The 487,587-nt window shown below is 38.9% G+C and overlaps 29 protein-coding genes, 5 long non-coding RNA genes and 1 pseudogene across 83 annotated transcripts; 17 read left to right on the top strand and 18 right to left on the bottom strand.

The window, feature by feature from the left end:
* Positions 1-2,121: 2,121 nt before the first annotated feature.
* On the bottom strand, positions 2,122-6,631 carry LOC132914604 (uncharacterized). The gene is made up of 5 exons (XM_060973837.1): positions 6,380-6,631; positions 3,410-3,587; positions 3,184-3,338; positions 2,897-3,010; positions 2,122-2,661 (listed from the first exon to the last, which is right to left on the bottom strand). Exons 1-5 carry the CDS (start codon positions 6,397-6,399, stop codon positions 2,490-2,492), a joined length of 639 nt encoding a protein of 212 aa, XP_060829820.1. The 5' UTR covers positions 6,400-6,631; the 3' UTR covers positions 2,122-2,489.
* A 3,412-nt stretch (positions 6,632-10,043) lies between these two features.
* Positions 10,044-182,127, top strand: LOC132914594 (uncharacterized). Of its 7 annotated transcripts, XM_060973817.1 has the most exons (25): positions 18,135-18,729; positions 30,971-35,868; positions 75,726-75,773; positions 93,750-94,114; positions 95,359-95,385; positions 95,699-95,870; positions 95,982-96,180; positions 97,037-97,232; positions 146,734-146,796; positions 147,851-148,013; positions 154,744-154,869; positions 157,383-157,554; positions 158,225-158,368; positions 161,686-161,831; positions 162,731-162,784; positions 163,143-163,211; positions 165,571-165,660; positions 166,244-166,306; positions 167,428-167,653; positions 169,235-169,345; positions 169,434-169,541; positions 169,747-169,929; positions 170,100-170,199; positions 172,836-172,888; positions 177,991-178,291. In XM_060973817.1, the coding sequence occupies exons 2-25, from the start codon at positions 31,005-31,007 to the stop codon at positions 178,118-178,120; spliced, it is 7,872 nt and encodes a 2,623-aa protein (XP_060829800.1). In that variant the 5' UTR covers positions 18,135-18,729; positions 30,971-31,004; the 3' UTR covers positions 178,121-178,291. The 7 variants fall into 7 exon arrangements, with proteins under 7 accessions (XP_060829799.1, XP_060829800.1, XP_060829794.1 ...); XM_060973816.1 differs by lacking the exons at positions 18,135-18,729; positions 172,836-172,888 and adding an exon at positions 10,044-10,139 and having other exon boundaries at positions 158,213-158,368; positions 177,991-182,127; XM_060973811.1 differs by lacking the exon at positions 172,836-172,888 and having other exon boundaries at positions 177,991-182,127.
* On the bottom strand, positions 10,135-168,127 carry LOC132914607 (uncharacterized). 2 transcript variants are annotated; one of them, XR_009659626.1, is made up of 3 exons: positions 168,117-168,127; positions 17,936-18,146; positions 10,135-10,948 (listed from the first exon to the last, which is right to left on the bottom strand). It is a non-coding gene; the product is annotated as an uncharacterized LOC132914607 (long non-coding RNA). The 2 variants fall into 2 exon arrangements; XR_009659625.1 differs by lacking the exon at positions 10,135-10,948 and having other exon boundaries at positions 16,269-18,146.
* LOC132914599 (uncharacterized) lies at positions 98,423-118,713 on the bottom strand. Its single transcript, XM_060973827.1, has 8 exons — positions 117,905-118,713; positions 115,153-115,403; positions 106,386-106,491; positions 103,566-103,780; positions 100,528-100,627; positions 99,805-100,016; positions 99,203-99,577; positions 98,423-98,813 (listed from the first exon to the last, which is right to left on the bottom strand). The coding sequence occupies exons 2-8, from the start codon at positions 115,384-115,386 to the stop codon at positions 98,436-98,438; spliced, it is 1,620 nt and encodes a 539-aa protein (XP_060829810.1). The 5' UTR covers positions 115,387-115,403; positions 117,905-118,713; the 3' UTR covers positions 98,423-98,435.
* LOC132914601 (uncharacterized) lies at positions 135,776-140,025 on the bottom strand. The gene is made up of 4 exons (XM_060973833.1): positions 139,542-140,025; positions 138,784-138,889; positions 138,345-138,553; positions 135,776-136,639 (listed from the first exon to the last, which is right to left on the bottom strand). Exons 1-4 carry the CDS (start codon positions 139,737-139,739, stop codon positions 136,025-136,027), a joined length of 1,128 nt encoding a protein of 375 aa, XP_060829816.1. The 5' UTR covers positions 139,740-140,025; the 3' UTR covers positions 135,776-136,024.
* Positions 140,686-142,443, bottom strand: LOC132914923 (uncharacterized). Its single transcript, XR_009659729.1, has 2 exons — positions 142,010-142,443; positions 140,686-141,905 (listed from the first exon to the last, which is right to left on the bottom strand). It is a non-coding gene; the product is annotated as an uncharacterized LOC132914923 (long non-coding RNA).
* On the bottom strand, positions 181,367-183,903 carry LOC132914602 (small ribosomal subunit protein mS22). The gene is made up of 3 exons (XM_060973835.1): positions 183,682-183,903; positions 182,925-183,397; positions 181,367-182,725 (listed from the first exon to the last, which is right to left on the bottom strand). Exons 1-3 carry the CDS (start codon positions 183,770-183,772, stop codon positions 182,255-182,257), a joined length of 1,035 nt encoding a protein of 344 aa, XP_060829818.1. The 5' UTR covers positions 183,773-183,903; the 3' UTR covers positions 181,367-182,254.
* Positions 183,904-184,023: 120 nt separating this feature from the next.
* LOC132914603 (uncharacterized) lies at positions 184,024-185,019 on the top strand. The gene is made up of 4 exons (XM_060973836.1): positions 184,024-184,371; positions 184,448-184,583; positions 184,673-184,729; positions 184,806-185,019. The coding sequence occupies exons 1-4, from the start codon at positions 184,031-184,033 to the stop codon at positions 184,956-184,958; spliced, it is 687 nt and encodes a 228-aa protein (XP_060829819.1). The 5' UTR covers positions 184,024-184,030; the 3' UTR covers positions 184,959-185,019.
* A 62-nt stretch (positions 185,020-185,081) lies between these two features.
* Positions 185,082-187,637, bottom strand: LOC132914598 (actin-related protein 8). 2 transcript variants are annotated; one of them, XM_060973825.1, is made up of 7 exons: positions 187,306-187,637; positions 187,050-187,217; positions 186,496-186,987; positions 185,928-186,419; positions 185,635-185,851; positions 185,423-185,551; positions 185,082-185,345 (listed from the first exon to the last, which is right to left on the bottom strand). In XM_060973825.1, the coding sequence occupies exons 1-7, from the start codon at positions 187,333-187,335 to the stop codon at positions 185,173-185,175; spliced, it is 1,701 nt and encodes a 566-aa protein (XP_060829808.1). In that variant the 5' UTR covers positions 187,336-187,637; the 3' UTR covers positions 185,082-185,172. The 2 variants fall into 2 exon arrangements, with proteins under 2 accessions (XP_060829808.1, XP_060829809.1); XM_060973826.1 differs by lacking the exon at positions 187,306-187,637 and having other exon boundaries at positions 186,496-186,990; positions 187,050-187,188.
* Positions 187,638-188,786: 1,149 nt separating this feature from the next.
* Positions 188,787-191,769, bottom strand: LOC132914600 (uncharacterized). Of its 4 annotated transcripts, none has more exons than XM_060973829.1 (7): positions 191,574-191,769; positions 191,016-191,132; positions 190,709-190,950; positions 190,270-190,647; positions 189,931-190,111; positions 189,575-189,790; positions 188,787-189,147 (listed from the first exon to the last, which is right to left on the bottom strand). In XM_060973829.1, the coding sequence occupies exons 1-7, from the start codon at positions 191,628-191,630 to the stop codon at positions 188,908-188,910; spliced, it is 1,431 nt and encodes a 476-aa protein (XP_060829812.1). In that variant the 5' UTR covers positions 191,631-191,769; the 3' UTR covers positions 188,787-188,907. The 4 variants fall into 4 exon arrangements, with proteins under 4 accessions (XP_060829812.1, XP_060829813.1, XP_060829814.1 ...); XM_060973830.1 differs by having other exon boundaries at positions 191,024-191,132; XM_060973831.1 differs by lacking the exon at positions 191,574-191,769 and adding an exon at positions 191,402-191,553 and having other exon boundaries at positions 191,024-191,132.
* A 65-nt stretch (positions 191,770-191,834) lies between these two features.
* Positions 191,835-195,132, bottom strand: LOC132914596 (nucleolar protein 10). Its single transcript, XM_060973824.1, has 11 exons — positions 194,769-195,132; positions 194,644-194,689; positions 194,343-194,557; positions 194,118-194,254; positions 193,815-194,027; positions 193,504-193,732; positions 192,999-193,418; positions 192,631-192,919; positions 192,306-192,543; positions 192,094-192,190; positions 191,835-192,004 (listed from the first exon to the last, which is right to left on the bottom strand). Exons 1-11 carry the CDS (start codon positions 194,832-194,834, stop codon positions 191,906-191,908), a joined length of 2,049 nt encoding a protein of 682 aa, XP_060829807.1. The 5' UTR covers positions 194,835-195,132; the 3' UTR covers positions 191,835-191,905.
* A 575-nt stretch (positions 195,133-195,707) lies between these two features.
* On the top strand, positions 195,708-202,820 carry LOC132914606 (profilin). Of its 3 annotated transcripts, none has more exons than XM_060973840.1 (3): positions 195,708-195,928; positions 199,179-199,460; positions 200,713-202,820. In XM_060973840.1, the coding sequence occupies exons 1-2, from the start codon at positions 195,818-195,820 to the stop codon at positions 199,446-199,448; spliced, it is 381 nt and encodes a 126-aa protein (XP_060829823.1). In that variant the 5' UTR covers positions 195,708-195,817; the 3' UTR covers positions 199,449-199,460; positions 200,713-202,820. The 3 variants fall into 3 exon arrangements, with proteins under 3 accessions (XP_060829823.1, XP_060829822.1, XP_060829821.1); XM_060973839.1 differs by having other exon boundaries at positions 199,179-199,464; XM_060973838.1 differs by having other exon boundaries at positions 195,712-195,928; positions 199,179-199,448.
* On the bottom strand, positions 201,980-258,566 carry LOC132914595 (uncharacterized). Of its 5 annotated transcripts, XM_060973821.1 has the most exons (14): positions 258,092-258,566; positions 256,127-256,186; positions 247,880-247,944; positions 230,422-230,657; positions 228,869-229,049; positions 227,063-227,198; positions 225,700-226,645; positions 223,583-224,805; positions 222,985-223,234; positions 222,868-222,899; positions 222,222-222,577; positions 221,315-221,625; positions 213,870-213,932; positions 201,980-210,140 (listed from the first exon to the last, which is right to left on the bottom strand). In XM_060973821.1, exons 3-14 carry the CDS (start codon positions 247,921-247,923, stop codon positions 210,052-210,054), a joined length of 3,867 nt encoding a protein of 1,288 aa, XP_060829804.1. In that variant the 5' UTR covers positions 247,924-247,944; positions 256,127-256,186; positions 258,092-258,566; the 3' UTR covers positions 201,980-210,051. The 5 variants fall into 5 exon arrangements, with proteins under 5 accessions (XP_060829804.1, XP_060829802.1, XP_060829806.1 ...); XM_060973819.1 differs by lacking the exon at positions 222,868-222,899 and having other exon boundaries at positions 222,944-223,234; XM_060973823.1 differs by lacking the exon at positions 222,868-222,899 and having other exon boundaries at positions 221,384-221,625; positions 222,944-223,234.
* LOC132914609 (uncharacterized) lies at positions 210,635-213,146 on the bottom strand. The gene is made up of 2 exons (XR_009659628.1): positions 212,666-213,146; positions 210,635-212,443 (listed from the first exon to the last, which is right to left on the bottom strand). It is a non-coding gene; the product is annotated as an uncharacterized LOC132914609 (long non-coding RNA).
* LOC132914608 (uncharacterized) lies at positions 213,863-214,600 on the top strand. The gene is made up of 2 exons (XR_009659627.1): positions 213,863-214,218; positions 214,506-214,600. It is a non-coding gene; the product is annotated as an uncharacterized LOC132914608 (long non-coding RNA).
* Positions 258,567-267,792: 9,226 nt separating the features above from the next.
* Positions 267,793-280,554, top strand: LOC132914499 (sodium/hydrogen exchanger 9B1-like). Its single transcript, XM_060973657.1, has 7 exons — positions 267,793-268,879; positions 269,456-269,631; positions 270,018-270,139; positions 270,206-270,367; positions 272,645-272,791; positions 276,251-276,352; positions 279,967-280,554. Exons 1-7 carry the CDS (start codon positions 268,284-268,286, stop codon positions 280,228-280,230), a joined length of 1,569 nt encoding a protein of 522 aa, XP_060829640.1. The 5' UTR covers positions 267,793-268,283; the 3' UTR covers positions 280,231-280,554.
* A 3,536-nt stretch (positions 280,555-284,090) lies between these two features.
* LOC132914802 (large ribosomal subunit protein uL23-like) lies at positions 284,091-286,458 on the bottom strand (annotated as a pseudogene).
* Positions 286,459-288,266: 1,808 nt separating this feature from the next.
* LOC132914635 (sperm-associated antigen 7 homolog) lies at positions 288,267-289,622 on the top strand. The gene is made up of 5 exons (XM_060973908.1): positions 288,267-288,401; positions 288,479-288,546; positions 288,630-288,718; positions 288,790-289,130; positions 289,197-289,622. Exons 1-5 carry the CDS (start codon positions 288,323-288,325, stop codon positions 289,340-289,342), a joined length of 723 nt encoding a protein of 240 aa, XP_060829891.1. The 5' UTR covers positions 288,267-288,322; the 3' UTR covers positions 289,343-289,622.
* LOC132914624 (exocyst complex component 8) lies at positions 289,451-292,722 on the bottom strand. Of its 2 annotated transcripts, none has more exons than XR_009659632.1 (9): positions 292,355-292,674; positions 291,915-292,276; positions 291,540-291,842; positions 291,324-291,468; positions 290,725-291,234; positions 290,493-290,623; positions 289,987-290,403; positions 289,617-289,892; positions 289,451-289,517 (listed from the first exon to the last, which is right to left on the bottom strand). XR_009659632.1 is itself a non-coding variant. In XM_060973874.1 (9 exons), the coding sequence occupies exons 2-9, from the start codon at positions 292,449-292,451 to the stop codon at positions 289,686-289,688; spliced, it is 2,172 nt and encodes a 723-aa protein (XP_060829857.1). In that variant the 5' UTR covers positions 292,452-292,571; positions 292,639-292,722; the 3' UTR covers positions 289,542-289,685. The 2 variants fall into 2 exon arrangements, 1 of the variants encoding a protein (XP_060829857.1); XM_060973874.1 differs by lacking the exon at positions 289,451-289,517 and having other exon boundaries at positions 289,542-289,892; positions 292,355-292,571; positions 292,639-292,722.
* Positions 292,723-292,996: 274 nt separating this feature from the next.
* On the top strand, positions 292,997-295,169 carry LOC132914634 (nonsense-mediated mRNA decay factor SMG9). Its single transcript, XM_060973906.1, has 6 exons — positions 292,997-293,735; positions 293,846-294,142; positions 294,204-294,348; positions 294,450-294,570; positions 294,649-294,760; positions 294,834-295,169. Exons 1-6 carry the CDS (start codon positions 293,533-293,535, stop codon positions 294,910-294,912), a joined length of 957 nt encoding a protein of 318 aa, XP_060829889.1. The 5' UTR covers positions 292,997-293,532; the 3' UTR covers positions 294,913-295,169.
* On the bottom strand, positions 295,161-301,292 carry LOC132914637 (protein Dr1). Of its 3 annotated transcripts, none has more exons than XM_060973913.1 (2): positions 301,268-301,292; positions 295,161-295,798 (listed from the first exon to the last, which is right to left on the bottom strand). In XM_060973913.1, exon 2 carries the CDS (start codon positions 295,784-295,786, stop codon positions 295,283-295,285), a length of 504 nt encoding a protein of 167 aa, XP_060829896.1. In that variant the 5' UTR covers positions 295,787-295,798; positions 301,268-301,292; the 3' UTR covers positions 295,161-295,282. The 3 variants fall into 3 exon arrangements, with proteins under 3 accessions (XP_060829896.1, XP_060829894.1, XP_060829895.1); XM_060973911.1 differs by lacking the exon at positions 301,268-301,292 and adding an exon at positions 299,949-300,077; XM_060973912.1 differs by lacking the exon at positions 301,268-301,292 and adding an exon at positions 296,041-296,196.
* LOC132914623 (receptor-like tyrosine-protein kinase kin-16) lies at positions 296,227-304,059 on the top strand. Of its 4 annotated transcripts, XM_060973871.1 has the most exons (15): positions 296,227-296,582; positions 296,669-296,891; positions 296,979-297,142; positions 297,212-297,446; positions 298,189-298,386; positions 298,453-298,804; positions 298,934-299,014; positions 299,082-299,338; positions 299,419-301,537; positions 301,673-301,817; positions 301,895-301,969; positions 302,088-302,591; positions 302,686-303,146; positions 303,254-303,413; positions 303,499-304,059. In XM_060973871.1, exons 1-9 carry the CDS (start codon positions 296,353-296,355, stop codon positions 299,854-299,856), a joined length of 2,178 nt encoding a protein of 725 aa, XP_060829854.1. In that variant the 5' UTR covers positions 296,227-296,352; the 3' UTR covers positions 299,857-301,537; positions 301,673-301,817; positions 301,895-301,969; positions 302,088-302,591; positions 302,686-303,146; positions 303,254-303,413; positions 303,499-304,059. The 4 variants fall into 4 exon arrangements, with proteins under 4 accessions (XP_060829854.1, XP_060829856.1, XP_060829853.1 ...); XM_060973873.1 differs by having other exon boundaries at positions 298,453-298,759; positions 298,904-299,014; positions 303,254-304,059; XM_060973870.1 differs by having other exon boundaries at positions 303,254-304,059.
* A 460-nt stretch (positions 304,060-304,519) lies between these two features.
* LOC132914627 (GPI transamidase component PIG-S) lies at positions 304,520-327,693 on the top strand. 2 transcript variants are annotated; one of them, XM_060973881.1, is made up of 10 exons: positions 304,520-304,670; positions 304,758-304,847; positions 320,954-321,184; positions 321,938-322,135; positions 322,217-322,435; positions 323,231-323,419; positions 323,493-323,631; positions 323,702-323,849; positions 323,975-324,321; positions 324,398-327,693. In XM_060973881.1, the coding sequence occupies exons 2-10, from the start codon at positions 304,796-304,798 to the stop codon at positions 324,531-324,533; spliced, it is 1,659 nt and encodes a 552-aa protein (XP_060829864.1). In that variant the 5' UTR covers positions 304,520-304,670; positions 304,758-304,795; the 3' UTR covers positions 324,534-327,693. The 2 variants fall into 2 exon arrangements, with proteins under 2 accessions (XP_060829864.1, XP_060829863.1); XM_060973880.1 differs by having other exon boundaries at positions 304,523-304,684.
* LOC132914626 (protein I'm not dead yet) lies at positions 304,842-314,275 on the bottom strand. 4 transcript variants are annotated; one of them, XM_060973877.1, is made up of 11 exons: positions 313,960-314,196; positions 310,189-310,455; positions 309,887-309,971; positions 308,929-309,046; positions 307,770-308,041; positions 307,184-307,298; positions 307,038-307,102; positions 306,488-306,613; positions 306,019-306,348; positions 305,490-305,868; positions 304,842-305,369 (listed from the first exon to the last, which is right to left on the bottom strand). In XM_060973877.1, the coding sequence occupies exons 3-11, from the start codon at positions 309,943-309,945 to the stop codon at positions 305,118-305,120; spliced, it is 1,716 nt and encodes a 571-aa protein (XP_060829860.1). In that variant the 5' UTR covers positions 309,946-309,971; positions 310,189-310,455; positions 313,960-314,196; the 3' UTR covers positions 304,842-305,117. The 4 variants fall into 4 exon arrangements, with proteins under 4 accessions (XP_060829860.1, XP_060829862.1, XP_060829859.1 ...); XM_060973879.1 differs by lacking the exons at positions 310,189-310,455; positions 313,960-314,196 and adding an exon at positions 314,206-314,275; XM_060973876.1 differs by lacking the exon at positions 310,189-310,455 and having other exon boundaries at positions 314,066-314,199.
* On the bottom strand, positions 324,695-330,143 carry LOC132914628 (uncharacterized). 10 transcript variants are annotated; one of them, XM_060973882.1, is made up of 14 exons: positions 329,728-330,143; positions 329,307-329,456; positions 329,048-329,208; positions 328,444-328,517; positions 328,248-328,372; positions 327,937-328,151; positions 327,736-327,844; positions 327,507-327,601; positions 327,357-327,420; positions 327,133-327,211; positions 326,756-326,983; positions 326,483-326,588; positions 326,166-326,394; positions 324,695-325,929 (listed from the first exon to the last, which is right to left on the bottom strand). In XM_060973882.1, exons 2-14 carry the CDS (start codon positions 329,331-329,333, stop codon positions 325,789-325,791), a joined length of 1,653 nt encoding a protein of 550 aa, XP_060829865.1. In that variant the 5' UTR covers positions 329,334-329,456; positions 329,728-330,143; the 3' UTR covers positions 324,695-325,788. The 10 variants fall into 10 exon arrangements, with proteins under 10 accessions (XP_060829865.1, XP_060829869.1, XP_060829868.1 ...); XM_060973886.1 differs by having other exon boundaries at positions 326,846-326,983; XM_060973885.1 differs by having other exon boundaries at positions 328,248-328,357.
* Positions 330,144-330,580: 437 nt separating this feature from the next.
* On the top strand, positions 330,581-333,227 carry LOC132914636 (protein OPI10 homolog). Of its 2 annotated transcripts, none has more exons than XM_060973910.1 (3): positions 330,581-330,698; positions 332,339-332,468; positions 332,535-333,227. In XM_060973910.1, exons 1-3 carry the CDS (start codon positions 330,672-330,674, stop codon positions 332,963-332,965), a joined length of 588 nt encoding a protein of 195 aa, XP_060829893.1. In that variant the 5' UTR covers positions 330,581-330,671; the 3' UTR covers positions 332,966-333,227. The 2 variants fall into 2 exon arrangements, with proteins under 2 accessions (XP_060829893.1, XP_060829892.1); XM_060973909.1 differs by lacking the exon at positions 330,581-330,698 and adding an exon at positions 331,758-331,966.
* Positions 333,228-333,749: 522 nt separating this feature from the next.
* On the top strand, positions 333,750-340,557 carry LOC132914622 (myotubularin-related protein 3). 2 transcript variants are annotated; one of them, XM_060973869.1, is made up of 15 exons: positions 333,750-334,371; positions 335,160-335,510; positions 335,588-335,774; positions 335,853-336,031; positions 336,150-336,351; positions 336,436-336,626; positions 336,744-336,939; positions 337,022-337,207; positions 337,320-337,484; positions 337,646-337,896; positions 338,050-338,292; positions 338,508-338,805; positions 338,923-339,024; positions 339,268-339,452; positions 339,600-340,557. In XM_060973869.1, the coding sequence occupies exons 1-15, from the start codon at positions 334,316-334,318 to the stop codon at positions 339,907-339,909; spliced, it is 3,102 nt and encodes a 1,033-aa protein (XP_060829852.1). In that variant the 5' UTR covers positions 333,750-334,315; the 3' UTR covers positions 339,910-340,557. The 2 variants fall into 2 exon arrangements, with proteins under 2 accessions (XP_060829852.1, XP_060829851.1); XM_060973868.1 differs by having other exon boundaries at positions 338,505-338,805.
* Positions 340,200-343,537, bottom strand: LOC132914633 (gustatory receptor for sugar taste 43a-like). Of its 2 annotated transcripts, none has more exons than XM_060973905.1 (7): positions 342,437-343,537; positions 342,049-342,265; positions 341,621-341,966; positions 341,337-341,426; positions 340,981-341,255; positions 340,749-340,907; positions 340,200-340,639 (listed from the first exon to the last, which is right to left on the bottom strand). In XM_060973905.1, the coding sequence occupies exons 1-7, from the start codon at positions 342,610-342,612 to the stop codon at positions 340,592-340,594; spliced, it is 1,311 nt and encodes a 436-aa protein (XP_060829888.1). In that variant the 5' UTR covers positions 342,613-343,537; the 3' UTR covers positions 340,200-340,591. The 2 variants fall into 2 exon arrangements, with proteins under 2 accessions (XP_060829888.1, XP_060829887.1); XM_060973904.1 differs by having other exon boundaries at positions 340,200-340,907; positions 342,437-342,781; positions 342,945-343,536.
* A 491-nt stretch (positions 343,538-344,028) lies between these two features.
* LOC132914638 (PAXIP1-associated glutamate-rich protein 1) lies at positions 344,029-346,676 on the top strand. Of its 2 annotated transcripts, XM_060973915.1 has the most exons (4): positions 344,029-344,243; positions 344,336-344,496; positions 344,946-345,192; positions 345,465-346,676. In XM_060973915.1, the coding sequence occupies exons 1-3, from the start codon at positions 344,175-344,177 to the stop codon at positions 345,169-345,171; spliced, it is 456 nt and encodes a 151-aa protein (XP_060829898.1). In that variant the 5' UTR covers positions 344,029-344,174; the 3' UTR covers positions 345,172-345,192; positions 345,465-346,676. The 2 variants fall into 2 exon arrangements, with proteins under 2 accessions (XP_060829898.1, XP_060829897.1); XM_060973914.1 differs by having other exon boundaries at positions 344,946-346,676.
* LOC132914801 (protein I'm not dead yet-like) lies at positions 345,429-348,569 on the bottom strand. Its single transcript, XM_060974210.1, has 8 exons — positions 348,137-348,569; positions 347,349-347,729; positions 347,220-347,278; positions 346,718-347,063; positions 346,496-346,638; positions 346,286-346,380; positions 345,910-346,193; positions 345,429-345,833 (listed from the first exon to the last, which is right to left on the bottom strand). Exons 1-8 carry the CDS (start codon positions 348,287-348,289, stop codon positions 345,555-345,557), a joined length of 1,740 nt encoding a protein of 579 aa, XP_060830193.1. The 5' UTR covers positions 348,290-348,569; the 3' UTR covers positions 345,429-345,554.
* Positions 348,570-348,626: 57 nt separating this feature from the next.
* On the top strand, positions 348,627-364,146 carry LOC132914631 (uncharacterized protein CG3556). 8 transcript variants are annotated; one of them, XM_060973903.1, is made up of 8 exons: positions 348,627-348,758; positions 351,575-351,682; positions 352,619-352,862; positions 353,917-354,164; positions 356,099-356,488; positions 359,396-359,887; positions 363,124-363,346; positions 363,435-364,146. In XM_060973903.1, exons 2-7 carry the CDS (start codon positions 351,601-351,603, stop codon positions 363,183-363,185), a joined length of 1,518 nt encoding a protein of 505 aa, XP_060829886.1. In that variant the 5' UTR covers positions 348,627-348,758; positions 351,575-351,600; the 3' UTR covers positions 363,186-363,346; positions 363,435-364,146. The 8 variants fall into 8 exon arrangements, with proteins under 8 accessions (XP_060829886.1, XP_060829880.1, XP_060829882.1 ...); XM_060973897.1 differs by lacking the exon at positions 348,627-348,758 and adding an exon at positions 349,184-349,386 and having other exon boundaries at positions 363,124-363,273; positions 363,406-364,146; XM_060973899.1 differs by lacking the exon at positions 348,627-348,758 and adding an exon at positions 349,184-349,386 and having other exon boundaries at positions 363,124-363,273; positions 363,388-364,146.
* Positions 364,147-389,124: 24,978 nt separating this feature from the next.
* Positions 389,125-396,233, top strand: LOC132914630 (protein hairy). 3 transcript variants are annotated; one of them, XM_060973895.1, is made up of 4 exons: positions 390,570-390,699; positions 391,745-391,828; positions 391,911-392,138; positions 394,100-396,233. In XM_060973895.1, exons 3-4 carry the CDS (start codon positions 391,926-391,928, stop codon positions 395,285-395,287), a joined length of 1,401 nt encoding a protein of 466 aa, XP_060829878.1. In that variant the 5' UTR covers positions 390,570-390,699; positions 391,745-391,828; positions 391,911-391,925; the 3' UTR covers positions 395,288-396,233. The 3 variants fall into 3 exon arrangements, with proteins under 3 accessions (XP_060829875.1, XP_060829878.1, XP_060829877.1); XM_060973894.1 differs by having other exon boundaries at positions 390,578-390,699; positions 391,702-391,828; XM_060973892.1 differs by lacking the exon at positions 391,745-391,828 and having other exon boundaries at positions 389,125-390,699.
* A 6,541-nt stretch (positions 396,234-402,774) lies between these two features.
* Positions 402,775-403,320, top strand: LOC132914497 (uncharacterized). Its single transcript, XR_009659607.1, has 2 exons — positions 402,775-402,826; positions 402,910-403,320. It is a non-coding gene; the product is annotated as an uncharacterized LOC132914497 (long non-coding RNA).
* Positions 403,321-418,841: 15,521 nt separating this feature from the next.
* Positions 418,842-422,795, top strand: LOC132914800 (uncharacterized). Its single transcript, XM_060974209.1, has 6 exons — positions 418,842-418,904; positions 419,007-419,163; positions 419,533-419,605; positions 420,303-421,711; positions 421,782-422,110; positions 422,169-422,795. Exons 1-6 carry the CDS (start codon positions 418,842-418,844, stop codon positions 422,793-422,795), a joined length of 2,658 nt encoding a protein of 885 aa, XP_060830192.1.
* A 1,634-nt stretch (positions 422,796-424,429) lies between these two features.
* LOC132914799 (uncharacterized) lies at positions 424,430-425,382 on the top strand. Its single transcript, XM_060974208.1, has 2 exons — positions 424,430-424,929; positions 424,995-425,382. The coding sequence occupies exons 1-2, from the start codon at positions 424,430-424,432 to the stop codon at positions 425,380-425,382; spliced, it is 888 nt and encodes a 295-aa protein (XP_060830191.1).
* Positions 425,383-487,587: the final 62,205 nt, after the last annotated feature.

Below are 487,587 nucleotides of genomic sequence, written 5' to 3'. Positions count from 1 at the left end.
CGCGCCTGCCGAATATCTCCCACAGTACGTGATAGTTGAAACTAGCAATTGAAAAAGTAAACGTTAAAACGAACCATACGTGAAACTAAAAAGATTGACCGTCGTTGTGGCGATTTTTATAATTATTGCGAAACCTATAAATAGACGCGCTGTGTAAACGAATTTCTGAATTCGTCGCATACGTTACATAACTTACAACAGGAATCAATCGAGACCTACAAAGTTGAAGCCGTTTTGAAGTTGCAGGGCCAAACGATAAACATACACGGAGGCCAAACACGATACTCTCCTCCTAGCGTAGTTTCGCCAGGGTACAAAGCTTTTAAATATTAAAATAAATTGGCAATTTTCTGCACTGCCGGTTGAATGTTTTGACACTCTGAATAAATTCCACACTTTGTAATTAACGTAAAAGATATAACTTAGAAAAAACGAAGCTGGCACCCCGCTGGGGTAGCCACCCACATGCTATATTTATTTTTATTTTATTTGTTTTTCACCAATAATATATAACACTTTACCAAATGTCCATAAGGACAAATTGTAAAAAACCAAAATAAAATAAAAAAAAACTTTGTAATTAGAAAACTGATTGTTTTATAGGAGAAATTCAATTAACTGAACAACAGTTTTCACACGTCGAGGACTTTACTGTATTATAGCGATAGGTTTCCAGAGGTTAATGTAACAATGGAAACGGTCGTGGTTTGTCTATATCGGACATGTACCGTGGTAGAGGTCGAGTGAAACGGGAAATTCTTAACAGAATGTAGTCCCAGTCAAGGATTACCGGTGAATAGGACATCTATCATTCGCAATTCTTAATTAAATGCCATCGACTCGAAGATACGTTTAATTTTTTATTTCTCTAAATAGCGTTCATCAACGGCAAACAAATTTTTAGCTTGATAACGTAACAGTGTACGTAAGCGACAGTAGCAACTAAAATTAGAACACTCGTAGCTATTCGAACATAAACACTATATAAGCAAACTTTCTAAATATTTCGCTAGGGTATTCCAGAGGCCGAAAACGTTTCTTATTTTTTTACGGCATGTTAAATTGTAAATTAGAAGACAACGGAACAATATTGTCGATTATTTTCGAATAATAATACGCGTTCGAGTCTCTAATTGTGTACGTAAGACACCATAAGGAAGTCTGTCACTGATAAAACGATATGTCATTGAAACAATCATTTTTCAGATATTTTATTGAAATAATTGCCAAGTGTATGAGGTACGTTTTAAGAAAAGCAACTTCTCCCGGCGACATTTCTCGATTTCTCGATTTCTCGAGTTCGCATCTCAACGTCCTCCCGTGTTATCAGACCGGTGACGCGACTCGGATGGTCTTTGCGAGTGAAATGCTTCTCGCAAAGGCTTCAAGGCCGACGAGATACTACCTCTCACTTTCCTACCTCTCGCGTATACACAACAGAGGCTGGTCGAGTTCGCCTTTCGCCCTCTCCTCTCTTCCTCCTTTTCGTCTTCTTCTTCTCCCATTCCATCCACTTCCTTTCCATCTCTCATGTTCTAGTCGTCTTTCTACCAATACGTTGGATTTTCTAGCTCCTTTGTATTTTTCGACGATATATCCCATTTGCTTTCAAGATTCTTATCTTTACGCTCCGAAAGGTCATCATTCTTTCAGGTCATAGCGCCTGCGTGAACATGGCTAAATTAACGAACGTATTAAAGGGGAAGACCGATAGAAGTAGAAGCGGCAAAATGATGCGACGAGGACGAATTGTCGATGCCAAGTGTGTTCTACAAACATGATAGTCGTAAGGCTGGCGGTTGCTAGCGGCAAGATTTCAAAGTTTGGGAGTGGTGCACGCGCGAGATGTATAAAAGATGAGAATGCGAGAGTGCAGATGGAGCACGCCCTCGACATTCCAAAGTCGGTGGTTGGAATTTCTCCTGCTTACATCGCACACCATTCTCGCGGCTATGTAAATACGCCCGAAGGAAAGTAACTTACGAGATAAAGATCGTGGCGTTAGTTGTCGATTCCTAGACTCGTCAAGGTTAGTCACATTGTAACGCTCAGCAGATCTCGAAAATTCCAATTCGAAATCCATCGCGTTAATTAATAAATTATGTACGTATTTTCCAAGTGTTTGTTTCTAGAAATTTTATTGTTATTAATTTACATCTATACAGTAAGTACCTTGAGTATTCGGTGAATGGCAGCCTTCTTCTATATACATGTCATAGTTTTCGAAATGTACTTTTAGTACGCAAATACGTTACACGAGTATCTGGCGCTTTTCTTTTGCCACGCGTTCATTTGTCGCGTTCTAATTTTTCAAACGCGGATTAGAAAAGAGAGACTTTCGTTGCAAGTTACGCGTGTTCGTCCGAAAGAAGGGAGAAGTTCGTGCCGCTTCGAACAGATCGACGTTGGTCGCTGCAATCCTTTTAATTGTTTCGTTCCGCGTTCAAGTCAAACAAAGCTGGAAACTCGCACCCCTTTTTACTATCCATTTATCCTCTGCGATAAGGTTTCGGTTTCACTTGCACCTCCTCTCGTTGGGTTTCCTCCACCTCTTCTTGCAAAGGTTTGCTTCCCCTGGATCCTCCGAACCTGCCGCGTCCCGATGACTTCGCTTCGTTCGCACCGCTCGCGGTGCTTTTGCTGCGGCTGTGCGTGGTCGCTCTGGAAATCGTAACCCACGGAACAATCATCATCCTGCTCCTCGTCTCGTACCAAATAACCATAAGCAAAATTTGATATTTTAAATTTCTATAACTTTGTTCATTTTTTCATTTCGAAAAAGCTTAATAACCTCAAACATTAAAGATGGCGCGACTGCTGTCTTAAATATCATTGCCTTTTTCCCCCCATTGAAGTGTGCTACAATAGAAAGACTATTAAAAATAGTCATAGTTACTTGGATTTTGGTGTTGTGGATTCCGAGGCGGCTTGCGTACCAGACGTTTCTCGATGCGAGGGTCCTACTTGAGCTCTTCTTCTCTTTAACGCGGCTAAGAGATCCTGGTTCGACCTTGAAACCAAAGCGATCTTCGTTATGTTATTCGAACAGTATATTCGTCGTCCGAGTCGACGGAAAATTTCAAAATTTCTATCTCGCCAGAAACCATCCGCGAATTCTAATTACTGATCGCGCTATTCCACCATAAGACGCTCGAAATTCTAGACAATGGAAGTTGCGATTACCTGAAAGGTCTGACACCGCCGCGAACTTTCTTCGAGGATTCGGTGGTCGTGGTGGGAATTTCTTCCTGCTGATCTTGATTATCGTCGAATTCCTCGTCGCCCTCTTCCTCCGCTTCCACCGGCTGCTCGACCGCTTTGGCGGTGGTCGATTGCGCCTGGAACGAGAGAGACATAGCACGTTTCTCGGTTCGGTTCGATGGTTCGTTCGAAACGAATCGTGACTCACCGGCGCTGACGATTTCCTTCCAACGTTTACTCGTCCTCGCGAAGACAATAGTCCACCCAGTCGGCCGGAATTCGATCTAGCCGGTGCAGGGGTCACCGGAGCTGCCGGCTCTTCCTCGTAATCGTATTCCTCTTCCGCCGATCTGACCACGGCTATCAGACAGCTGACCACCACCAATCTACAAAGCAAACGCGTTGTAAATACAACAGTTGTTAGTGGAACCTGCCTGCCAGTGCAAAATGAACTCGTCAGTGATGAAAATTCTGTTACTGTACAGCGAACAGCATAACTGAAACGATAATGATAGATTTTTTACAGATGGTCGTTAACATTTTACCGATCGATAGTCGATTAATCGGATTTTTGTCGCCGACATTTACCGACCGATAGTTTATTAATCAACCTTTTGTCGTCGACACTTACCGACCCATAACCTATTAATCTGCTTTCTGTCGCCGACAATCTTCCTCGTTATTTGAGCAGTAATTTGTTATTTAGTACTAAGGTACCTTTCTCAACTGCGTTGCTTCGTAAACTGCCACAGTTTTATATCAAATGAACGAAAAGAATGGTATTGGAGAGTCTAAACCGAAACAAAGGCAACGCCAGGAAGAATCTGTGCCCTTCGGACGTGCGCTACCGATCGGTAAAGTGTTAACGTCGATCCAAACGATTTTCCAACGTTGCCAATGCTTTTAATTCTCTCGTATCAGCGGAAATTCGTTTGTTCAGTGTTGTCACGTGTTGTACGGATACGATCGTCGAGTGGCATTGGTCCATTGCATAGAATGGCCGGTTCAACGAGTCGATACGTGTTCAGAGATATTTTCCAGGCGAATTGATTAGGCAGAGTTAAGAATTTTCCGAGCAAACGATTATATTTTAACGGCAGCTCGGCCTAGTTACCACGATAACTGTGCACTGCAAGTGCAGAATCTTGGCAAGTTAAAAAGCGAAGATGTTGGAGCGATAGTGAAAGGAAGCGCGATGATCGTGCACACGGAGGATAGCTCAGGGCTAGGAAACGCTTTCGTTCCTGACGAACGCCAACGAACTGAATAATCGATCGCAGCTGGTCTCGTCCACTTCCTAGTCGGTGACGCTCTCTATCTTTTCGACCATCGTGACTCGTGCAGATTTCTTCTTACCAAAGTATAGATATTTATGCAACCTTTTATTAGTCGAATATTTCAGCAAATTCCGGGAACATTCGTAGAAATTCGTATCTAATATATAAACATTCTAACGTTTCGTACGAGACCGATGTAACAGGATGGTTCGATCGAAGAAGAAAGAAAAGCGTGTTTTAATAAAAGTTTTATTCCCGAAAGAAATCAGGTTGGTTCTGCGACGCGTTAACGCGTCCCTCGCAGGATATCGGACTCGTCGGTCGTACAACTTTCGCCAAGGATCGAAAATAGAATCCGAGGACGTTGCTCGTCCTCCCGAAGGAGGGGAATCTGGTGTGTGCATGGGGATCGTAACGTACGATAGGTGGACAAAACCGGCGTGCTGATACTCGCACGCTTGTCGTTGTAGATCCGCGTATACACCAGCTGGATCGTGACCTGTGACATTCACGTACGAAACTCACTTTCTCTGGCTTGGCTCGTGCAACTCGCGCTACTCCCAGCATTTGTCGCCCCGTTTCGAGTACGAATCACGCGAGTACGTGAGACGGCTGACAAATGTCAGGGGAACTAGCCGAAACCCGTGGCCCGCCTTTGGCTGTAAAATAACATTCACCGAAAAATCGGTGAAACTCGATCGCCTCTACATACATATGTATACAGGGTCCGACGGAATAACGAGTAGCACGTAGGAATCGGGCACGAGGTGATTCCTTATGAAAGAGAAGAAAATACGCCTCCGTAAAGCTTCTTGGAAAACTTAGGCCAAGTTGGCTGAAGAATATAAAACAATCGTAACACGATTTCAAAGCAGCCGAGAAATTTCAACTTTTCTCGGATCAACCGAGTAAAACGTGATTCCACGGTCAAAGCGTTAGGTGTTTCGTGCTTTCTCGTGTCCGGCCTTATCCTGACGCAACTCTATTGCTCGCTCCAGCAACCGTGATCGCGGTTGTGACATAACGTTACGGTTGTTCGTTTTCGTGGTTACTTGGAGAAAAATATGAAAGAACAGTGTTAGTGCACGTTCTTTCGTCACGTACGGCGAAAAATTACACGCAATCAAAATTTCGATGGCTTTCAAAAACAGTTGCGTAAGGTGACTCGTCTTCTAACTGGTCTTGCCAATGTAGCGATAGACGATGAGCGTAGATAATGTCAAGGGAAAGCAATGGTAACTGGGAATCGAGAATAACTGTGCGAGACACGTTGCACGATGTTTGCAATCCTGATTCCTTGATCGATTATTATTATTATTACTACGTGTTAGATGACTGTGTTTTCTAATTGATTTCCTGGTTGAGAACAGGATCGAACGGTCTATCAGCGTTTGCATAACGCATTTCTCTATTCTTTTATTTATTAGTCGCTCGCTTTGCTTGCACTCGCGTGGCGATGGAAATTCGCTCGAGCCTGATTTCAATGATCACTTGCGACAGATACCGAATACCAGAGGGCTTGAAACGTGTAGCTCGTTTAACTACACCTTTCGAAGGCCTTGATTCAAACTGCAAGTCGAAAGGATCACCGATTCAATCACTGTCTATCGTAAATACCCGTAATCCGTAAATGTCGCTGTATCCAAACATTTGCAACGTCTTGCGCAAATTTCAAGCCAAGCTACTACTCGGGAAAAGGAACGTGAGACGATGACCGAAAGAAAAAATGAAAATTTTGAAAAATCACTGCTCCAGAGAACAGGAAATTTGAGAAAATACTCGTATTATTCTGCGTGCAATCGTAGCACTGGTCACGGGGAAAGTGCAAAGATTCGCGCAAGCAAAGTAAAAGGCAAGAGTGAGCTATTCGTGTTATATTGGATCGCGAATGGAATACTTACGCGAAAATCGCGAGCTTCATGGTAGTGGTTGGTAGGTGGACGAAATGATGATGAACGAACGAAAAGCTGGTTCCGGAAGCTGCCCTGCTGCAACGCGTGCAACGTGGAAACGTGGATCGGACTGTTACCACGGGCGCGAAGCCGCGAAGAATGAATATCGTGTAGAGGGAACCGAAAGCACACCACTGCAATCGCGGAGGCTGTATACTTTGGAGTGCCGAGTCTAGTTTCCCCTTCTCTCTATATATATATGACTCTCTCACTCTCACTCTGGCACCAACCACCCGTGGCCGAACCCATCCACATCCACCTATCGTGCATGCGACTTTGGTATATCCTGAGCCAGCGAAACACGCGATATCCACGCCATTGCCCACGCGCTCGTCCAATTTCCGTTAGAATCTTTCCTCCAGTTACGCGAGCTTCTCCTCCCACCCTTCCTCGCCGATAAATTCGACATTTTTCAAAAATTCGATACTTTACGCGAGCAGAGTCTCGTAGAAGAATCGAACTTTCAGGGACGTTGATCGAGTAACGTCTCGCTGGAAAATTACTTTTGCAGGGCTAGTGAATCACAGTTTGGTAACACGAAGCCGACTGAGCGAACGATTGAGCGGCGATCGAATCGATCGTTCCCCGAAACGAACGAATCGATCCGCTTAGGACGTGTTTTATAGTTAGATCGAGCGTAAGCAGTGAAAGTGAACGACACGGACCTCGTACCTGTCCGTAGGCAAGAATGCCAGATATCCTGCTATCGTCCCCTGAGTCCTGACTTTGTTTCCCTTTTACGATTATCAGCTTGTTATTGCTCGTCGAAGAAACTTTTACTATCTATTATTACTTGCAATGGTCTGTCATGGCGGTTGCCTCCATCGAATACGTTCTTTCATTGTCGTAACGCGTTTCAAGTACATATCGTTCTGAATGAAATTGAGAGAAACGTTGGGTAACAAAGGTGAAAGATTGGAAAGACAGCGTGCTATTTTTAACTTGATTCCACATAATCCTTTGTGTGCAATCGACGGAAATTCATTCGAGAATATGGTGAGAGGTCGTAAATTTCCAAGAGGCTAAAGAAAGCCTCCATGGTCTTGTTGGCTAGACACGGCGATTATCCTTGAAATTCCACCGTGTCGTCCGTAGAGGATAAAGTTATCTGACAGAGAAGTTATTAACGGCAGGAAGCTCGACGCTGTTTAGTTTGCTTGGTTATTGCAAAACGATTTTTTCCTTTGACTTTTAGACTTTCTTTCGATTTTGCATGTAACTCTGGAAATTTACTAACCTCTTAACCATCCTGTCCATGCGATATACGTTAATACTATATATTATAGTTATTTCTACATATTATAGTCGCTATGGTTCTATCCTGTTACAATGCCAACGAAATTTCAAAATGTTTCCTATAACGCAAATAATATGCTCATAAAAATGTCGAGTATTTTCGCGAATCACTGTATCCATAACCTAACAATTCTAGAAGGAACAATCGGCATCTACGAAAGGTAGCATCGTGTCAGTCTTCCTTCGATTCGGCTCGTGAATCGCTTTGTTTACCGATAAAATCAATTCCAGACAGGTCGCTGTTCGAACTCCTCTCGGCGTCGTCGCGGTTGGAAAGATATTCAGGATCTTCCGTGTGTAAATGTCAAGAGGTGTATTGCGGCAAGTACAATTGCGCGTTCCACATTTCAGTTGGCATTCGATACTATGTATACGAGTATGTACATCGAGCTACCGTAATTCTCTTAATCCGTACAATTAGCATACCAAGGTGAAACGATTCACGTTCTTTACCAAGTCAGATTCTTAATTTTTTAACACTTTCACGACGTATCGCGGCGGAGCGACTATCGTGCTATTACGTGTCAGTATATTTTTTCGCTTTCGCGGCTACACGAATTTTTGTGTAGAGGCTTCTCATCGTTTCGCAGAATTCTGTCGCGTTTTTCTTTAATTTAATATTTTTCCAATATTTTGGTTCACCCGAATTTTATTCGTTCAACGTTCCGTAAACAAAATCGAAGCGATACGAAAAAGCGTTCCACGTCCTTTCCTAGAAATCGGTCGGCTGTATGTTGAACCGACCGACTCGTATCGTTGGTAAAACTCGTGCTGTCACCTCTCGGCGATGTTTAGCAGCGTTCGAAAGGATTTTGCGATTCAAGGATTTACCATCTTTTTAAGATCGATCAAATGATCGAACGGAATCGATTGTGCGCTCGATTACTTCACTTCGTTGTTTTCTGCACGATCACTGCCACGCGGATTTTATACATTTTCACACATTTGCCCCGAAAACAAGGATATATTGAGATATTTTGTACCATGACGTTTAATTCTTGCCAAATATTATATCGTTTTGTACATATTACACAGTATGAAAAACCAATTGATGTATTATTTAAATGTGATAAGTGTTAAATAGCCCCATCGAATAAATATTTTGTAACCTCTAAATTCAGTTTCCTTTGATTCGAGATATCGAGATATTTGCATCTCCGTCGATTGTCAAATCCAAATAAATTCATCATAGCTTCGAATAGATTTATTAAGAATTAACTATATCTTTTTTCATGGTCATGAATGAATTTACGCCATCTTCAAAATGACTGTATCGTACAATTCATAAAATCTTGATTGCTGAAATTTACGTTTTATGCTTTAATCCACTTTCGCTTATAAATAAGAGCAGAAAGAACAAAATGCCGTTGCTTCGTTTCAACATTTACTTATTTACCGTAACAGAATGCTTGTAAGGTTAATGTTAAGTACATTCTATTTTTTATTTCAATGTTACGTAAGGCAATAAATGTATCGTATCCTTATATTTCCCGCGTGTAATCGGTTTAACGTTATTACCATGTGAAGGTGTTAACGCGATGTTCTTAAATTTTTGCAATTTCCCCGGATCGATCGATGATAAATCTGAAGTTCCAAATTTGATCTCCTCCGTTTTACAACAAAATTGTACATGGAGTACTTCTGCGAATTACAGGTAACCACCTGTTCCCAATTACACCACTTTCTAAATGAACGATCGTACATCAACTCCATCGATGATTAACGAGACTTCGATCGATCAAAACAAACGAATATTTCGAGATTGAACTTATAAATTATATAAATATTAACGATATATTCTTGCAAAAAAATTTTGCAATGTATTTGCATATGTCATTTTCAAAATAGGTGATCTATGAACTTCTACTTCGTAATCGAATTTCGTGCGTAACCGTATCAATGAAATTTCAAAGTGTTTCGTACAACGCTTATAATGTATTCATAAAGATGTATATACAAGTGTTGGAATACTTTCCAATCTCGTCGAAAAGAATTTCGGAAGGACGAATGAAATGGCGGCAAAAAGCGAGTGCCATTGAATTTCGTATTCGGCTTGGGCCGAGCAGTAGCGCCATCCGGTAAAGTAGCTGCAACGCGAACTAAAAGAGTCGAGGCTCTTGTCTGTCACTTGTTGCATCGCCGTCGGCCTGACGTTCGTCCGCTCCGGGCCCGGCGTGCCTTTACCGGTGCACTCTTGTGATTTTTTTATCTCCCACGTTCTTTTCTTTTCCCTATCATAGTTCACGTCGAATCGTCGTATTTTTCTCTCGATAACGGTGCCAGTTATTCATCAGAACCTTTTTCAATCAGCTAATTGTCAGTGTCGCGTGTTTTTTTTTTTCATCTCGCGTATCCTTGGATGTTCGTCGAAGTTTGCTGCTCTCGCACCAGTGTATCATTTTCCTTCATCATGGTGAGTAAACGATCTACATTGATAGAACAGAGGAAAATATCTCCTACTATACATATATATATGTAGATTTATTATTATTTCTTTTTTAATTTTTTTATTTTTTGTAGATTATTTCTTTTACATTCGACTTTGTATATATTGCTTTTACTTTAATTCGATCCACGTTGGCGCGTAACTTGGAATATTCAAACGACACGAGCGATTGTTATCGATAACTTTGATATCTTCGTTGATAGGAAGTCTATTTTAAAAAGCTTACTTTTCTGATTCACTAAGTATACTCGCGCAGGTGAAAGGTGAAAGAATGTGTCGGAGGTATACGGCAGGTTGTTCGTATTCACGACGAATCTCGTTGCTCCTTCGAGAGAAGGGGGCACAATGGCTGCGTAAAGTTAGGTGTGATCACGCATGCACGCTTTATCTTAAATCGTCTCTTCCTCTTCTATCTCCTCTGTCTCAAATAATTCACGCTTAGCTCGATTCGATCGGAAAGATAGAAATCTCGCGAACTGAGAAACCCGAGTTCTCCTCTACATCTATAACACGTATGTATGTGTTCGTCGAACGCGTTTCGTTGAACTTCGTGAATGCTTAACTCGTGTGCCCCTATATCTGTTGTTCAGCGTTGCTCTTTGGGTCGTTCCTTTGTTTCCTGGTCCGATACCTCTGTACTCGGAACACGATGGACGCTGTACTACGACCACCATTTCTCCGCTCTTTCTCTCTTCCATCTATTTCTGTTTCTCTCTTTGCCTCCTACTCCTCCTGTTTCGTCTCATTCTCGCAAGCAACTCGAGTACGGCCGTTCTCTAGAAACCAGTTTCCATCTGTCAGCGTCCAGTTTCACGTACGCGCCTACGTGTGTATATAGCTACATAGATATGCGCGGTATATATATGCAATGATTTTTCGTTTCTCGATGCACACCGCACGAGTGCAGCAATCTCGCTGACCCACGGCAACCTCCATTGCAACTTTCGTCGAAGCGGTTGCTGCATCAGTTTTTCGCTCGCGTCTTATTCGTTTGTGCATATTATTGCGTTGATTTCCAGATTTCCAAAGGAAAAGCTAGATTTACGGAAATAATCAGCGTCCGACGATACTACCGCAACTAACTCTTTCATAAAAGATATAACCTAACAAACACGAAGATGACACCCCATTGGAGGTAGCCACCCACATGCTATATTTATTTTTATTTTATTTTTTTTTTTACCAACAAGATATAACACTTTACCAAATGTCCTTCAGGACAAATTGTAAAAAAAAAAAAAAAAAAAAAAAAATGAATTCGAATGCTACGTTTGAATTCTATGAAACCAACGGTAAATCTTCGAACAAAAAATGGTGAGAAGGCAATTCGGAAAGTTTTCGCCGAATACCTGTAACTAAGAATGGTTGAACGCGTACGCGGGGATGGCGGTGTGGTTTCACAAGATTCGTCCTAATCCCACATCTTCAACGACCATCTGCTCCTCCGCATACTTTGCTTTTCTTCGCAGCTCCCTGCAGTCAGCCATTCCTATCCTCTTGATTTCAAAGAACCGAGACGTTCCTCTGGCACAACAGAGAAAGCAGAAGCTACGAGTAGGTATAAACACAACGGTCGAAGACACGGTATTCCCCCGGTACGAAACGAGAACGATCACGACGACTACGGCGGATTTAAGCCTCCGACACTTGAATCACAGCTCCCTCCCTCTATTTCTCTGTCTCGTTCTTCTTACAGCGCTCTTCCTGTACGTGGTACAGCCGTCTTGCTTCTATCAATGAATTCGAGAACGTAAAGCAGAGGCTCACGTATCCGCCTATTTTGGTGCAGACGTGCGCCCTTCGACTTTCGTTAGGGGAGAAAATTATTTCGGTCGAGGCGAGCTCTTTTCTCCGACCGCTGTTTTATCCTGTGTCGAACGACTAACCTTACTGTATTATTTTCCCAGAAATGTTCATTATCGGGAAAGAAAGTTTCGTTGCAGTGAAATTTCGTACGAGGAGCTAAGCAGTGCACGTAATCAACGCGAGTTACGTAAACTCTTACTGGCTAAGGCATTGGCTCGGTACCTACGACAGGCTCTATTGGATTGGAAACTAATTGATTGCGGATCATTACCACCTAATGACAAAATCCGCAATCACTTAGTTGCCAACAAGTCGCAAGTTTTTTTTTATTTTTTTTTTTATTTTGGTTTTTTACAATTTGTCCTGATGGACATTTGGTAAAGTGTTATATCTTATTGGTGAAAAAAAAAATAAAAATAAAAATAAAAAAAAATAAAATAAAAATAAATATAGCATGTGGGTGGCTACCCCCAGCGGGGTGCCAGCCTCGTTTATTCTAAGTTATATCTTTTATGTCCCGTAGCAAGTAAATGTGATCGTTAAGGTTTGTCTCTCTGTCTGATATCAATAATCAGAAAAAACCTAAAAAGTTGTGGTCGAGCCTTAAACGTTTGGTACCACGTTGTTTGCTCGTTACTTGCCACTTGACTGGTCTTGGCTGGACCAGACTCGAGAATTGTCGACTTCATGCTGAGACTAACTCGCAGCATTTTCTTTATGACAAACTGCAAGTTATCGCGAGATCGCACGCTTATTAGTATTAATTGTACCAGACGGTGCACGTGTCCGAATATCAACGCGAGTATTCGAGAGAAATTCAAAGGTATCGGGAAGAATAAGGAAATTATAGGCGAGAGACGCGTGCCTCGTGGTGCACGAGAGCGCGTGTCTACGCGTATTATCCAGCCAACGACGTTTCCTCGCGTAATTGCACGTTTCAACTCTATAAATATTAACGAAGAGTGGAAGAAACGATGCTCGTCTAGACGACCAAGCCTCGAACCGTTAACCGAGACATAGCGAGAACGTTTGCCGCTTCTATAAGAAGCTTCCATTCCTTCCAGAAAAATGCTCACACTCACGCACACTTACATGTGTGCATATGTACATAAGTAGTACTACCATCAAAGAATAGCGCGAAGCGTGCCTTGCACAAAGCGTATTATTTTTCGAAGAACTCGACGTAGATAAGAAAACTTGGCCGTTTCTTATCGATAATAACCAGCGGTGCGGCAACGTTCCTGATCGCTTTCTACGCTATTCTCGGTCTTTCGCCTCGCCCTTTTTATTATCCTGTTTATTGCATTACTTCTTATTATACCTGCACGCTCGCTTTAGGATAGCATTAGTCGAATCAATTTCTCGTTTTCCATATTTCCTCTTAATGTATCTACAGTTTAAGGCAGTTTCTCATTCTTTCGTTGTCGTAGGTATCGCAGACTGTCTGCGTCTCGTAATATACGACAAATCTGATTAGCTGTGTGAGGAATTTGAACACGTTGAAGCTTATGCGACTTATAGTAAATAATCCTGCCGTACGTGTAGTATACAGTGCATGAGTATTTGGATACTTTCGATTATAGCAAATATATCAAATATATTTCTTATCAAATTCTTTAATCTAATTCTTGCGCCTGATCTTATCTCAGCCAGCTATATACAGTTGGTTGATATCGATAAACACGATAGTCGATATTAATTAGTGTAAATAAAAGAATAAGAAAAAGCTAAGGAAACCGACGCTAAATGAAGTGATTTTAATCGCATCTGTTCGATGTTGAGGTTCTGCAATTATTTTTCAATCGATTATTTCAGTCTCAATTTACTATAATATTTAACCACTTACGACAAGAAGTAAAAAGTTAACAGTAACCAGATCTCCTACTATTACGATGTTGGGTTGGTAACTAATTTTTTTTTTTTTTTTTTAGTTTATTTTGGTTTTTTACAATTTGTCCTGAAGGATATTTGGTAAAGTATTATATCTTATTTATTGGAGAGAAAAAAATAAAATAAAATATGACTACCCCCAGCGGAGCGCCATCTTCGTGTTTGCTAGGTTATATCTTTTATGTGGTATCATTTGATGGTATTGACAAACTCCGCAATTACTTAGTTGCTAACCTAATAGAAACGTGAATATTTCGATTGAGTTGTATCGAATATTCAACTATTTTTTATGTCTCTAAATCCCAAACTATCGAACTCATTGAGACGTGTCCTATTCTCTGTGGTTGCTAGATGGCGGATATTTATGCAAATTCATATAACACAACTAGGAAAGTAGTACCTAGACAGCGATTTGTTCCACCGAGCAAATATTCCAACAGGTACTATACCTTCTTTTATTTTGTTTTCTTTTATTTTTGCATATTACGTGACATACTCGATCATACTTGTACCTTTCAATTTCTGCCATTAAACGCTTAAAAGTTCACTGTCTAATAATTGCAAATCGAAATACCAAGAGCTGCAAGCTTTGCGTGTTTTTGTTTCTTTCTTCGAAAACACGCGATATCCACGCCATTGCCCACGCGCTCGTCCAATTTCGGTTAGAATCTTCCTTCGAGTTACACGAGCTTCTCCTCCGACCCTTCCTCGCCGATAAATTCGACATTTTTCAAAAATTCGACACGTAAAACTCCACTGTTTAATAATTGCAAATCGAAATACCAAGAGCTGCAAGCTTCGCGTTTTTTTGTTTCTTTCTTCGAAAACGCTTGCCGTCAGTGTCGATAATATTCGCACATGTTGCACAAGCAGTCGTTTACCTTGCAGCTAAATCCTGACACGGTTTCCCCGACTTGCTCGCTCTCGGCAAATTGTATTCGGCCAGGCCGAGCGCTTTGACGAGACAAAAGTTGGCGAACGGAATTGGCTCGGAACGAGGTAGACCGCTTTGGACAGAACATCGTCCGGATCGTAGGGATTCAGCGCGATCGACACGATTCCAAACGGCCGTATATCGGTGTCGAGGTCGGCACAGCCGATTCCTTTTATTCGCGAAAGCTGATTAAATCGAGAGAGAATTCGAGACGATGGTAACGGCGAAGGAGAACGTTCGGGGAAAGCAACCAGGGCCTTGTTATTCTTTGCTCGCTTACCATCAAGGGTGTTGCTTATCGTAGTTCGTAGTACGTATCAGTAGTGCTCAGAATAGTTGGCAGGTCTGTGGAGATAGGAGAGTCGTGAGACGATGTGAGAATGATCCTAAATAGACTGCAATTATACCTGTGCAATTATATCGCTTTATGCAATTTTGCATTCCTATTAACACTAGAACTACCAATTAGCTAACACGAAACTATTTCTAATTATGAAAACCAGTGAAAATGACTGGTCTTTAAAAAATTGATTTATTTGATTTATTACTTTCTTACCGAAGGATGTACATGTTGTGTAGTACATTTTTGCTATTATTTATCTATCTGGGACTCCTAAACGAGAATTGACACATTTATAAAATTGTAGAACCAGTCATTTTGATTAGTGTGGTATTTCTAGTGTTAGCGATCTAGCGATCGATCCGGAATTTTCCTGACGACTGGTATCGTCATATTGAAGCATACGCGGTAAAAATTTGAAAAATGTGTGGCAAGTTCTAGAGAACGAGGGAACTGGTTAATTGGGGTTCGATAAACAGATTGCAACACAATTTTACATTTTGATTGGTATTGGTATAAGTAGCCTTGGTACAAAATTATTTTCATAAAATTCATAAAATGAAATTCATATAAATACATAATACATAAATAATATAAAATACATAAAAATCAAAATAAAATTCATTATATTATTCTTTTAGTTATTGTTACACCACTCATTTTCACTGGTATTGGTAGCCTTGATACAAAATTATTTTCAGTTTGAATACAAAAAAAAAACAAAATAAAATTCATTATATTATTCTTTTAATTATTGTTGCACCACTCATTTTCACTGGTATTGGTATAAGTAGCCTTGATACAAAATTATTTTCATAAAATACATAAAATGAAATTCACATAAATACATAATACATAAATAACATAAAATACATAAAAATCAAAATAAAATTCATTATATTATTCTTTTAGCTATTGTTGCACCACTCATTTTCACTGGTATTGGTATAAGTAGTCTTGATAAGAAATTATATTCAGTTTGAATACAAAAAAATAAAATTCATTATATTATTCTTTTAGTTATTGTTGCACCACTCATTCTCACTGGTATTGGTATAAGTAGCCTTGATAATAAATTATTTTCAGTTTGAATACAAAAAAAAAAAAAAAAAAAAACAAAATAAAATTCATTATACTATTCTTTTAGTTATCGTTGCGAAAGTCATTACATCATTGCGGAAAAAAATATAACATGAAGTAGGAATGCTAAAATAAAATTATAAAACCAGTCAATTTGGTTGGTGTGGTAGTTCTAACGTTAATACGTAACACGTGTACACGGTGTGAAGAAACGTTTGTTCGAAATCCACAAATACGTCTCGATAGTATTTAGGGGTATTTATGGGCGGGACTGTGCATGCAAGATGTTTCGAACTTAAATGGTCACACTGCGAGACTTTGATCTACGAGCAAAAAGAAAGAAAAGAAGAAAAGGATGTTGGTAATACCTGGAAAAAGATGGTCAGAGTGTTGACCTAGGCAACATATTTCGAGCTCGTGAAGATCAGCGAGGAGGAAATTAATGCACAGGCAGGAAGAACAAAAATGCTATACAAAGTTATTGAAATTCAGGAAAATTCTCAGGATCGTCGTAGCGTAATTAATTCCATTGTTCGTTAATGCGAAGCATGTGTCCGTCCGCAAGGACGATATTCTGAAACGAAGAATTAAAAGTAATTATCTTTTCTTATATTCTTACATTTCATGATTATTCACGTCACAGAATTACAACGTGCACGCCACATTTGTTGTTTTTAATTCTGTAACAAAGCGTCTATCGACAAACTTCGTATAGCAATTTTTTTTTTTTTTACCTGTAGAATAAACTTTCACGGTTTGGCCGTTTAAGTTCGGGACACCCTGTATATATGCAACATATAAAATTAACGAAAGTGTAACATTTTTTCTAAGAGAACGGTCGAGTTGCGACCTGATTTCTGTGAGATCTTCGATCCTCGCTTTGCACACGAAAATCTCCATCAATACATGTACAAGGTGTACGATACGTTCGTGACAGCCAAGAGATTTCTTCGTATTCTTCGTACTGTACAGTGGCTGCGAAATGCATTAGTGCGTAGCCTTAGTTTTAAACGAAACGTTTTTCAAACGATTTTCATAACACCTGTCGTACCTTCGTACCTTCGTTATTCAATTAACGCGTGAAAATGGTGCAACAGCTCGTAGAAACGTTTTAACAAATGCCATTGACAACAGATTATCTTGTACGGCTGCACGTCGACGCATTATGACCGAACGTATCTCTCGACGAGGCGAAGCTCTTTGCATTCGTTGCGAGACATTTCAATACATAAAATCACGAAGATTCCCGCGAAAATAGAGCTAATACCCAAACAAGTATCGCCGGCAGTTTTTTAAACTATCTCGATGAATTTGTGGCGTGACTGTATAGATGATATCAGATCTGCGCGACTCGCATCGTTGGGCGAGTAACTAAATACATAAACAAACAAATATATGGCGAGTATAACCTCGGAGAACAACGCTATAAAAAGTGCTGTAACACGTGGCTCGTTTAAACTCCGCTCGAGATATGCGGCAAAAAATCGTGTCCAGAAGGAAAAAAATTCCAACGTTTCGCCAAGATGGCAGTTGGCAATATTCGAGCGAAATAACCTTAAAATGTATCTGTAGTAAATGAAATAACGCGAACAGCTATGCAGGCGATTCAGGCGTGCAGTGAAAGCCTGAAAATTATCCGAGTTGGTCATGTTGAGAGTCACTGAGTAGCTGATCGCTGATACGGCGATGCGTCATAAGTAAATACGCGCCTACCTGTAACTCGTTATCGGTGTTAACTGTGGTCCCCTGTGTCGAATAGAAGTGGCGTCGGTTGGCGATCAGTTGGTCGGACCACGAAACGAAGCGTGTCGGTCGTCGCGAGAGTTCTCCTCGCGTTCGCGGTTACTTCCAATCCATTCTCTTCTGTTCGTCATTCTCGACGAGCCGTTTCTTGCTCTTTCTCTCGCCTTCCACCCCCCACCTTCTCTGTTTCACTTGCTCTACGTGCATTACGCGATCGAGAGTCGCAGTCGGTCGCCAGTGTTGGCACAGAGGCATCGTTGACGCCGTGTCCCTTCTATCTCTCTCTCTCTCTCTTTCTGTCTCTCCCTCTCTCTATTTATTCATCTCTTTTTCTCTTTTTTCTCTTCCTCCTTTTACGTTCTTTCCCTTCCTTTTCGCTCTCTTCTCTCGATTAATTCTTCCCTCTCTCCGTTTCTGTTCTCCTTCTTCCTAGCGATGCGCCGTGCATCCGACGGTACTCGCTCGCTTTCCATCCACATTCGCCACATCTTACGCCTTTTTTCCATCCTGGTCGTTGGATCGTTGCGTTATCTTCCCATCGAATTGTAGTAAGTCGAACGATCCTGCGTAAGGTGGATTCGGTGATCGGTCGGTCGCACCGTGTTCCAGCAGTGAGTGTGATCTTTCTCGTTGCCGAAGATTTGTTCGAATCGTGGCGTTGAGGTCTGCGATTATACGCGTAGCAGTGGAAATACCATACAGCGGTGGGAGTCGATGCTGCGAAAGGGATAAGCGCCGGAGATTTCAGGAAGGCTGAAAGTTTGGTAATTAACCTTTGACAGATTTATACAGTGCCGCGGATCGTAGAATAGCTTTGCAAGCCGATAGATGGCAGTGATCTTCGTTTCACGACTGCTTTTTACAATTAACGAACCCAGTCTTTTTGTATAATTATGAGGTCGCAGATTCATAGAAATAATAATCCGACTTTTCAAATGATACGTTCGTGCAAAAAGTTGTCGAAGGACGAATAAAGTAGCAAGCAACGAGGTCGCGATCGCCGATAGCCTAGCGTTCAACCAACGATATCTCTGCGTTTGTAGGAAACTTGAAACTACAGAATTGCACAGGATGCACGTAATATGAAAAAAGGCATAAAATATGGAAAATAATAGCGCTTTCTATAATACGTAACAAGTAAATCAAGCTTCTAACGTTCTCGGCTACACATTCTCAGAAATATAAATTCGCATGAGAATCCGCGCATCTACCGATGAAGAGGACGCGCGTTTATCGCTGCGATGATTCGCTCCTGATGCTCTCTGACATTGCTTACGCTTATTTTAGGTTAGAAACTATACCACTTAATGACAAAATCCGCAATCACTTAGTTGCCACCCAAGTTACCTGAGCAAATTCTACTCGAGATAAGAATAACGGCGAATGGGATGTTGAAGAAAAGAAAAAGAAAAAGAATAATTTAAAATAACGAGTCTTTTCACGTATGACACTTCCACACATGTCTTTCTCCTGAATCTTCGCGCGCAACAACTTCGTAGCAAATGTAAGACATTTATAAAAGATTTTCGCAAGCCTTGAAATATTTTCCCTCTGTGTATTTCTGTAATTATATTCTAGAAAAATATCCAAAAAGTCAAAATTGACATTTTTCTAGTTTCACGATAGAACAGCCTGTTGAAGGCGTTCCACCGTTCGTATAATCGTCGTTCAGAAACTTTCAATCTCTTCTCGTCGATGCTAGGCACGGCCGAGAGTACTCGATATTTATCGCGAGTGCTCCTCCTAACTGCCAACCGATAATTCCACGAATGGTTACGTGCGTACCCCGAACGTGAACGCCCAAGAGTATTTGCACGTTAATCCCTTCAATGTTCGTATCAACTTATTTTCTTAATGCCAGCAGTTGCTCGCGAAAAGAAACCGTAACGGATTTCCTTTATCCTTTGAGGCGCTGTACTAAAGCTGATGCGTTTCGGAATATGTATTGGCTTGGTGACTAAGTGATCGCAAATTTTGTTACTAGGTGGTATTAATAACACCCGTAATCACTTAGTTGCCAACCTAATAGAATTTGAGAATTTTTCTTCCAAGTAATTGCGATAATAAAATGTTCAGATTTGTTGATCGGTACGAACGTTGCTACGCGGTTTTGGCCTTGGAATTATACAATTTTTGAAATAATAGACAAATTCTACGTCACGTTGCAAAATGTCATAAAAAATATAACCTAGCAAACACGAAGATGGCACCCTGCTGGGGGTAGCCACCCACATGCTATATTTTATTTTTATTTTTTTTACCAATAAATAAAATGTCCTTCAGGACAAATTGTAAAAAAAAAAGTTGCAAAATGTAGCACGCGGAATATGTTTCGGAGATTTCAAGAACATCGGATAGGTGATTCGTGGCTGGAAATATTTCGCCGGTTAGAAAAATGTATTTTTGAGAAAAACGTAAGAGAAGCTTCCGCGTAACATTTTTCCATAATGAATCTTCCGCGTTTTTGTCGCTGTAGCTTCGTCAGGAGTTTGAAGCCTGATCATCGTTTGAAACGCGATATTCTGGAAACCTGAAATTTTAAGAAAATGAAAAGAAACTGAAATTTGTACAATTTTTAGAAAAAATATTTTTTAGTTTTTCATATGTATTATTTGATTTATGTCCAAGTTCGTGGAAGTAGTCGGCTGTAGCGTAAATGTCCCATAACAATTTATCGATAAGATTGGCGATTTAAAAAAAGAACATTGTCGCGACTAAAATCGTCTCTTAACGTCGCCTGCAATTCATTTCGTAACGAGTATGCGCGGAATGTGCTCATCGGCGTTCCTCATTTATGTAATCATCGTAAGCGATGATTATTCGGCCAGGATGCGTCTTACAGGGACTTTTTGAAATGCAACAAACGTAGATAAATAATCGAATCTTCTGTTCTGTGCAACGAAAACTAGTCTGTTGTTATTTTGTATTTTTTGTATTATTTTGTATTTTATTGTAGTTGTTATTTTGTATTTTACACTACCAATGCAGTTGACAAAGCGAACAGGTTTATTTTTATATTTCCTGAGGATTTTAAAACTCTGTTACTCTTGCGACCTTTCAGTTTTACTCATCTCATTCGAAATATGTCGTTGCAACGACCAGCCTCGTACGATCCGCCTATTGATACTCAAACGTTGGGTTGGCAACTAAGTGACTGCGGATTTTATCATTACCACCTTATTGCAAAATCCGCAATCACTTAGTTGCCAACCCAATACAACAGAGTCGTGAAAAGTACACGGCATGAATTTTTGCGTTTTGACGCTCGCTTGCCTGTCCAAGATATTGTCGCGAACATGATTACGATCCCATGTTTCATAAATGAAGTAGGATCACGCTAAAGAACAGTAGAAAGATGGCCGATATTATTTTTGTATTTTTTATAAATAATCTGCTTGATCGCTTTCCACTTCATCGTGTTATAAATTTGAACGCACGTTCGCGTTTCCTACGCAATTATCTTCTGGTTTTCCGGGTTGAATTCCTCATGAGCGACGTTAGAAACAGCGAGCCGATTTATCAGGATACGTGCGCGCATACTAATGCCATATCTGATCCAGTTGATCTCTTTTCTCTATCCCTTCGCAACTTCAAACATTCCGTGTTTAACGCTTAAACAATCATAGTGTAATATCTTATACTTATTTATGTATTAGGTTGTCCGAAATGTTTTTTTCGTTTTATAAGAAAATAATAGACGCACAATGTTTTCTGTTTTTTATTAATTAATTGAATTATGCAGGAACGTAATAATAGAAATAGAACGAAATGGATCATACCTAATTCAATAAAATAATATAAAACAGAAATTGTAGTTCAACTATTACCACCTTATGAAACGAAAGAAACTTTCCGGATAACCTAATATCTGTGTGCATATTGCTTAACACGTAAATGTAACGTATAGGGAACATCTGATGTCGTTTCATTCTCACAATTATGGTTTTCGATTCTCACGGTACCCTTGACAATGTAAATCTTCCGATACTGCACAGGGGGAGCATAATATCTTCTGTAATTTTTGCTGTTAAAATAGCTAAAGGTATCGTTGTACTATCAGAAAGCTAAAGAATTCACATGTTGTTTCATATACAACAACGTGTACGTAACATATACGTGGTTATTGTAATTCCATAAATCACATTAATCACGTAAATTATTTTTTAAAAAATTCTTCCGAACCTTTTCTCTGACAATATTATCTTATAATTTTTACATTTTTAAATAAATGAATATTCTAGTATAATATAATATAATAAATGAGTTTACTATTTAATAACTTAACCTTGCTATGTTTATCCTTTTCTAGCGTATTATACTAAAAAGTAAAAAGAAAAGTAAGTAAAAGTACTATTTGCGGAAGAAACTAGGTGGCTGCTTGTATTAGGTTGGCATCATTGGGTGGTAAAGACAAAATCCGCGATCACTTAGTTACCAACTCAATATAAGGTACGAACTGATAGAGAGATCGAAAATCGTTGCGATATTCCGTCAACAATGGAACAGGGTTCCTCGTGAGCGCGCCACGGTCGTTGCAACGCGTGCATCCTGCAAACCGACGGTCGGCAATCGACAAAGAAACTCGCTTCACCCTTCCGATACTATCTAACGACGATAATGGGATAACGAGAGTCAGGATAATTAACCGAGAACGGTGGTACTCGTTGAACCAATCGAGTCTGTCAATTATTAGCCCGACAGCAGACGTTCATTTCAGACTTTCAGCCTATCTCATTCTCCGCTTCTCTTCTCTTTCGATTTTTCCCCAATTCCGTGTAACTTTTCTCTGCTTTCGTTTCTCGTGTTCGTTCTACCTTGGATGGAGATTACAGTCGAATTTAGTTACGGTCAGCAAACTGTCTGTGTTAGGAAATTTATGGCCCGTAGAAAATTACTCTGTGTTTCTTCGGCAAGAGTTATGGTTGCTCTGTTAACGTTTCGTGGAACACACCGCTACTTCTCCATCGCGGCTCTTAATTCCTCCCCTTTTTTCCCCTGGCAACCGAATTAACGTGGTTTTACCGAAACTCTTATCGATACTTAACAGCGCGTAATTTATCCACGAAAATTCTATTTTCGTTCTTTCACGTTTGTTACGAAAGTCTTTGACAATTGCAATTTCAATTACTCCAATTGTTTCGTCAATTAAAAGTTAATAAATCTGGAAGATTAAGCCTTGCTACAGTCTTCGGTTCAACTTTCGGTTCAACAAGCGTTTAGGGCTTTGCGGTGTTTGAGTCGAAAGGGACTGGAATATCAGAAATTCGTAAATAAGTAAGTGTTCAAGGAAATGTAGAGGTCGTGTTATAAATATCTTTTGCGATATTTCTCGTCGCAAAAGTCCAATATGCTCAATGGCCGAATTAATCGATCTAATTAATCGAATAATTGCTGATTATATAATAATTATTCTTAATGACATAATGTAAATTTATCCTGAATATTTATCGATGATACATCATACCCATGAACAATAACACGTATTGGTATAACAGTACTGTGTCAACATAAATTTGTGCTGTTGCAAATACAACTTCATCCGGAATTAATTCCATTATTCTTTCAACCATAATTATTTACACATCAAAATACAAATACTAGAAAAAGTATAATAACGTCCTTTTACGTTTGAAATATTCTTCTCTTAGAGTATGATATATTATTAATTTAATTAATATAATTATTTAAATAAAAAAATATTTTCAATATATATATATAAATTTTATATTAACCATTGATAATAAAATCACTCCTATAACTGAGATTGTTATATTTAATACTCTTATATATATGTAAATAGCAGAACTATCATTATCAGAAAAATTGAAACAATAGAAGCCAGTCCAAAGATCATCAACAGTCCTGTTCTTATAGTTAAATCAAACTGTAACATTATTTACATTATTTATAATTATTGTTTAGAATATTTTCTGTTATTTTATATGTCATACAAGTTTCATAGCCAAGTAGCTTAGAAAATGTTGTAATACTCTTATAGATGTAAATAGCAGAACTATCATTATCAGGAAAATTGAAACAATAGAAGCCAATCCAAAGATCATCAACAGTCCTGTTCTCATAGTTAAATCAAACTGTAACATTATTTAAAATTATTTATAATTATTATTTACAATATTTTCTGTTATTTTATATGTCCTACAAGTTTTATAGCTAAGTAGCTTAGGAAGTGTTGATAAGACTTATTCCTAATGTAATTAAAGTTGTCATACCTAATCCCATCAGTATTACTTTAACCTCTAAAAAGACTGATACAAAAGCTAAGTATGACGTAGAAGGTAAATAATAATTTTTTAGTACTGAAAGTTAAATTACATAAAAGACATCCAATTAATAAGAACCTTACCAATGTAGTTAGCCATATTATAATTGAAAAGTGGAGTGCGTCTAGCTCTTTCAGATATAAATATAACGCAAAAAGAAATGATGATGAAGCATATGCTAATAAAATTATGGATTATTTATTAGATAATATATGTAAAATAGTTGCCAACACAATAGTTGTAATATTTACGTGCATAGCTATAACCCACATATACCAATGAAATTATCATAAATTTTCTGGCCCCTACAAGCAATTTCAAAAAAGATTATGTAACTTTGCTCGACTCGTAGACGCATCATAGCACTTGAAAATCCAGTTATTTTTCGATTTTACGTTATATAACTCGCTGTAAAATCGACAAACAATTTTACCAAACGATAGCCCCAATTAAAAGAAGTAACTTTCGTCCGATAGCGTGTTTCCTATCTCTTACAATTAGTATCGGAAAATAACTGGATTTTCAGGGGTCAATCCTATCCCTTGGTAATAGTTATATATCTTCCGTATATCCCTAAAGTATCATAATTCTTCGAATTTGCGCGTCTTCCCTTGACAGCATTATTTTATGTTATTTACCTTCCCATTCGACTTTAGTATTTCTCACGATTTCGACATATTAGGTTGACAACTACGTGATTGCGGATTTTGTCACTAGGTGGTGACAATTGTCAATACCACCTAGTGACAAAATCCGCAATCACTTAGACGTCAACCCAATAGTATCTCACTTTGATCATTGATTTCCATCGCTAAATCGTGTTCTAATTACTTGGGCAGAAAAAAGGCGTTATATTTTTATTGCATTTGACCAGAGACAATAGGATTTCAATATAACAGCCAAGGGAACAGAAACAGGCATATTACAGACATATTACAGCAGCAGAAACAGCAATACAGACACAAGGATGATAAACCTGTGGAGGAAGAATGAACTCATTGACGACGAGAAAGAACGGAATTTCACAGCAGCGTTAAACATAAGGACTTCTCTACCCAAGCGAACACTTTCAAATTTACATCGATGTTCGATGATGGCTTTCTTCGTTTGTTTATTGGAACAGCTCGAAATCGAGCCGATTACGTCAACCTTCGATACAAAACATTTATGTAATCGGTGGCGACAGAGTATATTTTTGTAATCGACTGCTTCGTAATGCTACACCGACGTATTAATTTCAATAAAGAACACGTATTGCGTTTCCTCGAAGCGTACCGTTCCTCCAGGCTGTCGCCACTATCTTTCTCTTTAGTTATCTTTCGTTGTTTCAGTTTCGGTAACGATCGTGGAAAAAGCGGAAGCGAGGTCTAAAACCAACCAATTTCCATCCTCCTTTCCTGCTCTCAAGAAGTTTCATCTAACGCGCATGGTATATTCGCGTACAAAAATTTTCTAAGTGTTCGAATATATTCGCCAGCCATTGTACGTACAGTAGCCTGCATTAATGTTCCAGCACTCTACTCGACTAAACTTTACTTTACGAATTATCGTTCCTTTCTTCGCGATCTCGTAGTTCTCCACGTGTTTCGACCGAGAGAGACAACGAGTTTGAATTGTTAGAGGTCGTCGAATTCGTTTTTTCTTTGGCGGTTCAACGGGGGGCAAAAGAAAATACACGGTGACTGTTAAGAAATTGAAGGTCAGCGTAATATCTCAGAGAATGTAAGGCATCGAAAAGTCAAAATATATTCGTTCGATCGAGCTCCTTAGACGCGATGAATTTTACCTGGTAAATGATAAGCTCAGCCGGTTAACGAATTATGTGAGGTGGTGGTTTTTACCTACTCACCTTGTACATGTACGTAAACGTGGCGCATGACCCAGCTGTTCTTAGATTCGTAAAAACGTTTGCCGGAACTGGAAAGAGAGAAAAAGGGAGAGAGAGAGAGAGAGAGAGAGAGAGAGATGGCGGACGAAAGGAAAGGTAACGGGACCGCGAAAAACGCGCTAAAAAATGACGAAAGAGTCTCGCTTCGGGCTCTTTGCGGGTTGCCGAGGGAATCGGTTACGGTCGTTGCTCTTCGCTACTGTACGACGTTGCTTCTTCCGTTGCGGCCGCCAATCCGATCACCGCTCTGTCGCTTGACTCACCAGTTAAAACTCTGTTTATCGCGATTATCCGAAGAAATGTCGCGGCCCTCGCTTGCACCCGAACAAATCTTCGCTTCTGAGAACTTGACTCGCTACAGTCCTATAGTCCTCGTATAGTCCGAATCGAGCGAACACGTATACAGCGCAACCGCTGCAAATCTTCAGATAAACGCGTGGCTGGTTTCATACGTATCTAGTTTCCCTAAAACTACGAAAGTTTTGTAATTTTTACAACAACTCTGGCCGGTAGGTGGCAGTAACGTCGTCGTTGAGATATTCGCTGGCTATCGCGGCGGTAACCACGTAAGTGGCAGTTGCGTGGCAGGAAAGTAACTGGTAAATAGAAACAATGTTGTTTATCCCAAAGTGATAAAACATATATATCCGCCGTTATTAATTCCAAGTTTTACCAAGCGAAATTGGCTTGCTTCGTCTACTGGAAAATCACTTTCTATACGAAGAGTAAAGAGGCAACTACAAACGTCGGGAGAGTCGTTCGGAGACCGCAGGGGAAGAACAAGTTCGTTTTTACTTATTTCTTGGCTTTTACGAGAAATTATCTGCCAGAGTCAAGGGACTGGTATAATGCTTATTATTGTCAATTGAATTCCAGTAATCTGAAATATCGTAAATTCTAATGAAACTTTGATCATTTTTGTCATGTGATTAAAGAAACCTGTAATTCGATATATCTATTGAGTTGGCAACTAAGTGATTGCGGATTTTGTCAATAAGTGGTATTGATAATATCTGCAATTACTTAGTTACCAACAAATACTAACGAATTTTTACAAGACACCCGTGACGTTAGTTTTTCCTTTATTATTGTCATTAACCCTTTGCACTCCTATGTCGAGTGTGACTCGACATCAGTTTTTATCTCAGGGGCTCCTTTGTCGAGTCCTATCTTTTTTTGTGAAACATGAGAAAGAAAAGTAGGATTAAATCCTGGAAATTGTTTCAAGATATGTGAATCTTAAAAATTATAAAATACAACAACAGTGTGAATAAAACTGGTATTTAAGTGAATTTCTTTCTTCCTTTATTTATTTAAATTGTCTTATTTTTTAGTTCAAGTAAATTTCAAATAAAACACTTAAAAGCGTTGGGCGCTGCTGGTAACGATATTGAAATAGAATTTCGAGTGCAAAGGGTTAAAGATGCAATGTCTAGCGATATTTCTGCATATTGCTTGTCGTATTTTGCACTCGCTGCATCTACAATAGCATAAACAAGGTTTTCGTAATATTCCTGAAAACGTCAAGACACCAAAGGATGACAGAATTTATTACGCAAGCAAATAATAATTTACAGATGGAAAAATACTCAGAATACAACACGGGGGAATATTTACCCTGTTCACGATATTCGTAGAATACTCGTTGTAATATTCGCAGAGCGAAGAAATCCGTATTTTCGTTTAATGTCCTTAGTTGCGCGCCGCAAAATAATTTCGGTATTTCCATAACCTATTGGCTTGGCAACTAAGTGATTGCGGAGTTTGCCAATACCACCTAGTGACAAAATCTGCAATCACTTAGTTGCCAAGCCAATAACGTAACGTAAATAAACGTGGCGGTTAGTTATCAACAGGTACGCGATCGGCTAAAATTCCGAGTATTCTCGTGGCGGCTGCACATGCTCCTAGAAATAATGAATTTTTCTAACCAAAGAAAAATCAATTGTTTTCATTTACTTCGTATTTAATCAAATGACCACCATTATTTTATTTCGATTATTATGAAATTAGGCTGTCGTATATCTGTCAACTCGGTTGTGCCGACAGTGTGAAGCTGACACTCTCGAGACGTGTCGACTAAGAATTCCAATTAATTCTACGATGCATGTTGGCTCAAAGAACATAATACGCACGTAATTAGTTAGCGAGCGGAGAGATCGAATTTGCCACGAGACGCAATGAAATTCTTTCGTGTCAGAGACGAAGCACGAGTCACGTAATATGGTAGTCGAGATAAATGTACGGCTGAGTTAGATCGGTTTCTCGTAATCAAGGTAACGCGATACCATGTGCCAACCGCGACCGATATTATCCTGGCGCCTGCATAGCGTCTCGCTAAACTCGCCACCAGCCTCTATCCTTTCGCTTCGGCCTCGAAACCGTTTGCTCTACGGTTCGTTAGCGCGAACGCGGAAACTATGTACAGTACATACCGTTCCCTTTGCGAAACATTAACGAAACATTAACACGCTGACTGCCACGTCACCCATATTCGGGTGACAGCAAGTTTATGGTCGATCGCGTCACTCATATTCGGGAGACACCAAAGTTTTAGCGTACCGCGTCACCCGTATTCGGATGACAACAAGTTTACGGTCGAATCGTGTCACCCGTATTCGGATGACAACAAGTTTACGGTCGAATCGTGCCACCCATATTCGGGAGACACCAAAAGCTTTTAGCACACCGCGTCATCCACATTTGGGTGACAGCAAAGTTTCTGGCCGGATCGCGTCACCCATATTCGGGAGACACCAAAAGTTTTTAGTGTAACGTGCCACCCGTATTTGGGTGACAGCAAGTTTCTGATCGGATCGCGTTATCCGTATTCGGGTGACGCTTATTGGACTACCTGCGAAGGATCGTCGTAGGTATTTGGAAAGATATTTCACAGGAGGTAATAAAACTATTGAATTGTTATAAGAGTAATACGAGAATGGTTTATTAAGAAAATTATTTAGAATGTAAAACTTTGAAGCATCTTATACAAAGTTGAGTTTGGTCGGGACAATTTGCACAATAAGTTGTTTTCTTTAAATTCTCCCGTGTCTTTGATCGGTCCGCCCGACGTCTTTTATCCGCATAACATAGTTTGCATGCGCGTCCAATGCTTTTTCCGGAATCATTTTTCCGAACGGCGATATTATGCTGACTTCGTCGAAGACAAGGATTTTTTGTATTTTCAGACAACCCTAATAATTTTGCAGCTAATAATTCTCTAAATCTTCTAATATTTACACCCTTCCTTGTTGCAATTTTCTGATACGAGTAAGTTTATTGTTTCGTCATCAACGAACAGCTCAAGCACATCATGTGGATTGACATCGCCAAGTAATTGCCTAATGAGGCCGTCTGTCGCGGGAAAAAAATGACTTCTGCCGACCACTAAATTCATTCTATTCACCAAATTGAATTGTCCTTTCCTCGGTATCATCAGTTCTTCTTTCTTCCTCAATGACCAATTCTTGTAAAATCTCGTCAACAGTATCTTCGTTACATTCAGTATCACTACGATCGCACTTATCAATATCCGAGTCAGAATCAGATGATGTAATTCTATTTGTATTTCTATTTCTAGAAAATCTGATTTCCTCCTCATCGCTACAATCCGAATTTGTGTAAGCCTCGTAAAAGCTTTCTTTGTCACTGCTATTTGACTCACTAAGAAACGAGTTTTCCATTTTTCTTTTCGACATTGTAACGACTACGGGCAGAGATTTTAAGTTATCTAAAATATCGGTGAGAGTACCTAGTAGAATACGCTCGTGGCCTGAAGGAGATTTCCTTGAAAACACGCGGCAGTCAACGTGCTAACGCGACGTCGCGTCGTGTCGAAGTACGGTACTCTTTTCTTCTTGCGAAATTTGACAATTCGCTAATAAGTAGCATGCACGTGACAACAATTGTGCTGTCTCAGATTTCAGCAATTCCTCGTTACTCGTCGCGTTTCAATGTCTCTATCTGTTCTAAAGATAACGTTAGCTCTGCTTATTGTTGAGCTTGAGGTAGATGAATTTGTAATAGAAAAGTATATTTAAATAATTAAAGGTATAAATATAATGTATAAGTATAAATTTATGCTGATTCAGATTCTTACTCTCTTAGTGTTACTAAACAATGTACAATGATAGGGAGGACGTTCATATATTCATAGCAAAAGGACATTACCAATAAAGTTAAGCTTACAGCTTTGGCTAGAGGCTACAAGGAGCATAAATAAAAATCTCTTTATTAGTTCCTTTGTCTCTAGACCTTGCAATCCAAAATCAAGCGTACAAAAATATGCACCTTTCCTTATTTAGAATATTTCTGCGTAATAGCAATCTCCAGATCACGGATATACATAAATAAAGATATAGAATTTTTCTTGAAGTAGTTACTTCAACACTTACGAAGTAGCAGCACTCGTTAAGCGTGTCGCTGTCGAGTAATTACGTTGCTCGTTTGTCAAACCGCTACGTTGTTGAAGTATGACGAACAATTTGATCAGCAAATCAAGCTAAATGCGTACAGTATATAATATATATATATATTATAATAATATTAATTGTAATTATTATATCGGTAATTTCCATTTTAAAAAAAGAAAAATAAATGGAAATTACTATTAATTTATTAGTTTATAAATTTTATAAATAATTTTTTAATATGGTTTTAAAATATTTAAATGTTATATGGTGATGCTTGTGCGACTTATTCCTATTTGTTCGATAAATCTAAACAGCTAGTAAGAAACTATGGCGCATTATAACAATTCCTGTCGTAATCTGAACGTTTCAGCGAAATTTAGCTAATGCACAAAAAGATTCGACGAACGCTTGATTTCAATTCTAGGCGGGGGCAAGCTGCACTTCCTGGGTACAGGAGGATGGAGGCGGCGGAGGAAATCGTCGATGAGAATCCCTGGAACACGGACGCGCGAACCGATCGCGATTCCACGCACCAGACTGCTAAGAGCGAAAATCAAGAAGAGCAAGAGAAAGTTGTGTCGATAGATAAAGTTACAGTAGAAAAGATCGTCTTAGAATCTGCTGGTTCTCGCGAGGTTCTTTTAACGAAGAATGAAACTTCGTTGAAAAGGAAACTTTCGATAAAATCGGAGTCTGGTAAGCCAGCGTTCACGCGATCAAAAACCAACGAATCGGCGGATTCTAGTAAATTTCGTGCTTCTCTTCCCGAAGATATTCTCGCGCCTAACAGTACCAATATCTGTAACGATGCTCTGTCAAAAGAAAACACGGAATCGACGATTATAGAAAAGAGAATTAAGCCTGTTAAATTAAGCAAGAGTCCATCTATAGGCAACATAGCGATTTCACTGAAAAATCTTACGCCGACGAAGATTCCGAGAAAAGATTGGCCGAAAGACGAACTTGTTGCCGACAGATCGGGAAATAAAAGGAAGAACGAGCCAAGCGGGAAAATCGAAGAGCAAGAAGAACGAGATAAAGATACGAAGGAATATAAGGACAATAAGATAGAAGAGATCGACGCGAAAAATCGCTTAGAGAAGAGCCAAACAAACATCGAAGTGTTGCAACAGAACCTGAACACGAAAATCGACGCGAACACTGCTCAGAAATATAAAAAGAAACTACTAGAATCGCGAGAAAACCGGGCTCTCAAGTTATCGGACGCGGAGCCTAGCGAGAAGTTGGCGAGTAAAATCACGTTCGACGAGGAATTTCTGCAGAAGCATAATCTCGACAAGAGGTTGAAGATCGAGGAATACGGTTTGTTGGACGTGAATCGCGAATCTGTTTCCACTGTAGAAGAAGAGTCAGACTCGAGGAAGAGGCCTATCTACAGCGAGAAGGTGCTGGAAGTGGAGAAGAGGTGGTCCGGGGAGTTCCTGAAGAACCAATTGGATCGTCACTCCTCGGAGTCGTCCAAGTCCTCTTACGTGGAGGAGTTGGGCAGTGTTTCATCCAGGGAGAGCGAGGACTACGATCCTCAGACGCCGCTCTTCGACCAGAGAAAACGCAGGCCCGAGTTTGAACGATCGATCGATCTTCCCGGCAACAGAACTTGCGAGGAAATTCTCGCTGACAGCACGCTCAGCACGGTCGACTCGGATTCCTGTCTCGAGGACAGGATCAAGTCTTTGGACGAGGACATCAGAGAAAAGGAGAACGAGAGAATCGAGGATGATTCTGACAATGTGGAAGTTGATCGGCGAAAAGAAATAGAGTTGGAAGCTTCTAATCTGTGGAACGAGTCGGTGTATTTATTGTCGAAGGAATTCTGGAATCCTAGGAACGAGACAGCCAAGAGTTTCACAGAACAACCGAGGATCGAAAGCGAGAAAATTTCGAGTTCCACTAACACAGACAGCATTGATTTTGCGTTAGTTAGAGATAGTTATAAAACAGACGGCTACGCGAACCTGATAAGAGAGTTCACCATGGACGCGGGCACTTCCTCTCGTACGAAGAAAGAGGAGAAACAAAAGAAGAAGCTGGGCCTTCGTCGTCTGCTGCCTGGTTTCTTCTCTCCGAAGGATTCTCGAAAAGACTACAAGAAGAAGGAGTCTAAAGAGAGGAAGAGGCCTGATGACAGACACTTTGCTCGTTACCAGCAAAACGGGAACTACACCAGGTCTCCTGACACGATGAATTTGAACGAAGATATAAAGAGGAACGTGAAGTTGGACAACAGCCTGAACGGGTCGATAATCGAGGAGAGGCTGGACGAAATCAAGCGCGAGCTATTTCCGGATCAAGGACCCATAACGAGCACCCCGGATCACCTAGCCAGAGACGAGGATCACGAAGGCCTGTTACGCGATCGAAACGGAGCTCCGAGATCTTACACGACTGATTCCAGTCTAAGCTCTATAGCGCCGGACGAAAGGTGGAACGAGCGGAACGCGCAGCTGGGAATCTCGCCCGACATCAGGAAATTCGAGCAGAGGCAGAAGCGCGAGGAATTTAACCAGAGATACGGCCAGCGATACGGTCAGCTGGAACGAAAACACAGTTTGCAGGAGCCGAATCACGCGAGTAGAGCGCCTTACTTCTTTCAGAGGAATCACGCACCTTCTGGAAGGATCTCTGCTCCACCTAGCGAGAGGTATCTAGTTAGGCCCAGGGCCATTCATCCGATGGATCGACCGTTACCCGCGATACCTCACTCAAGGACTGAATTGGCCAACTACGAGAACTATTTGGAGGAGCAAGAGGAAAGGCAAGAACAAATAGCCAGATATGGAAAGAACTCGTACGATAAGCCGCCGGAATACCTGAACGAGCCTGGATTGTACGAAAATGACAATCCTCCTGGTCTGATTTTGAAGTCTGTGTCTGCACAGGTGAAGATCACTAGGCAGCCGATAGTAAATCAGAATCACAGAGCCCCTTTGGTAGGTAGATCCCCCAAGTACCTTTCCTCAGGGTCCAGTCAGAAGTCTGGAGATTACGGGGATTCGAGTTGCACACCCAATTCCAGCCAGAAAAGCGAATTCTCGCCATCCAGTTCGAAGAGCGGCGAATATTATTTACATTCGCCTCGAAATAGTGGGTCTCCCAATGGGCGCGAGTTCGACGAGGAAGATTCTAGGCGAGAAGGGATCTATGAAAATGAGAAATCGCCCTCCAGATCGTCGACTAGATGCATGGATGAGAGGATTTATGACGAGACTCCTGCCTCGCCTTCTCCTTGCCAAGAGAATTCGGCCAATGCTAAGCAACTCGACCGTTCGATCGAAGACTCTTTGGACAAGAGAGTTTCTCCGTCTCAGAGAACTCGTTCGAGAGGAGAAAGGTCTGTTTCACCGAGAGAAAATCTTGCGAATGAAAAACGCGAGGATGAGAGGCAAGCTGTAGAAGCGAATAATCGCGAGGAATCGAATCGTGGTCCGACTTCTCCTAGCGGAAGCCAAGGCAAACCGATTTCTCCCTTTGGATCGCGACAACGTCTACCAGCTTCCAGGAGAGCTCAGCCCAACGAGCAGATTCTGATAGCTTCTCCGAAAAGAGAAACCACCTGCGAGACGAGAATACCACGTCCTTCGAACGACTCCAGACGCTGCGCTATAGAATCACCTGTTCACATGACGAACATACCCCGTAAACTTGTTAACGTTAATTCCGTGGATCAACGTAACCAAGATTCCAGTCCAAGTAAAGATGCTGCTATGACTAAAGGCGCTGCAGGGGCCAATGGAAACTTTAATACGGAAATACCGAGACCAGAGCCCATTTACGGGTACAAAAGTCAAGGAAACACGGTTGTTAGCTCTTCAAGAATTCATTCGCCGGAAAACATAAACCATAGATCGGATAATGTAACTAGGAACGACGGTGACGACAGAGTGGCTTGGGTTCAAGCACACGCGTCTTCTCCCCAGGCAAGTCCACAGCAGCCAAGCGAAGCTCGTACGAGTCCGCTGAAAGAAGTTCAACCGAACACGCAGAAGTCTGTCCATTTGAACGAGTCAGGGTCCAAAGAAAATCATCATCATCTAGAACCTCATCATTCGCAAAATGCTGTTGCTTCTCGTCAGGTGGAAATTCAATTGGCACGAAACGCTAATAGAGTTGGCGTAGAAGAGCAAAGTGTTTCACAGCAGCAAGAGTCTCGGCCAGAAACGATGTACGTTCAGAAAATCTGCGAACCAATGTATGGACAACGGGGAACATTGAACATCAATAGCGGACCTTTGTCACCTTCGAAACAAAAGACCAGACAGCATTTAGAAGCGTTCTACTGGCAGCAGAAGGCGTTGGAAGCACACAGAAAGTCGCTGGCGTCTCCTGTGAGCGCCAGCTCTAGACAGATGGCTCGAAAAATTGATTTACCCGAGGTCAGGGAAGCGGTGTACTGGCAGCAGCTCAAGAAGCTGGATGAGGAACAACAACGACGTATTTACGAGCAGAATCTGATGGAGGAATCCTCTTATTGCAAGAAGAATGGCGTCAGAACGTCGACACCTAGACAAACTGCGATTCGAAGTCCCACGAGTGTCGCCGTGCCTGTTGCTCATGGTAACCCAGCTTCGTGGTCCGCTGGCAATCTTCGATGCGCTAAATCGAATCCTATAGGAAAACCGCCTCTGATGCAGAGTCAGAAGGGTCAGAATCAGCCTGTTTTGATCGTCAGACCTCAACAGGCCATTCGCGATCGTCGCGATTTGGTTCCATCCAAACCTCTGGAGCCCGCTAGACAAGAAGCGCAAAGAAGCAAAAGTGCTTCTCCACATTTCCACAGAGGAGAGGCGCAAGTGGTTCCGAGGAAACTCGAAGTTTCTTCGATCTACGAGCAGGAGGCGAACGACGTCGATGGAAAGACAGTCGCTCCTCCGCCGATTTTTAAGAGGGGAAGCTTGATCGGCGGAGAGTCTATGGAGTACGGAACTGCCGGTGGCGCGAAAAGGGTCAGTTTCTCCAACCAGTCGGCCGTTGGTCAGGATTTGGCTAGTGGAAGCTGGCCAACGAAACATGGCACTGCGCCTGAACCACCGACTAGGAGACACAGGAGCGAGGACAGTGTTTCCGATTCCGATTCCGTGTTCTTGCATCAAGAACGTAGGGATGTGAATTGTCTGGATGGTACGGAGTATGACGCTGACAGACCTCTGCCGCCTTTGCCCAAAGATGTTGCAAGTGGCGCGAGAAGCGCATCTACAGCTGGACCAGGACCCGCACGGAGTGTCGCCTATGGCGAAGTTCGTTGGAACAGTGGGAACGACCCTAGGAGGGCTGTTAGTCCGCAACGAGTACTTCAGCAAAAGGGTGAGTGTCGTTTTACTCAATTTTTTTCGTTAAATCACTTTCACCAACAAGTGGATTACGGTTAGGTTCTTTGTCTTATTAACGCTTTAGAGTTTAGACTCTCCAATACCATCCTTTTCGTTCATCGCGAACGTCAAGTTTTTCAAATTGGTATAAAACAGTGGGAGCTTACAAAGCAACGCAACTGACGCAACTTGGCAAGGTATTTTAGTACCAAATAACAAATTATTGTTAAAATAATGAGAAAAATTATCGGTTACAAAAAGCCGATTAATAGGTTATCGGTCGGTAAGCGTCGGTGACAAAAAGCCGATTAATAGGCTAACAGTCGGTAAACGTTGGCGATGAAAAACCGATTAATCGGCTATCGGTCGGTAAAGTGTTAACGTTGGGCAGGAAAGAAAAAAGAATTTCGAAAGGCGGATGTGACGGATTATTTGACTGATCGTCAATTTCCGAGCGTTCTTTTCTTTTCTCCTCTTTTACGACGTTTTCGTGTCAAAGCAACCGCGTTTCGGCCGCATTGTGCTTTTATCCGGACAAGGTGCAAACCGCGTGGCACGGCGTATGTCCGTGCATTTCAATGAGCCTCTTAAGGCAAACCGGCAGAAGCATCGCGTAGAAGCACGTTCTCGTTCGCGGCAGACAAATCTCGCTCTTACGCTTTAAGCCTCTTGCGAGTCCATGGTGTTACCGTTTCGCGTATACGTATTCTCACCTATACGTATTCACACATCCGTTTCTTCAAATACGATTTCCAGATACATCAAAGGTTTTGTAATTGTTCATAGAGCTGTTCAGCTTTTATTCTCATCTCTTGCGCTATAATTTCTTGGCTACAGTCAAACCGCCATAATCTGTGAAATCTTTCCGCTGTTACCTTTATTCCTAATAAAAAAGTTTTTTTAAAAAGTTACATTGGTTAATTATATATATATATTTATTATATATTTTATTTTATTATATTATATATGTATATATATAATATATATAATTAACCAATGTAACTTTTTAATATATATATTTATACATTAATATTTATTTAATATATATATATATTATAATGTGTATATATATATATACATATATATATATATATATACATATACTTACATATATACATATATATATATATATATACACATTATAATATATATATATATTAAATAAATATTAATGTATAAATATATATATTAAAAAGTTATATATATATATATGTCGGGTTGACGTTAGGGGCGTTTAATGAATCTTCACCAGTGTTGTTCATGGTTGTCGCACAGATATTTATTACACAAGTATGGCTGATACAAGATTGACAATCGGACGCGGTAGCTGGACGCTAATGACAATGGCCCTAGGTTCGATATAGCGAATCCACGGTCAACGGGATAACGAATATACTTTTCTTCAAAGTCTAAGTCGGACTCAACTTACTACTCGTGATACTAGGAACGCTTGATTGACTCTTAGCTAATCAGATTGCCAGAAAAGAATGACTTTCCGTCGCGACGACGCTGCAGAGGAAAACTATGATGGGGTGTGCCTAAGGGCACGAGATCATCGGATTCGTCAAAGAAAGCCTCCACTCGGAGGGTGAAGGAAATAGGCGCTGCTGTTAATTGGTCAATTTCTATGTTGGCGGTTAGAAAAGGATGCTAGCCGCCCTAGAGAGAGAGTTCCTAGCAGGCAACGTCGTACGTGACCAAATCAGGCTTTCCCATAACTTCCCGCAATAGGTGACAGATTTACAGGCTGATAGAACAAAGACTGTTTGTCAATCTGAAGGACTTTAGTTAACTAGGTCCTAAGATTTGTAACGGTTCCTCAGGTTATCTGAACATAAACTGTAAACGATGCATCGGCATCTGGCGATCATCTGGCCCAAAGAATGGGGTCTGTGTGTGGCGAGCTGCGGGGCTGTTGGAATGTCTTATTGTCAAGTGTCTGTACTGCCAATTCTTTAAAGGAAAGCTATGTTACTTTATATCTCTGTTAGGTGGAATGTTTATCCCGTGACCGTGGCTACGCTCGGCGACCGGTTGTCGCCTCGAGCCTAAACTCATTGTCTCAAGTTTCGAATGACTGTGTCTGGGTTATTTCGTAAATGCTACAGTATTGAGGCTTTTCCAAATAATTCCAACGGGGGGGACCCGGTGTCCTTTCATCTCCGACATATATATATATATAGTATGTACGTAGAATTTTGATAAAAAATCCCAAGTGCTAAAACGTAGAAATTTGTATATCTTGAAATGTTTGAAATGGAAGGTAGTTCGTAATACTCTGCAAAAATCAATTGGTTTTTCGAAACACGTGCTATTGGCAGGCCATCTGCGTGGTTCATTTGATTTTTGTAAATCCAGTTTTCATACTGCGATACCTCCGAACGTAACGCTCGGGCCTGTTATCGCAGCAGTATTTTACGCTGTCATTTACAATTTTTGCTTTCACGAAACATTTCCACTGCGAAAATATAGCACGTCGACCGATACGTTTTTCCTTTTATTCTAGTTTTATTCTATATATATATATATCATAATCGTTGTACATAAACATTTTACGTCCAGTTAGTTTCGTAGGTCTATAGCTTTATTTGAATAGGAAAGAGTGGCGCAAACAGGCTAACGCGAATACGATAAAAAGAAAACTGAACAAACAACGAATCGAGCGACACCGTGGCTTTCGTGCGAACGGAACAATTCGTTGTTACGTTTCGTCCTCTCTCGTCTCAAATGAAATCGCCAGCGGCGGACAAACTGGGATACACGAAATGTATCACAGCGGTGTATATCGTGAGAATCGGCGAATAAACTCTTCTATAAGCAATGTATCGACGATCGGTATCGATCGACCGTGCGAAAGAGATGCAAAAACCGAAAGAGTCTCGATTACACATATTTCGGACAAAAACAACTATAGGGTTGGCAACTAACTACCATCACTACCATCTATTGACAAAATCCACAATCACTTAGTTGCCAACCCAATTAACCGGATTTTTATGCATGATAAACTTGAAAGCAACAATTTTCCACCAAATTTCTACTCTTTTAATTATATTGCAAGAGATATGAAGTTGTATTGTGGGTATTATGTTTTCTACGTCTATCGATGTGTACAGAATACTAGGAGCTTGTAGAGTCGTGTCTGCCGGTTGCTAACTATTCCATAACAGCCGCATCTCCGGAGCTGTTGCAGAGATTTAACGGTACAGAGGCGAAACCACGACAACTTTGCAGCCGTGCGTTCGTAACTACAACCACATGACCACGCGATTCCAGACTAACTACTTTGTCGCGCGAAGGATGAAAATCTTTTAATTGCCTATACACTCGGTCGTATTGCGAATTCATTACGGAGCTTAAATCGAAACTTGCAATTAACGACGAGTAATTTAACCGACGCGATGATTCGTTCGGAAAACGAGGTGTACCGCGTTTGTTCGCGCAATTTCGATGTCTCTCGTCGATTATCTATTGTTTCCGCTAGCTTTACGTCCTCGTCTTTCCCTCCTTTTAGTCTCCTTCTTGTTCGCCAATCTTTCGTCGTAATTCCAATAAGAGGAAATGTGGCGCGTGAAAGCGGACGCGGAGCTACGAAACGTCCCGGTAAAGTAGAATTTATTCATCAATTGATCGAAGATTCATGGGATGTCGTTAACGATGTTATCACGTTCAAAGCGAAACGTTGTTTAATAGATCGAGGTTAAATCAGGCAGACAAAGTTATTGTTTAATTTAAACATGATTCTTTGATTAACTTATGCTTAACACATTACTAACCGCTAGCGATTCAATAGCATATACACGTCCGACCGGCAGCTCAGGCGCAGATTCTCCCTGGCGCTGGCTTTGTTTCGGTTTACACTCTCCGATACCATTCTTTTCGTTCTTCGCGAACGTCAAGTTTTTCAGATTGGTATAAAATTGTGGGAGCTTACAAAGCAACGCAATTGACGCAACTGAGCAACGTTCCTCAGTACTAAATAACAAATTACTGCTCATATAATGAGAAAGATTGTCGACGACAAAAGACCGATTAATAGACTATCGGTTGATAAGCGTCGGCGACGAAAAACCGATTAATCGGTCGGTAAAGTGTTAACGGGAACAAAGAAAGTTCCATATTTCCAATATTGTGACGCGTGTTTCTTGTCTCATCGTTTCGGCAAAGATTCGCGCGGGAGCGCGGCCGTCGATCGTAAAACGCTTCGGCCACGACAAGCCCACGTGAAAACAAAGCTTCCGGTTATGGCCTATATTTATAGACGCGGCGCTGGGCCTCTGAACTCTACTGCAATTCGCTTACACGTTTAACCGTTTTAGTGGCAGGGGTTTTTAAGAATCCGTGCAGCGCGATAGCGCTTCGTCGATTTGTTTGCAAGAAATACCGATCGATGTGATCGCGCTACTCTTCTTTTTCGTTTATGCAGGTGGTTTACGATTATTTGAAAAAAAAGTGATTACGAGAGGAAACTCTGATATGACTCGCGACGAGTTACATTCGGAACCGAGCGCGTTGCGAATTGACGATCGTGACGAAACATCGCGACACTGTTCGCCGCTGCGTGGCGCTAAAATAGTTAACAGAAATGCTGCACCGTGCACGCACAGGTTAAACGTTGGAAACGAGAACAGAGTGCGCGCGTTTTCTTGTCAACGAAGAAACAGGACTCATCGAGCGACGCCCAATCTGGCCGATCGCATTCGAGATCAGAGTCTGGAAGGAAAAGTAAGGACAACGAAATTGTTTGTCGAGTTTTCGATTAGTCGATACGCCGTTCAATATGTATGCAAATCAGACAGCTCGGATGCAAATTCGAATAGTCGATATCCGGATGTTAGAGTGGCGCTGATGCCTCTCTGAATCGTGTCACGAGTGGAAAATATAGCAGAATCTGATTACACACGTTTGTTCTCGATCTGTGGATACCATCTGTTTAACATTAGAACTATCGATAGTTAACACGAAGCCATTTCTACCAAAACCAGTGAAAATGACTGGTCATAAAAAAATATCTAATAATAGAATATTTGTATATTTATTGATTTCTTACTTTCTTACAGAAGGAATTCCATGTTATGTAGCACATTTTTGCTATTATAAATCCATCTGCGACCATGATTCCTAAACGAGAGTTGACACATTTATAAAATTGTAAAGCAGCCATTTTGATTGGTGTGGTATTTCCAGTGTTAGCATCTAGCGATCTAGCGATCGATCCGGAATTTTCCTAACTGATATCGTCGTATCGAATGATACGCAGTAAAAATTTGAAAAACGCGTGGCAAGTTGTAAAAAACGAGGGAACTGGTTAATTGGGGTTCGATAAACAGATTGTAACACAATTTTATATTTTGATTGGTATTGGTATAAGTAGCCTTGGTACAAAATTATTTTCGTAAAATACATAAAATTAAATTCATATAAATACATAATACATAAATAACATAAAATACATAAAAATCAAAATAAAATTCATTATATTATTCTTTTAGTCATGGTTGCACCACTCATTCTCACTGGTATTGGTATAAGTATCCTTGATAGAAAATTATTTTCTGTTTGAATACATAAAAAACAAAATAAAATTCATTATATTATTCTTTTAGTTATTGTTGCAAAAGTCATTACATTACTGTGGAAAAAGTATAACACGAAGTAGGAATTTGAAAATAAAATTATAAAACTAGTCAATTTGACTGGTATGGTAGCTTTAATGTTAAAGCACTCGTTAAGTACTTGGAAGATGGCTAGTTAGATAACACAGAGACAAGAAATGTACCGCGTTCGCTGCTCCTCCGATGCATAGGTCAGCTGAATTGGCTATGGGAAGACGAACATCTTCTTGGCTATGACTTAGTAGTAAATTGAACGAATGAAATAATCCACATATATTTCATAATAATATTATTCATAATAATTTGGATAATCAATTATAACGTGGTATTCGCTAGCTGCGTGTTTATGACACAGTATCATATTAAATTGTAACATAATAGTAATTAGCTACAGAGGACATAAAAATTAATTTCGATCACGTTACGTGTTACCAAATACACGGGACACGCTTTGACAATTTTCATACTAATTCTAATACGTAAATTGCGTCATCATAAATCCTCTAAACCTACGCAGTTTACCTACTTTTCCCACCTTCCACCTCTCATTCCACGTCTCTTCTTTCCAAAACACACGTTGCCAGTTGTCTGCGATCTGCTCATCTGCCCTAACAACACCCTAATCGAAGCGAAATAAAGCAGAGTGCAAACCGAATGCAAACTTTAACTCCGTTCGCCTCTGCATCGTCAAAAAAAAAAAAAAAAAAAAGAAAAAAAAAAAAAAAAAAAAAAAAAACGAGAAGGTTAGTCGGTTGCACGGGTACGTAGGTCGCAGAATCCTGCGATGCTTGAGGAAACCAACAATCGTCCTATGGTCTCGTCCTCGTGAGGTGACGAAGGAAGAGGAGGAGGAAGAGAAGGTCGACAGAGGTCGCGATATCGGTCGAATGTTTTCCATCCGGTGAGTAGAGCAGCTGCGTTCAGGAGGATGCGGTGTCGAGGTGGGCGTTCGGGATCGATCCCCGACTCCATTCCCGTGACGTCACTGTGCGGCAAGATAGGATGGGGAGAGATGGGAGGAGAGACAAAGCGGGAGGTTTAGGGCGGTGCGGGGTGAACATGGACACGCGAGCGGTGCCGAGGGGTGTGTAGGTGGTGGATGCAGTGCCGGGACTCGGGCAGATCCCGGCGACGACGTTGGCCGCGTTTTCGACGGTGGTGCCGCTGCTGCCGGCGTTGACGCACCTTGTGGAACGGCGCGTAGCTCGTCACGATTGTGGTGGTGGTCCTCGTGGTGGTGGTGGTGGTGGGTGTGCGACGTCGCCGGTATCGATGCCGGTGGCTGTGTCTTATTCGCCGGTTTCCGAGCTGCAAATCTCATAGACAGAGGTACGATCGATCGCGACCTTCGAAGACGCGTCGCGTGTGAAGCAAAGGAGGAGCGCGCAGCGATGCTGGCCGCGATCGTTGGAGGAATCAGCAACCTCGAGGGTGGCGGTGGCGTGCCGGTGACACGACGGTTTAGTCGCTGCTAGTTGACGCGAGGTTCTCCTTTCTGCCGACCGGTGCTATCGTTCTTTCTCTCAATTTCCTCGAAATTCGTTCCTCCAACAATTCCACGATCCTTAGGTTTAGTGGCTTCTTCTTCGGCATCGTCGAGTTAATCGTTTCTCGGTACATGGTTGCTGGCGAGTGTGCAAATCTCTCGCTTTGGCTGTCTAACATCTGCGACACGCGTTACTCGATGATAAGAAGCTGCAGTCGGTGAACGCGTGTGCTTATGCTTGTATACATATACATGTATATATAGCTGTTGGTTCTTCCTCGGTCACGACCTTCACCGTGTAATCAAGTTGGTGTCTGAGGTTGCTCGTTGCGCTACATGTGTCAAGGCAGTTGTACCACACGTATCCTGGTGTATAGGCGTTGTTAGTCGCGTACGTGTGCAGGCAAGAATCGTAAAACGCGTGGTGACGGTGCATCGACTGTGCTGACTTCTTCGTTCGCAAGAAACGGTCGATAGCACTGCAAGTGCAGCTCCATATTGCTTAAAATACGAGGTGGACCTATCGATTTGGAAGACCGACGGGATCATGAGCAGGATACACTTGATCATTTTCATCGTCTTTTTCCTGCTCATCGTCTTCTTCTCGCTGCTTCTCTTCTCCTTCTTCTTTCAAGTAATTCTATAATCTCCGAATGGCTATTTTTCACGTAAGCTTCCACGTCCTCGCTTATCAAGATAATTCGTGAAAAGTGGAATATTCATCGGTTTCGCGATAACGCGCGTGTAATTGAAGTGTTGGCTCACGCAGCCTCTATCGAGTGTTGTTTCACGCTCGAGATAAATTTACCTGGGCTGAGAATTCTCTCTGCGATGTAACGCGGACGTAGGTAATTTGCATTCGATCTGTCGCGATTAATTTCATTCATCTCGAACGGGACTGGCAGCGTTGGCAGGGCCGGCCGGTTCCTTTGACCCAGTGATCCGGTTCGGTTCGTAGCGTGCTCCGAGTACGCCACCCACCCACGGCGAGCGATGGAATTCGCGTGCGAAAAATGGCGACGTGAGAGGCGGCCGAATCTTCACCGGCACTGCCGGTTCTCGTAATTCTCCAACGATCTAACCTTCCAACGCGAAAGCTCGCTCGCAATTGTTTTTCCCAACCGTTCGCTAAATTCGGGGAAGAAGATCGAGCGATAAGAAAAGCTCAACTTTTCGACCGGCGAACGCCTACAAGCGGTCGGCTCGAGGTAAACGAACGACGAAAATACGCGTTGGCGTTTGTGATGCACGGGACGAGGAAAGGAGAAGATGGCGTGGAAACGCGGAAATCGGTGCAGGATCGCGCCAGTCGATCGACGATAGCGCGATCCAATTGCAGGCGACTATCGTGAACGCGCGCGCATGCGCGCGCGCGGTATTTTCGAATGACACGCAACGATCTATCTTCGAGACGCTGAAGCGTTTGCGAAACATGTTGATGCGCTGGAAGAGCAAGGACAAGAGCTCCGGCAAGAGTTCCTCAGCCGGCTCCAGTCTTGGAAAAAAGAAGCGTAAATTTGGCAGAGAAGGTAAGAAGCAAGTCTTCTTCTCGTTGTCGCAGTTTTACGTTACGTTTTTCTCTCTCTAGCTTTTAGTATTTCATGTTCGTGGAACGCCCGGTTTCTTTTCTATTCTTTCTCTCTTTGTCTTTGTATTGTCGAACAATTTCCCTGGTGATTATGTTATTTGTCCGCGGAACGCTGGAATTGGCCGCGACAAAGCTCTGCCGCGAGAACAGCATCGATTTTCGATAACCGATTCGGAGGACCTGATGCAACAAGGTCGGAGCATTCTCTCGGTTTACAGTGACGAGATAACGGACGCAAAATGCCTCGTCCCTTGGATGACGAGAATCGTCATTACGCGAAAGCTCGCGAGTATCCGCACGCTTTGATCGATCCCAGTTGTAACACAGTATGTGAACGCTGTCGAGGTATAAGTGAAAACGAATAGCAAACTAACAATTGGAAACGGTGGTCGTTAGGTTTTTTTATCGAGTCCAGTTTTATCGAAACATCGAGATAACTTTAATAAGAATTCTACTATTTTCTGTAGGCGAAAGCTACGATAAAGTAAATTCCTGCTTTTTTATACGAAAGCAATTATTTTGGGATTTGTTGCGTTGGCAACTAAGTGATTGCGGATTTTGTCATTAGGTGGTAATTTTGCAAAAAGTTCAGTAAAATACCTTGGTCGCATCATGGAAAACAACGGTGTGCGACCAGGAAGAGATAACCTCAGAGCAGTACGCGAATTTGAACGCCCAAAGGACAGAAAACAATGTAAGACAATTATTGGGGGAAATGAATTTTTATTATAAATTTATAGAAGATGCCTGAAAACTTCTGGAACCACTTCATAACTTCTTAAGGGAAAACGTGGAATTATGAAAAAGAAGAAACAAACTTCAGCTTAGAACAATGTGATGGAAGACAAAAAGCCACAGATTGGATATCAGAGTATGAAATGGAGTGGGAAAAATTAAAAATCCAAAATGAGGAGAAGAAAATCAAGTGCTTGAAGATGCATTTGAAGTTACAGGCGTATCGTGCTGCAGACCAACCCTTGTTGCTAAAAACTTTTAGGAATGAAGTTTTCCAATTTTCCCAGTTGTACCATTAGATGGTAATGACAAAATCCACGATCACTTAGTTGCCAACCCAATAATTCACAAAATTCATTCAATTTCCACTGAACAAATATCGACTTTCCTTTAGAAGATAACGCGCGAATTTTTGCAATTTGTACATTCGTTTCGACGTCTTATGATCATTCGAAACGAAAAAGTTGCATTCGTCAGGTTCGTTTGTGCTTTTCATGATCATGTTTTGACGATACTTTAGGTCTAATAGAACGACGCCTCGTTAGAATTTTAGGTATCTCGAGCTGCATTTCGACCATTCCCCTTTCTCATAAACGCGTGCAATATATTTATTATATTATATTGTTAAGAATTGTGGATCTTTGGTGCCTAAATAATGTTGAAGGAACATTGAATATACACTGGGGTGTAATATTAAAATAATAATATATTTAATACAAGAAGGATTTCTCTCATATTCTTCGATTCACACTTGCACGCGTCTCCGCATTTTCACTACACTCGACTGCTAACCGACTCTTCCAGATGCTTCCAAACCACTGCCGATCGTCTTTTGTCCTAACTAAGGCCTGGACGCTTACACACATGTATCCACACACTAATACTCACATACTAGTAACTCTAATACACATTTAACCCAATCCAGCACGGAAAATTATACATATCTCGACATATATAAATTTATTATAAATTTATTATATTATATTATAATAATAAATTATATTATATTTTATATTAATAGACCATATTGTATTGGCAACTAAGTGATTGCGGATTTGTCGATACCACCTAATGACAAAATCCGCAATCACTTAGTTGCCAACCCAATAGTATGCTTCGAAGCAATTTCATATTACCAAGCCACGATTTTCTTTTGTATATTTGTTTTACTATTACGCGTATGCATATTATCCTATTCTCGTAAATGTAGTCATGTTGTTTGTTTTCTACAGTTGTTGAATATTTATTGCTGTGTGCAATGTTTAAGCGAATTATACTTTCACGGGTTGTCCCTTTTTTCAATCATGTCGGATTGCTATACTCGATTTTCATCGCTGAGTTGATACCAAAGTCAAAGACCCATCAGAAATGGAATTATTCGATTTTTCCTTTGCATTTTTGTTCTGTCGTTACGTACACGTCCTTCTCGATCATTCCAGAGCAAAAAGATACATTTGAACGACAGGTGGATTAAAATGAAATGTTCTGTGAACTAGAATACGCCAGTGTTTCACCGTAGACGAATATCGTGGCGTAAAGGTTAATCCTGTGACGGTGAAGGCTGCGTCATCTCGTGACATATGCATGCGTTTCATGTGTATTGTTTTCTAAGCTACGTTTATTGTTGCCGTATCAAAGCGCACGAACTACTTTTATTTTTCGAATTTCCACGCGAACTTTATTATCACATAACATCGATGAATTTTTGAAAATTAACACATTCTAATTCGACTAGAGATATTTATACATTCTCGAAGAAGGGAGAAATCTACAGAATGAGCATAATATGTAAAAATATACCAACAGTGGCTAAAAGAAAGTATTTTAATGCGAAATAGTTAAGAAAGGAAATAATTTGATAGATTGCCATTAACACTTTACCGACCGCTAGCGATTCAACAAATTACGCACGTCCGATCGGCAACTCAGGCGCAGATTCTTCCTGGTTCCGGCTCTGTTTCGGTTTAGACTCCCCAATACCATTCTTTTCGTTCATCGCGAGCAGTAAATTTTTCAAATTGGTATAAAACTGTGGGAGCTTACAAAGCAACGCAACTGACGAAACTGAGCAAGGTACCTTAATATTAAATAATAAATTACTGCTCAAATAATGAGAAAGATTGTCGGCGACAAAAACCGATTAATAGACTAGATTATCGGTCGGTAAGTATCGGCGACAAAAACCGATTAACCGGCTATTAGTCGGTAAAGTGTTAATATCTCTGAAAATTTAATTCTGTTATTGAAAACCAAAAACATAAAGATAGCTTTGATGTGCAATTGATTAACAACATAACGAGCTTTAAAATTGGTTTTGTTTGAGAGACGGGAAATACTTTTTTCCGTTTCCGTCGCGTTCTTCCCGAACGAGAGATAGTCGATGACGCGTTAGACGCGACGTTGATCGTTCAAACGAACCTGCAGATGTCCTCTGATGTTATTTACAAACACTTGCTGAAATTTCACAACCGAATAAAGAACGCGACGAAGCATGCTGTTTGAAAGATGCGAGATAAATTACTATAGTATACGGGGTGTCTAATTTTAGTGGACCCAAGGCGATATTTTTTAAACTGTATATCGACCGATGATCTCTGTTTCTTCGAACAGAAATATGTGGCTTTGTTGTATCGCGTTGGTAAATAAGTAATTGCCAACCTAATATACCATTCGATGTAGTTTTTAGTTCTCAACAAAAAAGGAATCGCGCCACTTGTTTCTGAAAATGCTTAAAACGTTTAAAAAGATATTGCGATGTTAATTTCGTGGAATCGACCATACGAGAAAATGTACGGTTCCATTTGGAAGAAAAGAAAGGTCGTTTTGAAACCTCGGAAGGAGCACGACGCGTCCCCCAAGAAACCAAGTGAGTTTTATCTTCGAATAATGTTTAGCTCGGAGACTTTTGCGTGGATCGATTAAAATGAGACACTCTGTATATATAGATACACGTAGGTTCTTTCACTCTTGGCTGCGCAGTCTGTAGCATTTTTCTTTTACGCGTTCAAGCGCCTGTTCGCTTTATATTTCCGCAGAGACCATTTCGAAGTAAATAATAGGAAGAAAATAGGTCGTATGTCTGTTCGTCGACCAAAGTTCAGCCAACTGGCGCGATCTTTCATCCAACGCAAAACAACGTTAGCTAGCCCTTACCTTGATCTTTCGTATCCGTTAGTTCGGACATGCCGATATATCTCATGTTTTGTGATATATTTAATATATAATTGTAACGTAAACAAATTTGTCGAAAAATTGATAATAATCTCAATTTGGAATGTTAATCTTTTTAGAATTTTTTTTTGTTACCGCCCATTTTTTACAATCCACTCTAAGATGCAAATTTTCATTAGGTCGTCCGAAAAATTTCTTTCGTTTTATAAGCAAATGGATGCACAACATTTCCGTTTTATATTATTTTATATTTATCGAATTACGTATGATCCATTTTGTTCTATCTAAATAAAGATGGCGACGTTCGACGGATTAGGTTTCATGTTTGTATAAAGATGCATCGTTGTAAAGGACGTGTCTGTAAAAGAAAGACACCTTTCAGACGACCTAATACGTTGTCGATCTGGTGCAAGTTCCAGTGGAGGAAAAGATGCAACGTTTTAAGATCTTACGATTTGAACGTCAGATGTTGCTGTATGTTCTGGTATCTCGAACCATTTCTCTTTAAATATTAGTAGAAACTTTATGTTAGTACACATCTATCAATTGTCAACATCATCTTTGTCAAAGACGAAGCGTCGATCGCAGAAACTTTGTTCTTCCAAGGAATCTCGTCTTCAGTCGAGGATTCGTACGTCGGTTAGTTACCCTTTGGGTAGCAGGTACGCGTTAGCCATACAGGAGGAAATGCTAAGGGAAATGTTGGGTCGGACGACGATAAGGGACGCGTTGTCGAAAGGCCGATTACCGACCAAACGACAAAGTATCTGAGTTTCTCAGCTGTGGCGAACGTGCATCTCAGGCAGGCAGGTTGACAGGCAGAGAGCGGCTACACCCTGTGGCTGTTCCTCCACGCTTGCGCGCAGGTTGCACACCCCCGATCCTCCTTCTTTGCACCTCAATTCCCCGCAACCCGTTCTCCTTTCCTCCAATTTCCTCTCCCTCTTCGTTGCTTCTCTCTCTCCCTCTCTCGCCCGCTTTCTTTCTCTTTTGCGCTCTTCTCTTCCTCGACAGTATTCTATCGAGTCCTCCTCTCGGTCGTGTCCCGGGTGTGTACACACCCCGCGCGTGCTTCCGCTGTCGGCAGTGGTTACGATACCACCACTGCTACTATCAGTAGCACCTCCGCTAGCAGCAGCAGCAGCGTCGGTGGCGACAGCCTCCAATCTGTCTGTCCCTCCCTGTGGCAGCGCTGCTCCTGCCGAGAACAGTTACGTCGCATCGTTGCCTCGCGTAAGATCGTTATCGTGCATTGTTGGGCTTCCGTTGCTTATCGATCGTCGGTCAAATCGATCGTCAGACCAACGTTGACCGTGGTCAGGCATCAATACCAAAAAGGGGAAGCAAATCGAAGAAAACTCGGACGATGCTGGCCAAGCGAGTCAGACACTTGGGTATTCGAGGAGTACGTTGCCGCGAGGCGTGTTTCCGCCACGATCTCGCAGAACCTGCCCCTTGAGATCGAAGAGGAGCAAGTGTGACGCGGATCCAGCGCTCGATTCGTGCGCTCGAACTGCTGCCCTGGCCGAATCATTCGGCGAATGCTTGATCGTCAGCCGCGAAATCTCACGTTGTCAAGTCGGCATGCGTATTTTCGTCTGGAGGCATTGTGTATCGTTGGACGGTAAGGAAGCGACGATCTAATTCATACGACTACATACGTTTTGACCCAATAATGGCGATCGACACGGTCTCGGTCGATAACGCGTAGCCGTAGTTGATCGGTAAAAGTATGCCACCTCTGGAGCAATCGCGTTTGAAAAAAAGTTCGATCGAGCCATTATTGCGCAAAACTGTTTCATCTCTGCGTCTTTCTCTGTCCACCTGCGCCCTCGGTTCACCAGCCAGGCGTTTCCCGCTTCGTTTCGTTAATTTTCCTGGCTCGCGACAATGCTCGGTTTGTATTAAAATCGTCGCTTGGAAATTTGCTGCGACAGTTTAAGCCGCGTAAACGTTGGAATGCGCGAGGGGAGCGCTTTAAACGAGCGCATTCGAGCGTTTGTTTACGTTCGCCGAATTACCCCATCGCGAACAAGCGAATTCCCTTTTGCATTCCGAGTTTCCATTCTCGCTCGATCACTTATTCGCTTGTTCCGAGAAAATGGAGGTAGAGCGCCGAGAGAATAGGTCTCCTAAAGCTCATTTCGCGAGATAATCGTCGAAAAGATGGTCGGTTCGCTTCACGGTAAACCGCCTGCCAACCAGATGATTTGGTTTTTTAATCGCTTCCGCCTGCGCATCGGGTGAATCGCTACTTTCGGCATGACGCTTTTCTTTCGTCGTTACTTTATTTTACGTGGGATAGGACGTGCACGCGTCAGCCATTCCCTCGTCGAAAATATACAGCGATGGTAGTTACTTTACGACAACGAGCGGAACGAAGGGATGCACTTTGCGTTTACTAGGTAAACGGCCATTCGTAGTATACGTTGCGCCTGTATCCTGCTGACCCACTTAACGCGCACGAACTTGGACCGTGACGTGGCAGGAGCCAACGATCGAAACGCAATCCCGTTCTACCAACAGGAACCTGCCTTGCATCGTATTTTGATACAATTTTTATTTTTGGAAGGAGTAAGACAAATTTTTTTCCCTAAAAGAGAAATTGTTTTTAATACTTTACTGACCGTTAGCGGTTCAGCAGCATACGCACGTCCGACCGGCAGCTCAGGCGCAGATTCTCCCTGGCGCTGACTCTGTTACGGTTTAGACTCTCCAATACCATTCTTTTCGTTCATCGCGAACGGTAAAGCAACACAATTGACGCAACTGACGCAACTGAGCAAGGTACCTTAGTACTAAATAGCAAATTATTGTTCAAATAATGAAAAAGGTTGTCGGCGACTAAAAGCCAATTAGTAGGCTATCGGTCGGTAAGCGTCGGCGACAAAAAGCCGATTAATCGGCCATCGGTCGGTTAAGAAGAGTGATATAAAAATAAGGAATTAATGATTCTTCGATCTATGACTGGTTGAAAATTCAGCACGAATTAAGGCTGTACGATTGACTTGACGCAGGTGTTGGCCGTTACGCGCGTTCCAGTTCCACCGTAGCCTATAACGAGACGAAGAGAAAGAAAGGATTTTATCTCTTCCGCTCTTGTTTTTCAGTTTACGGCTATTCTCTTTGTTTTTCTATTCTGCCTACGCTATTCCTAGAATTAATTCGCTATGTAGATAGCGAGTTCTTTGTATAATCAACTTTACTACGTGTGCTTTCAATCATTTGCGACTCGATGTAGTCATACTCTTTCCATGGGAAAGATAGTTTCTCACAATACCACCTATTGACAAAATCCGCAATCACTTAGTTGCGATCACAATAATTGCAATTTGTTTGTAGGAAATTTTCTCAAAACGGCAAAGCTTGTCTGTCGATCGAAACTTATTTTCTTACTATAACGATCGTATAAAGTAAAATTCCAAACTTTATTTCGCAATGGTAGAATGTTTGTAAGTAAAAACGAGTGCGAAGTATGATCGACGGAAGGATTATGGTAGGTCCCTGACGTAACAACATAGAACAATTATTTAGCAACGCGAAGGAACAATATGAGATAATTGGTGATCGGGAAAAATAAGTGAATCAATTGAAATTGCATACGAACAGCGGCATATGGGTCACCGGTGACCTCAGTGAGATAAATTCATCAATAGTGACTATACAGCGTAGTATATCTCTTGTAGGTAATATTTCAATGTTATATGCATCACATAATAAAAAATTCGTCGTGGCGCCACGGTCAAACCTGAAACTAGCGTTGCACTCAACGTGTTAAACCACAGAAGAATATGATTGGATGGGAAACAACTGAGAGCCGGGGTTACAGCATTAAATACACGCGAAACCTGACACTCACAGTCCATTTCAATTTCTCCAACGACGAACGTATCACTCTGTTCTTTGTTCTTTCACAGCAATTACCATCGTAGGCGTACGAAACGACGAATCAAAGTAGATACGCGGCTCCGCCGTGGCCCAGTTTCTCTGGACGCGTTTCGATCAGAATCTCAGGATTGCGGAGGTTGCGACAGGTTATGTTTTACGATCGTCTGGAATCGCCCGAATAATGCCGATTTACGTGACCTAATTACCAGGACGAATCCTTTGTCGTTTCCGGCGTGTGTGGCGCGTTCGAGGTTCCTCTCGATGCACTATCGATTAGTCGTTTCGACCACCGCCTCCGCGAGACCACGTTAAAGCGACAAATTTCTACGGACATCGTTTCTTCGATCTTCCTCCTGCTTCTTCGCGTTTTCCACGTTCGAGCAACAGTTTCGCTTCATTCAAACGAAATACAAAGCTTTCGACGTTGTTTTCGATGGAAATAACGAGACATCTTAAAATTAACTCGACCTGTGCCGAACGAATCGGTGACCCAATTGCGGCGGCCCAAGTGAATTTCAATCTCGCCGCGTAAATTGCGTTTGTCCTGCCCCACGCACGAGCTTCTGCAACCTGCCTGCAAGCCCCTTCCAGTCCAATCATTGATTTTATATCGATTAGCGCGAAAAACACTCTTTTCGTTGCTCTGCACTTCACCTCGATTCTTCGATGTTTCGATGAAACTTTGAAGAGGCTTTTACAACTACAGATTTGCAAGATAATCCGCGATATCGTGAAATATTCTGCACTCCGATCTGTACTGTCGTATTCGACATTTTGCTCGCGTTTCTCTCACTTTGCGTGGCAAAGAGTTTAATCACGAGGAACAAGAGGAAAATTGTAATCGTTCTATTCCCAGCGACGGAGTCGGCGAGGAGAAGCAGAAGCTAGAAAAGTAAACGAGCAGGTCGTAGCCCAAAGAAATAAGCGCGTTCGGGGAGGGGCGAAGGGATCGATGCCGTGAAAACGCTTAGATTCGGCTTAGGTTTTCCTTTCCTCCTGTGTTTCCTTCTTTCGCTTCGTTTCCTGGCTGCATCCGGGCGTCGAGCTACGTGTTTAGAAGTCTGCAACTTTCGTTTGCTCGGATGCCGAGTGTGCAAGAGAGGATTTCCCTCTCTTAGCCAAGCTTTCTTCTTCCGCTTTCAACGATAAAGGAGCGGCGGCTAGTTCAAACCCACGTACCTCTGTGGCGTGCCATTTATGATCGTCCCTTGACAAACGGAAGAGAAACAACGTTGAATTTTAATCGAGCGATCGTATCCTTTGCAAACGAATTACGTTCCTTTTTCTTTCTTTTTATACGGTTAACACTTTAACTGCCACGCCGAAATCACATGATTCGCTCAGGACACCACGGGGGTATTTTTATTATTCAAAACATATAATGGTAAAATAATAATAATTTGATGATGTAAGACAATATTCTTCCTCAATGGACCGTTTATCTTATTGGTGGTCACGGGTGACCACCGTGGCGCTTTGGTAGCAGTTGATAGCGACGTATTATAACAAGGCTTCGTTTATTTCAATAAACCACTCGCATTTGTTATTTCGTCGTAGGCAAAACATGCAAATATATTGTTGATTTTATTTCTCTAAACGTCTCGATGCGTTCGTTTTGAATCCTCAAATGACACTGACTGCCCTTCGATTCTTTCCTTTGTCTTCTCTGGCAGACAACCCCCACCACGCTAGGGTCTCGCAACCGTTCGCGCCTATGATCACATATGCCATCTTCTTTGTGTAGGTAAAATAACGGACCGAAGGCGAATCGATGTTCTTCAGAACTCGCTGCTTCACGAGAACTATGCGTTTATCGCTATATTGTATTTATCTCGCCGGTCATGTAAGACGATCTGTCTGCGACACTGTAGTACCAAGGGAGAAGTTTAGGAGCACGGTCTATAGTAAGCCTCGGGACGTAACAGTTATTGTTAAATACGTGAATTTCAAACGCGATGATACTCTATAAACAAGCAACAAAAACAAAAATCAAGGTATCAGATTTTAGAATGGCACTTGCAATGCACCTCACACAGTGCTATTCGCCAGAGCCGTCAAATATACTTATTCGACAAAGATGGCGACACGAAATGCAGATACAAGAAGGGCAAGCGTACCTGGTACGAAAATTTTGCAGGGAGTGGTATAAAAAAATGTTAAACAGCTAGGATCAAAAATTGCTAAGAATCGGACCAAAAGGTGACCACCTATCGATGAGCCACATTTATGTTTAAGATGTTTTCACACAGTGCACCGTTAGATGCAAGATTCCTTCTCATTTTTTTTAAATTGATGTTCTAGTAAAAATGTTTAATTGTTTAATGGGAAATTTTTATTTCAAAATATCTTCTATTTATCGGTTATATTTAGAATTCCGTATCTGTCAATTTCCATTCAATTTTTACAATTAAAATGGATTTCTTATGCAGTTAAGACGCACAGAAATACAGTCACAATTTGTATACACGTTGGAATAAATTGAAACGAGTGTCGTGTTTGTTTTGTAAGGCGATCAGCGGGCGTAAGGCAACGAGAAGAGAGTTAAAGAAGACAATCTCATAGTATGCAGACTGTCGCCCATAAGTAGGCGAACATTTTCGTCGATTTTTGTCAGCAACTTTGTTATTCTAATTGTACGAATTACTGGCGGACTGGAAGATTCATTCCATTTTGTCTATAGGCAGACGCGTCGAATACAAAGCACATGCTGAGCGAAAAAGAAAAAGATTGCTCTACAACTCTTGACGTTTACAGATGCTGATCTTGTTATCGCTTGTCAACTTTCAAAAGGAGGAAGTTTCGTCTCGTCGCGAGGCATCTTGTTCACGAGAATCAAAGTTCAGATTATTCGACATTTTTATGGTTGATTCTAGGAAAATGTACAAAGACACAGAGTTACTTTTCCCTACTCGTTACTCGACATCTTTGTTTCTTTTCCATGGAAACGCTAGTATCCACCCTGTGGTACCATAAAGCTTAGTTATTCGAGCGAAATAGGTCGACCTCTCTGTGAACTTGCGACCCGCTGTTAACTTTGTTCGAAAGTAAATCATTCTCGTTTGCGCTTTTCCGGCCAGCCTCTTTCGATTTTTGGGAAAATCTTTTGCGACAGTCGCCGCCGGCCATACACTTTGCGTCGTAAGACTCTAGTCGCATACTGCCGCTGAAAAATACGTGGACATCTGCACTTATTCTTAACAGAATATAAATTAGACAATTAGACAGATAGAAAGAGACAGGACGATTTTTCCAACGTCTATACGATAGTGTATATCGTAGTTGTTGGGTCGATACAAATACAAATTTTCGACGTGTAATACTAGAGACAGTTTATATTAGATTGGCAACTAAGTGATTGCGGGCATTGTCATTGCCATCTAACGACAAAATCTCCAACTATTTAGTTCCCAATAGAAATAGAAATGTCGAGACGCGTGATAGAAAGTGCGATCTTCCGGTCTACGTTACGAACAGAATTCTATCGCGCGATTAAACGTTGTTGTTAGGGAGAAATTGTTCACGTGTATTCGAGCGACGACAAATGCTTCGTATTCTGATTCGATAAGCAATAGGATATTTAAATCTGCTTTTCTTATACAAAGCAAACAATACAGGGATAGCTCAATGTTCAATAGCAAAGAATACAGAAGCGAGGGACAAAAGCGAAGAGAAACGTTTATTGTGAGATAAAAAATACAAGCAATGGATAGGTAATAAATGACAGAATGAATAAAGTAAAATGAAGTGTAATAGGGAGCGTGTTTATACCGGGTGGTGCTTTCGAACTGGTCGTATACGAAGAAACAAATTTTCCATGTGACGCGTTGTTTCTGTATCCGATAAAGTGGAGTTTAGAAGTTTATCAAATATACTTAGAGGCTGAGCACAGGCTGGCTATGAATAAACAATCAGCAGAAGGTTCTCATTACGCGAGAATAAAATTGTAAAATAACATTTTCCGTAGTTTTTACGCAAATAGACTTCGAATATGTTTAGTTAAGAACCAACCACGACACATTCGAAAATTTATCTTCCTCGGAAAGGAAGCAGCTTACGAAACCAATCTCCTTTTATGTTTTTCACTTATTTTCACACGTAGTTTAACCTTCTGTCGATTATTCGCTGCTGTCCAATTGGCGATCGATCAAGTTCGAGCGTATTTGTCAAATTTTCAAACCCGATTTGCTGGGGAACGACAACAATCCTATTCTACATTTTCTCTCGCCAACCAATGACGAGCAGGGAAATAACCAAAGAGTCGAGACGTTTTTACGTTATCCTAATTACTCGCAAGTTTAAATTTCACGATTTCCTTGTGATTTACTTTCGCAGTTTGGGTATTGCTGGATTGGCAACTAAGTGACTGCGGAGTTTGTCATAAGCTGATACTGGCAGAATCCGCAATCACTTAGTTGCCAACCTAGAAAGTGCAATTTCTGCACCGTCGACCTGAAACTAACAAACATATAGATGTGCCGTGTCCAATTGCTAAGGCGATTGTAGGTATACGAGCGATATCGGCGGTGGGTGCGTGCACGCATTCTTCAGTGGGTTATCGTGTGTCGGTGAAAGGTGGAAGAGAAGAGATGGGTCGGTGACTGTGGTGGGGCGAGGGGGTCAAACCGAGGTCGGGGTCGGAGCTGTGGGGCAGGAGAGAAGAGGAAGGACCGCACCCACCCTGGTTTATCGACCGGGTTACACCCTTAGCCAGCGCTCTCACAAATTCTCTACCTTATTACTTACGTTTTTCTCTTTTCTCTTCTTTTCTCTCTTCTTATTTTCTCGCCAGCTTGGCGGACGCATTTTCCGAGAGGAAAAGCTCGACGAATTATTACGTTCGCGAAGAAGAACTGGGTTACGAGAATCGATCGCGCTTCTCGCGGTCAGTGAAGAGAATCTGTCGAAAATATTTCCGGTGGAATGGAAACGTTCGCGTGAAAATTACAACGAGGTGAACACGATCAACGTTCACGGCTAATCTGTTGAGAATTTTTCAAGGTTACTTTGCGCACCGCGTGTATCGTTTCTTCCTTTTCAACGTTACGATCGACGCGCTAGAAACCAGTTTATGAACGGACGACTATCTTTGTCCGCCTCGTGTTTCGACTGTCTCGCGGATTACGGAGATAAGCTTGCGTAATAAAAAAGATTTCGCGATAATCCGTTGGAAAATCTGTCGCAAAGACGTTTCACGACTCTCTGCTTCACTCGCCTGAAAATTTCAACTCACCAGCTATCGAGTCGTAGCTTGGGTGGAAGCCAACGTCTCCGCTCGCGAGAACGTTGCTTTCCAGTCCTTTGACCTCGTTTCCCCAACAGATCCTCGCAGGATATCATCGCGTAGGTAAACGAAGGGATGAAACAGCGATAAAAGTTAAGAATCTCGTGAATCGTTCGTCAACCGTTTAGTTTCTTTATACTGTTCCACGTAGCTGGAAGAGCGTTCATCTTCTATGACGCATCTCTTCATGTTGCATCTGAGTAGACTGGCCATTAAACATCAGCACACCCACTGATACAGTGTAGAACCTAATGTGCAAAATAAATCCACAAAATAATCTATTAATCGTTTAATAAAATAAAATACCAAACAACGTAGACTTTGTTCTGATAAAACTGACTCGTTGGAAAAAAGCGTAGAGTAGCCGACGTGATTATGGCGTAAGTTCGTAGCGAGGAGCCGAGAAGAGGAAAACGTGGAACGAGCAGGCAATGTGTGAAATAGGAGCGTAGGAAACAAATCCTTGGGGCCGCTTCCGCTCCGTTTCGTATTTCGCGGCGCGGTGGGTCGAAACAATGGGGTGTGAGGATACGTAAATCGACGCGGGAATCGAATAAAAAGACGAGCAACCGATCACCGCCCCTACAAACGATATAAACCAACTTCCGTTCGAAAGTAGACGACGAAGATGATTCAATTGCGCGGTTAGCGTCAATCGAACAGTTTGCAGCGATAAGCAGCTGCGATGGTGCAATTACGTTCGATATTATTTCGTAGCTAAATTCTGTTTGAAGCAGTAGGAAACTTTTGATAAATTTCATATAAATTTATATGTAAATTCTATAGAATTCAAACTTCCCGCCAACCGACATATTTTACTTTTGCTTTGTTTTACCGGCAGCCATTTTACTGAACAGATTAGATCACTAGAGGTAATTTAGGACTTAGAAAATCGATTTTCCAAGTAAAATTTCTAATAGATTTGCTACTAATTGCATAGAATTTAATTTATTCTCAAAATAAACTCGATTTTCCATAATCGATCGTCTTATTTACCACAAGCATTTGCGTTATTTCATGTAGCATACAATGTTAGTGCGTTCAAGGACATTTGAAAAATTGTTGGAAACTTCGAAATTTTACACGTACGTCGATTAATACTATATAATGGTGTAATAAATAAAATAATATTAATAATAATAGATAAAACTCGGCCAAGTCTTCTTGATCCCTTAACAGACGGATGATCGACATTTTTCATTCCACTGGACTGTGGCAGTTGGAAAAATCCAACGCATAAGGGCACAAGCCCTTTTTATTCGAATATCTAACATCTACATATTTTTCTATCTTGTACAATATATTAGGTTGTCCGGAAAGTGTCTGTCTTTCGCAAACGTGCTTTTTACAACAGTCCATCTTCATACAAACGTGAAGCCAGGTCTGTGAAATGTCACGGTGTTTATCCCAACAGAACAAAATGGATCCCACGTAATTCGACAAAATAATATAAAAGAAAAAACATTGTGCGTCTATTATTTCCTCATAAAACGAAAGAAACTTTTCGGACAGCCTAATACCTTTACTACCAGCCTTTCCATTAATTATTTATGCAAAAATCCTTTCAAATTAAATTTACATGTTCTCAGTGTGAACAAAATTGATATAGGTTATACAGTTTTATAGGTTATGCAGGTTTTACCAATTGTATAGGTTATACAGTTACGCAGATTTAAAATAATAAATATATAGTTAAATATAATTATAAACAAATGAAACTCATTTGCTGTCTTGTTAACATTTCTTATGATACTTTTCCATATAATAATATGAGTCGTCACCTATCTGTTAGAATATGTTGCTTTGTCTTCACAAACATGGCAGTTCTCATCTCTACAAATTAACATTTTGATTCTTATTCATTTTTCATAAATAGAAAACTAAAATCTGTTGTAGCTCCAAATAAAAATAAAAGGTCACATTAATTGTACCTAAAATTCACCAAGACGTTTTTATGTGTCAGAGATCTTTAAATCCTGAATGTTTGAATGGGTTTAAAACAAGAGTATTTGAAAGGATATTGTGTTTATCACATAATAATCTTTATGTGCTAAACATAAAATAAATAATATGATCTCAAACATTTCGTTCTAAAAACATCGACAGATCTTCCTCTTTTCGGGCAACCTAATATATCCAAAAATGTGAAGTTTCGTCGTTGATAGACTGCGACGATCAAATTACAGTAACGTTGTATCGTTGGAAAGCCGAGTTCGTTGGTAGAGCAGTCGCTCGTACGACTGCTACGCGAGGTCCTCGTGAAGGAAGATCGAGGTCAAAGGGAGAGACGACGTGATTGGCAGCGAACCAGCAAGGGCTAATCGATGCGCGAGAAAGCGGAAGTCGGAGACGGCAGCGGAAGAAGAGGAGAGGAGAAAAAAGAGAAAAGGAAAGCAATGGAACGGAGAACGGAACGAAAGACGTTGGAGATGAAAAGAGAAGATCAGAGGTGAATGACGCAGAAAGACAGATGGAAGGGTGACAGAGTCGGCAAGGAGAGGATGGAGAGCGCGCGGACTGCAAAAGCAAGGAAGAACGTCGAGTGCGAGGGAGTTGGAGGAAACGCAGAACGCCATGGAGCAGCACGAGGAGGAAGAGGAGTGAAGAGGAGAGGAGAGTAGAGGAGAGAAGAGGAGAAGTGAGGAGAAGAGGGTAACGCGGTGCAAGCTTGTAGGGAGCGTCAGTGTCAGTGTGCATGCGGACGGCGAGTCGGCTGGCGGTGTGGGAGTTGGCGTTGCGTCGCATCGGCAGCCAACCTGCAATTGCAACTGTGAACGCCAACTCGTAGAGCGCGAGTTTCGAACCGATCCATCGGCAGATCGAACGCGTCGACTCGAGTTCCGTCCGTTCGAGCCGACAGTGCGCGACGTTCCGGACGATGCGAGACAAGTTCGTTGCTTCGCGATCGCGGAGTGGCTGGTTCATCGAGCGAGAAATTTCTGCGTACGATTGCTCCTTCGATCGATCATCCATAGGAAGCTCGTGTACGTTTTGATAGAGACAGAAGTAAAAAGAAGCGTATCGTTAAAAGAGGAAAATGTAGAGATAGGAGACGGAGAAGAACAGGTTCTGCCGTCGCGGCTCCGCCTTTCCTCTTCCGCCGCCGTCTCTGCCAACTTTTCTATCCGCTCCACGGTATTCTATTAAAATGCGCCTGTATCTCGTCCCATCTTCCCTTGTTTCGTGCACTCTAAACGCTCCATGTCCTTGGGTGTAGACCAGATTCAGTTAAGTCGCGAATTTCCTCGATGGAAGAAGAAGAATTGGGAATTGGCGCGCTCGACATTTCGCGCCTGCCGATCATTCATCCTCTTGGTGCGATAGAATCGCGTCTGTACGACCGGATAGCGTAACGGACGCGAGGGTTAAATAGCGGACGAGAGACGATTCATCGCATGTGTCCTTGACCCAACTCGAAGGCGTATCCGACAGCGCTTCGGTGAACGCTCGTTATTCTTCCCTTTCCTAGTTATTTATTTATCACTCGCGAGAGTAGCCTGGAATGTGTACGAAGAATACAGAAATTACATGAACGTGGCGATAAAATATGTACATTGTACATACGGTTATTCTCAAAAGCATCGAGAGCAACGGTTAAGTTGTGCTACAGTGGCAATACTCTTGGGAAACAGCGTAGATGGAACGGCTTGAAAAAATAACACTCACACAGACGCGTTATATTTTATGAAATTACCGTTCAATCCCCCAGTGGAGCTCGGTTTTCAACCAACTTGCTATTACGTGCAAACCTATCGACTCTGTCAGCCTTCTAAGTATTCACTAGAGTGCATGATCTACAAAATGGATCAACTATATCGGATCCAGATAAATAGAACGATAGCCTATAGCACGTGAAAGTGTGCTTGTGTATCTTGTTATAGTGCACGCACCGTTCCCACCCACGTCAGATACGTAGAAGCCAGATCCGTGAACTTTGCATCTATACATTTTTCTAAAAGTGTTCGTTCGTTCATCCTTTCATATAAAATTACCATCGGATCAATGAATTCATCATCGACGCTTTCGCCAACATTTTTCATCGACTCGTAAGTGCAATGCTATTGTCCACGATTTATCCAATCGAAATATTTCCGTCGGTCTTCCGGAAAGCGGACAAACGAAAATTATTCGTTGGACAGATCGTGGACAATCGTATTCCACTTACGAGTCGATGAAAAATATTCGCGGTTATGCCGATGAAGAATTCTCTCGTTTCCTTGTGTCACCCATATTTGGATGACAGTAAAGTTTCTGATAGCGTCGCGTCATCCATATCTGGGCGACAGCAAAATTTCTGGCGGTGCCGCGTCATCCACATCTGGGAGACAGTAGGTTTTGGAGCGAGTCGTGTCATCCATATCTGGGCGACAGCAATGTTTTTGATCGAGTCGCGTCACCCATATCTGGGCGACAGCAAGTTTCTGATCGGGTCGCGTCATCCGTATTCGGGTGACGCTTATTTGACTACCTGCAAAGGATCGTCGTAGGTATTTGGAAAGATATTTCACAGGAGGTAATAAAACTATTGAATTGTTATAAGAGTAATACGAGAATGGTTTATTAAGAAAATTGTTTAGAATGCAAAGCTTTGAAGCATCCTATACAAAGCTGAGTTTGGTCGGGACAATATGGACAATAAGTTGTTGTTTTCTTTAAATTCTCCCATGTCTTTGATCGGTCCGTCCGACGTCTTTTATCCGCATAACATAGTTTGCATGCGCGTCCAATGCTTTTTCCGGAATCATTTTTCCGAACGGCGATATTATGCTGACTTCGTCGAAGACAAGGATTTTTTGTATTTTCAGACAACCCTAATAATTTTGCAGCTAATAATTCTCTAAATTTTCTAATATTTACACCCTTCCTTGTTGCAATTTTCTGATACGAGTAAGTTTATTGTTTCGTCATCAACGAACAGCTCAAGCACATCATGTGGATTGACATCGCCAAGTAATTGCCTAATGAGACCGTCTGTCGCGGGAAAAAAATGACTTCTGCCGACCACTAAATTCATTCTATTCACCAAATTGAATTGTCCTTTCCTCGGTATCATCAGTTCTTCTTTCTTCCTCAATGACCAATTCTTGTAAAATCTCGTCAACAGTATCTTCGTTACATTCAGTATCACTACGATCGCACTTATCAATATCCGAGTCAGAATCAGATGATGTAATTCTATTTGTATTTCTATTTCTAGAAAATCTGATTTCCTCCTCATCGCTACAATCCGAATTTGTGTAAGCCTCGTAAAAGCTTTCTTTGTCACTGCTATTTGACTCACTAAGAAACGAGTTTTCCATTTTTCTTTTCGACATTGTAACGACTACGGGCAGAGATTTTAAGTTATCTAAAATATCGATGAGAGTACCTAGTAGAATACGCTCGTGGCCTGAAGGAGATTTCCTTGAAAACACGCGGCAGTCAACGTGTTGAAGGGCGAACGAGCGAATGTCGTTAGTTCTTTTACAAAGTTTGCGCTTTGTCGACGCCAACTTCTCAGATCCGTAAAAGTCAATTGTACGCCGTTTAAATCTGTGCGATATTTTTGAACGTTTCCACAAGTATAACTTCCTAATATAATTACCTAACATAACTGCATCCGCTGACTACGATAAGTAGAACAAACCGAAGGTTTTACAACATGAAAATCACACATGTTAACCCGTGTTAACTTTTTAGCCGTCGATTCGCATACGTCGTGTTGCAGTTTGGATCAAGTTACTTCGTTTAAAAATCTAGTTTTCCTGTGTCGTTGTCTATGTGACGATTAAACGACGTACAAATAAGCTCTCCGACAGGTTTCTCGGCTTCTCGGTTTCCCAGCAGCGACAGACACGAGAAGGCACGTTGTATTATATTTAGACAATCGATCGGCGATCCGGCAGTTTTTACTCTGCAAATTTACATGGTCGTGGTGGTGATTTTAAAAATAAACCATTTCCCTGCTGGCAGCGCTATACGGCACGTTACGATTGTCCTTGACCCGTAGAAAGCCCATTCTGGTGGACGCGAAGTAGACTCGCGCGTCCCTTCACGCTCCAAAAGTTGCGCGTACTCGGTCGATTCACTTTAAAATGGAGCACTAGAAACAAAAAGAAGAAAAAAGATGTGGACGAGATCCATGGGGGTTGTCGTTTTCTCGATCGATACGAGCATTTTCTTCCATTTCGACGTAGGTGACGTTCGACTTTGACACGTATCGAGTATTGCACGAACAAGCGAGCAACCATAAAAGAGTTGGAAATCGTCGTTCTAACTTTTGCTACAGACTACTCTATTTCACGTTACGTTTCTCTATGAAAATGTGGTTAAAATCAAAAATCTAGAAGAGATCATGGTTCGACTATAATCATCGGCTGTGAATCGAGGAAAATCGTGTGCATCGTATTTGCAGGACGAAAGCTTTCGTTTCCGCTCCCTTTGGCAAGCGTGTCGATTGCGTCGGTAGAGGCGCGACGCCCGGCGTCGTCGTCGCCGCGACTCTTTTTATATCCCAACTCTCTGTTCGTTCTGATGGCGTACACCTTCGAAAAGCGCGTCTCGTCGTTTCTTTTTTTCCTCCTCCCTTTTTCATTTTTTTTTCTCTTTTTCTTTGTTCATAGCATGCTCAGGGCGCAATCCTCTTTCTGCCAAATGCCCCGCGGATTCGCCTCGACGATAAAACGACGTCTGGCATCGGCAGAGAAACGCGAGAAACGCGGCGACCGTAATTAACAGCCACTAGCTTTTTTCCAATCGTTCGAAGCTGCGAAACGTTATTTCCCAACGAATGATCGTATCACGTTTAAAATAAGTGCTCTTTTCGATTTAACGATCGATAAGAGGAAATTCTAATCGTTAAGAGACTGCGTTTTGGTTCTTCGTCTCGGCCGCGCCAACACAACGTTAAAATATATTTTCTGTAAACCGGGGAACACGCTTTAAGCGTTAGAAGTTATTTTATTCCTCAGGAGATGTCGCATTAGTCGCGGACGATGATTCATCTAACGACGTATTCGCAAGGAAAAGGAATTTCTTCCGAGCGAAGTCGAATCGCAGTTTCCAATTCATCGCGTTTACGCGATGCTCCTGGTTGTTGGTTTTCTCGTCGCGTCCCTCTTTTCGTCTTGTGCATTCAGCGGCGTTAACGATCTCTTCTAAACTACTCGTAGGCCGGTGAAGAGGTACGGCGCGTCGCCAAGACAAAAAGAATCGTAGCGTCGCGAACGAGAAAGAACGGCAGTCAGTAAGCGGAGTGGTCTCGTTTCATTTTGCTCTTACCGCCTCTTTTCTTCTCTTCTTCCTCCTACTACGTTTCCTTCCTTTTACCCCACCCCTCGTTCGCTAGGTTTTGTTCGTTGAGTCGCGACCAACTCGTCCCAGTCCAAACCTGGTGTCCTCTCTTCGTGCACAACGTCGTATCGGCTGTCTACGCATTCAGATTAGCCTCGCAAATTGGTCTTTCCGATATCTTTCATCAAACTACGATCACCATTTGTCGTGTTAATGTTGTTTTATAATGTTCGTGGTCAAGCGCATTCGTGTTTTTGTTACGCGTTTAATTTAGCGTCAAAGTGAGTCGTAAACGTTACGTGTCTCATCTTACATTTGCCGGTATATAGTTTATTTTGGTTTTTTTACAATTTGTCCTGAAGGACATTTGGTAAAGTGTATATCTTATTGGTAAAAAAAATAAAATAAAAATAAATATAGCATGTGGGTGGCTACCCCCAGCGAGGTGCCATCTTCGTGTTTGCTAGGTTATATCTTTTATGGCGGTATTTTTATCACGAAAATTCAACATTGACAATGACGTTCGCGTTATGAATTTACAATTTTTCTAAGAACATGGATGGCTGACGGAACTAGAAGTACCTTAGTCTAAATGTCATGACATTAAATTGCGTGAAATAAGCGAGAAAAAGTGCCACGGCCTCGTGCAATGTTGTCAAAGCCGTAACGTTTATCCTCGTTGCTCGAAGACGTACGTCGCGTTTACCATCGCGTTCTACAGCCAAAATGGTTGAAATTAATACGATTCGGTTACCGATATTTCCTTTCTCATTCGTTGCTTTTTATACGAAGAAACGATTTTAATACGCCGTTTGGTCCATCTACTGTTTGGAATATGAACCGTTCGTGCTCGCTTCAAAACACCTAAACAATTTCTCTTGCCAATAATGCACAACACCACGCGTTTCGTAACTCTGAACTCGAATTGAAAATTGCTTCGAACAGATTAATTTGGTGTAACGATCGAATATGTTGAGAGTAGCAGACTGGTGCTAGGAAGGAACCATGGAGGAGTAGAGTTTGTAATTTCACGGTGGACGAATTAATTTCGCGATGTTCTCGTTACATTGGTGGAAAAGAAGAGACAACTTGTCGTTCGTTGAGACAAGGGAAAAAAGCAAGTGGTAGAAGTGGTGCGACGAGGAGACGCGAGAAGCACAAACGAAGTTAAGCTCGTGGAAAGACTCGTCTCCAATTATCCAGCGTGGCACGAGTACCGACCAAGTTGCGACAGAAAACGCGACGCTGATTTCCTTCGTCCAATTACTTTCGAAACAGTCCTCTCCGTATCAATTTCGAATCTGCGTTCTAGTTTGAAAGATCATTAGGGTTCCGTGGATTCCAGCTTGCAAGTTACGTGCTGATAAAACTCCTTTCGCAAGAATTTGTCGAATATAGCACGTCGTGAAACGCGATACACGCTGTCACTGTCGGGCAGGTCTTTCTTCTCCAAAACTCTTTCTCTCGACGTTCTCAACGGTAACAGGATTACGCTTTGACTCGAGAACTTCTAACAATCACGATATATCAAAGCTGTGAAAATAAGTTGTCGTTATAAAAATCCGACACCGTCTATAGTCTCCGCGCACTACACACGTTCTACACGGTAACGTGAAACACCCGATATAACTCGATTCTCTTATGGTTTCGTTGTCCAATACGAAGCATAACGTGCTTTCATTTGGCCGAATATGTTCAGTAGCAGCGGGAATTACCCAAATTTGAATATTGCAAGCATATTTTATGATATTGAGAATGTGTTGCGAACAGCAAACAGCGTTAGTCAGATCGGCCAACTACCAAACTGACGCAACAAAATTATTTGCGGTTAATTAAGACCGTTAGTCGACGGAGTCGCCTCTCGCTTGTTGCACTTGCTTTCTTCTCTCATGCGGCTGAATATTTAGCTGCTACAATCCACCTGAGCTTTGTTTTCACCCTAAGACCAGCGCAGTACCACGGTCACGATGTTCGGATAGGCACGCGCCATTGCCAGAAGCAGAACGTAAAGAAGGAAGGCGCGCCATCACGCTTCTTTAGCTTCCAGTGGATCTTGCCGGAAGTCGAAGACGTTTCTAGATTTACGCGTTGCGTCATCTATCGTATTTTAAGGCATGCACGCATGCACGCACGCACGCATATTAGCACGAATAGATGGCAGCACGCAAGCCGCACCACAGCCACAAGGTGTAAGAACACCACGGATTGATCACATCCTGCCCGATCGGTTTATTCTTCACCGATCAGTAATCGGATATCGCGGCTCTTCTTTCGGCATCTCGCGTAACGCGCACCGTGCAAGAAAACGCGAAGCTTTCAACGATCGTTGGGTTTCTGCCAGCGTCAACCGCAAGAAGAGAAAGTTAAATACTCAAGGGTGCCATAAATTACGTTCTGTTCGAGTTTATAGACCTACTTAAGAAGCTGTCATTTTGTATCGCACAACACATTCTACTTTTCGGCTAATTGTTTACGAGTGGACTTCCATAGCTCATAAACTGCCATGATTTTTTAATATGTTGTAGAAATTAACATTTTGTGCTACTATCTCCTATATTTATTCCACTATATTGCACTATATTTTCTATAACCGCCGCTCGGCCTTTATTTCCGAGATATTGGGAAAAACAGCAGTGGTCGGTATCGTACAGTGAATTCTACCTGCAACTGTGCGCTGGTATTAGTCGGCGGGTGCCTTACAGTGGCCGGATAAAATAACAACCTACCTGAACCTAAATTCTTATCTTTTGCTTATATAGATTCGAATCAAATGTCATTTTGCGCAATTGTACGCTGAATTCACCATAATGGTAGCGAGAGATTTCTAGGAATCTCTCGGAAACCAAGAACGAGCGACGGTTAGATGTATAGGAAAATGGCGTGTAAAATGTTGACTTCTGTAACGTATTTAAAAGTCGTCGAAGTCGGTACACTAGGGATTGCAGATTTTGTCAATACCACCTAATGACAAAATCCGTAATCACTTAGTTGCCAACCCAATAATATAAAAATGCAAGTAATTATCGACATTTATTTCTTATAGAATTATTATTATCAATTTTAAAGAACATTATACAAATTACATTTTGAAGCTTTATTTACGTGGTAATCAGATACTAGAATCAGCAGAGTTTTAGCAATAAAATGTTTCGATAAAAGATTAAGATAAAAAATGTACAATTTATCTTCAGAATATATATATATTAAATATCAGTTTTTATTAAAAATGAAAATTATGCTAAGACTTTTGAGCGTGAATGTACATCACCGATAAATTTTAGTTTAATTCCAAGAAAACCTTTTTCAATTTATTGTGCGTAATTCAAACCACAAATAGTACTTGGGATAATTCCGATTGGTTAATTACGGCCTTTGCAGTTTGCTGAATACACCTGGCCGGGCTTGCAGAACAGCGATCGATTGTTCTCTCTCGTTCCGACGTTTTCGACGGACCCGTTATTAGTCCGTAATTAACGTTATTACGAGGAAACGCGCGTTTATGGTAATCGGGATGAAACCGTACGACACGAACACTATACTCGCGTTGCTTATTCTGGCGAGGAGATTATTCCTGCTCGACTTACACGCGATGTATAATCGGTGGCGGATCGTCGAGAATCTCGGCTAGTTTTTCCAACCACTTTGCCAACCTTTGCTCTATCCCGCGTTTCTCGTACAGTAAGCCTCTTAACCGAGAGTCGAACGCGGAAAGAAAGTCGCTGACTCGAGAACAGACGTCGCTAGCTTCTCTCTGCGTCTGTTGCAAACTTCAGCTTAATCGCCACTTAAGAGTCACGTGATCGCGCTTCGTTCTGCGATTTCGCAAATTGCCACGAGGAAATATTCGCTCGTCTCATCGTCCTACCGCGCCCTACATCCTTGAAGAGAAATGTTGTCGATTCTCGTCATATTCGTCGCAAACATCGTGCAACATAGTCTTTCTTTAAATAACGAACGGACCAGTGGATTGGGAGAAGAATTCGCTTGCAGTGGAGAGCCATAATCGAACTCGAATTAACGGTACATCAAACCGAGTAGAATACTTTTGAAACGCACAGTATAGAATGCACTATACAGTTACGTTCTTTTATAATCTCCGCTTGTATCACGAAAGCTAAGTAACGGTTTTTATCTGACTCTAACGTTCACCGCGATAAAAACTGACTGGCGCGAAATGCTCAGTTGTTAGTTCAGTGGTACACTTGACTGTAGGATCAGCCAATTAACCAAATCGTCGGCTGCATGATAATGGAGATTAAAGGGCAACGAATAGTTCGATGGACGATAGGCCGGTACAATGGACACGCCGCTTAACCCAGTTCCAAGACGAATTTCGGCCAGTCGTTTATGGAAATCCAGTGTTGGCGCGCAGTTGCGCGAATTCCAGCTACCGAATTACATCGAATTTGAGGTGGCGGAAGCGCGCGCGTCATCGCCACCCCCTGGCCACCGCCGCCGCCCCAACCCCATTAGTCTCCGGGTGTACGGGCTGGCCCGCAAAATGCCTCTCGCGTAATTGCGAATTGCCATCGTTGCGTTCGACGATCGATTTCCGTGAGAGCGCAACGAGGTGATTCGTCGTTGTTCCTCCACCGAACCGGGTTACTAGTTAATTTCATGTCGTTCGCAGCACAGCGGATTGTATTACGTTTCGTAACAACGTTCAATTTAAGCTCAGCCCGATATCTCTGAATTTCGTTTATCCCGATATACGATTAACCGCGATTCTCCTCTTCCTGCTTTGTTACTTTGATCTCTGCCGCGCCCTTCCACCCCATGTCCACGTCCAACCGCTCTTTCTATTTCGCTTCAATTATTGTGTTTCCTTCCATCAGAGTAAATTGCCTCGACCCGATGGGAAAATTTCAACGTTTTAACGACGCTGGTAGCGGTCGCAAGACGCGTTTCTCCATACCGAAACTAATCTCTGCAGCCACTTTGCCTTTAGTCCTTTACTACCCGTACGTGCACGATAGATTCCGCGACACAAATTCACCAGCGCATGGATCACAGATACGTTCGGTCGTATCTCTGGTTCACGAGGTTGCCTCGAGAACACGGCTATAGAGCGACGTGGGCTTAAACTTGCGACGTAGAGACAATTAATTTTACGCGTCACTGGATTTGAGAGGTACTTGATCGTAATTACGAACGACGTATGTTTCTTTACGCTTCGCTTCGAGGGGATCTTCGACTGGGAAACTTTCTCCCTTTGAAACTGCCGAAGTTCTCGCTCTAGATATAAGATTGTATCGCGCGGTGCAGGATACCTTTACTTTACGTCTTTTTGGACACCTACTCAGTTCGGACGTTTGAAATGAAAACTCCTATAAAATCGATAAATCTGACGAACGACGAAGTATTGAAAAATCTTTTTCCCTACATATTAAAAACTTCGTTAGGTAGCTCTCGATTATCGAGGTAAACGACACGCTATTCATCCATAAACTCGACACACATTGCTGATAAAGAAATATCGATTGACCGTTTAGTTAATAAATATTAACCAGAGGTGAGGAGATTTTTGCATCTTCGTTACTATTCTTCTATGATTCGTTACTTGATAGAATTTGAAATAATACTTACGGAGAAATGAACGCGAGAATGAACATCGCTTAATAAATTTGTTCGTCGTCCCATCGTCATTGACATTTGACGTTCGATATGTCGCGCAAAATCGCGATTCTCGATTGTAGTTGGTCGAGCGGCCGATAGAGGGCAGGACTGCGAGGGCGAACCAATGCCGGGAGTAAAAAACCGTTTTCCATCAGATTGACCGGGTTTCAAGGGCCGCGTTAGTGTTTGTGGTGGTGATGGTGGTGGTGGTAGTGGTCGAGAAAATCGAGTGGTTACGGCGGTGTCGATCGATCGTCGGAATTCCCGGCCGCTGTTCGGACAGGTTGTCTTTCACGGAACGATGAGACCATCCGTCTATCGATAATCGATCGTCTCGATACGCCGCCGCGTGGGTGCATCTAGTGCGAAAAAGTGAACAGGATCCTTGTCCGGGATATATCGCTCGTTCGAGTGTCGAATCGCAAGACAGAATGTGCAGCAAGTGCAGCGAGTGTTGCCAGGGATCTAGGCACAGCGTGGATGCTAGCCCCACGCCAGGATCAGATTCCGAATCTTCAGGTAACCATAGCGGCGCTTCCTAAAACTTTCGCGGTTAACCTCAAATCTATTTATTTTCCTTTACTTTTATAACAAGAGGTGTAACCAAATTCTTAATGCAGCTTTCGTGTAAATGCTTTTTTTTCTTACAGTTGATATTAAGATACACGAAAAAGAAATAGAACAGGAAGCATTGTGAATGGTTGAAGCTAACGTCAAACGATTTCTTAATATTACGAATGTTGTCCTTGATTGCCTGTGAGATATATTCGTCAAATCAGTTCTCCGATTCCGTAGTAGCTTTTGGCATGTAATCAGAATGACTGGCATTCTATTATTCTTCGTCGTCACAAGCAGATAAAAAGAAAACATTCGTGACGGTAAAAAGTTGTTTAGATTAGCGTTAATTCTGCGAAATATTTCTGTTACGTGCATTTTTTCTCTACCTTAACGTTAGCGACGATGAATAATAATTTACGCGAAATCTGCAGTTATCGGTTCGGTTTTTCTCTTCTCAGATGTTGAAAGAAAATCAGATCGAGTAAATCCGATCTCCTCGGAATGGACAAAAAGTTGGCCATATTTGAAAATTGCGCGCGTTATGGGATTACAGACGACCGATACGAAAGAAAACGACTCGTTTGTTTCTTTATACCGAAGGAAACTTTCGCTAGCTTTATCTAACGGAGAATGAAAAAAAAAAAAAGTTTGGCGAGACGTTTCACAAAACGCTAGAATTTCTCGCGCATCCGCCTAATCTCCGCTCGAATCTTCTCGTTCCCTTACGGGGGTCTCACCGGTAGAAGCACGGACGCGGATATTTCCTGCGAAGAGAACACTACGTATCTAGGGACTTTCTCTAGGATCTCAGTCAAACTTTTAATCTCTCGTTGTTGGAGTCTATGTAATGTACATGCAGGGTGTCTCTTAACACGTGGGCAGTATTTCAGATTAGGGATGTTCGATTCCGATTCTCCAGATAATCAAATCTCTGCAGTTTCCACCCGAACCGATTTTTTGTTTTAAAAATTGAGAATCGAATATTTTTAGCGTTACTAAGGAATGTAATGAATGTGTACTAAACAACTATTAAACAACTACAACTACTAAAGGCCGGCACAGACACGTGCAGTAATTTAGCTTGATAACTTTATCGTGGTTCAAGTGTGTACAGTCATGGTATTTCATGCTTACGTACATTTGCCCGAAAGATACACGAATATCTTTTTGCTTTTCTAATTATACGATTGAATCTACATGTAAGAACGCGATTTACGTTTATTTACAGTTTAACATTTCCAGAGATTAACCTCTTAGGTACGGTGCAATTAACCGTAAAAGATACAGCACTGCAATTTGTGACGGATAATTCTCTTCTCTACGCAAGCACATTGCAATGAAGATTTTGATAACTAAATTATCATTTTTCTTAAAGATATGGTGCATAGACTTTAACTTTAATAATTTACTTTAATAATTAAGAATACAATTGAGTGTGATGTATTTTAAGACACGGTACGACACAATTTTCACACTCATGGCGCGATAGTGTTTTCCAAATTGCTCTTTGTTTTCTATTTTGAAGCTAAATTTTGAGGTTGGAGATTCTAAAAAATTATAAGGATACGGATCGGCATGTTAAAAACAGCATCTAACAATAGTATATTTAAATTAGCGAAAAGCAACAATTGATACCTGGCACTGGCGTATCAAAAACAAAGACTATATATTTCATTGCTAACACTTATAAAACGTTGCAAAGGCGACAAAAGCGTGAAGCAAGACAAATTTTTTTTTTTACAATTTGTCCTGAAGGACATTTGGTAAAGTATTATATCTTATTGGTAAAAAAAAAGTAAAAATAAAATATAACATGTGGGTGGCCACCCCCAGCGGGGTGCCATCTTTGTGTTTTTGTGTAGCAAGACAAATGAAAAAGATCATTTAGTTCAAACGGTGAGCGCATCAGTCAGTAGAGTGAGCCACTATAGTGGCGTATAGTGCCTAAGAGGTTAAAAGATAATTATTTAGAAAGCTGTGGTCATCTTCCATTTCGATGATTCGTTAATACGTTGTTGAGGGCATGATTCCGAACAACTTTCTCCCACACGTGTAACCGTCGCTCGGCCTTAGTTATCGAGATATTTGCAAAGAACTGTCGATACCACTAATTCTACCTAGAATCGTACATTCGTAACACAGTACGCGTTTCTGGCGGCCTCTTCACGGCGGCTGGACAAAGTAACGTCCAACCAAACCTAACACTTATCTTTTGTTTCTGTTTATATCAATTCTGTGATGTCGATTTTCTGGAACTTTTAAAAGAGCCAGTTCTCACGAGCCGATTTTTTAAAGCGAGTCGAACATCCTACTAATTCGGATACTGATTCACCATCCAAGATCAATAGAAGAAGGTTGCGATATAAACTAATATTCTCCCTATGAGAAATACGAACCATTTATCGTAACTTGAAAACACGCAAACATTTTCTTCCAAACGATAAACTCGCGTTTATGCGCTCTTTCATCGTTCGTGAATGATGAATCAGCCCTTGAAATATCGCCCACTTGTTACGGTGATTAAGAATAAAAATCGCGAAAATTTCATTCGACCATTCATGTCGCGTACCAACTTTGATGTTATAAAGTAGGTGGTTTTAGAAACATTGCGCTTTCTGACGCATCAATGTACCTGTTTTCCTACAAGGTATGATACTGACGGTAACGAGACTCTCTTCCGGCGGTCGCGTATGAACGGAAAGAGGATCGCTTAGGCGACACGAAAACGGCGACGCGTCCGTATCGTAAACGAGGTTACGAGGAGCGCGAAACGAGGAAAGGATTGAAAGGAGGAGAGCAGAGAAAAAGCTAACGCGAGCGGCATAGCCTCGAGCCATCCTTTTCCTCCCCTCTTCTCGTCCCATTCCCTCTTCCGTAAATACACCGACCTTTTGACTTTTAGATTTTGCAGGACTTTCAGAGGGAAAGAGAGTTTATCGGAGGGCGTTTTCGCGCGAGATGTTTATCATGGAAATCTTGCTATCTGGCAGAGCGCTTTTATTAAAACGTTGTCTCGATTTTATTAAATCCCAGATGCTTGCAAAAGGCTATCGTATCGGCGTCTTGCGTGTCTTGGCCGCGTCGTGAAAAGTGCCTTTCCTATGCCAACGTTTCCAATATACCGAGAAAAATCGAAATAAATCTTAAACCTACTTGAAACGGGTCCACGAGGATGAAAACGTAGCTGACTATTCAGCTGACCGAGAGAATAAAAACAATTAAAACAAACTGGTCTGCTCACCGCAGTGAAACGACCAGCAGCTGTACGCGCCCTCTAACCTAACTTAACTTGATAGTCAGCCAAATAGTGAGCTACGTAACGCGACCTAAACCTGACTGGCTATGCTTTTACTCTGAGAATTTGCGCAGGTCCTGGCTACGGGGACAAGCGGTCCGCTTCGCGGATTAACCCTGCAACTCTGGGAAAATGGGTCGACGGGGTCGATAAATTTAAATTCATATCTCCCGCGTGGCTAAGAATGCGGAAGTAGCGAGAACGCGGGATCCTTATAAATTTACGCGGCGCATAGACCGTCGTCCCTCTGCAGAAACAGCGTGTTCTGTTCCTGAAATATGCAAGATGCATATATGTACCTAGCTCGTGCAACCAGCACACGTACTCGCCCTTACGTTCATGGGTGCAGCTAAGCGCCGCGCTCTCCATTTCTATCTCGCTCTGCTCTCCTCCCCTCTCCTTGTTTCTCGAGCTGCGTGGTTTCAGCTGTGCTGGCAGCCGTTGCCGTCGAGCACCGAATAATTTTCAGGCAAACGACTCGCCTTCCAATTATCCCTGCGAGCGAGCTAGTCAAGTTGGAAGGAAGCGTACGTAGGATGATCAGAAATTAAGGTTCCTTGACTAATATATGTAATAGAGCTTGCCACGTGTACATGAATTAATAGACGATGAGAATGGCTGAATAATAATGGAACTTTTAGGTAACGTCAAAGCGGCGGACAAGTGGTATTTTAGTGCTGCGCATAGGGTGAAACTGTCAACGATGTACGTAATATACATGTATTATGATACATTGGGTTGGTAAGTAAGTAATTGTGGATTTTGACATTACCATCTAATGATAAAATTCGCAATCACTTAGTTGCTAACGTGGGTCGCTGTTAATCCATGCCAATTCTGACCCATGCTTTCAAGAACGCTTACAAACTATTCAGCAAATTGAAGTTGGACAATTATAGTTTCGTTTTCGTACAACTAGCGAATAATGGAGAAACTCGGCGAAACAGTGAACCTTAGTTTCTTATTATCCCTGGTGAATTATCGTTTGATCCTGCGATGGGATTAAGGGAGTTTTTGTCAGAACTTTCGGTTGCCAGATATCGTTGATCGGTCAAGATTCCAGACTACCTTTCGGTGCTCGAAACTCGACAGCTCGATCGCATCTCGCAAGTTTTCAAAGCTCTCGCAAGAAGGTATATTCATCGACCAATTAGGAGAAGTTTGTCGCGCGCTCGCCAATTAAATTCGAATCCAATTAGCATCGTACACGGCAAGGTAACGAAACACCGCAAGACCGAACTTTTCCAAACCGATCTCTTATCCGTCGTTTTTTAGCGCGTTCGTCGACGATCTTCTCGTTTCGTAGCTTCCACGCTAATAGACTCGTATCTCCTTTTATTGTTGCAGAGGAAGAGTGGAATTCGGATGGCAAGGGTCGACAGTCCAACGACATCGGTGAGTCAGTCTTTTCCCTCGTCTTCGAGAATTCGGTCGAGCACTCGTCTCCTTCTTTTGTATAGGAAGCGATGGTATAGCAAAGTCGTGGAAAAAACATGTCAAGTAGGGTCATTAACTGATCGCATAATTACCTTTGTTATCTCTGCGAAATATACCCGCAGTTGCGCTAAACGTTCTTGTAGCTTCTATAGTAAGAGTAAAGAACGAGGTTCGTATATATATTTAATTACGTTTTTCATTGATTTATATTCCCACGTATTTCTTACCTTTTCAAACAATTTTCAACTTATGCAACACACGTGTAAGATACTCATTTTTCACTGCCACTATACACACGCAAATTTGTTTGAAATTTGACTGTGTAATTACCAGGAACTTTGAAATTATACGATATCCGAGCAGGCTAGAAATCTGCTGGAAACAATTTGCGTGTGTTGGACAGATTTTTATATACGACCAACTTTAAGCGAGCTGTTGAAACTTGAGAAGGGCTAAACGAAACGAAATTAAGAAACACGACGATTCCGTGACCATTTACAACCCAGCTGCATGCCTTACAAAAAAACGTTGCGCGATAACGTTGTAGATTTTGCTTACTCTTTTCACATACATAGCTATATCGATGGATAGATGGGAGACTTACGAGTGGTGAACGTGTGGCTTAAATTTCAATCCTCCGATGATAAGACAGCTCGCTGCTAAAAGCAGATCGTTCGTTCTTTTTCACAGAGATATAAAGATGGAGAATACGAGCCATATGTTACCGTACAAGTGGATGCGAAATGGCAGCAGAAAGAGAACGTTGCACAGAGGCATCTTTTGTTCTTGTCTAATCAAGAATACGCACCGACGTTGCTCGTTGATCGATCTTATACTCGCGTATTTGCTGTACGAATGTGCATGCATTGTTAAAGATCTCTATGCAGCATTTTTTTTATTCCTTTTTATTCCCATCGCTTCTTCAGCTCGCGCTCGCGTACTCTGTCTTTATATCTCTGCGATATTTTCTCTCCGTTTGTTAAAATCAAGTAATTTATTTACGTCCTAAATATTCGATAGCTTTTAACAGCGTTAAAATTTTTGTAATTGAAAAAATGTTCTTCGAGAGCCACCCTATCCACGAGTGGTCTTTTCTCTCGTTAAGAGGCTTCAACGACTCTCGATGGTACTACGCTCTGTATATTAATCGAAGAACCTGGTAGGTCGACCGATGCAATCGCTGCGTTCTTTAAACGACGCATGCGACTATATAGTAAAGAACATTTACGCAAATTTCCCACACGATTTCCTAAAAATCACCAATTTTGTGTCCAACTCTATTTACCATTACATAATACCGACTGATATACACTGTACACTGTATACTTACTTGGTGAGATAAAATCTTCTTTTGTACAGTAGTAGCTACAAGCATACCTTCATAGAACATGATACACATAACACTCTTGTACATTTTTAGAACTTCCAGCCGTGTGTTGAAGCGGTCAATAATTTCCCCTTGATTTAATTTCCTTTTATTTCTTTTTAATTTTCCCGGGCAAAATGATAAAAGCGGCAGTGTCATTTTTACGTACCACCGTACACACAGCGATATATGTACTTTACTTTTATTCTTTCTGGAAGAAAATTTTGTCGCGTAAATTTGTTTAAACCGATCGATTTAAAAGCATCGAAGAAAATTTCTAAATAATTGTTTTTTGCCTCGTGTCCGTTTGAACATCGGCGATCGTATGGATATTGGATGATTTGATTCTCTGTCACTGGTTGGACGTATAGAAATTCTCAATTTTCTTCAAAAGTCTGTTCGAATACTTTTGCGGTCCTATTTATCTCATTTTCTTGACAAATTAGCGGTGATTTTGCCCTGCGCAAACTGAGATCTGTCGTTCAAGTTTTACCGGCCGGTGTTTAACCAATTAACTACGGAATTTACTTTTAGAAATTTCTCATGCAGTTAGGTCATAGAGTGCATAAATAAATAGAAGCGACGACGAGTATACACGTCAAACGTAGCGAAATAGTTTTTGTTTGACGTGTATACTCGTCAAACGCAGTTAACTGGTTAAGCATGTAGGCGTTAGGAGCTTAACTTAACCCCTGGAATCGACGTGGCGTCTGTCGGGTTTCCTCAGGTTCGAATTTCAGCCCCGGCCACGGCATCGTCCTCTTCTCCCTTCCGGCTGCTCTTCGGCGCGCGAAAGGGATACGTCGACCGCCCTTCCTTCCTTCTCGTTAACTTCACCCCGGGCCACGTTTTGCCTTCTTCCTCTTTTTCTTTCTTTTGCCGCTCTGTCTGCGCACCGTCGCCACCTCTTTTCCAACCGTTTTCCCAGCCTGCAACCCGACGTCTCGACGTCGAAGCGTGCTCGTAATTCACACCACTCAAACACCGCGTTAATGTAAACACGATTTTAAACGGATTTTCGACGAATTTAGTGGCAGTGTATTTAGTACAAAGCGCGCCTCCGAGTTTCGACGAGTTTCTCGGAATTTGGAATTAGACGTAGTCTGGGCCAAAATATAGCGAGTCCGTGAACCAAAGCCTTAAGAATTGAGATTGGCTGTTTCAGAAGGCTCTTTATAGTCCTATAACGACATTTCGTTTCTTGCATTTTAATTGCATGTTTTTTGCAATTAATTAATCAATTTTGAACATTTTGAGTATTTTCCTGTGTGCAAGTAACCATTACCTTGTTCACTGTTTAACACGCTCACACCAGCGCTGCTATTTGTGTTTCTCTATTTTTGAAATTTTCTATTCGCTATTATTTAAATTTTCAACTATATGACAATTTTCTCAAGTTGCAAACTACATTTTTGGCGGTACACACCGCCTGATGGAAGATTCAAGTGTGAGTCACCGGTGGCGTACGCCGCCTGATGGCACACTCGAGCGTGAGCCACCGGTGGTACACGCCGTCTGGTGGTGCACTCGAGCGTGAGCCACCGGTGGTACACGCCGGCGTAAACGTGTTAATACGTCATACTTGTAATTTAATTGACTATGACACGAAGCATCGTTTTAATCATTAGCCTGTCGTTAATTCTGTGTTCTTAGTAGACATTTCTTTCTTTCATTCACTGTCATCGACCATTTCTTCATTCGTTAACAGTTATAATGGTCACTGAAGAAATCGTACAAGAAGTTAACTATTCTGATTAAAAAACTTCGTTACGAATAGCCATTACAAATGATCCAAACTTTTTTGATTACCGGTAATCATTATCGATGACGGAATTTTGTTTTGTTTACGGATAATCATTATCGACGAACCGAATTTTATCGTTGACGAAAAAAAAATTTTAATCGTTCATAATGGTCATTCGTAATTAGGAGAGTTGTAAGTCATATCGTTTAATCGTTTTGTATTTTGAGAAATTTCTCATTGAAAGATTTTTTGTCAAAAAAAAAAAAAAAAAAAATGCTTAATATAACTGTTATTTTGGATCTCTGATTTTCAGAAATAATTGGGCGTTGTTAATAAACATCGATCAAAATGTCCATATACCTATCTGCGATAGCGTGAATTTTAAATTAACATCGCGATATATCGGATGCGTGTTTAATTCGAGGAACACGACTAGCAATCGAATCGGATGTCCTTAACACCGAAAAGCGGATTTCGATGAGAACGAGGGTCGATGTGATCGAACTTAACCTCGTTCCTCTTACTTTGTTTCTTTCGAACCATCCAGCTTTGAGCGTGCAACCGGAAGTAACACAGCAAAGCCACGGGCAACGGGTATAACTAGTTACGCAGAGATGTCGCTTCAACCAAGTAAACGAATTAAAACGAGTATTTCCGTTGACGCTTATCTTTCCACGTCTTCGTTCCAAGTTCCAACAGCTTTTACGAAAGTTCGTTGCACGTTACGAAAGTTTTAACGATTTTACCTAACTAAGTACGATATTCAAGTGCTGAATTGGAATTTCGTTGCTTTCAAATCAGACGAACGATTCCTCTGTTCTCTACGTAAAGATGGTTATAATTACTCATAATTCATAACGGTATAACGTTAAGGGAATTCACAACGGAATTCAATCCACGTCTAACATTGGCCAACTTCGTGACCCATTTTCTCTCAAACCACTGCAGCAAATTCAACGAAACTTTGACCGAGTACTCTGCCAATGGCGGATAAATAAATTGAGTGCACGAGCCTTTTTATAAAAATGGATTTTTAAAAAAAACCAATGACACGATTCTTAGGTTTGATCGGAAAAATTTAATCAAACGTGTTTCTATAGATGGCGAGAAAATGGGAGCCGAGGATGGGTGGAAAAAACCAATTTTACAGTACAGTTAATTCCCCGATTCTCCAAGCGGTCGTGATTTATTTCTTAATTGGTGTATCGATTAATTTGCATATTACAGTTATTATATTCTCGGGCAAAATGAAAATTTCCATATGCCTCAAGATATATTTCCCATTTATAAAGCTTGATTAATATTTGCTTACTCCTCCGATGGTATTCGATTCTAGAAATAAAAATTTACGCGCTCCTCGCGTCTAATAAAAGCATGACACGGCAATGCCCTGACTGATCCCTTTAGCAACTGCCTCGGTACGGCAACTATTTATACGGCGTATCCAATGTTTTCTCGATTTCTGCCTTTCTTTCGTTCTTACATTCACCGGACAAAATCGCTTTCCCATTTCAGTTTTCGCTATTTTCTAACGTTTTCTAAATCCTGATGTCTTTCTATCGTAACCAAATCATCTGCTTCCATCCATTCTACCATATAAAAAAAGACACTTTCAACCTCCTGTTAATCGGAAAAGCGAAACGCGCCATTCGGATTTGCCATCCGTCGGAAATAATGGTTTCTTTGTTCACGAATCTCGAATCGTCTCTGTGCATTTACAACGACTGAAAAAGATCGACCTAACCTAAATTGACTCGCGTTTCTTAATTTTTTATTATATAGAGGTCGACAACTACAAATGCATGTTTCTATAAAAAATAAACCGTATTCGTTTGTTCGCTTAAAAAAAAAAATGTTACGACCAAAGAAAAGATGGGTAGACAAATGTGGACAAACGAATACCGTTTATAGTTTTATAAATATTTGCACCTGCGGCTGTCAATTTCAGAAACATCTGGAAGCGGTGGTTCGTGAGCCGCCGTAGATTCGCACAGTCTCCGCTGATAAAACCGCATATTCCTCGTCCGGTCGGTGATAAGGGCAAAGCAGCGAACAGTTCTCGACGATACCATGGCAGCTTGGCGCGGCGATCGCCAGCGACGAGATGGCGCGATGCGTCGCGCCGCGAGGCGAGCGTCGACGGCGTCGCGACGGTCGCGTCGTCTCGTGCGCCCTCGCCGCCGGTGGACGCCGGTCGAAGCGAATCGCGTGCCAATCTTTTAAAACGTTCTCTCGCCACACCCTGCCGCCAGTTTCTCCACGAAAAATACGCGACACCATCTTTCCGTTTGCTCTCCTCTCTTCAAATCCAGTCAAACCACCTCGACATCCCCTAAATCGTGTGTCTCGTGCAACCAATAGCGTTTCGTTCGACCGAGGACGCCACTCTTCCGCTCTCGATTCGTTTTTTCGCGCGACCATGCACTTGGACGTCGAGTATCCTCGTTCGAAACGTTCACGCGATTTCGGCGGATAGTTGACGGTGTCGTGAGTGCGAGACAAGGACAAGGTTGGGATGCAGATCGAAGGAGACTCGAATTCTGGAGGTGCGTCTGATCCCCCTAGCGAAAACTCCTGATAAAAGAAGTAAGTGACGCGAAAATGAAAACGATCTGTCAACGAAAGCTGCTTTGTCGCTTATCTGGCGCATCTTGCGAGCTTTAATTGCGAGGCAACGTGTGCATGCGAGAAATCGCCGGTTTTCCGTCTCTCTCAGCGTCGAACGGCGACGCTCAGCGGATCCTCCGTCAACTAATATTGATTATAAAAGCGGCGGCGGCACTGGCAGCAACGGCGAAGGTGGCGGCAGCAACGAGGATTCTAGCGATGCTTCCTTTCAACTCGGTTTTCCTTCTGGTGTTCTGGCAGCCGGCTGCCGGCGCTAGCCAGCGTTAGTGCATGCACCTCGGTTACGATATCTAGTAAAGTGTTTCGCGAGTTTTGTTTCCCTTTTCGATCTCTCTAGTTCATCGAACCGTTATCATCTCTCGCGTGTGTCTCCGATCAACGTCGAAATGTAAGTAAGCGGGAATTTCAGTGAACTACGCCACTCTCGCTTCTGGACGTGCTTAAGCTCGTTGTTAAGCTTGTAATTAATCCATTTGATTTACACACGTTTAGTGAGAAAAACAGAGAGAAAGAGAGTGGTAAGTAACCTGTACTATGATAAATAGCGATAAATCCCGATAAATAAGGCAGCCGTCTCGACGTTCTTTTCCATCACGCGTTTGGAATTCTCGGTTCAACCGGATCGATGATCTCGGATATACTGGGGTTAGACGAGATTTCGTGCAAAGTCGTGGATTTCGCGTACAAAGAATCGAAGACACGTGGACACGGCGGCGACACTGCAAACTCGCCGCTAAATAACGCACGTACTCACGCACGTAATCGCGCACGCACGTGCACGTGCCGGGAATGTTTCCTCTCCCCGAAATACATTCTTCGGCGTTGAAAGGCGATATAGATTTTTTTTTCTCGCGGCACGCGCGCGATTCACAGCCAACCATACACGCGCGCATACACACATACACACACATGTCTGCGTGAGACACGCAGGCGTACAAGCAGCACGCTGCTTTTCTATTCGCGTTCCCTACGAAACAGGGTAAAATTAAGAGAACGTTAAATGTACCGCCCTATAACCCAGACCCCTTTTCATCCCTCTTAACCTCTTTACTTTGGCCCTCGCTGTCCATCTGTTCCCAACTTTAATAACTTTCCTTTCTCTCTGAAAAAACACCGTTTAATTATCGATGATTTTTCATTGCACGATCTGTCGACGTACAATCACCGTATACGATAAGCTCTCGTCCTTTTCTCCGATTTGATACAAAACGAATATACAGTGAGAAAAAATAGCAGCTGGTTTCTAGACCAATTGTTAATAACATTTGTCTAAATGTTTGTTCACCTCTCTGCTATATGTATTTCTTTCATTTGCGTGAAAAAATTATGGCAATTATTAAGAACGAAAATTGAATGCTTCTTGATGGACTCGTTGCTTCTCGTTAAGCTTTAATCGCCGATTGTAATTAAGACAATGAATTATTCGATGGTGTTTGATCGAATGGCTTTTGAAACGTTGGCGAAGCACGCGGTTTCGTTCGAAAGCCTTTCCAACGGTCCCATTCTGTAACAACCTCGAACAATTACGGTTAATTAACGCGCGTCGTGGCCAACCAGTCAGTTCGCTGAACTTTCGTCCGAACGAATCTTAACGTACTTCCTACGTACTTCGAGTCGTTCTTCGCTCGTATTCTTTTATCGATCGAGCGGAAACACGATTGAAACGAAACTTTCAGGAATCGCAAGATTCAGAGTCGATTTTGCGATTCTCGCGAATTTCATTTATGTACTTTGCGTGCAGTCAGATACTTTGTGGTGGTTTTCTGTTTGGAAGATTTTTTGCTTGAGATTCGCTCGGTCCGTGAAATTTGAGCGTTCAAACAGGAAGGAAAGAAATGGCATAGGAGCAGCGCACTTTCGAGCGCGTTTTCTTCACCGAAGATGATCGATAAACGGCCTGTAGAGTTCGCTGAGAAATTATTGTCTGTTTAAATTTGACAGTTAATTCCCGGAATACGTATACAGCGCTGTTCATAAGTAAGGGAAGTTGCGACAAGATTGGAACACTAAGAAAAAATCTGTTCTAGAATATCGTGTTTATCTATGTTACATTTACAGAAAATATTACATATAGTGTTTTAAATACGTTAAAACAAACTTGCAAAATTTAATACAAAAGAAACAAGTTTAAAGACAATAACAATGTTCTTGCCTCGGGGTATCTGTCTGCACGTGTCCATTGCTCATGGATCAAATAATAGACCCCCCGTTTCTTTAAAATAAAATATTAATTCTGCGTCCTGTTGCAGGACATAGTTTGACAAGGTCCTAAACTAGTCTTCGATATAAAGCTAGCTTGCTCTCCACAGTGTTAAAATCTGCAGTTTTCTTCCGCGTTGACTCTTTGGTCCAACTCTGTCGCTTTTTCTTCTATACGCTCGTTGCATGTAAAGTTCCGTTTACAAATATCCCCATTCTGTTCAAGTGTTGCATGGAAATTAATGTTTTTATTTTCTTACGAATAACGTTCGTATTACTAAACAATATGATGATATGCAGGACATAATATTGAGAAATATAATATAATATAAAGTTATGAGAAAATTAATTAATATAAAATTATGAGAGAATTAATTAATATAAAATTATGAGACAGAACATTGAGAATATGCAGTTATTTATCATCTATTGTGATATTGAAAAAACGATAGAAAATAAGATTATAATCGTTAGGATGAGAAAAATTCTCGCTAAACTCATAAAGACGGTATAAGTTGGCTTTAACTACCGGTGTTGTGCAAAATTCAGCTGTTAATTTTCAGTAACATGGAAGCATAGCAATGCAAAATAAACATTAATCTCGTCTTACTCCATATTCCCGTATTATAGCATCCTGGATATAGTTAAAGCGATTAATTACCGTAGGCAGTGCTATGCGAATTTTATATAAACATATATTTTGCTCTGCCAGCCGCAGTAGATGTAATATACTACAGCAACGATTCTTAACGCGGTAGTCCCTGGAAAGCCAGCAAATCCTCGCGTTTTTAAGTTATTATCGCGTTATTCGAATAAAAATTATTTGCTACGTGTATTTGTTTATTTGTAACGAATCTCTTCTCTCCAAATTTGAAGGTTGCAGATGAGCAGCTAACTGGTATTTTAAATATGCGTTTAAATATATTTTGTATTTTAATATAAAATGTATTATATTAGATATTTTATATTATAAAATATATTATATTGGATATTTTATATTATAAAGTATATTATATTGGATATTTTATATTATAAAGTATATTATATTGGGTATTTTATATTATAAAGTATATTATATCGGATATTTTATATCATAAAATATATTACATTTGATATTTTATATTATAAAATATATCACATTGGATATTTTATATTATAAAATATATTATATTAAATATTTTATATTATAAAGTATATTATATTGGATATTTTATATTATAAAGTACATTATATTGGATATTTTATATTATAAAATATATTATATTAAATACTTTATATTATAAAATATATTATATTGGATATTATATATTATAAAATACATTATATTGGATATTTTATATTATAAAATATATTTCGATATATCTTGAATATACATTTAATATCTTTGGCTCGTTATGCGTTTAGATCTTGAGTTAAGCTTTCTTCTATCGAAGGAAATTTGCGACAACAAAAAATTATTTAGAGGAGGCCCGTGGTAAACGAAAAAATTGCTTAAGAACTGTTGTATCATGGCATATTTCATTTTTGCAAAATATTATATCGTATTTGCGCGATATTTCCGGACGACGTTGTTTAAATCGTTCACATTATTGGAAATTTTTCACTCCATGGAATTTTAATCGCTTTAAAAATTTAACAACATGGGTCACCGATGATCACCGTGGCAGTGAAGGCGTTGAGTATACCGGCTGTAGACTCCAGCGCCTCTCTCAGCATCTCTTTTTCCTCTGGCCCTCGTCATAAAAATCACCTTTTTCCCTTATAGTCATCGGTTATAAAACATGCTGTATTGAAGCGGTTGTAGGATATAAAAACCAGTCAGAACTTTTTTGCGCCCGATCAACGGTCATTCTCATCAATCAGATTCATACGTGACGTTTGTTCCCGTATGATCGCGTTTCGTAGTCTGCGAGTTCGCCCTCTTTCTCCTACTGTCGTTACGCTGTCGTCCACAAACCAGGACTGCACAGTCGGCAATGAAAATTCGTCACTTCATTTATTTTTCTTTTTCTTTTGCTGTTAACATATTAATTGTATGTGTTTATGTATATAATTAGTTTATTAATGTTTTGTAGACAGTATGTTTATATATACTATATATAGTGTTACAAAAAGCTAAAAATATTATGCTCACAGTAAAGACAAATAAAGCAAAGAAATTATAAAAATAAAGTTTCTATTGCCAGTAAAGAAAAAGACTTTAAATACAATTGATAAATTAAATTGCAGTTTTTCGAATAACAATATAATGTGATATGACGATAATGTAATGATACAATGCAGTTTGTCTAAAATAGAAGAACAAAAGGAAGTAGCACGAAATGAGTTTTAAGTAAAATTCCTTTTATTTGAATAAAGGCAAAGTAAAATGGGAAACTAGGATTTTTATAAAAATAAGAAAATATATAAGTTCAGTCTAATCCTCTTTCATAAATTCTCTTAAATCCGTTTTAATTATCCCCAGTGTCGAAGATAACCTTTGCAGACTGGATGGTGTTAAGGTTTTGACACAACTTGCGATCATTTTCTATATATTTTTGATTTTTGTAAAATTTACAAAAAAATTGGAAAAAATTAGAAACTTTAATTGTAATTGAAATTTTGTAAAATGTTCTTCCAACTCTGACTCCGGCGATCATAAATTTTTACCAAATTCCGATTTCGACTGTGCAGGCTTGCCAGAAATACGTGCACATTTTGCTCGATTTTTATTAACAATGGCTGATTATTACTAATAATATATGAATATAAGAATTAAACGGTAGTGTAGGTTTCGTGATTTGTTCGTGATAACCACAGCGGAAACGCGCAACAGTTGTATCGGACGAGGTCAAGAAACTAAAATGGCTCGCATTAGTTCGGGAACCGTGTCCGTGTCGGTAATGAAGTTCGATCGGGCCACGAGCATACGCGTAATGTAATTCTAATCGCGTAGGATCGCGAGATACGTGCGGTGCATGCGATCGCGTGCTATGGATTAACGTCGATGAATTTCTCGAACGTGTGATCGATTGTCTTTTCGTGAGGTATTTTGAAAAATCAAAAGTCGAATAACTAAGCAGACGGCGGATTTTTCTGTAAATTCATACTTTTAGAAATATAATTATAGAATTATAATTTAGAATTATGAAAAGGTCAAGCTTGCATATGAAATTATTTTATTTCATTTAAATCCCATTAATTTTTAGAAATATAATTATAGAATTATATTTTATTTATAGAATTATAATTTAGAATTATAAAAAGGTAAAGCTTGCATATGAAATTATTTTATTTCATTTAAATCCCATTAACTTTTAGAAATATAATTATAGAATTATAATTTAGAATTATAAAAAGGTGAAACTTACATGGGAAATTATTTTATTTCATTTAAATCCCATCAATAGTACAAGAAGAGAAATGCTACAAAAGTAAATGAATGATCTAATTATAGATTAATAAATTACGATTATCAAGAGTTTAATAATTAATATCGATTATGGTTAATGCGTAATTACTGCATAATAACCAAGTACTTAAACAGAACTTAATTACCAAGAATTAAAAACAAAGACAATAACACAAACAAGATCTAAAGTGATAAAAGAGCTCGTCCATGTATTTAAATAAAAGAGAAAAAAATCAGCGAATACATATGTGCTATTGACATGTAATATCATACGATCGAAGCAGTTAAAAAGGATAATTATAAAATGTACGATGATGTTCGGGTCGTGGTATTTCGGGATGACGTAAGTTTTTCGATGGAACATTAAGTTTCGATTTCTCTCTAGTATCTGGCCAAGTTATTAGATGATGCGATGCTTCACGTACAAATTAGACATCAGATACCAACTTTTTTATTTTCCTAAATATTATAGAGAGTATCATAGTTCGAATATTTTCTATATTTCCGCATTTCTATAATTATGCGTTTTGTACATTATTACACCTTTCAATTTCTTCGATGCATCATTATTCCGCGTTCTTCGTCGTATTTGGAAATATATCGTGTGTACATATTGGATACGTCTACAATCGGAATTAATTTCGTACGATTAGATTTAATTGATTTAATTTAAAATTTAGATTCAATTTACGCGCTCAGTATTTATATAACACGATGAATATTTTCCTTAAAAAAAAAAAAAAAAAAAAAAAGATGAGAACCTATGGGATAAATATTCAAAACGACATATAGTACCGATTACTTTTTTTGGAAGAAAAAGAAAGAAGAGAATTTGGCAAGGGTTGTTTTTCACGCAAACATTCTCAGCGTCGGCCTTCCCTCCTACCATTCTACGTTCGCTATAATTACTACAGTTACACTATTTTCGCGTGGGTGTAGTCTGTCTAGTCGAAAGGGAACGTTGAACTTGTGATTGCACGAGGGTGTCGGTTATTTTCGTTTCGCTTATCGGAACGAATTTATCCACCGTCCTCGTTACGTGGCGTTGAAAACGGAACGCGCTCCAATTTCCTACCTTCGATACGATTATTAGAGAAAAAGAAAATCACTTTAAACCATAACCAAATAGATAATTACTTGGAATAATAATAGAAGATAAAGGATAATGAATAATTGTTCTTCCCGTTGTATAAGAAACAGACGTATTAGCGTGAAATGTTCTTGCTTGCATGGATCGAGTGTCCACGTTATCTCTAATCCCAGATTTTTTTTTTTTTTAGTTTATTTTGTTTTTTTTTTTTACAATTTGTCCTGTAGGACATTTGGTAAAGTATTATATCTTATTGGTAAAAAAAATAAAATAAAAATAAATATAGCATGTGGGTGGCTACCCCCAGCGGGGTGCCATCTTTGTGTTTGCTAGGTTATATCTTTTATAAGGACTATTGGGTGTTTCTCTAATCCCAGATTGACGATATTTCACGAGCAACAGTAATTCCATTCACGACGGACAGATCTTTCGATACGAATTGAGAAAAGTACACCACAAAACTCGTACAAATATTATTTAAAACTTCTATCGATAATCCACATAGCTCTGAGTCAGACATGGACAACGTTTGAACGAAACATTTCACAGCTAGTCGATGCTAATTAAACAAATATTTGATACAATACAATACAAATATTTGAAAAATAGCGATACGTCGTATTTCTAATAAATAAAATGCGTCTTCTATACGAGAAGGGAAACGACATACTAAGACGAATTTACGCTGTTTTGCACTTCGCAGAAGCACGGTCGATGAAGGTCAATTTCAACCGTCGTTTCAGCCGCCATATTGCTGCACACCGAAACAGTCTAAATTCGGCTTTACACGAGAAATACATCGTGTTCGATGTGGAGAACGAGTCGATGTTGTTCGTATCAGGTTACAGGTATTCGCAGCCCGACCGTACAGAATCTTATCTACGGTGACGAATTATCGAATACACACATATATCCGAACGTTGAGATTAGATTTCTCGACGGACAGCCGGCGGACAGCAGGCTTTCGTTGATTCGTCGGTTTCGTTTCCTCGCTCGCGTGCATGCTCGCCGGCTATTCTGAAAATAAACGCGTTCGAGAATCTCGCGGTGTCGTGGTGGTTACCAGTGCTGGTCGTATCGTCGGCCGCGGCGCTTCGAGTTTTATCGAACCGGTCAGTGCAGGGGAATATGTATCGCGTACTGTAGGTGTAGGTGGAAACGATATAGCGTCGTTGTAAAGCGAGCAAGTTGAAGTTTGCTTTGGTCGCTTCGCGTGTCTCCGTGTTCTAGCTCGTTATCAAGTTCCTTTTCTCTATTTTTTTTTTTCTTTTTCTTATGTAGCAAACACTTCTGTGATTTCGAGGGTGCAGAAGGTTGAGTTAGAAAAATCAATTGCAGCAAGCTGAAGGTGGCAGCCGGATCGATTATTAATTTCGCTCGTAGCGTTCGCTTGCTCGTACTTGCCATCGATAATCACGCGTGCCGATGCTTTTAACCGACTTCAATACGGTTAGAAAATTCTCGTGTTGCCGCTAATGGATTTCATCGAGCACATCTTTCCCCGAAGATAAGTCCACGACGAATGACGTTTTAATTGCGCGAGGCGGTCCTGCTCGTCGGTAGAAGACGATCGATAGGCATCCGACGGCAGAGAAGAAACTCTTGGGTTCGTATTATCGATCGTTTTAACCCTTTCACAGTGTCGTGGAGCCCCGATACCGTCACTGGCTCGTGTATCTCGATAGCGTATATTCGTAATGTTTGCCCAGTTCTTGTCATATTTGTTTTGTGGTATCGTAAGAGCGAGTACAGCGACCAGCTTAATTTAATCGATAGCTAGATAGATTTCCTATAAATCATTTTTTAAAGCCCTGAACGTTGCAGCATAGAGAAAATACACGCAACTGATTGTATAAATATCTCTCGTTGCTCGGTGATAATTCAGCGAAATTATGCAAAATATTTTTAACATTTGACATCACCAACGATCGTATTTCGCATTTTTACTTTTCTCGCGTTAAAACAATTTCCCCGATCAATTAGCAATAAAGAGAAGAGTTAAATTTTTTTTTAATCACTGTCAATCAGCTTCAAAGATAGTCGATCATTTTTATTTTCATCGATAGACGTCGCAGGTCCTTCGTGTCGATAGCGCGTGTCCATTCGTGCAGATATGATGGCGAAGATAGAGGCAAACACGTTTGCCCCGGTGTGCCAGAATTCGCGAAGCTCGCCGTTAATTGCACGTCGACGTCGAACAGGCGGGCCGACGAGCGAGCAACGGATGAACAACCGTTTGCGACCTACATTTGCTTCGCGAGCTTCCAACGCGCTGGCCCGATTAAACTCACAGACGTTTCGTCGTTCAGCTTCCTCGACAGACTCGCGTGCCATTCGAATTGCGATCGCATAGATTACGCGTTGATCGCTACTTGGCGAATAGTTTCCATTTGGCGGGCTATTCCGCTGGAATATGTTGGAAATCTGGCGATCGATGTAGATCGCGCCACGGGCGATAGCCACTGATCGAACTGCATTTTCTGCAATTACATTCTCACGATCATTTGGTCGAGAGCGGCCAAGTGTGTGACCGACTGATGGACAGAACCGTAAACGCGAGGCAGGCATCTTCGATACGAAAATAGAAGTTAGATGGCATTCGTAGCGTAGATGGATTTTCGTACAATTTGTTTGAAATCTCTCATATCTATATGCGATTTACCAAAATGGAGATATTCGTCTTGAAAGTTGGAAGTTTCAACACGTAGCCCTGTGTGCAAAGTGACTTTTCGATTAATTACGGAGAAACCGTTCCTACTAGCTTGTTGAAAATCTAATACGTTGCGTAAAATGGAAAAAAGAGTTGTTTTTTAGAGAAAAATTCCCCCTCCAATTTCACCGTTTTCGAATAAAAGTATCGTGAAATATATGATATATATTTAAAATTCTATATATTACAAGGCAAAGCGTTATATTACAGCGTTCTCTTCATATCTGAATTGTTTGTTAGCGTGCGCGCATGAAGAGTACACACAGGCAAGAAATTTTGTTTGCGCAAAGAATATGGCTTTCGAGTCTCGACGCGTTTTACCGTTGAGGGATATCGTTCACGCTACAAATACCTTAAGCGGATTAAGCAGAAAACTTGTCGTTTTCTGTGTAACGTGGAGCCGACCTATTTGGCAGAAAATCGTAGGTAAACTCGGCCGAGAATAACGCGTTCGCGGAAGTGGTCGGAAATAGTTACAGGAGACACGTGCGAGCATCAGGCGCCACAAGACACGCGCCACTTTATTCGCTCGTTTGTCGCTCCCTCGGCAGTGCATTCATGCGGGAAACCGAGCAAAATATACAAGGCGTTCTCCATGTTCTTCCGATTAAACTTTGTTAGGATGTTCTACGGATACAAACAAGAGAAAGATCCAGTCGAATAGCTTAGAGGCTTTGCTATGAATTTAGGAGAAGAATGAGAAATAGGCAACGTGTCTATTTCGAGCGTTATAGGGGCTCTCTCGTATAACATTGCCGTGTACATATATTTGAAAAGTATATCGCTCATTTGGCGCAACAGTGACGCAAAAGATCGCGGTTTTAACGCGCACCAGTTTGTGATAGCGACACAGCTGCCCTCGCGTGGTGAATCGTTCAAGTTCGCCTGTAGCACTCTGTCAGTAGAACGTACACACAGGGAACGTTACACGGGAATCTCGTTCCATTTTTACAACCAAAGCGAAGGATGCGTTCGTTTTTCTTTACACGTTTTCACCACTTTTCTGCCAACTTTGTTATTCCATCGGCACAGAACTGCTCGGTCTTCTGAGAGAAATAAACGGTTCCAATTCGTTCTTCTGATCTTCCGAAGAACAAGACAAGCTCTTTTATCGTTAACGTAGTTTTGTGACGAGCGCCAGGTTGGGGAAAAAACGACCAGCTAATTCCAAAAATGATCGTTTCATACCCTACATCGACGATATCAGATCAAATCAACTAAATTGATGGTCATTCAATTAAATTAATGGTCATCGTCCAAACTTAAATCTCGTTACGAAAAAAGAAACGAACCCGATAGATCGCAAGCAACATGTTGAGAATTCTGGACCTCAGTCGCTGAAATAAATGTATAGCAACACTCACATTACACGTAGAAATGATATTAAAATAGTTTCGGATTTATTCAATATGTGATTTACAAGATATTCGTAGATACACATTGCACGCGCCGCAGCACTTCTTTTTGTCTTCTTTACCACCATACGTACGAAACAGTTGCATTTTTCTGTTTTACGAGACGCTGCGCACGAACATACTTCCCTACGCACTCGTATATATATGTGTCACTACTACGCGGCTAATCCAGTGTAGCACACAAAATTACACATATCTCTATACAACTCATAAAAGATATAACCTAGCAAACACGAAGATGGCACCCCGCTGGGGGTAGCCACCCACATGCTATATTCTATTTTTTATTTTTATTTTTTTTACCAATAAGATATAATACTTTACCAAATGTCCTTCAGCACAAATTGTAAAAACCAAAATAAACTAAAAAAAATCTCTATACAACATCCATTCTTTCTGTATCAATAACTGAAAAGCTACAAATTTCGAGTTATATCGTTGTTGTACGTGTGTGTGTGTGTGTGTGTGTGTGTGTGTGTGTGTGTGTGTGTGTGTGTGTGTGTGTGTGTGTGTGTGTGTGTGTGTGTGTGTGTGTGTGTGTGTGTGTGTGTGTGTAATAACGTAGATCCTCAGGGTAAATCAGGCGATCGATCCTGCAAAATCGAGTTTATTTTGGGAATAATTAAATTATAATTGGAATAATTAAGCATTTGAGTGCCAGGGGTCTTAATCGATTGCGAAGAGAAACAAGCGGCGCAATAGCGCTCGTTATATTTCTTATTTTTAGGAAATACATCTATATTATTATTATATAAAAATTATTGAGAAGATAATGAAATACAAAATACCGTAAGTCTTCCGTAGCGTTCAAATGTAATGGGACTTTTCGACGCAAAATCTAAACAGCGTGATCGCGCTGCTAGCGACTCAAACGGTTAATGACAAATACAAATTTTACCTGGAAAATCCGAAATCGATTTCCTAAGTCCTAAATTACTGTTCTTCTCTCGCGATCTTTCTATTTGGCAAATGACCGTCGCAAACGCAAAAGTAAAAATGTAGGTTAGCGGGTAGTTTAAATTTATATATATATGTAATTATAAATTATAAAATATAAAGTAAATTATAAATATATACATGTAAATTCTATAGAATTCAAACTACCTGCCAACCGACATTTTTACTTTTGTTTTCTGTATATATACATGTAAATTCTATAAAATTCAAACTACCCGCCAACCGACATTTTTGCTTTTCTTTTGTGTATATATATATGTAAATTTCATAGAATTCAAACTACCCGCCAACCGACATTTTTACTTTAGTTTTGTATATATATGTAAATTCTATAGAACGTAGGGTAAACATTTTCACTGTATCCTATAAAAGTGAGGATGCATATTGTATAAAAGTGAGCATCGACTAAAGGGTGATTTTGCATCGTGTTTCAGGTGGGTCCGGCAGGGGGGAGGGTGAGGCGGGCTCGAACGAGGTTGCAACTGGTCGGCGAGGCGGCAGTGGCGGCGGCGTGGGTAGTGGAGTCGGAGGGGGCGGGGGCGGAGGTGGAAGTGTGTTGGGGGTTGGAGGTGGCGGAAGCGTCGGCGGAGGCTCGGGGGGCAGAAGCGGTTCAGGGGGTGGTGGCCGATCGAGGGACGAGCCGAGGAGGCACACCCTCGGCGGCGATCACCAACCGTCCCTACATCATCAGCAGTTCAACGCGGCCCAGCAGCTACACCCCCTTCATCCCCATCATCTGCCGCCGCCACACGGCCAATACGGTACGCCGCCGACGCGTCATACCACCATGGATCTCGAGGTGAATCTTTGCTCCCGCAACATGTAAATACACATTGACTTTTATCGTTTGTGCTCTCGTTTACACTTTTTTCGAGTCTTTTCTTCCCCTTTACGTTCCCCTCGAACACACCCACCCTCCCGTGGATGCTTTCCTTTTGGGATCGCTCACGACACCCAGAGTCTTCTCCAATTTTTTTTCTATGTTTCTCTTATATTTTTCATCTCTCCGACTCGGTCGACGCGCAGGGGCTACGAAAGTTGCCGATATTCCGAGAAATATTCACGCAACGGAGTAGTTTGAATTTGGCCAAAGAAGGTTTACTTTTCTTTTCTTTCTACGCCATTTTATTTATTGTTTACACGAAACAGCCAGCGTTCGTATATCTCCGCTTTACGCTTCTTTTCGATGCTCGATAGGAATTAGCGGTTCGCGTGCTACGATTACGTAAGCGACGATCTTGTGCGAAGTATCTGGCCAACAACTTTAGCGGATATATTCCGAGGTCAAGAGCCGAGCGTAACGAAGGGAAGAGGTTAATTAAGCTCCGTATCCACCTACGCCGTCCTCGTTTCTCGTCTCGCGTTGCCCCGATCGTGTTCAACGTTCAAACAGCATGTACATATACACACACGCCGAGTTTCGTTTATTTTCGACCGTGCCCTTTTCGCGCTTTTGTTTGTCCTGGTTCGAGCCAGAGTCGGGCGAGGGAAAACGAAAAGAAAGAGGGGAAAAAAGAAAGAAAATAAAACGAGTTCGGGGAAACTGAGCAGCCGGCAGTCGTCAGCCCCTACGAGTCGTCTATATCCTTAATCGTTTACACACCACTTATCTTGGTGGCGTACACGTGGCACCTAATCGTTTCACGTTGTCGTGCATCGTCATGTCTTCCTGCTCGTATCTTTCCCTCGATATTTTCGATTTTTACTCACCTTGGATCCCTTTTATCCGTCCATTGGAACCGCGTCGCCCACTTTGTCTTTGAAAATGACGTGAAACGATCTGAAACGTCTTCGAACGAAGACGAAAAGAGCGCATGGGAAATGTTGGCGATCGTGAGAGATTTTTACAGGACCAGTTGCGTGCAGCCTGGAAACTCAAGCAACGACCAACGACAGACGATCGATCGATCGCGATCGCATTGTTTCGCTCTTACCTTTTCACAGTACATTTCCAGCCAACCTCCTTTTCTGCTCCATGCATATATACGTCTAACTGGTTTACTTGTGTGTGTGTGTTTCCGTGTACCTGCCGCCGCCTAACAGATGGGGACCAAGTCTCGCCAGAGAAAGGTAATTCTTCTTTTTCCTCTCTTTTTCATACACGTTTCTCCCTTTTCTCTTTGTATCGTTTCGAATCGCACGATAGCATGCGTCCGTTTTTACATCGTTTTTTCACTATCGTATCGTCGTTCACACACGACTTTTTCTTTCTTTTGCTTTCTTTTTTTTTTTCTCTCTATTGATGCGCGTTGGATTCGAACGATCGTTTCATTAAAAAAAAAAGAAAAAAAAAAAAAGAAAAAAATACGTGGACGAAACACAGGCAAAAGCAGAGAAAGGACAATGCTTTGGTGATCTGACATATTTCGTTTGGTTGTTCCAGTCGCCTCTTCCGCGCGGGTACCCACCTCCCTCTTCGACGATGTTATTCGATGACGACCCGGGCATCATGTCCGAGGTGGAGACATCGAGCACTGGATTTCGACGGGGTGGTAAGCAAAGAAGCAGCCTCCCCGTCGTACGGACCCCCAGCAAAACTCTGGAGCGACCACTAGGTAACGATCGACCCGCGATAGAATTAGGAGCGTCTTGTTGCTGCCTCGCTGCTCGATGCCCTTGTCGGACATTCCTGACGAAACGATGCGTTTCTGTGGACGATTCCTTAGGTCTAGTGTTCCTGCAGTATAGAAACGAGACGAAGCGGGCGCTCCTACCCAACGAAATCACTAGCATAGACACCGTTAAGGCTCTCTTCGTCAGAAGTTTTCCCAAACAACTCACTATGGAATATCTAGACAGTCCTCACGTCAAGGTTTACATACACGATAGCAACAAGGACATGTTCTACGAACTCGAAGATCTCAGGTACTTGACTGTACATGTCGGCCAGAGCGGCTATGGAAGAATCGACTAGACGACTAGAAAAATTTCACCAGGTCGTTTCGTGTAAATGCAAATTTCATCGACCAGCAACGAGTCCAAAAGTCTAGTAGCGTTCAGTCGACGACCACCGATCCGACTGTTTATATTCTTTAACCGTCTGACGCTTCTTGTCAGTTTCAGCCCGCTTTTAATCGACCAACAAGCCAGTTCGTCAAATTTCCATCTGTGCACAGCGATTTCCTAAAATGTACTCGCTAGTCGACCACCTAAACCTAGTCGATCCGTCTGTAGCTGCGCTTATTCGATACTGTCAAAGATAGTTCAACAAGAACATTGAAATCTCTTGATGTTCATTTTCGCGGTACGCATTTATGTCTTTGGTGTAGACACACGAGGACGATTGAATTTACAAAAGACAAACTCAAAGGTAATTTTTGTAATGGGATATATAGCCGCATTTATAACGAGATTCAATGTCCAAATTGGTTTCGATGGTGTCAAAGAAATTATAACAACCCATCAATGTTTTGTCGTTTCGTTAGTCTGGCAAACAATCTACATTAAACGTAATAAAAATTATCAATTACATATAATAAGATTATTTTTGCATTACCTTTGCATATCTGATTTTTGCATCGCTGATGAATTTTCACATTTATGATGAAAGTTTCATTGCAATTGTACATTCTGTGTACAATTTCACAGAACAAATTCAGATCTTTCTCCAATGCTCTAACCATGACCGAGAACTATAGCAGAAAAGTGCTCTGCACGTCGATGGAGAATTTCCCTACCGGAACACCATAGCCGTATCGAAAGTTTCTCATGTGGATTTCAGATCGCATCTGAGGGACATCCGAGACCGCAGCGTCTTGCGACTGTTCGAGAGCACTGACGGTGTGACAGGGATGCCAGGACCTTTGGGAATACCGGGAACAGGAACAGGACTACCTCCTCACTGGGAAGACCAGAGCTATTTCAGCGAGCCGGAATTCGACAGCGAATATCAACATCAGCATATTCACAAAAGCAAGGTAATCAGCTTTCGAACGTTTGCAAAATGTATAGTTTCGCTTCGTCGTTCCTCTTCGGGAACACGCAAAAGCTTCTCGCACTGTGGATTTCCGTAATGCGTAACACCGACGCTTAAATTTTATATATTCGCATTAGGCAACGATCTATCACGACGTCGATCGAGTTGAAAATTCACTTTTGAATTCAGTATGGTATTCGATGATGTGATAGAAGAAGAAGCTGTAACGCGACAAACGGCGAATACAGATAAACACAGGTTTTACAATGAACGTTTTATTCCTCTTAAACTCTAACAACTTCGCACGTTGATTTTAATTGTATCTCTCTTTAAATACCTCTGAGTATGTGGCCGACCGACGACATTCGGTTCACATCAGATGTGTTTCTACGATCGACGATTACTCCGATCAACGACGCGCTAAACGTCAGCCGCAACTTACAACTCTAACTAACCTAGACACGAGCCCGCGTCAAGAATTAACCCAACGACGGAACTGCTATCGGAGATCCAGCGGAGCATAACTTAGGGTAAAAACATAGCGAGCAGATTTAGGTGGCGGTGTAGTCGACTATTCAGGCGACTGTTGAGTCAGCCGCTAAGCAACTTAGTCAGTTGAATAGTCTGCTGCGGCACCGTCACTTACACCTGCTCGCTACATTTTTACGTTTAGCTTGGCTTAATTTTAGCTTCACGATGGATTCTCTTAATAATAAATACGTCTCCGAATGCGACCGGAGTGACTCTATGTAATCAATATCCGCCCGCGGCTATCGTTTCTATCCGCAACGCTTGTAATCGCGTAATCGAGCTAACGCGTTCGAGTTCCGTTGGCCTCGGGTTCAGGGCACGTAAAAGAGATCCTGTGTCAGCGATAGCGGTCAGCTACCGAGACGCGATAGCCATAAATCTCTGGCCGACTCGTGGTCGATGCTAGCCGAGTGGACCCGAGCGGACCCGAGTTCGCCGAGTCTCGTCTCCTGTTTCCGTCGAAAACGCCTTGTTGACACTTGGAAACGTTGACGATTGCAACGGCGTACGAATGGCGGAAAAATGATCGCAAAATGAAACGCACGAAACACGCGTTCGCGGAACGCGGAGGAAAGATAGAGACGTGGAGAAATATTGGAAAAACGTATGTTGAAAGGGAATAAGAAACTATCGGATGAAATGCCAACGACGAAACGCTCCATCGTGAATGTGTTTAAAACGCTTTGCACATTGACGCGGCTGGGATGTGCACCGCGCCAGAGTACAGTTTCTTAGGCACGGACCTCCAACCAAAGATGAGAGCTTTGACGAAAGGTTCCTCGCTACAACCGTCGCAGACGTCCATGATGGTTCTGACTTCACCTTCTGCTGGTTCCCTTTCGTCGTCCTTGTTTTCGTATTTTGGTAGTTGCAGACCGAAATTGGTGAGGCCTGCGAAATAATCGTTGTCTAGGCCTTGGCTGATGTAACCGTCGTCGACGATTAGACCGTCGCCCAGTTGCACCAGGCCTCGTTTCTTTTTCGTCGAATCGCGTTTCTCTAGCTTCCTGTCTTTCGCAGACTCTACGTCTTCTCTTGGCACGAACGTTACCTGAAAACAAAATTCAGCGTCGTCGATGATCTTTTCAGTGCTTAGTCGACCCTGTATTCCCTTACAGCGTTCAAACTATCAATATTTCTAATTTACAATCGTTTTTAATACGGAAGGTCAAAAAAGGCAAACGCCAGAGCCTGAGTTCCATGAAAATCGTAGCCCGTTGCTATGGGAAGCTTCCGAGATGCAATGGCCAGTGAAACACCCTATACAAACAGCCTTAGTCGCGTCTCCTGGCGCGAGCAACGAAATTTCATAAATTTCGCGCGGATGATACGATAGCAAATGCTCGGCCACTTTCGCAGACCACCTCATCCAAAATCATATCGCTCGTACGCATTCTAATTATAATAATAATTCTAATGTGCGTTCCGATGGACTCTTACCTTCCCATCGGAAGGTTTTCCCTCTGAAACTGTCTCTTCGTCGGTCTGCCTCTTTGCCACGCTGGACGCTTGCTCAGCGCTCGAGTCCGACTCGTTGCTCTCGGCTTCAACAGCCGACGAATCCTTCTCTCTCTTAAAGAGATTGTGATACGAGCTGGCTCCCACGTCGGTTATTTCGCTCGCCGGGGGCAAACTAACGCTAGAGCGTAGGTTGCCGAAGAACTGGCTGGATTGCAGAGGGAAGGCTGCGGAGACGGAATTGGGATTCGCGGGGGGAAAGGGTTGAGGTGATGGCTTGCGGGGAATCACCGCAGGATGCCTCAGGGTGACGCCTCCTTGAACGATTTGCAGCGGCGACCCTGGATTGATTTTTACCTGAAATTCAACGAGGTCAGTGTGTTCTGCGATGCTCTTTGAAGCTTAAATTTCCATAGATTGGATTTTAACGGTTTTAACGCGCGAGTAACGATAATTTCGATTGCACCGAGCAAGGGAATTGAACGAATCTAGCGACAGTCACTTAAATTTATACGATGCAGCTGTATCGGAATTTCCCTGGCAAATAAAGCGAGTGCTACTGTATATCGTGACGTGGGTCAGACCTGATGATTGATTTGTCCACCAGTGAGGTAGGGATGTTGCGGAAGTGGTCGGCCTGTTACAGGAGGACGCGTAGGTCTGGGCGTGTTGTTGGTGGTGTCGTGCTCGTAGTGATGGCCGTGATGGTGTTTGTGATCCTTGTGGGCTTTGCCGGCCGTCAGCGCGACCTCGTACAGCTGCACCATTGTTATTTCACCCACAAGACCGCCAGATCCTGGGAAAATGTGTTTCGTTAGAACAACCTTAGGAATGTAACGCGTATTACCGCCGTGTACGAGGAAAGTCGATGAAACGCTTTGGCACTGATATTTCAACATTTTCAAAACATGGTATAATGTACACTGTTATAAGTAAAAGTATCTCTACACTTTCAAATTGTAGCAAAAATGTGAAACACTCTTCTTCATGAAGCTCTTTGAGACAATTTTCGTGTCTGATTTTAGTTGCTAAATGCGATATAAATAATGTGGGTAATGTGTTGGGTTGGCAACCATGTGATTGTGGATTTTGTCAATACACCACCTATCGACAAAATCCGCAATCACTAAGTTCCCAAGCGAATATATCCCGACAAATTCGTACAGAGGCAGTTATTTCAGAAGCTTCTACACGTACGTTGGACGATATAAATGTTGTGCAGGGTAGTGTAAATGAATAAAAATGGAAAATGATATAGCACTATAACTATAGTTGCCTTGGTTTTATGACAATTTGCGAATTCTCACCTGGAGGAGCGCCATCGCCTTCCAAAAAGCCACCGCCCAGCTGTCGTTGCTCTTGTCCAGTGATCGCAATTCCACCCCCTTTGATGACGTGGCCAACCAACTAACGAGTCGAGAAGAAAGACAAGCGAGCGAATTAAGGTCACGTTGAATTAGCTGCAGGGTCTGTTTGTTAATCTCGCGTTACGTCGGAGAGCGCCGGTTTTAATTTGCATCTGACAAACGAGTCGCGAATTGCCATTATAAACTCTGCGTTTAAGCGCATCACGAGATGGACAGTTTTTTGTCACGTCCACTTTCTTGCCGCACTGAAAATATTCCCGTTATTCAGCGCGCTTTAATCTACACTGACACAGTCAAAAGCGAGCACAGATACAGTTTCTATCAACTGCATTTGTGCGAACGAAATTTCCCAACGTCCGATTAACTGATCTTTAGCTGAGCGTCGGTCAAACTACGTGAACTTAGCAGGGATACGCGTCATGTAACGCACATTCTCGTGGTTGATACAAGTTTGCAACGTTATCGTACGTCCAAGAGCGAATATTCCACGTTTGAACGAACTTGTCAGCTTCTATCGATTGAACAAAAGTCACAGGCGAGAAGAATGCAGAAATAGGTGGATTTTTATGATATTGGGTTGGCAACCATGTGATTGTGGATTTTGTCAATATACCACCTATCGACAAAATCCGCAATCACTAAGTTCCCAAGCCAATATATCCCGACAAATTCGTACAAAGGCAGTTGTTCCAGAAGCTTCTACACGTACGTTGAACAAATGGAAAATCGGTGAGGATGGAATAAATAACGCGAAAAACGTAAATCTGTAAAGCGTCTATTCACTGTATTTGATCGGTGGCGAATGCGCGCGGAAAATACGAAACGCAAAACCTTCTATATCTCGAGGCGAAGTAAAATTCCTTTCACCGCGCATTCTCTACTTCGATTATGCTTATCCGCTTATCGTTTCGAGCGAAGCCGCCGCCCGTTCTTTCTTCGATATTCACCGGAACGAACAACAGAGTTTTCTGCCGAATGGGTTCGGCTATCTGGGTAGACTCGTACGGAGAAAATCGAGGCCCTGTACGGTATCGTAGAATCTGCAGAAATATATCTGCGTTGTATATTTTAGACGATTTGTAATGTAGGTAGGTAGGTAGGTAGGTAGGTAGGTAGGTAAGTGTAGAAAATTTTGAAATATTTTCCGTACATTTCCTGCTAGTCAACTTGACTATCTGGATGCTTTTGAACGATAGCGTGAAACGACTTTCGCGTGAAATAGAATCGCGTTGACAAGACGAAGGGGGGAACTCGCGGAATTTCGCACTCGTCTGGGAAAATTCTTCGCGCGATTTGCATGGCGTTGAACGAGACTAGCGAAGAGAGAAAAATTACGCAAGAGAATTCGCACGAATGCCAAGGAGAAATGACTGGCAGCGTAGAATCGACCTAGAACCGGACGCGATTTCCTCCGGTACCGCTGCAGAAGATCGCTTTCTACTCGAGTTCGGAGTCACGGTATACCGCCTGCATGATCCACTTTCGAGAATTCATGGCGAAAACTATAAACACACAGCCAGACCCTGGCATTGCTCGCTTATAGAAATCGCGCGCGTGTCTTGCCTTCGTAACGTAAAAGTGCATTATACTATAGAAATTTCATGCACATGCAGGTCCATAAATATCCCGACACTTACGTGTTTGCGTATTCCGTACGAACATCTTGAGAATTTATTACCTTGTTCTACATTGTACCTACGTTATTTTTGGACTATATCGAGCGATATTACGTACAAATAATAATACGATAAAATTGTTGTAAAGATAGGTAAGGTGGAATGCGTACGTGTACGTATAGGATACGAAGATGTCGAAATAATAAAAATTTTGTTTCCATAGTACGATCTGTTTCGACCGTTCGCGAAGAGACGCGATCGCGAGAGGCATAAATTCTCGCTACGATTCGGATAGTCGACGCCGCGAATCAGTCGTTCTCCTGTTTCGATTAGGATAACAAGTAGTTCAAATGATTGTAACACTGAATTAACAGGGTTAATATTTTTAACAATATTTAAAATTATAATTAACACATTACAAATGATTTAACGATGATACAACTAGTTTATTATTATAATTCGAGTCGACTTCGTGATATTTCTCGACGTATTTGTTTAACTAAGCGATTTTGATTTTATTTCTCTGAACCTTTCGATGCATTCGGTTTAAATCCTCATATGATACTGACTGCCCTTCGATTTTGTCCTTTGTCTTCTCTGGCAGACGACCCCCACCACGCTCGAGTCTCGCAACCGTTCGCGCCCATGATCACGTACGCCATCTTTTTTGCGTAGGTAAAATAACGGACCGAAGGCGAATCGATGTTTTTTAGAACTCGCTGCTTGACGACAACTATTTGTTTATCGCTATGTTGTGTATATCTCACGGGTCATGTAAGACGATCTGTCTGCAACACTGTAATACCAAGGGAGACGGTTAGAAACACGGCTTATAGTAAACCTCGGGGCGTAGCACAATCCATTTATAATATGTTGATACGTGTTTGCCTATCGAACTTTACAATAATTGTATCGATATTATTTGTCTTTGATCACGTCAATATCATGGAATAATACGTCAAATTCATGTAAGAACTAGAGTGCCAGATTAGCAAGTGTCCGGATATTTGCGTATGTGTCTTTTTCAAGCAATAGCGCGTGCAAAGCTTCCTTGTAAAGAAATTAAAAAATAAGAAATCGAGGAAACGTACAATAGGATCTTCCCGGCTGAGGTTTCATCTTTGAGAAAATCGATCTTGAAAATTTGCCAAACAAATATACTCGAATTTGCTTAATTACCGACTGGATATGACTGAACGATCAGCTGCAGGTTATTGGACGTGGGAAAATAAATGACGCGTTTTACTCCCGTGCAATGCGCTTGAATGTTCCACGGCCGTTGGTAACGGTGCACTTTCACGGGCGCGAATTTTTTCGTCGATAGCTCGAGAGTTAGGTGAAAAGCACGGAAAGCTCACTTACCCTGTTGTTGAAGCCGCGACCTACGCGCTCGTCGTTGACCCAGATCTGCCATTCTCCTGTACGACCGTTCCAGCTTTGGCAGCTGTGATACCACTTGTTCAGACGGAGCGGATAATTCAATCTGTACAAGTTGTGCCCGTCGATGTTCATCATGTAGTAGGAACTCCTGGCGGTGTTGGCGACCCAGGAGAGGATGCCACGTGGTTGATCTCCCACTTGAAAGTTGAGTGGATTCCGTTAACATACGCTTTCTGCGCATTTCTGCGTCTTCGAAGCAGGTTTGGGAAAAAGAGGCAAACTTCTACACCGTTTCAAATTTTAATGAGAATTCTATACAGAGGCTTAGAGTATAAAATTAGGATTGTTTATGGAAAGTTTGATGAGGAAGTTGTAAGGAAAAATGCGCTTTACTGTTATTATTGGACTGGCAACTAAGTGATTGCGGATTTTGTCATTAGGTGGTAATTTTGCAAAAAGTTCAGTAAAATATCTTAGTCACATCATAGAAAAAAACGGTGTACGACCAGGAAGAGATAATCTCAAAGCAGTACGCGAATTTGAACGCCAAAGGACAAAAAACAATGTAAGACAATTACTGGGGAAAATGAATTTTTAATATAAATTTATAGAAGATGCCTGCAAACTTCTGGAACCACTTCATAACTTATTAAGGAAAAACGTGGAATTATGAAAAAGAAGAAACAAACTTCAGCTTAGAACAATTTGATGGAACATAAAAAGTCACAGATTGGATATCAGAGTATGAAACGGAGTGGGAAAAATTAAAAATCCAAAATGAGGAGAAGAAAATCAAGTGCTTGAAGATGCATTTGAAGTTACAGGCGTATCGTGCTGAAGACCAACCCTTGTTGCTAAAAACTTTTAGAAATGAAGTTCTCCAATTTTCCCAGTTGTACCATTGGATGGTAATGACAAAATCCACGATCACTTAGTTACCAACCCAATAATTCACAAAATTCATTCAATTTCCACTGAACAAATATCGACTTTCCTTTAGAAGATAACGCGCGAATTTTTGCAATTTGTACATTCGTTTCGACGTCTTATGATCATTCGAAACGAGAAAGTTGCCTTCGTCAGGTTCGTTTATGCTTTTCATGATCGTGCTTCTACGATACTTTACGTCTAATAGGACGACGCCTCGTTAGAATTTTAGGTATCTCGAGCTGCATTTCGACCATTCCCCTTTTTCATAAACGCGTATATATCCGTGCAATATATTTATTATATTATATAAATTTATTACAAATATATTATATTATAATAATAAATTATATTATATTTTATATTAATAGTCCACATTATATTGGCACCTGAATGATTGCGAATTTTGTCATTCCCACCGCAATCATTTAGTTGCCAACCCAATAGTATCTTTGTATTCTTTACATTTACAATTTTGCATTTTCTACTCTCTAAGAAAAATTCTTTTAGGGATCGTTAAAGGAACGAAAAATGAATAGTAGAGCGGATAGTCTGACCTGATTGTCTTAACTGTGGCAAATTGAACGATGCCTCGGGGACGGACGTTCCATACGATCGCGTCATGCTTATGTCGTATTTACGCGCGATTCGCTAGAACATTCGCCTCGAATCCACTTGCGAAACACATTGCAACAGTTTTTCCAAAATTCGAGGTTCAACCGTTGCGCGATTTTTATCGAACATTATTACTATTATTATTATTGTTGTTGTTGTTGTTACTATACAAACAAAGCTACACGATATGCGAGGAAAAATAAATTACGCGCGCAAATATACAGCGTGTCCTGTTTAACAGGAAGCGTTCAAACGTCTGGAAAGATACGAAAAAATGTTTGATATCCAGGGTCAAACGTCGCGTTTTCATCCACTTGACCCTGCGATTAAACATTTTCGAACGGATACCTCCACTTCTCATTACATATTTTATTTTATTATTGTGTTTTTAGCGATGTTTTAAAAATACTGCGAACTCGTGTCCTTCGCACTTTACGTTATCGAGATACGAACTTTCAAATTCAATGTGACACCGATATTAAGACGTTTTTCACGGTGCTACGATCGGTATGGCGTTGACGAGTCACGAAATCCCAGTTTTCTAATGTTTCCAAAATAGCCCGTGAGCCGCGAACAGTCCCTTATATTGAGTTGGCAACTAAGTGACTGCGGATTTTATCATTAAATGGTACGACAAAATCCGCAATCACTTAGTTGCCAACCCAATAGAAGCGACTGTTTGCGGCTCACCGGTTTGGCAACTAAGTGATTGCGGATTTTGTCAATACCACCTAACGATAAAATCCGCAACCACTTAGTTGCCAACCCAATAGGTCCTTGCGTCGTTCTCGCGCGAAACACGTGAGAGTTTACAGCGTCTTGAAGACGTCAGCTACAGGTATTGAAAAATTTTCTCACGTTTTCTCGTATTTTATCAATCGTGTGTTTCCAGACGTTCGATCATTTCCAGTTGAACAGGACATATACTGTACACGAAAGAGAAGACAAAGAAAAGAGAAAGATACGGAGGATTGAAAGTGTCCTAAGGAGTAATTATTGTTATGATTAATTAAAAAAAAAAACCGACATCGCGGTGATCAGAGGGTTAAAGTAGGTAGGCAATTGGATGAACGGAGCGGAAATAGCAATAGATGAGACGGTGCAGCTACATAGAATATTCCGAGCAAAAGGAAAGTGGTGATTCAGTTTCCACGAAAAGTGCGAGGCGGAACTTTCGCCTTTTCGCTCGTCCGGCCTCTTCGAAGCAAAAAAGCAAAAGGAAAAGGTGAAAGGGAAAGGAAATGGCCGCGTGTCTCTCACCTGCGTACGAAAACAAAGGATGGTCGTTGGTGTGATTGTAGAATTTGGTCCACATGCACAGCGTGAACTCCTTCATGTCCGGCAGCTGCGTCTTGTAGTGAACGTACTGCGGAAGGAAGAAAGTGATCGTTAATCAATGGAAATCGAATCCGTTCAGAGATATGTGTCGTGGTCGGAACGTCGTTTACAGATCAGAGAATTACACGAACGAGACACGTTCTTACGCGATTTGACTCGTTCCGCGATCGCCGAGAAATAAACTCGATTTGTAAGCAACCGCAGAACCTGTCGGCGCCACCGGTTCTTTTTACCATCGTCACCTTTCCCTCTGCGTTTCCGCGTGCACACTGTGTCTCGCTTTCTATGGACAAAATCAGTCCGTGTACATTGGTTGCATATATTGTAATAGGCGATACGACTAGGAAAAAGGACGGTCGTAGGGGGGAAATTGAACCAGCAACATGAAATAAAATTTTTTCACGTTGAACTTTGTTTTTCGGAAAATTGATTTTGTATGTTTGTAAAGGTATATTCGTGGGTTTGCGTAAAAATAATCGCGTATTTCGAAGCAGTTATAGATATCGAGCAACATCGGAAACAAATGCTGTTGCAGTGTTTGTTAAAATAATAACTCGCGCTATAGATTTTCTGTACAGTATACAACCGTATACAATATTCGTCAACATTTTTGTCCATACGATTTCTGTTTGTCAGAATAGAAAATATTTTCGAGAACGTCCAAAGTATACGATCAAATTTATCTAACGCTATGAGCATAAACGGAGAGACCAGTTGTTGCATTTTCCAGTCAGACGATATGTTCGTGTATATTGGCGCTATGAAATTGCACACAGATAAACGAAGAGTCTATCTGCAGATAAAGCATATTTGTTTTATTAATTTGCTAGAATTAACACTTTGACTGCCACGAAGGTCATTGATGACCGGAGCGCTTGACTTCTTACAGTTGTGAAAATTGAATGAAAATTGACAGTTAGGGCATTTTGAATATAACCGATAAATAGAAGATACTTTGAAATAAAAATTCCCCATTGAACAATCAATTTAAAAAAAATGAGAAGGAATCTTGCATCTAACGGTGCACTGTGTGAAAACAGCTTAAACATAAATGTAACTCATCGATACAATCTGGACAATAGATGGTCACCTTTTTCGTCCAATTCTTAGCAATTTTTGATCCTAACTGTCTAACATTTTTTTTATACCACTCTCTGCAAAATTTTCGTGCCAGGTACGCTTGCCCCTCTTGTATCTGCATTTCGTGTCGCCATCTTTGTCGAATAAGTATATTTGACGGCTCTGGCGAATGCCACTGTGTGAGGTGCATTGCGAGTGCCATTCTAAAATCTAATACCTTGATTTTTGTTTTTATTGCTTGTTTATAGAGTATCATCGCGTTTGAAATTCATGTATTTAACAATAACTGTTACGTCCCTAGGCTTACTATAGAGTGTGTTCCTAACCGTCTCCCTTAGTACTACAGTGCCGCGGACAGATCGTCTTAGATAACCGGCGAGATATACACAATATAGCGATAAACGCATAGTTCTCGTGAAGCAGCGAGTTCTGAAAAACATCGATTCGCCTTCGGTCCGTTATTTTACCTACACAAAGAAGGTGGCATATGTGATCATAGGCGCGAACGGTTGCGAGACTAGAGCGTGGTGGGGGTTGTCTGCCAGAGAAGACAAATGTAAAAATCGAAGGGCAGTCAGTATCATTCGAGGATTCAAAACGAATGCATCGAGAGGTTTAGAGAAATAAAATCAACAATATATTCTGCGCGTTTTGCCTACGACAAAATAACGAATGCGAGTGGTTTGTTGAAATAAACGAAGCCTTGTTATATGTCGTTATCAACTGTTACCATGGTGCCAATGAGATACACGGTCCATTGGGGAAGAATGTTGTCTTACATCATTGCCATTATATGCTTTGAAGAATAAAAATACTCCCGTGGCGTCCTGAGCGAAACATGTGATTTCGGTGTGCCAATCAGTTTTAATATCTTTATTATTATTATCATTATCTGTTGAGGTTATTAGATGTATGTGAATACAAAGGAACGCGTGGATAAATTGCAAGGTAGAAAATATATATTTTAAATATTGAAGTGTAAATACAAGGCGGAATATAATTGAGCTGATGCAGATCCGCACGCTAGCAGTGTTACCCTATGACTGAAAGCCCTGAAGCCAACGTTGCCTATGTTCAGTTTATGGTTTGCATTCGACGCAGTATTTTGTCTATAGGCTGTCAATGGTTTTAGTACTTGAAAAAACTAAAAGACCAGATGTAGAGTTTTCTTAGAAGTGATGACAACTTCAACATTATCATTTATCAGGGTTCATGATTTTCGGCTTACGTTATATTTACGTTAGAATTCCCATTAGCTGTGACAGACATTTAGAAGATATAAAGTAGATCGTTCCAGGATCGTTTGCTGACAAGATGCTGTTAATTTCAATAAGAAAAAGTCTATTACACGCACTGTAGTTAGAAAGAGGCGCACGATTATCCAAGTAAAATGCGTTGGAAAAGAAACAAAACTGCTGAATCGATTGCATCTTACGCGGAACGATCTATTGTAACGTAATCGTCGTGTTTGCTGATCGCACGGCGCTCCGTGGATTTAACCATTTCGCGAGAACAAGGTCTCTGCCATAATTTCCTACTTTGTGTTTACGCATTCGCGTTGCGCAACAAAATCGTTCGATACGCTTCGAAATCGATTGCCAAGTGCGGCTCAATTTTCGCTGCATTTGTAGGCAAATGATGCGGGTCGGTGAATTAAGTCGGGAAATGAACTCGAGAGGAATAATGGCGGTGGAAAGCGATCTCGCGACAGTTCGATGCACTTGAACGTGGTGCTGCGTTCCACACGATTTCCCGAGCGCGAGATTTACAACGAACAAGATAATCGAATTTTTGTCGAATTTACATCGTCTCACTGTTTCGCTCTTTCCTAATTTGCTAATGAAACCAGCATGAAAACTTTGTCCCTGCAAAGTAAAACAGTGTAAATTCGTCGTAGCCAACAGCTAGCGACGGGATTTGTGACACTTGGAATTTCTCTGCAACGTGTACGACGATAAAATCCAATCACTTGCAACCTTCATAAAAGATATAACCTAGCAAACACGAAGATGGCACCTATATTTATTTTTATTTTATTTTTTTATTACTAATGAGATATAACACTTTACCAAATGTCCTTCAGGACAAATTATAAAAACCAAAATACACTATAAAAAAAAAACTTGCAACCTGATTCGTATCTTGAAGCTTCTGCGAGCAGACACTCGAGATAATTTCATTTTCAGTATTTTTTGGAAACAGGCCACAGAGTGAAAGCGAATTTTTCCAAAAATGAAGAGGAGGAAGATAGTAATTTTTAACTGTTCCCATCGCGAATAACAGTTGTGAACGATTAGCAAAAATTTTTTTTTTTTTTTTTTTGCTATCGACGAACTGAATTTCATTTTGGTTAGAGATAACCATAAATGATGGCCTGAAAACAATTCGTTTGCTTATCGTAAGATTTACTCTCGTTACGTTCGACTATCGTCAATTATTATTAACGATGCTGATAATTGGTATTAATATTCGTATTTGTAATTAGTATTCATCGATACGAAACAATTTAATTATGAAGCTTACGTATATATTTTATTAATCAAAGAAACGATATGGAAATATATGAGACAGAATATCCTCTGTTTCACATATTTTCATGCTGAATTTTCTGGTTAATAAAATATACAAGTTTCGTAACTAATCTTTCTTATATTGTCAAATTTTAATCGTTTATATCAATCAAACATATCAATTCTTCTAGCATAACTTTGAAAATTTGTCTTGCGTAAGGATTATGATATCCGTTTGAAAATTTTGATCAGTCTCTGAGTTTTTGAAGCTTCTTGAGTTTTGGTAGTTTTGTGGGATATTCGAAATTCTTAGCTCGAGATTTTGAGTATGGAAATTATGTGTACGGGGTTTATCTTATCGAAAGATCAGCAAAAAGAAAGCGATCCAAAGAATTGGTCGATTTCGACCACACGATCGAAGATATTTCAAGATTTGCAAAACTAGCAACACTCGCAAACTAGTAAAAATCTACCAGGACTCAAATTTGAATCTGAATATGCCTAGCTTAGAAACTATTTCAATGTTAACACTAGAAATACCGATAGTTAACAGGAAACTATTTCAATGTTAACATTAGAACTACCGATAGTTAACACGAAATTATTTCAATTTTAACACTAGTGCTACCGATAGTTAACGCGAAACTATTTTAATGTTAACATTAGAACTACCAATAGTTAACACGAAATTATTTCAATTTTAACACTAGTGCTACCGATAGTTAACGCGAAACTATTTTAATGTTAACATTAGAATTGCCGATAGTTAACACGAAGCTATTTCAGTGTTAACACTAGAATTGCCGATTGTTAACACGGAGCTATTTCAATGTTAATGGTAGAATTGCCGATAGTTAACACGAAGCTATTTCAATGTTAACGGTAGAATTGCCGATAGTTAACATGAAACTATTTCAATGTTAACACTAGAACTACCAATAGTTAACACGAAGCTATTTCAGTGTTAATACTAGAATTGCCGGTTGTTAACACGGAACCATTTCAATGTTAACACTAGAATTGCCGATAGTTAAGACGGAACTATTTCAATCTTAACACTAGAACTACCAATAGTTAACACGAAGCCATTTCAATGTTAACACTAGAACTACCGATAGTTAACACGAAACTATTTCTACCAAAACCAGTGAAACTGACTGGTCTTTAAAAATATGTAATAATAGAATATTTTTATATTTGTTGATTTATTACTTTCTTACGGAAGGAATTCCATGTTACGTAGTACATTTTTGGTATTATTAATCCATCTGTGACCATGATCTCTAAACGAGGGTTGACATATTTATAAAATTGTCGAACCTGTTATTTTGACTGGTTTGGTATTTCTAGTGTTAGCATCTAACGATCTAGCGATCGACCCGGAATTTTCCTGATAACTGATATCGTCGTATCGAATGATACGCGGTAAAAATTTGAAAAACGTGTGGCAAGTTGTAGAAAACGAGGAAACTGGTTAATTGGGGTTCGATAAACAGATTGCAGCACTCTTTTACATTTTGACAAGTATCAGTCATTTTCACTGATATTGGCATAAGTAGCCTTGATACGAAATTATTCTCAGTTTGAATACATTGAAAACAAAATAAAATTTATTATATTATTCTTTTAGTTATTGTTGCACCACTCATTCTCACTGGTATTGGTATAAGTAGCCTTGATAAGAAATTATTCTCAGTTTGAATACATAGAAAAGAAAATAAAATTCATTGTATTATTCTTTTAGTTATCGTTGCGAAAGTCACTACATCATTGCTGGAAAAAATGTAACATGAAATAGAAATTTGAAAATAAAATTGTAAAACCAGTCAATTTGGTTGGTGTGATAGTTCTAGTGTTAACTTCGTCGAATCGAGCGTATGAAAGACGCTAGCTTCCTCGTCTTTCGTACAATAAGTCCTGTAATTATTAAAATTAAAATATCCTGTTCAAATATCTCGATACTCGTTTCGTAGAAATTAAAAAATTGCATCTGACGGTGTATTAAAAAGTGTGCAATTCTATCGAAGAAAACAGGTGACGTTGAAATCACACGTCCAACTAAATAAGATTCCTGACCACTCCAAGGTATCTGCCTCGAAACGAAGTAACGTTACACGTTATAATTTAGCAGATGTTTGCGTGGGTCGATTAAAGTAGGCCAATCTCTACAGGAAATATTCGTCCGAGAAATTTTTCTCAGAAATAAAATATTCGGTTGGCGTCTAAGTGATTGCGGATTTTGCCAATATTATGTCATATTATGTCATCTAATGACAAATCCCGCAATCACCAAGCTAATAATAGACTCGCGTTGGTCAAGCGGTCGAAATCGAAATGTCATCGAACGTAAAACTAATCGGAATGTGGCTATACACCTGCCTCGATCTATCGACGAACTCGGTATGTCTGGTTGGTCAGAATTTGTTGCATTTGCGTGTTTCGTCAGCCTTGATCGGTGGCACGGCAAACGAAACGGCGAACAACAAAGTCGGTCGATTTCGAGAACTTCTGAAAAGAGTAGAGTCTCACTCGCGTGTCGCGTTTTCTCCTACTTTCGTTGCCTCGATTCGTGTCGTTTTGCTCGCATCGAGGCTCTCTCGACCGCGGCCAAGCCTTCTAGCACGCAACCACGATATTTCGTTTTGCAGCAGGAAACGCGTCCAGTGTAAATAAAGAAGAAGACAATTGGCAGTCCATTGAAAGATAGAGTTAAAACAAATTTTCGTTGACAATTGACAGAGCCAACTCTCTGGTCAATTGTCAGCCCTTCGTCCGCCTACTGAGTCCCTTTCCATGGGAAGTGAAATCTTCTTTAAAGAGAAGCTGTCAGATGATATTCTGGAGAAATTTTGAAAAATCGTGCGAGAATTTTTGCGCAAAAGTCGGCGAAAGCTGTATTATGGACTGTTCAAAACTCAGTATAGTCGTTTAGGCTCAGCCAACGTGCAGACGACGCGAGTAAAAATCATCTTTGGTGTCGCATGGTTCGTCGGACGACGGCAGCGCAGTGGTAGCGTCTTAGGTTACGAACGTTCGGAACCCGGGTTCAAATCCCGGCGACCGGAGTTTTTCGGACTTTTCTTCCACAAATCTAAATTAAAAGAAAAATATAGCACTCTCTCTAGCAACTACATCTACAAACTAGCAGCATTAGCAACTACAACTATCGACAACTATATCATCATTGTAATTGGTGTCGCCCATGGTTCAAGCAAACGCGCGTTAAATGAAATTATTTCATACCTCGCCCTATCTTCGTTCACGCTCTGCCAATCTCCACTACAATTTCGTCAATTTTCGGAATTCTTTAGTGAAACTTTCACGGGATATTCTTAACGAGTCCATAACAGACAAACGAAGTTTCGAAATTCACGAACCAGTTTTACATAGCTCACATCTAGAAATTGATTGCTAAGTCTGTTAGGTTTGTTCACTTGGGTGTATTCGAGGCGAGAGTGAGAAACGTGTTCAGACTCGATGAAATCGAAAGGTTCGCCGGCTCCTCCAGCTGATGATGTATCGCGTACATTCGCCTCTCTAATTCAAAATCGTTCAATCACAGTCTAGTTGTGTATTAACTGAAGAAACCTTAGAAATCGGTTTAATATTTCCATCCAAACTATTCATCTGTAATTGATAATAATTATTTGGACAAAACTGCTGTTAAATACCAATGATAATACCAAATCACTATCGTTGTGACACGATATTTCACGTACAATGTTAGAGAATTTATAAGGCGCAAGGAATAAAATAAACGGAAGTAATTGTCGTGTGAAAAGTGCAAGTCCCGTGCACAACCGCGTTAACTCGATCGTAAGATGGGAATTTACAAGACAAATATCCAATGCTTTGTCGCAAGATCATATTTCTTTTACATTACATCGTTGCGGAAAAAAAATATAACACGAAGTAGGAATTTGAAAATAAAATTGTAGAAGCAGTCATTTTGACTAAATTTTGTGGTATTTCTGGTGTTAGCATGTAGCGATCTAGCGATCGATCTGGAATTTTCCTGGTAACTGATACGCAGTAAAAATTTGAAAATCGTGTGGCAAGTTGTAGAAATCGAGGAAACTGGTTAATCGAGGTTCGATAAACAGATTGCAGCACCCTTTTACACCTTGGCAAGTACCAGTCATTTTCACTGGTATTGGCATAAGTAGCCTTGATACAAAATTATTTTCAGTTTGAATACATAGAAAACAAAATAAAATTCATTGTATTATTCTCTTAGTTATCGTTGCGAAAGTTATTACAGTGTTGCGACATTCGACAACAAAAATACCACCACTCTACACTAACTAAAGTCGGACGACGGCAGCGTAGTGGTAGCGTCTTAGGTTACGAACGTTTGGAACCCGGGTTCAAATCCCGGCGATCGGAGTTTCGATTTTTCTTCCACAAATCTGAATTAAAAGAAAAATACAGCAATCCAGCAACTACATCTACAAACTAGCAGCACTAGCAACTAACAACTCTCGACAACTATTATCATTGTAATTGGAAGTAATTGAAGTAGGAATTTTAAAATGAAATGGGTAAAAGCAGTCAATTTGGTTGATGTTTTGACAGTTCTAGTGTTAATTATCTTTCTGTTTTATTTATTACATCGGAGCTTTAATGTTTTCAAAGTTTAAGAGAATGTAAGTAATAAGAGAATGAGGAATGTAAATGTAAAATGTGCTTACATTCTAATATCAAATTTAAGCTGCAGGTTCGACCGCGTAAGATGTTAAGCTCTGTGATTGGAAGTAGAACGTAAACGTGAACCAAAGAGGGAAGCAAGCACTGTGATAAATAAAATAGATTTCCAGTAGAATTCAGCAAACAATTTCGAAAGGGAAACATTGTACAATGTGCAAGTATGCGTTACGATCTTCGCGAAGACAACCAGTTTACTCAGGTTTGCATAAATTCGTGAATAAATCGGATGAAGGAAATCTGACAGGAAAGCATGATTTTAAATAAACCATGATCTTGATCATGGTCGAATTTATTATTTGATTAAAATTAAAATTCAGTTAAAAGATTAGACGGAACGATCAATGAGACGCACTGTGTGCGTCAGTAAATAACGAATAGTGAATTTTCCTCACCTCAAAGTAGAGTTGCTGTTTCATAGCAATTTTATACAGTGTACATCCGTCTTCTTCTTGGTGTGCCAGCAACGACGAGCTTGCTGCGTCGTAAAGAGGCTGTGCACTTTCGAAGATAGCGGCGGTGCCTTGGTGCAAGGCGCTGGCAGTTGGCGTTGGAAACGACGGACTCCAGGAGGTAGAGATTGCCTGGGCCGTGGTTAGAAACCCGTAAAAAAACGCAAGGATCCACATGATTCTCCTCGAGGAATCTGGAAAAATGTGCTAACGAAAGATTCGCTGACACAGCAAGTTTGAAAGCGAAACGCATGCGACGTTCAGTTTGCATGGAATTTGCATATGGAATTTGTTTTCTTTTGAAATTGGATTCGTTGAAGATAGTTGGACAAACTAATTACAACAAATTATAGATAGCAGAGGTACGAGCTGGAGAATTTCACGAGCCGCGAATTATTATCGAAAGATAACGATCGATGTAGGAAGCAGCCAGTCGAAAGATGGAACGCGTCTCGTTGAACGTTAGGTTGTTACGCGAGAGGCTTGCTGTTGCAACATTTCATTCACTTAAGCGGAACGATATCGCCTGCAAAATGAATGAAAATCAACGCTTTTATCGAACGTTTCGTTGTAAAAGCGACAAACTCTCGCGGGTTTCACCCTACGTTGATTTGGCCGAATGCAACGCTCGCTCAAACATCAACGAAATTAGCGATAGCATAGAGCAAGGTTGTACGGTATCCAGCGCTTTAACTTCCTTTCGCTGAACTTGTTTCGCAGTTGGTAAAATTCGAATTCGGAAAAAGTGCGGGGAAATTGAAAGAAATCAGAGGAAAGTTGAAACTCGATGAAAGAAGAGAAATTGCTTTTTTTAATTTAACAATGAGTTTTACAAGAAGTAATTTAATGCACATAATATAATTAATAAAAAAGTATAGAACAAATGAGAAATAAACCTCTGGAGCACGTATTTAGCTCCTAAATCGGGGGAAAAATATGGTTCAATTAATAGTAGAATTTAGTAGACAGTTAGTAGATGGTAGAATTTAATATATATTGAGTTGGCAACTAAGTGATTGCGGATTTTACCATTAGGTGGTATTACCATTTACCGTTTACCGTTTACCGTTTACCATTTACCATTTACCATTTACCATTTAGGTGACAAAATCGAATTTGGAAAAATTGCTGGGAAATTGAAACGAATTATAGAAAAGTTGGGACTCGATGAAAGAAGAGAAATTATTTCTTGTAATTTAACAATGAATTTTTACAAGAAGTAATTTAATTTACACATAATATAATTAATAAAAAGGTATAGGACAAATGAAAAATAAACCTCTGGGACACGTATTTAGTTCCTAAATCGGAGGAAAAATATGGTTTAATTAATAGTAGAATTTAGTATACAGTTAGTAGATGGTAGGATTTAATATATATTGAGTTGGCAACTAAGTGATTGCGGATTTTGTCAATATCAGCTAATGACGAAATATGTATTATTAGCTTGTCTGAAAAGTGTCTTCTACATACAAACATGAAACCTAATCTGTCGAACGTTGTGATTTTTATTTTGATACAACAAAATGGGTCATACGTAATTCGACAAAATAATAAAAAAAAAATATTATAAAACGAAAGAAACTTTTCGGACGATAATACATTCTATCACCTACTAACTTTCAATAGTTCGAACAAAGAGATTCTTTTCCCATAGAAAATAAGACCAGTCGCTGGCATATGCTTTATCTATTACCACTTCAAGTTGCCTCTAATTTCTCATTAAAATTGTTCTAGCGGCAAACGAGTCTACTGCCGCGTTATTTAGCTCGGTTTTCTGAATATCCATCGTTCGAGATAACGATCTGGTTTAATCGAAATTTCAAAAGTTATTTCGATATCCTGCCGGTGGTTTCCAGGCAGAATTAAAAGCTGACGCGTATATACAGGGTGTCGCGCGTGACTGTGCCAAATAAAGACTATAACGCTGAGACAGCACAAGATGTAAAGGAATCTCATTAAACAAAATTAAACGCTACCTAATAACGTTCATTTTCACATACAAATTTAACCTACTAATTTAAGTACCCTAATTTACCTTTACTTGGCGTATCGAACGCTACACACTTTATACAGGGTGTCGCGCGCAGCTGTGTCAAATAAGAGCTATAACGCTGAGACAGCACAAGATGTAAACGAATCTCATGAAACAAAATTAAACGCTAATGACGTTCATTTTCACATACAAATTTAACCTACTAATTTAAGTATCTTAATTTACCTATACTTGGCGTATCGAACGCTACACACTTTATACAGGGTGTCGCGCGCAGCTGTGCCAAATAAGGACTATAACGCTGAGACAGCACCAGATGTAAACGAATCTCATTAAACAAAATTAAACGCTATCTAATGACGTTCATTTTCACATACAAATTTAACCTACTAATTTAAGTATCCTAATTTACCTATTACTTGGCGTATCAAACGCTATACACTTCATGCATCTGTCTACGAAATCTTGGAAATACCGTCACTTACAAAACCAACGTATATACCAGATAGCGTTTAATCTCGCTTAATGAAATTCGTTCTATCTTCGTCCCATCCACCGCTTCAAAGCTGCAGCTTGTTTTAGCTACGCTGGACACCTTGTATGTACGTGGCCTGATCCGATGGATATTGGTATCTCGGTGTATAGCGGAGGGAAAACCGATAGAAAATTTGGTGGCGGAAATCGGCCAATATAACTCACCGAGAAGCAATCACCGATTTATTCGCGGCGATAACGAGAGGTAGATGTTCGCGGTCTCGAAACGGAAAGGTAACTGTCCGTTCGTTCAGTTCGACGTAGGCCTCGTAAACTCGTAAGAGGTGTGCACACCTCCTACCCACTTTGAATCGCCTTTTTCTCTCTCCTCCAGTCTCGCACATCCTACGATTCACTACGAGCACAGAGAATGCTTGTACAATGTACAATCAACTCTCCTTTTCTCCGTATACTGTCGAGTCGACTGGCGTGTTTTTCTCCTTCGTATTTTTTTCCTAGTTAACCTCGTAATACGCGATACAGCCACGTATCCTGACAGCAATTAATTGCATCTAGATCTTTGTTTATCGTAGCATCAGTTCACTGTGGTATGTAGGCAAATATGTACACGATCGATCAAAGGCGTATACAATGGCAGCAAAAAGCATTTCTGCACTATTGCGTTTATTATTTGCATTATTTATTTATATACGAATTAATTAGGTGCAATTATAATGGTTTCTTACATTTCGAATTTATAATATTCTGATTTTATTTGTACGAACTGTTTGCTATAGCGTTTGCTTGTTTTTATAGTTATCGTACGTTGTGGTTAGGTGTGCGAGTCACGGGATACTAAACTACTAATTTTAAACCTAACCTTTCGTGAATCAGATCTGCGGTAAAATATTCAACACGGTATTATCTAGTTTTTCTTATAATTAGGGTACGCATGTTTATGCAAATTTGTGTTTCTTTATAAATACAACTAAAGCAATCTACCCAGAGACTCGTTTCACCTGATAAATATTGTATATTAAGTAACCATTGCTTTATTGAAACTTGTTATCTTGTGTCTTTTTTTACTAATCTTAGAGTATCTGGTGTGCAATAGAGTAATTAAATTTCTCAGTCGAACGGAAAGTTTATTTATTTATATGCATCGCGAGTGTCTCGATCAAATTATTGTTGCTTTGTACAATTTTGAAGCTATCTATCAAGCGAGTGATAAATTCCATCGCGGAAGAATTTCGCGTCATTAGACAAGTTCTACTCGTCGCGACATTGGCAAAGAAGATTCTGTGAAATTGCTGCGCAACAACGCTAGAACAGACGAAAGACGTGACGTCACAGTGAGAGTTGGTTGGCACGTGCCGATGCAACACACACCTCGTTCGATTCAGCTCGCTTCCGAATGAGATAGAAAAATCATTCGACGATCAAATCTTGGTGAAAGACAGCATTTTTCCCTGTTGAAATTCCTCACTTGCCTAATAAAAGATGGTTTAACTCTTTGCACTCGTATGTCGAGTATGACTCGACGTCAGTTTTTATCTCAGCAGCTCCTTTGTCGAGTGCCACCTTTTCTTATGAAACGTGCGAAAGAAAAGCAGGATTGCATTCTGGAAATTGTTTCAAGATATATCATACACTTAAGAATTATAAAATACAACAATAGTGTGAATAAAACTGTTATTTAAGTGAATTTCTTTCTTCCTTTATGTTACGATCGTTCGCGAGGAAACGCGTCAGCGAGAGGCGTAAATTCTCGCTACAATTCTGATAGTCGATACCGCGAACCCAGTCGTTCCCCTGTTTCGATTAGGATAACAGAGGTAGTTCAAATGATTGTAACGTTGAATTAACAGGATTAATATTTTTAACAATATTTAAAATTATAATTAACACGTTACAACGGATTTAACGATGATGCAACTAGTTTATTATTATAATTCGACTCGACTCTATGATATTTCTCGACGTATTCGTTTTACTAAACCACGTTGACTTTATTTCTCTGCACTTCCCGATGCATTCGGTTTGAATCCTCATATAATACTGATTGCCCTTCGATTTTGTCCTTTGTCTTCTCTTGGAAACGACCCCCACCACGCTCGACTCTCGCAACAGTTCGCGCCTATGATCACATATGCCATCTTTTTTGCGTAGGTAAAATAACGGACCGAAGGCGAATCGATGTTTTTCAGAACTCGCTGCTTCACGAGAACTATGCGTTTATCGCTATGTTGTGTATATCTCGCCGGTCATGTAAGACGATCTGTCCGCGGCATTGTAGTACCAAGGGAGAAGGTTAGGAACACGGCCTATAGTAAGCTTCGGGACGTAAATTGTCTTAGTTTTTAGTTCAAGTAAATTCCAAATTAAACATTTAAAATCGTTGCGAGCTGTTGCTAACGAAATTGAAATAAAATTCCAAGTGCAAAGGGTTAAAATAGGAATAGAAAGTCGCTGGGCAAACAGAGAGGACATTACCATACATACACGTCTGCATCTCTACATTTAACGTAAGCTTCTCTGTACGATCATTTTCTCCGCCGTGACAGAATTTGTCAAAATAATAAAATACTTCGCAGAGAAGATTAGAAAAATGACCTGTAACATCTAATCAACCTGCAATCGCAAAACATCGTTTCTCGACGTGCTAGCTTCAGGACAATTAATCGGTGCATACGAAAGGCGTTTGCTCGTGGTCCATCAACGATGGGAAAGTTTCTTTCGTTTCATAAGATGACAATACGACAATTTCTGTTTTATATTATTTTACTGAATTAGGTATGCTCCATTTCGTTCTATTTATATTATTATGTTCGTGCATAATTAGATAAATTAATATAAAAGGAAAAACATTGTTCGTCTATTATTTCCTTAGAAACGAAAGAAACTTTTCGGACAAACATATAAATTTCCCAACTTTTCGTCGCGATCCTCGTTCGTATCGTTGGATATCGCGGAAAAAGCAGTGGCGAGTGACGCCGTAGCGAGCGGCCGGCCTTCGCGAGCGCAACTGGGCTTCAACAGTTAATTAAAGCGCGATCGATGGCCGATAGAGAATGTCGACGAGAAAACTCGTCTAATCGCGTAATCGATCGATCGAGCTGGCTGCGCGATTAATTATTCGACAGGCAATTCGCGCGTTGCAGCCTCTTACCGACGAGATTATCTCGCAGAATATTTTCCGTCGAATTGATCCGTGGAGAAAGTCAGCGGATATTTAAGCGGAGGATGTTACGAAATTCCAGTATGAAACGTCCTGCTGGAGATCCTGTCTACTCGTTTCGATGCCCCGAGGTTTTGACCAAATCGCACGAGGTCGGTTTCTCGAGAATTCCCTTTCGGTACCGAGTCAAACTGGATCGAGTGACCAACGTCGATGTGGCAATCTTCCTTTTGCCTTCCTCCTCTGTGTACACTGTCGTTCAAAACTATATGCTCGTTTACTAACTGATTTATGGCAGGGATGGTGGCAGAAGTAGATTTTTTTTTTTATTATTTTATTTTATTTTGTTTTTTTTTTACAATTTGTCCTTATGGACATTTGGTAAAGTGTTATATCTTATTGGTGAAAAAAAAATAAAATAAAAATAAATATAGCATGTGGGTGGCTACCCCCAGGGGGTGCCAGCTTTGTTTTTTCTAAGATATATCTTTAATGAAAATAGATTAGTTAGAAAATTAGAACAGATGGGAAGATTCGAGGCGATTTTTTTACAGCTATTGCAGAGTATCATAATAAATATTTAAATTATTTTTGTAATATATTGTTTTATTTTTTTATTAGTATGCGATGAAAATATTAGCATCTATAAGCGACAAACGCTGTAGGGAACGTAGGAAGTGCATACTATTATATATATTGTTTTTATATATTTTTTTATATATATTGTTCTCATCATTCACACGAATACTCCCAATACTCTTGTAAACATTTAAATACACTTCCTCCCTATCTGAAGTTGCACACAACTAAGTAACAACATCTCGCAGATTATGTCAAGATTGTATTACTCGCAATATGAGGCAATACCATCACATATGTACGTATATCTTATTGCTCAGTCTTAAAATTTTGTTTAGTAATGTTTACTAGATGAAGAAAACCTGTCGATGTTTTTAGAACGAAATGTTTTAAATCATCACTATGTCTTATTATATTATTTATTTTATGTTTAGCACATAAAAATTGTTATGTGATAAACAAAATATCCTTTCAAATACTCTTATTTTAAACCCATTCAAACATTGAGGATTTAAAGATTTCTGACATATAAAAACATTTTCATGAATTTTCAGTACAATTAATGTCATCTTCCATTTTTATTTCGAGTTATAATAGATTTTAGTTTTCTATTTATGAAAAATGAATAAGAATCAAAATGTTAATTTGTAGAGATGAGAACTGCCATGTTTGTGAAGACAAAGCAACATATTCTAACAGATAGGTGACGACTCATATTATTATATGGAAAAGTATCATAAGAAATGTTAACAAGACAGCAAATGAGTTTCATTTGTTTATAATTATATTTAACTATATATTTATTATTTTAAATCTGCGTAACTGTATAACCTATACAATTGGTAAAACCTGCATAACCTATAAAACTGTATAACCTATATCAATTTTGTTCACACTGAGAACATGTAAATTTAATTTGAAAGGATTTTTGCATAAATAATTAATGGAAAGGCTGGTGGTAAAGGTATTAGGCTGTCCGAAAAGTTTCTTTCGTTTTATGAGGAAATAATAGACGCACAATGTTTTTTCTTTTATATTATTTTGTCGAATTACGTGGGTTCCATTTTGTTCTGTTGGGATAAACACCGTGACATTTCACAGACCTGGCTTCACGTTTGTATGAAGATGGACTGTTGTAAAAAGCACGTTTGCGAAAGACAGACACTTTCCGGACAACCTAATATATTGTACAAGATAGAAAAATATGTAGATGTTAGATATTCGAATAAAAAGGGCTTGTGCCCTTATGCGTTGGATTTTTCCAACTGCCACAGGCCAGTGGAATGAAAAATGTCGATCATCCGTCTGTTAAGGGATCAAGAAGACTTGGCAGAGTTTTATCTATTATTATTAATATTATTTTATTTATTATACCATTACATAGTATTAATCGACGTACGTATAAAATTTGCTTGCAATAGAGACGAAGTTTCCAACAATTTTTCAAATGGCCTTAAACGCACTGACATTGTACGCTACGTGTTTATTGAAAAACGATTTATCTTGCGAAGTGAAAGTGACGCGTTCGTCACAGACAGTAAAATCAAAATATCCAAGTCTTTTCAATCGCGTGAAATAATATCTAAGCTTTTTCCTCGGACAGATTTAATTCTTCATAGGAAAATGAACAAATACTTTTATCTCATTGATATGCAAATTTAGCATCGCCGTAATAAGCGTGTAAAATGAAACTTCTTTGATTTATTATCGATTAACGTTTTATTTCTAGATTATCTCGCGTGCGCATTTTCCATGCGGTTTTACGTACAATTTTCCCCAACAAAATGGAAAAAGTTCAATAGACGCTGCTCTGATAGACCGAAGTGTACAGTATCCCTTTGGACGGCAGTGTACTCGATCTATTAGCCCGTTCGTTCGCAGAATACTAATCGGCGTGGTCATTTGAGCTGCGCATTTGAGAACTTGTAACGAGCAGAAAATTGTAGCTAACGGCTGGCTGGCTGGTGCCGCCTCGAACTTCGACCTATCGATTCGAGGTCGGAACTTTCGCCGATGGAAAACCCGCAAACTGCAGAGGCGTCGAAATAGATAGCGCGCGTCGCTGTTGTCGTACCGAAAGTCTTTGGAAAATAGTAGAGAAAAGAAAGTATCGGCGTGCAAATACCAACATATTCCACGGTTATATTGCCTTGGCAACTAAGTGGTTGCGAATTTTGTCATTAGTTGGCAATCACTTAGTTGCCAAGCCAATAATGTGAATGTAGTTGACGTGGAAAACTCTTGCGAATATATTAGGCGTGCTAGGAAAATTGTTCTGAAATTTTTATATTATCGCAACAAAGCAACATCTTCGCACATATTTCCATTCGTGGAATGTACAAGGTATAGAGCGTACGCTGTTTAATTTTGCTAACTGATTAACTTCACCGCCATTCCGCAACGGTGTATCATCTTTCGTTCTGCTTTAACAATTGTTTGACGGATTCATGGCAAAAGAATCGTGGAGCATTGTTGAAACATTTGATCAAAGTAATCGTTGCGCAAGTTACGTTATGATTTCCGTCGGAATAACGTCAGCTGAGTATTCTTAAATGAAACTTTTAATACGATAATCGTATTCTATTTTGACATTCTTCATAGAAAATCATCAACTTGTACGTGTGGAAGAAGCATTAACACTTTGACTGCCACGTTGATCACGGTTTCTCTTTGGTGACCGGAGCGCTTCAACTTCTTACAATTGTAAAAATTTTATGAAAATTCACAGTTAGGGCATTTTGAATATAACCGATAAATAGAAGATATTTTAAAATAGAAATTCCCCATTGAACAATCAATTTAAAAAAAATGAGAAGGAATCTTGCATCTAATGTGCACTGTGTGAAAACACCTTAAACATAAATGTGACTCATCAATACAATCTGGACAATAGGTGGTCACCTTTTCCGTCCAATTCTTAGCAATTTTTGGTCCTAACTGTTTAACACTTTTTTATACCACTCTCTGCAAAATTTTTGTACCAGGTACGCTTGCCCTTCTTGTATCTGCATTTCGTGTCGCCATCTTTGTCGACTAAGTATATTTGACGACTCTGGCGAATGGCACTGTGTGAGGTGCATTGCGAGTGCTATTCTAAAATCTGATATCTTGATTTTTGTTCATGTTGCTTGTTTATAGAGTAGCATCGCGTTTGAAATTCATGTATTTAACAATAACTGTTACGCCCCGAGGCTTACTATAGACCGTGCTCCTAACCGTCTCCCTTGGTACTACAGTGCCGCAGACAGATCGTCTTACATGACCGGCGAGATATACACAACATAGCGATAAACGCATAGTTCTCGTGAAGCAGCGAGTTCTGAAAAACATCGATTCGCTCAAGGTCCGTTATTTTACTTACCAAGGCGCCACGGTAGTCACCCGTGACCACCAATAAGATAAACGGTTCATTGGAGAGGAATGTTGTCTTACATAATCAATTTATCATAATTTTGCTATTATATGCTTTGAATAATAAAAATACTCTCCCGTGGCGTCCTGCGCGAAACATGTGAGTTCGGCGTGGCAGTGAAAGTGTTAACCCCTTGGCATATAATGACGACTCTGAGACTTCAGTAACTGTTTACAGTGGGCGCGGAAGATCCTACGTCGATTCTGTTTTATTTTAAATGTTCTTTTATCCGCTTGACATATCTATTTATAATGCGTATGTCCTGTATTCGAAGTTGCCTGATTCAACAAAGCAGTCGATTGAAAATCTTCGATTGAATATCGTAGAACATGTGCTACATAATTTTTCTGTTCCTAATTATTCGACACGAGGTAGATGATCGCAAAGTGAGTGCTCAACTCGGCTATAAGCAAAACATTGGCCACATTTTCGACTAACAAAAAGGAACATCTTGCAAAAAGATGCCATGTGTGCGTAAAAAATAATATAAGAAGCGAAACAACTGGACAGTGTAGAAAATGTCTAGTTCTTGTACATATTGCAAAATGTTTTCAAATGTATCATACTTTATAGAATTATTCATTTATTATTTTGTAATGTTACTTAATTACTGGCCATTAACATTATATATTAACCTGATTAAATATTATATTTATTTTGCAATGTGAATTTCGAAATAAAATGTTCTGTTTCTAAGCTTGCATATAACTGCTCAGTTGAGCCAGATGAAATTATTCTTCGAAATCATCAAATTGCATTTTATTTGTACGTCAAGGGGTTAATAAAATTAATTTAGCAGATATTTTAACAATTACAACTCGTACGAGATACAGGAAAATTCGCAACATACCACTTTTGTCTCTTTATCTTCTTTCTTCTCTTTTATACGACAGATTTGACCAAATCAAAGCTGAGATATCTGCTAAACTGGTAACTTTCTCCACGTGTAAAAGTTAATAATGTTTTACAGAGAATGTGAAGATTGTTCGAGCGGTGCATTCTACACGATATGATTCCATTATTGCGTTGGCAACTAAATGATTGCGGATTTTGTGGTAATTTTGCAAAAAGTTCAGTAAAATATCTTAGTCACATCATAGAAAAAAACGGTGTACGACCAGGAAGAGATAACCTCAAAGCAGTACGCGAATTTGAACGCCAAAGGAAAAAAAACAATGTAAGACAATTACTGGGGAAAATGAATTTTTAATATAAATTTATAGAAGATGCCTGAAAACTTCTGGAACCACTTCATAACTTCTTAAGGGAAAACGTGGAATTATGAAAAAGAAGAAACAAACTTCAGCTTAGAACAATTTGATGGAAGACAAAAAGCCACAGATTGGATATCAGAGTATGAAATGGAGTGGGAAAAATTAAAAATCCAAAATGAGGAGAAGAAAATCAAGTGCTTGAAGATGCATTTGAAGTTACAGGCGTATCGTGCTGAAGACCAACCCTTGTTGCTAAAAACTTTTAGAAATGAAGTTCTCCAATTTTCCCAGTTGTACCATTGGATGGTAATGACAAAATCCATGATCACTTAGTTACCAACCCAATAATTCACAAAATTCATTCAATTTCCACTGAACAAATATCGACTTTCCTTTAGAAGATAACGCGCGAATTTTTGCAATTTGTACATTCGTTTCGACGTCTTATGATCATTCGAAACGAGAAAGTTGCCTTCGTCAGGTTCGTCTATGCTTTTCATGATCTTGTTTCTACGATACTTCACGTCTAATAGAACGACGCCTCGTTAGAATTTTAGGTATCTCGAGCTGCATTTCGACTATTCGCATAGATATCCGAGCAATTAAACTTATAAAATTAATATTATTAAAATTATTAATATTATTGATATTCCACTTATTAAACGTGGAAATTATACTTTTTAAGTTTAGCGTATTACAGTCCATATTATATTGGCAACTAAATGATTGCGGATTTTGTCGATACTACCTAATGACAAAACCCGCAATCACTTAGTTTGCAGTCCAATGTCTAAGAAAAATATACTATGTCACGCGTCCATCTACGTGAAAACTATAATTTCTCCTCTAATTTACTAGCAATGTCCACTCGTACATTAAGATTGGACACCCTGTATATTTCGTAGAAGAGGAATATCGAAACAATCGTTTCTCGCGAATCACGAAATTCTTTCGCTTTTCTCCTTTCTCCGTGGCAGAGCGGAAGGAAGGAGCGGAGCACGGCGAAAGGACGACTCGCCCTGCAAAATGAAAGTGGATTCCGCGTGCAACGACGACGATGCAGAAACGCGATTGCGTCTCTGTAAAGCGAGCCTGTTGAAAAAAGCCGCATCGATGATTCGATAGGCGACGAAAGAAAAGCCGCGAGCGAATGTAGACGAATTATAGCGCGCAACGGCGTTAAAAAATCCGTGTAATTGTTCCGCTCCTAAAGCAGAAGCTAAGCAAACGCGTCATACGACCAACTCGATTGTCGGCTATTCACGTTCACGACTCGGTAATGACCGTGAATCACACGGTTGCACGGCGGGCTGCTTGTGTGGAAAACTTGTAAAATTGATTGTGCATGCAAGTCACGTTAAACCGAGGTGATTTATTATCCTCAAGTGGAATGACCGAGGAATAAAAAGCTGAATAGAAGAAAGTGCAAATGGCGCTAATTCCTCCGGTTGATGTTCGTGACTCGGTCCTTCGATTAGAAGGGAATCGAGTCGAACAGGACAAATAGAATCCTCCGTTGAAACCAATCGATCGCCAGCAATCAGCCGGAGGGCAGGCTCCGCTCATTTTTAACCCAGATACTCCGACCCATGCTGACGTGATCTCCGAATCATTTTTGTTTTTTTTAATAGTCCAGCGTCGCGGTTCTCCATCGATTCTCTCGAGTTTTCTGCCGAGCTCGCTTTAACGAGCCCTACGCCTAACTGTTTCGTAAGCTTCTCTCGCGGTTATGTAAATCCGGACACTGGACTTGATACCGGTTATCCATCGGCTCCGATTAGGCGATTCACGTTGTAGTAGTCGTCTGATCGACTTTCGACTACGAATCGACACGCTGACAATCGGGTTAGCAGGAAGCAAACGAGGCAGGAACGAGGCGATGAACAGGAAGCTGGATGTTTAATAGACCGATCGGTTGTCGAGACGAATGCGTGTCTTTATTGCGACATAATAGAAACGATAAAAACGACATTCCGTAAGAGAGTGGTGAGAACCACGATCACACTTTTTCTCGGATTCTATCCACGTTGTGAAACGTTTCATCCGCAAACTTTTTTTAAAAACTGACTACGCGATGACGTGACACGTCGTTTCCTGCGTGCAGTGAAACTGTTTTACGAACTTATTCGTTTGTATTTATGCAAATGTCTGTAGCTGTTATTTCATGCAATGCAGTTTCACGGATAACGTGAATATAACATCGAATATCTCCGAGTTCATAATAACGCCAAGTTGTGTCCGTCTTCCTGTTCATTTCGGAATTGCTGTTTGCGCGGACGTGTGCAAAGTACAGACAGCCGGGAAAATTCTTTTCAGAGAGAAAATCTCAATCATGCGCGAGGAATATATCCCTCGAGTCCCAGTGTATTTTACTTTCGCGTTACGAATTCCTTAAACGCATCTGTCCATTCGAGATCTTTAAACGATCGATATATGCGTCTCCAGTCACGTGCCAGGGGTTTAAAGCGGGTGCCAGAGGGGCAAGGGGGTTTCTATGGATTTTATCAAGTGTTAACTATTTCTTATAGAGGTGAACGTGGAACTCGATCGATGCAGATACGCTCCTTGGTTCTGATTCGATTTATCGGATCATGTGATCCCAGTTTTGGATCATTGGTTACCGGAGCGCTTCAACTACTTACAATTGTAAAAATTTTATGAAAATTCACAGTTAAGGCACTTTGAATATAACCGATAAATAGAAGATACTTTGAAATAAAAATTCCCCATTGAACAATCAATTTAAAAAAAATGAGAAGGAATCTTGCATCTAACGGTGCACTGTGTGAAAACACCTTAAACATAAATGTGACTCATCGATACAATCTGGACGATAGGTGGTCACCTTTTGGTCCGATTCCTAGCAATTTTTGATCCTAACTGTTTAACATTTTTTTATACCACTCCCTGTAAAATTTTCGTGCCAGGTACGCTTGCCCCTCTTGTATCTGCATTTCGTGTCGCCATCTTTGTCGAATAAGTATATTTGACGGCTCTGGCGAATGCCACTGTGTGAGGTGCATTGCGAGTGCCATTCTAAAATCTAATACCTTGATTTTTGTTTTTATTGCTTGTTTATAGAGTATCATCGCGTTTGAAATTCATATATTTAACAATAACTGTTACGCCTCGAGGCTTACTATAGACTGTGTTTCTAACCGTCTCCCTTAGTACTACAGTGCCGCGGACAGATCGTCTTAGATAACCGGCGAGATATACACAATATAGCGATAAACGCATAGTTCTCGTGAAGCAGCGAGTTCTGAAAAACATCGATTCGCCTTCGGTCCGTTATTTTACCTACACAAAGAAGGTGGCATATGTGATCATAGGCGCGAACGGTTGCGAGACCCTAGCGTGGTGGGGGTTGTCTGCCAAAAAAGACAAAGGAAAGAATCGAAGGGCAGTCAGTGTCATTTGAGGATTCAAAACGAATGCATCGAAAGGTTTAGAGAAATAAAATCAACAATATATTTGCACGTTTTGCCTACGACGAAATAACGAAAGCGAATGGTTTGTTGAAATAAACGAAGCCTTGTTATAATATGTCGCTATCAACTGTTACCAAGATGCCACGGTGGTCACCCGTGACCACCAATAAGATAAACGGTCCAATGGGGAGGAATGTTGTCTTACATCATCAAATCATTATATCCTTTATTGCATTTTATGCAGTCAAAGTGTTAACATTAGAATAGCAATCGATAAAAACAGGGCCGACGTGACCTTTTGCGGGTCCTGAATGCACATTCAAATTCTACACGTAAATTTTACAACAAGGATTTATTTATTTAAAAATGCTGTTACATATTATATATTTTTTATTAGCAGCTTTTTAAACAAATCCATGTAATATTTTTTCGCGTCCATAATTCACTTTGAAGGGGGAAAAAATTCAATGAAAGTAGAAAATCTGTAATTATGTATGACTTTTGCAAAAAACTATTGATGTAGTTTAATTTTTTTAAAAAGTTCATTTCTCTAAAAGCACCTGGATTTTTTAATCTAAAGTTGTTTCCAGAATATGAGGACTTTATGGAGTTACACTGAACTTTGATGATCTTTGTCACTCCTTTAAACTGAATCATCGCTACTAAAAAAATGTCTTGCATTTGTTAATGTTATTATCATTCTGTAAAAAGTTAATCAAAATCGGTGTTCTTTAATTGGGTAATTTTCGTAGACCGTGCTGAACCTGACTTGCGCCGGCCCTGGATAAAAATGTCAACCTATTCAAATAACTTATCCACGGTAGTGAAAATCCATTTTGTAAAATTACTTTTAATTTGCTTTTGTCGGCCACTGCAAATGGATCCTTTTAACACTTAGCCAACCGAATAGGTAGATCTTCCTGTGAAGAATATCGCTGTGTAACCGAACGGGGAAATCTGCCTTTTTTTTTTTTGATATTATCAATTATTGTTTACCTGAAATTATTCCAAATTAATTACTGTTCTGCTTTTATAAAGTACAGTATATAATAAAATACACCAATTGAGTGGTGTTAAAATTAATTCAAAAATTACACTATCAGTTGTGACTGAATAAAGTTATAATCGAACGATACCAAATTGTAAACAAATACTAAAATGCATTATGAATTTTTCATTTCACGTTCGACTCGTGTTATCTATCTTCAGCCATCTTTAATATTTGTCTGACGAATGCACAAAAAATCGACTTGTTACAAATATCGAGACATTGGCGCGACTGCAAGCGGCCATTTGTCAAATTTGAACACGTCCATCGCAAGATAACGATCTCTCGACTCATCGATTCATCGAGGCTGTAGCCGTTTCGTGGACAATACGCACGAGCCACAACGTCTGATGGATTACGTGAGCGAGTATGTTAAAAAGGGTCGAAAGCGGCCCGTGGAACCTGACCGCGCGTTTTTCGGTGAAAGCGAAAGCAATTCGGCGAACAGGATTGGAACCGGTGAAACGGCGCTTTACTTACTGTACCGGCGAGACGTGGTCGATCGCGTGGCGTCGTCGTCACGCAACCCTCGCCAGCTCCGCGCCCTTCGATCGTAAGTGTGAAACACGGGCAAGGTTCTAGCGTTTCACGGTCGAAATAGACGTCGAGCGAACGAAACCAGAAACTAACGAGCAAAACGACGTTCGATCTCGTAATCTCGCATTGAGAAATATTCTTAAGCGGTGAAAGTTTCGAAGATATGTTTCGGACAATTCATCGGCCTCTGCGCCGAGGACGTTGTGTAACTGCGTGTCTGCTACTTGTTAGCGACTACATGGGGTGTTTTACGTTGTTGGAACAGCAGTCGTAGATATTTTATTTTTTTGGTTAAAAGACGCACCTGCGTAAAGGTTTTCTCTGATAAGATATCCACGATAATAATCGAAATTTTTCAACGAGACTGAGAGTTCGTTTACAAAATAGCGCAGCAAGTTGTTCGATCGAAATATTCGCCGCTGCGTTCCACAATTTTAATTTTTCTATATAACAATAAAAATGAAAAATTGAAATTCTAAATCAAATTTTCATTAACATCTTGCCTGCCACGGTGGTCATTGGTGACCGGAACACTTCTTACAATTGTAAAAATTGAGTGAAAATTGACAGTTAGGGCATTTTCAATATAACCGATAAATAGAAGATACTTTGAAACGAAAAGTGTCCCTTTGAACAATTAAACATTTTTATTAGAACATCTTGCATCCAACGATGCACTGTGTTAAGACACTTTAAACATAAATGTGGCTCATCAATAGGTGGTCACCTTTTTAGTCCAATTCCTAGCAATTTTTGATCCTAGCTGTTTAACATTTTTTTATATCACTCTCTGCAAAATTTTCGTGCCAGGTACGCTTGCCCTTCTTTCATCTGCATTTCGTGTCGCTATCTTTGTCGAATAAGTATATTTGACGGCTCTGGAGAATGGCACTATGTAAGGTGCATTGCGAGTACCATTCTAAAATCTGATACCTTGATTTTTGTTCATGTTGTTTGTTTATAGAGTATCATCGCGTTTGAAATTCATATATTTAACAATAACTGTTACGCCTCGAGGCTTACTATAGACCGTGCTCCTAACCTTCTCCCTTGTTACTACAGTGCCGCAGACAGATCGTCTTACATGACCGGCGAGATATACACAACATAGCGATAAACGCATAGTTCTCGTGAAGCAGCGACTTCTGAAAAACATCGATTCGCCTTCGGTCCGTTATTTTACCTACACAAAGAAAATGGCATACGTGATCATAGGCGCGAACGGTTGCGAGACCCTAGCGTGGTGGGGGTTGTCTGCCAAAAAAGACAAAGGAAAGAATCGAAGGGCAGTCAGTGTCATTTGAGGATTCAAAACGAATGCATCGAGAGGTTTAGAGAAATAAAATCAACAATATATTTGCACGTTTTGCCTACGACAAAATAACGAATGCGAGTGGTTTGTTGAAATAAACGAAGCCTTGTTATAATACGTCGCTATCAACTGCTACCAAAGCGCCACAGTGGTCACCCGTGACCACTAATAAGATGAACGGTCCATTGGGGAACAATGTCGTCCTACATCATTGCCATTATATGCTTTGAATAATGAAAATACTCTCGTGGCGTCCTGAGATGAAACATGTGATTTCAGCGTGGCAGTCAAAGTGTTAGTGATATAAATACTATAGAAATAACAATATTATAAATAATATACTCTATAAGCTAGCTACGTGTTTCCCCTTCGCAATCTTACGATAAAATAATTTTATCACGCAGAATTCATCGCTCGCCTGATGAACGATACCTTAAAGTTACACGAAACAACGGCAAACATTTTGATCGAGCAACCTGCGTCTCTTTTCCAATCTTCTCCAATCGGAGATCACTTTCTAGATATGTCTCGTATTTCTATTGCCAACATACGGTTAAACGTATGTCAAGAACATACGCAAATACATAGATAAACACGTGAAATAAGAACCGCGTTAGAGATCTATGAATCGGTGGATGCAAAGACCGTGTAACGAGATGTAACTCATGAGAAAGATTACGAAACTCGTAGACGAATTACCGGGCTGTCTGGTCTGGTCTGGTCTCGTTGTTATAACCGTGCGTGCATGACGTTGTACGTATCCGACTGTGGCGAAAGTGCTGGCGGACCGCTATGGAAAGAAAGCCAGGAAATAGGTCGAAAACGCGAACCGTTTTCTGCATATTTCCCATAACGATCGACACTCCGGTATTCCTGGCTGAGTTTCAAGTTGCACGTAAATAGCTACTCGTGCGACCTTTTTTACCTCGCTTCGCCTCGATATCGATCTGTCCTCGGTTTTCTAACGTTCCATGCGTTTCTTCTACTCTCGAGTTTTTTCGAGATTGCGGCAGCTAGCTGTTGCACATAGATTTTATCTCGCAGCGAGCGAGATGCGAAACAATGACGCTGCCTCTCATCGCTAAATTGCCGGTGATATAGCTGTTTAATCGTCACTGACGGAGATGCTCTAGTTTGAAGTGATTTTAGGCGAGTTTTGTATTCTTTGATTTACAACTATTAGGTTATCCGAAAAGTTTCTTTCGTTTTACAAGGAAACAATACACGAACAATGTTTGTGTTTTATATTAGTTTATTGAATTATGCACGAACTTAATAGTAGAAATAAAAGGAAATGGTTCATACCTAATTCAGTAAAATAATATAAAACGGAAATTGCTGCTCATCTATTATCACTTTATGAAACGAAAGAAACTTAATTGTTAGTATTAGGTAATTGTTAGTCTTCGCTGATAATTAGGAATATTACGAATATTGTGTTTCTGTTGAAGAACGTACGTTAGGTGAAAATTGTATACAACTATTTATTGATAATTGATCGATAATTTGAATATATATAGGAAGAAACATGAGCGGAAAATAAATAAGGTAAAAGGAAAGCTCGTGGTATTCGTAGCTTTCCGTTTTCCATTCGATTTCTACGGGTGTCGCAACCACCCGCATTCTCGCGTTTCTTTCGCGAAATCCGATTGGGACGCGCTATGAAACAAGATTATGGTTCGCCGATCGCAAACAGAACGCAATGGTACACGATGCTTACCGTGTGTTTAACACTAGAACTACCGATAGTTAACACGAAACTATTTCTACCAAAACCAGTGAAACTGACTGGTCTTTAAAAATATGTAATAATAGAATATTTTTATATTTGTTGATTTATTACTTTCTTACGGAAGGAATTCCATGTTACGTAGTACATTTTTGGTATTATTAATTCATCTGTGACCATGATCTCTAAACGAGGGTTGACATATTTATAAAATTGTCGAACCTGTTATTTTGACTGGTTTGGTATTTCTAGTGTTAGCATCTAACGATCTAGCGATCGACCCGGAATTTTCCTGATAACTGATATCGTCGTATCGAATGATACGCGGTAAAAATTTGAAAAACGTGTGGCAAGTTGTAGAAAACGAGGAAACTGGTTAATTGGGGTTCGATAAACAGATTGCAGCACTCTTTTATATTTTGACAAGTATCAGTCATTTTCACTGATATTGGCATAAGTAGCCTTGATACGAAATTATTCTCAGTTTGAATACATTGAAAACAAAATAAAATTCATTATATTATTCTTTTAGTTATTGTTGCACCACTCATTCTCACTGGTATTGGTATAAGTAGCCTTGATAAGAAATTATTCTCAGTTTGAATACATAGAAAAGAAAATAAAATTCATTGTATTAGTCTTTTAGTTATTGTTGCACCACTCATTCTCACTGGTAGTGGTATAAGTAGCCTTGATAAGAAATTATTTTCAGTTTGAATACATAAAAAAGAAAATAAAACTCATTATATTATTCTTTTAGTTATCGTTGCGAAAGTCATTACATCATTGCGGAAAAGAATATAACACGAAGTAAGAATTTAAAAATGAAACCGTAAAACCAGTCAATTTCACTGGTGTGGTTATTGTAGTGTTAACAACATAACACATAAATGTCATCAAATCGTTGGAATATTTCACAAACGTGTTATGTATAATCTGAAATTTCACTAGCAGTGTAACGATTATCGCGATTGTAACAGTAAAATATGAAGGCAATCTGAAAATGTATAAAGAATTACATTTATTGCAAACATACGCAGTTAATACATACATTGTTAGTGAGAAATAAATAAACAGCGTGAATAGTAGTCTTAACATACATATACAATTAGTGCTATACATTGGTACAGATGTTCTCGCATCGTGTGTACGTATTATGGTTTATAAAATAGCATGATTTGCTAGCTAAAGGTATAGCTTCCGGCAAATACCTTGTAACTTCTACATATATGTAACAGGTTGTCTGAAAAGTTTCTTTCGTTTCATAAGTGAAACAATACATGCCCAACATTTTTCATTTTATATTATTTTATGGATTCATGTATGATCCATTTTCTAGTAATAGAGTAAAATGGATCAAACATAATTCAATAAAATAATATAAAATACAAAATGTTGTGTATCTACTATTTGCTTGTAAAGCGAAACTTTTGGCACAACCTGATACGTTCACAGATTCGTTCCAGCCACTTAAATCGTGCCCTCTTATACAATTCGATAAATACAGAAATGGCAAAGAAATACAGGAATAGTTATTGATATAGGTATTGTCAAAATTCGCGACACTACCACGCCGCTCTTCCCCCTAGAGGCGGCGGGTGTTCGTGCGGATTTCCTCCACGAAAAAAAAAAAAAAAAAAAAAAAAGTCAATATAAATACAGAGACGTTAGAAGTTCGATACGACGAGTAACTGTGACATTACATGTAAATACATTTGCACCAATATTCTATCTTTCACGCGTTATAATACATATGCGTATGGCCATATTGGCGACGACGACCTTACAACTGCCCCACTCTTTAAATGTAATCGCTTTCTCTACGTTCGAAAACGTGGTTACTGGCTGTGTCCACAGCAATTTCGATTGTATCGTACAGTGTGAAGGAGCTGCTACTGTAAATTTTTAGAAATTGCCACAATCGCTGGCAACGTTCTTTAACAAAGCTCCACCAAAAATACGAACTGCAGTTCTGGCCCACGAAATCAACATCAGCTTCCCACCAATGTAAGGACTTCCTCTACCAATTTCACAGTGTGTGTACGACAATTTTATCAATTGCAGTCCTAGAGGTTGTTCTTGCAACCTGGACAGTTCTATGCTCGTAGCATCGCGCCATGGATCGGTCGTTCTAGAAGAGATGGATTTAGCTGTGCCGGTGAGCAGAGGCAGAGACACGGCGTTCTCGTCGTAGCCACGTCCTCGAAGTTTATTGGAATTAGTCGGCAGGAATGTGTAAGGCGTTCTCGTTCGCCTTCCATAATCGATGGCGCGTTGCATCAGTTTCGTTGGAATCCTCGCAAAAAGCGGAACCGTGGCGTAACTCGAGGTGGACACCCGAGTCGAATCGTAGGAGGCTTCGAGCTGATAGTCTGTGTGCGGGCTATCGAAAGCCGAGGCTAAAAGAAGGTTGAAGCCCAATACGGAACCCTCGATACCGTCCTCCAGCCCTTTGTCAAAGTCCGTGTATTCCTGGCCCAGCACGATGTCTCCTCCACTCGGGATCGTCTGTCCTATCGTCTAAAATCGATCGCGAGTTTCGTACAAATAATTTGCCTTTCAGCAGCGTAGTAAGTGAGATTTCTATGGAAAATACCGCGTAGCGGAGAATGGTCAGAAAATGGGAAATTTCTATCCCTTCAGGCACATTATGTAAGCCGTAATAAAGTATTGTAAAAACACAATCATTTGTGGGAAATCTGATGGGAAAGTTGGCGGTGTCCTGAAAGGCGAGTCGAAACTTTTTCGCTTCCGCACGAATACGTGAAATGCAAATATTCGAACGCTACCTTATAAAGAAAAATCTATAATTCTGTGATAGGGCAGGTAGGAAGATATTGCTGAAGTTGTTCATTGATTGCGGCGAAACGCGACAAATTAACACTTTGACTGCCACGTTGGTCACGGTTTCTCCTATGACGCCACAGTGGTCATTGGTGACCCGAGCGCTTCTTCTTACAATTGTAAAAATTTTATGAAAATTCACAGTTAGGGAATTTTGAATATAACCGATAAATAGAAGATATTTTAAAATATAAATTCCCTATTGAACAATCAATTTAAAAAAAATGAGAAGGAATCTTGCATCTAACGGTGCACTGTGTGAAAACACCTAAAACATAAATGTGGCTCATCGATAGGTGATCACCTTTTTCGTCCGATTCTTAGCAATTTTGAATCCTAACTGTTTAACATTTTTTTTTATATCACTCCCTGCAAAATTTTCGTGCCAGGTACGCTTGCCCTTCTTTCATCTGCATTTCGTGTCGCCATCTTTGTCGAATAAGTATATTTGACGGCTCTGGAGAATGGCACTATGTAAGGTGCATTGCGAGTACCATTCTAAAATCTGATACCTTGATTTTTGTTCATGTTGTTTGTTTATAGAGTATCATCGCGTTTGAAATTCATATATTTAACAATAACTGTTACGTCCCGAGGCTTACTATAGACCGTGCTCCTAAACTTCTCCCTTGTTACTACAGTGCCGCAGACAGATCGTCTTACATGACCGGCGAGATATACACAATATAGCGATAAACGCATAGTTCTCGTGAAGCAGCGAGTTCTGAAAAACATCGATTCGCCTTCGGTCCGTTATTTTACCTACGCAAAAAAGATGGCGTACGTGATCATAGGCGCGAACGGTTGCGTGAGCCTAGCGTGATGGGGGTTGTCTGCCAGAGAAGACAAAGGAAAGAATCGAAGGGCAGTCAGTGTCATTTGAGGATTCAAAACGAATGCATCGAGAGGTTTAGAGAAATAAAATCAACAATATATTTGCACGTTTTGCCTACGACAAAATAACGAATGCGAGTGGTTTGTTGAAATAAACGAAGCCTTGTTCTAATACGTCGCTATCAACTGTTACCAAGATGCCACGGTGGTCACCCGTGACCACTAATAAGATGAACGGTCCATTGGGGAAGAATGTCGTCTTATATCATTGCCATTATATGCTTTGAATAATGAAAATACTCCCGTGGCGTCCTGAGATGAAACATGTGATTTCGGCGTCAAAGTGCTAAGGCAAGCTATTACGCAGTGGCACCACCAACTTCATTTACATTTTTAGAATTTTCCCATTGGGTCTACCACGAATGATTGCACTGTGGATTACTTACGACCTACTTGGTATAACGTGTTGTTAGAATTGTAAACAACAGGGAGAGAAATTCCTCACTTTCTCATCGTCCTTTGCAAAATATATAAAAATTCGACAAACCTCATCGGAATGGCCTTGAGCCCAGAGCTGGCCGTTGATCCAGAGTCCATAGAGCCCGGCCTGGTTCTCCCAGCTGAGACAGAAATGGTACCACCGATTCTCTAGAATATCGGTCGACATCGCGAGCACCTGTTTTCCTCTGATCTCAAGGTGAATGCTCCTGCCATGTGGCGCTATCCACGATCGTACCAGTCGCTCTCGCTCGTCTTCTGTCGGAAGCAATCGCGTAAACGGTTATTAGTGCTCCATCTCTGCAGCATTAAAAGCCACTTTATTAAAACGAGCGAATGAAACGCGAGTAGCCGGCACGAGCCAGCGATCCTCTGAGCGGTGAAAATGCTTTTCGTGGCTGTTTTCTTGGTTGCGTAAAGACACGAAAGGGGCCAGAAGATAATCACGAAGTGGAGAAACGTTCGCGTTGATCTTTGAGTCTACTTACTCGAGTAGGAAAATATGGGATGAGAGTGAGTGAGATCGTTCGATTGCATCCACAGGCAGAAGGTGAACTCCGACAACTCCGGCACTGGCAGCTCCCACCGTAGAAACTGCAAATCCACGTTTCCTCTGTTTATACAGATGCAAAAAATCGACGAATATATGCACGTGGCAATCGTGAAATTGCGTCACTTTAAGGCAAGTTTTTAAGTAGTAGACAATTTTTTGAAAATTTCTTCGGAACAATGAAAATGTTCATGAATCGTGTGAAAAAGTTTCATAACGAGATTAGAAAAAATGTGATAGAAAACAAGACAAGAACTTGCTGTGACCGGAATTGTTCGATACCGTAACCAAATCAGGCATTTTACTTTTAACGATCTCGCATTCCGTTAAACGTTTCCAGTGGCATACGTTCGATCAAAGCCTTAAATGTGCGTACAGGATTAGCCAATGAACGACTGTTACAATTACGTGTCCGGAATAAGATGATTATGCGTTTCTACGTAATCGGTAACGGGGCAAAGAACGCAACAAAATCTTGCATCCTATGAAATTAAATTGACTCTGATTTAATCCATCACTCACTATAACCCAATTACTCTCAATTTGTTAATTTGTCCTAAATCAATCGCGTAATATCTTCTTGTTAATATTTAGAAAAGAATTTCTTTCCCTTCTGAAGAGAACTTTTGCAAAAATTGTAGGTCTCATTGCAAGGAAGAAAATGAAGCAATTTCTAAGCTTTGCAAACTTTCTCACCTGAATGTATCCCTTCTGAGTGAGCTCCACCTTGTGCATAGGAGTCTCGTGTTTCTTTTCTATCGGCATCGTTGACCCCCAACATGGAACTATCGCGTAACCCAGTAAAATCAAACGAACCGTTTCAATCGCATAATTTCGACGATTCCTTTGAGAAAGATTCGACGAATTCTCCGTTCGTCCGCTCGATCCGTTCATCCCTTTAGCCTCTTCCAAGGAGCGATCGTCTGCCGATGGTCGTTCGATTAATTTCGAAACGAAAGATCGTTCTTCTTAGCGAAATCTGGGTAATTGCGAGACTTGGCCGGTTGCTTGTGCGCTGGATCTCGAGCAGGAGAAACGAAGCCCGGTGTGGCGAACAGTCGACGCGAGTAAACAACACTAAGCAAGGCTAGTGGCAAGGTAAGGCGGGCGGGCACAGCCCGCGTAAACAGGTTGAATAGCGAAGAGGAAGGAGCACCTTGTCCATGATGCCACTCGACGAATCGTTTGACCGCTAAATTCGAAGTAATTTCACCGTTTCTTTTCACGTACTCGCGTCTTACTGTTACTTCGTACGATGATAGTCGCGTTGATGTTCCGCTTTGTTGTTTGCCGTTTGTTGTTTCGTATAAAAAGGGAGGATGTGAATGTTGTGTATCACGAACCGTGTTGCGTATTTTCTGCAATTCTTGGGGCTGATCTTGTCTCAGGTTTAACCTAATCTTCTTTAATCATCTTTAACCTAAAGATGTTAAACAAAATTATCTTATGAGCGATTGGAGAAAAGAAAAAAAATCGTTGAATTTTTGCAGAGTTTCTCATCGTTGCAATATTAATCGTCTGATGCTATAATCTGGTCGATGTTTTTTAAAAGGTTTAGAAAACTTGTTTTTAATAACGTTCTGTATTATGGTTTGTTATTATATCTTATTATTGATTGTTAATTATATCAATGAACACATTGTACGTCGTATTTTCGCCCATATTCGTAAATACGTACAGTGGCTCGCGAAAGTATTCGAACGCTTACATATGCAAACTTGAATGGTCGAAATAATGTACATTAAAGTAACTTCCTTAGACAAGCAGATGTGAATAGGAAGATGGAAGTCTTAAGATTATATCAGTAAGATTTGAGAAGGATTTAAGTGACTGACAAAAGTATTTGAACGCTACATATATTATTAAATTATTTAATATTAATATTTTGTTGGACCACCTTTAGCGGCAATAGTGTGTCTCAATCGACGTTCCATACTGTAAACCAATGATTTTGTAAAACTACACTCAACGGAGTTCCATATTTCTATAATTTTATCTTTCAATACTTGCTTTGAAATCGTCTGAAATTTATTTCATCTTTTTCCGATTTCAGCCCATAAATTTTCGATCGGATTTATTTCTGGACTTTCCTGTGGAGTAATTAATATGTGTGGTGTGTTATATACGATCCATTCTTTGACAATTCTAGTAGTATGCTGAGGATCATTATCTTGTTGAAAGTTGAAATCTTACGATAATCCTAATTTACGGCCACTTTCTTTAAGGTTATTTTTTAAAATATTTAAATACTTATATTTGTCAAGTGTTCCAGCAATAAATATTTCCCTTGCCACTGGCAGTCATGCACCCGCACACCATGACCGATCCGCCTCCGTGTTTCACTGTTTGATGTAAATGTCGAATTGCCAATTCCGTATTTGGTTTTCTCCACATATAATTTTGACCATCCGAGCCAAAAATGTTAAACTTTGACTCGTCCGAAAAGATGACTTTGTCCCAAAAAGAATTTTCTTTATCAATATAGGTTTTTACAAAAGTCAATCTTTTTTTTGATTTACCGCATTAATATATGGCTTCTTTCGCGGTACTCTGCCATGAAAATCATTGTTTCGTAGGATTCGTCGACGTAATTCCGGGTGAACTTCTTTATGAACCATATCAGCTACCATACTTGCGAGTTGAGCGGATGTAGTAGCATTTTTTTTTAATTCGCCAATGATAACTTTCTCCTCTCTTCCAGTCAATTTCTTTGGTCGACTTGGTCGAGCTTTGTTTCGAAGTGTTCCCTCATTTTTTGACTTTTTTATCATATAATGTATCCTGCACTTACTTCTGTTCGCAATTCCAGCAATCTCGTTATATGATTGGCTATCCTCATGTAATGGGAATATTATTCCTCTTTCACACTTTTCTTTCAGACTTTTTGGTATTCATTTTAAATACTATTGTGCACGCTTTTACGTTACTGTTGCTGAAACCATATCCTAACATCAAGTGAACGTACCAATATTTTCATTTAGCAATGATGTTTACATTCGGTGCGAAGGAAGATGAGAAGCTACCAACAGTGTTACAGCGCTCGAATACTTTTGCGAGACACTTATCATGAATGTTTCTAATAAATGTATCATAACTCCTGTCTATGTTATGCAATCGTTTTCAAATTTTACTCGTGTAATCTTCAGACTTTCCCGTCGCTATACACACCAAATTGTTTGAACAAATTGGTTTAGTACACCTCATTTTATTAATTGAAGTTTGTAAGTGTAAGCGTTCGAATACTTTCGTGAGCCACTGTGTGTACGTACGTGTACGAATGGACGAGAAATTTCGCTTGTCCCCAAACTTCAGCGAAGCAGGTGGTCCGCTTGGCAAACGAATCTGGCAACTACTGTGACAAAGTGACAAGCTACTGAATGAAGGAACTCCATTGAAGAAACTGATGTACGTAACTGGTTAACAGCGAGTGGTGGGGCAGAGTTGTTTTCTTTATCTACTTGACCAGAAAGCCTAAAAATTTCCATCAGTTTTATTAATTAATTACACTACTGGACGGTTGGTAGCAGTTTAATTACTTGCCACTTGCCATTTATTTCACTGGCCGTCACTGTACGAGCCTCGAGCGTACACTCCTCGCCAACAAGGTAGCTCAGGTGTGCTATCTTTAATTTCTCAATGACACGTGTCAAGATTTTCTTCCGTAACGTATAATACGAAGACACTATGAACTCGGAATAAGCGGTTCGTTGAAAATGATTAAAAATATTGTGAGGTTTAATGTGTAACAAAAAAATTGTATTATTTTAAGAACGAAGTGATTGCACACTGTGTTAATATGAAATTTTGGAAATTGCTCAGTAGCTCATGATCTATCAACGAGTAAAGACCACAGTACAATATTACATAAATTTGTAAGTATATGGGACGCGGAAAATAATTAAACGAGTCTGAAAAAAAGCAAATTGTAAAACTAAAACAGCAACAGTTATCAGTAGCAAAAATATCAAGAGTAATAAGAAGTCAGAATTTCTTAAAAAATGTTGAAGATTATGGCAAGAAGAAGAGTACTGGTCGACCGTCACAGTTAACAACGAAGCAAATAATGGAAAAATCTAGTGTTAGTATCAGTGTTTCAAGTGTTCGTCGAGTTCTACTATCCTGCAAAGATATTAAGAGGCTAAAATTAAAAAAGAAACCTTCGTTAACAACGAAACACAAAGTAGAACGTTTACGCTTTGCAAAGAAAAGAGCGCATTGGAAAAAGAAACGGAGAAGGGTACTATTTTCAGACGAGAAAAGATTCAACTTGGATGGTCCTGATGGGTTGCAATATTATTTTCATGACATAAGAATCATAAAAGATATAACTTAGAAAAAACGAAGCTGGCACCCCTCTGGGGGTAGCCACCCACATGCTATATTTATTTTTGTTTTATTTTTTTTTTTTTTCTTCACTAATAAGATATAACACTTTACCAAATGTCCATAAGGACAAATTGTAAAATAACCAAAATAAAATTAAAAAAAAAAAAATGACATAAGAAAAGAGACAATGTCAGCAATTCGACGACAAATGGGAGGAGACAGCGTGATCGGTTATTTTGCCAAAACAAATATCAAGTTCATCAATGGCAGAATGAATAGTATCCGATACATAAATTTAATCAAAGGACAAATAAATAATCATGCAGAACGCGTTTCTGGACCTGACTACATCTTTCAACAAGATAATGCATCTGTACACACATCAAGATTGGTCCAATCATATTTTAATGAAAATAATATATCTATTTTGCCGTGGCCTGCGCGCTCCTCCTCTGATCTTAATGTTATCAAAAATTGCTGGGCAGAACTTTTTCACGGCGTATACGCCAATGGAAGATAGTATCAACACGTACAAGAATTAAAAAATGCAATTGTACGCGAATGGGTTACGTTAAGTCAAAATTATATTCAGAAACTATATAAATTGATACCAAATTGTAGAATAGAAGTAATAGAAAATAAAGGAGGATGTAGCCATTATTAAATAAGTATATATGTTTGATGAGTAATTATTGTTGGTTACAATTTATGTTGATTATTATTTTCTTATTGTACAGGTGCTATCATTTAGTTCTTAAAATAAAACAATTTGTTTTGTTACACACTAAAGCTCATAATATTTTTAATTATTTCCAACGAACAGCATATTCTCAGCTCAATGTTTTCGTATTATACGTTACAGACGAAAACCTTAACACGCGCCATTGAGAAATTAAAGATGGCACACCTGGGCTATGTTTTTGGCGAGGAGTGTAGTTGAAGGGGTTCAAAGGATATCGAAGAAGAGATTAGGATTTGAAGCCGCGCCATTTGCAATTGCTTTGTCCATTGGCCACTCTCCTCTCGCTGCTATTCAAACGATAACGAATAGACGTTTTCGTTCGAAATAACAGACGCGTAATTTAGCGATAGATCGGTTTGAGGCTCGTATAACGATTGCACAACTTTGAAAGCAGAGCTAGGATATTAGTAGATAGTGAAAGAAACCATTTCAAAATCTCAGCGTCCTATAAAAAACATAGTGTTGCTTGGCTAATATTGAGACAGCTCTTCCGCCTGGTTAATAAACATAGATTTGTGCAATTGTTTCAAGAGAGCAACAATCCACGTTATTGCTCGTATCCCACTCAATAAAATAATGAGCAAAATAAGAAAAATCAAATTTCTTCTATCCTTTTGATTTTGCAATTGTCCTATCATTATTATTATTATTATAAACAAATGTTAACGTCGTATTATTTTTACCGTATTGTGTCTTATTAAATGGCTATTGGATACGAAATATATTTAGATAATTTTCGATGAAACACTTACACGGTTGTGTACGAGGAAATAACAAATCAAAGTAAAGGCAAAGAGAAAGCAACTGGACGTCAAATTTAAAAGATTGAGTTAGATTGTATTACCTGGGCGTAAATTACCGCTCTCACTAAACGATAAACTTTTCCTATATTACGTCATTCTCGTATCAATTTCGAATATTACATATTGAATTTTATGAAAAACAAGGAAGAACACTGTGCAGGGACCGAACGAGTTTCGCATGGAACCAGCTTTTACTTCAAACACGGACCGTGCAATTTCTTTGTAGCTTTAGATGGATGAAAAAAGGGTTCCGTTTAAAAATATCACCTCGAAAGCCCGTGACAAAATGACTTTGAGAAAGAGCTCTTTCCAGCGTTACGCGTGCCCTTGCGTACAATGGTAGAACTTTGTCAACCGGAACATCTTTTCATAAGATGGTAAAGAAGACCTAAATAAAAATTTAGGTGATCTCGAGTATCTAAGACGTCAGCTTGTTTATGTATGTAATTGCAAGTGTCATAAACCTTTTACGTAATTTATTCACGTTGCAACGTAAACAGTTATCTGCATGTGTGATCTGTCTCGTAGATCGAGATAAACACGAAAGTTTGTCGAGCCTCGATGAATCGTAAAATCAGGGTGAAATCGACGACACGTCGCTCTACCGCGACCTTCGCGAAAAAACGAGATGAGAAGACACAGCCTGTCTTGATTTACATGAATATTATCTTCAAAACGACATCGCCACTATGTCCGCGTCTCCTTCTTTTGCTTGTCTTGCGCGCGTTTCTTCTCAAACCGGAACGTTCGCATTTTCACAAAAATGTAAAGTCATGTTTCACATAAGATTCTCGTCGTCTGAGGATCGAATGCACGCTCGAAATGCCTTACGTATTACTTTCTACCGGTAGTTGCTTGCATACGCTTTTTCTCCGCCAGTGAACACGCGCACGAGTCGAAACTTGCCACAACTGAAAAATGAAGATATTCTTAATACTTTACTGACCGATGACCGATTAATCGGTTTTTTTCGTTGACACTTACCGATCGATAACCGATTAACCGGCTTTTGTCGCCGATGCTTACCGACTGATATCCAATTAATCTGCTTTTGTCGCCGACTATCTTTCTCATTATTTGAGCAACAATTTGATATTTAGTACTAAGATATCTTGCTCAGTTGCGTTGCTTTGTAAGCCCCCACAATTTTATACCAATTTGAAAAACTTATCATTCGCTATGAACGAAAAGAATGATATTGGAGAGTCTAAACCGAAACAGAGCCAGTGCCAGGGAGAATCTGCGCCTGGGCTGCCGGTCGGATGTGCGTATGCTGTTGAACTGCTAGCGGTCGGTAAAGTATTAGCAATTTGAATATGCTCACGCTGGAACAAAGCATAGAACCTAGGAGGACATGGCCGTACTTTTGAACCCTTCATCTGTATATTTGGTGGTTTTCGACTAGTAATTTTAAACAATCTTGCATTTTCCCATATCTTTGTTTAAATTTTGCTTTGCTTAAGAAAAGCTAACACGTGAAACTACAGGATGATGTTGTAGAAACTTGGCAGAGTATTCAAGAATTTTGGGGGATTTTTTGGAATACAAAAGTCTAAGGAAAATGGAACATTTTAAATTATATGTTTTTAATTATCTGTTAGAAGGAGGTAACTTCTTCGTCTAACTGCATACCGGAGGATAACTTAGGTAACTTGGATCGTATTAACAAATTTTATTCAACTGCGTACGTTGATTTCCTTTTTGTTACGAATATAATATAATTTCCTCTAATGTATGCATATTAATTCGTATAAAATTGTACAAATCGTGGCTTAAAAATTAGCGCTCGTTCTTTTATATTACGCGTCATGTACTGGTGTAATCCGTTAAATAAATAAATAATTAAATAACATGTGATACACGTAAACCATGTAACCAAGATTCAGTTTATGGAATCGACAAATTACAAGTTTAACAGGATACTCGAACTTTAGTATTTGAACAAATTTCATCGGTTTTATTATCAAACTTATTACCATTATATAAGAAAGAATTTATCAATACTAATAATTTGTAGGTGTTATCGACGCTCCATTCACGTTGCATATCGTTGGAATTAAACCATGATCTGCTTGCCAATGTAAGGAACAATACATGAATGCAAATAATCTAATTTTAAGATCAACAGCACATCCAAAAGCAACAGTCGATAGCATGGTATAATGTTACACAGCACCATTCCATAATATTTTACTATACTGCGAGGTTACCCTTTTTATATTATAATTCTATTTGTCTGTAAAATTATGCCTATTCTATCCTTATTATTACGTATAATATATATACATTACTTTACACATTTACGCATGCACATACACATACATACATACTACATCAAATATACTTAATACCTTATGCATACATGTATTGGGTTGGCAACAAAGCGATTGCAGATTCTGCCATTACCACCTAATGACATTGACCTAATCATTAGATGGTAATGACAGAATCTGCAAACACTTAGTTGTCAACCCGATATATCAGTCTCCTTAGTAATGCAAAATTACCATTGTAGTATATACTATGGCTTTTTAGCCATGGGATTCTGACTGAAATGCGAAAATGCAAAGATCTATCATCTTTTGTGTACAATGGAGTCTGCTGGTTATGGATTATCCGAGTCCCGTTCAACTGATGTTCCGTATTATTCCAGATAATTTGAACTTTGCCAAAACTGCACCCTTCCCTTTTTTTCGAAAGTTTAACGTAAAGAGCACAAAAGAGTAAATAGACGACTATTGTTAATGTGATTGATCAAATAAATAGTTGGCTCGATTGAATCAATGAAATAGATAATTGATGTTAAATATTGAGGTGATTGCGGCTTTTGTCATTAGATGGTGTTGACAAAATCCGCAATCACTTAGTTGCCAACCCAATATATCTGTAATATTACACGATCAAAATATTTCTTATGATCTCATTTTCCGAGTTTTCGCTTATCCGATAGGCTTGGTAGGCTTGATAGGCTCGGTGCACATCAGCTCGGATAATCGACACTCTACTACTGTCATTCCTATGTACGTGTGTATAATATCCCGTTTAATATGTGTTCCTTTCGCTCCAACTACCACTCATCGTATCAGTCGATTATGTCAGACGAGTAACGTTTCGACGCGCCATCTGTGTTTTAGACGGCGAAGAACTCGACTTCCGGAAACAGCGGATACTACGTTGGAGGAAGCAGCACCCTGCCACGCGGGGGCCAACTAATGAGAGCGTACAGTCCTGCGGCATCATCGGTAGTCGGAGGACCCAATGCAACGCCTACTCAACCGAAACCTCTCGCCACTCCAGGTACGCGAAAATCCGTGATACTCGAGACTCAGCCTTAGAAAGCCGATTATGCAAGGCCCACTGTCCACGAAGCGTCCCACGTCGGGTTTAATAAGCGTATTAACACTAGAATTACCGATAGTTAACACGAAACTATTTCTACCAAAACAAGTGAAAATGACTGGTCTTTAAAAAATACCTAATAATGGAATATTTTTATATTTATTGATTTATTACTTTCTTACGGAAGGAATACCATGTTATGTAGTACATTTTTGGTATTATTAATCTATCTGTGACCATGATCTCTAAACGAGGGTTGACATATTTATAAAATTGTCGAACCAGTTATTTTGACTGGTTTGGTATTTCTAGTGCTGGCATCTAGCGATCTAGCGATCGATCCGGAATTTTCCTAAGAACTGATATCGTCGTATCGAATGATGCGCAGTAAAAATTTGAAAAACGTGTGGCATGTTGTAGAAAACGAGGAAAGTGGTTAATTGGGGTTCGATAAACAGATTGCAACACCCTTTTACGCTTTGACAAGTACCAGTCATTTTCACTGATATTGGCATAAGTAGCTTTGATGCAAAATTATTTTCAGTTTGAGTACATCGAAAACAAAATAAAATTCATTACATTATTCTCTTAGTTATCGATGCGAAAGTCATTATATCATTGCGGAAAAGAATATAGCATGAAGTAGGAATTGTAAAATAAAATTGTAAAACCAGTCAATTTCACTGATGTGATAGTTCTAGTGTTAATAATTACAAATAAACTTATTAGACCAGTTAATACCAACAGTACGTTTCCATGTAACGGTCGCTGGCGTTAACGTTGGCAATAGCGAAGCGTACGTTGCAGCTGTAAACAACTGTAGCAGTATCAAATGAAGGCATCTTGCTAGCCGCTCGACGTTTTCATAACAAAGCAAATTTATAACCTAACATTTAGCCAACCGAACAGGGAGATCTCCCTTTTTGACTTTCGCAACGCGTTTTCTTCTTCTTTTTTTTTTTTTTGTTATTATCAATTATTGTTTACTTGTAATTGTTCCTAATTAATTGCGTCACTTTTCCTGCCTTTAATAAACTACAGTATATAATAAAATACACGAATTTAGTGGTGTTAAAATTAATTAAACAGTTACACTAACAGTTTTGGGTAAATAAAGTTATTGGATTGGCAACTAAGTGGTTACGGATTTTGCCATTACCATCTAATGATAAAACCCGCAATCACTTAGTTGCCAACCCAATATAATCGAACAATGACACACTGCAAAAGAATATTGAAATGCATTATGAATTTTTAATTTCAAGTCCTGTTATTTATCTTTAATCATCGTTTTCAATTTTACCTATATTTTTTTACGCTTTTAATATATACTTCCAATTTCACGGTTTCTATAAATAATATGTGAAATCGGTAAAGAAAACCCCTAAAATGTAACTCACCACTTAAATAATTTTTAGACTCGTTTGTTTCTTAAGTAACGAACATTAGTCCTAGATATATATATGCACAGCGTATAGGTTAGCTTGTCTGAGCGCTGTGGCTATTGGCTAAGTGTTAAGACGATTGTCTGTAGATATCTATCACAGCCAATCTTTCTGTGCTGCGGATTTTTCAGCAAACACAAACTTGGCGTAAACTTATATTACCTTTACTGTACGTTTTATGAACTAAACAGCAGCGTAGACGTATCATCGTCTCCGATAGACGACGCTGACGCTTCGTGATTGGTGGACCGAGCAAGTTCTCGAGGATGGGAATCACGTGGTTTCGGGAATCGAGTCTCGGGCGTCAATTGGTCGCTTTTCCTCCTGCCTGTGCTTGCCATGTTTGCTCCATGCTTGCACCACGTTCTTCCTTAAGCTTCAGCCTACTTACCACGAAGAATGCATCCGCCCGACGACATTGCAACGATTCTCGTCGTGTGTTCGGACCTGCAGGTGTCCGGAACGACATAGACGGCTGATTAACTCCTCTGCTCGCTGCATTCTCCGCACGCTGTCACTCGTTTCAATCGGATTTATTTTAACCGTCCGATGCTCCTAACGTTGCTGCATACTCGTTGTTACTCGTCCTTGACCTCGCTTGTTACTAAAACAACGCTCGATCGTTCTTCTCTGTGGCGGTCGAACGAGTCTCGCGTTGCCTCCGTTGCAACGATTCGGAGGAGGTGACGCGAAATATACAGTACACAGGGTGTTCCTCGCAACTAGGCCAAACCATATGTAAGTTTCAGACGATGGAATATAGACGAACGTTTGACTAAACACGCTTACAGCGATTAAAGAGATTACTTTCTCGTAGATATTTCTTTCAAACCGTTCCAATATTTTGCTTAATGAAATCTTTTCCTATCTTCCACTATTTCTATGTTATGGTTTGATCTAATTACAACAGTCGCTGTGTACGTTGGCTGAGGAAAGTATTTGAACGCTTTTAAAAAACTTTTACATCTGTAGAACTCGAGTCTCGTAACAATGCTAATGAAACTTCACGATGTCTCGTACGACACGTGCAATGTACAGAGCGTTTCAGGACATGTTGGGACTACGATTCAGCAGGCTAAAATAAAAAGAAACTTTCGTACAAACATATGTATACTCGGTACGACCTTGTTTTCGAGTTACAGCTCATTTCGTGTTCTAACAGTTGCTTATATATCGTCAGAGAAATTGCTTCAAGCCACAACTTCCAGTTTCAATACAGACGCCGTGTATACGTCGTACCATGGGTTTTCAACTCGTTTGAACTGACCTGGTCTTAGTCGAATTTGTCGATGATTTCAGACGACGTGTTGACAAAGTGTTTGAACACTGTCAACGTTCACTGTGACGTTTTATTATAAATTACGGACTTTAAAGGAGGAGGAGAAGTGAATTCAAATTTGGAGATGAAGCTGGGGCCAGCACGACCTATCCATTTGTCGGGAAACAGTCGGCCCAAGTAACGTTTCAGGAGCTGCATGGCGCAACAACCATATACGTTTTATCGTATCCATCAATCTCGTGACATTCAATCTCGTCGTATCTGCACGAAAGTTTGTTTCGTAGAAAAATAAGGCTGTAACTCGAAAACAAGGTCAGACGAAGCATGTACGTTCATGCGATCTTTTTTCCCTTTTATTTTAGTTTACTAAATCAGCTCCTGTAGTACTTGCCACGTGCTCTAAAATGCGCCATATTCAGAGACCAGATTGGGCAACTAAGTGATTGCGGATTTTGTCACTAGGTGGCACTGACAAAATCCGCAATCACTTAGTTGCCAACACAATATTACCAAGCAAATTTCAAAAGCTTTTTGTGAATATCTCGGAAATTAAAGTCAAGCAGCGGCAACATATATAGAAAATAATTGTTCAGAATGACGAGCTTGACGAAGTATTTCAAGTGAGCAGGCCACGCTCTAGATATTTATCATAATAATATCTTTATTGAAATGATTTTGGTTACGAATGACCGTTTTCTTTATCAACGGCGGACAATTTTTCTGCCTACATCCGATCATTGGTTACCGGTAACCACCGAACTAACGATTTAACCAAAAAGAACGTTAATGGTTTATCGACACCAGCATTCAAAAAAAATTTTAATCTTTTATAATGCTTATTCGTAATTGAAACAGTTGAGGCTTAACTCATTTTCAATCGCTGTATCGTCATTTTTTGGAAAACTTCATTAACACTTTGACTACCACGTTCTTACAATTATAAAAATTGAATGAAAATTGACAGTTGGCATTTTGAATATAACCGATAAATAGAAGATACTTTGAAATAGAACGTGCCCCATTAAACAATTAAACATTTTTATTAGAACATCCATAAAAAAAAAATGAAAACAAAACTTGCAGCTAATGGTGCACTGTGTTAAAACACATCAAACATAAATGTGGCTTATGGATACAATCTGGACAATAGATGGTCACCTTTTTCGTCCGATTCTTAGCAATTTTGAATCCTAACTGTTTAACATTCTTTTTATACCACTCTCTGCAAAATTTTCGTGCCAGGTATGCTTGCCCAGGTACTCCCTTTCTTCTGCATTTCGTGTCGTAATCTTTGTCGAATAAGTATATTTGACGGCTCTGACGAATGGCATTGTGGGAGGTGCATTGCGAATGCCATTCTAAAATCTGATACCTTGATTTTTGTTTTTGTTACTTGTTTATAGAGTATTATCGCGTTTGAAATTCACGTATTTAACAATAACTGTTACGCCCCGAGGCTTACTATAGACCATGTTCCTAACCGTCTCCCTTGGTACTACAGTGTCGCAGACAGATCGTCTTACATGACCGGCGAGATAAATACAATATAGCGATAAACGCATAGTTCTCGTGAAGCAGCGACTTCTGAAAAACATCGATTCGCCTTCTGTCCGTTATTTTACCTACACAAAGAAGATGGCATACGTGATCATAGGCGCGAACGGTTGCGAGACCCTAGCGTGGTGGGGGTTGTCTGCCAAAAAAGACAAAGGAAAGAATCGAAGGGCAGTCAGTGTCATTTGAGGATTCAAAACGAATGCATCGAGAGGTTTAGAGAAATAAAATCAACAATATATTTGTACGTTTTGCCTACGACGAAATAACGAATGCGAGTGGTCTGTTGAAATAAACGAAGCCTTGTTCTAATACGTCGCTATCAACTGCTACCAAAGCGCCACGGTGGTCACCGGTGACCACCAATAGGGTGAACGATCCATTGGGGAAGAATGTTGTCGTACATCATCAATTTATTATTATTTTGCCATTATATGCTTTAAATAATAAAAATATTCCCGCGGAGTCCTGAGCGAAACGTGGCAGTCAAAGTGTTAAGATTTAGCAACGACTTTCTTCCATTTGAATAACAATTCATTTCTACTTGATGATTCTGTGGCATACAATTTTCAAAATAACCGTGTCACTACAGGAAAAGTTGTTTCGAATACTTTCCTCAGCTTGTATACTCGTTCGTATCGTTTGATGGAAAGTAACGCACCGATCCAACGCTTTTCGTCCCTTGCGGATGCAAGCACCGATTCCTTGTGCAATGTACACGTGCCGTCCGTGAGATCAGCGATCGCGAGAGGTCGTCTCGATTCCGCGAACACGTTCGTCGACTCGAGTCCCGACTTTCGTCTGACAAACTACGATCGACGACCATCCATTTCGCGCCTTTGCTACGACGCCCTGGAAAAGTGCATAATACACAAGCAACCTTGGAGTAACGACGCTTTAAAGGGAAAAACTGTTCGTTTGTTACATCTCATTAAGAACAATGTAAAATGGTGATTTATTGGTTACAATATATAAGATGCATTTTGTCACGCGTATAGACGAAGTATGTGTTACGAAACGCCCCATTTTAAAGTCGGGAGTTAAAAATAATTAATATTTCCTGTTGGTTTTTTCATAAGTTCGATTACGTAGTTATCAAGTAATTAGATTGATATGCGCCTGTTTCTCGTTATGAAATTTGACATGAATCTACGCATTCGATGATTAATGAGGAAGATTTATAATAAAAATATGAAATTTTTACGTGCGGTTTCTTTACGTAAACTTCAATTTGGAAAAATGATTTCTAGAAATTAGCATTTTGGAGCGGTTTGAGACGTTTCCTGCTTCATCCAAGCGATTCTTTAACGCGTAAATCACTTTAATTAATTTAAGGAGAATTATAAATGAACAAATATTCAACTTTTTCTATTGAAAAATTCATATTTTGCAATAACGAAACGAAATAGTTTTTGAGAAATTTTTGTTCAACGACATGCGAATTATTTTGATTGAATATATAACGTTTTAGAGATTCGTAGAGAGAGTCGTAGAGAACGACGTTTCATTTTTATCGATCTAATAATAACAAATTGTTAGAATATAGAGCCTGCGTTATACGAACATCCGCTCTGCAAACGTTGTGTTATATGGAACGTACGAAAGTGACAGCAATAAAGATGATAATGATGTGTCACCTCATTTGCAGGCATTTACATATGTGAAAACTGTGTTGCTTTCAAGCCCATGTGATTTAGACAAAAATGTCTGCCATCGACCAATTCGATTTCTTTAATTTCGTTAAAAGAAGGATATTGCCTTTTTGATTTTGATCCTACGTTCGCTGTTATCTACAAACAAATTGCATTAGTTTTATTTCATTCCATCTCAAGTATTAAATGCCAACTGCTGTTCGTTCTGTCGTGCAAAAATTCTCTTTCGTCTGCCAACGCCTTTGTCCTCCGATCAATTCGTATAACGTACGCTGTACGAGAGAAAATTTTATAGGCAAACCCTGTTTGCCTATGTAAAGGTACAATTTTTTAATAAAATGGGGCTATTTATCCAGGAAACACAGCGTGTTATATATATATATATATATATATATATATATTAATTATTAATATATATAATATATAATATTAATATATATATATATATTATATATATATATATGTTATATATATCTATAGAGCATCGATTTTCTCGTATTACGATGACGAATAATTCGTCGTCTAATATATTCTCCAATTATTCGGTTGGCAACTAAGTGATTGCGGGTTTTGTCATTACCACCTAACCTCAAAATCCCGCAATCACTTAGTTTCCAACCCAATATTTCCGAGTCGCGGTACCGTGCACTTTTACCAGTCGCGAATTAGCAAAGGAACGAACGTCGGGCAGAAACGCGACGTACACCGGACCAGCTGGGTACATTGGTTTTTGTTTGGTTTTCCGGATGGTTGGATAGGTGGTGGCGGGGTGCCGCCGGCCAAGCCGCTTCGCAGCTACCAGTGTGGTAAGAGTCCCCTTGGAAGCCTCGGGGGCTCGGCTCGCTTCTCTAGAGACAGCTCGGTCTCCCTCTATAGTATAGCAGGTCAGTAGTAGCCTTAAAACAACCCTCTGGAAACCTCGGACCAGAGTTGGGCAAAATTGATTCGAACGACGAGTAACAAATAAAGATGAAGAAATTTGAATTATTTATTATTTTTTGTTTATATATATTAATATATATTTATTTATTATATATTATATTTTACTTTCTATTTATTTCGACTGCTTGTGCGTGTAGAGATAATCAGACGAATATAATGACGCAAATTTCTAGTCAATTTTGTTACTTATAGTTGGAAAATACGTTGACAAAATATAAATTGGTTAGAAAATTAGAAACTGAATTTGGAAATAATTTCTCCTTCGAGGTTAATATGCAGTAAAAGGATTGGTATCTGTGAACGACTAGTCTTGATGCAAGACGACACATAACGAGGCATCGGTGAATAAATTTCGAATAATTTATAAAAGTCTACTCGAACTATGCCCAGCTCTGCCTCTCGGTCCTTTTCAGTCGATCGGGATTGGCTCTCTGCGTTAAGTTCGCCCGATTTTCGATCCGCCATCTTTCTCGATGCCGAACCCGATATTTCTCTCTCTCCGATTGCGTGGCTCGTTCGAAGATCGAAACTGTGTGTGGAGAAAAGAAAACGAGGTCGAGGGTTTCGGTATTGGGTCGTTAGACAATACGCCATCTCGTGGTCGCTCGGATTCGTACGCCAGAGTTGATACGGATGGATCCGCTGGCAAGAAAATTCGCAGCTGGTGAAACTCGGCTACGAACCGAGAGGTGAGGAACGCACTGTTTGATCGAGCAAAAGTGAAAAATATATTTCCAGTTTAACGAAGTATATTTTTGAGAATGTTATCCATCTCGATAACCAGCTTGCTAACTGGGCCATATTACGCAGGAATCCTGCAACCCTCAAAATAAGAACGAATTAGTTAAAATAGTGATCTGTAATGCGAATAATCTTGCGATCTTTACTTTTGCAAAACAACTCTTGCATTATAAAATCATTGAAACTGTCTCGTTTTAGACTTGTCAGTTATTTTGCAGGAAACTTGCAAAGTACTTGACTGAGAGTGAAAGACACGCAGCATGAGTTCTCCATCCTCTTGTCGCAATAAACCTAAAGAAACTCACTCGTGGCAATTAATCTTAACACTTTACCGATCGATAGCCGATTAATCGGTATTTGTCACCAACGCTTACCGACCAATAGCCGATTAATCGGTTTTTGTCGTCGACGGTTACCGACCAATAGCCGATTAATCGGTTTTTGTCGTCGACGGTTACCGACCAATAGCCGATTAATCGGTTTTTGTCGTCAACACTTACCGACCAATAGCCGATTAATCGGTTTTTGTCGTCGACGCTTACCGACCAATAGCCGATTAATCGGTTTTTGTCGTTGACACTTACCGATCGATAGCCGATTAATCTGCTTTTGTCGCTGACGCTTACCGACCTATAACTTACCCATATTTAATCGGTTGCCATGGCGATAAACGATCTTTCTCATTATTTGAGCAACACTTTGATATTTAGTACTAAGGTATCTTGCTCAGTTGCGTTGCTTTGTAAGCTCCCATAGTTTTATACCAATTTGAGAAACTTACCGTTCGCGATAAACGAAAAGAATGGTATTGGAAAGTCTAAACCGAAACAGCTAGCTGTCGGTAAAGTGTTAACATTGTACTTTTACTCATCTGCCAATATGCTGATCATACCGATACTGAAATTGCCGAGTAATATGAACCAATAGACACCGCATAGACAATTTTAAATAATATTAATTACCCTGCTAGATGAGCCATTAAAAAACATGGTAAAGCAAAAAGAAATAAAGTATAGGAAATAGCTAGAACAGTGATAAAGCCACTTTTCTTTGAAATTAAAAACTTCAGACTAAATTTACTCCATTTCAGATCGTTGAAGGTTGATAGGTTTTTTGCATAACATTGCCCAATTGACTCTGAAGATTTTGACTATGGAGGCGCTTTGGTCGCAACGGAATGGCTTCGAAAGAGAGTGAAAGAGAAAGAAAGAGAGAGAAAGAAAGAGAGAGAGAGAAAGAGGCCCTGAAATTGATATTCTTGAGATTCGGTCGAACGAGACGCGACCCCTTGGACACTCTCAAAGTATCTTGCAATGTATACGTAACCTTCCCCATGTGTGGTATACAGTATCTAAAGTAGAGCATCGCCCGTCAACCCCATGATATCGTGTCCGATCCTATTATCACCAATGAAAATTCGTAGAACTCTTTGACATCCCATAAGAAGCACGTTCGAAGTCTGCATAGTCTGGATCAAGGTATAGCGAAATCATCAGATTACTTCACGATGCCGCTATATCTTGCACCTGGATAGTCCATTTTCTCTCTTGACCCCATCGATACCGATAATAATCTTCGTTCTCGAATCGCGATCCCATAAATGCAACAAAATTTTCTCCACCCGCTGAACTACGAATTTCTTAAAATAATTTTCGGTTGCATAGGCAGATCGTTTACCCTCTGCGTGATTGTACTAATCCTTGTGATTCTACAGATCGACTGCACGGGGAAAGCGGTTATATGAGCAGTCCAGAAAGAGGTGGGGGAGTTGGCTCTGGAACTGGCAGATATCCACCTGGTCCTTACAGCGCTGGAAGCAGCTACGAGGACCCGTACTACTCGCAGTATTCGGGAACAGTGACACCAGTTATCGACGAGGAAGCCAGGTAACCGGAGTTCCACGGACTACCGCTTGGGTCGTTTCATGTCGATTTTCTCATACTTTCTCGCTAATTTCTCAATATTTATACAGAATTTTCTTATATGTATACGTATAAAATAGACTGCGGTGGGAAGTAACCATTCTATTTTGCAATAGTATTTTACATAAGTTACAAGGCTTACGGAGAGCGTAATATTATTTTAGCCTCGTGACAAATAATATTCAAATTGTCAATTGAAAACTGGGACAAAGAAGAATACTTGAAAGCCTTTTCCAAAATTTGTTCAAGCTGCTCTACTGCAACATGCTACTTGACCGAGGTATAAAGATAGTTACTTTGAACGTGTTTAAAAAAAAAAAAAAAAACACTTCTATTTGTCTTCATAATAATTATTCAAAACTCGTTGATAATTCGTGAAAGTAAAAGTTGCGAAGCTATTATGTTTCAATCCTAATCGTTCGTTTTTGCTACTTTCGTTCCTTTAACTTCCTTCGAAGCCCAGTCTATCCGATAAAAAAAAAAAAAAAGAAAAAGAAAGAACCACAAAGAGCGCGTGCGACGAGATACATCGTATCAACGACGTAAAGCAAAAGTTGGTCGTGGCGATCTCGAATTCGACTCTCGTGGATGGCTGATAGCGCGGATACGTATATCTCTGTTGTGGGTGGTGCAGCGATACGGAGCTGTTGGAGGAATCGTACAGCCTTTACGGTGTGAAACCGCCAGGCCGTCCGCCATCCGGTCCTCCGCGATCCCCGTTTCCTCCAGGGGCACCGCCACCTTTGCCATCCGGTGGCCAGAGCTACGACGCTACTCGGTACTCAGCTACCTTCTCTAGTTTTCGATAGAACCGCGACCTCAGACCTCGAAATTCTCTGTAAACGGAGATGCTGAGTCTGACCGTGACCGGTTATCTCTACTTAAATTATATATCGTGTGGTCAGAATATACGAATGCGCTTGCGAACGCGTCGCACAGTGGCAGAAATTTTACCGATACACAGAATAAAGATCATCGTTTCGAATCACTTTGACGGAAATTATCAGCTTGGTCCAATTGTATTCTGATAAATCGTAACCGTTATATTAGCTTGGCAACTAAATGATCGTGGGTTTTATCATTCGGTGGTATTGACAAAATCTGCAATCGCTTTGTTGCTAACCCAATATTATTGTACGTGTCGTCACGAATAATGAGACAAACTGAACGTAGATCTCATAGATCATTTAGGCGTTGAATATTTACCATGTATTAGAAAATTTCTGTATTTTCGTCGACTGTATTTGCTTTCTCGTTGCTCTATGTTTCGTTGATCATCCGGTAATTGTCCGTCGTTCGATTTGGCCACTGTACGTCGCTCTTGTCGTGATGGTCAGCCATAGATACGACGACTACCGTTCCCAGGGGAGAGGAAGCAATCGATATGGTAGGTGCCTTGACAAATTTATCACGGCAGAACGGAGGATCGCGAGAGAGTAACGACTAGGGAAAGTGAAAAGCGTACTGGCTTCCCTCTAGGCTCCCTTAGCCGAGTTATTTATACTTGTTCGTCGTTGCTATTGGCGCCTGGTGGATAATATTCCACTATATATCAGCCGTTTCGAGTTCATCGATCGGTATTCCCGTCGATTCCATTGACCTGAGGAAACCTCGCCTCGAAATTCACGTATAATACCTCCGTTCACGGCTATTGAAAAACTCGCACTCTGCCCAGGAATGGTCGTCGTTCGTTCAATGCATGTGTATAGTATGCGTCGAGGCATGCATGGAGAACGATAAGTTATGTTCCATATGGAAACGCAAAATTCGATACGGTCCTGCGTTTCTCATAATGCTCGAATTTATCAGGTACACGCATATGGCGGCGCATTTTCGCCCCAGTTTCTGGACTGATATTATTTACACAAATATTAATATTTATTATTATTAGATTGTCTGGAAAGTTTCTTTCGTTTTAGAGGGAGAAAATAGATGCGAAACATTTTTATATCATATTTTATTGCACGTATTAATATACTGCACGTAATGCAAAATCAATCATACGATGTAAATTGTAGGATAAATTAATTATAGGCATAAAAGACATAACCTAGCAAACACGAAGATGGCACCCCGCTGGGGGTAGCCATATTTTATTTTTTTTTTATTTACCAATGAGATATAACACTTTACCAAATGTCCTTCAGGACAAATTGTAAAAACCAAAATAAAATAAAAAAAAACAAATTAATTATAGGATAAAGTAACGGATCAAAATAAAATAAAACAAAGAACGTTGTGCAGCCATTATTTCCTTGTGAAACGAAAGAACTTTTCGAACAACCTAATGATATTTAGCAAATATTTTCGATTCTAAACCGTTGCTCTTATATATCCTGTTGCTTATTTTACGAGGATATAAACCGGACAGTAACGTTTAAGCGAGTATTCCAAGTGTAAAACGCTAAGCGACCTAACCTAACGCTAACCTAAAAGATTAGATCAGGCAATTTTTGTACAAACAGGCTATAACACTTTTTACAGTCAAACTTTCAGACTGTATTTATACATATTTTGCCAAGATCTACCTGGTGTTTTTATCGCGAAAGAAAGTCAAAATCGATGGCATTACATGCCCACGTACACATTGGCATCGTGGTCCATAATTCCAACCGTTTTACTATAGTTTGAACAAAAGAAAAAACTCGATAATTAGAAAAATGCCTGCACTATCGTTGCATCGTTTGACTTTCGGGAGTTTAAGGAAGCAGAAGAAAGAAAGATATTGAATTCGTCCTAGTTCAGGCCACAACGATGGCCACACATGCATGGGAAGTGCACAGAAAATTTGAAGCCACGTTAAGACATATAAATCGAAGAAAAACGTGTTTGAAATTTCTTGTTACCAATAATAATCGTTCGTATAAAAGCTTCTCGATCAGTATACGTATAACTTCGTTAGTTGTAGGAGTTCAGACATAGACCTTCCCATACATACATTTCTGAAATTATATTTTTTGAGAAAATTGGAAAAGAAAGCGATCCTTCTTAACTTCAATTAATTGCACATATTCTTACGAAAGGTTCATATTCCTGAATTATAAGTAAGATATTTAAATCAGCTTCTCCTGTAACATAATAAGAATAATTGTGTCACATGGTCGATGAAATTTCGAAAATTTGTCGGTGACGAAAAATAATTTGCGTCGAATAAGAAAATTATATTTTTTTTTTAATTTATTTTGTTTTTTTTTTTTATAATTTGTCCTGAAGGACATAAAGTGTTATATCTTATTGGTAAAACAAAATAAAATAAAAATAAATATAGCATGTGGGTGGCTAACCCCAGCGGGGTGCCATCTTTGTGTTTGCTAGGTTATGTCTTTTATGAAAATTAAATTTATCCGGGAAACTTTTCTGTTAGACGCAAATCAGCTATCGGTCCAGCAACTGTTCGAATGCGCCGTGTATTCTGCCGTGTCCGATCGAAAGGACGGGAATTTCGAGAAAATTGGCATCCCTTTCGTCCGGAAAACGGCTCTGCGCTGAAAATACGGATCGGTGGAATGTAGCATGCCGACTAGCGGTCGTAGAGAGAATGTGTATCTGAGCGCTTCTGTGTATAGCCTTCTGGCGACGTAGGCTTTAGAAAGATCGCGAGTTATGCGGAACGAACCTTGCACGCGATTCTCATTATCGTCAGTTGATATTTTATTATATCTAAGCGTACGTGCATCCTGTGGAACGCTTCTTTGGAAGATACTAAGCCCGATTAGATTTAGATTTTGTCTACAACATGCAGAAACCGGAACCACCCCAGACAGCGCACGATGTCTCAAAGACGTATGTACGTTTCACGTCCGTTTCACGTCCGTTTCAAGCTCCACCATCCTACGACTTGATCGGAACTACGTACAGTCTATGTATCTATGCGGTTTTTAAATTTCCCAATGCGTTACAAAAGACCAGGAATTATTTTATAATAATTTTGCTATTACTGCTGACAAGCTGCCCCGTCGCAATTTGCCACGTTTCGCCGCACGTTTCCAGGGCATTAATCGTACGTCTTTACGACATCCATAAACAGACTGTGTGCTGTCCGGGCCGTGGTAACAAACGCGCCGGTTAACCGAAATTTGCTCGTTCCTTGTCTAGGATAAGGGTAGAACATATGGAGAGGCAGCTGGCGAACCTGACAGGTCTAGTGCAGAAGGCTCTGACCCACGCACCTCACACGAGTCCATCGCCTCGTGATTATCTACAAGTTCCAGCTGGACGCGATCCTTACGCGAGAGGACCAGGTACGTTGTCCGTCCGCTTTCTCAAATTCTCCATTCACACTAACTGCAACATGCGCGTAATCTTTTGGTCGTTAGACGCGCCACACCCGGTTTCTCTGTTATATGCGAAAGAAACTTTCGTCCCTTGGTTTCGCGTAGATTTTTCTTTTCATCGGTCCACCTCTTCCCATCATCATCTTCTCTTGGCCAATTTAATTTCACAGTCTCTTGCGTTCACGCCATCCGAGTCGCCTCGACGAGAATAATTCGTCTCGTCGAAACGAACGGATTCGCATTTCTTTTCCATTCGATCTTTCGTCGCACTTAGACACATTAGAAGCATTAGCTCGTTACGTTCAACGGATTTATTCTGCGACGCTTTACCGCCTGTCCCGTTCTCTCTGCGTGAATGTTCGTCCGCCCCTTAGCTTTCTTCGTTTACGTCGTTCCTACGATCGTTCGCGTTTTCTCTCTCGATTTTCCTTCTTTAGATACCACAGAGTTTAAACGATACCGATTCCATTCGATTCGGAGGCAGCAGAACAGGCGCCCATGACTGTCTGCCAGGCTGCGCCTTCGTTAGATCTAACAATACGTTTTTGCGCCACGGTTTATGCAGTGGCAGCGGTACGACGCGGTTCTTCCAAGTAATTCCACGACTTTTCAGTCCTGTTATTTTTCCAAACTCCACGAATATAATTTAAATGTGTTTTATTAATGTAAAATTAATTTTTCAAATATTCGTTGATGGACGTCATCTCCTCCTAACGAAAAAAGCATGTAATTAAAAAATTGTGTTATAATAAAATAAAATTAATTCTAACGCGACGTTACCGCTGCCACGTGTTGTAACGCGGTGTTTAAGTTTCCTGAACCCTGCTGTACAACTGCTTTGTTATTCCAACTGACGCACACACCAGGCGCCGGGGACGAGTTCGACAAACACTCTAGCTCCAGCTCTGCCTCATTGCCAGGTGTGTCTTCTTCATCTTCTTCTATATTCTATTTTTCCGTCGAATCACTGTAACCGCTGTAATACATAGTTTATATATATATATATATATATATATATATATATATATATATGTGTGTGTGTATTTACTCATACGTTATATCATTATTGTTACTCATATATACTTATATTATTATTCTTAACATTATTTTTCTTCTACTACTACTTCTTCTTATTCTTCTTCTTATTATTATTATCGTTATTATTATTGAAATTACTATTATATACTATATTACTCTATTACTACTTATATACATTTTATAATAGTGCCCTACGTTTAACCAATGTGATTAAAACGGTTCTCCTTTGTAAAATTCAAGTGTCTCAACCTGCCGTTACAGATGACTCGTACTTAAGGACTGACGTAAAACCACCAAAGTTAGGCAAAGGTGCGGTTCACAAAGTATACACGTTTCTCCTGTTTATCCATGCAACAAACGCATCGTCGCCTTATTCTTTTTTTTGCCAGTAAATCGTAACACATAGCAGCGATTCGTGCACTGCACGCGCTTTCTCCATCTTTCTCTCTTTCTCTCTCTCTCTATCATTTTCGCGCGCGCGCCTACTTTCACCCTCAGCTTCTTTCTGACGTTTCTTTTGCATCGTTCAAGCACAATACGCGGCGCATCTTCCGAAGGCACTTGGCACCAACCTCCTTACTTTCGGCGTTATCGGTTTCTATAGAATCGACCGCGTCTAGAAAATTCTTAAACCGTTTCGGTAAATACGTTTCGACATTTGTCCCGTTCGCTTGCAATCGGTTCTATTGGGTTGACAATTAAGTGATTGCGGATTTTATCATTAGTTGGTATTGACAAAATTCGCAATCATTTGGTTGCCGACTCAAGAGCAACTATAAGCAAACTGTGGATTTTTATGCATTTATGGTACATTTATTTTCGATTTTCCTCTGCTTTTTTCTTTTCTTCTCGTTCTCCTTTACCTTCCTTTTTTTTCTTATATATACTACCGTGTATTAGTATTTGGACTTTGCACACTCGGGCTACAATGCGATCAGAATATCCACTTTTATTATATTTCCAATGTTAGGGAACATAATGAAGATACACAACGTAGAGGAATATCTCTATAACGTTAATTCCCTGCCTCGTAGCCGTAAGTGGAATCGACAGTCTTGTTCAATTGAAATCGAAACAAGGAATACGCATCTATCAGATTGCACATTCGTCTGTAATAAATAGTCGGTATTACAGAGACCTATATAATCAAAATGCTTCCACTTTTACGTCTCAGACGGTATGCCATTGCCTGAGATAAGATCAGAGACGAAAATTGGTAAACTGTACCTTACACACTTGTTATAATGTCAAAGTGTCGAAATACTTGAGCACGGTTGAGTAAAATGTATTTGTATATACGTTTCCTTCACGTTCTACCTCTTATACCAAAGGACGTATCTGGTAAATAAATAAATAAATATTTGAAAGTGCAAAAATACATAGAATCCATGTAACGTGAAAAATGTATATCTATAAAATATCAAAAGTATAGTAACTGTTACAATATTTGATAGGTGATTCTTACTTAAATTCACTTAAATTCCTTTTTTTTTTAATTTAATTTTAACGTGAAGAAATATTAATTCGCATAAATATCCGCAGTGTGCTATAACAAGTTTTGCCCAGGTAACCATTTTTCTTTTCTTTTTGTTTATCTATTCGTATATATGCCTGGTGATATCTCAGTATATAGAGTCAGATCTATTTTATTCTCTTATTTTCGTCGTTGGGATTTATGTGTTTCATTTTATGCCAGATGAAGGCTACAGACTTTTAAATTACAAGATCTTTTTCAGAATTCTGCTTAGAAATTGGAAACACGCAAGTGCTTTTCACTGAAAATTAACGTTGACTTTGTTTCGGGTTACATCGAGACGTGGCTCGAGATAGACCCAGGCACGGTTGACTGCGTGGGGGTAACCGCGTATACACAGCGTCTCATTTTAATGGATCTACTCAAATGTCTCCTAAACTGTACGCTGTAAGACGCTTCAAATAAAACTCGTTCTTTCAACAAATTCTGATCTCTAGGAAATCTCAAAATGACGTTTGCTTCTTCAAACGGAACTATACATTTTTTTCATATATCGTTCGATATCTAATTTTTAATACTCCTGGAAAATGAAGGTATTAAAAGTGCTTAGTATAAAAGACATTTCAAAGTTAATTTCGTCGAATCGAGTGTAGGAAGGATACGAAAAAAAAGCATAAATATAAAAGCACGGTATTATCTTTGCTCAGTTCTCGTAAAAAGTTTCAATTTTGTAAGATCAAAGCTAAAATATCACAAATACTTTAAATTCCACCTCGATGCTTTTTATCCTAGAGATTTAAAATTGCATCGTACGTTGTACAAAAAAAATGTATATTTACATTAAAAAAAAAAAAAAAAACAAAGCCGAGCATTGCAAGATCCTCTGGAAAAAAAAGTAGATTCGATTTGAAAAAACACCTTTTTTTTGAACAACGTGTACAGTTTCAAAGAAATGTTCGTGGATCGATTAGAACGAAACGTTCTATGTCCGCGTATATGAGTTTAAGCTTTACGTTTCCTGTCCCATTGATGCACGAAAACTCGTCGCACTTACTTTCGATTTACGGCTCGACGTTTAGCACCATTTCCTTTAATTTCGAAAGTTTGTCGCGCGCACGCCCGTTCGCTATAACCAAAAAGCCCACTTTAGCACGAGTATCGCAAGAAACATGCTCTGATCATCCTCTATTCCAGACAAGTCGGTGTCGTTTGAAAAGTCAGTGTCCTTCAGTGACGAGCCACCAGACATGAATTCCCCCAAGCAGCATTCCCCGCAGCACGCAGGTAATGGTTACCGCACATTCTACGAAATTATTATACGATACTTTTTCACTAAGCACGCTCCTCTCGGAGAATCGAGTTATTCTTCAATTCTTCAATCGAAGAGAAAAAGAAAACCGTGGAGCGGCAGATGGAAGCAGAGTTCCGTTCGAACGATTAAATCGAACGAAAGCCTGTTTCGACAATGCGGAATTGTGCGGTATATAGATGTTGCAATTATCATGGGAATTATAGTAAAATCCAACTGGGTCAACGACGTCCTTAGCTTAATCGCCGGCAGATGTCCCTAGTCGGCGAAGAAAATCGCTGACGATCTGTTCTTTCTCGTTACGCGGTCTGCCCGTAATTACAAATCGATTGGGGTTAGGTTTTGCAAACCGCGCGGATATCGGGCTCGTTCGATCCGAGCAGATTAAGAAACCGCCGATGTCGATCGTCTGCAGCTCCGCCGTCTTTCTTTCTCTCAAGCACCAAAGGTTAAAGATGTACTCAGAGAGAGAGATAAAAAAATATCCTTGTCGGAGTAGTTCATACTAACGCAATAATCTCTAACGACTTCTCGTGCAATGCCTTCCATCACGACTAGCGGACACAAAACCAACAAAACCGGCGATCAAATCCTCCACGTTGCCGAGGATGTCTTCGCAAGGTAAACCTGTTTCGTGTTTTTTTATGCTTCCACCAACCCTTGTGTCTCGTTACCTCCACTTGTTCTTGTGATTAACCTTATTGATCGTTCTTTCTTCTTTTTACGCCTCTGCCCCTCTCGTTCCTTCTCTATTTCTTTCGTTGGGTTTTTGGTCCGCAATTGTGTGTTTAAATATCCAGATACGGTGTATTATCCAATCGTTTTTGTTTTAATCGTTCGTGCACCTAGCCAATCACCGAAGAACACGGTTCTTCCGCTTGCGTGCGAAATTTCCGACAGTGCATTCGAGAACGAGATGGTCGAAAAGCAGCGTCGACAGATCCATTTTTTAAAGCAACCAACAAGTTACACGTAGTAGGATAAATGACGCTTTTCGACGCAACTCACGGCTCGATCGCACACTGTCTATAGATGGGTGATTGCCCTGGAACTCGAGAGGATAATTCAGAGGTAAAACGTCCTATAAGACGCATGATCGTTGATCGTCCATGATACCATCGTCCATACTCGTCCATTCGTTTCTTTTGTTCCTATCCCTTTGCTGCCCTCTGCACAGCTTTCATCGCCTAGTCGCCGATACAATGGTGACGATAAAAATGTCAGCGAAATTGTACGACTGGTCACTCGCCCTTCGTTCATATTCTCGTGCACCAGTCCGCCCTTTGATCGTGCGAAAGGCGTCGCATTAACGAGTGACAGATGGCGCCAGCCGCTAAATCCGGCCGGCTGACAGCGCTTCCTACCTCATCTATAAATTGAAACGCGGTGAGAGATAAGAATGTTACAAACGTTTTTAAATTTACCGTCAAATTTATCGTCTGCCACAATTATTGCCACATTGTCATAGTTATTTTTACGGATCATTCAATCTCATTGATCGATCGTCACTGCCCCATTTTCGATTACGTTTCTTGCTACTGGCAAACTCGATCCGATCCGATTTGACTGGATCGCAAGGTAACAAGGATCAAAGGACGATAATCAAGCTGAACGATTTTCGCACGGTTTAACGGGCGGAAATGCCAACGCTTGTGCCCGTACATGTGAGCACGATGTATCGTGCGAAATCGATGAAAAGAACCAGAAACATGATCGTTGACGCTTGACCGAATCATTTTCAGAGAGAGACAGGCACAAGCCGACACCGCCACCAAAACCGGCAACACTGGTAGCTGGCCAATATGTTTATCGTGACATGGCTTTGACACCGGAAATGTACAACCAGCTGCGAGGTTTACAGAAGAAGGCGAAGGACCTCAGGCAAGAAGTTAGGAATCTGAGACGCATGTCTCAGGCCCAGGCGCACACCATACGAGAGACTATATTGGATACGTTCATCACCATCAGGTGCGTAAAATGAAATAAGTATGAGGAGAGCTGCGGAACTTTCTTCAAACTTAGTCCAAGTGATATATATATAATTAGAAGAAACATTTTCATTTATTGTATATCAGACTAGTCGTTCTTTATCTTCATCATATTTACACGTGTTTTTCATCCTCGTCGTGTTCTTTTTCTATACGGAAGACGATCCTTCCATTGCTTTCATTTGTGTAACATATATTTATTGCTCGATATCACAGGCTTACATAGTTCCAAAGCCGACCACACACTGCGTGTAACTGCGTTCTCGAGCGCTATACACGTGTAAATTCAGTGCACAAGTATGCCCGACGACCATATGGCCGGTTATATAGCCTGCGCACCTCACAAGATACTTGAAATGAATTCTACTTATGTTTATGTGTTTCTATATAAATATACATTACGACCACATCTGATACAGCCACACGTATTGTGGCATAGTCACCTTGCTCCATCTAAGTTTACGTAAACTAAACTACAAACGAAAGACATATTAACTTTAACGTGTACGGTCGATTTCATTTAATTTCTCAAATATTGGGTTAGCAACTAAGTAATTGCGGGTTTGTCATTACTACCTAATGACAAAATCCGCAATCACTTAGTTGACAACCTAATATTAACAAGTTGAATGACACGCCAGTTTTACAAGGTTTGGCCGTAGCGTCACGATGAATTTTTTGTTATGCGATACATATAATGTTGAAACATTACCTACAAGAGATATGTTACGGTATATAATCATTATTAATGAATTTATCTCACTGAGGTTACTGGTGACTCACATGGCGCTGTAGTGCAATTTCGCTCGATTCACTTATTATTTGCGATTATCAATTATCTCATATTGTTTCTTCGCGTTGCTAAATAATTGTTCTACGTTATTATGTCTCGGGACCTACCATAAACCATAATCCATCCCTTGGTCATACTTATTCGGACCCGCAATAATTCTAAAGAACCGCCATAAGATTGTCTACTTTACTGTCAAGACTCTGCATTAATTTCGTCACACCATTATAGTAACAATGGTAATAATAAAACATTTATAATTATTCACATTTCTTCAAATTATGTATTTCTACTAATCTTGTTACGCCTGTCACCGGTGACCCGCACGGCGCCACGGCCAAGTTAAGTGCGGGTCACCGATCACCCCATGGCATTCAACGAGTTAACCTTAAAAATTGCTTACTGATCTTTGGAGAAGAAATTTGGTTGAGCCCCGGTGGGTCTCTGGCTTTAGGTTGGGGTTAAATGTTATTTCTTCCGCAACCAATTCTAATGGAAACGCTACCACATACGCTCATTTAATAGGTGAAATTCAAAATACAGTAGTATTCAAAATACTGTACTTGTGCAATGAATTTGAATCTGTATGCTGTTCAAAGATACAGTTACGTGCTTTACTTTGAGCAAATCCAAAGACTCATTCACATTCCTATTTCAAACACGCGTACCTCAGACGTATCTGTTCATCTTCTTGAACACGTATAATTATATTGTTAATAATATCGTTTAATATAATCATTGACTATTTTTATTAATTTGTGTGCATCGTAGGACAATGTTGCTGTCGTGCGGCGACGCAGCTTGGGATGCGGAGAAGATTCGACTGAGCCGCGAGGAAGACCTCTACAGGCAGGAGATGTTGAGGCTGGTAAAAGATCTAACGTACGTGTTTCATTTTACTCTCTCGTTTCTTCTCGTATCTCTTAAATGCATTCTCTACAATCGCTGACACATGATCTGTCGCTTTCAGCGAGCTGGAGAACACGGTGGAGGAACTACGTGGCAACGTCATAAACAGAAAGACAAGGGTCAATATGTCGGATGTGGAGAACATGGCCTTGATAATGAGCAAATCCAGGTAAAGGGAGAAAGAGAGAGAAAGGCGAATTACTAAATTGGTAAAAGCTAAACGACAGTTGCAAAAGCTTTCAAGAACTAAACCCATGTACTTTCAAGTTTGACTAATTTTATAACGTCACCACACACATGCATTTCTTTACTTTCAAAAGTAAATCCTATATTCCCATTGAAAACGATGTGACATACCGCATTCTCTGTTTTAGCAAAACGGTGGCGGACCTGAAGGTGCGATTCCCGAGTCTTCAGGAAGGTATGAAGGGTTTATTGAGTTCTGAAATGGAGATGGTCGTACGAGCCGAGAAATTTCTGAAAGAAGAGCCAGAACGATTAGAGTCGGCGTTGAAGCGTTGCAAAAAGCTCACTAGTACCCTCGTGACGCTCAAACGGTAGGTAACATTGCTACAGTCCTTGAATACGGTCCACTGAATTAGCGTCATGTAAGCGAGCAACAAAAGATGCACAAAATTAACTGGGAAACGAGTGAGAATTATAAAAGGATAGAAGAAATTTGACGTTGCGTTCATCAAAACTAAATGGTAATCTGTATATTCCGCAGTTTGGCGTCGGTGCAAGAGCAGCGATTACCAAACGCAGCAGCGAGCGTAGACGCCGAGGAGACGCCACCGATAACACCGACTTCTGCTCAACATTCCAAGGTAACGCTTCATTTGCCCCGCTCGCTCGCTCGCTCGCTGTCTTTTATTTCTTTTTCTCTTTTCTAATGTCTCTGTCTATCTAATCTGGATCCTCGTTCGACTTCTTTCTCAGCTATTTCCGTTCCAATAATACCCGTTGCATGGAATTCCTGAAGAAAAAACCTATCACGATCCTGTGATCCAGTTTGTCGCGCTTTGGAAACCTCTCTGCCCCCTTCCGAGAAGGATGAAAAAAAGAACGAAGCGTTTGATTTGCGGAAATCTCGATGAAAGATCGCGTACCGTTGTTGATAAAAGGCACTCGACACGGAGCACAAACGCAATTTCGCGTTCTACGTTTCTTCGTGGGACGTTCGCGTGGATTGTGCCGAGAAATCTTTGCAAAGTCGATGCACGTGGTTCCCCTTTCTTCGTCGTGTTTGTACGATTTGCTTGACAAAGAGAACTTTACACGCGGCTAGAAGCGACAGAACTGTCGAAAACTTTCCGCGAGTGATTAAAACAAAGCAAATCCTGTGATGTCGCGAGCGAAAATGTGACGCGGTCTTTTGACATAGTCTCGTTGTTTAAATGAGAGTAGCATCAGAAACACCACTCCAGAGCTTTGTAGATCTATCTTTGCCTAATCGAGTAAAACAATGTGGTATCTTGCAGTGACGTACGTTAAGTCTGACCACCGCTTACCCCGTATCCTATTATGCTAAACAGCGCATGCCACGAGTGACATAGAATTTTGTCTACACATATATATTTATATAACTGTATACATAACTATATATGTATATATACATATCGTACTTTTGGTATTGGTACACATACTCTTTCGTATATTTTGTATGCGTATCGTATGTACACTCTCGTTCATAAGTGTTAGAACACTCGTGAAAAGTTGGATTTGGATTAGGTTAGGTTGAAGAGATAACTTCACGTCAGTTTAAGCCAATTAGCTTTATCCTCGCACCATTCCTTCTATCGATAAAAAAAAGCAACGAAGATATTTTGGAAATTGGAGATGAACAATCTGCATAGTTCTATAATTTTATAATTCTACCATATCGTAATACTTTTAGAAATATACATAGAATTATACAATTATACGATACTATAATACTATAATGTTACAACTGTATAATGCTATGCTAGACGATATATGCTATACCAACGAGATTGTATAATTTTCTCATTCGAAAAATTCTTGCAAACAATTTCTTCGTCAAATTATATCCATATGTTACTGGATATTATTTTGTACGAATTGAAAATTCTGATCGGACTAAATCTATACCAATGTATCGCACTCTGTACAATATACCACTAGGTGTCCTAATACTTAAAAACGGGAGTGTACGTACATACGCGAGTCCATGCGTGCATTCGTGATCTTTCACGCAATCGGCACCAAAACACTGCGAAACGCGTGCCACCGAAATACACTTTGCTTGATTCGCCTGTATCCAAGAGTAAACTCGGTCTCGGGATTCGTCTCTGGAAACGATCTCGTGCGTACAGTGCCTTCTCTACGGCTTCAAGTTCGCGAAAGATACGGTCTTCGCGTGTTCGTTACTCCAAAATGGATCTTCGTTGGATCCATGGATCTCTTCGTCGACCGTTGGATCTCTCGATCGAAGTCTATTCGAAATCTAATGTAAACCTTTCCTCGATACGAAACGAGCCGCTCGTTTCTCGGACGAGCTTTGTCGCGAAAATTCAGCGGCCAGGACCAAGTCTCGTTACTCTATAGAGGTAAAGGATTGGGGCAGTACGCCAAACACGCGTTTCTATCGAACGTCCCAGTGACAAAACGAATCTTCCTTCAACTTGTGTCTCTTTGTGACATGGACCCTGACTTCCACCCTGATCAACCCCCCATCACCAATATTTTCAGTGTTTGCTGTGTCCCGATAGTATAGATATTTTTTATACATTTAGCAGCGTATGATGTGACAAAACGAGTTTCGGTCGTCGAGCCACGATACGAAAAGCTCTTTTTCCCAATTTTCTCTGTCTCCTTGTTTTCTTTGCTTCTGTATCGAATGACCGCGAGTGCCGGCGACCGTGTTTTGTCAGATCATTCTCAGTGTTAGTTGTGACTTAAGGGGATAAAAAAAGGAAAAAAGAAAGGAAAAATCTGCGTCGCGACGGGATTAAAGAGCGTTTGTTCCCACTATATTATATATTATATATATATAAAAATCTTGTCTTTTTTTTTTAATTAAATCTTGTTCGAAAGAGACGAATTTGGAGCGGCGGGCTGGACGCGAGACAACAACGACAAAAATTTGTTCGCCATCGTCGGTTGTTGCTCGCGTTTCGATCGTCCCTTCTCTTTCCGATAATACGAGCGAAACGAGAGGTTCGATCGGCTCTAACGATGATGATGATGATGATGATGCTTTGCCACATGTAACGTCGTCCTGATACGAGTATATGCCTGACAAGCGACGCGGGTTACGCAGACCTTACGCCGCTGTTTCGACACAGCGAGTTTTTAAATTAGACTGTTTATTAATTAAAGAAATAATATCTCTCTATATATTATATATATATATTCCTCTCTGTCTCTACTTTTCCTTTTTAATAAGAACTATAAAACGCAGGTTGCAGGCAAGATAGTGAATATTATATTAATTTTTTAGTATGGCTGGAAGTGGAGTACTAACTTCAAGGAGGCCATACAGACCAGTCACGAGTAATTTTTTAATGATTCATATATTTATAAATTATTAATTATTATTATTAATATTTCTACTTTATTATTATTATTATCATTATTATTATTATTACCATTATTATTCTGTACTATTTTATATACTATATATATATATATAAATATCCATACATCCAAACGCACATATATATGCAAACATATGTACACTTATACAATCACCAATTCCAAATATATATTCACACACGAAATATATATATATATAATACACGCCCACACACGCCCATACGCGCACACGCACACATACATACATACGTACGTACATACATACATACATACATACATACATGCACACACATGTGTGTTTATATATATATATTATATATATATATATATTCCTTTTGTCGGTATGATGTCTGCCGCACAAATCGTCATATTGTTCATATAACTGTTTATCCTTCACGACGCTCGAAGCATTTTGCCAAATTCCTCCCGTCTTTCTTTTTTTCCGTGTACACGCGTGAAAAGAGACTGTCCTTTTTTTTTAAGCGCTAACGAGAGAGAAAGTAAAGCCTTGCGTGGAAGTTTGGCGGAATTCTTCGAGGGATTCGCCGAGCGAATTCTTGTCGTCGTTGCTCCGGATCTATACATATATATAACTCGTATATACATATACATATATATCGTTTAGACGCGATAGAGCTCCGTTTTTTACTGTCGTGACGAAAGGTTGGGAATAATCGCGGTCGCGAATCAGTTTCTCTCTCTCTCTCTCTCTCTCTCTCTCTCTCTCTCTCTCACTTTCTCTCTCTCTGACTCTCTCTCTCTCTCTCACTCACTTTCTCTCTCTCTCTCTTTCTTTCTCTCTCTTTCTCTATTTCTCTCTCTTCGCACCGAGGAGTTGTCTGACCCGCACCGGTTCGTACTACTGAATCGCGGACGTTTCATCTAGAGGTCAGGATTTACAATTAGAACGTGCATTAACCTTCAGTCGGTGGAAGCTAGATCATCGTTGTCGAATATCTTGTTTTCCAAGACGATTGAAAATCTTTTTACCACTGCGTGATGATAGTTCTCCTTCGAATAAACAAAGATTTCAATTTGGATAAAACGTACTGTTACAGGTCACTGCAGAAATTTCGTGTATCATACATAGACATCTTTACCTGGTGAAATCAAATAACGGATACCTATAATTCAAATAAAACAATAAATATTAACGTAATTTATTTTTCAAGCATGCTACGATATTACCGAGGGAATGTTGTATAAGAAAAAGTAAAGCGAGTAGGAAAAATTTTACTCGAATGAAAGTTTACTTCTAAATTTATTTTTAAAAAAAGAAGAATAAAAAATAGTCCATAATTTCTAAAGGAATAAACGTGAAATATTTGCAGGAACGAGACGTGACCCAGCTTTCACCGTCCAAGGATTATACGTATATCAGATATGTCGGAAGTTCGATTCGCGAATCTTTTAACGCACAATACATACCCGTATTCATTTTGTTAGGTCATTTAACAGATGAAAATGGCCGGATTGTTAATAAAACCATTCAAGGCCTCTAGTCGCGTTGCGTTGTTTGCATCTTACCGACACACCTAGAGCTTTGTTATCGTTGTCCCGCTATGTCCCAGCGCTTTTCAGACCCGACACGTACCGGCAAAGAGCATACTCGACACGCACGAAACATTTCCGGGATTGATAAAAGCGCGCAAAAATCCCTCGGCTGTGCTACGCGCTACGCGCCTTACGAGCTCTCACTTGGCCTTCTCGCAATACCTCCTTCTTATTACATTATCGCTGTATACTCTTGTATTTAACGATTTATTCTCTTAGATGCATATACCAACTTTTACGACGACCTTTTACTCTTAATTTACGTCGGAGTATTGTCCGAGTAACGCTCGATGAGCCACGCGGCATCATTTCCAAGGAAACAAAGTAGTTGCGATCTCGACTCGTCAGACACACTCGTTCCAATCCATTTCTTATAGTAAGGTGTAACAATCCCCCAACCCCCGTCTCTGTTCTCGACACACAAGGTTTACATTGGATTTCCCGGGATTAAGTTCGCGGCGACGACCACAACAACGACGACAAACACGACGATCACGATGAACATTGGAAATGAAAGAATCCTGTAAATTCCACGTGATCGTCGTCGAATGCGCAACTGCTCGTTCCTCGCTCGGTCCTGCAGCTCCCTTTCTCACTATCCGCACTTTTCGTTAACCTATACTACGAATACATGCATCTACGGGGAGAGAAGAGAAAGAATTTCTCGCCGTTCGAATAGGCGTTTCGTACCCATGATTTCTATCTATCAGTACGTCTTAAGCTGAATCTCACACTGACGAACAATTGTCCGCAGGCACGCGTCGCGTCCAATCAGTGTCTGTATTTTCTGGGAACAGCCGGTAAAACAGACGCTGATTAACCGTAACACGTGTCCGCGGACAATTGTATGTCAATGTAGATTTAACTTTACAGGATGATTTCATAAGAGAAGAAAGAAATAACTCGACAACATGGATCATGCACTTTGTCAACTTGTTGTTTCGTCAAACATTCGCCGAATTATTTATGCCGCATATTTGCCAATTAGTTCGATTAACTGCAGCGAACGAACAAACAGCGGTAGAGAAAATTCGTGAAATAACACAAGATATAAGCGCGTCGATAACAGACGCTTCACGTATAAAATTGGAAAAATCTCAAGAAGCGTGAACGACTCTTGTTTATCGATTTAAGAAAATGAACCTGTACAATTGGTAAATAAATTATCCGGATAACTCGACGATCATAGATCATATCTATTACGTTTCTCTTGTATTTGCTTTTGCAGACACATTCGTCGAGTTATTTATTGGAAAATCAACCTGTAAATATTCAAGCGAATAAAAAGTTTCGTTGCTTGTTCCACTTATGATTTTGCAGTCGTTTGGGACGTTCGCTGATGCTTGGTACGCGCAAAACTCGATCATCGTCATCACGCCATTATCATCCTCACTTTTTCTTTGGTCATTCTGCTCTGACTGTCGCGTCTCACATAGTTTTTCACCGTTGCTTTCGATTTCTTGCGAGATTGGTTCACAGCTCGCCAGCACCCTTGCTTCACCGTCCAAACTTTCGGTTCTTTCAAAACGGATCGATTCGACGTCGTCACTTTGTTCCATACACATGTTTCTGTACACACGCCCCTTTTCTCTTTTTCTTCCTTCCTCTCTTCTCTCTCACTCTCTCTCTCTCTCTCTCTCTCTCTCTCTCTCTCTCTCTCTCTCTCTCTCTCTCTCTCTCTCTCTCTCTCTCTCTCTTACTATAAGGATTGGACCAAAGGTTTTGACTGTGTGTATCTTTGATCGGCCATCTTTTACATTACTTTATACCGTGTATATACCTGTGTTTCTTTCTTCGAACCAGACCCCACTCGTCTGCAACTTTTTTCAAGCATGTTCCTTCGTGTGTGCGTAAAGGAATGCGCGCGTATCGTACGCGCAGCATGCGACATGCACGTGATCTAAATATGTGTACACACGTACAGGAGTTGGCGATCTCCGTTTGCTCTGCACGTCGAGTTAGCGTGTAGCCATGCATGCCGTTTCAATCTTCGTTTTTTGCCGAACAAAAAAGACGCGGTCGAGGCGCGTTTACCGGGTATCGAGTAACACTTTATTTAGAGGCAACGAACAGCTAACGTACGTTTTCGGGAACGAAATAGAAGATTTTTGGTGGATGCCCGGCGAAAGTTACTCGACTAGCACGGCTTTCTTTTTCGTACACGGACTGACAAAGAGAACACGGATGATAAATGCGGGACGAGAAACGTTCTGGAAGCGTCGATCGCCGCGCCTCCGTGAGAACTATTCGCGAGCGAATTAGGACACAGAGCTACGCCGATTACAACGGCCGCAAATCTGATTTTGGATTTTTGATTTTTGGTTTCTCTGTTTTTTTTTTAAGTTGACTAATACTGGACGACAACAATCGATGCCAAATGTAAAAGAGCCCCAAACGAGTACTGACTTGTAACACGCACAACGCACGCACAAAACGTATAACCCAGACCGCAGGTAACTATCTAACGGAATTAATAATTACGTATGTTTATTCCATTGATTTTGTTATAATATACTTTTTTTCTATTTGCGCTCACCGACTCATCGACTCGCATCGTTCGATCGATCTCTCGCGCCTTCCGATTTTCTCGGTCATCCTACTTTTTTCTCCTATTTCTCACGGTTTTTTTCTTTCTCTCTCTTTCTCTCTGTCTATCTATCTCACTATCACGCTCTAGCCCTCGATCGCTCACCATTTGTCTCACCCACAGCACCCTTGCATGCGAACATTATATTCGCGCACATTTCACTATTACTGGCATGACGTAGCCAATACACGAATGGTCTATTCGCGAGCCATCGTCGCTCGATAGCGGTGCGTCCTACTACTAATCTCTCTTCCGCTTCACACGGGGATACGTATAGTGGTTCATGAAATTGTTTGAGTCATTAGAACCGTTTCACAAATGCATTTTGTATCGTTAACATATTAATAAGGTTCAAAGATATTTTGAAATTTGATTGCAACTACGACGCGAGTGAACTTTTATGCAAATTCATATCTTCGACGACATAATTCGTCTGTTACACGTTTTATACGTACGTTATACGGTAAATAGCTGTGCAACTTCCGTGTACGTTTTCGAATTACTTTCAAATACAATCGAGTCTCGATCTAGTATTTGGCGAAAAATCCTGCGTCATAGTTATTGCAAATAATTTCGTAAGTCGCTATATGTTCCTCATTTCCTGGAAATACATTCGATCCCGGATCACAATGGCGCACCGCCCTCTGCGACGGTTCTCGGCGTCATCGAAAGTTGATCACATCGAAGCCGCATATAACCACCAAAGATCTTCTTTCTTTCTACTATTTCCCATCTCACACACAACTTTCGACGATCGCTCGAGCCTCCATCCGCAAGTTGCAAGCCGCAAGACCGAGAGAGCTCGATAAATCGAGCTCGATCGGCCTCGCGTCCACGCGTACACCAGCCGTGTACAGTCGCGTTCGTAGAGCCGAAGAGGACAGTCTTTGATAACCGGTCGTCCACGTATCGAACACAGGCAGCTGCCCCTGTGCCAGCGGAACGCACTGTCGTGGGGTCAGCGAGCGTCATCGGGGGAGGGCCCCACCCTCACGAGCCACCCGCCACCCATCAGCAGCGTCCGGAGAACGCACTCGACGCTCTGCTAGACGAACTGCAGACGTTCTCGAGGCCAAGCTCACAGCTAGGTCACGCGCAAGGCTCCTCGACAATGCTTTCCGAGCTGGGCAGATCAGGAAGCAGAGGAGAGGCAGTCGGTGCATCCACGGTGGCGACAACGGGTAGGCCGCCTTGCATCTCGGACATAGGACGGAAAGGGAGCGTAGATTCTTCCAGTGGAACGTTGTTGCCAAGCGGCGGAACACTGGCGCCAGCGGCGGCAGGGCCACCAAACGCCGGAGGAACGCTTCGCAGATTGCATTCCTATCCGTCTAGTTCAGACACGGACACGTCGCCCCCCATAGCGAGACTTCAGGTGTCCCTGCAGGAGCAGCCGAGTCTGCCCACGCTGCCGCAAGGATTCGTTCCCGGACAGAAGCCACCGGTGCCTGAGAGAAACGCGGAGCTACTTCAGCTGGCCAGCGCCAGAAGGGTGCCACCGCCTCCACCGCCGCGCACCAGCTCCAGGTCTCCCTTGGCTAGTCCCACCAGCCCTCAGCTACCACCTAGAAACCATTCTTATAATTTACAGAGCGCCAACGCCACACTCCGAAGGCCACCAGCACGTGGTACCCTTCCTGTTAAAGAGGGCAAGCCTCCCATGGCTCTACCAACAGAACAGCCGGTGGCTACGCTCGAGAGCACAGCACCCAGTCCAGTGCTTCATAACAACTCAACGAGCTCTCAGTCGTCAGCCGTGCTATCCACCAGCAATTCCAGTTCCTGCGAAAGCGTCAACTCGCAGGAAGGTCTGCAGAGCAAGAAGGGTAGACAGGAGCAGCTGGAGCAACGGCATCAGGAGCTGCTGCGTAAACAGAAGGCTCTGCAGGAGCAATACGCAAGACTTCAACAGTTACAGAGGAACACGGCGGGTCTAACTACAATTCCGCCTGCGCCACCAGATCTTTTGAAGAAGACAGGATCCGAGAGTAATTTGCTGGCTAAGATGGGCTTGGGACTGAGCACTGCCAGCTCTGGATCTTTAACTAGTCTAACTGCTGCTAAGCAGCCCTCTGTTACTCAGGAGATAGTCTCTGTGGATGGCGTTCGTGCGCGACAAGAAGAGTCGAACGAACAGCAGCGGATGGCCAACTGCAACGTCGCGCCCAATGTAATCGCAACGACCAGCTCCGGCGAATCTAACGGCAGTCAGACAGCGATCGTTGCTTGTAACACGTCGGCAGCGAACGTTTCCGCCGTAGCATCAACAACATGCAGCACCGCGAGTACGACGGCTACCACTACCACTAGCAAGATCTACGAAACAGATATTCTGTGACCGAAAAGCCGTTCGTTGCTCGAGGCGAGCGTAAACGTGGCTGCCGCTGAAGTCGTGCTCGCGAGTTAACCGCGTTTTAAGCAAGCGAAGGATAAAAACTGGGAAACGAAAGGGCGATTTTTGTGGGAATATTAGATCGCGGCGAGGCGATCTCGCCGGCTGGAAAGTAGAGAAAACAGCGTATAGAACTTAGCGAGTCACGCGTAATTTATAATATCGATTATCATAATTAATAACGATATATAGTATTACTAATCGTAAACGAAAAGCGCAATCTCTCTCTTTCGGAACGCATAATCCGGACGCATAATAATAGGGAGGCGAAAGAGGCTGGGAGTGATCCCCTCACGATCGTTTAGGAATAAAAAAAAAAAGTTGGGCGATTCGAAGATCCAGTTCCTGGTTTAGGCAGGATACAATGATTGTATCGTCGAGCATACGTCAAACTGTAGCGACGATTGTGCCAAAATGGAGAGCGAAAGCCAATAAACAACCGATAAAACGACACGCCCCTTTACTCGCGTTTTCTCCTCGAGTCAAGCTCTGCTAACTTCGAGCGAATAAAACCGACTGTCGCTATGATCGTGGTCTATCGTGCATACCTATGAGTATATCTAACTATATCTACGAAAGAAAAACGATAAATTTATATACACAAAGCACAGGAGTAAGATGAGAATTTCTATATAAACGAATATTTAAGCGAATAGAGTTAGATTGATAGAGAAGCAGCAGAACAGCGTCGTAATACACTGTCGTGTCACGTCAGATATCCTTGGCAGAGAACGTTTAATGGAAACGTTTATTTCTGTCTAAGAACCGGTTATGTACGAACTCGCACGAAGTGCTAACGACCGCGCTGAACGAAGCTATATCTCTCCTTATATTTACTTGTAAGTCACGGTGTGTGAAAGATTCTTCGTATGTTTCTAAGTAGCTTTGATCGGAAAAAGAAAAAAGGATGTAACCTCGATGGAAAACGCGAGGGTAGAGTGCGACCTTATCTCGTGTCGCGGTAAACGCGTTTCGGTTAATGCTTTATTTCCATTATATTGGCATAATAATTCCAATATATTGGAATCGATTCTCCAATAATGGAAATTCCGAAGAAGATCGATTTTTCGACGGACAATGGCAAGATCGAAAGGAACATTGCTCAATATTTACCGATCGAAAAATGCAGCGAGTATTTACACGGCGTTGTCAAACTGCTCGTCGATTCGTTCCAAAGCATGGTTCGTTTCGTGAAAAATTTCTGCGAAATCTCGTGAGATCGGCATGTAAATTATCATTCGATGTATCATGTGGCGACCGACTCGTTCGATCGTTTGCTGACTTCACGGATTTGCCGTATCTTCGACCGATCGAACCTAACTCCAAACCTACATCTAATTAGAGCGTTCTTGGAACGATTCGCCGCGCTATTCCACGCCAAACGTTCATTCCTAATTCAATTAGCTGATTAAATTGATTCGCTTGAATCGCATCAGAGTTCGTTGATAGAGCATATTGCAGTTGTCACGCGCCAATCCCAAATTTCTGTCAGCCTTTAAGAGGCCGCGTGATCTGTTGGTGAAATTCGCGGTATCCCTGTTAAAAAGAACGCAGGAAGCGCGAGAGAAAGAAGAATGAGAGTAGAGAACGATGATATGATGTAAGATTCGGTAGTAACGTTGACAGCGAAGAAGAATACCCGCTGCTTTTGTTATCGAGGTCGTAGAGAGATGTCGGACTAGCGATGAGCTAAACGGAATAAGGTAACCGTGCTTCCCAGTGCTCGACAGAAATCAGAGATACACATTTATATAATCGATATGCGCATACTTTGCTTCGAGAGGCCTAATAGCCGATAGGTTTGATTCCGTGCTTCTTCCTTTTCGTTCGTTTTCCTATTCAACTGGAATTATTGCTTGCCGCGGTTTTCCCTTTCTTTCGTCGCGTCGTCATTCTTCGATAGTCGATTAGTAAAGATTTCGTCTACTACGCCGATCGTAATCGTGGCTATTATTTATTTTCTACGTACACCATGAAACGCATCTATATGGAAGTAATAATTAATATACATATAACGATAAGAAGTAATATGAGTAAGAATATGGATAATAACGATCGATCACAGTATTCAGTTGCGAGTGTTTATCAAATCATTAAACGATCAAGACGGTACACGATCCCAACGAACAAGCACTTCTCGTTCGATCTTCACAGTCGGACTTGTATATTGTTCCATTCACGATAAGTAGGTACTTACATGCAGCAGCCTCCAGTCGCATAATTTGCATTTGTACAAAGCTGCTTTCTCTCAACGCGCACTTCTTCGTTTTCTGCCGATTCGATCCCTTCCCTGTCCTAACCTCCTTCCTTCGTTCCTCCATTTATCTACTCACGAAAGTATGCGTTTCCTATTTTACGCAACCGAGTCACATCTCATCCTCGAGAACCACCCCATGGCTCATGGTCTATTATCCATGGCCCAAACCCATCCCCAGGCAATAATTTCTCCCTCGAGAGGTGTGAAATATCGGTGCCACACCTTTCGACCGCGAGACGCAAAAGCGGGACCCGAAATCGATTCAGTTATTTCCAGAACGTTAGCCAATAATCGATATGTAATGTTTTCCGACGATTCTGTACGCCAAATCGAATTGACTTGTTACATTTGTAAATGTTTGTAAGTAACTATCACGTAATAAAATAATCGATTAATAATCATCGAAATTCTGTTATTTTGATTATATACCGGTTTTATTTAGTCGCAAATGCAAAGTATTTGTATATACAATAAAAAGTAACAAAGCGGTTGGCTGACATAGCGGCGAACTCCAACGATCGTTCACGTTATCGGTTACACGTCCTCATCTTCGATCAGCCCGTGTGCTTTCATTATACCCTTCTCCACCTTCTTTTTCTCCGTTTGCATTTTTGTGTACCTCTGTATAGCGTTTGATATCGCGTATCGCTCTGAAGAATCCAATTCGGCGTAAACTTTGATTAATTCTATGTCCTCGTGTATCGTTTCCTGAGCCGATTTAACATCAGGATGAAGCGCGTGATACAACCGTATCAGCGCGCCTGCCTCTTCTATGTTTTCACTGTCCATCAATTCCAACAACAACTTATCGATATTATTCTCCCAGGCAAGTTGAAACACCAATGGACCAAAATGCCTTGTAGATCGCAGAACATCGAATTTATTTAATTTATCCACGTAAGAATACACTTCTTTCGTAACCCTGTGGTATTCTGGATCATCAGGTTCAAACTGCAAACACGCTCTATCTAAGATGAATTCGAATTCTCCTTTGTCCAATAGATCCTACAAATATATTATGCATTAAATAAAAATATATATACATGTACATGAGATACAAAGTAAATTATAAATAAGAGACGGCGGCAGAGCCAGATCTCAAGCAACAATTATATATGATTTAATAAATATTTATGTCACTGATAAAAGAGATCGATAAAGGTATATTTTTTATAAGAGAAAGGAATATTAAAACGTTTCTTACACTCAAATATGGATGGAAGAACATTTGTGGAGTGTGTATCTCTCTACCATTTATAGGAAAGTATATTTGATTCATTCTGTGCCTCTCGTTGCAAGTTGCTTGTCTCAATGTACCGTTCGACTCACGTACCACAATTAATCTGTTTCTATTGTTTTTTCCAAAAGATATATCTGTAAACACAAGATTGTGCTGCTCGTAACCCTGTAATTCAGGCTCTTTGGCCAGTACTTCAACCTCGTCTGATCTGATTTTCACAACAGGTGGCATCTGAATTCGTTTTCTTGCTTTTACTGCTAATCGAGCTCGTGCCTCTTGTAACTCTTCATCCGTCATAAAACTATACTGTGGAACCTCCAACGGCGTTCCATCTATGCGTGCTGCAAAAACCTTTTCATAATTGATACGAGTCAAGGTCGTCAATAATTCCTGTACATGTTCATTGAAGAAAAACGGTGCAGGATCCCTTTCATCTGCTGTAAATTATATATTAATAATTTCATTCGATAGCTATAGAGTTAAAGTAATAAAACTAAAAACATAACCTGTACTTGACTTGACAAAAAGATAAATGAAAATTTCGATTTATCTACTTATTTGTGGAATTGTCAACGACAAACGACAATTTTAGATCGATTGTTCGCAAGAATTTCTTACAGTGAAGTTTATTCGATTATATATTATTATCAATATAACCTCTATTCGACTAAAGATTCTGATACAACGAGAAAATGAATAAAAATTCCGTGCTTGTACTTACTTGTTTGTGAAATTGTTGTGCACAAACGACAATTCCAAGTCGGTCGTTTATAAAAATGTTTCAAAACGAAATTTATTCGGCTACACATCATTTTGACCAAATAAACCGACTTAACCTCAATCCTAATAGACAACACAGTTGTCAGACATATTTACGTACCAAGCATGTACAGGAATGGTTTCAAAATATACCAATCACAATTTAGTCTCCATCAGACTTAAGAGCAATGTAATGTTCAATGAAAAACAGGTATATATACATATTTGGTTTCCCGCCATTTCACAGAAGAGTTTCGTGATACTTTTAATGTCTCGTTTCCACGATAAAGTCTAAAAGAGAAGAGAAAAAAATGGAATATACGTTGCAAGATGCTTTCGAAGCTCTAAAAGAAACTCAGATGGAACGACAAAAAGAAATAGAAGACACGATGGATGTAATTTCGAACAATTACGAACAAGTCGCTTTGAATAAAACTTGCAATCCAGAAGATGTAAGAAAAAAGCAACACAAATTGTGTAACAGTTTATTTAGTAAAATTATTTTAGAAGAACCAAAAGATTATCCCATTCCTAAAACGTCTGATTTGCACGTTGAAGTCTTAACAGAACTCGAAAAGGAAGTTCAAAATGCTCAGCAACTTTTTGAGAAAATGAAGACGCAACTTTCGGATATTAAAAACAATATATCATAGTTCGTAAAATAATAGAGTATCACTTTGTAATTATTTTGGTTTGATTTTCTATAAAATCGTATATATTTGTTTCAGCTTGCAAAACAAAAAGATGGGTTTGGAGAAGATGAAAGAAGCCTACTTAGGTGCAAACGAATTGACGGCCAATACAACCTATAATACGGAACATGTTATAGCGAAACGCATGTTTCGAACTGTAAAAAGAGATTTGGTATGAAAAAAAATATAAATATATAAATTTAATATTTAACGCTTTATCTATAATGAATCTATTATAATTATATATGTGTAAATGCTTAGCATGCAGTAGTAGAAAAGTTGTTCCCAGAAAATCAGAATTTCAAAGAGTTTTTAGGAGTAAGTACAGAATATTTAAAGTCATACAAAAGTTTTTATTATTCACAAGGTAGAACAAATGGGTGTAAATTTTCAGGAGTTGACAACATCGTACACAAGAGGTGGTAATGATGTGTATGTAGATGTTACACCGGAATCTCTGCATTTTGTAAACTTCCTGCTCGAAGCTGACATTATTATGTATCACAGAAATGATAAAACTAAAGTTAGATTAATGGATATGTTATAGGTATATAATATGTACTATAAATTCTATATTTTTAAAATAAAGTTTTATTTTTAATTACTTACATTTAAGTGCTTAAAGATAGGGAGGTGATATTATACGGTAGATAATGGTATATGTAATACATAATTGAAAAAAGTGGCCAAATCAAAATTTAGGTTTAATATTTTACATTAAAATTTTTTAATTTAAAAAAAAATGTTTTATTCAAGCATTTTCACCACATAAATGGTGCTCTTTCTCTCAATACTCTGACACCTGTTCGTTCCCATTCTTGTCGACCAATCCATAATTCTTGAGCAGATTCTAAACAACTTAGAATTGCTGCTCCTTTCCATGCTGTCATACCAGGATCCATTTCTTTTGGTTGTGTTATAATATCCAATTGTTCTTTACATTATATGAAAAATAGAATATATAGTACCTTTTTTATTTAAGGATAAAACGGTATAGATATATATACATACCAGCCCTATACATGTAGGGAATTTGAAGAGAAATCCGATTGTGTAGCCACATACCTATACCTTGAAATTTCATACCAGAACCAACAACAAGTACACAACTGTACATTTTTCTTTTCAGATCTTCCGTGGCTATCAAAAATGCAATAGTAAGTAAAGTTTATTATATATATTATATATATTTCACATTTGATGAGTTAAATGAATATACATACGACAGCGATCGATACTTTGAAGTACAGCATGATCTAATCCTAATAGTTGCTGGGGACCCACTACAAAGTCACGTGGAGCATCCAGATCGCGATTCGATAAGGTCGGTGCTGAATCTACAGCATCTACAACCACTTCTTCTTCCCCTGCTACAGTTGGTGCAGTTGCTTCTTCTTGCATTTCAGATGTTTGCTCAAGATTTTCTTTCATACCTCTTCTCTAAACAGTTAGTAACGAAACTAATGTTCATACTAGAAAAATAAGCATACTCACCTCTCTATGTAAATCTACATACACTCGTTTCTCGCAGGTAGTTTTCGTCGTGCGGGTCTTCTGGATCTCCCATTGACCTCTTTTGTATATGTACGCTATGTGTTCCAGTAACTTTAAATAATTCAGGTTGAAATAAACTTAAAGGTGCGACTAAGCACTCATCGCCTACTTGTAGAGTGTATTTCTCGGTTTGTTGCTTCGGTTTCCGAACTACAAACGTCTTTTCCTGAGATCCGCATACATTCAAATCAACGTGACAGAAATCTTTCTTTAATTGACTCAAGAGTAACGCGTCCAGCTTATTAGATGGATCGCATGTTTTGTAAGGAAAAGCGCATTTCTGAAGTAGCCAGAAGAATGTCTGAGTGATATCTCCTCCGCCATAATCCATTCGTACTCTAGTATTTCTATGAGAGATTCCATCTTCTACGCAAGAAACTGATGTTTTTTGATCTCCAACATCAACTACACATGCATATCCCAGACCTGCACCAAACGTAGCTGCCACGTGATCCTTTGAAACGTAGTGAAATATTAATTCACCAGCAATAGTATACTCTAAGAATAAAAAAAAAAATATTAGTACTAACTTGTAATAAAAAACATGCTCCAAATCCAATATCACAGAGCATCAGCGTTGTTAACTCTTTTAAATATTGCCTGTTATAAATATCTGGAATTATAAGAACAGCACGATAATGTTTCAAATCTCTTAAAGGAATGTCCATTTTTTCTGTGAGAACGTATTCCCAAATCGTTTTTAAATCAGCCATAACAGATCTCAAGCTACCACCAGGACCAGAATGAATGTTAAGTTCTCCTCTCCTATATGGAAAGTGAATATTGAAATTATCATCTGGATTCAACGATAATACATCATCTCCAACTACAATGTCTTTATCTGTTTTTATCCATTCGACACTACATGGAGATGATATTTCTGGATTGGATCTGCGATTAAAAGCAGCTATTTGTTGGGGTGGCGTAGCATATCTTCTTCTTCCATCGGATTGCAGACAAGATTGTAATGTATGAGATACTTGTAGACGAGATTCCTCCATTGCTTGTGTCAGCTCTTTTGTCTACTAAAAACAATAAAAAATGAAACATCTTTATAAAAGTGTTATTTGTAAAAAGAACTTACTCGTGGTACAGCTGGTGGTAGTAAACTGTCTTTATATTCTAACCCTCCAGCTAAACGTTTTCTGGCAACAGCATTTAGCATTGTACAAGGATTTAAGTCAGATGCTCGTCCCATCCTAAGATACATGGATCCAGGATGAATTATAATGATCGTTTGAGCTTGAATTTGCTGAAACACATTTAAGATAATTGTACAAAAAGTTTTATATATTTAAAATAGTTGTACTACTATACTGTAAACACATTGTAAATGTTACCTCTGCACATGATTCTTGAAAAACCGGCATGATTATAACTTTCGTATCACTTTACGCTATGATAGGTTATGTGTATGTTTTGCTATTCGAATTCTTAATTTCTGAATAAGACAGATATGAAATATAATTTTATTACTTCTAATTCCACTTATTCATTCCATATAACCACCATAGTAAGTTTGCCATGTCCAAAAATATTTATTTTTTCAATAGTAAAATTCACTTCTAATTCATCGAAAATATTCTATAAATGCTTAGATACATAAAAACATAACATATACATATACAACATGCATCATATAACTTGCATTCTCTTTCATACATACATATGTATGTGTACCCTTACTCTTATACGTAAATCACACAAGTATTGAAGGAAGGATAATTAAATATGAACGTCTTTTTTTTACTCTAACTTTTTTATTATTAATAGCAGTTTTCTATGATGAAAAAGTAAAATTCCTTCGAATGACTATTTATAATTTCATAATTTACAACTAAACTAGTTAGGAAAATGTAGGATAAAGAAGTTATGTGTTTGTTTTTATTAGTACTGATTTTTTTGTAGTATAGTGATATTATGTGCAGGTTGGTCCTGCTAAATGAGATCATCTAAATAATCTGCTTTAGTTATTGTTGTATAAAAAGGCTTCTCAGAACAAAGTTACATTATTTCAAGGGCCACATGCAACGGTAAAAATACTTTTTCATAGCCATGTTTTTTTTTTACGAAATTTCAAGATCACCATGTTTTTTAAATAGAATTATACATGTATTTATTTTTCGATATCCTTGTAGAACGTAAAAGCGTGAAGTAGAAAAGAACGATATATATATATATACACATATATAATATTTAATTATATACTCAAACGACAGGTGAATGAAAAAATCCAAATTTTTCGACTACTACGTAAAATTTTTTAACTTTTAAGAGCTCGAATGAAAGTTTAGAACGTAAGAAATAAATTAAGATTAGTTTTATCTAAATATTTTTCCTGGCTTTTAAACTATAAGCAAATTTAAAAAATCGTCCAATTGATGGTCAATAATGAAATTTCTTGATCTATACGGCGAATTCTTCAATTATTCAGGAATTAAACTAAAGTTTTAACTCTCAGAAATCATCTCTATAGGATATTATTACAAATAAAATTGTTATAAAATTACACATCTACACAAGTTATTACATAGAAAATCATAAACTCATTGTAAAATTATACAATTATTGTAAACTTGCAAATTGAATTAAATAAAACAATCTTGTTTTGCAAAACATATAAACATTACTCTGAATTAAGGGCTGTTAGTATTAATTATAAGTATAGAATGAAAAATATACAAAAAGGATATTTTGTATGATTGAATTCATCAGTAGATCATTGATTATTATACATTTATAGGGAATTTGAAAGCATATCACTTTACAGAATGTGCATGATATGTAAAAATATATGGTATAACCAAAATAAATTACTTGTTATAATATTTAGTAAATTAAACTACTATTATCTACCTATGTTCCCTTTTTTTAATTTATATTTATAAAAATATGAATTTACATAAATATCTGTAATCTATTTATCAAAGTGTAGGAAATGATTAGAAGAACTGACATTGTCCTAGTGTAAGGATCAAGATACTCCCTATGGTAAGAAATAAACAAAGGTATCTACCCGTAATTGGTACCCTAAAGAGTCGTGCACACATTTCCAAAGATGATGTATATAGAAGTATAGTATCAAGATCTTCACCAGGTGTACTTTGATAAACAAATGGTCGAATGCGCACTTCATGTCCGATACTTTGAATCATAGAACAAGCGGTTGTTAAACGTGCTGCCTATTGAAAAATAATAGAGTATCAGTTAAAACTTTCTTTTCTATACTTTGAATTTTTCAATATTTGAAATGCATAATTATCAAATATCAAACTATTCATTCTGATTCTATTTCACATAAGAGCACATGGGAAAGATATAATATGAAAAATAATTTTTGTCAATTTTCTTACTTTTAGGCCATTCAATGATGAGGTGAAGTATATTAATATGTGATAATTAAAAAACGAGAATCTGACAAATTCAAAGACATAATATATGATAATAAGTCTTTTAAAGGTAAGTGACAAATTTATAATGTTGTTTTGTAAGAAACAATATGGAACTGATTGACAATGTATTGAATTTTAAAAGTACTCTTTTATAAATAACAAGAAAAGGAACTCATTATGTTTTCCGCCTGTGATCCATATATAGAAACAAATGTACCTGGATAAAAGGAACTATCGATATTAGAATCCACAGAACTACGTTTGTTATTTCAATCCACGTGACAGAATTAGTTTGCATGTCGCTGTTATCATATCGGAGTAGCCAAATTGTACCTGCGGCTGCCCATGATAAATTTACAATTGTGTAAATGCATACAGCTGGCCCTAAATCGTTATTGAAATATTTCAATAACTTTTTAAATTCACTAATCTCCTGTAATATAAGAAATAACAAAAATAATATTGGTTTTTCCATCCCATTTCTTTTTTCTCTCTAATTGTTATTTTTTTATTTTTTATCTACTAATTGATATGAGTTAAAGGAAACAATTGCATAGAAATCAAATTACAAACCCTCATCCAATCAATAGGAGCTAAAGTATGATGAAGTAGTTTTCCACGAAGAAAATACAGATGTGCCAGTAAAAGTTGCCCTTGCAAGCAGTAACTGGTTATAATTGTTCCTTGAACCATATCATGCCATAATGTGCATACGATTAAAAGTACTTTCATTGTTATTTTTACTTGATATGGACTGTGCAAACAATAAACTTGGAAGAAGTACAGAATAAAACAATGCTAATAGTATGAATAGAATATTCAAGGATATAGAATTGAATATGCTTCAATAGGAAAAAATATATAACTTTAATTATCATTTAGATGATACTAATATTATATTAGGCAACTTACCTATGTTCTAGCCATTGAAATATAATGCTTCCTCGAGCCATTAACACATTTACTGTAATTAATGCCATAATTATCCATACAAGACTCAATGCTATGAAAAACCATAATATCCGTACAAGTCTCCTTTGATTTCCACGATTTACAGAATTAGAAGATAGAAGAAATGCTCGTTCCATTAAATTTTGTAACTGTTCGTTTTCTTTAATTCGGAACAGATATACTGTATATATGTATGCAACTAAATGTAAAATACTGGGAACCAGATAACTAAATATAACATTTCCAAAGCAAGTAATTTCTTTTGAATCTTCCTTATTTAAATTGGATACAAATTGAAATTTCAAAGGCATTGTTTTATAACAAAAACCTCTGTCTCTTCTAGAAAACCAATTATATTTAATAATAGTTATATTAAAAGTATTATATTAGGTGTTATTACCTAAAACATGCCATGTATTGTAGTATATATCCAATGCACATAAATATTGCAACTTGACAGGTATGAAGATTCGCAAAAATACAATAACAAGTGCATCGCTGTGAATCATCATTGCTTATTGGCTTTAAGCCCATTACTCCTAATAATCTCAAATATGGTCTTAATATTTTATGTTTGCAATAATGAAGTACTGCTGATGTATTCAACATTTCAAAATCTGGCATTTCTGTGATTTCACCAATCTATCATAAAATAAGAAGAACATATAACTTACATGTACTAAAAGAGAAATGCTAAATAGTCTTACTTCTGTACTTTGCATGTGCAAATCTGACAATCCAGATGGTGTAGATTCCTGAATTGTTCCTTCATGATTTTGCTGTGGAGGATCTTTCCCATTCTTTGATTCGTTATTCGAGTTTACCTATAAACAATGATAATTAGAATGTAATTAAAACACACATTTTTATTATCAATTTATTATTAACAATTTTACTTATTAATTCTATAATATAAGATGGAAAAAATGGATTTTATAATCCATCAAAAATGAAAACCAAGAAGTAAATGTAAAGTATTAAATTATAGATCTAGATTAAATTATAGATCTATAGATAGTGATTTGAATGTAAACATACTAGATCTTCAAAATCAAAATAAACAGTAATTAGCTCTATATAGAAAAATAATTACCTTATGTTTCTATTCAAACAAGTATGTTAAGTGTTAATTTCCAAAATTCAAATTCGACAATAGTCCACGATAAAATCACGATATTATATATTATATGATAAATATATTTCATAATAAATAGTATATAACTAGTAAAAATAAAAAATTATTGAAAATATAATGTAAAACTTACTAATGTCATTTTTCTTGACAAACGGGCACAGTGCTTTTGAACTTGAAAAGAAAACATTTGTATCGATACTCCGCGTGATTCACCCTAGCGTATAAAATTTATTATATCACTATTTTGAGATGACACTTCACCTCTGTCAAGATATCCATATATACATCGCGTCGAAATAAATTATTTTATTCGTTGTATGGACAACTTCTAGTATGGACCGATAGAGCAAAGGAATCCGAAAAGATATATGTTTTAGAACAAAATAATAGATGATGTAAAAATATTTTTTATTTTAGAAAAAAATTACCTAACATTTAACAAATTAAATACAATGATAAATATTAATATTTTCTTTTAGATAAATTTCCTGCTGGTCTTAGTAGATGTTTATATTCCTTTTCATGTCTCTTCACCAATAATTTTCTTCGCTTTATCTGTTTCTGTAAATAAATATACATATATGGATATAAGCATATACATGTTATATACATTGTATATGTCACGTGTAACGTTTATAACATATGTGTACCTTTTCAATATGGAAAGTCATTTCTCTGTTACCACGTGAACTAGAAATTTTAAGACCCTCATTTTCATTTCTTTTCAATCTCTCTCCTAAAGTAGCTCTAAAACAATTAATCAAAATGATGGTAACAATAAAAAAAGATACGAAAATAAATTCGTAGAAGTAGATTTACGTGTCGATATTTTTCAACTACCTATATACATAACAATACGCACTTGCTTAGTTTCTTTGCTACCGGTTTTGCATCTTTAAATTCTACATTATCTTTGATTTCATAGAATTCAGGTTCATTCTGAATACGTTCGTCATTATTTGTCACGCTTTCATCATTCTCTTGCATTTGTCTCTCGTTCTTTTTTATCAATCGGTATTGATTTTTCATTTCTTTAACCCATTGTTTCTCATCTTCTGAACTACTATCATCATGAATAAAGCTTTCATCGGAACTATTATCTGAAAGTATAAGTCTCATTATCAAGTTAATTCAACATACACACACGCGCGCGCGCGCACACACACACACACAAATATTTGTACAACCATGATGTTCATCTCCCATTGGATCAATTTCCATTTCTTCTTCCATTTCTTTTTCAACCTTGGCTTTTAACTTCTTTGTTTTACTCTTACTAAGTTGTGAGATAACGGGATTTAACAACGTATACTCTGCCGAATTTTTGTCCACTTGAAAATCTGGATTAGTAAACAGTTGTTTGAAACGTTCATCTGTTAGAAGACTGGAAGAAACATTTTTCTTTTTCTTCGCATTTGTTTCGTTATCCATTAACTTTAATGCAAGTTCTTTATTTACACTCGGCATTTTTTGAATCTACAAATACATATAAATATAGATGAAAAATGTATGATATTCCGTAGATAACACTATAGAGTAATAAAATATTTAATACCTGTACTCTACTACCGCAAGTTTCTTCCACTTTTTGCTGAATTTTCTTTTTCTTATATTGTTCGAATTCAAATGGTTTCATTACATCTCTTGCTTTCTTATACAATCGAATATCCATAAAGTAGCCATGCATATAAGCTCTAAGGAGATTAGTGCCTTTCAAGTGCGAAAGGCTTAATTCTTCTAACTCTTTTTCAGTTACAAATTTGTAATCATCATAAATAATATCGAAACTTAATTCTTCTAGTTCTTCAGTCAGATTATCTAGAAAACTACACCAATGGGGAGCTGGGCCAAGGGAAGGGATGTAAAACGTTTGCATTTTCGTATTTTCATTGGCAATTAAAAGCATTCCAGTGTTTGGTATAACGCACATATCATTAAAATCGTGCTGGGCTTCTATGGATGTGTACAATTTACCCTGTAAAACGTTGTTTCAAAGTATTCAAAGATGTTTACAATTATTATTCATCTTTCTTATCAACCAACTCATAAATTTTACTCACGTTATTCTTTTCCCATATTTTCACAATAGAGCTATCCATAGAATAAACCATATCCATTGTTTGATGGAATTCAATATTTTTAATAGGCAACCCATACATGTGATCTTTGACCGAAAATGGCTTACTGGAACGAATATCGTATAATAATATTTGTCCAGTCGATGTACCTACTCCAAGTGTTAAACCTCCTTGATATCTTAAACTAGTAACCGCAGGAATTTTTTCTAATCTAAATAATAATAAAGTAAATACCATAAGTGAAAATATCAAGAACTTTTGCCAGTAGATTGCATTACAGTATACTATCATACTTATTATCTTCTCCAACACAATGTAAAGCACAGTCCAAATTACCAACTTTATTTCTAACTCGGGGGTCCCACACTTCTACTTTTCCCTCTTCTGTTCCAACAGTAAGAAGATAATGTACAGGATTTATTTCACATTTATTTATGGATGGTGCCTCTGTCAAGAAAGACTGTAAAAATTGTCCTCTTTCAAGATTTATTCTGTAAATCTCGCTACTGTAACATAATGCAAGCTAATGAAAGTAAATTTTGACTATTTAAGATCTTAAATAAAGATTACATTGTTGAAAAGAATGTGTATCAGACCTATCTCCTACAACAAAAAGATCACAAGATGGATAATGATATTTTATATCCCTTCCAAAACGAGGTACTCTCATTACATAATATTTTCCATAAGCAACATGGAACTCTATGCCTCTGTCATAGCGTAGAAATACTAGCTGAAAGGTAAAGAATAAAATGATAAATTCAATTACCAGATATTTAATACATGGATAATATATGAATAATGTAAATACATTTACGTACTTTGCTATAATCATCTGATAATATTTCAAAAGCAGCAACTTCAGAATCAAAACATCTTTCAAATTTTAAAGATAGATTCTTTACATCAAAGCATTTTACACGCGGCTTATATATACCTGTCGCAAATATATATTGTCCATCGTTTGATATTTTGATTGAAGTACTAACACCAGGCATATCAAAATCTTGGATAAGTTCGATTCGACGCCGAATGTCTATCAAAATGATATTGTGATTTACATATAATATTTATATTTTATCACTATATAACAGGTAACAGGTTTATGAAAAGTTTACTTACCAACATTTTTCTTCAATAAGTTACGTCTTTTACGTTCAGATAACCACTGACGAAAATTAAAAGATGAAAAATTAGTACCATTAAAATGTATAGAACGATATTTGATACAACAAATAAATATTTACCTCTGGAAGAGACTTCCCAGCGCTTAGATTATATATTTTCACATCATTCGGGCAAGATACTTGCATTTTGGAAAAACAGATATATATATATAACAATATTAAAGTATATCAAATTTGTAATTTATATTGTTCATAATTAATTAAAAATCAAAACCTCAGAACACGTGCCGAAATTCTCTTATAAATTCAAGAGATCATAAATTTATGTATGTATAACGTTTACATAAATACTCAGCACGTAAATTAGTTATATGTATGTATATACTTTTAAACAGAGAGGTCGCCACGATGTTCTTTATTATGTATAAGTGTGAAAACTATTAAAGCGAATGCCAATTAACGAACTTGCAATTAAAAAGCACTTCCATTGCTATTCTGTTGATAAAAAAAAATTATTTAAAAGTATGTAAGATCAGAGTTTGAAAAGTCGATAGGATGCAATAATATGTATGAATATAGTATGGTACATTCGAGTAGAAAACGAAAATTTTTCTTTTAAATGATAAAAGTACTAGAAATGATAAAACAAAAATGTATAATTTAATCCTCAAATAGTATTGTTGAATTATATATTACAATAATTTATGTCAGATTACTGAAATTTAGGGTATTTCATGTTATTTTATATTGGGCATTTTTCGCGACAGAGATTAGTAATAAAATGAAATTAAATGAAAAGTTTTAAAATTAAATAACCGAATATCCGATGAGCTAATGCACGAGGAAAATTAAAGAGATGAAGGAATATAATTTCGCGAATATCGAGGATTTGAATATATCGATTGGTGAATCTATAGGTTGGCAGAACTGTTCGGTTTCGGTAGTCAATTACCGGCCGGTTATCAAGAGTGGGGAGAACACGATCATCGGCAAGAGTCTGGTGGGGCCGAGAGGGGTCGCTGCTAACCACGAAGAGAGGAGTAGAGGGGCGAGAGAGAAGTGTGGCCGGCGTTGAGCGCATATAGGTAGTCGTGAGAAGAGTCAGTCAGTGACGGGTTGTGTCTTTAGTGGCGTGGTGAACGATTGAGTCGAGCCGCTTGTGTTAAAAAATGAGCTGGCAGGATTACGTTGACAAGCAGCTGCTCGCGTCTAGGTGTGTTACCAAAGCTGCAATCGCGGGACACGATGGCAACCTTTGGGCAAAGTCTGAAGGCTTCGAAGTAAGTATGTCGTTCGACTAACGCCTCGGAAGCTTATTATTAGCTAGCCGACAAGAGGGAAAGTACGCACTGAATATACTTCAAAGAAATTTAAACGTATCATATCAGTAACTTGCACTTCGTATTTTTCATCTTTTCTCCCTTCTCCTTAGTTATCGTTCACCTCAGTTGATCCAGTATCGAATATTTTTCTCAGTTTCTTTATATCGGGCTAGAGTGCTATATATTAGTGATTAGCACGTAATGTATGTATTTACTGCTGATAGAGTTTTATGCCTATTGATTAACTATATATTACTAATAAGTTTCTTGTTTAATACGTTCCAGTAGAATCTTAATGAATTTTGCGAAATAACATGATCAGTGTAGAGAGGGTTTTTGTCGTGAAAAAGATATTGCCACGTAATCATCAGCATATTTTGTTTTTCCAAAGCGAGGAAATAGGTATCCTTGGGTATGTAATAAATGGGAAAAATCGTTGAAGTTCCGCGTGTTGACCCGGCATGGTTATCCCCTCGTGTTACCGACGCCGGTTAGATCAAGTAATATTCGAGATTAAGTTGTCGGATATAGTTGAAACTCGTTACCGTTCAATCAACAATAATTGAGATTTTCGTTTTTATCGGAAATTTTCCCAAGGTATTTCGTCCACCGCCCAAATATGTCTGCAGCAGAGGACCGGTCGTCGTAGATACATCGCATAAATTCTCGAATCGATGGGAAAACTAACCATTGTATAAGCAAATGAATTTATCTCCGGCTAGATTTCGAAAGAAAATTTGTTTCGTGCGGTTATAAAGGTGGTCTAACAGGGTAGGGTGTGGCAATTTTCACCAGAGAAAATTTTGTCTGGTCGAACTTGAATGGTTTTCGACTAAGTTTAACATGGCTGCCTGCCGGGCACGTTGCCGCTGCCGCCCATGGAAATGGTGGCTCCTATTGTCGGTAGTGGCTTCTATTCCTTATCGAAGCTGTTCCATTCTCAACATTTCTCGTCACTTACGTTGGTATTCGCCCCGAAGCGAACGAAAATTTTAACGTTGATGGCATTCGTTACGAAGATGACTCATTTCTTCGGAAGCTATCCTCTGTTATCGAAAGACGTACGCAGTGACGCCTACGTGCATGTTCGATTTCGATGTATCCTATCTCTTTTGTGCTTTTTCTGTCTCTTTCTGTTTTTTCAATACCCGGCCGAAATGACTGAAAAACACAGAGTTTACATGAAATAAAGATTTTGTTTTGTATACGTGAGGTTTGGATATTCGAGCAGTTCGAATTTTCGAGAATTGTTACTTGGAGATTTGTTATATTCGAGTAATAGAGTCTTTTTGTTATATACTTCCCTTTCTTTATTTTCACCAATGTCCCAAGTAAAATTGTTTAATGTTACAAAAAACGATCGGAGACAGTTCTAGAAAAGTTGAGGTCGATCGAAGCGCCATCCGCGTTGCATTTAAAAAGCTCTTGTGAATCGTGTCGGTAAATTCTAAGGACCTCGAATTAGCGTGTGCGATAGTAAAATGAAACGACGGAGGGTTAAAAATGTTGAGAAAGTTGGAACAAAGAGGTTGTCTCGCTTCGACAAGGGAGGAACCCTCCACTCCCATATAAATTTTATTAGATATTCTTTGCGTATACATATACAATCATAGAATCTTTTTTCTAAGGATACTAAGTTCTTCCATTTGTCATTTTCGTCAGTCAATTGACAAAACATTTAATTTTTTTTTACAATTTTACTTTTCATTCGCAAGCATAATCTCGAGTTCTGGGAAATATATCGAAGTATTTTGGCGATATTCATGATTTGGAAACAGCAAAGTTATGTCTTAGTTTCTAAGAAAGAAAGACAATGCAAAAGCGTAGCGTGTTTGGTTACAAGGTAAAGCAGTTCTTTCTTGGATTCGAAGAAAGGCTTTACGCGAAGAAAGACGGCGAAATGTATAGATAAAGGTCGCCAGCTGCACCGTGGCCTCGCGCGCGCACACACACTTTCCGGCTACGAATGCCAAAATGGCGATGCCGGCCGGGCAGCAACCTTCCACAGTATCGTACCTGGAGTCTCAAAATGGGCGTTTTGGCGCCTGACCAAAATTTTTCGTAGTATCTTGCTCTTCCATTCTGCCACTACGCTTCATCTTTTCATGCTTCGCAATCTACTTTACCCTCGGAGTACCTACCAGAATTTTGTTAAATTTTTCCACGAGTATATTTCGAGAGATTCGGAGTGGAATAGATAATAGCTCGAATGCGAAAGTTAAAACAAAATAATTTAAATTATATTTATGAGGTAAAATGAGGTTAGATTGCTATGAACAATGACATTTTATACAAACTAACAAATTATCATGGAGTTCTAGATAACAGTGATACTTTGAATTTCAATCCAAAACTACCGTTTTGAGTTATTTTTAAACACGAAAATGTCACGAGGTCGTCGACGTGCGGCCACAGTTGCGCGCGAATCCTTTCTCGCAGTAATTATACTTTGTGGAAATTACGATAGCTTTTGGCGCAAGGTAGGATTACGAACGTTGCCCAATTTAATGTAAGATAATTTCAGACGACCTTGACGTTCGATAAACGTATCCGATTACGATTGTTAAATGTGTCTCCCCTTATTGTTCTTTTATCTGTCAGTGGTATTTTATTAAATATCCTATAATTATTCACACACAAACGGATAAGCACATATGCGCGCGCATAGCGCTCATCTGTTTGCCATATAAATACCAGACAAATATTTTTAATTCTAAATCTTAAACGCGTTGAAAAAACGAAAAACATGGTTAAGAATTATGAAGATAATGGTTTAACATTTATATGATGATCATCTTGCATCAGAAAAGCGTATCACGCGGTGCAATTTTTCTGTAAGGTGACGCGAGTCGTTATTAAAAATGATTATAGATAGAGATATGTTTTCTATGTATCTATATCTGATACAAGTGGTATCGCAAGAACACCGATTAATCTATTTTGTTATGATTGCTAAACTTCACTTTTATATCTGATATACACAAAAGTATTGATATATGGATAACAGGAACGACAAAACTATGTAAAATCGAATTCTATCAAGTTCTATTTATATAAGTCGTATTTACATTGCATTGTACAGGGGATTTATGTTATATTATGTATAGGGGAGACACATAATGAAGGACTATACTTATGAACTGTCTATCATTTAAATATGGATTTAAATTGACTTTTGTACGAAGATGAAAATAATTTCTGTGCATAGGTAAGTAAAGAAGAGTTGACAAAATTGGTCCAGGGATTCGACGAGCAGGATATTCTGACGTCGTCGGGTGTCACCTTGGCCGGCAACAGGTACATTTACCTGTCAGGTACGGATCGAGTGATAAGGGCAAAGCTTGGCAAAGTCGGCGTCCACTGCATGAAGACGACGCAAGCGGTAGTTGTTTCTCTTTACGAAGACCCTATACAGCCACAGCAAGCCGCATCGGTCGTTGAAAAACTCGGGGACTACCTTGTGTCCTGCGGCTATTAGGTTGGTATATACGTACGTATGTATCATTCGAGTATATGTATCCTTAGGCTGCTAATATAGTAGGGCAGCGAGGAGCAAGGATAACGGCGAGTAGCGATGGTCTCTGAAACAATTGGAAGTGAGATTCAAGTCTGAATCAAAACTTTCAAGAGTTTTAACCTTCGAATCCTGTTTGAACTGGTTCGAATTTGTCGTCACGTACATATACAATACAGATGGGAACTTTTCCAGATCACATCACTGATCACCACTATCCTCGCTCCTCGCCACTTCTATAATCTCATATTTAGTAGTCAAACATTAAACCTTTGTCACATCTCTGTGCGGTAGTCACCATGATATAGGTTATGTCCAGGTGATAGGTTAAAACATAGAGTAGCAGCGCCGATAGTTGACACGCAAAATCATAAGCAGCATTTCCATATTTTTTGGTAGGGAGAATTGAAGCAAAGCTAACGTTATACCTTTTGTGCGACCCTGACTACTTTATGTTTCGGGACCTTATCTTGTTAGGTATAGGTTAGTTCGTTCGAACGCGTCGACGGTCGATTACTGACCAATTTCGTAATCTCTTTGTATCGTGATGGCTACTGTACGCGTATATTTTCAATGCATGAACCACACGCTACATAGTTTTGAAAAATTTCCAGCCGAACGAGACGAACGGTGAAATTCAAAGATATTCGTTACGCGCGTACGAAATGACACATGCATAAGTGAGTCACTCTCGCATAATTTCAGTCGACCGCTTTGGCTCGATGTATCAGTTTGCCACGATGACTAATCACGGATTTGCGCGCGTCCCTCGTGCTCGGATCGCACGCGCACACTGAGAAGCACTGACAAATACGTACTTTTTTCTACCAACGAAAGAACGTGTGTTCTTTGTTTGAGAGCTATGAACTAGATAAAGAACACAGAATAGAAATTAATCACATGTGAAACATTACATTTACTATTGAATTTTTCTTTAAAAAAAGGGGAAAGACGCTATTCATAATTATATAGAGGATGGGGCATAAAATGTGACAAATAGGTTTTTTTTTTTTACAAAACTGACTTCCTCGTTAAAAAAAAATAGATTGGCATATTAATATTTTATCGCTTGAAAAATTTATATGGCATCGAAAAAAATGAAAATAAGTAGATTTTATTTTCCACTTTCCTTTCCCACTCTTTCTCTTTTCCTTCACACTAACTAATTAATTGTGTTCGTACAACCAAATTAACAGCGGAACGTTTTCCACTCTTCTTTTTGTTTCAGTAACCTCTGGGACCCAACATAAATATCTAATATTAATATTAAACGATACGATCGATTATTTTAATGAACAGCGAATGGAATGCGTCATGCCGCACGAGTCGCGCCGGAACTGCCGCAAGCTTGCCGCGCGACATTCGATGAAGAGCAACAACTACATCAGCAACAACACCAGCAACACAGCTATCATATTCCAGTCGTCGTTCTCTCCTCTTCGATTCGGCCGATCGACGTTCGGGGAACAGACGCACGCGCTCACGTGTGCGTAATAACTTCCGAAAAAAGCTCCTAAGCATTTACTTGGAAAATGATCGCGCAAATTGTAATCGATGAAGGGCGGTCTTTTCATTGTTTTCGTTTCATCGTAGCACCCATGTTTCGAATTTTTATGTCCGTTTGTGTATTCACGACCGAGATAATGTCAGTACTATAACGACAGGAATTCCGAAAGCTTCGATGAAGACAAAGGAAAAAAACGCTTTTTTACAATTGAATAATAAAACGAAAAATTATGAACCGCAAGTACCATGCAGTTTTACATTTATACGCACCATACAAACAGATAAGTATTTACCTCAGAAGTGATAATGACATACAGTGAGCCGGGATGAATTAAACGAGGGGAAAAGAAGCATCTTTTATTTGCGAACGATCGTATTATGTCGATTCGTTGACGGAGAGACAAAAATACACGAGACGCATGCATTAAGTATAAGAAATAATGATAATAAATAATAGTAAACTATTGCGTGTTAGGTTTACAGTCTTTTTTGTAGAGAATGAAAGGATGTTAGAGACGGTGAGAGAGAGAGAGAGAGAGAGAGAGAGAGAGAGAGAGAGAGAGAGAGAGAGCGCGAGCGTTAGAGAAAGTTCGATGGAATAGAAGAAGAGGTGAAGATGGAGAAATGGGCGTGAAAGAGGAAGCGAATGATAGAGAGGTAACTAACGAATTAGAAAGAGAGGGAGTGAGCGTGCGAGTGAGAATAATAAGGGAAAAGGGGGAGGTAGAATGTGAATGAAAAAATTAATTTCAAGGATTGAAAAATCGTGAAGAAGAAACAAGAGAAGCGGTGTCTGGAAATGTGTAAGGGAGCGCAATAGAGGTATAACACCGATGATAGATACGGAACACGATGATAAAACGGCGAAGTGAAGCTACAGTCGATGAAACAGTTGACAGCAATGGTGGCGGTGAGAGGACGGTGCGGACGATGCAGGCAAACGTGCGGTAGGGGGTGAAAAGGCGTGGATTGATTGTAATCCTGGTGGGCCTCTCCCTCCCCCATCCAGATCGATACAACCCTTTTAACTATTTACTCTCTTTAATATTGCTATGTGTAAGAAGAATAAAACAAATCGGGGGATGTGTCACTTATCGATATGAGGAAGAAATACAGAGAGAAAGAGAGTGAGAGCGAGGGACAGAGGTGAGAACTGGAACGAGAAAAAGAGTCGCAAGATGTACACCAAGATAATATAAATATATAAATATGACATTTTCAAGCGCGCGTGGCATGCATACAAAACACGAACACGATTGCGAAAGTTGAAAGGTAGAACTATACACGGAACAAGAATATACAACATATAATTCGATTTTCTATAATTTTTATATCTTCGTTTATTCATTTACATCTTAGTTTTAGTTTCTTCTTTTATATAATCAGTGTTCCCTATCTAATGCAACTGATTATAATCGAAGATAGTCTTTTACGTTCGATACGTGGGTCTAATACAAAATCAAATCTGTGAAAATAAAAATTGGATTTATATTAAAACATACTCGGAAGAGCAACGTAATTCTCCTTGGCCGTGTAAACGTTTCTCATTCGACTAGCGCAGTCTTCTATAAGTTATACCAAGAACATCCCCGCAGTCGTATACAGACGCGCATGCACACACACGCACACACACACACACACACACACATCTAATACACGATACCGCTATCATTTATTATTACTGTAATATTACTGCTACTATTATTATTATAACTGGTTGCTTGTCGATTCGGCTGGTGTCAAGCAGCAACCCAAACTACTATGTAACGATTTTTATTGATAACAAAATAAGGAATAAACATTGAAGTAATAATTGTAATAAAAAGGTAACTCCCAGGCGTCGTTGAAATATTCGCATCCGCCTCATGCTTTTAGCTTTTCCTTTTTTGTTTGGAAAAGGATATATATATACACATATATATAATATATATTTTGAGATCCTTTCGTTTTATGGGAAGAAAAATCGTTCTCGTTATATCGAAAGCAACGATGCGACGATTATATATATATACGTACTACATTTTTTGTGTCCTATCGAAACTTGATCGAACTCAACGGCCGATAAAAGCATTTTCGACTTTTAGAAAAAATAATATGTACACCGGAAGATGGTCGACGTTTATGGTTCAAGAAAGGCAGAAATAGAAAGCAAAAGCGGGTGGGATAGGGGGATGAGTGAGGGTGTTGCGCGCGCTGGGATGCCTGTGCGCATGAGTGAGAGAGAGAAAGAGACGGCTACATTTGGTTGGTTAAAATTAGGTATATAACTTTGTAAAGCCGATATACTTGCTCTTAAGATTTTTTTGCAAATGTCGACAAGAAGAATCTTTAGAATCGTGACACACGAATAATGTTTAAGGAAACAATAAATTTGTATAAAGCGGTGTAATGAAACGCCTTTTGTTTTCATTCATTCAAATAACGTTCAAAATTCTAGAATAGAATTCTATGCCTCACAACTCGCATATCTCGCGGTGATAAATAGACGATAAAAACCGCGTTCTTCCGCGACCAAGGATAAGATTAAATCACGCGTATGTAACTTCCGGTTCTCGGCTTCTGGACGCGTTTATTCTTATTTCAAAATATTATTTAACATACATTATTGGGAAATTACACTTACCTGTACGTGGAATAGAAGTTTCTCGTGTAGTGCATATATACAGCGTGTCTCATTATTTCCCTATTTTTTAAAGGAGTTGGCTGAGGAGCTATAGTGAAAGGGAAGGGGTTCCTGTAAATCAAGCGTGAAAAACAAATCGTTTATTGCAATAAACGGCATCAAAGCCACCAAGCATACAAGGGAGTAAATGTTATTTTTACTTTCGAACCATGGTACTCGATAGTACTGAAATTTTGCTTATTTTTTATTTAATAAAATTAATCCCTTGCAAATACGCAGTTCGATTGTATTTTGTTGATTTTATTTAAAAAAAAGAAAGAAAGGTGGAAACAAATAGCTATGTACCGAAGAAAATGTCTATTTTGGTGTTCTAACTCGTGAAGCCTTTGATGTTGTTTATCATACTAAACGTTCTTATTTCAAAAAAATCAGAGAATAGGATAACCTGCATATCGTATACGTGTACATGCATACGTGTGTGTGTGTGTGTGTATATATATATATATATATATATATATATAATATCGGTTCATCTTAATTTATAAACCGTTATTTAATTTATTAGTAGATTAGAAGATTAAATAAAACTTTTTACAAAATTATCAAGAAAATTTACATAAAAATCGCTCTCGCTTACTCGCATTGATTTTGTTTCATCTTAAAAAACATTACTTCTAATTACAGCGACCTGGATCGCCACACTTTTATATTTTCTATCAATCAACGCTTTATAGCCTACTATTTTTAGATCGTTCTCGCGAAATTTATTCGATTCGCATCTCAGAGTAAATAATTGGATGATTCTCCAAATCTCTTTCTGTCATAAATAACGACTAGAGAGATCAGAATGAGAGGCGCAAGCCTTTTGCGGTGGAGAGAACAATTATATAGATATATCTATATCTATATATATAAGATACAAACGAACGGATGGTCTCGGATAAATGTTACGTATATACGGAATTCGAAGGAAAGACTTGGATCGTAATTCACGAAATGTCGTCGATATTAGTACCGAGGCGTCGAGCGCTTGATTTCGTCGAATGACTTTCCTAATCGTGCATTCGTAATCCTGCGTTCGTGCATTTGCGCTACTCATTTGTTGCCATATCATCTTTTTTATTTTTTCTTTTTTTTTAGTACCTTTAATTCTTGTTCTTCCAACGATGAAACGATAAAGCTATCGAATTTGTACTAAAATGTTCTCCTCGTTTGCGTTAGTCCTTTCATAGACTTTGTCCATCTACTTTGTGTAATCTACAAATCGTTAAAACTACGCGAAGCATACACATTTTATTTACCCGAGTTTGTCTCCGCTTTTGACCCGTTTTTTCCCAATTTGTACACGCTCGTTTTCATTCAGGGAGACAAAGACTAGAAGAAACGATGCGCCCAACGAACCGGTCTTAACATCGTGGCTAGTTAAACAACAGTGGATTTGATAATGGAGTACACGAATACCGTATCGTATTACATGCCCGGCAACTTCGATAACTTGGTTTTAGCGTGCACGGTGTGCGTCTCTTATTCTATCGGTGATGTATTGGAATTTCTCGAATACAATCATATTCAGAACACATGTGAAAAACGTTAATACGGGTTGACAATGTTTCGATATTTAACTTTCGAAATGTCTCACCTGTTACCGGGATTAAAATGTTCATGATCTGTATATATTACACGAGTATCGTGCACATTTTTCCTTCGTATTTAACGCATATTTAACACGAGAAACACGAACGAGTCCCTCGATTCGTTTCGAAATATTCGAAATTTTCTTCCGAAAATTCTTTCCTCTCGTTCTTCGTTTTATCTGTTCTTGGCTATTTGTCAAGAAAGTTTAGGCATTTCGGCGCTTCTCTCCTTTCCAAATGGGGTCTCCACGGCTAGCAGCGATTATTTCACGATACTACCCGTTCGAGGGAAACAACGGTTTTTTTGTTGAAATCGTAGATAAGAGGGAGAAAGGAAGAGAACAGGGGCAGGGGCAGAAGCAAACAAGAAGAAGAAGAAGAAGACGAAAAAGAAGAAAATGATGGAAGATGACGAAGAGAACAGAAGACACCGTTGAAAAAAGTGATTGAACACGTTCACGCGTGTACGTGAAATGAGATATAGCATACCGCGCAACGCTGGGACGAAGATTGCTTTACAAACGTTCGTTTAAATGGCATTAAGTTTAAGTAGCATTAACCTTTATTAGATTACCTTTTAAGTTATCTTATTAGATAGGTGTGCATGCATGTCAACGAATGTGCGACAAAGCGGCCAGCGTGCCCTCGGGTTTTGTAACTGTAGTACTTAGTAACAGTAGCAACGGTAACAGCAACAGCAGCGGTAGCAACAACTAGCACGCGGCCGATGCGTATCTCGAATGCCCATCGTTCTCACAGTCCTAGCTCGATCTTTTCGCGGTGAAAAGATCGCGGAACAGTTGCTCTCTTCTTACGTTCCTTTGTCACGTATCCTTATGATTCGCGATTCGTTATTTACAAGTGTCACTATACATAGATTGTGTAATAAAACCACGTTAAAATAAATAAATATATCACGCAGGGCGAAAAAAGCAGTATCATAACCTATGTTGCGGCCTAGCGACATTTGCCAATTTTCTTTCTTTCTTTCGTTTTCTTCTGTCTTATTTCTTCTTTCCTCTTCCTTGAAATTCCAGCATCCTTTTAAGTCACGTGCTCGTGTTATCGCCCTCGTAATCGTTCCAACAACTTCCACCATATTCGATATATCGAACAAGCCGCGAACGATACAATTATTTAAAATACGTTTTAAATAACCTGCAAAGTGAAATGACGTGCAAACACGTTTCCACGATGAACACGATTCATAGGGAAATTCTGTTTCCGCGTATTTCGAAGGACGACGACGATAACGACCACGACCACGATGAAGAAATTAACGTTGTTGCGTTTGGTTGGCGCTTGAAACGAGGAAAGGAAAAGGAATTAGGAAATGAAAGAGAAAGGGGAACGATTGTTCGTTCGATTGATCGACTAAAATTTGCACTTTGAGGTTCGTACAAAATTGTATAAAGAATCGAAGTAAAATGAAAGTTGAACGAATACCAAGAAATGTGATTCTCTATATGTTTGTATGCGTTGGCCAGGTTGGCGATATATTGCGAAGGCAATCTTTGGCATTCAAGCGATTTTTCGATTGGAATCGACTTTATCGATAATTCGAGAGGAGAATATCGTCTGCTACATCCTATATCGAATTTTCCAATTCTCTACTAGATGTAATTTTCGCAAGAGTTATCGTTATTATCGTGACCATTTTGTTACATTACTGGCTATATAATCTTAATTCGCCTTCTTTCTATATATCATACAAATAGAGGATTATCGATAATAGTAATTGAGTAAGTAAGCAAGTAAGTAAGTAATTCAACCGCTAGTTCTAGATAACACTGGTTACCGTTCTATAACGATAACGCATTTATCGTCTCTTGCGTTTCACTTGCGTGTTTCAACGTTTTCTGCCTAAGCATTATCATTTTGGTGATAGCGTTTCAGGATTAACAATGGTAATAACAATGATCGTAACAACAACCCTACGATAATAATTCAAATAAATAGCAATAATAATATTAATATTACAATAGTAAGTCCTTTTAGGTCCAGGAACTCGATAGGCCCAGATATGCAATCCCTGGGTGCCGTGAAAGGCGACTAAAAGGGAAAAATTATGATAATAAAGGAGGAAAAGATATAAATAAACACAGTGGCAACGATTGTGGCGACGAAAGTGGTTATTGGTACTAATTATGTGTATTAAGTTGGTGCGTATGAAATGTCGTTTCTTCGAATTCAAATTTGGCGCTCTAATAGCATCCATTCAATTTTGATCTATTGTCAATTATCAAACATATTATAAAATTTTCCATAAATCACGTATGTTTAACGTAATTTTTCATGTTAGAAGATTTATAATAAATATACCAAAAGTTTATTATTACTTTTAGATAGCCAGAAAGTTTGTGTAATTTTTTATGGGCTTAAATTTAAAAAAAAGTGGCACGAAAGTTGCTGAAAACCAACATTTAGTATTTGGTAAAATCAAACACAACTTTTATCCCATCTTGCAATCTTCCAATGCGTAAATTACTGAAAAAAAGTTATAACCGAGGAAATTAAAGAGATTCTGAATTTTTCAACCGATAATTCTTATAAACTTGAAATAATGACATTAATTAATCATTAAAACAGAGCATTGAATCGTATAAATATATCGATTAAAACCTTATTTGGCGGAACGGCATATTTCGTACATACCAACTTAACAACAGAAACGAGAAATAAATAACGACGAGGATGACAACAATGGTGGTGGTGATGATGACGATGATGATGATACAGGTAATGAATTGCCGTAATAAAAATAGTTATTTATATGGTAACGTTGAAACTAGAGGGAACGTTTCGTTGGTATAATTACAAATTGCTCGAATAACAATAAATACGTATAGTAAATACAATGTGATTGCTTTTTACATGGTCATGATTCCGCACGCATTCGTCCCTCCGTGCATTTTTCTATGCTCTCTTCTTTCTCTCTATTGCCTCTGCCATAATACGCGAATAATAAACGCCGTCTAAAGTACACGTATTTAGATAACCGAGTACTCGAATACTTGATAACTTACAGTTTATTTGCTCGCTCTCTATAAACGTGCTGGCGTATCGGATACACACAAGGAAGATGGTGGGACAGAAACGCCTATGGTGTTCTGATGCACGCAATCGGTCGCAACACGTCGATCAATCGCAATGATCGTCGATTATCGATCGAGTCCGTCAATGAGAAAGCCGACTACCGTGTACTTTTTGGCATTTACTAATCAAGCAGTTGCCCATTCCAATCGACTCTGATCTAACTTTCCACCCCCGATGACATTAATAATAAGTCGTAAGACTTAATCGGTGCTGTTACCTCTGTAAAGTAAAAGTTCTGTTTAATCGAAATCCATCTAATAATTAGGTTAAGCCGTACAAAGCTTGCGATTTACCTCTCGAGTGGAAAAACTATCGAACGTTTAATTGCTCGTGACGTAAAACTCAGCGTGTATACACGCCTTGCGAGCAAACTCGAACCATCTTACCATTAAAAAATCTTGCTATATAGTGATGTGTTGTGTAGGTTTTCTTCTTCTATGCGTTTCAAGAAATAGAAATAAATAGAGTAAACGAACGAGTCAACGGATCAACTGCTGCCGCTGTGTCGTTGCTCGAATCCTTTCTGATATCGCGTACTTCATGTTGTTTACACGACTCAAGATCGATTTCGATTCGATTTAGCAAAAGTCGATTCATAACCTGCTCGAATGATTCGAACAACGCCAGCTGGTGACGAAATCGACACGATTCGCGCAGCACTTTGCCTCGTTGCTTCTATTCCGCTTCGTGCTTTCCAGCAACGCGCTCGCACGAGCAAACGAGCTGTGCGAGAGGAACGAAACGATTTAGTATGGTAACGAAAACGTAACGTAGCGTAATTTCATTTGCAGGTTATCTTGTAATGGATGGTACAACCTCGACCTCGAGACAAGCAAGACCAACAAGCAAGTGACGATTCTATGCGATAAAATAAGTTGAAAACGTAGAACACCATTCATTTATTTTTCAGAAGCTCTATTTATTCGATCTTTGGAGAATCAGTTCAATTAATTAAAATATATTTATAACGCATGCGGCCTTAATTCTAACACACATTTTGGCTAATCCTCCATCCAATTAATTTCTTCTTGCTCTATGAAGCTACGGATTGTCTTGAAACAGTTTAAAAGCGTTTCTTTGCTGTTGAAATTAAAGACAGACGCATTAAAAATACAAGCAGCTCTGCAAGGTTGTCCATGTTTCGACTCGAAGGATCTCGCTGCATACTAATACTCCTACTTGGATTTATATTTATCGCATTGCGTCAAGCAGAATAGACAAACAAGGCTTTAAATCAAAATACATCATTCTACATTTTCGGCTTATTTTTCGTATAGAACCCGCCCTTTGCTGCTCGTAGCATAATTTACGAAACGATCTAATTACCGCATACGACCAGATGTAACGAGAAACGGAAGGAATGGAAAGAAAATCTTTTAGCCGAATAGCCAGAGAGTGTTTGAGAAAAAGGAAATAAGGAGGGACAGAGAAACGTAATTAATACGCAAAAAGATTTTACCCACGGGCTGACGTAGCTTGTTGGACTCGGAGACCACCGATCGGGCGGAATAAAAGCTCGATGAAATGGACGAAGGAACGCGAACCTTGTCGCTGCATCTACCACGAAGCAGCACCGAGGTTACTGGACGATGCAACAGCAAGCACTGTGTGTCAAAGCGCTCGTAGCGACGTGGTGTCGATAATGGTGCTGTTGCCGTGGCGCCTGTCTCTGTCGTTGCTGGCTCGTCACCCTACCGCCTAACCTGGGCTATTGGTTCTCCAGCGAATAATGACGCGACCTCTTCCAGAAACCTTTGAAGAATCCTTTCTTCTTCGGCGCGTCCCCGCATTCGGCAGCTGAAGCAAAAATATGACGCGGCTCTTTCCCTCCTAATATATCTGTAGGCTCACTGTCCGCGAAGCTTCTCTTCATAGAAGCGTAATCGTAGTCCATTATAAAGCCAAGTCCACACTGACAGACGATTGTCCGAACACGGCAACTGTCTTTCATTCTTAGAAGATCCGCAGACAATTCACATTTGTCGACAGATATGCATCTATCAAATGTAAGCAGAATGAGCTTTTCGATCGTCACACGGTTTGCTACTTTACGTTCAGCCAGAACTTACCGAATGTCCGGCTGGATAAATTGTAAAGTACAAATTAAATAATAAAAAAAAAAATGTTGAGACGAGAAAGAAAGTAAAATCAAAATCGTATCGTGGATGTGTCGTAACGAACAAAGGTCATCTCTCATTTTTCTTAATCGTACTATACATTTTTTAATACGTTAACAAATACATTGATCAATATGTCATGACACTTTGGAAATTTGTTATTTATATTTACAACATAAAAGATATAACTTAGAAAAAAACGAAGCTGACACCCCGCTGGGGGTAGCCACCCACATGCTATATTTATTTTTATTTTTTTTTTTTTTCTTCACCAATAAGATATAACACTTTACCAAATGTCTATAAGGACAAATTGTAAAATAACCAAAATAAAATAAAATAAAAAAAAAAATTATATTTACATGATTCTACAAAGTAAGTGTTTATCATTATTATTGACTTATTAATGACTATTAATAGCATTTAAAAGGTTTAAGGTAGTCTTTTCTTTGTACTTCAGGGTCGGCGATGGTCACATTGTTCGCTTGTTCCATCGCGTCGATGCTGTTGGACAAACGACGTTGCCCTTAAACAGCGTTTGACATCTTCTGTCGACTGTCGGCGGACGATGAACGCAGACAAAACCTGTCAGTGTAGACGAGTGCAGACGCGACGACGATAGTACTCTGCCAAATGTACAGCGAGATACGTTTCGACCCGTCGTTAAAATATCGAGCAACGAGAAAACGCTTTCGTCCTATATCGCTACATTAGTTTGTAACAGCTAGAGAACGCGCTATATTAACGCCAATCGTCATGATGAAAATGCGTAACAACGAGAACGGTTCGCTGCTGTTTCGTGACTAGGTGCGCGTTACTTTACAACGATCGTTGCATGGGAGCGTCTATGAAACGACGTTTCGTGGACAGTGGGCCAAACCCTTTCTTTCTTACATGCTACTCCGACACCCATCCGAATCATCCGCATTTCTTTACCGATAGAGAAATAATTTGTGATTGAATTTTCTATCGTCGCGTGTTATATATTATAGTACGTATGCTTGTTTATCTCATTGGATTATTAAAATCTGAGTGTACAGGCAAAGCTGGTACTGGAGCGACGCACCAACTGCGTCGTGTATTTCAGCCACGTTTTTACTCTCGCTATATGTTAATAGGGGAAGCGTTGGCAATTGTCTGTCGCCTGCATAATAATCGACGGCCTTTCCGGCCTTTCCTTCGAATCGGCGGACGTTAAAAACCAGCTACGACCGTCGCGATGGCGGATACTCTTCCTCCATCTCTCGATGCGCTCCAACTCGCTCGAGAATATATCATATTTGGAAAATGCAAACTCCATTGATCTATCCTTCTTTTATTTCTCTCTGTAATGTTTAAAGTTCTCCTGGTTACCGTCGTATCGGTCCAAGTTCTCGACTCTTGTGCCGGTGTGCTGGTCGGTTCACGATTACAGTTAGCCACGTTAATATTCATACATGCCAGTATTCGTTGTTGATAAGAAATCGTGAGAAGAAGGCCATATCTGTGCGATGCCAGGAGCCGGAGAAAAGGGATAAAGCGAGAAGGAGAGAACGGTGCGTATGGATCAATAACGATAGTGTGCAGCTACGTAGCGCATGTAGTACACGCAAATTGTTGGGTGTGTCTGATCTCTGCCAAACTATCCGAACTTGATAGCAATGTTGCTTGTTACTGGCGAGAAATCATGTGGTGGCAATGAAGGTACTTCTCGAGGTCTTTGTTTAGAGTGTTAAGATTAGACGAAACGACCATAGAACATAGAGAAGCAGCACTCGCCTACGCTCGTTTAGCGTAAACGTTCGTCGAGCAACTTGTTCCTTGGTCAATTTACAACGATCATTAGAGGTCAGAAATCAGCAAATATCGACGCAATTTACATGTTTCTTTTGCGCTTGAATTTTATCCAGCTCGCACCTCTACAGGCAAATTGAAGGAAACGTTGTTTGGCTTGTACATAAAGTTCTTCTCTATCCTCCGTTCTGTTTCTCTTGGTAAGAAGAGCTTTTTCAAAAATAACCAAAGAATATTAATAGAACTGCTGTTGGCTGTTCAGGCTAGAGGCGGACATTGGTAAACTGCTGGTGGAAAGGGAATGGATATTTTGGAATGCCATGTGTGTACCGGTTATGTTACGCGTGCAAAGATGTATGCGTGTGCACACACACACAGCCACGTCCCTCCTCTACCAGCGATAAAATTAAAAACTTACAAACAAGTACTTACAAGGATAAGTATCGTATGGTGCAGGAAGGGCACCAAACTTGGATCAGCAATTCTTCTTAATTATATGCGAAGAGGAACTATTGAAATTTGAACAATTACACAGAGTGCAAATACGAGTCAATTTGTTAATATCGTAAGAAGACTAAAAAGGAAACACCCAATAGACCTCATAAAAGATATAATTTAGAAAAAACTAAGCTGGCACCCCGCTGGGGGTAGCCACCCACATGCTATATTTATTTTTATTTTTTTCATCAATAAGATATAACACTTTACCAAATGTCTATAAGGACAAATTGTAAAAAAAGCCAAAATAAAATAAAAAAAAAAAAATTTGTTGCGTATAATATTCTATCGTAACAGTGCTTTCTTTTATCACGATGATTTAATAGTGATTTTGTTATTTTATCGCCTCGTTTTCAATTAGTTATTCCACTTATCGTTCGTCTCTCCCTCTCTTTCTCCGTCTCTCCGTCTCGTTTTACTATAAACCGTGGATCGACTTTGCTGCGCTTTTTGAACTGTATTTACATACATACTTTACATATTTTATGGCGATGAACTTTATTCGGTTCATTATCGTATTTTATTGTTGGACCATATTATTATTTCCTTAATACGAAACATAATTTGCATTGCAACATAATTTACCTCTCTATTCGTGCATGGTCCGTTTAAGAAGTAACGAGACTCTATTTATACAAGGTTTTTTAGCTTACAGCTTTAAGTTTTCCCAGCAGATCCCTCGGGAAGCGATACACCCAGAGTAGGGGACTTTTTTTTCATTACTTAAGTCAGCGCTACGAATGTTCATCCTAGAGAACTTTCACTGGATTTGGATTAGTCGTAGTTCTCCCTACATTTCCAACTGTACGAGAGCTTTGAATTATTTGTTCAATTTCCAGGAACAGAGAAAAGTCACGCAAACCTGATAACGTTCCTTGTAATTCGTTCGAATACTCACAAGGTGGGAAAATAGCTTGTGAAAATGGAATACTTGTGAAAATTATTACATGTTACGAGTATAGTACTCGAACCGTGCGAAGTGAACTATCAATTATTGGACTTGAACTCATCACTAAAAAAAATCTTCGCAACTTGACAATTTTAGCTCTTTAAGCTTGAGATTTCAGTTACCGATGTGTATTATTTCAATCGTAAAAGTATGGCAAAGGCGGATGGGGGATATAAAATGCGAACTTACCTGCGTATGGGCCACACGGTGATGCATTGTCCTTTCCACTTTTGCCATCCTTGCTGCCGCTTCCTGAAACAGCCAAGAACCAGTTCTGGTGTAAGAAAATGGAAAACATTGTTTTCTTTCGAATTGCACGGCTGAGCGCAATGGGAAACCACAGATCACTACGCAAAAGCTAGCGAAAAATAAATGCAGTTAAAAAGTGTAACGTGGAAAAGAAGGAGAAACGTGCGTACGAAGGACATAGGCGAATACCAGGTCACTCGTATAGCTACATTTGCAGATAATCTTCAAGTACAGCGCGTGTTCCCCTTGAAAATTCACCAAATAAAATCCAGCGGCTGCCGCATGCCAGGTAAGAACACGACACAGCGAGGACACGCTCTGATCCTAGCGAGCAACATTTCTAGTTAAAGCTGCTTCCGAGCAGATTACATGTAGAATGTATCGATTCGATGTAAAGTAACGTGCAACTTCTTCTTAATTCTCTAAGATTGTCTCAGCGTTAGACCAAGCCATACCAAAGTACTTTGCTCCCTTTCCATCCAGAATTTATTCGGCCACCAGTAATAACCACCAGTATATACGTTCGCCACTCTATTTCTGGCAGGATAATAATAACCTCTCCATATCTTGTTTCAGCGGCTAGCTTTGGATGACAGGACGCGAGATCTTTGCCAACAGCTTTAACTTTGTAAACGACGCGACGATTGGAAATAAAATTGTTGGAAAGCCTGGCCGATCTGTGTCTTCAGTTTCTACCGAAGGCGCCGTTTCCATTCAACGCTTCTGTCCTATTTGCTTCGTATCGTGGAATAACGTCACGGAAATTTTATTTTTACCGTCTAACTGTTGTAAATATCGCAAATTTTCCAAATATTCTATGTACGTTTTGGCTAAAGGAAATCTTATAGGTGTATACGTACGAAGAATCATCTCAAGACAGAGCTTACCGTTTCAAGGGACACGTATAACGAATGAATTTTTCCTCAAGGTCATTTCTTCACGAAATTTCAAGACATCTTTATCTTCACATAAAAGATATAACTTAGAAAAAAACGAAGCTGGCACCCCGCTGGGGGTAGCCACCCACATGCTATATTTATTTTTATTTTATTTTTTTTTTCACCAACAAGATATAACACTTTACCAAATGTCCATAAGAACAAATTGTAAAAAAACCAAAATAAAATAAAAAAAAAAAAAGAAAAAAGATCTTTATCTTCCACCCAAAGATATTCGAGTATTTGTGTCTGGAAATGCCTGGCTGAAATTTTTATATTTTAATTTTAATTTTGTAACACTTTCGGGTGAGAGACAAAGAAAGAGGCAAAGTGAGGCTCTTACGTTTCTGTTTTCTCTTCTTGTCTCTGTTCTCTTCTTTTAATACACTACATTTCAATTAGAATTGATAAATACTTTAATACTTTTGCACGGAGAATGAGAAATTACATCCATAGTGTGAAAAATATAGAGTTCTATTTAGGAAATACCGATGACCTTGAAATCTCCTTTCTTAAGAGAAGAAGAGACAGAGAAAAAGGAAAAGAACGAGGCTGAGAAAAGATTCTTTTCACCGTTACACGAGTCCCTTCATAAGATCTAACTTCGTCTTGAGAAGCTTTTTCATACGATCGTAGATAACGCAGGTATTCAGGTATTCGTTTAGCCGAGATACCAGGTATATTAGATTATAGATTTTACAAACGCGCCTACAAACATGAAATTCGATCTCCCCGTACAATTTTTCGAAACTCCATTTCCACGGATTTCTTTCTCTCATTACTAGTTAACTTGAATTAGATAACTTGAAAGAAGTTGTAGCAATAGCTGTTTAGGAATGACAAAGAGTAAGAGAGAGACGACGAACAAAAGAGCAAAAGAGCGCGAGAAACGAATGAGTTACCTTCGATTGAGGTCATGGTCGTGTCTAGGGTTCTTATTCAATGCCATGGTTAAGTGTCGTTACTATTATCTAGCACGTGACAATCTAGACGATAACAGACAACTTATGGCTTAACCATGAAAATAAAGAAACCTGATGTATCGAAACGAAACAAAGAGCGTGGAGTCGGCCGATCGTGGCGATACAGTATTTTTAGTTGTTCCTCGAAGATGCAGACACTAGTTGCAATATACCCCGCTGGGGGTAGCCACCCACATGCTATATTTATTTTTATTTTATTTTTTTTTCTTCACCAATAAGATATAACACTTTACCAAATGTACATAAGGACAAATTGTAAAATAACCAAAATAAAAAAAAAAAAAAAACTAGTTACAATTTTATGTTCGTCGCGAGTCAAAGATAGCGAGAGTGAATGGGTTTGGCATTCGAGTGATTTTGTTTATGATATTCGAATCGATCGATAATTTTCCCAACAACCGAAACGAGCTTCTCCCTCGCTTTTCTTTCCCTATCTTTCGCCTACTGTAACTTTCCTTGCGATTGGATGCACAGGATGCACTGATGCACGGAATACATATAACGTAGAGAATGCAAAAATGTAGAAAATATTGAAGTTTGAAAAGTTGAAATGTATAAAAGTATACAGAATACATACAATACACAAATATATATATTTAAAGTATAAAAGACATAGAATATATAAAATATCAAAGTGCACGAATTGATAGGAAGTTTAAATGTAGGAAAATATACAGAATGCAGGTGACAGTACACCTTCTAATATTTAATAGGCGAAACACATTTCGTAAACATGATTTTGAATAAACATTTCCAGTCTATTCATCGCGTTAACACAGGACATACATAAATAACATAGCATATAAAATTTTTTTGGGTAGTTTTATAGTTGTGAGATGTAACGTAGGCGTGTATATTTTTCTATTTAGGAATAAAAGGAAAGAAGTTGGTATTTACGTTTCAAAAAAATGTCTTCAAGTAAATCTCCAGCCCCAGAGATAAGACGAAGGGAAGCAAATTAAGTTTGTTCAAGGACAAGCGGAATCTCTCTTGGCAACATACTGAAACCAGCTGACATTCTAAATGTCCAAACGTTCACGACTCACAGTCTGGCGCAGTTTGCTCTGACCCATCCTTTTATGTCCCCTCTACCCCCCACCCCCGCTCCCCTCCCACCCACCACGCACACAGACGCACGCACGTGGGTACACTCCCTCTTTCTCTCCACACGCTCTCTCAAGTGATAACGACGAAAATTCTTCATTACCAAAATAGTTTCGTTCGACTTGTCAATGTTGAGAGTGAATTTTGAGACGGGTTATCAGCTGCTTCGGAGAATAACGAATGATACGGATAACGAACGATTTTTTAAATGCTTTTTTCTCAATTTGTCAACAGTGGCTGGAAATATGTACGTTGATTATTGAGAAACGAGAGAAAAAAGAAAAGAGAAGAAAAGAAAAGCAGCGGATTTATCATGGAACTGATTGTGAGAGGATACAGTGACAGGTAGAGAGCTGAGAGCGAGCAAGCGAAATGCTATACCGGTTTTTGGTTGCTATCGTGCGACGCGACGTAGAATTTAATTTTATAGAGTAAGGTGTTTTAAGTTAATTTGAGTTAATTGCCGTACCTACACAGCAGTTATTAACCGGCTCATCCTTCGCTTAGAAGCTCGTATAATTAGGAAACTAAAAATTAATATAGCAAATTATTAGTCCCAATTACATTTAGTCCTTGCAAATGTAAATATTTCGCAGAAATAAAAGGACACGTAAATGGGTAAATCATTAAATAAAAACATATAGATAGAATCTTTAAATAAAGACATGGCAATGTTGGACCTCGCATATGCAAAATATTTTAACTCGTAGTTGGAACACCCTCTTCTATTTGCATCATTCACCTAGTATAGAAACTTTTGTTAGATGTTAGTGACCACCCGGTAGATCGATCTCGAGGCATTGGCAAATACCACATGTATCATCAGCGAGCCCCTGCATGCTGGTAGAGTGCAATGACGTAGGTATAATTAGAAATATCGATGATAACAGTTATAGCACAGTTTCCATGAAAAATATGCAGTCATCGAGCTGGTGGCCCAGAGAGAGAGAGAGAGAGAGAGAGACTCATAGATTAAAGTATTTTTGAAATAGCAAAAGATGAAGAACAAAAGGGAGGAATCAAAGAAGGGAGGTAAATGAAGGGAAAATATCGCATAAAATAAAGGGGAAAGGAAAGAGGAGAGGGTGAAGAAAAGTGATAGTCCGGCAATTTCTATTGGGTGGAAAGTCTCACTGAGAACGCAGCTCGACGACCATGATACAAATTCCCGCTTTGGTAGGGATGGCATTTGGTCGACTATGGAGGGTTGTTAGACAGACCAACAGCAGACGGGAGTAACGATTGCCACCACCCCTGGTTCGAGTCGAGCTAGTCACCCCTTCCGCGTCCTTCCGGCTTCCTACGCGTCCCTGCTCCCAACCCAACCCGTCCAGCGAGCCGGCCGCTTACTAACCAAACTGAAAACATCCCCTCGTTGGTCAATCGCCTTTGCTACCCCATGCTGTTTTTCTCCTAACCATTTTTTTCAATGGTTACACGCTACATCGTTCTGTTCGAGCGATACTCAGCTTCTATATGGAGCGAAACATTTGGGAATCGAGAAATGGTTGGGACTGGAAAGATGCCTGACTGAGGATAGTTGAGCGTCGCCAAGCTATGCTATGTTTGCTATATTTGTTTCAGTAGATATTATATACACCGAACCGTTTCCACCGTAAGCTAAGCTTGTACTACGTTTTAGTTGGAAGGAAATATTTTGAAACTTACGACTAGCACAGTACAACGTAGCTTAGGTCAATTTCCCGACGGATCCCACGCTTTAAAGAGGGAAAGCTGAATAAAGGATAAGCGTTATCTGGTTCGCATGCGCGGAAGCTCTTTTTCAGAGCATCGATACCGCGACGTTCTATAAATAAATAACCGGCGGTGATAAGACTGGAGGCACAGGGTTGCGTACATCCATGTTATTTTCGCTTTCTCTCGCTGTGTTCAGAGTATTGGCTCGACCCGATGTACACGAAAATAGAAGAAACGCTGTATATGTATAAATTCAGATAAATTCTGAATGATGCTGTCGTAAGCAGGATGACGTAGAATGCTCTTTGATTCTATTTAGCGTAAAAAAAAGGACAAACTAAGACATGGGTCGTTGACTCGAGTTGGTAATGTTGCATGAGTAACATTCGAAGAAAGAGAAAATGCAGTTCGGTCGACGCTATCTCCGCATGGATGAGTATTGATCCGTGACGCGCCCGTTTTCTCTATCGGCACAACCAAATTCATGTTGCTTACAGCGAATTTACTCGTACATAGTTTAGACATATCCATCGTAGGACCGACTATACAGCATCGATTCATACATTTGTTCGTGTAAAACGTATATGGTCGCTGATAAAGTGTCTCCTCTATAGAACCTCGTACGAACGTGGAGGCAATGAAGTCGGAAACAGCATTGGAAGATGAAACGTCGCGCGCCGCGAGAAACAAGTGAACATTTTCTTCTATATGCGTAGTTGAATCAATAACGTGAACGACTGGTGGAAGGACGTGGGATGTATTGTTCGTACTAGGAGATATTTCGACGTGGAAATCGTGAGCTCCTGCAACGTCGCTAGTTTTCTAGTGAATCTTTAGCATTTACCATTCTTATTATACCGGTTCTTCGACTGCCCTAACCGGCCGGCGCAACGTTGCGCTATTCGAAAAGAGAAGAGCACACACCTTATCCACGTTACAAGACTCGAGAACAGGTCGACGACTGTGTATAGTGTAACCTGAACCGATATAATCGATTCTCGAGTCCCTTTACACTTGGAAACTATATGACGATATAGGATAATAGGGAAGGCTAATAAGCATTGAAATAGAAAGAGTGGAATGATATAAATGTGTTTTGATGATAAAATGAAAATTGAGTGGCCTCGTGGAAATGTACAAGCTAGCCTTGCAGCGTGTAACGCGGAGGAGGGAGGCCTTGTTTCTCTATCCTTCTTGTCTTGTACATTCATATTTTCAAGGTCAGTTGATTCGTCCCACCTAGTTGCGGAGCTTTCGCCAGATGGAACCACTGTACAATCACGATGCGACGAAATACACGTGGCCTACCGGAAACTAAGCTTCCCATTGGGAAAGATATGACAGCGATCGAAAAAGGAAAAGATTGTTTTAATAATTCTGAGAAAAATTTGGAATCAATCAGTCAACCTGAACTTGAGAGGTCGCGTTTTTAATGGTTTAAGAAAAAGGCAGTTTCAAGAAAAATGAACACCCTTTCAAAACTTGTACGCTTTTAAATTCGCGTCTTATATATTGTGTAACATCTTCAAATTCCTATTACTTCGTTTATTTCACAACTTCGAAAAAGTCCTGTCATAAACTTATGCTTTCAGAAAAAAACCTATTTTTTTAGAAAATGAGAAAAAGAAATCGATTGTTTACAAGTTCTAGGTTAGAATACCCCCAGGAGAGTTTTATTTATGTGGCAGGAATACACATATAGCTGTAGCGCTACACAAACCTGTCAAAGCATCTTCCAAGTAATATAGAAAAAATTAGATTAAACTAGTAAAGTGTACTAAAGTAATAAATCGATCATCTGCAGCGTGTTAATGGCAGTATAAAAATGCGATAACTACATATAGATATATCAAAGTATTATCGCGAGAAAGAAACTGATTTCTCAAGATAATAAGATTCAAGTTTTCAGTTTCTTTCTTACAATAGGAGACATAAGAATTATTATGAAAAGCAAATTATTTAAACAAACCATGTACAACAGTAAGATAGCAAGAATTAAATTGGTGACACTCAGTGCCACGAAAGGTCACGCAAGAAGTAAGTCAGAGAAACTATTGGCGTTGCTTTGAAGAGGTTATTACATGGATTCCGATAAATGTGTCAAACCGCTTGAAAACTCGATGCGAATGACTTTTGAAATAACGATGATTTACTTTATATACTCGTATATGTAAATTCGACCAATTTAATTTTGGCGCTAGGTTAATTCGATCGACGTTGACTTCGACTTATCGATTATTGTAACGATGTCGTCGTCGTAAACGTTATACCTCTAAGAATAAAAGTACAAATGTTTTCGTTTCTAGAAGCGATATCGATTTATCGAATAAGGGGGAAATCGATCGTTACTTCGAAAACCATGTTCGCAGCAATACTCGGTTTGTGAATCTATTTACATCACAAAACGTTATTTTGTGATCCACCTAACCTTAATTCGATCAGAGAATAAAACAAATTTCATTAAAATACAACGTAAACTCTTTGAACTCGATTTAATGCAAAGTTAGAGATCAGAAAACGACGATCTGTGAAGTAAACAGGATTCACAGTGAATCGAGATGGCTTGGCGACTGACATCGTATTTTCTAGAGGCCCGGCCGCGGTGACGTTCACTGCTTCCACGATCGCGGGCTCTTGTAATAGCGCAAATTCCAGCGCTTACCTTTCTTGATGAGCAAGCTAGTGACCCTCCGTAGCGCCTCGCGAGTGCTGGAGGCGGAGCTGTGCTTACTTTGGCCGAAGTATTTGTTCGGTGTGATGTTTGTCGGCAGAGTCAATGGTTTCCTTTGGTCTCCGGAGCCAGCCAAGCGTGGATCGTACGCGTTGTTTAGTCTTTCGAGATGCTCGATCGAGGCTGGTCGCGGTTGGTTCGCCTTCCTCGTCGGGTACCATCCACGATTCGGGCCACCGGCTAATCGCAACAACTCGGTTCCGATTATCGCCTGTTCCAAACCCGGGTTATTCCTGCGATACCTGTTCACATCGAATATCAACTTTTATACTCTTTATTTTATCCACTTTTATCGTACTCTTGTTATCGCTATTGTTTTTGTTTCCTTCTTTGACTCGAGTTATCAATTTTAAGTTGTATACACGTACATATACAGTATACACGTGCATATGCAATCAGTCAACCATCAACAGTAATCGCTTACGCGGGAATTCGTGGCTATGTTCGCGCAAGCGCGCTCATGGCACGCATACGAAGCGCCATTTTTCAAGTTTTTAAACCGTTGTACAGGTTAGAAATACATATATGGTTTTTGACAATAACGCAGTTATATTTTAAGCTTTCTATGTTCTCCTTAGTAAATGATTCTGTTTCTTCAGATCAGAAAACAGAGAAACTGTTCTCAAGAAACAGAAAACGCATAATAAATATATATATATATTTTTTCAACAGCGATATTTTAGAGAATATTACTATATCAGTAAAAGAAAATGATGAAATATTTAGAAAAACAGAAGCAGCGCAATAAGAAACGTGATAATACAGTGGAAGACAAGATGTGTAGTAATATTGAAATTTTGATAAAATCAATAACCTGATGGAAAAAGGGGATTCTTACCCGGTGGTAGCCGTGGTTGGAGCGTACCAACCAGGTTGTCGACGCATCTGTGTCGAATTACTGGCATGCTGAGGAGTTCTGGGAATGTCGCTCCCTCTAGCGAAAACAGGGGTTTCTGGAAGCGAACAAGAGGTTTGCATTCCACTGGTACCAGTCACTATGTTACCGGTGGTTCCACCACTGCTACTGCCACAAGCTCCGTTGTTTGCCCCGTTTGCGTTAGTACTGCTACTACAGCCCCCATTTCCAACTGAGGAGCACGGTTCCGCCGATGGCGAATGTCTCTTGGTGATGGGACGTCGTCGTGAAGGTCCAGGAAGGTCCGTAGGCAAAGTCCTTCGTTCTACAGGTATTTGCTACGAGAAATAAATTACTAGTAATAATGCATGACAACGACACCAACAACAATTAAAAACTGATAATAATTTTATGTTACAGCGTGTATACAAAGGTGAACAACGAGAAGAAGCAGAAACAGTGTAACAGATATAGAGATTTTTACATCTAAGTTAATCAAATTTATTTCGCTATTTGTAAACTCACAATTACATAGCTCTCAAATACTGTAATTTTTGTACTGAGAAGTCAATCATTGAATTAAAACAAGTAACGGACACATCTACATATCTTGTTTCTCATGATTCACCTTCTTATTGTTATTATTAGGTATCTTTTTACCTGAAACACGATAAAACACCTCGCTTAAATTTCTTAAAACGCACCTCTCGTCTGGAATTGGTGGCACTAGGTGTTGTTCTTTTACCCCTAGAAAATCCAGCATCCATGGATCTGGTATTGAGAGACGTTTGTTGATCTTTCGAATCCGAGAGGGAATGATTAGCGACAGGTCCACGATGAGGTGGTACCCTAGGTCTGTACTCCATCGTTCGATTGCTATGATTTTTTGGCTTAGAGACGATTGCGGCAGTCTGACCGATGTCTGAACTTTCTTCGTCCGCTTCCTCGACAGGCGATGGTGGTAACGGAGGAAACTCAAGAACTTCCACGCTCACCTAGAAGCAAACATATCATCAATACAATGTCATTAATTCTCTGTGTTATTAGATTTTTCTTTACTGATGTGAACAAAATTGCAATTGAGTATTTTAAAAGTTAAAAGTTACATCAATAGTTTTATATATTGTATTTTTACATTTCATTCAAATTCCTTTCCTCTCCAAACGTATCACAGTAGAATATTTCCATTTATCCATCAAGCCATATTATAATCAAATTTATCATATTTCTCCTCTGTGGTCTTCGTTCATATGTATACTTTCACCATTGTAATATGCGAAAATCTTGAATGTTCTCCTTCGTTCAAGTTGTACAACTTTCGACACCAATGAGCAAAAACTCACCTGAAAATCTGGATTCTTGGAATCTTCAAGAATAGCGTCGATCACATTTTCAATCTGCTTCTGGTCATTCTTATGAGTCTCGACAACTCCATTCTGTCTCAATCTTTTCCCCGACGCGTAGATATCCGACCCATTAGTTCTCTTTGCCTCTATATCCGTTGTTTCAGGACTGGTTTTAGACGCTGTATCCGAATCAAAATCCGAATCATGGTGCTGTTTCCTCGCCCCACTTCGATCCACAACTCCACGATCATTCGATTCGCTGTCAAGACTGCTTTTCCTTGCCAATGGTTGCTTCGCTTCTCCACTCCTTGTCCATCGTGTCTTGCTCTCCGAATAAGACTCGCTGTTTTTCACATTCTCAATTTCCTTGATAGCATCACTGACCTTCTCCAATTGTCTACGATTCTCCTTCAAAGCTTTTTTCACAATCTGATCTTCAATCAGTAAGTTAACAGGGATCTTGGACGTTAATCGATGTTCGTTACTAGGATTTGGAGATTTTCTTGGTTCCTCGTTAAACACATTCCCACTAGACGGTGTTAAACCAGCGAACCCTTTCGAATAGCTGTTAGAGGCTGATAGCGAAACTCCGTTGCACGTGCTGTTCAACTCGGTAGTAGCGTTTCTCGATTCTTGATTCGACGAATCGACATCGATTCTGCCTTTCTCAGGATTGTCGCTGGACGATAACGAGGACGACAACTGGAGCAGCTCGAACATCTCCCGAGGCTTTTTATCCTTGTCTGAAAGGTCTGAACTTTCTTCCTCTTCGACAGTCACTTCCAATTCTCGCGGCCAATTGCCGGTTTCGTCGTTAATCGCTGGAAGAGAAACGACTCTGATCAGGTCGGGTGGAACCGACGGTGGAAATTCCATCGGTGGATCGTTCATAGGTTCGTCCAGTTTATTTTCTCTCAAGAGACTTCTAATATTATCGAAAGTACTCGAGTACCGTTTCACGTCGGACAACCGATTCTCCTCGTTATTCTCAAACGATAAGCTTTTGGTTTTCGTCGGGGCTTTTGGTAAACTTTTTCGTTCTTTCTTTCGACCACGACGTATCACGTAAGTGCCGTTCTTGGTCAGTTCTTGAGGTCGTATTTGATCAAGGTCGTTCGTCGACGAGTCCGAGTACGGAGAGACCAGATCATCGTCAGTGGTCGATAATCGGGGATCTTGCCAGTCGTCGAAGTCGCGTAGTTTGGATGCTGATCCGACGCCTGAAATTAAAAATTTACTTGAAGAATGTCTTCATTTCAAGGAGGATCGATTATATTAATATTAATACCATTATATTAATTTTATATTATATTAATTATTATATTAATACCATTATATGATTATATTAATATTAACATTAATATTAATATTAATACCATGAGTGATTATGCATCTTTATATTTTTATGATCAAAGAATACTATTAAAGAAATAAAAATTGGATAAAAATTTGTTTCACCTACCAGAGATATTGTATGATATATTTCCTTATTCTGACACCCTTTAATTTCCCAAAAATGCATAAACATCGACAAACATCTATTAGATAATGATACTTACTTGTATCACTTGCTAAAAATGAGTAAATGAAATTAATCTAGGATATAGGGTAAAGTTGAGTCGTTTGCGTTAAGGTAGAACAATTTGCTTTGTACTAGCCAAATTCAAATAATTTTCAATGCATCTTAACGACCTCCATAATACAATGAATGGAAAGAGAATGTATCGATTTGCTACGAAGATAAGCTATTTTAAAAATGTTTGTTTTCGTTGCGGACGTAGCTGTAGTTGGTGTGCAGGACATACTGATGAATTTTGATTAATAGCTGTTTCTCATACATGTTCGCAAATGGCTGAAAAATAGCGGAAAGTTTCGTTAGAATGAAAAATTGGATTTGGAAACAGACTATGTTGCTTTTGCTTTTCAGTGGTTTTCGTAAACAAGAAAATATATTGTGTATATTGACAACTCGCCGTAACGTTCATACAACTATTTTAACGTGGAGGTCGCTCTATGCGTGTGATAAAAATCCGCAGTCTACTAATAGCAAATAATTCTATGGACTCTACCCTATATATCGACTATCGAATTTCGTCAGCAAGAGAATAACTTACTGGACACGTCGCTGCTTTTACGTCGTCTCCTACCAATCACCTTGGTACTTCCGGGAGCATAAAGTGGATCATCCTCCAGAGGTACTTCCCAAGCAATAGAATGTCTCTTACTGATGGGCGGCGGAGGAGGCAGAAGCTCCTCTAACGAGTCGTCAGAAAATCTTTCCTCCTCGGATTGAGTCCTAAAGTCTGTGGAATTCCTCGTGGAGAAGTCCGAATTCCTCGTGGAAAACATGTCCGAGTAACGTTCCTCCGAACACCTGTCCGATGTTGGTGCGGAGAATCTTTCATTGGAGTCTGTTCTGGTCGGCAAAGAGAAGGAAACAAAGTCGAGATTTCGAATGGAGAAAGGATCGGACGTTGGCACGGAGACTCGGTCGTTGGAACTGGCACTGGCTACGGCTATCGAAAAATCTGAGTGGAATCTTTCGTTCGAGGTGGAGTTGGCCCTGGAAAAGTCGGATGATCCGCAAGTGGCTCGCATCGAATATCTTTCCACGCTGACCGAGCTCGACCGTGGGATCGAAGATCTCTCTGATTCCGAGTTTCTCGAGAATCTGCCTTCGCTCGAGTCAGAATCGTTTCTTCTTCGGCTGTTCTGCTCGGATTGCTCGTGGTTCATCAGCAGACGATCCTCCACGCTGCTCGACTTGATGATTTCGTTACTCTGACGTTGCTTTCGTAGATGAGGCGTTCGATCCTTGTCGAAGCTCTGTCGATGAGCTTTGTCCGCCTCGAGGCCATCTTCTTCCGATGATCGACGTCTGACCTCGCGATGCTTCTCGATGGTAGTTGGATTGGTTCGTGGCGGGATCCAACTGAAAGACACCTTGCCATCGTACGGCAAGCTGGCGAATTTGCTCGGCGGGCTCGGAGGTTGAGCCAGTTTCAATCCTTCGCTGTTCCCGTTTTCCCAGCCGTACGGTCTCTGATGTCGAGTTTTGGGCTGCGCGAAAATACAATTTACCTACAGTGGAGAGCATTACTGAACCATAATCATCATTTCTTATTGCGGATAGGCTCGCTAAAGTATCTCCCATTTGTGATTGTGACCAAGAGTAGCTCGATCATAGGAAGATGAAGGAACAGGAAGGGGAATAAAAACGACACCAAAGATTAGTTATAGTTGTTTAGATGTAAATAAGTACGTATACCGTATTATACGTATAAAGCGAATTTATTTCTTGGCCGCGTGTTTCAAATTGAACAAGTCTATTGGTTCAGTTGCACGTTGTACGCACCGCTGTACGTTTATATTAGGAATGAGAGCTGCTCCGCCGACCTTTGCGATAAAGATGTAGTAAGAAAGGAACGATAGACGTGAGAGCGTTTTAGATTCGAAGAAGCTCGCAAGGATACTCACGAGAGTCGTTTGAGTGGTAACCGTGCTACCGTTTCCATGTCGTATGCTGTCCTCCATGGCTATCATCCACTGTTGGCGACCGCTTCGACGAGAAGAGTGACCTTGGTTTCTCTTCGAAGAATTTCCAGGCGATACCCTACGATTATATGTAGCTGTTACAGACTCTGATTTTTATTATCGTTATTTATTTGTTTAATTGAAATTGCTTTTCCAATGTACAACCGTCTTTATGTCGATGAATTCAAGCTTACAGTTTTTCCATCGTTTCGCAAAATTTTAGATTAGGAGGTTATCCGATAACGAGATAACTATGCAACATAAGCACCAGATATACAATACATTCTTGCATATTTATGCTTCGATGCATAAATATGCAAATCGTATGGATTATGCAGAAAATGCAAAATAGACAAGATAACAAATTTCTATCTAAATTTCATTTCTCTACCTGCATTTTATTACATAAAAATATGCACTTGCACGAGCAACTGTCTTAGCTTGAATAGATTATCAATTATTATCAGTCGTTATCGTCAGACACCTATTAGCTAGCTTTAATTTAATTTAAACAAAATCTACTAACTCGACGATTTCGAAAAAATGTCGAGTTAAAAGAAAATCATTTTAACGAAATGCTTCTCGACAATTCCTTACCACCATAGTATACTCTATAGTGTAGATAGTTTTCGTAAATATTCGCAAGAATATGAAAAATTGCAACTCGTTCGAGGTCTCATTCTTAATCGATAGTTTGTTAAAATAAAAAATGATTTTTATCGCTTCGAGTATCGTTGCAGCTGCACTCCTCGCGATTCCACGTATTTCCCAACTCACCGCAGGAAACTTTTACGTTCGTAGCTATTAGCTCGTGTGGGTAGTACGTATTATACGCGTATGAAACATTTTGAAATTTCATTAACGCTATGTACTTTCAAATACTTTCGTCAGCCAATGTTTCCTTCAAAGTTTCCAGCTTTTCTGAGTTCCCTTCGATTCTTTACTCTCTTGCTATTGGCATTATTATAGTTCGTCGTTAACACTTTACTGACCGCTAGCGGTTCAACAGCATACGCACGTCCGACCGGCAACTCAGGCGCAGATTCTCCGTGGCGCCGGCTCTGTTTCGGTTTAGACTCTCCAATACCATTCTTTTCGTTCATCGCGAACGATAGGTTTCTCAAATTGGTATAAAACTGTGCGAGCTTACAAAGCAACGCAACTGACGCAACTGAGCAAAGTATCTTAGTACTAAATAAAAAATTACTGTTCAAACAACGAGAAAGATTGTTGGTGAGAAAAACCGACTAATAGGCTATCGATCGATAAGCGTCGGTGACAAAAAACCGACTAATAAGCTATCGATCGGTAAGCGTCGGCGACAAAAAGTCGATTAATAGGCCACCGATCGGTAAGTGTCGACGACAAAAAGCCGATTAATAGGCTATCGATCGGTAAGCGTCGGCGACAAAAAGTCGATTAATAGGCTACCGATCGGTAAGCGTCGGCGACAAAAAACCGATTAATAGGCTACCGATCGGTAAGCATCGGCGACAAAAAGCCGATTAATAGGCTATCGATCGGTAAGCGTCGGCGACAAAAAGTCGATTAATAGGCTACCGATCGGTAAGCGTCGGCGACAAAAACCGACTAATCGGCTATCGGTCAGTAAAATTTCAATATCGAACCATGTGCAAAAAGTCTGTTCACATACAATAAATATGGTAGATAAGGTTTATATACGACAAGACGAAGGGCTAAGCGTGTCGTTGAGTCGATGCCTTTCGTTTCAAGCTGAGGTGAACTTACATGGGCAACAAAGTAGAAATGATTCGTTCGGCTTCTTCCGGCGGTGGCGGAAATTCTTGCGTAGATATACCCGCGAGATCCTGTGGCTCTGGACAATCTGGAACTGGACGCAGCGCTATCAGGGCCATCTTCGCTTTTCGTCCATTCATACTCATGTAACCGTCGTCCTCGGATTGATGTCCTGTGGAAAAAAACCCGGCTATTCTTACCGTTCTTTAACCATATCCTGAACATCATCGGAAGTGAAATTTCACATGAACCTTTTATTTTAACCTTTTAACGTCTCGTCGACTTAATAATATCGTCACTACACTAGCCATTTATGGGAGTTGGGCAATTTAAGGTTCCATAAAACGTATATCATATATATAATAAACGAAGTATATCTGTTGTAACGTTTAGCGAGTGAAATAAATGTTTATATATATAAAAAAAAATGTTGCAAAAATCCGCAGTTTTAGTCGTTACGATCTTCGCCATACAATTCATCTTTCGAAACGTTTTGCTAGATTATCGGCGTGTAGAGGAATTTTTAAATGAAAGATTTTCCTTCCGTTTCGAACCATCAGATATTCTCCCTTTTTTATTACTTATTATTATTATTTATTACTTTTATTATGGAGGTAGAGTGACAGGACGAAAGGCATTATCTGTTAATGAAGCAATTCGTGGCAAATAATATATAAGATATGAGACATAAACTTTCACAGCTTTAAACCGATTACAGCAATTACATCGAGCATTAACCAGTCTCGTTGAAATCTCGTTTATCATACAGCATTTATAGCACGAAAGTTTCCTAAGTGTTATTCATATCATTTATTTCTGTCTAATTTGAAATCACGTGGTTTCTCCACGAGCAGCCCTGACAAAATAACGTTTGGTTACGCAAGCCAAGAAAAAGAAAAAAAATACCGTGTGCGCTTAGAAAGCGAATCTGATTAATTGCAAAACTCGCTGGTATTTTTATAGCAATTTTAGTTCTACGCACGAGTCGCGTATCAATGTTCCATCGAGTCGCGAGACTTCTTTCTCGTGCAGCTCGAAAGTAGAGCTATTTGAACGCGGCTGACGTGTTGAGGCACGAGACAGACACTTTGAACATTTTCTCTAATCGCCCATAGCTCGAGGACTACGGTACATAGGACGTACAATGTATTCGTACGACGCTTTTTATTTATTTTAACGAGAGGGAAAAAAGAGAAAAACATTGCGATCTACTCTTTTCGTTTAAAAAGATAGCGGCAATCATTCCCAACCGTTGTGATAATTAATTAAAGAACATAACTGACGAAACCCGTGGCGAATCATCGGAAATAATAAAAAGTTTCTGGAGAAGTAATATGATAGTATACGGGAGAGAGAAGGGAGCGGGAAAGACAAGAAGCTTTCGTGATTTGGTAAAAAAGAAGATAAACGAGCATGTAATCGATACGATCGAGATGGCGAAAATCGAAAGAACGAAAGAGGAGAAGGAAGGAATAAGATAGGAAAGAAATGGGGGCGAAGGAGAGGACAGGAGGGGGGAGAAGAGAAAAGAGGATAAAAGATACCTAAGGACGGACTTTCGTCGTCGGGTGTGAGGCCAATACTCGGTTCGGTGCTGCTGCCACAATCCCCCACACCTCCGCCGCTGCCACCCCCACTACCGTCGCCTCCACCGCCACCGCCACCGCCGCCGCCACTGCCGACGCCGACGCCTCCACCACCTTCGCCCTCTGCCTCGTGCTCGTCGTACTCTGAGAGCACTTTGTCCAGCAGCTCGATCGATCGTTGTACATCGTCACCTCTGGAACAAACGTATCGTTCGATTCTATAGAGATCACGCATATGATCCGATCGCTTTAGATTCGAAGCTTTCACGATCATTAAACGGCTATATATTGGTTTTTGGTTCTTAGGTTTTCTGCCCAAGTTCGTTTCTGCGGAGCAGACGTGGAGCAGTTTCGGTAACTGGAAATATCGACGAGACGTCAGGTCACAGCTAAAACCCGAAGAACTAGAAATTTATGTTTACACAGATCTTATTAGGAAACAAGTTTGTACAAAGAAGTTTGTCTGGTTTTAATCTATAAATAGGAATTACTGGTGTGACTGACGTAACTATCTGTTGTGCGAGGAAGATGTTTACACAGCAATTGAATTCGAGTTTCGACATACGTTTCTTTAAAGGCAGTATAATTTCTGTCGCGCTAGTCGATACGTCCTCGCATTTCTTATTTTTTTTTTTTTTTTATTTTATTTGGGTTTTTTTTACAATTTGTCCTGAAGGACATTTGATAAAGTGTTATATCTTATTGGTGAAAAAAAATAAAATAGAAATAAATATAGCATGTGGGTGGCTACCCCCAGCGGGGTGCCAGCTTCGTTTTTTCTAGGTTATATCTTTTATGTCGCATTTCTTATACAAAATTATTAATCTATTCACGTCGAGGAGCTATTATTATTGTTAATTCGCTGGATACTTCAACTTTTATTTTAATTAGTGCGTTAAAAATTACATAACCTCATTGAAGAAAACGTATGTCATCTTCGTACGACCGCAAAAGAACTGATTACCTCAGATTATGTCTCCCTCGAAACCATTAAAACGCTGTCTGAACATTTTTTTTTTCATATAGCAATAACTGTGCCAGTAATTCGTCTTTTTTAAGTTGGAATCAGATAGCCGTTACAGAAAAACATGGAACACGTCCAGCGATGCGAATATGTCGCTCGTTTCAGTTTTTTTTGTCATAGTATCATAGTGCTTGATCGCAGTTACAGAGAAACTTCTTCCATCATACCGTTGCCAAGTATAAATGCACTCAACAAATTTTCAAAATTTATCTTCTCATAAGCGAACGAACAAATTTCACTGCATTTACTATTCATATTTTCTTCCTATCTGTTTACGTAGAATCAGTCTATTCCAGCCGAATGTATCGCGATTGCTGGGTACACGTTGTACGAAAACATGTAATCCGATACTTAACCTCACTGACCGCTAGCGGTTCAACAGCATACGCACGTCCAACCGGCAACTCAGGCGCAGATTCTGCCTGGCGCTGGCTTTGTTTCCGTTTAGACTCTCCAATATCATTCTTTTCGTTCATCGCGAACGATAAGTTTCTCAAATTGATACAAAACTGTGAGAGCTTCCAAAGCAACGCAACTGACGCAACTGAGCATGGTACCTTAGTACTAAATAAAAAATTACTGTTCAAACAACGAGAAAGATTGTTGGTGAGAAAAACCGACTAATAGGCTATCGATCGGTAAGTGTCGACGACAAAAAGTCGATTAATAGGCTACCGATCGGTAAGCGTCGGCGACAAAAAGCCGATTAATAGGCTACCGATCGGTAAGCGTCGGCGACAAAAAGTCGATTAATAGGCTACCGATCGGTAAGCGTCGGCGACAAAAAGCCGATTAATAAGCTACCGGTCGGTAATGTGTTAACGCCGTTGCTACTGCTGGCTCGATTATACGCCACGCTGTCTATTAATTTTCATAACTAAACGTTTAATTAAATCGTGTCGAATTGCGACTGAAAGACACAAGAGAGGACAGGAAGGGTTAGCGACGATGACGGAGAGGTAGCCGGTAACGGCGACTGGTAGGAGTGATAGTAATGGCAGAGAACGTAACGGCGACGTCAACGTCGACGTCGAGGTTGAGGTTGAGGAGGTCGGGGCGTTGAGCTTCGAGAAGGGAAGGAAAAGAGCGAAGCCGACTAAAAGGGAGCGAGACTTGCCGCCAGCAGTGATGGGATTAAGTTCAATATGTACTTATTCTTTTAAGCTTTTCATCCTACGTATCTATTATGCTATGTATTTTGAAGTGCATCTCCATTATTAACACTATTAGCTTATGTCAGTACTTGACACTTAAAGCGGATTTGGACAATGTACATAAATTTTAAAAACAAACTTTATCAAAGACAGCTCCATTGAAATCCTGTACAATCTTCCTCTTTGTAATTTTCCAATTAATTTATTACTTCTACGAGGACTAAGCGAATATGCATATATCTTTGAGCGGTAGTGTGTAACTGTAACATAAGTTCATAGTAACTGCATTGCTGCAAAGAAGACAGTAATTTTATCTTATTTATATACGTGGTACTTTCGGCCATACGCGCGCTTAGCTTTATGGTTCGGCTCAGGTAGCCAGTCTGCACGAAATAATCGATCAGACTCGCATTTCTTAGTCTTCCTAGCGATGCACTGTACTTGAGCCCATCGCTAGTTGCCAGGAGCATGAAGGGCGGTAAGAGCGGCGGCAAGTGGGGTGGAAAGGGAAGAACGCGTAGAGGTCAGGGAGAGCAAAGAGGAGTGGTAGGTGGTGAGTGGCGAGGAGAATGAGCGAGAGGAATAGCGAGAGTAGCAAGGGATGGTTGGCGAGGAAAGTTACAAGGCGGTACCTTGCGATAAACCTCGCCGCGCGTACTAACGCAATGCGGTGGTTTTTGGTTGGTCGAGTGGTAATCGCAATTGTTAATTACCGCGGAAACCTGACCTTTGACAAACTTTGTCGTCGAAATGAGCGAAGAAGAAGAAAGACGCGCTTACTATTCTAACTAACCATCGATTCCCTTTCCTCTTTTGTACTCCTTAAGGTGCGCACGTCGCAAGTAAGTACATTCGAATGGTTTGCAAGCATTTCGGAAAACAGTCGGTACAGCTTGAAAATATTAACAATTTTCTGACCACTAATGGTACAACAGCACACGCACGTCCGACCGGCAGCTCAGGCGCAGATTTTCCCTGGCGCCGACTCTGTCTCGGTTTAGACTTTGCAATACCATTCTTTTCGTTCATCGCGAACGGCAAGTTTCTCAAATTGGTATAAAACTGTGCGAGCTTACAAAGCAACTGAGCAAGGCACCCTAGTACTAAATAACAAATTGCTGCTCAAATAATGAGAAAGATTGTTGGCGACAAAAATGTTGAACCTTATTTTGAAAAATATCGCGCGTTGTTGCATCAAGGCATTTCTCTGTGACGCTGCTTTCTATAACGTTAAGCCATGTATCAGGCAAGCGATGAATTCCATCAGCGAAAGATACTGGCTGATTGTCCTTAAACAAGATGCAACTGTCAGGGCATTGACAAAGAAGAACGTTCTGTGAAATTACCGCGTGACAAAGTTAGGACACACGCGTGCTTCTGCGACAAAAGACATCACGAGTCTTGACTTGGATGTCTCACAGCTTATTCGCTAGACGTTACTTCTTTGGATTGCTATGGGTTTCAGATCGATGCAACATGCCTTATCCGATGCTCATTTGCAATTAGTAAATGAGACAGAAACACAACCTGACGACTGCAGCTTGCCTGATAGATGGCTTAAAGTTATAGAACGCAACGAGAAATGCGATTGAACAATACGCTATATATATATATATATATATATATTTTTTTTTTTTTTAAATAAACTTCGAGTTTTACAGAAAATCAATGTCATGTTGATTTAATTTGTAAATTATTTGTTATTCGCCTCATTAATATTTTTGAAATGCTTGATACGATGATAGAAACATATATTTTGATGTGCAATTGATATATAGCGTGTCTAACTTAAAAACTACTATTCTATAAAAAAAAAAGAAATATAATACATAGTAATTTATGTTTCTCATTCGTGACGGTCTACGTCCGCAATTTTGCAGGAGAAAGAAAAATTGAACAAACTGCTTGGTAAAAACAAGTGCTTGGTAATGTGCAACAGTTATCGCAGATAGAAAAAGCGTCTCATAATTGCAACGTAACAACCACGTACGTCCCTTCATACCTTTTCTTCTCTGTCTCTATACTTTCCATTCTCTGTTCGTTCGCTCGTTATAAGCGCGCCAAGATCTATCCAACGATCGAATCGAAAACCTGTGCCAGGGTTTGCGCGAATAAAGGAAGAGAAATTCCGTAGATACGACAGAAAAATAGCTGAATAAACAAGAGGGTGGGCGAATTCGAGAAAGGCCGTTTTTCGAGAGTCTGTCCAAAGCAAAATCTTTTAATGGCGGAACAAAGACCAGAAATCCATTCCTCTTTTCTTTTTTCGTCTCGTTCCCCTCTTCGCTCTCCTCTCTCGTTCTCCTTGTTCCGCTTTTCAACGTTACGGCACGGAATACAGCGGCTCGTCGTCGGACTCGTTAACGTTTGATTCATAATTCAAGATCGTAATTGTTCAAGAGCTGCCGGAATAAAAATCGCAAGTTATTCTCTCTCTTTTTTCTCCCTTTTCTCTCTTCGCAGGATCGTTTCGATGAACAACGCCCCGACGTACAACTTTACAGACTCGAATCGTTCCCTTTTTTTTGCCAACGAATTACAACTCTAACATGGAATTTCATGTAAGCGCCAGGTGACAATACACCATGGAAATACGCTCCTCTTTTCTCTCCTTTCCTATAAGCGATTTTCAAGCGTTCGATATACTGTGTGGCTCGTAAATAACGACGCGTTCTAGCTGATTATACAGGATGTCCCACATAACGTGGTCAGTGGCCAACCAACTAGAGGATGATCATACGTTTAAAAATAAGTCGAAAATGGATGGATTTTGAAAATGCTGCAAGTTCATTTTCCTTTGTTTCGTAACGTAAATTCTGGTAACGTCTACCTAGCTTATTCGCGGCTCTATGTCCTCAAATGTATGTAAATTCAAATTCAAATTGTCTCTCATTTTTGGAAATGATGTAGACTAACATTGAAATAAGCGGTCCAAATATAGAACTCTATATCTTTATTTCTATCCTGAAAGCTCTATTTCCAGGAAAGATAGTTTATCATACGCTTGATGAAACACGAAGTTCTACATTCTCGAAGATCGAACCTTAAACCATTCACTGCCAACTACGAGATACTCGATGATTGCGATGCCAGGGCAGGGATTTAATTCAGTGACGTCAGCTACGTATTGTTTTTTTTTTTCATTATAAATTAGTGCAAATGCCATTTTATTACTGTGTCTGTAACTAATAAAATTTGCCTGGCAGTGAATGGGTTAAACGATCAAATCTTATTCCACATTTTGGATCATTTTGAATTTTGTATTAATAAACCAAGTTCGAGTATTCTTCACACGTTTATTGTTTTTCGATTTTTTTAAATTATACTTTTGCGCGTAGAATAATCCCCTAACCCGTTGACCAAACTATGCCGGACACGCTGCATATGTATTTGCAATCGGTCACGAAAGTCTGTACGTTTTTAAAAGTTTTAAAAAGAATTCAACGATCTTCGCAACGAATCTGTTACAATTCTTCGGCTTATTTTACTTCGTTCTTTACACTGTACATTGAAACTTCGTTTACCCTATCACTATCAGTTGTTCGATTGCCACCATGACAGGTTTACGGCTTGTGTTTCTGTGTTTTATTACCTTCCGCAACAGCAGATTTTCATCGATCGCTTTTACTTCTGCCGCAGAGAGTTTCGAATATCGTCGTAAAATAATCTCGTCGACTTTCTACGATATCGAAGAACGCCAAGCCGGTTTAGACACACGATATACGCTTCCTTTCTTTCTGCAGAGCCATGGCAGAACTACACTACCGCGTATAAGTATTTGGACACTCGAAATCATTACAAACATACAGAATATCGCAATTTTTTCCCCGCGGAACTTTACTAGTATGTTCTATAAGTAAACATAGGAAAAACCACCTATATACCGCACAGGAATAGAATGTCGGTTCACATTCTAATTCTAATTATTACGAACATCTACGGACAATAGAATCTATCGCACGACTAATTTGCTGTTCATGTTCCTTAATTGGAACAGGTACGTCGCGAAACGTTTGTACCAACTCCTGACGTATATTAATTTGTGTTTAATAATATAATAAACTTCTTCTTTCGTAAGTAAATATTCATTGGCATAATATCTGATGATGTCAGTGGCTAAGAAATTAATCCTCGTTGAAGGTCGTTTAATCATTGCCCGACTGGTTGACCAAATTAACGTCCTCTTTGGGTGAACCTTAGAATTTATGTAAACATATGGAATAATAGAGCAAAACACCAGTAGTTATTACATCGTATCGTATTTTTGTTACAACTTTTTAAAAAAAGCACTTAAGAGCCTGTGTTCGTATCACATTTTTCATAGTTGGTGAAGTTCAGCAGGAAACACTGGGACACCCTGTATAAGATCTTCAATATAATTTCCGTCTCTGGTCGTGTTTCAAGTAACCGCGTAAACAGTAAGTAGATTGGGAAAACAATGTTTGATATTAACACTTTGACTGCCACGCCGAAATCACATGTTTCGCTGAGTATTTTTATCGAAGCATACGATGGCAAAATAATAACAAATTGATGTAAGCAACATTCTTCCCCAATGGACCGTTTATCTTATTGGTGGTCACGGGTGACCATTTTGGTGCCTTGGTAGCAGTTGATAATGACATATTACAACAAGGCTTCGTTTATTTCAACAAACCATTCCCATTCGTTAATTCGTTCTGAGCAAAACGTTCAGAATATATTGTTGAAACGTGTAGATTATTAGTAAACAGTATTATGATTATTACGTGGAGAACAGAGCCGTTTTTCATTTCAAGACCTTATTGTACCCGATTTGTCTGGTTATCGAGCTGTAGATAACATAGAGAAGGGCACACTTGGTTGATTTCAATGACCTTCGAACATGTTAGAAAGCAATAAATATTTTGTTGAACAATATTTTCTCTAAACGTGTTACCGCCGCTCGGCTTTAGTTCTCGGGACATTCGTAAAACTGGTTTTCCTACTTTTTCGTTTCGTTCGGTTTGCGTTAGGTTTGAAATTATTTCCGTCAATGAAGTGGAACGACACGAATGGAACAATTACAATTACCGAAGAGAACCTTGCAAATTTTAGATTGTAATATTATCGTGATTTATTTCAACTAGAACATTTGAAACATCATTTAATTTTAATATGCCATTGGTAAAATTGCAAATAAATAGTTAACGTTTCACTCGATATGCAAAACATCTGCTAATGCAGAAGAGGACATTACAAGCATCGTTTATAATCATTTATCTAGTCATCGAACCATTAATTCATATATTCTTAGTAATAATCACAGTGTTATTAATAAAAATCAACTCTGTTTTGCGGCCAAGTTTCAGGACAAAAATACAACACAAACAAGAATACACAAAAGCCCCGCTCCCCTGCGACTTAAATCCAAAAAACAAAAATAAACACAAAAACCGAAAAACCACGACACATAATATAGCATGGCTACGTCGTACCGACGCGTATCGGTACTTTTGCCTAACACACTATACTCAAATTCATTGTTTATTGTGAATCTCAAAAATGTATAAAAAAAGACAAATCTTGGCAAAATAAACGATTTAAAAAAAAAAATCAACTGAAATTCCCATATACACGTACACGTTTGAAATTTGTATTTAGCTTAATTCGTATGAGATAAAAATAAAACATAACCGTATGCGTTGATTCCAACTTTTTGCACATCACTTCATATGTGCTTGTATTAGAGCGTATGTATACCAGAGAAAAAGCTACGTCAAACTACCTAAACAACTTTCACGGATAACCGTTGCTCTGGTGGTAATTGCGACCATGATTAACCGTTCCGCAATCTCGTTCCAGATTAATATTTCACTCAAACGTACCTATTATTTGTATGCAAGATAAATTGTTTTCCGTATTACAGCTGTCTATGTTCTTATTAAATGAACATACTGCGGATCCAGAATTAATACGTGACGTGTTCTAGTAGGAAAATTAAAGTTGCGAAAAAATCCATTTTCACCTTTTCACCTTCATCTTTTATAAACAAAAGTACGATGATAGCAAGCCCAATTTTCTAAAATACTTAACACTTTACCGACCGCTAGATATTGAACAGCATACGCACGTCCGACCGGCAGCTTAGGCGCAGATTCTCCGTGGCGCCGGCTCTGTTTCGGTTTAGACCCTTCAATACCATTCTTTTCGTTCATTGCGAACTATAAGTTTCTCAAATTGGTATAAAACTGTGCGAGCTTCCAAAGCAACGCAACTGACGCAACTGAGCATGGTACCTTGGTACTAAATAGCAAATTACTGCTCGAATAATGAAAAAGATTGTCGGCGACAAAAAGACGATTAATAGGCTATCAATCGGTAAGCGTCAGCAATAAAAGCCGATTAATAGGCTATCGATCGGTAAGCGTCGGCGACAAAAAGCCGATTAATAGGCTATCGGTCGGTAAACGTTGGCGACGAAAAACTGATTAATAGGCTATCGGTCGGTAAAGTGTCGAAATCTTCATGTACGATAATGAATATTCATAATGAAAGTAGGCAATGACGTGTTACGTTAATGCAAATTACGATACACCTTTAATCGGCTGTATGCGCCAGCTTCGTTGCTGAAAAATACCGTAGATACTGTGATGAAGCTCAAATGAAATACGTAACACAGCTGTAAAGAAAACGGATAAGCGCGTTATGGGGTGCGTAACTTTAAACACGTTTATCTGGAAAAGTCGTTTACGCGCGTTAATCTCTTTTTACCAGAGCACGTCGCATATGAAGATCACAGGAGGGAAGCATAACGAGTACATTTTTATTGATTTAAAACTCGCTCTACAATTCGTTCTAATCAAGACTCTTCCACAAAAGGTGGAAACCAATTCAATGATTCGATTGGAACTCGTTCGCCAATTAGCAATGGTACTAGACGGTGCTAGAGCAAATTTTCTCTAATCAGCTTTCTAACGATCAAATTGTTTTCGCAAACATTTCGCGAAATTAGTGAAAAGTCGAATGAGATATTCGGTAAACGAGTCGCTTCTCTTTATCCTCGCCCACTGCACCTCTTTCCCGAACGATTGTCAGAAATTTCATGGAAAAAGCAGCTCGATCTACGAATGGAGCTCGTTGCTGGATTACCCTCCAATTAGAATTGTTTACGCAGCCAGTTAGGTGGCAATCGTCCCTGTTCCCATCGAAACGACATTCAACTTCGCCGATGTAAATTCAGCCTGGCGCGTGTCCCCGTGTCATTAACCTTTCTCACGAATCAATGTTCCTGCTGCATCGTTTAATCGTGCTTGCCTCCATTCCGTTTATTCGAGTGGATGCAACCGAAGGAAAATTATTTTACCTTTTCCGCTTGTTGCTACGCGTGCGGCTCGAATGGCTTGTGGAAATTGCACGAGGCAAGGCGAAACGAGAAACTAAAACGAACAGAAGACGCACACAGAGAAATATGACTGTCACCGACCACAGTTTCTGCTTGCAAAACGTCTTTCATCATCTTCTTCCTCCGCTTATCGCTTCCAGAAAGGATAAAGGATATTGTTTTTATCGTGCACGGAGGTGTTCAGCAAAGTATCGAAACCTTTGGAAGAGAATTTTTTTATGAATATATCAGGTGCATTAAACGAGACGTTTCTCTTTTATTTCCGCTCAGTGTAACTTTGTCTTGTCAAGACAGTTCCCGTTTTGACTTCTGTATTTACGTATGCGATACTTGACATAGTTGCGACAACCGCTTAATCTGATCAAAGGACGCTAGTTCGCATGTGCTCGCAAGCTTTCGCCAGACACTCTGTACATTTACAATAATTTGAAAGCGTTCTAATGCTATAATTATGAACAGGAAGAGACGACGAAGAGAAAGAAGGAGCAAGCGGAGAGGAAACGGAGAATCGCTTGTTTCGCTGCGTGTTGTTTTATTTAGGTAATTCAGCGAATCGATGAGTATCGAGCGGCGCGCAGCCGTTTTCGAATATGGGTCAGTGGTCGATACGCGTGTCCTGCGTCGCGCACCTATCTACGCAGTATGGACGTCCATAGAGTACGTACGTATGTACTATATATATAGGAGCGTTCAAAAGTATTTGGACATTTTGGTCAATTTTTCAGCAACCATACCATAACGACGAATTAACGCGTTATTAGATTTCTACTTCTAAATTTACTTACTATTGAATTCTACTATACATTCTGTCGTAAATGAGCAATCGTCCGCGTATTTTTGAATCACAGTGTACCTACGCACGTACGTATGTGGATACATGTGTACTTACGATACGGATGATTACTTGATAAGCACGTATCTTGTTACCTAACCGTCCTAACGACACGCGTGACAAAGCTAAATATATGTACAGATACATGTAATCAAAACACGTAGAATCAGCCTGATGTATCCTTTTATTCCTGCGTCGAAGATTAGCTTATATACAGTGGCTCACGAAAGTATTCGAACGCTTTCATATGCAAACTTGAATGGCCGAAATAATGTACATTAAAGTAATTTGCTTAGACAAGCAGATGTGAATAGGAAGATGGAAGTCTTAAGATTATATCAGTAAAATTTGAGAAGGATTTAAGTGACTGACAAAAGTATTTGAACGCTACATATATTATTAAATTATTTAATATTAATATTTTGTTGGACCACCTTTAGCGGCAATAGTGTGTCTCAATCGACGTTCCATACTGTAAACCAATGATTTTGTAAAACTACACTCAACGGAGTTCCATATTTCTATAATTTTATCTTTCAATACTTGCTTTGAAATCGTCTGAAATTTATTTCATCTTTTTCCGATTTCAGCCCATAAATTTTCGATCGGATTTATTTCTGGACTTTCCTGTGGAGTAATTAATATGTGTGGTGTGTTATATACGATCCATTCTTTGACAATTCTAGTAGTATGCTGAGGATCATTATCTTGTTGAAAGTTGAAATCTTACGATAATCCTAATTTACGGCCACTTTCTTTAAGGTTATTTTTTAAAATATTTAAATACTTATATTTGTCAAGTGTTCCAGCAATAAATATTTCCCTTGCCACTGGCAGTCATGCACCCGCACACCATGACCGATCCGCCTCCGTGTTTCACTGTTTGATGTAAATGTCGAATTGCCAATTCCGTATTTGGTTTTCTCCACATATAATTTTGACCATCCGAGCCAAAAATGTTAAACTTTGACTCGTCCGAAAAGATGACTTTGTCCCAAAAAGAATTTTCTTTATCAATATAGGTTTTTACAAAAGTCAATCTTTTTTTTGATTTACCGCATTAATATATGGCTTCTTTCGCGGTACTCTGCCATGAAAATCATTGTTTCGTAGGATTCGTCGACGTAATTCCGGGTGAACTTCTTTATGAACCATATCAGCTACCATACTTGCGAGTTGAGCGGATGTAGTAGCATTTTTTTTTAATTCGCCAATGATAACTTTCTCCTCTCTTCCAGTCAATTTCTTTGGTCGACTTGGTCGAGCTTTGTTTCGAAGTGTTCCCTCATTTTTTGACTTTTTTATCATATAATGTATCCTGCACTTACTTCTGTTCGCAATTCCAGCAATCTCGTTATATGATTGGCTATCCTCATGTAATGGGAATATTATTCCTCTTTCACACTTTTCTTTCAGACTTTTTGGTATTCATTTTAAATACTATTGTGCACGCTTTTACGTTACTGTTGCTGAAACCATATCCTAACATCAAGTGAACGTACCAATATTTTCATTTAGCAATGATGTTTACATTCGGTGCGAAGGAAGATGAGAAGCTACCAACAGTGTTACAGCGCTCGAATACTTTTGCGAGACACTTATCATGAATGTTTCTAATAAATGTATCATAACTCCTGTCTATGTTATGCAATCGTTTTCAAATTTTACTCGTGTAATCTTCAGACTTTCCCGTCGCTATACACACCAAATTGTTTGAACAAATTGGTTTAGTACACCTCATTTTATTAATTGAAGTTTGTAAGTGTAAGCGTTCGAATACTTTTGAGAGCTACTGTGCATGTAGTCAAAACACGTTAGCATCAGCCTGCATCAAAGATTAGCATATATACTAATATATAATATAATATATAATAATAGCAATATACGTATATTGGCTGACGAAAACATTTAGATATTTACCATAGAAGATCTTTATATTCCTATGTATATATTAGATAAATCGTACGATTTGGAAAATTCATTAGTTTCGTAACGAGGCACGACGACCGTGATTCTCTTATGTCTGAACCCATCTGAAGGTATAGAAGAAACATACCAACCGTTAAAATGACAAAATGTTAGTCACACACATTTAATCATGGATCCTATAACTTCGCGATCTTTACCTTGCGAACAACTATCAACCCATAGAACAACTCCTACATTATACAATTACCAAGCTAGCAAGCCATAATTCCATTTTAAGGGCTTATCATTATTTTGGAGAAACCACTTCCAAACCATTTTGACGTTAGTCGTGTTGGTTATCACTATCGAATAAACTCGCTAAGTTAAATAAGTTAGAAAACAAGAGAAATAACAAACCAAATATACTCGACAGAAACGAAGCTTACTTTTTAAAATTAAAATCTTCGAACTAAAGCAAAGCTCAATTTCAGATAATGGAGGGTTGGTAATTTTCTGCACAACCTGGCCAAGTTATTTCAAGCGTATTATACGTTGTAAGTGTTAAATATGGACTCGCTGAAACTGAATATTTAAGTTTAATAATACAGGATACTATTATGATCGCTGCGAAATACATACTTGTACTAAATATATTGTAACTTCTATACGTATACATATTCACATATGTTTCAAACTTTACCAATATAATCATGATAGTCGAGTCCCATAACAGTACTCGTGAAATTTCAAACGTATCAAATTTCAAAACACAGATAATATAGTTATACAATGCGTCTGCACATACAGCTGTTCCAGTACTTTCGTCAGCCTGTGTACGACTACAAATGCTGCCACTACAAAAACATCGAATCTAGGGGAAACTGAACTTCTCATTTATCAAGGTGAACTCGATACACAGAGTTTTGTCACCAATACCGACGCGAGTTTAATCTACTCGACGGAAAACTAATAGAGTAGGACGATAGTGCGAATCGGGTTCATCGACCTAAATCGCCATATCGATCGATTAAAAGGATGCGCGATGGATGTGCGGTTCTTCGCGAGTATAGAAGCATGGGTGGGGTATGGGTGTGTCGGTCATACTTCGGTTTATTATTAATCGTTAGACCGTTATGTGCGTCGGTTACTTGCTATTACCAGCACATTTGATTTACTGTATTGTCTCGAGGACTAGATAGTCAGAGTTTGTAATCGCAATTGTATATAACGGGTATCCGAAAAGTGTTATAGGAAAATATAGAATAACGTATCTTTTGCTTTGAAGCCTTGCGTTCGAGTAAATTCAGTTTAAACAAATAATTTTTTAATAACATTCGTTCTATTTTCTGAACGAAAACCGGAAACGAAACCTCCAAGGGGAAATATTTATTTCACATTCTCCACTTATTTTTGCATCTAGAAAACTCCCTGTTGACTATCTACTCGTATCCAGTTCACACTAACACACTTGGCAAATTTTCAAATTGAACTTTTTCAAAAATTGTAATCTGTATTTTCGATCCACCCCTACCTCTTTTAAAACGAAATAGCTCCATTGTCGAACTACAATTGTTAGAACACTCTGTATACTAAAATTTTTCTTCCATCTACTTTCTCACGCGGAGTCAATTTCACAATTGTACCATGATTACTGGGACACCCGGTACAAACGCGGTAGGGTGGAACAAAGCACCACATAAATCGTGTTGTACGATAGTTGCCCGTGGCTCGATGGTGAAACGTTCTTTTGCGTAGTTTTTGATGAGGAATAAAGTAGTTGACCTGCTAAATATTGGGTTGGCAACTAAGTGCAATCCGCAATCATCCGCAATCATTTAATTGCCAACCCCATATATGTATGCAGGATCGAGATCGATATTTCTCGGGTGAAATAACTTTCAATTAATTCGTCGGATGTAATAAGATCGTAAGCAGCCCTTCCGGCAACCAAGCAAACTACGTTAACGCGTCGGCTAATGACTTAATCGCATTCAGACCTAACTGGTGAAACTCTCCATCGGATTATCCTGTGGTTCGTCTCGAAGATTACCTGTTCCTTATACCTTTTTTGTCATGGAATATGTTAAATCGCCGAACATTCAATCATATTTCATGCTATTCGTATAATCTTATTCTGATCTTTAGTCTAACGTACATGCTTTCCCAAAATAATAAACACACGATAAAGTGAAATTCCTTCCTAAAGATAAAGCTAAATAATCACGTGGAATTTCATGAAATATTCGAATATTAATTCGGGTTGCTGTATATAATATTGTAAATTGTAGATTGATCGTAGATTACAGAGATGTGACGTCGAAACGTATAGAACCGTTCTTATGTTGATGCTATTAATTGCAAAGACGAAACGTCGCGGGTTCGCTAGTCCTGAGAGAGCCGCCGTCTATGCCTATAATTACCGTATACGGTGGTGAGAAGGATATACGAGTTCCGAGGATGGACGTAACATTAACTGTGAAGCTTTCCAAGATAATGCAATTGCTGGTGTCTGACAGGATTTTCAGTGCTGTCAATTATCGAAAAGTGACATCGGCTCTACCTAACGTAAGTACATATACACGTACACTTGGAAAGGTCGTTGCACGCTCTGTACATGCTGCCTATTTCCTACGGATTCAGTTAATAAAACCTGCGAGATAAGTGGTTTCGATTTAAAAATAACATTCAATACGCAATATAATGTGATGTATTAAGGAATTCGAGATCTTTCACTGAACCGAGATATTATATCTTGCAGTCTGTATTCTTAAACGATTCGATTCGAGAGTGCAATTATCCACCGTTACCTATTATGATATAAGAACAAGGCAAATGATATCAATACCGAAGGATCGTTTTTTTTTTTTTTTTTTTTTTCTTTTCAAGAATACATTCGTTCCAGTCGGTAAATAGAATTTCCCCGTTCGGTTTCGAATCAAAGACTACTCTTTTTTTTTAACCTCTAGCATCTTCTTCGCTCGTTTTCTCATCTTCTCCTCTGCCTGCGCCCTTCCTTCCTTCTTGTTGTTTATCTATTTATTCACCGAGCTAGAGAATACCTTTCGCGGATCGATAAATGGCAGAGCCGATTTGCAATACCGACTTGCAACGGTAACTGACCGACTATGAAAGGAGCCTAACGAGCGGATACGTATCCATCTCGGTCATAGATGCTACGCAATATCAGTACGTAGAACGCGACTAGAAAAGTTATTCACCCCGAATCGATCCGGCCGATTGTCGAGCCGATGAAAGCTGCCCTATAAGTAGTTAATTGGTCTGCTGCCGATACAGCTACTCTCCTTCACTCTGTTCCTCGTATTCGCTTGCTATTCTCCATCCCGTTTTTATTCTCATTTTCGCTTCTTTTCCGCAACCAGCACCAGCAGCAATAACTGATAATTAATCCGCGCGGTGGCGCCGTCTATCAATAGAATTGCGAAAAGACAAACACACCCTCCACTCTTCCGCCACGTTATTCTCCTTCTTCTCTTCTAGGTTAAAACCTTTTCCCCTCGAAATACGCTGTAATCTAACATTCCGTGAAACTAACGAGATTCTCCTCTCCTTTCTTTTCTCTACTTTCTTTTCTTACGTTAAATTTCTTTTCCCTGAAAAATGCAAAAATGCAAAAAATTACGATGTAATCTGTTCAGAGATTAACAAGCAGTTCTTTCCTACGTATGTATGATTTGCGTGAATGGGATCGCTTATTATTATTATTTCCTGTTTCGCCTTTTATTCTCCTTATACGTGTCACTGGAAGTGAAATCTTGGCAGTTCCTTTCTTTTTAGTTTAGTTCACGCAGAAGCATCGCGTTCCTCGATGATAATTATCGCCATCTTATACATTCGAAAACATAGATAAATAGAATCAAAGTAGGGATCTGTTTTGCCCATGGAGAAGTTAATTATAGTGAATTATTTGCTTTGTATATCTTCTGGGATATATTCCTGCATCTTTACATTTCCTGCGTTTGATTGCATAAACATGCACGGTCTAGCGATAATAGAGGCTAGATCGAATAAGCAGGATGAAAAACGAAATTTCGTTATTTTTGTTTCTTAGAAAATCAATAACGTGACAAGTTGCCAATTAATCGCAAGGCAAAATAACGCTTACGACGTAAATTTCCCTAGGCGCACTTCTCGATTATTCATAATTAGAATCACGACGGAGCATCCAATCGAGACAGTCTCTGATAAAAGATGCTCGAGCTGGAAGTCTGACAAGGCTGAAACCTTCTGCCTTGTTCATCGAGTCTGAAAGGTAGAGTGGCCGAGAGTACCGAGTATACATATCGATTTCGCAGTTGAAAGAACTCGCCTATTACTGCTCGTGCCGCTTTGCCATCCAGATTTCTTTCCGCGTTTCGAATCGATCGAAGGCCAATGTCGATGTCAAACCGATACTTTGACTCCTTTCGTCTTTTTCTTCCACTCTTTTTCTTCGACTCGATTGACAACGTGAAACGACAGAGAGCAACTTCAGTAACTGGAATCTCACGGGAAAAGCTAAAATGTGACTGCATCCTCGAACTTCTCGAGTAAGAAATTTAACGAACAAAAACCACTTAAAAAACTTTGTACGACGATTAATAGTTTAAAATTTGTCCTACACGTGCCTCGTTTAAAATCATCGATTTTTTAAGGTATCTGCGCCGTGATGAATTCTGGCAAAAGTAAAACATTCTCAGATTCTCTAAGATTCTCCCTCCGGAAAGAAATTTCTTGACTGTCTGTACTTTCTACGGGCTAGTGGGCAAACAATTTGGAAATACAAAGAATGACAATTTTGGACGTTACTTTTATTCGAAGCGAAGACTAAATTTTTCTTGAAAAATAAAAAGAAATGTTTCTTCGCATCGATCTTCAAACATTAGTGTTTTAACAACTTTGTAGATAAGGCGGATATTTGGATGATCTCGTTTAGCTGAGACACCCTGTATACCTTAAAGGAAGAAGAATAAAGGCTGGATAGAAGAAAGCTTTCTCGAATTATTATTACAAAGGCTCGAGTTACGGCGATCTGAATATCGCGATTGATTTATGGAATATGAAGGAAAGTAAAAGCCGTACGAAACAAGTTTTCATCTCTATTCCCGGCCATTTGTCTTACAAAGAGTTCTACTTACTCTGGAGCAGGATTTCTCCAGCGTTGCGTTCCAGTCCACGCCATCGGGCATTGATCGCCCCCGACCTGGAACAAACAACAGTTCTGTGAATTTTCGTCGATCTCGTGTAGTTTCGAGCGAAAGAAACGGAAGCCAGATAAGACACGATTGTTCCTAGAAATTAGAGTTCCGTATCTCACCGGTTATGTACAGAGACGAGAAAGTGAGATTTTGCATGTTACAAATTAAACATCTGTTTAATCTACTCTATCAATGGCGTACGTTTATTATATATTTTTCCCCTTATCTTCTCTTACAGAATATAAATGACGACGTTAAGTCGGATAAAGCTGGCATACTACGTACATCGTCAATATTTCAAGGTTCTCGACTAAAGTGATCAACGTGTACTCTCCTACAATATCGTCAACATTGAGAATCTTGAAATATCGACGATATTATCGATTACAAGAAAGCACCCTTATACGCAAAATAACAAACAGGGGGATGATACGTAGTGTCGCTAATCGGATTTTAATTGAAACGTTAATGGCAGTAACCGTATATTATGATATATAAATATGCTATACAATGGCGAAAAGAACGAAAGGGGAAGCAGAGATTCGGAACGATAGATCGGTTAGTTATGAAAATTTTTTGCAAACGCGGCAGAACGAGTGCAAGAGGGACTCGCAGTTTCAGCAGTATTACGACCGGTGGTGCTCTTCAAAACGCGCGAAGGGTAGGCACAGCTTTTTCCTCTTCCCTTTTTCGGCCTGTGGTCTCCTTCTCTCTTTCGTCTCCTCTCTCAGGACCCTTTTCTTCCTGCCGGTAGTATCTGTCTCGTCCCACGATTCTACTTCTACTCTCGACGTTGCTATCATCCATCCCTTGCCTCCCTACGCCATTCTTCCCACTTCTCCCCACCACTCTTTGAACGTTTCACTTCGCAACTTCTCTCTTTCTCTCTCCTTCTCCACCCTGCACCCTCCACTTCCCCTCTGTTCTGTCTGCTCCCTTCCTCCAGTTCCTCCATCCATCCCTTGCTCGACTACTCCTTCTCCTTCTCTCTTGTTCCTGACCTTTTCTATTCAAGAGACGTGATTGCAGCTTGCATATTTCACGAGACCAACCTCGAAGCAGTATGCTCGTCCCTACCCATCCATCTATCCGTCCATCCAGCCGCGTGTGTATCCGTCTGTTCGTCGACACAACCTAACCTTGCACTTTTCGACGCATCGCTAACGTTTAACCCCTTCGCGCATTCCCTCTTTCTAATGCTTTGTGCCGTGATTAACCTTTATAGAGATATCGTTATTTGTAGCGGAAATTTACAATGCAAATCATGCGCCCTGCTTTTACGCGCTGATTAGCTTGTCCAGGTGGCGTTAAATCAACAAATCGTAGATAAACATGATAGCGAGATCAGCTTGTTCTTTTCGACGTGTTTGTTTTGATCACACGTTAGGAACGTTGTAGTACAGCCAACTTCTCCCAGCCACGTTTGCTCAACTAAGCCTCCTGCTAAGCGACGCGTTCAAAATGTTTTGCCAGGGCAAATCACGCAGGGGAAAAATTCAATTGGCTGCTTGCATCAATCGCAGCTTTCAATCAATTTTCAATTTCACTGGGTGGGATCATTGTCACATCAGACAAAATTGTCCATGTCAATGGGATACAAGTGCATAAAGTCGTTCTTCCATGTATGTGTATATTCGACAGCTCATAAACTAAGAGGTGAAAGTCGTTGAAAATTCCTGTATAAGATAATAAGATATCTACCGTGAATCAAACGATAAATACATACAACTTAATACATATGGACACTTTATCTACAGTTATCTTCTTTCTTTTCACTTTTAAATGTATTATTCGACTTACTCCTCGTAGCGATAAATCGTCGAGTGGAGCGAAAAGATTTGTTAACCCTGTGATAATTAAATTTACTTATTAGAAAATAGAGTAATAACAAGTAAATGTAAATTTCTTCGACGCTTTCTACGGCCGTAAACAACAAATTAGATCTTTTTTACTTGAAAGCACAACGCTCGGGTAGTTGTTTCTTGGAGTAACTCATAATAAAGCTTTCACAGCGGTTTCATAAATACCGCAATTAGGGTACGCAGATTATCACCGAATAATGCGAGTAATGTGAATAATATGACACGACGCGCTTAATGGGTTGTTCTCTCCCTTCTCGGCTGCGATACTATCTTATTTCTGCTTCGCGTAAAAACCATACTGTATGCTTCATCCTAATATCAAAATGGGTATTTTCTTTTCCATTCGAACCTAATCAGTTTCTCTGTATCTAAAACACATTGCGTAACTATATGGAAAACCGAAAGAAAGAGTTACACGAAGGGAAGATGGAAAATTGAAATAAACGAGAATTAGATTAGCGGCGATTAGAACAAAGGAAAAGTGAGAACTTACTCCTCGTGATATGCCTCCATTGTTGTTGCAATGGATATTTCTCAAACTATTGTCATTCGTTGTACTGCGCTTAATACAGTGTACTGCTATCAACTATTTTACAAGCAACCATAAATTGCAAACGTTTATCGAGTAGCGTTGTAAAAAACAGAAAACACAACATTAATGTTCTAAATATCGTTTTGGAAGATCGGTAGGTATATTAATATATAAAAGTAACTGATTATGTTAGCGTGACGAATATGGCAACACGCGATAACCAGTGGCTGTAGAAGCGGCAAAGGAATAAAATCTCTCGATATCGTCGCCCTATATCTGATGGTAATCCAGTGGAGGCTGTCACGCGAAAACACGTTTTGCATGCTAAATCGGCGGACCGAATAACCGAGAGAAGCAGTTCAAATTCTCTGACCAGAGAAGCCGCCGCTGTCGGAAATCGATATCTGCCTCGAACGAGCGCTTCCCGTTCTACGATGCAACCGATTCCTTCTACCTTTCCTTCCAACGTACACATTGTAGTTACACACAGATTATATAATATCAGCGCCCGTGTATCTGTGTACGTAAATCGATTTTATCAGCGTGGAAGCGGCAACGAGATGGCACCGTTCGCCCTATATGCATAGCCATAGGTATAGCCATAGGGTATAGCTATAGGCATAACTATCTTAGCTGAACTCGCTTCGTACTTCTGAAATATGTATCAGAGGTGTCAAAGATGTTTCGATTCCAATGTCCTGAGATCCGTGTCACGATCGAATTCAGATTCCATTTCTCTGCTGCACCCATGACAACCAGAAATCAGACGATTTCGTACGATAGTAATATCGTTGCGCAGAAACTTTGTTTATTCGAATAATCGACATGGAAATACGATAGATGTAGAGATACTAAAACATTTTACTATAATATTATTATAAAAAATTACGAATAGCCATTTTTTTATTGATATATAATATTGATAGGATTATATAATGAAAAATAAATTTCACTATTATTTCACTTGACTAATAGGTTTATCCATTAAATTACTGTTATTAGCATATTTATCTATTAAACTGAAGCATTGTTGTTTTCTTTTAAATATGCAAATAAAATGGTCTTATTTAGAAAGAGAGAACAATGCGATCATATCAACTTTACTATTCTATACTGTATGTGTATATATACTACGTTACAACTATGTTCATACATATGTATAGTGATTTCTATCTTATAATTTCGATAAAAGAATCGGAGATCTATCTGCCTGTACCCAACCACCGTGAACAATTGCTTTTCGTACGAGGAATTTTACGATACTTCGAGACAGAAGCGAATCTGCTGTAATTACGAGAACCTTACACAATCAACGCGTGTAACGTTAAATGTAAACTACGAAAGCGAAATGTTTACGCAGACGTTCACATGTACATTACCGTGTATGAATATCTAGACGCGTGGTGTAATCAGATCAAAGCTTGATATTTCTATTCAATTTTGAATGCACGTAATATGCAAAAATATATGAAATATTCAGAGTATCTATTTATCGATACCTCATTTGCTCATTCGGTCCTTGAGGTGATTTTTGATTTTTACATTCTTATTCCTTTATTCCTTTTACATTCTATTTCCTTTACTCGTTACTGTATCGTACATGCGTATAAACTTAAGACCTAGTATGAAATTATCATTGTTAGAGCTAAAAAGAAATAACCTATATAGGTTATATACATATGTTATACATATATAGGTTATATACATATGTTATACATATGTGTATATATATATATATATATATATTATTTACTATTATTATATAATATTTACTATATATATATAGTAGTATAGTGTATATATATATATATATATATAGTAGTAAATATGCATACACAGTTCTGAGAATTAAGATACAAAACACTACTGAATCTGTCTGTTTCTTGTAACTAAATACATACATACATACATACATATATATATATATATATATATATATATATATATATATATATATATATATATATATTGGCACTGCCTCTAGCTCTCTTATCACAACTGATTTCTTTGCGTAATTCTTTCTTTGTCTTATGTTTGTTCTCCTTTTCACCACGTATTTCCTTACATTTCCATATACTTCATTACATTTGCTATGCTCTCATAAGACAAATTCCAGCTTAGGTTCCACTTTGAACTCGTATAAATATGCACAGCTTAATGATAAAGCAACGTAGAGTGGGAAAAATATTCGATTCCATCACTTTCTACAAAGTTCGTTGCAAACGAGATTCTGCTCTCTATTTATGGCTTAGACTACAGCTAATTCTCTCACCGCACCGGTGAGATAGGTGAAGCGTAACGTTATGTAAGAGGCACCGATAGAGAAAGTACGAAGGCAAACTCTGGCAACGAAAGCAGCAGAGTTAATCCTCCAGGCAAAAAGCAGTAGGGATCATCGCACAAATTCAAGTTTATCATGTCATTGTATATATATATACAACGTGTTTGTTTATTCAATACCAAAACTCTATAACATCACATATTTAGTGTGTATTTAAATTCATCGGTAGACATTGTACATGTTTATGCAAACTCATAGTTTCATCGGCACATCTAATGAATTGAAACTTAGATACTATTCCTTTGAAAACAAAAACTTTGATTCCTTGCAAGAGTTATCTAGAATGAAGTTTCATAACTGTTCTAAGAAATCTGTGTCATAACCGTTCTCCACCATCACTACCTATATAGACAAAAAAGTCGAACAAAAGATCGTGATTTTGCAAATTCATATGGAAATTTGCAAAATCAGCTGGTCTGCGCTCATACTTTTCTTCATCGCTGCATGCAGAGTGGGAATGTATCGCCCAAGCTCGCATTACCTTTTTTATTGCCTAGTTGTACCTCTTCGGTGATTATCCATGCACGCTAAAATCGTCACTGACGTAAGATTCAACAGAGACAAAAAATCTACAACCGAAGAACAATCTATAATACAAATGAATCCGTGTTGATTAACACCAGGAAGATTCTCATTTCCATAAACTAAAATGTTTGTCGAAAAATGGTAGCTTCATTTGAGGTTAGAATAAAAGGGTGGGGACTGTGTGAAATGCAGGACACAGCGTTCCCACATCTTGTATATTCTATTGCATCCAAGTTGGTGTATATGTATGTTGTACATGTATATGGAAGAAAGGGGGGAGGCGTTAACATCCGCGTTTCACTGTTTTGTCGATCAGCGCCACGTACGTTTAATGCTATCAAGATTCTCGAATTTTTATATTTCTATCTTCCTCGCATTTTGGCAAGAACAAAAGATTTACAATATTTTAAGATACTGCACATAGAACTGAGACGAGAAATCGCGCTTCAATTGCTTGAATTTCTTCAATGCGAAAATTTCCCTCACCAGAGCAGTCCGCGCAGAGTCGGCCATATTTCAGTCCCATTGAAAACCTAGCTTGAGATTTTAAAACGAATACTACTCTGCAAAACTTTTATGGATCTTGGTGAAATCGATTCTCGAATTGCTGAAGAGAATTGAAGAACAAAGTTACCCGAACTGCAGCAACTTGACTAATCTAAACGAAGCTAATACTGTTTTCTTCTCCGGTCATCTTGTATCATTATGATCCATTTCTCCGTCGAACAAATAACGACGGATACGATCGAAGAAATTATCGAAGCGGCGCAAGATCGTCGGCAATTTTGCAATCGTCCAAAGCATTTTAGGAAATTAAATGAGGTTAACTTTCCCTCAATTCCTAAGTTTTTATCGACTTAACACGCTAGCCTGCGGAAATACACACTCGGGTTTATCTAAATGTAAGCAGAACTCGATTCCATGTATCCTGGTTTGTATATCGCTGTAGTTACCGAAAATTCCTGCAGACTGCACTCTCGAACCGTGATTCGATGCGTGTATCTATGACGTTTGTTTGTGGTACACCAAAACAGACAGGGTTTCCACTCTCAAGTATTACTTTGACAGCATATATATATGTATATATTGTACAGATGTTCGTATATTTGATGAATAAACTCCCATGTATATTCGATATATATATCGAAAGTATTTGAATACTTGTGAAAACTTCTCATGTATATAACATACAAAAGATCTTGAAATTTTATCGAAGGTATCTCGCGAGTATGCATCGTTAAGGAATTGTTGACAAGCTAGCAACGCACTCTGCCAATTCCATTTCGATGATGCTCGAACAGAAGTAACACTAAGGCTAGAGAATTTTTTAAGGATTATTTAACGATCTATGACATATGTATGTTGGGAGTCTCCAACGTCGTGCTTTTCATACATATGTAGGATTAAGATCAAAATAAATTTCTTCGTGGATCAATCGCTTGTGAATTTCTATGAAGCAAAACGTTTATTTTTTCCAGGAAATCATTCAAGCGTTTCACTTAAAAACTGAATTTATAGTGTAGCAGACTAATAAATTCCAGAATCTTTTAAGATTCTTTTTGATAAGCTAGAATCTAGAAAATTAAAAAATGTTGACGCGAGTACAAGTCATTTGACTCAGATTGATTATGAAAGATGTTAAAGTATGTTTGTTTAGCCACAGGGGATTTAAATTCCAGTAATACGAAAAAATATGTTTTACATGTAAGAATTTAAACATATTCAGTAAATTTTTACAGTGCATATCACACAAATTGTTCATGCAGCATCCAGCTAGTATCAGGTACTTCAAGTATTTCATCAGTGTCTGTAAGTCCATAGTTGACAATCGCTAATTTAGATAATTATCCTGAAAAAAATTCGGTCCATGTTCGTTGTCCGAATTTTAAGTTTACGAATGTCGAGTAATAAGCGAAACGTATCGTATTTATAATTGAGGAATTGAACTAAAATTAAATTCTATATTAGCAGGTTGTATTCGAAATATAAAACGAAATAGAGGAAGTGGAAGCACGAGCAGCAAAATTTCAACAAGAGAAGCTAATTCTAATAATATCTCGTGTTTGAAATCTTCGTCCTGTGATCTGTGACACACAACGCTACCGTTTATAAATATTTGGATACTTTCGTCTATGTATACTATCAGCATTTCGATTAACACAATGTGTATAAATTAATGATGAATTAATAATCAGAAGCAGCGCTCGTTATAGCCTTTATATAAATTCAGCCAACTATAAACTTAACCTTAATTCTTTTATTCTAACCTCACTTTCGTTCGAGTAAGCCATAAGCAAAGCAACTTTCAATGTTTTAAGAAAATTTTCAACGTAAAATTCAAGCTAGAAATTATCGATATTAAAGATGATTCTTTCATACTTTTCTTTGGTAAGAATAGAAAGACACGGTTGAATCGGAAATGATTCAAAGAACGCAATTAAACGAAAGGATTAAATTACCTACTAAAAAATGTAACAATAATATATATTTTATTCTTTACTATATATGTTACTATATAAATTTATTGTTGCATTAACGTTCTAAGCTTTTCTGCTATTTTAAAAGAATATTCTTAACTTAATCTATAATGCAAAAATTAAATAATCTGAAGCTAGCATTAAATAACATGCTGACTTTTAAAAATTCATTCAATGGCATCGTAATATCCTATTATATATAACTACAATAGTTATAAAGAATAAAAACACTGCAGTTCAATTTATCCATAATTTCCTACTTAAAATACTTTATGACAAGCATAACGCTCTTAGACAACACTGTATTCAATTGGTTGCGATGTGATCTAATAACCTAATGATACACCTAGTATACAAAAATGTGCGTGCGAGCAAACGGAAGTTAGCTGGTCCAGCGGTGACTAGCTCTGCCGCTAACTTTAACTTCTTCCTATAATATCGATTTCGTACCTTAAATGATCCACGCGATTCTCGTTGCACGATCCATCGTTGTCCCGAAAACGTATTGCTCTGGAACGTAAATGAAATGCTACGGTTAAACCTTGTTCGAACATGATTTCATTAAAGAAAACGTAGTATTCCGTCAGCGATTAATTTCAATATATGAATCATCTCTTTATACCATTCTTCGTTGCGAGAAATCAATGAATATTCTTCCTAACCTCAATCGACTATGTCGTGAAAAACAAAGGCATTCATTTAAATTTCAAGGTAAATCAATGACGTAGAATCATTTCTATATACCGTTCTTCGTCATGAATCACGAAACATCAAAGAAATTTTCCCTAACCTCAATCGACTATTTCGTCGAAACAAAAACTAGTTTAATTTTCAAGACAAATCAGCCGGAATTATTTAATCCTACAAGATGTACTGACATTTTCCGCTAGTAATTGACTAATTAAGAAGAAACTCATTTCATGTACGAATTCTTCGAGTATCCGATGTTGAGACGCAAAGTGTAGATTAAATGTAAGATTAAACGCAAGACTAAACGCGAGTTTTTAATCAACGACGAATTAACGACACTATAATTATCAACGATCTTGTATCAAAAACTGGAAAATGCAGAAACAGCTGATATTATTTTTTATTCTCTGCGATTCGTTGATATGTGCGCGCACACATATGCACACAGAGTTTCAAACGAATGGCTATACCTAAGAATAGCCTAGGTAAACCAGGTCACGTTCAATGTTTGCGTGTTCTTTTTTTCGCAGGAGAGACACGCGGTAATGCCACTTTAAACAATCCTCCTTGCTCCTCACTCTTCGATTATATCACCTCGTCCCTATGCGAGTGTCTATGAAATATTGCGTTGCAGTGAATTTCGTGGCGTATCCGAAATCCTAACATATGTGTATTACACGATGTGTATTGCAACGATCCATTTCATTCATAGTGTGAATGCAGCGTGAACTTGAAAGGAACAAAGAAAATCGCAAAAATCTCAGACGATTCAAAAGATGAATCACCATGAGCAAGCAGCCCAACGTACTAACAGTTGGATTACGTAAGTAAGCTACTACATACGCTGAAAGAATCGCACCCATCGATGACAGCGAACAACGCAATCACAATGAAGACAGCTATTAAAAGAAGAACTCCTGCCTCATCCTCGACTATCTAATCTGGTAACGCTTACCGTTCACCGTTTTTGACCCTATCAAATCTGCCTCAACACATGACAAATCTATGTGCGAGTTAGCCAAGCCTCAAACCTTAGAAAGTAAAGATCGTTGGCGTTATTTCGTCGAGAAGGAGATTCGCGACGACTATGCGAACCTCGATCGATCGGAGAACCGCGAAAGTGGCTAATCAATTTTTCCTCGACTTCAGACAGAATACGCAAGTATATTAATTAAAGAACATGTTTTCATTCCAGTTGTCCATGAAAACTCCAAATTATTGGTAAATATGTTCTTGAAGCTTGCCACGAATTAACATTCTGTAATCATATTAATATATGGATTGTTTCTGCTTCGAAGCAGATACACACTGTGAATGTGTACACTATATAAACACTGTATATATATATACACACACGCGTATATATATATATACATATTATATATTAACAGGTGTATTTTCATTAATAAACATATAACTTATAATTCTAATTTCCATTTCTTTTCCAATATTTCTTATATATACATATAGTTGGTCCGCTACAAATGAAATGGAAAGGACGCGACGGCCATTTTTCGACCTCGCGATATAAATTTTCTGACAGATACACAATAATCGACACTAAGAGAGATATCACCGTGGAATTATATTAAGTCGAAACAATATACCCAGGTTTATCCTCGGCAACGTTTTTGTTCAATTAGACGCGTCGTGAAAACACGGTCGTTTATATTGACAAGACTTTACACGAACGACAATACGGATCGAAAGAGTGAATAAACATACCTTCTTAGCGCGAAACTCGCGCCTATTTAGCTCTTAAAATACGACGTGTTAATCCAATATGGCAGAACACACACATGTCAAAACAAATCGGCGAGTGGCGCGGAATGACGCGACGACGCTACACAACTCTACACAGCTACACGCTACACGTTCGTATTCACTTCACCCGAACGTCGGATCGATATAGTTTTCGGAGCAATTTTAGACATATTCGATGTGGCTACTGGAAACGTAGACAAAATTTACATGACACATCTGTTAGAATATCATTCTCGGATCAATACGCAGAGTGTGTCGAAGATAATACAAGTTGTGATTGGAAGAAACTGTTCTTTCGATCACAGAACTGTAAACTCGCTGGTTTCGAGAGGCACGTAGACGACCAAGTTCCGTCGGTGACTGGCAACGCGAAGCTACATGCTACGTCGCGACTCGCGGCACTCATTGGCAACTTGGTGCCAGACCAGGGAAAACCGAATACGCCCGAACGCTAAACCGAGTATGTAGCGACCCGAAGAGAGGCGCTGCCTCTCTCGACTCCCGACGTCGTTCATCGAAATTGCAGTGACGCTCAATTCGAATCGTTCTCTTTTTACTCTTTTATTCTTATTACAATGTGTTATGAAAGAAGCGTCACCTTTTCGTTTTACCGTCACCTTTTCTTTAGTATTATGACAATCTTGTGTTATATATATGCGTCACATGCAACACTTTAAAATTTATTTAACAATGTAAAGGGACACGGCTGTCATGATTGTATCGATCAAATTTGAAACCGATCTGAAAGCGCAATATATTACATAGAAATACATATATCATAGTTAATATAGACGTTGATAGAACACCTAAGTTGTGATAGCTGATTCAAGGAAATGATTGGTCAATCGAAGCTTTGCATTCATATAAAGTGAAGATTCAAGAATTTGCAAACACTATTTATAGGAGTTACAAAAGGCATTATGAATTAACAATTGTATATCGGTCATCATAGTCTCCAAACTTCATTGAAAAACGTTGAATACAGTGAATGCAGCGTGCAAAGAAATTCGATCAAAATTTGAGTAGGGATTTAGAACCAAATAACACTAAATATAATAAAAGAATTAATATGAACGTGAACGCTGGGATTGGCAATTGGATTAACAACGACAAGAGATGTGGAAGATGTAAATGAGAGAAATTTAACCTTATCCGATACAGTAACGACATTTTTATTGTCATCGTGTACATATATGAGAATATTTTATTCAGATAAAAATCTGGAGCAACTGTTTATCTTCATCTAATGTTTCAAACCAGATAGTAATAATCTTCAAGTTTTTAATGATATCCAAATAATTTCCGAGCTTTATCCCAGTTTCCCTAAGTGTTCTAATCCTTATGAAGGGAGTATATATGTATCTACAAAGAATAGGAAAGACAGATTGTAAAATTATGAATTCACATGAATTTTATTTCCAAGAAAAGCTACTTTAGGTGTAGCTAAGCACGTTTATACCAAACTTGCATTTACTTGATTATATCGATATTAAGGCAAGTACTTATTTCAGATTAAAGGTAAAGTTCAATCGAAAACGTTAACATCGATTACCGTTGCTTAGAAAGGATAAACTATGTCAACAATAAGAATTTTCACCAACGATATATAAATATACATATATGTATATATAAATTTCTGATAGCACATAAATCTGTATTATATGAAAACGACGGATACAGTTGATAGTCGAGCAGTTAATCAAGCCTAGACTATCATCCGGTTGGACATAGTCCAACGTTTCCTCCATCTGCCTACGCTTGCACAGCGGTTCAAACGTGTTCCGTATAATCGAGTTTCGGCTGAATGTATTTTTTCCATACAACATATGTTCCACGAAATGTGAAATCGCGCGATTTGCATACATTAAGTACGTAAGTAGTTACCCTGCATCGAAGATACACATCTCAATAAGCTCGAAATGATCCATACAAAGAATTCTAATCGCCATAACTCGACTGTCTGGTCTCATGCAAGGTTCATCCCCTGTCGCCTTGTCCCTACTATCCTCCCTTCTTTAGTTCCTCTTCTTCAAGGACTCATACGTGACTCCAACTTTGATACGTCAACAAAATTTGCCCTGTGTATGTTCCCGCATAGTCTGGACCAAGCAACTTAAACATTGCCTTTAATTCGTCTCGGTGCTCGAATCTTCACTCCAATGGAATTAGGAAAGGAAATTTCCCCGAGAAGATTGCACGAATAGGTGACTCGATAAAATGAAACCTGAACGTGGGTGAACCACTTCGGAACGATTTTACTGTACTCGTAGCGTGCTCCTAATCTGGGATAAGAGGACAACGAGAGAGGGATAAAGAAACTAACTATAAAGAAGAGAAAGCATGTTTTTAGCGAAGAGAGGCGTGAGAAAACGTCGGAATGAGAATGAAGTAAAGGAGATGAGCTAAAGGTAAAGGAGAAGAAGCAAAGGTTGAAAGAAGGGGAGAGAGGACAAGGAGACAAAACGAGACGTAGAAAACAGTTTTATGCGCAAATGTAGAGAGGAGCGGAGCGCGACGGATGAGAGAAAGACGAGTGCAAGAAAAGTCTTGAGTTACAATACAGCCACGTCACACCGTGCCCGTAGACGTCGTTCGTGCTTCCCCTCCATGGTTTCGCGACTCTTCAACCCCTTTGCACAGCCTCTTGTTACACGGTTACCCTGCCCTTCCCTCTTTAAGGCTTCGTTTAGGATGGGGTTACCGGTCGTTACGGCCAGTTTCGAGGGTACTCTTTCCACGCGTACGACACGAAACACGGACCCGTGTACGCTAAGTAGGAGCATCAAAAGAAGAAAAGCCTCTTTCGCATGGTTCTCTGCTTTCTAACTTGGTCTCTTTCTTTGGTTTCTGCTCTAGTCCCTCCTCGTTATCCTCTCTTTTGTAGAGAGATTAAAATCGTCCCTAATAAACTAAGCGAATGCTCGTCGTCGTTGAGACGTAGTCGACGAGTGGAAAAGCATTAGCGAACGAACACCGACGGCGAAACATTGGCGAGGATCGGTTCGAAAAAGTTGCAAACTTTTTCAAGGCGAGCACAGATCGTTCGAAACAAAGACGAATCGGTTTATCTTTCTCTCTCGTTCTCTCTCTCTTCCCTGCATGTTTGAGAACACAGAGGCGCAGAGATCGAATCTTCGCGGACGTAAAATGTCAGGGAAGCATAGGTATGTCGTTAGCAAAATGAGAAACAATGTTCGCCGAAGCACGTTGTACCGGTAACTAGTTGAAGCGCACAAAGAGGATCTTTCGTTAACGGACAGACAAAGGAAGAGAGGGATGGAATAGAGACGAACGGACAAACAGACGCGCGCCGACGCACACTGATGTACAGCAAGGGATGGACGAGCAAATGGACGAACATGGAACGCGAGAGACGCGATATGTAAAGCGATACGAAGACTAGCAAGCGTCCCATGTATGTTCCACGAGATCGTGAAGCTACGTCCTTACTAAAGCAACAACGAGGAACTTCCTGTTGATATTTCACGTTTTCTGAAAATGTTGTCCTGATTGTTATTCAATGTTCCTTCATTTTTCTTCACATTTCTATGTAATTCTATCCGCCAACAAAAGTTGCAGCTTCTTGCTTATTTCCGTTTGGAGCGAACGAAAGCAAAGAGAAATAAAATAAAATAAAATAAAAATCAAATAGAAATGAAAAAAACATGACAATACATGACACTTCAAAGTGTTTTTATCGCTAGGAATAAATACCTACAGTGCTGGACAAAAGTATTGGCACAGCAAGATTGTTATGATACAAATGCTTATAACTATTAAACAAATTGATTTAAACAAAAAACTTTTTGACGTATTTATTTATTATCTATCCTAGTTTATTACATAACAAGAGCAACAATATAAATAAAATAATACGCAAAATAATAACAAAAATATATTTTTTGAACATTTTATGGGTGGACAAAAGTATTGGCACAGTAGAATATTTACGCTTATAACTAATTACATAATAAACTTCTAATATTTTGTTGGCAGTCCTTTTCTTTTAAGGACTTCCTTTAATCTTCTTAATTATAACACTCGATCAGTGAAACTGGAGACTTCAGTTATTAAACAACAAAAAACCAAGAAAGAGTAATAATGTCTAGAAAAACGAAAGAAACCACAATTGAAGAAAGAAAAATAATATTAAATTTATATAAGATGAATAAATCTTACAACGAAATTGCACAAATCATAAACAGAAGTCGTTTTACTGTGCGTTCAGTCATAAAACGCTTTAAAAGTGAAGAAAATCTAGAGAATCAAATTAGGAGTGGTCGCCCTTCTAAGGTAACAATTCGAGAAAAAAGGAAAATCGTAAATATTGTAAAGAAGGATTCAAAAACTAATTCGACTGAAATTGCTTCGATGTTAAAAGCTGAGTGTGAAAAAGAAGTAAGTACCAAAACTGTACGTAGGGTATTGAAGGATGCCGGTTATTCTGCCCGTGCAGCACGAAGAAAGCCCTACATCAGTAAAATAAACCAAAAGAAAAGAGTGGAATTCGCGAAAGAGTTTGTTACGAAAGATACTGATTTTTGGGAAAAGATCATGTTTTCAGATGAAAGTAAGTTTAATATTTTTAAATCTGACGGCAGAATATTAGTATGGCGAAAACCCAACACAGAGATGGACGAACTGAATCTGCAAGCCACCATGAAACATGGGGGTGGTGGTTTAATGGTGTGGGGATGTATGGCATCATCGGGTGTAGGAGAACTTATATTCATTGATGAGATAATGGATAAATATGTATATTTAAATATACTCGAGCAAAATCTTTTGAAAAGTACTCAAAAATTAAACCTCCCCAGGGATTTCTATTTTCAGCAGGATCGAGATCCTAAACATATGGCGTATATTGTTCGTCAGTGGATAATATATAATACTGCCCACACATTAAACACACCACCTCAAAGTCCCGATATGAATCCCATTGAGCACGTGTGGAACGAATTGGAAAAAAGAATTAGGAAACATAATATCACAAGCAAGTCTGAACTGAAGAAAGTTCTTCTGCAGGAATGGAGCAATATTGTACCTGAATTCACTAAAAAATTAGTCCACTCGATGCCCAGAAGATTAAAGGAAGTCCTTAAAGGAAAAGGACTGCCAACAAAATATTAGAAGTTTATTATGTAATTAGTTATAAGCGTAAATATTCTACTGTGCCAATAGTTTTGTCCACCCATAAAATGTTCAAAAAATATATTTTTGTTATTATTTTGCGTATTATTTTATTTATATTGTTGCTCTTGTTATGTAATAAACTAGAATAGATAATAAATAAATACGTCAAAAAGTTTTTTGTTTAAATCAATTTGTTTAGTAGTTATAAGCATTTCTATCATAACAATCATGCTGTGCCAATACTTTTGTCCAGCACTGTACTTCAGTAATGTCGGTGTGGACGCAATGTTCTGCAAGTTGATATGTATTTGTTGGATAGTTGCTTGTTATTGCTTCAATGAAAGCGCAGCTTAAGACTTTGTCTTAAGGATAATTATCACGACCCTTGATCTTCCTCACAAAAATCGGAGGAAAAAAAAGATTGACAAAAATCACGCAACGACGATGAATGTATAATTAACAAAAAGTAGATGATCGTATAAAATAGTTTACCATTAGCGTGTCGATGTTTGCGCTCGGTCATTATTTGATGGCCGTCTCGCAATGCGAATACACGGTGAATCGAGTGGCGCGGCGCATTGCGACAGTTTGTCGAGAACTAGCTAGCAGATATACAGTGCTGGACAAAAGTATTGGCACAGCATGATTGTTATGATAGAAATGCTTATAACTACTAAACAAATTGATTTAAACAAAAAACTTTTTGACGTATTTATTTATTATCTATTCTAGTTTATTACATAACAAGAGCAACAATATAAATAAAATAATACGCAAAATAATAACAAAAATATATTTTTTGAACATTTTATGGGTGGACAAAACTATTGGCACAGTAGAATATTTACGCTTATAACTAATTACATAATAAACTTCTAATATTTTGTTGGCAGTCCTTTTCCTTTAAGGACTTCCTTTAATCTTCTGGGCATCGAGTGGACTAATTTTTTAGTGAATTCAGGTACAATATTGCTCCATTCCTGCAGAAGAACTTTCTTCAGTTCAGACTTGCTTGTGATATTATGTTTCCTAATTCTTTTTTCCAATTCGTTCCACACGTGCTCAATGGGATTCATATCGGGACTTTGAGGTGGTGTGTTTAATGTGTGGGCAGTATTATATATTATCCACTGACGAACAATATACGCCATATGTTTAGGATCTCGATCCTGCTGAAAATAGAAATCCCTGGGGAGGTTTAATTTTTGAGTACTTTTCAAAAGATTTTGCTCGAGTATATTTAAATATACATATTTATCCATTATCTCATCAATGAATATAAGTTCTCCTACACCCGATGATGCCATACATCCCCACACCATTAAACCACCACCCCCATGTTTCATGGTGGCTTGCAGATTCAGTTCGTCCATCTCTGTGTTGGGTTTTCGCCATACTAATATTCTGCCGTCAGATTTAAAAATATTAAACTTACTTTCATCTGAAAACATGATCTTTTCCCAAAAATCAGTATCTTTCGTAACAAACTCTTTCGCGAATTCCACTCTTTTCTTTTGGTTTATTTTACTGATGTAGGGCTTTCTTCGTGCTGCACGGGCAGAATAACCGGCATCCTTCAATACCCTACGTACAGTTTTGGTACTTACTTCTTTTTCACACTCAGCTTTTAACATCGAAGCAATTTCAGTCGAATTAGTTTTTGGATCCTTCTTTACAATATTTACGATTTTCCTTTTTTCTCGAATTGTTACCTTAGAAGGGCGACCACTCCTAATTTGATTCTCTAGATTTTCTTCACTTTTAAAGCGTTTTATGTTCGTCAGTGGATAATATATTGTTCGTCAGTGGATAATATATAATACTGCCCACACATTAAACACACCACCTCAAAGTCCCGATATGAATCCCATTGAGCACGTGTGGAACGAATTGGAAAAAAGAATTAGGAAACATAATATCACAAGCAAGTCTGAACTGAAGAAAGTTCTTCTGCAGGAATGGAGCAATATTGTACCTGAATTCACTAAAAAATTAGTCCACTCGATGCCCAGAAGATTAAAGGAAGTCCTTAAAAGAAAAGGACTGCCAACAAAATATTAGAAGTTTATTATGTAATTAGTTATAAGCGTAAATATTCTACTGTGCCAATAGTTTTGTCCACCCATAAAATGTTCAAAAAATATATTTTTGTTATTATTTTGCGTATTATTTTATTTATATTGTTGCTCTTGTTATGTAATAAACTAGAATAGATAATAAATAAATACGTCAAAAAGTTTTTTGTTTAAATCAATTTGTTTAGTAGTTATAAGCATTTCTATCATAACAATCATGCTGTGCCAATACTTTTGTCCAGCACTGTATGTGCGTATGTAAATCGTCCAGGAATAACGTACACAAATCTCTCTTTCCTTTCTGTTGCGTTTATCATCGGTCTATATATTTAATACCTATCCTAACATTGCTGTCGTTCTTACATGGGATTGTAGAATATAGAATGATACGACAAAGACTGTAAGTGGCAATTTTTAACAAAAGTGTTCTCAGAAGAAAGACAGGCTTATACGACAGCCAATATCGGCAAATACAGATGGAGGAAATGAAAATTAATCTTTTTATATATAAATAAAAAATTTTACAATCCTAAGCCTCGATACAATATAAATAGATATGTAAATAAGCCAAATAAAAAAATATTTCCATTTTTCCATTACCCCAATTTACTTAACTTTTTCCAAATGCCATAACTCTTATGATAAAGAATATGCATAGCATTGATATACATAGAACTGTGTGCACACGTGCGTATCAAGAATTCACGATTCGGCAGATACATAGTATTGTAGGAACAAATATGGAAGTCAAGAAGCTCGGAATTCTTCGCCGTCGATAATTATCGATCGTTAAGTGTTATCGATCGAAGGAATGTTTTCCGCGTTTGGTTAAATTTTCATACGAGTCGAATTGGTGGAAGATCGCAAGAAGGGATAAAGTATGGAAAGGGTGAGAGACGAGGTGTGCCGTGCTGGTGCCATGCCGATGTCGGCGAAATCGCATCCGGGGTTAAAGGTGTTGGTGGTAGGCGCTGCTCGCGGTAACTCGATGGCAAACGCGCGTCGGTGTACGGAAAAGGATCAATGAGCAGGTTCAATAACCTGAAATCCACTTGACGTCCGACTACCTATTGGTACGAACGACTGCGTCGTTTCAACAACCAAAATAGATATTCATTTTCCAAGAGTGCTATTTTCCCAGCCAGACACAAATCCAATACCGGTGATTTAAGTGGTTAGCTCGGGTCAAAGACCTAGGGAAAAGTACATGCTCGAATGACTCGCGACTTTTCGCCGAAATCGTATTAAAAATTATCCAAACGATAATTAAAGCCGCTTTGATATGTATAACTGCGGACGAAAGACAGAGAAAGGAAGTAGTAGTAGCGAGGAAATGGGGGGGTTCGTTCCGTTCGTTGTACCATATTATAGCTTGGAACTATACGTATAGCTAGATCATAAAATCATCGGGAAGCTAAAGTTTATACATTACGAGTGTTGAAATATAAACGGTGGCTCATGAAAGTATTTGAACATTTAATAGAGAATTTTTATAAATATATTGTGTACGTTATATGAAACGTTTTGAAATGTTATTGACGCTTTAATAAGAATCGACTAACGTGACTATATTCATAAAATTAAAAAAGCAATGTGAAAAAATGTATGTACAAATTGCAAGATACATATTTCATATTTATAGAAGGCTTCTACATGAATACTTTCACGAGCAACTGTAATTAATTGAATACATTTTTGGATAAATATTACCCTTACTTAAGTTATTCTTTCTTGCGGCTTCATTAAAAAATATACATTGTAGTCTGTAACAATTACAAATTAATTCTTATTAATGCAACAATAAGGAGACAGTTTCAATATTTAGAAATTGTATTTACTAAAAAATTACTAGGAATTTTATTACTACGAATTAGAGTTATTACGAATTTATAGCATGATTGTTAGTTTAGTTTTGATGGATATTGTGTTTGCTTTTGTCGTAGTGAGTGGTGAGGAAAGTTTTAGCGTCCACACGCCGTAAGTTAAAATAATAAGTAATTTGACACACAGTTACGTACATCATTGAATGTGTCTGTTGCACGAGCTTTTAAGGAAAAATTTCAGACGTGACGATTGCACAGTTGGCGGTATATTTTGGAAGGCAAAGGGAAGAAAAGGAAGATGGAACTTGTGTCGCAACTCAGGCGCGAACTCAGGTCGAGGTAAGTGGGACAAAAGGAAAGAGGAGGGAGGCCAAGTGGAACCGACCAACAGAAGCTGAGGAAGATTTTGCAAGAAAAACCAAGAGAACGCGTCCTTCTTGTCGAACTAAACCGACGAAAAAAGGAAGCGCTGATGGAACTACCATTTTCCGTGAAAACCGATCGAATTTCATTGCGAGTCGACTTTTTGATCGGCAGAGTTTCCTGCACAATAATTTACTAACTACAAATATTAGTGAATTTACAAATAACATATTAAGGTTATAAACTTTTTTTATCATTCCACAAGACAACAACAAGAGACCATCTTCCGGTAATTTGGGTAAACCAATACAAATCAGCACACAATCGATCAAAATCAAATCACTTTTTTTCTAACAAATACAGAGATAGCGCTGTGTCCGAATATTAATGTAAGTAAACTGTATTGATACTAATAACAATCTGTGGTTTGTAATTTGTGAAATATCATGAATAACATTAGTACAATCTTGTGAGGCACACAATCTGAACGAATCTTAGAAAGCACAAATCGACTATGGTTATCGACACTCGATGCAAGCAAGTATCGATCACTACCGTTCAAAGCGGAAGAAAACAATCGAAAGAAAGCTTAACCTCGATGTCACAGTATCACGATTATTATACGTGGAAAGAATAATCAGTTCCTACGTTAATCGACTGAATCAGGATTCGATCGATCGAAGCTAGAAAGATTACGATAATATCAGTAAACCAAAGAACTAAAAGAACTAAAAAAAATAGAAACGAAGATTGTAAAAAATGGATAATGAGCTACAAGACGAATATGAGGATATCACGTTTTGTCATCGAATAACCATATTTCCTTCTTTGATACGCAACGCAATCGTAACGAAGCCTATTTCACAGTTTTTCGGATACAAATTTATCACTTGGGCAAAATTATTCCATTTAGTGACTATCGTGTTCATAATGTGGATGGGTTGGGCGGTTTTATATTTTATACTGGGCGACACGATGTTACCGACAAACGACGGTTTTGGTTTATACACCCTCGCGTTATTCTCAGCCTGGCTCGGCTGGAGCTTGTCATCAATTCCTTACTTAAGAATTCCACCGGTGTTCGGCATGCTAGTCGCCGGTATAATAGTTCGCAATTCTGGACTTTACAATATTCACGAGAAACTCGGTGCAGTGACAACCTCTAAGATCAGAACATTTTGCCTAACCTTTATCATGATACGCGCTGGACTTCAGCTGTCAACTACCAGTCTGGGAAAACATACGATTTTCATAATGATGCTGGCCATCATTCCTTCCTCGATCGAAGCGCTTGTTCTCTCGATATGTTGCAGATACATTCTGTCCTATCACTGGGACTGGTCCTTTATGGCTGGGTGAGTGATCAATCTAAAACAAGACAATATTTTTTTCTTTTTTGTCAGATACCTGGCAAAGCCATGTTTTACAAATTACGATATATTTATACATCGTTAATTTTCATATCCTATTTCTCTTAAACAGAAAATGAACAATTAACGGTGTGTGTTTTGTTATATGTATAATAAAGACTCGCATTTATTAATACGTACAAATATTGATGAACGCAATCGATGTCAGTGCAGTGATGTGCACATAGTAAGAACCGTATATGCATGTCACAACAGAGTAATTAAATACAATCTTGTTCCAAACTAAATTAGTTCACTATGAACTTATAGCGTACTGGAATATGCAAAATGATTTTTAGTTGGTTTTTTTATTGGTTTACACAAATTACTGGAAAGTGAAACTGCTTTCTCATTGCAGAAAATCCCTCTTAATTGAAATACAATATTACAAAGTATGTTATATTTTACCAATTACGGTTCTGCTAGGAATATGCCCTTTTTTCCTCTTCGCGCCCGTCGCTCGTTTACTTGTATATTACTGACTATTTTTCGTTTTTATTATCAACTTATATTTGTGCAAAGAACAATACTCGGCTGTATGTCGCCAGTGTTAATCATGAACTCTATCCTGGCTTTGGCTGAACATGGTTATGGCGAAGACCATGGGCTCGCTACGATTCTTTCCACTGCTGCCTGTATCGACGTTGTGCATATTATCTCCCTGTTCACGATTTGCTACTCATTCGTCTTCGCCAACGGTATGATCGTATAATTTAAGAATTATGTTTGTATAATAACATCAATTCGATATACGCAATGAAATTCTCTTCTTCTTTGCGTACATATATTTTTCGCGTCTGTTGATCACCATTTTCATTAATTGTATCATAAAAGATATAACTTAGAAAAAAACGAAGCTGGCACCCCGCTGGGGGTAGCCACCCACATGCTATATTTATTTTTATTTTATTTTTTTTTTTCACCAATAAGATATAACACTTTACCAAATGTCCATAAGGACAAATTGTAAAATACCAAAATAAAATAAAAAAAAAACCATTTTCGTTAATTTTAACATTCACATCTGTTATGAAGGCGAATTTTCGTCTGCAATAAATGATCGATAATTATAATTGTTTTTCAGACGAGGATAGAAGCAAATGGTGGTATTACATATTATCCATCGGTATTCGCGATTCAATATTGGGCATTATGGCAGGAACTTTTCTGGGTATCTGCTTCGTATTTATCCCTCATCGTAGCCACGTGAGTATCCTTTCTTTCACTTTCTTTGCCCTCTCCCTGTTCCTCTATCGGTGTTCAACGAATTAGAAAAACGCCAACTGGTATCGAATAATCTGCTTGGTGCTTGGCTCTTTGATGTGCACAACAGCAACTGCTAAAATGACCATCTCTGGTGGAGGATACCTCGCCAGTTTAGTCATGTCGTTCGTCAGCATGGTTGGTTGGAGAATTTTGACCGTTTCTTTCGATGTAAGTGTTCTATCTTCTTTTAGAAGTAATAGAGTAAGATAGGTATTTAGTTTCTTCGATGAAACATGCACGAACCAAAAATTGCAGTTTTTCTTGAAATTTTTGTGAGAAATTTCCTTAGCAAAAACGTGATTTTGATTTAAACAGAAGACGGTTTTTTTTTATTTTATTTTGGTTTTTTACAATTTGTTCTGAAGGACATTTGATAAAGTGTTATATCTCATTGGTAAATAAAATAAAATAAATATAGCATGTGGGTGGCTACCCCCAGCGGGGTGCCAGCTTCTAAGTTATATCTTTTATAAAACAGAAGACAGTGACCACTAAATCCTCAACCAAACTCTTCAAAAAACTAAATGATAAAGAAAAGATGATTTTTAAACATTCTGGTTACAAATAAACGTAATAAAGAATCAGAATGTCTTTTGTTACCGATAACCATCATCGATGATAGAACTTTTTTATTGTTACGTCCCGCGATGCAACCACATGTTCTCGTCCATCCTTCGCACAAGATGATCGGCAGCTGTGTAAACATACTTGCTCGGACCCGCAATAATCCCAAGGAACCGTTAATTGCCGTCATACGATTTCGCATTTTTCCTTTACTGTAGAGACTCTTAGCTGTCACAATTCATCTTTCAAGTCGGAACGTTCTATGGGGCTATTGTTCATTACGGTAAAACATGGGATAAGCGAGTTTTCTCATGTACGATGTTCGAAGGCCATTTCTACCAGCGAGCGACCGTTGGTGGGGGGCGGTCAGCTCCCATCACTAATTTTCCTTCTAGACATCACTGTCAAAGAAAATCACTTGCTATTAACTCTTCGATCAGAAGACACATCGCTGAAAACACTTTGACGTCTCTCGCACGCACCACTCGCAAACACTTATATTCTTACATAAAAGATATAACCTAGCAAACACGAAGATGGCACCCCGCTGGGGGTAGCCACCCACATGATATATTTTATTTTTATTTTTTTGACCAATAAGATTTAATACAAAATAAACTAAAAAAAAAAAAACATATTCTTCAAAAGTTGTTGGAAATAGAAATTATATTTAAACTGTTAACTCAGTGTTACTATCATTCAAACCAGCCCTATTATCTTAACCAAAATAGGGGATCGGCTGATTCGTGGCGTCGATTATCACATCAAGACGACAATTTACGACTCTCTTTGACGCGTTATATTGTGAAGGGAGATACTCCTCGCGAAAGGGTCGAACATTTCTGCTTACCAATAACCATTATTGTTTATTTTCAGCCATCGTTAATTTTGATTTTGACATTGCTTTAATAATTTTTTTTTTTTTAATTTTGTTTTTTTACAATTTGTCCTGAAGGACATTTGGTAAAGTGTTATATCTTATTGGTCAAAAAAATAAAAATAAAATATAGCATGTGGGTGGCTACCCCCAGCGGGGTGCCATCTTCGTGTTTGCTAGGTTATATCTTTTATGAGGTCTATTGGGTGTTTCCTTTTTAGTCTTCTTGCGATGTTTGTTGTGTTGTTCGTTTCCGCTGCCAGCTGGTTCGGGTGTGTTTCTATTCTTTCTCTGTACCTTCTTGCGAGTCTGGTAATCTCCTCCTTGCTTTAATAATGATCAGTACTATCTAGACTTAAACGAAAGTCACCTCTATTCGTTTGTTATACAAGGTGAGAGGCATTTAAATCAGAACATCTAAATATATCTTATTAATAGTCATGTGGGAAAGCTCTAAAGGTCAAGAAAGTTATACTATTTAGAGAGGTATATGTAGATGATATGGGAGATGAAATTTCTTTTGGATATATTTATATAGATTAATAGATCTATTTCGACACTCTCTATAAGAAGGTATTAACCTGTAGTAGTTATTGGTAACAAAAGAAAATGTACTGTCATTAATAATAATTAGCAGCAACAAAGAAAACTTCCGTCGTGAAAAATGTTTATCAATAAGCAAAAAAGAATTATGTCACGATTAATGGTTACCGACGACAACAATATTTTTATCTTACGTAATGATTATAGGCAAACAAAAGAGAAATTCTCTTATCTATAATAATTTATCGGTAACTAAAGGAAAATTCTTTCATCGATAACGGTTATCGATAACCGAAAACATTTTGATGATCTATAACAGTTATTCGTAATCAAAATCAGTTAAACTAATCTACTAATTCTTATACTGTAACTTTTAGTCATATTGGTTATAAATAAAAATTAGTAAATATGGACGCAGACTTTGTGACTGATCATATGAAAACACGTTCGTATGAATTCAGACGACGTCCTTTCGACGAGTGACGCATACACTTTGGCAGTTGGTTCAACCGATTTTGGTCGGAGTCATTGGTGCTGACATTGAATTCGTGAATTGGTCTGTATCCAGATTCGGACTCTATATATCATGTATTCTGATCGGATTAATGGTAAGTTTTTAATTAAATATGTTCAAACTTTATTTTCTTGAAAATGATGTCTTGAATGCAAAAATTTTATTCCACGTTTTTTACACATCTTTCCGTGTTTATAGAATAATCAATCACCTGTCCATTGCTTACTCATACCTAATAATCGATAGCTAGCCAAATTCATATACGCCAAACGAATTTTCAAAGTCGGTTTTCTCAAAAACAAAACCTCTAATGGAAACAATTTATCTGTTATTTTCATGTAGAATCACTCCCTTCTCGGTTATATCGTCAATACTGAAAAATATCTTGTATACATACATTTTTTTTTTATTTTATTTTGGTTTTTTTACAATTTGCCCTGAAGGACATTTAGTAAAGTGTTATACCTTATTGGTAAAAACAAAATAAAATAAAAATAAATATAGCATGTGGGTCGCTAACCCTAGCGGGGTGCCATCTTTGTGTTTGCTAGGTTATGTCTTTTATGTCGATAAGATGTGTCCTATTTTATACACTTAAACATCTCGGACTTTTTTTTAGGTTAGCCAAATAACATTGAATTAACAAATAATCAGTGAATTAAACTTACTTATTTATTGGGGAAAAAAATAAAAATAAATATAGCATGTGAGTGGCTACCCCCAGCGGGGTGCCAGCTTCGTTTTTTTTTAAGTTATATCTTTTATCAGTTCCCTTTTGACTGCCGAAGAGTGCAGACGTGCCGGGTGCTCGGAGAGGTCTCTCCCTCGAAACCGGACGTGGAGAGAAAGTGTTCCCGAAAGTGCGAAAAACAGGGAAAACAAAAAAATGCAACGAGTGCCACCGCTCAGGATATCAAACAACGGCGAAACATACGCCGTACACAAAAACATGGAAATCCAAGAATCTACAGAAACCGAAATGGATATTACTCGAATGAGCGACGATACAAACGCCAACAACAACGAAATGACACAACAATACGGAAGCTGGAAGGTCGTAACTCCCAGCAAAAGAAGAAAAATAACAACAAACGCAAATACTAGGAGGGCTGCAGAAACAGAAAGTAAACAGTGGCTCCAAGAAATCCCTCTACAAAACCCCTTCAGCATACTACCACAAGAGAAGGAACCAGAAACAACTGAAAAACCAAAACACAACGCCAAACCACCACCAATATACATCGATGCGCAAGTAATAGACCCCCTCCTCGAACTGCTAAACAATACGGCAGGCAAAGAAAACTACTCAATAAAACAAATAAAACTGGACCAGGTAAAAGTGCTAACCAACGCCCCAGAAACCTACAGAAAAGTGGTAAAGGTGCTAAAAGAAAAAAACGCCGGGTACCATACCTACCAACTCAAAACTGAAAAAAGCTATAAAGCAGTAATCAGAGGACTACACCCAAGAACAAACACAAGCAACATATGCGACGAACTAGCCAAAATCGGACACCAGGTAAGAGCAATAAACAACATAACGAGATTTGATACCAAACAACCACTACCGCTGTTCCTAATAGAACTAGAACCGAACAAAAACAACAAGGAAATATATGACATTAAACAAATCTTAAACACAATAATCACAGTTGAACCACCCAGACAAAAAAAAGACATACCTCAGTGCATGCGGTGCCAACAATATGGGCACACAAAAAATTACTGCAACAGAAGTTACTTTTTGCTTAGCATGTTTGTTATCAGTTGTATCATAGCTGTGATTTGTAATGATTGCTGTTTGAATGCGTCGTTTAGTTCGCTTATCGTTCTTCTTAACATGTCGGTGCTTTTGATGGATTGCTTTAATAGTTCTTTTATTTCTGTAGCGTCGTTGGTGTTATTGTTGTGGTTTTGGTTGGCTACGGGTGTTATTTCCTTGGTTGCTTGCGCGTAGCTTCGACTGCCAGTGGTGTTGGTATTGTTGTGGTTGTTGATCATTACGTGCTGTACTTTTATTGATGTCTCAGCTTCTGCCCTGTCTTGTTGTGTGTGGTGGTAGTTATATGTCCTGCTTCTAGGCGGCGGAAACAATTTACGTTGGAGTATTTTTCTGGCTGGGCAGCCTTTGTAGCTGGCTGGGTGGTTTCCGTTGCAGTTGTAGCACTTTACCTCGTTTATTTTTCCCATGTATGGGCAGTACGTTGTTAAATGCTTTTCTGCGCATTTGACACACACCGGGTTTCTGTTGCAGTAGTTTTTTGTGTGTCCGTATTGTTGACATCGCATGCATTGAGGTATGTCTTTTTTATGTCTGGGTGGTTCGACTGTGATTATTGTGTTTAAGATTTGTTTAATGTCATAGATTTCCTTGTTGTTTTTGTTCGGTTCTAGTTCTATTAGGAACAGCGGTAGTGGTTGTTTGGTATCAAATCTTGTTATGTTATTTATTACCCTTACCTGGTGCCCGATTTTGGCTAGTTCGTCACTTATGTTGCTGGTGTTTGTCTTTGGGTATAGTCATCTGATAACTGCTTTATAGCTTTTGTCAATTTTGAGTTGGTAGGTATGGTACCCGGCGTTTTTTTCTTTTAGCACCTTTACCACTTTTCTGTAGGTTTCTGGGGCGTTGGTTAGCACTTTTACCTGGTCCAGTTTTATTTGTTTTATTGAGTAGTTTTCTTTGCCTGCCGTATTGTTTAGCAGTTCGAGGAGGGGGTCTATTACTTGCGCATCGATGTATATTGGTGGTGGTTTGGCGTTGTGTTTTGGTTTTTCAGTTGTTTCTGGTTCCTTCTCTTGTGGTAGTATGCTGAAGGGGTTTTGTAGTGGGATTTCTTGGAGCCACTGCTTACTTTCTGTTTTTGCAGCCCTCCTAGTATTTGCGTTTGTTGTAATTTTTCTTCTTTTGTTGGGAGTTACGACCTTCCAGCTTCCGTCTTGTTGTGTCATTTCGTTGTTGTTGGCGTTTGTATCGTCACTCATTCGAGTGATTTCCATTTCGGTTTCTGTAGATTCTTGGATTTCCATATTTTTGTGTACGGCATATGTTTCGCCGTTGCTTGATATCCTGAGCGGTGGTACTCGTTGCATTTTTTGTTTTCCCTGTTTTTCGCACTTTCGGGAACACTTTCTCTCCACGTCCTGTTTCGAGGGAAAGACCTCTCCGGGCACCCGGCACGTCTGCACTCTTCGGCAGTCAAAAGGGAACTGATAAAAGATATAACTTAAAAAAAAACGAAGCTGGCACCCCGCTGGGGGTAGCCACCCACATGCTATATTTATTTTTTATTTTTATTTTTTTTTTTCTTCACCAACAAGATATAACACTTTACCAAATGTCCATAAGGACAAATTGTAAAATAACCAAAATAAAATTAAAAAAAAAAAAAAAAAAAATCTTTTATGGGTATACATACATGAAAGTTTTTTACGATAAATGTTGAAATATTTTCGAGAATCACTGTATATGTATTAGCGAAAATTGCAAATTAAATTTAACTCGTTTCTTTCTTGTTATATTCGTCTCCTTTGTTATACACGACGAACACAGGGAAGAAGTGCCGCTACTTATTTGGCGACTTGGCGTACTCCATTGACGTGGAAAGAACGATTGTTCGTAGTGGTTTGTTGGCTACCGAAGGGTACCATACAGGTATGCGTTCATCGTTCTTGGCTACGCTAGTTCTTTCGCTATAACTTTGCCTAGAGCCATTAAAACAGTTTCTGTTTATATATCTATAATATTTAGTTTATATATTTCGTAATATTGTTATTATTGGCAGCAGCGATTATAGCGTAGGAAAAAGCTACTTACTCTCTTATTGCTAGAATTGACTTTGACGACATATTTCAAGGTCATCTAAATCGATAAGATGTTTTTTTTTTTAATAGTTTATTTTATTTTTTTTTTACAATTTGTCCTGAAGGACATTTGGTAAAGTATTATATCTTATTTATTGGGAAAAAAAATAAAAATAAAATATATCATGTGGGTGGCTACCCCCAGCGGGGTGCCATCTTCGTGTTTGCTAGGTTATATCTTTTATGTCGATAAGATGTGTCCTATTTTATACACTTAAACATCTCGGACTTTTTTTTAGGTTAGCCAAATAACATTGAATTAACAAATAATCAGTGAATTAAACTAATAATCGAATTAATAAACCAATGATCGATTTTCCAAACAATAAGAGACAACGATCCAATAGTTACAAGCAGATAGCCTTACGAAATAAAAAAGTATTATATACAGGGTGCGCCGTTAGAATCCGGACAAAAGAAGTTTTGTGCAGAAAGTTGTTTATTTAAGTCAATACACAAAAACACATGAAAATGTTGTTATATCTCATTTAAAGGGTCCTTGCTGAGAACTTTTATTCTATGTAACCACCCTCTGCCTCTATGACCTGCTCTATTCTTGCTCTAAAGCGCGAGCACGCTGACTTCAACTGGTCGCGTTTAATTGTCGCGAATTCTGACTCGATAGCAGCTCGTAGGGAGTTGACGTTGGGGTGCCTGCATTTATTAGTTTGTCTCTCGATAACGCCCCACACGTAATAGTCCAATGGGTTTAGGTCGGGACTGTTAGGAGGCCAGAAATCTTTCGACCAAAACATGTCCACATTGTCAGAGAGCCAATTTTGAACAAGATGACTTGTGTGAGCAGGTGCGCCATCTTGTTGAAATAAATACGGCCTTCCAGAAGCCGTAATTTCCATCCACGGCTTTATTACTGTCTTCAGGACCTCCAAATAAACCTCCTTTGTGATTCTTTCGCCTTTTTGGAAGAAGTGCGGAGGCATGACGTCGCCCTCACTTGAGACAACGCTGAACTTTTCTCGCCGGAGAAGGAGAACCCTTCTCGAACCACTCTGAGGCTGCGTATCTCTTAGCAATGTCGTATACCGTCGATCTTGGGTAGCTAAAGAATTTTATAATTTCGACCGGCGTTCTCCCGGCGCGAAGACTTTCTATAATCGCCGCTCTTCTATCGTATTCCGGGTTTTGCTTAACGAGTTCTGTCATTTTGAGGTTATAGAAGACTTATTGACATATTTAACTAACTTCAGAGTCAATCAGCACAAACATCTGAATTCTAATATGGTGGGAACTACAAATTGAATTCTGTCCGAATTCTAACGGCGCACCCTGTATATATGTCGGGTTGGCGTTAGGGGCGTTTAATGAATCTTCATCGGTGTTGTTCATTGTTGTCGCACAGACGTTTATTACACAAATATGGTTGATACAAGATTGACAAGCGGACGCGGTAACTAGACGCTAATGACAATGACCCTAGGTTCGATATAGCGAATCCACGGTCCACGGGATAACGAATATACTTTGCTTCAAAGTCTAAGTCGGACTCGACTTACTACTCGTGATACAAGGATCGTTTGATTGACTCTTTGTTAAGATGTAGATTATTCCGATAGTACTAGCACACTAGGCGTTTAGCTAATGCGATTGCCAGAAAGGGAATGACTTTCCGTCACGACGACGCTGCAGAGGAAAACTATGATGGGGTGTGCCTAAGGGCACGAGATCATCGGATTCGACAAAGAAAGCCTCCACTCGGAGGGTGAGGGAAATAGACGTTGCTGTTAATTGGTCAATTTCTATGTTGGCGGTTAGAAAAGGATGCTAGCCGCCCTTGAGAGAGAGTTCCTAGCAGGCAGCGTCGTACGTGACCAAATCAGGTTTCCCATATCTTCCCGCAATAGGTTACAGATTTACGGGCTGATAGAATAAAGACTGTTTGTCAATCTGGAGGACTTTAGTTAACTAAGTCCTAAGATTTATAACGGTTCCTCAGGCTATCTGAACATAAACTGTAAACGATGCATCGGCATCTGGCGATCATCTTGCCCAAAGAATGGGGTCTGTGTGTGGTGAGCTGCGGGGCCGTTAGAATGTCTTATTGTCAAGTGTCTGTACTGCCAATTCTTTAAAGGAAAGCTATGTAACTTTACATCTCTGTTAGGTGGAACGTTCATCCCGTGACCGTGGCTACGCTCGGCGACCGGTTGTCGCCTCGAGCCTAAACTCATTGTCTCAAGTTTCGAATGACTGTGTCTGGGTTATTTCGTAAATGCTACAGTATTGAGGCTTTTCCAAATAATTCCAACGTGGGGGGGGGGGGCGGTGTCCTTTTATCTCCGACATATATATGTCGGGTTCTCATTATGATTAAGGTTAGGGGTATGTAATGGATCTTCACTGGAATTAGCCATCCTTGTTATACAATCAAGGTAATGTTGATTAGTGCAAGTGTGAGTATTACAGAATTGACAAGTAACCGCGGTGATTAGACACTAATAACAATGGTCTTAGGTTCGATAACGAATCCGCGGTCAACGGGATTGCATAATGTACTTTCCTTCAAAGTCTAAGTCTGACTCTTGGTTAGAAACGTGAAGTATCCACTGATCGTAAAGACGTTGTTTTACTCGCTGATGAGATCGCACGAGAGAATGTGTTTTCCGTCGCGGTAATGCTGCAGAGGAAAACTATGATGGGGTGTGTCTAAGGGCACGAGATCATCGGATTCATCGAGGAAGACCTTCGCTCGGAAAGTGAGGGAAATAGACGTTGCTGTTAATTGGTTAATTTCTATGTTGGCGGTTAGAAAAGGATGCTAGCCGCCCTTGAGAGAGAGTTCCTAGCAGGAAGCGTCGTACGTGAGCAAAACAGATCTCCCATATCTTCCCACAATAGGTGACAGATTTACGGGCTGATAGAATAAAGACTGTTTGTCAATCGGAAGGACCTTTGTTAACTAAATTCTAAGATTTATAGCGGGTCCTCAGGCTAACTGAACATGTCCTGTGGAGTTGCATCGACATCTGGTACTCACCGTGTCTGAAGAATAGGGTCTGTGTGTGACGAGTCTCGGGGCAGAAACCATTGGAATGTTTACTGTCGAGTGCCGCTACAACTATTTCCTTTTAAGAAGAGCTATACAATTACTCTATACTTCTATTAGGTAAAAAGTTCATCCCGTGACCGCGGTTACGTTCAACGACTAGTTGTCGCCTCGAGCCCAAGCTCATTATCGCAAATCTCGGACAATTATAATTGGATTAACTTATAGAGATTGAAGTATTGGGGATTTTCTAAAGAATTCCAAAGGAAAGGCCCGGTGTCCTTTCATCTCCGACATATACATATACATATAGAATCTCCTTAACATCGCTTATACTTTGAGGTTAGGTTATGTAATCTCGATTGCGCGAAAACGAGATTCATCGATTCTTCCAATTTTAGGCAGCTTTGGGACCGATGGCGTACGAACACTTGCGGAATGGAAATGAATCTGAGGAACTCCAAATGGCTATGGACATCGTGAAAGTATCCGTGGTTACCATTTTATTTCTATCGCCGATCGGAACCAGTTTAATTAGCTATACTGGGCCAATTCTCCTTGTTCAAACTACCGCCGAGCAACGTCAAAGAGATCGCGAGTTGAGCTATTTGCGAATCCTCTCCTTTCTACCCATGTCAGAACAGATCCATCAACAGAACCCCTGATGCTCTGAAGTCCTCATCTTCTGCATACTAGAACCGATCGATCGCTCTCGCCTAGACGTTCTCAAGCTCGACGACTAACCGATCGACTAACCGAGTGCTCTTGATATCATCTTCGTGGGAAATCATCGGCGCTTACCGCAGACAACGAGTTTACCCAGTTTATTGAGTTTACCACGCGCTACAGTTTTCACAGGCAAACACATCACCTCCATTTGATGTTATCCTTTTTAATTTACCATCTTCTGCCTTGTACTTGTATAGGAGGATGGTCTGCTGTAAATTTGTTATTCTTTTTATTATTATTTAATCGATTTTAATAAAATAAATATTCTTAATCTTAATCTTAATAAATAATCTTAATAAATATACTTCATCAAATTTTATAGTCGTATCGTTATAAATTGGAGATTATAATTCTTAATAATTATAAATTCTTTCTTTAAGAAAACTAAAGAGTAGAAAGACGCTGAGGAATTGAAGTTTACTCTTTTTTGAAATTTTTCTACTCGATTTTTCTATCACTCGTGTGTTCTTAATTATTTCTGCTATTTTGGTTTGATTTATTTAAGCTTCTTCCGAGTATATTTTATAAAACAATTTACAATAAATAATTCTATTATATAATATACAATCTAATAAAATATAATATACTTTGTCAGGAGATTGTTGTTACATTTGCAACTGTATTCTGCTGATTTTTCTGTAATTAATACAAAGATAACAATTTATTTTTGGTACTTAATTAAATTTTCATATAATTTCTGATTTAAAAAAGTAACGTATCGCAGATAATTGTATTTAATTGAATGCAAATCATCAAATAACAATGAAGGAACAGCAACTCAATAATCAATTCAAATAAATTGTTACTATTTAGAATTAAATCAAAATTACCTTCAAACACTGTAGAAATACATAATAATGATATCCAATATTTCAACTATAATCGTAAATTGTTAGTTAGTAAATTAATCAATAGTTGGGCTACTATCTTATAATGTTATAATATAAAACATGTAATAATGATGATCAATAATACTTTAACAAATTTCAAATTCTTAGCTAAGTAATTAATAATACATACAATACTATCATACAACTGTCTAAATACATAAATTATTAAAAGTACAATTATTAGTAAAATTAATTTAAAACTACTATTTTATTACGTTAAAGTACATAGAAATAATATCAAATACATACAGGGTGCGCCGTTAGAATTCGGACAGAATTCAATTTGTAGTTCCCACCATATTAGAATTCAGATGTTTGTGCTGATTGACTCTGAAGTTAGTTAAATATGTCAATAAGTCTTCTATAACCTCAAAATGACAGAACTCGTTAAGCAAAACCCGGAATACGATAGAAGAGCGGCGATTATAGAAAGTCTTCGCGCCGGGAGAACGCCGGTCGAAATTATAAAATTCTTTAGCTACCCAAGATCGACGGTAATTTAATTTTGTTGTGGGCAAAACCAAATTTCCAGCAAGTGTTCACGTTTTGAGCGTTGTCTCAAGTGAGGGCGACGTCATGCCTCCGCACTTCTTCCAAAAAGGCGAAAGAATCACAAAGGAGGTTTATTTGGAGGTCCTGAAGACAGTAATAAAGCCGTGGATGGAAATTACGGCTTCTGGAAGGCCGTATTTATTTCAACAAGATGGCGCACCTGCTCACACAAGTCATCTTGTTCAAAATTGGCTCTCTGACAATGTGGACATGTTTTGGTCGAAAGATTTCTGGCCTCCTAACAGTCCCGACCTAAACCCATTGGACTATTACGTGTGGGGCGTTATCGAGAGACAAACTAATAAATGCAGGCACCCCAACGTCAACTCCCTACGAGCTGCTATCGAGTCAGAATTCGCGACAATTAAACGCGACCAGTTGAAGTCAGCGTGCTCGCGCTTTAGAGCAAGAATAGAGCAGGTCATAGAGGCAGAGGGTGGTTACATAGAATAAAAGTTCTCAGCAAGGACCCTTTAAATGAGATATAACAACATTTTCATGTGTTTTTGTGTATTGACTTAAATAAACAACTTTCTGCACAAAACTTCTTTTGTCCGGATTCTAACGGCGCACCCTGTATTTTGAAAGATCTCAAATAAGGAGTAATAGGTAATTAAGATTAATTATTATTATTATTATTATCTACAACATAGAAGTAATAATTAGTAAGACTAAACATTTTCAATAAATGTTTATTGCAAAATATTAAGTACACGAAACTGCAATAATTAAAATTCATTTGAAAATACCTTAATATTCACAGAGCCATTGAAAATACATCCACTACCAGCGAAGATTCGCGGCAGACTGAGCAAACTAATCCCCCGGTCCCTGGTAGTTGCACCATTAAGATTCCCTTCTCAGCCACAAATTATTCTTTTAATATTCCTGGCTCTCAAACGATATATGATTTATAAATATTTGACGCTTATTTACGATACAGGTTTTTCCTAATTCTGCGCATAGTTTGCTCACATGACTACTACAAGTACCATTTAATTAAGTATACATATATTATAGGTATATGTATAATAAAATTCCGGAACTTCATATTGACTTGTTCTTCGTATTGAAGTATAGTAAATAAGTAGTATCGTTTTAATTTCAGCCCATAAAGGGATTTCTAAATGAAGAAGTTACGATTCTGATATTCAACACAGAGAACCTAACCTAAACTATGGTGTGCAATTCATTCTTCGTGTTTAAACGATAAGTTGATCGCTGATGTTTATGGAAATACGCATTTTTATGAGTATAACGAAATAAATGAAACTTAAAGAGAAATTAATTTCTTCATTTCAACCACAAAATAGGACGAAAACTTTACTATCAATATTTTGTATATGTTTGCATATTATGTACATTTGTGTACCCTTAACTGATAAAGTCAGTTAAATCATAAATGCATAAGCTAATCACAAATGTATCCTGTTTTCCTAAATGTTTATTTAGTATTTTCGACAGAGAAACAGAAAGAGAACTTGAGTGTGTTTTTTGACTTTTGAAAATTTGGTCAATCGATGAACAATGCATGTACATATGTATGTATATATGTAGGCCTATGATAGGCATACGAACATTGTACATAATTATCTAGCGGCGAAATAGTGGTAGTAACTAAGTATTGCATAGTTGATGAAAAATGTTAATTTCTTGATATTGTAAGCATTTATTTTATTTGAAAAGAACTTAAATTAAACCTTGGAATCTCAGAAATGCCTTACCTTCCTCATTTAATCAATAAAATCAATAAAAGGAATTTATAGAATAAAATTTCTAAAGAAATACAGTAACAAGATTCTTTACATCAACATGCTTTATTGCACAGATACATTTCTCTTTCCATATCAATTACATATAAGTACATTTATATACACTTCTCCTTCCATATCAATCACATATAGGTATATTTATATTATTCCAACCTTATTAGCAACACTGAGTGCATCATAATCACGAGTTAAGCGTACATATGGTTTCTTTTTACCGTCTGACCTAATTAACCCTTTGCCTGCGAACAGCGTTTATCGATTTTTATCGTTTATCGTTTATCGAAATGTATCGATTTTTTGTCCTGTCGATGTTAATCTCAAGAGTAAGGAAATTATCAATAAATGAATATTGGTCAATCGACGAATTGCTACGAATAGAAAATTTTCCAAGAATCATGAAAAAAGACAGATATTTATCTCTCTTACAAATGCTGTACTTTCACGATAACAGTGAGACACCAAATCAAGATGCGCTAATAAAGATACGGAGCATCATCAATAGATTGCGAAATTCCTTTCCACGATCATTTTACCCATATCAGCATTTATGCGTCGACGAAAGTTTGCTGCTTTTCAAAGCGATGTTTTTTCAAGCATTTTATTCCTTCAAAGCGAAGAAGATTTGAGATTAAGTCGTTTGTTGTTTATGACTGTCGTACCGGATATATTGAAGATTTTATTGTTTATTGTGAAGCACGTACGAATATAACTAACAATAATAATTTAGCAGAAATTGGCAAATCAGGGAATATTGTCATGACGCTGATGGAACCGTATCTGAATAAAGGTCATGTTTTGGTCACCGATAGCTGGTACTCAAGCCCAGCTTTATTTTCCCTACTACACCAAAATAAGATAAATGCATTTGGAACAGTAAGGAAAACCAGAAGTGGAATGCCTAATATATCTAATAAATTATGTAAAGGTGAAGTTGCGTTTCAGTCTACAAATAAACTGTTAGCACTAAAATGGATGGATAAAAGAGAAGTGCTAGTGTTATCAAGCTGTCATTCCGCTGAGTATGTAGAAACAAAGAAAAGTGATGTTAAAACGGGAGTACCAATACTGAAACCAAATGTCATAGTAGACTATAATCGCATTATGGGAGCAATTGATAAAACTGATATGATTCTAAATTCCATTAATACCATTGAGAAAACACTGAAATGGTATAAGAATTTCTTTTTCCACATTCTTGACCTTTCGATTTACAATACTTACATTACAAAATTACGTCCAAAAAAAATATAACATTTGCGAAGTTTCATTTATGCCTAATTCGAGAAATTCTACTAAAATATCCAAATGAAAATACATGTAGCAATAAGTCTGGAGATCAAAATGCATCCAAAGATAACCTCTTACGACTGGTTTCAAGACACTTTCCATCAAAATACACCAATCCAGCAGGAACGCGACAGAACGGTCGGCGGAAATGTGTGGTTTGCAGCAAACACAAAATGCGAGCCAAAACAAGATTCCAATGTAAAGACTGTAACGTTGGATTATGCATTGAACCCTGCTTTGAATTATATCATACGAAAAAAGATTATTGAAGATTATTAAAATTGTTATTATTATTATTATCGTTCGCCTCAAGGAAAAGCCCAGCAAAATCGGCTCCGCGCTTCATGTTAAGAACGACTCGCGCATCATGCCATTAGCGCGGCCGATCTCCCACTGTCACACCGGCTGCCCAGACTACAATTCGTTTCTGAGCGCTCCACAGCAAAAAGGTTAAAGTATTAACTTTAGCCACGTTAACGTCGTACAGCTTTGATGTGATATTTATTCGCAGGAGTATGTGCAATAAAAACTAACATGTTGTTGTCTTCAATCTTTTTCATGGCAGCTTCAGTAGTCAGTGGAAATTTTATGATATTAAATGCATCCAAACTGAAATAAATATAATCATTTTGGATATTTTTTATCTGGAATTGATTTTATACGATTAATGTATATTATAGAATATGAAAAATTAAATTTATATAAATAAGTAGATACATAAAAATAACACCAGTATTTAATACTTACTGGTTTCTATTTGAGACAGATTTTCTCACATATTTGGAATTTCTTGGTGACCTAAATGTTTTTGGCCAGTAGAAATATACAGATGCCCTTACTTTCCTTACTCTTGATCCATGAAAACCTTTCAATATCTATAAATAAATGCAGATTCAGATAAATCATATTATATGTGTGAATCAAAATGTTTTTGTTAAAATTATGTATATTGACCTTTTTCTGAACTTTAAATGCCTTCTGAAGTGGTACAGCTGGTTTTCCACCTTTCTGTATCTTTTCGCAGATTGAACATTTTTCTTAGACTTCGCAAGTATAGTTTTCGCTGCAAACAAAGTTCATAGCACTTGTTGATTTACCAGCTGCTGCTTTCTTTGCAGTGGTGGATGTTTTCACAGCTGGCTTTGTGACTTAAATGTAGATGCTGCATTAATTGGCTTCTACCCATTATCAATTTTCTTTTCTATCTTATCCTCAGCAGGCTTACTGCCTGAAAAAAACAAAATAAATGATCAAAATATTATACATACTATCTACATTTTATATTAGCAAAATAGTTCTAACACCAAGTTCTTAATCATGCATAATTTCTAAGTTATACAAAGCATATACAAAGCCTTGATCGAGAATGATCTTGTTAAGTAATCTTTCGAAATGTAGAAAAGTAATGCTCATGCAGGGAAACCATACTCATATCGATAGTCTTTTTAAACAGAGACAAAACGGGCAGCAAACTACATGGTTAAGGTTAAAACTGAACGTGTGTTGAATCAAACTTCTTATACCACTAATTTTATAAATTCATATTAGTTATGCTTTACAGGCTTTGCAAAACATTTTTCAAAATTTTTAACTAAAATTTTATGTGTTATTAATAATTTTTTAATATACCTAACTTGACCGTGCGCTTCAATTTAGGAGCCATTATACTAAATAGAAAAAGAATCTTAACCCAAACAGACATGTGAAGAATCAGTGACTTTATGCAAGCGGTTAACTCATTGTAATATGTGGTAATATCTAGTGATATTAAAACGTTACATTAATATAATTTTGATAATAAAATTAATAAAATTTTTCAATGGACCAAATTTATTCAGATGTAATTTTACATCTGTTTGAGGGAACTGTAAAAAGATTGAAATTTCTTTACAAAATACGTCAATCAAATATGGACATATACATCTTTATTAATTTTATGATGGCCACATCTTATTGCACATCGCAAATACATATATATTGTTACTAATTACAATCTTTGCTGCAGCTGCACGCAACCTAAATATAGGAAATCCTAAATTCTACATTGTGAGTTCAAGGGTCATATTATTGTAAAGGTGCAAATGGTTTTTCATTGCAATTTTTTTTTCAAAGTCGTCATCATTTTTTCAAATGGAATCATATAGTTATTTATCATATAATTATAGTTATTCTACATCATGAAAAAACAAATTTAACGATCTTAATAATCATACCGTTCCCATGGCTTAATTTTGAGATATTTAATTTGAAGTGCATAAGTATATATACGTAATATTTAATCGTATTCAATCGACAGGTGGCAAAAAGAAATAATTCAAATTCTTCAACTTCCAGGTAGAATCTTTTAACTTTCGAAGGCTCAAACAAAAACGCAAGAAATTAATTAAGATTAGCTTTATAAAAATATTTTTCCCGTTTCTCAATTATAAATAAGTTTTAAAAATCGTCCAATGCACGAACAACGAAACATTATAACCATCTAGCAGTGAAACAGTAGAATTAATCTCCTTATGGGAAAATTAAAAAATGAAATTTCTTAGTCTATAAGGTGAATTCTTGTACTATTTAAAAATTAAATTAAAGCCGTAACTCTTCGGAATTATCTCTATATAATGCTATTCCGATTTTTATCGTAATTAATTAATTGTATGCAATTAGTGTAAAGTGCCCTATTTTGAACACAATGGTGCCATCTATAAGTCAGAAATTTTACTTCTTGGTAGTACCACTAACTTCCCGGTATTCATCTCGGTAAGTTACCGACCGGTATTTATCTCTGATATGACATATATACACTTCAGATGCAAATGTCTCTAGATTAAATAATGGGACCAATATAGTTATTAAGATCGTTGAATTTCTTTCTTCACAACCTACAAGTAAATCGAAAAATAAGTAAATTTAATTTAAATCTATTTAAAAAGATATTGAGATCTTGTAAAAGAAAAAAAGAAGCGGACATGAAAAAAAATTATCTCCATCGTTGCAATAATATAGTCCTAGAAATAGTGTAACTTTGTGTTAAGACGTCTTATTGTACAACATTAATTAAGGCAGATATTTAGGTGATCTGATTTAATGGATTTTTTTTGGATTATTTGTATTTAATAAAAAATTCATTAAATGATTCGCAGCTATCTTGTATTTATCATAAAAGATATAACTTAGAAAAAACGAAGCTGGCACCCCGCTGGGGGTAGCCATCCATATGCTATATTTATTTTTATTTTATTTTTTTTACCAATAAGATATAACACTTTACCAAATGTCCTTCAGGACAAATTGTAAAAAAACCAAAATAAAATAAAAAAGAATCTTGTATTTATTCTTTCTTATCAACATCAGGCCAATAAATCAGCATATTTCTATGAAATCAATTATCATTGGTTGAAATATCGAAGATTTACGATGTACCGTTGCGTCGTTGTGCATTTGACGAAGTTACACGCGATAGTGAAGAATATACACATTCCGAAATTCTCTCGTCTCGTGCGTGTAAGCTTGTCAAGTTTATTGTAAACAAGATCATGGATTTGCTGGGATCTATCTTAAACTCAATGGATAAACCTCCTTCAGTTAGTGGCAAACAAAAAGCGTTGATGAAAAGTTAGTTAAAAATTAACCTATGTTATAAGTGTCCAAGCAATTAACTTAATATTTATAAAATAACTTTTACTATGTAGGGCAAAAAGAGGAGTATCAGAAGCGTCAAAAAGCAGAAGCTGAAAGATTAAAACTTTTTCGTGAGAAGGTATAATTTTCCATCAATATCCTGATTGTTTTATTAAATAAGGTTATTATGTGTACAGTATCGTTTCTTTTATGTTGGTTCAGGTAGAAGGGAAAATTAATAAATTTCTTCAAGATGACGATGCAAAGGAATACAAATTTCCCCCCATGGATCAAATCTATAGGAGTATAATGTATATAAAAGAAAGATAATTATTCAAATTATTAATAAAATAATACCTTAATACCTTTTATCATATTCTAGACATGATGTTGCAGAAGTGGCAAACATATGGGCATATTCATTTGGTGAAGAAGGTGTTGATCGTCATATCGTTATTTTTAAGAGGGAATATGCACCATCTGAAGATCAGTTAAACGCATTACGTAGAGGAGAAGAATGGAATGAAGAAATAGCAAAGAGATTAGCAGACGAGAGAGAGAGACGAGCCAAAGAAGAGCAAGAAGCTGCTGCTAAACCTAGAAAACGAAAAGACAATTTTGTACCAAATAGTTATTACAAGGATAAGTATCAACATTTAATTGGAAAGGAAGCTGCATTAGAAGCAGCTAGAAAAACAGAAGCTAATAGTAGTTATGGCTGTGGTAGGTAACATTCATTGTATATCTATTCAAACATGTTTTTTTCATTAATTTGGATGTTTATTTCAGTTCCTAGTGAAAATAAGAAAGATCAAAGAAGTATAGAGCAAACATTAGCAGACATTCGAGCTAAGAAAAGAAAATTGGAAACGACTGTTAAGGAGCCAGAGAATATCGATAAAAATATAGATAAAAATCCAAATGGAACTATATAATATATTTAATATTCTTTAATATTTAAGTTTAATAATAGTTTAATTTTTGGCCTGTAAATATTTTATATTAATTATGTGACAGGAAATCAACATTTCATCGCAAAACTATTTGCACTTTCCTGATTATAACTCACATAATTTTGCTCATTTTATGTATGAGTATTATTTTATGTACCTGCAATAGAAATGATGAAATATATTGAAATCCAATATATGTATTTACCAAAAAATTCAAATTAACTTATATGTACAATATAATACAGAGAGCACATACACTGTCTATTATTTTCTTTGTAAATTATTTCCTACACTTCTATGTATACACTTATATTTTTCTTCGTAATTAAATATATTCTGTGGCAGAATATTTAGGTATTGCAGTTTTAGGAATAGATTTTGGTTTAGTAGGAGATGATGTATCGAATACGATTTGTTCCTTTAGAGCCAACAATTTCTTAAAAATTTGATTTGTCGTCGATTTGTATAATTCTAGTCCTCGCATGATTACGACATCTCGAATATACGACGCATTATTATGCACCAATTGTTTCTAAAGATACATTGAAAAAACATTCAAATGTTAGATATCGTGACAAACAAACGATATATATATATATATATATAAAGGAAAGAAGATCGATTACCTCCTGTTTTAATTTAGGGTTCGTAAGCGATACTATTATGTGTTGTACTTGAGTTCGCATCACCGATATTAAAACCGTGTCTATTATAGCCATTAATTCTGGTGTAGCAACACTGAGGCAATCTTCTAATAAACTTACATAAATTCTTGAAAAAGTTAAAGTATTATTAGTCAATGCTATCCAATAGTCATTTTTTAAATAAGATTGTGGAACGGTTATTCCAAGGCCATCAAATTCTGATAGCAATTTTTTAACATTTTTGCAAGTTTCCAAATTAGTCGGCCGCCACATGTCTTCGGCTATATGCTTTTTTACAATCTCAACATATTTCTCGCCTGTATCTTGTATAGCTTTTGCTAATGGGGTTCTGAGCTGACCATCTAATTGATAACGAAAATCCATTCCTAACTGCGTTAACTGTAAATTGAACATATAGCATAAAATTATATTCTGTAATATTATAATAGTATATATAAAGATAGTATCAACGTTGAAGAATGCCATACCTGATCGCAGTGATTTCGAACACAAACTATACATTCTACTAACGTGTTTAAAGACACTTGTGGAATAAAAAGCTGTTTAGTTAAATGTGTTGTTAAGTATTTTACTTCCTGACTACACCAAACAACCAGACCTAAATTACACATACAAAATGGGAGAAATTAGAAGAAATGACAATTTGATTTATATATTATCTACATATAATATTACTCGTTCATAATATTTTTAACTTACCAGACGTACAATTTGTCGAATGGGCAAAAATTTTTAAGAATTCTTTCGTAATCTCAACGATATTACTAAAAGCAATTGCGCTAAGCTGCTTTACGTAGGGTGCGGTAGCTCCTTCGCCTTTAACTCGTTTTAAACGTGCCTTTAACACAGCACTACATAGCCGCAGATATAGCTGGCAGGCCTGAGCACTTCTGCTTAATTGTATCAATAATTTGACCACGCGCCGCGCACTTCTCAAACCTCCACCTTGCAATGATTTCGCTTCCGCGCTTAATTCAAGTTCTTTTGTTAAAACATCGACCAATGATCTCCCTCTATCATTTACTTTTGATTGAATTTCAAACAAAAGTGGTGTCATTTGTGCATCTTTTAAGTAGTCTTTTGCTTTCTCCAAAAGACTATAAGCTTCTTCAAAGTGACGTTGCGCTATACAAGAATCTAGATCTTCTGCCACTTCTAGCATCCATTCTGGTGGAGGTTCATGATATTCTGTATCTTCATCATCTACACCTATAAAAGAACAACTGAAAAATTTAATCCAATTTAATGTAGTTTCATCTGATTTAATTATACAAACTTCACCAAATTATTGTACATACCGAGGGTATTAGAATCGAGTGACATAGATCTAGAAGGTACTGTCTTTTCCTCTTTTGATCGTTTATCATTTTCAGATGCTTCATTTGGATTATCTTCAATCAACTTCATTCTCTTTGCTTGTTCGCATTTATCTAACCATTCTTTCTATAAAATAAACGCCAATTCAAAGTTTGCTCTCATGATTTTTATAAATATTTTCTCTATAATACACTAACTTTACTTGTTGCAGTCGCACACTGGAATACTCTTGTATCAGAAAATGCCAAAAGTTTGAATGCCAATTTGACCGTTCCAAGATCTCTAACATTAACAATTGCCAAACTTTCAAGATTATAAACAGCTTGCATTTTATATTTTGGTGGTCCTCTTCTACTACCATTTGCTAACCAAGAAGCAATCATTAAAATATCATTAAATAAATATGCATGAACTCTTTTTAGTGGTGTTCCTTCCAATGGATCTAATTCCAGTAGAGAACCTTCATGTAAACATATGCGCCCAGGTGTTTCTGCTAAACTCTATTAAATCAAACCAAGAAATCCTTATTATTATAGGCCTGTAAATTTACAAATGATAGTTCCATAACTTACCATAGCACCTTCTACATTTTCAAGTAATTGTACCAATTTTTGTTTATGTTCTTCTTCTTTGACAGTGGAATCGTTAACATCTTCTAACTGGGATTCAGATAAATCTTCAAAAGTAACACCAGTAGTCCTAGTGGATCCTAGAGTACTTAATAACGAACGTTGTTCACTGAGTAGTTGAGACAACTGATACATTTCACTTTCCAAATGTGAAATTTCCTTAGCAGTTTCTATAAACTGCATATAATTCTGATAAACATTACGCTTTAATTGTGCAGAAGTATTATTTGCTAAATCTTGAATTTTAGCTCTTTGTTGCCTTAATTCATCTGCTCCAACACATTGAGCGCTAAGTTCTTTCACAACTGTAAAAAAGACAAATTTTAAGCCATGTTTTACATATATTTTTCAAATCCAAAGTTTGATTGTACATGTTTACCTACATTTTTCAGGATTAAAATCTTCGATAGCGAAGACTTTTGCTAGACTGTTAGCCATAGTAAAAAAATATCCGCCACGTACTAAACAACTATCTTTCATTTATCTTCAGTTAAAATCAAATTTTCATCACGTCCGATTTCTTATTACTTTTGTTCGCATCATCCACACGAGTACTCCCAATATACTTGTAAACATTTAAATACATTTACTCGTGCCTATCTGAAATTGCACACAACTAAGTAAGTACTTTTATAAAGTCTCGCAGATTACGACAAGATTGTATTACTCGCAATATTAGGCAATACCATTGCATATGTACGTATATTTTATTGCCTAGTCTTAAAATTTTGTTTAGTAATATTTACTAGATGAAGAAAATCTGTCGATGTTTTTAGAACGAAATGTTTTAAATCATTACTATGTCTTATCATATTATGTATTTTATGCTTATCACATAAAAATTGTTATGTGATAAACAAAATATCCTTTCAAATACTCTTATTTTAAACCCATTCAAACATTCAGAATTTAAAGATTTCTGATATATAAAAATGTTTTAATGAATTTTGAATACAATTAATGTCATTTTTCATTTTTATTTGGAGCTATAAAAGATTTTAGTTTTTTATTTATATAAAATGAATAAAAATCAAAATGTTAATTTCTAGAGATAAAAACTGTCATGTTTGCGAAAACAAAATAACGGTAATGCGTGCATATTCTAACAGATAGGTAACGGTTCACATTATTATATGGAAAAGTATTATAAAATATAGTTTTTAATTTTAATGGTGTGATAATAAAATAGTATTTGAAAACAATGAATATAAAAAAAATGCTACCGATTGCAACAAAAGATTTAGAAACTAAGGATGGTGATAGCAGAGGCACAATTAAGGTTATAGACCGTCCAACATTCATATTGAAAACGAGAGAAGGCGAGAACAGAGCTGTGTCACCGAATCAACGCAATGGTGGTAACAAGTACGGATAGTTCCTTGTTTAAAAATATATGTAAAGCTATGTTTAAATTTTTAATCGTTATTAAATATTTTATTAAATTGCAGGAAACAGAGTGATACATATTCCAACGTTTCATCAAAGATACAGGATCGTATGTTCTTTACTCTCTTCTAAACTTTAAATCTGGATTCTTAATACAATAATAAACTTAATAGATATGTTTTCTTTAGCAATCCGTACTGTATTGTCAACATGTCCTGAAATGACAAGTTGTGTAAAATTTATGGATGAAAATATGCAGCTCTGTGAGAGTCCTCTTGAATTCCTATATGATCAACAGGATTTTTTAGTAGTAGGATGCTTAGGGGCTCAAGGTGTTGGAAAATCAACTATAATGTCCTTTCTAACATCTAATATTGCGTTAGTATTATTTAGAATCTTTAACTGTACAATTATGAAATTTTATTAAAAACATTTGCTTCTCTCTTTTCCTTTTTCTTGTAATTATAATGTACATTTTATTAATGCAGGTCTGGCATATTTCCAACTCAAGATACAACGCATCACGAAAGTGGTGCAAATTGCACTATTGGTATTGACTTTTTCGTAACAAAAAATCGAGTAATATATTTGGATACACAACCCATACTCTCAGGATCTACTATAGATTACTCTACATGTTATGATCAAAAAAAGTCTACAACAGATTTTATAAATACAGAAACTAATTTAGAGCTGCAATCTTTACAGTTTGCAGCATTTCTGTTTTCAGTTTGTCACATTATCATATTCGTACAAGATTGGTTTGTTGATCCAAATTTAGTTAGGTAAGTATAGTAATATTTCTATTGTACCACAAACCATTACAAATTATAATATAATTTGTAGATTTTTACAAACTGCGGAAATGTTAAAACCATCCTCGACTAGCAATATGGATCAAGATTATGTTGAATACTATCCTCATATTGTATTCTTACACAATAAAGCTGAATTACAAGATCTCACGCCTCACAGTATGGAAAATGTGAAGGTAATATACATGTATATACATATATATTTTGTTAAAAGCATAATAAATTACTGATAACTTGGAAATATTACGATACAGTTTAACCATATATGCACTTGCAGGAATTTTATGGCAAATTATTCTCCAGTTCTAGATTACAAATCCATAGTGGTTTGGATATGAGTAATCATTCTATGGAGGCAGGCTTAAATTTATTTTTTATACCTCGTATTGTAAACGAAGGTACAGTGTTTGACATCACTTAATAATTGCAACCATTTTAAACTTTGTGTTAATTAAATCTTTACCTTTTAATCTTAGAAGAAGTTACAATACACCAGAATGAGAAAAAACTAATAGAAAAACTGAAGACAAAGATACATGGTGTTACCAGGAATCCAATGACACCATCTACTTTAACAGAAAAAGATTGGTAAATATAAGAAATAAAAGTAATTCATTCTCATCACATTTTATAATAATCATTTTATAATTAAATTACTTAGGTATCACTATGTTTCAAGAGTGATGGAAGCAATTAAAAAAAGTCACCTTTCCTCCGAATATGGGAGATTAATGCCATAATCTTCAAGTATAGTACATATGCGCCGAATGAGTTGTGTATGAAGCTATGTGCTACAACTATATGAAACAAAAGATCGAAATGAAGATTGTTCATCACAATTGACCCATTTTGTATATAAAAGGGTCATCATTTTTTATTGTTATTTATTTATAACACAATCGCAGAAGCAAGAAAGCAATGATTTTTTACCTTTACCCAAGTTATGTATAAATAATAATATGTAAAAGATGAATAAATCAAAGAAAGATTAGAGCAATATACATTATTGTAATTATCCCAAATTTGCTACACAACTTAGAAATTGCTTCTTATTCGTTTCCAATCGATCTCGACGAAATACATTAACAAAAAGAATAAAGTAAGCTTCGTTTATGAGTAATCTTCTTGTTCACTATCAGACTGTAATATCGAGGCCATTTTTGCAACTGCTTGTAATTGTTGCCACTGTTGTTGTTCAGCAACCGCTTGTTCTTCTCTTGCTTTTGCAAATAATTCTTGTTGTTGTCTAAGGAGTTCTTCTTCTGGAATTCCCAAATTTTCTAATCTAGTGCTCTGACGTCTTCGTTTAGCAGCGACAGCTTTGCAATCTCGTAGAACCGCCTCGGCTTCTACACTATAATCTCCAAATCCAAGTTTTTCAAGTGCTTGAAGAATATGTTCAGCGTTAATGGTTTTCTTCTGTTGTTGATTACAAATTTCATTCGCCTCGGAAGAAACTAAATGAATAAATTCTGTGCAACAATTTAATATCAATTCCCGGGATTCGTTTGCTACTCGTACATGTGGTAAAATTTCTTTGATTATCTTGTTGATCGATGCACGTGGTAATGTTAATTCATCGTCTTCTGTCGGTGATGTAGCAGCCGAGGCCATTTCTCCTTGTTTCTGCAATGTTCAAATAAAAAATTAATCCATTTTCTAATAAATATCTATAGATCATGGATTTATAATTGTTACTTTTCGTTTATTTCAATAAATCGACAACTTTCTTGTCGATTTATTGAATTTGTCATAGATAATAAACATCGTTCCAATACGTATATACATCCATTGGTTTCTTAAATTATTTTGAACAATTATATACTAGGCAAAAAACGAAAAAGAAAATAAAAATAAAGATTATGTACCAAATATCGGCGTTGTCTATATTTATCTTTTATTTCTTGTCTTGATATACTTGATGCACTTTCAGAAATTTCGACACTATTTTAAAATATATACACTTTAAATCATCCAAACTTTTAATACGCACGTATAACCATATCTTTTAATTTATCACGAAGCGTATCGTTATATCGCATTATATCGAGATTATCAGATAAATTGTTTAACGATAATACTATGTTCATTCTGTAAAAGAAGATAACTTTTATGATATACTGTCCAGTATCTAATTCCACGATTATGTATAGTGCAATAATTTAATTACTAGTGATCAAATGTCAGTACGAATTCAATCGTTGTTAATATACAGTATGCTTGTTTCATTTTATTTATGTAATGGAAGCTATGCGGGAGATACGAACGAATTTGTTGGTACTGTGCGAAACTTGAGTGTGACAGTTTTACAAGATCCGAAATATGTAGGAAAGCAAAATGCATATAAATATTTAAGATTGAATATATCTTGGTTACCACCAGACAGCTCTAGGCAGCCTTCCTCTTACAGGTGAACATTTACCAATGAATATAAAAGTTGACTTTGTTACTTCATTATTAATTTTTAATATCAATTTTCATACTTTTATATGATAGCGTTATAATCACAGGCATACCAATAAGGGAGAGAACAAGTATCACAGAATGTCCAGAAGGATCACTTTTCTTTATATCGAAAGACAGTATAAAACATAATGTAGTGCTTCCTGAATACAACGATTTATTTGATATTACAGATCTGTATATACAACTCAATTGTTCTTATAAGGTGCAAGTCCTGGCAAATCCAAGGTCAAAATATATAGTAAATACACCTGAAGTAAGTTATTTACGGATCATACAAGAATATACAATAGATGTAAGTTATTTATGCAAAACTAACAAGAAAGTTACATAAATCTTACAGGTTCTTTATACAGTTCCTGAATGTATAGATCATTTATGCAGTTGTGTTAATGCCAAAACAACACTGCCGATTCCAAAAGTAAACATTTCTCAAAAAGAAAATGAAATTGTCGTAACTTGGAGCACAACTTCTAACATATCCAATATTCAGTATTATATAATTAGGTACATATATGACAAAACTTTATGGTTATAATTAATATGGTTAGATTTGTCTAAATATGTATTTTGTAGCATTGGTGTACCAATTTTTATATCAAAGAAAGGACTGCCTGTTTATAATATGACAAAACTAGTACAAGTACCTGTAGATAAAACTGTATTTTCATGGGATTTAAAAGTCAATAATCAGTATATAGAAATTAAAGATGGTTATAAAATAGCAGTTAATGCTGTTAATCATCATGGATGCTCTGGACTAGAGGGAGATATTATTGTACATTTCATATCATCAGTAAATCACAATATAGTAAGTCACTATCCAAATTGAACTAGTCAAAGTAATATATACAATTGCTCTTGTTAATATTCAAAGAGAATAATATTTTTAAGATTCCACCAAATGACTTGAGCATTTTCAAGGAAATAGAAGAATTAGTTTACCAGTTGATATATAAAAAAAAATTTCGAAAAAATTGCAATTACTTGGAATCGTGAAGAAAAAAGTAAAAATCAAAAAATTTTATAACTTTTTTATCCAATCTATTCTAGTTTTTTATCTAGACTAGTTTATTCTATTCCATAATGAAAATTTAAATAACACCTTTTGAAGATTTGTGTCAATTATATACATTCTGAAAATCCTATGAAGATCAGATGATGCAGGAACAAGCCACAAGCATCGATAGATGTAAGGATTTTCAGATTTCAAGCTGAAAGTCGTGAAGAAGTACTATTATTAGCATGTATATAACTGACATAAACCTTTAAAATGTGTTATTTAAATTTTTATTATGGTCCTAGATAAACAAGTTATAAAATGTGACCTTTACCTTTTTCTTCGCAATTTCAACTAATTACAATTTAAAAAAAAATTTTTTTATATATCAACTAATAAACTATTCCTTATATTTTGTAAAAATTTCTCAAGTTATTTGGTCCAATTTTAAAAAAGTTACTCTGTTTTAAAGAGTGCTCGAATATTAATGGTAGTATAAGAAACATTAATTTATGTTTTTCTTTGTTTATATCTTTCAAGTATTATTTTTTAGTGGTTTATACTAATTGGAATATTAACCAGTTGTATTCTATTTGGAATTGTAAGTTTCTTATTATATCGTAACTATAATTTCTTTATGGTACATAACAGCAATAAGTCTGGAACATGCACAATTTCTGAATGTAAATGTAAATGGACAAAAGCAATACTACAGAAGTTCAACGTTTTGTATATTAAATACGAATCAGAGGTAGAAAGATAATTTTATGTGCACAACATGCAACTCTTCTGTTATTAGTTAAAATAATTTTCATAGGAAGGATATATGGAAGGGACAGATAATTTGAAAGTGGCATTCAAAAGTGTAAAATTAATACGTGAGCTGGGTACTGGTCAGTTTGGAAAAGTATATCTTGGTCAGTTAGATGATAAAAACAATACTTCAGTTGCTGTAAAAATGTCTCAACAAATAGATATATCCAACAATTCTGAAACACAGCAGGAATTTATAAAAGAAATTGAAATAATGAGAATGGCTGGAAATCATCCTCATTTAGTAAGCCTCATAGGTTACTGCATTAAACCTACACAACCAACATGTATCCTGCTTGAATATATGCAAGGTGGAGATCTATTAACTTACTTGCATGATCAAAGAAAACAACAAAGTGAGAAAAACTTCAGTTTCTTCGTCAAGCATTATTAGCTTATTATAACTTCACTTACAATTAATAAGCTTAATATATAATAATTCTCTTAATTATCAGTTTTGTATAATACTATGTATTCTGCTATAGAGAATGAAACAAATAATTACAAACCTGGACAATATACAAATATTACCAATAATTGTAGAGAAGAAAATGATGTTTCAGAAAGTAAGTAGTTTATTGGTTTATTATAGCTTCAAGACCTTAAAATGTTTGATATAATCTTAATTTTCAGCTTTGTATTCTATGTGTTCTACAATACGGAACACAATGAATAGTTACAAATCTAGGCAATATATGAATATTATCAACAATTGTAAAGAAGAAACAGAATATAGAAAAGAAAATTGGATTGGTAGAATAAAAGGATGTCAATTTCTAAAATTTGCCACAGAAATTGCTATGGGCATGGAGCACTTGGAAGCTAAAGGAATTACTCATAGAGATCTTGCAGCCAGAAATATTCTTCTTAGCGCAGATTTCACTGCCAAGGTATTTAATCTAAATTTTATAATATTCTTAATTTCCTTGATATGCATAAAATGTTAACAATAGCTAATAACAATATCTAGATTTCCGACTTCGGGCTTTCTCGCAATAGTGCGTACGTGATAAAAGATATTAAGAAAAAAACACGTCATCTTCCAATTAGATGGATGTCTCCAGAAGCTTTGCATAATTTAGCCTTCTCTTCAAAAAGTGATGTATGGTCTTATGGAGTGGTACTTTGGGAAATTAGTACATTAGGTGCGTTTCCTTATGCAAATGTACAAGATGATCGCCTATTTCGTTATATTGTTCACGAGAATGGTCGTTTAGAGCAACCAGACAATGTTCCTTCGAACATTTACAAATTAATGCATTCTTGTTGGTCTACAGAGTGTGAGAACAGACCAAATTTTACGCAGTTGCTCTCCGAACTACGAATTCTAACCTCACATTCCAACAATTCTTTCTGGACAATGTCTAATCCCTGTTATGCATTACCATTCTCAGACAATATTGCATAACATAATTTGTTTTTTAAATATTCAAAAGTACAAATATTCCGAAAAATGAAAAATATATATTTATGTAAAAAGAAGAAATTAATGTTACTTACGTGTTATTCTGTCTATCTTATCTATTCAATGTATTCACGAGCGTCAATACAATCGAAATTTCTAAACAGAACACCAGTAAACACGTTTATGCGTTAACGTACATCTGTTCACGGTTTTGATATAAATATTTCATTTATTGTATTTTTACAACTTTACATTACACAAGTTTGCATATTTATTCGTTCATATCAAAACAAATATGAGTACAAGGAAAATAATAAAAAAGAAATTTGATTCAATGAATCAAAATGAAATTTGGAAGCAGTCTTTTTATCATATACTTTTGTTTTAAAAAGACAAGCCTTTTGATTTTAATCTATAGCCAACAACCATAAACATACATATACATATATAAATGTACAATAGACCATGGTTTTAATATTCATATACCGAAAGCATAAAAAATTTCCGAAAATTGAGTCGTGAAAAAACAACATGAAAGACAAAGAGCATATGCGCATGCTATGAATGTCTCAAATAGAAACCGAGACACTCTACTTCTCTCTGTGTGTCTCGCAAGAACGAAGACTCTGTCGTTTTTCATGTTGATTTTTCACGACACAATTTTCGAACAGTGTTCTCTAGCGAATATTAAGATCTGTTTATATCGTGGACATGAGTGCGAGCTATATAGAGATAGAATGCGTGAGGGAGAAAATGATATAGAAATAGAAAGAGAACGCTGCATAGAGACTCTTTGTGTCTTTGTCTAATAACTAATAACACATGACATGATTCATACAATACAAATATATAAGTGGGCGATAATATATATATAGGTGTACAAGAGCAGTCTCTGTGTATCTTCCTATTCTTATATCGCATCTACTTAAATACATGGTAACATGACTATCTTTGTTGCATCTCTATGGTGATTTTATTCCCTTTTGCTTTATTTCCTTTCTGCTTATACACATGTATATACATATAGCTTCGTACGTGTTTCGTGTGGTAGAGGGTGTGTTCTCATTTTAAGAATAAAATTCTTGTACTAGCCGTATAGCGGTGTTACCGGTTTAACAACCACCTGTGAGGGTTAAATCATAGAACGCTTTTTATTTTTTTTTTATAACTTTTACACACATCTAGTCGGTCTGTCATTCTCAAATTTTTTACTTTAGTCACATGCCTCACTGCTCCAGTCATTTTACTTCGATCCTCGCTCAATCAGCTGCGAATGCAAAAAAAGCTAGAAACGCAAAAAAGAACCAAGCGTGCGCATCCGCATTCGCTCATCACTTATCAATCAGAGTCATGGAAAAAGTAGGGAGAGAAAAGAGAAGCGGGTAGAAATAGAGAAAAAAGTATGTATACATACGATTGTGATTTGCGATTATGAAAAAAAATTATGATAAAGATGCCTCCCGTGTTCGCTGTGCCGGATTGCAAAAGTGGCTCTTACTGCCGCAAAAAGTATTCGTTATTTAAAACACCCAAAAATCTGGAATTAAGAAAGAAATGGGAGAAGGCCATTCCTAGCGTAATAGAACTAAAACAACGGCAACTGATATGTGAAAAATATTTTAAAGATGAATATATAATAAAAAAGTTCGTTCAAAGAGATTATTGTGGCAACATCATTTCTGAGGTAATTGGTATTACTTTGTGTATAGTTTATATTGTTATTGTAATAAATACGAAATGTTGAATGTATATATAGAAATATTTTTATTTAATTACTGAGCGACACTTAAAATATTATATTGTATAATTGATATTAAAGATAATGGGCCGACCTTATTTACAGAAGGGCACGGTTCCAACAATTTTCAGTAATTTAAATGCATCTTCAATTATTGAAGAAAAAGGACATAAATTACTTTCGAGTTCAAGTATAAATGCTATTGAAGAAGAACTATATCCCAAAGGTAAATAATTGTGAGAGTAATTTATATTAATATCTTATACTATTTTATAATATTTTATGTGTATATATTTTTTACAGTTAGTAATGAAATTGTAGTAAATAGCGATACTGATTTAATGAAAATCATTAGCAAGGATGATTCAGAAATGTTAGGTAATAACAACAATTTGTTAATAATAACTCATTTATATAATACATTAAATTATGAAACATGATAACAAGCTATGATAACTAATATTTATTAATATTAAGTCCTTATTTGTTTTTACAGTTGATAAAAAATATGTGAATGATGAATTCACACACGATAAGAACAGCTTAATTCTAATTATAAATTCTAATGATGGACATTTCATAGAACATAATTATGCATTAAATAATTTTTCAAAAACAGTTGATAATGCTTGCACAGGTAAGATAGAGGTTGGGGTTGAGAGGGATTAAGAGATGTATTTGATACATATATAGCAAAATTATTTATACTACAAGAACAATGTTAAAACATAATTGTATATTTTACTTAAACACTTGTATATTTTTTTACATATCATAAATTGTAACTATAAGATTTAATCATATCAAATAGAATATGTCATTTACAGTTACCGCAACATAAAAGTAAAAAAAATGTGTAACAGAGCTATATTCTATTATCGTTGTTTTTTATTTCCAGATTCGTTCTTGTTATCTGCTAATTGTCACAATAGATCTATTGCAAACACAAATGCCTTAACTGATTCTTCGAATGTTTCTATAGAATATGCTAGTGAAGTTGGTAAGCTTTTTTGCTTCTTTCCTTTGTACTGACTCAAATTTAAATTTTAAAAGGTATATTTACAAGTTGAATGCTATATGAATAATTCTTTTAGCTATCGATAATACTAAAACGAAAGTACCAAAAGGTTGGGATGTTACTGAGAAAGTTAAAAGATTTACAAGATATTTATTATTTACACATACGATTACAGAAATGAAAAATAACGTTGACGTTCAAGTGCTAGAAAAATACATAATTCTGAATTGCTCTGATGGAAACGCGTGTTTCTTCGTACGCGAGAAAGAAATTAATAATGAAAATATACCGCAGTTTAGTTTAAAAATTATTAATACGAGAATGTTAGTAGATGCAATGACAAAGTTTGAGAAAATGCATATGCGAAGGAATGGGTTCGATGGATTCAAATTTACTTTGACAAAATGATTCGTGTGAAAACATATTGAACCGCTGGCATCATAATAAATTATTTTATTAACAAAATACAAAAAATGTGATTTTTGCAAGAAATTAAAAAGAATAATTATGCAAAGACGTATAGATCATTGAAAACAGGTAAAAAAGAATTCGTATAAAAAAGTATAATTTTTTGAAAATATATATCATCCCAGTATAATAGTTTACAATTTTCATAATTTGCACAATATCTGTTTATTTGATAGGTATTACGTAATCTTCATTGAAATGGTTAAATAATCGGAAGTAAGGCGAAATAGATAACAAAATAAAAGATGATGAATTTTTAACTTGGACATTTCTAACTTGTTCACAATTTATGACTTTCTCTCAAGTTTATATTAAATCTGTACATCTAATTTAGAGGTAAATATCTACTCACATGTATATGAAACTTGAAAATAATTTCCTAGTATAATTATAATTATAATTAATAAACGTTTCGATTTAGTGGAATGTAGGTAAAAGCCTATTGAAGAAGAAATATATGTTCTTATTAGAAAGTTATAGTTCACTCATACCAGTAAAAAATAATATTTAACCTTGTAATTTACAGAAATTTGTCAGTATTATACGCCAAGCTGCCGGTTACGATGATTACCATTGTTGCACAGACTTATCATTGTTTCGTCAGTTTATCATATCTTGGAACCTAAGCAACAATTATATGAAGAATGAAGAAGAAACACCAAAAATCCTGATAACTACTAGTCTTGAAAAGTTTACATGACTTCTTACTCAGCAAAATTATTATTAAAAAAGAAAAATTCGATGTACACAGTTATAAGTTATCATATCAGATCATGCTTATTTTAAAATAGAGATTGTTGATTGTATAATTTATTGTACAACAGGTTTTTTATTCTACATATCTTTTTTCACAATTGCATAGATAATATTTTATTAAAGGTAAGAAAGATTTATTTTATAACAGAAATTTTTCTTATATCATTAATTAAACAGCCATTGTAATGCGATATTCAATAAAATATATGATAAATAAATGGAAAAATATTGTCATTGCTTAATTTAAGTCAAATTTTATTTTTATGATTTGGTTAAATGATCCTGTATCATATTAAGCAGCAAGAAACCTTTTTTATTAATGCAACCTACTTCGGAAATTCAATGCCGATTTTGTGAAATTACTTTAATTTTATTCATTCCTGTAAAAAGATTTGATTTTGTACTGTTTATTTTTTACATAATAATCATATTTCATTCATTTCAAAATATTTCTAATAAATAATATCTTTGCCTCGATTATCAAGTGCTTGAAGCTTTGGTTTTTTAACTTTGCGCCATGCAACTAGTATAATTCTCGCAGGAAATTTTAAGCACTACCGCAATTACGGGTAAATGTATTATGTATACGCACGTATATATGTATACATCAATTCATAGACAGTATATCATTGACGGCGTATGGTAGGTTTTCATGAAAGTAACTATTGCTAATGCAAGTACAATGAATTTGTCAAAAAGAGAACGAATTGCCGATATTTCTTTTCTCCGTTCAGTTGTGCATGTACGATTATATCGGTATTTGTTATTTATCGTAAAAGTGTGTTTGCACTAAACGAGTAAAGAGAACTCTGCTTCTCGTATAGGAAAATATACACTGTATGTTACTTCTGGTTGGTTAAGTTTCTTAATATTGTTTAATTGCAAAATTTTGTACATGTATTAAAGCAATTTGCTTCCTTTTAGTGATAAGTGTTGATAACAAGAAGGAAAGTGAGTACAATATGAGTGGGAGTGAAGCATCGGTTACTATAGGTTATGATACAGCCGTAAATGGTAAGTTATTTTATTTATCTGTCTGATTTTCATATTTATTTTCTTGTTGTAACTCTCGTCCTTTATGGTAACAAAAATTAAACAGTTGACACATTCAGTCGGACAATCGACTGCTTTGTGAGCATTGTCTTTCGTCGCTTTAGTAAATTCGATATTTTTGTGAAATGTTATTTATAACGTTAGTTCGTGACTACTGATTACTCGTGTTTAACATTTGTACAAGCGAGTAAACATGAAGTAAACACCACAACAAAGTGCTCAAATATTGTATTAAGTTGCCCAGTCAGGGAACTCGGACAGATTAAAGATGTATGTGCCCCAAGTGGCAAATGCAAATGTTGTAACGAGAAGTGTTATAACACTAGGTCCTATTCCAGCCAACGCGATATCTCTAGTTTTTATATGACCAGCTGCAGTAGCAATTGCATTTGGCGGTGTACCTACTGGTAAGTGAAACGAGAAAGAGCAACATAGAGAGGCTGGCATCATCAAGTATAGTGGATGTATTCGTAAAGCAACACACTGAAAGAAGCAGTATATAAATACATAGTAAACAGTAAATGCATATTAAAGAAAAATGTGAAAATAAATTGGCAAATGGAAAAAGAAGACATCATTTAGGCATCGTTTAGGATTCCTTACCATTTCTGCCAAAACAGGCAAAATAATGTTTGCAACGGCAACATTAGAAGTCAGTTCTGTCACCATTTCCACAAACATACATACAATAACCAATATTGCAAATGGATGTATCGATTGTAAAGCTATAAGAGCATTTCCTAGAATGGAGGAAAGCTTGGAACTGGTGCTTCCAGCCGAGATAGCGAATCCACCACCCAAAACTAAGATCAAACTCCAATGCATCTTCTGATTTATCATTTTCCAACTAATCATGCTTGGCGATGGTTTGGTCGGACGATTAACCGGATCTGGATCAAACGACCGAAGGAAATCAAGTTTGGATGGTAATACGAAGAAGAGAATGGTAACGCAAGCAGCTGTTGTTGAGTCTTTCACGTTTCTGCAAAGAACTACGTTTGCTGAGTACATTTTGTTAAGACAAGCTTTTATTCGAGGAAGGGCAATATAAGGAGAAAGAGGAAGCAAAAGAGGTAGAAAAGGATTGAAACATTAACAATAATTATCAATGAATAAAAAAAAAGATACCTACAAATCAGTAAGGTAACTTGGCCAACCCCTTATGAATCCAGGATTTCTGAAGAACCACAGGAGTACAACTGCAAAGAAAAGGATACCAACAACGGATTCATGCCACGTAATTGGGCCGAGTTCTTTGTATTTTTTCTCGATCACGGTCGCTGCAACCTTCTCTCCTTGCGAGCCGATATCAATAGCTTGTGCATCTTTGCTATTTGGTCTGAACATTCCCATGTACATAACTTGAAGCCAAAGCCACGTGAGGAAGCCCATCAGAAGCATCGGTGGGACAGAATAGAGCATCCAAGATGTTAGACTAATACCTGAACTGTTTGGGAATCGTCTGCAACATAAATGAACGATTGTTTCTCTTTCTTTCTCATTACAGTTAATCATTTCATAGTTTACGAACGGTCGATTGATAGATGAATAGACAATTCGGTGGATGGTTTGAAAGTGGGTTGTTCATCGAGAGGGCTTACTTTTCGAAGAATCCTTTTAACGTCAAGTTGGTGCCTGTTCCAACCAATGTGCCAATGCCTCCGAGACTGGAAGCATATGACGTTACGAGATAGTAAACCATCGTGATACGAGTCGGTTTCTTCATCCTACAATTAATACAGAAGAAAGTTACAATAATAAGCGTTGAATGTCAATAGCGAAGAAGTTTGTTGTTTTTTTGTCATTTATTCTTTTCTTCCCTATCTTTCTTCTTTTTTCTTGTTTAAATGCATTAACACTTTTATTATTAATGAAATTTAATTTTTTCTTCCTCAGAAGAGATATGATTATTTTTATCAGAAATGTCTTTGCATTCATCTTTATTACTAACCACTATTTAGGCAAACAATTGTCAACAATCAATGAGTACCAATAGTATACAGCTATCACTGCAGCACATTATTCTCCACCCGAGTAAGAATATGTAACAGCAACAAATATTTGATAAAGTGCAGTTGACACCGTCATTTGATTTAGTCTTATTGATTATATTAAGGAAACTTATCAATTGATGAGTTTGTGACTACGTACGGTTCCGTACCCTCTTCACCTCCACAGCTATTTTCTTCTTGAATAAACATGTTACCCAAACCTTGCTGAAAATCCAAAGAAAAAAGAATAAAGTTCAATATAGAAGATGCTTGCTGACAGTGGATTAAGTATATTTAATCGCTTACTGCTTCAAGTTCTAATAGAACAGTTTCGACAATGGGTAACATCATGGTCGTGGCAGCGGTATTTGAAATCCACATCGACAGAAACATGGTTACACAGAACAAGCCCAATGTTAATCTGTAGATTACATAATATGCATATTTTATGGAATGAACATACACTCTTGTTCATAGATATGTATTAGAACCCTATCTGTTGGTTTCATGTAAAACGTGATAATCGAGTTAATGAGGGGAATGATTGATCGTTCGGAATTATGTACTTATGCAAGATAGTAGAATTGAGAATCGTGAAAAATTATATAATCACGCGAAACAATTTAAAATCGTAAAAATTATCTGCAAAAAAATGACGAATTAGCTATTGTATATTGCCATTTCGAGTACTTCGATATAAATTTCATTGAGAGAAATTTAGAAAATTCAGAGTCGTTACATGATATAAAAAATGATGAGTAGATTGATAGAATCAAAGAAGTGGAATGTAAGAAGTAATTCCATCCGTAGTCTACCGATAAGGAAACAGAAGATGGTGAGTAAACGAAAGACTATTAAATACTTTTTGGCATTTATAGCCATCCTGAATTACCTTCGATGACTGCAGCCGATCATTTTAATGATCAGTAGCGCGATGCGCATATGCAGGCCAGAGTTTTCAATAACGATCGCAATCACCATGCTACCGATAAACATCATCGTGGTGTCGTTCATATAGCAGGTACAGGTATCACCGGTATTCATTATACCCATCAGTGGATAGAGAACGACAGGAATTAAACCTGTGATTGGTAAGGGAAGCACCTCGGTCATCCAAAACATTCCCATCAAACCAACCACGTATAGGCATCGCATCGCTATTACCTGCGTTCAATTGACACGTAATTCTTTACGTATGACAATGCGAGACAATAAATGCACGAATGGACGAATAATCACAAGAAAACTAGAAAGAAAAAGGTAGAAAATAGGGAATATAAAATAGGAAGAGTATAGATGGAAATGGATAAAGTGGATAAAGTAAAGAAAAATTAACACTTTAACAGTCAGATCTTTTTGAGTTGGGGAATGTACAATTGAAATGTATTTGCTCTTTGTCAGTATAGTAACAGCAGGTTTTTTGTATTTCCAATGATACATAAAGTACTTTTATTGAAATAGGAAAAGAAAGTGAAAGATGGAACATAATACAACAATAATAAGAAAAAGAGTAAAAGATAATAATAGAGCAGTAGAAGAAAGTAAAACTCTAAACTATGGAAAAGAAAATAGTATAAAAAAAAGATTACTGAATACTGATTACACTAAAACTAAAGACACGAATTAAGAATTGTGAGAGCTATTATTTAATTTTCAATATACAAGGGATAGCGTTAACAAGACAACATATTATAATATGTTTTAACGTTACATGTTTGTCACAATTTCGATTTCATAATGCATCAGTGGACAAACCAATCATTAACGTTCTGAAAGGACTGTAAAGAGTCACTTTCTGAAAATTGAAAAGAGATGGTGTTATGAATTACATATGTGCGGAATTCTTATGTTATGTATTTCCATTAGGACATTATGATAGCTTTGAATTATTAAGAATCAGAATGAGAGTAAAAAATGAATGACAAAGAGTTGCACGAGAATAAATTATAAGATTAAAGAGGAGAAAACAGTAAGACAAAAACAGGAGAAAGTTACAATAATGATAAAATAATTGTATAACTAATGTAAAGGAAAACTATCTTGGGACGAACCTCCGTAGTCTCGACCATAACGATAGGAAACAGGATCAGTGGCCATAGTACGATCACGAACGATCTCCAGTAGATTGAAAGGAATTGTATCAACAATCTTGCAAACCCGTCTGTCTTTCTGAAAAGATAACACCAATGACTGAAGAGATGACTAGTAATGAGAATGAGAAAAGAAGATTGAAAAAGAACATTATTACAGCTGATAACAAATTTAGCCAAAAGCAATATAGTACTATGGTAATTAAAAGTTATTATTTTCTATATATATAATATAAAATATAAGAAGGATATAAGAAGTGAAGATCTTGATTGAATCTATATTTTGTATTTGTATCATATCAAATCGATTTAAGTTTCCCATGTATTTTTTATTTATAGTTTAAACAACAGTTCCTTAAATAAACAATTTTTGTCGATATGAAAAGAGATTTGAAGAAGTTCCCATGAGAACAGTGTTATTTTTTAAATTTATTATTATTTTTAATAATGTTCAGGAATCTGTTTTCTTTTACAGATTAAGAATGTGATAAGAAAAATATTATATGTACATGTATAGTGCTATTTAAGAAATACAAAGGTACTTTTGAAGCCTTTTCACATTGATAAATTGTTGTTTAAACCGTTAAAATCAGCTTAAACATGGCAAGCTACTCGTGAACGATCCTATATGTTGATATAAAATATATGATAAAGTTCAATCGGTCTGAATGATGATTTGATACGAAAAAGAAAAGGCAACAAAACAAACAAGATCTTCAATTTATTATCCAGATTATTGAGAAAGAAAATAGTGACCTTTAGTTGCTCTAGTGATATTTAGATATCATATTTGCTCGAAGACCTACTGTTAGAAATAATACGATGATTTCATTATTTTATCACAAACGTACTTCATCCCTTTTTCTGCCTCTTGTATAATAAACGATAAACTATGATCGATTGTCAATCAGATGCGTACCTTTTGTTGGTGGAATCGATGATTTCCGGATACGGATCATCGGTCTGTGACGCCATCATTCTTTGTCCAGCCAAAAGCCATGTACCTAGCCAGACAAGAAATCCAAATACAGAAGGTGTCGAAAGACTTATCGCGGATCACTCGAAGCGCTCGCCTTATGAATTAATTTACTACATTGAGTTAACATGGAAGATAGCAAAATTCAAAATGAACGTATTGTATTGCATTGTTTTCCTATGATCGTTAATACAATGTCGAAACGATACAAGTAGTTCCGCAATTGGTCATTCTTCTGCCACTACCTCAGTCCTTCTCTGTGCTCCCTTCTTTTATACCACATGCTCGGATTACGGGCTAAGTAATTTCACTAACAAGCGACACCGAACGAGATTGACCTGAAAGGTCTCGCACGATGGGTCATCCTAACCATGTCGTCCATTTTACGGTGTTCGCCGTTGAAGTTTCTTTTTCTACGCTATTGCGTATTCGCGTCTTCAAACGGATTCAATTCCATGCTTTCTGGTATTGTGCTATTTCAACGGAACTACAATCGACCTATTGTCCTGTTGCTATTTCGCATGTAAAAAAATGTATGTCAACAAACAAAATACTTGTACTGATCCGTACTCGTGCGATTCTGAATTTGACTTTACAAGTTACAATATACCCCTAAGAATATACAAGAACAAATTTTGTAACCGTTGTTCGTGTATGTTCTACTTCTTTAGTTGTGTTTATAAAAATATGCGTTTGCATAAATATTCGCGGTCTAGTTATTATGTTGTTTTGGCCAAGTTAAAATATGGTTCGATTGCCATTTGAAAAATTGAAAAATATTGTACTACACAGTATCGACGCAGTGCACAACTGCACGTTTTGCGTCTTTCCTTTCGATGTTTGAATCGGTTATTGGCATCGTTGTATTAAAACGACAGACGAGACAAAAATGAAGATTCGTGTTTACAACTGTGCAGCAATTAACCAGTTATATCGAGTCTGTACGGTTTCGAAGCATTTGCAATTAAACCACGTTCCATTAAGCTTTTAACTGAATCATCTGTAGAACAAAAATACTTATACTTTTGAAAGTAAATGTCAATAACGACTAGACTGTGAATATTTATGCATTCACAGAAAATTTAAACACGACGAAGAAGACTGGCATTTATAAATATCAATCAGCCAGTTTTTTCTGATTGAAGGAGTTCATTATACTTGACATCATTATATAGGCGTCGTGTATTTAAAACAGATTGTAAGGTGCAAATGATTTATTTAATTTGAATATACCATTGGCAAGGTTTTAGATAGACAATTTAAATTTTTTATGCTACATACGATATTCCTAATTCCACAAGAAGATACTAACAATCAGTATTACTTTTGATTAGTCTGTCATTAATTCGTATATTCTTAGTTACAATCAAGGTCAATTGACCAAAATATCCACATACTTATGGATGATCGTGTATTTACTGTTAAACACTCTGAAGACCGGCTGCTCTGACAAGCATATAGCCTGAATTCCCGGATGTTTTTGAAGCGATTGAAAAAAATTCAAAGCGAGTAATATTTACTATTATTATTATAGTATTTAATATTTAATTATAGCATATAATATTATTATTATAGTATTATTCAAGCATGTAACGTAAAAGGATTTTCATAATATTTCGTTTATAGCATCCATTGCTTTTCTTACTGTTTTATTTAACAGTATTTAACATTTTTATAGGATACTGCACGAAGTGCGGAGGTCCGCAGAGTGTTAAAAACACGATCGAAACCCGAAGAACCCTTAAATTGTAGAATTTATTTTCAGTAGAAATAAACAATAGCAAATTATCATGTTTAAGAAGTTTCTAACGAAGAAGAAGAAGAAGAAGTAATTCAATATACAGTGATGTTGTTCGTGTGTGTTCTCTTGGATCGATTTTTTTCTACTTTTAACAGTGCAGAATGTATAAGAATGCCTTTTTATCGGTTCTTTTATCTCAAAGTTTGCCTCTTGACTGGTACCGAAACGGCAACAAGCCATGAATTCCAGAAGAGTCAACATACTGAGCTTATACTTTATAGTAGCTTATACGATTGCACCGACATCGCGAAATCGCATGGCCGTGAGAAATCAGGAGCCAAAGACAAAATAAGATCCTACGTCGAGTATCATTGCAAGTAAGATCACTGTTACAACGTGAATTTTTATTTATTCGTCGAAGAAGATTTTAAGGAGCAAAAATGCATGGAATGCGCACAATAAGCTACTTCATCAAAATATTTGAATATTTACCATCGAAAACTTCCGTGTATATGTTATGTCTGTCAGATAAAATATTTTGAAATTTCACTAGCGCAGTGACGAGGCAATCGTTATGATTATGTTAAAATCTGAAAGCAATCTCCAAATATACTATACATATATTTATTACATATTCTAGATTCACATTGCGTGCTAATTTTTTCATAAACATATGTTTGCAGTAAATGTCTCGTAATTTCCACTATACTATACTACTGCATATATAAAATATATGATACATTAAAAATATAATATATTATATATAGTATATATTATATATATACTGTGATATATACTATATATATAGTAATATAATATAGTGGAAATTACGAGACATTTACTGCAAACATATATTTATGAAAAAATTAGCACACAACGTGAGTTGTTAATAGTAATCTTAAATATATCAAGACTTTTTATCATAGTGGACAATTGACTGTTTCAATGGTTTTGTGATCTTTGGAAAATGCATACTTATACTGAATATCCTGCAACTTCTATAATGTAGTAGGTATTCAAATCTGTTTCGAACATTATCGTATTTAAAATAATCATGATAATCACATACACACGCATATAACAATGATAGTTTTACATCATATTTTTCTTCTGAACGTATATTCTATATGTTTTGAGGGTGTAAAGTATAAATAGTGTCTGAATACTTCCTTATCGCGTTAACATAGAGTATCTACAAAAAACATTTTCATGTATGCTAATTTTTTAATAGATTTTTCTCTATCATATCTTATATTACATTTCCATGGTATCAAACTTCTATAATCACGTGAAAATGCTACCAAGTGATAACTTAATATACTTGGTTCTAATTAATTAGTACGTAAATACTATTATAACTACAATGGTATGCGAGTATTTTTTCATAGCCACTGTATAAAAATATATATCACCCAATATAAAAATTAAAAGCTTTTGGCTTGTTCTATGGTTATGAGATACTGCAGAGTATAATAACAACAGTCGAGTCTCATTACGTAGTATTAATAAAATTTCCAAATATTTCATACGACACATATAATATGCATATTTTAATGACAATGTGAGTCATTTCCGCAGCTCAAAAGCTGTTGTTGTCTCTCAAAAGCAGAGTGTACAATATCATAGATAAGAGTTGATAAGCAAAATATTAATTGGAAGAAAGATATTTGATCGGCAGAAGCTTTGGTAAAAATCTTAATACAATTTTAAATGTCATACTTGGTTCCTTATCATTAGAATTTCAGATGTTTACACGCAGATTTATATTTTTATGAACACAGCTAAAGAAACAGAAAGACGTTGGTTTCACTTATTAAATGTTATAATGAATATTATTATACAAACATTTTTTTGTATTAAATGCTTTCTATGTACCTGTGCAACCGTCGATCATCAATTTGCCATAAATAACAAATGCATAAACATACGCATATTATATAAAAATATGTAATACAAATGACAAAAATGGAAAGATTTTAGCTGGCTTCATAGTTATGTCTGCATACACCCCTTAAGTATAAAGTATTATAGTAGAAACGTTGGCTCTATGAATTTCGTTGGTACGTTAAGACACGTTTTGTTAATTGTTATATATATATATATATATATATATTGATTTTTAATATTCATGATAACGAATATGAATAAATGGGAAAATATTTGGGACGTTGAAGATCGATATATCGTACGTATACGAATTGAAATCGTTCGATTGGTTATCGCGTGGCCGGACAATGAACGCGTACATTCGAAGATGAACGGGATCTCTAATCACCGTTGATTCTTCAATCACCGTAATACAGCTCGTACGGTATATCGTCGGATGATTATTATTGTATTTGCCGCGTATTCTCGTTCACTCTCCCGCGAACCGATCTCACCAAGACAGAATCGAGTCGTTCGATTCGCTCAAAAATCGAGCGTTTCCTTTGATCGCCGCGCACACTTTTCTCTGCCACTGCCTCGTTTCGTTTGAAGAATCGTACCCACTGTCGATTGAACTATCACCCCTCTTTTTTACGTCTCTTTCTCTTATTCAGTTGTCGTTCCTCCCGCCTCTTACTCCGTCTTTTCTTTCTAACTACCACTCCGCTAATACTCTACCACCACTTTTTCTTCTTCTTTTTCTTCTTCTTCTTCTTCTTCTTCTTCTTCTTCCGCTTCTCCCTCTTCCTACTCGTTTTCTCGTGTTTTTTGTTACTTAACCCTACTTTATGGTTCGTCCTCTGTCTGCTTAGTTGGTTCTCCAACGACTGGTAAGTGAACTCAACGAAGCAGCGACTCGTGACAAACGTATCGTTCCCCGTCTCTCGACCTTGATACGTCGATGTTCTTATTGCAGGTTTACCCGTGAACGTAATCTACCGATCATCCACATGGAATTCGGATTTCGACGTAATCAATCGCTGTTTGCTTTTGGCGATACTCGGGAAACGCACGAAAAGAGGAAAGAAAAATTCGATCATAGTTTAGAGTTTCAGGGTGTGATATCGCGAGAATCGTGTAAACGTATCGAAGAACGAAGTTACATTTTCAACAATTTTCAAGTTCTTACTTTTCTCATATACATAATAAAGTTTGTCTGTCGTTTGAGGTAACGAGCTAATGGGTATATTCTTGATTGTTATTCATTTAGTAAGATTAATTGGAATTTTTTTTAAATAAGTATACATTTCAATAAAGGAGGATAAAGTACGCACGGCGGCGTTTAAATCAATTTAATCCCGCTAGTAATTAATCCCGCTCACGCTATCGTTCGTCCTCGTGTTTATTACGTGACGCATCCCATGGTTCAAACAGGCCGCTGAACGTAGTTAGAGAAAATGCAAACTTGGTACGTGTCGAAAAATTCGCCAAATAAGACCGAGCAAACTGTACAGACATAGTCAGTCAGGAACTTGTCTCATCTCGCTTACCAAACAAACTAGAAACGTACATTGTGACAAAATTATTTCTATTTACGTATTTCTATTTACGTACAATTAGTTGCAGCAGTCAATTTATTTACATGTTCTTGTATCTTTCTTTAGCCTTGTGTAATTAGTTTAATGAACGTAGAGTGTCTCGCGTAACACGATTTTTCCGCCGTTTGCCACGATGTATCAGAACATATTTTGAACCTCGGTTCAATGCTATCGAGCATACTACGAATGTCTACGAGTAAAGAAGTTTCGAAAATACTTTATATTCATAACAAAACCACTGTCACCTTCGGCAAAATAAATGGGAACGTATCTTGCTTTTTTCATGAGATTGTAAATAGAACTTTACAAAAATTCCAAAAGCATGATATTTTTATTAACTTAATACTAGGTTCGTCGTAGTGGAAATAATATTTCATTTAAAATATTCAATTTACATTTCAGAAAAATAAAATTACTGCACATGCAGCTACTGTAGTAACAAATAGCAGGTTATTCAATTTATTTACATGTTCTGCAAAAATGCAAAATTTTGTATTGCAGAAGATGGTATGCAATTTGAACAGGCATTAAACTAAAGTGTACTGTAAACCTGGTATTGAGTTAATGACAGTATCGTGCAATATGCTTTTTGAATTTGTCATAAAGTGCTCTACAATATCATGGAAGATTTGTGTTTTCCAAGGTGACCTTGGTTTCGTTATGAAAACAAAGTATTTTCGGAATTTTTTTATCCCCATCCATAGTACGCTCGACACCATTAAACTACGTTGTAAAACATTTTCTGCTACACAACCGCAAATGGCAGATAAATAGCGAGACGCGTTGCACTGGACGTAACACTGTAATTGTATATGCTAGTAAAGTGCAATTTGTTTTAATAAATCCCTATCCATTGTACAATTTTTACATGATGAATTACTTTCTACCATGTCGTTCGAATTCTTTCGTTATTTATTAGATACAATTAGCCAAATATACTTTGACAAGTTTTTAATCTTGACTTTTTCGAAAACAAAATTTCCTACGTAACTTTATTCCATTCTTCGTTTCTCTCTTATTTTCAGTCACATAATCTCTCTGACTCGTGTGTACAGATTTACGAACATCGTATGGTATATACCGATTTTGTGTCTGTATTTCCCTTTTAAAACTTCCCCGAGAAGCATAGTGATGCATATTATGAGATACACCACCTCTTATTTTTTGTTAGTCTGTAGCCTTTAGCTAATGTAGGTCTCCTATATCTTGACGCGTATCGATAGAAGCAGGCAAAATAAATTATGGCTAAAAATACGAGAGCGTTGTTACCCGATGTTATCAGATTTCCTTCGAGTCTCTTTCAAGTTTCAAGTGTCAAAAGTATAATTATAAAAAACGTAAGTTATTTGAATATCTGTTGTTTCATTTCATGTATATCTCATATTTGTTACTCGACTTAATCGGAAAGAAAATATACAGTTTATCTGTGGTAGAATTTGGAATCTCTACTAAAAGATTGTGATGTGTACGTCTATGTATATATTTCTTACATATTACTTTTCACACTTTTCAATCTGATAAAACGTTTCAGTATTTTGAGTTCTTTCTAAAACGAATATTTCACACGAGGTAAATAGGTAAATATATTTTTTATGCGCGAAAGATAATTATTTGTTATCCTTTAATTTTCACTATTATTTGTAATGATCGAATATTTAAGAAATAAATTATTTGGAAATTGTAATATTAATTTATTTCAAATTAATAAGCCTGGTATTTACGCTATTTACAAACAATTTTATTTTCAAGTAAACTCGTTTGCTATTTTATTTGACGTAATTATTTATATTTCTTCATTCGCCATTTTCATTTCTAATAAATTTTGAATAAATATACTGTTCATTATGTATATACTTATGTCCAGTTTATTCCTGTACACGCTGTTATCTCCTTAATTATTGAAACTTAATAATATATTCCAATTTCTTTTTACATTCTTATTTAAAGAGAGGTCAATGCCAATATAACTTTTTTAAATGGAACTATACATTTTTTTATGCACCATTCCATGCATCTTTTAATTCTTTACAAAAAAGGTGTGAAGGTACTTGGGTTAAAAAATGATTAGTTTAAGAGATATTTCAATTTTAATATTGTCAAACTTATGGTACGAGTAACAAGAAGAACATACATAGCAAACAAAAAAAATGTATTAGCATTAGTATTCATTGCACCATCCGTACATTGTTCAATGTTACACTTAAAAATGTTGCATTGGCATTGAAATCTCTTGAAATAAGAATGTAAAAAGAGATCACAATATCTTCTCTTTTCTTTTCGCTTAAAACAATGATTCCCTTCTTGGAGTACATGGTTTTACTTTTTACTTATTACATATATGCAACATTTACAATTCTAATTAATTTATTTCTTTCCTTCCTTTCTCTCTCTCTCCCCTTTTCTTCTCTTATTTTCCTTCTTCTGTGTTATTTATTGTTCTTGTTATTTTGCATTCTTTCCTCTCATATGTTATTATGTCTGTTCTTTTTCTTCACAGATTCTACATATCTTTTTGTTACTTTCTTCCCTATATCTGTTGCCTCTCCATTCGTTGCAGCATCTAAATCTTGCTATAGTGGTTTTAGTTTTATGCCCTTTCCTTTGTGTCCAAGGTCTGCCCAGATTGTCCAATATAATTTGCTCTTTCTGCTGTCATCCAATTTTTGTATTCCATTCATACTCTATTTGTATTTCTTTGCTGAGGTTGATCCTCGACTTTATTTTGTTCCTCCTTCCTCTTACTTTCTTTTCCCTATACTACTTGTTAATCCACTCATCTATTCTGCTCTTTCCCTTGTCTTCTTTTGCCTCCCTTTGCCAGTGGTTTGTTCCACTTCCTTTATGATACAATCTCTTCATTGACACTGAAACTACCACACCAGACAAAACGACTGGTTTTACAATTTTATAAATGTGCCAACCCTCACTTATGGGTCATGGTCCCAGATGGATTAACAATACCAACAATGTACTACATAACATGGAATTCCTTTTGTAAGAAAGTAATAAATTAATAAATATAAAGATATTCTATTATCACGAATTCTTTAAAGATCAGTCATTTTGACTGGTTTGATAGAAATAGCTTCGTCTTAACTGTCGGTAGTTCTAATGTTAATTTACCTCAAATCTATTTCCTCCTATTCTCTTCTATTTACCTCACTTCTGTATTTTTTCAGTATCACATTCTCTGTTTCTTTTTTTATTCTGTCTTGATACTTTAGTACTCTACTTCCTGCTTCTATACTTATTTCTTCTATTTCTGTTTCTCCTCACATCACATATCCAGCTGTCTACTCTGTCTATCCCGTACTAATATCACAGTGTTTCGCGTTATCGCATAAAGTAAAGTATCGAGATATCCTACTAACTTTCCCTCATGAAGTCGAACAACTTTCATATGAAACATTTTTTGGTATTCTCAATAGTTAAGGAAATACATAATTGCGTGTACAGCTTTTACGAATAAATCGAACATATTGCAATATACTTAACGTGAGGCATTGAAAGCATAAATGGACCAAATCATTTTTCCTAAACGTGTATTGAGTATACACAAGTGGAGGAATTCGTTTCCTCTAAATCAAACTTACATAACATAACGAAATCATAATCATAAGTTGCGTCTATTTTAAACAATAAATTATTCAGTTTGTTGTGTATTAGTGGCTGCTACTTTTGCCCTTTGCCCCATACATCTATTTGCTGCTCGCTATCTAAATATAACAGTTTGCATTAACAAACAGTTAATGTATAATTCACGAACTGAAAGCATCTACAAAGGAGGCAAAGATTATAACCGTCAATTCTCTTTATTTCATATTAGCTTTCGAAAAATGTGTTCGGACAATAAAATTATAATTACAGTCATTCTCTCCTCTTTTGATATTGATAAAGATAACGAGAAAAAACAAATACGTTTTTATTGACCTTCCTGTTTTATCTGTCAGTTTATGACTGGAAAGAATATTTTCATATAGAATAATTAAAACAGCCAAAGGTATAATTGTTGAAACAAATAATACTTGATAAGTTCCAACGATATTTGAATATCGTTCGACGTTTTAATATTGTGACAAGCAATATTGTTTTAATTATGAGTAGACTAACATAAGATTAAAAACTCAATCGTGAGAGAAACATAAGATTAATTGATAACGCATTAAAAATTGCTGCTTTCTAAAAAAAAAGAAAGACATCTTGAAAGAACAAATATCTTAAATTAAACACGTGGATACAAATACGTCTGTTAGAAGAAACGATTTTGGATGACTGACAATGGCAAGTGAAAATTACGTGCATAAGACGAAGGACGACTGCATTGTTGATTATAAAATTACAGTTAAATCCTCTATAATCACAATTAAATTACGGCCGCATAACTAAATGTGTACGTACCACCAATTGCACCCAACGAACGTATCTCTGTGGGGTGTCTCGCAATCAATAACTCTGTTACGAAGTGATATCTCCGCCGTCATCGAATGATGAACACGTTAATTATTGGACCGAAGAAATATGTATTAGAAATATTTAAGAAATTATTTATGTGAAAATTTATCCAAATACAAAATAGATAACAAAACGAAGGTTATTCATTTCGTTTAATAGAGATCGAATAATGAAATAATGTAGAGAAAAACGATTTCACGTTCAAGTAAACTGAGATAATGTTCAAGATAGTAATGCATTATTGGAATTCTTAAAAGAATTAAGTGATCTACATATTTTTTTCTTATACCTGTGTTTTTACCTACTACTGCCCACAAATGGCTGAAAAATCATGCGTCGCATTTAAATGGAACACCGTGTACATGCGGTGATGTAATTTGGCGCCAGAATAGCTAGCAGAAACGGCGAACGTTCGATTACCATTGACCGTGTGTACTATGAGTGGGTGGGTCGTTGAGTTCGATGCATTTCAACGGTCACAACCAAGGGAATGAACTCGTGTATCCTTGGACTCGGTCCAATTTTATTTTCAAGGTTACATTGCAGCCATTTCTTACCTGAGATCATTGATCCAATTGAAGCGAATCGAGCCATACACGGCATATGCGACGAACACGTGAACAACAAATATTTAATAAGTCGCTTTTTTTGTTTGTAAAAATTAAGTAGATTAACTAAGGTATTTCTCATTTTTTGTCACGTAGATTAACGCTTAATACGTGACTTGCTTATATATATATTGAATTTAACTACAGAGGCTACAAAATGTTTCGGCACATAACCTTTATTTTGTAGCGTTCTTTTTATCAGGTTTTACATTTCATCTACATGCTATCAAATTCTCGTACGACACGAAATTTCGTATACTTGGACTTGATCAATTAGTATTTAGCAATATGTCAATACCTTTTTGTAGTCACTGTAGTAAAATATAATATCCAGAAGCAATACTTATCATTTTCTTATAAAGTCAATAAATAATACATTTTAATTATTCGTTTAAAAATTGATTGACAGTGTATTTTAAAGTTTGAAACGCGTTTCACCGATGTATAGTTCTAAATATATTTAAGTTAAAAATATGTTTGAATTAATTACGGTATAAGTTTAGAAAAATCTTTCTTGTCCGATCAATAAGATAAGTCTTACCTAATCGACCGAATGGACATTTTATCATGTCGTAATAATAAAATGATGTTATGGATTTGGGGTTAGGTTGGGGTTAGGTTTAGTCATTATTTGTCAATGCATAATTTTTACTTGTGTACTAAATTGCATTTTGTCAAAAATAGGCAAGTATCCGATTTATTTGTTTTCCGAAAATAATCGTTTGCTCAAAATAATATTTTTCAGAGAAGTACAGTATTTACGCGACTATCTCCTTCGCTGTGCTATTGTTGGGTGTCGGAGTTCCACTTTGGTGGCACACTACCGCAGTTCCGCGTGTATCGCTTCCTTACGCTGGAATCGAAGCACTCTCCGACCTAGACATTAATATTAAAACGAAAATTGTCGTCGTAGCTCTGTCTAAAGATCGAGCTGAATCCTTGGTACACCACATAACGGATGCTTTTAAAAATTCCAGTGAGCAAATGAAAATTACATCCTCCTTTTTTTCTACATATTTTTTTCATACACGGTAACATGTAGATATAGTACATTTCAGGAACTAATTCAGCATCCAGATACAATAGAAAAGATCATCGTACAAACGCATGTCCTATTTGGTCTTGTTTACCAATGAACTTTTTACAGAGAAATTTTTATATAATATATTCCTATAACAAACAATTTTAATTCCTCTTCTTTTTCCTCATTGAACTTCAATAAGTTATGGATTAAATGTAATATCAATGATAGAAATTTTACAGTAAAGTATGAAATATCATGCGTTAATAAAGTATTATTAAATATCAAGTACAAGATATTTTCGCGATCCTTTTAATTAATCCGTTAGATTTTTATTTGCGAGAATACTCGAAATCAATTTGTTGTTGAAATGTTTGCGCAAAATTTGTTGAAAATGTTATAATATGCGCTTCGGTACAAAATTGAACAAGGGCTTGAGCAAATTTGAAAAATGTTAGGCATATTTCATTTATAATTTAATAGAATTTAATGGGAAGAGATTAAATTTTTTTATTATAAATACATATATTGTATAAATATTTTTTTCTAGGAAACGCTCATTATATCCAGTGAACAAAGTCAAGTAGAACATATGTTGATATAAACCTTTTTCATTTTTTGTAGATACTGTATCGAGTGCTGAAATATAGTCCATATGTTATAGGACACCTTACACACACATATATATAGAAACTTTATGTGTTACAGGTATCTGTCGGATAGAGGTTATTTACCATGTGATATCCAGTAATCTAGTAACTTCTGCATTTACGCATCATGAACTAGAGAAAATAGCATCGTTTTTCGACCTGGACGTAGGACAACTTCTACTTTTGGAAACAAACAACTTGAACGATGCAGTTCTCGTCGGCTCGAGAAGAACCATTTACTTTTCTACAGAAACCAGTAAGCAACCTATCTTACGATCAAGATGGAACATCGCTGAAAAATTCACCGTTCTCTTGCAACCGTTCATTTTTGTTTCAGCTGCCTCCACTTTGATTCAAGTTTTATCGGAATGGGTGTTGCTTGAAAAGTCACTGACTTTAACGAGAAATGCACTCACCGAACCAACTCTTTACAGCCTAGATGAAGAAAACAGGAGAAGGTTCCCAGCTAGCCCGGCTTACGATGTACTCATTACCGTGGTCAATCCAGATCCAGAAAAACTGAAAGTTGCTTGGGATCTCCGCGTGATGGCCGAGGGTGGGTAAAAAAGAAAATCTCATTTTTCTAATAGCTCTGCCTTTACCGTCATATCCACAATGAACAGCATAATTACAGCTTTCATAACTGGATCATTTTTTATTACCATTAACATTGTCATAATGTTAGTCGATTGCATCGAATGCATCGAATCGTATAACGAGTTAGTATACACTAAGTAAAACTCCATTTCTTGAAATGTTGACCCCTGACAAGTTCAGATAAATGGAGTTCCACTGTACGTATAAAATGATTATGTTTTAACATTAATGTGATCTTAAGCAGTAAGAGGTATATAAAATTAGCACAGAATACGAAAATTTTCTGAGTTGAAATGATCCGCACAGAGTTCCGATCCTAAATCCATTGAGAATCGATGCGAGAATTTTAAAGATGAAAAAGATAAAGAAAAAGTTGTAAATCTTCATCCATATCGATTCTTAAATTGCTGAACAATGGAATAAAATTCATCTTGAATATTGCCAAAATCTTGTACGAACTATGTCAAAACGCATTAAAATCATCCTAAAAGCTAAATGATACCTCATAGAATAAATGCTACTCAGTTAGGTTAAAACTGGCAAATTTTATTATGAGAAATATTGCGCGAAACTGAATGAATCAATATTTCTTGTTACAAATTGCTTATGTTATTAACTCTAATCGACCAAAATGTGTTTATTTCATGTATACCTTGACATTAATAATAATAGAAAGGGTTTTATATAAAATCTGTGATATTGGTACAGTTATATGTATCTTTATTGAATGTCTACATATATTTTTTGCTTGTAGAATACGTCGAACCATTTCTCTCTGAGCTTTCGATTCTGAGTAACTTCTCTGTCAAATCACAGTGGTTGTATTTACTGCCATTGGATGTCAGCCCGAAACGAGTGCCCGATAGTAGCCCATTAGGTAGACATTTTGCATTATCAGAGGACGTTTTACCTCAATTAATTACACCATTGGAGAAAAAACTAGGTATGTTATTCGTATTTTCACCCTCTTACGAAGAACGAAATAGAACCTGTAATTCTGACATTATTTATTTTAGCTTCACAGGTTAGTCTCCATCCAACTATCAATTTCGTTATCTATGCTGTTCCTTGTGACAGCGCCCCGTTACATATTTACACGCGTTCTGGACATCGATCGAAAATTAACGCTAATGTCGAAGCGTTCTTTTCTCCAAGGTATGCTCCTAATTTCGAGTCATCTCCAGTTAAAATATATTTACGTTGCCTTTTCTATTTCTCGGTATAGATGGGGTGGTGTAGTTTTGATCAATCCACCCATTGAAGCTTGCATGGCTGCGAAACTCGATCAACCGGTTACCATTGTGCCTGAACAGACTACCATTGTTGGAACCTTTCTTACCCAATTGAAACTTCTTTTAGGCATTCCTGAACCGGTAATCAAATCATTATCTTTCTTATTCGTTTACTCTAGCTCTACGCGTTTCTTTTATTTTTCATTCTACTATCCATTCATCGATATGATGAAAAGTGTCTCCACGATGCATCTATTTTTTTCCAGAAATTCTTAAATGGTGTTACCGCTGTTTCTTTGCCAGGATTGAAACTGCGTGATTGGGAAGTCGATGCATTGCTACGTGTACGCACGATCGAGCAATTAACATCGGCAAAATTAACTCTGCAATCGATTGCACAACTTCTTCAAGAAATTGGTAACATTGTGATTACAGATATTGTAGGAAACAGAATTAAAACAGCCTTACGTTTGGTGGAAGATTCGGCTCAACGATTAACGCGTGGCGATCTAGCAGTAGGTTTTCTGCTGAGTAAAGAAGCATTTGTTACTGCGGAAGCAGCATTCTCTGATCCAACGCTCTTTGCTTTGTTATATTTTCCCGAAGATCAAAAGTAAGACATATTTGCTATCGTTCATCCTTATTTATACCAAGTCTTTCTCATCTTATTGTACTTTCTTTGATTTCAGATACGCTGTATACACACCTCTCTTCTTACCAGCAATAATACCAGTCTTGTTTTCCTTAAAAAATATTTATCGCTATTATTTCCATCGAAGAGTCAATAATCCATTGAAGGAAACTGCACCAGGCCAAAATAAATGAGAGCAGCAAGTGTTTCACGATAACGTCTTCAACCATTTGCCAAGTTTTTACTTCATATTGTTTTTTTCTTTTATCATTTTCATTGTATCCTATTGTCGAGTCATTTCTATACATCATGCTATTTTATCTAGATAAAAAGTCGATGAAACAAACGTCGCAAATAAAAACAATATTTTTTTATTGTACAAAGAAAATGTTCATCAAGTTATAAAAACAGCAGAAAGTGTGGGATGAGTCAGTGAGTGAATGAAAAAGATAGGGAGAGGACTGAATGATTGAAAAATTAGGAAAGACAGGCAAAGACGAAAAGTGAGGAGGAACGGGAAGCGGCAGAGAATGCGCTGAACTGTTTAAATTATTTCAACCAATATCGAATGAGTTTAAGATATTTTACATACAGTTAAATTTCACTTTTGTTTGTCCTGCATATTTTTCGTACATAGATAGAATTCTAGAATTACAACTTCCTTGTAATTTCTGTTACCCACGGACGAAATAGAGATCCGCGTTATGCGTCACAGCATACAATATAGTATAAAGTAGCGCTAGATAAAGGTTTCTGTTTGTACACAGGTACGCGTCTTTTGTCCACATTTACGCACACAAATTTAATACTATCAAACGTCTCCCACGCATGCTCATACATCCGTTTTAACAAATTTCAAATTAATTATCATTAGATCGTTAGAAACAGCTAATAATCTATGTACAATACACGTATATCAATCCTCAACCAGTTATCAAATGGTTACAAAATTATTGAGTTGAATCACTATAAAATGTATGTTCAACTACCGCGAGAAAATTTCAAATTCAAGTTAGTTTAATGTAGCTGACTCGATATGAGCAACTTCATGAGAATGAAATCCGTTGCGTGTTCGAAATGTAAATATTTCCCAATTTTAACAAATCGAGATAACGCTATTATTCTTTTTCGTTAATACACTATCAAGATTTATCGTAAATCTCACAGCTACTGTCAATTGGAGGGATTCTTTACTTAATCAGGACAAGCTCAAATTTGTTTTTGTTTGTTCGATTAGTAGTTGAACATTATCGCTAATAATAAAAATAAATTAATTGGTGAATTGAAAAGTTTACTCGTATGAAAAAAAAAAAGAAAAAGAAAAAGATAAAAATATAAACAGGAAAAAGAAGAAGAGAAGGAGTGGGAGAGGGACGGAAGGGGTTGAGGAAAATTAAAAGAAAAAAAAGGGAGGAGTAAAAAGGAGGGATGTAAAAAAAAAGAAGAAAATTAACAGAGATGCTGAACTAGCTGTATCGCATGTTGCAAAGCATCTGCGATATTCTGAAAAACAGGTACACCTTCGCGCGTCGCGTAGTCCGACAGGTACATTCTTCCCCGATTGTAGTCTTTTATGGCTTGTTCAGTTAGCTGAAAGAAAATGTTACCTTCTATATAAATATATGTAGAATTTGGTTCAATGGAAAAACAGGAAATTATAAGATAAGGATAATAGAAAGACGAAGAGATGAAAAAAGGAAAAAAGAAATACAGAAGAAAGAATATAGAAGCTATAGGAACAAAATGAGACGTATATGTATACTTGTGTATAGTAATATTTATGGAAGTATATATTATTTATAGAAGGCATACACAAAAACGCTTACCTTTTCACCAGAAACTACGCAGTCTTCGGGAAGCGCTTGAACGCATAGGACTAATTTTGCGCGTAATCCAATGAGGTGAGCTGCCAATGCCATTATAGTGACACCACGCGAATGTTGCGGTACGATCAATAATATTAACCGTGAATTTTTCATCCTCTGCAATTCTTGTGGCAACACCTTTACGTTGTACTCGTTCAGGCTTGATCGATATAAGGATAATCCAATAGATCTAAAACGAGAAACAATTTACGTGTAAACTTACAACGACATTGTCGTAATGAAGAGAATCGAAAGAACGTTACATCTCGAATGCTCACTCGATCGAGGGTATGGCGGTCGTTTCTAACCAAAACTGATCTTTACCGATTACTCCAACGTACAAGTCTCTCTTCTCGGATTCTGGCACGAAGAAATTGGTCCAATCTAAAAAGTTGAACGGTCGAACGAATCGTACACTCGGCTGCTCGGACGTTTTCGTGAACAATTAATCGAAGCACGAACGTCTCGTAACGACCTGTTTGCTAGTTGATACACGCTAACGATACACACGCTACTACAGGTCGTGGCAAATTTTTGAGAATAAGAAATACCTAGGAAACGGTTAAAAGGTTGCACGATAGCTCTGCGAAGAAATTTCGACGCCTTCCTACATAAAATACTCCAAACTGAAGGTATCTCACTTTCACAAGAGACGCCGTTGCTCTTCGTCCTCCACGCTGATTCGGTAGCTAAGGCACAAAATTGTTCGAAGTTTATCCGTAATTCCGTTGGATCCCTCTTCGCTGGAAATCCATCGTCAATCAACGTCCTATACGCTTCTGAAAGCACATATAAACACAGACAGTAGAGAAAATATAGCTGAGCTGTAATCCAATGCCTACACACTGTTATGACCATATATGGCATTGTCAACGTGTTAGATGTACACGTGCGATTTTCATTATGCGAAAAGTATAATATTTATTACCCGACTTATTCACGACACTAAGAAGCTCCGACATCGATGGTACGTTGCACTTGACACTCGATTGTAATGCTATCCAAGCCTACAAAATCAAGAGTGCAAAGCAAATGTAACAAGAATATGTTATAATTGTAACAATTGTAACAAGAATATGTTATAATTTGTTTTTCATAAGCAATATATGTTTTTCTACAAACATGTGGCAAATAGACGCTAGTGAAACTTACTTCTTCCAAGTTGACGGCTCCATTATCGTTCATATCCATAGACTTGAAAATCTCCCTGAGCATACTGCAAGAGAGTAGATTAAAATCGAATATTCGACACAATCATACTTACATAAACATGTATGTACAGTTTCAGCGAAAAATCCTTACACCAGATCCATTCCATTTTGACCGAATGATATTTTAATCGGCCTAATACCATCATCGGCATGCAGATCTTCCACGTTAATTTCCTCACGTAGCATCTATGGAGAAACGCAGATCAGTAGCTTTTTAGTATAAACAATTAAATTTATTTCTCTCAATGTAATTTACAAAATATATACCACAATAATCATTTATTATTACGTATTTTATTCACTAATTTATCTATTTATACCTTGGATGTACAATTCAGAGCAACTGATACACTTTCAAATATTGGTATCCTCTGCTTCTCCATCAGATACTGAAGTACTAGCAATCCATTCATCAGGTCACAATATTCTCTAAATAAAAATTAACATTTATGATACAAATACTAAAAATGAGAGTAATCTATGTCAACAAAAAATAGAGAAAGTGAAAACAAGGCACTTACTGAAGAGATACAGTTTCGCCAAGTATCGTTTGACCCTGACGATACGGATAAATAACAAGAATTAAAGACTCGCGGCGCGTAACTGCCAACTGAGCTGCTTCAATGATGCCTGCGCTATTGCGTGTTTGATTATCAATTACGAAGAGTAATACTTTTGCTGTTTGTTTCGCTTCGTATTCTTGAGCTATTAATTCCGGTCCCCACTGCGACACTTGCTGAAATTTAATATTTTTATTTATTTATTTTTACAATTATACCAACGACTAATCAATAGGTAGATCAGGCTAGAATGAATACAAATGGTCACGTACGGGATTGTAATAAGTGATCCCGAGTCTCTGTAGAGTCGGTATCGCTATTTCTGACCTCCATGTGGTTGGATTACAGGATCCACCCAGAAATACCTCATATGCCATTCTATCTGTAGAAATAAACGCTATAAACATGCGATGCGTGTCAATACACGCAAAATTCTACATATCTGAAGTCTGTGTATGATATACTCACTTGAAGAGCTTTTGTTGTTAGTATCTTTTCCATCACAGTGCAACAGACGAATGGTACTCATAGAAGCGGCTGTTCTGGAATAAAATATACACAAATTAACCATAATTTGATGAAACTAACTATTTATAGCTTGAAACAGTATTATCACACTCGAATTAGAAAAATGTCAATCTTTATCCGGTTTGCAAGAGGATTCGATATATATATATATATATATAAGAAAAAAAAAAAATATATATATATGTATATATATATATATATATACATTCAATATTTTTTTTCTTAATTTTATTTTAAACTGATTGTAAAATAGTATAGATAAAAATTGAATCAATTTCGGTTGGAGTGTGGTAATGCTAGAATCATCTTATTACCAATTAACTTAATGTATGTAAATCTGTAGTATTAAACATACTTCCAAATATCAAATCCTTTTGCAACAAGGAAAAGCATGCTACGCTGCATCGTTGAAAAACTATTTCTGCTTTGATTAATGACACAACCAATTGTTCGATATTTTAAGCCTGCAACATATACATTTCCCTTTTGTCGGATTGTTGAAAGAAAATAGCAATAGTTGAAAGAAGATCAATATTTGCATTACCTTTCTCTGCACAAATGTGCCAATTCAGTGACAAAGATATAATTTTCTTGGAGCATTATATAAGCAGGAGGACCAATAATCAAATAATTTTTAGTAAGTCGCCACTCTTTGTGTATATGTACCCAGTATGCAAGTGACAACATTACGTATGTTTCTTTTCCCTGAAACAAAATCACTCATTGATCGAAGATATTTATTAGCTCAAGATGGATAAGGAATGTGTTTGTAATAATTTATATTCTGCAAAAATTGTACTTACATAGACTTTGTCGATATCCGTTGACATAAACTTGAACAGATATATAGGAAGACTTCATTGTTCAAACAGATGTATGATTAGGCAAGAGATTAATGCCCATCCAATATATTTATCTCTTAATCATCCAACAGAGGAGAATTTTGAATTTTCCTATTTGGGAAGAAAATGATATCATCGTTATTATTATCATTCTCCTTATTTCTTTATTTTGTTCAATGCATTCTATGCGTATAATTACAGAGATTACACATTAAATATGAAGATCATTCGAATTTATTTAAAATTTACATTTTTTAAGTAGAAATGTAAGAATATAGAAAGAAAATCGTGGTTGTCGTGTACACAAGATATATATTTGGAATGGTTGAGATGTAGCGTTACTACTAACAGACATACACATGAAAGTGTACTATTTAATTACCTACTGCAGCTACTCACTGCTACCCATTGAGAACTAGCGTAAGTTCGCAAGGCGATGGAGAGCCTGTCAGGCACACTAACCTTGACGATAGTTCGGTGCTGCATGCCCACGCACGAAAAACATATGTGGTAAACTTCAAAGGGAAACGCATTGATCCCGACTGCATTTCACGTGCATTCGTTGACGAGTTTCAACGACGAATAAAAAAAACACGCGACAATGAAATTCAGATTCTTTGGAAAAATGAACGATGAGAGATCTCTGATTGTGCACTCCCGCTATTGCTCATACTTATTTATACACCGTTATATTTAAAATGTAAGAACGCGTCGTCGTCAAAGAGGCACTGACTGCTTGGATGTATCACAAATAAATTACATGCTCGTGAACATTCTTTTCGATATTATCGGTGACACCGCACGCGATATTATTGCCGCGGGAAAAAGTACTCTATAGTTCGAAAGCTCACTAGACTCGATTCATATCGAGCTCCCTCGAAATCAGTAACCGTCGATGAAATCACAAATCAGCGCTACTACTGTTAAACGTCGCGCTTCGTATCCTTCTCCTTTTCTATCTTGCGAGCCTTCTCTCTTTTTTTCTTTCACCTTCTCCTCTCTATCCTTCTTAGTTACCCTCACTCCTCGGTTCGCATTGACATGGTATCCTTTCTCCTTTTCTTACTTATATCCAATTAATTCGCCATTAGTTTCGATTTAAAGGGAAAACTCGCACTACCGGACGAACAATAATTTCGTTTTGACGAAAAACGACACGTCCAACATGTTTCGCGCAGTCGCGACGGTAATTCGCCTGTTTTTCGCCTCTTTCGTCTCTATCACTTCCCGCCACTAGTCTGTACGCGTGTCTACACTACTGTAGATCGCGCGCACCGACTTAAGACCAGTCTCGAGAATGACGTAAACCTCCAACAATGAAGAGTGATGTCACACACATCGAACTTCGTAGAGGTTTGCTCTCACCGTCGCCATCGTCATCGCCATCACCATCCACCCAGGGACTTTCGATTCACTGATTATCTTATTCCGCCTTTAACTCACGATATTTCAATTTTTCCAACCGTCATTAAAAATCTGCTCTCTATATGAATCCTTCCTTTTCTCGTATTCTGTTTCTACGTAACGATCGAATAATAACGAGAAGCAAGCTTTTCTCAATGGTTTGTCATCTGCTGTAAGATTAAGGGAATCATTAAGAAATTACTGACGTCATTGATTTATGTTACACATGTTAAACAAACATTTCATTTTCGTTAGATACGTGTATTTGATCTTCCGTTTTTTCCGACAGAGATGACATCTTTACTGTAAACACGATATAAGTGTGTCTTTATCTTCCTTTTAACTTTAACGCTACTCGACGCTGTTTATACATAGTTCATCCAGAACACCTATTCATACCACCTTAATATCGAAGACAAGAACTGATATTCTTTGCTACTGTATACGAAAAGAATATTACAGTTAAAAATGATTTAACGAAAACGAAAAAAAGTACTCTCAAATTGTTTCACACTTTCTTAATCATACCTATTTTTACGAAACTAAGATCATTGTCTATTTGAATCTGTAAATTGAACATACATAATACAAAAAAGTAGTTCAATATAATATATAGTAATTATGAATTGTGTGTAAAATGTAAAATTCTAAATTTTTTAAATACAATTCTTCAATACATAAAATATATATGTATAAAGAAAAGAAACAAATTGAATACATAAAGTATATAGACTAGAATCACCAACAGGTGGTATTGTTATAGCATAGTTGAATTAGTATTTTGTCTTTGTCCTGTGTTTATCTCGATTTATTATATAAAGAAATATAATAAAAGACGATGATAGGTAATTCAACAAAGTAGCAAATTATGGAAATTATATCATACAAAAAGAACATTTTGAACGTTGAATCTTTTTATTTTGGTTTTGAAAGTAAAAGCACGGAGAAAAATTATTCATATTAAGCTTCGTATGTACACATGAGGATACTACCTTAGATATAGTAACTAGTATTACTTTAGTTTCCACTCTATATATAGCCATATGAATCGTGATAAACATCATTCTAGCGATTGTAAATGTTTGGATGGTGTGACAACGTTGTGTACCTATTATATACTTGCCGAACATTTACTGGTGTAGCGTGATAAGTAGAAGGCGATAGAATGATCTAGATTCGACATAAAGATGCTTGGTATAATTGTATCTGGTCGACTCGTAAGTATCAATGCTTTGCTATACAAGTATCGACATCGTATTTCATTTTCGATGCTAAATTGTTAATTAAACGTAAATGTATCGTTTGTTACAAACGTATCAGCGTTCCTACGTAACATACTTTTCTTTTCCTGGTTTTCGCTAATGTTCTATGCTTGCGTCGTTTTGTTTCGTATCTTGTTTCTATTACCTCTCAGTAGTGTTCGCATCTCACCCCACCCCGTCACCAACTTGTCACGAGCGTCTTTGCATTTAATCAAATATGTAAATATCATGTCGACGAATCTACACTTTTTCAAGTTTCAAATAGTAAACCATAATTTCCAAACATATATAAACGATATGCAATTGTAAATGTAACATTTTTCTTAGGTCCAAACGGATTTTCAACAGATAGGAGAGAACCAGTTTTTAATAACAGTACCTGATGCAGATAATATAAACCATATTGTAGTTTTTCTCACTGGTGCTATACCATTTCCTGATGGAACAGGTGGCGCAGGTATGTGCTATAATAACAATTAAACAAATTCATCTGCATATTCTTATCGACCCTTGGTCTTTACAGTGTATTTCAGTTGGCCAGATCCAACTGCTCCGCCTAATTGGCAGTTTCTTGGGTATATTTCAAACGTCAAGCCATCTGCCATATTCAAGATATCCACTCTGAAGAAGAATCATGAATTCGAAAATAGTAATTTAGGAATTTTTGGAGTGGGAAAGATTTCTCATGTAGCACAAATAGGGGTTTCGGTGGAACCTATTGGGGCTATAGAACAACAAGCAGCTACAGTAACACAAGCCACGTCAAACTCCTTTTTAGAATTTGTTCAGAAGATGCTTACAAGCTTTTTGAATTATATTTCGAGTTTTTCTGTGACACAAGCACAAATGACACCAAACCCAACAGAAAACTTTGTACCGCTATCTGTTATTCAAGGATGGTACGAAACTTTTGAGAGGAGATTACAACAAAATCCAAACTTCTGGAAAGCATGATGAGAAAGTGACTGACTCTCAATAGTTCGTTTCCATTTTGTATAGTGATGCGTCATTTTTCAGCACTCGTACTTGTGTTCGCAACGTATGATATAATACCGAACCACGACGCGTTATACGCATGAATTCAAATTTTTTATATTATCATTGAAGAACAATATGATGATAATAACAAGAGTAATTATGACGCTGCCACGTATCTTATCCGAAAATGCAAAATTTGTTATCTGTAAGTGTTTAGCATAAATTCATTGTGTTTTTATTGTTTTTATTTTTACTATCAAGTATGTGCTCTCTAATTTGGTTATGGAAGAGCAGATTGCTATTGTACTACATTTATTTCGATCGTTCTGCATTTTATAAACATGTAAACGTGTAAATACTTTTAATTTCTAATAATATGATAAGAAACAGAAGAAAGGGATTCTCGAATATAATCTATGACGAAAGTGATATAAGGGAATAACGCATGCGTCAACTTCCATTTTGTTCATGAAGTTTATGGTTATCCACGAATGATTCTAAAGCTAGAGTATTATGTTACGTGAGAAAAGTAACGAATGATTATCAATAATTTCGCACCATGATGCTTTTTCTACTCTTCATGCATTTAAAATTGAGGTTTATCAATATGCATTTAAGTAATAAAATTCTTTTGAATATATCAATTATTTGAATACATTTAAATTACCAACGAGTTTCGAGTTTATTCTTTTTTAATATTGATATTATCATCGTGTTATTGGTCTTGAAAAGTGGAAAATATTTTCTCACGCCGTTTCGACCAATGATGTAATGGCTTTGAAAAAACACAGCTTCGTTGAAAATGGACACTAAGAAGCGTATCGAACAATGGAAAAACGGCTTGATTTGTATATGGACTAATCTGTCAGTGTAACTTTCATATTGAGTAGAACGAGTATTTTTCAGAAAGAATAATCTGAAATCGAATCCTTCGTGACATTACAAGTTTAATTTAATTAAAAAATAAAAAAAAAAAAAAAAGAGAAAGAAGAAAAGGAAAAAAGGGAAGAGAAGCAAACAATTCAATTAATGGAGATCGCTCCCTGTGATGCTGGCCATTCCCCTGAATTGCCGTAACGAAAAGTGATCGCGTTTAGATTGAGCTGGCATAAATCTAGCGGAATCGTTTATACCGTAAGCTATCTACGTACCTGCTAAAAGCAAATCTGAAATACTTTAATACTTTCAAGTTTGACGTCGAAATCGTTATATTTTTTCGTACACGAGGAAATGTTCTTTTTCTATCTCTTTCTCTTTCTCGCTCTCTCTTAATTGAGTAATGTCCACATTGTACTCCTTGTGTAAACGACTGTTCATGGATTTTGTATGAAGTATCAGAACGGTTGGATATCGTCCATCGCAGAGAAACTTCACAATTCAAGGTGAGACATCGTTGTGTTGTAAACTTGTCACCTTTCGTTTATTACGGCTCTCTAGAAAAAACAACACGAACAATTTTCGACCGTTTTAGTTGAAATTGTTTCTCTTATCCTTCAACGTTTTCTTAGCACCTTCTTATAGATACAAATTTATTTAGTTTGATAATCGTATGCAATTAAATCGGTTGAGTAGCGTTATCAACTTTCGACAGTTGACGAATATGCATATGTCGATTTAAACGATTCTACTGTCTCGATAGATTTTTTATATCGTATAAATTTCTTGATATCTAGGTAAATACAAATTAACATTTTCATCTCATGAAGATGGAACACATTTTTTGCAATTTGTATATATTTGTTCCAAGATATTTTTATCAAGATATTTCTGCATATGGTAATGTCCCAAAATGACACAAATCGATAAGCGATAATAAACGAAAATCCTATCGCTTATGTTACGTCGATGTTACGTTTATAGATGCATCGATGCATCGTATAATTTCGAATAAGTTTAATGAATTTTCTGTTTATCCATAGCTCAAATGATCATATACTTATCAATCGTTATAATATATGATATTGCGATTGTTTATAAATTTTCAATAACGTATATTTGTGATTACTTGAACGTATTGAAATAAACAGGCCAAACGCGTATTTTGATACATGCTAGTAAATAACTATAACTAGTATATTTCTGTGACAAATTGGAGTAATCTAATTCCACATTATGTCTATAAACTATGTGAGAAAAATATAGTCCGCAATTAGAACTTTTCATGTTCAAGAAGGAGACTGAAGTTTGTATATGATGTGTCACATAGAGAGGAGATGGAGAGTTCTGAAGAGCCAACAAGTTTGCAATCCATCTGTCATTTACACGCTTCGGAATTATTTCCAAAGCATACGCATTTCGAATGCGAGGATCAAACACTTACAGTTCCATTTACACTTTTGAGCGGGGAATTCATTGTAGCACTTGGACGTACGTCGGATGGAGTGTTGGCTCTTTCTAATTATAGACTCTATTTACAATTAAGTCAAGCATGTTACAATATTCCATTGGGTTTAATAGAACAGCTAGAAGTTAAAGAGATTTTTTTCCTGCATATTGGTTGCAAGGATGCTCGTTCACTGAGGTATGAAAATTTTGTATTTTGTTGAAACTTACAGCATTCCTATCATTTTGATATTGAAAACAGCTTAATGATTTCAGTTGTGTTTTTGCCACAAACGAACATTGTTTGGAATGGTTTAAACGATTACATAAGGTGACTTACCCACGAAAGAGTATAGAAGATATATTTGCTTTTGCATATTATGCTTGGTCTATCGAGGAAGGTAAAGATAATACCAAATTAGGGAAAGATAACATATCGTATAATGCAACCTTTAATTCAGAAGTAAGTAACTTGTAAGTAAATATATGTAGATAAGACACAATTTAAATATAATTTAATCCCTTCACTTTCTTTTCTTAGGTGGAACGACTAAAATTTAATTTGCATGGTACATGGCGCATAAGTCAAATCAATAAAGATTATCGCATATGCCCGTCCTATCCACCATTGCTTCTGGTTCCTTCTTGCATTCCTGACGACAGACTTGAGATTGTGGCAAAATTTAGGAGTTTTCGACGAATCCCTGCCGTTGTTTGGAGGTATAAAAAAAAGAAATAAGAAGGAAAGAAGTATTTATGTTGATATATAAAAAGAGAAGTATCCCTATTATACATTTTATTATAGTATGTTACATTCTCGTCTTTCATAATTTCGAAGGCACGTGAATAATGGTGCAGTAATAGCACGAAGCAGTCAGCCAGAAGTTGGATGGCTCGGATGGCGAAGTCCAGATGACGAACATCTTTTAAAGGCACTCTCAGATGCATGTTCCTATGATAAAGGTGAATCGACGATGATGGATTCATCTATCATCTATTCTGATACTACCGATGATAGCGTCACGTCAAATAGAACAAAAGTGAGCATCGAATAAAAAAAGATTCCAATTATATAAATATTTGAAACTGATGATCCTTAACGAATTAGCATATGTTGTTTGCAGAAAGTCTTAATCGTAGATGCTAGATCATATACAACCGCTGTGGCGAATAGAGCGCGTGGTGGTGGATGTGAGTGTCCCGAATATTATCCTAGTTGTGACATACAATTTATGAATTTACCAAATATTCACTCGATACGAAAGAGTTTTCACGCTGTGAGACAACTCTGTGCTTCGGACGCGGATCAACCTAAGTAAATATTGTATTTGTTTTTCTCATTTTTCCATATTGAACCAATATTATTATGCTATTATTACGATTGGAAGTGAAAAGATCTAAAACTTTTCCAATCTTCTTTCATAATGTACAGTTGGCTCAGTCTTCTGGAAGGGACACGATGGTTACAACATATGTCTGGATTATTACGTGCTGCGGTGACTGTAGCGTCGGCGATAGAAAGAGACGGCCGGCCAGTATTGGTGCATTGTAGCGACGGCTGGGATAGAACACCACAGATAGTCGCTTTAGCGCAGATTCTTCTCGATCCTTATTATCGAACTATGGAGGTATGCCAAAGGTACTTTTCTCGTTTCTTGTTTGTTATTTGCAATTGATAATCGTTTCGTTATTCCACTTGATCGTTGCTAGGGATTCCAAGTTTTATGTGAGAGAGAATGGTTAGACTTTGGACACAAATTCGCGGATCGTTGCGGGCAAACTGTTGGCTGTGAAGATCCGAACGAACGATGCCCAGTATTTTTGCAGTGGCTTGACTGTGTACATCAGTTAATTTTACAATTCAAATGCAGTTTCCAAATGTCTCCTGCGTACCTTGTAAGTAGTTAGAATTTCATACATATCTATTTTGAAAAAATCAAGTAGATTGAGTTAGTCGATTATCGGATGGCTAATCTACTAAAGCTGGCACACTTTTGATTGATTTTAGGTGAAACTTGCACAGCATACATACTCACAACTTTTCGGCACATTTCTCTGCAACACGAGGCAAGAAAGGTTTCAATTAAGAATACGGGAGCGTACATTTTCAGTTTGGCGTTTCCTCAATTCCAGCTCTTTCATAAATCATTTGTACTCTCCGTTAAAGAATCAAGTAAGATATTTTTTATCCTATATACCAGCCGTAATAAAGTCATCACTAGTGGTTCGGCCAGTTCTGTACAGCATATGCATAAGTTTTGTTATATAATAAACAACATATTGCTTTTCATTTCAACCATTTAGTATGTTTAGAATAATTCTTGTATATTTTAGGTATTATGGCCAAGTTGTAACGTACGCGACCTTGTTTTATGGTCCGAAGTATATTTAGGTTCTATGGAATCTCCTCTCGGTATCAGAGACGATAAACAAAGAGTAACGATGATAGATATCGAAGGTGGTGAGAACGAAGAACCACAGGGACAAATGACTAAAACTCGCTCATACGGTGATCTTATGCATACTCCCGATCATGCGGCCTATCTTCACCGTCGACTCAGCGATCCAAGCGCTTCAGTAGAGAAGTAATAATTTCAATTTAATCTTTTATAAAACAAGCCCAATGTGAAAATAAGTTTAGTACGTCATTTTGTTTAGTTTGTGTTATTCTTGAATACTTTGTATTCATGAATCGAGAACCAAAAAAATGTCATATCATTTATTGTATATAATGACAGGAAATTTGACTCGTTAACGCTCGACACGGAAGCAGGCGAGAAAGGAAAACACAATTGCACGGAGAATTGTATTATTAGTGACACAATAGAGAAAAACATAACAGAGAATCAGGACAAAGCGAAAAGTTACACAACGACGACGCAAACTTTGAACGACTCGCCAGTAAATCCATCGGTAGACAGTTCAACGGACACACTAATACCAAGTAACGATTCTGTACTCGAGGCGATTGATAAAGAAACGTAAGTACCATTACATACTTATTGTCGTACATTTTACAGTACAAGGAATTAAATGCAAACGTGATAAGCTTATTAACTAGATAATGGATAAGTTAACTGTTACACATATTTACTTGATCCCGAGTTTGAGTCCGAAATTCAAAATGTAAAAATAGAGTCGATAATTGGAATTCGAATCGAACGAAACAACACAATTCTTTTCTTTTTTCAAGCAGCAAAACGGAGAAAAATTCGTCACCGGACATCGTATCTCCATGGATCGAGAGCAACGCGACCAGTCGAATCGGTTGCTCTTGCAGTCGAAATTTCAATCACAACCATAACGAGGGTAGCGACGTTAGTGATACCAGTATACCGCAGATATCGAGAACACCTAGTAGCGTTTGTCCAGCTTCTCCAACTTACCAAGATACGGTACCAGATAACCCTGATAGATTGGACGACGTCGATGGTCTTCCCCTTATACATTGCGACGTTCAGATGCGTGTACAACAGATTATCGTGGAACATAAGGTACTAATTTCGATCAGCTGGGCATAATAATAAGGAAGAGATGTTTGGAACTGGAAGATTATGATGTTGATTCCCTTCTTTTTCTTTTCTTTCTTTCTTTCTTTTATTACTTTTCAGTTAAAGGAGGAAGCATTAAGGAAGGAGTTACATACGACGAGAATGGCTCTGATCAAGCAAGTTTGTAATCATAATGCAGAGATCGATCGTGTTGATGATATTGTGAGTTGATTACAAATTATTCCACATAAAGTAATCAAAACGTACATCATCAAAAAATAAATACAGTTTCTCTAATAAGACACTTTCATGAGAGTGAGAGAGAGAGAGAGAGTGAGTGAGTGAGAGAGGAGGGGGGGGAGAGAAGAAAGGAGGGAAAAAAGAAGAAAGATAGAAAAAAAAGAAGAAAGAAAGTATCAAAGGCACAATTAAAAGAAGTCGATTGAATATGACTTTTTGTTTCAGGGATCGTTACCAGATTCAGTTGGAAGTACCGGCGACCATGGAGAATCATTGCCTTCAGACATGTCTTGGGAAGCAGTGGAAGAATTGGGTCCTGCTCCTATTCTCTGGGTACCCGATCACGCGGTAAGTCGATGCATGGGATGCGATACGGAATTTTGGCTGGGACGACGTAAGCATCATTGCAGGTACGCGGCACACAGGGCAGTGGCATTTGTAATGTCGTAATTACTGTTTAGTAATATCTTTGGATAAACTAGTTATTTAATACAGTTCAATGTAGAATGAATACAAGAATATAATTTTACAATGAGTTATTTGCTCATCTATCGCAGATGCTGCGGTAAGATCTTCTGTGCGGATTGTTCCGAGAATTCGACACCACTACCCAGCGAACAACTGTATAATCCCGTGAGAGTTTGTAGCGAGTGTTTCTCTCGACTTCATCGGCATACAAGTCCCTGTCAGTGTAATGCTCGTCATCAAAACAAAGGAGAAAACGATGCGGAGTTAAATCCTGAGAACTTGATGACTTGTCAAAGATCGAAAGGTTTGAACCTGACGAAAGATAGTTGCTGCGATAATCTGCTGCAGGTTGCGCATCAGAAAGCGCAACCTCCGGTTACAGCAGCCACAGTAAATTGAACACTCTCGCGCGAGCGAGGAAGTAACGTTCGCAGCAATCTGGTTACTGTTTGGTTTTCGACAATGCAGAAAGTGTATCCATAATACGATAAGTCAGCTGCGATACACGTTCACACGTTTATCATTTATGTCTGTACGATGTGTGTTACAAGCAGACGTATAGGTCGCGCGCGAGCCGATAGCCAACCATCACACAGTTAGATATTTGGAGCGATCCAATATTTATTGCTAGAGTAATTTGTACGAAAAAGAGTGCATAGAGTGCATTGGACAAAGTGAGAGAAAATGAGTCAGTATACGATAGGTTGTATTTGTCTTATACAATCGTATGTATACATAGGCATATAAGTTGATTCAACGAGGAGATACCTGGCTTCTTCAAACGAGACTATTCAAGTTTCCCGTTTTTAGGCGATCTTATTCCCTTCTCAGAGATACAGAAAGACGAGGCCGAGGAATATTTTGGATAGGCTGTGACTGACGTCTAGTTCTAGACACCGTACGAGGTGCGCTCTTAATTAAACGTCGATCGTTCGATCGATGGAACAACTCGTTATTATTAGTAGTTGGATTACGATACGAGTAACTTGTATTTGTATATTATCGCTGTTTACGAGAATTGGTATATTAAATGTCATTATCGTAATATGCGATTGTCTCTCTATCACTCTTCCTCTCTTGCTCAGTATTGTACCAGGATAACGAGATACGTTGTTATAACTCCCGCGATCTAAATCATATGTGCGTACATGCACACAATTAATATAAATATAATAATATATGTTTTACGTATTGCTTAAATGCATTTGCTTCTCATACGAGTAATCAAGAATTCTTACCGACGTTATTAAGTTTCTGTCTAAGGAAAAGAGTCCGCATGCTGAGAACTCCAAAGGTCGATGCAACAATTGAAGCGAAAATATTTCCAATTCTCGTCGGGCGTCTGCTTCAAAACAAGAAGAAAGTAACTGACTAACGAGAGCTGCTGTTCTTTTTCCCTGAAATCGAAATAGTTTTGAACTATCGTTCTTCCCTTCTTTCCTCTCCACTTTGCTTTCTCTCATCTTTTACCTCTGCGATTGTGGAATAGCTAGGTTGAACGATTATCAGCATTCTGCTTATGTGAATGATACACCATCCAGCTTGTACGACTAGAAATATCCATTCGTGTTTTTCATTAGCTTGCACGATCAAGAAATACGGTGTGATGACTAGATGTAATAGACAGGATACAGTGACGGCTAGTAGTACGACACCAAAAGCAGCATTTATGAGGGATACTGTGTCGCAAAGTAAAGAATGTACCATTATCAATTCAGATATACTGCTTACGTAGGTTTTGCTTTCTGTAAATAATCACAATAGGTGAAGTCGAATTAACATATTCTTCTACCCATCAGTTTTCATTAATTATTTAACAAACTTACCATCCATCTTCCGTGACAATCTATAGGTGCCCAATACGAGTTGCCGTTTTGGTGTAATGTTCCATCCTTTCTTGTCTCCAATGTCGTTAGCTGCTTGGGTTAAGCAAATATATATGGTTCCGGTTATATTGATCGATAAAATGAAAGATTAAAGATTAAGCATAGATTATTAGGGAAAAGTACATAAGGAAACTTTGTAAATATTCGTTCAAATATTTACATTTTCAAAAACGAAGGCTCGTATGAAAAAATATTATTCTACGTTTCCCACTTATTTTATTTACCTGTTTCGGAAAATTTTCGAAAATAACCAATCGCATCGTCGTTGTTACTGTTATTCGCATCCAACATACTCTTCAGGCTACTGTTCAAGCGAACGAACCTTTGTCCTATATTATACGTTGCCACGCTATACTGGATTTCTGCCGAAATGATCACGGTGTACATTACGTATAGAGGTGCATAGTTAATGGGACCTTTGTCAGTAATTGTTTCGTTTTTTGTTTTTCGACTCCATGAATAAAAGTCTAAAATCGAATTGAACCAGAGATAGACGAGGCTGCATATCGTTAAACAAATCGTGAACCTTCGAGCTTTCTTTGCAGACGACACACCGATTTTTCTATCTACCTGAAATGAAAATGTGGAAACGCTTTACTATCGTTTCGACCGTTGATGGAATGGTAAAAAAATGTATAAAACGACTCTTCACCTCGATTAATTTGTTTATCACAAGTTGCAGATATTTCCATCGGAAAGGGGAGCCAACGATACAAACGACCGTTAAGCTCATTACGCCAAGCACATCGCTGCATGTCGCGATCACCGCTGTCCGAAATTTCAGTCTGGTACTGTGCTCCCAGCCGTCTTTCATATCTCGCCATAGGCCCCAAATTTCCGCACCGAGCAGTAGTATCAGTACGCACAAACTACAAACGCACAACGTGCGTCGTTATTTAATTCTCAGTAGAAACAAACATTTTCATATTATCAAAGGATTTCTCAATTTATAAGAGTAATGGATCATTCTGAATCAAAAAGGTCCTGTACACTATGATTTTTTTTTATATTTATTTATTTCATTCATCGCTCTTGTTTACCTATAGACGAGGTCTATGATATTTAAACGAGCCTGACATCCTTCAGAAGCGTGCACGTAAAATCTTACTGGAACCACACCACACAATTTACCAAGGTAATATATGGGAAAGATCGCTCGGCAAAGATCGCCATTGTACGGAGTTTTCCGTCTTTTCTCTATCCGCTTTAACTCCATCTTCAAAATTTTCGATCGATTTTCTAATTTAGCTGTATTGTATTTGAAGAAAAGATTTGATCTATTTCTATTCCTTTGTGCTTTCCATGCGTAATCGATCAAATGCAGAAGCAAGCTTTTGGTCTTCTTCCTCGCATTTCAATATCACACATGTTTCAACATCGATTCACTGAAATTATTTTCTATCAGTAAAATGAAATAATAAATATTGCTGTTCTATTATACACATATTATAGTTGCTTGAATATTAGAATTATTAGAGAAGACAAATATGAATCAGAGATAAAAGAAGAAGCAGCACAGCACGGCACAGCAGCTACGTTACACTACACCTTACTCGTAGAAATAAATGCCAAATGGTTTTGAACATGTTGCGAGTAAAGAAGAAAATAGCACTTTATTACTATTTAATGTGGCACAATCTCTTTCTTTCTCAGATTTCTACAATCGTTTAAAGGGGATTATATCAAGTACTAGTCTCGACTATTCATTTATTCTTGTCAAATTGTTGGCAGGTAGTTATCGTTGATATTTCGATATTGACTTTGCCGAGAAATAACACGTTTCTTCGTAGAGCGCTTAATGGTATTGTTGGGCGCGAGCGTCCGCAACCAACAGATGTTTATAGACACAACATATACATATTTAGTTATTGGACAGTTTGCGCGAGCATACTGAGAAAGAAGGAGAGAGGGAGAAAGAGAGACTTTTTAATTAAAGTTTTAAGTTTGCTATATGTTTGCGTATATGATCATTTTTATTAAATTTGACCAATCGATAATTGATAAACATGTATGAACAAGCGGGAGGAACAGTCGTTCATATAGTATGAAGGAGGCATGAGATAAAGAATCATGTAATACGAATAGCCGAAAGAAAATAAGATCACCTGGAATAAACAAATTTGGTGGAAGTTTCATTTCATCAAAGTATATACATATTCCTTTCTTGAAACGAATAAAGGTGGCATGTTGCGCTAAACAAACATTCGTATCATGGTATTGTGACATGATTTAGCATGATATGAAAATCGTGGGAAAGAACATTCGTGCCGATAATATTCAATACTCGGTTTTTCGCCGTATCGTATTTGTCGATCTACTCCTCTATCGTTTAATCATGTCATATTTCTTATCCTTTCACAAATGCCTACATTATTTAGACAAACATGAAACGTATCATAATTAACCATTGTTAAGTTCTGGAGCTTTGAAAGGACGAATTGGATTTAATTGATTATTTCAAATAGAAAATAGTATACTTATCGTCTATTTATAATATCATACATTTTGTATACGTATATATACAACTATGTTGATTTGATTTCATTTTTGCAATTACGCATTCGAAATTTTGAATTTACACGTTGATCGATAGCGACATCTAGCGACGTTATCGGTAACTAAATTTTGTTATTACGATTGAAATGGCTACTGATGTTAGCCGAATTGTTTCCTTCGAGTTTAAGTGTTGAATTTGTCTTAATCTGATCCTACATATTCTACTTCGATTTATATTAATTATTTCATTGAGATTCCTATATAACTTGGAGGTGATAAAAGATGGAGCACAACGAAGAAGATTGGTCGATAGAATGTTCAGACGACGAGAAATACGAAACGGATGGGAAAGTGAGTAAAAGATTGAGGAAGGACTAATAGAATGTTCTTTATCCAGTTCGTTCAGCTCTCTCCCTTTTCCTTTTACCTTCGTGCTCATTTAGAACGAATGGACTTTGAAACCTGACGATGTATTAACGTTGATCGAGGCCCTCGAAGCCAATAACAGAGCTTTGGAACTCGACTGGAGGTGTCCAGGTAGAAGAGGTCCATCACCTGTTCCTTCAAGCAATCGGCAGCAAGATAATGACTCGCAGGAGTACAAGTATCTACTATCCCACATATTAGCTTTAAATGTTGAGATTGATGCACCGTGTCTCACAAAAGTATTTCAACACTTAAGGAGATAACGAAGTTTATGATAAGTTATGATATGATGATAAGTAATATGAGATACAAGATTGTCTATTGATTATACTAAAAATAATTGACTATTTCAGATCTTTTCAAAGTATACACTCATAATTTATAATTTCTATTACATTTTCAGATTGATTACAAATTTTATCGATATGATTACGACAGTTGTCTCTCGTTACAGTGCTAATGAAATGTCAAAATGTTTCATATACTGTGTGTAATATATTTGTAAAAAGTTTCTGTACTCGAATACTTTCACGAGTCACTGTTTATCATATAATCCTAGTACATAGCTTGTCATATCATAGTTTATTTTCGTTCCATTGTATTAATTACATTTGTATTTTTGTTTAGGACAGAAGAAAAGTCAGACTTTGACTTTATGGATGAGATGTCGTCGCCGAGATTACCGGTTCGTAGAACTGGAGAAAGCACTCCAAAAGGAAGTGCTAAGAAGAAGACTGCAAGTTTTAACGGTGTACTATCAACTATGTTACGACATCGTAGATTAGAACAGCAAGAAATTAATTCGAGTCCAAAAAAGATTGAATCATCCGTATCAAAGACACAGCCAACATAATCGTTACATTGATGTATTGCGGTATAAATGTTATATATATATATATTTATAGATTATATTTATAATAAAGTTTATATTAAATCTCGATACATGAATAGTAATCGAAATTTAATTGGTTTACTAATTGAAATTATATAGATCGGTGATTGTATTTTGGGCGATTATTATTTAATTATATACATATTCACGTATATACTGTGTCATCTCTCACACAGAGTGTATTACGTTCGCTTATGAATAATATTTTAATTTGGTAATTAGACACAGTTAATCAGTGTATATTTATTTAACAGAGAAATGAACGAAACACGATATATGTTACAAGCATAAGAGAACTGAGAGAAAAGACAGAACGAAAAAAGAGAAGAATGAAATATACGATTTCATGGGTTTCCTTTGGCTGGGTGACTGCTTTTAGCCCAGTCTGGAAATCCTTTGATATCATAAACTAAAGTACCCCATATAGCAAAGCAAGTAACATTTACTATGAGAGCGAATACAGAAGGACCGCAACCTCCTATTATTAGCCATTTGGTTGGAAGTTGCCCGACGACTGATATGATTGCATTTGGGGGTGTACCAACCGGTAATCGAAAAGAGTAAGAACACGATATAGTTGCTGGTATCATTAAATATATGGGATGTATCTCCATTGCAACACACTGTACAATAAAGTGATTATTAACAAGCTGAAGATAGATTATTGAATAGCATTATCATATTCATGTGATCTTTTACCATTTGTGCAATGACTGGTAAAGTAATGTTTGCGATACCGACATTGGAAGTGAACTCCGTAATAGTGCCAATAAACAAACAAACAAACAGCATGATCAATACAGGAGGTAAGTATCGTAGCGGCACCAACGTTTCACCGATCTTTTTTGCCAAACCGGAAGCAATGCTGCCTCTGGATATCGCGAATCCACCGCCCAAAAGGAACATTAAACTCCAAGGCATCTTTCTTTGGATCACGTCCCATGTGATCAAACCTTCTGAAGATTTGACGGGTCTCTTATCGGCTACGAAAGCAAAAATAATGTATAGATAAACAGATAAGTTGTATTATACAGAAGAACTATTGCCCATACATAATTGCCTCTTTTATACTCACGGTCTTTGTTGTAGCTACGAAGGAAATCCAAATCTTTCGGAATGAAAAACATTATGATAGATATGAATATGACAGGCGTTGAATCTCGAACATCTCTGTCAATGAAATTCAAAGATGAGTAAAGGTGTACAGTGAATATGTATTTATACACGCGCGAGTTCTTTTTTCATTATGAGAGATAAATGAACCGTATGTAAACAAATATTTAACATTTCTGTTATTGCTTCAGACCATCCTCGTATGAAGCCTGGTTTTCGGAATAACCATAAAAATATACAGGTAATAAAAAGGACGGAAACTGCTGTTTCGTGAAATGTAATGCCACCTAGTTCTTTGTATCTTTCCTGTATCACCTTTAAACAGTTTTTAAACAGATTCAATAAATGAGTGATCCCGTAAATCGTGTAAGGAATTTACAAATACTCGTATTACTTGATTAGTAATCGTTTCTCCTTCGATTCCAATATTTGCTATCTGTGCATCTTCGCTATGGGGTCTAAATAAACCCATGAACATTAGCTGAAGGTAAAGCCACGTTAAAAAGGCATTAATAATCATTTGTGGCATTTGTGCCATCATCCACTGCGTGAAACTAATGCCCTCGGCTTCAGGAAATGTGCTTTCGTAAATACCCTTGAAAGTGAGATTAGTACCGGTGCCTACGAGCGTTCCTGTACCTCCGAAAGTTGAACAGTACGCTGCGGCCATTAAATAAGCTTTCGTTATCCTGGTCGGTTCCTGTTCCCTATGATATGTAATGTTAGAATCAGAAAATTGTTATCTCCTTCTTTGCTTTCTTTCTTTCTTTCCTTTTTCCTTTTTTGTTCTTTCTTTCTTCCCTCCCTTCCTCCCGTCTCTAATGCTTATTCATTCTCTAATTCCCTCCTTACTCATGTTTTGTTTATCTTTCATATTATTTTGTTCCATATCTTACGGTGGGTCCGTTGATCCTGGAGGAATCGGTACCTCTCTGAAGACGTGGCAGAGTCCAGCCTGAAAAGAACATGATAAATAACACAAGAAGAGAATTAAAAAGAGAAGAGAACAAAATTAGATATCGCACCTGTTCTAATTCATTCAAAACCGCAAATATGATCGGCACCATCATGGCAGTTGCTGCAGTATTTGAAACCCACATGGATATGAAAGTAGTTACAGCACAAAGACCGCCAAGTAATTTTCCATGAGTACAGCCGACTGTTTTCATCACTCCAAGGGCGATTCGTAGATGTAGATTACTATGTTCAATTGCGACAGCAAGAACCAAACCTCCTATGAACACCATTATAGTGTCGTTCATGTAACAAGCACAAGTAGCTGCTGTGCTTAATATTCCAAATGTTGGGAATAACACCAGTGGAATCAAGGAGGTAACTGCCATGGGGAAACATTCAGTGATCCAATATCCAGCCATCAATAATACAGTGTAGGCGCATCTAGTTTCCTACAAATATGATGAAACGAATATTCTATCATCATATTCTGTTGTAGATACATAAAAATCGCACTCTTGCTTCATATGTGTCACGCAACTCGAAGATCTTAATTTTTCAACAGAAGTATTTTTAAGCAATATTTTAACAATTTTGTTTTGAAGCGTCTTAAACATAATGACAATATTTTATTAAACAAATTTATAGAACAAGTAAACTAATGATCATAAAATAGTTGTATGCTCAAGTGTTTTTTTTCTTTTTTTCATTTTTAATTATATATGTAATATAGTTGTGTCACATTTGAAACGAGTGCCAGTGTGTGTGTGTGTGTGTGTGTGTGTGTGTGTGTGTGTGTGTGTGTGTGTGTGTGTGTGCGCGCGCGCGCGCGCAATTTAAATATTATCAATTCTGATACCGGATAATTATAAGCGAGCAGAGGTGGAATCAGTATCAAAGCCCAGGTTATAGCAAACAATATTTTCCAGTATATCTTGATAAATTGTCCAGTGAGGATTAACTTTTCTTGTGTCGATAACATTTCTTCTTGCGCAGTTGATCTCGTCGCCATATTTCTCTATCCTTTTTATCGTTTCTTCCAGAGCAAATTTGATATTTTTGGTTAACTAGCAAATCTTTTCTGTCAATGCAGAAAAAGTGTCCATTGACTATTTGTTCGTATCTACGAATGTTTACTTTATTTATCTTTCATTTGTTATGCTCGTACATTTCATGATTGTCCTTGTCTGACACATACAGGGTGAGGCGTCTGATATTATGATATTGATTGCGTTAAACTTGATTAATGACTAAAAGAAGTATTTGTATACTATTGTATTTGTTATGACATTTACTTATATAATAATTAGTTAGGTTAAGGTACAATAGTAAATTAACAGTATTAAATTTCATGTCAATTACATATTAAATTTCATATCATTTACCATTAGTAGTACTTTCATGTAACTACAAAGAATTGATACTGTGCAACTGAAATGCAAGACTTGCTAAAAAAACGCTACATTGGAAGATAAGGTTATGTAAGTACAAATACTTTTTGTAGTTACTATATTTATCGGAAATCACAATCGACTATGAATTATACATATTAATAAGGCTCAACATTGCATCTGTTATGTTTAAGATGTCTATTCATGTCCTGTATATTAATATTTTACCAAATACATTACTACAAACATATGTTAGATATAAAGTTTTGTAACTCCTCTCTTGTATGTATATACATTCTCGTATTGATTTCAAATTTTATCACATATCCAATCATGATAATTATATTTCATTACAGATTTAACGTAATTTATGTAAAATATATAATATAATATATAAAAGTTTCCTTCATGGTGAGTGAACAAATACTTTCGTGGGTCACGAAATAAATGTTATTTTTATTTCGTATCTGTAGCGTGATCTTAAACATGGCGCGCCAATCTGTGTGCTGCAATAACGGGCGAGAAAGAGGGCGATCTTGAAACCCTTTGCACCCCTTATGCGCTCTCATTGCATCGCTCTTAACAGTAGCTGTTCGATTCAACGTGCCTCACTCCAACCCTCGTATTCTTAGGCAATATTAATACCGAAAAATATCCTAAACATTTAAGTGAACGTGCGTTCAAAGACGTGTGTTTTAAGTAGTACGTTTTCCATAAGGTAAGTAAATTGTATATTATGCACAATGTGCATGTATATTTGCAAAATTTTCGTATTTTATGTTTGTTTGAAATACGTCGATTTTACTTGACCGTTGAGCTACTATCGCGTATCTGTTACAGCATAGGATTGTTTCGATTTCGTTTTTTAATATTTTAGTAGTTGACACGATGGGACGAGATCAAATGTTACAGGACAAAATTCAGTATGAATATTACTATATTTGTTATCCTTTCCTTATCTAGTATTAATACTAAAGTAGTTCTTGAATAAAATCAATGGCAGCTTTTGTGTCGTATCTAAATGTTGTCAGAAATCAAACGAATAAATAAATAAAGAAAAAAAATGGATTTGAAAGAAAGAAAAGAATCGAACGCGAAAGCGATCTGCGTAGAAAGCAGAGGGAGTTATCTTTTCCTTTTTGTGCTTGTTCAAACTTTATGTAACTTTTCGTGCTTGTCCAAACTTTATATAACTTTGTTTCTACTTCGAGTACAAAATCGTACAAAAGCGTACAAATTCGACAACTCGAAAGAAAAGGAAGGAAATGTGAGTTATAATTATCAAGCCTATTACAAATTTCCTCGCTCAGTTACTGCAAATCCGAAACCACGTACGTATAAACACATGGTTCCTTTATCGATAACAGATTTCGTAGCTTTTGCTACGATTGCCTGAAAAATGAAAAAAAGACCAACGAAATTTCAAAAAGGTCGAGAACATTTTTACAGTGGGACACGTTTGGATTCTAAACGTTGAAACAAACCGAGGAATAGATACAAAAATTTGTTTATTCTTTGTTATTACATAAGCAAATCGAATTTATACACTATGCCTATAGATCGAGTTGATAAGCCGATAAGAATAGCAGAAGGGAGTGAAATGATAATGATTGAGGCAAAGGTGGGACAGAGGGTGCGAAGAGAACACGGTGGTGTTGGCAAGTAGGTGCGGGTAAGAGACAGTGACATGAAAAGAAGGAGGCGAACAACTAGGCCCCAGCAGAGAAAAGGAGAACACAGGCACATGTATTTACCTATACAGTGGGGGATTAGCGTGTATATATGTACATCGGCTGGAAGGATGGCGAATGCCGCGATATCGATCCCACGCAATATTCCCACGCGTTGTTCCCAGTAGCATTTCCGCGGGCGTAGCGATAGTGTCTTTTTTGCCGGTGTGACCGTTGCTTGTCAACTTTCTGCACATTTATACATATCATTGCTGATATAGGCGAATATAATCAGTGGCCTTGACCATTGAACAGTCGTATTGGCAATCGGGTCCCGAGCGATTTTCAAGATCGTGAAGAATATAAGAATAGTTGGCTGAGAGTAATAGTGTGAATACGAAGTAATATTTAACAATGCCATTGACTGTGTTTCATGACTGCAAAATCATTCAAGAATTTTCAATCGATTCGTCGTTTCTCTTTTTTCCCCAAAAACAAATTGCACGATACTTTTCCTTAGAAAAGGACAGATTCCACGTACTGTCTGGAAAGAACAAAAATGCTAGAGAACTCAGTGAAAATATTTGAATGTGTATAAATATTGAATAAACCTTAATCGCTTTTTATGGGTACATTGTGGCTAAGTATACGAAACATTTTGAAATTTCATTGGCAGTGTAACGGGTTGACTTGCGATATTCGTTCGTATTTTTAACAATAGAATGAAAAATATGAAAGCTACATAGAACGTTGTTTTGCAAATTCCAAATGTCAAACATTGTAACGAATACTCTGTTTTCTGGAAATTTTCTGTATTTTTCGATATCATGCGACTTCTCAAGTTACTTTGAAATTCTTTTAAACGCATCAAAATCTGCAGTATAGTATTATATTGGTAAAATTTCTTTTTTTCTAGTTTATTTATTGGTTTTTACAATTTGTCCAGAAGGACATTTGGTAAAATATTATATCATAGTGATTAGAAAATAAAAATATAGCATGTGGGTGCCTACCCCCAGCGGGGTGCCATCTTCGTGTTTGCTAGGTTATGTCTTTTATGAATTGGTAAAATGTGAAACAAATCTGAAGATATTCCCTACAGAATATTTCAGCCTCAAATTGAAAATTTTAGGGTGGTTTCATAGTTATGAAACGCAGTGTACAGCTGTTAGATGAAATCAGACGAAGAAAGGTAATAGAACGTTTTAATTGTTGTTAATATTTGTTATCTTTCAGGTAATATCGTGCGATCGTCGGTGAAAATGTGGGGAAGAGCAAGTATGGCAGCTGTAATGGTGCTGTTTCTAACGTGTTTGTGCACGTTGAATGTGGCCTATGCCAAAGGTATAGTTTTTCTTTGCAGTTCTAACCCTTTGTACTTGTGACTCATCTGTTCACATCGATTTGGATAGAAAACCTTTGATATTGTAATACTGTGACGAGGCGAAGAATTCAGAATGATTTATAAAATGACGACAGTATTTTTGTTGTTTCGTTCTTTTACATTTCTGGTATATTATTACAAAAATATGTACTTTCAACTTTTTAAATTATTAGTATAAATAATTAATAATCAATAGGAAATTATTCGAAGAAATCGGATAAATGTAATTACGTAAAGAAAGATCTTCCTTTTCTAAACACACTATAGTCTCTACATAATTTTTAAACTACCAAATTAATCATTAGGAATAATACTTATAAACTCAATAAATTATACATTTGTTGAATTCTATTAAAAAAAATGAACGATGATATATAATGTATATTTTCCTTACATTTCATTTAAAATTAAATTATGTTTATTCACTGCTTGGAACAATGTCGATGGCATTTGTGTTAATAAAAGAAGAATCTTCTTCATCCGACTTATATATTATAATCTACGACAGAAGCTACCCGAAAATATGGGAGGTTACTTGTAATCCTGATTTTAGACGTTAAAACAATGAAAAGAGTATTTGTTTCAAACTTCACCAATACATTCACGATTATCGAATCATTGCAATGCCAATGAAATTTCAGAATGTATCATTTAGCACACACAGATAATACTTTCACAAGAAATTACTACGTATAAGTTTTTTTTGGTTTTTTACAATTTGTCCTGAAGGACATTTGGTAAAGTGTCATATCTTATTGATAAAACAAATAAAATAAAAATAAATATAGCATGTGGGTGGCTACTATGTATAAGTGTCCAAATACTTTCATGAGGCATTGTACATGATACACAATAAGAACAAAAGAAAGTTAATAGACAATTAATTAAATTTATAGTGGGAAGCATCACAGAGTCCACTTCAAGCGATACTGATGCGGAGAACATTTTGGAACGAGCAACTGCATGGTTATGGAATCAACGAAATAAAAACGCTGGTTGGGGAAACGACACTCATCGAGTGTTGCTGGTCCTCCGACTAAGCAATCTCTCGCGAGAGGATAATGTTGCACCTGCCGCTCCCCTCGAACTGCAACTCAGCAGCAAACAAATGGAGTTGGAAATAGTCTTGCTATTATGGAGGTAAAAGATACTCTTTTTTTAATAGTTTCACGGGTAGTACAGATAAGTACAAGGGTCTATAGGTAGTTGGACGACGTTCACAATTGAGTGACTCATAACTGTAGCAAACCCAATCCTTATTCATGTTCGTCCTTCTCTAGGAAGTCAAGACATCATGACATGTTTGCAGTTCTTCGAGTTTCGAACGTATCTTTAATGGACAGAGAAGTGAAAAGGAACTGCGAAGAGGAACGTCTGAATAAAATAAAGCGCGATGTATTGTTAGATTCAGGATCGAAACCCGAAGAATCATAAATACGCCCGTCAAAAAATATTTGTAATCTAGGAAACACCATGAAAGTTTAAAATCTAAAATTCTCTAAGTACTATTCGGCTATAGATATCACGCTCAGCTCTGCGATTTCGATGACTTTTGAATATGATTCTGAACAACTGTTTTCTATACATGCAAATCCAAAATATTCGTAAAACACTGTCTCCGTGACAGTCTGTGTGTCAGTATTGGTTGCCGGTCACATCACATCGGCCGCTAAAATGAGATCGAATCCGAACCTATATGAACCATAAACAAAGAACAAAAATTCTGTTGTTTTATCCATCTACCGCGCCACTGTGAAACGGTTGGCGACTAATACTGACAATATACGCTGCCACGGATGCACAATTGTAGACAGAATTCAGTGCAGTGGCAACGACAGTATTTTGCAAGTATTGTAAGTATAATCAAGTATGCTGATTTCTTCATCATATTTAAAAATTATCGAAATAAGTGAGGTGGATGAGATACCGATAATTACCTAGATAATTCCCTTTTTGCAAATTTACGTTTTCATACAGTCAATTAAGTCGATGAAGTAATTTAAACAAACATGCGTTTTACCTATTGAAAATTATAACGAATATTTTATTTTTTCTATTTTGAATATATTTTGAACAGTTTTATATTTTGTATGCGTTCCGTGTATCTTTGTATCCTTAAGTTTCTCATGAATGCGCAAAAATGCGCAGATTTTTTATTATTCACTCAAAAAACAATGACAGCATTTTTCTATAGACACAGAGAAGTTGGTTTTTCACCGGTTCGACTGGCACGCTACACTCTTGCCTTAAACGCCATGTGCACGGATCCAAGACAGTTTCACGGTCACGACTTGATTGGAACGCTACAACATCACGAACCGCCGACCGATTATGAGTTCGCCCTTACAACGCTAGCTGCGTGCAACGCACAAGCTCATGTAAGGAAAAGACAGATACGTCGATTGCTTGACATTGCGAACGCTGCTCAGGATCACAATGTGGGTGAGTGCCTTCAGAGTTTCCCGATATTCTCCTGATTGCGTCGGAGTTGTTAAGAGTTTTTTTATATGGGGATACGCAGGCTCATGAAAGTATTTACAAACATTGGTTTCTGTGAATATACAGATTACACGTGTTATACGAAACATCTTAAAATTTCGTTAGCAACGCAATAAGACACGAGTATCATAATTATATGTATCGCAATATGAAACCAATCGGAAAATTCACAGTATTGTTCGCTTTAGCTTTCACAGTCTGGGACAAATCTGCATGTTTATCTGGCTTGGTGACTTCTGAGAATTTAGCTGATCGCGAGAGAAGACGAAAGAACGAATGTGAGTGAGATATTGATATCGGCACGCAGCCTTCAGTGAGACAATGAGACAACGTAAAGGCTCCTATACACGTTGAGACATGTTGCGATGCATCGACACTTAGATTTCACGATACATGTTACAATTCATGTAGTTCCATATCAGCGAATGGAATGGATGCAAAAATCAGAATCCGATCTTAAGTGGCGAGCAAAGCCAATTTGGGTGCAAGTTTCAACGCGTAGAGGTAGAGGGTAGCATACCAAGCATACCATTGAAGGTAGCCGGAGATAATTTACATTGAATTTTGTTTATCAATCCTTTAAATGAAAAAATCTCTTCGTCTCGATTAACCATCGTAATACTCATTTCTTCCAGACTTTTAATTTTTTAATCTTTTTAATAACATAAAACTCCTCCTATGGATAACAATACTGGAATATATGGAAAATAATAAAAATAATTAATGTTTCAACGTCGGTATCACACATAATCACAAATGCAGAAGAACTGGTAATGTCGAGGAGAACTCATGCTGATGCAAATTTCATGAAACCTAGGCGTCGACACGTACGTCGCAACATGTTATAAAGCGTACAGAGAGGGAGTCTATTTCCAAGAACTTTTGGCAGATCCGAACACCAAAGCGAACACTACTGTACAGAGAAATTACGAAATATTTATTGCAAACGTATATCTAGACACATAATAAGTGTTAACTATGATCTCACTGAATATTATTACCGCTTTATTAATATAATGGATAATTGACTGTTTGAAATGAAGTATCACTCATGAGCAAATGGTCCACATCCTGTTACGGAATTAAATGGATATTGTATCGCATGAGTATTTCCCATATTGTAGTCTCGAAAGTATATCTCATACACGTATTGTGATACACGTATATACATTGGTTAAAGTATTGACAAACATCCTTATTTTCCAATGAACGTTTCCTTTATCAGGCTCTACACACATTTCATTTTCTCAGGACCAAATTTTTGCAGACATATGAAAGTACATACCTGTATCTAATTAATTAGTATGTTAGAAATTTATCAGGATAGGTTTATTTCTTCAAGATTCTGGGGAGATAAATGTCGCGTGGTGCTTCACAGTCACAGTTCGCTTACGAAAAAAGGTATCATTGCCTTCCCTACTCATCTGGCCAAATCCTTTAGACTTTAGATTTAGACAAAGTCTTTATTATTTGGCAATGCGACGCGTCAGTCAACTACCTTACGCATCCTCTCTGTAAGCTCTATAAACACTAAACAGTCGTATCATCGACGCTTCGTTTCATAGCTCAACGCCTTGGGATCGCGGCGGCTATCGACTTTTCAAACATGCACTCAAGCGTCTTGCCAAGGTCCTTATCCGAGCCCTCGGTTCAGTCACAAATTACGGTAAGGCTAGATAGCGGCGAGCTATCTGCTACAACGTCGTGAAGAAAATGTATTGCCTGTAACAAGTATGTAAGTGCTATAATAAATACGATAGCGTGTGATTACTTTTTATAGCCCCATATGAAAGAGCTCTTATTGTTAGACTATTTCCGAATTGGTTTTTCAAAACAATCACTTCCCTTCATCTCATAATTTCTCTTTCTGATCATAGATACCGTTGCAATGGTAATCTTAGCCTTAAGGTGCATCGTGCAGGACCACAGACATCGAAATCTCCATCATTTTGTGCGCAAACCATCGATTGGTTTAGCACAACAGCAAAGACTCGATGGTAGTTTCGGAGACGTTCGTACAACGGCCTTAGTAATGCAAGCCCTCGAGGAAGCAGAAAATGAGCCTGCTGATAATTGGAATAGATCAGCTGCTTTAGCATGGTTAACTAGTCAGCAACGAGCCGATGGTTCTTTCGCTGGTGATGTTCGTGCGACCGCTGAAGCACTTCTAGGAGTGACACCACGTGGTTTAGCGAGTATCAGAACGCTTGATTGCGGGCAAGGACCTAGCGAAACTTCATTACCGAAATTCACTACAGGTGGTAATGGTAAGTACTTTTAACATTCGTCATCCCTCTTTTCTTCTTTTTCATACATACCAAGGCTCATACAGGCACGTCCAGTAATCGTTGGTTGAGTAATTTAGTAACTTATCGCGTACGAGCATAGAATAATTTAGTCAAATACAATACATTCAATTATTTGGCCCACGAACACTTACCACGGAACCTTTTTTATGGCTATACTATGTGCATTATGCGAAACTCTTTGAAATTTCGCTAACGTTATATCGATGTTCGCGATCATAATAGTTGAATCTGAAAGCAATGCGAAAATGTATATGTCTATAAGACATTTATTGCAAACATACAGTTATTGGTAGTGAAAAACTAGTATACGACATGAATAATAGTCTTAAACATACGTGTACAATTAGTGGTAAAGACTAATACTTGTACTAATAACTAAGGACTCACTCTTTACCACTATATATATAGTGAGTCTTTAGTTATTAGTACAAGTATTAGTCTTTACCACTAATTGTATATATATATATGTCGGGTTGGCGTTAAAGGCGTTTAATGAGTCTTCACCAGTGTTGTTCATGATTGTCGCACAGATGTTTATTACACAAATATGGTTGATACGAGATTGACAAGCGGACGCGGTAACTGGACGCTAATGACAATGGCCCTAGGTTCGATATAGCGAATCCACGGTCCACGGGATAACGAATATACTTTGCTTCAAAGTCTAAGTCGGACTCGACTTACTACTCGTGATACAAGGATCGTTTGATCGACTCTTCGTTAAGATGTAGATTATTCCGATAGTACTAGTACACTAGGCGTTTAGCTAATGAGATTGCCAGAAAGGGAATGACTTTCCGTCACGACGACGCTGCAGAGGAAAACTATGATGGGGTGTGCCTAAGGGCACGAGATCATCGGATTCGTCAAAGAAAGCCTCCACTCGGAGGGTGAGGGAAATAGACGTTGCTGTTAATTGGTCAATTTCTATGTTGGCGGTTAGAAAAGGATGCTAGCCGCCCTTGAGAGAGAGTTCCTAGCAGGCAGCGTCGTACGTGACCAAATCAGGTTTCCCATATCTTCCCGCAATAGGTGACAGATTTACAGGCTGATAGAATAAAGACTGTTTGTCAATCTGAAGGACTTTAGTTAACTAAGTCCTAAAATTTGTAACGGTTCCTCAGGCTATCTGAACATAAACTGTAAACGATGCATCGGCATCTGGCGATCATCTTGCCCAAAGAATGGGGTCTGTGTGTGGCGAGCTGCGGGGCCGTTGGAATGTCTTATTGTCAAGTATCTGTACTGCCAATTCTTTAAAGGAAAGCTATGTAACTTTACATCTCTGTTAGGTGGAACGTTCATCCCGTGACCGTGGCTACGCTCGGCGACCGGTTGTCGCCTCGAGCCTAAACTCATTGTCTCAAGTTTCGAATGACTGTGTCTGGGTTATTTCGTAAATGCTACAGTATTGAGGCTTTTCCAAATAATTCCAACGAAGGGGCCCGGTGTCCTTTCATCTCCGACATATATATATATTAATATCACGACTAATTGACTGTTCAAATGCTTTGGTTACCTTCGCGAAGTGTATGCTTTTAATAGAAATTCCGTAATTTGTACGTACATTTTCAAATGATCGCGATTATTGTGTCCCCTTACATTGTTAATGAGACTTCAAAGTGTTTTGTATAATACAGAGTGGTAGGAAAAAGAGGTTCATAGTTTTTAAAGCAGATAGTATTCGCCAAACGATGAAAAAAGTTCTAATAAGCATGGGTCGAAAAATCAATGTTTTTAAAATTGTGAACAACTTTGTTTCGATTAAAGCGACTGACATTCTTTTTTTTCCTGGTTACAAAAGATTCTCTCCATGTCCTCCTTCCATTTCTACACGCGCTTGACACCTTCATATCAGAAAATTCCATATTCTTTCTAAAATTCCTGGACGTGGAATTCTAATTGTCTCACTGGCATTTTGTATTGACACATAGGACTTTGAGAAGCGCATACATACGCGTCGTTGTCTCCCTTCTATATCTATGTATGTATATGACGGGGCAGCGTATTACATTTTGAATAACTTTTCGAAACCTAATCCTAAAAGTAACGAACCTCCGTATACACATAAATAGTTCTGGTAATTATCGATATCTCATCCACCTAATCGATTCTAATGATTTTTGAATGTATTATCGGGATATGATTCTGAACAACTTTTACCTATGTGTGCATACAAACCATTGCTCGGCCTTAGTTTTCGAGACATTGGCAAAACACTATCGGTACCACCACAGTGAATTCCTTCACAGCGAATATGCAATTGCGCATGCGTGACAGCGTATACATATGTCTGCATCAACTAACCTTAAGCCTCGCCGCGATGCGGTGGTCGCATATATTGTAACGCCTAACCTAATTCATATCTTTTGTTTGTAATTTATACAGGTTTTGGTTAGGTGTGATTTTATTCCACCAATAATAACGCTGACACTGTAAGGGATGCGCAATTGTAAACAGAATTCACAGTAATAGTATCGATAGCTTTTGCAAATATCTCGAATACTAAGACCGAGCGGTGGTTACACGTATAGGAAAAAGTTGCTCAAAATATTGAGTTCTATAACATATTGAAAAGTCATCGATATCGGTGAAGCGGATGGTACCGATAATTAACAATATTTTCGTGGGCCGCTTTTTGCTCTTTTTGATGAGTACTACATTACATGCATCTGAAGTTTGATAGCAACTTGCTGAAGCACCGTGTATAAGGCATTGGGATACAAACAGTCTTTTTCTTGTAGCGTCGATAGTTTTTTTTTATGGCATTATATTCCAAAGTGAAACTGCTATTTTTCGAGCCCGATCTAGGGTATAGTTGCTACAGTTACACAATTTTACAAATATTTCAATGCAATGCCGCAGAGCCAGCGGCGATTCCAGGCAATCGCAACGACAGTGTATCGATATCTGTAATTTCTGGAGGCAGTATCGCGGTTAATGTTACCGTTGGGAATATCGAAACTAATGGAAACAATGGGAATAACGGGAACAATGGCAATAATGCAGTAAACACGCTCAACACCAGCAATACCGATGGTATGATCGTTACCGCTGCAACACCGATTATGGTGAACGTCTCTTACACTCTATGGGTTGGCAGCAACATAAACGAGACATACAGTTTGATAGTGACCGCATCTAAAAACGAAACATTTTACGAAGTGATGCTTCTAGCCGCAGAAATGTCACCGCATTTCCAATTTGTTGCATCCGAATGGCCGAATGGGCATTATGTTCACACGATAGCAGGTTACAAAGAGGAACCAATGTCCTATCATTATTGGTTGTTATATCGACTCACTTCTCCGCCAGATCCAGCCTCGCCACCGGGTAATCAACTGGTTGCACCTGGGGGTATGTAAAAGCGGAAAAATACACTGCTCAGTACAATCAAGGGACCACTATACTATCAACTTGTTATTTTTTATTTATTGTCATAGATAATCAAGATAAAAGTAAAAATAATATTCATAATACTATTTCTAATGTTTGTATTGTATTATAATGTATATTTATATGGTTACTTATTAATTTTTCAATATTTCAATATGGCACTACATCTGTATGTTTTGGTTTGTGCAAAAGGGGATGATTCAAATATCGTGTTGCTTGTTCCATTAACATACGAACTATTTATTATTTATTAGTAATTTGAAAATATGTAAACAATTTCTTCCTCTTGTTAATCACTGTACGAAGACTATAGAGAAAGTACATGATAAGTCACGTTTTCTATTTTTCACTGGAATTCACTTATGATGGACGAGAAAATTATTTTTGTATTTTATTTTGAGACTAAACGTACCTTTCATCCTCTCAAAAATTTGAAAAATATTGCTCGTCATAATATTAACTTGAATAACATCAAATTCGACCATTTATACAATTCCCCTATCTCTAATAGAGATTTCCAAAATATCTCAAAAAAATATTCGACACCAATTGTAATGGCTGTTGAGACTTTGCATAAAGTTTTATCAAACTCGAAGTGTCAGACTTGGGCGATTGGCGTCTCTTGTTAAAATTTCCCTAGACTCGTATATACAGGGTGTCGTACGTAACTAGGACAAGTTATACATAGTTTTGAAATGATGAAAGATAGAAAAGAATTTCGCTAAATGAAATTAAATAGTTTTGAATAATACATGGTCCGATGTTTATGTATGTCCATATACATTCTGGAAGTGATAGGATTTTAAAGATCTTAAGATCATCCTACGTTTTAAATAGATTTATAAATCTTTCTATGTATCAACCGCTGTGTCTTTTGATTCTCCATACTCTATACAGAAGTTAGAATTAAATTAAATTTTATTAGATTTTTATTATTATTAAATTAGAATTTAATTAAAGGATATTTCAATTTTATATAAAGTTCATTAAATCGAGTATATGGGAGATATGGAAAACATAAACATACAAGTGTTACATCGTCTTCTTCGTCTTTTATACGATAACGATACGATTTTACAAAATTAATGTTAAAATCTCTTTTAAACTAAGCAATTTTCCACCTATATATTTTATTATATATGTATATATTTTTTTATAGAGAATACAACGATTTAACGATTGATGTATAAACAAATGGATATATAGTTCTATTTGAAAAAATGGAGGTGATCTTAAAATATTCGGAAATATTCACCAACTTCGAAGTAGTCACCTACTCTACAACATGTATCGTTCAAAAGATTTTAATTTTGTCTAATGAAATTTTGTTCTATCTTTTACCTTTTACTGCAGCTATAGTTCGTCCCAGTTACATGGGACACCCTATACACATATTACATACAGTGCTGGACAAAAGTATTGGCACAGCATGATTGTTATGATAGAAATGCTTATAACTACTAAACAAATTGATTTAAACAAAAAACTTTTTGACGTATTTATTTATTATCTATTCTAGTTTATTACATAACAAGAGCAACAATATAAATAAAATAATACGCAAAATAATAACAAAAATATATTTTTTGAACATTTTATGGGTGGACAAAACTATTGGCACAGTAGAATATTTACGCTTATAACTAATTACATAATAAACTTCTAATATTTTGTTGGCAGTCCTTTTCTTTTAAGGACTTCCTTTAATCTTCTGGGCATCGAGTGGACTAATTTTTTAGTGAATTCAGGTACAATATTGCTCCATTCCTGCAGAAGAACTTTCTTCAGTTCAGACTTGCTTGTGATATTATGTTTCCTAATTCTTTTTTCCAATTCGTTCCACACGTGCTCAATGGGATTCATATCGGGACTTTGAGGTGGTGTGTTTAATGTGTGGGCAGTATTATATATTATCCACTGACGAACAATATACGCCATATGTTTAGGATCTCGATCCTGCTGAAAATAGAAATCCCTGGGGAGGTTTAATTTTTGAGTACTTTTCAAAAGATTTTGCTTGAGTATATTTAAATATACATATTTATCCATTATCTCATCAATGAATATAAGTTCTCCTACACCCGATGATGCCATACATCCCCACACCATTAAACCACCACCCCCATGTTTCATGGTGGCTTGCAGATTCAGTTCGTCCATCTCTGTGTTGGGTTTTCGCCATACTAATATTCTGCCGTCAGATTTAAAAATATTAAACTTACTTTCATCTGAAAACATGATCTTTTCCCAAAAATCAGTATCTTTCGTAACAAACTCTTTCGCGAATTCCACTCTTTTCTTTTGGTTTATTTTACTGATGTAGGGCTTTCTTCGTGCTGCACGGGCAGAATAACCGGCATCCTTCAATACCCTACGTACAGTTTTGGTACTTACTTCTTTTTCACACTCAGCTTTTAACATCGAAGCAATTTCAGTCGAATTAGTTTTTGGATCCTTCTTTACAATATTTACGATTTTCCTTTTTTCTCGAATTGTTACCTTAGAAGGGCGACCACTCCTAATTTGATTCTCTAGATTTTCTTCACTTTTAAAGCGTTTTATGACTGAACGCACAGTAAAACGACTTCTGTTTATGATTTGTGCAATTTCGTTGTAAGATTTATTCATCTTATATAAATTTAATATTATTTTTCTTTCTTCAATTGTGGTTTCTTTCGTTTTTCTAGACATTATTACTCTTTCTTGGTTAATAACTGGAGACTTCAGTTATTAAACAACAAAAAACCAAGAAAGAGTAATAATGTCTAGAAAAACGAAAGAAAGGAAGTCCTTAAAAGAAAAGGACTGCCAACAAAATATTAGAAGTTTATTATGTAATTAGTTATAAGCGTAAATATTCTACTGTGCCAATAGTTTTGTCCACCCATAAAATGTTCAAAAAATATATTTTTGTTATTATTTTGCGTATTATTTTATTTATATTGTTGCTCTTGTTATGTAATAAACTAGAATAGATAATAAATAAATACGTCAAAAAGTTTTTTGTTTAAATCAATTTGTTTAGTAGTTATAAGCATTTCTATCATAACAATCATGCTGTGCCAATACTTTTGTCCAGCACTGTATATCCTTACTACCAAGTGTACTTCATGCGTCACTTCCGCGTCCTAATATCGACATATCGACATATGTATGTACAACACCGTTACTATGCTCTAACTATAACAATCTTTTAGGTGTGGATGACCTACAGATCAGCGAGGGAGATCACTATCTGTTCTGGTATAAAAAGCTATGAGAATCTGCAACATGTTGATTTTCGGTTGAACCAAACGAGAACCAGAAGGAGACAAAGGAACGGAACTACTCTGAGTGTGTGTGTGTGTGTGGATAGAGAGAGAGAGAGAGAGAGAGAGAGAGAGAGAGAGAGAGAGAGAGAGAGAGAGAGAGAGAGAGAGAGTGCGCGCGCGTGTGAGAGAGAGAGAGAGAGAGAGAGAGAGTGCGCGCGCGTGTGAGAGAGAAAGAGAAAGAGAGAGAGGGAATTGAGGAATAAGGAGAATGATGCAAGAGCAAAGAGTAAAAATTCTTATCGTTAGTTACGCGAAAAGGGCTCACTTTATTCACTGCCATCGCTAAAACTTACGTACAATACTGTACGCGACATTTTCCTGGAACATCTTCGCATCGTTCGTATGTCATGTTCTTAGGAGGGTGCCGAAGAAAATAGAGCTGGCAGTGACTGATTTTCTCAAACTCTGCTCTAAACGGGAGCCGATTCAATGAATTGGTGAATTGGAGAATTGGCGACACATGACATCGCTACTTGGACTGACGTGGTACGGGGCAATAATGAAAATACCATGAGTATCGTAATTTAAGCTAACAGCATATTTTCTATGAAACTGCAATGCACAACCACATTGTACCTAAGTACTTATACGATATGGCGATAACGTATGACGTATAGTATCAACAACGTATCGATTGATATTTCAATAAATCCCATATCTATATTATATTAGTAACCTAACCTATTTCTTGGTATCTTGCTGCGCAATTGCTTTATAATCACCGAATTCCTGCGCTACAAGACGAAACGTCTGCTTGCCACGATAAATAACATACACGAAAAAGAAATTTCTCCTCCGGGGGAAGAATATATTTCGATCGACGGTTTTTGATAATTTGCCTAACGTTGTAATATGTATACAGTATGTTTTGTTTCTTGGAATGAATAAAATGTCAAATTACAAATTGTACATGGCGTTTTGTCCCCTCGAAAAACTGCAACATACACATAGGATACTATTGTAAATGGAACTGCATACCTTATTTAAAAAATTATATTTAATTTATTTTTCACAGACTCGTTTGTATTATAGGTTATATTGTTACATTATTGTCGTTGTATTTATTATTGAAAGAAACTTTTTGTTTCAAAAGGGTTAAGAAGTTCATTATACACAGTTCTTGGAATAGAACTATAATAGAATATAAGGTACAGAAGGTCTTTTAAAAGTTGATAAAGAAACTATTGTGATTAATTCTATCAATGACATTTAAAATCGACTAACACTTGGACAAATCGTGTATTTAATTTCACATACCATTAACAAGGTTTAAAATAAACAATTTATATTTCATATTGTATATGTGTAGGTACAACAAAAGGTATTTGTACACCATTGTATTTCTTATTGCATCTAGATACTAATTAGTTTGATTCGATACAATAAATTTTACATCATTTAATAGTATGTACTTTCGTACAATCGCAAGAACTTTATACTTTGATGGAAATGATATGCAGAACCTAATAAAAAAGCGCTTCATTGGAGAATAAGGGTACGTATAAATACTTTTTGTAGCCACTTGTATATCTCTTGATTTCACAGGGAGATAAGAAATATTGTTTTTGATCATTAGTTGCCCATTAATTCATATAGTTTAGCAACGTACATGTATCGTTAATATAAATTAACGAAAGTAATCACATAACTGCGATGTAAATGATTACGCTGTCAAACGACAGCAGAAGGTTAATTATTTTGCATTAATTACTTGCATAAAGGCAACTGCTTTAGATACTAGCGTTAGCCGCATATTCAGCAGTTTGAAATTGTACCGTAAGTACGTGATTGACTCAATGTTATCAGCATCGTAACTTCGATTTATCAGTAATTAGTTGCAATAATAAACGGAAGTATTGACACAGATCTAATTTTCATGTAAAATCCTAATAAATCTATACAATATAGATTATTTATCCAATCTCTTATAAATTATAAGATATAAATTTCGACTTTAAAGTTTAAATATGTTCAGTGAATTCCGGTTACTTGGAACACATCGAGACTAGCGTTCATATATATAAATACATGTGTGTGTGTGTGTGTGTGTGTGTGTGTGTGTGTGTGTGTGTGTGTGTGTGTGTGTGTGTGTGTGTGTGTGTGTGTGTAGGTGCATACGTAAAACGTTATAAAATAAACAGACTAGTTGAAGACAGTTCCGAAACAAGGACAAAATTACAGCAAACGGAAACAAACGTGAGGTATAACACATAAATAACGCTCTATGTTGTGCCTACGAAAAAAGTGGCAAGGCAAAGAAACGCGAATCTGATTGGTTATTTCTAAAGGAGCGTTCAGACGATTAATATTATTGTGAGAGACCCTTTAGTCCCACATACATGTATATATTGTTAAAACGTTGAGAACCACTTTGGTCGCCTACGAAAACGCCATTCGTTTGTATTACTTTATATCTTTTTATATGGACCGCGTAGAGATGTGCGCGTATTTGAGAACGCAACTGTATGACGACTATTTTATTCTCGAGACTTACCAACTGGACTGATCTGTTTTCCTGTTATCGTTGGTCTCATAAAATTGATCAAGTACGCGTACTAGCGATAGGACTGTCTCTCAAATAGCATTTATGCATGTTATGTATGACGCCGGAAGAAGAGTTTCTTCCGGTGGTATAGCCAATCGAAACGTTGTATTTTTATACACACATATGTGTGTAAGTAATGGCTTTGTTGATAATAACAGTTCATCAAAACTGTCTATGTTGATTCGAAAATAAGCGAAAAATTTGATAGGACAAGCTCTTAGATCATCGTATAGTATAGCGTGTAATACTTTTGCTTTAACAATCGTTCGCTGGGGAAAAGCATAAATTATCGCAGTTTTTTCAAAGTACATGACGAAGCTAATGGTGAAAATAGCAACAAAACTGTTTCGCTGCATTATGTGAGCGACAGCGACAAAATAGACTGACGTTAGTGCGCGGGGGCCCTAATAGACTCAATACGATCATGCAGATAAGCATTCGTTTTGTCCGAAAGCGTCACGTTACAAACAAGACCATATAGTAAAGCGTGATGGAGAGTGAAGGAGAGGAGTAGTCCACTCTTGTCCTTGTGTCGTCCCGTTTGCTATCTTCTTGTTCTCGTATAGAGTACTGCAAACTGCAGTCATTTGTCTCAAATAAGCAGCACACTGTCCCAATTAAAGTGAAGAAAACTGGGACTATTTATTCGATTAGGACTTTTTATTTTTTAAACCGTGTTCCAAATAAATTGTTACCTCGATTAATTGCTGTGGCTCAAATAAACGGAATCCACTATATATCATAATTTATTATTATTATCTTACAATTCTTTCGCATTTTACCTTTTACTTAACCTCATGAATTGTATTATTTTCGTATAATCCCTTCCCACTGCTAATTAATTCTTTTTTATCATTCCTGTTGCGTCACGTATCCTTATAGTGCGTTTAGACTACAACAAACGTGTGAACGCACGTTTCTCCATTCTGACAAAATTTCGTAACTAAAAGACGTAAACGAGTATTCGTTCGCTGTTCAGCGATCGCTCGCCGAATTGGAGATCGAAAATCCGAATGCTCTAACAGTAAAAGTGCTCTACGCCTTCACGATGAACACGAACGAATGGAATGTTCGTAGAAATTAAACCGAGCATCTGAAATGTTCAATAGTTATATTGGGAATCGTGACTGCGATATCTGACGAAGGAACTATAATTGACTTAACAAAAAAAAGAAAAAAAGAAGAAACAGGAAAGAAATATTTTAAAATCGCGTTAGCACTGTGAAGAGGTACGACTGTCGCAATTATATTGGTAAACTTTGAAACTCTGAAGATCACACAACTATTTGAACAGTTTATTTATTATGTTAATAAACTACTACATGCAATGAAACTATTTTTGGTATTGATCGCATGTTCAAGGCTGCCATTCATGCTGTGTACTAATTTTTCACTAATAGTAAGTGTATGTTTTCAATAAATGTCGCGTAACCTCTATATACATTTTCTGTTGAAAATGACAACGTGAGTTGGCGCTCGCCATCCATATGCAGATGCGCTAGTTACAATAAATAGTAACCAGAAGATAGTTCTAGATACAATCGATAGATTTAATCGATAGGTTCAAGAAATTCTTTTGTTTTTATCTCTAGTTCATGTAAGAAAGTGCGATAAAGGTTATTCGGCTCAGAACGGTGTGATAGATTTATCCAAAGAATAAAGTAATAGCTATTGTGATCCTACCTCTGAATATAGAAATAACAACATTTTCAGACTGATTTCAAATTTTATTGTTACCATCACGAGTATCGCTACGAAATGTCAAACAGTTTCGTATAATGCACATCTTAGTATATTCATAAAAATGTTCTGTGCTAAGTGATCGAATACTTTCGTGAGCTACTGTATTTTATTGAAACTCGTCTCTTCATTTCTCTTTCTTCTTCTCATTTTTCTATTGTTTATAACCATCGATTACATCGCGGCAATTATGCGGATATGGTGAACGAGGATCAGCAAGAGTGTACAGGCGATCGATGCATACGTTCGAGGGAAAAACGAAAACTCAGACAGAGAGTAAAAACCGGCGTGAGGGGGAAAAACATGAAACAGATATCTACGCTGGCGAGATATTAGCCGGGAAATTGTTGACGAGACATTCGCTTGGAAAAATTTGTATGTAATCGGTTCGTGGTAAGTCGATGTTTAAATTTCGACTTGCTACCGTATAGACAAAACTATTGCAGCGTAAAAATGCCACACACACAAGAACCTTCGCAGCCTATGGAAGATACGAACGAAAGGTATTAATAATAACTACTATTGGGTTGGTAACTAAATGATTGCCAACCCAATAACACGTAGCGCGTTTTGACCAAATGGGCGAACGCTTGTCCTTTATCCACTTTAAAAAACTTAGAAACAAGAGTGTAAACGAGCCAAGCAGCACAAGTAACGAATGCTTTGGCGATGCTCTAAAATGCTCTAAAACCGCCTGTTCGATTGTTTTCATTTTCATTGCGGCAAAAGTGAGCCAAGTATAGTACACGTAATATGTACACGTAATATATACGTTCAGTGTTAGATTCTTTTTTAAGTATGTATATGTAGATGGTAACAAATGTGCGTGAATATTTTTGATCAGTTTTAGAATATTTTTAAGAAGTGAAAAAGCATTTTTGTCCAATGATTTTGTAAATCGGATACGATTATGAAAATTATATTTATAATAGTACAACTGTCATCCTGGCTGCAAATGGTTTAATTTAAAAAAATAGAAATCTTATTTTTGAAGATTCTGTTCTTGTATATACTATAAATAGGTGGCGATTTATTTAACTATCGATGAGAAATTATTTTATCGTATATTATTAAAATAAAATAAATAAATAATTCATCGTATTAATTGCATATTCCAATTCCAAATTTTCTATTCCCCTTGATCGTTTCTTTTAACTAAACGTGAAAAAAGATTGCGTTACATTCAAATTTTGCATTTGAGTTGCTTCGAACGAAGCTCGTTCTATTTCAAAGGGGTCACCATCTTTAAGGTATTTTCTACTTTAAATCGCACGCCGTAAAATGCGCACTGTACGACTTTTAACGGATGGTTACGAAAAAGAAACCACAAAATTATTAATCAGAAGAAAAAAGAATATTTCTCTGAAAGAATGATTTTCAAATAATTGAAATTTTAGAGATGTTCTACAAAACATTTGTCAAACTATTCTTACGTGGAAAACATTAATTTGATCGAAAATTAACTTTAAAAAAACTACAGTGAAATCAGACTGATTTAGTTTTTTATAATTCGTAATCACCATAGCTACCTGTGTATAATGGTACGTTATATCCTGATTAAATTAATTTTCAAAAGTCAATATATGTATATATGTATAATAATAAAACTAGCGTTTGTAATCGTTATACCTTAAAGAATCATTTTGTTACTTTACAATTACGTTCTATTTATCTCCAGACACTTCAATTCTTCAATTGTAAGACAGATTAAGAAGGATATTGTATATTCTATATTGTCAGAGAAATTCCCAATGTGAATGCAACCACGTACTGCCATTTAAACAGCAAATGTATATTTATATACAAGAAATGGTAAAAAAAATTATTACTATATCTTCTAACAAGTACTATACTATTCACATAACAAGTACTATTTATATTCTAGTTCATATTCCAAGAAAAACTGCAATGATTTGGTTTTTTATAATTCGTAATTACCATAGCTACCTGTGTATAATGGTACATTATAACCTGATTAAATTAATTTTCAAAAGTTAATATATATATATATATTTCTTGTAAGAAATGGTAAAAAAGATTATTGCTATATTTTTTAACAAGTACTATACTATTCACATAACAAGTACTGTTTATATTCTAGTTCATACTCCATGAGAAGGTAGCAAGCGACGCTCCTGACTATTAATCCTAAATTAATTTATTTCTATTAAAAATTAAATCATTAATTCCCCCAATTTGATCAAATTAATATAAATTGCATACTCTTATTGTAAATTATAAATCGACCAAAGTCTGCGGACACTTATGAGCGGCAATGCATGCATGTGAAGACTACGAAGACACCGGAGTTTGATAGTCTGATTGTTAGTAGAAAGCGAACATTAATCGTAAATGAAATTCGTCGCATCCAGCGAAACCAGGAAAAAGGAAAGAAACAAGGAATCACACAATACATAATTAATCATTCAGCACGGTATTTCGAGGTTTGAATGCAAAATGGCTACGATCGATCCATCGCACTGCCGACGAAATGATTTTGTAACAAGGCTCTCCCGACAATTTCGTTCCGTCCCGTTCTCTCGATCTCTGCTGTTCTCTCTTCCTCCCCCTCGCCATTTCTCTTTCCGTCTGACGTTTGTTCGTTGGACGTCTGGTTCACGACCTCGTTCTATTCTTGCTGAAATTACGATGCTCTGTCGAGGCTTCTAAAGAGAAACTAGCCGCACTTATACTCGCGAGCGGAAACTGGTTGAACATCGTGCAACACCGAAAGAAATCGGTTAATTACTATAACGATGATCGAATTAACGAGTTACTCTTTGTCACCTTTCCTTCTACCTAAACAAAATCAACTGAATAGATCAGAAAATTGCAATTTTTAATTTCTATTCATTTTTATACGAATTTCTTTCATTTAACCTGATAGTCTTCGTTAGTACACTGTGATCAAATTTTACATATCGTTACTACGAATCGACCACATATTTAAGGCTAATGGTGTACTTGAACCAATCGCTATTTTTAAGATTTTACCGCGGACATTCGCTGCATGGATTCGTAGAATTAGAAAAGACAGAAGACAAGGAAAATGAAGGAAAACTGAAAATAGTGAAAATAGAGGTTAGAACAGAGGATCAAGATGAATATCGCTGGTAATTTCCTATTTTTAAAGTTTTTGGTACAGACATGCCGCATAGATTAATAAAATGAAAGGAAAGGTAGGATAAAAAGATCGAGCGTAAGAAGAAGAAAGAGAAAAAATTGAAGGTGAAAGAAGAAAGTAAGAAAGTCGAAGTAGAGTGGGTAGACGGTTTCGAGGAGTAGGCTCTATATTTATCGCGGCAATAAGGCGGCTCGAGGCCGAGTGTCGTCGTCGTCGTCGTCGTCAAGCCAGAGGGCGAAGGGAAAACGGTAATAGTGTAGGAAACGTCAGAGTGTAGACCGGCGTCGTCGGGACAATCGGTGGCCGTCGTTATCGTTAACGACGCACCATCCAATACCGTCGTCACTCTCTCCTATTTCTTTTCTCTTTTCCATTTCCTTTTTCTTCCTGTTTCACCCTCTCTACCTTTTCCTCTCACTTTCCTAGCGCGCGCTTCTGTTTTACTCGAATCGCATGGCCATTCGGATGCTTAACCACCGAACCATCCAGCCCTCGCAATCTTTCCGACCACCCAACTATCCGACCAACTGACCGGCTACTAAACCGTTCGTCGAAAATTCGTATTAGTCGAAATTCGTGCTTGAATTTTCGCCGAGGAATATCGAAATAAACCCTATTCGAACAGTTATCGAAACAAGTATGAGAAGAGCTTCAAAATGTTGAAGCTTAATTATCCGTAGAAAAGGAAATTTTATTAGGTTGCCCGAAAAGTTTCTCTCGTTTTATAAGGAAATAATAGACGCACAATGTTTTTTGTTGAATTATGCACGAACATAATAACAGAAATAGATCATACCTAATTCAATAAAATAATATAAAACAGAAATTGCTGTTCATTATCACCTTATGAAACAAAAGAAACTTTCCGGACAACCCAATAGTGTACATTTTCGTATCGGTTCCAAATTGCACCAACGCAATTATTACGACATCCACTTGAAAGTTCTCTATAGGTAAGCGAAATATTTTGAAATATTTCCGCGACTCGCGAGCCAGTGTACTTATTAACGGTAACAACCGGCGATCCGTAGTTTGAGTTGATTTTGTCGTTCGTCTCGTTCTTTTGCAAGGGTTTATATCGTTCTGACACTATTACGGAGCTATCTCTGTTAAGTTAGCGCCGCGTCGCCGCGTCATCGTGCCGCCAACAGCACGTTGCTATACCATGCTACGATGGCTCTCTAGTTCTCTCTGTTCTGACCATTCCCTTGCCGATTCACGACACGAGGCCACGCCAGACCACATCTAGCGTGACCTAGGCTGGCGTGGCACGGTATCGTTTATCGCACAGAGCCAAACTCTTGGAAGGGATCTACGCGACGTCTCACGTATCTAGCATCGAATGCGGCAGGAACGAGGCTATTACGCGAGTGCGCATACATATCCACGCCAAACGATCGACGGTGTGCTTGCACGCGAGTCTAACTTACCGTGTATGAGTTTATGCTTGACTTCGTGAGAAGAATAGACAAAGGCCGAGCGAGAAGATTACGAAGGAATAGAAATGCTAGAAGAAAACAATGTTCTCTTCATAATGTATATAAATTGCTTAAAATGTTCAACATCGAGTTAATTCTTCAGTGTCAAAGTATTATTCTCATTGGTTAGCTGGAAACTAGCTTCGTTAGAAGTTGGATATATAAAAAGATATTGTCAAAGGCACTTTCGGATGTAAAGAAATGTGTTAAGGATCGTCGTTTTAAGGAAGACACCCTTCCTTAGTCGTCTTTTTATATGGAGCTCCCTTAATGTTAAAGATTATATTAATGTTTCAATGTTGAATTATTCTTTCGGGAATTATATAAAAACTAGCTTCGTCGAAGATTGTGTAAAAATGTTTTTGTAAAAGGCATTTTCAAATATCGATAGGAATGAATGTCGGAAATAATGGTTTTGGAAAATTGTTTCAAATCCAGACTCCTGCTTTATCGCAAATTTACCTAAATTGTTTAATATCGATGATTACTTAGGAAAGAAACAAAGACAGGCTTTGACTATTTCAACTTTAAACACACGTATATTTTAGACATGGAAATATTTAATACACATAATACGTGGGATAAATTTTAAACATTAACTTAACGATGTTTTTACGAAGGCCAAAATTGTAAATAAGAGGAGTCTTTGTATTTTAATTAGGAGAAGCAGTTTGTTACGTTCATTAGATCATTTTTGAACCTATTTCTCCAACGTTAACAAATAATTTTAAGTAATCAGTGGTAAATAGTAATAGTTAAGCAAATATTATTCATTTGAGGACGATATTTGCTATAATTTGTGTCAACAGATGAAAGAAGCTAGGTGATAAACATATAAAAAATTCTACAAACAGATATTCCATCGTTTTATATGGCTTCTATTTCTATACGTAAACGGGCATGTTTTGCTTTCTGCAATAAACATGGTTACAGGTCTAGCTATATCAAAGAGAAAAGACATTGAAATAGTTTCACATATCTGAAAGATAAAAATCAACTTGTCATTCATTATTGCACGATAACAATTAATATTAAAAGCGATTGTACTGCATTTTTTTATCGTATTTCGGAGTAGGTATTCCATTTATTATTATGAAATTTTCTCAGTTCGATATAATCATTCATACTCGTTACAACTCAATATCAACAAGTTGCACGATAAAAGGAATGAAATTTTAGAAGCAAATCTTGGAAATTATACAAGGTATTTGTCGCAAAAGTGTAAGAGAAGAAGTAAGTCTATAACCCACAACTTGCAACTTGTCAGCTTACTCGTATTATTAGTTGATAAATAATATTGTGTAGGTAAATTATTGGCAAATCATTAGCGATTTGAGATCAGTAACAAAATTAAAAAAATGGAGAATGAGAGAAACTAGCAACACGTAGCTATGGCCTCTACTGGTATGTCTCGTGATATTACGTATCGTAGGCACCTTCACTTTTATCTTTAGCGCGAAGCAATAAGCAATACTGGTATCAAGTACCGCAGAATGAGTACTGGAGTTTCAGAAACTCGTGCGGCGCGTTCACCAAAACGGTTTATTTTCATCTATCTTTCGTTATTTCATTCTGTTTCGCTTTTATTCTCACGATAGCTCCGCCGATTAATCAACCGATCGATTATATGTGGAGATCGGTACAGGAGGAGAAACATGATACCTTTTTGTAGATTTTCCGATTTTAATGTCACTTTATGAATAAGCAGCAGAATTTTAACATAACATTACCAAAAGAGAATGTTGTCCTTTGAAAATGGCTGATACGACTTTCGTGGATGTTTGGGGTACAATGATTAAGAGAAGAAATATTTTAATATCTTCGATATCTTAACATGCACTACGACAAGCAATATTTTGAATATTTTGGGAAATTATTTTAAAAGAGTTGGAAGAGAACACACGTTCAACTCTGAAATTAAACAAGAAGATAATTTCTTTTTTCCTCGTAAAGATATAGAAAATTCGTAGAAAAAGAAAGAAAATGTTTCAAACTGAACTTACATTTAATCCAAATTTCCACGTGTTTCACGAAAATGCGAAGAGAGTAAGAGAGAGAGCGAAATAAAGATAATCGAAGGCAAAACGAGGAAACAGACAGCAAGAGTGGAAGCAAAGCGTAAAAGAAGAAAAAGGTTTCTTCGCCTGCCAGGTCCATAGACATCGGTTTCAACATTTCAAGTCGAGAGAATAGAGGCTACAGTTATTAATACTGCAGTAAACCCTTAACGGGGGTTAAATTCTGCGTGAACGTCAGTCTCTTCAAAAACCTTGAAAAATACTTTTTTTAAAATTATATATTTTCTTGAAAAAGCAAAAACCGAAGAAAAGGAAAAAGTAGTGAGAAATTATTAAAAACATTCTACGTATGCTAATAGCTTTTTTAATCATAACTCAATAAGAATAAAAAAAGAACTCCTCTGATCGACAGGAACGAAAGAAGAATAGAAAAAATTAGCGTGGCAACGAAACAATACACATTAGAAACGTCTAACGAGAATCGAGCGATTCGCGTTACTACAGTCGGCGAACCAGAGAGCTGACCAACTAGATAGGCTTCTACCACATCTAAACGAAGCCGCACATGCACGTTCCGGGTACGCCGGAGCTGGGCGAGAGGCAAGGTATGCGAGAGATACGGACGTGCCTAGAGGCCACTCCGCTGTGAAACTCGCCTCCTCTTACCTCTCCGGTGGCATCGTTACGAGGGCGTCGCGTTTACGGCGTCGACGTTCCTCTCTAGTCGAGCTTACCACGACACGGGAACGCGGCTGTCGCGATCAACACATATGACAGTGGCGCACGAGGCCGCGATCGGTGTACCACGGACTTGGCTGAGAAGAACAGGATGCGAAAGAGGCGAAGAGAGACGGAGGAAGAGGGAGAGGAATTCGTAGGGCGTAATGTCGGGTCGATGGCGTAGCATCCGAGAGCTACCGACGCGCGGTGGTAGTGGCACTGTACGGTCAACGCGATAGCATGGCGTGGTAGGATGCGGAGGATAGGGTGGCAGCGGCGTGGTCTGATGTCGTGGCTCGCGGCAAGGCGGCGCGGCGTGTAGCGTGATGCGAGGCGGCGCGGCGTGGCGCGGCGGAGCTCGGTTTGGCTCGGCTCGGCACGGCCTGGCATGGCGTGCCGTGCCGTGCCGTGGCGTGGCGTGGTGCGACAAGCGCACCGCTCGACGCACGAGGGTAAACGGGGTACGGAGGTGGTAGGTAATCACCCGGCGGCTCGCGTTATAGCGTCGTTACGCCGCAGCGCCGCTATCGTACTCGTCTCCTTCCCCAACCCCTCCCACCCTTTCTCCCGCCCTCCCTCCCGCCTCGCTGCCAACACCCGCTGTGTTCTCTCCCGATCCCTCGTAACGTTTTCCACCCGTCTATCCCTGCCCCCCACCTCGACCGTCCTTTGCCGCTCTGCGATCTTCGCTCTATCTTTCTCCGATTTGATGCTCGCCTAGCTAACGCTCCCTCTAGTTTCTCTTTCTTTCGCGCACTCTACCTCTTTCTCCGTCTTCCGATCGTTTCGGATTCTTCTCATCTACCAAGCTACCACCATCTAAGCAGACGAGGTGGCTGTTTCCTTTCACACTACCATTTCCAAGAAGAATATGGTTATGTCTCTGCGCACAGTCCTCGCTTCTTTAAGAAGTCTCGATTTTCGTGTTGTTAATTTATAGTTTAATTAAATGGTAATACATTGCGTGCTACGATATGAGTTCGGTTCGGTTTAATCTATCGGCGACGTACTTATTCTTTCATACTGGACGTTTCTTTGTTAGATGTATGTTGCTTTTTCTCAAGCAAAATTATTATTCTATAATGTATTATTCTTCTGGCGTTGCATTATATATATTACAAATATTTGAAAAGAATGACAATTCAAAAGGTTGAAGTAATAATTACATTTTATAAGAAATGACCACAATGTCTCAAAAATAGACCACGTAATATGCACGCCAATAGACGTTACATTGCTTAGGTTAGCGTTGACTGATTTCTCGTTAATCTACAAATCTATTCCTTATGATTAGTTAATTTTTTTAAAACATATACTGAACATTTTTTCAAATAGGTATACAATGAATTTTATACGTCTACACAAATATCCGGACGATTAGTATTTAAACTTCGTATATGTATAGTTCAGAGAAACAAATAGTAAGCCTTTTTCCAAAAATTTAATGAATTTTGTAAGTCTTATGTATATTAGAAATGTTTGATTTGTACAAATGTTCGTATGACTACGAGGTTTTTAGAAATTATTTTTACGAGAAATAATAGAAATACAGTAAATTTGATGTTTATTGTAATACATATACAGACTTATAATTATTATTTAATATTTTTAGTCTATGAAGTTTTGTACGATCAGTGGATTCTTGACATTTATTATTACATTTTAAGAAGAAGAGGAAACGAATATTTTTCCAGAGATACAACGAATTTAACGAACCTATGTACATATTTGAAATGTTCAATATTTAAATAATTTTTTTTAAAAACAGAATTGAACGTTTTTCTAGAGATAGAACGTATTTACGTAAGAAATGTATGAAATTTCTCTGAATATTACAAAGAAAATTATCTTCTTCTTATATAGATAATAATCTTGATTGCCAATAATTTAATTATTTTTCGATTCTACATTTAACGTGAGAAACTCATGAGTTGGTGAACGTGTCGCAGCTGACAATGATATATAGTACGATAATATAGAATCAATAAAGAGAAAAAGACCAAGATCAACAACAAAACCACCAATGACGATGGTATGTCCAAGGAAACTTGACGTATCTCTCGCGAGAGATCGAGATGGAAGTAGCTAAATCTTGGAAGAGAAGGACGCGCGTGGACCCGAACAAGGCTGTTGATCCGAGTAGGAAAAATGCAGACTAGACGTGAGAAGTGAGAAGTGAGAAGATCGTCGGAGGCGAGAGACGAAGATAGAGAGATTTTACACGTCGCGGTGAAGCGACGGGATACTCTCTTCCAGGTGTTCGTCTATAGATGATACCCTTCGACTCTACGTGCCCTCGTAGATAGTACCACTGGCGGTTTCAGTCACGCGCGCTCGCGAGTGCGCTCACAGTTATAAAAGTCTGTTCGTAGAGAGGCATACATACGAAGCCATAGTCACCCTTCTACATCCCCGTTCTCCGGCTCACAGCGCGGCAACCCTCGCTCGACCGACGTGTTCCCGCCCTCTCCGTGTTTCCGCGGCCCGTTCCAACCACCCCGTTCCGTGTCCCGCAGGGCATGTCCCTATACACCACCGAGTTCCTATTGTCCAATCCGCCATTTATGCATGCGATTCCTTCATTCGCTCTTGCATGTAAAAAAAAAATTTTCTCTCTGATTTATCATCGATCATAGAAAACAATTCTTACGTAACAAATATTGTTTGTTTGGTATAATGGTTGATTTTTTGAAGATATTTTAAGTTAGATCAATGGGGACAATAATTCTGCAGCTTGTGGAAAATTCTCATCCCCTTTGGTGGCACGCTCCGCGGCACGCCCGACCGTCTCTGTTATACTGCCGGCAGCGACCCAACTCCCCTGCCCCTCGACTCTTCGCTCGCCCATCCCGATGCTGCCTCATCCTACTTTGGTCTCCTGCTACCGCTTCTACCCCTGCCACTGTTCTCGTCCGTGCTCTTCTTCCTATTTTTCTCTTTTGTCTGTCGTTTTCTCGTTCTTTTCTTTTCCCTCGCTCTCACCACCTATCTATCCATCCATCCATCCATCCATCCATCCATCCATCCATCCATCCATCCATCCATCTATCTGTCTCACCCTCGACCTCCATCAACCTACAGACTTTGGGAGACCTAGCTACTTCTCTCTTCCTCTTGCCTTCTCTTTCTCGCTCTTAACTTTCCTATCTATCTCTTTACCCCGCCGCGCCGTCGCGCACTCTACGAGTCGCTCGTTAACCTGCTAGCGCCCCTATAACCATCGTTGCACTGCCGCTACCGGAGCCGCTATATTTACATATCAATATTCCATGACCATATATGTATATGTGTGTATCAGCGAGGCATGTCGCTAAGCAGGATGCACGCTTTTCTGCGTCGCGTCGATGCACCGTACGTGTTTCTCTTCCTCTCTCTCTCTTTCTCTTTGTTTTGTGTATATTCTTATTTCTTTTTTTGACGATCGGTTTTGACCTAAGTACATATGTACTTGGTATATTTCTTTCCAGTTTTCGTATGAGTTTTATGTGTTTGAGAATTAATAGATGAATGATGAAGCAATCGAAAGAGAGAAGGAGAGAGAGAGAGAGAAGTGGAAATGAGCAACTTGATTTTGAAGGAAGTCGTGAGCTGGTACCTCGAATTTTAAAAAATACGCGATTTATTTCTATACGTTTGTTTGTTATAATTTAAGCATTGTTGATAGCATAATTTAATTATTCCAAATTTTCATTAAATGCTATCATTCTGATAAACAATTTGTATTCAAGGTTCCAAAAAATAAATAATTTATTTCCACGAATGTACCTATTTGTTACAAAATGACGGTATAAATAATTGTATGTTCCAAGATAATTTAAATACTCTAGATTTTCCTTTAATTTCATTGTTCTGGTCAATTATTCATAGTTTCAAAAAATAGATGGCCTATTATTTATAAATTTATATTTTATCCGATGATAATGTAGATAATTGTGAATGGTGGGGTAAATTTTATAAAATAATGTTGTAATTGTCATTTTTCTGTCTAAAGGTAGGTTAAGATATATATTTCTATAATAATTCCTACAGATAGCTTAAAAGTATCTATTTCTGTATCTAATTAATACTAAAAATACAAGAAATTTTTTAAATTATACATTTGCACAGAGAAACGATGATAAGATTTTTTATAATACATCTAAGTGCACTTATCTATAAAATATTTGAATCATTATATTAATTTATATATCTATTTAATTATCTATTATTACTTGTTTATTCTGCATTTGTTTAATAATTATTTGTTCAAGAAGTTAAATGTTAATACTTTCTTAACTACCTGTATCGAATTAGCGAATTGTGCATCTATTTAAATTTCGAAGAATACGATGTAAACGAAAATTTCCAAACCTTCAGCTGCTCTTCTTCCTTTTTCTGCTGCTCAACACGAAAGGTGTAATTTTTTCAAAAAATTAGATTTGGTAAATTTAATCAGTCTGATACCTTCGAGTGCGTGTGCGCGTTTACAATACACCTGTGTATGCTAATTTTAAACGTTTCCTTAATCTGCCTATTTATAGACGTCCGACTCCCGAGACCCTTTAAAACGTCTCACTGGTCCATTTGTCGCTCGAAAGCGCCACGAATAATTTAACGGTTCACTTTGAAATCGGGCCGCGCGCGCTGCACGCTCGCACGACCGCACGCTTGCACGTTCGACTTACACACCGGACTGCGCTGAGAGATCCACGTTGACGCGGATGCCGCAGCAAATTCGTACAAATGTACAAAACCTACAGATTTTTTCTTCGAAAACAGGCGATTTTCGATAAGTCACTACAGACCATAATATATGCAGCGAGGACATCTGTAACATTACCTATATGTTTAAGATTACTATTAATGCTATATGTTAATTTCTCGCCAAGTATATATTTACAATACACGTGTTTTTTAATTTTTATATACATTTCCCAATCGGTTTCAAATTGTACTTTTGTATCATAACAAAATTTTGAGAGATTTTATATAATGCGTATAATATGTACATATACCTATAAAAAAAATTCTCCGGTAAATGTTTAAATAATTTCGTGAGTCACTATATACAGTATCCAATAACTGGCTATCGTTTCTATACCATTGACACAAACGTCGAGATTGAATGTTTTTTTTTTTTTTCAAGCGAAGAAATCTTAAAGAATGGATAAGGCAAATGGCTATAAGTAGGATTGTACCATACTAGGAGAACAGAAAATATAGTTTGAGTTAAACGAGAAAAGTAGCTAGCGTATGTTGCGTATTCGTGTATCTGGAGCCACCACGATACCAGTGGGAAGCCATTAGCTAAATTGCGAGGTGTCTGCTCGTTGCACCGCTCTATTACCTTCGAGCCGCTTTTCACCGCACTTCCTAACCCAGACCTACCCATAGTCTTCCTATCATACCAACCTCTTTATTTCGCGTATCTCTCTTGCTCATTCTTCGATCGTGTTTCGAGAAATGTTGTCTTTACTGATTCACACCGTTGGATTTTATAATAGTTGGCATGCTCGTAAGTAGACTACGATTATTTGAACAAATTCATTATTTTATCGAATATAAATAAAAAAGTGAATATATAAATTAAAATATATAAATTAAAAAAGTGGAATCTGCACGGAGAAGCGTTTTATCCGTACAAACTTGTAACGAATATTATTATATTTTTGACGTTTGACATATTTTTCTAGGTTATGTGTATCCTATGTACTTTTGCATGATCAAATTTTATATAAATGCATAAAATTCCACAGTCCATTCAGAAGTATATATTTATGAAGAAAAGTGATTTTTTATAACTCTTAGGTCAGAATTTAAAAAACTTCAAGGTAAAGAGCTTCTTAACCCATTCACAATCCACAGTCAATTTGTTATGTGCGTATACAGCTGTCATGGTAAGTCGCAAGAACGTATCCGCAATTTTTGCTTAGTTCAAGCCATTGCCATCACATAGCACAAAAATGTTGTACATTAAATAAGAATATCAGACCGTATATCCATTGAAATTGAAGATATAACAATCTCTATATTGGACATATGTGAAATCGATTTCTAGTTGTTAAATATTAAAATTCATTTTTCTCCTTTTGACCACTTTTTGGTCAAATATAGCAATTTGAATTAACACGATAGTATGATTTATTACATCATTTATTACGTTATCTCAGCAATGAACATCTTTGAACAATATTGTATATTTTTCAATATTTTTCATAGAAAGAAATTTGGTAAAATTTTAAGAAAATCTCAATTTTTTGAGTACACCATATATCCTCAACTTTCGACGTTTCGATTTTACTTTCATTTCAACAAACAACGAGGTTTCTAATATAAAAAACATGTGTGCATATGCAGAAAATTGAAACCATAAATCACGCATACGTATCTACAGCAATTCTTTCGTATTTTTCTTAAATTTAAGAAATTACAAAATTTTACAAATGCATTGTAAGATTATCTTAAAATGAAACATAAAAATCGCAAAACCAAAAGAAACATCTCTTATGGAAGACTATAACTGTGAACGTGACAGAATTAAACCGCCAGTATTCGTTTATAACGTCAAATTGGATTACCTTATTTGAAAAATCATGAAAAAGAAACCAAGGAGTATAGAATGACACAATGTGCAAAGTAAAAAGCTATTTGAAAAATCTGACCTAAATACGACAAGAAAAACTTGCTTTTAGTTAGAGAGCCGCGAATCAAGCAACGAGAATATCGTCCACGTTTGATTCTCTGGAGAATTCTTTCGCTAGTGGTTCGTGCAAGGGACCAAGTTAAAATCCGAAGGATCTCTAGAAGCAAGGGTCGATGTGGCTTGAGAGAAAAACCGGAGGGTGAAGCAAGGGAGTGGATGACGAGATCGCGGACGCCGGATTGCGGATTCCCGAGGGGACTCGACGGAAGAGAAGAACGGTTACTCGTTCGTTCATCTGTGTCCCCTTTCTTACTTGCTTTGTGTCTTTGTCTACGCATACATGCTTACTGTCGCGAACAACGTAAAGAGCGAGTGATAAAGAAACTGAAACGAAAAGGAAGGAAGAGAGAAAGAAAGAGAAAGGAGTAAGTGGCTAAGGAGGGGAAGAGAAGGCAGTCAGTTGGGGGATGTGGCGAATGGCGATTACGACTTGCGACTAGCCTAGGCTAGGTATAGCTATCTTCTACCTTGAGTCTACTCTCTAGAGCGTGGACGTGGCACGTAGCAGCGTTCAAACCCTTATAGGCTTCCACGACAACCGTACCTAAGTTAAGTACATATCGTATGTTTCAAAGACGCGGTGACCAAGAATTTTGTGAAAAATTCAAAATTTCAGAAGAAAGAAATATTGTTGTTTGCTTTAGGTATTCATCCGATTTATTATCGGAAAAGCTAATAGTAAGAGAAATATTTTGGAAAGTACTGGACTTTAATATAATATACACTCGCGGCTACGTGTTATTTGCCAATACGTATTTGGTATAAACTGAACGTTTTTCACTGCTTTTATTTTCTAGTTATTTCATGCGCAACATTTGTGCTCTATAGTATACTAAAGAATGTAAATTCTGTTAGAGTTTTCTATTAAATGTAACGAGTAGTTCTTATAACCGATAATTCACACTCACGCAGATACACATGCAGCACATATACATCATATACAGGATGTCTTGCTTATATTCTTCGTTAATATTTTAATTACTTTCACTGATAAAAGGAAACGTGTCAGAAGAAAATTAATTAGTTGGGAGTAATAAATACCGTAATTCATTGTATCTTTGCTTTAAGGCCATGTTTCTTCAATTTTCAAACTCATCGTCAGTCTTCAAAAGGGGACCGCATATTATTTCGTATTTTGTTAATCGACACGTGTCTTTATTCTTTATAAAAGAACTTACGTACAGGTTTAAATTAAGCTTTGGATGATCAAGGTTACAGGAGAAGTGTACTTAGAACGTTGACCAGTCACGTTGAAAAGTATTTAAACACTATAAATATCTCATGTATATTGTACGAAGCATTTTGCAAATCTACTTTCATTATGATTACATTCGTGAACTTTGAAACCTATCTGAAAATGCGCATAAAAGCTACATATACTTAATACAAGTATTACTTCACAAAGATCACAAAAATCTTCAGACAGTGATTTATCTTCATCGTTATATTAACACTGACTGCCACGCTGAAATCACATGTTTCGCTCAGGACGCCACGGGAGTATTTTTATTATTCAAATGGCAAAATAATAATAAATTGATGATGTAAGACAACATTCCTCCCCAATGGACCGTTTGTCTTATTGGTGATCACGGGTGACCACCGTGGCGCCTTAGTAACAGTTGATAACGACATATTTTAACAAGCCTTTGTTTATTTCAACAAACCATTCGCACTCGTTATTTCGTCGTAAGCAAAATGTGCAGAATGTATTGTTGAAACGTGTAGAAGATATTAGTAAACGGTATTTGCTCATTCTATATCTAATAGTAAGGTATGTTCACACTTCAACTTCAATTATATGATTATAAAGCAGCATTTACAATTAGTTTCTAAGGTGTGTTTATAATAATATTCGTAGATTACCCCTCAAAGATGTGGATGCAATATTTGTTCTCATTTTTTTTTTTATTGATGTTCTAATAAAGATGTTTAATTGTTCAATGGAGAATTTTTACTTCAAAGTATCTTTTATTTGTCGGTTATATTCAAAATGCCCTAATAGTCAATTTTCATTCAATTTTTACAATTGCAAGAAGTTGAAGCGGTCAACAATGACCACCGTGGCAGTCAAAGTGTTAATAATTATTTTTTAATATTATCTTTAGCACTTATTATACGTTTAAGATAGTTACTCATGCTGTATACTAATTTTTTACTAATTATAAATATACATTTGCAATAAATATCTGGTAACTTGTATATGCATTTCCCGACTAGTTTCAAATTTTACTATTAATGTATAGTCACGATAGTCGTGTCTCATCGGACACTTCATAGTTAACAGTTTACAGCACTACACGTTTTCCGACTTGAGATACAGCGTCTGCTGCAATTTCATTCTCATTGCAGGTACAGTGACTACGAAAAGTATTGGCATACAAAAAGCACATACTCTTATTTTCCAATAAAGAATTTCTTTATCAGGTTCTATATATTTTATTTTCGCGTCACATAAAAGTACAATACCATTAAATTATACGCAATTTAACATACTTGCACCTAAAATTAGCTATGCAAATATAATAATTTATACAATGGTGTGACAATATTTTTATAGCCACTGTATTTATGTATGCTTCTTCTCAACATTTTCGTAATCGTTCGGTCATGTTCGCCCTACTGGAACCTCTCCTGACGGAAGGTTGATCCCTCGAGCTGCGATGCCCAACTACTAAACTGCGACCTCCGTTCGAGTTCGCCGTTAATCTGTTTATCGCGTTACCGCCACTACCAGTCTAGCAACCCCCGACCGATTCACCTATCACCCTCCACTCCACCGTGCAACGCACACGATATCAACCGATGTCGGAGACGCATATCGACTTTATATGTTAAAGTAACATCACAAAACTCGACATCATGTGCAGTTACTCAGTCCATATCGATAATTATCCTTAGAAACCATTCGTTCTATTAACATCCTTGGAAACAGCTGCAGCTGCAAAATAAATTAATTTTCTATAATTAACGTCGAAAGAAATTAACAGGAATATTTTTATACCAATATTTTATAGGTACACCTTTAGGATATCTACGAAAAGGAAGGAAAGAATACCAGTTTTGATAAAATGCAATTAGTAACTTATTATAGGCAAAAAGGGTAAAGGTTACCGTAAAATTGCACAATTATTAGTTCTTAATTGTAGCAGATATCACTAGAAGATACATAATATATAAGAAAAAACAGCACATCGAATTTAAGAAATAAAGAGGACGATCTCTTTTCTTCTATGGTTAAACGTTATCGTCAGAAATTTACATATTTTCAAGTTACAATAAATGATCGATGTAGCCGTAAAATCATCAGCTGCCGTGCAAACCAGTAAATAAAAAGACAGCGCTGTGTCCGAATGTGAACGCGAGTAATTGTATTATACATCGATGAAATATCAAATATTGCATTTCTTGGTTCGCAGCGTTTCCTCATATTTCGGACATATCATCGAAGATGAGGAGAGTAGCCGGTAAATACGAGGCGGGGGAATAGCTATGCTGAGAGCTGAACCAAGACGGGTTGACGCGGTATCACGTCGAGCCACGCCACGATCGCTCCTGTTGAGCTGAAACGACGTCGGGTCCCGCTAATGAGGACGTCCTTTCTTGCATACCGGATAACGTTTCGCCGCCGGGCGACGCCGGGCGTCTCGAATTTCTCGTGTACGCCTCTTCTTCGTTTCGCTCGGCTCCTTCTCTTCTTCTGGGAACGATCAATGCTGAAGCCACCGGGCAAACTCGCTCTTTCCCTCTCCTATCTTCGCCTCTCCCTTCTCTTCTCTACCCTGCGACCACCTTATCGCGAAAAGTACGTGGCACGTTGAGTTTGCTGTCGATCGATCGAGTTGTACTCGATGGAGACGACAGTTCCAAAGAGTGATGACGGAAGCTTCGAAAGAATCTTTCAGAAAACTATCGCGCCTCCATGCGACTCTAGCTTCTGATTAGAAGGTTCTATGGTTCTAGATTATTTGATATCGTTACATACTTATACGAAGAACCATATAAATAGGAATAGTAATTTATAGCAAGTTTAATCTAATTCAGTTTGTAATTGTTACTCGAAATAAACATTTCGAAACTATCTCTGTTCTATACTTATAGTAATGTTAATGTATTTTTAAATTCTATATTATAAGTATACAAAAAAGGGGAAGAAGTAAAATGCTTATAATAAAATTAATTGAATCTACTAATAATCATTTCTCAATTTATGTGTTCGTGCGCGAATCAAAAATTCGAAATAAGAATTTTTGTTTGGAAGCATTAGATTACATTTTTATACAAAACGTGATTAATAGACTAAATTATTAAGACAACAGTTAAATAACATTAAAATCAAAATGTTATATTCATACAAAGTTGAATGTTCGAACTCGATTTCGTTATATCAATTTTCTAAACGTTCCCTTTTTTGACAAATATTTTTATCCCACCTTATTCAGAATATTTACCCTACCTTAAAAATAAGAATTTTCTGGCTCGCGTACAATTTTAATTTCTTCATTTGTAAGCGCACCTCCGTTTATAAGCGTACATATCACACGATTATTAGCTCAAATTCAAAGAAACGATTAACCATTCAAAATCTTTTATCCATATCAGATAACGACCCGAGAATTTTCAACAAATTTAGCAAGCTTTAGCACTAAAACTAGTAAAAACTAGTAATAAGAGAAAAAGTAAATCGATATGTAGCGAGATATTTAGTTGATAATCCTTCATTGCGGTCGTTATGGTTTCACGATCATTCGTTGGCTAGGCGCTCTCTTTTTTCCTTATCTACCCTTTCTCTAGCCATTACATCCCTTCTTGTAAAACAAGAAGACGAGGTAAAATACGTTGACGAGGTGCGTATAAAACGCGTCTTTGTAAGTTTCACCTCGCCTCACCTGGTCGCATTTAAGAACTAAAACGAAAGCAAACGCTTCAACGGAGAGAAAAAGAAAAGGAGAGCCCTCGATGTAAAGTGTACTGCAACGTTGGCGAGGTATGCCACGATGCATCGCGTTATGTGTGGCTTGAAGTGGTAAAGAGTAAAGAACGATGGGATAACGGCGTGGTAACGGCTTGGCAATGGCGTGGTCATGGTATGGCCGCATCGCAATGCCTCACGCGGCGAAAAGTTTCGTAAATTTTTTTCCTTATTCGTATGCGCTTCTAGGTTTCGCGACTGCTTTCTCACCACTTCCCTTCATTCCCTCTTCCACTTCAAACTACATCCACAACGGGATTCTCTCATGTGTGTCTGTCGCAACAGAAAAAACCTAGGTAATCTGTCACTTCTCTCACTTTCTCTCGCTCCAATCTTTACTTTACGCTCCTTTCCTTCCCTTTCTTCACCAGGGTTTCTATGTTTGCCATTTACTCATTTCAATTTCTATAATCTAATATATATTATTTTTATTCTTTAACCCAGTTGTAGCTTTTTCATTTCTTGTCTATTTACTTTACCTTCTTGACCTAACGAGTATTTAAGATATCCATTGGATTTACAACAAACCTAGAAGCCAAACTGATAATCTGCACCCTTTTTCTTTACTTATTTACATTTTCAGGAATAACTATATATTCCTATAACATCAGGCGTAATCTTCGATTTGTGATCGCCGATCAACGTGCCTTGCAATCGGTTCGATTATTTATAGCCAAAATGTGTCTTATGCAGCCAAAGATTGCGCAAAAAAAGTGAGCATAGGTTACATCCCCCGTCCGGTATAATTGTTTCGATCGCGGAGATTAATTTTAAAATACGAAATAGTAGAACCATTTAATTAGCTCTGTCACTGGACGAGCGCGTGCAATCCAACATCAGTTTGTTGCATTCGCTGCAAGAGAGAGAGGAGGCATGTATGTACTATACGTAGGCAGAGGAAACGGTACGCTGACACGGCTCGGCGTGGTGGTCGAGCGACGCGACAGGGCGGCACGCTGGCACGCAGGCAGCTTGACACGCACGCTCTCACGTACGAGCTCGTTCGCACGTACGTTGCTACGTTTGCGTGGGTAGAGAGAGGTTTGCGCCGCGCGTGCCGACGACTATCTCCTCCGACCCCACTGTGCCGACGCCTTACCACGGCGCGGCGTGTGCACACTTCCTCGCTCTCCACACCCACCGCCGTATCTCTCTTCTTCGCCACTGCTGCTTGCTAGTTCACTCGTTTCTCCCCTCAAGCGCCACCGCTTCATCGCGCTCGCCAACACACTCGAAATGCTTGTGTGGGTGTGTATATGTGTGTTGGCTGGCTGTGCAGAGCACGCTTCACGGTCTCCACGGTCCATCCGTTCGACCGGTCGCTCGGCGGGATCGTTCTTTCTCCCTCCCTATAATCCATGAAGCGGCCGCCGCCCGTCTCTACAGCACGCTAGTTGCCGCACGCCGCACACGGCTCACGCTTCACCCCGCATACCGCACACCACGCCACCATGCCGCACGCCACACGCCGCCAGCATACACCTCTCGCCGCATGCCGTCCATCGTCCGCCGCGCGCCGCCTGCCGCTCGTCACCCTTTGCCCACCACCCGCCTCGAGGGCTCATCACCTCGACGAGCCGAACAGCACGGATCGAGCTTGTCCTGTGACGGCACTTGCTCCACTCCCTCGACCATTGCCGCGCTACCGCTGCTGCACGCCTCGATTCGGGCCACGCCGCGCGCCCTGTATCGCGCCACGCCGTACTGCGCCGCGCCACGCCACTGCTTCCGAAGACCACGCCGCGTACCGTGCTGGCTCGTGCCATGCCAGCACCGACAACGAGCCATCACCCACCCTCATCCCACTCCACTACCACCACCTTTCTTCGGCAACTCGTCGTAATTTCCTACGCCACGGCGTTATCCTCGTCTATATCCAGTCACACGCACACGACCTGCTGCCGCTGCCGTTACCATCGCCGCCTTTTCGTTCGCAGCGTGCGACAGCGAGTTACCAAGCACGAGCGAAACGGACGAACGAAATATAAAAAAAGGGAAAGTGAAGGGAAACCAAGTAGACGGACGGATAGACGGATAGCAGCAGATTAAAGGTCACAGTGGACAGTAACGATGCTCGCTCGTTGCGTTTAATACCAAGTCTTCTTTCATTTCGTACGATGTACATAGGACGACGATATATACGTAGCTTCCAAAATTATATGCTTTTTAAAAAATTCGCAGTTCTCTTGCCACTGGAACGTATATTTTTAGAAAGTTTCATAAAATCATTTTCAAAAATCGTAATTTGCAATTTTGTAAATCGATATACCAAGGATTTGTTCATTTCCTAATATATTATACATATCGCGATAAATAGAGTACTCTACACTATTGTGTTTTAATGTTTGGAAATGTCATGGTTTTAAAGAAAAAAATATCATGACAATCAAAATTGGTTGCTGTTTTAACGACGCATAACGGTTGTTAGACAGTAAGCGACATGGCGAAAAAGAGAAGAAGGAGATCAAGGTAGGTCGCGTGCAACTAGCAACTCGCTAGAAATGGCAAAAAGAGAGAAAGATTGGGGTGAAAGAGAGAGAGAGGGGTAAAGGTAGCCGCAGGCAAGGGCGCGCGTGAGCGGGCAAGCGAACCTCGTCCTCTCTCTCTCTGCCCCTTGACAGCAGCGGTTCTGGCAAGCAGCCACCATCCTACCCCCGCCACACGCACGACCAACCGCGGCGCGATCCTCTGTGCGGCTCCCGGCTTCTCGCCCACGACTCACACACGCGCGAATCTTGCTGAAGAGCCGCCCGCCAGCTACCGCTCTTCGATTCGCAGTCTGTCACCGTTAGCCGTCCAGCGAGGATGAAGCCGCGTTTCGCAACGTAGACGAGTGCAGAACGCACCAACAGGAAACAACGAAAATGAAATCTTCAATCTCGCTCGTTTTCATTATTCGATAAATCGGATAGCAAATTTTTTCGCGAGTTTAGTTTCTAAACAGTAAATATGACACACAGGAAATTCGATCTCTTCATGACTGAAAATCGTACGTCTCGTGAGAAAATATCGAATAATATATTATAAGATCATAATTTTTCTTTCTAAAATCGATTTGTGAGAATTTTCGAAAATTCTTTATGGGAAAAAGTTTGAGTCCAATATGAAATGAACAGATTACGATACGATTGAAAATCTGTCGTTTCATGTGCACCGTGTAAGGAGCCACGTGGTGACCTAAAATGTGCTCGCGTCTTCAGTGAAAACTTTGAAACGGCCTAACGACAGTTTAGTGATCGAACTGAGCCGCACCGCATGGAAAACGCGTGGTATCGTGCAGGAGGAATTACACGTTACGGTGGAACTCTTGAAATAGAATAAGATGCGACGAGGGTGTTGCAGCTGATACGACATTGCAGCTGATGCGTGTTTATATTGTGATTGGCAGAACCTTTTAAAATGATATGTTAAAAGAACGATATACAGGAGGATGATAATCGAGAATTATATATTAGTGTCAAAAGTGTTGGAATTAAATGAAAGTACACCTGTGTCAGAGTGGTGCCGCGTAACTTTTTAGAACGCGAGATGCTGAGTGTCTCAGCCGCGTCCAGTCGATTACTTTGGACGCTGAAATCCATTCTGTCACTGACACCGTCACCGACACCGACACCGTCACTGTCGCCGTCGTCGACGTCGACGTCGTCGTCGTCGTCGTCGTCGTCGTCGGTGTCGTCGTCGTCGTCGTCGTCGTCATCGTCGTCGCCGTCGCCGTCGCCGCCGTCGCCGTCGCCGTCGTCGCCGTCGCCGTCGTCGTCGTCGTCGTTTTCGTCGTCGTCGTCGGCTTCGTCGTCGTCGTCGTCGTCGTCGTCGTCGCGGCGACCACCGTCGTTGTCACCCCTGTCATTACCGTTACCATCGACGTCCTCGTGGTTCTCGTTATTGCCACCATCATTATCATCATTGTTGCTGTTATTCCCATTGTTATTACTATCGATACCAATTTTCTCGTTATCACCGTTCCCATTATTGTCGTCACAGCGGAAGGCCCGCGTGGCCTACTAAGATGACCGCTCGTCTTCATTCGTTGAGGCATCAAGAAAAGAAATCGGCCGGCAACACTCATAGACATTACCATCATCATCAATCGCAACATCAACAGAGCGTGCACCAAGGACCGAGTCCGTCGGCCAGTCCTAGCCCTAGTCTTAGCCCGAGCCCTAAACACTCGGATGGTCGTCGAGTGAGTAAATCTTCACTTTCACTTAATGCTTTTTCTTCTTTTCTTTTCTATAATTACTTTAGTATATTTCATTCATTTTTGTATGTATTATATAAATACTCATTCTTATAATTTTAAATATATATATATATATATATATATATATATATATATATATTTAAAAATTATCTTTATATTATATAATTATATTATATGTATATTGTATATTATACATATAATATATACATATAATATATATATATATATTGTTTTAATTTTTTTATCGCAAGAATTATAATTATGCATTTTTTATGTAGCCCGATGTAGTTATTTTTATAATTATTAGATACGACGAAGGTTAGTAGGTTGTTTGAATGGAATCATTTGGGTGCTAAAAAAGCGCGGGAATATCGACGATTTTGAACATATGTTTATCGTGGATGTTAGAATATCTTCCAGTAGGAAGTAGATAATGAATGAAACCTGGATAAATACATATAATTATTTTGTGAATGTATAATATACAATATACATATAATATAATTATATAATATAAAGATAATTTTTTAATCTTCGATATAATTGTGAAATAATGTTTGTAATTTCTAACAACGATAATACCTAAATCGCTAATTATTAGATTGTGGATATTTATGAAAATTCATAGTTTCGTAAACATAATTAAAAAGATACACATATAACCTCAGCGCAAATTGATGTCGTACTATTAAATATCATAGGGACTATTCTATTTTAGATATTTTATACGTTTTTGCGTATTATGAAATTCTAAATGTCGCATAAAGTAGAAAATAAAAATGATATAATACGCGTACAAATTTTCCATTTGTTGATTACACTATAGTATGTATTTTTATATTTTAAAATACACTCATAATAATGTGATTATTTAGTCGATTTATTTAATCATCATTCTGCATCACCTCCATCGATTTTCCTTCGATTTTCATTTTCTCATTTCTTCCAACTCTGACATGTAAAACAAACTCATTTTTCTTTCAGTTCTGTAATGATTAGATCCTTTTATTTGTATCATGATACGTAGATTATGCCTATGTATTGTACGGAGTAAGAAAAGAGGGTAGACAAGAAAGGAGGAAAGGAGGAAGAAGGGAAAGAATAGATATTGGTAGGCGAACATTTTTAGAGACGACGGTCACGCGTATAATTTGATATTGTATTATTCTAGCGACAGGTTTCTTATTTTTCAGGCTAACAAACCACTAATGGAAAAGCGACGGCGAGCTAGAATTAATCAGTCGTTGGCGGCGCTGAAGGCGCTCATTCTTGACAGCGCCCGGCTGGAGAACACGAAGCATAGTAAACTTGAAAAAGCTGACATTTTAGAGTTAACGGTTCGACATTTACAAAGGCAAAGATCCCTTGCTCAACCTGGTTTGTCGAGATATAAGGCTGGTTATCAAGATTGCTCCAGAGAGGTACGTTTCACTCAACTGTGTTGCATTTAGTGCAGAAATAGTTGTATTTATCTTTAACATTGATAGTGTGCTACAAATTTGAAGAAAGCTATAGATTAGGTTAGAAGTTGTTACGAGATTCTCTAATTCTCTATTTACTTGAATTAACTTTTCTCAGCTATCATTCTTAAACAGCCATAAGTACAAACGTAGAAATAAAATTTGTAAAAATACTGTGTATCCTCTATAATTCTAGAAGTTTCCTAAATTTGTTCTAACAATTCAATGAAACGATAATGCCTTTCTGATTCTCGTAATTTAATTGCTATTTGTAAGGAGTTCGATTCGTTCAAGTATTGAAATAGTTTATAAGTAGATTTTCCAAAATTACAGGTACTGCTTATTCCAAGGTTCAAAACTATCTTGTGATTATCGAATCCTAGTATTCGAATAACATGTAGCGAGCCTTGGACATTGATTCGAATTTATACAGTTACTCGCATTAATGTTAAGACACAACACTAGTCTTATATTGTTTGTTGCTTTGTATAATAGGGAATGGTTTAAATATCGTATTGGTTATTCTACAAAAATACAGCATTTTCTCTATAGTTTATTGCCACTATGTTCCTCGTAATTGATCTGTCGTCATCCCCACTACTGAGGTGAGATAATTCCCCCAAGGGGCTAGTATTGCTTTTGACACACCGCGAAGTTCAACGGCTGAGTAGTGTAACCTGATTCGAATTCAATCGACTATGAAAAAATATTAATTATGAGACAATGATGAAACCTTTTTATTTCTGATTTTTACAAAATTAAAATAAAATAAAATATTATTAATATGATTAAAATAAAACCGAACGCTATATAGGTTAAGTCGCATTTACATGTATATATAATAGGTGAAGGAAAGTAAGTTAGTGTCATTAAGTAATATTCTCAAAATTATATCGTGCTTGGTCTTATTTTAATGAGGAAAACCTCACAGTTACATTGGTAAAAGTTTCGTTCGATAAAGATAAAAAATAAAAAGGTTCCGTTATCACATGAACATTATCTAGCCGATATGTTTCTTTTCATCAAGCCGACTCTCGCGCCTTTTTCTTTTACTCGCGCTATTTTTTTCTAAGTTTAGCAAAATGGCGAATCGTATCTATTATAAACAATCGAGTTCTGTACACGATGATAATTTATCACAGAGAAGTCCCGATTTTCGAATACCGTATGTAGCTTGAAAACACGTAAATAATTTTTTTTAACAATAAAGCTTAATAGAGTTTTAACAAAAATTTGTCTTATTTTTACGTCATGCTAATATTCAGACATTTGTTTATATTCTGCAATTTAGCAAATTTTTCTTTTTGTTTTAAGTACAAGTTTAACGTTGCGTCAACTGCTCATTGTTGTTAATAACAATTTATATTTATTTTGTATAATCGTTTCGTATAATTAATATCAGTATAGAAGATACAGAGAGACACAGAAGAAATTAACAGCAATACTTTTCTAATACACCAAGAGATGTCAGGAGAAGGAAAGCGTGCTAGATATGATGAAATACAACGTGTAATTTATCATTAGAAAAAAGGATAAAAGTTATCCTGAAATTGCGCAATTGTTAGTACTACTTATAAAAAAAATATCGCATTGAATTTAAGAAATACAGAAGACAATTTTTCTCTTGTTAGAAATCTTTTGTAAAATTAAACTTGTTATTGTTGTTAAATATTTATTAACTGTGATGTTTGCATATTTTTAAGATGCAATAAGTGGTTCATATTATTGTAGAATAAGCAATACGATATTTAAATCATAACCTCCTATACAAAGCAACACATATGGAGCTATAGTGCCGTGTCCAAATATTAATGAGTAGCTACAAGTACAGATTGAATCTGATTCCACTACTATTACTATACTACTGAAACAAACGGGTATCATTACCGATATTTTACTTTCGTTTTGACTTTGCGTTGCAGGTAAGTCGGTATCTCGATGCTCCGGATATAATCACCGGGAACACGACACCGATGGACCCTGCAGTGAAACAAAGGCTACTACGGCATTTGGATAGTTGCGTGTCGGAATTAGACTTGGATCTGGGTTCGAGGCCGGATAGCGGATTAGGCAGCAGTCCCGGAAGCGTGACGGATCGAGTGACAGGCTCGGGAAGTCCCGGTCCGTTGGAGCATCATGTGCCATCGACTGCACACTGTAGTACAACTTTGAATCCGGTCGGCTTGATAAAAGCCGAAATACCGGATATCGAACCAGCCCGACCGGATAGTAGTACTACCGCTGGCGATGAAAACAACAATAATAGCAACAGCAGTAGCAACGGCAACAGCCGGCCAACTTCTGCCTTCGGTCAGGTTAATACGACCAACCTTGATTCTCATCATCATCCACCTCCGCCTCCTCCGCCTGGTATACCAGTTATCGACCAGGCGTCTAGTTCACAGCAAAATCCAAACATGCTTTCGGTCGTGCAAGTGATACCATCCAGACTGCCCGATGGTCAAGTAGTTTTCCTTCTTCCTAGTCATTACGTTCAGCTCGCAGCTGCTGCCGCAGCGAACGGTATCAGTATCGGACCGAATCCACCGACGGCCATATGGGCCGCCACTAACATGTCTTTTCTCAAGGCGACGGACAAACTCGCCGCGAAACGGCCTCACGAGGATATACAGGAATGGCAGGACGCGGCCACCGTTGCCGTGAATGCTGCTGCTGCTGCTGTTGCCGCTACCGTCGCCGCTGCCGCTACGTCCGGCAACGCTTCTGTTTCCGCTTCCATTTCCGCTTCCGCCCCCGTTTCTACCTTTGCTACCAATGCCATCTCAGCCATTGGTTCTAAACCAAGTAAGAGTCCGCGACTCGAACAGCCGGAACAGCCGCTTGACTTTACAACTACCTCCAAGAAACCAAAATCTAACACGAGAGCTTCGTTACCAGCTGTCGCTAACGTCGAGCACCACCTTCAGCAGCAGCAGCAACAGCAGCTTATAGGTCGTTTAACCACGGAAGCAGCGATCCCGCCGCACTCGGAAGACAGGCCGTCCAGCCACGCGAGTGGCGAGTTCGTCACGGGGATTCGTTCGCCTTCTCCTCTTCAACAACCGCAACAACCTGCAAAAGACGAAGAAGGAATGTGGAGGCCTTGGTAGATTCTTATTCATGCCTCTGTGGTTGCGGATCTACGAAAATGTGCTATCGTATACATTGTATAGTATCGTTGTTGGACAATGAAACGATGAGGAAAGAGTCACTTTTGGAAAATCATTTTCTACGTGTACGACAAGACACGATGCACGTATTGTATTTTCGGAATTCTGTAAAAGTGGAGCGAATCTGTGTTTGAACCTCGTCGTCGTTTAAAATACTGCGATAAGGTGTGGAATAAAGTTTGAGAGGGATAATAAAAGCGTTACCGACTAGCCCGATTCTTGCAATTAGTGCGCACTATAATCGATAGAGGGACGATTGGCAAGTTAATTGGCGCATAGTAATTATTTACAGTGTCAGTGTCCTAACAAAACTAATGTACACTTGCTATTTAGATGTACGAATTATTACGTAGTGGTTTGTTACGACACGATCGTTATTCGTTCGTTTAGTGCAAGGAGTGCCTAATTGAAGAGAAGCGCTAATCAGGGAAGAAGGAAAAGACATTGTGCAAAATCTGCGTATTACGAGGATTCGACAAGCATTATCTGTTCGAAACATTCAAAACTAACAGTATATATGTATACATGTATATGAGAAAAATCTAATACGTTATAGAATCTAAGTAACGAAAAAGGGTTTCGCGCATAGTACTTTTATTCCGCCGTCGTGTACATAAACCCCGATTGGAATTATAACTAATGCCAGATATAGATTTATTTTGATGTTAACTAGGTGTATATGCGTACGAGACAACGTAGAGAGAATGAAGCGAATGGGAACGAATCTGTGTATCGTGAGTAAATAGTGAAGAGACGTCAGTTCACGTTCTAGATGAATCACAGTTTTCATCTAAATATACTTCTGTAACTGCTATGTTGAGATTCAAAAATCCTTATTCAATGTACTTAGACATCGGTCAATATAAATATGCATACTGACAAGTCATTAACCTTTTCGTGATTATCCTCTGAAATTTAAGTGTGACCTTTAGAAAAGGCTTATGTGAATTCTGCATTCCAGAATCCCGCAGACGAAAAAAATTGATAATGACTTCGATACAAATCTATAAAGTTACGTGAAAAATTCTGCTAGTCAAATTAGAATATATTTTTCAAAATCACCTTTTACCCTCTCATATTTTACAAAATATCATTCGAATCGTCGGAAATAAATCTTTTTTGTATATTTATTCAATTTTCATAAAAACAATACGAATTTTGGAAACTTACTAATCTGATAATTCTGAAAATTCTAGTTTTAGAAATATAGTAGAATCTCGATTATTATTGGAACATCGATTAATGAAAAATTCAGAGTAATTTTTTATAAGATGAACTGGGGTATACAACTCAGAATTGAAAAAAAATGTTACACTTTTATTCAAAAGCTTTCATTTCTGATTAATATTAATGTTTACAAAAAAATTCAAAATAAATAATTTTCTCTTGTGTGAAAACGAAGTTGTTCGATTAAAATGTGAAACAATATCCGAACAGCATGTGTTATTAAGTTTCATCGTAATTTTAAAAAAAGTGTAGTGGAAACATTGATATGATGATGATATACAGTAGCTTATGAAAGTATTCGAATGCTTATAGGAACTTTTTATGAATATAGTATGTATTATGTGTATTATAGGAAACTGTTTTGAAATTTCATTAACATTCTATGATGGGCCTGATTCCTATGATTATGTTGGTAAAACTTGAAACAAATCCGAAAATGTCGGAAATGTAATAGAAATTACAAAATATTTAGTACTAGTATGTATATACTTCGCAGAGATTACAAGAGTACTTAAACGGTTATTTATCCATTATATTAATAAAAGACTCAATATTCAATGACAACAGCTTTAACACTTATTATATGTTTAAGAGGTTCATGCTATATACTAATTTTTTACTAAATATACGTTTGCAGTAAGTGTAACTTCTATATACATCTTGAAATCAGCTTCAGTTTTTATCAGTATAATCGCCACAGGTTCCATTACAGTATTAATGTGGATCCAAGTATCAGGTGAGTGCAAAAGTTCTGCCGGTATCTACGTTATCTATTGATTTCTTCACTGTTAAATAAATTATGATGCATTTAAATGAGAGGTAGTTCTGTATAATAACTACAGATTCCCTATATAAAGACAAAAAGAAGATTAATAGAATAACATTTTTTTCATATGTCACTTTGTATTCGAGAACATCAACTTTGAACCAATGTCGTATACATAGTCTAGAAACCTACCATGGCGGTGGTAAGGCTCGTAATATCGAGAGATGTGCTTAACAAATCAACCGCTGACCGTAGCGCTGGGGTCGATTTGATAAACTTTTGCATTTGATCACCAGCGACGACTCGTCAACGAGGTACATAACAGACTTGACGTATAACGCTTTTTTGTGTCTCACATTTCGAGGATCACCTGACGGCTGAACCTGTATACCATTTTCATATCGTATGCAACGTTACCGATTCAGTATACTACTGGTTTGAATTGAATTTAAATTTTCCTATGAAATTACAAGTAAGGTAAGAACAGCACAAGTGTAGAATCCTATATTTCTCCAATCTGTACTTCTTCATATCACGATACAACTTATTATAATGGTACAGAGCCTGTTACGTACAATATATTTCTAATGTTTTTCAATTTCAATGCATCCCGAATGACACTTCTCGATATTTTTCGAATTATTAATTTAATATCTACAATTTTCATTCGCTCCCATTCACAAAAGTTTAAATTTCTTAAACAATAATTTTTAAAATACAAGACTACTTTTATCATCCGAATATCGTAAATCAAATTTTAATTGGCGAAGCTGTGCTGAACTGTATTGAAAACTACATCTCCTCTGATTTCGATGATTTTTGGATAAGTTGTAGAAATCAACATTTTGAACAACTTTTTGCTCTAACTATCGGCTGGCCACAGTTTCCGAGATTACTCACAATAAACTATCGATATTATTACAGTGAATTCTGCCTATAGTTGTAGTGTTAGTTGCCGACATAGAAATATAAAGACAGAGTATATAGCGAGTTATATGTTACTGGATGCGATAAAGGAATAGAAAAAGAATGTCGCATGGGTGGCCCCTTCTGTCCTTGTCTAATCATACATGCGCACTGACGCCGCTTGTTGATCAGTGTTATACACTTACATATTTACTGTACGAATGTGCACGCATTATTAAACAAGACACAAGCTTCTATGTAGCGTTCTTTCTTTATTCCTATATCGTTCTTTTAGCTCGTTCATGCGTCTTTATCATTGTCGACTGCTTCGCGGCAGCCGAATTTAAAACCTAACTTTTATCTTTTGTTTATATGTAGTACATACGTATAAACGAAGGTTAGCCAAGCTTGAGTATTCCACGGATCCTTCGAATTACGACACCGTGCACGACTGCATATTAAAAATGATTATCACTAATGGTCTAGGTTAGATTTTTGGATTAGTCTTTTAAATTCGTCGTGAAGCCATAGATTTAGTTAATGAATAATAACATAATTGCAATTCATATTAAGCTTTATTTTTTATTGTTCTGAAATTTGAAATATTTTAACTATGATCAAAGAATTTAATTATTCGGTTGTCAAAATCGTGTTATGTAGCCTCGCATGTGCAATTGTGAATGATTATTTAGATTTGTAAAACATGGCACGAAGATATTGTCACGTAAAATAATAATAAATGAAAGGAAATTTAAGGAGAAAAGAAACTTTTATTTTTTTCTTATACACTTCCAATATACTTCCGAGCTCTAGGCGTGACTGTTCAAGACTCCCTGACTGCTCTACTGCTCTTACTGAGGAAAACTCGGTGAGGGTGTTTCCTTCTGAACTAAGGACGCGGATTCGCTGTTTACTCTTTTGGGTAGAATAGTGAGGGTAACGATCCGCGATGCCCATTGGTTATGGCCAATGTTAATAAATACAATACGAGGAGAAAGTCTCCTGCAAATTTGGCTTATGGGTGTCCTTGTTCTTGGGGAAAACCCAGCAGTTTCGCAGGGCACATCTGCTTTCTTCGCAATTAGCGGGGATGTGCAACAGACCAACGGATTTTTGGGAACCTTCATAAACCGGCGATGTCTATATGACTGTACCTTAATGTTTAACAGATGCGGTTTATGGGGGTTCGTTGGGCCTAATACGGGCCACCGTGACGATGGGCAGGCCTAGGTGGCCTGACCATGAGGGATGTCCCGCGGACCATCTCACGCGACGTAGCAATATACAGTGCTGGACAAAAGTATTGGCACAGCAAGATTGTTATGATACAAATGCTTATAACTATTAAACAAATTGATTTAAACAAAAAACTTTTTGACGTATTTATTTATTATCTATCCTAGTTTATTACATAACAAGAGCAACAATATAAATAAAATAATACGCAAAATAATAACAAAAATATATTTTTTGAACATTTTATGGGTGGACAAAAGTATTGGCACAGTAGAATATTTACGCTTATAACTAATTACATAATAAACTTCTAATATTTTGTTGGCAGTCCTTTTCTTTTAAGGACTTCCTTTAATCTTCTTAATTATAACACTCGATCAGTGAAACTGGAGACTTCAGTTATTAAACAACAAAAAACCAAGAAAGAGTAATAATGTCTAGAAAAACGAAAGAAACCACAATTGAAGAAAGAAAAATAATATTAAATTTATATAAGATGAATAAATCTTACAACGAAATTGCACAAATCATAAACAGAAGTCGTTTTACTGTGCGTTCAGTCATAAAACGCTTTAAAAGTGAAGAAAATCTAGAGAATCAAATTAGGAGTGGTCGCCCTTCTAAGGTAACAATTCGAGAAAAAAGGAAAATCGTAAATATTGTAAAGAAGGATCCAAAAACTAATTCGACTGAAATTGCTTCGATGTTAAAAGCTGAGTGTGAAAAAGAAGTAAGTACCAAAACTGTACGTAGGGTATTGAAGGATGCCGGTTATTCTGCCCGTGCAGCACGAAGAAAGCCCTACATCAGTAAAATAAACCAAAAGAAAAGAGTGGAATTCGCGAAAGAGTTTGTTACGAAAGATACTGATTTTTGGGAAAAGATCATGTTTTCAGATGAAAGTAAGTTTAATATTTTTAAATCTGACGGCAGAATATTAGTATGGCGAAAACCCAACACAGAGATGGACGAACTGAATCTGCAAGCCACCATGAAACATGGGGGTGGTGGTTTAATGGTGTGGGGATGTATGGCATCATCGGGTGTAGGAGAACTTATATTCATTGATGAGATAATGGATAAATATGTATATTTAAATATACTCAAGCAAAATCTTTTGAAAAGTACTCAAAAATTAAACCTCCCCAGGGATTTCTATTTTCAGCAGGATCGAGATCCTAAACATATGGCGTATATTGTTCGTCAGTGGATAATATATAATACTGCCCACACATTAAACACACCACCTCAAAGTCCCGATATGAATCCCATTGAGCACGTGTGGAACGAATTGGAAAAAAGAATTAGGAAACATAATATCACAAGCAAGTCTGAACTGAAGAAAGTTCTTCTGCAGGAATGGAGCAATATTGTACCTGAATTCACTAAAAAATTAGTCCACTCGATGCCCAGAAGATTAAAGGAAGTCCTTAAAAGAAAAGGACTGCCAACAAAATATTAGAAGTTTATTATGTAATTAGTTATAAGCGTAAATATTCTACTGTGCCAATAGTTTTGTCCACCCATAAAATGTTCAAAAAATATATTTTTGTTATTATTTTGCGTATTATTTTATTTATATTGTTGCTCTTGTTATGTAATAAACTAGAATAGATAATAAATAAATACGTCAAAAAGTTTTTTGTTTAAATCAATTTGTTTAGTAGTTATAAGCATTTCTATCATAACAATCATGCTGTGCCAATACTTTTGTCCAGCACTGTAGCTGCTCGAATTTCAGCCGTGACAATATAAAGATCAATGGCTGTTGGATGTAAACAGATCGTTTAACATTTTTCATGAAACTCATTATTCGTGTCTCAGTTACTTGTATTATTGAGATTTTACGCAAGTTACGAATGTTGTTCATTCCTACTTTCGATCATTATTTAGATCAAGGTCCTTCTCTCTCCGATTTCAATGTTTTTCGAATCTGTTGTTGGCACTCTGATTCTCAACAACTTTTTCCTATACATATAACCGCCGCCCCGTAGACCACTGACGACTTTACGAAGATTTCATGAAAAGTATGGGTATGTATACATACATATTATTGAGATTTTATACTAGTTACGAATGTTTTACATTCTTACTCCTACTTTCAACCATTCGCTTTTTTCCGATCGTCTGTATAATCGTGTGAAGTGACAAATGAACGGCGAATTAAAGGAACAACAATGTATGTAGATCTTAAATTTCCTAACGAATGCATAGTTGACAAATCTCATCCTAGAACATGGTTGCCACATTTCGATTATTGTTCTACGCTCGTCAGAATAAAATCCGATAGAATAGCTATGGCAGCTTTACGGTTTCATAGAGGTAACACTATGCGACCCAGTAACTTTATGTTTTCAATAGTAAAATGGCACGATATTTTTATCGTCTTGCAAGTTAACATATGTTCTGATTTTAAAAATACGGGTCTTATTTTCTACACCTTTTCAATACCTATATCTGTCAATCGAAATTTTTTTGTGTAAAATCATGATGTTTCTTTCTACACATGAAAGAACTACTCGCTTTTTTACATTTTTATGCGTATTTTTAATCAACGACCTTCCGAAGTTCTTTATGTAAGGCATAAATGCCTACCCTGAATAAATCCCTGATGAGGCATTGGGTGTTTAACGTAAATTTATGTTAATACATAAATGTATGTTATAAAACAATAAATATATATCTATTAATAATAGAAAAAAGTAATAAAAAATTACTTATTTGCCTACAATGATATTAATAGTAATAATAGTTAATTTAATGGGCATATTTAAATCACAGTATATGCGCTATTTAAATGGCTGAAGTTGTGCAGGATTTGCTGGATTTCTGCTGCCTTCCTGCCGTCTAATTAAGCTACGCGAAGTTTGTTACATTCTGCTACCAATCTTCACGCAAATGGTCATCAGTGTAGTTATTAGGCTAGTTAGCGTGTAATAACGAATACAAAATACACGATATAGTTTATATTTTATAATTTTATAATTCTATATTCGTTGCTTTGTACCAAAGGAAACGAAAAATGAAGAAACAAGACATAAATAGAAAGAAAAAAAATAGAAAATGGCAGGAGCTAGACTAGGTAAGACGATACTCAAACTATATGGAAGATAGAGAAATAAGACTATTTCGACACGATAGCTTAAGAAGGGAAATATATTGAATCTTTTATACGAGTTAAATTTATTCAAAAATACTAGAATAGTTTATTGAACGGAGTGGTCGAACTGAACGCTACGTAGTTCATGACTGATATCTTATCCGCGTTGACTCGGCCATCTGACGAGTACATGTTTAACGTAAAAGTATGTTGATCGTAGATTAAGGTAAATATAACGGAAAAGGTAATTCTAGTTGTCATATTGGTTATACGTTATGCTGGTTTGTTCCCTTCGCTAAAAACTGCCAGCGAGCATAAATGTTGCAGCTGGAGAAGTGGACTCCGGCGAATAACGACGAATACCAGGAGGACTAAAGAAGAAGGAAAAAAGCGTTTAATCGCTGATAATGAGGAAATGGTGAAAAGACGAATTGCATCAATAAAATAAGGGCATACGAAATCTGAATGTGTGAACGATTAAGAATGGAACATAATAGCAATATTGATTTAGTGTAAGAGTTTGCGGAGATATGGGTTAGTTTCGTGAAAATTGTAAAATATGTAAAAAGATTGTAGGTTAGATGTGTGAAAGTTGAAAGAAGTAAAAAGGGAATGAAAAGGGAGTATAAAATGATAATAGTTACTACGTAAGATAATATAATTTTGTGGATGGTAGAAGAATGGATTTTTTTGGGTTTTAGGAGATTAAAGAATAAATAAAGGTACATTTAGAAAATATATGTGAGTTTTTCATTTGACTATTGATCATAAATTATAAAATTAAGATTGAAATATAGTTGGTATATAGAATATAAATATAAATATAAAAAACATGTAGTTGTAAAATATGTGGGTAATGAAATAGAATGCTATGATCAAAGGTAGTAATTATAAATATATTAGTAATTTATACTAATAATATATTATATAATAATATATTAGTAATTATAAAGTATATTAGTAAGAAATAACACGGTTGGAATTTTGTAATTACAGGGATACTATATGGAAAGTGATTAATGTTAAATTAATTTTATTTAAAAGAACGAAAGGTATTAATAATAAAATATAAAGATATTGTTAAAGATAGTAATTATATAATTATAGGGAATGTGGTGGTAAGTATGGTGGGTTGTAAGTGTGCATGAGATTTATGGTTTGGTACCAGATAGAAAGGAAAGGAAAATGAATTCACTTGGCATCCGCAGTTCCCTTTTGACTGTCGAAGAATGCAGATGTGCCGGGTGCCCGGAAAGGTCTTTCCCTCGAAACAGGACGTGGAGAGAAAGTGTTCCCGAAAGTGCGAAAAACAGGGAAAACAAAAAATGCAACGAGTACCACCGCTCAGGATATCAAGCAACGGCGAAACATATGCCGTACACAAAAATATGGAAATCCAAGAATCTACAGAAACCGAAATGGAAATCACTCGAATGAGCGACGATACAAACGCCAACAACAACGAAATGACACAACAAGACGGAAGCTGGAAGGTCGTAACTCCCAACAAAAGAAGAAAAATTACAACAAACGCAAATACTAGGAGGGCTGCAAAAACAGAAAGTAAGCAGTGGCTCCAAGAAATCCCACTACAAAACCCCTTCAGCATACTACCACAAGAGAAGGAACCAGAAACAACTGAAAAACCAAAACACAACGCCAAACCACCACCAATATACATCGATGCGCAAGTAATAGACCCCCTCCTCGAACTGCTAAACAATACGGCAGGCAAAGAAAACTACTCAATAAAACAAATAAAACTGGACCAGGTAAAAGTGCTAACCAACGCCCCAGAAACCTACAGAAAAGTGGTAAAGGTGCTAAAAGAAAAAAACGCCGGGTACCATACCTACCAACTCAAAATTGACAAAAGCTATAAAGCAGTTATCAGATGACTATACCCAAAGACAAACACCAGCAACATAAGTGACGAACTAGCCAAAATCGGACACCAGGTAAGGGTAATAAATAACATAACAAGATTTGGTACCAAACAACCACTACCGCTGTTCCTAATAGAACTAGAACCGAACAAAAACAACAAGGAAATCTATGACATTAAACAAATCTTAAACACAATAATCACAGTTGAACCACCCAGACAAAAAAAAGACATACCTCAATGCATGCGGTGCCAACAATATGGGCACACAAAAAATTACTGCAACAGAAACCCGGTGTGCGTCAAATGCGCAGAAAAGCACCTGACAACTTACTGCCCATATACGGGAAAAATAAACGAGGTAAAGTGCTACAACTGCAACGGAAATCACCCAGCCAGCTACAAAGGCTGCCCAGCCAGAAAAATACTCCAACGTAAATTGTTTCCGCCGCTTAGAAGCAGGACATATAACTACCACCACACACAACAAGACAGGGCAGAAGCTGAGACACAAATAAAAGTACAGCACGTAATGAACAACAACCACAACAATACCAACACCACTGGCAGTCGAAGCTACGCGCAAGCAACCAAGGAAATAACACCCGTAGCCAACCAAAACCACAACAATAACACCAACGACGCTACAGAAATAAAAGAACTATTAAAGCAATCCATCAAAAGCACCGACATGTTAAGAAGAACGATAAGCGAACTAAACGAAGCATTCAAACAGCAATCATTACAAATCACAGCTATGATACAACTGATAACAAACATGCTAAGCAAAAAGTAAAAACGGACATACTAAAAATAGCTGCCTGGAACTCTAACGGCCTACAACAAAGGGCCATTGAAACCAAAGCATTCCTGTACCATAACAACATAGACATAGTACTCGTATCAGAAACGCATTTCACAACAAAAAGCTACATAAAAATACCGCACTATACCATATACGATACCAAGCAGGAAAAGCACACGGAGGGACCGCAGTGATAATAAGAAACGATATTAAACACCACCTACACAGCCAAGTTAGTAAAGAACACATACAAGCAACTACCGTTACCGTACAAACTAGCAGCAACCGTCTACAGCTGTCAGCAGTATATGCACCACCGCGACACAAAATTACAGCACAAATGTGGGAAGAATACTTCCAACAACTAGGCGACAAGTTTATCGCAGCAGGAGACTACAACTCAAAGCACACAACATGGGGATCAAGAATCACTGCACCTCGAGGCAGAACCCTGGAAAAACACATCAGGAAAAACAATCTCAATATATTATCCACAGGAAGACCGACATACTGGCCGACAGACCTGAGCAAAATCCCTGACCTACTCGACTTTGCAGTCACAAAGGGATTAAACGGAAATAAAATAAATATAGCATCCAGCCTCGAGCTTAGCTCCGACCATACACCCATAATAATAACATACAGAAACAAGCCAATACTCTACAACAACTCAGAGACGCTATGCAACAAATCCACTAATTGGCAAACCTTCAAAGAAATAATTGAAAGCAAAATCAACTGCAACATCCCACTGAAAACGCCCCAACACATCGAACAAGCTGTAACAACACTTACAGAAACTATACAAGAGGCAGCACGAGCAACCACAAAACCAGAAACTACCACTAGACAAACAAAACAAATCCCATCAGGCATCCTCGAAAAAATTAGAGATAAAAGAAAAGCGAAAGCAAAATGGCAAAAACATAGAACAAAAGAAAACAAAAAACACCTAAACAAACTCGCAAAGGAAATAAAAAACAAAATAAAAGAGCACAACAACAACGAATTCACAAAGTTCATAGAGTCACTATCTGCACACGAGAACTACAACTACTCACTATGGAAAGCCACAAAAAAAATAAAGAAGGCGATAAAACCAGCCCCAACAATCAGAAAAGCAGACAACACATGGGCAAGAAGCAACGAAGAGCAAGCCGAAGAATTTTCCATCCACCTATGCAACACATTTACACCACACAACATCAATAACAGCAACCACAATAGCCATACGGACGACGATGCGATAGCCACTAGCACTGCAATCGACAAGCAATACACCATATCCAAAACAACAGCACAAGAAATTAGAAACATAATTGAAAAAACAAAAAACAACAAAGCACCAGGAATCGATCTAATCAATGGCAAAATATTGAAAAACCTCCCTCCAAAAGCGATACGACTAATCACTATAATATTCAATGCAATACTAAGAATACAATATTATCCTACATTATGGAAACAGGCAAAATCATAATGTTACCCAAACCAGGCAAAGACCCACACGAAGCAACATCTTACAGACCAATATCGCTACTCCCCGTGCTCTCCAAAATGCTAGAAAAAGTAATATACGCCCGACTAAAACCAATAATAGAGAAGGAAAAATTAATACCAGACCATCAATTTGGATTCAGAAATAAACACTCCACCATAGAACAAATGCACAGGCTTGTCAACGAAATAATACACACAATAGAAAACAAACAATATTGTACAGCCCTATTCATGGACATAGAGAAAGCATTCGACAAAATAAACCACGAAAGCCTAATTCAAACAATCAAGAAACAATTCCCGGAAAAAATATACCAAATAATAAAATCATACATAAGCAACAGAACCTTCACAGTAAAAATCAAGGACGCACACTCCGAAGCCAAAGACATCAAAGCAGGTGTTCCACAAGGAAGCGTCCTAGGACCCATACTATACACACTATACACGGCCAACATTCCAACAACTACTAATAGCAAAATACTGACATTCGCGGACGACACAGCCGTGCTAGTCAGGCACACTAACCCTGTAACAGCAGCCACAATACTACAAGAGCACATCACAAAAATAGAAAAGTGGCTACAGGACAAACAAATCAAAGCTAACCCTAACAAATGCAACCACATCACATTCACATTCAGAAAACAAAACATCTAGAAAACAAAACAGATAACACCAAACATCTTCCTGAACGGCACGCAAATAACACAAACAAGGCAAGTCAAATACCTTGGACTTCACATCAAATCAATAATAGACAAAATACAGATAGCAAGGAGACAAATGCACTGGCTAACAAGCCGAAAATCCAAACTAAACACAGAAAACAAACTGAAAATATACAAAATAATCATAAAGCCAATCTGGACATACGGAATTCCACTATGGGGAACAGCAGCAATGAGCCACATAAACAAAATAGAAACAATCCAAGCCAAAATCCTTAGAACAATGGTAAACGCACCGTGGTACGTTGGAAACGAGGACATAAGGAAAGACCTCGGAATACCAATGGTCAAGGAGGAGATTACCAGATTCGCAACAAGATATAGAACAAGAATAGAAACACACCCGAACCAGCTGGCAGCTGAAACGTGCAACACAACAAATATCGCAAGAAGACTAAAAAGGAAACACCCAATAGACCTCATAAAAGATATAACATAGAAAAAACGAAGCTGGCACCCCGCTGGGGGTAGCCGCCCACATGCTATATTATTTTTTATTTATATTTTTCTTTTCTTCACCAACAAGATGTAACACTTTACCAAATGTCCGCAAGGACAAATTGTAAAATAACCAAAATAAAATAAAAAAAAAAAAATTCTTAATGTTTTGCAGAAAATCTTCCGAAGCATACTCGATCCATCGAAATATGGAATGTTAACGATCGTGTACTGATGTGTGAAGCACTCAGTTATCGATGACATTACGTTTCATTATTATTATTATTATTATTATTATTATTATTATTACTATTAATCCTTTGTCATACTTTGACAAGTCTGAGTCGTATGAGAATTTTGAGCCAAACCTAAATATTACGAGTCAGGCACGTGTTCTTAACCTCGGGCCAAGTATGAATGTCTTGTTTGTGAAACGTTTAATTCTACGCGAATCATTTGAACGACGCGAGGAAATGAACAATGTCCTCGACGTGACACCAGCGTGCGGATCTGGACTAGCATACAAATTGTACTAATACTTAAACTCACTTAAATATATTTCTATTATACATTCATCCACGCATTTCCTCTCTCTCTATTACGAGGTAAAACCTTAACATATAAAGATCGGGTTATCCCATCGTTGCCACCAATTCGGTTGTAACTCGCGGGTCTATATTGTACATTCATGTCACTTATGTAACTACCCATTTGAGCGTTCTTTGCAGGTAGAGGGCGTCCTGTACCGAAGTTTCGAGCAGAAGTGAAACTTCGAGAAACGATTAGGGACATAAAAGATATAACTTAGAAAACACGAAGTTGGCACCTCGCTGGGGGTAGCCACCCACATGCTATATTTATTTGTATTTTATTTTTTTATTACCAATGAGATATAACACTTTACCAAATGTCCTTCAGGACAAATTGTAAAAACCAAAATAAACTATAAAAAAAAAAAGATTAGGGATGGGTCGCAGAATTTCTTTTTGAGCTGGAGGAGGGAAATCACCTTCGACGAGGTACTGCATGTAGAAAAACATTGGGCCAAGCCCAATACTGATACAAGCAAATACTGAGATGCATCGACCAACGTATAAAGAAACGTTATTCTATTTATGAAAAAGTACTTCACCTTCATATGTCCTCTACCTGTTTATCCGAAAAAGAATTAATAACATCAAATCGTGCTTTCTTCGACGCCATTAAACTCTTGCGTAAAAAGTTTCTTCATATAGTAAGCAATTTTGCAACAATCTAAGATCATGAATTTAAGTGCTTCATTCTATTTAAGATGGACTATCTCACGCGCTAAGAAATAATTTGCTGTTTCCTAATTAACATCAAGTTACTTACTTTCTATCTAACTATGAAACGTAAACATATTGTAAATAATGTCCATGCAATGCATTCATCAGCAAATCAAGCTTTAAAATTATTTTACAATAGAGCGATTGACTTGGGATTCACTTTTTTCCTCATGACGAGCTACATAACTATATAGCTACACTCTATAATAACAAAATTTGACTTTAAAATTAACCTTATTTGGATAATCTTCCGAATGTCACCAAAGGCCGATCTAAACAAAATTTTATGGGAATCATTATATGAGATAATATACTTCAAATATAAAATATCAGCTTCGGGAAATCATGCGTTTCGAATATACAGACCCCTATATAATAACAGACTTGCTAGCTGCTAATAGGTAGCGTCGGTAACAGTATTTCCGACCGTGATTTATCTATCCAAACCAATTCTGATAACTCTTTTTAAAAAGAGTGGGTCGTTTTTTTCTGCCCATTGAACGTTTTTGAGTTTAAATATTTACATATATATTTGTCCCTCAGCTATATGTATCAGTCATACTCACATTGTTATATTAATTACCGAAAATTGCATCTAATAGCTGTAAATATCTATTATATATCGGATCTTGTATCTTCTGGACGCATGATTTCCTCATAAGATAAGATTTTATATTTCAGATCTACTATCTCATCCTATGATATCCACCATATTTCGTCTTGATCGACTATCGGTATTCGGACTACTACGGTATTCTTTTTCTAATAGTTCTCCGTCGATCCGAAAGTGTAGAATCATGTGTAAAAGCCATAACATATGTTTGTTAAACACCCTGTACCAAGTTTTCCCTGATATTATACAGTGCATCACAGGTTTGTACAGTCGAACTTTTTCTAGATATTTTATGGCTATTATATAGAAGTTAAACAACGAGACGTTTGATTAGTTTAGGTCATTCTTTTGTTAATGGGTCGATCGAAATTTTTTTATTTGGTATAATATAGTTCAAAGAAAACTTTAAGATGGTCATTGTAAATTTTTTATTAATTCGTATTTTTTCGAGTTTTCAATGTTACCTCTAATTTCTTATAGATAAATCTATTATCTTTTTACACTTATCATAACAAATACTATGCAATATATTCTTGGATATGCTATCAAGTATAAATATGTATAACATATGCATTATGTAAAAAATGCAAATAGAAATATATATTTAGAAACCATAAAACACATTTCTATCGAGGTCGTATTGTCTTATCTGCTTTCTATAAAAATATGCATATGTATATACATCCGTTATTTTAATAATAAATAAGTAAATAAATAATAATAATTACTAAAGGAAATAATGTCGCGTTTTCAACACAAAGATAGTCGGAGACGTAGCACATAGTGACATGTCTTGAAAAATTAAAAGTGGTTGTTTACAAACGTAATGTTAAAAACTCATGTTTTCTCACTACTTCTCATAAAAATTTTCATCAAAATAAATCGCAAGGATAAGAATACGTTATTTGCATGCGTCAGGTTTTCCCACCAGTTAAAGAGAAAATATTATTCGCAAAATAGTTCCATGTTTGGCATGAGACAAACCACTATCGCAGATTGTACAAGAAAGAGCTGTAGACTGTGGTCTACACGATTGTGGCGGACTAATTAAATTTCATTAAATATTTCTATTTTAAAAATATTCTTTTATTTAATAAAAAATAATGAAAACGGCTCTATTTTCTAAATAAAAGTTAATAGTTTTTGAGGATTCTTATTTAAATAATATATTTCATTTGAGGGGGGATTCTAGTTAATTTTAGGAGTTCCGGCTAGGGATTACCCATTCATTTTTTTTTAAATTCTTTAAGGAAATTTTAAAAGTTGACTCCACAATAGCCGTTAATAGAAAGTAATTACAATTCCGTTTTTATGATAAAATTCGATTGCAAAAAATTGCAAAATTTCTATTTTGATGTATACATTGAGTATTGATAATATAATGAGTAATTAAAACAATTATTTTTACTTAAAATTTCACATTTCAAAAATTATTTTTATATTAAAGTTGTGAATTTTGATTTCGGCTACGAATATCCACTTTTTAGTCCATTCCAAATGGATTTCAATACCAAATTGTGCAGCGGTTAGTACGAACAATGTTTTTCTATATATATAAGGAATGAACTTGCTGAGTTTTCAAGATATTCATGAAAAACTGTTGGCCCATCCAGTGTCTCTACCTATAGATGTACGCTGCAGCAGCGACTGCGTCTGTATTCGTTACCGGTCGCCGGCTACTTATCTTACGGTTGGGGGTTGTGCACAATTCTATATGTGAAGCTGCAGGAAATATTCGTCATAACTCAATTAAAGGAATATTATCAATGTATTGGCTTTAGGTTTAGGTTAGACTTTCCAATCCGGCTGTCGCGAGGTGATCGTCAACGCTTGCATAAAATAATAATGATTATTCTATTGCATACAATAATGTCAATTATTCATTTGCCTATTGTTTTTATAATTAATTTGTTACAATTTTACGCAAGTGTCGTCGCAAGCTGCCTTGCGGCAACCGGATTGAGAAATCTAACTCATACCTAAACCCTACATATATAAATACGTTGCCTTACGAGCCCTTTAAGTTAAATGACCGACATTCGGTAACCAATACTGAAGCGTAAAATTAAGGCCAACCGTCGGTTATATGTATAAAAAAATTCTTCAAAATGTTTATATCTATAATATGTTTAAAAATTATCGAAACCAGGAGGTGGTTAACATTTTTACAATTCCCAATTCAGATTTTACCAGGTTAATTTAAGAACATATTTTTTTTACAAATTTATAACACTTAGCCGGTTCGAAATCCATACATACTCCTGTTTGATTCTGTTGTTAGATATAAGGTTATGAAGATGAAATTATGAAATTTTAAGTGAAAGTTAAGTTAATTGTATAATTATTTGATAGTTATATATTTATATAGTTATATAGTTATAGTTAATTGAATAGTTAAGTTAATTGTTTTAATTTCTCATTGTTTTTAAAATAAATAAATTTGTAAACATGTTTTCAGCGCCGATCGTGAGGTGACTGGTAACCAATTCACACACACATGTTGATACGGGAGCACAATTATAGGCAGAATTTACGAATCGTGGATATCTTGGAAAGTAAAACCTACGGTCGGTTATACGTATAGGAGCAAATTGTGCAAAAGGTAGAGCTTTACAACATATTTAAAAATTGTGGAAATTGGAGAGGAGGTAGCTCTTCAGAAATTTCATCTAGTTCTGTATTTCATTTTTATTTTAATTTTTAAATATTTGCTCTTTTTTTATTGCACCAATTAAAAATGACATTTTATTTACTTTATAATGGTTACAGAATCATCGCTTGAAATATTCCCAGAGGCGTTTGCCAAATTTTTCATCATGATAGCCTGAGTTTCCTCCAAACTATTATTTTTCATTCCGTTTCAATATGTTAGGCGTGAGCTACATCTGGTGCTGTAATGAAAGAATTACGTGTAACACTTTTTCCCTTCACATTAACCTTATCGGCAGTCGGTAGGGAATTTAACACTAGAACTACCGACGTTTAAGAGGTAGCTATCACTATTAAATTTAGTTAAATGACTGGTCTTTAAAAAATACATAATAATGGAATATTTTTATACTTATTGATTTATTATTATCTTAGAAAGGAACTACATGTTTTGAGATCATAAAAACTATATAATAACAACTATAATAATAACAATAAGTACAATATTGAAGAATATTTAGTACCCCAATCTTTGGTAACAAGAATATTAAAATAAATTTCCATTGGTAAATATAAGAAAAAAATATAATAATATAATAATAAACGTAATAGGCATAATAGAATAAATAAAATACAAATATAACTTAAATTATTAGGTACAAAAGTTATCATTCATAACATTTCTTATAAACATTAACTTTCTTCTGCGTGCATTTTCCGCATACATATTTTTTACAAACATTACAAATGGACGTGGTCCTATTATTATTACAATACCCTATCTGACAACATTTGCGTGAATAAGGTGAGTTCTTTGACGTACTTTGGATCTCAGATGCTTTTTGTTCTAGTCGTGATTTTTCATTGTCAGCGGCAAGTTCATCTGCTAAACATAAACTCTTTTCTGGATATTTGCTCACGTGTGGTTTCCTTATATAAAATTCAGACATTTATTTTAAGTCTAAAATATTAAAAAATACTTCGTGGCCATTTGCTTGATCCCGATTTCACGCATATATTTTTTAGCCATTTGGTCTGCTATATCTACTCCAAATTTTGTCTTGTTATAAAATTCGACTGTTTCAGGTCGCTTTTCCTAAATAAGGAAATCCACTTACAACATACTTTGTTTGAACATTAGATGCCAGCCAAAATTTAATTCCGAATTTGTCGGGTTTATTCGGTAAATATTGCGTAAACCTGCATCTGGATTTGGTTGGGAACAGTAGCTCGTTTATCGTAATGTTTGCACCAGGTTTATAGTAATTCTGGCTGTTTTCAATAAACTTATCCCATACGGATGATATTAGTGCAAATCCAGACAGAAGCGTCTTTCCGCACAACAGCGACAGATAAATAAAGATAACGAATTGTGGGAACGTAACAGAATGTTAACATTTAATGTCATAAGTTCTTTAGATCATGATGATGATCCTGATGATGAAGGAGAAACCAGAGTACATCTCTTAGTCCATAATGATGTTCCACCATTTCTAGATGGTCGAATTGTATTCACTAAACAATCAGAGCCTATTGTACCTGTACGTGATCTTACTTCTGATATGGCACTTGTAGCAAGAAAAGGGTCGACCTTGGTACGAGCATATCGTGAACAAAAAGAGCGGGAAAGGGCGCAAAGAAGACATTGGTAACCAGCTGGAACTCATATTGGTAATATCATGGGTGTACGTGATAGACACAAAAATGATAAGGAAGATCCAGGTCAAGAAACTGACTTCAAAGCTGGACAAAAATATGCGCGTCATATACTGGTTATGACGCTCCTAGGGTGGCGGCGGTGCCGCTCCCCTGCGGCGTACGGAGTCTCTTTGTCGCAGCGCTCTCGGCGAATTGCGCGTTCTCTCCATGTTTCTCTCCGCTCGCTCTTTCGCCAGCATCACTTGCTCGCAGTAGGTACGGACGGTGGTGAATTCTTGACGCCCTCTGAGCATGGCCTCGACGACCGCCTCGGGAGCTACACTTTCGCCAATATCGAGCCGTAAAACGCGCCGCGGATCCGCCCACGCCGGACAAAACTCCAACGTGTGCTGCGCCGCGTCTTCCTCTTCCTCGCAATGGTGACAGATGGAGGTCACCTCCCGCCGAATACTCCGTGGCCGGTGAGCATCTGCGTCATCCTGAACATCAGCGGGACCCTGCCTTTGTCTCTCCAGGCTTCCCAGTTGGGAAGCACGGCGCGAACGGCCCGGTGTGGCCGCACAGCGTCTTCCTCGACCAGTCGAGAGCGCCATCGCTCCCTGATCTCCAGCTTTGCCGCATCCCGGCATCCCGTCATCCACGTTCGGTGCCGACCGGCTGTCGGACGGCGGCATCGTCGCATTCCCGTCCAAGCGCTCGACCCTCAAGTGTTCATACACCCGCCAGAGCGCGAGGGCATCCAGCTCGAAAGGGGGGGGGGCGGCCAGCACGGTCCCGACGCGTAAGGCAGGGTCCTGTATCCCCTCGCTATGCGGATGGCGGTCGTCCTCTGCAACCTCCTTAGCAGGATCAGGCTGCGGCGACTCGTCATCAGGTCTTCGGCCCATACGGGAGCCCCGTAGAGGACTCGGGAGGGAACCATTCCCTCGTAGAGTCGGCGGACGCCCACTCCCGCTCCGCCGATGTTCGGTAGGCCGCATAAGACGTTGGTTGCGGCAGTCACCCTCGGGACCAGAAGCTCGAAGTGCGGCTCGAACATCCATTGGCTGTTGATGGTTAGACCCAGGTATCTCATTTGGCGTCCCACCGGCACCTCTTCTTCGTTGATGGTCACGGACAGTCCGGGAGGAGGGGTTCCTCTGCGGCGGTGGTTTGGCCGGCGACACGCTCAAGCAGAGTCTCTGGATGGCGCGTACCGCGCATGCCGAGCATGCCACGGCGGTCTCGTTCCACCAGCGTCCCCCGGCTTCCACTAAGGTGTCGTCGGCGTAGCATACCAAGCCCGCGCTCGGGGGTATAGGGCATCGAAGGACGTAGTCGTAGGCGGTGATACAAAGGATGGGTCCCAGCACGGAACCCTGCGGTACGCCGCGCTCGACCGGCGACAAATGCCGCAGGCGGGGAGTCATGGTGTCGATCGACTCCGCCTAAACTCGGTCTGGGATTCCATCCGGACCCGATGCCACGTCGCGGGATGCCATCCTCTTTGTCGCCTCGAGGAGCTCCTCTTCTGTGACTCGCAGCTCTTCGCTCCACTCCGTCGTTGTCGTCGCAACCTCTTCGTCGTCGTCGGAGGAAGTGGGGGAGGACGGCCCTGACTGCCCAGCGTCCCTGCTCTGCCGTGGGAACAGAGTCCCGACGACGTTGTTCAGCAGCACCGGATCCATGTTTGCGGTCAGCGGGGAGGCCGAAGGTCATAACTTATTCGTCACTATTTTGTAAGGCCGTCCCCACGGATCGGATTCGACCGACTCCATCAGCTTCGCACAGTACCGAGCTTTTGCGATCTTGATCTCCCGCTGAAGGGTGCGCTTTGTCTCTGTGTAGGCCTCGTAAGTGCGGGAGATCTCTTCCTCGTCGCGTGTCCGCCTGCGACGGCGGGCTCGTAAGTGTCTTCTGCGGTCCCGAACGCAGGTCGCTTGCAGCTCCGCGATCTTTGAAGTCCACCAATAAACGCAGCAGTCGCGTCTACCGCCCGGGACGGAACGCGGCATCGAGGCGTCGCACGCCGCGCTCATGTATCTTCATAGGTTTTCCGCCTCCTCGTCGACGTTCCTCAGTGTGGTGGTCCTTCGAGCGTCCCAGCTCCAGGCAGAAACGATGGCCGCCGCCCGTAGCATCTCTTTGTCTCTTTCTTTGAGACGCCATCTAGGTGGTGGTGGGCCGGAATGGCTCGCTCCTCTTCTGGTGTCGTTGGTACCCTCGCCGTCGAGAGCCAGCTCCATCCGTATGTAGAGGTGGTCGGACAGTGTCTCGACCTGTTGCGTATCTTCCGATACAGCCTCGGGGTAGCCCGCGTGACGTCGACCATGGAGGATCCTCTCCACGCCACGCAAGTGCTCGCAGAGCCCCTATTTGCCAGGAGGAGCCCGAGCCCCGCGGCCCAGTCGGTCAGCTATCTTCCCTGTGTGTTTGTCCTGGCATTTCTCCTTTGCGTGCCGACCCGGTCCAAGAAGTCCCCGAACGCTGCCAAGCTGATGTTGGTGGAAACGTAGATTCCCACCACCGCTATTCTGGCCCACTCGACCGCGACGTCGCCGTTGCAACGGTCGAGCGAGGCGCCAGGTGCCGTCGATCCGTCCAGGTCCCCGACCCAGTTGGGGGCGTCGGGGAAGCGATACGGCTCGGCCACCACCGCGAGGGCGATCTCGTTCTCCCGGATGGTCTGTAGGAGCAGATCTTGCGCCCGCATCGATCTTCCTAGGTTGCATTGGAGGAGACTCTTGAATTTAGTCGGTCAACTCCATGGTCTCCTTCCGGCCATCTGTCGCTGCTTTGGCGGTGATCCTTTGTTGTTGCATTTCCACGGTGGTTGACTCGCGGATGAGATGCCTCCTCTTGATCTTCGGGGGAGCGCATGCCGCCCCGCACATTCTGTGGTCGGCGGGTGCCCCGAGCGACTCGCATAGGGGCACTTGGGCGCAGAGGCGGGACATCCCCTGGAACGATGTCCGCCTCCTCCGTATCGGTAGCACAGATGCCCCTGATCCACGGTGGACACGCAGGTCGCGCGTACGTGTCCCAGCTCCAGGCACCTGTAGCACTGCAGGGGCCTCGTCGGAATGGCTATGATCTTAGCCTTGGACAGCCCAGCGCGACCTTTCCTTCCCGGGCTAGTTTCCGGGCTCTGGCCACTGGGCACTTGATCCACGCGGACCCAAGGCCGCCTCTGGAGGCAGAGTTAAGGACCTAACCAACCAAGCACTTAACCCACAAAAATTCACTACCCCTTCAATCTATTACGCCCAGGTAGTTCAAGGAAATCAAAGCGGTCCGAACATCCATAGTACTCAACCACAAAATAGTGTTCCCAGTTCACAAGACTCGGATAACTTCAATAGACTTGAATAATTAATCGCCAAACAAACAGAGCAAATTAATAACTTGCTATCATTACTTATAATCATCGTGGACAAATTAACACGCTCCGACGTAACATAAAACCAATACGCATAGCTCTTTGGAGTGCTAACTCGTTTATTTGCTATTTCGTTTATTTCTAAACTATTGCATTATATCACATAATTTGTTTCTGAACAATATTTTATGCAAATTGTTATGTACCAACTACCCCAGTGACCTAACTGGGTGGCTTACCTAAATAGGATCACTTAAATATCTTCCTTATTTATGGAAAAACTTCACAGGACAAAGTTACACAACAGAAAAGGCACTACAATGGCGAAAAGAAGAATTTCCTTAAATTAATTTCTTTTTCCTAGAATTTCAAGGACGTCGGTATATTTTTAAACAGAAGCTGACTTTTAAAAGTCTCAACTTCTTCAAACTACTATCTGCTCTAAGCGGTTACGCTCATTTATACTAAAAACTATCATGGAATAATTGTCACGCGACGGTTTATTTCACGAATACGTGGACTTTCGGCACGTAATTATTTCTGTGGGCCTTGCAACCTTCGTTCTTCCTGGTGTTCTTCCAACAGTCTTAATATTTCTTTCCTCCGCTGATGTGGTTTTCATGGAAATGTTTTTCAAGTGTAGGATCTTCACTATAATTAGTTTATTTACAATAAATGGATTAAACAGATGTTGATGAAACAGGAAACGATGGTAGAGCTAATCACAATAACGTATTATAATTAAGACGATTAGATAATTAATTTGTAACTCTCGTCAACACGGATTCAACGCTCTCTCGACAACTCAATTCGCACTCTCTGACTTATCAACTAACACTGACTGTTAATACGTTTATGTTCCTCAGCAGCCTCTTGTCTTTTGTCTTAGCCCTACCACGCACATGTTCCATATAATTCGCTTGCTTATAATTCGCCCGACAGCCGCCAGGACCCTCGTCCACGATACTATAGAAATTTTCTTCTTTTTTTTTGAACACTAGGTTTATGGGACCCGTCAATTTCATATATTTCAAATTTCGAAATGTAATACCACAAAATCCACAGCATTAATTTTAACCATTTTGCATGTTAAATTAATCATTTCATGCAAAGAATTTATACACACAATTACTTTTTTCTAAGCTTTCTAATTTTTTAAATTTGTATGTAGTATATCTATCTCGACAAAACCCGCGAAATTGACGAGCTAGCTGATTTCATAAACAATTCTTATATGCTTGCTTCGTTCGTAAAATCATTCCTCCAATAATAAATATAAAAATGAAAGAAAGGTGATGTTTAACGAAATTGCTTATGCCTATCGCCGAAGAAACCCCTGATGCAAGAGACGACCTTTATGATTGCTGCAGTGACAGTGTAAGAACGTTTCTCAAAAACAGTGTGCAAAAGTTTCAATTATTGTAGACAGTCTCCGCTTATTGTAAGTATTTACAGTAGGGTAATTGAATTTGGGCACAGTATTATTTTATTTCGATCAATCTCCCTTTTCTAGCAATCCTGAGTAAATCCAAGAGATATAATAAAATATTGAACAAAATTGTCAACATCAATGAGGATTGTTCTGAGGATGTCTCCGAAGAGGAGCAGCATGAATTAGGCCAAAGCGAAACTGACAGTAAAAGTTCTTTTTTTTTTATAACGTTTACTGTCCAAGAAGATGAGTATGTGTATGTTATAGGCTTGTTATAAGCCATATATATAAGAAATATATGCCGAATAAGCCTCATAAATTTGGCATTAAGTTTTGGTTGGCAGTTGACGTCCAAACAAAATATATTTTGAATGGTTTGTCTTATATGGGGAAAGATGAAACTCGATGCTCAAAATCGTTGAGCGAATTTATAACATTAAAATTAGCCAAACTATATTTACAACGAGGCAGAAATATAGCGACAGACAATTACTAGATTTGGCAACGCGTGGATATTATGTAAAGAGTGCACCAGATCGAAAATATCCAAAAACGAGTTCATATTTTGTTTAGCCGAGGATTTAGCTGGAGAAAACAAGGAGAACATTTGCCAAAGATTAGACGCTTCATTTCTGTCACCTTCAAGGTTAGAAATGCGAAAAAATTGCTAAGTGGGCTATATATTTCAAACAGATCATATGCCGAAAATGCACAAACAAAATTCAGTATTTTCGTTTATCCATCAATTAGACGGGTACTCGTAGAGATACGTATATAAGAAACACCCGTAAACCTACTGTTAAGTTCGTACTTTTGTATTCTGCTTGCAGTTTTAATTTCCCCTAATGATAAGTCTGTAGCGGCACTCGACAAAAACAACTTTCCAACGGTTTCGTCGGTACAAAGTATATCACCGAAGCGTAATCGATATCCCTATACGGTCCTTCCGCCGAATATTTGGAAGAAGACGTACGTGGTGTCACGGATTGAATTTCTGCCTGACACGTATTACGCTAGATACAATGGTCCTTGCGAGGTTCCTCGAGGTCTGGGCGCCAAGGCCTACCCCTATTTACGTTCTGCGGGCCCCGCATGAAACTTAGCCGAATCCCGCTGGGGTTAGGTTGGGGTTAGGTTAGGGACAAGGAGAAAGAAAGGGAGAAGGGACAGAGGAAACCGTCGTCCCTATCGACGTCGTCGAGCTCCTCCTCCTCCTCGCTCTCGGAAAGAAATAGAGAAGTGTTCCGCATCCCCAAAAAGGTGGGGGAAAAGGCGAGGGTGAAAGAAGGAGAAAAAACAAGGGAGCATTCGAATTCTCGAAAGGACTCAGTAGGGCGGATTAGATCGGAGGACGAAGAGTCCTGCGAGTCTAGGTCCACCGTGGCTTCAGTGACGTCCAGGAGGAAGAAACGGAAGATTGTTAGTGTCACCCCGGAAGTGCCCGATCACCTAAGGGCGCTGCTCCAAGCAACCTTAGCCATGGACGTAAACGCGGAAGTGCTAAGACATCTTACGGAGGTGATGAAGGTGGCAGCCACCTCATCCAACTTGAAGGGTACTTATATTAAGACCCTCTGGGACGCGGTAGGGTATGTCATGGCAGCTTGGACGGAACAAGTCGCCTCCTCCTCCTCGAGGAAGATCCCAGGACCAGACACTAACCAAAGGCCTAGTAGGACGGAGGAAAAGAAGAAGCGAGAGACCTTAGAGGAGGAAAATGAAGTCCTCCGAAAGAAGTATAAGGAACTATCGAAGAGAATGGCGCGGATGCAAGAGGGCACCTCGGGAGTTGCAGCAGCTGCAGCAGCCCCGGAGAAGCCGGTCCGACCAGATCAGGAGAAAGACGACATTAACCTGCGAGTGGCGACACTCGAGAGGCAAATGGACAAACTGGGACCATGGATCATCAGGGCCATAGACGAGCTCCTGGAGGGCCTGAGGTTGGGGGTCGCGCAGCAGCGGAAGTCTGCAGAATCGATGGAAACGAGGAGCTACGCCATAGCGGCTGGCAGCCGACCTCCCCCTCCCCCCTCACAGGGAGCCAGTAGGGGAAAGCCGGCCAGGGAGGAGGATTGGCAGGTGGTGGTCCCTAGAAAGGCCAGGAGGAGGGCCCGCGAGGACACCGGGAACGGCGGCCGGGGGGTGACAGCCAAGCCCGGATCAACATCTACAACATACGCACCCCCTCTCCCTCCGGCTCGTGTGCCGAGGAAAGGGGGTGGGAAGAAGGAAGGGTCTGGCAACAGGTCAAAGGCCGGAATGATGCCGAGGGTACCGTCTACATGGGCGCCGGCTCTCCCGCAAGCCCCTAGATCGTCCGCGGTGACCCTTACGTTAAGCGAGGGGTCGTCCAAGTCTTACGCAGAGGTTCTGGCCAAGGCGAGGAAGAGCCAGATCCTCCAAAAATGTGGGCTGGAAAAGGTCCAATTGAGGAGGGCGGTGACGGGCGCAATCGTCATTAGCGTCCCAGATGATGCGGGGAAGGTGAAAGCGACGCAACTAGCAACTCACCTTTCCAAGGTTCTGGACGCCTCTACGGTCAAGGTATGGGCCCCCACAACCATGGCTGAATTAAAGCTTGTGGAAATCGATATATCTCTGGAGAAGGACGAGATACAGGAAGAACTGGCGAAGGTGGCAGGATGTGAGGCTGCTGAGATCAAGGTCTGGGAGACCGGAGCCTCGAGGAGCGGCATGGGGACTGCTTTCGTTAAGTGCCCTGCTGCTGGAGCTCGAAAGCTGGCATTGGCAGGCAGAGTGGCACTGGGGTGGACAATGGCAAAGGTCATTGCCCTACCCAAAAGACCACTACAATGCTTCAGGTGCCTGGAACTGGGGAACGTTGGCGCTACTTGCGTGTCACCGGTGGAGCGAGCGCACCTATGTTATAGATGTGGAGAGAGCGAGCACGGAGCTCGTGGCTGTATGGCGGCTACCCCAAGATGCCCCATATGCGAGTCACGAAGGGCACCGGCGAACCACAGGATGCAGACCTCCCAAAGTGGCCAGGAGAGACATCAGGAGAGCAACTGCTCGGAGAAATGTCTCCGGGAAGAAGGAAGAAGGAGCCTCGGTCGGTGCAGTCACCGAGGCCATGGCACAGGCCAGGATCGCCTCAGCTACAGAGGCGACCCAAGGAGGCACTAGAAAAGTGAGTGGCCGGGTGGAGGCCATGGAGGTGGTGGAATAAATTCCAAAGGATCCTCCAGTGCAACCTAGGCAGGGCTAGGAGAGCACAGGACCTGCTCTACCAGACCATCAGGCAGAGCGGGACTGATCTGGCGGCAGTGGTGGCTGAGCCATACAACATCTCCGAAGCTTCCAACTGGATAGGGGATGTGAGTGGTTTAGTCGCCATAACATGGTCTTGTACGACCGGGATCTCTGGTTCCCTCGTTGGGCGTGGGAACGGCTTTGCAGCAGTTCAGTGGTCGGAATTCGTGGTGGTAAGTGTTTACATCTCCCCCAACTGCGGAACTCGTGCGTTCGAGGATTTCCTGGACGAGATGGGAGAATGCATCAGGAGATGTCTTCCCCGACAAGTTCTCGTCCTGGGAGACTTTAACGCGCACTCGACGCAGTGGGGCAACAACAGGACCACCGCGAGAGGAAGAGAACTCACCAACTGGACTGCAGGTCTGAGATTGCTCCTGATTAATCAAGGCTCGGTGAGCACCTGTGTAGGATGGAGGGGAACCTCGGTGATTGACCTCACCTGGGCAACTCCGAGGCTCCACGCGAGGATCCACAACTGGCGGGTGACCCTAGAGATGGAAACACTATCAGACCATATCTACGTGCTAATGGAAATCCAACCCGACGGCAAAAGAAGGTAACTACATAGGAAGGAAACCGGGCCGCCCGGGGCCGGCCCCTCTCAGATGGAAGCTGAAGGAGAGGGACAAGGATATGCTCCGGGCAGCGGCCACCGTAGCGGCGTGGTTCTGGGACTCCAAGAGAAAAAGGAGAGAGAAAACGTGGACATGGAGGCGAGAGAACTCCACAAATTCATGGTGGAGACATGCGACGCCTCCATGCCACGAGCCAGCACCGGCGGTAGACGCGATAACAGCTGTGTCTACTGGTGGTCACAGGAGATTGCGGACCTGCGAGAAGAATGCTGCAGAGCCAGAAGATTGTACACCAGGGCCCAGCGTCGGAGGTGGAGAAGAGATAAAGATGAGATCCAGACGAAGTACAGGGCCTACAGAGAGACCAAGGTAGCCCTGCAGAGGTTGATTAGAGACGCGAAAGACAGGTCGTGGAAGCAGTTGATCGAATCTGTCGAGATGGATCCATGGGGGAGGCCGTACAAGCTGGTCATGAAAAAGCTAAGACCTTCGACTCCCTCGCTTACAGAAAATATAGATCCGGCGCTCCTGGACAGAGTGGTCGGGACGCTGTTACCACGGCAGGAGAAGGAGGAGGAATCTCCCACACAACCGGAAGAGGACGCCGATGGTCACCCAGGGCACAAGGGCGTGCACTTATGGCAGTGGAGCGTCAGCAGTGGACATCCCGGAGGCCATAGTGACCGAGGAAGAGTTGCGCAAAGCCACCCGGAAGATAGCATCGCGAGACGTGGCTCCGGGTCCGGACGGAATCCCCAGGCGGGTCTGGACCGAGACCATGGATATTATGGCCCCCCGCCTGCTACATCTATTCAGCAAGTGCCTGAGGGAGGGTGTGTACCCTCAGGCATGGCGGATTGCCAGGCTGGTTCTGCTTAAGAAGGAGGGTCGTCCACCGGTCTCTCCATCGGCATACAGGCCGATTTGTCTCCTGGACGAGGTTGGCAAGCTATTAGAAAGAGTAATTTCGTCCGTCTGGAGGCACACATGGAGCAGAGGCAGCCAGGCTGACATGACAGCCAATATGGATTTCGCCGCAGGCGGTCCACGGTTGACGCCATTCTCCATTTAAGAAGATCAGCGGAAGAAATGGTCACTCGGGAAGGGATCGCGTTGGCGGTCTCTCTGGATATCACCAACGCCTTCAACTCCATCCCGTGGGGAAAAATCATGGAGGCTCTGCGCTTTTTCCAAGTGCCAGAGTACCTCGTGAGGGTCATTCGGGCCTACCTAAGCGGAAGATGGATCGTCTTCAGGACCAAGGAAGGGGAGACAAGAAGACCAGTTGAGCGTGGGGTGCCCCAGGGATCGGTCTTAGGGCCGATTCTCTGGATTACCGCGTACGACTATGTGCTCCGCAGCCCAATGCCCCCGAACACGGGACTGGTCTACTACGCTGACGACACACTTGTGCTAGCAGGAGGACGTTGGTGGTATGAGACCGCCGAGCTGGCCACGGAGGCCACAGATCGCGCAGTGAGGGCCATAAAAGGACTCGATCTTCAGGTGGCCCCGGCAAAACCTGAAGTGCTGGGATTTTCAACCGCTGGTGCAGGGGACCACCGCCACACGGGCTGTCGATCTCCATCGATGTAGAGTAGGTGCGGGTGGGGCAACAGATGAGGTACCTTGGTCTGATCATCGACGACCAATGGTCCTTTGAGCCCCATTTTGCACTCCTCGCCTCGAAAGTCACTGCAGCGGCCAACGCCCTCTGCGACCTTCTCCCGAACATAGGGGGAGCCGGAACGGGGGTGCGTAGGCTGTATGATGAGGTGATCAGGGCCAGGATCCTGTACGGTGCACCGGTCTGGGCGAAGGACCAAGTGGCAAGCCGTCGTAGCCAGGCCCTGCTGCGCAGAATCCAGAGGACCACTGCCATCAGGATTGCGAGAGGGTACAAGACGGTATTGTATGTATCTGCGACCATCCTGGCTGCATCCCTTCCGTACGAGCTGCAAGTGCTGGCCCTCCAAAAGATCTATGAAGACAAGAGGAGCGCGCAAACGGAGGAAGGCAACATCCAGCCCCTGGACATCAGGGACATGGTTATGGAGGAGACCTGGGAAGATGGCGTGCCCAGCTGGAGGAGGAGGCCGAGACACAGTACCACCGAGCGGTAAATGCTGTGCTGCCCAACTGGGACAGTTGGAAGAGAATGCGCGGGGTCCCGCTAACTTTCAGGACGACGCAGGTGCTCACCGGTCATGATGTATTCGGCGAGTTCCTGCAACTCATACAGAGGGAGGTGACGTCTATCTGTCACCGCTTTGGAGAGGCGGAGGACTCGGCGCAACACACGCTAGAACACTGCCCGGTCTGGGCAGCGTGTCTTGAGGCTCCAGATCGGGTACAACGTGGCCCCCGAGGCGATTGTGGAGGCCATGCTTCGCGGCCGATCGGAGTACGACGCCGTCTGCGCCTTTTGCGAGCGCGTTATGCAAGCGAAGGAACAGGCGGAGAGGGTCAGAATAAGAACCGGTCACCCAGCCAGAGTACAGCGAAGCAGGAACCCGGGACGCAACAGAGGCAGAAGATCGCCATCACCCTAGGCGTCGGTATGAGCAGGTAAAGGCCCTGGGGGTGTGGTCACCTTAGGAGCCTTATGAAGGAGGCCTCTTCTCACACCAGAAGAGATGACAGGGAGGAGGGGGTTTTCATAGGTAGTAATTCGAATCGAGTACCCTGAGACCTCTCCCTTCGAGTGTCAGGCGGCCACCGTGGAGTTTTAGTCGGTAAGAGTCCGACACTACCCGATTATTGTGTCCATGAGGATTTCTCCACGTATAAAAAAAAAAGTTAGGCTTCAGGGTTTTTCAGTCTTAGGGTAACACTGCTAGCGTGCGGATCTGGATCAGCTCCTATTCCGAACTTTGTATTTACACTCCTTCGTGACGCTAACATCATGGCATCTGCGAAGGCGCGTTTCGACTCGCGGAAACTGTTTTCGGTCTGCTCAGACCACTCTGTGGGCGCGTTGCACTTTTTTGCATCATTTAGTAAGTCGTTGAGTAATTAGAAGTTTTTTGCGGACACCGGTATGGAACGTTAGAAGAAGTTAAACATACCTCGGTACTTTCGCAGTTGCTTAACGGTCGCGGGCTTTGGAACGTTCACAATCGCTTCCACACGCTCGGCTAACGGCTTAATTCCGTCGGCGTGTATTCTAAAAATGTGATTTTGCTGAAGCCAAATTCGTATTTCGTGAGGTTAATTACGACACTGTAATCGTTCATCAGATCGAGCAACGTAAGCAGGTGTTCGGCGTGTTGCTGTTCGTCTACCGAGGCTATAAAGAAATCATCAATATACGAAATATAGACCAGACAAGAATTCCTCGACAAATGGTTGACTCGTTTGCAATGCGTTTCGAAATCACATTTACGGTTTAAAATACGAGGGTGACTCAAATATAAACGAGACTTTTGTTTCTGAGCGCGTAAATTTAAAGGGAGCGAGCGGCCGCTTCTAGTGTGCATTGGTTGGGATGTCAGGAGTGGGGAGAGCAGGCCGTTGTCCAGTTCAGACACGTTTGGCGGTAGTATTCAAGATGTCAGAGCAACAAGTACACCTCTCAGTTGCGCAACGCATTATTATTAAATTTCTCACACATGAAGGCGTCAAACCAATAGAAATTCTGCAAAGATTGACTGCACAGTTCGGGGATCAGACACTGTCAAGGGCTCGCGTGTTTGCCTGGCATAAGAAGTTCAAGGAAGGACGTGAACTGGTTGAAAATGTGGAACATGATCGTCGTCCTCGAACCAGCATTACGGAGGAGAACATTCGCACAATAAATGCTGCTTATTACTGTGAGCTTTTGAGGGAGGCAAAGGTTGCTTATCGTTCGAAAAGGCGTAACCAACCGATTCGAGACGTCATTCTCCTCCACGACAACGCCAGGCCTCATACAGCAGCTCTAACCTGCACAACATTAGAGGAAATAAGGTGGACTCCACTTGATCATCCTCCCTACAGTCCTGACCTATCGCCCTGCGATTTCCATCTCTTCGGACCGCTTAAAGAAGCACTAGGAGGACAACGATTCCAAGACGACGCGGCGGTGGAGGCCTTTGTGCGCAATTGGCTTCTGACACAGCACTCTTCTTTTTACGATGCTGGGATCAAAAATCTCCCAATCCGCTGGGAAAAATGCATTTCCAAAGCAGGAGACTATGTTGAAAAATAATATGTGCTTGGCTATGTTATTTCACTGAATAAAATTATTTTAAAAATAAAGTCTCGTTTATATTTGAGTCACCCTCGTACTTAAAACGGAGTAGCGATCGCCGTTTTTTCGATCGGCATTTGGTGGTACACGTGAATAAGATAGATTTTTGAAAAAATTCGCTTACCGTGGAGTTGATGCGTGAAATCTTCGATGTGCGGCGGCAAATATCTGTCGGGTACGGTGCGAGCGTTCAGCGGCCGGTATAGCCGTAGGGTCATAGGCTCCCGTCTTTCTTCTGAACGACATACAGAGATGATGCCCATGTACTCTTCGATGACCGCATCACTTCTTGCTGTATCACCAGCTCGAATTCCGCCTTCACCTATTTGAAACGATCGGGGGCAAGGTGTCGAGGCTTGCTGCAGGCGGGAGGTCCGGGCGTAATGTGGTGTTCTATCCCATGTCGAATTTTTTTTCGTCTCAAAACAGGTGGAAGCGTTAAGACCGAAAATTCGGTCAGAAGTTGATGGTACGTCGTTTCGACGATTATTGTTTTTATCGACGCTACATTGGTCGTGGCCTTTGTTGCCATTTTGCATAGTTTAGTTCGGCAGAAGAAATCCTCGAACTCCTGTCTTTCAGGTAAATGTGACGGGATGAGAAGCGGCTGCTGTACGCCGCGGTCACGGACGACAGCCCTCGTTTCCCTGGTTCCAGTTATAGGGGCAACGACACTCTCTTGCGCGGTCTCGTAGCAGTAGCAGGAATCATTTTGCTGCGCCGTGTCTCGGGAATAGCAGCACGCCAATTTGAGCAACTATTCGGCTCATCCAGTCGTACCACGTGGGTGTGCGGGGTGGTTCGTTTGCTCGCTAGCCGCTGCTATCTGTTCGGTTTCTGGACTTATATCGCGGATCCTGTCTCCCATCATGGCATTCGCTCTCGTTTCCCTTATGGCGGCCAGAACCCGTTGCGTATTAACTGGGAGACGATCGTTTCAAAGCGTCAGAACGACGTCGTCCAAGATCGATGGGGCGACCAGCTTCTTCAGGTTCCTGTAGAACTTGGATGGTGTCCTGTAAACTGAAAGAGATGAAAGTACTCGTGCCACATAAAGACATCGTGTCCGTAAATCACCAGTGTTCGTAATAGCGAACCACAACGAGGAAGGGCGTGCAACGAATGCCACAGACCCCAGAGACACAATACTATAAAATATTTAAAAAAATAACATAATTATAATACATAAACAATAATTATAAAATAACTATTCTTGTTGGAAGCACAATTCGAGACGGCACACATCACGAGTGACAAAACTAAATTTATCGCTCTCGTCGCGAACCTCGGGGATGAATATCTCGATCAAGTCGAGGACACAGTGCTAGATCTGTCGGCGATGAAACAATACGAAAAGCTAAAAAATAAACTTGAAGTGTAAGTATTAGCAGTTTGTTAGTTGTGGGTGATAGTGCCCCCGAGGTAATCGTAGAAGCCATGCTGAGGGGGCAACAAGAATACATCGCCGTCCCCTCCTACTGCGAGCAAGTCATATTTGCAAAGGAAACGTGTCGAGTAGTGGTATTTGTTGTCGAGTGCCGCCACAAATTCATCAACAGACTGGCTGATTTGGACGGCACAAGAGCGCAGAGGTTGCTTAAGATCAAGCAATGGGAGACAGGACACCGTCCCAGTTCTACAGAGATTTGAAGAAACTGAACGCCGCATCGATCTCGCACGACCTGGTTCTGACGCTTTAGAAGAACAGCCTCCCAGTGAATATGCAACGGATCCTGGCCGCCATACGGGAAACAAGCCCGAATGCCCTCTCCACGGTGACAGGCAGGATCCACGAAATATGTCTAGAAGAGCCTGGACAGACAGCAACGATCAGCGAGCAATCGAACCGTCCCCCAACCACGGAGCCGGACTCGGTAAGCCGATGGTCCAAATTCGCGCGCTGCTCCTCGACAGTCGTCGTCAACCACGATCACGATCCCCGAATTCGCGAAACATGAGGCAGCAAAATGGTCTCTGCTATTACCACGAATTTTCGGAAACCACGCAAGAAAGTGCCATTCCCCCTGTAACTAGAATCAGGGAAACGTAAGCGTGAACGCGGCGTACGTCGGCAACCTCACATTCTGCCTTATTTTCGTGAAAGGCAGGAATTCGAGGATTTCTCTCCACGTGGACACGGGCGCCGACCTATGCGTGTACCCGCGCAATATACTATGTGCGCCCGCGAACAAAGACGACTATTAAGTTTTCACAGCCAACGGAAACATCCCGGCGTCCCTGAATCAGTCTCTTTGACGAGAATTCAAGTGCCAATTTGAAGTACCAGACGTTAACACTTTTGTGAGCTACTACGGGTTGCTGGTGGATTCACGAAACGTACACGTAATCGACACGACTATCAATCTGTCCGCAACGGGATATTCGGCTACCGTCGATATAGGTCGGTAAAAACAATAATCGGCGAATCAATGTAGCATCACCTCCTCGTCGGATTTCCGGACTTAACGCGTCCGCCTGTTTTCGGACGAAAAAACATTCGACACGGCATGGAATACCACATCAATACCACACCCAGACCTCCTGTCTGCAGCAAACCTTGACGTTTCGCCCCTGATAGTGTCAAACAAGGAGAAAGCAGAATCCGAGCTCATGAAGGAGTGATACGGCCATCGAAGAGCCCACGGGCATCATCCCTGCATGTCCTATCCGTCCACTTTGTGTGTTTTACCTGAGGGTTGCTTGGAGATGGTATAATATGGTATTTTCATGTATCTTTTTGGTGCGAAATGAGTTTACGATACAAGTAATATGTCAATATTATTGTTATGTTTTAATTTCGAGGGCCCGTTGTTGTAGACCATAGGAGTTCCTAGCTGCTATTTTCGGCATATTCATTTCTATTTTTTACTTAACGTGTTTGTAAGTCGTTGCAGCATGACTGTAATTTGTAGTGTTTGTTGCCTGAGTACTGCGTTTGTTCATTTATCATTTTTGTTAGCATTTCAGTGTTTTTGATGGATTGCTTGAACAGTTCCCTGATTTCTATAGGGTCGTTATTCTGTTGCTTTGGTTGTTTAATGATGTTTTATTAGCTACTTGTGTACAAACTTTGGTTACAAAGATGATGATGACTCTATGATTAATGCTCTGTACGTTTTGTACAATCGATGTTGTTTCTGTTTTTGCAATTACTTGTTGTGAGGGACAGTTGCTTTAAGTTCTGTTTTGAAGCGATGGAAACAGTTTTCGTTGCCATCGTTTTCTGACTTCGCAGTATTTATAGCTCGCTGGATGGTTTCTATTATAGTTATAACATTTTGCTTTGTTTATCTTGTCGGTGTATGGGCAGTTTGTTGTTAAATGGTTTCTTGTACATTTGTTACTATTGTGTTTAAGATTTTTACAATGTCAAAGATTTCTTTGTTATTAGCTTTGAGTGCAAGTTCTATTAGAAACAGTGGTAATGGCTGTTTCATATTATATCTAGTTATATTATTTATTGTTCTTGCTTGCTATCCGATTTTTGCTAATTCCTCGTATTTATTTTTTGTGTTTGTTCTTGGGTGTAATCCTCTAATTACCATTTTGTATTTTTTTTCTGTTTTGATCTGGTATGTATGATACTCACTGTTTTTCTCCTTTAATTCTTGCGTCATTTTTCTAAAGATTTTTGGACTTTTTGTTTGCACTTTTACTTATTTTAGTTTTAACTGTTTTATACTGTAGTTTCTTTACCAGCAGTGTTGTTCAGTAACTCGATTAGGGGATCTATTATTATTATTATTATTAATTTTCCTAATACTAACACATCTTTATTATTTCAAGAAAATTTAAAATCTCCTTCAATGCAATCGGAACAATTTTATTGCCAAATGTCCGCACAATAACTCACGAGCAGAGAACTTTATTTCTTCATGTACAGGAATATTGTAGGAAAACATGGCTGCCAATCCCTTGAATCCTTTGTATATAAGTTAAGGTACTCGACCACAACGTAGTGCGATAGTAAACGGGGAACACGAGGCGGGTATGGGTTCTCAGTGCGTAGCATCATACCCTAAGAAACCCCGATGTATCTGATGTTCACCTATAGTCGGGTGGCGGCTGGTCGGCGCTGTGGCGCCCGTCAGATTGCTGATCTGGTGCGGAGAACTTCGGAGAAGTTGGTGGGCCACATCTGTCAAGACCACTCACCTCACCTTCACGGGGTAGGGTGTGAAAGAGTGAGTGACGAAAGGACGAGGGTATGGCTTGGTCAACTATACAACAAACCTAAGACGAGTATGATGGAAGAGGAGTATAGAAAAGATGTTTACGGTGCAGGGGAGGGATACCCCAGTACCGGCGCAGATGAGGGTTGTAAAGTGGGCCCTGCTGCGTCGTCATCTCGCGACCACGGCCGTTTGGGGGTGGACCGCCAGGCCCCCATACGCGTTGCTGCGACTGGTGAAGACGTGGAAATGGAGGTGACTCCAGTGGGAGGAACCTCGAGGGAAGAAGAGGCGGCGGCGGTAGCCGCGGAGGCCAAGACAAAAGAAAAGAAAGAGGGCAAGGAGAAGGATAAGGAGAGGGAAAAGGGGCAGAGGAAACCATCGTCCCCGTCTACGTCATCAAACAATTCCTCCTCCTCCTCCTCCCTCTCCGAGAGAAGCAGGGAGGTGTTCCGGATCCCTAAGAAGGTGGGGGAGAAAGGGAAAACCAAGGAAGGAGTCAGGTCTAGGGAACACTCCAGGGAGCACTCGAGATCAAGGATGGACTCAACAGGCGGAATCCGGTCGGAAGACGAGGAGTCCTGAGGGTCCAGGTCTACAGAGGCCTCAGTGACATCCCGGGGGAAAAAGAAGAAAATCGTGAGTGTGACCCCAGAAGTGCCAGATCACCTGAGGGCACTAATACAGGCGTCTTCTCCACATGGCGGAGGTACTACGGGTAGCAGTTACCTCCTCCAACTTTAAGGGGATTTACATAAAGACCCTCAGGGATGCCGTGGGGTACGTAACGGCGGCTTGGATGAACCAAGTTGCCTGTTCCCCAAGATTTGATATACTGGAGGAGAGAAAGAAGAGAGAAGCACTGGAGGCCGAGAACGAGGCCTTAAGAAAAAAATGTAAAGAAAGAGAGGAAGCTAGCGAAGATTCAGAAGAATCAGAAGATTCAGGGGGTAACAGCAGCCGCGGTAGCCCTGGAGAAGCCGGCCGGCCTGGAACAAGGGCAGGTCAGTATGCTCTTTCGAGTGGAAACACTCGAAAAGCAAGTGAGCAGCTTGGGCCCTACAATCATAGAGGCCATGGAAGAGCGTATGGAGGGGCTGATACGAGAAATCATGAGGCCACCAAAAATCGTGGAGCCGGCAGGGAAGGGAGGTCCCTTACCCATAGCGAACAACTGTCCCCTCCCGCCCCCTCAACTACAAGGGGTCAAACCGCTCAAGGAAAGCGAATGGCAGGTGGTGGTCCCAAGGAAGGCCAGAAGGAAGGCCCGGGAGCCCACCGGAACCGAAGAGCGGGGAAGGATGACCGTTCCGCCAACGGCCACGAAGATCGCAACACCTATGGCGCTCATGCCCCCTCACCCCTTGGCTCGCCGGGCGAGAAAGAGGAAAGGAAGGAAAGGAGGGACTGGTATCATACCAAAACCCGGCGTAGCAATAAAGGAGCCTCCAGCCGGGCGGGCCAACTCTCCTGCAGGCTCCCAGATCGTTGGCGGTGACCCTAACGCTAAGCGAGAGGTCACCCAAGTCATATGCGGAAGTGCTGGCTAAGGCCAGAAAAAGCCAGGCCCTCCAAAGGTGCGGGCTAGAAGACGTGCAGGTGAGGAAAGTAGTGACCGGTGCAATGGTCATCAGCATTCCGATTGACGCCTGTAAGGCTAAGGCAATGCAGCTGGCGACACACCTGTCCAGGGTCTTGGATGCCTCCACGGTCAAAGTATCGGCCCCTACAACTATGGCCGAACTGAAAATCGTGGGGATAGATATCCCGTTGGAAAAACACGAGATCCAGGAAAAGTTGGCCAAGGCGGCGGGATGTGAGGCTGCCGAGGTCAGAGTGTGGGATTCTGGTGCCTTTAGGAGCGGCATGGGAACTGCCTTTGTCAAGTGTCCCGCTGCCGGGGCCCGCTGAGTCCACAAGATAGCGGCGACTGGAGAGGACGCGTGCAGATCGCTCCGTAGTTAAAACCCGTATTTTGTGGAAAAAATTAGTTTGGTGAAGCAAAAAGTGCATCAAAGTGAAGTATTAGTGGCCTAGTAACAGTGTGAATAAAGGTGTGAAAAAGAAATAGTGGGATACAGAGAAAAGTGCGAATTGTAAATTCGTGCGTCGAAGCACGTGCTCGGCGAGACTTTCGAGCGCGAAAAAACGCAAAAGGAACCTTCCCAGTGGTCGAAAAGTGTATAATAGTGCGTGGAAAAAATTAAGGAATAAGTGGTGTGAAAATAAGCGGTGCAGTGCATCGAGAAAAATAGTTTTAGTGATTCTCTAGTGAACACGTGGCCGGTTGTGGTTAAGTGAGAGGGAACGCCATATTGGACGCCATATTGGCCGCCATACTGGTGACGCGCTACTGCGACGCCGCCACGCGGGCTACTCGGGAAACTGCGGCACTACCGGCCATATTTGGAAGGAGCCAGCACGCGGACGCCGCTGGAACCTTGCGTGAGCTCAGTTATCGATCGCATTATATCGACTGCGGCCGAGTTACCATCGGCAGCATTATCGACCGCACCGGCACCAGGTTAGTGGCGCTAATTTTGCGAACGCCACTTTATCGGCGGCCGTTGGGGGCGGGCGAATTTAGGAAAGGGAAAAGCAAGAGCAAAACCCTTTTTTTTTGCTCGTCGATTTCGAAATAGGCGGGAAAACGACGTTCGCGTCGTGAGAATTTTCGCGCGGACTTGGGAAAAATTCCCGGTGGAATAAGGAAATGAGCGACCAGGCCCAAAAGCAGGCCAAAATGCCGTCGCAGGGGTAAACCCCGCCGACGACGAAAGCTAGGGTGGTGCTTCACCCCCTGAAAACGACTAAGATACAAAAGAGCGCGGAGGGCCGCTCCCCTTCGACGCCTGAGAAGCAAACGCAAGAGGAGAGCAAAGACGCGGGTGTTGAAGAAGCGCGCCCGGTGCCGGAACTCAGGGCACAGGCCGGCGATATAGAGAAGAAGGTGCTAGCCTTTCTGTCTAGACCCGGCCAAAAAGATCAACAAGGAGCAAACCTCTTCCATTATGAGGTTCTTCAGGGACATGAGGGGGATACTGGAGGAACTACTCCTCCAAAATAGCTATCTTAATTGAAAATTGGAGCAGAACTCTGGCGAGGGAAGGGAGAAAGACTCGGCAATTTTGAGGGCAGTCAAGTAGACTCTTCAGGCCAGCAAGCGACTGGAGGCTGTGGTGGCTAAGAAAGACCCAACAGGCGAGAAACACCCTTCGTATGCGGAGAAGGTCAAAATGACCTGTAATATAGTGGAAGCTAAAGCGGTGAAACCACCGAGGAACGTGGTCATTATCCGCCCGGAAACGGCGGACGGGGGCATACGCACTAGCGAGGAAACGTGCGATGCGCTGTTCACCGTGGTAAACCCCCGTAAGAGAGGTCTGCAAGTCGCGGCCATACGGAGATAGGCGGCAGCGGGCTGGTCGTAGAAACGACCAAGCCGGAAGATTTGAAGGCGTTCACGGAGAACGCGCAATTAAAGGTGGCTGGTCTAAAAGCCAGTACGCCTACGAGAAGGAACCCGCGGTTGATAATATACGACGTACCGAGGGACAACTCGGAGGAGGAAATACTGGCCTGCCTCCGTAGACAGAACCAGGAGAGACTGGGCGAAGAGGACTTAGCGGCCATCAAGTTCTGCTTTAGAACAGGCCGCAAGGATCAGAGCGAAACGAACTGGGTGGTCGAAGTACCACCCCTCGTTAGAGACAAGCTCCTCAAGGGGAAACTCTACATTTCTTGGAATTCGTGCAAGGTGAGAGACTATGTAGCGGTAAGCAGATGCTACAAATGTCAAGGATACGGGCACGTGGCCAATTACTGCCGCGTGAATTACGACATTTGCGCCCACTGCGCTGACAGTGGCCATGGCACCAAGGCATGCCCTAACAAGAACAACCCCCCCCCCAGCTGTGTCAACTGCAAAAAGGCTGGGAAAAAGGGAGACCATGCGGCCTCCAACCTGAATTGCCCGGCGTATAAGAGGGCATTGGAACAATACGTATCGAAGACATCCTATGAATAAGATGTCTAGCGAATCTGGAAATGGACTCGGGAGTCAATGAGGGATAAGGATCCTGCAACATAACATGCAGAGATCGAAAATTGTCCCCCATGAAATTAAAGCGCAACTAAAGGCTGAAGGGAACGTTATCCTGCTAATGCAGGAGCCCTACAGCCTCGACGGAAGGATACCTGGGCTTGCGGGGTTCGCGATCGCCTCTCGGGGCTCCAAGCAAGACCCGCCGATGGCCGCGGTGGGAATCGGCAGCAGATACATGACGGCGCTCGAGATAGCAGGTCTATGCACAACCCACTGCGTGTGTGTGCAAATAAGTGACGGAGAAACGGAGATCTACGTCGTCAGCCAGTACTTCCCGCCGACCGAAAACATCGAGGTCGGCATTCGACAGCTGGAGGAAGTACTGAGGCACACTAGAGGAAAGAAGATCTTAATCGGCATGGATGCTAATGCCAAATCGCCGTTATGGAACAGCAGGAGCACCGACGACAGGGGCGAAGCCTTGGAGGCCGTCATTGCGCAATACAGCCACCACATCCTAAACAGACCGGGACAGGCTCACACCTTCGAAACCACCAGGGGGCGATCGAACATCGATATAACCCTGGCGAGTCCAGAGATCATACCGCTCGTGGAAGATTGGATAGTACACGAGGACGGAACCTCCAGCGATCACAGAATCCTGGAGACGCGCCTTGATCTTGGAAAACAAAATACCCCGCCTCATCAGCAGGAAAGGAGATATAACATGAGAGCCGCTAACTGGGAAGAGTTTCAAAGAGCCCTCTTGGAGGAGAGAAAGGAACTCCGAGAAATAACCCTCCAGCGAGCAGACGACGTCGAAAGGATGGCAGAGCGGTTGCAAGATGCTCTGATCAGAGCCTGCGACGAGGCCATCCCCAGAAAGAAGTGGCACAACAGATCGGTGTCATGGTGGACGCCGGAACTCACTAGAGTAAAACAGCGCACTTACAGGGCAAGGAGAAGATACCAGACGACCAAAGATCCCACAGAGAGGGAAGAAGGTAAAAGGAGGTATCGTGAAATGCTCAAAACATACAAAAAGGCGATAACGGAAGCGAGAACCTAGAGCTGGCAAGAATTCGTCACCAATGAAGGTAACAACGAGCCCTGGGGAATAGTATACAAAACGGTCACGGGGAAGATCAGGAGAGAGGAAACGGTGTCGACACTGCAAACGCCACAAGAAGAGACCTCCAACTAGCGCTCAACCGCAGAAGCGATGCTGGCAGCCCCCCTACCCGAAGACCAAGAGTGTGTCACAGGTGAAATTCGAGCAGCTATATGATAAACCAAAATTCCGAGCGCCTTATCACGTGTGACCGTCCGGTCAGCATCCTTTCTCAGCCGCCTGGGTGGCATTCGGTCACTCTAGCCCTTCTCCGAAATATATAATAAGTAAGACCAAAGTCTTCTCCCACTCCAACGAATAAAGGAATATAAATGCTCCCTTCCAAATCATCCAGCTCAGTCTAAAAGAAAATTTCTTAACTAACTTAAGTACTAAAAAAATTGTATCATCACGAACCGAAAACGGTATTGTATAAATTGAAAAAAAAAAAAAAAATAAAGAACTCGATCTCCTGTTCACAGAAGTTCAAACAAGTTTCTTGTTTTTTTCTTAATTTTTACGTGACAAGTGCACGGACACGCCGGAGCAAGCCACGATCTGACGGAACATGGAGACCCCCCCGGACGTCGAAGACACCGCAGAATTCCGCATGGAAGAACTCTGCGGAGCAGTCAAGAGACTGACGAGAGGAAAGTGCCCCGGACCAGACATGATCGAGCTAGAAGTGATTCAGCACGCCTGGGGAGTGCTTCACCAGGAAATACTAAAAACAATGAACGGCTGCCTCGCCTGGGGGATCTTCCCAAGAATATGGAAAGTGGGAAACCTAATAACCATCCCAAAAGGACCAGAACGGGACAGAAGTAGCCCAAAGTCCTACAGACCAATCTGCCTGCTCTCCATGGTGGGCAAATTGCTGGAGAGACTGATGGCTACCAAAATGTCAACCCTCTTCCACCACCACGAGCTGACCTCGGACAGGCAATACGGCTTTCGCCCTGGGAGATCAACCACGGATGCGATAATCCAACTCAGGGAGAAAGCTGCACAGATGAGCGACCGTAAGTACGTCTTCGCAATCGCGCTCGACATATCAGGTGCCTTTGACAACGTCTGGTGGCCTAATGTACTGCACGAGCTGAAAAGAAGAGGATGCCCCGACAACCTATACAAGCTGACAAGGAGCTACTTTACAAACAGAACCGTGCAGATCGCAGGCAAAAATGAAGTAATCACCAAGCCTGTGACTAAAGGGTGCCCGCAGGGCTCGGTATTGGGTCCAAGCGTTTGGAACCCGATATTCGACGACCTGCTAGACGAATTTAAAAGGCACACACCCGAATGCGAGCCGATGGCGGCCAAAGATGTGGCTCCGGGACCGGACGGAATCCCTGGGCGGGTGTGGGCAGAGACCATGGACATCATGGCCCCCCGCCTGCTACATCTATATAACAGGTGCCTGAGGGAAGGCGCATACCCTCGGGCATGGAAGGATGCCAGACTGGTGCTGCTGAAGAAGGATGGTCGGCCGCTGGAGTCCCCATCAGCCTATAGGCCGATCTGCCTCCTGGACGAGGTGGGCAAGCTCTTCGAAAGAATAATTGCCGCCCGCCTGGAGGCATTCATGGAGTCCAGAGTACCAGGCTGTCACGACAAACAGTTCGGTTTCCGTCGCGGGAGATTGAGAGACAGGGTGGAGGATGTGGTTGCCCGAAAGGGGATCGCGATCGCGGTCTCCCTCGACATCACTAAAGCCTTCAACTCAATCCCGTGGAGCAAGATTTGGGAGGCCCTGCGATTTTTTAAGGTCCCAGGGTACCTCCAGAGGATTATAGGGGCATACCTCCGGGAAAGGTGGATAACGTATAGATCCACGGAGGGAGAGGAGAGAAGATCAGTGGAGCGCGGAGTACCCCAGGGCTCGGTCCTCGGGCCGATGCTCTGGATCACGGCATACGACTACGTACTCCGCAGCCCGATGCCTCCCAACACGGGATTAATCTGCTACGCGGACGACACCCTGGTCGTGGCAGGAGGGCGCTGGTGGTATGAGACGGCGGAGGTGACCACGGAGGCCACCCGACGAGCAGTGAGGGCCATCGGAGAACTCAGACTGAAGGTTGCTCCGGCCAAGACAGAAGTACTCGGATTTTTCAATAAAAGATGCAGAGGACCACCCCCGGCTGGACTGGTGATCGACGTCGACGGGGTGGAGGTGCAAGTGGGGAATCGGTTGAAGTACCTGGGTCTAACCATCGATGACCAATGGTCCTTCGAGCCCCACTACGAGAACCTCGCCCCGAAGGTGACAGCTGTGGCCAACGCCCTCTGCGGCATCCTCCCGAACATCGGAGGTGCCGGGATGGGGGTACGCAGACTGTACGACGGGGTGGTCAGAGCACGAGTGATGTATGGCGCACCCATCTGGGCCAAGGATCTGGCCACGAGCAGGCGAAGTCAGGCCTTCCTGCGGACGGTCCAACGCACTACTGCACTGAGGATAGCTAGAGGATACAGGACGGTTTCGCATGCGTCCGCTACCGTCCTGGCGGCATCCCCTCCATACGTGCTGCAAGCCCTGGCTCTCCAGAAGATCTACGAGATCTCGAGAGTCAGGGATGGAAACGAAGACCTACAGGAGCTGAGAAGAGCGGTTGAAGAGGAAACGTGGGAAAGATGGCGACTCCTACTAGAAGAAGAAGCGAAGAAGATATCCCACCGTGCGGTAGACGCGGTCCTACCCGTTTGGAACAGGTGGAAGGAAGCGCGGGGTGTTCCGCTGACCTACAGGCTCACTCAGGTGCTCACCGGGTACGGTGTGTTTGGTGAGTTCCTGCTGAAAATACAACGCGAGGTGACCAACATCTGTCACCACTGTGGGGAGGCGGAGGACACTGCCCAACACACCCTGCAATACTGCCCTGGGCCATGCTGAGGCATATACTGACCACGAAGATCGGAGGAGACCTGTCCCCAAGGGGAATCATAGAAGCGCTGCTGCGAGGCCGGTCGGACTACGAGGTTGTCCGCGACTTTTATGAGCGGGTTATGCTCATAAAAGAGCGGGCAGAGAGACTCAGGATTCAAGCCGGCCACCCAGCTCGGGTGCAGCGGGAAAGGAACCCAGGACGCAACGGTGGGAGGCCGCCATCTCCCCCAACGGATCCGGTAAGATGACCATGAGACTCGGGGATGGCTGCCCCGGGAGTCAGAAGATGGCGGCGACTAGAGAGGACGCGTGCAGATCGCTCCGCAGTTAAAACCGGTATTTTGGAGGAAAAAATCAGTTTGGTGTGGAAAAAAGTGTTTTAAAGTGAAGTTTTAGTGGCTTAGCAACTGTGAAAATAAAGGCGAGAAAAAGGAACAGTGAGAAACCGAGAAAAGTGCGAGAAGAAAATTCGTGCGTCGAAGCAAGTGGTCGACGAGACTTTCGTGCGCGGAAAAAAGGCGAAAAGGACCTTTCCAGTGGACGAAAATTACGTCAAAGTGCTCGAAAAAAATCGGGAAATAAGTGGTGTAAAAATCAGCAGTGTAGTGCATCGAGAAATACAGTTTTAATTGATTCTCTGGTGAGCACGTGGCCGGTAGAGGTTAGGTGCGCGGGAACGCCATATTGGACGCCATATTGCCGTCGGCCGAGCGCAGTGCAGGGCCGTATCAAGTGGGGGCGGCGCCCGCAGGACTCAGGGCCGTATCAAGTAGGTCCAGGGCCCCCCCCTTTTTTTTTTTTTTTTTTTTTCCTCTGCTTGTCGAAATTGAAATTGACGGGAAAACGACTCCCGTCGAGAGACTTTTCGCGCGGACTTGGGAAAATTCCCGTTTGAATAAGACATGAGCGATCAAAAGCAGACTAAAATGCCGTCGCAGGGGCAAGCCCCACCGACCGCGGAAGCTAGGGTGGTGCTTCACCCACTTAAGTCAACCAAGATACAGAAGAACACGGACACCCGCACTCCCTCGACGCCGGAAAACCGAACGGAAGAGGAGAGCAAGGACGCTAGTGCCGAAGAAGCGAGCCCGGTGCCGGAACTGAGGGCACAGGCCGGCGATATAGAGAAGAAGGTGCTTGCCTTCTGTTTGGACCCGGCCAAGAAAATCAATAAAGAGCAGACTTCGTCGATTATGAGGTTCTTCAGGGACATGAGGGGGATAGTGGAGGAACTGCTCCTCCAAAATAGCTACCTCACTGGAAGACTGGAGCAGAACTCTAGTGAGGGAAAGGACAAAGAGTCGGCAATACTGAAGGCAGTCAACAAGACTCTTCAGGCAAGCAAGCGATTGGAGGCCGTGGCGGCAAAGAAAGACCCGACGGGCGAGAAACAGCCTACGTATGCAGAGAGGGTCAAAATGACCTCCAGCAAAGTTGAAGCCAAAGCGGTGAAACCACCGAGAAACGTGGTCATTATCCGCCCGGAAACGGAGGACGGGGACATTCGCACCAGCGAGGAAACGTGCGATGCGCTGTTCACCGTGGTGAACCCGCGCAAGAGAGGTCTGCAAGTCAGGGCCCTAAGGAAGATAGGCGGCTGCGGGCTGGTCGTAGAAACGACCAAGCCGGAGGATTTGAAGGCGTTCACGGAGAACGCGAAATTAAAGGGGGCTGGTCTAAAAGCCAGCACGCCTACGAGAAGGAACCCGCGGATGATAATCTACGACGTACCGAGGGACAACTCGGAGGAGGAAATACTGGCCTGCCTCCGTAGACAGAACCAGGAGAGACTGGGCGAAGAGGACATAGCGGCCATCAAGTTCTGTTTCAGAACAGGCCGCAAGGATCAGACCGAAACGAACTGGGTGGTCGAGGTACCCCGTTAGAGACAAGCTCCTTAAGGGGAAAATATATATCTCCTGGAACGCGTGTAAAGTGAGAGACTTTGTAGCGATAAGTAGATGCTACAAATGTCAAGGATACGGGCACGTGGCCAAATACTGTAGCGTGAATTACGACATTTGCGCCCACTGCGCCGACAGTGGCCATGGCACCAAGGCATGCCCTAACAAGAGCAACCCCCCCAGCTGTGTCAATTGCAAAAAGACTGGGAAAAAGGGAGACCATGCGGCCTCCAACATAAACTGTCCGGCGTATAAGAGGGCATTGGAGCAATATGTTTCGAAGACCACCTATGAGTAAAATGTCCCGCGAATCTGGAAATGGACTCGGGAGCCAATGGGGGATAAGGATCCTGCAACACAACATGCAGAGATCGAAAATTGTCCCCCATGAAATCAAAGCGCAGTTAAAGGCTGAAGGAAACGTCATCCTGCTAATGCAGGAGCCCTACAGCCTCGACGGAAGGATACCTGGGCTCGCGGGGTTCGCGATCGCCTCTCGAGGCTCCAAGCAGGACCCGCCGATGGCCGCGGTGGGAATCGGCAGCAGATGCATGACGGCGCTGGAGATAGCAGGCCTATGCACAACCCACTGCGTGTGTGTGCAGATAAGCGACGGTGAAACGGAAATTTACGTCGTCAGCCAGTACTTCCCGCCGACCGAAAACATCGAGGTCGGCATTCGACAGCTGGAGGAGGTACTGAGACACACGAGAGGAAAGAAGCTTCTAATAGGCATGGATGCTAACGCCAAATCGCCGTTGTGGAATAGCAAGAGCACCGACGACAGGGGTGAAGCCTTGGAGGCCGTCATTGCGCAATACGGCCTCCACATCCTAAATAGACCGGGACAGGCTCACACGTTCGAAACCACCAGGGGGCGATCGAACATCGATATAACCCTGGCGAGTCCAGAGATCATACCGCTCGTGGAAGACTGGAGAGTACACGAGGACGGAACCTCCAGCGATCACAGAATCCTGGAGACGCGCCTAACTCCCGAGAGGGAAAGCCCCCAGCCGCACCAGCCGGTGATGAGATACAACACAAGGACCGCCGACTGGGAGGGGTTCCAGAAGATCCTTCTGGAGGAGAGAACACTCCTCCAGGAACTCGTCCCACAGCGCGAGGAGGACGTCGAAGAGATGGCGGTGCGCCTGCAGGCAGCCCTGAGAAGAGCCTGCGACGCAACCATCCGGAGGAAGAAATGGCACCATAAATCCGTGCCATGGTGGACGCCGGAGCTCACCAGGGTGAAGCGACGCGCCTACCGGGCGAGAAGAAGATTCCAGGCGACCAGGGACCCTGAAGAGAGGGAACTCGAGAAAGCGCGATACCGGGAAGCCGCCAAGTCGTACAAGAGAGCGGTGACCGAGGCCAAGAACCGGAGCTGGCAGGAGTTCGTCACCAAAGAAGGCAATAAAGAACACTGGGGCATAGTATATAAAACCGTCACAGGAAGAATCAGGAGGGAAGAGACGGTATCCACCCTGCGGACGCCACACGGAGAAACCTCCAACTGGCGATCGACCGCGGAGGCGATGCTGACTGCCCTCCTGCCCGAAGACCAAGAATCCACGGACACGGCGGAGCAAGCCGAGATCAGGAGGGAGATGGACACCCTTCCCAACGTCGAGAATGCCGCTGAGTTCAACATTGGGGAACTCGAAGGAGCGGTTAAAAGACTGAAGAGGGGGAAATGCCCGGGAACCGACCTGATCGAGGTGGAAGTCATCCAGCGCGCCTGGGGTGTGCTCCACCAGGAAATCCTGAGGACGATGAACGCCTGCCTAGCTTGGGGGACCTTCCCGAGAGTCTGGAAGGAGGGGAACCTTATCACGATTCCAAAAGGACCGGATCGAGAAAGAAGCAGCCCAAAGTCCTACAGACCGATTTGCCTGCTCTCCATGGTGGGCAAGTTGCTGGAGAGGCTGATGGTTGCCAAGTTGACGACGATATTCCACCACCACGATCTTACCTCGGATAGGCAGTACGGCTTTCGCCCTGGGAGATCGACTACGGACGCCATACTACAGCTAAGGGAGAAGGCGGCGCGGATGAGTGACCGGAAGTACGTCCTCGCGATCGCGCTCGACATATCGGGTGCCTTCGACAACGTCTGGTGGCCCAACGTTCTGCACGAACTAAAGAGAAGAAGATGCCCCGACAACCTCTACAAGTTGACGAGAAGCTACTTCAGGGACAGAACCGTGCAAATAGCAGGCAAGAACGATGTGATCACCAGACCCGTTACCAAGGGATGTCCGCAGGGCTCGGTATTAGGTCCAAGCTTTTGGAACCTGGTATTCGATGACCTGCTGGACGAACTTACGACGCACGCGCCCGAGTGTGAGTCGATCGCATACGCGGACGACCTAGTGATAATGGTTGCTGGGAACTCCAGAGTGGAACTACAGAAAGCGGGACAGGAGGCGGTCACGCGTGTCTCGAACTGGTGCACAAGGAAGAAGCTCGAGCTTTCGGCAAGTAAAACCGAGATGCTCCTGATAAAGGGGAAATTGGATGCCGAGAGGCCTCCAATAATCAAGATCGGCGGCAGGAGTATTCGAGGGAAGCAGACTATTAGATACCTGGGCGTCCACTTTGAGAGTGGCTTCAGAATCAATAAGCACACCGAGGAAACCATACAAAAAGCAAGAAACCTACTCGGCAGTCTCGCGAGGGTGGCCAAGGCGAAGTGGGGACTCGGGCAAGCAGCCATGCGTACTGTGTACAAAGGGTTGTTTGAACCGATAATCACATACGCCGCGGCTGGCTGGAGCGACCTGCTGAACAATAGCACCAAGACGAAATTTCTACGAGCACAGAGAATGGCGCTCCTGCAGGTCACAAAAGCCTACAGGACGACTTCCACGGACGCACTACACATAATAGCAGGGGTCTTGCCCATCGATCTCCTCATCGAAGCAAGGGCAAGAGCCTACAAACTCAAGAGGAACCCCACAGAAGGAACAATAGGAACGATTTACCACGAAGCCACTCAAAAGTGGAAGGCCCGCTGGGAAACAACGCCGAAAGGGAGAGCAACGTATGAATACTTTAGGACCCCACAAGAAAGACTGGCACACCGCTGGATTAACCCGGACCACTACACGACACAGTTCATAAGTGGTCACGGGGACTTCAAGAGTAAATTGAAGTCATTCCAGCTGAGCGAGGGAGACACGTGTGACTGCGGCATGGAGGAAACCCCGGAACACGTACTGGAAGTATGCCGTCTCTTCGAGGAGGACCGACAGAGACTCCGGGACTCCATCCAGGAGCTGGAGCTTTCCTGGCCGAGGGAGAAGAGGGAGTTCGTCACCAAAGACGTATTTCCCCACTTCCAAGCATTTGCAAGAGCCGTTCTTCTGACCAAAGAACGAGGGAGGAGAACGACTCTGCAAGGAACGAGCGGCCCGCCCCAACAAGGGAATTCCACAAGGAGAAGAACGGAAGAGCACCGGAGCCGACCGCCGACGAGGACGACTAGAAGAACCCGCCAACAAACCAGTGTGGAGGAGGACGAGGAAATAGACAATAGGGAAGAACAAGGAAGAAGTGACTAACCAAACATGGGAAAAACAAGCAACGAATACACAGTTCACCGGACCATATTAAAACAGGACCAATAGAAAAAGAAACAGAAAACCAAAACCAAAACACAGAATCAGCAAGAGCAGAAGCGCAAGAGCGCGAACCGAGGAGTAGACCTGCGACCGTCGGTGCAGGCGGCACCCACACAATGGGAGCTGTGACGGTGCAGGTTATAATCGGCTGGATAGCCAACCTGCTGGGACCGAGCCTTGTGCTGGCAGCTCCGCCTCCCCGTGGCCCCCGCTGGTAACGGCGCAGCGCGACGCGTGCGTCGCGAGGCGCCGGCTAAGTGAGCTGCTGCCCGAAAGGGCAGGTTCAACTTGTCCGGTGATCCGCAAGGTGAGGGCAGGGTTTTTCCAAGCCGCGCGCCGACCACCTGCGCGCCGCTCCCTTGACAGGGGACGCTAGAAAAGTGGTAAATAGTCACAGACCATCGTGACTGCGCTCGCCGGTATGAACTTCAACTCTAGGTACGGCACGGCCCAAGGCCACAGCGCCAGACTACCTGCCCCGGGAGTCATTTCGAACTAGCCCCTCCGCAACCAGGAGGGAAAACGCGGGAAAGAGGACTTTCAGGAAGATTTTCAGTCATGAGATCTCTGGGGCCTCTTTCTTGTGCGTTAGAGCAGCCACGTGGTGGTTTTAGTCGGTAAGAGTCCGACACTACCCGGCTCCCGCTTGCGGGCGATGGGTGTCCATGAGGATTTCCCCACATAAAAAAAAAGAAAAAAAAAGTGAGAAAGGCGGTAACAGGGGCGATGGTGATAAACATCCCCAACGACGTCAACAAGGTCAAGGCCATGCAACTGGCCACTCACCTGACTGGGATTCTCGACTCCTCATCGGTCAGAGTATCGGCCCCAACAACTATGGCCGAACTCAAGATCGTGGGGATCGATATATCCCTGGAGAAGCAGGAACTCCAAGAGGAGCTGGCTAAGGCGGCGGACTGCAAACCCAATGAAATTAGAATCTGGGACGCAGGCACTTCTAGAAGCGGAATGGGGGTGGCCTTCGTAAAGTGCCCCGCAGCCGGAGCCCGCAAACTGGCGTTGGCGGGCAAAGTTGTGCTGGGATGGACGAAGGCAAAAATCATCGCACTCCCAAAAAGGCCCCTGCTGTGCTTCAGGTGCCTAGAAGTAGGGCATGTCGGGGCGGCCTGCGTCTCCCCGGTAAAAAGGGCGCACTTATGCTTCCGATGCGGAGAGGATGGGCACAAAGCCCGCGATTGTATGGCTGCAGCTCCAAGGTGCCCCATCTGCGAGTCGCAAGGGGTACCGGCTAAGCATAGGATGGGGCGCGCAGCCTGCAGACCCCCTAAACCAACAGGGAGGAACGTAAGGAGGAAGGCTGTTAGGAGAACAATGGCAGCGAGAAAGGAGGCCATGGCTTCGGTGGGAGCAGTCACTAAGGCCATGGCGCAGGCGAAGATCGCCGGCAACTTGGAAACATCTAAGGAAAGCAGCACTGCAAGAGTGAGTGGCCCGGGGGAGGCCATGGAGGTTACGGAGTAACTTCCAGATCCTCCAGTGCAATATCGGCAGAGCCAGAAGGGCTCAGGATCTGCTCTACCAGTCCATCAGGGAGAGCAGGACTGATGTGGCGGTAGTGGCTGAGCCATACAACATCCCCGAATTACCCTACTGGATAGGGGATATGAGTGGACTGGTCGCCATCACCTGGCCGTGTACCTTGTATATCTGTCTATATGCATACATATAGATATACATGCTCTATTACGTTACGATAAGCCCAATTATTAGGTTAAAAATACGTAAGAAGTATGCAGAGTTCGTTTTTCTTAGATTGTATGTAATATTAATTGCCATAGAATATCGACTCTGTGATAAGTAACACACATTTTGAGTGGATCCGTTAATTTTCCCACGATCAATCTGTTAAGTTACGAGACGAGAAATTTTTAACTTATAATAAAAATGTATGAGCTTCGTTTGTCTTCCGAGCGTGTACGCTTTTTCAAAGATCTGTAGCGGCACTAGGCCGCAAAGAACAATTCTCTCTTCAATGGTTTCTTCGGTACATAGTATAGCATCGAACACTGTTTACGAAAGACCGACGAAACACATACAGTGTCGCGATAAAGCGTAAGATGTCAACAGGCCGAAAGTGTCGGAAAGCTTCAATAAGCCTTATGGTCCATCGATATCCCTTTGGTCCTTCCGTCAAATAATCAGAAGGTGTATATAATCACGATAGCAGACGGTTGCGAACACGTGCATAGTAGGGATATTGAAAGATGACAAAGGGGAGGAAGTTATCATTGGACGTCTAAGTTACATTCTCCAGAACACAAAAAGGAAATATATTGATCACGTTCTAAAAACGATTTATTTGTTGTTTCGGCATCCCGAGGGCGATTTTAACAAATCAAGGAACGAATTTTACATCGTCGCTAATGAAGAAGGTAGCAAACAAAATTCCAATAAAATAGTACACTACAATAGTATACCACCCTCAGAGCAATGGATCGATTGAAAGACCGCACCACGTATTGGAATTAGAATGGGTGATAGAAATTAGCCTAGATATCTTAGAACACTCCTGTACACGAAGGAACGAAGTTTTCTCCTAATGAATTAATTTTCAATTCAGAGTAAAGTAACTGGAAGGGTAGATATAGGGAACAGACCTATGTAGACTATTATTTACTTGACCAAACCAACACGACACAACTCATAGCAGAAGAAGATCTAATGTAGCGGCCTATGGTCATAAAGAACGTACTGACAATAGTTATTAACTATCAAGTAGTTATATTTGGACAGTTTAATCAGTATATCACATAGTACGATATTTCCCAAGTGCGATCGACAATACATATAAAAGAAATGCCAAAAGCAAGAAGGAATCGTAGAGGTAGAGGCTATAATCTAGAACGATAGAGCTCTGTATACGATCAACAAATCCTATATTTTATTATCGAATCTACGATAAGAATAAATATAATGTTCGGGCCCTTTTCGTTGCGGCATCCGATTGTTGCATATTCACTATCGTAATCCTCAGGTCGCAATATACGTTGCTAAATTTTGAACAGATGTTACGATAATAAAATGAGCCGTGCCACTTTTGCAATTTATGATTTTACAATCCAAGGGAAAATAACAATATTCTGATTTGTGTCTCAACATAAATGAAAAACCAAATTTATACGTCCTCTGTACTGCATATCTCGTTGAACATGTGGAAAATCGCTAGTAGAACATAGATTATGAAGATACATTTTACTTGTTAAGATATATTAATTTTAGTTTCTCAGCACTGTATCATATTTGGATTTAGGCTTGAAGAACACTTCTTCTCTACTACTGTTACTGTTTTTAAGTTACTGTTTTCTCGCAGTAGGTCTATAGCATTGTACTATATATTCAACATTACTCCATGAATAAATTATGAAAATTATGTAAGAAAATTGAAATAAAAGACAAATTTGTGGTAACAAACTGATAGAGCATGTTATGTAAAATATGTTGTAAAACGAATAAACGATTCACTTTTTATAACATTTCATGCTTTATTTCTTTTGTAAAATGTTTCGACGTACTCATTTTTTATTATTTTATTAATTATGTTATTAATTATGTATGAAAAATTATGTTATTCTCCCAGAACTTTATAATTTAATTCTCTCAAGTTAACTTACTGTTTGAAATTGACTTCCTTTTGCGGAAACATTTTTGACTAAATTTACCCGGATATTTTCTGTATCCAATACTCAGATCCGATGAATATGCAGAGCAGTTCAAGGCTTGAATTTCGAAAGAAGTCCGGGTGCAACTCAGTTAGGCGTCAAGTAGGCCACCGTGGGGTTTTAGTCGCTAAGTCCGACACTACCCCTACACTGTCCATGAGGATTTCCGCAGGAAAAAAAGTTCAAGGTTTGGATATTTTTAGAAAGATAATAATTTCACTAATCTTAGTATCAATTTCAGTAATTTCAGTAAAAATAAAAGTAATTTTCAGTATTACTAACAATTTGTTTTATCCTCTTCTTACCACATTTTGAAATACAAATTTTTAAATCTAAAAGTCAATCTAACAAAGAAGGTCATCATCGAGGTTGATACATGTTCCCGTTTCGAATATACATCAAAAGAAGTGTCTCCTTTCTTAAGTTGAGGTCACAATAAGCATCCTCAATCAGTACTCTATTCTTCTGTCTTAATGGTGAAAACAAGTGATCGAAGAGGTAGTATGCATCAAAATATAATACAATATGCTCAAATATACTATAACCTGCTACAACATATTACAAGAGCGATATGGGCAATTGTGACCGAACACGGAAGACCAGGAACGATAGCGTCATGAGCAGCTTGTTCCTTTCTGTTCCTTATTTGGGGTTTTAGCTTTCCACCCTTACATTAATCAGCTCCTTGTGCTCTATCCATTGCATCTTTTCTATCTTTCTATCTTTTTCCACCTAATTAGGGGCTCATGTCTTGGAATCCGCGGACACAGCACGTAATTGATCTTCATCGAACAACCTTGCCAATACGTATCGTCATTTGCCACTCGCTCATTTGAAGAGATTCGAGAGACAACGATTCTGATTTATTAACCTTTAAACATCATCATCTCGATAGTATTCCTATTACAGCAAGTATATATTTCATTATATGGAATAATATTATATGATGGTAATAAAATTATACATTTTCAGCAGACGTTCATATAGATCAAATTTTTGATATCCGAATTTACTACAGCGGTGCAGTGCGGCATATGATTAAGTAATTTCACAAAATGATCTGAGTTAAAAATTTGGCAAGAGTTCCATTTCAGGAATAGGTTATAGTGAACAATAAACTGTATACATTTTAGGGCAGATCATATGAGATGGCTGTCACAATAGACTCAAATGCCAACGAGAAAATCTTACAGGATTTTCAAATCCAAGTCGAAAATGCATTCATAAGCTGTAGCAATTTTCACACAGCGACGATTGATTTTAGTCTCGTGTGCAAGCACTAAATATGTTTTCACTTGAAACCTTTTTGACTTTAGGTGTCTTCAGGTTTTTCTTTGCATATTATCTATCGATAGTCTTAAGTGCAGTGACGCTGGTTTGAAAATTTTAGGTGAGCTCGACACCTGTGAATGAGAGAAACGTAATTGTTGACAATACATTTGTTCGATTGGAATGTACTACTGCACTGATACATTATATTGATAGTATTCTCACCTACATCGTGACTATAGCCAGTTTTCAATGGTACCAAGAGTATTTCAACTCGTACAAGGATGACTACAACGACATAAAAGAGGAAATTACGGAGCGCGTTGCCTGCAACCAAAGCGGTGAAACTTTGTGCTCCTGTTCAGCAACTGGAGGTCAAATTACGCGAATTCCATTTTTCTGTACAAGAAAATGCAAATTTTTGTAGTAAATACCGCATATTGATCGAAAAGTAGGTTGTTCATAAGATTTTCGATGTTCAAATATTTTTGAGGTGTTCATTGATTTTCTTCAAGAAGCTTTTGCATCTTACAACCTTTTTATCGATTGCGATCTCACCGCGTATAGTTTTGTTTGTAAGTATTACATAAGCAAATGTTTCATTTGTTCGTTTATCCAAATTGAAGTTTGATATTATTTTACATTATTGTTGCTATATTACATTGCACAATCCTTGTATTAAGAGAAACATGTTAAAATTCTGGATATAGTTTCCTTATAGATAAAGCATGATTTTACATTCGAAGTATACAAATGTATTCGTTTGTAAAATAATGAAAATCTCGTTTTCATGATTAGAAAATTGATGTGCTGCATTGCATATGTGACAAAAATAATTTGGTCCATTTCCTTGAGTAAAGTTGCTACAAAACTGCGTACTATTAACGCGATCATGTAATTTGAGTGCACAAACGAAAGATTGAAACCGTTATAGTTTTCTTCTTTTTGTATATGTATCTATATATAATTTTGCACATTTTAAGCGAATCACGTTCTTCATCTTTTCGCGTTACTATGTCAAACTTCAAACCGCAAATTTTTTTCTTATATTTTTTGCTAATAATTATTTACGAGTCTGCCAAATTATTCAAATTCCCTATCACATAAATAGATATCACACGTTCGAAACGTTGCTGTGTCATTGTCCAATCTGCATAGTCTTTTCGACGATATGATGACCAATAATTATATCTTTAGACTTGCTATAGATATCTCCAACATATGTTGATATACGACAAATTACAATATAGTAGATAACATATATTGTTGGCTAGAAACTTCCTGGATATTCTACAATTTCGTTCATCTGGACGGATTGCATTGGAGTCGGATTCATTTTCATCGCTAAATATAACTTTTCCTTAATGTTTTCTACATTGTATACTGTACACGTATCTTTATGAATTCTATACACTTTTCTACACGTTGAGATGTGAATGATACCTAACGTTGCAGTGTTGCATGATGCAAATGCTCATATCGCTGTAAAATACATTGTACGGTTTATCGCAAGACCTACTATTTGAGCAAATCCTTTTTTTCCAATGCGATTGCTCTCTGCTCTTCTTTGTTTTATATTTTGTTGCACTTCAAAGCAACTATGTTGCTATCTTTCCATCTCTACTAACAAATTTTGTAACTTCTATGACGGTGTAATTAATTGTTTACTATAATAGCAGAATTCTGTCAATTTTATTATTATTTAAAAATTCCCTTGAAGGGGAACTTACTTACTTTCAAAATTTAGCAAGAAATAAAAGAATGAAATTTTTCCTCAACAGTAATTAATAAAAAATGTAATAAGATTCCTTCTACAACTTTAGATTTTCTTCTATAACTTTCATAATTTATTACAGCGATTTTCCATATGCTTTGCATGACATGCATAACTTAGGAAATATAAAATTTAGAAAATATAAACATGTAAAACTTATATATATAAGTTATATATTAAGTATGTTCTGTATCAAATGTAGTGTAGAAAATACAAATGAAGAATGGAAAAAGGTAGGGTATCTGTTGTAAATACAACGCAACCCCTAAACGTAATCTGCTGTTTCAGTGATCGTGCTTTTACATATGAGAATCATTTACAATTAATTACAACCCGTTAGAATGAAATAATTACATAACCATACAGAATGATTCATACAGAGAGTCGCACTTAAAATCGTCCTGTGTGATGTAAGAAATATTTCTAATAGTTTACTCATAAAATATTGTAAATGAAAGTAAAAGGCAAAATAAGGACTTAGAAACTTAAATACAGGGCTTAAGTATTGCATTGGCTATGTTAATTAGCAATAAAGTTAGAAAGTCACCAAACAGAGAAATTGTAAAGTACAAATTAAAGAAATAAATGAAAAAGATATATCTGTAGCGGTACATGAGTTATAGGACAATTTGAATCAGGGATAACTCATGTTGTTGTTTTGCCTCGAAGTATTAACACCATTACGAAATTTAATAATAAACAAACTCCGAACAAAATAATATGGCCGCTACGTGCAACCGTCAACCAAAATCGAATTCAAACTTTCCGCATTTCGCTTCTGCAGTTCAGTCCGCCGAAGTACTGTCATTGAACGGAAGCGAGCGCTAGAAATGCACACAGTGTGCGTGGTTGCTGTATATACGTTTTCCTAAGTCTTAAATAACAATAATTCTTGTAAGAACCGAATATGAAATATCGTTTCACTGTCAATGGATTTAACAGATTTTTTAGCACGAAACAGTATACGATAGTTTGGACGTTTGAAATATATTGCGTAAAACGTGTTGATGTTCTTTCAACACTGAGTAACTTTTAAGAAGTGATTAATCCAATATAACAATAAAATCAACAGAAAATGTTCAGTCGATAACGAAAAAATGTATTATTGCCTACAGATGGCACTAGTGTATGGGGTGCCGAACCCAGGACTCGTCGCGTGGTCGCCGCCTATATGTAGCGCTCGTACCCACATGTCAACACAGGGCATCTCGCGGGCGCCGCTTATAAGCGGCACCCGAAGCGAAAGGGTTAAGGAAGGTCAAATTAAGAAAACTCTTTGAAAATTTAGTTTCTATTAAAAGTTTTAATTCGCACATTTAGAAGTTATATCTGCGTGCATCTCTAACTAATCATTATTTATAGTTTTCACACGTCATTATAAATAGACGATCATACTCTCCAGAAAGGGAGTATCGAGCAAACGTAAACATTATTTAGTATACGAGTATCGAGCATTCTTATAGCGAGTATATCGAGTGACATTGAGCGAACAACAATTAACTCTGTATTCTATACTTAGAATAATTTCAAATACATTTGATAATATCAAACATCAACTTGTCTCCTTGTTATATAAAAACAACACGTTTATAGTCCACCATATATCAACCACCTCCAACTTAATTAAAGAACAGTTGTTTAACCTCTGGAGAAATCGTATCGTATATAACACATAAAATCTTAGAAATCAGACAATTGAGTTTATTTAGCAGCAAAACTGGATGTGTAATCATACATCCAGTACAAAATGATAGCTAATAAAGCGAATGAATTAAAAACTTTGAAAAACAACTAATATTAACAGAAATGGGAACAAGGGAAGGATGCGTAATATACAAGGATGCGTAAAAGTGCACTTAGAAAAATCAAAATAATTGAAAATATAATTAAAATGTGAGAAGAAGATATCACCCGAAAATTGTATATTATTTATTTAGTAATAAATTTCATTTATTTCTATTATATATAGATATATATAATATCTATGGAGGATTCAGAAGCTAATTAGTGTAAATCCTACTTTCCCTGAAAAGGAGTTACGTAGCTCCAAAAATAATTTGTTGTTAAAAATTTTAATTGATAAGTCAATTAACTCTCTACTTTCATACATATATAATAGATTAGGGTATTGACCACGAAATTACTAAGCACAATTATTCCGAGCATAAGCCCAAACAATGAGAATCATTTCGAGGTCGCAATAAGTCTAAACATTGTTGTTTGTTATGTGAAAAATAATTGTACGCTGCTTAACTGAAACATTAAGCAAAAAAGATGAAAATACATGTATTTTCAGGAAATTGCCTTTTTTCTGCTAGCGAATTCGAATATTTATCTAACGAGCAAAATTTATCTGATTGTGATAATGGTGAACGAGACGAAAATTAAAAAAAGATATTGTTATAAGAAAACTCTGCTGAATGACTTTCCACTTTATGAGATCAACGGATCATTAATCAATGTTTTTCAAAATTCATTGTACAGAAGCGTTATGTGTATTTTATGTTTTTTCTTTATTATAACCATTTTTAAACTTCATGATTCATGGTATACTTAAATTTTAAAGTTGACAGCTATAGTTTATAAAACGATTAAATAGGGAATTACTTCCTTTACAGATTTACAAAAAATTTTGTACGAAGATCCGGGCCGTGCCAATATTCCTGTTTGGCACTGTATTAGCATGAGCGAACAATCTAACTTTGAGTCGACTTGACAAAAATCGAACGACTAGCACAAAGAACTAGCGACTGCTTATTTTCCATAGCTCGGAATATAGTTATGAATATTGGGACGAAATTGTTACCGGAGAAAATATAAAAGTTATGTAGTTCAATACGACAAGATTTCTACAGGTTTTCTACATCTTATATATATAGAAACCCAAAATGTAATAAAAATAAAAAGCGACCAAAAATAAGAAGATTAAATATAATTGTTTTCGTGACTTACCTTTATATGTAGAATAACTACATATCTAGTTACTGCATTACTCTATCTATTATTGAACAAATTTTTAGGTTATAATTATTTACACAAAGCTAATACGCGTACGAATATCTTTTCATTTTATAAATGTTTATGTATAAAATATCTATCCACGTTAAATCAATCTCTTCTTATAGAAACTTAATAAGTTAATTTTCTAGATAGAAAAATTAAAACTTTCAGGAAATTCTCGTACAACGCGTACTTTACCGCGTCCCGTATACGAATGACGAGAGAACGTTACCTAACTCTACGGCGACCGCTTATACAATGACGACGACGGATTAGTATCGTTCAGTGATTGGCTATGCTTCGAGCCTATGGGCGGTATCTGTACGCAATCACTGCGTAAAAATCATTTCGTGGCATGTTCCCGTCCCCCCGCCTACCGAACACGGACGTTCCCGAAGAACCACAGGAACTAAAAGTAGGCTACCGATCTATCCTGTTTTGCGATTTAGTTTCCAGGACAGGAAAAGAAAGAAAATACAATATCGTATAAAAGACATTAGTATTTTAAATTATGTATTTAAATTATGAATTATGTCAAGCGTCGCAATACAGTTTTAGAATATCATAGATTTGACTTTCACAGTGTACAATTTTGTATGCACAGTAAAATTAGTAAAATTGAATATTTACAGGGTGCGCCGTTAGAATTCGGACAGAATTCAATTTGTAGTTCCCACCATATTAGAATTCAGATGTTTGTGCTGATTGACTCTGAAGTTAGTTAAATATGTCAATAAGTCTTCTATAACCTCAAAATGACAGAACTCGTTAAGCAAAACCCGGAATACGATAGAAGAGCGGCGATTATAGAAAGTCTTCGCGCCGGGAGAACGCCGGTCGAAATTATAAAATTCTTTAGCTACCCAAGATCGACGGTATACGACATTGCTAAGAGATACGCAGCCTCAGAGTGGTTCGAGAAGGGTTCTCCTTCTCCGGCGAGAAAAGTTCAGGTTAGGGAAAAATCAACAAGGACGCCAGAAATTATTCAAAGGGCCCAAGACATGATTTTGGAAGATCCGGGAACTTCTGACAGGTCCTGAAGACAGTAATAAAGCCGTGGATGGAAATTACGGCTTCTGGAAGGCCGTATTTATTTCAACAAGATGGCGCACCTGCTCACACAAGTCATCTTGTTCAAAATTGGCTCTCTGACAATGTGGACATGTTTTGGTCGAAAGATTTCTGGCCTCCTAACAGTCCCGACCTAAACCCATTGGACTATTACGTGTGGGGCGTTATCGAGAGACAAACTAATAAATGCAGGCACCCCAACGTCAACTCCCTACGAGCTGCTATCGAGTCAGAATTCGCGACAATTAAACGCGACCAGTTGAAGTCAGCGTGCTCGCGCTTTAGAGCAAGAATAGAGCAGGTCATAGAGGCAGAGGGTGGTTACATAGAATAAAAGTTCTCAGCAAGGACCCTTTAAATGAGATATAACAACATTTTCATGTGTTTTTGTGTATTGACTTAAATAAACAACTTTCTGCACAAAACTTCTTTTGTCCGGATTCTAACGGCGCACCCTGTATATATTATTCTAGTGCATTAAATGAAGATTCTATGAGAAATGATAGTATAATTTTCGTCTATCACAAAAATAAAATTGGATCAATCTGTATTGGACTATACATAAAAATTAATTCAGCAATTCCGCATGACGAGATTGAGTAAATTTTTTATGTATTTATGAATGTAAAACATACATAAAATATATTCAAAACGTGCGTATTGTAGATCAAATTTCGCATGTTTCTACATATTTCTGCATGAGTCTAGATATTTTTGCATATTTCTTTATATTTAAGTATAAGTTAATATTTCAAAACATAAGTAAAGCTAATAATAAGTGAGTTATCGTGTGCCCATATGTTTCATAACAAAATAAGTCTGATTCTTAGATAATTGTTGACACGTTTCAAACTTTTTTGCTAGTTATATTTTTCTCACATTTATACATCTTTTTACACTTGTACTATTAGTTACCATATATACTGCTGCGAATAATTATAAACTCAATCCTATTTTCAGATTTTTCACGATACTAAAACAAAAATTGAAGGAATCGTTTGTATAATTTCTAATTATAATATAAAACAAAACTGAAGATATAACAAACAAAAATTGTTTTCTTTCGAACTCTGGAAAAAATTTAATTTTCTCTTAAAATTGTATTTTTGGCTGTGAAACAATATAAATTCAATGTTAATTTTGTTATCCTTTCATTTAATATTTAGTCGATTTTCCCTTACTTTTTATTACTTCTATGAATCTGTGACGTACACTATCCACTAATTTATTTAAAAAACAGGAGAGACATTATCCAAAGAAGTTATTGCTTTTTTTTTAGAATTTAATATATATATATTAATTTATAAGTGAATATATGTATTACAAATTGATATTAATTGATAACAAAACACACTTCAATCGTGGTACCAAGTACAAGAAATATTCGTAACATTCACGCTGCTTCTACAGGCCAACAGTCATCTGGAAAATTGAAACCACTAGCTGTTCTTGCATACAATAAAGGATAGTGTGGTGTACATTATTCTGATCAAATTGTTTCTTATGCCACTACAATTAGAAAAGGACTCAAACGGTACCGGAAATTTGGCATTCAATTTCTTCTCGGAGTTACAGTTATAAACGTTTTAATAGTTTACATGATTACAACAAAGAAGGATACAAATATCAGAAAATTTAGAGAATTATTAGTTATGAAATTATTAGGGCTGACTAATAATGTAATGAAATCTTCTCTTTAACGTAGATACCATAATATTGTCATCCGAAAAAGTGCTTTTGGACTGTTGAGGTTATCTGATAGAGGAACGCGTGGATAAATTTCTAATAGAAATATATATTGAAGTAAGTATAAACATAGGTATAGTATATGCTGATTCAGACCCTCATTCTAGCTGTGTTACATTACAATAGAATATAATAGGGAGCAGGTTGATACATTGATAGCGAAGGACATTACCAAAAAACTAACCTTGGTGTTAACTCTAGCTGAAAGTTACAAGAAACATCAATAGAAGTCTACTTATAGCTCTTTTGTTTCTAGACCTTGTGTCCCAAAAACAATATTCATATTCAAAGACACAATAATATGGACTTCTCCTTTTCGTTAACTTTTTTGCTTCACTAAGTTGTTTTCATCGTAACAGCGGTGTTCCGGTCACGGATATACAAAAGAAAAAGATGTCGCGTTTTTCTAGAAGTAAACACTTCAACAAGGACAAATCATCACATTGTAAATAATTTTTATAATAAATCATGTTTCTATATTACTTTTATAATAGTTTAATAATCTTATTATTGTTGGGAATTGTGGATCTTAGTCACCGAAATAAACGTATAGTAACATTCACATTACACGTAGAAATGATATTAAAATAGTTTCATACTTATTTAATATGTGATTTACAAGATATTCGTAGATACACATTGCACATGTTTCAGCACTCTTTCTGACTCACTATCTTTTTCACTATTCTTTTGTTCTACGAGACGCTGCGTACGCATATATTCTCAACACTCATACTCATATATGTGTGTCACTACTGCGCGGCTAATCCAGTGTAGCGCACAAAATTACATATATCTCAATAATTATATTCTGTGAAATATCTTTCCAAATAACTTTCATACTAACTTACCTCGTAAGTATCCAAATAAGCTTTGTTCAGAATTTTGATGGTAGAAAACACATCATTCGCGTACGAAGAATTATCCACTAACCTGATAGCAATTAAGACGAGTTTTGTCCGCATGGAAAAAAATACAACCACTGAGATGGCACTGGTGAAGCAGATGGGATAAAGAATATCTCAACCAACTAATGATTAGGAAAAATGGCATCAGCATGGCGAAACAAATTCCAAGGAAAGCATGATGGTCGCATCAAGAGACGACAACACAACAAATCCCAGTATTTGCCCTCCAATCTACTAATAAAAGCAAACGAAGTAATTCGACATTCGGCTTGCCGATATTTTTGACTCTGCGATTTCTTTTCCAACTAGATTTAATACACTGTTACATTTCATTTTATAAAGTAGGGAAATTCACGATTAAATACGAGATACAATCGGATAATTCTAACAATCAATAATTATTACGCAATTTTACAATATGCAATTACAATAATTTTATTCATTGCATTGTAATAATTGACTTTCTATCAGCAAGTTGGCAAAAACTATCGACGAATGGTTATACAGAACTCTGTATAAAAGATGTAGAATGTGCATAAATGTTAGAATGTAAGATGTTCATTACACATTCACACACTTGTAAACATACGTCTGTACAACGTAGACTTTTTGATCGTGATAAATAAACCTGTTCAAGTTTCGTTTTGAATAGCCGCCCCCGTGAATTTTTTCCTTTTTTTAAGTTTCACGATATCTTATATAGGTGGCCTCCCCTGATCATAAACCATACTTACTAGAATTTCTCAAAGAAAGTCTTCAATTTACCCTTTAATTTAAAACAATTTCATTTAACATGTCGAGGCATGACCAGTGGTTTCTTGAGAATATTCAGAAAATAATACAGAAAATGTGTTTGAGTTTATAATTATCCACAGTACTGTATTGTGTATTATTTATTACACCTTGCATCTCCTATTACAGTTTAAGGGCATGTAAAGGTATTACAGTACATTACATTTTCTCCGCGTATCAGAGACTTTTACTTCTTAAATTTTATATTGCCGAAATTGCAATCCGAAGCACTGTAAAATCTTGGAATTCTCAAAACTGGAAACTCTTGAACTCCCGGAATACCTACCTTTTTCTTCTTTGTTCTGTAGCGGCAGATGAGTCATAGGACGATTCGAATCAAGTGTGACTCAGGTTGTTTTGCCTCGGGACATTGACAACGTTTCGATGTAGATGTAAAAGTAAACAAACTCCGGACAAAACAATATCGCCACTACGTGTAACCGTCAACCGAAATCGAATTCAAACTTTCCGGTACTGGGTAACATTCATATTTTTATGCATAATAATTAATGAAACAACAGGAACATAATTTTGGCAAATTTAGTACAATAAGGCATTATAGATATTAGTGCAAAGCCCAAACACGATTATTTATCCCAAAAAGATAATATCAAAATATTAAACAAGAATATTAAATTTTCAAACAACAATAAGTAATCTTCAATAATATTAATAATAAAACAACAAAACATGCTGTGACATTCTCTGAAGATTTATTACTAAAATCTTCAGTTTCTTGAAATAGAATTAATAATAAAAATATAAGATGTAAAAATACATAAATGAAAATAAATAAATAAACTGAGACAAATAAATTAATAAAACTCTTTTAACATATTGCAAAAGATTAGTTAAAGTTAAATACATATAAAAATTAATGTTTTAATCATTTCGCTTCTGCAGTTCAATCCTTGTCTTAAATAACAATAATTCTTGTAAGAACCGAATATGAAATATCGTTTCACTGTCAATGGATTTAACAGATTTTTTAGCACGAAACAGTATACGATAGTTTGGACGTTTGAAATATATTGCGTAAAACGTGTTGATGTTCTTTCAACACTGAGTAACTTTTAAGAAGTGATTAATCCAATATAACAATAAAATCAACAGAAAATGTTCAGTCGATAACGAAAAAATGTATTATTGCCTACAGATGGCACTAGTGTATGGGGTGCCGAACCCAGGACTCGTCGCGTGGTCGCTGTCACGTAAAATTATGCAAAAGAACAACAAAAAAGAATTAAAAAAAAGAAACTTTATTTTTCTTCTAACACTTGGTTTTACAATCTACTTCAGAGCTCTAAGCGTGACCTTTTAAGACTGAAGCTCTTATGATTTTTTACTTTCGATCGGATCCGATCGCTTTCTTTTGTTATCCCTCAACATCCCCATCGTCCACGCATTTGCCAGGCGTCCGCGGCCGTTGCCACGCGCTCTTTCTTCTAGAACCTTCGGTGGAAGGACCGTTGGGATGTTGATGGTTCATTAGGCACTTCAGCGATATACATTGTCGCCGAGTGCCGCCACATCTTTATCTCCGATTTTAAAGTGAGCCGGTCGTGACATACCCCCCTGGTTAGATTGATCTTGGTCCTCTAAGATCTTAGTAGAATGGAATTATTTAAATGTAGATCGAAGGATATGTTTACCCCCCTTTTTTTTTAGGGATCATTATGAATTGGTTTTCTGCATGTAATGGTACAAAAGTTATTTCGTTAATCTTAAATATAGCAATTTTACAATATTTGTTAGTGTTCGGGAAGCTAACAATTTCAGAGGCGTAATCATGTTGTAGTTTTCGATCATGAATTGCTTGGGTTTGTTTACAAAGCGTAATTCCTATCCCGTGAATTCAAGGCATCTAATTAAGGGTATTATTACTAGTGCTAGGGTCAGCATTATCCTGAAAAAAGTACGCTTTCAGTCGGTTACCATGTATCTTTTTCTTAGCATTGTCGATAGAAATAATGTAATAAGGAGTTTTCACACCGTTAATCCTGTAAGGTCCTAACCATTCAATGTGCAACTTATCTCTTTTATGGTCGTTGTGAATTAAAACAAAGTCTCCTTTTCTAAACACGGTCTGAGTTTTAACAATCTTTCTTTCTTGGTCTCGCTTGTATCGTTGCTTATTCTGAATAAGCGTTTTGTGAGCTGTTTCCCAATATTTATTCAGTTGTTTTTGCCAAAGTGAGTACATATCATCATAGGTAAGTGTGGGGAATTTGGATATTGCGGAAGGTAAGTTAGCTTTTCGCCCAAAGGTCAATTCAAAGGGAGAGAATCCTGTTCCTTCATGTTTCGCGGTGTTGTACCCTAAACAAATGAAATTAAGTACTTCGTCCCATTCTTTGTCATTGTCGTGTAATGCAGTACGAATTAAATCTTTAACTGAGGCATGCGTTCTTTCGAGAGATCCGTTACTCTGTGGGTGAAATGAAGTTGTTTTGATGTGTTTGATTTTAAAAGCTTCTTCAAATTTCGTCATTAAATCGCTAACAAAATTTTGTCCCTGGTCTGTTAGGATCGTTTTTGGTGCCGAAAATATGTAAATATAGTGTTCAATGAGCGCATTAATTATGGATTCAGTTCGTTGCGTTTTAAGGGGAACTAGTATCAGATATTTCGTAAGTTCATCGTGAATTGAAAGTATGTATTGGTTTCCGCGTTTGGTTTTCGTCATCGGTCCTATGATGTCCATAGCGATTTTGTCGTTAGGGTTAAGTGGCGTGTCTGAGATTTGTGGGGATTCTTTGGGCCTGATACGTGTTAGTTTCTCCTTTTGACATGTGTCGCATGTTTTCACAAAGTTTTCTACTCTTTCTAAAAGTCCGGAAATTTTGAATTTATCCTTGATCCGTTGATACGTTTTTTGTATCCCTAAATGTCCTACGGTGTCGTTATGGTTTTCCTTTATTGCTTGTAGTATTTCGTTTTCGTCTAGTTTTAAGATGGGATTAGGTGCATAAGTAATTTTCTTGTACGTGTCGTTAAAATATATTAGCATGAGTTTAATCTGCGTTTTCTCTAATTCAGTGAAATCGTTATTTCCTATGCCGATTTTTGTTGTATCTTTAAGAATTTTGTAAAGTTTTCTGATCCAAAGTGTCTCGTCGTATTCTCCTAAGTCGTTTCGAGTTAATTGGTAAAATGTTTGGTCATTCGGTTTAATTTCTAAGAGTTTCGGATTTTCGTTGTTCTCTTTCCATGCGTTGAATGAATTAGTGTGATCAATTACTAGGTCGAGGTTAACTACTTCGTCGCGAGTTACCGCGTGAACTCTGGATAAAGCATCTGCAGCTGTGTTATCTTTACCTTTTGTATATTCGATTTCATAGTCATATTCTTCGAGTTTAAGTCTCCAACGGATCAGTCTGCTAGAAGGGTCTTTGCAATTGTGCAACCACTTAAGAGCTTGGTGGTCGGTACGAATAATGAAGCGTCGTCCTAACAAGTATTGTCTTAATCTTTTCACGGCCCATACGATGGCTAGAAGTTCTTTTTCTGTCGTGGTATAGTTTCGTTCGGGTGGATTCAGTGTTCTTGAAATGTAACAACAAGGATGACCGTCCTGTGACAGTATTGCTCCTAGTCCTTCGTTACTTGCGTCGGTAGTTAAGGTAAAGGTTTTGTTAAAGTCTGGATAAGCTAATATTGGGAAATTACAGAGTTTGTCTTTTAAAGTATCAAAGCTAGTCTGGTGTTTGTCAGTCCAATGAAATGGTGTGTCCTTTTTTGTTAAGTCTGTAAGGCTTTTCGCGATTTTGGAAAAGTTTCGAATGAATTTGCGGTAATAACCTGCTAAACCGAAGAATGATTTCACGTCCGTGGCATTGCGGGGTAATCGAAAGTTTTTTACAGCGTCTAATTTCTTGGGGTTTGGTTTAACTCCTTCGGATGAAACTACATGGCCTAAGTATTCTAGTTCCGGTTTTACGAATTCACATTTGTCCGGTTGCAATTTAAGTCCTAATTCTCTGAGTCTCTGAAATACTATCGCGAGGTTTTCGTTATGTTCTTGAATCGTTTTTCCGAATATCACTATGTCGTCCAAATAAACAAAGCAGTATTTTCCTACAAGTCCAGTCAAGGCTCTGTCCATTAATCTTTGAAAGGTAGCGGGTGCGTTTTTAAGTCCGAATGGCATTCGATTGAACTGAAAATGCCCTTGCGGTGTCGAAAAAGCGGTATATTTTTTAGATTTCTCGTTCATTGGAATTTGGTGGAATCCTGAGGATAAATCAAGTGCCGAAAAGAATTTTGCGTTTCCTAATTGTGTTAAAATGTCGTCTATATCGGGTAAAGGGTAAGCGTCTTGTTCTGTGAGTTCATTTAGTTTCCTGAAATCGATAACTATCCTCCATTTCTGTTTTCCTGAGGCGTCTAATTTTTTTGGAACTACCCATACCGGAGAGTTATAAGGAGATTCGGATTCTTCTATAATATTTTTCTTCAACATGTCTCCTATTTGTCGCGAAATCTCGTCACGGTGACATTCCGGTGGTCTATACGATCGTGTGTTAATGATTTTGTCTTTAGTTAACGAAATTGTGTGCTGAGTTAAATTAGTACAGGGCAAAAGATCGGTTTCTAAATTAAAGATGTCAATATAATGGAGAATAATCTTTTCGATGGATTCACGGATTGGTTTTTCAATGTGATCTGTTCTCACTAGGCTTTTTAGTTTTGATACGTTGGAAAAGTCATGAGAATTTTGAATATTGCTAGAAATTTCAATGTTTTGCTCACCAGTGTTGATAAAACATACTTTAGTTGGTTTGCCTTCCAGATAGATTGTTTGAACTCTGTTTTCTCCAGGAGTTAAGTGTATTGGTTTCTGAAATAAAATGGTTTTGTCGTTTAGTCGGATTTTGTCATTGGATATTGAATAGTTATACTTCTGTAAACATGGTAGCCCAATGATTCCATCTTCGATAATAGGGAAGTTGTTCGGTACTATGTGAAAAATGTGATTTTGTCCAAAAATTCGTTTCGTTACGTATTCGTTAGTTTCGTATTTGTCTCGTCCCATAGAAAATTTTTGTTTAGGCCCTATTTGTATCGCGTTGACAGTTTTGTTACGTTTCACCAGGTTTATGCCTGCTCCTGTGTCGACCAGAAATACTCGCTCTTCGGTTCGGGTTGACAAAGGTATTGCGAGTAGTCTTCCCGTGGCGATGTTGACTCGTATGTCTCGTACGGTTCGTCCATCTCCTGGTTCGATGTTGTTCCTTGTATTTCGTCCCTTTCCTGGACTGCCTGAATCCTTGCGGGTGGTCGATCGCGCTGGCTCGGTGCTAGAAAATTTTGACACTTGTTGGCAATATGTCCCAGCTTTCCGCACTTGAAGCACTTCATCTGCATTGGCTGGTTGTTTGCGCGATTACTAGCGGAAGGTAAGCGATTACATGACCAATTAGGTTGTCGTTCTTCTCGCAAGTAGCGTTCTACATCGGCTGCCTTTTTTTCAGCTTCCGGAAGATTCAAAGGTTCACTGCTTAATAATATTCGCCCTATGTCGCGTCTGAGTCCCTTTAGGTACACACGAACAGTCTTCTTCGTGATTTCTTCGGTCATAATTTTACGTGTCAGTGGTTGTGGGTACTCATTGGTTACTGCGTACAGCAAACGGTTGAGTATTCTTCTAAACCGAATATTAAAACTTTGCACTGATTCCTCGCGCCCCTGTCTCAACTCTCGTAATTGTTCTTGGTACTCATCCGAAGTCACTTGTGCTGCTAAGTTATTTCTCAGTGCGTCGTACAGATCACTGTAACACTCAATAGGAATGTTGCGAATACTTTGGGCTGCTTTTCCCACGATTTTTTCCACTTTTATTGCTTTTAGCAACAGATCTTGCTCCATACAGCGATCCTTCATACTTCTCACTTCTTTGATGAAGTCTTCAACTCCTACATCATCATCTCCGTTGAGCGTTGGGATGTAGCGTATTGCATCCTTAGCTCGTAGAGTGGGAGAAGCGGGCGGAAAATAGCCTCTTTCTTCCACCTCGGGTTGTTCGATGTTGAGGTGAACAGGTGGGATGTCTGGAGCTGCTAACCCTGACAGTTTGCGTGCTTCTGCCATATTCCCGGTGCGACTGATTGCTGTCGACGCACTTTCATTGTCTTTGGTGATAATGGAAGCAAAGTCATCGGTCGCAGGGGATCCGAACCCAGTCCGTAGCGCTGCGACGGTTTTCCCGAGATTCTCGATTTCTGCTGTCCTGTGTCTGTTCTCTTCGTCATTTTGCATAGACAAACGTAACATTTCCTCTCGTAAAAGGGCAATATTCTCATTCTGTTTTTGAATACTGTCCCATATTGTTCGCAACATTGGGTCAGTTGAGGTTGAAGTTTGAGATTCGGTTGCCTTAGACATTATTGCGCTGATTTCACTTTTATTGTCACTTCGCTTGGTTCGTGATAGTTACTTTGTTGTTGCGGATGACCGTAGTCCCAAATAATTCTATCTTCCGTAGATGATGAATGTCTTTTGGTTTCCGAACAAACACTTTTCACTATCCTGGCAGGATCGCCAAAATGTCACGTAAAATTATGCAAAAGAACAACAAAAAAGAATAAAAAAAAAAGAAACTTTATTTTTCTTCTAACACTTGGTTTTACAATCTACTTCCGAGCTCTAAGCGTGACCTTTTAAGACTGAAGCTCTTATGATTTTTTTACTTTCGATCGGATCCGATCGCTTTCTTTTGTTATCCCTCAACATCCCCACCGTCCACGCATTTGCCAGGCGTCCGCGGCCGTTGCCACGCGCTCTTTCTTCTAGAGCCTTCGGTGGAAGGACCGTTGGGATGTTGATGGTTCATTAGGCACTTTAGCGATATACATTGTCGCCGAGTGCCGCCACATCTTTATCTCCGATTTTAAAGTGAGCCGGTCGTGACATCGCCGCCTATATGTAGCGCTCGTACCCACAGGTCAACATAGGGCATCTCGCGGGCGCCGCTTATAAGGGATATTATTTTGGTCTTGGAGGTAATTTTTTTCGTCTAGGTATAGGAACGTTTCTGGGGGATGTAGCCTGTTGTCATCGTCTTTTTGTAATATAATTCATTTGGGTATAAGCCGCTGATGATTAGGCTGTTTTCTTTTAGTTTTGACGCTTGTGCGAAGTGATTTCTTGTTAGTTTTAGGATGTGACAGTCAATGCGGTGAATGTTAGCTAGATCGTAAATTTTTTTCTTTTCTATATATTTTTTGTATCCGCTGTGTTCGGATCTGTAAGCATTCAGGCAAGCTCTAATGCATTTTCTTTCGAAAATGCGAATTCTCTCCATTAGCGAGGCTGGTATGTTGTACCAGATTGGGCAGCCGTAGGATATAATTGGTCTGATTAGAGCTTGGTAGCATAGAATTTTTACATTGCTCTTGAGATGTTTGGAGTAGAATAGTCCTTTTGCTCTCCAGAATGCTTTATTGGCCTTGGAGAGTTGGATTTCGACGTGTTGTTTGTAGTTTAGTTTGTCATCTATATTTATACCTAGATACTTTACACAGTTTTTGTGCGGTATGGGTGCCCCTTCGGTTGCTTTTTCCTTTAATTGGAAATTTTTGCAGTGTTTTCTTTCTGCTGGGCCGATTTCACTAGTTTTGGGTTTGAACAGTATGCTTTCGCATTTGTTTGCGTTGATTCTTAGTTTCCATATGTGGTAGTAATCGTTGATTTTGTCGAAAAGTTCTTGGAGATCTTTGGAGACCAGTACCGTCGCAGCCGCGGGTTGTAAAACGGGCCCCGTTGCGTCGTCATCGAGCAACCGTGGTCGTCCGGGGGTGGACTACCAGACCTCCGGACGCGCTCAAGCGTCTGGTGAAGAAGTTAGGCGACCGGTGAAGTCCCGTGGCCGAGGAAGCGGCGGCCGGGGAGGGAGCTCCGACGAAGATATGGCGTCGTGCTCTTCTTCTTCGACAGTCAAGAGCGCGCCCGGTAGGCGTGCATGTATGAGAACTACTGGTCAACCAGACCACACCGCCAGCGCCACTAGCGGGGGCACCGGAGGTGGAGAACATCAAGGTAGCACGGCCGCGGGGGATTCGGGCCCCGTGCTTTTGACCGTTCCCAGCAAGAGGAAGAGGTGGAAAGCGGGATGTGGGGCAGACATCGATACCGACACCGACGCAGGGGCCGATTCCCGGCCGATGGAGACGGTGGCGCAGCTGTCGCGAGCCAGGGTGGACTTCACGATCGCTGACCTCGGGGCGGAGATTATGGGGCAGATGGAGGAGGTCGAAAGGATCGCCTCCTTCTCCAGTAACATGAAGGGCCCACTTGTGAGGCGGCTAAGGTTGGCCTCACGGAGGACGAAAGCGTCAGTCGCTGAGCTCCAGTAAAGCACGGTGGACACCTCCGCTGCCGCCTCGACGGTGGCCGGATTCTGCCGCCTCCGCATCCGCGACTGCAGCGCCGGCGATGGCGACATGCGGATACATGAGTCCGGGGTACCGAGACTAGCGACAGAGACGCGGGGTCGAACAACGGTCGAGAGCGCGCGGACGCCGCGTATCTGCGGGGGAGGGTGCGCTCTCTGGAGAGTGAGATCGGCCGTCTCCAGGAGACGGTGGAGCGTCTGTCCGGGGGTCGTGCGCGGAGGGTGGGGCAGGCAGGGGCGACTGCCACAACCAGTGGCAGACCCGAGGCCCCAATGAGTGGGACAATGGGCGCCCCTCCCCCACCACCCCGCGCACGCGGCGGGCGTCACGCCGTCTCTGCCGTTCCGATCGGACGGGGAGCGGTGAAGCAGCTATGGGAAAGGGACCGATGGGACTCGGAGGCTCAGGACATCGAGATCCTCTCGAGGCCTTCAAGACTCTATTCCTCCGCCATCTGGAGGAGTTGTGGGGCGAGTTAGTGCATAAGGAGGTGGTTCCCCCGGCCATTGACACTGCCGCAAGAACCGCGCCTTCACGGTGGCGGCCGGCAAGGGGCGCCTCGCGCTCAACCGCCGAGTCATTGAGCGACGAGACAGAAGGTTTCGTCACCGTCGCGAGAAGAAGAAGGGGAGGAGCAAGACAAAAAGGCAGAGGGCCGGTGGCGCAGCCCCTTCCGGCGATACACGCGCCGTCGAGGAGCGGGAGATTCGGGGAACAGACGTCGTCATCGTTGCCGTTGCCATCGAGACAAACAGGGATCTCAGCACTCGGGACGGTGGATTGCAACAACAACAGTTACAAGGGACCAAAGGCGAGGACGTTCGCCGAAGTGGCCGCCCGGCCTCCAGCACCTCTACGTACGGAGAAAGAACCCGTGAGGGGTGCAGAACTGGAGTCAAGAACAGCGATAGGACAAAGGGGCGAAACATCGACGAGCGGGACGCGCGTGAAACGGGTATGCCTGGACTTCCCCGTCCCCCACGGTGCGCCGCTGTGACGCTCACCGTGATGGATGGCTCTGGTTTTACATATGGGAACGCGATGTCAGTGGTCAGGAGGGAGATCAAACTCTCCGACCTTGGCATCGCAGTGATGAGACCGAGGAGAGCAATCACGGGTGCTCTCATATTCGAGATCGCGGGCCAGGACGCTAGCAGCAAAGCATCGCAACTGGTTGAAAAGATGGCGGATGCCCTTCGGAACTTCCCCGCCGAGGTCACCGTACCGCGAAAAATGGCGGAGTTGAGGGTGACCGGACTGGAGGATTCTATTACCCCAGAAGAGGTGGCAGCCGCCGTCGCCGTGGCCGGGGGCTGCCAGGCCGCGGAGGTCAGCGTGGGTGTTATACGCGCCGCTCCCCGGGGCCTCGGCTCGGTGTGGCTGCGTTGCCCGCTAACAGCGGCAAGGAAAATCGGCGGCGGCGGCGGGGGAGGAGACGCTCCAGGAGGCAGGCTCCACATAGGATGGTCAGCGGCGAGGGTTTCCCCTCTCCCGGCGCGCCAACTTCAGTGCTACAAATGCCTGGAGTCGGGCCACGTGCGCCGGGATTGCCCGTCAGCGGTTGACCGGTCGGATCGTTGCTACCGGTGCGGCATGGAAGGGCATCGTGTGAGGGACTGCCTAGCACGGGCACCTAAATGCCCGGTGTGCGCGGACTTAGGGCTGCCCGCGTCGCACCGGCTGGGGTCTCCAGTGTGTACGCCACCGACCCGCAGGGGGAGAACCATACAGGGGATGAGGCCCGCTCCTGACGAGGGCGGGGACGCGACGGCGAGACGCGACCCTCACTTCCTGGAGGAAGTCGTCGGGGCCCTGTTCCCGGGTGCGGTGAATGGGGAGGAGGGCGGGACAAGCGAAGAGCGGGAGTTGCGGCGACCGATGGAGGGACCACGGGACACCGCGGGTGGCTGGCGCCCGGGGTTGGCGATCACTGACGATGAACTGGCTGGGGCTGTCGGGAGGATCGTCCACGGGCACCGCCGCGTTCTCATCGGCCGATCCTCTCGGGATGAAAAACCCGCTCCCTCACCCGCTCCGCCGCCTCCTTCCGCAGCATAACTAGCTCGCAGAAGGAGGCTACGGCCTTCCTGCCTACTTCGCTCGCTTTTTTTATAAACACTCCTTCTTTCTTTGTATCAGCTCCGGTGAGGGCGTCATCGACGTAGAAATCTCGCGCGTGGGAATCGATGGCCTTCGTTTCGAAGTTTGAAATCCGTCAAATTGACGGGTCCCGTAAACTCAGTGTTAAAAGTATTTTTGAATATATAATACAAAATATAGAATCAATTTTCGTTCGCTCAAAGTCACTCGCTATAAGAATGGTCGATACTGATAGAGCAGGAAAATGTAGCGGCTGACAAATAAGAAGAAGGAGAAATGTTTCGTCCGAGATCTGCTAGTAGGACTCGTCATTAAGGTTACCTAGCAGACCTATACCTTAGACACAAAGGAAGGAGAGAGGAGAGTTTGTATGATAGATATGATGATGGACGGACTTCATCTCCTCTCCAGGCAGTGATGGACCTTTGTTGTATCTAAAGGTTGGTTTTCCTACCCTCTCTAGCAATTGCGACGTTTTCCATTGAAGTGGCCTGCTCCGTATCTTCTTGCCGCTATCAAAGATCAGGAAGGGATTGTTTGTACTATTGGTTTGCCTTTTACTTGCTTCGATTGATTGAGTTAGAAGTGCGCCGCCATGTGCCTCATAACACGGTGTAGGCGATTATTTCTTGAGAGTGTGTGACACGTGGGTATGGGTGTGACACTATATAGCGGCCTCCTAAAGGGAGTGAATGACGATAATGGGTCAGGTCAACTTAGACTGTGTCGAATTGCCAATTTTGACATAAGCATGGCGGATCCCAGTAGCGTTTAAAGTGGTTGCGTTTCATGGTCATTGCTCCTATTTGCTGATATAGAAAACCACCGTATGAAAATTGCCATATGCCATCTGTGAAGATATCTGTGAAGAAAAGAAGGTCCGCTTTCTCCTTAATTGCAACCATTTATAAATTTGGAGCACATAGATGATACGGACAATTATTATAATAGTGGACAAATTGCAGAGGAATTATTTGGTTGTCCGAAAGGTGTCTTTCGTTTCATCAGGTGATAATAGATGAACAACGATTTCTGTTTTATATTATTTTATTGAATTAGGTATGATCTATTTCGTTATATCTCTATTATTATGTTCGTGCATAATTCAATAAAATAATATAAAACAAAAAAACATTGTGCGTCTATTATTTCCTTAAAAAACGAATTTTGGACAACCTAATTTTTCAAGAAAAAAAGGTGTGTATATAGCATTAAGAAAAAATGGGGATGTGCCAGCTTGTCTGAAATATATAAAACTGAAGGAGAATGCAACAACCTGTCGTAGGAGTTATAATCTTCTAATACAAGCATAAAAAACAAAACAAAACAATGATTAAAAAATTAATACAATTAAGAACTGGCGCGTGTAGTTTACCTCTGATGAATCTCATTCACTCAAAAATAAAATGATATATTTGGGAATAACTTGGAACAAAGAACTTACCTAGAAATCATACATACGCCTATTTAGAATGAAAGCTCAGGCTGTACTTGGCAAAATCTGATGGCTACCATGGCACACATGAATTAAAGATATTTAAAATAAAACATTACTATTCACAGATATAGTCAAACCACTATGAACGTATGATATGACATTATGAAGCACAAACTGCTAAATCCAAACGAGCAAAACCTTGAGGATTACAAACTCTTATTATGAAGAAAATATTAATTGCTCTTTGGAGGGTTAACTGATGACATGGAATCTGCACCCTGTCCAGATTCAATTGGCTCCGAAATTATCAGGCACTGTTAGAAAGAAGAATCAGGGTGAGTTATCCATTGGATAGACAGTACTCTTCTACGTCTTCGTCATTGGCCTCGTCATTGGCCTAAGAATACATAACATTTAACAATAGCGTTCGAGATTTTGAGTGGCCGTCAGTTTATGATTCTGACAGCACATCTCCTTTTTTGGAAAAAGCCCGAGGTGCCTGCCTCCTCAAGTTGTAGAGCTTACGATGCGGACCTCATTAAGAGGCTAAAAAACATCCTAGGTGCTCGATGGGTCAGGACAAGAGATAAACAATTGGTAATACCAACGGATATGCAGCCCCGAGGTACAGGTAAACCAGAGAAAACACAGGGACGAAAAGTTAGGATGTACGGAGGAGACGAAACAGCTGGTGGGGGGAGTAAGAACATCCTACGACAGTCTTCATCAGAGCACCGTCCCGTTCGTGTAATACTACGTTGTATTTAGTCTCAATAAGATCGTACAACCGTCGTGATCAAAATGTCAAACTCTTCGTGTATATTAAAAGCGTCAAATAAAGTATCAAACAATACTAACACTCGATATATTCAAATTACCTCCACCTTGAGCGTTAATTCATTCAAGGTTCGCGATGTCAATCAATCGGTTGAACCTGACCGATCGCTATTTAGTTGAGAATTCGCATCAAGTAGTGTTCCAAATTCCAAATATTGTATACATGATAGTGGACAATATTTCGAAGAAAAGAAAAAGGGACAAATGCAGTTGATGTTACAAATATCCAAAGAAACAAAAAGACAAACAAAGCAACATTTTTTTTTATTTATTTAATTTGCACTTTATAATTTGTCCAGCTGGATATTGGGTAAATATTTCTTACTTTATTGCTAATTAACATGTAGATGATTATGTTGTATTTTTTTTGGTTAACTCCCAATTTCTTCTTTGACCGTTGCTACTTTAGACCTTTGCGTGTATCCTCGTTTCCGACATACCATGGGGCGTTGACTATTGTTCTGAGTATTTTCGATTGCAGCGACTCTAGTTTATTTATGTGGTTTGTTTACGTTACACGAAATTTTCACCGGATAATGGGAAACAAGAGGGCCACTTACATTGTATTTATTGAATATATTGTATAAGGATCCCACAATGATGAAATTGTGTGAATCGCCGGAGAAATGGGATCACGTAATAAAACAGCTAGAGTTTGCCCTCAGTGACACATATAAATGGTAAGGCACTGTCGCCTTTCAACGCCACTTACCAGATTTATTCTCGTCGCCGGCGATTCTTGTGGCATTACTGAGGACCGAGAGGGGCAGGAGGGCTGTAACCTCCTTCTGCGAGCAAGTTATGCTGCGGAAGGAGGCAGCGGAGCGGGTGAAGGAGCGGGACTCCCACCCCGAGAGGATCGGCCGACGAGGGCGCAGCGGTGTCCGTGGACGCGCCTACAAGAGGCGCGCTAGGACCACCGCTACCTCCGATGGGCTTTAAAACTTAGGTGCTGAACTCTCCAGCGCTTAGGGGCTGCCAAGCAATCCGGTTGGGGATCCGGACTGCCCCCGAAGATAGGGCGCGATGTGACATGGCCGCACACCGCGCCATTTGCGGAAGGTTATTGTGCGCGGAGAGGCCTAGTGTATCGCTCCACATAAAAAAAAAGAATCAATAGTATGATAATAAAAGGTAATAAATTTGGTAATAAACGAATATCGATTAAGCGGTACGATTAGTTCGTAATGTAAGAAAGAATCAAACAGTTGGTCAGTTTGCTGGATGAGGTAAGCTTAATTGAAATTATTAAAAGTTAGAATGTAGGCTAAGCAGTTGATGATGCATATTTTCATGGCCTAAACTTCGGCTTAATGGGCATAAAATTATTGTTTTCTGTTTTATTCCAATTTAATAGCTTTCAATGCACAGAATAAAAAATGCAAGTTTTAGGCAGTCGCCTATCTTAAACTTAAACAGTTTCATTTTTTTGGGGTGGGGGGTGCGTACACCTGCCAAGATATCCACCATTCCACGCTCTGTCAACGCGGAAAGGTGCCGATTTTCGGAAAGGGTCGACCGAATTGATGGGAGAGTAAAGCAACTTTCCCTTACCAGGTATGCTAATTTATCCATATAAGCGGATCCCTAATGAAATTATACTTTGCGCCTCGTTGTCAAGATTGTACTTGTAATCTCTTTCTTGTCCGCTATATGACGCAACGTTTCGTGTGAGCGTTGCGATGCCGCATACTCTCGCAAAAACATACGAATTATGCTCGTTAAACCTAGATCTATGAGTATTCTGCCTTAAATCCAATGACATATGGAAAACCGCCTCAGGCGCGTGCGCGATATGAAAAGGGTTTTTTCTCTCCTAAGAAAAGAGGAAAACCGCACGTGGTATCTATTGAGTAATCGGAAACAGTGGTTGAGTGTAAGGAGTAAGGGAAATATAGCGTATATATGTACATAATGACAGAATCGTTATTGAAAAGCCAACCTTCGTTCTTACGACTTCTAAATCGCGTGTGAAATGTATTCAGATGAAGAACAAACGAATAATCAATTCTATTTCCGCAAGAAATTAAAGAAACTACTATAACAACGCTTACCGCCACTTTGCATCAACACTTTGTCCTCAATCTTATCTTGATATCATGGCTTGATATTCGCGGCAGTTATGGTATATTTTGTTTTGTCGCCAGTGATGCGAGCTGCACCGAACTGTGCTTCTAACGCGATGAACCACAGCTTGATTCTCTGGGCCGGAATGGTGGAGCTCGGAATAGTTGACTCACAGATTCTACGCTGTCCATGGCGTCCGTCGCGCTATCGTCCTTGTTGACACTAGTCATTTTAAACCTAACATGTTCACCTCTTTTCACTTATGATCACGTTGGAGTCATCAAATTGATGTGGATAATTGTAATCCTTTCTGCGATCGGTATAATAGCATTGAGCGACGATTATGACTGACGTACACTATCTCTTGTATTTATACGGATTTTAATACAATTGACTAATACAAATTCAACCACTCGTTTCTTATCAAACAACCTACACGTTTAATCCATCTCAGATGTATAGTGCGGCTACGAAAGAGTACAACTGGACCAATCTTTTTTACAAATACCGTAATAGCGCAAGTTTATCAGCGAGTTATTCAGAAATTCATTCCGTTGTTCGTGGCAATGCTACTGAATACAAGTAGGCAGGACACTAGCTTATGCAGCGCGGACAACGGGAAGACGCTGGAAGAAGTTTTTCGAGATAAAATGTTTTAACTAGATTTCAACAAGCATAGCACGCAAGATCATCCGATTTGGCATATGGTGAATAGTGTATGAATAGTATATGTTCGCGAATAACTCGATACTCCGCTAAGCACTGTTAATAGCTCGTATAACTTGTATGATAACTCGAACAATAACTCGAATAATAACTGAACTGCTCGCGATCGCATCCGATGATTTATACTGGTCGGGCGAGAGTCAGAAAATTAGAATTCTTCTTTCATCGACATTGTTTTGCCCGGAGTTTATTTATCATTACGTTTTGTGTGTCAAGGCGGTGTCAATGTCCCGAGGCAAAACAATGACATGAGTCGCATCATGTGCCGCTACAGATATTTCGCTGACATTTCTTTCTGTGGAGAATGTTAGAGGGCGAGAGGAACACAAACCGAAGTCGCGGACTACCACAGAAAAGGAATATCGGACGATGTGCTTTGGAGGTAAATAAAGAAATGCTGTTAAGTGTCTCTAAAATACGATGTAAAAATACGACAAAAAGAATAAAAGAAAGCCATTGTGGTTCAAAGGAGGCCTATTCAACGATATTTATAATTATGTTTTCAACAGATTATTAGTTATAAGTTATCGATTCTTATCAGAGTCAGCAAGTTCTAAAGCGAAAAAAAAGAGGACCACAATGTTTGTCAGAACGTCGATGCAACGCTCAATTCTAACAGCAGAAAGCGATCTAAAACTAAAAGAAGAAATCGCATACGAACTACATTCTAGATAAGTATAAACCCAGATATCGCTTATTAAAAACAATAAATGGGCTACATGAAGGTGCAGAATCAGGTGCACTTATTTATTCCGAAGCTACAAGAAACGTGGAAGAAAATGGAATTATCAGACGAAAACACCAGGCTCGCTTCTCTTCATCGTACCAACAACAACGATAATCTACTGCTTATCGTGACGTCATATGGTACCTCCAGTAGCAACAGCTCAGAGATGACGCGTAACATAATCTATAGCTATACGTTACATGGTACACTATTGCCATGTCCAGTGCTCACGCGAGTGCGAGTTTCGAATTAACTGAATAACCCAGTATAAATATGTATAACAACAGTACAGCGAACGAGCTGTCTGACCTTAAATATACCACCGTCGATAAAAAGAATTATTGTACAGGTTAGATTCGACAACGACGATAAGTCTTCGATGCATGAGTGTCGAGATCTATGTATGTGATCGGATCTGGAATATACATAGACTCCATTTTTGAGTCACATGCAATATTATCTGCATTTTATATATTAGCAATGAATTATAATTAAGGCAATTGTCGACATAATTACAATCAGGATCGACATGTATTATATATAAGTCAATCAGATTTAGTTAGTGAAAGAAGATAATCAATTTTTCCTGGAAACACGAGGCTTCACCACGATGAAGAGTTGAAAAACTATCAGCTGCAGATTAAAATTAATATTTCGGCATTGCTTCGTTATGGGTAGATTAAGTGTTTATATGTTATATTGTGCATTTGCAATTTTTTAACTCGTGTAGTGCTTAACTGTATATAATTTTGCTTAGTAAACATACATAGAACTGATTATAAAAAGTGCATATGTCCGAATAGTGGTTTAACAAACCGCAATTCAGTTACACCACAAGTTTTCATCGTTGTCGTATTTTCCGTAATATCATGATAGCAGTAATACGTGCACATAACATGTACCGGAGTATCTGTATCCTGATGGCAGAAATAGAAATGAAAAGTTAAAATTACAGCATTTTGTACGGTGTCATTGAAAGCTGAAAGCAACTGTCAGGTTTTCGTCATAAATGTGTACAATTTAATACACAGTGGCTTGTCAATGCTTCAAAATAATGAGAATCTTAATATGAATCTTCCTGTACTCACAGTTATTAACATGTTGAGTGTCGATCACGAAAATTCTTCTATTTTTACGGTTGTCATTTAGAGAGAAACAATTTAATTATATCGTGGATATATTTAGTAATAAAAAAAAAAAGAATAGTCCGGAATATGTTAATACAACATATAGTGATTTATCGTACTTCCGTGTACATAGACGGACATTTAAATAAATTTTAAGTAAATAATTTACAATTCTGTTATCTTCATTCAGTTAACGTGTGTTTTTATTTGATAATTTATTATAACATATTATCTTTCCTCCTTTCATTATTTTTTTGGTTATTACATTTGCCAGTAGTCAGTTGTAGTTGCTTCAGAAGCAACTAGAATATTGAATACACGAAAAATTATTCGTATTTAGTAGGAATATTTGTAAATTTCTATTGAAACAGTTATTGAAGTCTCAATGTTGAAATATACGATAAAAATATCTAACGTGGTTCAGAAATCACTAGGATCTCAATTCCTGGATTTTTCATTTTTATATTAGGGATCTAATTTTTATAGCAACTAAACTTTATTAAAATTTCAATTTTTTTGTTATTGAAATTCCATGTTTAAATAGGAATATGCTTTTCATGATCTTAAACATTCTAACACTCAAAGGTACATTCTTATGAACAAATTACAGTTCACATATTTTGCTACAGATGTACATATATTTTGTATATATTTTTCACAACTGAATCTCAAGTATATTCTTTACATTTTACGGTAATTATTATTATTAGTGAAAAAAAAGAGTCTGACTGAAAATTTGTTAAATGTAAACTCTCCATTCTCGAATTAATGCTATCATTAAAATTGTGCATTTAATGAAAATCAATCTTTTATTATTTCAAGCTTCCAAAATAATTAACACTGTCATTAAGAACAAATTATGATATTTTATGTTTTGTTCTAGAAGAGATTAAACGATGGCTTCTTCGAGTCACAATATCGATGAAACCATCCTAATGGTAAATCGCATTGAATTGTGAGTAGAATGCATGTTGGTTCCTTGGAGTCATTCAATCATTTCATAAACTAATAGGTCTCAATCGACATGAATAACTGATGGTATTACGCAGAATTTTTGAACAAAATCATTGTTACTATTTATTACACTCATGTGTGTACAGTGTGTAACTTGAGTGTACACTTTCGATTGGTGCGGTAGTGATTATTATTGGCCTAGGTCGGGTACTTCCGAGTGTAAACGCAATCAGCGATGCGATAAATCTAAAAAAAGCGTGTGTGTATGAATGAACGACGAACCAATAAGCACTAAGAGTAAGTCGCACTCTCTTCATTAGTTTTTCCTTTTCTTTGAAACTGTAAATAATAGTGTACTACTATCCATAATACCGAATCTCTCTCTCTCTCTCTCTATATATATATATATATATATATGTCGGAGATGAAAGGACACCGGGCCCCCCCCCATTGGAATTATTTGGAAAAGCCCGAATACTGTAGCATTTACGAAATAACCCAGACACAGTCATTCGAAACTTGAGACAATGAGTTTAGGCTCGAGGCGACATCCGGTCGCCGAGCGTAGCCACGGTCACGGGATGAACGTTTCACATAACAGAGACATAAAGTAACATAGCTTTCCTTTAAAGAATTGGCAGTACAGACACTTGACAATAAGACATTCCAGCGGCCCCGCAGCTCGCCACGCACAGACCCCATTCTTTGGGCCAGATGATCGCCAGATGCCGATGCATCGTTTACAGTTTATGTTCAGATAGCCTGAGGAACCGTTATAAATCTTAGGACCTAGTTAACTAAAGTCCTTCAGATTGACAAACAGTCTTTGTTCCATCAGCCTGTAAATCTGTCACCTATTGCGAGAAGTTACGGGAAAGCCTGATTTGGTCACGTACGGCGTTGCCTGCTAGGAACTCTCTCTCTAGGGCGGCTAGCATCCTTTTCCAACCGCCAACATAGAAATTGACCAATTAACAGCAGCGCCTATTTCCCTCACCCTCCGAGTGGAGGCTTTCTTTGACGAATCCGATGATCTCGTGCCCTTAGGCACACCCCGTCATAGTTTTCCTCTGCAGCGTCGTCGCGACGGAAATTCATTCTTTTCTGGCAATCTGATTAGCTAAGAGTCAATCAAGCGTTCCTAGTATCACGAGTAGTAAGTTGAGTACGACTTAGACTTTGAAGCAAAGTATATTCGTCATCCCGTTGACCGTGGATTCGCTATATCGAACTTAGGGCCATTGTCATTAGCGTCCAGCTACCGCGTCCGTTTGTCAATCTTGTATCAGCCATACTTGTGTAATAAATATCTGTGCGACAACCATGAACAACACTGGTGAAGATTCATTATACGCCCCTAACGTCAACCCGACATCAGAAGTGGGATCACCACCGTCTACAATTAAGGAGCAGCTTCTGGCCATCGCAAGTGAATTGAAAAAGCAAGAGGCGGGTGCGGAACCTAAGGAAGTATCACCACCGTCTACAATTTCGAAGCGGCTTCTGGCTGTCTTGAGTCAATGGGAGGAGCCAGGGGTGAGTGTGGAACATAAGGACATATCATTACCGACGTTCAATCCCGATATCGCGGGTACCGACCCTGTCGCATGGTGCTCACTTGCCAGTTGTCTCATGGAAGGAAGGCCCATGCGATATAATGAGTTACTTCGCACCGTGAGTCAAGCGCTGAAGGGCACTGCCGCGGGGTGGCTCGCGCAGGTGCCGGTCAATGCAAGCCTTACCTGGTCAAAATTTAAAGAACTTTTTCTTACGCGCTTTGGTGGTATCGAAACGACAACCGAAGCTCTAATGAAGATGGTAGCCGAACCTCGACTGGAAGGTGAATCCATAGGGGCCTATGGTGTTCGTCTCTGTTCCCTCCTTGGGGCAAGGTGGGATCATCTGGATGCGATCGAGATAGTCCACGCCACCGTTCTTTATCACCTGAGTCTGCTCGATGAACGTGTCGAGAAACTAGCGCTTACAAGCGACATCAAGACTCGGGATCAATTTTTGATGGAAATGAAAGCTTTCCACTACGCGAAGAAGAGGCCGGCGCCTTCGTCAGGAAATCCGTCGACGGGCCCCGAAGTTAAACGGCAGAAGATACCTGAACCCCGGATCAGGTGTCGTCACTGTGGTATTCCCGGGCATAAGATAGCGGAGTGTCGTACGAGAATGAGAACCGAGAGACAGGAGAAAAGCCGACCGGCTGGATCGTCCAAGGTGTCATGCTTCAAGTGTCGCGGAGAGGGCCACATCGCATCCAACTGCCCGCTGCTGCAGAAAACAAATCGCAACCCCGTTAACGAACGTCGAGTCAACTCCTGCGTGGTTGAGTCTTCAACTGGTAACTTAAGCCATCTGGGTGAGTCGTTCTCGTTTTATTTCGATTCTGGAGCCGAATGTTCGCTAATCAAAGAGTCCATAGCCTCGAAGTTTTCCGGCAAAAGAACGACCGACGTAGTAGTAATGCGAGGGATAGGAAATCACCGTATTAATTGCACGTCTCAAATTGCATCCATAGTACGTATTAATGGTTTTGCGTTGGAGATAATTTTTCACATCCTTGCCGACGGCTATCTAAATTACGACATCATGATAGGCCGCGAAATTTTGAGCCAGGGTTTTAACGTCAATATTACCCAAAATAGCCTCAGTATTTGCAGGGCAAAAGCTGTCAATGTTTACAATATAACCGCCGAAAGTAAAATCGATATTAATGGGGTCGACACCGAGGTGTTCGGTAAAGACAAAGACCGATTGATCTCCATCCTCGAAGAATTCAAAAGTTCATTTATTACGGGTTTCCCGCGTGCACGAGTAAATACGGGACAGTTAGAGATACGTCTGATCGATCCTAATATCACCGTACAAAGAAGCCCCTACAGGCTTAGCGAGGCAGAGCGAAGCATAGTGCGCGAACGAATAAGCGAATTAATTAAGGCAGAAATTATAAGGCCTAGTAACTCACCGTTCGCGAGCCCTATGTTACTCGTAAAGAAGAAGGACGGCTCGGATAGGTTGTGCGTAGATTTTCGAGAGCTAAACAAAAATACGGTCGCGGACCGATATCCTCTACCTCTTATCGCGGATCAAATCGCGAGATTGCAAAGGGCGAAGTACTTCATTAGCCTCGACATGGCCAGCGGGTTCCATCAAATCCCCATTCATCCCAATTCGACAGAATATACAGCGTTTGTCACCCCCGACGGGCAGTACGAGTATACGACGATGCCGTTTGGATTGAAAAACGCACCGTCCGTTTTCCAGAGGGCTATCCTCAATGCCTTGGGCGGCCTCGCCCACTCGTACGTTGTTGTCTACCTGGATGACGTCCTAATCATCGCTGAATCGGTAGACCAGGCTCTAGAAAGATTACCCATCGTACTAGGTACCCTCGTAAACGCCGGGTTCTCCTTCAATTTTTCGAAGTGTTCCTTTCTCAAGACGTCTGTACTTTATCTCGGGTACGTAGTTCATAACGGAGAAGTTCGCCCAAATCCGGGTAAAATACAAGCCTTGAGTTCTCTACCGGCACCAACGACCGTCGCTCAACTTAGGCAGTTCATAGGTTTAGCCTCCTATTTCCGAAAATTCGTCCCTAAATTTTCGCAGGTAATGAAACCATTGTACGCACTTACCTCCGGTATTAAAAACCTAACTTGGACAGATAGACACGAAACCATAAGGCAAAAGATAATTTCCATCCTGACCAACGAGCCGGTGTTGATGATATTTGACCCGAATTACCCGATAGAATTACATACTGACGCTAGTTCGGACGGATACGGCGCTATTTTAATGCACAAAATCGACGGCAGAAACCGAGTAATAGAATATTACAGTAAGAGAACGAGCCCCGCGGAATCCAGATATCATTCATATGAACTAGAGACCCTGGCAGTTGTAAACGCCGTTAAACAGTTTCGCCACTATTTACACGGACGGGAATTTCTCGTTGTCACTGATTGTAACTCGTTAAAAGCAGCTCGTAATAAAGTAAGTCTAAGTGACAGGGTTCATAGGTGGTGGGCTTACTTGCAAACTTTCACTTTCGACATTATGTATCGAGAAGGCAAACGAATGGCCCACGTAGATTTCTTCTCGCGTAATCTTGTAGACACCGACCGCGCCCCCACCAACAAGATCGAAGAAAAGAAAATTAATCTGGCCGAAATCTCGGAAGATTGGCTACTAGCGGAACAACGTCGCGACCCTCAAATTTCTGAAATCGTCAACAAACTGCGAAACGACGAGCTCGCGGAAGACATTGCGATTACTTACGAGTTACGATCCGGTACCCTTTACCGTAAAATACAAAGGAGAGGCAAGACCCTCTGCCTGCCCATCGTACCAAGAGGGTTTAGGTGGTCCGTCATTAACCACATACACCAGTCAATTATGCACTTAGGTTGGGATAAAACGCTCGAGAAACTGTACGAGTATTACTGGTTCGAAGGGATGGCGAAATATGTTCGCAAATTCGTAGAGAACTGTCATGCTTGTCAGATTTCTAAGGCGAATTCAGGCAAAGTGCAAGTTGAATTACATCCCATACCTAAGACTAGCATACCTTGGCATACCATTCACGTAGACATAACGGGAAAGCTGAGCGGCAAGAACGACTCGAAAGAATACGTCATTGTCCTGATCGATGCCTTTACCAAATTTGTATACTTACACCACACTCGTAAAATAGACTCACTTAGCACCGTTAAGGCACTTAAGTCCGCCATATTTCTATTCGGCAGTCCCTCTCGGATAATAGCGGATCAAGGGCGATGTTTTACCGGCAAAGAATTTCAAGATTTTTGTCGGGATAAACAAATTAAACTCCACCTAATAGCAACCGGTGCTAGTAGAGCGAATGGACAGGTAGAGCGTACTATGGGTACATTAAAGAATATGTTTACAACGGTAGAAACGACCGGGCGATCATGGCAAGACGCGATCGGCGAAATACAGTTAGCTTTAAATTGCACCACTCATCGTGTGACTAAATCGAGTCCGCTAGAATTATTAATTGGTAAAACAGCGAGACCCTACGGGTTACTACTATCTGAAAATACCGAAGAAAAGGAAATAGATATCTGCAACGTAAGACAACAGGCCATACGAAATATGGAAGATAGCGCTAAGTACGATAAGGAAAGATTCGATAAAACGAAAGCCAAAGTAGTTAAATTCAATCTCGGTGACTTTGTATTAAAGAAAAACGAGGAAAGGAACCAAACGAAACTAGATCCGAAATTTAGCGGTCCATTTGTGATAGCGGAAATTTTGGAAGGAGATAGGTACATTTTAAAAACACTAGACGGCAAACGGTCATATAAATACAGTCATGATAGGTTAAAGAAAATGCCAGATAGTCGCGTTCCTACTGAGTTGGACGTCTGCGGTGATGACGAGAACAGTGACCATGATGATGCGAGTACCTTGGTCTCAGAGGATCATTCTGACCACAGCACTTAGCAGAAAGAGTTTGCATATGCCAGTGTGGCGATATGGCAAAGGACAATGTCTTCATACATGTCCAGTGCGGTAATCAGGTGTCGGATCGAACATAGTGGCTCACATACGCCTTACGGGGGGCATACGGCTCAAACAAAGTAAGTGCGGGATCAACACACCGTTACCGAATTCGATTCAAGTATCATGGAAATAACATCTAACGCAGTGTGGCGATATGGCAAAGGACAATGTCTTCATACATGTCCAGTGCGGTAATCAGGTGTCGGATCGAACATAGTGGCTCACATACGCCTTACGGGGGGCATACGGCTCAAACAAAGTAAGTGCGGGATCAACACACCGTTACCGAATTCAATTCAAGTATCGTTAACACTACGGAGATAACATCTAACATAGTGTTTGAATAAAAGCTCAGTGTGGTATCATGATCCAGAGAACTGAGGGTCGTCCAGGTGCGAGATCGAGAATGGTCCATCATGTCATTACGCCCAGACTGATGATTCACAAAATGCGACTAGCGCTTCGAATATCAATCGTAACGTTACGGGTTTCCACTCTCTTTTAACTCTTTCGTTATCAAACGTCCGACCAGAATTTTTGCTGTCGAACTGGACCCTTGACCTATTTTGACACTTAACTAAATTGTAAATAACGACAGTTATATCGAGTCTAACATTGGGAAAATCCAATATTCTAGATACACCCGAGGACGTGTGATAGTCAGGATGGCCGTGTCGGAGATGAAAGGACACCGGGCCCCCCCCCATTGGAATTATTTGGAAAAGCCCGAATACTGTAGCATTTACGAAATAACCCAGACACAGTCATTCGAAACTTGAGACAATGAGTTTAGGCTCGAGGCGACATCCGGTCGCCGAGCGTAGCCACGGTCACGGGATGAACGTTTCACATAACAGAGACATAAAGTAACATAGCTTTCCTTTAAAGAATTGGCAGTACAGACACTTGACAATAAGACATTCCAGCGGCCCCGCAGCTCGCCACGCACAGACCCCATTCTTTGGGCCAGATGATCGCCAGATGCCGATGCATCGTTTACAGTTTATGTTCAGATAGCCTGAGGAACCGTTATAAATCTTAGGACCTAGTTAACTAAAGTCCTTCAGATTGACAAACAGTCTTTGTTCCATCAGCCTGTAAATCTGTCACCTATTGCGAGAAGTTACGGGAAAGCCTGATTTGGTCACGTACGGCGTTGCCTGCTAGGAACTCTCTCTCTAGGGCGGCTAGCATCCTTTTCCAACCGCCAACATAGAAATTGACCAATTAACAGCAGCGCCTATTTCCCTCACCCTCCGAGTGGAGGCTTTCTTTGACGAATCCGATGATCTCGTGCCCTTAGGCACACCCCGTCATAGTTTTCCTCTGCAGCGTCGTCGCGACGGAAATTCATTCTTTTCTGGCAATCTGATTAGCTAAGAGTCAATCAAGCGTTCCTAGTATCACGAGTAGTAAGTTGAGTACGACTTAGACTTTGAAGCAAAGTATATTCGTCATCCCGTTGACCGTGGATTCGCTATATCGAACTTAGGGCCATTGTCATTAGCGTCCAGCTACCGCGTCCGTTTGTCAATCTTGTATCAGCCATACTTGTGTAATAAATATCTGTGCGACAACCATGAACAACACTGGTGAAGATTCATTATACGCCCCTAACGTCAACCCGACATATATATATATATATATATATATATAGCGATATATATATATATATCGCTATCCTCTTTACAGGCATGTAGAGGATTGGTAGTTAGAATAACGAGAACTTGCTGTTACAACCCGTCACATATATTTAAAATAATTAAATAAATAAATATAAATAATGTCGTTCATATAGTGCATAAGTCGCAAAATAAGACCGCTGATAAATACTCGATAAATGCTCGATAGAAACTCGTAAGTTCGGAATTTTGAGTGGCCGTCCGTTTATGGTACGGACAAGCTCATTCCCTTCTTTAAGAAATTCTGAATTGCATGTTCTCCCCGAGCTGTAAACCTAACGACTCTGAGGTCAGGTAAAAAACTCCTGGAAAGGATCAGCCGGAAGGGCACGATGGACAGACGAAACCCAACGGCTGGTAGGGAGAAACAGCAACGTAGAAGGACAGTGCATCATCAAACATCGTACCGTACGGTTGAAAGACTTCACTCCCAACAAGATCATATCACATCATACGTTACGTTTATACAACAAGTTCAACATAGTGCTGGATTACTCTAACACTCGATATATTAAACCTCCTCCAGCTTGAGCGTTAATTCATTCGAGGTACGTGATATCGACCGATCGATTTGACCTGACCGGTTGCTTTTTAGTCGATAATTCGCAACATTGGGGGAGAGTCGGAAAATTCTAATTCGTCTTTGTTCGACCGTTGCACGGAGTGGCGACATTGTTTTGGTCGAAATTTATTTATTATTACATTACGTATTTTTAATGATAAAGATACACCGGGGCAGAACAACAACGTGATTGAAATTCTCCTCTAATTTATATGCCGCTACAGTTACATTCAGAAAAATTTGCACGAATAACATAATGCTGACAAACAGCGCATGTATATATGATTGGCAATTACACAACATACACATATTCATTGTAACTATTTGTAAAATCAAATTATACTAAATATGACAATTATTTATGAAGAAAGAAGTGCAGTTGCAATTTTCTGATGCACCGATGTACAAAAATGCATAAAATTATTTGCATACTATGCACCGCCTAATACCTTTTAACTTTCATTTACGATATCTTCTTCTACCCTTAACCGTTTAGAAGAAACAGCCTAGTCCATTTGCGTGGAACACTCCGTATATATGTACATATTTGATTTGGAAGTTGTAACATTATTAAACATTTTTATTGGAAATTGTAATACATATTTATTAATGGATCATGATTAATATTCATTTAAACAATATTTATCAGCACTAAATGAAATACTGTACATGTAAATGCTTTAAATAAATCGAGATATTATATAATAACTTTGCTGCTTCAATAAAAGAAAGTTAGTAACATTATCATTTCCGCGACATCTATAATCCTATCGATTAAATCCAAAAAACCAAAAAATAGGCTAGATGGGGAAATAGAAACATGAATTCTGATTTCTGATCTCATGTGTACTGATTTATGATATTTCAAAATAAAATATCATAAAGGACATAAAATTCAAGAAAGTCCGAATAGATATTTTTTCACCCCTACCACATTTTCTTTTTTTTTCGTGGAGGAAATCCGCACGGACACCCACCGCTTCTAAGGAGTAGAGCGGCGTGGTGGAAGCGACACGCCAGGCCCTCCCGTGCACAACATTCTGTCCGCAAATGGCGCGTCGTGCTGGCATGTCACGTCGCGTCCTCTCCCAGGTGCCGGCCGTCCAAATCCCTAGCTGGACTACTGCATGGCGGCTCCCGGGTGCTGGAGGGTCTAGCACCTAATTTCAATCCTCATCGGAGGTCGCGGTGGCCCTAAATATATTCCTCCAACGTGGGGCTCGAACCCACGACCCTGAGATTAAGAGTCTTTTTTTTTTATGTCGTTTATTTTGCCAAGATTTGATTTTTTTTTTTTTGATAAATTTCTAAATTCACAATAAACAATGAATTAGAGTGAGGTGTGTTAGGCGAAAGTACCGATACGCGACGGTACGACGTAGCCATACTGTATTGTGTGTCGTAGTTTTTACAATTTTTTGTGTTTTCGTTCTTGTGTTGATTTTTTTGGGGGGTTTAAGCCGCTGGGGAACGGAGCTTTTGTGAGTTCTTGTTTTTGGTTGTTATTTTTGTCCTGAAAACTTGGCCGCAAAACAGGAAGCTTCGGTAGTTTACTTTTTGTGTACTATGGGACTTTGGGGAGGAGTGGGATGAGAGGAAGGGGAGGGGGGATGTTTAATAGGTTTATTTACAATATTTACAATATTTACAAAGTTTACACCTAGGTTACACGGAGGCAGGATTGATTTTTGTCGATTTAATGGTTTTCTCTCTTATTTTATTATGGATTTGGTATCCACCAATATTTTTTTGTTTTTTCTGTGCTTGTCTTTAGTGTCTTTTAGAGGGAGGGCCATGTTGTATTTCCACCTGGTGTCTGTGGTCTGTCCGTTTAAGTTTTCCTCGTAGAGTATAGTTTTGATGCCTATTTTTCTTTTTATGTGGTAAATTATCGGGATATTATTTTGGTCTTGGAGGTAGTTTTTTTCGTCTAGGTATAAGAAATTAAGAGTCTCATGCTCGACCGACTGAGCTAGCCGGGCTTTTATCGCAACAACATACCAGTCTTCTAACTTCATTCAATTAATGTACGTCCTTATTCGATAATTTATTACCACCTGTTATAAAACCATCCTTTCTTTATGATCAGCTCTTTGCTTGTCACATTTGATAGTAGCTCAATCTTTCGAAAGCAATCATTGGTTCACTTTGATATAATTTGTTCTGTTTGAACATTTTAATGTTTAGTTTTCTTTTATACAGATTATTATTCGAGGAAAATTTTGGTGGCATTGATGATCGATGATCGATCCAATACAAATGTGATGACATTTTATTTACTTTAATGAAAACAGATATATTTATAAGTTTGTTTCTTCTTTCGAGTGGATAATTAATCATGTTTATTAATTCAATATACATCATTAACAAATAATTCATAATATTAACTCCATTAATACGGAATATG

The sequence above is a fragment of the Bombus pascuorum genome, chromosome 15 (assembly GCF_905332965.1).
Source record: "Bombus pascuorum chromosome 15, iyBomPasc1.1, whole genome shotgun sequence".
In the NCBI taxonomy this organism is placed as follows: domain Eukaryota; kingdom Metazoa; phylum Arthropoda; class Insecta; order Hymenoptera; family Apidae; genus Bombus; species Bombus pascuorum.
This window is presented reverse-complemented; position numbering and strand designations above follow the sequence as displayed.

What these genes read in the sequence shown, in the direction of transcription:
- LOC132914604 (XM_060973837.1), bottom strand. Translation starts at nt 6,399, where the DNA reads ATGAAGCTCGCGATTTTCGC. An exon ending in ATGAAGCTCGCGATTTTCGC is followed by an intron (nt 3,588 to 6,379) that starts GTAAGTATTCCA and finishes TTTGCTTTGTAG; the next exon opens with ATTGGTGGTGGTCAGCTGTC. An exon ending in GAAGGAAATCGTCAGCGCCG is followed by an intron (nt 3,339 to 3,409) that starts GTGAGTCACGAT and finishes CTCTCGTTCCAG; the next exon opens with GCGCAATCGACCACCGCCAA.
- LOC132914594 (XM_060973816.1), top strand. Translation starts at nt 31,005, where the DNA reads ATGGAGGCGGCGGAGGAAATCGTCGATGAGAATCCCTGGAACACGGAC. An exon ending in CCAAGTCTCGCCAGAGAAAG is followed by an intron (nt 95,386 to 95,698) that starts GTAATTCTTCTT and finishes TGGTTGTTCCAG; the next exon opens with TCGCCTCTTCCGCGCGGGTA. An exon ending in CAGAGCTACGACGCTACTCG is followed by an intron (nt 158,369 to 161,685) that starts GTACTCAGCTAC and finishes TTCCTTGTCTAG; the next exon opens with GATAAGGGTAGAACATATGG.
- LOC132914599 (XM_060973827.1), bottom strand. Translation starts at nt 115,386, where the DNA reads ATGTGGATCCTTGCGTTTTTTTACGGGTTTCTAACCACGGCCCAGGCA. An exon ending in GTCGCGGCTTCAACAACAGG is followed by an intron (nt 100,628 to 103,565) that starts GTAAGTGAGCTT and finishes TCGACTCGTTAG; the next exon opens with TTGGTTGGCCACGTCATCAA. An exon ending in GAAAACCTTCCGATGGGAAG is followed by an intron (nt 98,814 to 99,202) that starts GTAAGAGTCCAT and finishes TTTTGTTTTCAG; the next exon opens with GTAACGTTCGTGCCAAGAGA.
- LOC132914601 (XM_060973833.1), bottom strand. Translation starts at nt 139,739, where the DNA reads ATGAACGGATCGAGCGGACGAACGGAGAATTCGTCGAATCTTTCTCAA. An exon ending in TCCCATATTTTCCTACTCGA is followed by an intron (nt 138,554 to 138,783) that starts GTAAGTAGACTC and finishes TGCTTCCGACAG; the next exon opens with AAGACGAGCGAGAGCGACTG. An exon ending in CTCAAGGCCATTCCGATGAG is followed by an intron (nt 136,640 to 138,344) that starts GTTTGTCGAATT and finishes GATCGATTTTAG; the next exon opens with ACGATAGGACAGACGATCCC.
- LOC132914602 (XM_060973835.1), bottom strand. Translation starts at nt 183,772, where the DNA reads ATGATGTGTAGCCGAATAAATTTCGTTTTGAAACATTTTTATAAACGA. An exon ending in CACAACAATTTCACAAACAA is followed by an intron (nt 183,398 to 183,681) that starts GTAAGTACAAGC and finishes TATAATTTACAG; the next exon opens with CAGATGAAAGGGATCCTGCA. An exon ending in TCTTCCATCCATATTTGAGT is followed by an intron (nt 182,726 to 182,924) that starts GTAAGAAACGTT and finishes ATATATTTGTAG; the next exon opens with GATCTATTGGACAAAGGAGA.
- LOC132914603 (XM_060973836.1), top strand. Translation starts at nt 184,031, where the DNA reads ATGGAATATACGTTGCAAGATGCTTTCGAAGCTCTAAAAGAAACTCAG. An exon ending in ATTAAAAACAATATATCATA is followed by an intron (nt 184,372 to 184,447) that starts GTTCGTAAAATA and finishes TATTTGTTTCAG; the next exon opens with CTTGCAAAACAAAAAGATGG. An exon ending in GAACTGTAAAAAGAGATTTG is followed by an intron (nt 184,584 to 184,672) that starts GTATGAAAAAAA and finishes GTAAATGCTTAG; the next exon opens with CATGCAGTAGTAGAAAAGTT.
- LOC132914598 (XM_060973825.1), bottom strand. Translation starts at nt 187,335, where the DNA reads ATGCCGGTTTTTCAAGAATCATGTGCAGAG. An exon ending in TTCAAGAATCATGTGCAGAG is followed by an intron (nt 187,218 to 187,305) that starts GTAACATTTACA and finishes AATGTGTTTCAG; the next exon opens with CAAATTCAAGCTCAAACGAT. An exon ending in GAGCATGTTTTTTATTACAA is followed by an intron (nt 186,420 to 186,495) that starts GTTAGTACTAAT and finishes TACGTTTCAAAG; the next exon opens with GATCACGTGGCAGCTACGTT.
- LOC132914600 (XM_060973829.1), bottom strand. Translation starts at nt 191,630, where the DNA reads ATGTTTTCTTTTCAAGTTCAAAAGCACTGTGCCCGTTTGTCAAGAAAA. An exon ending in TGCACATGCAAAGTACAGAA is followed by an intron (nt 190,951 to 191,015) that starts GTAAGACTATTT and finishes ATTTTATGATAG; the next exon opens with ATTGGTGAAATCACAGAAAT. An exon ending in TTTCAATGGCTAGAACATAG is followed by an intron (nt 190,112 to 190,269) that starts GTAAGTTGCCTA and finishes TTGTTTGCACAG; the next exon opens with TCCATATCAAGTAAAAATAA.
- LOC132914596 (XM_060973824.1), bottom strand. Translation starts at nt 194,834, where the DNA reads ATGCAAGTATCTTGCCCGAATGATGTGAAAATATATAATCTAAGCGCT. An exon ending in CTGGGAAGTCTCTTCCAGAG is followed by an intron (nt 194,690 to 194,768) that starts GTAAATATTTAT and finishes AATTTTCGTCAG; the next exon opens with TGGTTATCTGAACGTAAAAG. An exon ending in AATGGGAGATGAACATCATG is followed by an intron (nt 192,544 to 192,630) that starts GTTGTACAAATA and finishes TTATACTTTCAG; the next exon opens with ATAATAGTTCCGATGAAAGC.
- LOC132914606 (XM_060973840.1), top strand. Translation starts at nt 195,818, where the DNA reads ATGAGCTGGCAGGATTACGTTGACAAGCAGCTGCTCGCGTCTAGGTGT. An exon ending in CAAAGTCTGAAGGCTTCGAA is followed by an intron (nt 195,929 to 199,178) that starts GTAAGTATGTCG and finishes TTCTGTGCATAG; the next exon opens with GTAAGTAAAGAAGAGTTGAC.
- LOC132914595 (XM_060973819.1), bottom strand. Translation starts at nt 247,923, where the DNA reads ATGGCGTGGACTGGAACGCAACGCTGGAGAAATCCTGCTCCAGA. An exon ending in ATTTCTACTTTGTTGCCCAT is followed by an intron (nt 227,199 to 228,868) that starts GTAAGTTCACCT and finishes ATATAATCGTAG; the next exon opens with GGTATCGCCTGGAAATTCTT. An exon ending in ACCGTGTGGCCCATACGCAG is followed by an intron (nt 210,141 to 213,869) that starts GTAAGTTCGCAT and finishes TTTTTGCTTCAG; the next exon opens with CTGCCGAATGCGGGGACGCG.
- LOC132914499 (XM_060973657.1), top strand. Translation starts at nt 268,284, where the DNA reads ATGGATAATGAGCTACAAGACGAATATGAGGATATCACGTTTTGTCAT. An exon ending in TTATCCCTCATCGTAGCCAC is followed by an intron (nt 270,140 to 270,205) that starts GTGAGTATCCTT and finishes TCAACGAATTAG; the next exon opens with AAAAACGCCAACTGGTATCG. An exon ending in TACCGAAGGGTACCATACAG is followed by an intron (nt 276,353 to 279,966) that starts GTATGCGTTCAT and finishes TTCCAATTTTAG; the next exon opens with GCAGCTTTGGGACCGATGGC.
- LOC132914635 (XM_060973908.1), top strand. Translation starts at nt 288,323, where the DNA reads ATGGATTTGCTGGGATCTATCTTAAACTCAATGGATAAACCTCCTTCA. An exon ending in TAAAACTTTTTCGTGAGAAG is followed by an intron (nt 288,547 to 288,629) that starts GTATAATTTTCC and finishes ATGTTGGTTCAG; the next exon opens with GTAGAAGGGAAAATTAATAA. An exon ending in CAAATCTATAGGAGTATAAT is followed by an intron (nt 288,719 to 288,789) that starts GTATATAAAAGA and finishes ATCATATTCTAG; the next exon opens with ACATGATGTTGCAGAAGTGG.
- LOC132914624 (XM_060973874.1), bottom strand. Translation starts at nt 292,451, where the DNA reads ATGAAAGATAGTTGTTTAGTACGTGGCGGATATTTTTTTACTATGGCT. An exon ending in ACTCGATTCTAATACCCTCG is followed by an intron (nt 291,235 to 291,323) that starts GTATGTACAATA and finishes GTTCTTTTATAG; the next exon opens with GTGTAGATGATGAAGATACA. An exon ending in TTCGACAAATTGTACGTCTG is followed by an intron (nt 290,624 to 290,724) that starts GTAAGTTAAAAA and finishes TGTGTAATTTAG; the next exon opens with GTCTGGTTGTTTGGTGTAGT.
- LOC132914634 (XM_060973906.1), top strand. Translation starts at nt 293,533, where the DNA reads ATGTTTTCTTTAGCAATCCGTACTGTATTGTCAACATGTCCTGAAATG. An exon ending in TTTCTAACATCTAATATTGC is followed by an intron (nt 293,736 to 293,845) that starts GTTAGTATTATT and finishes TTATTAATGCAG; the next exon opens with GTCTGGCATATTTCCAACTC. An exon ending in ACCTCGTATTGTAAACGAAG is followed by an intron (nt 294,571 to 294,648) that starts GTACAGTGTTTG and finishes TTTTAATCTTAG; the next exon opens with AAGAAGTTACAATACACCAG.
- LOC132914637 (XM_060973913.1), bottom strand. Translation starts at nt 295,786, where the DNA reads ATGGCCTCGGCTGCTACATCACCGACAGAAGACGATGAATTAACATTA.
- LOC132914623 (XM_060973871.1), top strand. Translation starts at nt 296,353, where the DNA reads ATGTCAGTACGAATTCAATCGTTGTTAATATACAGTATGCTTGTTTCA. An exon ending in CATCAGTAAATCACAATATA is followed by an intron (nt 297,447 to 298,188) that starts GTAAGTCACTAT and finishes ATTATTTTTTAG; the next exon opens with TGGTTTATACTAATTGGAAT. An exon ending in GCGCAGATTTCACTGCCAAG is followed by an intron (nt 299,339 to 299,418) that starts GTATTTAATCTA and finishes AACAATATCTAG; the next exon opens with ATTTCCGACTTCGGGCTTTC.
- LOC132914627 (XM_060973881.1), top strand. Translation starts at nt 304,796, where the DNA reads ATGAGTGGGAGTGAAGCATCGGTTACTATAGGTTATGATACAGCCGTA. An exon ending in TTATGATACAGCCGTAAATG is followed by an intron (nt 304,848 to 320,953) that starts GTAAGTTATTTT and finishes AATATTTTTCAG; the next exon opens with AGAAGTACAGTATTTACGCG. An exon ending in TTTTAGGCATTCCTGAACCG is followed by an intron (nt 323,850 to 323,974) that starts GTAATCAAATCA and finishes ATTTTTTTCCAG; the next exon opens with AAATTCTTAAATGGTGTTAC.
- LOC132914626 (XM_060973879.1), bottom strand. Translation starts at nt 309,945, where the DNA reads ATGATGGCGTCACAGACCGATGATCCGTATCCGGAAATCATCGATTCC. An exon ending in ATCGATTCCACCAACAAAAG is followed by an intron (nt 309,047 to 309,886) that starts GTACGCATCTGA and finishes TTATCTTTTCAG; the next exon opens with AAAGACAGACGGGTTTGCAA. An exon ending in TTAAAAGGATTCTTCGAAAA is followed by an intron (nt 306,349 to 306,487) that starts GTAAGCCCTCTC and finishes TTTATGTTGCAG; the next exon opens with ACGATTCCCAAACAGTTCAG.
- LOC132914628 (XM_060973882.1), bottom strand. Translation starts at nt 329,333, where the DNA reads ATGTCAACGGATATCGACAAAGTCTAT. An exon ending in CTCTGAATTGTACATCCAAG is followed by an intron (nt 327,602 to 327,735) that starts GTATAAATAGAT and finishes GTTTCTCCATAG; the next exon opens with ATGCTACGTGAGGAAATTAA. An exon ending in GCGTAGTTTCTGGTGAAAAG is followed by an intron (nt 325,930 to 326,165) that starts GTAAGCGTTTTT and finishes ATTTTCTTTCAG; the next exon opens with CTAACTGAACAAGCCATAAA.
- LOC132914636 (XM_060973909.1), top strand. Translation starts at nt 331,937, where the DNA reads ATGCTTGGTATAATTGTATCTGGTCGACTC. An exon ending in TAATTGTATCTGGTCGACTC is followed by an intron (nt 331,967 to 332,338) that starts GTAAGTATCAAT and finishes CATTTTTCTTAG; the next exon opens with GTCCAAACGGATTTTCAACA. An exon ending in TGATGGAACAGGTGGCGCAG is followed by an intron (nt 332,469 to 332,534) that starts GTATGTGCTATA and finishes TGGTCTTTACAG; the next exon opens with TGTATTTCAGTTGGCCAGAT.
- LOC132914622 (XM_060973868.1), top strand. Translation starts at nt 334,316, where the DNA reads ATGAAGTATCAGAACGGTTGGATATCGTCCATCGCAGAGAAACTTCAC. An exon ending in ACTCTCCGTTAAAGAATCAA is followed by an intron (nt 337,485 to 337,645) that starts GTAAGATATTTT and finishes TGTATATTTTAG; the next exon opens with GTATTATGGCCAAGTTGTAA. An exon ending in CCAAGCGCTTCAGTAGAGAA is followed by an intron (nt 337,897 to 338,049) that starts GTAATAATTTCA and finishes ATATAATGACAG; the next exon opens with GAAATTTGACTCGTTAACGC.
- LOC132914633 (XM_060973904.1), bottom strand. Translation starts at nt 342,612, where the DNA reads ATGGAGTTAAAGCGGATAGAGAAAAGACGGAAAACTCCGTACAATGGC. An exon ending in TCGAAAATTTTCCGAAACAG is followed by an intron (nt 341,427 to 341,620) that starts GTAAATAAAATA and finishes TAACCCAAGCAG; the next exon opens with CTAACGACATTGGAGACAAG. An exon ending in GCTATTCCACAATCGCAGAG is followed by an intron (nt 340,908 to 340,980) that starts GTAAAAGATGAG and finishes TTTCGATTTCAG; the next exon opens with GGAAAAAGAACAGCAGCTCT.
- LOC132914638 (XM_060973915.1), top strand. Translation starts at nt 344,175, where the DNA reads ATGGAGCACAACGAAGAAGATTGGTCGATAGAATGTTCAGACGACGAG. An exon ending in AATACGAAACGGATGGGAAA is followed by an intron (nt 344,244 to 344,335) that starts GTGAGTAAAAGA and finishes GTGCTCATTTAG; the next exon opens with AACGAATGGACTTTGAAACC. An exon ending in AATGACTCGCAGGAGTACAA is followed by an intron (nt 344,497 to 344,945) that starts GTATCTACTATC and finishes ATTTTTGTTTAG; the next exon opens with GACAGAAGAAAAGTCAGACT.
- LOC132914801 (XM_060974210.1), bottom strand. Translation starts at nt 348,289, where the DNA reads ATGGCGACGAGATCAACTGCGCAAGAAGAAATGTTATCGACACAAGAA. An exon ending in TGCTCGCTTATAATTATCCG is followed by an intron (nt 347,730 to 348,136) that starts GTATCAGAATTG and finishes TCATATTTGTAG; the next exon opens with GAAACTAGATGCGCCTACAC. An exon ending in CCAGGATCAACGGACCCACC is followed by an intron (nt 347,064 to 347,219) that starts GTAAGATATGGA and finishes AAGAAGGAGATA; the next exon opens with ACAATTTTCTGATTCTAACA.
- LOC132914631 (XM_060973903.1), top strand. Translation starts at nt 351,601, where the DNA reads ATGTGGGGAAGAGCAAGTATGGCAGCTGTAATGGTGCTGTTTCTAACG. An exon ending in GAATGTGGCCTATGCCAAAG is followed by an intron (nt 351,683 to 352,618) that starts GTATAGTTTTTC and finishes TTAAATTTATAG; the next exon opens with TGGGAAGCATCACAGAGTCC. An exon ending in ATAGTCTTGCTATTATGGAG is followed by an intron (nt 352,863 to 353,916) that starts GTAAAAGATACT and finishes ATTTTTCTATAG; the next exon opens with ACACAGAGAAGTTGGTTTTT.
- LOC132914630 (XM_060973892.1), top strand. Translation starts at nt 390,523, where the DNA reads ATGACCGCTCGTCTTCATTCGTTGAGGCATCAAGAAAAGAAATCGGCC. An exon ending in AACACTCGGATGGTCGTCGA is followed by an intron (nt 390,700 to 391,910) that starts GTGAGTAAATCT and finishes CTTATTTTTCAG; the next exon opens with GCTAACAAACCACTAATGGA. An exon ending in ATCAAGATTGCTCCAGAGAG is followed by an intron (nt 392,139 to 394,099) that starts GTACGTTTCACT and finishes TTTGCGTTGCAG; the next exon opens with GTAAGTCGGTATCTCGATGC.
- LOC132914800 (XM_060974209.1), top strand. Translation starts at nt 418,842, where the DNA reads ATGCCTATCGCCGAAGAAACCCCTGATGCAAGAGACGACCTTTATGAT. An exon ending in ATGATTGCTGCAGTGACAGT is followed by an intron (nt 418,905 to 419,006) that starts GTAAGAACGTTT and finishes ATTTGGGCACAG; the next exon opens with TATTATTTTATTTCGATCAA. An exon ending in AGGCCAAAGCGAAACTGACA is followed by an intron (nt 419,164 to 419,532) that starts GTAAAAGTTCTT and finishes TATTTTGTTTAG; the next exon opens with CCGAGGATTTAGCTGGAGAA.
- LOC132914799 (XM_060974208.1), top strand. Translation starts at nt 424,430, where the DNA reads ATGAGGTACCTTGGTCTGATCATCGACGACCAATGGTCCTTTGAGCCC. An exon ending in AGACACAGTACCACCGAGCG is followed by an intron (nt 424,930 to 424,994) that starts GTAAATGCTGTG and finishes GCTAACTTTCAG; the next exon opens with GACGACGCAGGTGCTCACCG.